Genomic DNA, 576,716 nt, shown 5'->3' with positions numbered 1-576,716 from the left:
AGCTTAATGTTCCACTCAGTAAGCCAAAAATATTTTCTACTAGGTAGTTGTATGATTTCAAGAATATTTAGGGAACATGTTTTGCATACAAAATGATCAGATCTGTTTTCACTTTCGAGCTGTAATAAATAAAAATGATTTAATTAAATTAAAACTGACCAAACTTGTTTTCATTAACAAATGGAAGTTTAATTATCAGCTGAGTCATTTTAATACAGTTGTATGTCATCAAGTAGCTTGAGTGTTACCTGATGTGCTCGACAGATGAGGTCCAAGTCGTGGCGGTTGAGGAACTTGCTGACCACATCAGCCCCAAAGGTGAAGGAGACGCCCCGATCATTTTCACCCCAGCCCTGGACATCTTTGTCTGGATCAGACCACAGCAGGTCGCACAGCAAGCCTGGAATGTGGCACATTTAAGTCAGCAACGCAGTCGAGTTGAGCAGTTACCCACCAACAAATGCCTATTTTTGTAAACTTCTACATGTAATTGTATGTTTAAAAAACTGACATTTCACCTGTTGGTTAGTGAAACTGTTGTGAAGACTTGTTTCTGAGTGACATCTTGGTGTTTTAAATCCAAACTTGTCACCATGCACTGATACAGTAGAGATTTGTCAATCACAAGTCAGGCTCACCCTAAACCGTACATAACTGAAACTAGTCAGCAAGACCATAACCTCAACACAAAAGTGTTTATGGTACCATCCAGCAAAGTCGACCTCAAATTGACATCAGTAGTCGATTTGAACAGCACAGCCCTCCAGCTGCTGAAGCTGGAATAAGACACAAAATGGTTTTAAAAATTCTGGTTTTGACTTGTCCTCTCATATGTCCGTGCTGATGTGGCGGTAGCTACATGTACCGTGACAGTGACCATAAATGGGCGTGGCTATGTGATGGAATTACCAGAAGTGATTGGTATGGTCACCCTGACTGGCCATTGTAAAAAATCAGTCTAAATGGGGGTTCAAAATGGAACAACTAACAGCAATATGGCAAGCAAAGATCCGGGAATGCCATTAACAGTCAGATGCTTCAAATGACAACAGATGAAAAAACTGTTAAGGACATGAAGTGGACCACTCCTGAGTTACATTTTTCCTCATCTCTGAGGTGAGTGATCTAAACAGCTCTGAGTGGGAACAAAGAAAGTGCTGACTGACATATAAGGGGGTGGTAAAAACATAAGAGAGTTACCTAGACAACCAGAGCCTAAAATGTCCTGTAATGAACATCTGTCAGCTACAAAGCAAGGCACCATGAGCAAATCGTTTCATATCTGGATGGGGCTTAAGGCACTATGACAATGGCTTTACTCTTTAAACCTCAAAGCTATGTCCATCCTTTATATACAGTCTACATGCTAAAGCAGTAGGTGACAATGTATTCAGAATTTTACACTGAACATGTGCACAATGGGAAATGACTACAGATATATATGATGATCTTCATGAATCTATTAACTTAAACACAGACCTGTGTCTGGGACATCAGTGGGTCTCATAATACGTCGGATTTGTTCCATGGACTGCAGATCAGGTGACAGTCCTGAGCAAAAGAGGACAGTATTTACTACATGCATCAGTAAAAAATTTAGACATGGCAAAAACAAAGTTGACTAATGTTATGAATTACCAAGTATTTACTGTAGTTAGTAAAAATATGTTAAGTTAATGCAATAGTAACAAGATATATTACTAGCTGAGCCCTCAAATGCATTTAAATACCTAAGACTGATAAATGGAGTAATTCTATATGATCCTACTGCCTATTTAGAGGCACACTTTTAATTCACGGAGACAAATTATTCAGCCGTACTTTGTTGCCTCCTACATAACAGATATGTTTCACAAACCTCCGTGACAGCAGAAAATCTTCTCATCAATAATCGCAGCAATGGGCAGACAGTTAAAACAGTCTGTGAATGTCTTCCAGAGCTTTATGTTGAACCTGCGTTTGCCTGAGGAAAATTTAACCAAAAACAATTTCCAATTCAGGTGTGTTATGTTACATCCATGAAAACTTCAGTTATCTCACAACCAGAAATGTTCACTTTTCACATTTTTAGCTTTCAGAAAATTCTATATATGTTTTGAAGTTTAATCATTATCAGATTACTTTAATAATCATGATTTGTATTCTGTAGTGCAGTAAGCACTAGAGAATATTAAGGATTAAATCCAATGTTGATCAAACGTTTTTGTCTTTTACACATAATTTATTGCCATAGTGCTTATTTCCATTGAATAACAGAAAGAGAAAGGAAAATAGTTCTTCAGTTTGTATCAATACAAACCACAGAAACAGCTAATCTTTACATCTATGAAACTGTAACCATCAAGTTAAATGAACAGAATTTAAATCTAACAGTATTCAGATGCAGTCAAGCACTGATTTTCCAACTTACATTCGTCATAGAAGCCGTAGATGCGATTGATGGAGGCACACTCGTGGTTCCCTCTGAGCAAGAAGAAGTTTTCTGGATATTTGATCTTGTAAGCGAGCAGAAGGCAAATGGTCTCTAATGATTGCTTCCCTCTATCCACGTAATCTCCCAAGAACAGATAGTTGGCCTCTGGCGGAAAACCTCCATACTCGAATAGCCTTAACAAGTCTGTGTACTGCCCATGGATATCACCTGAAATGAAAATTTTTACCTACAGTTTATTGATCTCATGTAATTATACAGATATCTTTGAAAATGAATGGCATATTTATAAACATATTTATAAAATGTTTAGTAAAATATTAAGCGCAACTGTATCAAATGCTGCACTGAGGTCTAGCAGGACAAGCACATAGATGAGTGAGGTGTCAGAGGCCATAAGGTGGTCATTCATAATCTTCACTAATGCGGTTTCTGTGCTACAGTGAACTACTGTGAATCTAAACATGGTTAGCTGGGAGCAAAAATAACAGCATTGTGGGGTGGACTGTCTTGCTGTGAAGAGACTTAAAACATATAAGACAAATCCAAGTGGATTTTTGGTCAATTCAACCTGTAAGCATTGTAAATGTAGCGAACAAAGTAAATAAAAACAATGTATATAAATGCCCTCTGGGGATATAGGTGGGCTCTCACCACAGATTTTGAGTGGAGCCTCAAGTTCAAGAAGAATTGGCTGACTGAGGAAAATCTCTCTGGACTTGATGCAGAGCCCCCGCACCTCAGCCTCTGTCATCTGTACGATCTTCCCTGGACGGCATCCTCGCACTACAAGGTAAAAAGTAACACACATATATCATTATTGTGATTAAAACAGAAAAAGAAAAAAATTTCATTCATATCACCAATTCCCAAAACATTTATATTAAACAAAACTATTAATTAAAAAAAATAGTATGTTCAAGTCACAAGTTTTGTCTTTTATTTACATTTGCACCACAGATTAAAGAAATCTGATCATCAAGTTTTGCTTTGCTACTGGCCAAATATGCTATTTACTCCAGTCAACATGGGTTGTTATGAACTGGCAAGATCAGGAATGAACAGCTTGTTGGCTCAGTTGGAAGTTTATGAGTGAGTGAGCGCAGGCGGTCCAGTCTAGAGGGCAGATTAATGTATGAAGGAAAACAACAAGGTTGTTTAGAAATGTGGTAGCGCTAGCCAAAGCTGAAAGCTTACTCACAAATGTTATTGAACAACTGACAGTAGGTACAAGTTGCACATTAAACCCATAATGGTAACCACAGATAAAAACAATATAGATTTGTAATAAATTAGCGTGATGCTGATTTTTAATTACAGTGGAGTTCTAGTAATGTTAAATACTATCATTCTTCCTGCAGATGTTAAATGCACAAATTTCAGTATGTGCAGAACAAATACATCCAAAATTAGTTCATGACATGCATTAAAGTAGATGGAATTGAAGGATTTAATACATTTTGAAGTAACAATGATTTTGCATATCATTGGTTTTTCCATTACCACAAAGTGCATCTGCCAATAAGCAGGATGTTTAACCAGATATTATTTATTGTTTTCCATATACCATTCTTTATTTGGTTTCAGGCAAGCAACAACAAAAATAATACTGAATTGTTATGAGCAAATGAAAAGATTAAGGTGAAAGGTAAAAGAAGTTCACTTCACTTTTACTTACACTGATGGATGTGGGGTTTATTTAAACTATTTTATAATTCTGGGTATCATACGCAGGTTTTTTTCTGCTTTTAGAAATTGGACCAAAAAATACAATTAAATTTTAAGTTTTGTGTATTTTGTTTTCATTTAAGACACTTTTTTAATCAATCAAATACGTCATTTTTATTGATACATTTCATTTATTTTATCTCTTAAATTATGCATTGTACAGCAACTAATAACTCAAGATTCTCGTTTTCTTAAATGTTATGGAATTGCTTTATTTAAAAGTATCAGGTACTCGTGGGAAATACTAATACCTCAGAACAGTACTAGTGGACTGAGTTAATTCCCACCCCAGGTACAGCCTAGGGAATACACTGGTTTACTGTTTAAATTAGCCGTGCAGGCTTTAGTGATCCCCTACGTAAAGGGGGTGTGTCCGCAGAGGTAGCCGACTTAGTTACCTGCCTTGGAAACGAGAACAGTTAGTGTTACTAAGCAACCATAAAATTTCACAGTTCTTCCTGTTCCCCAACATAAGAAAAATATTAACCAGCACCCACTACAACAAAAGAGGTGCTGTTAAACCCTCAACTTATATGACTACTTAATGTAATTAGCTTTCACTATCCCTATCGGGCAACAGCAAGCCAATCACTCTTATTTTCCACACAATCTCAAAACTAGCATTAACCAGCAATAACGAACAGATAGAGTGATGCCACACTATTTGGGTCTAACGTTTACCGTAGCTTTTTAACGCGGCTGTTAGCTTAACGCTTGATGCCGATGAAAAACAGCTAAGGATGCGATGGCGAAATGCTTTCGAAACATGTCGTGAAGTTCCTGGTTACAAACAAGAACCTCCAGATAGCCTTTTTTCTCCTCACCGAATAAATTTACATAAAGACGCTAGATCACAAATGCTAACCTACCTTCCAGTAATCTAGAGATGAGGCTGTCAACGTTCAACTCGCTTTCCGCCATGTTTCTGATGCTCACACGGGCAGGTTAATGGACAACACTGGCCCTGAGTGCTGACTTGTAGGCTCGATGAGTGGACAAGCTCACTCAAGTAAAATCACACTTAAATGTACAAAAGTACGGAAGCTATGGATGTAAAATAAGGCAAGAGTGTATTGTCAAGACACAGTACCGACTAACAGAGGTATTATAGCTTTCTATTTTTTATTAGTTTATTTATTCTGGGGTTTCTTTTGTTTGTTTTTGTTTTTCATTCAGTTTAGTTTGCCCCAACTCATTTGTTAAGTCTTTACTTGTAAAGCTTGACTTCGCTGTTTGCTTCATCAATAAAGGGATTTAAGACGTTCAGAACAGTCCAGTAATGCAGTACAAGCACTTGACTCAGAGTCTTAAAAAGTATTTAAATGAAGAGGTTAGGAAAAGAAAAAAAGGGGAAGAAAAATGAGATAGAGAGATGAAGAAAGTAGACAGGAGTGCTGGGAGGCCTACCTACCCTCCCTTTTTTAGATTAAAATCAGCCACATATACACATGTACATATAAACCTTATCCTTATTTGAACTAATATAATTGAAATCAATCATCAACTACTTCACAATTTCAAATGCATCATATACATTTAGCATAATTAAATTAAAAGTTTAATAATGTTATTTTATACTGCACAAGCTACAGGTAGTGACGTTGTGCTAAGCTAGGTAGCATTTTGCAGGGCATTTTTATTCTGTTACTTTAAGTTTATCTTTTATATGCCTGCATATATTTACAAATCCCCTGTGAACTGAAACATGTTGATACAAGGGCTTTATGAAATGCTGGGTTTGCAAAGGAAATACTTTTACTATGGTTAGACTCCTTAACTCAGTTGAATGCTCGCCCTTTCAGGCGTACAACTGAACACACTCATTTCACTGTGAGCACTAAAGAAGCAGGAAAGACAAAGATGGAGCCTGATGATTCAAGACGTTGTGAGGAGCAGGGTTTTGAATTTAATTCTGGATTTGACAGGGAGCCAATATAGGAGAAATTCACACACCTGATTCAAATTTTGCATTCAATTATACAGTATATAGACTTAATGTTCCTCTCCTGGTATCTAAATGACTCCAGCTCTATCTTTTTATGCTATGAAAATGCCTGTAAGCAGTGCGATCTGGATGAGGGTCATTTTAATAGAATTTAATTTAATTTATTTTTATTTAGAAAGAGGGACAATACATATTAATGAACATTTTAAAAAATGTAAATATGCCCAGGCTTGGGCTCATTTCCATCTGCAGACCCTCTGGCAGGTTGGTGTTACAGATAAATTAGTAAAAACATACAGAGACACTATTCACAGATCATGGGACAAGGACAAAAACAGTGATCACATCATATTAGAACAAACAATGACAAGAAGAGTGGACAACACAGGACAATATGGATAACAGTAAAGGAAACACATCAATCATATTGCACAAACCCCAGTATTACACATGCCCTGACTGTCCTGATATTGCACTGACCCATTACACTAATAGTTGTTCCCCTTTTTGTAAATACACTAACTCTTTTTCACGTCCAATACAAAGCATGATTAGTTAAACATGATCATATATTTGTGTGTCCCTCAGCCACCCTTTTAAGTTACTCTTAAAGATAGGGAGACTTGTACTTTCCCTCACTGACAGTGGAAGACTCTTCCAGAAGCTCACTCCCTGATATGACAGAGCATTCTGTGAAAAGGTGGTCCATCTAAATGCCAATTCAGAATCACCTCTAACAGTGGCTTGAGTCAATCGAGACCCAGCAATGCTGCTAGAATTTTGTTTAATAAAATCACTCATTGGTGGAGGCGCTAGACCATGTATTACTTTGTATATTAGACAGGCAGATTTAAACAATTTGAAATTAGTAAAATTTAGAAACTTATATTTATCTAAAATCTGACAATGGTGAAATTAAAAAGGTTTCTTGTCTAATATTTTCAATGCTCTTTTGTAGCATACTTCGACTGGTCCAATAGCAGCAAACCTCGTATAGGACCAACTTGTAATACAGTATTCAATATGAGCCAGTATCATAGAGTGCAGGAATGTAATCGCTGCTGTGTCTGTTAATGATGTGCGGATATGTCTAAAGTTCTGTATATTAACATTTACAGTTTTCACTACTTTTTAATGTGTTTTTTAAAGGATAATTTTGAGTCTAGTAGCACTCCCAAATACTTAAATTCCTCAACATTAATTAGTTCTTGTGCACCCAAGCGAACTTTTACTGCAGCCACAGTTGTTTTAGGTTTACTGAAAAACATTGATACGGTCTTTTTAACATTAAGGCACAGGCATGAGTCATTCAGCCATTTTTAAAATAATGTAATGCCAATGAAAGCTGATGGGCTGCATCATCAGCAGTTTTGGCTTGTGTAAAAATTACCGTATCATCAGAATATATAAACGTGTCCACATTTTGCACACATTGGGCAAGTCATTTAATTAAAGTGAAAATAACCGGGAGCCTAGAATTGAACCCTGAGGGACACCTTGCATACAGTAAAGATAGGGTGACTTACTATTCTTTATTTGTATGCATTGTTTTCTATCGGATAGATAAGACTGTATCCATTTAATGGTGTGATTACTGTGATTAGATGGAGAGATTGTGGGGAGCTATAAGGATGAAAAGCGGCAAACCTGTGGAGGTATCGAGATGTCTGAGAGAGAAGGCGGTGGAGGAATCTGAACTTTAATCTGATTGTTTATGTTTTCTATCTGCTTTTCTCTGTTTTTGTCCTTAAATTTTATTAATGCATCTTTCAGCACATGGTGTGAAGTCATAATATTTGTCTCAGATGTGAAAGGGGACTGTCCAAAGTGATTAGAGAAAATAAGTCGCTTTCCTCTGGGAGAAACTCTTCATCATAGTTTATTCAAGTATTTTATTGAGAAAATTCCATCAAAGAAAAGAAAAAGATGTGATCTATATTTCCATAAACAAATCCAATAAATAATGTTTATCTATGTGATATAGACATACTATACATTATAAATATGTTCCAGTTCACCTTCTTAGTTTTCCATGTGTGCAACATTTGCTTACTGACATTAATGAGTAAGGTGGGAGTCACATTACATTTTCTTAATTTGCCCAATTGAACGCTTTCTGAGATGCAGCCAGAAATGAGTGATCTTCAAAGTTACTCCAGTTCACCCTGAGAGTAGCATGATAATGAATAACAGTATGAAAATACTGATAAGCTGAGCAACTTCAATATATAAATCTAAACCACAAATGTCAAATTGCTGCTGGGTGCTTTGAAAAGGTTAGAGGGATCACCAGAGCCAGTGGGATTTCTTCTCTCGAGAATATTTGCATATTTATACAAAGTTAATGCTTCACTTGTTGGACAAAAAACTGCTAGAAGATTTAAAAACACTAAATTCAACTCTGTTTTAAACAAATGAATCAAACCGCACTCAACTACTGAAGCATTTTTATTTCATCAATAAATAAAAATGGGTATGATGAGAGTGAAATGTACAAACTGTCAGGATTCATACATTTATTTAATTATGAATAGTTCAAAATGTCTGTGCAATACAAAGTAATTACAACCATTTTACACACCTGTTAGCACTTTTAAAGAACATTTTAATAGTAAAATTAAATATTTGAGAGATGGCTTCAAACCTAAATTCCATCATGAAGTCTTGTCCAGATTTCAGCTCACTGATTTGATTCTTGACACGGTTTTAGACAACATTAAAAAGCTGTTCCTTTCATTTCAAGCTCTTTTCTCTCTGCCTTGCTTTTGCGCCGATGACCGAGGGACAGAATTATCCAACAGGCAGCAAAACCCACTACTAAACCTACAATTCCCACAAGGACAGGGACCCACACAGGGGTGGAGGAGGGACAGTTGAGCACAGGGGCTGTTAACGCAGAGCTGGAACTGTGGGTGGAGTCTGTAAATGGAGTAGGTGTGGTTCCTGATGGACTTGGAAGACTGTTGATCTTGGTGAAGATAAACGGACTGGCCTATGGGAAAGATAAAATGGTTAAAAGCTCAAGAGCTGTCTATATGTAAGAATTTCTGAACTTAGGAGAAACACTGGAAATAAAACTTAATTTTGTAGAATAATCCACTATATTTTTTAAAATCGTTTGACATATTGTGAAATATTTTCTCCTATTCATCTTCACATGTCCATATTGACATGATAGCGTCACACAGTTGCTGCAGATTTGTCGACTGCACGTCCATGTTAAAAAAAATCTCTCATTACACCACATCCCCAAGGTGTTCTTTTGGATTGAAATCTGCTGACTGGAGGCATTTGAGTACAGTAAACTCATCATTGTAAAAAAAAAAGAAAAAAGAAGAGATTATGAGATTATTTGAGCTCTGTCACATGGCACACTGTCCTGCTGGAAACAGCCATCAGAAGATGATTATACTGTTGTTAAAAAAAAAAAAAGGACATTGCTGTCAGGCTGTTTACACCAAGTTTTCCAGTTTTGGTGAATCAGTGGAAGTTGTAGCCTCAGTTTCCTGTTCTTAGCTGACAGGTGTGGCCCCTATATTTATATGTATATATATTTATAATAATTGTTTTGCTTTTTTTTATACTTTAGGTATTTTTTAAAATAAAAAACCTCTTTTTGAAATCATAGATTGTAAGTGGAATTAAATCAACTAATTATTAAATAGTTGTAGCAACATGATTAGTAGAATTTCTCTAAAATCTTCCTAAATACCTCAGAGGGACAGTGAATTTTGGAGCGGTCATATGTGAAGTTGTTGTAGGCCTGCTTTCTCCCTATAGGCTCTAACTGTAAGAAAGAAAGAAAAAGAGTTGAAATATTTAAAATGGCAAGCCAAAAGAAAAGTTTGCACGAAGTTAATACTTTTTACTGAGTTAAAAGTTTGCATAGACTATACCACCCTGCTTCAGTTTGGTTCATTATTTCCCGCAGCTCACCATGTTATTCCACAGACCAATGGCCATCTCAGCATGTGCTCGCTCACTGATGTGAAAACAGTCTACAGAGAAGAAACTTGTATCTGGCTCACCCTCCTGGTGAAAAAAAATGAAAAAAGTACCAATATGGATGCATTTGATAATTCGTGTTTGGTTTGTTTCTCAGTTACTCACTCCAATTTTAGGGATGAAGGAATTACGTAAAAATGGCTGAAGTACGACAGCAAAGTCTTCTTTTCCGTCATAGAGATCTCCAGATACAAGATACTGGAGCTCAGCCTAAAGAAATATAACAGAAAGGATTTTTTTTAAATAAAGAAGTTATTGAAATGATTTTAAAACAAACTGCTTCCCTACCTGGTACTCGTGATTGATTCGTTTCATCTCCTCAAGCTCTGGAGACTTTTCTGATGGGTTGATAACACAGGGACAGCTGGTCCTGGAAAAAGAAATCCTTTTATTATTGTTTTATTGTCCTTAGAAGGAATAACATTATCAGCTGACCAATTGAAATATGGTAATACAGTCGATATGATACAGTCGATATGATACAGTCGACGCAAACATCATCTCCGAACAATCTCATCTGTAAAACAAAGGAACATTTATTTGATCACATTTGAAAAGGTGATTTACATGACATATGTCATATGTCACCTTTTCCTTCTATGAAAAGGTCAGAAAAGACACGCACTACAAAACCAACCTCTGGATTAGTGAGCAGCCCAGAGTGTTCCTTGTAACTGATTTCAACAGATTTATCTGCATGATCTCCACGACATTAACCAACAACCTCGGTACCTAAAGATACACGGAGAGAAATGTAACTTAGTTAAACTCATGATAACAGTATAGTTCACTATTTTAAATATAACCTACCTCTTTGTAAAGCATATCCAAGCTGATTTTAAGATTATGGCTGTAGTTCTTGGGCGATAGATTATTCTACAGAGGTTAAGCACATGTTGTGTTATTGTTCCATAGTGAACTGTTGTTTGTGTACAATGCAGTAATTTTGGGGAACACTTACTTGATCAAAGCAGTAATTGCAGAGGTCATTGCCTCCTATAAATATTGTTACAAGTTTCCAGTCCTTTTCAAAATTCACCTCCTGTGGGGCACATGTACCAAAACTGATTATCAAAAACAAACAAATTGCTAAATGTAACTCATTTTTAAATCTAACTCGGGTTTCATGTACCGTATCTTTTCTTATGGCCTTGATGAGAGCTTGGACTTGTGATGGGATATCTCTGAACAAGTGAATACACAGACCGTTAACACGTTACAGAAAATCAAAGAGGGTTGGTGAAAGGTTTGTTTCACTGAGGTGTACATACGATGCCTTAACTCCAGGTTCAGCCATGTTGAAGTGTTTCTGCAATAACCCCTGACCTTTGGAAAAGCCTTTCAGAGAGGGGTTGAACTTCCTTAAGATATCTGAGGAAATACAAGTAAATGAGTAATGAGAATATGCAAGAGTGGCGTTCTCTTTGTACACAGTGGGGTAATGATTTAACTTGGATGTCGTTTGCTATCATGTAATCTTTATTATTAAGTTGTATTGCAATTTCAAATCAAAATCTTTAACAGCAAATCAGAAATTGTTTTAAAAAGGCAAAATTCCTGTAACATTTCTTTTTAGGCTTTATATTTATATTGGATGTTTTCAACAGTAAATCAGAGATTATTAGACATACATATAACAGAAAGAATCATCTAAAGACTTTAAATACCCCATGAATCCATGTTGTAGAAACAGCTATTTCAGTCCCATAAAGTAACTCACTTGGTAGTGTTGTGACTGTGTCCAGAGTATCATCACCTCCAATGCTTTAAGATATACATGAAAAAAGCCAGTCAGCAGTACATTGGTTTATAACAGTCATCATCCTGTATAATGAGAAAATATCATACCTCCATGATACTCCTTTAAACTTTGTATTGAGCTCAAATATGTTCTTTGCTTTAGCACCAGTGCCTGTCTATGAAAACAAATATACCACACAGCAGTTTAAAGATGCAGAAAGTTTGTTTTTCTGCTTAAAAAGGGGAAATAATTATTATTGCACTTACTGTCACAGAGTCTCCTAATGCTGCCACCACCTTAATGTCTGCTGGCCTCAGCTTGTGGACTACCAGAGGTGGAAAGGGTACTCAAAATTTGTACTTAAGTACTAGTACTGTTACTGGTACTGGTGTTAAAAAATACTTGAGTAAAAATACTCAAGTATTCTTCTCAAAAACTACTCAGAGTATTAATTACTTTTTACTGATGGATGTTTTATTATGTCATCAATAGCGGGCATTCGGTTCATTTCACCAGTATAAAATATCTATGTTCAAAGCACATTTCTCAGATGAACAATGTATAGAAAGGAAACAATGAAATGCAGGTTCAAGAGCAAGAACTGGAGAAAACACATGATGACCTGCAGTGTACGCTTCAAGAAATCCAGAGCAGAAATCACAACTTAGAAGACATGTACAACATGTACAACAGAGGAATACAGACATATACGAGGCAAAGCTATTACAGGAGGCCTCTAAAGATCTGAAAGAAAAGCTTGCAGAAAAACAAGCAAAATTAGAAGAACTGGAGAAAAAATGCAAGAAACTTGAGGAGGAAATGGCAGTAACAATCAAAGAACTGAAAACCCTCATCCTACAGAAAAAAGGGCTCCAGGAACAGTGGGAAGAAATGCTTCTGTTTTTTCTGGACGAGGGACCCTCCTGCTTCTTCACTTGATCGCTCCTTTAAAGGGAGTTTTTCCTAACCACTGTCGCCATGTGCTTGCTCAGAGGGGATTGTTGGGAGTTTCTCTCCTCCTTTCTCTCTCCTCCTTTATATCCCTTTCTTTTCACCTCCCCTCTTCTCCCTTTCTCTCCTACCACCTCTCTATCACTCCCCATTTTTTCTTTCTTCCCTCCCTCCCTTCCTCATCATTTTTCTTTTCTTTTTTTCACCCTCGCTTAACTTATTCTTAACTAACAATAAATATAATCAACCATATTTTTACTTGTGTCAAATCAATGTCTTCATTTAAGAATAATTCATCTTAAGAACAAAAACAACAAATGTGTGATAGCTGTGTGTGTTGATGGAGCGACACATTTATGTCTTACATTTTAGTTGGTCTGTTATTGTTGGGTCTTTACAATACAATATAAAGCACCTTGAGGCAACTGTTATGGTGATTTGACACTATATAAATAAAATTGAATTAAATTGAATTTTAGTTTAGTCTTATAGGTTATCATAGTTTTAGTTATTGCAAAGTTTGGTACTTTAGCTTAAAGTTTTTGGCTTTTAAGTTCCCTGGTTCCAAAATCTATCCAGCTTTTTGGAATTGGGATTGCATTAAGTGGATGATAGTGGACACGTCTTGTGTGTGTCTGTGTGTATGTGGGTGTCCATCTTACCTGAAGTTGGCACAGTGTCAGATGGTGCAATATTTACACAGGAAAAGTCACTTCCCCAGTTCTGAAAGAATTGCAAATACCAAAAATACTTTAATCAGTCCTCATTAATCAGAACATTTAGCTTTCATGAAGCATCAGTACAATAACATTTCTTAAAAACAATATTTGTGTCTTTTAACCTTTAAAAATGGAAAGTCTGTCCAAGCATTGCACTGGTTTCTATCTAATGCTTACCCACACGTACACAACAAAAGTGCATAAAGCTTGTAACAATAATAAGAGATACTAGCTGAATTATAGAAATAATTAAAAACAAGGAGGATACTGGGAACCAATTCCAAAATATCCACATGTCTAACCCAAGTCCCTGGCACAAGGCAAACCATCATAAGCCCTCGGGCTGCTCATTACTGGCATCTATTTTAGTTATTTAGATAAGTGTTAAGCAGTTCTGAGCTTCCTCTAAGACCCAACAGACTCCGGTGCATGACTCCTTCAAAAAAGCCCAAACTCTAAAAAAAGGGAGTCTGTTTACTAGGGTTTAAACAATCTTATAGCTTTAATGTTGTGTGTAATTTGAATGTGTGCTTTGAGACAAGCCCTGGCATTTATGACAATCACAAGCTTTGTATGTTGACCAAAAGATGAGCTTTCAAGCAGTCGAAAATTATCTTCCAGGGTGAGCTCAGTCATTCAAAAAGAGCTCAGAGCAGAGCCAACTATTTCAGTCCACACCACTACACATCGAAAGGATGCATATGAGTTCATTCAGGCACCTGACCATGCCTCCTTTAAGCCTCCAAGGGGAGTGGTTTTGGGTATGTCCTGTCAGGAGAAGGCCCCAGGGGAGAACCAGAACACACAGGAGAGATAATGTCTCTTGGCTAGCTTGGGAACAGCTAACACCTGAATGAGGTAGCTAGGGGGAGAGAGGTCTGGACACCTCTGCTTAGACTTCTGTCCTAGTAACTTTAACCCAGATAAATGACAGAAGATGGGTGGTTCAAAAGCTCTGATTGACACTTGGTAGGTTGATAATAGGTAGGTTGCTAATTTTAATGGCCCATTCAGGTCTTTGGCTCTTAAACAATAAAATATTTTAATCGTGATAGAAGTTGCTGGTTTTCTTTTTTGGATAAAGACCTTAAAAACCTGGAAGTTAGATACTCACTGTATTAGGCCGAGGTGTTGGGGAGGGACTGGAATAGATGTAATTGCTGTTGTTGTAGGTCCGAATATAAGGTGAAGTCTGGGGATAAAAAGAACTTAAATTAAATGTGATGTATAGTGATAACAAAGAGATGTGTATCTATAGAGGCTAGAGGCTAGACAAAGAAATGCCACACACCACAACATTTGTAATCTAAGTTAAGTTTGAATAGCAATTTTTCCAACGAGGATTTACAAAGACATGTTGACTTTTCTCCTACCTGACTTGGGCATTTCAGGCCAGTGGATACAGAAAAGTCCTGTAAAGAAGTCTTGTTGCCCAGTGGCTCCAACTTTGAGAGTAAAAAAATAAATTGTGATTTGTGCACACAGCATGTTAAGCATAATGATTAGAACAAATAAGCTTTATAGTGTTTATAATCATGTTAGGATAATGTTCAGTACCAATAAATCAGTGGAAGTTTAACAGTCTGTTAAATAGTCAAGATTACATCTAACAGATACAGTTTTGTTAGTCGGTATAAATTCTTATATCCTTATGTCTCAAGGGTACAGAAAATATATATTATTCTTTATAAGCTCAGCTACTCATACTAGTAATGTAGTTTTATCAGCTGATATTTACAGTGTTCCTGCCTTTTACACATAGCATCAGTAGTTGGGTTGCTATGCATCCTTGGCATTGTTGAGGGAGCACATAGTGGTTTTTACCCACCACTAAGTACTTTGAAAGCCTGTAATTCAGAAAATATCCATAGTACTAGTTCCATTAGATACAATACAGTTATTATATAATGTTCTGATTCTGGGTGGGGGGTGAAACACTGTTGTTTTCCATGCAGTGACCCACTTATTAATATTTTCATGAAGCAGAACAACATCCCCAACAGTCATTAATAATGCAGTCAACAGCAAAATGGCATGTGTGCAAAATACTGTAACAGCCTCTTTTTGTTTACGAAAGAAGGTAAGTGCTGCTGTTTGTGATGGCTGATCCCACTGAGGCTCTTCAGTGGCACAGGCAGAGATGTCAAAAGAAAGAAAAAAATCCTTGTTGATATGGCACAATTAGAAGCACATGAAACAGCTGAAGTGTGGCAACTACATCTTTATTGGTGCTTGACAAACACATATTCAGTCGGAATCAAATACTCATGTCATATTATGTTGCTTTTGTTGTAATAAAAGTATCAAATAGCAAAAATATATACGGGTCAGAATAAGTGTTTTACAAAAAGAGTCCCTTTTGTTTGCCATATATTTACCATGTTGTTCCAAAGGGAGCGAGCCATCATGGTCTGGGCCTTCTGGCTGACGTGGAAGCAGTCAGCACTAAAAAAAGAGCGATCAGGGCGGCCATCCTGAGAAAAATGCACAATAAATATGCAAATGTTAAGATTTTTGGACTACTTGCATCGGTCACAATATAACTACTGTGTAGATATCTGATCAGGACCAGCAGATCTTTCAAAATACAAAAACAAACAAAAGGCAGAATCTACAGTATTTTCTTTTTTAAAAAATGTCAATAAAGCTGTTTTTGTAAGAACTTGGGATTTAACATTGACCTTAATCGTTAAGGGAGTAATTTGTCATTTTGAGAAATATATACTTTTAAAATACACAATCTGAACTGTTTCAAGGAGCACTCCACTCTAAAACGATAAAGATCACATAAAGACACAATCATTATACAGATTAAATCAAACCACTGAAACCAGACAGAATAGAGTGACCTATAGAGGTGGATTTTTAACTTTGGAATAGTATCAGTCAATCAATCAATCAATCAATCAATCAATCAATCAATCAATCAATCACAAGTATATTTAGTATGTTTCTGTTTATTCATGGTTAAGGATTTGTTGTCTCATGTATAGTTTGAGTTCCATGTGTTATTTTCTGTCTGCCTCTCAGTGTTGAGTTTGTGTCTTTGTGTAGTGATTTCGTGTTTCCTGTTTTATTGTGAAGGTCTGCGTCTCATGTGAGTGTATTCAGTTTTACCCCCCTTGTCTCAATTACTTCCAGCTGTGTCCCCCGCCTGTGTGTAATCTCCCTGTGTTTCTCTGAGTGTATTTAAGTCGTGTCTTCTGTTATAGTAGTCGCTGGTCCGTCTGTGTATCCACCGTGTTTCATTTGTGTGTTCTCCCTGCTGTCCATCGTCCTTCATGTTTGTGTTCTGATTCGTGTTTTGTAGTTTAGTTGTTCTCAGTTTAGACAGTCTGCAGTCCCGTTTGCCGTTTTTCTATTTTGTACTTTATTTTCAATAAACCACCTTCACACCTTTACAAGTGCCTGCGATTGGATCCTCCTTTATTATCTCCACACGGCTCACCCCACTCGCTGTGACACAAACAATTTCTCACAAGAATTTGTACAGAAATTCAATAGTCCTTTCTCTTGTTAGCTAGTATTTAAAATTCCACATCTTTTGTTGATGATTTAAGGTAATCAAAATTAGACGTTATGCTTTGCAGAATAATTTACAGAATTGCTTGATCAGATTCTGTGGAAGCCATTGATTCAGTGGTTTTATAGTGGAATAACGACAAAATCCTTGTGTACCCGCTGCAGGGGCCATGTTGTTACATACTGGATAAGGTGAACTGTGGATAAACACCCATAAATCCTGTGCTCTGTGCTTTATTACTGACCGGCAGCCTGGGGAAAATGATGTCTCTGAAAAAAGGCTGGATAACCACAGTGAAGTCTGAGCGAGTGTCATACCGGCCGGACTCCACAAGTTCATGTAGCGCTCGCTGAAATATAGAGAAAACAATGATGATCAATGGGGACTGACTTTAAGGCTCCTTTTTTAATGAGATTTCCTTTTTCTGGACTTTTCTACCTGATAGCTTCTGTTAAGGTCTTCCAACATTTGAAGAGCCTCAGAGTTGGACTTTGGCAAAATAACACAAGGACACATAATCCTGGAGAGATAACAAGGGGTTACACAACAGTTTAAGATTATTTATGAAATGATAACTGTGGACGATAAAAAGAGCAACTGAGCAATGCATTACCTACATATTTTCTTTTTATATCTCATAATACAAAAAAGTGATACTCACTTCACCAGACAGGTTGGGCATTTAAGTGAGGGATCTTTGTGCATTTCTCTTAGTTGTGTTATCTGCAGAGGCTCTACTAAGTTCACCAGAGCCCGAGGCACCTATCAGACATTAGCTAAGTTAATACTAATGCTAACACTGACCAGGACCAGCATACATACTGCATCTATATAAATGTGACAGGCTGCCTGATGATTTTACCTCCTTGTGAAGATAATCCAGGCTTTCTCGGACATTGCGAAAATAATTTTCTGTAGAGTAACGTAGCTGCAAACCAAGATATAACATTTTCGGGTTTGGTGACCGTTTTGGCTCCTTAAAAATGACCTATGAGTTCTTACTACATGCCAGTACTTACAGAGTTGTAGCAGTGCTCACACAGGTCATTTCCTCCAATGAAAAAGGTGATCACCTTCCAGTCTGATTCAAAGTTGATCCTCTGCAACATGCACAAATGTGAAGATAGATAGATAGATAGATAGATAGATAGATAGATAGATAGATAGATAGATAGATAGATAGATAGATAGATAGATAGATAGATAGATAGATAGATAGATAGATAGATAGATAGATAGATAGATCTATTGATGAGTTGGTAAGTAAAAATATTGTTAAAGATCAAATATCTTTAAACATACAGAGTCATTCTTCATTCTTTCCACCAGAGCACGCACTTGGGTTGGTACATGACTAAAAACACAGTAAGAGACAGTTCTTTGATGGTTAAAGAGTCATTTTATCGAAGTTGAACCAAAACATCAACAAAACTTTTAAACAGCAAAAACAAAAGCTGTACTCATTCAGTATAGAAAAACATATTCTACAAGCTGATCACTCATGTATCACCTGTAACAAATCTCTTGGCAGGTATTTGTGCTAAGATTTCAAAAAGGACTCACTGGCTTTTTGCTCCTGCCACAGCCTGGTTAAGGAATGCTTGAGGTGTGTCCTGCTGGCCCGTGCCAACAGAGTAGCCCGTCAGGTTTCGGCTGAAATATTTCAAGATGTCTGTAATAACAATAATAACGAACAACCATGAATAGTAATAACAATCAAGGATTAAAAAAAATTCCCACGTAATGTTGAGCAATGTGTTTGGTTATCTAAATGACTCACTGGGCAGAGTGGTGACGCTAGTCAGATTTTCATCTCCACCAATGCTGGGAAATAAACACGAAGTTAAATACATGAATGATGTGACACACTAGCCCAGGAAGTTTAATAGTAGTATTTCACTGCAACATTATGGGATACCTGAAGAGTCCTGACTCACCTCCACGATAATCCTCTGTATTGACGCAAGACATCCAGGATATCAGATGGCCTGGATGCAATGCCATTGCCTGCCTGAAAAACAGCAGGTTTTAAAAAGTTTTAGGATCAACTTATTCAATTCTAAATAATGAGAAGTTGATAAGAATGACTCACTGTCAACGAATCGCCAACAGCAGCAACAACTTTGACATCTCCAGGTCTGAGTTTGTGGACTGCAAAAAACAGAAGAAATGGTCCGAATAATAAATAAAATTAATAAGACAAGTGTAGAATAATATTTTATTTAGAATACACATAAATACAAAAAATATATAAAATTAAACTACAAATATTGTATAATAGTATCAATGTACTTGGAGGTACTATTAGGATGATTTGAAAGGGCAGATTTAAAGAACACTTTACATTTTACAGACTGAGGAAACCAAGACATCTCACAAAAAACAACAAAAACAAAGCTCCATCATAAAGCATCTTAGATTGTGACTTGAAGTTTGTACAGTGTCAGAGGTATTACTTTGTAGTTTTTAGTCCCATGTGCTAAAGTGGGGAATAAATGAATAACCTTCAATATGTTATATAAAAAGCCAGATCTTGGATAAAATCTGTCTTACTTTTTTGCTAATTTAAGGTCACCTAAGTGCTCAAGAAAAGCCTTTAATGTCATCTTACCTGAAGTGGGTGTGAAAGGTGAGGGACTTAAGTCCTCACAGGGCATTTCTGTCCCTGCAAACTGAGCAGTCACACAGAGCACAATCAGAAATTGACAGGAAGTGTGCAAAGCTGGCCCAAAGCTGGTTCGGGTTGGCTGTAGACAATACTCACAGGCTCCATGAGAGGAGAAATATTGCTGTGGTGATATGACAGAGAGTTTCCTTCTGTCCTCAGGTAGGGTCGTTCCTAAGGGAGGGAGACAGATAACTAAGGAGGAGGAATATGCTGCACAGAATCATCATCTGTAAATACAGTGTGTCTAATGTGATTACCATATATATAAGTGGGTTTTCTGTAAAATTACTCACCTCGCTTGGACATGGCAATGCGAAGATCTTACCATTGTCCTCTGTTTTATATTGGGCAACTGTGGCCTGCAGCTAAGAGACAAAAGGCTCATTGTTTTCATGTCTGGGATACCGAGAAGAGTAACTGGGTGTGAAAGTGCCAGTGCATTCGACTTTGAGAGTCCCAAGCCTCACCAGGTTAGTCCACATCTGCACCAACAGTTTATCTTTGTGCTGTAATGCTTCAGACTCAGTGAGATGCTTCCCTCTCTGTTAAAAGCAAGAAAGACAGACAATGTACAGTGCATAAAAATATTTTCAGTTCAGTTCAGGAAGGTAAACACAGACATTTAATATCATCTACCGAGAAGACAAAGTCTTTGTACTCTTTGGGAGTCGATTTTCACAGATGCTGGGATGAGACACAAATCCCTTTGGGACTTAATCAGGAAGTGTATCCTGCATAAAAACGCCTGCTAAACCACTGTGTGAGCTACCTGTTGTGGTGATCCCTTGTGACGTAGGGAGCACCTGAAAGTAGCTTTTATATAATGCATACAAATAGACTACAACACTCGATTTAATATCACCCTGATGGGCCTTCTTGAAGCTCTTTAGTTTTACTACACTAACTGTTTTAGCTCCCTATCACATCCCTTTAACCTTTCTGATTGGCTTCCCTTCATAAACAGAAGGTCTAAAGAGAAGGTGGGTGGGGCTTGTATATTCAGAAGCTAATGTTAAAGTGCTCCTCACAGATACACATCCACAAGCAAAAAAAAAGTGTTAGAAAAGGAAGTTGACTTCATGTTCAATTTGACCAACTGCTGTTGCAACAAAATGGATGAAGAAACGTTAAATAGGTCACTGTTTAATAAATATTTGCTCTCTCAAGGCTTTTAAATAGAAAGGTTGGGTGAATTTCTTCAATCACAATAAAAATGTTCGGGTTTTGTTTTGCCCGGTAAAAATGTGTCAGCATAGGCTCCAGCACTAAATTGCAGGTGTGACTAAGGTACTAATAAAGATTTGGGTTTGCAAAATGGTGCTATTGAGAGGATTTATAGGAGAATAAAAGGATGATATGATCTGAATTTAACTCACAGCAATAAATGATGGGTCTGTGATGAAAGGTATATCCTGAAGGGTAACAGTGAAGTCTTTTCTGTCACTGTACCAGTGTTTCTGTACCAACAGCTCATCCAAAGATTCCTGGAAAAAGGGAGTTTAGGCACAACATTTATCAGCAAGAGGTTAGCAATACCCTCAAGCAAATCCAAACACTATTTGAACATGAAATAAGGACAAACCTGCAGAGACTGAGTCAGCACGGCTCTCAGGAGCCTGAGCTCCCCTTCACTGTTTGTTTCCAAACACTGGCATGATCTGTCAATGAAACACATTTACTCATTAAAACTTAATATGGATCCTCCTGTTTAAAGGGAAACAAACTACCCCAACAGTGAATAATTAAAAATGAAAATAAAACTATTAAAGGAAACAAGTAAACGGGTTAAGAACATAAGATTCTCTAACTTGACAGCAGTGACATTTTGTATTGCCACACTGACTTATCATCATGTCATCTAATTAATTTATTTTCCTGGGAAAAAAAGATCTTAATTCCTTTTACATCTTCAACACATGCACGTCGTCTGTTTTGATGTCATTCTCTAAAGGTCTGGGAAGAAAAAGTGAACTTACTTGCTCTGCATAGTGTTATGCTCTCCATCCCATAATGCAACACTGACAATGGTCCGTTTGAGCTGTAGCAGTGAAGTTAATAAAATTTTGCAAATTTTATGAACACATTGTAGGTAAAATCGCTTTATATAATAATATGAAACATACCCGAGAATGCAGCAACTGCAGAGCCTTATCCACCTCTTTGACCACTGCCTCGATAATTGATGAGACCTGCAGTACAAACACAACAGACTCCATGAACTCTTAGTGACTTTAATGCTACTTTTTTCAACAAGAGAGTCACCAGTACAGTCACTTGTTTGTTTGGTTGTCGGCTAATACTTTAATGTGTTATGTGAATCAAATTATAGGAAATGCTAAGTAGCCAAAAAACGCTATAGAAGGCAACCTTTGCAATAGCAACAGTGACAACATATCTACAGAACAAATTTTATCTGCATATATGAAGGGAAGTTGGGATAGTGCAAGTCTGAAACTGATAAGAATTGATAGCTTGGGCTCTGTAACTACAGTTTTAAGGCAACAAAGTCTATAAAACATGAATAACAAGTGATTTGGACTCTGGGCATTGAGCTCTTAAAGATTAAGGAACCTAAGTAAGGTCTTTCACTGTTTACCTGCTGGTCCTCACAGGCACAAAACTGATCCAGCTGAACAAAGAGAAGCACCAACTTCCAGTCCCGATTTACATTGGGAGCCTGTTGGGGGGGAAGTCACTGCTGGTTACTTTTGAACTTTTACTTGAAATAATTTTAATTTGAACCTGTAAGAAACACCATCCACCGGTACATGTTTAGTCAATTGTATGACAAGTATGATCTTTAGATATTTTTCTCAGGGCACAGCAGGTTAAAACAACACCTGTTCAAACATATAGTTCTTCCAGTTTTTAATAATTAAATCAATAATGAGAGAATATATTTTGTTTTCTGGTGTGTGTGGGGTTTTTTTTAACAAACACTGAATTATATATATATTTTCTGAGAAGGTTGGTTAGAATACTTTTATTGTGAATGTTTAATATTTCCCTCATTTCCAAATAAGCTATATCTTCTTGATTCACCATGGAAAGCATAAAATCGAATTTTATCCTTAAGGTTGGAAAATGCAAGAATATACCTGACTGTTCTGTAGATAGAGGGACAGTTCCTTTGCCTGATCCAGCAGAGTGCTACAAAAATAAAATAACATGAAGGAGTTAAGCCGCCATATGCAATCATAGCAATTCCTCATGAGCCAAAAAGTACACGCTGTACCTGTGTTGTATAGACTGAGGGGTGTAAAGGTTTGTTTCCTCTGAGAGGTGACTAATCAGTTCAGGATTGAACAGAACCATCAGCTCTGGTTGAGAGAAGGTAACACAAGTTTAACATTAGCACTCATTTTTAACCTATTTTCACTCTTGAACTCATCTAGGGTAGCTTTGCACGATTCACAGTTCAAAATAAGCTCTAAAAGCAGAATTGTTTCTCCTGTACTGGGCCTTAATGCAGTAGATCACTTTGAAGTGGCTGTGTGTTAGTGCTAGATAAATTCATTTCTATTAAATTGAACTGAACTAGAGCTACAAGAGCTGAAACACTTTTTAAGCTCTTCTGCCTTTAAGCCAACTTCCTTTCTAAATGGCTGCCTCTCACAAACAGAAAGTTTGAACAACATGTGGGCCGAAAAATCTGTGCTCACAGCTAGAACTATGTGCCTTAGATGGGCATATTAGATAATATCTATGTATTAAAATATCATACAGGCCCAAGAGTAGAAAGATTGAAAAAGAGGCCAATATTTAATATCCTAAATCTCTTAAATGCAAGAGTTTACTGCTCACCTTCTATCACAGTACAGTATCTTTGTGTTTTATTCTGTGTGGCTGTTAAAACTAGTTTAGGTTTAAGCTTTCTGACTGCAGATTAATCATAAAAATTAATCTGCCCTGCCAAGTTGACGTAAACATGATAGCAGTGTTTTTGTAACAGTAACTATCACGTTGTGTCCATATCAGTGCTGTATAGATAAAGCACTGTGGTATAACAGGAAAAAATTATTAGCCTCGTGACATGGGTGTATTTAGTAAGGTGCTGTAATTCTAGTGAGGGTAAAGCTTGGATCAAGCCATTTGGTTACTTTTATATGATCCCAGAGACACTTAAACACATTAAAGCTCTCACATTATGTCCCACGGGAAGCCCAGAAAAACAACAGCGACTTTATTAGGTAAACATATAATGTCAGAAGCTGTTAAAGATATAGACTTACCTCTAAGTCTTGATACAACTGAGGACAGCTCAGTGCTGTAGAAAAGGACCAAAGTGTGAATTTAAAAGTTTGTGTAGGTTTTCATTGCGCTATCACAGCTGAACAGTAAACTGTGCTCACCTGCGCATGTGAAGTCCAATGGCGGAAAGCAGACCCACATCTGAGGGCCTAACAACATTAACTGAAAAAATTGCAAAAAATATAATGATGCAGCTGATTAGCCTAGTTACCAAATGTGGGTAAAAGTACAAATGGTAAATGGCCTGTATTTGTATATAGCACTTTACTAGTCCCTAAGGACCCCAAAGCACTTTGCACAACCAGTCATCCACCCATTCACACACTGGTGATGGCAAGCTACATTGTAGCCACAGACAGAGGCAAGGCTGCCGGACACTGGCGCCACCGGGACCTCTGACCACCACCAGTAGGCAACGGGTGAAGTGTCTTGCCCTAGGACACAACGACCGAGACCATCCAAGCCGGGGCTCGAACCGGCAACCTTCTGATTACAAGGCGAACTCCCAACTCTTGAGCCACGATCGCCCCATGATGGTGTTACATGAGTGTGTGTTTTATAGGTTAGTATTATAACCTACATTTATTTATATCCCAGTAAAAGTTTTAAAAAGTTCACATAAAGCTGCTGGATTCAAAACTGTGATAACAGGAAAGTTTACTAAAACTATCAAATCTACTCAGACGCTCTACTCAGACTTAATCATTACACCTACAAGAGCTGCTCATCGATCTCCCAGTGCAGTTTTTGTGTTGTTGTTGTTAATGCAAGAGGATGTTTAGGACTACAGTAATGAGTCAGCAGAGCTTTATGCACTATGTACCTCAGCACCCACTGACCCTGCTCTGTACCTTTGCATGGTCAGACACTTCATGGCTGAGTTGTAGTTTATCATAAAGATCAGTATTATAGTGTCAGCTGTAGAGCTTTTTTCTCCTGAAGGCTGTTCATAAAACCATATGATTGTCTAATTTACCAGTTGAAGGACGCTCCTGCGAAGGGATCATCTGAGAGCACGGCAGTCCAACTGCTAGAAAACATGAAGAGATAACAAATGATAAAAATACTTCAAAGTACAGAAGTTCAAGGCCCTGAGGAGCATTTCTGGCAAAAGTATTACTATTTATTCAATTGCAGACTTGGCTCAAATCCACTCTAGGTTGGAAAAGAGGAGCACAACAAACATCTTCTTCCTGTATTGCTATCCCTCTTACCAACTGGACAGTCATATACTGAATATTTTAATTTTACTTAAATTATTTTTAATAACTATAATAACTATATAAATAACTATAGCAGCAAATATACATTAAAATCCAATAATTTAAACTAAACCACCAAAATAAGCAAATAAATAGTACAAGTAGTAATGTTAGTATTAACAGACTCAGTTAAAAATAGCTTCTTTTAATATATCTCAGTGCACTGTCCTTCCACACCTGACTTCTGCAAAATTTACTTTAGGTAAATCATACATAATTCCTACATTTCATGCAGAACCTTTTCAAAATATATATTTATAATTTGTCAAATTGAAACAAAACAGCATCATAACAAACATGAAATATGAGCATTAGATCGAGCTATAGTTACAGTGGAGACCTGATGTCCACGTGAGACCCAGCAGAGAGATCAGAAGCAGCTGCTGAAGCATCTTATTTTTTGTTTTCATTTATCTTCTGTGTGGCTTTCTTTCCTTCCTGCTCTCTCAGCTTACAGTAAGCCGTCTTTCTCTGTTATTATCAGTTATACTTAGTCAGTTAATTATAGCTGTCATAAATCCTCATGCAGGGAAGGGACTATCCTATTTGTTCAAAGGACACAGCTTGAAGATGATATATGATGATATAATGACACTGATAAGATCAAAGAAAGTAAGAAAGTAATGGGTTTGAATTTGCTTTTCTGTGTGGAGTATACCTGTGTGGCTTCCAAAGACATGCTTGTTAGGTTAACTAATGAATTTGTTGGCTGTAGGTGTGAGTGTGAATGGTTGCCTATCTCTATGTGTTGCACCTATGGCAGAGTGGCAGAAAGGAGAGGTCAAAGAATATGTCTGTGAAGGTTCTCAGTCATCCAGGTCATCGTAGTCTGAGGAGCTTGGAAAGAAAAGCATCTGGACTTCTTTAAGTTTCCTTGAAGGTGTTTCCCCTCTCACCCAAAAAGCTTCTTTAGTTCTAAGAGCTATTGGTGGACAGTCCCGGATGAGGCTTAAATACTGGGACTCTCCACCATTTGCTCTTAGAACTGAAGAAGCTTCTTGGATGAGAGGGGAAACATCTTTAAGGAAACTTAAAGAAGTCCAGATGCTTTTCTTTCAAGCTCCTTAGACCAAGAGGTCAGAGAAGAATGTTCAGACGGCTTCAAGCTGATAGAAAAACAACAGCAACTGAAATAACCGCTCATTACAACCAAGGTATGCAGAAGGGCATCTCTAAATCCACAATGCGTCCAACCTTGAAGCAGTAAGCTCTAGCAGCAGAAGACCACACTGGATGCAGCTCGTCTTAATTAAGCAGACAGAATTGAGACTATAGTTCACACAGATTTACCAAAATTGGACAGCAGAAGATTGAAAAAAGCACTGTCTTATCTGATAGTCTGAGTCTCAGTTTCTGCTGTGAAATTCAGATGGTAGGGTCAGAATTTGGTATTAATCAAATGAAAGCATGGATCCACCCTGCTTATATTAACTGTTCTGGTTGCTGTAATGGCGTGGGGGATATTTTCTTGAGACACTTTAGGATCCTTAGGACCAGCTGAACATTGTTTAAATTTTAAGCCTGCCTGAGTATTGTTAGGGATTGTTGCTGCAGGATAATGCACCATGTCACAAATGGAATCCACTGTCACCAGATCTCAAGCCAATAGAGCACCTATTGTTGACTTTTGTCAGAGTACCCATAAAGAAACCAACCAGTGACCTCCTAGCAACCACCAATCAATAGGGAAAAATGTTTATTCCTCAACACCAACCACCACCAAATTAAAAACATGAGTTTATTATTGGCTGTTGGAGAAAAGAAGCAACTTCAGAAGTAATGCACAAAGTTTCGGAGCCTTTGTTTCAGGCACTGAAATGAGAAAAGTAAACTGGCAGATTGCACTAAAGTACTAAATCTACTGAAAAACCCATGAATACGGGGAAGTATTGGAATAGTTTTCATAAAAGTCACAATAAAACCCCTCAAATCCCTGATTAGTGGCAAAATAAGAGAGTGGCAAAAATAGATAACAAGGAAAAAAGACAATGCATGGAGAAATGACTGCCTTCACATATGACACTAAGTGGATGACAATCAGTCCAATGTTCCTGATTGTTTTTCTGGCTGTTCAGAGCACATTAGTCTAACGTGACAGCAGATGCAACGAGTTCTCTCAGAGGATAAAGAGCTACACGTGTTATTCTGGAAACCTGGCTTGACTCACTATAACATAGGAAATGGGTTTTAGGGGGCTGACGAAAGTCTGACGAAGAGATATAAAGTGCCATGGAAGGAGAATGAGGCTACAGAATGAAAGCTGGTGCAGGTGGTGCAAGTATGCTGTGGTTCTATTTTGAATGGACACATTCCTGGGTAAATCCCATTGGTTAATCTTGGTTGTAAGGTAAACTGACTGTTAACTGCAAGATTAGCACAATGGAAAATTTGAAATTCAGTAACTTTGACTAAAAATAAACCGGTCTGCAGTTTTTGCTCACAAGCACATGATTCAACCTTCGTTGACATATTTACCTTTACTTTAAAATGAAGAAAACATGAAAAGTACATCTTACAAAGGAGAAATTTACTACAAAAGAAACTTTCTGTACAGTTTAAGGGTAGTTGTACTTCATGTATAAAAAAAAAATCAAAGAAGGTAATCTATCTAGCAATGAACTGGTGGATTTATGCTTCAATTGGCAGGAACGAAATATACCACAACATCCAGTCATGTGGGTCTGGTAAAGGGTTTCTATTTTGGTATGACGTGCTGCTCCCTAGTGGTCAAAGGTAGGAGCTGCGTCAAGCTACTAAATAGTATGGAAAACGTTGGAAAGAACGAGACTCCAAAATAAAATAAAGAAAAAAAGTAGGTTTATGACTACTGTTCCAATTAAGATATTTTTCAGAGCACTAACATTTATAATTAAATATTATTTACACAAATGTTTCAGTATTAAAAAATAAAGTTTCGATTCGGATTTATTTTTAAGCCCCTGAACGGAAGCTGTCATATCATTCTTGGTAGCTTGGGTAAAAAACACAGAAATCGCATCAAACGCTGTCCTCTGTGCTGAGTTTGACGACAATAACAATAGAGGAAACGTGAAAATACTCGAATATAAAGACGACCCGGCGACTAAAAACAAGGGAAACGTCCGTAGGTTTTTTTAGTTTTCTTCAGCTAACGCAACGAGGTGAGAAATTTGGAGCACACGTAACGGTTTTCTTTGGCCTATTGAGGTTATCCTTATTTAGCTATTGTTTGGGTGACTTTGGCATTGCCGTTTCATACAGTTTTCCGAGAAAGTTTTTGGTATAAGTCCGCTTCAGCTAAATTATTTGTTTATTATAAAAACTATCCTTTTTGATAATTTACGATGTCGATGTTGAAACGTAGTTTGTATATGTTCCTAACCTCGTTATTGGCGAAGCTCTCGGCCTGATGATGCCTTTAAGGGGTCCCTTTAAAAACAGAAACCCCACTGTTTATTTTACAACAAGTACGGTACAAAATCATATTTATTTATTTTAAAAGTAAGTGGTAAATATTTGTTTTTTGATTACTCTGTCTGGATACCCACCCAAATAAAAACAAGTTGTTTGAGTTCCGTTTTCTATTAATACACAAGCTAACAATCAAAAAGCACCTAAAAGGAGCTAATCAACATATTTTCGAGTCTTTCAGATATTGTGTGGACTATCATAGTAGTGTGATGCGATAAACTTTATGGAAAACCAGTTGTTGTTTCATTTGGGGGAAAAGAAGGATGAAAATAGGTGGGTTGCTCTGTTTTTGTTTTTGTTTTCTATATGACGCGTATATTCCACAGCAATCATTATCTATGTCCAGTCATTGGACTGTGACATTTTTCGAAAAATCTGAGGTGGGTGAGCAAAAGGCCCACTGTGATTTCAGATGGAATGACTCAGCTGTTAATGTATAAAAGTACCAAATTGAAATGTATCTGGCAACTGCAACAAAAAGGAAGTTTTCTTGCACATAAAGATTTCTTTTTATATTTAAACCCCTCTGATTTATCTCTTTGTGATGTTAGTATTTCAATTATTTTTTTATTTGAAAGGATAGTGTTCATTCAGACAGTAAAACCATTTTCTGTTTTTTTGTAGCCAATTTGAGACATGGCTTTCATTTTTTTTGTCAGTTTCTTGAACATTAAACTTGAAAAGAAAATCAAAGAGTCTCACACTGTTCATCACTTTAAAACCCACTGTATGTGTGAGAGCGATCTAAAGAAAGATGTGAGAGGCATACTCCAACAGGGCTGTTTTCTTCACTATGAAGGCCGAGCTTCAAAATGGGGCGTATCTTCTTGGACCACATCGGTGGGACTCGCCTCTTCTCTTGTGCCAACTGTGACACCATCCTGACCAACCGAGCTGAGCTCATCTCCACCCGCTTCACCGGAGCCACTGGCCGGGCTTTCCTCTTCAACAAGGTACATCAGTTTCTCATGTGATGGACAACATTGATGTTATTTAGTTAAAATACTTTAACTTATATAGAATGATTGTTTAGTATATTTAATGCAGCTATGTAAATAATTACTTTCATATTAAGAAGTATTAGAAGAGTTAAAGTCTGTCAAAGCACATAGCGGTTAACTGAAATTAGGAAACTTTAAAGTCACCATATTTGTTTCCTTCCTTTTGGATCCCTTAAGCCCCTAAATGAGGGTGGCTGTGACTCAGGAGGTAGATGGTCATCCACCAGCCAGAAGGTTCAAACCCAGGTCGTCCAGTCTGCATGTTATCCTGTCCTAATTGCTGCTGATTCATGCATTGGACTGGTTGTGTTTGTTACAGTTAGAACAAAGCACTGTATGAAATTGTATACGAATGGGTCAATGTGGCTTGTAGTAAAATGTGCTTTGAGTCCTGTGTTAGGGTAGAAAAGCTCTATGTAAGCAGGCACAATTGGTTTGTGATTAGCTAAGGCACAGAGTCTGTGGTACATTACTTAACAGAAGGCATTTTTATGTTATTTCCATTAACAAAAAAAACCTATTTTATGCTTGAGTGAACAAAACCTATAAATATTATAGTCCAGACGATTTTCTTTCAGAAATGTTTTGCATGAAGGTAAAACCCAAAATACATATAACAGTTTCAAACCAAAATTGCTGTTATTGGATCTGTCTTTGTTGATTGTCTTTGAGATTTAAAGTTGGTGCAGTTATTCAAGCTGTAGTTTCAGTTACAATTCTGGCTTCCAAACAAAACACTATAATCAAGATAAAATTATCACTGTCTTGTTTTTCAACAATTTTCTCACTTTGTCTTTCACCTCATCCCTTTCTTTCATATTTGCTTTGCTATAAAAGTCCAATTTCACTACTTTAATATTTTTTAATTTACTGAAACCAGTTACCTGGAATAAATCATGTTGAATAAGAAAAGCAATTATGCGGTACAGTGACAGTGACGTGTAGTTGGTGTTCTCCAGGTTGTGAATCTGCAGCACAGCGAGGTGCAGGACAGAGTCATGCTGACGGGGAGGCACATGGTGCGTGATGTCAGCTGCAAGAACTGCAACAGCAAACTTGGTTGGATGTACGAATTCGCCACAGAGGAGAGCCAGCGCTACAAGGAGGGCCGCGTCATCCTGGAGAGGGCGCTAGTGAGGGAGAGCGAAGGCTTCGAGCACATCCCGACCGACAATTCCTGAGTTAATTTTTATTTATCTGTGGATACCAAAGCTTTCCCTCCAGCAGCAGCAGCAGAACATGGACTTGCATTGATGGTGTTCCATTTCTCCCTACAGCTATACCAAAATATCACAGGCTGGGTGTTTGTGGGAACAACTAACAACAAGGTGTTGGATATTTTTTCAATTCTGATGGGGATTATTCCTCAAAGGGCAAATAAAGTTGCTTTTCTTCCCATTTAAAAATCATCTTCATGTCCAATATGTGATGAGCAGGTGTAGCTGATGGTGGCTGCTGTCAGATGAAGAGACGTGGCTCCTGCAGCCTTAGAGGAGGCTCAGATTTCTGTGTAAAGATAATGCGGTGAATCTTGAAAGCTGAGGCTGTCAGTGGGTCTAATTTGCTTTAAGAGTGAGTTGTTGAACATTATACTGCAAAAGAATCATTTTCTACAAAGTGTTCAATGTGATGCTTTGCTGGAAATGATCATATTAAGTATATATTACCCTATGGGCTTAGCTGTGCTAGAGAATTACCTTTAATAAAAGAGTTATTAGTTGATATAAAATGTTATAATTCAGGTTATTTTCATTCAGACAGGTTAGCAATTTAAGCCTGTCACTTAGTTTATTTTATCTATTAAATGACAAAAACATTATTGTGGGGTCTTTACCTTTCCATACCTCTTATTTGACTCTATAAATATAAATAAACCTGAATTCAGTAAAGTTGATATGACATGTTCTACAGAGTTAGAAATGCCAATATTTCACTACATCACTACTTATCTATCCAGTTTATTTTCCTTTATTTAACAAAGCATGATTTTGTTTTAGTTTTTCAGATTTGTGATATGTTTATTTGCAAAACAATAAATAATTTCAAATATGCAGTTATTTAATTCTCTTTTTTATTGTGTGTGCATATCTAGATTTACATAATATGCCCAAATAATCACAATCTGGTTAGTTTTCTCTTCTTTTTTTTAATGTGCTGAGTTTATTTGCCTTTTTAAACAATAATTTTATCATTAAATATTGTCATTACCAGTGGCTTAGACCTTGTGTTTATTACAATTGTGGCCAGTGAAAGCAGTTCTCGGTATGCTTTGTGACTGAATACTTTCTCCTAAGACAACGTAAACAAGCTAACCTGATATAAGTGAAATCAATCTGAAAAAAAGGGGAAACAATTATACATACTTACTTGAAATGACTCCTCCTCAAATTTAATGATGTGCATTATAAATTCTTATTTGGCAAATGTTAATGATATTGTATATTTATATCTGCCACACAGTAAAATGAAGTATATTTACTGTCATGACCAAAGTATATTTTCCTAAACTGGTTACCTGTTAACCCCTCTTTTATTTATTTATTTATTTATGTTCTTTTTAATAATACTCATTCTTTTCAATCATTTTTACCTTATTGAGCAATTGTCTTTATTCTATTGCGCAATGTTGTTATGGTTTGTGTTTAACAGTTTGACGTCAATGTGTAGAAAACAAACGCACCATTTGTAAACTCGACTTACGCTGCATTCTGGGTAATACGGAGCGAATGACGACACACAGCAGCTGGGAATATAAAAGAAAACGGGTTTCACGTGCTGCAGGGTGAGCGGCATTCTCCTACTGAGTGCATGCTTGCAATACGCTTTGCTTTGATGATATGTAATATAAGCGGCATTATTACTTCTCCATTCACTCGGACAGTAGATGAACGGAGCAACCATGGCCAACGGTGAGTTTACTTGTTAACACAAGCTAGCACAACTGGTTACTGTTAGCTGTAAGACCCCGTTAGAGCGACAAAAACATTAGGTAGAAAAACATTAAAATGCAAAACCGAACAGTTTACAGATAAGCTGTCATAACCGCGTCGTTTCTGCTCATAAAGTAATTATTGAAGCGGTCGCTAATGTAGCTTCATACCATTTTGTGCTACGAGCTGTAGCTAACATTTTTCCCCTTTCTCTCCTCAGAAAATGTGAGCGTGATCTTCAAAGTGTACTGTCTCACGGTGATGACACTGGTGGCAGCGACCTACACAGTGGCACTGCGGTACACCAGGACCATTTCAACAGAGGAGCTTTATTTCTCCACAACTGCAGTGTGCATCGCCGAGGTCATTAAGTTAGTGCTGAGCTTGGGGATGCTCACAAAGTAAGTGTTTGAGGCGCTACCCGCTATTTCCTTAGTGACCACAGAATGTAAAGTATGGAATTAAGAAACCTACATGACTGGCCAATACTGGTTTGGACTCCGCTTTCCCTTCAGAACCGTCTTTATTCTTCACGCATTGATTCAACAAGTTACTGGAAACATACCTCGGACATTTTAGTCCGTGTTGACATGATAGGATCACGCAGTTGCTGCAGATGTTTCGGCTGCACATCACATTTCAAAGTTGCTCTATTGGATTGAAAGCCGGTGACTGTGGAGGTCATTTAATTGTAGTGAGTTCATTGTCATGCTCAAGAATTCCGTTTGAGACGATTTGAGCTTTATGACATGGTGTTGGAAGCAACTTTCAGAAGATGTGTACAGTGTGGTCATAACGTAGTGGGCACGGTTGGCAATAACGTTCAGGTAGGCTGTGCTGATGCTAAGGGGCCCAATGTCCAATATCCTCAGTCTAAGCAGGATATATCAAGGCTTTCATGTTGTTTATGCCAAATTCTGGCTCGCTCAGATTCATAACAGGAAACATTTTTTCTTGTGTGTGTGTGCGTGTGTGTGTGCGTGTGTGCGCGCTTCGAGATTTAAAATCTTGTGTGTGTGTTCAGAGACACTTTTTGCAAACTTTGGCTCTAATGAATGGGTATTTAAGTTAATGTCTCTTTCCTATAAGCTTGAGGCAGTCTGAATGAAATGAAAATCCCTTCAGATGAACAGTTTCTGAAATACTCAGACTAGCCCATCTGGCACCAACCGCCACGCCATGTTGAGAGTCAAGTAAATCACTTTAATTCCTCATTCCTCAGTTTAAAGCTGAGTAGATTGGCTTGGTTGTGGTTTCCAAATGCACTTGTTGCCAAGCAGTTTAATTGCCTAATAAAGTAATCAGCAAGTGTGTGTGTACATAAAAAATGTTTCTCTATAAATCTTTATATTAATAAATTAAGGTTGCCTAGATTGAAATTTCATTTGATAAATAAGCCAATAGATTTTGTCTAGTACTCCCTAAAAGTGGACAATAGCCCAAGAAATCTATTATCAGAATAAGAGACACAATATAAGCAAGAGAGAGATGATACTTCAAAGAGTCCTTAATTTAAATCTAAGGGCTATAGATCTTAGTTTTAAAAACAAACATTTTTTCAAAACCTTATGTTAGGGCAGAGCTAGCAAACTTTAAATAAACCTTTTAACATCCCAGAGATAATTAAAATTGAAGCTATAATAGATGATGCTTAGCTTCATTAAGAATATGTATGTGCTTTTACCTAACAATAATCTTTGCCACTCATTTTCCGAGTAAATCGATTTAGTTTGGTGTATAACATTTCCTTTAAACTTGTACCTTTTCAGCTCATTTAAGCCCAGTATTTTTGCCTTTATAATTTTCATTTCATATTCATTTTGTCAGATTGATGCCAAACAATAAACTAAAGGCTGCCAAGAAAAAGAAGAGCAGAAATTTCTCACAAGTGATAAGTTGTAAAGAGACAGCAAAGAAGACTTTAATAATAGAAAAACATATTTAGACACAATGTAGTTCAATCTGTAACTTTATTTACAGAGCTCATGTTCAGCATATCCAGACTTTCTTTGGGTTAGCTGGCTCAACAAAACCAGTCAAAGAGAAGCAGAGTGGTTATCAATGGTCTTTGCTTCATTTTCTTTTTCTATACCTAACTTTTTCCACACAAAATAGATCAATGTCAGTCAGAATTTGTTAGAGAAACACAGTATTGATATTTATTTTTAAAAAGGCTATAAAAATATAAAGGTAAAACTGTATTGTGCTGCAACCTGAGAGTAATATGGAAATTATATTAGCTTTTGTCCAAATGAGAGTGCAAGTAATTTGCACTACAAATAAACTGATCCGTCTTCTAATCTGTCTTCTATAAGCTGCAATTCCAGCACTGTAACACGTATGACTGTGCATAAATTCCTGTTGCGTGCTTTTGTTTGTCAGTGCCAATAAAATGCACCACAGTAACTTAACGTAATACATATACGTAACGTATAAACTGGATTTCTTCAAGAGAAATTCCAAAGAGTAATTAGAGGTGATTCTGAAAAGAAAATATGTGCCATTTCCAGTCTGACCTTAACTGCAGATTGTCTTTGTCATAAGTTGCCGTGCCATTGTAGCCACACAAATAGAGACACACCTTCATGACACACTAAGAGACTTGTTGATCTTGTTTCATGAATAAACCCCTCAGAAAAAACAAACGTATCATGTTTCTTCATCATGTCATGCAGAACATTCAAATAACAATGGTTTGATCATTTACCAAAAAATGGCATCAGTGCCCTTTATATTTCTTCTTCGTCCATTCATCTGTTGTTTTTCACGTTTCCTCTTCCAGGGAAACGAGAAGTCTCATCAAATTAAAAGCCACCATACAGGAACACATCTTCTGCAGCCCTAAAGAACTGCTAAAACTCAGCGTGCCTTCAGTGGTGTATGCAGTTCAGAATAATATGGCTTTCATCGCCCTGAGTAATCTGGATGTAGCAGTTTATCAGGTATTATGATAACATGTGGCTCTTGTGGAGACAGTCCACATCATCATTTACACAGGTCTTGTTACACGCATTTAATTATATCAGTAGAAACTATATTCTATAGATAACTGCTTGATAAAGTTTCCTTTTTGTTTTATATTTTTTAAGTACTTGGTATATTTTGGATCCAAGAAGTTTGATATCCTCCTTATGTCAAGTGGGACTTTCGCCTTATAATCAAAGGGTTTGTTGCACAAGTATTTGTGACAAAATGAAGCTCAGTTTATGTGCAGTTTATACCTCAGAAAGCATTCAGTAAATTGCATTTTTGAGACATTTTTGAGAGAGATTTGTAGGCAGTGAATTTAAGGGTGAATTTTCAGGCTGAAATGCTAATAGTGTACAACATATTTAGGGAAACTAATTCTACATCTATGTGTGAAGTTATAATATTTAGTTCAAAATCCTTTTTAGGTCACCTATCAGCTGAAGATCCCGTGCACAGCCTTGTGTACAGTGCTCATGCTGAACCGCTCTCTAAACCGGCTGCAATGGTTTTCCGTCTTTATGCTCTGTGGAGGCGTTTCACTGGTTCAGTGGAAACCCGTGGAGGCCACTAAAGTTCAGGTGGGGCAGCATGTTACACCATCCTGGTTACTCAGTAAACCACTCTTAATTTCCTGTGATACCACTAGCAGTAAATTAACATTCATTTTAAAAATCTCTTTAATCTACAAGCTGTATCATCTGTTCTGTAGTTCATTATTGATCCTTTTTTCACAGGTTGAACAGAATCCTGTTATTGGGTTCATTGCCATTGCAGTTGCTGTCCTTTGCTCTGGTTTTGCAGGTAAGACCAGTGCTGATGATTTGACTTTCAGTATTGGCTTAACTGTCAAGTAAAATCCAGAAATACGTTTGGCAACTAAGAAAACGGCAACAAAACCCACGATCTGTACACATGCCTGAAACTGATAAGATGATATTTTCTCTAAAGTAGATGGATTTTACTTTTACTGCTGCTGTACTTTGAACCTTTGAATCTGACAGTCTGGTATTTACTTTAAGGTGTGTACTTTGAGAAAGTGTTGAAGAGCTCAGAGACATCACTGTGGGTGAGAAACATTCAGATGTACCTGTCCGGCATAGTGATCACCTTGATTGGTGTTTATATGACTGATGGAGACAGGGTCATGGAGAAAGGATTCTTCTTTGGTTACACACCTTGGGTGTTCTTTGTAGTATGTAAGTATGACATCTCGAGGAAGAAGTACCTTTCTTTTACTTTCCTTGTACCTTTTGTCTGACTCTGCTCTGCTTGTGCTTTCAGTCCTGGCCAGTGTAGGTGGCCTGTATACATCAGTGGTAGTGAAGTACACAGATAACATCATGAAAGGCTTTTCTGCTGCAGCTGCAATTGTCCTCTCAATGGTGGCATCTGTAATCTTGTTTGGACTACAAATAAGTAAGTTTCTCATAACCACTGTTTGAATCCAGCCAATTCATTAAGTAAGAGTTCAATTCAATTCAATTTTATTTATATAGCGCCAAATCACAACAAAAGTCGCCTCAAGGCGCTTCATAGATACAGAGAAAAACCCAACAATCATATGACCCCCTATGAGCAAGCACTTTGGCGACAGTGGGAAGGAAAAACTCCCTTTTAACAGGAAGAAACCTCCGGCAGAACCAGGCTCAGGGAGGGGCGGCCATCTGCTGCGACCGGTTGGGGTGAGAGAAGGAAGACAGGATAAAAGACATGCTGTGGAAGAGAGACAGAGGTTAATAACAGATATGATTCAATACAGAGAGGTCTGTTAATACATAGTGAGCGAGAAAGGTGACTGGAAAGGAAAAACTCAATGCATCATGGGAATCCCCCGGCAGCCTACATCTATTGCAGCATAACTAAGGGAGGATTCAGGGTCACCTGGTCCAGCCCTAACTATATGCTTTAGCAAAAAGGAAAGTTTTAAGCCTAATCTTAAAAGTAGAGATAGTGTCTGTCTCCCGAATCCAAACTGGAAGCTGGTTCCACAGAAGAGGGGCCTGAAAACTGAAGGCTCTCCCTCCCATTCTACTTTTAAATACTCTAGGAACAACAAGTAGGCCTGCAGAGCGGGAGCGAAGTGCTCTAATAGGGTGATATGGTACTACAAGGTCATTAAGATAAGATGGGGCCTGATTATTTAAGACCTTGTATGTGAGGAGCAGGATTTTGAATTCCATTCTGGATTTAACAGGAAGCCAATGAAGGGAAACCAAAACAGGAGAAATATGCTCTCTCTTTCTAGTCCCTGTCAGTACTCTTGCTGCAGCATTTTGGATTAGCTGAAGGCTTTTCAGTGAGTTTTTTGGACATCCTGATAATAATGAATTGCAGTAGTCCAGCCTGGAAGTAATAAATGCATGAACTAGTTTTTCAGCGTCACTCTGAGACAGGATATTTCTAATTTTAGAGATGTTGCGCAAATGGAAGAACGCAGTCTTACATATTTGTTTAATATGTGCGTTGAAGGACATATCCTGGTCAAAAATGACTCCAAGGTTCCTCACAGTGTTACTGGAGGCCAAGGTAATGCCATCCAGAGTAAGAATCTGGTTAGATACCATATTTCTAAGCTTTTCAGCACCGAGTACAATGACCTCAGTTTTATCTGAGTTAAGAAGCAGAAAGAGTGTATTGTGGCTCGTGATTTTTGTTCTTTTATTTGAACTGTAAACCTCTCTACTACTTGATAAAGTAGTGGATCAAATATAGAGTAGATCAGATATTAAAAATATAAACAAATCTTTACTAATGGTCAAAATCGTGTTGCTTCGTCCCTCTTATCTGTGTAAAACATCCAGTAACACTTTGCAATTCATTAAGTAAGAGTCTCCTGTAATGTTCTAGAAAAGTTTTGAAAAGTAGCTTAAAGCCTCAATTATACTCTATTATTGACATTAACAGCTTAAAACACTGGGCACAGCAGCTTAGATTCACATAATTTAAAATATTGGCAACAGTCAGTGCTACCTTTCAGCCTCCTAGTATGTTTTCTTTCCATTTTGAAACTAACAGAAGGTTTGACTGTGTTTTTATATAAAATGATTTGGTATACACCGGCTTTCATTAAAACCATTAATCTTCCTTTTTTATTTTTTTAATAATGGAAATGTCATTTTGCTTTTACCCTCCTGTGCAGCTATGACGTTTGCCTCTGGAGCATTCCTTGTCTGCATTTCCATATACCTGTATGGACTTCCAAAGCAAGACACATCCAGATTAACCCACAAGGATACAAATTTAGAAGACAAACAGAAACTAATTTCTGTGTGAGGTGCTGACTGACAGACATTTCTATGCTCGACCAGGATGGAGGAAGCCTTTCCTCATCTGAGGTTAGACTTTGATCTGCTTTGTGTCGACGTCATCAGATGGAACCGTGAACTGAGTCTCTGAATACTTTGAAGAATCTTAGTGGGTTTTTTGTTTTTATAAAAAGGGGGTGGGGGAGTTTGGGTTTTTTGTAGTTTTTTTGGAAACTGCTTATAGCTAGCTACCAGTGAATCTATACCCTAACCAGTGAATTCTTGGAATTGGAATCCAATCTTCAGCCACAGTAAGTAGCATAAGAAGTTTACTATTATGCTCCCAGTGTGGTTTTTTTGTTTTTTGTTTTGTTGTTGTTTTTTTTAAATCGGGAGTATTATATTGTCTTTTTATTTTATTTAATAATCCAGTGTTAATAATTGGTCTTTAAATTGTGCAATGCGAATGACTTAACTCCAAATCACTTAGTCCTTACTCTGAATGTGCCCAAATCACAGACTGCATGCATAATCCCCATAATCACTTCCGTGTTGTCTCGTAATGAAGGTAATTTTACAGCATTTATTAGCAGAGAAGTGTTTTTCTGAATACAGACTAGACCCAATCCTACAGACTAGCATAATTTTATTTTGACAATATAAGGCTCTGTTTTTAGAATACAAATCAACAATAGTTGCAGCACTGACACACACCGATGCAGTTTTTACATTTTGTTAACTGGCGTGATGCCCAGGATTCTCATCCCATTGGCCAGGACTGAGCATGCTCCGCTGAACAGTCGTAACCTTGCCTGTGGATATGAGGAGAATGAAGCTGTTTTCAGGTTGCAAAACTGTTGTTAGCAATGCCCTTACATATGTAGTGACAGATGTAACAGTGGCTGCAAGTACAATCAGTTCTCGCAGGGAAACAAAGAGATCAGTATAGCATATTTTAAAGACTCATGTAGTGATTCACATATTTGACTGACTACCAAAAGATGGGGATCAATTGTTGTCAGTCAAATATGTGAACGAGTTGGACTCTAGATAGAAGACATCAGGAAGAGTATTTGGTGTGTATTTTAAAAAAATAAAAATAAAAAAAAACTGCGAAAATATGAGAAGCTACTGTGTTGATCCCTTGATAATAAGGTAGCTTTTTACACTTTAACATTTGTCAGGCTTACAATTGCACTGACAAACCTAAGTATCTGCCACTGATATAAAGACCATCTATCTTGTCATTATGCTGATATCTGTAAGCAGTGCTCGTACTATTAAACAGAAATTCTATTGGCTGACCAATGTTTTCTACAAGCAAACACAATGTTTGATTAGTCAAAGAAGAGTCCCGTGAGGGGTAAGGCATCTTTAACTTTGTCCAAATTTCTGCTTTGAACCCCACTAATAAGCACTTCTGTTATTCATTTTCATGTAATTTTCTTGGTATAAATCTCTTGGGTATTCCTGCCAGAATGTAGCTATAATTAATTTTCTAGACCTTTTAAAATCTTGAAAATTTCCAAAACAGTCAAATCAGACAGTAAATGCCCCTCAACCTGTCACCTCCTCAGTACAAAGCTTGTGGTGCATGTGACTGTGCTAATTTGGCAGTTTCAGACAATGTCCCAACCGGTTTCTCTTAACATGTTCATGCGTGAGAAGAACAGGTTGCTGCATAAGAAATTATAGAACCATGCATTAAAAGGCTATACAAAAATCAACTCCATTGTGGCTGTTCAATGTAGTATTTTGGCAGGTTTAAGGGGAGAAACAGGTAGAAGTTTACTCTGTTTTCTTTGTACCTGTGCAACAGCCTCAGGGCTTCCTTTTACCGGCAGCTCTCTGTGCGCTAAAGCAATCAAGTGGCTGGAAGACACAAAAGAGTGTAAGGACACACCTCTGTACATATTTACTACTAATGTTAACTTATGACTGTCAGGGCTGGCATCCTGTTCCTTACCACAGCTTCAGCAAGAAGTTGATAAGGTGCTTAGGTTGCAGATCCTGAGCTGACTGGTACAATACCTCGTCATAACTGCAAATAAAGAAGGGACAGTTTTGTAAACGTGGAACAAATATTGACACTGACAAATGAACAGATGTTCAGAAAGTGTGCTTGCCGAAGGAGGTGCTGTAGGATGGCAGTACACGTCTGCTCAGATAGAAGTGATGGGTCGAAGGCAACTGCCTCTACACCTTTGTTTGTCTGCTTTAAACTGTAATAACAGGATTAAATGTGAATCACATGACAAATATCCTGTCGACCTTTTGGAATTAAGGATGTCAGACATGCATCTAAAGTGTGATGTCTTTCAAATGTTTCTGTTATTTCTCATTTTCCAAAATAAATGACTGAATAGATTAATGGATAGAGGATCCAAAATGAAAACATATCAATACTAGAAATCTCAGACCTGCAGAGTCGAGCATGTGTGTACTGAAGGAAGACACCAGTGTCACCCTGAGCCTGCAGCATCCGGTCCCAATCAAACTTATAGTCTGACTGCAGGGGGCCTTTGAAGTCCTGAAACACAGAGTTTTCAGGCACGTCAACACCTACTTGCAAAGTGCACAGAGAAGAGGAAAGGTGTGAGAAAGGTAATGCATCAACAGGACTTTACTGCTTAACTGATGGGTTTTGGCTCGTGATAGGCCCGATGAAGGCCAGAAACTAATAAAAAAAATAAATAAATGTTGCTTTAATGCTACAACTCCTGAAAGAAGGAGTCACCGCATCATCACTAAGACCGAGAAATGAAGCAGCCAGTGGTGGAATATTATACTTGACAGTGTAATAATCTTGTTTATTTTCTTTTGTACTATTGAAACAAAGTCTTAATTATTTAACAAATATGTGATTTACATTAGTCTTTTAGATCTTTATAACCACTAATTTTGAACATTTAGCAAACTTAGAATATCAGTTAATGGCCAATATGTTATTATCGGACATAAAAAGACCTGAAACTCCCAATCATAACATTAATCACACACACAGATCAATGAATGAAGCTGCTGGTTGCTGAATACTAGCAGTATTTTTAAATAAAAATACTAAACATCTTTTGTAATAACCGACCTGGATTATTAGGGCACTGATTCCTACTTTCTCTGCGGTGTCCTCTGGGTTTTCCAATTCCTTTGTTGCTGTGGAAAGATTTAAATTTAGTCAGTGACACAACAAAAACAGCCCTTGTTCTGACATGTGCCACTCCCACAGTAATCAATGAATAATTAAGTGTTGAGTCAACGTTAAGAATGTGTCTCAGTTCCATAATATGTCACAATGCATACCAGTCTTTGTACTTTTTAAGGAGGCATTTTTCTAAAGGCCTTAACCATCTACAAGTAGTTTCAGCTCTTGTCAACTCTGACCAACACCTTTTTTGTCATGTGTAGTTCATTGTGGGAGAAAAATGTGCTTAGCTGCTTACAGGAGGATATATATATATAGGACTAGGGGTGGGTATCGAAAACCAGTTCTTGCTGAGAACCGGTTCCCACTGTTTCAATTCCTTGGAATTGTTTGCTATTTTTGCAAACGATTCCCTTATCGATTCCAGTCGCCCCGAATGACGTCACCACGTTGCGGAGCGTCATTTACCTGGCAGGAAACACGGCGCCTAAGCGGCTCAAACGCTCAAAAGCTTGGTTATACTTTACCAGAACGGATGACAACAGGGCAACTTGCAATACTTGCAAAGTAGATATTTCATTTAAGGGAGGAAACACTACAAATATGCAAAAGCATTTGCTCACAAAACACACGATGACCTTAAATGAATGTCGTGTTTTTAATTCCGCTCAGGACTCGTGAATCTCAACCCAGCAGCAGCGGTAACGTTTGCACGTCCTCTCCCGTTAATGCGGCAGGTAAATAATCAACTAACAGTGCCTATTATGTTAGCGCGATCTGCCTTATTACAAAACCTGCCATTACTGTGCATTTAGGTGACCATGATGAGAGAGACAGAGTCTGGCTGGCTTAGATGCTGGCAGTTCTCGCTGCAGTCTACCGGTAGCGTCTCCTTTCAGGCCAGGATAGACGAATGTCACCGAGCAGTGACTAAGTTTGTGGTCAAAGGCTTGCACCCATTTACCACAGCAGATGCCCCGATTTTCGGTAAGTGAATGTGTTTAGTTGTAGGCAGGGACATTACTGGATATTCTTGCGTAATTGCTACAGGATAATTTATGTTATACTTTGTTATTGCTACAGGAGAATATTTATTTTATTATTTTACATTTACCATTTTTTTCCCCGGGGACCCTGTGACACCCCATGGAAGAGACATAGGCTGGATCTCTTAAGATCTCACTGTTGGGTTTGTAAGGCCATGCTACTCCTAAATTTCTATCTTGTTCAAAGAGAAGATATAAGACAAAGTTCTAAGCTAATCGACCTTTGTGTTCTCCTTTTTTTTTTAAAAAAAAAGAATCGATAAGAGAATCGATAAAGAATCGAATTGTTAAACAAAATCGAAAATGGAATCGGAATCGTGAAAATCTTATCAATACCCATCCCTATTTGGGACACATCACATAAAAATGTAAATCAAGCTCATTTTAGAGAAGAGCGCCATCTTCTTGTTGCAAAATGCAATTGACAACAATTACAGATAAAAGCAAAACTCCTGCACACCAGTCGATTGAGGACTGAAGTGCTGATTTTGTTTTTAAAGGCACATAACGTCTTAATGCATTCTCAATCATCCAGGTAAGTAAATCTCCAAAAGTTGATTCTTTTCATCTGGGCGTAGCGTTTTCAGTGGGAGAAATGTTTCGTCACTCATCCAAGTTTATAAGACTGGGGAAACCTGCAGTCAGCTGAGACTGAAGAAGTCACTGGAATGAGTGACGAAACGTTTCTCCCACACAAAACACTACGCCCAGATGAAAAGAATCAACTTTTGGAGAAAGGCACATAACAGTACTTAAAGGACACATAAGTATTTATTTACTCTTTTACTGTTATATAACTGCCTAATGTGTGACAGGCTTACTGTTTGAGTGGCTCATGTTGTTGAGCATCCTGGCTCGAGCCTCGTCCAGCACATCCTCCAGAAACACCACCTCACCAGCCCTGGTCTTCATGCCCTGCACCAGACCAAAGGACACGTGCCGACACCTAAAATCATGTATTTAATACTATTAGAAGCACTCATTTTAAGCACTTTATAAACTCTTGATATGCATGTACGTTCACAAATGTATCCTATTATTTTTTTCTAAGTGTAACTTTAAAATAAAAAGCAATAACTAGAAGTGGCAGAAAATTTAAGTGAAATGTGGAATAGAAGCCTGAAGTTGGCTTAAATATTAAGGCCAACACAAAGTTGGCAGCACCATCACACAGACATCATGAGACAGCAGAATTCCATTCTGTTTCTAATTACAACAGCTGCCTGTTTTGGGTGGGAGGAGTAAAGTAATGCTGGATCTATCTTCATTGAATTACAAGAGAGACCGTGGAAATCCTGTAATTACTGAGCCGAGGTTTACTGTCATTCCAGCCTTAAATGCATCTTTAATTTCAAGTCTTTCATAAACATAATGTGCAAAAATACGATTATTAAGAGCTGACATTAATTCGTTTTCATTAAACCGGTGCATTATGGGTGAATTTATGTAATGCTACGTTACCCATCAGCCCAAGAGTGACCCATCGCAAGCAAGATCTGGAATAACTGGGAGAAGTGATTCTCTTGACTTTTATCTGTCTAGAAAAAGAAAAATTTGAAATGTCAAGTTATTGAGTTAGATTGAGATAACTCCAAGCTTCCATAGAAAAGTACTGCTAGTGTTTCTAATACAATATTTCATATTACGTCTTATAAAGACCTTTTTTCAGTTTTTTGTTTTAAATACTGAATTAAATACAAAATATGAATATCATACAGACTAACCATAAACAGTTAATCTGCCAGTTGCTTTTCTTGATTATTTACTACTTGTTTTGAGAAAATTACCAGAAAATTATTTATTTATTTTTCATTAAAACGAAAGTCCAGGTGTATTTCTCAATACATTTCTTCTGCTTTTTTAAAAAGCACATTAGACAAAGATTGCTTGGCTATAAGTTATTTAAATGACCAGTTGTGAAAGTAGTTTATTTTTCTGCTCTGTTTTCAGCTCACAAAATTAACGGCAAAAAACAAAAATTATAATGCAGAAAATAAACTGGGCTCCATGATTATTAAAGTCATTCAATTTCTACTATCTATTCCTCGTCTGTTATTGGCATAAAGCAACAGGCAAAAAAGAGAGCTTGGGTGTGCTTACCACATAAATCATCTCATCAAAACTGTACTTTTCCTTTCGGTTAATGGCTGCAGCGATATCTCTAAAACAGAAAATACAAAATAAGTGCTTATGGCGTCAAATCAGAGGGAGAGACATCATTTACCAGGTGCACTCGATTTTTCAGAGTAAAGCAGCTAACAATTTCAGTGGGCTCACATAAACTTAAATCCCGAGGACTAAAAGCTTTCACCATTTTGTAACAATCGCAATTCTTGCTAACTAACCTGGTGATGTAGAGAGTCGTACCATCGCTGCGGAGCACTGTGCAGACGTTGGTCATGTCTCTATTGGGGGAAAGGTCCACCACACCAGTGCCCTTCCTGTCAACAGAAAAAAAAATTCATTATGTCCAGAAGACATAGGGTCAGGCTCAGCTGTTGAATATATGCATATTTTACTGTATTTCACTTTTTAAGCTACTAATTTTAAGCTACTAAGCACTGAATCCCTACACTACTCCTGTGAGTTCACGGGAGGGCAGACCCAAGTAGCTTCCAAACGCTCTGCCTTGAGCCGGTACCCTGGGCCTGATTCTAGGTTGGGATGCGGGTGATCCTGTACAGGAAAGAGTAAACTGGACCTTTGATCTTTTTTTTAAGTCAACACAGTGTGTTGTAAAAAACACTTCAACTGGCTCCTGCACAGTAAAATGAGCCAGTTGAAGTGTTTTGGTTATCCGATAGAGCTGGAAAAGGTGTATGGGGTGAGAGAAGTCTGGGCTTAGGTAAATATTTTAACAATATCATTATACAAGGGGTGGCATGTAGCAATAAACTGGTAGATAACTATGTGAATCTGTATTTTCTTTCAAATTTAATCTCTCTGCCTTCCAGCTTAACTGTTTTGGTTCAGCTCGTTTTTCAGAGTAAAGACCTAAAAACCAACAGGACACAACCTGCTGAGCACCAAAGAGCTGGCCGACACAGGTGAGCACAGAGGAGAATGTATTAGCCAAAGAGCCAGATATTTCCCTATAGAGCTGAAAGAGATAAAAAAACAGAGCTATAAAAAGTTCTGTGACATCTCCAAATGGCTACAAAATGAATGACTGATGCAACGGGGATCTACGACACCTTCACAATTAAATATATGTTATTTGCAGTTTAAAGCCTTGCTTAAAGATGGACACACTTTTTGCAAATAAACTTCCCCATCTGTTAAAATCTATTTGTATTCTGTTTGTAGGGAAGCTGAACTCTGACTAATCAGTGGCCTCTTAGCACATGTTTACTTGGTGTTAGACACACCAGTTACCAATCGAAGGTTGTCACATACTCAGATGTCTTCAGCAGGCCCCGGCTCTGCAGCTGCTGCACCACCTCCTGGGCCTGATCCTGGTGAAAGGACTCCCCGCTGTAAATGTCGAAGTGGACCCCCAACCGCTGGAGAGATTTTAAATCAATCTCAGTCGTGCTCCGTGGCAGTCAACTGTTAAACATTTTTATTTCTCATTTCAAGTTTCTATCTTTAGAGACTCAAGCTGTTACCAAGCTGTCGGGCAGCTTTCTAACCTCATAAATGTCCTGATACTCCTTCACTGTGATGTCTCTGAACTGCTGCCATAAGGAGACAGCATGGCTCTCGTGCTGCTCCAGCTGTCTAAAGAAGTCTCTGGCAGCCTGTTTCATATCCTCATTGTTCTCTGCTTCTTTGTTTACTCGAACATAAACCTGCAAAGCAAAAAAAAAGAAAAGAAAAAAAACACTGGTGCTGTTTAAAAATGCCTTTTTAAACAGCATTTAGAATATAACACAAAAACAACATCTTCTAAACATGCAACTGAGGCTCATTCAGTGCTTAAATATAAATTTGAGAGTCAGAGAGCATCTATCGGGTCCTTCTCTGAACATCCAAACTCACTTCGAACAAATGCTGTAAGGGGTTCTGTTTTAATTTTTCCAGACTTCCAAATTGCCCAAATCCAGCTCCCAGCAAACCTGAAATCCAAGACAGGTTACTTGTCCTTGACGTTTTAATAAACAAACAAACAAAAGATAATCCCTCACTGTAGAGTAATTTTCTGACCAACTCACCAAACTGCATCCCCCAGTCTCCAAGGTAGTTCATTCGAATGACATCATTTCCAAGTGATTGTTTAAGGTTAGCAATGAAGTTACCTGAAGATAGAGTTTATATTGTTTTACACTTGCTGAAAAACTATTTGATATTTAAGAATTTGAAAATCTAGTAATGACACATCAGGTCTTAATTTTCTTCTTCAAGCTAACAATATAAATATTTTGAAGATTTTCTGATAATTAAAGGTAAAACTGTGCAGACTCACGGTTAAAAAACTAAACTTGTTGCTCAAAATGACAAAATAAAAATCATTTTAAACCTTTTGTGCACATTTCTGTAATCAGTAATAAGTTCATTGGTAAGGCTCGATTTAATATGTAGCTCACATGCATTTCAGTTAATAATAATTGTACTATTATTATTATCAGTAGGGATGGGTACCGGTATCCGGTGCCATCATGGCACCGGTTCTGACATAAACGGTAGTAACCAGACCGAAAAGCAGCGCGCATTTCGGTGCTTTATTTCGGTGCTTTTTTTTCCTGAGCTGTGATACACTTTCTTCTTCCTTACATTTCTATTGGCGGTTGGCAAACAACTGAAAGGTGCATTACCGCCACCAACTGGTATGGAATGATACACTTTAGATTCTAGCCAATCATTTTACGTTTCAAGGATAGTAGGCGGGTCCAGGTACGTACGTTCTTTTAGAGCAGAGCTACAGATTAAAAATGCCCAAGGCAAAGCGGTCAAAAGTCTGGCTGTACTTCACAGCAAAAGATGCAAACTCAGCAGCCTGCAACAAGTGCTTTAAGCTGATACTGTCAAAGGAGGTCACACTTTAAATCCGATGAACCTAGCCCTGCCAGTGTAGCAGAAATGATGATGGCAGCAGCAGCCGTTCTTCTCTGCGTGAGTAGCTTAATGTTGTTCGTGTGTAATTTACGTTGAGTAAGCTAACCGCGTTATTAAATTAATGCATGTAACGTGAACTAGCAAACACCATCATAGCTACATGCGGCTGTCTTCTTGTTTGATGGCAGATACTCCCTTCACCCTGGCCAAAAAGGCTAAAATGACCGAAGAAAAAGTGGAAAACAGCTAAACATGAGAGGTTTTTGGACAAAGTTTGTGTTTTTTCCATTGTTTAAGCACTGCTTCCAGCCCAGAGTGATACCATATATGCCCTATACCTGCAGAAAAGACTAACATTGTTATCTTTTTACAAAAAAAACAGCTGAACATGAGAGGTTTTTGGACCAATTTTGTGTTTTCCATTCTTTAAGCACCGGTTTGGGCACCGTTTAAGCACCGGCACCGTTTCAAAAGTACCGGTTTGGCACCGGTATCGGATAAAACCTAAACGATACCCATCCCTAATTATCAGTATAGTTTATACTCACCAATTATTGTGGACCGCAAGTGTCCAGCATGGAATTTTTTGGCAATGTTTGGAGAGCTGTAAGCATATCAACATATCAATTCTGTCTGTTAAGTGGAAATGAATACACTCAATAGCTACATTTGCCACTTTTTCTTATTCAAAAGAACAAGGCGCTGGATACAATTCCTCAGGGAGTTTGGTCCATATTTAAGTAATGACATGACAGAGTTGTTAAAGATTTGTCAGCTGCACATCCATGTTGTTCTACCACATCCCAAATCTGCTCTATTCGATTGAGTTCAGTGACTGTGGAGGGCATTTCAGTGAACTCACTGTCATGTTCAAGGGACCAGTTTGAGATAATTTGAGCTTTGTGACAAGCTGTGTTATTATGCTGCCGCATTCGTACACTTAGGTTTAACTTCCATAGGTTTTCTTGGCCATGTTCACATGGCTAAATGCACTGAGTTGTTGTAATGTGATTGGCTGATTAGATGTTTACACTAATGAGCAGTTGAACAGGCGTACCTAATTACATAGCCAGGGGGTGTATGTTAAAATAAGGGGGAGACATACAGAATCCTTCCCCCGTTTTAACAAAGAGGCCACATTTAAATTTATCTCCATATAAATAAAACTGAAAAACACACTTACCTGTACTCCACTAACGTCGTTCCTGTCGTGAGAGTATTGAAAAGTTCACTATTTAACCCGAATTTATCATCCTCCCCATTTCCAAATGGCTCCAACAATTTCTGGAACAGATAAAGTGGAGAGGGACTGTGATCACAGCAGAAGCTGTGGAAGTTTTTTGTTTCATTTTGTTTTGTTTGCTTAAGCTGTCACTGTGTGAGTGGAAACTCAAACCTGAGCAAGAAGCTTGCGATTAACTTTAAAGTTGATAATTCCACGTGCAGCTGAGATGTGTTCCACCACATTGTCCTGCTTCAACTGAAAGATAAAGTGTGAATTACCTAATAAAAACAAATTAAAGCTTCATCTAATGTATATGAGACAAACACAAACTAGAACTCATTGAATTGAGGAAGATTAATTGTATAATCTGTAGGAACAGATTATACAATTATATGACTGTCGTGCAATGTCCAACTGTCATAAACACATGGTTGCGGTGCTTAAAGAAACTGATGAACTGATGCACATGAAGCTGAAAGACTGGCCTGTTTGGAACAATGAGGAATGAAATAGATCACAAGCAGTGAGAGTTTCGGCTACAGGCAGCTCAGCCTGTCACAGTCTTACAGTTCATGTCACAGGTTAGGCTTCAGGTTAAACCAGTCTGCTTCTTTAGCTTCTTTGCCTGGAGCAAACAATTTCTTTAAGGGCCTCACTTTAAGCCGCGGGTATTACCATGACCTCCACCAAAAATATATACATGCGGTGGAGTTACACGTGAAGAGGAATGGTGACTGTCTAAGGGTGGTTTAATCTCACCTGAGTGGCCAAGTTTTCTGTCTGCACCTGAACGTCTCCACTGGATGGTAAAATCCCACTGGCTCTCAGTGTTCCAATTAAAAGCCTGAAATCGGCTCCCTGCCTGAGGATCACAACTTTTTTAAAAGTCTCTGACAAACAGGTGAGAGGACAAAACATACTTATAGCATCCTACAGGTTAGCAGTGAGCGACACAAACAGACTTAACTGTTTCTTCAGGACTGGAACTGCTGTCAGAACTGGAATAAAAACATCCTCTGATTGCTGCAGCGCTCTACCCAGCTAGACATTAAAACACAACACCAGATAAACATTGCAAGTGTTCAATCACAGCCCTGCAGGATCAAAACATGATAGCATTAGCACACAGGTTTGTGAAAATCTGAGACTCCCAGCCGCATTACCTTCTCCGCGATTTTTCTCCTGAAAAAGCAAGCCATGTTTTCTAAACACACGAACAAAACCTTAACTTAACCTTCATGCATAAAATTAAAAAAAAACCCTTGCAGGGTGCTTTCACATTGACACATTGCTGCTGCACTTCCGCATTACTGCTACTACTTCCGATTTCCTCGGCCAATCACAGGCTTCGCTTTAGAAAATAGCGTAAATAAAAGAAAGGGTTTGTTCGAATTTGTTCTAGGCTGCTCCCGGTCCTATTATGGCATGGAGAGGAGAAAAAGTCAAATTAAAGTGGAGGTGAAAGGGCGGACAATATGACTGCGGGTAGTTTTATCATCGCCAGCCATCTTAAAACGAGGGAGCTGGTGTGACCAACCAAAAATGACCAACAACGCTCCTGCGGAAAGAAACGTTTTATTATTATTAATTGTAGCTTTTTATTGACTACAAGAGACAAAAGTTCAAGTCCCTGGATAAAATCTGTGCACTTGAGCAAGTCCTAAAACAAGAGCCGTTGAATGGAGCTTGAGTCAAGTGTTTTCCCTGGTAACAGAGGGTCCAATTGGCTCGAGGACTCACGTGACGTTTCATATCGTTAAATGCAGCTTTAAAGCTTAGAAAAACTTTTTTCCATAAGTAACGAGTCGAAAAATATATAAATCCTCACTAAAAAGATTGAGGGAAAGATTAAGTTATATTTGTACTGTTTCTCAAATTTATTGATAATCGAGATCTTTGGTGATTTTAAATGACCTTTAACAGGAGGTATGAAAGTTAAATATGGAGGAAAAATAGTCCCGCGGATTACTGGAAAGTTCGTGATCTATTCCAAATACCATCTCTGGAAGGAGAAGTTGGGTAATTACACTTCTCCATTTTTCGAGTCTTCTCATCTTTGAATTACTGAGGAGATAACATCCGATCAATATCAGGGCTTCTGCGTGATTTTCAAAGTCAAAATTGATGCTTTTTTTCTGAACTTGATGCATATAAACAAGACCAATGCCAAATTGATGTGTTAAATTCAAGCATGGAATACCCCACCATAACTACTATATAAACATACAATGATTCAATAATCCCTGCATCACAGTGATTTTACTTTTTTCATTACCAAATGTAATTTTCTTTTTACTTAAGCTTTCTGCTACTGTACTGCAAGCTTTGCAATTTTTATGGCTCTTATCAGAATATGAGAGCCGAATTTTATTTAAAAAAAAAAAAAAAAAACCTTTCAGCTGAATATTGTCATTTTGTGTTAAGTGTTCACATTTATTATCCTAATGAATGCTATTGCCCAAAGCCTTAAATACATTTACAGAACGTATGAATGACCCGTAATTATAAATGAACATACCAAAACACTAATATGACATGAGTACTTTTTGGAGGCCTGGGGCTCCTTGTTTATATGCGAATCAATAAATTAGTCCCCCAAAATTTTTATCTTAACAAACATCACGTTGATTTTTATATAAGCGTTTAATGCAACTACTACATAAATGGACTGCAGTTTATATAGCACTTTTCTACTCAAAGCGCTTTGTACAACATGCCCCATTCACACAACCACCTTTTCTGAATAAAGGGCTTTCTAACATTCACACTCTGATGAACACATTTGGATCAACTTCCCTCAGTATCTAGCCCAAGAATACTTTGGGATACAGACTGGAGCAGGGAGGGACTGAACCACCAACCTTCCAGTTAGTAGTTGTTTTGTATGAATTTTATGAATTACTTGAGTGTGGTTGTGGCCTGGGAGATGAGCAACAACTACCCCCAAGTAACAAATCACAATGGCAAAGCCCATTACCAAGTGATAGAAAGGGTAAAAGGCTAGAAAACAAACAAACACAACCCCCACCCCCAAACAACCCAGAATCTAAAATTAAAATGTGTGTAAAGACTTTTATTTGTTTGATTTTCTTGAATCAAAGCCCCTTTATACCTACAGCAAATAAAACCATGAAATTATGGTACAATGGACACACACCAAGCAAAAAAATAAAAATATACAGTGTATACAAGTGTAAAAGCAGTAATCACCAGTACAGTTTAAACTATGTTGAAACAAGCCAAGACAACTGTTCCTCAAGTCAGTCTGAAAGCTGCCTTCAGCCATTCCTTTTTTTCAAAAAAGTACATACAGAAAAGCCGCGACAGTAACATCCTCTCTGTGGAACAACTCAATATGATAAAAAATAAAGTGAAATCAAAGGTCAAATGAGTGGTGGCAGTCAGCCTTTCACAAAGGCATCAGAACAACGCCAAATAAATATCGATGCGGCAGTGGAGAGGCCACGGGTGGAGCCACAGCGGGTCCTCAGACATGAAGGCAGCAGGGCGCCCTCCAAACTCTGGAGGCAACAGCAAACATCAGTGCCACTAACTGATGCCTGAGGCAGAGAGTCCACATAGAGGCGATATGGCACAGCTAGGAGAAAAGTCCAACTAGACCCAGTGAGGCCCTGGATTAGTTTGCAGTAAATGGTACTCCATTTGGGCGCCGACCTCAGGAAACATCTATGGAAGGAAAAAAGGAATAAACGATTACACATATGAGATGGCAGACAGGAACTGTCTGTCTTAATAAGACAGTTTAACAAAAGTTCAGCTAAAAATGTTTGCACTGACAACTTCATAACTGGGATTCAGCATGGAAAAACCAAGCTAGAGCTCAAAATTTTGTTTGCATTTTGTTTTTAAAAATTTACTTTTCAATATTACTTTTAATTTAACATCTTCTATATTAACATGCAAAAAAAACAGATTTCACAGATTTCTTTGTTTTCTATGAATTTTTATTTGTGGGAAAAAACATGGTTGAAGGGTGTTTGCCCTGTCTCTACTGCTTTTACCCCCTACCATTTACTGGCCATTAATAAATACAAATACTGATACATCTGCAAATAGCCTACAGCAACCTGTCAATAAATAAGTCGAGCTCTACCACGTCTACAAGAAACCGATCAACTGATCACAATCCACACAGCAGATGTGGAAAAGTCACCAGCACTACTAAGGGGGGCAAATATTGCAGGCTTTCCCCTCAATAGAGGGGTTCGGTGGACAAGAAGGGACTGAATATTTATATACAGTTTATGCACCAGAAACATTTTTCAAAAGTAGGTTTTGAGAGATGTTTGCAGATGAAGAAGTTAAATAAATATCGCAAAGTCCAGTTCCTTTTTATTCGATCACAGTTATATCAGCGGTTTGCCGTTTTAGATTGGTGGGCTATTTGAATGACATCCCCACCAAACACTGCACCACCTCTGCAGCACCTGAATATAGAAAATGAGTCACTATGTGTCAGTTGTAACCAAATTCTGGAAAAAGGAGCGAGCACTAACATGCAGCCTAGTTCTGGTTGCTACCGCTTAAAATGTGAGTTCTTCCTTCACACAAATAGCCCAAAGAAGCTAAAACATCATCTACGATTTGAATTTCATTCATGTTGGCTTGAGTCTGAGGCTTTTATCAGCATAAGCTGATATGCCTGGGCACACTGAAAAGGCTGCACAGTCTACTGCAGCAAATACTTTGTCATTTTAGACAGTTCAGCCTCACATCATTATACTTCCATTTAGCTCAGACAGCTTCAGTCTGCTGTGAAAATGTAAACATGCACCAAGAAGCTGTGTAACTGCTGATAAAGCATAAATGTACACAGACTCTGACAAGAGCTCTGCCATGAAAAGCAAGTTTCCTTTTATATTGTATTTTAATATTAACTACTTATTATGCACTTTAACCTCAAGAGGCAAATACCATAGCTAACGCTAATATGACAGAAATGTTTAACAGCACAAATATACACTCACAGCTTGCAGGCTGCTCTCCAAACCTTCGCATCAGCTGGTCATGGGTGAACTTGACAAAGGCGTCATATTGCTCTGGTGGAATAGATTAAATATTTAAAAAAAAAAAAAACTCAGTTTGGATTACTTGCAAGTGAACATAAAATTACAAATAAATTTAAAAAAAAACTATACCTGCAAGCTTTGTCGTCAGAATCTCGTCATACTCCTCACGGATTTTGTCCTCTCGCTCCTTCAGTAGTCTTTCACAGATCATCCCAACTTGTCTGAGGGAAAACAAAGGCTGTTCTTTCCTGGCAGGAGATGAAGCACCTGAGGATGTACCTGTTGAAAGAGTCAGTAATTCACATGTAAGTTATATATATCAAAAAACAAAACAAAAACAACAACAACAACACTACAGGCAAAATATACCCCAGAGAATCAGCCTGCAGCAACAAAGAAATAAAAAAATTGCCAGCTTCATGCTAACAAATCAAAGCCCTGCTTCAAACAAAGCAAAGGAAGCACAGTCCGTCTTGCCTTAATTTGATACCGCTGCACCACGAATCAGGTATTTCTGCTGCCAGCAAAACGGCCTACAAGTCTCAAGTCATGCCGACATTATTATTCTAATTTTTGTTTCTAACAATAGAGTTTAGGCTAACAAGCTGCAACGTGTTGTGCTTGTACATTTTAGAACCACTCCAGAACAGTGTGAGCATGGTGGCAGCAATGTGCTGCATCAATCGTGCCCTCACTGTGTGAATAGACATTCGGCTGAGAGGCTGTGTCACAGACAGTGACAGATTGCCTACACGTAATAATAATTAATGCAACGCAGTCGCTCGGCAGCTAGTGAAACCGTCACAACCCCTAATCTATTGACTAGTGCCACACAAAATTAATATATATTAATATTTTTCCACTTTTTAAACGTCCACACTTGGAGGCTGGCACGCTTTGTGGAAGAGTAAACCATTTCGCTGCTGACACCAGAGGCCACACTTTGAGTCACACCAGACAGATGACAGGTTTATAATACATTATTATATTAATTAACATTAAAATGACTTGGTTTAGGCAAAGGAAAAACAAACAAACTTGATTATCTTCATGAAAACAACTGCTGGGGGAACAAAATAATGCTCTTTTAAGCTTGTTTTTCCTGGTTGCCATGGTGACACCTCCCCACTGAAGATTCTGGCCAAAGATATTTCCTATTACTCAACAAAATTGTGCCGAGTTAAGGGGGAAAAAAGAAGAGTCACTGTGTCCATAATCATGAACCATTACTGCAAATGCCTTTTGGAAGTAGACTATTTCATGGTGGGCTATGAGACCAGCTAATGACAAGAGTATAAAAGCAGCACCAGTGGACTACTTCAGAAAGTGTGGCAGTGCAGTAAGCATAAAACAGTCAAGTGAACGTACTGCTTTTTCCAAACAGTGATGCTTATGATATATTGATATATTGATATATATATATATATTATTTTTTTTTTGTGGTGATTTTCTCTACACTCAGGAAAGTAGGAGACGAGCAGGCTGCAGGTTCTCGTCGTTAAACACACCAGAGCCACACAATAGTTTTATTCCAGCATGTTTTTCTATAAGTTTGTTTTAAATCTGTGTGATAATAGCTAGCAACCAAAAATCGCTAACAGAAAAGAGGGTTGTAACAAAGCAACTTAAAACTGATGAGAAAAACTAAAATATAGTCAAAACAAGCCTGCTGTCAAGTCGAATACATTAACCTGAGCCTCATACTGTAATTATACATTTTAAAACACCTCATCTGCCCTAGATCTTGTTTAAAAAAAACAAAAACAAAAAAAAACACACAAGTGCATATGCTTTGCTGTCGGGTTTTAATCTTACTCTAAAACACATCTGGTTTTCACTTTATGATCTGTCCACCCCCCCCAAACATTCCTATGTAAACACTGTTTTGGTGAGTTTATGGGTTCTGTCACTCATTTTAAGCATATAAAAGAAAATTATCTGTGATACACCAATTGTTATTGTCTATTTTTTTTTTTTTTTACATCCCAACCTTCAACCAAGATGTATATTTCTGTTACTGTTATTGGTAGAATAAAAGACCATTTATGTTACCAGTAAAACAACACTAAACACAATTATCACACGTGTTGATGAATGTTTTAGTGAAGCTGAACAGTTCAAATAAAGAACTATCTGATGACATAATACCCTGATGTATGGAAGTAGTGTCACGCAAATGTGCCACTGACACTTATTTTTAGACTTAACACCATTGTTGACTGCAGTTAAGTATTAGTACAGCAAATACGCTTTAAGTCAACTGTAATTTTAAGACCCAGAGGGCCTCTACCATCTGTAGACTCCAATGTCTGCTGTACACTCCCATCCGGGAGAATTACTTAAAAAAAACCCAAAAAAAAAACCACACACCTCACAATCAAAAGAAAGCGAAAGGATAAGGAAGGAATGTCATGTGTTCTCCCTCTGCCTTTTTTTTGTGGAGTTGCCTTAGGCAGCAGGATTTCCCAGCAAGCAAGCAATGTTATAAAACAAAAAACAAAGCAGTAAAAGAAAAGTGATGATTTAGTGTGAAAAATTTGAAGAATCAGGCTTGTAACCCAAAACAATCCCTCACAATAAGCTCATCCACACTCCATGCAACTGACTTAAATATTTATATTACCCTTTAAACCCTGATCTCAAACAGGAAGTTGATGGATTACAGCAAAACAAGCCAATTCAAAAACAACCCAGGTATAGCTACCTGGTAAGGCAGATCCACCGGGAATGTTCTGCAGGTCCAGAGGACAACCTTCAGCCTGCTGGAAAGCACTGTCCAGGTGTCGCCGTTTCTGAAACCTCTTGTACTCCTGTTTAATGTTGTGTAGAATTTGCTCTGAAAAAGACAGAAGCAGCATTAAATGAGATCTTTACATAGAGGTGCTGTGATTGTATGGAGACAGTGGCTGCAGTATTCAGATATGATCATTAAGTATGGCCTTGGCATTATTTTAATGTATATCCCGACTGTAGACAAATACATTAAATCAATCAGTTAAACTGTAAGAGATTATTCTATTACTATCCCCCCCCACACACACACACACACACACACACACATTAATACCCAACAATGTTTCTTCATAAAGCCATAAAAGTTCGATGGAAGTTGAATTTATAACAAAATTACCACCACATGATGCGCTAAATATAACAATGCTTGTCTTAACTTTACACAATCGTGTTTGGAGCGTTACATCATGTACGCCACTGGAAATACTTGTTAATATGGCGTGGTATAAATATAGAAAACTAGAGGGCCGTGAAATCAAACGTAGACATCATTTCTTACCCGTGGTGAGTCTGGACGACACTTCCCCGAAAGGCGATGGCTCCATGCGCAGATATTTCTGCGGTGAAGACACCGGAGACATAACCGGGGCGCACCTCCTTCTTTTGGGGGAAGCAGGGCTCATTAACGGATCAAAGTCCAAACTCCTTTTTAGAGTCGCTCCACAAGCCATCGCGCTTAAATATGTTAAATATTTAAAGCCAGGAAACTTCAAAATTCCTTGGTATCCGAGAAAGCCGCCGGCCTGGGCCCGGGTATGTACCGCTTTTGCTAGCTAGTGTTAGCTAAGTCGATCGGTAGAAGCCTTTCCGGGCTGCAGACAAATACGGATTTTTTTCGTCTCCCGATGTCTTCCACTAATAAATCTCACAACGTTCACGTTAACGAATATATTTTACCGTGACCAGGATATAATAACGTAGCGAAAACGTCGCATTAAATCAGATGATTACAGATTTTACCACATTAGCTGAGAGCACCGACTACAACGGTTTGGACAACCCTACCTTTTATTAGTTTGCGTTTGTTTGGTAATGCGCATGTGCAAGAAGACACGCTCTTGCAGGTAATTGTAGTTTCTAGACACATTCGCATCCGTTTGGTTGTACATTTTGAAAACTACATTTCCCGAAAACACAGAAAACGCACTCTTTTTAAATTTGTTTTTGTTTGTTCATAAAACGTACCAAATCCACGCGAAGTTTCAGTTTCGTGTAAAACTTTAGGATATGATATCAAATACATTTTAAAAAGTATTTGTGCAAAAGACTTGACATTTACGAGTTGTTTTCTAGAAGAAACCATTCAAAGTACACATTTTAAAGCATTAAATCGTAGATGTGTGAGGAATATTGACCGAAATCATCACTAGCTTGCCTAACATAATTGACTGGCTAATAACATTATTTAAAGTAGTTAAAATTCAGCTACTTAAATGGTGAAAAACTCCGATTTCTCTATGTGTTTGTCGTCCATACATAATCCCGTTTAAATTATGTACTTGAGAATGTACCTCAGAAAAAGAAGTGTCGTCTTGTGTCATTACTAACAAATGAAGAAAAGCTTCTGTTTAAATTAATCCTAAGGTTTCACCCAGTTCAATTTTATTTTGTTGTATAGCTCCAAATCACAACAACAGTCACCCCCAAGGCAATTTATACTGTAAGGTAAAGTTACTTAAATGTTAGAGAGAAAACTCAACAACCAGAAGTGAGCAAACACTTAGTGACAGTGGGAAGAAAAAAACATGAAGAAAGCCTCCAACAGAATCATCAGAATCAGAACACTTTAATAATCCCTAAGGAGTTTGGCAGGAATCTGTTTCAGCTGGTTGGAGGTAAGGGAAAAGACTAAATCCAAACAATGGGTGAAAGTAGAGTTTGATCATTATTAGTGATTAAATGCAGTTGTGATGTATGAATCCACAGGGAGTGAAAAGAGGTAAATGAAAAAGAAATGAGTGCATCAAAAGAAGCCCAGCACCAGTTTAAAATAAGGGATCATTCACTGTTGCCTCATCCAGCCCTAACTATAAGCTTCATCAAAACGGAAAGTTTTCAGTTTAGTTTTTAAAAAGACTTCCTGAATCCAAACTCAAGCTGGTTCCCACAGGAGAGGGCCTGATAACCGAAGGCTCTGCCTCTCATTCTACTTTTAGAAAGTCTAGGGAAGAAAAGTGAGCAAAGTGCTCTGTTAGGCTAATGAGGTACTTTAGGATATGTGTTTTATGCCAGATATAATATCAGACAGCTTGCTGCTTGCTAAAAACCAAACCCCCAAGTACAAATTGAATTCTTCTCATTTCTTATTACTGAGAATATATAGAAGCCATAAAATGCTCTGCAAATGTTAAAGCCGAGAACTGTTCTACCTTTGATACCCTGTAGGACTCACTTTAAAGCTTGGGTGTGGCACTTTGATTTAGTCTTTTTTTTTTTAATAACACAAAGACTTGTGTTCTCTTTGCTTCAGCCTTGTGTTGTTTGATGCAAAGAATAATATTAAGAATAATAAAAATTCTAAAACAATTATTACAAAATATGGTATTTTCCTTTCTAACAATCAGATTGCAAAAGTCTGTCTCTCAGAGATGCGGTTTGAGTTTTGAAATAACCCTCAACCTCTTGCACAGATACACTGAAGACATTTCCCATCCATCACTTCCTCAGCAACCTCTGTACACATATGCTATGTTTGAACTGTACAACAGGATATGCTAGCTTTGTTTATTTCACCACTTCTTCTTTGTGTCACTGTGCTGCTTTGCGGCTCAATAAACTATTATTATTCTGATTTAAGACTGATATTAGTGCTAAAGGGTGTAGAAAAGACCTAGTCTTGTATGACTTGTTGCATAATCAGCGATCTAATATGTAAAAAGGAGAAAATGTAATTAGAATAAAGGCTATTGTTTTTTGACAGGGTTATTAACTTTTATTTAAACAGGAAGTCAAACTTTTAAGAATCTCATTCACCCACATCTGTACAAGGGTCCTGCTTTGGTTTGGACCTGTGTGCTGTGAAACAGAAGTGCCAACCGTTGAATCACCATGCTGACTACTGAGAGACCTGTTCATGTATGCTGCCTCGTGGCTTTTTTTTCTTTTCTTTTGAAGACTGAAGCATCTGCATTAAACAAAATCCCAAGGACAGCTGTGAGAACAGATGTTTCAATTTGCCTCTTCATGTAAGCCAAGAGATAAAAAGATCAGAGCAGATGTTGCTGTCAGGAGATGATTTGCAGCCAGTGATTTGCAATTTGTCACTTTTAGGGCTGCGATAAGTAACCGTAACAAAGCTAAATCCAACAGGAGGAATGTCCTCTTTATTCAAAAAGGCTGATTAGATTCTTCCACAAGGGGGCACTGAAGCATCACAGATGCTCAGGAGCTCAGAGCTGTGCTTTCTTAGCGTCTGGTCCCTCTCAACTGAGTGGATAGATTAAGCAAAAACGTGCTGTTTTCCATCATTAATGAATCAATCAAACAAACAAACTGCAGGCAAAGTGACCACCAGCTGCGACTTTATTCAAAAGTTTGAGAACAGCAATACTAAAAACACTTGACTGATTGGGATTTTTAAAGTCATAGATTCCTCATTATGCCACCAATGTACAGAAGCCACTTGACAGTTGACATTTTGATCTTCAATACTCAAAATTACAAGAGGCAGCAAAGCATACTGATAAACAGCTGTCTGGATAAGTTTACACCGAGATAAATGTCTACAGAACAATTGTGCTGTGAGATTTCTAGATTAAAAGTACTACATCACCTATTAGAAAAATCACATCTTCTGAGCTTCTTTTGTAAGGTCAGTTGTCAATGCTCCACAGAACGCATACACAAAAACTCTCATTCAAAGTACCATCTAATGAAAAGACCTTAGTTTCTTTGTTTTCATACATAAAATAAAAGTAGACTTCTTTTTTTTTTTTAAATGTAGAGTTACGCCAAAACTACTTCACTAGCCCCGTGCATGGGTTATTTTCCAACATGATGCCCCGCTGCAACAGTAGCACTAAAACACCTCACTGCAATGATCAAAAGGCTCAGGACTGGAAACATATCACCAAGTCACAAGGTATCACACACGTACAAGGCTGAATCCAGTAAAATCATACATTTGATGAAAGCAGCTAGAGTCAGTTTTTTACAGTAGTGACCAGCACACTGCGTCCAAATTCAGTTTTTGAGCTGTTCAAGCCTCGAACAAAAGCTTTTTTGTTATTGTTGTCTCGGCTTTGTAGTTGAATGAGTCGATCTGAACACTTTATTTTGCAAGAAAACACTGTACAGTTGTTAGGTATACATCGGAACAAAGACACGTTACTCTGAGGGTGTAACAGCTAGCGAGTAAAGAAACAGACATCGGGGACAGTCACTCTCCCGCAGAAGATGCCATTTCAGATTTCACGATGCCAAAAGCTGTGAATCTATTTGCCTTAGAGTTTGCTTCATCGTGGCGATAATGTTTTCTGTCTTGGAACACAAACCACCTTTCATTTCTCAAATATCTCCTCACACGTTTGCCACTCACTGAGTGTTGTCAGAAGTACAAAAGTAACATGTTATATGGCAAAGACAGTTTGCATCAATTTTTTCCTTCTATTTGCTTATAGAAATGTCGATATGCAACATGTACATGAAGCCTGTAGAAAGTCAAGATGCGAGGATTTCATACTTTTATGGTGCGAGACGTGTTAAAGTCTAAATGACACAGTAAAACATCTCTACTTAAAAATGTCAGTAGCCCCTTATCCCATAAATTAAATATTGTTTTCAAAACCTGAATTCACAGTACAAAAATATAATATGCCTTCACTAATTGGATATCATGACGTCTCTGGTAAACAGCAGACTTATGATAGTCTTTAATGACCCCTTCCAGTTATATGAGTCCTTTACATGACCTTGCAATACCATTTGGCACTTTGGCACACTATGTACTCATACACAAACGTAAATTATGCAACCACTAAAGCATCTACGTGAGGATGTAAGTCGGAATTTTCGGGAGATGAATGCCTAACCTCTGCTTTACGTTGTGGAATGGCATTGTTTGGTGAGGGGAGAGATGACATTTACACAGTTTTCCCCGTCATGGCCAATTAGACAGCTTCTGCAGAAGTTTCAGTTGATACAGACATTGTTACTTTGGCTATTTTCACAGTGGTCTTCACGCAACTCTCTGCAGCCCTGTTGGCAGAAATGTGGGTATTTCTGTTCTGGCAGTCTGACTCGAGGCTATTGTCCAACTGCTGGCCACTGCCCCTGCAGGCATTGCAAGAGCTGAGGAAAGCATGCCTCAGGTCCTTGCTCCTCAAGGCGTAGATGATTGGGTTGACAGTGGAGTTGAGCAGGCAGAGCATGCTGCAAAATGCAAACACTGTCTTGATGTCATCGTCCATCCTCCAGAAGAGGTCATAGACCATGATGGCAAGCAATGGGCCCCAGCAGATTACCAGCACCACCAGGATAAGCACCAGGGTCTTGGCCAGACGGATGTCCATGCGTGCCTGATCAGGGCGTGTGGTCTGCACTTTGGTCCCATCTGCTGAATAGACAACAAGGCTCTTCTGGGAGGCGCGGCTCAGCATGCGGACAGCATGGTGGTGAGCTTTCCACAGGATATATATGTAGGCGTAGATAATGAAAATAAGCAGCACGCTGGTTACACCGATCCAGAACATCAGGTAGTTCTCATCGATGAGGGGGAATATGTCTGAGCAAACAGAATTGAGACGCTTACAGTTCCAGCCAAGCAGAGGTAGCACTGCGATGACGATGGAGATTGTCCACATCATACAGAAGGCTATGACAGCCTTGGTCCGTGTCACAATGCGCCTGTAGGCGAGAGGCCGGTGAATTGAGATGTAGCGGTCAATAGCAGTGAGAAAAAGGCTCCCTACTGACGCTGTGAACGATGCCGTGACTCCACCCAGCTTGAAGAGAAAAACATTGGGGCTGTCCTTCCTGTGGAAAACATGGAAGTCCAAAAAGCTGTAGACAAAGATAACACTGCCCAGCAGGTCAGCCACAGCGAGACTGCCGATGAAATGGTAGGACGGTCGACAGCGGAGGGTGCGGGACTGCAGGATGACGCAGAGCACCACCAGGTTTTCCAGAACAGTGAAGGTGCCCAGGGTCAGAGACATCACAGCCACAGCCAGCTGCTGGCTAGGAGTCAGGATCATGAAACACTCCATGTCCATAAAGTTCTCCCCACACTGTATATTGTTAGTCTCATCTTTGAATGTACTCCTGTTGCCAAACAAGTCTGTGGCATTGGTAGGGTAGAAGGGGATGCCCTTGAGGATGAGCTCCTCGTCTGGAGGTACTTTGTTTGGGAAAGAGTTGCTGCGGAAAGCAGATAACGGCTTCTGCAGAGAGAAGCTGCCCTTGAAGTCTACATCACTGAGCGTTTCGTCATAGTTAGCATCGTTGGAGCCCAGATACTGCAAACCAGATGTAATAGTCCGAAAGGTGGTGTCTGCCACACCATCCAGCACAGATTTCATGGCTGCGTCTGAGGGTTATACTGCAGTCTAAGATGTCTGGACAACCTACAAATTGATTTAAAAACAAACAAAACAACAACAAAATTTCAGAAATATTTTTTAAAATCTAAGAAAATACAAGCCATAAACAGAAACAAGTTTGCAGCAGTGCAAAATTTAGGCTGAAATTTCTCTAAGATGGATAATCCTCGCATAATTCAAATTTTCCACTGCAGATATCTGAAAGTCTGTGCAGTTCAGATTTTTCCCACACGTATTACTGAGTTAGTTAGGCATGACCCACATAGTAGCTCACGTTGTTCTTAGTACTGTTTTATACATTTTTTAAGCTTATTGTGCAAATTTGTGCAGTCTAACTTACTAAGAGACATATAAAATTACAGAACAATAATTATTAAATAACTTCCACCTACAGTTTTAAACATTTAATGTGGGAATGTATATTGGAACCTGTGTTCCGGTGCGTAAATTAATATTTGGAAATACGTAACATTTAAGAGAAAAAGAAAAAGAAAAACCAACCCTTTGATGGCGGAAGAAACATTAAAAAGGCATTTGAAGTACTAATCTATGTATTAATGGAGCGCTTACAATAGAAAAGTGCTGATTTTTACCTTACATAATTTTCCCAAGTGCACAGAATCGCCTTTTTTCACCGCGCGTTAGTCCAAGTCAGAAACGCATCCTCCAACCAACTCAGATCTTACATAAAAGGAAAGACAACCACCGTGAAAGCTTTAAACGCAAATCGTCACTTTTATCATAATAATTAGTTTGCTTTTCAAATTCTCTGCGCAAGTTAAGTTTTTCGGGTGTCTGCAGAAGTGCCTTTTCGCTCTTGGAGTGCGCTCCTGCTTTGTGGAAACAGGTTGCTGTTCCTGCTCCTCCTGCTGCTACTGCTGCTCCTGCCGCCTCCAGCGTCTCTCCAATCTATTTCTCTCTGTCTTCACACTTATGAAGCGTAGCTTCCACAAAGCCCGGTCACGTGTTTCCATACCGCGTTATCTGCCCAACCCATGAAGCTGTCAAGTGCGGTGCATAGGAACAAGGCAGACGACAGAGGGTTCTTATGTGAAAAAAAAAAAAATAGAAAGAAAGAAAGAAAGAAAAGAAAAGAAAAGGGATTTTGAATTTTGAATTCCCAAAGCTCTTTGCAGAGGATGTTCTCGGGCAAAGAACCAGCATCACCACAGCACAACAAATAGATAAATAGCAGCTTAGTAGAAGCTTGCTGTCCTCCTACTTCATGACGTTATTGTGATCACAATCGTTTGTATTGTGCAGGAACAAATAGCTGCACGTTTCAGTTGCCTTGAGTAGGCTTAACTTTAATTTGAATGCTTTCAAAGACAGATGGAGGTTGCAGACTTCATTGATAGTCACTCCATGCCTGTTTATTCTGTGAATAATTAACCACGATTGACAATCTCAGAGCACAGATAGCAGACTTCATATATTTTGTTGGCTCTAATCTCTAACCGTTGAACCCCATCATCCCCACCTATCCAGTCAGGTCTGCCTTCCAGCTATTTTTAAAGAAAAAACAACCTCAAGATCCCGATTTGGAGAAAGAAAATTGGAGAAAGAAAAGTAAGTTTTAGTTGCATTTAACATTAAAACACTTCACATTTCACACACAGTCCTGATCGGTGATGATTCAAGGACATTTTCTTTGTTTTTGTTTTTTCTTTGTACACTTCAGATTTGCTCCAGTGTCCCTTCTCATCTGGACAGGCAGACTAGTTATTAGCACATTCGATCAGATTACTCACCAACAAATTAAGAGTCAGATCCTGTTATGAATCACAATAGCAAAGCCCTGCCATGTGCATGGTCTTAATAAATAAAGATTCAGTTCACTGATTATGAATGATCTAATATCCATTTATTCAGACATTTTAGTGATGTTTTCTTCTCCCCACATGGCTTCAGGCCAGCACAATGGTAGAATTGGCAGTGCAGGCCAAGGAGGCAGGAGATGATAGCAGTAATGTTGCAGATAAAATCAGAATAGATGCATTAAAATTGGACATTTGTTGGTCACAGGCTGCCTCAGCAGACAGACAATTTAAAAAAAGCCAACTTGCTGGCTCTTTGGGACTGAAATTAGACTGTGCCTCTGTCATCATCACAGGTGTAATTATTAATATCGTTCCACCATGGCTGCCAGTGATGTCTGAAGTGAACAAAGTGTACTGTTTCACAAAGTGTGAATTCATTTATTGTCATGGGGAGGAAATGACAGATATGCCAAAAAGAACTTAGATTATTTTTTGTCTTTTTGCTTAAACGAGGTCAAGGTTGTTAGTATGAGCCTGTGAGTTACTTGTAGATTTTCTCCAAGCTAATTCTCAATAATCTGTAGAAAAACTGAGAAAGAACACATTATTTACAGTCACGATCAGCCCGACTAGATTCGATAAGATCTGAGCTTCACATACTGATTGAAACCTGAGTGAAGACCAAAATAAAAGCCCTCTTCCTCCTCTGTTGATAACTGATAAACTCTAAAAGACTAACTGGGAGATAAATGCCTTGTTCTAGGAAACATCAAAGCAGTGTGAGGAGAGAGACACTGCTTTACGTTGTCTGCTCTGGGTTTCTCAGTTGGTACACAAGCGTGAGGTAATGATCTTACTGTTTTTAATCTCCCTCTGAAAGGAGAATGGTTCCCTCAGATGCACTTTCACTGCTAAAAAGCCAACTGTGATGTTGCAGTACATCCTATGCACTTGTGTTTTGATCAAATGCTGTACTTCACCTTTTCACTGCATCTTTTTGTCAACTTCCTTGCTGTATTTCCTGCAATTTAATAGCTGCAGAAGTAGTTTGATGCAATTAAAGTTAAGGGCATGAAAATATTTCCAAGCAGGTGTAATTACTAATAAGGAACAAAGCACAGTTGTGCTTTAAGCATAATATTCATATTAATCAAAATGTTGATGTTCAGTAGGTGCTTTCCATCTTCAGCAGCAAAGGTTATAATGTACCAAACACAGGTAAAGACTTATATTCATACAGTGCTTCTAGTTTTACTCAGAACACTGTCTACACTACAAGATACATTCATCTATTACCACACACTGGTAGAGTGCTTTTATTCTTTACATTTAACGTTGCCGCTTGAGCTACAGGCACCCAAAACACCACATCCTTCACGATGGAATCAAACTAGCAACCCAAGGGTGTCTTTTGTGATCACTCTAAAGTCCTCTGCACTACCAAGGGAGCTTTTGAAGGCATGATTGAGCACAGTATGATTAACTGTGCAGCTGTTCTTAAAGTATCAGACAACCTGAAACATCAGGGTGAGGGCGGTGCTAGATAAAAGGTCAGGAAAGATACAGTTGATCCTGAGTTAAGATATTCTGTGCTATAGGTGGCAGTTTTGATAGGGTGGTCTGTATTCGTGGGATGCAGAATGTCAGTATAAAGTTTACAGCGCTAGTTTGTGGACTAGGATACATGTTCTGGCTGTAAACTTTGGGTATTTTATCATGAATACATATTGCTTCACATGAATAATAAGAATCTGTGAGAGGATTTTTGCTACGCGATGCTTTCAGGCTTCTCTTTGTTATCCGAGTTCCATCTAACATCAGGTTTAAGCAGGCTTTGGTTAAGGTAAACAACCTGTGTGACAAGCAAAACACAAACAGCAGATAACGATCAGTTATCACCCGCTGGCGATTAAGCATTTATTTACTTTTTAGAAATTTATCTGCATTTGAAAACAATGGCCAGCTGACAGAAACTATAATCATGGCCTGGCTGTGGCTGCACATGAAAGCAAATCAGAGAAGTCAATAAACTGGCCAGTGGGATCCCAGGTGGATAGGGGCCATCTCACTTTTGAAGCCAACTTCATGTGGCCATTTGAGGAACTGATGCCACTTGAATGGAAACAACAGCAACAGATTGTAGTATTAAAACAGAAGGGGATAAATTTAAGATCAAGGCACTTTTCTTTATTTTACGCATTATTTCTGCAGAACTCACCTTTAAGCATCAACATCTATTTGACTGACACCTGGAAACAACAACATTCTAATATGTCACTTATATTCAACAATACTGCCTTCTTATGTGGAGTTCAACACCTGTGAAAATAACATACATCCGCTAGTATGTTGCAGTTTTACTCTAAATATATAGACACCACAAAATGTTTCAGCAAAAATGTCCAACATCCGAATTTCATCTGTTTATTATTCTCTTCCCAATCTTTGAGACTTTGTAATATCCACCACATGGAGCAGTTAGACTTTAGGCAGCAGGGTGGTTTGCCAAACTGACGGGTGTACTGTGACAGTTTTCTCTGACTTGGTTGGCATGCTAACCTGTGAGTGAGCAATGAGTGATGGCTGAAGCAAAGCTCACGGCCATCTGCGTTTCAGTTGTGGTACATAACATTTTGTCCTCCAGTGACTCACTTCGAGTCCATGGACCAGACAAAGAGCTCAGGGGGAAATTTAAAAAAAAAAAACAGTCAGAGGAAGGAAGTCTTACTAGAAATACTAGTAATTTAAGTAACTAATTGCCATTCAGTACAAAATGTCAAACTCTCCAGTTTAGGTACATTTACAGCCATTTAAGCCCATTAATAAGCGTATATGGAAAAGTACCTTCTTAGTCAGAAGTAATTTTGTTACCTCACCGAATGCATGAAGTCATTATTTCAACATTAAGGTGCATAAACAACTGTCTACATTATAATATAGGCTGAAAATAGGAAACAGCTATTTATGTAAACGGTGCATGAAATAAGCTGCTGCTGTAGTTTTGTAGAGCCTGTGTTAACCCGGTAAAAGGACTAGTGAAAAAAATTGATTTTGATTTTATAGGCCAGTACTATAACATGTAGATAGACGATTAATACGAGGTACCGCCTTTTCTGGATGTAATGCAAATAGTCTGCACATAGACTGTACAAGTGTCTGCACCTGCTGTTGGACCCTGCAGCTGTGCAGTGGTCACTAGTTGTGGCTCAGCCTGTCTAAGGAATGTTCAGTAGGCAACGTATCAGGACAAGTGTCCAGAAAGTCCTGTGCTACACTAGCACAACTTGTATGGAGACAGGAATTGTCCTGCTGAAAAAGCCACAGGGTAGGGTGCTATCACAAGAATCGCACAAGTACAGGTGTCTCAGTTTTCAGATTTGGGATGGCAAATTGTGACTTATGGCATGCAAGTCCACATCCAGCATCCCAACAGCAAGCCCTCAGTTGTGCCATCGTGGCATTGTGACAGTGTTCTGCACAAACTATTGTTTTGTTTTCTGATACCACTGGCTTAAGAATGCAGCAAACTGAACACATTCTGAGGTGTACAGATTCATTCATTTGCGTTTGACAAACAAATTAAAATTCCCACCACTGAGTGAAACCAATCAACGAGAAAACTACTTACAGAATATGTTTGTGTTTTCCAAGAGATTCAAATCATGTACTGGGAAATTAATTCAAAAGAAATCTAACTTTTTAATGGTTTGTTTTTTTGGCGAGCCTCAAAAATGACTGCATCACACTGCTTCTTATCAGTCCTGCATGTACATATTCACTAGTAACTGACAGGTGTAACTATACAATTGTGTGAATTTGACTCACTTTACTCAAAGCTGTATATGAAACATGGACAACATATCTGGGCTAACATTAGATCTAAATGCAGCAATGCAAATAATCTGCTTGGAAGACCAAAATACCTCAATTACAAAAGTTTAACAACCAAACAATAAATTAGAAATTATATTCGGATTGTACACATTTCTTGAATATTTATGTAAATCAAAAGGACTTGAAGCTGTCAGGTAAAAGTTCATCAAGGCTGTTTACTCCATCCTAACTTCCTGCCTCTTCCCTGCAGGTTTTTTCCATATTCAGCATTTTTTTAGGAAGAAGTTCTAACAGAAAATCCCAGATACCTCACTAATACATCAGTAACAAACTCATCAATATCCAGCTAAAAACAAACAAACAGAACATCAAAAATAAAAACATTCCTGCATTCGTCTGATCCTGGTCTCCCAGCGGTATTCCCCTGATCTGAATCCTAAAAATTCCTTGGGAAACACGAGCATTCAGTTGCTCATGCTTTTGCTCAAACAGGTGAAACCAGTGAGTAAGGTTATCACATGACATGTGGATGAGTCATCTGAAAATAGGCCACATGTATACTTCTGCCTTTTTGCCAGTAAGCAGTCCAACTAACTTAGAGCTTATTTTTTTTTCCTATGTGGCACTTACTCATCATTCTGTGTAATATGCTTGGAAACCTATCGAGACAAATGAGCCGTTGTTTAGTTCCCCCATAAATAGACCCAAACTAGTTATAAAATCTGTATGTAACAGAGCTGCAGCTGCACCATCAGTTCATGATAAATTACAGTTTACTCCAGCTCTGCAGCAATAACCAAACTTCCTCTTATTTATGCTAAACAATAAATAAAATTGTGATGAACAGATCTGATTAGTTTTATGACACTATTTATGGGTCATTTGTTGGTGAATCCCATCTGTATCTATTATGACCGAAGAATGGGCCATATTCTGTTCACATTACTGGTAGATGGATGTTTTCATTGTTAGCTCTTCCCCGTTGAGAGGCGCTGTCATTTCAGAAGGACAACCCACATTGAAATGCTGTCAGGCAAACATCTCGTTTGTTTGTGTCGTTACTGAAGTGATTGTTTGTATTTGAAAACCCTTTTCACTGTGACCTTGCTTCAATAAAACAACAGAACAGAAAATAAAAGGTTGATAATAGGAAAGAGAACAAGTGATTGCAGTTTGATCCTGCATGTTTTCCTTCTCGTCACAGGCAATGTGTTGAATTTTAAAAAGAGTTTGGTTATCTAAATTTTTATTCCTCTCCGTTGTGTGTGCTTGCATGTGCTTTACAGTTTAAGACAATTAGCATTTACTTTCTTAAACAACTGTACACATAATTGCATTATTTTATTATAACAGGGGATTTTGGTTGTTGTTTGGCAGCAATGTTTGGCTAAAGGCCCAGACTTCAGTGCATGTGCTGTCACAGTTTATTAAACAGATTATAAATCATACTGGCTTTAAATTGTAGAAACCTTGGAGGTGCATGAACTCCTCATACAGCCTAAGCATCAGATCAAGGTTTAAATTTTGCTAACTCATACATATCCATCCTACAGCTTGTTTGGCCTGTTTGGACTCCCATGATGATATACTCAATCATAGCAGATGTTGTTTATATGCTGAAAATGGGCGATTTTAGCCTGTTAGGTGGTTGCTAGGTATTGAAATTAAAATCATGTGGTTATAAAATAAATGCTTTTGCTGTGAAATTATAACAATGGGATGTTTTCATTATGTTTTTGTAAGATAAAGTCTAAAACAGGTTATTTTAGCCCACTTCTGGGTGTTTACCAGGCAACATGATGGTGTCATAATACATCACGCATAATTCAAGATTTGTGGATAGAAATGAGATGTTACTGTTGAGAAATAAAAATGACATGATGCTTTTGCAAGGTGTTATAGGTATATAAATGTATTTTTAGCCTGTTATTAGACAGTTGCTAGGCAACACGTTGATATCATAATATCTGATATAGATAAGAACCTTCAGGGGCCTAAGATGTACCCTGGGCCCCAGTTTGATTACTCAACTCCTGATGATCTAGGTCGAGTTGGTGGACAAAGAAACAACCAAACAGACAAAAAGGGATTTGCTATATTATAGGAAGATACTGCAAAAGAACATTTGCATCAGCCTACATTGTGATTAGTGCTAATTAGTTAATGTTTGAACACTACAACTCCAGAAGCTTGAGGCTCACAGACATACTAAACCATGCCAAGAACAAACCGCTCCAAGGAGCATCTGCATTTAATCCCAGCAAAGTATTGAATTATATTATAAGTACTGAGTTATGGAATTATGGATCATCTGAAAAAAATTCAAGTTTTATGCCAGAAGATCCTTCACAGTGAGTGGCTCACAAAACCTCTGTCTGAACCATGGGAAAATGCAAAACTCGCTATGCTTACATTGCGTGCACCATTGTGTTAAATTATTGCTGTGTAGACTACAGCCTAAATTTGTCTCCTTTAGCAGAAGGGTCTGTCTTTGAATGAGAAAAGAATATGTTTGTTTGCACACCAACTGTACTAAATAGAAATGGAGCATTGCATTAACGGTCTGTCATTTATTTTGCAGACTTAATCACTAAAGCCCTGTGACAGAAAGTGTTGGATAGTTAAATCTTACTGAAGTATAAAATAGACATAATTGTATTGGAGACATTAGGCAATGAGAAAGATTTTAATCAGCTACCTTGTAAGGATATGCAATTTCATTATAGTTAGTAACTGAAATGTGATTGTGAAGGTGTTAATTCTAAATATATGATTTAAAATATTATGTTAATAATAACATTCCTTCTGTTGTTTTTGCATTTTACCCCATGCAGGAATGATTTCTCTTGGCATATAGTTCAATAATCTAAGTCATCAAGACCATTAAGGGTAAATTTGTTGGTCAGTAATGAACCCATCCTTGGCTGCTCATAATAATACCATTTAGATGAATGCTTTCCCTAAATTCTTATATTTAATTTAATGTGTATAAATCTTATTAACATGAAGGAATTAGGCTGCAAAACAACAACCACGTAAAGGAAGGTGAGTGTTGTAAAACTTGTTTGCTATGAAAAGTCTGCAGGTAAGTTATTATGACTGCAGTCACCAACAATACCTCCTTCTCTATTGTGTTTATTTAACTTCAGTTTTAAAATAATCTTTACTGAGTTCTGCTGTAAGATTTAAAGTACTGAATTTAAATTTATGCTTTGTCCTTGAACATATGTTAGAAAGACAAACAGGGTAACTGGGTTATTGCATTTGAAAAGTAACTTTCCCTGCATTCTTTCATCATTGTTTTCTAATTCTTGAAAAAGCTTCTTTTGACTGTAACTATTCAAAAGGTGAAAATAATGAATGCATAAAGGAAACCCAGTAGACTAAAAGTATTTCATTATGTTAGTATATAGGAGGCTTTATGCAGGCAATACAGAATATTTTTTCATTTGTCTTGAACTTGAGTCAAAAGTGGCAGAGAGAAACATATTGGTGGTGACAACAGCAAACATAATGCACTTCAAGCTGGAAAAAAAATGAATCAGCATTTGTTCCTGCTTATATGAAATGCAATGAAGTCAGGATGTCTCACATGGGTGAACGCCGCAGTGCTCTGCTGATGCTGCTGCATGCGGACTGATGATAGCCTACTGCCTTTTTAAGCATCCTCATACACATTTTATGAATTATATGTCAAAACACCTAATGTGGGTGAGCGCGCTGCAGTCTGAGCTGAATATGAGGAATTTTTTCAAAAGTTCTTAAGGAAGTCAGCCTTCCATCTACTGAGACAGGCATGTGCTCAGTGTTACAGAAAGTCTTTTAGTTTATTTGAGCACCAAGGGTAATTTTCTTTTTTTAAGATGATTTTTCTAGAATCATATCAAACATTCACAGTTTTGTGCTCTATTAATAGCTCCCTTCTTTATTACAATTGTGAACTAGGACAGGGGTGAGGGTGGGGGGGTGGAGGGGTTGCATTGGTTGACAACAACACAGGCAGCTGCAGCCCGCAGCTGTTTATTAGGCCTCATCTCCGCCAATTACAATCAATGAACTGGACGTCTCGACTGTGTTTGTGCTGTTGGTGCCTCTTTAATGGAATTGCCTATATATGGAGAAAATCCCTAGGTGAAAATGTCCAAATTGTGCCCAAACTGTCAATATTTTGTGTAGCGACCATTATTTTCCAACGCTGCCGTAACTCTGTTTGGCATGGAGTTGACTAGAACTTCATAGGGTGCCACTGCAGTCCTCTTCCACTCCTCCATGATGACATCATGGAGCTGGTGGATGTGAGAGACCTTGCGCTCCTCCACCTTCCATTTGAGGATGCCCTACAGATGCTCAGTAGGGTGTAGACATGCTTGACCAGTCAAGTATCTTTACCCTCAGTTTATTTAGCAAGTCAGTGGCCTTTTTGGAGGTGTGTTTGGGGTTGTTATCATGTAGGAATACTGTCCTGTGGCCCAGGTTCTGAAGCGAGGGGATCATGCTTTGCTTCAGGATGTCATAGTACATGTTGGCATTCACGGTTACCTCAATTAACTGTAGTTCCCCAGTGCCAGCAGTAGTCATGCAGCCCCAAACAATGAAATCCCACCACCATGCTCCACTGTAGGCAAGACACACTTGTCTTTGTACTCCTCACCCTTTGCCGCCACACATCCTTGACACCATCTGAACCAAATAAGTTTGTCTTGGTTCCATCAGACCACAGGTAATCCATGCCCTTAGTCTGCTTGTCTTAAGCAAATTGTTTGCAGGCTTTCTTGTGCATTATCTTTAGAAGAGGCTTCCTTTTGGGTCAATAGCCATGTGAGGCAGTGTGCGGCGTATGGTCTGAGCACTGACTGGCTGACCCGCCATGGCTTCAACCTCTGCAGCCATGGTGGCAGCACTCATACATCTATTTTCAAAAGACAACCTCTGGATATGACACTGAGCACGTGCACTCAACTTCTTTGGTCAACCGTGGTGAGGTTTGTTCTGAGTGGAACATGTCCTGTTATGCTGTATGGTCTTGACCACCGTGCTGCAGCTCAGTTTCAGGGTGTTGTCAATGTTCCTATAGCTTTTATGTAGAGTAACAATTATTTTTTTCAGATCCTCAGAGAATTCTTTGCTATGATGGGCTATGTTAGACTTCCAGTAAAAGAGAGTCAAAGCAGATGGCCGCCCCTTCCCTGAGCCTGGTTCTTCCGGAGGTTTGTTCCTGTTAAAAGGGAGTTTTTCCTTCCCACTGTTGCCAAAGTGCTTGCTCATAGGGGGTCATATGATTGTTGGGTTTCTTCTCTGTATGTATTATTGTACGGTCTACCTTACAATATTGAGGCAACTGTTGTTGTGATTTGGCGCTGTATAAATAATATTGAATTGAATTGAGTGTGAGCAAAAAAAAAAGAAAAGAATTGAGTGTGAGGGCAATAACACCAAATTCAACACACCTGTTCCCCCTTTGCACCTGAAACCTTGTAACACGAATGGGTCACATGACACCAGGAAAGGAAAATGGGTAATTGGGAACAAGTTGGACATTTTCAATTAGGGGTGTACTCACTTTTGTTGCCAGCGGTTTAGGCAATAATGGCAGTATGTTGAGTTATTTAGAGGGGACAACAAATTTACACTGTTGTACAAGCTGTACACTGACTACATTGTATCAACGTTTCATATCTTCAATGTTGTCCCATGAAAAGATATAACAAAATATATTTTTAAAAAATGTGAGGGGTGTCTGTCTGCTGTTTGCACCCATACACTTGTTCATTTGGTTGCTCTGATTAAGTACAAAAATTATCGGGTGCCAGTTGATGTCACTGGACTGAGGAGGCGACTCATATGCTGTAAGGCTAATGCAGAAGCGTGAGGTTTGAATCCGCCCTGAGGTCTTACTGCGTGTTTTTCTCCCAGCTTTCCCGTCTTATCTCTTTGTCTCTTGTCCCATTGCAATAAAGGCTGAAAAGCCCAGAAAATCAATTTTGAAAAATAATATCTTGTGAATCAAAAGGTTATTGTGCACATGTGTGGATATGTATTTAATGGTGCCTGTTTATCATCTTCTGCTCACCTGCAGTACAAAGCTTCAGTTTGTAATTCACTCACCATCAGACGCCTCGTCCTTTGTGCCAGTTATAGTAGCCTGCCTCAACTGATTCTGTGAAGCCCTACCTGTCCATCTCTGGACCTCTGGTACATTTTAAACTGGCCCACTTTGATAGCGCTATTTATTGGAGACTGTTAAGGCTTGACCTGCATTAGAGTTCTTCTTTGGGTCCAAGTCACTTATATCCCTCTAGTCTCTTCTTCTAAAATTCTTCAGAAAATTGATCGTGCAATGACATATGCTTTTACACTCTTATTGTGAAAATATTTATTTTAAATTGCTATTAGTTCTGCTTTTCCTGTCAGATCTGTGACAGGATAACAACCCAAAGTACAAACTCCTCTCCTTCCACTGGTTTTCATTGAACATAGCAAGAATTTTTCTTGCATTTTTCCTGACAGTTTGCTTTTGCCTATTTACCTGCACTGCTTGGATTTTGTATTCTAAACAGTTTCTTTTGCACTACACATTTCCCCAACCCCTTTGCTCAGTTTTTCCTTTGTTGACTGCCTACCTGTGTGCGTGATTCCCCATTTGCACATTAAATTGTAATTATTGTAATTATTAATGATTAGTCTTTTATCCTGAGTAGCATCCAATTCCTGCCTCTGAGTGTGTTCTTGGTATGATCCAGTTAAACTTAGCAAACTGATGTTGATTAGCGTTAAATAATGGAAAGCTCAGGAACAGCTACGAAGTACGAGGTTAGAAACAAAGAAATAAAGTCTGCATGCTAAAAGCTCCCGCGGTGACAACAATTTATTATGGCCACAAATGTCTGATAATAACTAACACTGTTTTGCATTTGAAGCTTTTACTTTGCATATTTTGTGTGATGAGTTTCCTACAATTGATTTCAAACCTTAGTTTCTGACTTATTGCGCTCAAGGGATGATTGAAAAACGTCTGCATAAAAACAAGACAACAGAAAACTCACTGCTGTGTCTGTCCTGCAGGAGCTGTTTGTTTAACTGAGAAAGGGGCAAATGATGGCTTATAATGGTTATGCTTACACAAGCAGACCCTGTAAATCTTTCCAGAATTTATTAACACCTATGGAGAGTACAAAATATAAGTGAATCATCCTATTGGCCTTCCCAGCAGTGGACTGTTTAAAAATGCTTCGAGGGGTGACAGCATGTTAACAGAACATAAAACATGGAAAAGGTTAAAATCTTACATCTAAAACAACAGCATAAATCATGGAAATTACAGCTACCTTAAAATGCAAAAGTAAAACAAGGAAAAGTACTTTGGGATGCAAAGCTTGTAATCAGGGGAAAGAATATAACCTTCAAGGATATATGTTTGCAGGCACATTTGCATTCCACAAATCCTGTTGGGTATCACACACTACTAAGTCTCTCTGTGGGTTAGTAACAGTTTGTTCTTTTACTTTTACATTTTTTTCCTCCAAGTTTCCCTGGACTGATGCTCAAAGTCGATCAGAGCAGTGTGCATGACGTTTTGACACTGCTCAAATGGGGATCACCACCTCTGAAACGTTTCTCACTGGACAAAGAAGCCCGACCCATCCAGGTGAGAGATAAAAGCAGCCACATCGCGGCTTCTTTCTTTAGAGACTTTAAGAAACACTGTGAGCCTGGCAGCCTGTCGTGGAGGTTTTGTGTCACACTGATATGGGGAGCTGAGCTGTGCGAGGCAGCTGGTGAGGATGCCCCGAGTGTCTCCTGTTTGGAGAAGCTCTGGGCAAGATTGACTGGGAAGAGACCCTGGGCCCACCCAAGACACACTGGAGTTCAAAGTATCTCAGTTAGACCAGGACTGCCTCAGGCTCCAACTCATTAAATTGTACCACTCACAACAACAGTAGCTGCATATGAATTAGAAATAGAGCCAGAAGTTCGGATGTTTAATCAGTCTAAAAAGGACAAAATTAATTAGTAATCAGTGATACACAAATTTGAATCCAGGAGGGTTCCAACATGAAATCATCCTTATTCATAAAACTCAGTAATAAATCTTGGGATCTTTGTTTTGCTCAAAAATAATAATACTCGTTTTAACAGACAACAGTAACATTTTCAATTAAGGTGATGATGAACTACCCCAGACAAACTTTACTGCCCCAATAAACTGTAAACAAAACAAAGTTATCCAAACAAAGTGATTGCTAAATAGCTACAGCTTCCTCTCCAGAAACTAATGGCAGCACTCTTACCCATGTTTAATCTAGTAACTCATGTTATGGTGTCATCACTGTCATTATCAGTCTTTCTTCAGTAAAGGACGGCATGAATTAATTCAATTAGGTTTAATCTCCTCTATATATTTGATACAAAAAAGGCAGCATTAAAGGAAAAAAACATCCATCCCCCCACTTTTTTAACCTGCTTATCTAATTAAGGGTCACGGTGGGTTGAAGGCTATGCCAGCTTTAAAAATTGGGAATCAAAAAGATGAAAATGATTCAGATGAAAAGCAGAAATTAGCTCATATGTGATTATTTAGCATGACACCATTCTGCGTGTCTTTGCATGGACAAATTTGAAACAACATTAGAATAAAAATCTGATGAGGGCTCCTCACAAAAGAGGAGCCAAAACCAGACGGAGCTAGCAGGTGTCATGATTTTAAAATAACTAAGACAACCCAAAAAAAATCCAAACAAAGCAATAACCAGGACAAAAATATGGTTAAAAACATATATAAGAAAAGCAGACTCACTGTGAAAGTACACAGCCAGCGACTACAGACCTACAGACATCTGACAAAGTGAAGAAAAGACTATAAATACACAGGGATCTAATAACGCGCAGGTAAAAATGATGGTGGTGGGGAGGAGGATTACAAAAGGGGGAAAAACAAACAAAATGGGAAGTAAAACAACAGGAGACGCATGAAACTATTACCCAAATAAAACAGGAAGTGACAATAACAGACATCAGGGAAACAGAGAAAGAGGGAAAACATGACAGGAGGCTTTTCTCATTTCTCTACTTTGTACCTCCTCTGTCCTCCCAACTGTGACCCAGGAATCATACTCTGTACGCCTCAGTGAAGGAGAGAGGAGCCTTGCCGGAGAAGCTTTAATCGACCACATGCACACACAGGTGTATTCTTTGAGGAAGTGTTTTTATGTATGATGCATGAAAGAGCTGGGGCACCAAGAAAATATACAAATCTCACCAGGAGGAGAAATATTTCTTTGAATTCAGAAGTTATTTTGACTTCCTTGCTTCCTCTGTTGGTGGGAGGGATACAGTGAGGATAAAAGTAGAGGAATCAAGTATCCACAAACTTTTTTAGTTTTCACCAATATACAAAAACTGCATGCATATAATAGAATTTCTACCAGCATGTTTGCTGCTGAACTCTCTTACAGATTTCAGTCCAGGTTTCTCTGAGCTCTAGGACACTCTCTTATAACTCTGCCCAATAAATTTACCCCAGATGTCAAATAATTGAATCATCGCAAAACTTTAGTGCAAAAAATTCAAGCACATAAGTGTCCTTTGAGAGTGCACGATGCATGACGAAGCTTACACTCAGTATGCACCTACCTGCCTCTCTGTGAAGCGCAAGCATCCCATCTCAACACCGAACAAGCACACTCACTTAGATGTACGGTTGGCATGACAACCAGTGAGGATTGAAATGGCTAGTCACATGACACAGCCAAGGTTGAGCACAGACTAAACACGGGAACATAATAATTTTTGCTGCAGGGTAAAGATTTTACAGCAGACACTGCATTAAAGAAAGGGACCAATAACAAGATGTTCTGAGCCAATTATCCCTGGGACACCCAGTGGGTGCAAGCATGCCTCCTCTGCAGCACAGTGCATCTGAAGTGGGAGTCTATTCCAGCCCAGCACATCGTGATCTGACAAGTACTATTGAACTGTGCACAAATGGTGCATTACAGCTGCTTGAGGAAGGGTGAGGAGACAAAGAACAAAAGAAAAATGAGCAGAAAATGGGTAACATCTGCTATCTGAACCAAGGCTAAGCTTGGCTGTCATAGCAACTGAGTCCCTTTGAATGAGATGTTGGTGGTGTGGCATCATGTGGCTGAATAGCAGGCCTCTGGACAGAGCCCAGCTGAAGTGTGTACACTGAGGGGCTGTAGTCATTCACACATCTGTCCAACATCTGTCCCTCGAGAGTGTAGGAATATTAAAAGGCTCAGTGCTATGAGAAACACAATGGATGGGCCTTTTTTGTCCATATGAGGTGACTTTATGTAAGCCTTTGTTTAAACAGAATTCAACCAGAGACATGAGACTCTTTAAGGACTTTTATTAGACCGTGTACGCATGCCATTTATGCTACAATCGTGAATCCAAAGGAGCACTTTTCTCATTTTTTAGTGATTCTTTTGCACTTTATTATTTGCTTCAGTTTCACATAACTAATCATGCTGAATTACTGGGTTAAAATTCCAGGATTCCATTAAATAAAATAGAAGAAAGTGTAACAGCAAAAAGTAAAACTATAAAGACACTGCAGATGCACTTTTATGAGGAGCTGCTTTAGCTTATAAATACAGAATAAAAGGTATTAACTACTACATATACTGTAACATGCATATGTAGGCCTCAATCCCTTTTATTTTACTACATTACTACATATGACCTACATGGACATCACAGTGATCCTGGGTTCAAATCTGTGTGGGTTTTCTCTGGGTACCTCCCACAATCCAAAGACATGCTTGGGGTTATCCCAACTCTCGCCCTATGAAAACTGGGATAGGGTCCAGCTGTCATAGGGGGAGATTTTCCAGATAAAACTTATATTTAAAAAAATCACCCTACAAAATGTGATCAACTAAATTACCCTATGTAAGTGAAAAGAATTAGCTGAACTACAAACAACATCAAAACACAATGTTAAAACATTAAAAATACGCCTGATTTCGACGCCTAGTTTAACTTTTTACCAACTTTCAACTTTTTTTAAAAATTAAATGCAACTTTTCAAAGCAATTATGTTGATGTACATGACATTAAGCAATCTGATGTCCTTCTAGCTGAAAACAAGCAAAGCAGACTACAGTTTGTCGCGCTGCGCCTTTTGTGTTTGCCGTCTGTCTTTGCATTTAATGAGAAAATACAGATATGTGTCTCATCTGCACAGATGGAGGCACTTTGACTGCATTAGTATTCTTCTCGATTTTCTGACTAATTTAGCAAACTTATTCCCTCCCCCACGATAACCTTTTCCTTCCTCCTCTCCCTGCCTCAACGGCACAAACTCAAACTTTCACTTTTATCATACAGGAGGGCATAGAGAGGATTAAACCTCTGACTGTAAACATTTGGTCTTCGTTGCCTCATGAGCGAAGAAGGTAATGTTTGCTCTATGGCAGCCCAAAATTGTACTGCTAAGTCCAATTTAGAGTATGATAATGGAAATGAACTCAAAAAGGAGCAAAAGTAAAAGCAGATGCAGTTAAAATAACAACAATAAAAAAATTGTAAAAGCCATTTTAAAAAAAAGTATAATAAATAAGTAAATAAAGTAATAGTGGAGGGGAATAAACACAGATTTACTATATATATATATATATTTTTTTTTTTAAAAATCAGTAAAAGTGAGTTTTGAGGAGTAAATTAGGAGCTGGCTGCTGCTGTTCACCAGTTTTTCTTGTACATAGTTCTGTGTAAGTTCTTTTCTCTAATGTTTCAGTTTACCAGCAGTTATTACCCAGCTCCAGAATCACATTTGGGCCGACAGAATTAAAGATGAATATTTACCCAGCTTTGTTTGAGACTCTGGAGTAAAGGCCCTCATTCTGGTCTTTACATTTGTTAAGCCCATGCTGTAGTAAGCAATTACCTTGTTTGCATTCATACATGTGCACTCGAGTGTCTGCATTGCTCTCCCATGAGTGAAGCTTTTTATGTCAGAGCCAATACATCCTGAACAACAGTTACTAGGAAAAAGAGAAGACTTTAACCTTGAACCAACAGAGTCTGATAAAAAAAAAAAACCCAGCATGTTACACAATTGCAATTACAGCCTACATGTTACATCTTGTTTCACATTATTATCCTTGTGCTAATCATATACTGTGTTTACACAGCACATACTAAACAGACATCTCACAGTTGCTGAGGTCTGCTTTGCTGAGATGTGTAGATATGATTCTGAAATGTACACCTCAGGCTACAGCATGCGCTACCCTACAGCACACAGTGCTGTGGTGCAGACTTAACACACCACTATCAGCCCAGCAATGGAAGCACTCTCACGTTTGTCTGTATAGGTAAGACTGGATGTGTTTAACAGTTCCTCTAAACCATAGGTGTCAAACTCTGGCCCGCGGGCCAAATTTGGCCCGCAGCCTAATTACATTTGGCCCGCGAAGCCATACCAAATTACTATCAGAGCTGGCCTACTGGTATTATACAGCTAATATATATATTGTTTAGTATTAAGCTTTGCTTGTTCCATATTCAGTTTTTCAGCAAAACTTGTTTGAGTCCATAAGAAAAGATTCATTCTTATATCTGGAGGAAGATTTTTTTTTTTCAATAAATATTAGTGTTAGCTCGCGACCTTGTTCCAGTTTTGAATTTTGGCCCACTGTGTATTTGAGTTTGACACCCCTGCTCTAAACTATGTGACTAAATAGCTGTCAAATGACCGTAAAGTGTATATAAAAGATGCACTTAGCCACCATGCTGTTACTGATTGGTTCGTGAAGTCCCGTTTTGAAGCCTTGAGCTGAGTATTTCAGCTGTCACCTTCTTGGTGTTTTGAAAACTGAAAATATGAAACCACGAGCTCTGGGTAGGGAATGAGACTGTGGATACAAGAAGTGGAAATAAGCTTCCTCTGAAGGGTGGGTGGGCTCAGCTTTAGAGTTAGGCTAAAGTGCTCAGTCGCACTCGAAGGAGGCCCTCGGGCAGACCTGGGTGATACTGGAGATATTATATCTTTGGGTTGGCTTGAGGACACCATGGTGGTTTCCCAGCTACCTTCCTAGGAAGTAGCTGGGCGTGTCTCCCTAGATAAGCAGTGGATGAACAGACAGACAGATGGAATGGATGGATGGATATGGCCCAAAGTCAATAACTAGGTAGCAATGTCTTCTATTCACTTCAGTTCAATTCAGGATTCATGAGGTTTAGGAGGGAGAAGAAAAAAGCAATACAAAAAATGTAAAGAACTGCAGCAACTGTGGACTAAATGCCAGCTAATACACCGCTGAGGATTCTAAGAAAAAGCAAAACTAGAGAAACTCAATCAAGAGGATTAAGGGGAGATCAATGATCTTAAACCACCACCTGCAAAACGTTTCCTCTTTTCGGGGGGTGTCTGGTTGATGCCTCTCCAGTGCATCTGTTGTCACTTTTATTTGCTCCAAAGCAGACAAAGCAGATTAACAATAGTTTATTCTTCCTAGTTGGACAGAATGGTGTCTCTATTATGTCTCTATTTAACTGTGCTTGTGTTATACTGTGATGATCACATGCTCCCTTTATGTTCTTCAACAGCGTAAACAAACAAACAAACAGAATGAGGGTTAAACTGTTCACAATATAAAAATACATGTTGAGGATCACCAATCAGCATCATTGTCGATAGAAAGAAGAAAACACAGAAAAAGGAGCAAACTTGAGCCAAACTTGAGCCTCAGCCAATAGCTGAGGCGGCATCAACAACACGAGGTTAGTCATTAATGTTGTGGTTTAGATTACTTGGCATAAGAAAAGTTATGGTCCTTATTTAATCTTCATACTGAGAGAGGTTTAAAATATTTGTTGTTCAGGAAACCATGAGCTTTTAAAACAGTAGTTTAAAGATGTGCTACACATCAAAAGTGTTGATAAAAAGCTGGAAAGGCAGAGAGAGAAAGCTTTTGTTTCTTCTCTTTGGATCTCATTTGGATCTCAAAAACAAGAACAAATTGCAGGGTTAATAAATAATCACTCGACAAGCAGATGTCCATCTTTTAAGTTGGATAGGTACATTTTCCATTTGGCCTACAATCTCATACAAATCACTACTTCAGAATTATGTAGTTCATGATGTAACAAACCATTGCTGCTGCTGGCGCAAGCTTCATATTTACCATGAAGACATAAGTCAATATTTTAAAAGTTATACATTTTAGAGCAAGAATACTCTGTGGGCTTTTGTGTCTGAAATCTCCAGATCCATGTGTGCTGATGAAATCTATCAGCTTTAAGGTGAAAAGTCTAAAACTTCAGAGTCCCAGAGGCTCATTTCAGAGCTGGCATTAGTATTCATGTTGCATCCACGCTCTCCTGGTTTGATTTATCTGCGCTGATTGCATTTGCCATCTACAAACGCATTAAAATCTGATTTTTCTCTGCTTAAATGAAGATGACGATAAGAGAAAAACTTTAATTACTCTTTGGGGAAAACAAGGATGCTGCAGCAGAAAGTATAACAATAATAAAACACTGCAAAGGGGAATCGAAAAAAAGAACAGAACAAATGGGATTTTGATCTTGGACGAGAGCGAAATAAACTTTGGAAGCAGAAGCACATGAAGGATGGATGAACGATAGATAAAGAATCTTTTTTTTAACAGAAGGGAGGTGCTTAAAAGAGCGATTTTGTTAAAAAAAAAAAACAAGCTCAAAATTTTTGCTAGCTCTGTATAGTATGGTGCAAAGGTTTCGCTGCTTTTTCACTCGTTTTCAGTTCAGTCCTTGCACTTATAATTTTCAGAGTAATGTTTTTAATTTTTTAGGCCACTAAACACTTACCTATGAATGACTCAAGCATAAAAAAGACCCTAAATTAAGGAGTAGAGAACTAAGTAAAGAACCAAATTTAAATGGTATCATAGCCTGTTTGTTACTAGCAGTCTGACACAGAAGCACATACCTGGTTCCCATTTCTTTACCTGAAGCTGTGAAAAATGCCAAAGATACAAGACACAACAAGTGGCAGCCCTCCCCCCCTCCCCCCCCCCAAAAAAAAAACAACCCCAAAACAAACTATGTACAGTATATGAACACAATCAGGGAGTTATGTACTTAAGAAATAGGGAAAAAACAAAGAGGAAAGAGGAAAGACCTGACACAGGACCTGCCAGATCCATCTGGTGAAGTACCACCAGATTTTGATCCACCATCAATGCCATGTGGGAAGTGTCAGCATAGTAATTATCTCAAACACACTGCCAATGCAGTAAAAGCATGCCTGGAAAGAAAAACACACAGTGGAACACTATCTATCATGGATTGGCCTCCCCAGAGCCCGAACATCAGCAGTGTAGAAGCAGTGTGACGGAGAAACGAACAAAAGGCTGAAGAAGACTTAAAGAAATGGCATGATGATGAAAACTGTGCTGATAAATAAAGGTGGTACCAAATATTGGCTTGTAATGAGGGGTGGCTCAACAGTTTTGCAACACACTGTATGCATTACATGTAAGTAATACAATTCAAATATATACATATATGGCATAGTGGTGAGTATAATAAGGACTTTGCTCCTCCAAACACATAACAGATGCTTGTTATAAACATCCAACGAGGAGAACAGATGAGCAATAAAATGTGAAATTGTCTTAATCTTCTATCTCATCCAAATTACATGAGAAACAAAGTGTTTTCATTTCAGGGAGCTCCATCGACAGCCTATAATACACAGAGCTAAGTTTAACCATGTTTTTTTCTGCATGAACACACATGCTGGCAAGCGTGTTTGTTTTACAGACTGAACGGAGTTATAGATTTGTCTCTGGTCCTCATTTTAACAAATAGAAAATTATGCAGAACAGCACTTTGTCAGGCTCATGAAAGTACAGAGCATCACAGAATAAAGAAAAAAAGTTTCTTCATTGTTCCAAACCTTTATTTTCCACATATGTACACAGAACAAACATATGCATAAAGATCTAATCTCCTGTAATAGAGATGAACCCCGGGCACTTAAATGTGAATATGTGTGTTTGCAGCTTGTGCAGCAGAAACTATGATGCAGACCCAGAGGGTGGGAGGTGTTGTCTAAGCTGGAGTTTAGGTTGAATGATGCAGGCAGGCTGCTAGTGGAGGCTGGTGTGGGAAGAAAGCTGATGGACAACCCGGAGGAGGGGAGAAAGGACTGTCATCTTCCCATGTGCTATTTACATCTTTTACAGAGTTTGCAGGCACACACGCACACACTGACTGACTTCATCACATTTCTTCATCACAACAGAGGAGGAGGAAGAGGAGGAGGTGGAGGTTTAACACCATTTTACAGAGCTCTGACTGAACTGACAAGGAGTGAAGAGCTGAAGGTGCTCATTTGTCAGGACAGAAAGGAAAGTGCCAGGGCATTATTAAGGAGCAGATTTTAAGATTTCAAGCACGCTCCTTTAAGACAAGTGTCATCTGAGAGCGAGGTTGTAAAAGCTTGTTTCTATTTTATAATAGTGCTGTTTGACCTTTTCTATTATCTGGAACACTCGGAGAGCCCTTGTGTTCGCAGAGTAAATAAAAAGTATAGTTTTCAGAGTTGAACATTCACACAATTAAGTGATTTAAAAACACATTTACACTATCAAACAGTTACACAGCCACACAGTTTTTTTTAATGTGGCCATGCTGAGAACAACATTACTCAAACTGGTATGGTACTGAATTTTTTTTTTTAATTCATTTTTTTTTTTTTTTGGCCTTGTAAGGTAAATATAACATTTTGGGGTCACTCGCTCTTATCATATTCAGGCATGACTGCCATGCAGAAGTACCCAGTGACACACTTGCAAAATAATTTAGGAGGTAATATGAGTCCCACCCATGTTGCCCAGGACACAATTATTACGACTGCTGTTGATATTAAAAATGAAAATAATAATATCATCAGTCATTTTCATCTGTTTTGTCTTTTGTATTTTTGTCCTTAATGATTTGAATTCTGAAAACAAGTGTGGGAAGGTGGATAGATCTCTCTGAAACCATGTGCAAAAGTGTTTAATGATAAAATTCCACAATCCATTCTTTTCCTCTCGTCCAATTTGGCTTGTGGTCTAGGGTGGGTTAAAGTCTTTCCTCTGCTCTCAGGTGGCGATGGACGGGTCCAGCCTTTGACTCCACCCCATAGCTTCCCACTCCTTATCCGACACGCCTGTTACTATTTTACCAGTTCTAAAGGACCAATTTGAGATCGCATTTTTCCTTGTCAGGTGAAGCTCTCCCTCTGTGGAAATTATTCACCTGCAATCCTGAGCTGGTCCATTTCTGAAAAAGGAGGAAGTTGTCACTTGTCTCATTAAAGTCACCAGCCTGTCCGCCCTTTAACGTCTCCTCATCTTCTGTGAAAGACTCCAGTCTGTCACCCTCTCTGCCTCCTGTTTCCTAAATGAATTCAAACACTTGTCCCAGCCTTGTGAACTGAAACTCACCATGTGGCTTTCTCTGTTGTAAATTCCTGTGCAGTACCTTGAGTGTTTATTAAAAAAAATCATGTTAAAACTACAGATTCCACTGAATTAATTCAATTAAATGATTTACCTAATTTGATTGTGGCACACTGTTAATCCTATACACAGACAAATTGTTTGAGGATTATGATTATCTGAGATGAAAGTTATCCAGATTATAAGATACAAAATACATGACTGATCCACATTTATAGATATATAGATATAGAAAGCTGACTTTCACTGGTGCCAGCTGCCATTAAAAACCTACCAGAAATACATCAATATTAGAAAATACAAGGATCAGACACGTAAAATATGAAGTTCCATGTTTAAATTATTATCCTTATTCAATCACTATAAATATTTTTTAAAAACTATGTAAAAAACCCCCAAAAAAAACGCAAATATTCAGTGAAATTAAATGCACTCTAATGTGTGTAGGTGGCATGTTAGCATTTAGCTGCATCTTTAGCACCATAAAGGTGCATGATGGTGTTTGCAGTCATCAGGAGTGTGTGTGGCTTGGAGGTAGCTGGTTTCTGGGAACTGTTAGGTATTGGCAATATAGTGGCGAGGGCAGTCCAGCAGAGAACTGCGGCATCCATCAACCTCGAAACAACCAGCACTTGATTACACCATGAGAAGCAGATGTGGGAAGGTCAGCCCTGGCAGGAAAACTAGACCTATGAGTGTATGAAGAATCAATGACAGCCCAGGAACTCCATCTGGGACTAAGACTGAAAGTTTACAAAAAACCCTGCTGAACCATAACACTACTCATTAAAATGTTACTGGAGACTTGAAGAAGAGCTGTTTTGGGAACCATGTAGCTTTAAATATAACCCTTGCTTGAATGAATTTAGTCTGTGCTGTTCATGGCTATGCCTCGGCTCCTCCCCTGCTTTTAAAGAAGAAAAGAAATGAACGGGCAAGGGTTCACAAAACACATCATTTGGTTCCTTGGTATTAGTGTTTCACCAGTGTTTGTTCATGTATAGCATAGCTAGTGAGCAATATTAAGTACTTGCTGATGAATAGGCGACACTGGCTTAAGTTTAAGAATCTTTTTTGTACCTTGTGGATTGTGCGTGGATGTTTCTACAGATTTATTTTGCTGCCTTTATGTTTTGGCAGGCCTTAGACTCTGCACGTAAAACACGAGTCATGGGCTTATGTAGTTCTTGCATTATATAATACAGACATCAAAGAAAGAAGTGAAGGCAAATACTGTTGAATATTTGTGTAAAACCAAGTCAGATTGGTCAGATTTACTTTATCACTGACTTAGATAATAAAGAGCCAGATTAGGGTTTAAAATTTTAAGGGAATTTAAGATTTAAGAAAAGTTTCAAATGATCAAATGAAGTCTAATCAAAGTCAGGAATGTTGAGACTGTATCCTAACAGGTGGCCTTGTGCTTCAGTTTCAGATTTGGGGATTTAAATCAGCTGAGACTGCAGCTCTGAGGTGTTTGTTATCTAAAGCACTGTCTAACTGAGATAAAGCACTGGCACTGTCTGTACTTTAATTCTGGATTTTGTGTTGGAATCTGGGTATTAGCTGTTAAAACCACTTACATTTACACAAGAAAATACATCACCATACTGTAGCTTAGGCTCTAAATTGCATATCACACATCGCACTGAATTCCCTGCCACAAAACGTTGTATAGGAATAGCTAATCCTTTTTTAATCATGCTTTTCTGTGCTTTCACTTTCCTTCTTAATCATTTTCCCCTTTCCCCTTTTCCTTTCTTCCCATTTCAGAACATTGGGGGAGGAAAAGATGTATTTTCGACATGCTTCATCAACAAAATTTTGCACCCACCTCCAGCCACCCTGATCTCTGACTTTCATCTGTTGTGCAGCTTCATCTCCTCATCATTAAATCTTTTTCTAATCTCTGCCAAACCTCACCCCCCCTCCCTTCACCCTTCTACTCCTCCACTTAATTTCAGTTAACCAACTAAATCTGCAAAAGTATATAAGAGTTAGTTATTCAGTGCTGCTGCACTCGCAAATTTGTCCCTTAGTCACGTGTATTATTCTGCAGGTGAAAACAAATGCACTATGCTGAGGTTAAGTCAGCTAAAACATACAGTGACCAGCTGTTCTAAGATCCGTCTTGCTTTAAAATATTATATCTCCAGTGGAAACAAAAGAAAACGGAGATGCTGCAAGAAGTTGAGAACAGATCAAATTGAGAAAAAACAGCATAATTAGAACCAAAGAAATATAGAATAATATCTAAATTATACCAACGACTAATGGAAAGCAAAGGAAATACACCACTATAGGTTCAACAGAAAAGGGAACTGGAGCTAGTTGTGTAATTTCCAAAATTTAGGCAATTGTATTAGTATTTAAATAGTATTTACAGTGGGGCAAAAAAGTATTTAGTCAGCCACCGATTGTGCAAGTTCCCCCACTTAAAATGATGACAGAGGTCAGTAATTTGCACCAGAGGTACACTTCAACTGTGAGAGACAGAATGTGAAAAAAAAAATCCATGAATTCACATGGTAGGATTTGTAAAGAATTTATTCGTAAATCAGGGTGGAAAATAAGTATTTGGTCAATAACAAAAATACAACTCAATACTTTGTAACATAACCTTTGTTGGCAATAACAGAGGTCAAACGTTTACTATAGGTCTTTACCAGGTTTGCACACACAGTAGCTGGTATTTTGGCCATTCCTCCATGCAGATCTTCTCAAGAGCAGTGATGTTTTGGGGCTGTCGCCGAGCAACACGGACTTTCAACTCCCGCCACAGATTTTCTATGGGGTTGAGGTCTGGAGACTGGCTAGGCCACTCCAGGACTTTCAAATGCTTCTTACGGAGCCACTCCTTTGTTGCCCGGGCGGTGTGTTTTGGATCATTGTCATGTTGGAAGACCCAGCCTTGTTTCATCTTCAAAGTTCTCACTGATGGAAGGAGGTTTTGGCTCAAAATCTCACGATACTTGGCCCCATTCATTCTGTCCTTAACACGGATCAGTCGTCCTGTCCCCTTGGCAGAAAAACAGCCCCATAGCATGATGTTTCCACCCCCATGCTTCACAGTAGGTATGGTGTTCTTGGGATGCAACTCAGTATTCTTCTTCCTCCAAACATGACGAGTTGAGTTTATACCAAAAAGTTCTACTTTGGTTTCATCTGACCACATGACATTCTCCCAATCCTCTGCTGTATCATCCATGTGCTCTCTGGCAAACTTCAGACGGGCCTGGACATGCACTGGCTTCAGCAGCGGAACACGTCTGGCACTGCGGGATTTGATTCCCTGCCGTTGTAGTGTGTTACTGATGGTGACCTTTGTTACTTTGGTCCCAGCTCTCTGCAGGTCATTCACCAGGTCCCCCCGTGTGGTTCTGGGATCTTTGCTCACCGTTCTCATGATCATTTTGACCCCACGGGATGAGATCTTGCGTGGAGCCCCAGATCGAGGGAGATTATCAGTGGTCTTGTATGTCTTCCATTTTATGATGATTGCTCCCACAGTTGATTTTTTCACACCAAGCTGCTTGCCTATTGTAGATTCACTCTTCCCAGTCTGGTGCAGGTCTACAGTTCTTTTCCTGGTGTCCTTCGAAAGCTCTTTGGTCTTGGCCATGGCGGAGTTTGGAGTCTGACTGGTTGAGGCTGTGGACAGGTGTCTTTTATACAGATGATGAGGTCAAACAGGTGCCATTCATACAGGTAACGAGTGGGGGACAGAAAAGCTTCTTACAGAAGACGTTACAGGTCTGTGAGAGCCAGGGATTTTCCTTGTTTGAGGTGACCAAATACTTATTTTCCACCCTGATTTACGAATAAATTCTTTACAAATCCTACCATGTGAATTCATGGATTTTTTTTTCACATTCTGTCTCTCACAGTTGAAGTGTACCTCTGGTGCAAATTACTGACCTCTGTCATCATTTTAAGTGGGGGAACTAGCACAATCGGTGGCTGACTAAATACTTTTTTGCCCCACTGTACGTTACATTGAAGGAAATATCGTTTCAAGAGAAGATATTTGTGTTAACGGCTTGTAAGAAGCTATCACAAAGAGTGCAAAACCAGATCCAGCAACACAAGATGAAAGGGTGAAAATATGAATATATGAAATATATGTTTTAGAGCATAGGTGTCAAACTCTGGCCCGCGGGCCAAATTTGGCCCGCAGCCTAATTACATTTGGCCCGCGAAGCCATACCAAATTACTATTAGAGCTGGCCTACTGGTATTATACAGCTAATATATATATTGTTTAGTATTAAGCTTTGCTTGTTCCATATTCAGTTTTCCAGCAAAACCTATTTGAGTCCATAAGAAAAGATTCATTCTTATATCTGGAGGAAGATTTTTTTTTTCAATAAATATTAATGTTAGCCCGCGACTTTGTTCCAGTTTTGAATTTTGGCCCACTGTGTATTTGAGTTTGACACCCCTGCCATAAGTCATTGTTGATTTTGTCTTCACTCTCCATCCCCTGCCAAGCTGCACCTGTGATTCTGCGGCTGCTCGCTGATGAGCTGATAGATAAGATCTTTTCTTATCCTCTGTATCCTTACCCTATCACCTCTGCCTCCCACAGGGCGCCAGCCTGCCCTGTTGAAACACTATTTTTTTCAGTGTTTCAACTGAAAAAATACAATGCCATTGATCAAAAATAGAATGCCTTTGATCCAAAGTAGAATGCCTTTGATCCCTTGTGATGTCATCATCTTGCTGAGAGAAAAAACCCTTAAGTAGGAGCTTTGTTCTGTTAAACTTTGCTGCTCAACGGACCTTGACCTGACAGTAAGCAAACCCTTTTGGAGAGTTTTGAGAGAATTTCGCGTTACTTAGCAATTCACTGACGAAGCGGACACATTTCACCATGTCAGCTAAACCATCCTTCAGCTCAAATGAGCTTGGAATAATTAAAGGGAGCATTTTGGGAAACCACTACAAGGTAGAGGCTTTCCTTGGAGAAGGGGGCTTTGGTATTGTAGCCAAATGTCGTGATACCATGACCAACCGAGCTGTGGCTATTAAAGTCAACAAGAGCGACCCTGATATTCTGCAACAGGCAAAACTGGAAATTTTCATCCTGGAGCAGCTGAGAAGGTTGGATCCAGATGCCGCCAACATTGTTCAATGGAACGGCTTTTTCCTTGACAGAGAGCGGGTTTGCCTGAAATTTGAACTCCTAGATCAATGCCTGTGGGACTACATACGGGACCCGAATAACCGGCGTCTCCCCATAAGCGAAGTCAGGCCAATTTTAGATCAACTCACAAATGCTCTGTCCCACCTGGGTTCTTTGGGAATAGTGCACGCTGACCTCAAACCTGGAAACATCATGGTTGTAAATCGCTATGAGTCTCCAGTCAAAGTCAGACTTATAGACTTTGGCCTCGCATGTCCTGCGTCTGCAGTGATGCCTGGTGACCGTGTGGGGACAGTTGGTTATAGTGCACCTGAGGTTATGCTTGGCCTTCCTTATAACGAAGCATGTGACATGTGGTCTCTGGGGCTGGTAGCTGTGGAGCTTGGTACAGGGGTGCCACTCTACCCTGGAAATGAAGACTATGATGTTTTGAAATTCATCATAGAGACTCAGGGTCAGCCACCAGATCATGTTCTAGACTCTGGCGTGTACACTGAAGACTATTTCATTGAAGACAACGACAACCAACAGCGCTGGACATTTAAGACTGACCAACAATTTAAATACGAGACAAGATATGAGTCCCTGGAGACAAGATACATAAAACTGACGCGTCTCGATGACCTCGAACAAGTAATGATGTTTAGAAGAGGACCTGAAAATGGTCAACGTTTGTTTGTAAGCTTAATTAAACAGATGTTGGCCTTGGATGCAAACCAGCGCATAACACCGTCGGAGGTTCTCCGGCATCCCTTTTTCAACCCTAAGAGTTCCCCTTGCATTGACATGAGTGCTGAAAGACCACAAAACCCTGTGGTCTTTCAGTACCCTTCAAACTTGAAATGCAAGAGATCAGAGAAAATCAACTGCAGTTTTCAAAACTCGGTTGAATTTTCTCAGCAAGTATTTGTACACACGTCAGCCAGCCCATCCTTCAGCTCAGATGAGCTTGAAATAGTTGAAGGGAGCATTTTGGGAAACCACTACAAGGTAGAGGCTTTCCTCGGAGAAGGGGGCTTTGGTATTGTAGCCAAATGCCGTGATACCAAAACCAACCAAGCTGTGGCTATTAAGGTGAACAAGAACCGCACTGATATTCTGCAACAGGCAAAAAAGGATATTTTCATCCTGGAGCAGCTGCGAAGGTTGGATCCAGATGCCGCCAACATTGTTAAATGGAACGGCTTTTTCCTTGACAGAGAGCAGGTTTGCCTGAAATTTGAACTCCTAGATCAATGCCTGTGGGACTACATACGGGACCCGAATAACCGGCATCTCCCCATAAGCGAAGTCAGGCCAATTTTAGGTCAACTCACAAATGCTCTGTCCCACCTGGGTTCTTTGGGAATAGTGCACGCTGACCTCAAACCTGGAAACATCATGGTTGTAAATCGCTATGAGTCTCCAGTCAAAGTCAGACTTATAGACTTTGGCCTCGCATGTCCTGCGTCTGCAGTGATGCCTGGTGACCGTGTGGGGACAGTTGGTTATAGTGCACCTGAGGTTATGCTTGGCCTTCCTTATAACGAAGCATGTGACATGTGGTCTCTGGGGCTGGTAGCTGTGGAGCTTGGTACAGGGGTGCCACTCTACCCTGGAAATGAAGACTATGATGTTTTGAAATTCATCATAGAGACTCAGGGTCAGCCACCAGATCATGTTCTAGACTCTGGCGTGTACACTGAAGACTATTTCACAAAAGACAACTACAACCAACAACGCTGGACATTTAAGACCGCCCAACAATTTAAATACGAGACAGGATATGAATCTTTGGAGACAAGATACATAAAACTTAAACGTCTGGATGACCTCGAACAAATAATGATGTTTAGACGAGGACCAGAAGATGGCCAATGCTTATTTGTCAGCCTAATTAAAGCGATGTTGGCCTTGGATGCACACCAGCGGATAACACCCTCTCAGGTTCTCCGGCATCCCTTTTTCAACCCTGGCCTCTCCAACAGGTTCCCAAGTATTGAAAAACCATACAGAGTCAATCTCCAGCATGGCATCTTCCACCCTGGACAAAAGTGATAAAAACACGAACTGCGGTTGGAAAAGGATATTAACAGCAAATTACACTGGAAATATTAATTAAGCTGCTCCAATAATTATCACTTTGGCTTCTTTTTTTTTTTTAATTTTCACTCCCCCACCCCAACCAGTCGCGGCAGATGACTGTCCCTTCCTGAGCCTGGTTCTGTCGAAGGTTTCTTCCTTTTTAAAGGGAGTTTTTCCTTCCCACTGTCGTTAAATGCTTGCTCATAGGGAATCTTCTGATTGCTGGGGTGGCCAAAACTCTAGGGGAAGTAGCAATTCTTGTGAAAATTTAAAAAAAAAAAAAAAAAAGCCTACCAATATTCAAAGCAGAGCAACACCTTACCATCACATCAGTCCTTTAATCCGACCTAAAACACCATGTTTACAGAAATAAATTCCATACAAATTGGAAATAAATTGTTTTTGATTGTTTATAAATATATAGTGCTACCCTTCAGCCTCCTAGTAGACATACCTGTGTTATAAATGTGAAACGCCTCCGATTTTCAGAAAAGTTGACCTCTGACCTTGAAGTCAAGGTCACTGAGATTTAAGCTTCACAGAGATTTTCAGTAGATGCAACCATGGTATTGATTTGAAAAATCTACACAATTACAAACTTGGATGTCCACAGCGCCTCGCCATATACCAAAGATTAAGAGGTGTTTTTTTCTAGGTTTTTATAAAGATTACAAAACACAAATAATAAAAATGTCAACGCTATTTTGATGTTGTCTAATGTAGTGCAAAAAAACAAAACAAACCCAAAATATAATAAATAAAGTAAATAAAATATATACTACATAGTATACAAAATTTTAGATAAATATTAATGTTAGCCCGCGACTTTGTTCCAGTTTTGAATTTTGGCCCACTGTGTATTTGAGTTTGACACCCCTGTTTTAGAGTAACTGACTTAAAAGATAAAACTTTACGAGGAAAAGTGTGAAGAGAAATGGACCGAATTTATCCATCAATGATAGGGTGAGGAGTGAAATATGGATGTTACAGAAGCAAATTGTGAGACTAGCCGATCCAAATTGTTCACGGGTTGATGTAATGGTTTGCTGTACAGTTCTGATTTGATCTGAAATGTGAAATTTACTTTGTTCTTGCACAAACTGAAAAAGGCTCTGAACCCTTTTTTCCCTCATTTAAATCTTTTTAATATAGAAGTGTCTCCTTCTAACTACAACTGTTAAGATATCAGATTTATTGTGGTCTAAGAATATTATTATATATGTTAGACCATAACATTTTTACTAAATAAAATTTATAAAAACTAAATCCCAGTAACATTAATGTTCCTTATTGGGCAGTTTGTGTTTTTTTGTGTTCAAAGGTGGAGAAAAGAGGCTATAACCCTGAAAAGCTCACAAAAAGAACAATCACACTTAATGGACAGAAGAAAGGAAACCTCATGAACTGATAAATGAGCCACAGGACCTCATGTCTTCCATCAATACAGTGATGATTGAACCAAAGTCGTTCATGGGGAGCCGGGACAGAGAGTTTGTTTGTGAGACACAGAGAATGACAAACTGCCATACAGGGTCATTTAATGTCCGCTGACCATATCACTCCCACAATGACTGTTCCTTGCCAGCCTCACCAGTATCCAAATGGATGATTCAAATGGTTTTCCTTTATAAAAACTTTCAATCCATAACTATTTTTCTATCAGGCTGAAAACACAACCAGAAGAAAAAAAAGTTTTAGTTAGTTTTGGTTGTTTTGATAATTTAAGCATTATTTTTCAAAATTGTTTTTTTTTTTGTTTGTTTGTTTTTTAAATCTTCAGACCCTTCAAGGGGACATAGGGTCTTGTTTGATCACAAAATAATATGATGACCGAGTGTGGCAGAAAGGATTTTACTGTGGAATTGGAGCCATACTTGGAGCTGTGAAGACATCAAGAAGCTGAAAGTTCAGACAGAGGTTGTACCAGCTTTTCAGGGGGCCTGAGAAGGGGCAAAATGACAACATCCACACCCATCATCCACTATGGATAAAAAGTATTGTAACACTCTGTAATTGTGGGATTTGGGTTCTCAATTGCCGTACAGGACACCGGCATGCTAAGAGAATCATCTTTCCATGGGAGCCTTGTTGCATTGTGCTTAAAGTCTGTCTCAACTTATTGAACTGGCTCATAGGAAACAGTCAGTTCGGATCCTAGGTTATCTGGTGGTGAACACATGTGGTGAATGTTTTTAATTTTTTATTAGAAATGAGAATTTCACTTTTGTTTGTGGCTGATTGGTGCCCTGTTTTCATGGCACATAATATAAAAATAAATGACAATATCAGTATGGTTGAAACTGAATTGATAAAGACAGGAAATGTGCAGTTTAATGCACTGCTACCATATTTATGATTACTGAAATCGACAGGATAAAAGAAGAAATCAAACTCTGGTGTGTGTGTTTATTTCCCCTTCTACATATCATAATCCCTAAAAACCCAGTTCTTCCTGTTATGGACAGTAGATGCCATCATGCTGTCCCTGCTCAGTCTCTACAAAAAACTGATATGTCTTCCTCTGAGCTTTCACCTTCCTGAGCTGATGTCTGGCCTTCTTCCACCTCTTTCATCAGTTTTGAGTAAAATCCTTTCTGTATCATCCTACCCTCTGCTTCTCAGAGTGTATACATTAGTTAAAAATGTAAGGTAGTAAGTCCTACAAAGGACACTGAATAAAAGTTTAGTTGTGGAAGGGGTCAAATTACTGTGCATTTCGATTTGATTTTAAGCAATAGAATCATAATATCTGCAAAAAAAATATCCTTTTTGTCCATGTGCATTATTAGCCCAGCCCACACCAATATGGCATCAATAGAAAGCCCAGGATGCTCACTTGACAGTACAGCAGGAGTCACATAGATTGCATAAATGGTGTGGAAGAACCGTACACAGCCACAACAGCCTGGCACCTCTTCCTTATGCTTGTCCCCAGCTCGGTCACACACTGCTGTGGGATGGTGTCCTATTCATTCCAAAATCGCAGGCAGGTCATTTCATCCTCTCCACTTCCAAGTTCTGGAGGTATTCTCTGATAAAGCCCACTCTGTGGGGGTCATCTTGGATCCTAGATTGGGGACATATGGGAATTTTCTTCAGTGATGACAAGGGTTATTTTTCTAACTGTTGTAAGAAGAATCTGGAAACGTTCCTCCACATATTCAGGTTTATTTACGGTTGTGTTGCTGACTCAAGCATAAATGGGCCTGAAGGTGAAGGGTAGTCATGGAGGGTTTCCTGGTTGCCCTTTAATTTGTGGAGTCTGTTCCGGATTGTCTGGGTAGAGAGATGGTAGCCATATCATCCTGCAAACACAGGTTGTTGTCTTTTTGGGACGCCCACTTCACAGCCTGTCAAGCTTGGTCAGCACGCCAGATTTATAAACTATACGGGTACAATGCACTGACACAGATAGCTGCTAATTATAAGTAACTAGTGCAATATCAAACACCAAAATCTAAGCAAAAGCTTAACTAAGTCCACTTCAGTGACTCCAGTTAGCCAAGGTGACGATTAGCAGATAGCAATTGACTACAGCTTCCTGTCAGTGAAAGAGGGCACATGCCTAACAAAAACTTCCTGGTGGATGAGTAATAAAAAATAATAATGGGAAGTTCTTATGAAGGAGGAAACTATCAAAAGAGGCAAAAACCTGTATGCTTTTTAATGCTGTTAAATCGTATGCTGGATGATTGGATGCTTTACATTTTTGCTACTAAAATGTTTTCTCTACTTTCAAATTCGAGTGGCTTGATACAAGAATGGATTGTTTTTACAGTTTCTCTACTAGAAACAGGGTGAAAATCACCAATGGCCCTTCTGCTCAATTTGCCTCAGAATTTCATGGTCTAAAGTTTGCATGTATAGAATTAGTAGTGAAATTTTAGCTTTTATAAATTAAGCATATTTAAGACATATTTTTTGGAAACATGGTCCATCAGAACATTTCCAGCATGTTTTTCTGCATTTTGAAAACCACGAACCACGTTTGACCTTGAATACCTTAAAAAAACCACCAGTGAACATTTTTAAACCATAAAATTCAGTTTCAAGTCACATAATTTTATGTTTATGTTTTTTGTGTCCCACTTATTTCTAATAACCTCCAAAACTGTCCCCATTCAACCTTCTGGTCTTCAAATCTGGTGTTTCGTAAAAAGGGGAACTGCTATCAGAGGAAACGTTTTTTCCCCATTAAAGTAAAGCAGAAGAGGAGTTAAGCCTTGACTCTAATGAAATAAGGCTGGCTCACTGTAGGATTCAGATCCATTACTTTGAGCACTATAAATCCTTGTGGTGGTGCCACAGACATCTGAACCAAGGCATGACAGCAGTTAAAAGCTTAAATCAACCATCAATCCGGTTTATGCACATGGTGCATTTTAGTGGTCAGGAATACATCAGATCTCAATGCAGTCTGAATTCATCACTGACTTGCATCTAAACCTCTATACCATATTATATTTACCATGATCATAACCCCAAATACAGGATCTAAGTTCAATTTTATTAATAGAACTGTAGCATCAGAAAAGCCTGATTTCCATGTTTTCACAGCATAAATCACATTCATTGTACTTTTTTCTGTCCATATCTTTCTCCTTGCCCCATGTCTAGTTTTTAAATACCCCAACCATGAGCCCTGCACCCCAGTTAGCGTACCATTGACTTTACCAAAATATAATCCACGTTTAAGTAAATAAGTTGGGGAAAAAGCAGAGAGGTAAGAAGTGGACGTTTAAATTGTTTCTCCACAATCCAATGGGATCACTAACGCTACTCTGCTATCTTCAACCACAGCACAGTATTTTTCTGTGTAACTGAAAAATAACCAAAACAGACTGAGAGTATGTTTGCTCGTCTGAAGGATTTAGTCCTGAGCTGTTCCAGCACAAGGAGACATTCATTAATGTTGTACACTATTAAACCACTACAGGCGCTGAACAACAGCGAGCCTGTTTACTCTGAGTTAGAGGGCACTCTTTGATGTGGCGGAGGCCGATCTTGTGGGGAATTCAGCCTCTTAAATCCTTACAGAATGATGCGATAACTCAGATCAGCGGTGCTTTGTGTCACCTCTGCTTCAGATAGAGACAAAGAGGTTTTGCTGCTGTGCCACAAAGGCTTTTCTCCACACTCCTTCCTAAAGCTCCCATTTCAAAGCTTTTCCCCTAGTTCCATTATATCAATTACAAACACCCCCTCACACTAAAATCCTGACTCAATTTCCTGCTCTTGGATTTCAAAAAATGCATAATTACAAATAGCAGCTGGGGTGCTGTTTCCAACGTCTATTTTCTTTGCTGCCTCGTGGCCAAACTGGATGATTTATTGTGCTGAAATGTCTTTTTGATGCATAGGATTTTTTGAAAAGCAATTTGCAATATTACCGCTGTTGTGTGGGCTTGTCTTTCTTTTGTGTCAATCATAGTTTATAATATTCAAGAGCATGAAAACTGGCTTATGATTTTTTCTTTCTCTGTTCAGAGAAATGCAGATAAAGGCTCTGTTGTATGTTTTCATCCACACGCCAATCAGTCTGTCTCAATCCTTTTTAAAAGTGTCACTTTATAAGCAGCATGTTGAAAGCTGCTGTGAGGAAACTGTTGGCTAAATGAAGCTTGAGTTTCCCCACACTGAATCTCATCCTTGTGTTTCAAATGCCTCTCAAATTACATCAAGTCATGTCATTAGTGAGACTGAAAGCTGAAGGGAGGCGGACCTTACAGAAATCAAATGGATCCCTGCGGTGACAGTTGTAGTAGCAGCACGAACCTGCAACACTTTGGCTGCTACATTAGGAGAGTTTTCTATTAAATTAACTCAGGGTAAGTGCAGCCAGATTACCAGATTGCATCTTGCTTTTAGTTATACTGGACTGTAACTGACACCAGAAATCTTCCCAAAGAGGGCTTTAAAAGAAACCGTTAAAAGAAGATATTTTCTTGGTATTCAAGGGCTTTAAATTAGGTGATTTTTAATATTTTCCTTACTGTAAACTGCCATGAAAATAAAAAACAACAGCAAATTTCCCCTGTTAACAAGTGTGGTCTTCATATCAAAGGTCTAATATCAAAGGGTTTAGGCTCCCTAACATGTGCCACTCTCTTTTTAACCCTCTGTTTCATCGTCAGTTGTGGGCAATTCACTCGTTATGTCATCTTAATGTAAGCAGATTTGGAAGATTTAGCTGTGAACAGACAACATGTGGTCAAATGAGCTTTCCTTGCAGATGAAACAAGCCATCCTCAAGCTGCAAAAACATAAAACATATGAGAAATTGCTACAATAGTATGAGTGGCAAAATCTGCAGTTTCGTACATGCTGAGGAAAGAAAGAAAGCACTGGTGAACTCAGCAATGCAAAAAGAACTGGATGTTCACGGAAGACAGTCGTGGTGGATGATCGCAGAATCATTTCCATGATGAAGAGTAACGGCTGTCTCTGTCCAAACATTAATGGACCTACGCTCATATCCTCTTAAAACTTGTGATTGACAACTTGTTAGCCAATGAGTTTGCACATTACCCAGTCAAATCTGCCCCTCACTCATTGCTATCCGAAATTCCAAACACCAACGTGGACACAACAAAAAAGATCAACCTCATGGCAAACCAAAGGCTATGTGCCCTCTTTGTATATTTAAGAGTATATGAAAATGACATCCATCACGTCACCCATTGTTTTTAGACATTTCAAAGCCTCAACATAACATCCTGGGTTTTTAAAAAGAGATACTATATTTGGACAGTTGGCAAAGTCATCAGCTGATGCTGGAAGATCTGGTTACCATGATACATCCATAAACTGCACAGGTTCAGTGTAGCCAGGCACATACCTGGTAATTGACAAGTGACAAGCTTAAAGAAATCCCAACAACCAAAACTTCAGCACTGTCTTTTTAGTTGGGTTGTACAACACAGCAGGGGGTTTTAATAGTTTATAACAGCATGAGAAAATGCTTCAAAAGGCAAACACTGAGGTGTAGCCCAGCAGACGGGTTTAGGCACCAAAGCAGCCATTAACATAATCCAAAGGGACCCATATAGACCAAAATGTTTCCTTTAACCACGCTATCGACCTTGAACTTCATGGTTAAAATTGGACATTTTTACATACAAGTCTATGTGGAGTGGGTCTATTTTGGTGGCAGCCCTAGGTGGCCATCAGAGGAGCAGCTGTTTTTAATATTTCCATCTTAGCTTGATTTTTCTACCTTTGAGGTAGCCACTTGATAATTGCAAGCTATTGGTAGCATCAGCACTGTCATGCTTAAGTATGGACTCAGAGAGCTGGCTTAACTCACATACTATCTTCACGCATAAAGATGTAAAATAGACTCTGGTCTGAACCTTTAGCTTAGACTGTGTGTTGCAGAGGAGAAAATAATGGTGCTTTGTTTCCAATTTGTGCTTCTGTGTCTGCACTTTACTGGATTCCCACTCCACTTTAGCAGCAGGGCAGTAAACAGCTCTCCACTTCTTTGTCCCTGGACATAAAAAAACAAGCGTGATTGGTCCCCAGCTTTCCCGTTTGGGATTTAGATTGAGTGGCTTTGACACTACAAGACAGACTCACTGTCAGGTTTTACATACAGGATAACAGGTTTGAGGCTTGTGAAAACCTTTACGGTAACATTGTCCTTTAGCACTAGACTGAGGAATGGAGTGTTAAATGTGTCTTTAAATCCCACTACTTGTATGCAGTCCATCCATTGTGTGAGAGAAATGTTTGGTATTGATTAAAAGCTACACAGAAACTTGTAATATGGTCATTTTGAAGTCTGTGGCAGAAAAACAAACAAACAAAAAAAAACACCCTTCACATCTTCAGTTTTCCAGACAGATGCAATTAGAAGCTACAAGACAAAACTAAAAAATGATGCAAAGCCTGCATTGACGCTTTGTTTTTTGCTGTTTTTGTTATAAAGTCGAGTGTTGCTGTTGCACTCATAAAACCTTCTATTAAAATCCCTATTTTCTTTCACCTTGAACACTTGCAGAGAACAAACTAAATGTACCACAGAACAAGTGACGCCTTTTCTGTGGTCACGCTGCCAGCTTTCATGACAAATGATCTGATAAAACATATATCACCTTATATTTAACACTTAGACAAATCCCCCTGACTCGCACTCATATTAAAGTCCTAAAGCTAGATGTGACTCATTAGTTTTGTACATCTCGCTAAATTTTGTCGCACATATATTTTCTCTGGCTGCAGGCACTTGTTGGTAATAACTCTGCTGCGATGACTTGACATAGCATTTAAACACAAGGCAGAAGTTTATTATATTAGCACTATTTTAAATGCAATGATGGTATAGTATGGGGGGGAAAGGCAATTTGAAGCTCTACAACACTTTAATATAAAATACATTTCCAGTTAATGGCTTTCATTCAATAAAAATTAACCTGAAGTCATTCCAGGGACGATTATAGATTGAAAGCAATCTCTAAGAAGCTCGAGGTCTGTGGATTACAGCCCATTATCCCTCAGAATAATGCCCATAATGCAAAAAGTGCCTTCAGCACCAATACAAGAAGTGTGTGCTTTATGTAGTGAGATGGAAAGTCGGGGATGATTTCCCAAACTTTAGACATGCAGCATAAACATAAGAATTTCACCTGTTACAGAATCATCTATCTGTCAAACAGTGTGTTTCAGTGTGTTTTGGATCACCTTCGGTGTTTTAACACTTTTACATAAACATTCAAAAACTACCAATACAGGATGGCAGCAATCGTAGCCATACCAAGTAATGTTTTTGAGAGCAGTAACATTTGAGAGAAAGTCAAAGTCTCGCAGACAGGATTAGTGGATTTATGGAAAGGCGTCACAGTTGGAATTCTGTCATTTTTCAGGCTATGCTTAGAAAACCTCTAGTTTGTCTGATTTTTTTTAAAAAACAACCTCAATCATTTTAATTAAAACTCATAAAAAGGTTTTCCTACTTAAATGTCCATTCTCAGTGGATCCCGGAGGGCTTTAAGTTTCCACATCACATTTCCATAAGTTGCCTACTGGATATCGACTGGTTTCTAAAGTAGTTAATAATTCAAAATGCTCAAACATTACATTTGCATTTAATGCCCGTCTTCTGCTGCCAACAGAACACATTCTTAAGTGCTGATACCAAAGTTTCGCAGGTTATTGTCTCAAAGTCTGAACTGCTGATGTTCCCATTTTCATGTGTTCATTTTACTGTGTCTGTTACAGTTAATCCATTAATTCCACTTTCGTCTGTTGTCTAATTCAGGGGTTTCAAACTTATTTTAGTCCATGGGGCACAAAATGTACATTCCAGTTTGATCCCATGTGGGCCAAACCAGTTACATCATTTCATAATAATGTATAATACTGGCCAAAAGTTTGGGGGTACCCATTATTTCTTTATTTTTTTACTCATAAAATGGGAAGTAGATGGAAATACAGTGTATACAGCAAAATCAGACTTTGTACAATTCTAATGAGCTGGAAAGTCAATATTAGGTATGACCACCTGCTTTCTTTAAGCAGTCTAAAGGAATAGTTCCCCAGCAATAGTTCAGGCTTGGGGACATTCAAAGCTCTTCTTTGGATGTTTCTGCCTCTTTTTCTGATTTCTGCCGAGATGATCCCACAATGCTTCAGTAATGTTGAGGTCCAGGCTCTGGGGAGACCCATCAATGACTGATTGTGTCCTGTTGTGTGTCTTTCTATCCAGGTATGTTTTTACTGCACTGGCAGTGTGTTCAACATCACTGTCATTTCTATTTTGACAAGACCTCCTACCCCACTGGCTGAAATGCAGCTTGAAACCATAACAGAGCCTCCTGTGTTTTACAGTTGGCTGTGTACACTCACTTTCACTCTCCCCCGACCTCCATCATACATAGCGACAACAATTTGAAGCAGAAATTTCAAATTTGGGTTCATCAGTCTATAACAGCAGTCCCCAACCTTTTTTGCACCACGGACCAGTTTATGCCCGACAATATTTTCACGGACCAGCCTTTAAGGTGTCGCGGATAAATACAACAAAATAAAACTAGTACCGGTACCAAAAAAAGAAGATTTATTCATAACACACGTGAAAAGACCCAAGAAAACCGAGTTAACGATAAAAACAATAACAAAATAACGCTGAAAACCGATAAAAACCCTGAAAATCATACATTTCACACCTGAGCCTCAACTCTCGCAGCCTGGTACCAAACTACTCACGGATAGGTACCAGTCTGAGGGCCCGGGGGTTGGGGACCGCTGGTCTATAATACTTGTTGTCACTAAATTTCAGTCCAGAGTTTGTGTAATTTGCCATACCCCAGCCTTTTCTTTGTTCCCCTTCTTCAAGAATGGCTTGTTGACTGTCAGATCTTCCACTGAGGCCATTTCTGATGATGAAGGTCTAGCTGCATCTGTCATGTTTGCTGTTTTTATTCCTGGTTAAGGACATAACTTTCAGATATTGTTTATCTGTTCTAAATAGTTTTTGGGTCTGCTGCATCTTACTTTGTCCTTCAGTTGTGCAGTTTGTTTGTTTGTTTGTTTTTGAGGACACTGCGCACACCAGCTAATGGCTCTTTTTTTTAGTGTTTGAATGATTCATAGGTTTTCCTCTGAAAATAGGCAACTACAAGGACTGGACTGAAGATGGGTGAAAAAGCAGCTGAAATGTAAAGAAAAACTGAAAGACCTTCAGAAAGTTCAAGACAAATTTAAAAAAACAAAACAAAAAAAACCCGAAATGCATATCTAAAATAAAAACAAACGAACAAAAAACAGCCCTTCACATTTATTCTTAACTTTATTTGTGCATACACATTGTGCATTACTATGTGGACGGTGGACGGTCACAAAGGCTTCAAACATCGCTTTGTTTCACAATAGTATTTTACATCTTAATGATTTAAACTTGTCTTTTAGAAATACTCCTAAATTTTCCACCAATTTTCTGTCCTATGTAAAGCTGGAATCCCCACAAAAGAAAGAGTAGTTCATTTTTATGGAAAAATTCACTGCAGTTCTCCCACTGCAAAGCCATCCAGTGGACCCAGTTGGAGCTTGAGCCTCCAGGCTGCACGTCTGATACCCAATGTTTGATTGATTTTATGACACTGTAAGTGCAGCTGTTAATTCCAGCTGTTTTAATGTAAAATGTGGTAGTCCCTTAATGTAAAAGTCAATGAGAAGTGTTGAGTTTACGGTGACAGATGGACATTATCACATAAACATAGTTATTGAATTGTAAAATCCGCTAATTTGAGGGATAAAAAAATCACAGTATAGATGGATGCAAAGAGGGGGAAAGCAGATTAGCTTTTGTTTAAGCCACTTGGAAAATTGTTGGAATTTCAGTGATAAATCTATAGTTACATGTTTTTAGAAACACTTAAGGATTAAGTGTTCTTTTATGGGCTAAGACCACCCATGAACTGGAGAAACAGAATAATTAAGCCTCTCAATCTCACCACAAATGGGAGCTTTATTGAAATATTGATTATTTATTAGTCCTTATGAGGCAGGTAAACTATGAGTCTTTCTCTGATGGAGTTCCACTGCAGTATTGATCTTAATTAGCCCCTCAGAGTTGGACATATAATATAAGGATGACTCTTCTGTTGTGTTTTTTTTATATTTTTTATTGTGCATCAGTGTGATGAATCAGGCGGATCTACACCAGCAAGTCAGTGAATGGGTTGTATTCAGCCTCACTGCTTCATAAAAGGGACCCTAAAGGGAGCTTCGGAGACAAAGATCGAGAGCTACAGAGATCGAAGTGGTGAAATGAGCGTGACGCGCAGGGGAGCCATATCAATAATGTATAGATATTTCATCAGTATTTTGTCTCTGGGTGGTGGTGATTGCCAGTTTATAGGAAGCACTGTATACCAAAAAGCTTCTCCAAAGACAACAAAGCCTATCTCCTGTGTCAACTCTGTCATTACTATTGCCGTCTCGTCCAAGGGAACTTTGTGGAGTCTATTTCCTTTTACGGCCCTTCATAGGACACACACCAGCACTCCCCGCGCCTCGCTGTTGCCTGAACGTAATGAGGTGCGGCAAGATGAGACCTGTACCTTCTGGCATTCTTAGGATGAAACTTTGTCAAAGAAAAAGTAAAGTTTATGGAAATGCCCAATGAGCAGGGACTTGTGCCATTTTCCTCCATCATTTCCGTACAAAGCAGAAGCCGCAGCACACACTCCTGCAGCTATATCACATGAAAAATGACTTTTGCTGTGACAAAAGCTGCCCCCTCCTTCCTCACTTCCACCGAATCCAATTTAGTAGTTTCCAAATCACTCCGCTGCCTCTCTGAATATGATAAGGAGATGCTTCCATATTTTTAGTGCAATTGTAGGTGGAATTTGGGGGTTATTACGGCTGTAAATTACACCTGAAAGAAAACAGTGCAGTTCTGTAGATGGTAAATATACAGCTCAATCTAGGCAGCATCAAACATTTAAGTAAAAATGGTGTTTTATCCACTGGGAAACAGGAGCAACAAATAGGCTTTATACAGGTTTTGCAAGATTATCCATAACTGGCAGCAATGTGGATGTAAATCCCTCAAAGACATTTCAGAAATCATATAAATGCAGCAAATGTGTAGCCTATGGACCAACTCTTCTCTATAGGCAGATATAATGTTACTCTTTCACAGACTATTAGGTTTATTACATTTCAGGAAAAATGAAAGTGCTGTTGCAGCGTGGTGCAACAGCCCTGCTGATCTCCTCACATATCAGCAGGATCTACTGTGTTTCTACTTATTTATTAGATTTATTAAAGTGGCGGATGCACAGGTTAAGGTCTAAGGTTAAAAAATAAAGAGGTCAGCATATGTGCATGTTGTCCCTTTAAGCTCAGGCTTTTTTTTTTCTACTATTTTCTAAAGTGCAAACCAATACTGAAGAGATCGGAGTTGTTTGCCTTAATGATGGTACTGAAGCTTTTCCGACTATCTTAACCAGGTGCATGAGGTCATCACCTGGAATGTTTTTTGTTTAGCAGGTAAACCTCAAACACGGATTCCTTTTTTTTTTTTGCCTTGTTAATGTATTTGAGACCATCTCCTGTGTTGTGCCAAGATAAATGGACTGACATTTATATAGCACTTTCCCCAAAGCACTCAAAGCACTTACACACAGATATACACTCATACAGTGCTTTATTCACAGTGTTTTATCTATCACGGACACACACAGACACACACAGATGGATGCATTAGGGCAATCTGGGTTTATTATTTTGCTCAGGGACACCTCAACGTGCAGACTGGTGGAGATTGGACTCAGAGTTCCTATCTGCTTCTAAAACCACTAAAGCACCAGTGTGGCTGGTCCTTTAGGGGTCAACACAGCGGCTCATCTGCTTCTGTCTCACCCTCTGCCTAAGATCTTCCTCTATCGCACGAACCCTCCACATGTCCTTGAATCTTCTCTGTGATCTTCATCTTTCCTCCTTCCTGGCAGCTCCATATTAAACATACTTTGTCCAGTATGTCCACCATCCCTCTTCTGCACATATCCAGTCATTAAAGTAACCATTAACTCCTCTGTATACCAAAGTATTCTATAGTTAAATATCAGGCCATCTGAGTTACAGCTGAAGCTTTAGTAAATCTGAGTCTGGTTCATGCAACAGAAAACTGATCCCAAGTATAGCATGAAATATACAACAATAAAAAACGTGTTGTGATGGCCCGATCAATGTCCAGATCTCAACCTGATTAAAATGCTGTGGCCAGACCTTAAGAGATCTGTGTATAAACAAATGCCTGCAAACTTCCATGAAGTGAAGCAAGGATGGAAAGAAAAATTACCAAAATTCCTTTACAATGATGAGCGAGACTGAAGATGTCAGAAAACCATTACTTCAAGCTATTGCTGCTAAAGCTGGTTCTACAAACCGTGTAATATGCTCACATATTGTTCATGTGAGGTTGCATTTAAATACTTTTAGAACCTGGCAAGGACCAAGTGATTTTTACAATTTTTTACGATTTAATCAGAATTGAAAGATGTACATGAATGAGGAGTATTGTTATGATTACTATTACTATTAGTCTATTATATGGGACTAACCACTCGTTGATTGAGCATGACCAGACAGCTTGGAAGAGCTAAACAATTCTGAAAGTGGCCGCAACCATCAGCTCACATGGAAAACAAGACAAAAAGTCTGCTGCAGAGAATAAGTTCCTTAAAGTCACCACCCTCACAAATCAACAATTAACACTTGAGATTAGAGCCCACATCAGTGATTACCAGGGTTCAAGTGGCAGACACATCTCAGCATCAGCTGTTGGGAGCAAACAGTTTGAATTGGGCTTTCATGGATGAACTGCTGCGAAGACGGGGGGAGGGGGGGGGTTGTTTTTCTTTTTAAAAAATTAAGTCAATAGTTTACCGGCAGTGAGACCAAGAAATATGAAGAATCACTTAAGCTAAACTGAGATTGTTTGGATAAGCTGAACTTCATGATGAAGAAAGGGCTCAGGACTGCACAGTTCGTCGCATGAGCTTTCTTGGTCGGGAACCATGAGCTTCACATTTGAGTGTAAATCTTCCACCTGCAAAGCAGTTCGACAGAGTTCAGCAGCAGACCTTGAATATTTAAAATGAACAGTGTGAGACTGCAGGTTAAATGTGAAATGAAGGACCTGCTAACCAAGTTAGGAAAGAGAATGAGTTGACCTCGCAGAATACATGACCAACACATTATCGTGCATGCAACTGAGCTCAATCTGGTTGTCCAGGGAAAACAAACCAAGCTTAAATTTAAGAATTCCAGTACTTAAAATTGCATAAAAGGTTGCCAGCTGCACACAGCCAACATTTTGCAACCCAAAGGACTGCTGAGAGACAAAAGGCCCACAATATCAGCCTCACCCAGCTTCCTGCGGACAGAGCTCTCCACTGATAGTTTTTAATTTGGAAAATGTTCCACAAGTTTGTATGTTTTACTTTCCGTCAGTGGAAAGTACTTTCTCCCCAGTGTTTTTCACAATTCATGTGAACAGCAAACAAGATTTCCCTTACTGCTGCAACAAGGCTGATAAGATGGCAATAAAAGGAAAAACCTTCTTCAGGCTGAAGACCAGTTTGAAGTATGTAAAAAACAACATAAATGTGGTGAGAATTATGTGAGAAAAAGCAGTAAAATGCAGAGAAAAGATTAAGGCATCAAGCTTTTCTGGGTTTAATCAAATACAACAAAGAAACACGGGAAAGCTCACATAAAAACTTAATTTATCCGTCCTTTAATTTTCTTAAAGATTATCCATTGAGAGTCACGGGGGGCTTGAACCTATCAGCTGTCTTGGGTTGTGAGGCGAAGTACACCCTGGAGAGGTCACGAGTCCATCAAAGAGCGACAGCCAATTTAGATTTAGATCAATCCCAGGACCCGCAGTTCTAATCAATGTGCTGCCCACGAAAATAAGCTTAATTTAAAGAGTCCAAAGGTTTGCAAGAAGCAGAACACAGTGAATATATACTGACAAAAGTATTCTACCAGGTGGGAGAAATGTTTTGTGGACATTTATGCTGATCTGGTAACCCATGTAGTCCAAGTCATGAAGCTGAAGGAATCATCATCTTTTGAGGTTTTTTTTTTCTCTGCCGGAATCTGAAAACTGATTTTTAATCCATGTTCTGGTTTTTACTCGTTAAAAGCCACCTGATATAGTCGCAGAATGGAGGCAGCTAAACACTGAGGTAAAGAACGTCCCAACTTTGCACTGTAAAATACAATAATAGCACAAAACTGAATCATCTAATGCACCAGAGGAAAATAAGGTAATGTTCTGTGAAATGTTCACGTAAATAGGAAAATTACCTGTTTTCGTTTTTTCTGGATGAAATAAATCCCCCATGTTGAAAGAGCACTCCGGTAGTTTAGAAGCTCACAGACTACAAAAGCAGGAGGTCAAAATTGGTCGCGGGTGAGAAATCACGGCTTTTACTCCCAAGCATGTGGCAGAAGTGTCAAACACTGTGTACTCTGTGCCCTTTGTGGGTTATTATCGTCATTTACAGGCACTTTACCGGTAAAGGTGAAAAAGTACAAAGGGTCTGAACCTTTTACCTCTCTTTTAGCATTCTTCTCACATTTACCTCATCACTTTGTTGGGCAGTTATCCTTGTATTAAATCGCAAGCCTTTCAGTCTCACGTTAAGTCTGACTGTTCTGAAGAACAATTCGTTTTCTATTGTCCGTGCGCTGGTACATCCCGTGAGATCAACCTGCAGTCACTCTGAAAGATTTTGTAAAATGTCAGTTAGAAAATTACACCTTCAGGTTAAAGGCGTCCCTCCACCTTTTCTTCTCAAGCGATGACATTCTCACTTCACCAAGTTAATGGAGTAAAGGAAAAAAAACAGGAATCTCATCTCATTCTTTAATTTTCTGTGGTTTTACACCTTTGTAGCCTGGAGCGAGGAAAATTCATTGACGTTGTACTAACTTGGTGGAACTGCACAAAACTTATTGTGATTTGATGTTGATTACAACAAATACTGGCTCTGATATAAGCAGTGTTAGCCGCTGAAGAAATCCTTTGGGGGGGGGGGGGGGGGGGGGGAAATGTGGGAACTCATTAAGGAAAAAAAGAGGCTTGACCTTTTCAGTATAAATGCAAGCATATGGACGAACATTGGTGCTTACTTGCTACCAATTTAAAGCCACAGTGAGTGGATATAACGGAGCGTGTGCTGAATAAACAAAGCAACTCCACACATTTTACAACTCAAGCCGAGGTTCATCAGCCTGCTGCTATACTTCATGCAGCACAGAGGACATTTGTGTCATGAAGAACATGTCCACTTGGGCCAATGAAAAAACATGGATGATGCAGGAGGTAAGTGAAAAGCTAAAGTACGGAGTACCGCTTTTAAGTCTGGTGATGAGGCTGTGCTTAGAACAGGAAGAGCCAACCCTCAACCGTGCTATAAGAGCAGCAAATCATGCCCATGCTGGGAAGCTTTAACATTTCTTTTGTGACCCTGGTAACATGTGCCAGGTGATAACAGGTCATAAGGCAGCCAGATTTAATCTAGTGAAGTCATTTTGACCTAAACCAAATATGTCTGTTGTTGAGGAAAAACTAGGCTGATCACAAGCAGGGTGTTTGATTCATGTAGGCACATTTGTTTGGTTTTGGGAGATCAAAATTGCTCATTTCAGTTTGCTTGCCTGCCCACATTATTGCAAAGCTCATATTTGAGAGTAAATTGTGGTTAACTAGTTTGTAAAATTCTGTCAAATTGACAGTTACATCAAACATTGGTGCTTTTAGTCAAATGCGATACAAAGAGAAAGTGTATAACTAATTACTGCTTTGTACGGTTAGCCGCCAAATTACAACTTCACTACAAAGTCTGCATTTATAGCTTATACACAAGTATATATGCTCAGCTACATGAATGGCATACACTGCATACAACAGTGCAAGCCTGACTGTTTTATCTGATGCTCACAAGCAAATGCAAACAACACTGACTGCAGTTCACTTAAAGGCCACGGGTGTCTTTCTGGGATGCAACGGAAAAAAAACAAAACAAAAAAAACATTTAAAATAATGTTAAAATAAATAAAAAATATTCTTTTTTGCCATGTCACTTATCTTTAGATGTTTGTGCCCTCTGGTTGCTTTAAGCAGGATCGGTGTTTATGCCTGATATCCAAACAGGTTTACAGGTTATTTTGGGAGTCTTTGAAAATGCAGCAGCAGGCATAAGTGCAGTTTCTGTGTGTCACGTTCATTGAAAAGCTGATCACAGAGTGGGCTGACACTACACTGGCAGCCTCGCTGTGCTGCTGTAAGAAACAAAGCACACAGAATAGCTGTATGGTGTCACGAACAAAGACCCCCCGATCGCTGCTTCTGATGGAGACTGAAAACCTGTGCTGCAGCTTCATCGGCCGATGCCCCAAATGGGAGTCATTTGTTACCTCATGGCATCAAGCCGAGAATCTGCTAGTAATAGATTTGTGCTGCAATGCCTGCTCGAGTCCATCAGCTGAAAAATTTATGCAATTAAATTTTTAATTTCATCGGGGTAATCAGGTCAGGACTGTCTGACTTTATTATCAGGACTAAAGCCTGTTATTAAAATCAGTCAGATGAAGACTTGATTCACAGTCGTGACTTTGGGGTTCACTGATGATGTTGTGAAGTCCCCAAACTTTTTATTTTTAATGTTTCCGATATCATCAGATGTGAGGCTAATAACGAAGCTCGGAAACTGGAGGGAAGTCGATGAGCAACCTAATCAGGATCTTAAGAAGGGCTGCGCTCTCAGGAATCATACAAATTAAACTAAGATTTCAGAATAAAGTCAAGGTGAGGATGTACAGGCTGAGAGGAGGTGGAAAAAGATTGAGCAATGTGTAAAAATGTCTCTGGTGGGTACACAGAACTGGATGCAGTGCCTGATTTCACTACATGTGCAAAAGTAATTACTAACACGTGGCACCAGGGCAAATTGGGATTTTGAGTAAGGAAAGAAGCCTACTGTCGCTATTTACAAAGAGAGCGTAGTGAGGGAACTCAGAGATTTTTACAAGTTCCTTTCTCAAGGTAAAAAATATAGGAAGAGCTGTACTAAATGCATGCAAAGTGAGTTTCTGATGGTTGTGGCACGCAATTTACTGCTAATTGTGTTGAAATTTAACACATAAAAAATTTATCTTTTTTGGCACTTGATATTAACTGATGGGAACTGTGTGTTGGAAACTCAGCAAAACTGACAGCTTACTTGCTATTTTGACCCATTTAGCAAATTTGGCCCTTAATCTTTAATTTCAGGTGTTTCAGTATCATTGCCACAGGTATATAAAATCAAGCACCTGACTGTGAGCCTTGCCTTTAGAAACATTTCTAAAAGAATGAATTGATCTAAAGTGAGTGGTGTTACTGCAAAGTAGAAGTGTTCAGGCGCCACCTCCTACAGAAATTTGGATTATGACATATACCAATCAAACCAATATTAGGTCGACATGCTCTTGTTTATTTCCAACCCTTCAAGTAGCCTCCCTAAACTTTTAGATGTACTTAAGGAATTTGGGACAATTTCTGGATATAAGGTGAATTTCGGGAAAAGCGAGGCAATGCCTTTAGGTACAATAACCGGGGAACTTTCGTCTATTTTAGCACCTTTCAAACTCAGCTATAACAAGTTCAAATACTTGGGCATTTGGATTACGCAGAACCATAGAGACTTGTATAAAACTAATTATCTTCCTTTATTGTCTAAACTAAAAGAGGATTTTGGAAAGTGGGAGTCCTTGCCTCTTTCGCTGGGTGGTAGATTAAATATCATTAAGATGACTATATTTCCTAAATTTCTATATCTTTTTCAGTGTCTTCCAATTTTTTAACTAAGTCATTTTTTAATAATCTAAATAGTCAAATCTCCTTCATTTGGAACAAAAAACCACCTAGGCTGAAATAGAGTGTATTACAAAGACTGCGGAGCGCAGGAGGCTTAGCACTCCCAAATTTTTTGTTTTATTACTGGGCAGCTAATATAAGGGCATTATTGTACTGGATAAAAGACCATGATAATTTATCATCATCATGGGTAACACTGGAGCAGCTGTCGGTGAGTCAATCCTCCCTGATGTCTTTGCTGTGTGCCAGATTACCTCTGGCGGGACCGTTCTCCAGCTTCACCACGAATCCTCTTGTTGTCCACTCACTGAAATTATGGTATCAGCTCAGAAGGCACTTTAAACAGACTGAACTCGCTCTTAATGCACCACCGCATTGACATTGCATGTTCTCCCCATCCTTAACGGACAAGGCATTTAACATATGGACAAAGCTTGGAATAACATCAATGACTGCTCTTTTCACGGACAATATCTTTTCCTCATTTGAACAGCTGGTGAACAAGTTCAAGATCCCTCAGTCACACTTTTTCAGGTATCTACAACTCAGGAATCTTGTTGCTTCTACACTGACTGTTTTCCGTCCTGTCCACCTCCATCCCTTTTGGATGAGATTTTTGATTTTAAACCAAATGCCAAGTGGGTTATAAGTGATGTTTATGAGCTGGTAAGTAATTTTAGGCTGTCCACATTGCAATCACTTAGGGAACGATGGGGAAGTGATCTTGGCCAACAGATTGCAGATGAGACTTGGCATAAGATAATCAATAGAATTTCCTCGTCATCTATTTGCCTTAAACATGTGGTGATTCAGTTCAAAGTGGTTCACCGTCTCCATTGGTCTAAAACTAGACTGAGCAAAATCAAGTATGGGTTTGACCCCACATGTGACCGGTGCAAACGAGAGCCTGCTTCCCTATTTCACATGTTCTGGGCATGTCCAAAACTGGGTAGCTTTTGGAAAAGCATATTTGAAACCATGTCCAACATATTTGGTGTTCCAATTGCACCCTGCCCGTTTATAGCTATTTTATAGTGTTTTTTTTTTGTTGTTGTTGTTGCTGTTGTTTTTTGTTTTCCCTTGCTGTTGTTCATTTATTTTATTATTTATTTTGTATCTGTAATTTTATTTTATTTTATCTCTTCTTTCCTCTCTGGCTGGGTTTTAGTTACACTGTTCTGGATGGGTGGGTGGGTTGGGGGCATGACTGTTTGTTAATATTGCCGTAATTGTTGTTGGAAGTAATTCTTTGTTCAATAAAAAGACCTTGATCAAACCCCCCCCCCCACCCCAATATTAGGTCCTGTTTATGTCACCAAAACAGCTCCGTGTGTGGACACAGAGCACTCTCAGGGCGTCTTGTAGCATCTGGCACCAGTTCTTGATTTGGTGGAGATCGAAGGTCTTTGTTATATTCGTTGATGTGTTCCTGAGTTGCTTTTGGAGTGTTTCAGAGTGTATGTCTCGCCAGAGAAGGCTGTTGTCATTGGGGAGGTGGGCTTGATCTGCAAAAATGCTTAGGCGGGTGGTGCATGTTGTAGGAACATCCACATGAATGCAGAGACCCAACAAATTATAATGAAGTTGCCGTACAGGTATTAGTTACTACCTGTTTAAAACAAAGCCTAAACATACATTTTGTTTATAGATGCATCACATTAAATTTTTTGTGCAGAAATACTGAAAATCAAGGCTTCTGCTGCAGTAAATCGTGCTACATGACTCACATTTAAATATACTGCTGGGGCCATATTTGGCCCTATTTGATCACTTGAAGAATAAACTGAATGATAACATCATGAATTTTACTGTACAAGGAGTGGTTTGATTATGAAAAACAAATTAATTTCCACACATCGTTTAATTATTATTAATTTGAATAACACATTGGGTTTTTTTCAAGATAACAAAAATGTAGTTTACAGTAATCGCAAACACCGTCAGTACACGAGCTGCTCTGAGCTGCAAACAGAACATTTCTGCACCTCTCAACAGTGAGAGCCGCAGAGATGCATTATTCAAAATGCAGGTAATACCGAGACAATAATGACCCGCGAGTCGTCTCTGCTGAATTAATATTGCAGTGAAGCTCAGTGGCTTTCAGCTTCCAACACCTGAGCTGAGAGTGAGAGCCTGGTAATCTTTGCTACACCACCTGTGCTCATACAGAGTGTGTTTGGATTTCCAGATCCATACAGCCGCGGTGGCGCTCCCTTCCTCACCTCCTCCACTCTGGGGCACAAACACACCCAGAGGAAACGCATTATTGACGAAGCAGGATCTTCCTTTTCATGCGTCTGTCTGCGTTTCCTCGAGCTTCCGCCTTCCGCCACGTTTACGTGAGGAACACGACGCAGAAGGTGCCGAAGGTGTTTTGGAAAAATAAAACGGGTTTGGGCCAATATTGAATCTAGAAGAACAGTTTGCAAGGATGGATTTAACTGAATGAAATTTATGCTCGTAGAGAAAAGCAATGAAAACAGAAAAACAGGTATGAATCCTGCACCTGCTGCATGAGAGCGGCAGGCGTCTCTGCGGCAGCAGCCCCACGACAAAAAGGTGAGGGGAGGCTTTGATGAAAATCAGCCAGCTTTCATGTGCAGCCGGAGGGGGAAGAGAGCCCTGGGAGTGCAGCTCATCCATCCCCGCTATAAGGAGAACGGTAGCCTCGGGCGCCAACCGACAGGAACTCAAAACACACACGCATGATTTGTTACACTCGTGTGTTACGCTCCCCTAACTTACATTCATTTCCTAACTCCAGATCTAAATTCTCCACACTGCATGACTAACCGCTCGACGTCACACTAATCTTAAAATAAGCACAAATTCTGACTCTTGATCCTAAAAGAGAAGGGAAAAAAAAGATCCTTCGCAGCACGGGGGTGCAGAGAGACACATTTCAAAGAAAGCTGCACCTCACAATTGTTCTGAAATGGTAACTTTTAGTCACACAGAAGCAGAAATAGAGTCACTGAACGTCTAAGTGGTATCATCCAGACCCGTAATAAACAATTAAATATAGCTGATTACATAGTCCTCTGTGTAAATCATTTCTACAAAAACAACAGTGGGCGATGAGCGCTGCAGATGGGAGTTACTCAAACAATGTGGGCAACAGGTTAAGAAAATAATCCATATGTTTCCTGGCAACAGGCTTTACCGAAGGGAATAAAACAAAGCACGTTGACCATGTTTAATAATCGGAGGAGGAATTATCTTCATTTGCCTGGGCCTCACGGGGAGGTCAGAGGTGAAGCGCAACACAATGGGTTATAGAGGTGGTGGAAAACTGCTGCCTGGGGACCTGGGCATGTGTCTGTTTTGAAAAGGGTTGATGACTTGTTATTCCTGTCATACTCCTCAGCAGGACAGTTAATTAAAAAGATAAATATTTGTTTGTCTCGGGGCCGATGGTTAATCTTGTATGTTAAATGTTCTAATTAGCTTTTTCTGCATGGCCACAGCCTGTGACTCTCTATGCTCGCAGCATACAGATCAGGCACAAGCTTTCACTGACATTTCCGCTGAAATTTGGCCAAGAAAGATGGCTGCATATGTGGTGCTAATATGAAAAGACAGGATTAATGTTTCACTCAAGTTGCTGAGGGATATTGTGGAGCTTTTTTTTTTCCTCTTTACAGCACTCACATATTACACAATTAAACTGGAGATTTACATACATCTGGATCTTTCTAGGTTCTTAAACAACCTAGGATGAACAGCAGTGGGAATGTGTGGGCGTGGTGTTGTCCTCTTCCTCTCCTCCCCTCGTCTCTCTCTGCCCCTGCCTTCTCCTTTAGGACACACCTGCTGCTCATCTGCCCTTGTTTACCACCAATTACCCTCCAGAGGTGATATAAGCTGGAGGAGAGCTGTGTGGGTGTGGGAGAGGCTTTTGGTAGATTTCCTGTGAGCTGGTCTGTGTGTGATTCTGGCCTAGGTGTGGAAAAGGCCTGCTGTGTGTGTGTGTGTGTGTGTGTGAGTGAGTGAGTGAGAGAGAGAGAGAGTGACCGACCGACCGACCGACCAGCCCCACCGTGCATGGCTCTTAGTGAGTAGCTCTCAACTGGGCAGTTGTTTCGTGTATGCGAAGCGGCCTCCATTTTCTTGGTTTGGCCTACCTGGTTTATTGCTAATAGCAGCGTTGCTGCCTCTTTCTGTTGATACTGTTTATATGGTTATTGGTTATAATAAAGACTTATTTTGTGTTAAACACTTCTGCCTGGCGTCCTTTTCATTCCAATCCGGATCCAATTGTTACTGTCCCCCACCCTCTTTGCCTACCCTTCATGTGGGGACGTAATACATGATGACTCTCATATCATTGTAAAGGGATTTTGGACCGCTCTTCTTTGTGCCATTGCTTCAGTTCATTGAGGTTCGCAGGCACAGCTTTCTTAAGGTCCCACCACAGCATTGAAATCTGGACTTTGACTGGATGATTGCAGCAGTGATTTTCTCCCCCCATTTTTAGTAATTTGCAGGTTTGCTGCTGTACTTGGTCTATTTTCAGTTTTGGACAAGCTTTAGCTGTCAGACAGATGTCGTCTATTGACTGTAGAATATATACAGAAGCACATACGACCGACTCCAGGCCTGGAAGGTCCTATGGCTACAAAACAAACCCAAATCATCATTCCTCCACCAGCGTAACCTTGACATTTGGTGCGGTGTGTTTGGTTTTCACTGTGCATTATGGCCAAACATTTCCATTTTGGGCTCGTTTGTCTAAAGCACTTTGATCTTGGTCGGCTTGTTTGTTCAGATGCAACTTTACAAACCAAACCCGAGGTTTTCTTCTAGTAAACCTTCCAAACACGGCGTTCTTGTCCAGTCTTTTTCCAATTGTGTTGTCATGAAATTTAACATGCCGAGGCCTGTAGACTTCCCTTTTTTTTTTTCGCAGTATCTCAGAGAAGTGCACAGTCTGCATTTGTGGTGAGTTTACTTTGACGTCCACTCCTGGGAAGACTAGACTATTAGTACCTCTTTCCACCTGTTAATAATTGTTTGGAAATGACTTTAAAACCTTGTGTAGATTGATGGGTAGCAACTAAGAGGTGCTCACACGTGCAGCAGATGAGCAGTGAATTAAGTGCATTTGATTAGCTTCACCTGGCTGCCACTTACCTTTCATTCCTATAGAAGCAACAAACAGTCTTCATTTTGACTTTGTTTCTGTTAAGTAAATAAATAACATGGTGTAATAAGTCATGTGCTGTTGTTCATCTGAAGTTGTATTTTATCATTTTAAGATCCACCATTCCACTTATTTCTTTGTATTCATGAGCCGGGTTGCCTGTCTCTTTGTTTTGTTTTGTCTGTTTTGTTTCGTTCTGCTATGTTGTTGTTTTTTTCTTTGTTGTTTTAGTTGTTTGATTTTGGTGTCAGTGTAAAGTTTAAAACTCAATAAACACACAGTTAAAAAAACAAACAAACAAAAAAACAATCCACCAAGGACCAGTTTATCATTTTTTTTTAAAAGTCACATGTAGAAATTTGGTCTGTTTCTTAAATTAATGTCTGGGGTGACTAACTCAAGACTGAAACTAATTTAAATGTCCTGATGGTGTAAAACTGACTGTTAATGCAGTTCAGCCACCTTTTCAAACATGTCAACACACCAAAGGTTCAGACAAAGAGGACAGATTTTCTTTGCCAGGGTGTACAAAAACAGTATTTTTTATTCACTGAAAATTGGTGATTATTTTTTTTGTGCATCTTTTCTCTCAATTGTACCTAATATATTAAATAATTTACACCAGGCTCTGGAGCGTTGGTACAAAGTCTGAACAGACCCATCATGAAATAATAAGGGAAAAAAAAGTCACACCTAGCCTTGAAAGAGCTCATCAGTGAACTGTCCAATCAATTCATACCCTGAAAAAAATGAAGGGAATGTGTGAAAAATGACCAAACTGTTAATCCTCTTGAATTAATGCTGCAAACTCATAATTCAGTAACATCATCCATGATTATAGTCCAAATACATAAAAGACCCAACTAAAAGTATCCCTACTTACATGTTTACAGATGTTATTCTGTGGCAGGTGGTTATGTAACAATTAGTATAGACATTACTGTTTATTTTGTAACTACAGCACATTACAGTCAGCATTTATTCTTTAAGCTTCGGTTTGATTTTGCTTTAACATGCTTTAAGCATTTTCTGTTTTGTCTTCCTGCCTCGGGGCCTTCAGAGGAAAATCATTTAAATCTAAGTGAAGCAACCTTTCTATTAAACTTTTACCTTGTCCTTGGCAAACAAAATACACCTTAAAATGAAGATGTTTTTCACACAGATGTGCTGTTTCTTAGACTGAAAAGTGTCTAAGATTCTTTTTGCCTTTTTGAAGCCAAATCACATGGCTGGCAAGACATTTTTTTAAAAAACAAAATCCTAATTGGCTAAACACAAAAACCAGTGTTCTTCACTTTGATGCTGGATATAGCATAAACCTTTTAGCTTTAATACCTCGGTGTAGATGAAAACTGGGGAACAACGAGCGCATCAAAGTCAAGCGATTTGAGGCTCTAATCTTCTGGAAGAGTTGTATTTATCCTTCCGTTTGAAGCTTCTTCACTTCTGCGAGACAATTTGTTGATGTTTGTTTCCTTTTGTGTGCCACCCATCTGCAGCTTGACTTCACTGGTTTTGTAGTTGTAGTTACTTTGTAGAGACTGTGTAATCACGTTGTCATCTCCCCCGCCCACCCATGTGGCCTTTAAAACAAAAGTCCACACAGATGGGCTGAGGCAGAGTACTGAGATCTACTCCTTATCTGGGATATGAAAACATTTGGAAACCCCCCGCCTGAGTCTTACAGGTGGAACTCAATGAGAAACCTTAATCTGTTAATTGAACATCTGCGCAGCTTTGTGTAAATCTACATGAGACCTCTGATGGTGGAAACTATTTTTGTAGTGTAGACTCATCAAGACAGCAGACTGAGCTTTAAAGATGTTTACTCCTCTTTCAAAATCAAATTAAGGAACTAGTTGACAAAACATGAACACGGTTTGTCAGGTGTTATTTGTTGCTATAACAATTCCCAAGTAAATAAATACCAATTAGCTCAGTTGTTTAAAATTATAAACAGCAAAACAATGAAAGAAAAATTACCTAAGCGTAATTTTTTTTTTTTTTTACATTTTAATAAGAACACAGGCAATTAAAGCTACAAAGAGGTCTACAATGTAATTTAATGACATCGAAGTTTTCTGGTGCTCCGACATGTATGGGCTGATAAAGCAAACGTGCTGCAGGTAAGAAAGCCTTGAAATGTCCTTTATCTGTTGGGGTGTGAGTGGCTGGATGTACACAGTAAACGTGGAGCAGTCCCAAAGGCGTAGCTGTGGGCTACGGGATGGCCCGGTTGGGTCTCTTTGGAGGGGGAGGGGGCATTAGCTCAGAGTCTGGGTCTCGCGGGTTTTTCCGGTTTTGGGATTGTGCTCCCTGAGCACAGCGATCCAGATACTCAAAAAGGATTTCCTTAGTGACGGGCTCCCGGATGCTTTGACACACAGCTGGACAAAAAAAAGGAGAAAGGAAGTTACAATAGAGATGCCGACAGGCTTTTGCAGCAACAGTGAATTCATGGTTCTTTAAAGCACGTTCTCATTCCCAGGTGATCAAATAATGCAGTCTGTCTCTTGCTAATCTCTTCCTAAACAGAACCAGTGAGTCAAAGTAAAGCAAGATGCAAAGGCGAGTCATGATGTACACTGGAACTGCCTGTTTCATGTATCATGACTCAAAGTCCCACAATCCATTCACACACCTTCTAACATGCACACACACACACTGGTGGCTGTACCAGGACCAATTTAGGGGTCAGTATCTTGTGGGCATGTCGAAAAGATGAGCCAATGATTGAACCGACTGGTAGATGACCTGCTCTGCCTCTTGAGCCACGCCCGCCTCAGAGATGTCCTGGCATAAAAGTTACGTCGCCACAGCAGGTAACTCTGCATGTCTCAGTAGCCAGATTTTTTGTGTGCCAAATGTCTATCCTAACACAACCCCGCTATACTATGGAGCCATTTTTCTTTTATAACCTAAGATGGCCTGGTAGAAAAAACGAAAAACTTAACGTCATCACTGACCATCCACTCTCGAGATTTAAAAGCAAGAGACACCTTGTGCATAACAGAAAGATTCAGGCACCTGAAACAACTGCATTCTCTGATGATGGTGTGGATCATGCAAAAACACCTAAATTAATTGTTAAAAGATTTTGAATTTTATTAATATTCAACAGTGATAAATGTTTATGTTTAGCTTATTTGAATTGCACAGAAATGCCTGTACATAGCGTGTCAGCAAATTCTTTAGCTGGAACAAAGTGATCACATGAGGAAGTTGCTCAAGTTTAGACAACACCAACAAGTATTGTTTTAACCCACTACAAGATCGTTAATCAACTTGTCCATCTTTGTCTTGCAAGGCTGCATCCTGTGCAGCCTCGTATGCAATCACCAGATAAGAAGTTGTTTTTTCCTAACTTGTACTTGTACCATGAGTAAAGCAGTATATAATAAAGTCTGACCAGATGCCTGGCGCGCTTTGCCTGCACGTTTCTGTAGTCGACGGAACGAGGTCAGGCAATCGTCCATGTACATGAATTAACTCTGGGCCCGTGATTCTTTGCTTTCCTGAGGTTTTTCTCCTTACATTAATGATTCAGAATTCTATGATTTAGAGAGGATTCGACACGCATCCAAGCTGCTAAAGTACATTTTAACCACTATTTTATCACAGACACCTGTGACACAAACCAACTTTTGAGTCACTCCCACTGTCTACGGACACATGATATGGACTTTTTGCTTTTGCGTGCTAGAAAAAAGCTCCTCCTGCTCCACAGCTCCCTCTGCACGGTTATGACAGTGCCATAATACCAGCAGCACACTGAGGACTATATCCAGCCTCTAAATGAAGCGAAATGTTATCAGCTCGGGGACAAATGTGTTACTATCGGTCCAGATTTGAGATAAAAGGCGCTTTTGCCATCTGGGCTCCAAGGCTGTACAACAGTCCGCCTCGGGATCTAAAGCTCAATAATTCAGGACCATCTTTTCTATCTTCTTCAATCAATTTCATTCATTCTTTAAATGTGTTTTCCCTCGCTTGTGCTTCTTGTTTTTATTGCTTCAATATGTACTTATATACTCCTCCTTGCATAGCGCTGTGAACTCAGCATTTAGATTAAGTGCTACACAAACATGGTTTATTGCCGTGTTTATCTATTATTTTTGCATTATGTCCTCGCCTTCCTCTGCTTTGTTTGTGTCCATTTGTTTCTCCTGTTGTGGCTGCTGTGCATTTTCATAGCATGTGGCACTTATTTAAAGTTTAAAACAAGAATCACAACTTGTGAAATGAAACCCAATTTGATTGAAGCATTGAATTTGTAATCTTTTTCCCCTTTTCATGCATTTCCCATTATAAGTCCATTATTTGAAAATATATTAGAAGTAGTGCCACATCTGCACTGTCTTCAAGACAGCCATTAACTGTGGAGGTGAAATGAAAGCCTAGGGTTGCATTGCCTAACTGCAAGAGATGGCCTAAAAATGTGCATGGATAACGTTTGCAGTCCATCACAGCTGGATTTTCATTCCACCTTCGAGTGTGTCTGTGTGAATCGACTGCAAACATATTTGATTTTTGACTGATGTCGTTGCACCAAAGTAGGTGTGAGAGACCATAACCTGGGCCAGATTAAAGCCCTTGAACTAATAAATTGTCTGACAGCTCTGTGGTAGCGTTTATCCTCTCTCACAACATCTACCTCTTTACTGCTCTATGGGTGCTGCTGGTGGAGAGGAAGAAAGGGTACTCAGACTGAGAACTCAACTTCTAACTTTAAGACCCATAGCTCATTAAAACCTCATTAAAGATACTTAAATGTACAAGCACAAGACAAGCAAATCCTTGTACTGTAAAAAAAAAAAAAGTTAAAAAATGCTTATTTAAAGCACTGACTAGGGCTGGGCGATATGACCCAAAATTCATATCTCAATATTTTTTACCTGGACGGCGATATAAGATATATATCTCAATATTTTTTAAGCCATTTTAAGCCATAAAGTAAGAACAAAAAGAGAGTTCTTAGTCAAAGCTGTGTCCCAGATGTCACACAGGCACTTTTATTAACATAGAGCATAGATGTACATAAAATTTACTCAAAAATAAATTATGAGCATTTATTAAATAATAATGTTGCATAAATAAAACAATGTTGTTTTTGTGCATAACAAAAAGCTCACAATTGTGCAGTCAAAATGTAAACTAAAAGACGCAGAGCATAGTAACAAAGACAGATTTCACAGCTGCTCTGTTCCCAACTTCTACTGTGTGACTGACAGCATTGAGTTTGAAATCCTCTTCGTAACCATGTCTCTTAACAGGTGCCATTTATGGTCCTTATACACAGTAGGGTAATATTACGTTGAAGCACAGTACGTATCACTCCGCGGGGCTCCTCGGTCGCCGTAATGCTCTGACAATCCATCAACCGGTGCAGCACCGTAGCTCACCAAAGTTGTACTAAAACATTTTTTGACAGATTGCTGAGCACTGTGTACCACATAAAATCGGTTCGCGGCCATCAAGCACAACCAGAATTCATACATAAGGCGCGCTGTCAACTTTTGAGAAAATGAAAGGATTTTAGGCTGTGCAGCGCCTCTGGGCTGCATGGCGTTAGCGTGGTTAGCTCGTTAGCGTGGTTAGCTAGCTAACACGTTGACGGTGTCCAGCCCCAAGCACGGGGCGATGCGCAGTAACTCGTTAACGGAGATTTGCCGTGTCCATCTTGTCGCTTCCTGCAGGTGAAGCGATGGGGGAGGAGGGGGATTTGTGTTCAGTGAAGGAGGGGCGAGGCCGAGTAATGTTGCGTAAAGACAAAAGTGGACGAAAGAGAGGCAAACTTGCGGCTCCACAAGTATAGTTATAACGTAACATAGACTATATCGATATAAAGGATATTGTCACATCTTATATCTCGTATAAAAATATATCGATATTTTTTAAAAACTCGATATATCGCCCAGCTCTAGCACTGATCGTTTAAGGTTTTGGCTCTCAAAGTTGAGTCTGCATCTCATCCATAAACAGGGGTTTGCTATAAATCATTACAGTGTCCTGCATCATTATATATGTACAAAAAAGAGAAACTATACAGCAAAACACTTTATTGCCAAAGTGTGCAGAAGACCAACAGTGTAAAAAATGCAGAGCCTCAAAGCAGATGCCTTAAAGCAGCGGAAGAAACTGAGGCTGCAATTCACACCGGACCACCAAAATTGGACAATAGAGGATTGGAAAAATGCTGCCTGATCAGATGAGTCTCCATTTCTACATTTGCATGGTTGGGATTTGTTCAGAATTTAGCATAAGCACCATGAATTCATGTATTCATCCTGTCTACTATTAATGGTTCAGGCTGGTGGTGATGTTGATGGTAGGGGGATTTCTTCTCAGGACAATTTGGGGCCCTAAGTTCCAACTGAGCATCATGTAAGCACCACAGCTGATAGAATCTCACACCACCCTACATACAAGTTGGTGTTGCCCCTCTGCAGCCAATGTGGCTCCAATAAACAAGACCCTGTCTCACTGAACAGGGAGAGAACAACAATTTATGTCAACGCTCAAAGCGGTCAAACCCTGGACCACTAAACAAAAACCAGCATGTATAGAAAAAATGTGTGGTGTGGTGACTTTGCCCCAAAGGCATATTTTTTTCCTAGTAAGCTTTACTAGCTTTACTACAAAGACAAAACGACAAGTAGTTTTACCTACAAGTAATAAGATGCATCATACGGCTGAAGCTGTGTGACCCTCCACTGTGCGCATTAATCAGCACAACCATAAGACCGACTTATGGTTCCTACTGATTGGTTCTTTGGGGTCAGGGGCAGGAGAAAGGCCATCTTTGCTGCTACAGTTTTCCATTTAGCTTCCTTTGATTGTCATGTCTCGCTCTTACCACGCGTCTGTTCAAGTGAACCTTTCCTGCAGACTAGCAGCTTGGCTTATTAGCAACCCAGGTAGCTAGCTGAACAGTACATGGAAATAATTTGAGCCCAAACCAGCTTAATTGGTTCTGGGATTGTAAACAGGTGCTTGGAAAATGCTGTCTTGTAAGGCCCCCAGAAAGTCTTCATAAATACTGTGATGCTGCCAATGATTTCTTAGCAACAGACAAAACGTTTAATTTTAATATTAAGACAAAAAAAACCCAAAAAACAAAAAGACACTGTACATTAAGCTTAATCGGTACAGAGATTAATTATTAGTCTGTAGATTGTTCATAACAATTTGCTAGAGGCATAATAAGTAATGTGTGAAAATGGCTGTGGATGAAGCAGAGGCAGCAGGTTAACATCTCGGCGGGCAGTTAAAGACATTTATATTCTCCTTGATCAACCTGTTTGATAAACTGTTAGTAGAGTTTGTCGTACAGATGAACGAGCGTCGTCTAAAGTTTCTTTAGCTCCTCTGTTCTGCATGAGGAGCTCAGCTTTGCCCTCAGGCAGCAAGCAAAGAGCAGAAGGAAAAAAAAGCAAAAAGTAAAAAATGATTGCTAACATCCGCAGCATGCACCGTGCTATCAGATTTAATTGAATTGCTGAACTTTCATTATTGAAACAGTAACAATGATTTCATTTTCTCGCTTATCAGCCAATAATATATCATGCGCATTCCCATTCACGACAGTAAAACCTCTTAAAGATTGGAAATTGTGTGGCAAAATGTCAGCTACTCTATTCACAGTGAGGAGCTAAAGAAAACAATTTGTCCTCAGCTCCAAAGACAAGGCCACAGTGTCAGTGTGCATTCTTCATGGAGAGTACACAACATAACATCTGCCCCTCCGCATACACAGTCTCACAATGCAGAAATAAAACTGAGGCGGGAGGCTGTTGCAAATAAAAAAATATATATATATATAGATAAAATAACCCATTAATCACAGGCTGACTGGCTGTTATTTGCACAGATTTAGACTTAGATACAGGAGACAGTGGGATATTAAAAATAACGGCTGGAAGGAGAAGGACAAAGACTCACCCATGGCTGTATCATAGGAGTTGGGGAAGCTCTTGTCCACCCTCTGCCTCATGAACACCCAGCTGTTGTTGGTAAAGGTGCACTCAATGATCTTGTTGTCGTATTGTTTCAGCTCTTTAGTGGCCTGCGCAGACAGAGATGAGAGACGGCGCGTGCCTTTAATGTGAGCGAATACAAAGCATATTCTTTTCTCTTATCACACGTTAAAAATCGTGAATCTAGGTGGGGTATTATGGTCTGGTTTACCACAGCCTTGCGTTTTACTTTGATCTGAATCATTGTAAAAGGTTTCAGGCACATGCTGCACAACTGATCAATGCAGCTACTTTTGATAAATGACACACACAACTGCAATTTCTTCACATTTTCTTTATCACCATCATCAATTTTGTTATTACTGATACTAATTAGATACTTTTAGAAGACATCAAGAGGAAAAAGACTTAAGCTTAAGGCTGCTCTATGCCCGATGCATTAAATTCTACAAAAGCAAAGCAAATTGCAATGACAGAGCACTAAATTGGGATTAAACTGAGCACAGCGTTGGTTCATACAGGCCACAAAGATCAGCTAATCTCAGTGCATATTAGCTGATGGCTTAGCAGATATCACTCTACACATCCAAATGGCACAACTAATTCTGGAAACAGTGTTTAAAGATGACTTGTTATACTTTTGTTTATAGTCACGGAGAAATTGAGCATCAGAATGGCTGAGAAAGGTGATTTAAGTGGCTTTAAATGTGTCATGGCTGATGGTGCCAGACTGGCTGGTGGAAATATTTCAGAAACTGGTGAGCTGCTGGGATTTTCTCCCACAACCATCTCTAGGGTGTACAGAGAAAATATCCAGTGAGCTGCAGGTCTCTGCGCATCAGGGATGTTCCAGCACAGAGCCATGTCACCAAATTACTACAGATGGAAATAATCTATTTTGACTTTACTGGTCTTCACTGAAACGCAGTAATATGCAGCTCACTGTGCAGATTACCTGAATGTCTTATTCAAGTAGCGGCAACATTTGACTGAAGCAAATACTGACATGTCTTGTGGGAATCTTCGGAGACCAAGGATCTCTCTAGGAGAGACACTCAAGAAGACTCAGAAGTCTTATACAGAAATATTTTGGGTGACATTTTTGATATCAAAGGATAAATGTACCATGAGTTAATGTGTAGTGCCATCAAGTTTATTTACTGCAGGGAATATTTAAAGTCATTCAGCGCATCAGTTAATTTATCCTAGACACCGTAATGCTGGTGCAACTCTCTGACACATATTGCTCAGATTCAAATAATAAATAATAAGTTCTGCAGGTTGGAGGAGAAAGTTCGGACACACTAAAGCTGTAACTAAACAAGTAAACTAATTTCTGATTAATCAATAGCTTAATCATTTTTTTAAGTATATAAAATGTCAAAAACCCAAGGTGACATCTTCAGATTACCTTAGTTTGACAAACAATAAAAACAAGTAAGTAAATAAATACATTTAATTGAGAATAATATACAGAAAATGTTCACATTAACACCCATTTGCCACAGTTATAAATTTTAGGTTTCTATTAAATGAATGTATATTGCTATTTGCATTGGTCTTTAATACTATTTGGGCACAAGCTTTTTTTATGTACAGTAGTTTAAATTCTTATGTTATTCTTCTTGTGTCACACATTTCCTTCAAGTTTCAATTGATTTTTAGCATCAGTATTAAATAATTGTGTAACTGTACCTTTTAGAAGATGAAAACATCAAAAGCACAGGCTATAAAGTATTGTAGTTTAGACAAGGAAGGTTTAAATGTAATAAATAGAAATCAACTGTGGTGTGACTTTAGGAAGCATGCTTCTTTGAATGTAAGACGAGGCTCTGATGCTTCATGCAGAAGTATGACGGAAGCTAATCATGAAGTTAATCTTTATATTTGATCATTAAACACAGCTGCATTGCTTCATAAGGACCTACAATAACACATCAGCACATACAAACACTAACACAACACAAGTGTCTGTATTTCATCTCTCAATAAAGCAGTGCAACAGCTCCTGCTCCACCTACTGAGCTACACAGGATCACTGACTTATTACATCACACTTTGCTTTGAAAACAAAATCAGCTCTACACACTGAGCACACTGTAACACTGCTGAAGTATAAGAAAATGGCACACGATACTGAAGATCAAGTATGAGTCAAAGAAGACATTTGAGCATCTGTTGTTTATTTGTCGAGGGACTGAGAGGATTGTCGAGACTTGGAAAAATGCAAATCTTGTAGCTGCTGGGAACGTGGAAGATAAAAAGTGCAGCTGAAGCGGTCACGTGCAATTGCACACTTTTAAAATACGCAATAGAATAAGCAATGACATGAGGTCTATGAGGTGCTGTGATGTGACTTTTCACCTTGGCCTCGCAGAGAGTAAAAATGATGAATACCTCCGGGGTTCAGCGTGAACACGCAACCTTTAGCTGAGGTCAGAGAGTGACTGGAGTTGCCAGGAAAGCACCAGTATTTGGCAAGACGCTAAAAAACACAAAGTAAGAGCTTATGTGATCCTGGAGCGTGGTGCATCTGGGATAACAGTGGGGGTTGAATTCATACAGGAAGCAAGAACGCTTGTGAGAAAGGAAGACAGAAAGTGAGAGAAAGAATCCAGACTAAACAGACATCTTTTAAAAATGGCTTTTTAGATAAACACACTAAATGGCCTCTAAATTGATTTGCAGCTGTAACTGTTAAATATTGACAAAAGTACCGAAATCTTATTTCGAAGCCAAGTCAAACTTTTTTTTTTTTTTTTTTACTAGGAGAAGAATTGCACATGATGTAAAGCAGCGACAGAATCTCTGAGCTTTCCTAAAGCTCCACACATCAAACTGCCAGCAAGCTGTGAAGGGCAGTACAGGCAGGCGGGACGTGCTGCTACAGGCTGGATCTCTTCCTGCTGGTGAAGGGTGACATGTTGGCTGCCATTTTCCATCACCACTTGGTGCTTAATCCATCCAAATCTGTCTCATTATGGCAGCACACGTGTGCCACCAGTTATCAGGGACTTTGGCAGTCAAACTCTTTATCAGCCAATGTTGCACTATTGCAGAGCAGAAGCGCTCTGCTGCCTGCCTTCTATTCAAATCCAAATATATACAGCAAATATAAACATGGCTGACAAGGAAGAAAAGCAGCTTTTTGTTGTGGACAATTTTTTTATTTTTTTTTTATTACAACGTGATGAGAGAGCTCTTTTTTCCCCCAAGTATCAAGGCTCAGTGAAAAGACACAGAGGTTATGATTGGTCATACTGAAAAAGTTCCAGGACTTGACCGATCAAACCACTGTTATGACCATTTGCAAGAGAAAAACAACTTCTCTTTCAAACTGACTCAACTTTGTTTCATGTCAAGCATCATCGTTGTTGACGAGAGCTCCATTTCCACAGCGTCTTGTGTAGAACACTCAGCTGAAACAACATGAACCATGGTGTGTACCTTTATGGTATTGTCTGCTGGATATAACTAATTTTTTGTTTTTCCCTCCACCTGCGAGTTCATCCACTTCCACAAAACTACACTATAGCTGAAGGGTTGCTGTTCTGAGCACTGCAGAAGAACAATCGCAAGAAAACAGAACAGAATTTCCAGGGAGTGACTAAAGTCTGAATCTGATTCCTGAAACCTTTTCACTGCATCGTGCATGCTGTAGAGTGGTATTTTTAATATCCAGGCTCATGTTCATAAAAACACTAATTACTCATGACGTGATTATGTCTTAATGAATGCAATTTCCATTCACATTAGTGGTACAGTGCCAGTGTGTCATCTGATAATCCCACTAAGGATTTCTTGTGACTGTACAATGTTAATTTCCCAGTAATATATTCTGTCTCCCACTGTTTAGAAATTTTAAATTAAAAATTTTAAGGCATTATCGCTTCATATATGCAGCAGTAAAAAAAGAAAAATAGCCAATCATTAAGGTAACAATGCTGTTATCTTGTCCTGTGTATCAATTTTTATTATTCTGGTCAGGGAGTTTATAGTAGCGCTGACCTCAGGCAGTTCAAGTTACAAATAGGGCTGTTCGATATAACGATATCGGATGACGATATAAAAACGTCTATCGTTTCATTTTACGCTATCGTTTGTTTCGTGGTGTCGCAAAATAAACTGTTTACGGCAATATTTTTTCATCGTTTTGATGGTCACTGTAGTGGCTATATTAATTTCTTAAAGTTCTCTCTTTCTCTTATATTTAATATAACCACACTACAGACGGACAAGAGCATATTTTTATGCGTTGGCGTTAGCAACAACGGTAACACCATGCGTGTCCGCTTGTTTATGTTCCACATAAACCTTTCACAATAAAGCTCAAGATCTTGTTGAGACTTTCAAAATAAACTGAATCGCGTGAAAGAGTATGCAGAGTGTTTACAGATGAGAAGCAAAAAGGAGCCGTCGGGTGCTAAAAAATAAACCTTAGACTCAAATGTTAGAACAGGCTTTTCCCCGCAGCACGCCGTGTAATAAATACAAAGAAAACGGCGGCCGTTACAACTTATGTCTAAAAATGTATAGTTTCATACATCGTTAAAACACTGGACTCATAAGTCCAGTGTTTTAATGATCAGCTGCGCGTCATGTACCTGCAGGTACATGACGCGCAGCTGGAAACACTTCATGCAAGTCGAGCTGCCCGAGATTCACAGAATTTACAGAAAATTTTTGTGATTTATATCGTTATCAGACGATAGATGTCTTATAATGGGATATGAGATTTTGGTCATATCGCACAGCCCTAGTTACAAATCACACAGAAGGAAATCTGCAGTGATCTGGACTTGTCTTTAGTAGATCTTTCCAGCCTGAAAATTTGATATGGTTAAGAAGAGCATACCAAGGTTGAAGTGTCTATAGCCAACTGTTGCATTGTAGTGCTGATGATGTTTGGAAAGGCATTATATAATGTATATTTCAGCAAGCACAGTGTACAGTACATAATCCCTTTAACTTCACTTGTGCACACAAACTTTAAAATCCCCCAGGTGTTTTTCACAAATAAAGAAGCAGATTTTGGCAGGAAGTCAAGGAAAATATTGAAATATAGACTCCTGGAATTCAGTCCTCAACCTCACTGAAAGGATGCTCAAATGGGGCCAGGATATGACAATCTAGTTTCATCTTACCAAGCATGTACTGCATGATGTCTACTACATTGTGCAAAAAAGAAGAAGGAGGAGAAGAAGAAGAAAAAAAAAGCAGTGGGACCAAAATTAGCTCCAGACTACTGGAATTTATGATACCTGACCTTTTACCAACCTGTACACAGCACGCAGGCAGCTGCCCTGCTTCCTTATCAAATACTGGATCCTGTGGGGACTATTGTACGAGCGCATTATGCTACAGTACGATGTCAGACGAATAAACAAAGTTTGTAATTTCCTTGAATAGCTGTTTTATTTTCCCCATCACGCCTCTCTGCGACTGACCCTGCCTTTGTTTCATTCTCGACTTAATCAGAAGGGGCCCGGAGGTCTGCGGCACTGCAGCACCCGGGCCCATTTTAATAACGAGAAACTGGATGAAATAACGTATAAGTGTGGAAATGATATAAGATGCAAAAGTACGACTATAAAAAAAAACGCACCCTCAAAGGAAATAAGATTCTGGATAGACTGTATCAATATTCAATCCTAATATATGATGCATGCTCAAAAAGAATACTGTAACATCTCCTCCCTATTAATATTAGCTTCCACTAAAACACACACAATTCAACAGGATGACTCACAAGACAAATGTTCAGTAGTAAAGTTAAAATATTTGTCACAGATCAGCTGCATTATCTACTATGTAATTACAGCTATATGTGCCCTTGAATAGCTGTGCCAGAACAAACAAATGGGACTTCCGACCACTTCACGACTCCTTTTGAATGTGCGAAATGACATCAGGATTGAGGTCTCTGGTGAATATGTATAATAACAATCATTATCCCACACATTCAGATTGGCTGCCGCATCGAAAAAGAAAGATGAGCAAGGTAATAATGTGTAAATGAGGCAAATTAGAGCCGAGCAGGCATGCGGTGCACTGTCGAATCTGGCAGTTAAACAACAACTGCTCCAAAAACTTCTCAAACTTTTAACTGATTGGTTTGTTTTGGTCTGCAGCATGACTGAGTGTTTTCCTGTGGGCAGCACTTTTAATTACACAGTATTCATACTTTTTTTTTTAATCCCACAATTTAGATTCAACAATATCCAGGAAAAGTCCGGTGACTACTTCTGCGGCAGTTTTCGAAAGATGTAGGATAAATAAGCCGGAAGCACGGGCTGTATATAGTTCTGCACAGGGAACTGACTCCATGAAGGGGTGAAACTACACCTAGACGAGGAATCAACAGCACCCAGAAGGACTGAAAAGTCATTTCACAGAAGTACACAAATTGGTTTAAAGTCAAAACTCAAGGTTTATGTTTATATATCTGACACACCGACGTAGGTGTTTTGATTAGACCCTAAGTCTGAATGCCTTGAAATTAAGTCATGTAACAAAAATGTATGACATTTGATTCATTTTCGCAATTCCAGTCAAAATGCATCAATACAAACCACATGAGAAGTTCAATGCACTTATTGGCAAGATGCATCTGGAGTAGGAGCAACCAAAACGTACACATAGAAGATGCCCTGCTTTGGAGCAGATAAGCTGTAAAATTTACTACTTTGCATTCTTTTCTTCTTATGCATTTCTTTTGCAATATTTCAGGTGAAACTATTGTATATTCTGAAAAAAAACCTACAAGGTGGGAAAATGCACGGACCCGCCGACGGATCAGAATCAGTGAGATGTCGCCTTTCTCACCCGACGGCACGGACACGGTCGGGGCTGAAAGCTGACAGCTCGCTGATTCTGATGTTTTGGCGGGTCCGCGCTTTGTGTTTACGCCCTTTTTGCGCTGATTCTAAAGCTGTTAGTTTTATCTCTCTCCAAACAATATTGACTGAACCAGCAGCAAAAGAAGATCCAAACTACGCTTCACATAAACATCGTCATGGACTCCCTCTTGCTTTTGCTGTTTTGCTTCCACCACAATAAAATCACACGTCATGCACAGCTCTCTCTCTCTCTCTCTCTGTACTTCAAGAACAGTTTCCCGTCTATCCCCCGTTTTCTGCATTATTCGCTTGCTTGTTACGCACAAGTCTACCGTTGTTTACAGCGCTGTCGGCCGATGTTTTTTTTTTTCCTTTTACTTACTTCCGAAAAGAAAACCTAATTTCTGCCGTTCAATAGGCTTCTGAACAAATTTAAACTTTTTAAAATTATACAAAATGCAAAACGCTTAGCTGTGTCTCTACTAAAACCGCTGTAACTTCAGAGGTAATGTTCATATGTTGATTAATGGTTTTCTTTCGTTTTTGATCTACTGCAGAATATTTTAATAAAATCCCAGGCCAGGAAAATCACCTTCATGTTTTTCTGTGTTTTATCTTCAGCTACACAAAGGCATCTGCTGTGACGCTTACACCTTTGATAAAGTCTGGAAAGTGTCAGCTTCCTTTTTATAGATACAAAAATATGTAAATGTACTGATCTTAATTATAATATTTCTGACTGTCTGAGGCAAAATTTCCCAGATTCAAATCGAAATGAATCAAATCGTGGATCAAATCGATTCAGGACCTTGTGAATCGGAATCGAATCGATTCTAGAAATCAGTGACGATACCCAGCCCTAGTGTTTACGTCTTTGTGCAGAATCCATGTACCTGCTCTCATTTACTGTTTTAGCTGTTTGGTGGTTGTTGAAATTTTGTGACGTTTCACCTGAGATTCTGGAATTTCGAGCAAAATACATTTATATAAAAAAATTGATTCAGGATTTTAATGAATCGATATCACGTTATCCAAGCCAGAATCTATTTTAATTGATGAATCGATTATTAAAACCCACCCCTAGCCAAAATATCATTCGTGATTTTAAATGAATGACATTAGCTAAATAGTGGTCCATGTGGGACCAGTGGGTGGTCCCTAGATTGTGGTCCAGGCAATCCTTTAGTGACAAATTTCAGAGTTCAAATGTATTGAGTATTTTTCTTCAACCAGGTTTTGGGTGCTACTCCATCCTCTTGCCCAATTATGATCGCTTCTGGTTCAAAAATAAAATGGCAAAGGCAGAAATGCAAACTTGATGCTTCAAAATGGCAACCCGCAAACCAAATGCTGACGTCACGGTGGAAATGTTTTTGAAAGTCTAGGAATAACAACAACCCAAGCATGTGAGTCAACCCCAGTTTGTGAACCTGTAAAGTCAAAAAATAAAGGTCTAATTATGTAACACTTTTCTATTTCTGATACACGTTTTCAGTTTCATCACAGCTTGGTGAGTAGTTGGTGAGGTAAGTCAGCATCCTCCATGCATACCATGGGCGCCCACAGTAATCTGCCAGTGACCAAATCAATCGTAAGGAGGTTTTCAGTGCAGCACACTCTTGGTGACTCAACCTACAGCAACCACCTGCTAACCGGTCAAGGAGTGCCCATCGTTTCCTAGCAACCTTTGGTTGTCAGGGGGTCACTGATGGGTCTCTCAGCCTTAGTGAAAGGGGCTTTAGCAATTGATTTCACAGTGACTGCCGGTAACCTCCAGCAACCAGTTGGAGAATACTCATTTCAAAGCAAGTGGCGGTTCCAAGAGAGTCATCAACCAGTCTCTAGGCCTGTGGCCTAACCTGGGTCACAAATAAAATCCTGTTTCCAAAAAAGCTAAAATGATAAAATAAAGAAAGGAAAATTACACAAATTTACAAATGATTCATACTGTACATTTAATTAAAGTATAAAAACAACATATCAAAAGGAAGAAACCAAAATTTTTTGTAGTGTTTTGAAAAACATGGTCATGATAAATTTAATGTGAGCAACATGTTTGCAAAATTTGGGATGGGGATAAGAAAATACAGGAAAAACGTATTAAATACTGCTATAAATAAATAAATATGATAAAATAAACACTGTTATGAGTAGTTTTAGTACTTGTTTTTTTTTTTTAGCTTGTAATTGCACTGACTTGACTGACATTACTGTTTTTATTTACATTACATGGCTTCAAAGACTTTCTTTCTAAATTCTAATTACAGCTGAATTTTTAACAAACAGCAAGTCATAAATAAGTCCAGACATGCTTATCATAATTAGACCATTTTTCAGTAGATACTCATTAATTCCAAACAGCATTTAGAGAGCCACACAAATGTTTTCCAGAAGTCTGCTGTCTCGCAATATTTGTGAGACAGCAGACTTCTTTCTGAAGTGCTCAGCTGATATTCACTTTACCTATACCCTGTAGGTGCAAACAATGTAAGAAATTACAACAATAAGGACCTAAATTGGAAGATTGAGCCAATAAAACAAGTTTTTGTGAAGATTACAACATTTTTCCTATCACAGACAAAGTTGGTTTGATTTCTCTCAACAGTTCAATATAGTGGAAACTGGATATGCCTCGAAATGCATCTAATAGGCACGTTGAAATTACTAGCACAGCCACAAGGAAGGCGATGAATGTCAAAACCATTGTGTGACAGAGCACAGCAGACAACAAACGCACACACAGGCTGTGTAGAGGTGTCAGATTTATCAGGAACAGCCTTTCTGACTAAAACCACAAGTCATCAAGTCCTGCGATGACAAGTAATTACCATTTTTAGCATATTCACATTCGGACTTACTGTAAAACACATTTTACCACAAAAATAACAACATGTAATCTGACAGAGGATGACCCCGGGGCTGCAGCTTTTGCTCTGACACCCCGTGAGAAGCTTAGAGACCGAGCAGTAAACAGAATCTGCCGTGTTTGGTGACAGAGCCCAGGGCTGATACATGGGAATCTGGCACGACAAGACGATACAATAGGGAAAAGAAAAGCTTGTTTACTGTGTTTTTGAACCATGACTGGAAAGGCTACAAATGCTACAAGTCATTTCGTGGAAATTTACAGCAAAGTAAAACAAATGGAAACACATGTTGCTCGTCAGCTGCCTCAGACTGGCAAATTTTCATTCTAAACTAATGGACCCTAACCTATATATGATGGTGATGAGATGGTAGCTATCACTGGAGTGCACAGGACCGAGTCTGTGTTGCTGTTGGTCAAATGTCTGATGATGTCATCTCAACTGTGTATTCACACACAGCAGACATTATGCAACTATGAAACCCGTTGACCTGAACATCACTGTTATGTGGAGCTTCCAAATGCATTTTTTTAACCACTTTTTACAGCAACATGCATCAATTTAACATGACACAAGCATGATGAAACGCCACATAGTGCGTACTCATTCTGTAAGAGTAGCTTTCCAACAGTACATTTGTTGTCTTCTTGCTTCTATGTTTACCTGCTCAACATCTGTCAAGCAACGATTCGACACAGTCTTTAATAGGTAAATGCATTATCAAATTAATTGTTTTGCAAGTCAGAAAGTCCAGAATGGCCTTATCAACTTTCTGCATCCTGGAACATAAATTCAAATTGTTTATGTCTGACATGAAACAAAAAAGGCCAAACTTTCATAGAAAAGGTGTTGATATTAAGTAATAAATTGCCCAAAATTTAGCATTTGAATATTAAGCTTGATTCATTTCTTCTTCTCAGAGAAGTTGAGTGTAGTTGTTCCAATTTGGATTTAAAAATGTCCAATTTGGGATTTCTAAAATATCGTTATTTTATTGTTTTATGGTAGGTGGTATAACACATTTTATCAGCGCGGTACTGCAGATATATTAAATGTACATATACAATTCTGCTACACCGAAACTCCATGTTATCAAACACATATAAATTTACTGAAATATCTGGGCAAACAGTTTAACCTTCACTAATGAGATCAGGTATTTTATGTAAGAAAAAGGAAACTGCAGCTATTTAATTTAAAAATGTGAGCATTAGGCAGAAAAAAAATATTATCTGATTAAATATTACACTGAATGTATCTAATAAGCACACATGAAGACATAAGAGGTTCTAGAAATAGAAATAAAGCTACTTTCGGCTGATTCCTTTTTCACAGCAGGTTGTGTCACAGATCAGGAATTTGTGCTTTTTCTGGGGATTGAACCTGGGATCTTTGCGCAAACCACTACACAACGGAGCCACTGGAAGTAAAACCTGAAGCTAACTGGGAAACCGGCGATTTTAAAATATGAGAAAATGTGTTAATGGAAAAGGAAAATTAAGATTACACTTGTAAAAGTGGTTGGAGGACTAATTTATATTCAACTGCAGTTTTGCCTAACCACACACATTTAAAAAAAAAAAAAAGCTAATTTAAAGCTGAATGAAGATGGAGGCTTTGGTCTTTTGGTACAATGCTGAATTTATTTTATTTCTCACCTTCATCTGCGCAAAGGGCCTGTCGTAGTTGCCAACATAGAGGAAGCCAAAGGTCTGTGGTAGCAGCCTGCAAAGACAAAATGATCCCGGTTAACACCAGCAACACACTCAGCACAGGATCTCAGTAAGAGCTGCAAAGAAATCACTACGTCGCTTGCATTTTGCAGCTAGTAACAGAATGGTAGAGACGTGAGATTACACCTCTCGAAGCCCTTCTGTCACTCGGCACAGCTTGATGTTTTTTAAACTGGAGTATAGGCGTGTTTATAGTGCAATGCAATAATAAAGTCTAAGTCACATACAGACTAAACACAACATCATGGACAATGCATAAAACTAATCTCCAGGTGACTGTCATCTTAACAGGCTGTGGGTTTTAAAGTGAAGGTTTTGATCTTGCGTGCGCAGCTCTCAATTCGACAAACATGTGTCCCACAGCTCACCAACAGATGTCTTAATCACATACTGTTCCCCAGCATGCTCCACCAAAAACACCCCCATGTGCCTGTGGTTATTTCCAGACACTTTGTCTGATGCTATGTGTGCCACAGACTGCGCATACAAGCATTATGCGCAGAATGAAAATAAGGGGGCTGCTGAGCTAAAGTGACGGCTAAACAACAGTGCAGTTACACAGTCTGATGCAGCACACAGATTTCAGTCGGAGCTGAAATTGGAGACCATCTTTCCATCCATTTCAACCCCCTCTGGTCTAATGATAGCTAGCAGAGGCAGGAAGGAAGCAGCAGGAGACATTAAAAGAGCCAAATAGCCATGCCGTGATTGACACTGTCCAGCGCCAAGATCTTACAACAGCGTGTCCAGTCCCATCATTACCTCAACTATTACTTTGGACCTACACATTGTGACCACTTTTGTAAACACGCAGGATTCAAAAACAAGAAAAGTGCCCTTGTGCTGACACCATTTCTCCTAAAGCATCCATGAGATAGTCCCAGAGGTATACAAAAGGTGCAGAAACAGATAAGATTGCGGTTTGCAACACAGTCTCTAAAGCAGAGACTCTTTTGTTGTGGTTCAGACTATTGCACAGCTCTAAGCTGATGTTTCACTCACAGGGTCATGTGTAAATTACACCGAAGCATCAATTTTCCTCTGAGCTGGGGTCAGATGAATAGTGCTACAACAAGACAATTTAACCATACAGAAGAAAAATAAAAGGTTTTCAACACAGAACAAGGTGGGAGATTCTGTACAAACAACCAAGGCGCTGTTAAATGTCAATGCAGTCTGGAAACAGCATGAACTCGGAACTATAGTAGCTGAACACTATTCCAACAGATTTATAAATCTTTAGAAGCAAAAGATCAAACGTAAATTAAGCAAGAGATTAGCACTCAGTATCAATGAAAAACAAACAAACAGGTTTAAAAAAATGCTAATACTAGGACTGAAGCATGATAAAATACTGCATCACGCACCACTACCCTCATACCAATACTCTGGTCACTGTATCTAAGCTCTTTCCTCAATGGAAAGCCATTAGATGCTCTGAGATTGAACTGAGCTTCACTAAACCCTATTAGGGCAAACAACTAGTGAGAGTCATTTTTGAATATGCACAGCAACCAGTTTGGACAACCTCTGACACAGGTGCAAAATACCCTACTCAGTCAAATCAGACAGCGACATGACTTCAACCGGACAGCTACAATGCCCGATTCCTCTGATGTCACAACAGTGTTCGTCACTGTCATAAAGTGGGCGTCGCATGCGCCATTCAGGCAGCTGGCTCATCTAAACTAAACTATTTTCAGCAACAAGAGTGTGTCTAATGCAAATGATCTCCTGTAATTTCTTGGGTTTGTAGCTTAAAACAACCCTGAATTTATCCAATATGGCTTCACTGTCTTTATGAGATACTCTATTACAACATATATCTAGGGGTGACACTGGAACATTACTCTGTTGCATAAATCAGCCTCCACAAAAAATATCTAAAATTCTAACGTACTATATAAATTTTTATATGACATCTTGACAGATTGATAGGGGAAAGAAGCTCCGTTGAGCTCAAGTATGATTAGTAATTCATTACCATGACACTCAGATCCACCCAGAGCGCAACCTAGCTGGTGTTCACATGTTGTAGTTAAAGATTTTGTTGTTAGACGAAAACAGTTATCAGAAATGCAACTTTTGATGTTTTCTTACGCTCCACAGCTATATTTAGAAATTACTGAGCCTTCATAAAACAAAGAGATCATTAGGGGCACCCCTCAGTAACTTCAGGTATTGCTGTGAAACTATAAAGAGCTCTTAAATTAATCTCCTAATTGCTTAAGTCATCTTCTAATTTCTTTATCTCTTACGTCTACAACCTACCAACACAGCCCTGCAAACTGCAGCAGATATAACATATGGGAGTAGTGCAGGCTATATACACTTGTATCTATAAAAAAACTAATATAAAGAGATGGACTAATTGATGATCATGAGTTTATTTGTTCAATATAAAAATAAATGGTAAAAATTAACATATTATGGTAACTTGTATAGCGTAGCATGATTCACGGATAAATCTTTATTTGCCTCATCCGCTGTCTGAAACAAGCTGCTTTAACTTGTCATTGTCTATTACGCCAACTTTCTTCCGACTGTCTGCCATCCTGCAGATGACCATATTAAGGACATCTACCCTCGGTGACAATATCCAGATCCCTAAAAAAATTGTGTTTGAAGGGTTAGGGTTAGTAACTGAATCTTTGGCTATGCTTAACAATTTATTATCATTATGGCTATATCATTATAGGATATAGCCATCGTCCACAACTGTTGTATTAATCATATAGATATCCATACATAAGAATAAGCACAATAAGATCCACTTGAACAGTATTCTGAATCTTGCACAGTAAATGAAGTCTAAATGTAACAGCTATATACAGCTGCATGTCCTTGTGGTCATAGCGATAGCAGGACCATAGTGGCCTGCGCTTCAGATGTCATCTACAGGATTCCATTCAAAGACACGCTCCACTCTAGTTCTCAGAATCCTTTGTCTTTGTGCTGAAGGATGAATTGCTACAAGCTCACAGCAGACTTGGTGATTTATAGTGGGTGTATATTCCAAACCCTTCTGTGCTGCTTCTAAAAAGCGATGTATGTTAATTGTTTGCACATAATAGACCCTGTGCACAAGAAAATGCTAACTCCCTGGTTTGAGACCGGATGTGGGGTTGTACATTTCCGGTAGCTTTACTTTGCGGTCAATCGCTACTGCGAAGATATACTCCAAAATCATGTCCAAAACTCGAAAACGGAAAGATCGCGTTAAGTTACAAAGAGGAGAAGGTGGGAACACTCACCACTGTTGTGTCATAAAAAGTTTAAAGAGTTTAGATTGATCAGTTGTTTACATCACTCAACACAAGCAGAACTGCATTACTGTATGCAGAAGACACATCGTCCACATTCAGAAGCACATCGCTGGTTATTTTTTAGAACATAACATCCGCGATAAACGAGGGACCGCTTTTTACAGATACTGAGAAATATAAAATTTGAATTTGAATTTGGGGAAAAAATAATAAAGTCGATGAACATCATTTACAGATATATTGGGTAAATGCCCAAGACATCTATAGAAATGTAAATCGCCGCTTGATTCATTCATTTGCTTAACTTGTTTTGGACCGTAAACAGGGCGCGAATAGGACACGGGAAGTAGCATATGCTAACATGCACATAGTCTATAAGTGAACACAAACTCTCTGACACCGTGTTCGGCCTCCATTACAGTCTAAATCTTTCCTCTCTGGATGCAAAAGTTTGACTGGATGCAGCATTGACTTTGTGTTGCTCTTGACTTTTCTGGTGCATTTCCAAGGCAGGTACTTGAGTGTGAGGTCTGACTGTGGATCCTTTACACACACAAAATATGGTTTGCAATGTTGTAATGACACTCAACTCCCCAGAGTCCAAGAGTAGTAATGAGAAGTTTGGGCTCTGGGCTCTACAGAGACAATCCAAGCCATTTAGACTGGATCATTCTCTATTTTTTTAAGTTCTTAAAATCACTGCACACCTAAAAAGAGATGATGTAACCATTACTCATCCTGCCTTCAGAGAGAATACTGACTCAAATTATCCATAATTCAAGTAATCTATACAATAGTCGAGACTGTTCTATGCTTGGGAGGGGCACTGGCAATGTCCACCAACACAACTTGCTGCTTCATCTTTCCATTTCCTTGTTTTCCACCTCTCCTGTCACACAATAATCACCGTCTGCCTCTGTGCTTGCTTTCAGAGATGGCAATAAAACTTGCAAGGCTGTATGCCTCTGTGGTACGCAAAGATGTGCTCAAAGATTGATTGTGTGGGCTGATGAATAAACAGTTGTTACCTCCGTACATGCCTCTCTTTCTCTCTCTCTCTCTCTCTCTCTGACTAAGAAGAGATTTGAAAAGCTATACCGAGGTCTGTTGAGAGCTCATCTGCCAACAAAAAAACAAAAAACAAAAAAATCATCTTTTGGGGAAATATCAGAACATTCTCAAATGGCAACAATAACCGTCTGTGTTCTCCTACACACACAGGGAGGACTCAAGGCGCTGACTAGTGGGCCTGCTGGCTGGATTCGGAGTAGAATGAGTGACTGTACTCTGCTGCCATCCTCTCAGTCTGCTGTAGGTAAATGGTAGCAGGCTCGTGGCTATAAAGCTGGGACAGTCACTAAGGTCAGCTGGCTCTCGAAGGAAAAGGCAGTGTTTCCAGAAAGCTGACAGCGACTCAGACAGCACTCACAGACTGGACAGCAGAAAAGAACACAGAGTTGAAGGATGTGCAGAAACAGAACAAAGAGCACTAGATCTTACAGCCAAGCTAGCAGCTCTGTGAGACTTTACCCAGGCCCAGCGGTGCTTTGATTTACCTCAACTGCCAAATCAAAGTTACAAGGCAAGTTTCCGCAGGTTTAATGTTTGGTAAATTGCAAACACCAGAGCTGAAGCTATTGAGAATGCCATTGCTTTTGGAGATAATAAAATTGTGACCTGATGATGGTTGAAAGAAACACTGAAGTGATGAATTTTCCCCCCCAGAGGGGAAATGAGCACCTATAAAACTGCAGAATAATCCATCCAATAATTTTTAAGTCGCTCCAAACCACAAACGCCAGCCTCCTACCTGCACAAGAGGACAAATTGAAAAGATGAAGAGTTATTTGAATTTGTCTTCTGGAAAAAAAAACAAATAAACACAATGTTTGTGCATATCTACCCTGGAGATTTGCAAGTGCATGATAGATTTTGTTCAAATTCAAATGTACTTTAACAAGGGAAATGCATTCCTTTAATTCATTTTCTTCAAGGCAATGTATTATGCTTTTTCTTGTTTTTATATATAATATATTCTCTTATTGTTACGGTTTGACCGGCACACAACCCCTCCACCCTCACCTTTACTACAGAGCCCTCTCCCTACTCTCCTACCTCCCTCGCTTCCCCCCATCCCTGACACTATGACATCCCCCTCCTCCCCAGTTGTCAGGAGACAACTGAGGAAGCTTCGCCCCAGGAAGGCAGCAGGCCCAGACAAGGTGTGTCCTAGGATGCTAAAGGCGTGTGCTGCTGAACTTGGGGAGCCGCTACAACGAGTCTTCAACCTCAACCTGCAACTGGGGAGAGTGCCAGCCCTCTGAAAGACATCCATTGTCCCGGTCCCCAAAAAGAACCGGCCCAATGAGCTGAATGACTTCCGACCGGTGGCACTGACGTCACATCTTATGAAGACCCTAGAGCAACTCCTCCTCAACCTCCTCCGACCACAGGTACAACATACCCAGGACCCACTACAGTTCGCTTCAGGAAAAACTAAACAGGATGCAGGTGGACCCCTGCCTAGTCGCTTGGATCTCTGACTACCTCACTGACAGACCACAGTACGTCTGAAAGACATCACCACAGGAGCACATCAGGGAACTGTGCTGTCCCCTCTTCTCTTCACCCTGTACACCTCTGACTTCTGCTATAACTCTGAATTATGCCATATTCAGAAGTTTACGGACAACACGGCCATCATGGGGTGTATCTGGGATGACCAGGAAGAGGAGTACAGGAGTTTGGTGAGGAACCTTGTCACATGGAGTCACAAAAACCACCTGCAACTCAACACCTCAAAGACCAAGGTACTGGTTGTGGGTCCAGACTAGGTCCTCTGCCAGTTCAGATAGAGGGAGAGGAGGTGGCGGTGGAGAACACATACAAGTACCTCAGGCTGTGGGTGGACAACAAACTGGACTGGTCATGTAACACACAGCACCTGTATAAAAAAGGCCAAAGCAGACTTTACTTCCTCAGGAGGCTGAGGTCTTTTAACATCTGCAGGAAGCTCCTGAGGATGTTTTACCAGTCGTTGGTTGCAGAAGTACTGTTCTATGCTGTGGTGTGCTGGGGGAGCAGCACAGCAAAGAAGGACTCATCCAGGCTGGAAAAACTGATCAGGAAGGTTGGCTCTGTGGTCGGCATGAAGCTGGACACTCTGGTGACAGTGGCAGAGTAAAGGACATTAAAGATGCTGCTGGACATTATGGACAATGCTGGGCATCCTCTGCACACGGTCATAAATAATCAGAGGAGCCTATTCAGCGACAGGTTGCTTCTCCCAAAGTCAAGAACCAACAGACTTAAAAAGTCCTTTGTCCCACACGCCATCAAGCTGTTTAACTCCTCGTTGGAGGAGAGAGGGAGGGGAAACAGGGGGACAAAGGAGGGCGGGAACAACTGAGCTGTAGTGCTTTTTTTCCTCCACTGTGCAATACTCGCAATATTTTTTCTTATATTCGACTGTGCAATAGACTCACTCAAATGTGCAATCCACTAGTATTCCTATTCATCCATATTATATATTCTGTATTTATATGTGTGTATATATGGTATATTTTTGTTTATATCCTTGCTCTCATTCCCGTTTATTGTATCTGTAACATGCAACTTCTGTCGGTGCTGTGCTACTGGAAACGGAATTTCCCAGAGGAACCCACCCGAGGGATTAATAGTTTCATATAATCTAATCTAATCTTTCAAATGATGAAGTCATTGTATGTGCATATAATTGCTTTGATTGCTCCAAGTACTCTTCTAAACAGGTCAACGTCAAAGACTGTAAATATCCTAGGCACACAACTCTGATTGTGAGCACAGAAGCCCCACCCACTGATTCAACCTTCTGTTTGCAGAGGTTAGCCAATCAGAAGGAAGACTGTTTAAAAGGAGCCCGATATTAGAGAGGGAAGAGTAAAACAATTTTTTCAGACAACAGTTGAAATACAGGGCTTCACTAAGGTCCCATATTTTGAACTGTGAGTGATGCGAAGCTACTCATTTAGTCCAATAATACTGAGCTTAAATTGAATAAAATGTGGTCAAAACATGTGGTCAAAACAAAGTCCATTCAACTACTTATCAAAGTTTAAAGACCAGGGGCCCATCTCAGATGACATTTGGTGAGAAGCACGGTAATTCCTAGACAGTGACTTTGAATCACAATGATGAATTAACCTACTGTAAGCCATTTTCACACATGCTCTGCAGCCCAGAACTTATTTAGACGTTACCAGATGGAAGTGCAAATGTCTGGTGAAGTCAGATGGGCCATCAGCTGGTCTTTAACCTGCCAGCTTCCCAGCAGAAAGTCAGTGTGATATCTTATGAAGCTCATGTGAGAATATAGCAGGTACTTCATAATGAACACATGGGCATCATGTACTCATGGAAGTACATGTGTGAATCTCCAAACCTGGTCTAGAGTCTCGAGTTCTTGAGCAAATATAGTTTTAATGGGAGAAAAAAATGGGAGCGAACTAATGTAAACTGGAACAGGGAAAACACACAAACTACACACAGAAATGGCCTGGCTCTTACAAGTAGACCGGAGTAGTTGGTCAAAAGTTGTATTATTTCTGGATGAAAGGATCATATCATATCATCATAGAAAAGTTCAGACATGTAATTAAAGGATCTGTTGGGAAATTTTAGTCTATTCTATTCCATTTATAAGCTTTGTTAAAAGGATGGCAGGTTATTATTATTAACGCATAACCGTAACGTTATTACTGTAACAAAACGACGATTTATTTTGATATATTACTGAGAAAATATGTGAATGATATCTAACAATTTTCATATTTTTAATCTGATATTACAGGGGCAAGGTGAGGGAGGTTTGAGGAGTATGTTTAAATAGTTTCCTTATTTTGTGTTATTATAGTTTGCATTATATTTTCTTTTATGGCAAAAATATAATAAAAAGACTTTGCTCAACAAAAGAAACGCCCCGGTCGCCCAGCATCTTTAATCTCTGAACTGTTTAGCTGCAATTTGACAGTGCTAACCACTGCACCACCCTGCCTCCCAAGAAACACATTTGTAAGCCTTTATTACCTTCCGATTTCCCCCTCCCCAGTATAGAATTGTTTTCTGCGGAGCTGTAATGTATACTTGGGTAATGGTTAGAGCGAACATCAGTGGAGCTGAATAATTTATGTAGCAGAGGATAATAAAAGTAAAAAAGCAAGAAAAAGAGGAGCACAAAGCACATACAGCATATACGAAACTTCTGGCACTTAAGGAAAAAAAGTGTGCTTAGGCAAAATGGAAAAAGAAATGAACTTTTCATGCAGTAGCTGTGCTGCTGTAAAAGGAAGTGAACCCTGAGGCAGAAGGGAAATCTGAAAGGAGAAAAGAAATGGGATGAAATAGAAACTGAAAGATGAATGTCAAGGAAATTCAATGTGTGTGCTTTGGACTTTACACATGTGTGCACATGTGGTTGTCTCTGAGTACTCCAGTGTGTCACAAAATCATAGGTGCTATTAGATTCCTCAGGCAGAGCGTTTCCCTGGCAACAGTGACGTACCCTTCTCCTCCGACTTTGGTGATCTTGAGACGAAAGTCGACGGAGTTGAGGTTGGGGGGCTTCCATTTGAGGATGTCGTCACACCTTCCAGGCTTGTACCTCTGTGGAGGAAGCCAAACCCCAACAAAATTACAATGTGGCAGACACTTTGGAATAAAAATACATGAAATGTACCTTCAAAGAAGGGGCGGGGCCTATGTGGAGTAAATTTATGTGTGCGTAAAACACAAGAGAATTAACTGTTGAATAATTCATGAGCTGAGCAGAATTTTTCACACAGTCACAGCTAATGAGATGAAAACCCTCGTACAAATGAACCTCTATTAAGACGCACTGTTGGCATCCAACTAATTGATCCCGGGTTAAAAATTAGCCTTCGAGTATCAAAAACGTCATGAAATGCAAACAAGCGCCTGAGTGAAAAGAGAGAGAACTAATTAGAAAATTTGCAAGCACTGCAAATTTGAAAAGAAATGATTAAAGATTAAAAATTTATGGTGGGAACACCAGAATAGAAGAGTAAATATAAATATGACTTATCATATGCATAGATATTCAACACGATTACATTCTTCACATCACTGCTGCGTTTCACTGCGCAGCAACATATGACACACGGCGAACAACATGCTTCTCTCCATCGCTTCGATTATTCATGCACGCCTGACATTTCAGAAGGACATGAATCAAGAGAAGTGAAACATGAGAAATGTAAAGGCATGACGGGTGGAGGCGGGAACAGATGACCAGATTCTGTCACTGTCAGGTTGCCCAGTAACAGAAGTCTACTCCAAGGAAATGTGTGGAAAACAGACAGGATTCCTCAGGAGAGCCTGCACCGTCACACACATGACTAAATTACTAAATAAGGAGTTCCTGCTCAACCCACGTAATGCCCCCATGGCAGTACTATAGAAAAGAAATGTAAATCAACACTGTATGAGAGAATCATCACTAAAACCTGCCCTGCTCCTTCGTGAACAAGAACAAGAAGCCTGGTGTCTGAGTTCAGCAAGCTAACAGTTTTCAATCAAGCCAACCCGATATCTCTAGGAAGTATAAAAGTATACCTAAATCGTGTGACTCTGTGGTCAATTTTCTGGTGGCCATTGCTGGTGGTACAATATGTTTTCTGAGCCTGCGCAAAGGCAAAAAAACATTTATACTTGTTCCAAATAATGATGCCTCATGGATCTCTCTCCAAGAGCTGTCTTTTATATCTCCATTTAGGTAATTTAATAAATGTGCAAAAGGGGTTATGTGTTCAGAGATTTGAGCAGTCTCGCCTTTCATAAACTCACAGCACGAGCATTATTTTATTTGTTGTTTGAAGAATGAAAAAAGCTAAGAAAAAGGAAAGAATAAAAAAAAATACCTCAAGTACATCCTTAGCTCTGTGGTTACGATTCTGACCATTAACTGCAAGATCTTAATTCTGGTCAAGGTAATTTGTGTCTCTCTAAAGGTTGAATACAAACCAATTATCATTTTATGTTCTGCTGGAGAAAGACATGCAGATAGAATAGAAAGGACTTTGCATAATGTGGCAACACTAAAGCTCTGCTCACAGGACTAGCATTCACTGGGGAGCTCCAGTTATCTGGAATAACAGTGAAGGTTGTGTGTGAACCACATTTTGTGCAATTCTTTCAAGTTTGTAATTTAAAAGCTGAAGAACTCCAATTACCTGCCATAATGTATTAAACACGGAGATCCAGCGCTTATATTAGTGCCGTGTGAATGTGAATCTTTGTGATATGGGCTCTGTATTTTCCCCAGATATTTGTTATCTAAGCACGTCTTCTGAAACCTTTCAGTCAAGAATTTTAGAGCCTCTGCTGGCGATTATAAATGACAGCTGAGATATTGGGTGCAAATTCATGAGGGGTCATGGAACGACACATCAAGGGGACACACTCAGAATAAAGAAGCATAAACCACAACAAACAGTTAAAAAGTGAATTAGTATTTTATTGTTATCTTCACCTATCAACTAACTATATCTGTTTTACCCATTTAGGAAGCCGCTGAAGGTGGATGAATTGTATTCCAGCTGACATTCCATGAAAACCAGGGTACACTTTGGAAAGACAGGTTCTATCCTTAACCTTATCTTCTGTCACAAGAACCCTCTGCATGTTCTCTTTTACTAAATCATGAACGTCCTCTGTGGTCTTGCATTAATTCCTTCTGCCTGGGAGGATACTTTGTACAAACCATCTCAGTCTTGCTTCTCTCTCTAAAGCTTGATTTAGACTCTACGTCCTAACTTACATAGTAACTGGAAATTTCTTTTATCCCTACACCGCAAGCTTCCATGCCATTCAAGTCTTTATTGTGTGTGTTGACCAGACTTGCAGTTGCATCATAGACTTAAAACTGGTTTCCAGTTATCATGGAAATTAAGTTGTAGATCTGGCGCAAAAATGTAACTCACGTTTTACTTTGCCTCCGAACCACGCAACCTGAGCTGTCTCTGACCTCATTTCTAATCTTATCCCTCCTGGTCAGGGCAATGAAAATATGAGGATCTTCAACTCTGTCAGCTCTAGCTCCACCTCCTGTCTTTAGTCTGTTAGTGCCACATCGTCTCCAAACCATGAACAACATGTTATAAACCTTCCCTTTTGTTCTTGCTGCTACATTCTAATAAATCCTTCCTGACACTCGTCTCTATTCACTCAACACTGCCTCACTTCTTCCCCCCCGCACTGGACATTGCTTTGGATGGTTGACGCCAGGTATTTAAACTCATCCACCCTCACTTCTTCTATTCCTTGCCTCCTTCTCATTCTTCCTAGCTTCTACTGACTTTCATCCCTCTTTTCTCCAGTGCATACCTCCACCTCTCCAAGTTCTCTTGCACCTGCTCTCTACACTCCCAAAGAAACAAAACAAAAATAACTTTCAGTCCTGTAGACAGCCTCCAGGTCTAAAAAGTGATGTGAAAGTCCCTTTAACTTCTATTCTTTCTAGATCACCTAGAGTCAAATAAATGATAAAGCAGGCACGGTTTAGGGTTGAGCTACTTTGTGACTGAGAAGTCGCTATCGTACATCTTATAAATGTGCTATAGAGCTAACACAGCGAAAAGCATCATTATGAGATTCCTGTACTGATGGAAAACTCTGAAGATAACTTTATAAACTGGTTGACATGTCAGATTGACCTTATCATTTCTGGTGTAAAGAGAAGGGACCACAAGTGTTGGGCGTCCTCCAGCTTTGTCCACCGTGGAGCTCTCAGTGTGGGAGGTGGCCTTCGTGTGCCTTTGAAACCAACACACGCTACAAAAGCTTTTCGTGGTATTGAGCTAGACAGGAGGAAAAAGACGGAGTGGCTCTTTTACAGAGCCTTGACTGAGTACATCTTTTGTTCTGAAAATGTGGGTGTGGAAAGGAACATTCTTCATTATAATTAGTTATGCTATGCAGCACAGGTATCAAAATAAGCATCAGCAAATTACTTATATCACTTTTGCAAAATAAAACATTACATCTAAGAACTACATGGTCAACAACTGTTGATAAAATGACTTTATAAATAAGCTGAAAAAAATAAATTAACATGGTGCCAACTTGTAAAGTGCTAGAATAGAAAAGGGCAACAATGTTTGCAGGTACTGTGGGTCTTAAAACTGACAGAACCTGTCAAGTTAATGAATGGCCGGACCCCCATAAAACTCATTGCCCCTTGGGATCTATTGAGGATTGCTCCCAACTCTGCATACTAAAATGTGCACGCTAACATTTTCAACCGAAGTTATATTTGCTTTAAATGAATGCATGCCAGCAGAGCCATAGCAACAACCTCATGAAAGCCCAATCAAAGATAAAATAAAGAGTCAACCTTTAAATTCCTTTCTAAATGGAAAAAGTGCTGCCTGCTGAACCTGTGCTTTCATTACTATTGGCAGTTTTGTCAACAAGTGACTGCACATGCAAAACAAGAGCTTTATTATTGAAGTGCAAAACAGACCTTCAGACCCGATCGTACATTGAGGAACTCATCTCTCATCTATCAAATTTATTTTCAGGTACTGATGTTCCATTGCATACAAATTGCTTGCTGTTTCAAGTTAGAAATTCAGAGGCTGCCGGTGTCAGCGTGAAGGGAAGGAGAAGACAAAATGGGGGGAGATGCACAGCTTGAAAGCAGACGAGTGGCTGTATAGTGTCATTAATTTTTAAAAAGGACAGAATAAAACCAAAACAAATGTCTATATCGAGTGTGGAACAAACGAATCAGCTTAATGTTTACTCCAGGAATATCTTGCATTAGCCAACACACTGAACAAAACATGGCCTAAGTTTAGTGTTGTAAATCTACTTTCAAACGTGTGTACAATGTTTTTGCTCACATATAACGCCAAGACTTTTTTCATTTCTTTGCACTGATGCCCTTTTTATGTCAGAGGCTCACACGGTAAAGCGGGGTGGCTTCAAAGCAGTTGTCAGACATGAACGTTCGTCAATGTCTGAAGAATCAGGCCTGGGCTTTGACCAGAGTTACTTTTTCTTACTCCTAATTTTTTTTTGTAAGATGTGGCACCTGGAATTAGGGCTGGACCATATCATACCATTCACGGTAATACGGGTATAATTGAATTGAATTTATATACCTTTATTAGTCCCACAAAGGGAAATTTCATAAGGCTGCCGACCTATTGCACGCAATGGCGGCGCCATCTTACCCTCCGACCATACATACATTACACAAAACATCACATGGGGAAGACAGGTCAGAGAGGTATAACAATGGAAAATGCACCACATGAGGAAAGATAAGGAGAAAAAATAACTCCCCCCAGACTGAGCTCCAACAGGGAGATCAGTTTGAGAACAGAAAAAAACACCTCTGCACATAGCACATGAAAAAACTCTTAATACACCAAAGAAACACATGACAAGCAACAGGGATAGGTAAAGGGTGCAGCATTGGAAGGGAATAAGCGTCGAAGGCGTTTGGAAAGGTAGGGGGCATGAGTGTGTGCATATCAGTGTATATGTATGTGTCTCCAGAGTTCAGCTGAGACAGTGTCCTTCGCCCTGCTAGGCTAAGTAAACAGTCTTCCAGCCAACCCAGGTGGCCTTGCATGGAATGAGAAGGAACAGACTAAACACAGTCGTTATCAGGGTGTTGTTGTTCAGCTCCAGCCTTGAGACCGCAGCTGGCGCTGAGAGGGTATCCGCATGAGTGATGGTGGTTTTTACTTTAGTGCGAACAGCTCATATGAATTTCAAAGCAGTTTACAGTCCAACACTGGTCTCTCAATCTCCCGTTGGAGAGCCGTGAGCTTCGCCATACTTGCGTTCTGTGATGTTGTCATTTCTTGTGCTCAAGGAGCCGATTCTGAGAACTCACGGCAGTGTGCCTCCCCGAGATTAGGGCTGCTCGATTATGGCAAAAATCGAGCAGAAATCACTGAAAAATAATCGTGATTATTTTTCAGTGAAAATAATCACGATTATTTTCACTGAAATTGAGATCTCGATTATTTGACAATATTTATTTAACAATAACAATGTATTGAATAATGACTTTAAAGATTGTCAAAAATAATATAAAATAGTGTGCAAATACTGATAACAGTGCAAATGTTTGCAATATAAAAAAATGAAAAATGTAAACATCTATGTTGGGTGGCTGTAGCTCAGGTGGCAGAGCAGGTCAGCCACTAACCAGAAGGTCGGTGGTTCGATCCCAGGCTGCTCCAGTCTGCATGCCAAATATCCTTGGGCAAGATACTAACCCCGCGTTGCTCTCCGATGCATCCATTGGAGTGTGAATGTGTATGAATGGTAGACTACTTAGCACTTAGGTCAGAAAAAAGTGCTTGTGTGAATGGGTGTGATTGGGTGAATGAATTAGTTGTATAAAGCGCTTTGAGTGCTCAGACAGAGTAGAAAAGCGCTATATAAGAACAAGTCCATTTACCAAGTCCATGTTTAGTGAACTTTGCAGTGTTGCTCTGTGGTGCAGCTACGACACTGTAGCAAAGTTTACACACTATGTCTACTTGATCCACATCTGACTCCGCGAACCCATAATGTTTCCACACCACTGAAGTTTTTTTTTACCTCTCTTTTCAACCAACGGCAGTCACTCTCCTGTCCAAATAACTTCTGCTTAGCTTTCCGAGCCTCCCTCGGGTCCTCTTAATCAGCGGTCCCCAACCCCCGGGCCTCGGACCGGTACCGGTCTGTGAGTCATTTGGTCCCGGGCCGCGAGAGTTGAGGCTCAGGTGTGAAATGTATAGTTTTCAGGGTTTTTATCGGTTTTCAGCGTTATTTTGTTATCGTTTTTATCGTTTACTCGGTTTCCTTGGTCTTTTCACATGTGTTATGAATAAATTTTCTTTTTTTTGGTACCGGTACTAGTTTTATTTTGTTTGAAATGCAGAGAGGTGCGTTCAATTTGCCACACGGAGCAGCGCGAGAGTAAAGCACAAGGGAGGGGCTAATAATTGGCTCAGTCATTTTCAATGATCGTTGGAAGCCCAGATCGTAATTGTGATTAAAATTCAATTAATTGAGCAGCCCTACCCGAGATGTCATCCAATTTGCGCCCAGAGATGTTATTCCGAGCTAGCCCTTCCGAGATGTATCCAGTCTGCAGTCAGAGATCTTATTCTGAGTAATCACAGCAGCCGTAGCCTCTCCAAGCTACGAACCTGCACCGCTTGATGGGCATTATGGCTATCGTAGGCAGGAGCGGAGTGATACATAATATTACCGTATTGTGTGTGTATAACCTCTTTTTAAGTTTTGTGGATATTATACATGGTTATGCTGAGGATATGTCAGCCAATTTCCACTGGAAATGCCTTTTGGTTAAACTGTCAGCAAGGATTTTGCATTTGCACTGTTAAATTTTTTATATAACTTGACTGCACATTAAAAAAAAACAGCTGCTTGTTTAAGTGAAAATACGTTGATTTTTTGTTTTTGCACGAATAAAGTTGAGGAGTTGTAAAGTATTTTGTCTAGTGTCAATTATATCGTCAGTTATATCGTTATCGCAAATTTTCAAATGTATATCGTGATAAATATTTTTGGTCATATTGCCCTGCTTTACCTGGAATTCAGAAGCCTGGAGATATGATGCACATTTACTTATTGCAAATTTCCCAAAAATCTCCTGCACTAATTACAGACTAGTGCAATCGATCGAAAAAAAGGAATGTGACTGGACAAATGATTGCTACTACATGTGATGAATTTGCAATCCCATTGCCTCAGCAATGGCTCCTTCGAAAACCTGGACCAGGTCTTCAAAATGACTTTGGCACCTCAGACATCAATGACACAGAGTTTGTATGTTATCATTTTGTGACTAATTGGAGTTGGAAATGACATGCAATCTGTTTGTGATAATACGGTGATTATCACAGCCATTATGGACTGTTTTCATAAGTTTTGGAAAATTTGTTTGGGGAAAGTTGAGCAACAAAATCAGCTGAGGCCAAAACCTGCTCCAGATTGCAGTGGCAGCTTTAGTTCTTCGTGCTGGAAGAAGTTTGTCATGAAGATACTTTAAATGTTAATAGACTATTCAGACTTTTTCTTTTCCTTTCTTTGTTGTTATTTTGCTGTTGTTAGCTCATGTGGCCTTTGTCAGTCAACAAACTTGAATAATAGTCAGCAGCTTATGTGTCTCCAGGAAAATGATGTATCTATTTTTTCCACCGTTAGTGATGAATCAAATGAAAATACGTCTATTGTGTGAAAACAATATATAGAGAATATGTAGCTCATGTCTTGCCATCTCTATTTTAATATGTTTTGGTTTCTTCTTTAAATTCTACACCTCTACTGCCCTGTACTCTGTCTCCTTATCTCTTGTCTGAAGGCTCTGGATCAAAATACTAAACATTATAATTGGGCCAGCTTTCGGAAATCCCAGCATGATGACACTGTAGGCTGCAATGCAGTCAGCCCTGCTTACTTTGCAGTTTTCTACTTTAACAAACTTCAGCTTTTTGGGGACCAAAATAAATAATTAAATGGAGTCCACAAATCTGCCACAGAAAACCTTTCAACCTTCAATATTAAAAAAAAAAAAGACAGACAGGCAGAGAAAGAGGGAAAAATGCACCTGTAGTCTTTCCTTTAGCCCAAAAAGTAAATTTCAGCTCCTTGAGAAATCTTGAGCTCATAAAAGTCACCAAAACAAACATGATTAACTATTACTTTTTTATAAGAGCTTGACATGTTATCAGAAAAATATCTTTATCACTATTGTGATAAAGTTACTTTTAACATAGATTAAACACTTTGTTGTGACTGTTAGTGCTTAATCATTGACCTTCACTGATGTCAGCAAAGAGAAATAAATAAACTGAGAGGAGGAAAGGAAACCACATGAGAATTTAAAGAAAATAACTGCAAACAGACAATGTGGCAAGTTATTGAATTGCTGCAGATCAGAGATTTGTTACCCTTTCAGTCTAGAAATAAATGTCTGTATTTGATCTGGTGCAATCATATTTTCACTGGGAGAAATCTACCTCTGTCACTTTCACTGTGGCACAGAATTGTGAGAAAAACAGTAAAGCTGAACATCAATATTCAGGACCCCTGCTTTTTTTTTTTTTTTAAATTAATGTACACTATCATGTACACACGCTACTTAAACACATTTTCCCCAAAGAAAATAAAAATAATTCAGATTCAATTATTTTATTTCAATGTTTTTATGTTTAGCACATCAAAATGATCTGGTAATCATCTTAAAATTAGGTAAAAACTTAACCTCAAATGATCAACACCGCATGACATATTGCACAGTAACCCTATTTAATTCACAAAAACCAAGCAGAAATGTGGAGGCATTGTATGGAAAAACTAAGTGCATGGCTCAATAGCCGATAAGCTGAATGACTATATCAGTCTTTCACAGCACTGTGGAGGAATTTCCTCCCACTTTTCTTTATAATGTTGGTTCAGTTCAAAGGCATGTGCAGACATTTACGCATGTACAGCTATTAAGGACCCCTCGGAGCATTTTAATCACACAGAGGTCTCTTTTTAACAGACGCATTGCAATGCCTTGATTCTTTTCTTTTCAGCCATTCAGTTGTAGATTTGCTGCTGGACTTGGGATCATTTTCATGTTGCACGTCAACAACCAACAATACCAAAAATTAAATACTTGTCAAAACGCAGTTTTAACTGATGGCTAGCCATATGAAACATCCAAGGATGACTAAAGAATTGCGATCAAATGTCAAAGAAATGTTAATGCTTGTACTATGTTTCATGGGAAGTTATTTGATTGCTGCTGAGACATTTAAACTCAAGCAGAGGACATGCTGTCTACAGCTTCTCATACATATATTTTTTAAAAGCGTCCAAATCATATGAACGGTTTCACAGACACTAAAGCTTGAATATGAAAAGGAAAAATAAAAGAAGAAGCATCCACATTTTCATTCAACTTTAGCGTAATATTCCCCAGGTATGACATCATATAGCCAATCCACATTAACTTTTTTCCTAAAGTTTAGAACGTCTGAGTTTATATGATTGCACTGCTACTAAAATCTACATACTGTAAATATTTACCCTGAGGGCGATATGACCAAAAATATTTATCACGATATACATTTGAAAATTTGCGATAACGATATAACTGACGATATAATTGACACTAGACAAAATACTTTACATTTCCACAACTTGACTCGTGCAAAAAAAAACCAAAAAACAATCACTTAAACAAGCAGCTGTTTTTTTTATGTGCATTAAAGTTATATAAAGATTTAACAGTGCAAATGCAAATTCCTTGCTGACAGTTTAACCAAAAGGCATTTCCAGTGGAAATTGGCCAACATATCCTCAGCATAACCATGCATAATATCCACAAAACTTAAAGAGGTTATACACACAATATGGTAATATTATGTTGAAGCACAGTACGTATCACTCCGCGAGGCTCCTGCCTACGATAATGCTCCGACAGTCCATCAAGCGGTGCGGGTTTATAGCTTAGCAAAGTCGTACTAAAACATTTGACAGATTTTCCAGCGCCGTGTACAACATAAAATCGTTTCAAGGTCATTAAACACAACCAGAATACCATACATAAGGCACACGGGATTATAAGGGGCACTGTCGATTTTCAGAGGATTCAAAGGATTGATTTGAAGTGTGCCGTATTTTCCAAAAAACACGGTAATAATGACAGCCTTCTAGCATGTGCTACCAAAAATAGGGCTTTGTTGTGTATCTGACGGATGAAAGCTAAACCAGTGCCACGCCACTTAAGCTGTAGCATTTTTACAAACCAATTCTGGTTCATCCGTTTCATTTAACGATCCGCTTTTGCCCTTCTCATTCTCTGTCGCCGCCATGCTTTTTCCGCTATGTGCGTATGAAAACAAAGGCACTGCGCATGCGCGTTTTACCCATATTCTATCGCGATATTTCATTTTCTTATCGTTGCCCAACATTATTCTGGTATTACCGTGAACGGTATGATATGGCCCAGCCCTACTGAGGGTTATGGTATTTATTAAATAAACAAATCCTGTCATCTATGAACTGATTATTTGACAATTACAGAAAGCATAAAACAAATCCAGCCTCTGATTGCTACACAATTATCCATCAACACTTAAGTGCATCTTGAAAAAAGGCTGATTGCTGTGCTTTGAGACACACCACCATAATCAAAGTGAATCTGCCAAATTAGAAGAGAAATCATTCATAATAAATGAAATATTAATTTATGTATAATGCCTGATTTACTGTAAAAGGAAGCTTACTGAAGGGTTCGCGTAAGTACTTTGATTACAGTTTTTTTTTTTAATGTCTCAATTTAATAACATTCTTGTCTTTCGAGGCAAGTGTGCCATGGATTAAAGACAAAAGGCGGGACAAGTCCAATAAATCTGTTCCCAGGAGTAAAGCTTCAGACACACTGGTCTGTTTCTTTGTGAGTCACACTGATGCATGGTTTGAGTGTTGATATGCAAAATGGAGCCGTTGCATTAAAAACAAACCCTTTTGGGAGAAACCGGCTTGAGAAATAAAGGGCAGGGGAAAATCTTGAGGTAAACTGCGGCTATGACACAGACTGAAGAATAAGTGAGTTTACAGAAACTGATTATGCTGATTTATGGAGCAAATAAAATGCGCATTAATGAATGTTGTGCCCTCTAAACTCAAATATCTGTCTCAGATAATCTACAGCAACATGATTCAAAAGCTTTAACTTCACCGGGTCCAAACTGTACAGTATTTGCACTGCCTTAGATTTGTGAATACAGCTTAAATGATGTGGTTTAAAAAAATAAGAGAAGAGAAACATTTTTCTTTGTACTTTTTGCACCGAGATCACCATCTGGAGTGTTCCCATAAGCAATTCTGCCATCTGTGGCAATTCCGTTCAAAATCTTTTAATTCAAACTCTTTCAGATGTTCCCTAAACAAAATAAACATATCCCAAGGACACCATGTGTTGGGTGAGATAACGCGACTAGTGACTGATGGCTGGTGTGGCGCTAACCTTTGTGCTAACATTAATGGGCATTCACTGAAGTAAGACCCTCCTGAGATTAACCTCGAGACCACCCTAATCCCATTCACACAAAAAGAGATTAAGGTTGCAAAGGGTTCTGTAGACACGAACACAAATCAATGACTTAGAAAAACAATTTCAATATGAAGGAGTGTTACTGGCTCGCTGCACACTAATGATCGCTGGAGCTGTTGGCAGTAAATGCTTTTTGCTTTCAACCTCTGTGAATATGCCTTTATTGAATGACTAATGTACTTAAAAGACTGTGTACCTTGAGGATAAAGCTGACCAAAAGATCAGAAGCCTTTTGCATAACTTAAACTCTTGGCCTTCTGTTATTTGAGGGAATTTCACAGCCCATAATGTGTCTGTATCTGGAGGCAACCAGTACACATGAGAGAACAGTGCTCTCTCTGTCACAGTGCATGACTGCATCTTTTCTCCCTTTTACGAAGTAAAAGATAATATTACACAACTTCTCCAAAGTGCTTCTCTCCAGTCATTAATCTTTAATAAATTCTAATGCCAGTCTCATCTCCTTGTCTGACCTACTCTTTTTACTTGAACTTTAACACCATGCTAGGAGCTCCATGAGGCTGTGTTTGTGTGTTGAGCAGAGGTGCACTTTGAGCTAATGCTAATGAAACTATTTAAAAAACGAAGCATACACAAAAAGACGATGTCAATACAATTCAGTGACTTTTAGTGATGAATTTACACAAAGTATCCAGAAGTGGGCTCACACAAAAATATTTAAAATTTAAAGCAAATGATTGAAAGGTGTTTTTATTACCAAAGTATATGAACTTTGGTAAAATCTGGCAGATTTACATCTAACATTTTTAAATCGACTTTTGTTAAAATGAAAAAATAAATAAAAGTTTAAAAAGACCTATACATTAGCAGAGCAATGCTGCTATCATGTCTAAAGCATTAAATGGATGTCACGACTAGGGCTGCCACGATTAGTCGACTAGTCACGATTACGTCGACTATCAAAATCGTCGACGACTGATTTAATAGTCGACGCGTCGTTTGACGCTTTGTAAGATCACAAAAGCCGCAGGAATAAGTAGTAGGATTTAAGAGTGTAATAACGGAATGAAACAGAAGATGGCAGCACTGCATGTACAAGGATGCCAGCTGCCGTTAAACCCCGAAGAAGAAGAAGCTGTGTCCCATAATTCATAGCGCGGCCCAGTACAGTTGTCAACAATGGCGAATATCTCAAATATCTGCTCAGTTTATCAAGACACCACATATTTTCAAAAGCGCTCCGACGTTTTCGGAGACGTCGGTTACCCACTAGCTCGATAGCTAGCCGGGGGCAAGGCTCACTAGAGCCGGTGAGAACACCGGACTCCCAGCAAATCGTTTTCAAACCCACCGCCGTCTTTCGCTACTCAGGTTAAACATGATATATAAGTCACTTAGATAACTTAAAATGTTATTGTTTGGCCTTTTTTAGTATTTTATTTGTTCCTGAGTAAATCGGTTTGGCTGAGATTAAAGTTATAGTTTTTACACAGCTGAATAAACGTCAAGCAGACAGCTGATCATCAGAAGTGTGAGATGCTCGAGAATTTACTCTGGTGTCCTGTTATATTTTAGATAGCAAGGAGTTTATTAAACTTCACCGAAACAATCTGCAAACTTCATTAAAATTTAATAAACCATCATCTTGTCTTTATTTTTAGTTAGCACATACCTTAAACACTTAAAGCTGTAAGCTAATGATAGTTATATAAGAGCAGATGCTGCTGGTGCAATAAGCTGTACGTTTTACATCCAATGGATGATGATCTGATTAGTCGACTAATCGCAAAAATAATCGGTGACTAGTCAACTATCAAAATAATCGTTTGTGGCAGCCCTAGTCACGACTTAAAAAAAGGTGGCAAATATATAGTAAAAACACTACTTTGAGTTACTCTTTTGGTTTATGTTAGAAATCCACAAATGACACAGCTCGCACTGTTTCCTAGTTACAATTTTTTTTTTTTTAAACAAAATTAGTATATGAGTGGCAGATGCTGCTCTCTTAGTTAAATGGCAAACAAACCTCTCACTAAAGCAGGCTAATCACATCTGGCCAGCACGCAATCCTCTAAATAAGATTAGTCCTGAAGCGAATGAGTGCATCCCAACCATAAATCTGACTAAGGTGCAGGTCGCCAGCTCCTAGTTGGCAGCACCCTCACGTGAAAATGGAACTAGAAAAGCCTTAACGCCAGACTGTCTCTGTTTTTGTGTGTTTTTTCAAACACATAATGAATTAAGATACATTAAAGTACTGAATAACATATTATTGTACCAAACCCTCTTAATCATTGAATTCAGATGTTTTGACTCCAAATGCCTCAAGTGTATAAAAATCAAGTACCCAGCCATGCAAACTGCCTTCACAAACATTTATGAAAGAAAGAGTTGTTCTAAAGACTTCACTTAACCCTCTCAGACTTTTTGTTGCTAATGCACAACCAAGTCCTGCAGTGGTACTTCTGAGTTAAAAAACTAATAAAATATGTATGTGAGGTAATCAGGTTGTTAGTTTTTAACTGTTGCAAATCATCAGCGCCTGCCTTGAGAGGGTTAATCTGAGCGTGATATTGTTAAAGGTTGCCACCTCCCTTATATAGTCCTCAATCAAATGCAAGTGGTATTATTGTATAGTGGAAGCATTTCGCAACCATATAATGTGCTCAAGTCCTTCATACATCCCTGACTCAGTAACTTTAGAGTTCTAAACTTTCTCTGGCATTAACATCAGCATAATAACTCTGTGTCAGGAGCTTCATGATATGGTTTCCATGGCTGAGGAGGTCCTGTAGGTTTAATATGCAAGTTGTCTACAACTTAGGGTTATCTGCCCTTTTCATGCTGTTATACTTAATTCTTCATTGTAAACATCTGAGGGAAATTCTTCTCTTGTAACACGTTTTATTTGGTGCAGGCCATTACATATTAGTATTCACTTCCACCTTGATGCTAGATTTCCATCTATACTGCACGCACTAGAACAATTGACTCTTCTGTTATCCAAAATCTAAGTACTGCAACACGGAAAGATTTGTTTCTTTTTATTCTCTAATATCCAGAACACAGAAAGACACAACTTGAAGTGGTATAACTGTTTTTTAGTTATAACTTTTGTTCTGTGGTGCTAAAAAATAGTGAAACTGGGAGCTATAGTGCTTTCAGCACACAGTAAGACATCGGCAGACTATTTTCAAATAGACCTCAAAACAGCAGGTGCACATCTTTCCTATTTGTGTTATGTCCAAAGTGTTGTCAGCGTTGTGCCTGTTACCAACCCTAGTGATGGCAGCTTTTATTATTAACGGTTGAGATTGTACCCAGGCTACTATCACGCTGTTCGGAGTGGTTAGATGCATGCTAAATCATTAACTCCCGTTAAAGCAGAAGTATATCATAATTATTTTTCTCCATCTAGAGCAGATGGATAAAAATTTGTTCAATATAAATAAAAACAGACATTGTTACATAATATTTTCCATGTCCCTTCTATTTGCTTCATCCTTTATTCAAACACTTGTCATCTTTTTGGGTCCCAGCCCATTAGTTTGCCTGGCTTTGCAGGGAGGAAGTAGCTGCTGACCTTCAAAGTTTGGCAAGATTTCATTCGCAGATATGTGAAACAGCTGAAGAACGTTACTTAAAAGACCAGCGATTCAATCACGAATCAAACTGAGTACAGACACTTGGAAAAAATCTCTCTTACAGTGCACCGCCTTTTCAGTGATGTGAAAGGACTTCTATCCAATTCAAAGGTGAGACTCATACAGGGGAGGGGGTGAAAAAAGGCACCTGACAACAAATTGTTTGAACAATGACCTGTCTATGCAATCAGTTTTCTCATTGGAGATCATTTGCACCTGATGATTCCCTTCCTGGCTGCTGAACAGCAATCATTTCAATTCTGTAAACCACGGCTGCCAAAACAAATCACAAACCCCAGTTGACAGCATCGTCCTAATCCATGACTGGGATGCAGATGATGCGGCCGTTTCCTCTGAAGGTTTTTCAAATTCTCAGACACATACATAGTGACGTCAAAGGAGCCAGTGTGCTTTCAACACCCTCCTCCATATCACATTTCACAGAGGCTGCAGATGACTATATGATCATAAATCAATGAATAGCTGCACAATACAAAAACAAAACCGTAGTGCTCTGATTCCAAAACAATTTCTGATAAAGACTGTAAATAATTTATAAATGATAAGGATAATATAATATAACAGAACAATCTTTCAAAGAGTTAAAAAAACAAAACAAATTCAGAAATAATAAACCCTAAATCTAATCGGGATTCTTTCTTTCATGAGAGAGAAAAGAGTAACCCAACCACATTCATAAAAAACCAAAATGCAAATGCAAATCGAAAGAGGAAAACTGAAATTGGAAAGATGATACTGCTGAAGGACCAAAACACCTGCAAAACATAAGAAATTTATTGCACCACATGCTGACTGAGACAGTGATGCATCAATTAAGCAGGCTCTGTGAAACTACTTAGGAATGCAGATGGTGGAGGAAAAGTGCAGCTGTGTAAACCTGCCTCCAGCAAATTTCTTTGCCAGATTTCCTGAGAACTGTGGCTACAAAACGGCTATAGCTACAGTTTGATAATTACTTATTAAATCATGAAAAACAGCAAGAGGGAGAAACACACCGACTGTGTTTTGTGGTTAAATCTCAGATCGATTTAGAATTCAGGTTATTTTTTGCAGGCTTGCAGCCCTATTGTGTTGATTCTGCAATCTCAATGAGAATTCGCTTTACAACAGAGTTAATATTTTATTTTTTTGTGACTAACAAAGAGAAGTTATGCTCACCAACAATTAACCAGTGAAGTTTAGTTTTCGTGGTTCTCTAAATTTAAGTTTTGAATTTAATTTTTGTAGTCAGAGAAAAATCTGTAAGATTCAGACTCAGACAACTGGAGACCCGACAACCAGGTAGTCGTTCTTGTTATACTTAGAACTTTGAAGTCTGCCTCCTGGGGCGCATGTGTAGCTGCTGCACTGTAATGTAATGTCTGTGGATGAGTCCACGTGATCACAAAAAACAGGCAGGCAAGGACATCTATATGGACCTTTGCATTCATCGTCTGAAATTCCAGCTTCAGGTCCCAGTCACACAGGCCCAGAGACCGGTCAGCTACTCCCTGGCGGGATGACTAGGAAAAACATACATTCCTCAACCAGATGGCGACGGACTGCTGAAGGTTGCTGGCAATCACTAAGTACTGCAACAAAAACCTCCTTGAGATTGCTTTGGTCATGAGCAGATTGCCTTGATTGCCCCTAGTTGGTGACTTGTCTGTAAACACTTGCTAACTACTCCGTAAGCATTTAAGATACAAAACCAGAAATGGAAACTGCTTGTGGCGACCGACTGAATTCTAGTCATGCGTGTCTGAGGCCTAAAGAAAGCAATCCAGTGTTGCTTTCCAGTGTCACCCTATTTCTTTTAAATAGTTGCATATTTGTATGAAAAATGTTGGCTTTTATTACACAATTTACATCTCTTTTTTGTGTGTCGACTAGATTTGTTAGCAAACAATGAGGTTTTAACTATGATAGCTCTAATATAAATCAGCTTAATTGCAATTCAATGGCTTCCAGATAGCTATGCTAATGGGAATAGAACCTCATTATGGTACCAATTTCAGGAAAACCCTCAGAAATGGATTTTCAGAAGCTTTTAACTTCCATGTAAATGATCTACTGTACATTAGAAGAAATCTTGATAATCATATATTTATTTTTATATATATATATATATATATATATATATATATATATATATATATATATATATATATATATAATTAAATAATTAATACTAATATAATAATATATATAATATATTATATACATATATATATGTATATGTATATGTATATATGTATATGTATATATGTCAATACGTCGTATTTAACATTCCTGAATAGGCAGTGACCAAAACTGGAAAGTAAAATTTGCGTTCCCTGCTATTTACCTTTGACTCACTCACACATGGTAAATATTTCCAGAGTCAAAACCAAAGATAAGCAGGTGTCTAAACAAAAAAACATTAACACCAATTATCCCTGTAATGAAACTGATGGCTGCCCAGTTCTTTACATGAAAACAAGCTGGATTCACTCTGGCCAAGAACATTCTGCTGTTCTTGTTGTAATTAGGAAAAACTCCCTCACCGCTCGAAATTGTGCCCAGAATACGAAACAGCAAAAACGTTACTTGGTACATGACTCAAAACAATAAAATATTCATAGCTACATTTAGTTAGACAATACTAACATTCAACTTGGTCGAGCACTTTGGATTATAAGATTGCAAATGGATTTCATTTTCTCTTTTTGCACTTTGCAATCAATGCTATCAGAGGCGACCTGGCAGCAGGGTCATTCTGTATATTATAAACAGAATAAACAAAAATCTGTCTAAAACTGTATTACTCTGAACTATTTGCCCTTGACTCTCTAACAAACATTCCAGCTTTTACCAGACGGGCCTATTTTAAACCAGGCATTAACACCTCCACATGGATAAACAGCATAAGCTAAATAAGCACGTGGCCAATGTGGGGTGTCACAATACAAACTTGCAACTTTTACACCTCTAGTCAACATACACTCACCAACCACTTCATCAGGTACGCATGTTGAACTGTTTGTGAAGTCAAATACCTAATCAGCCGATCAACATGGCCCCAACTCAAGTTAAGGGACTTTGGATGGTTGTGTAGTCACTGGTGTCAGGCTGTCTGCTGTGAGTATTTCGGAAACTGCTGATCTACCAGAATTTTCCCACACAACCATCTCAAGGGTTTACAGAGAATGAAAAAGACAAAATATCCAGTGAGGCAGTAGTCTGGATGAAAATGCTTTGATGTTGTCAGAGGTCAGAAAAGAATGGCCAGGTTGCTTGGAGCTGACAGGAAGGAACAGTAACTCGTTACATCCAATGAATGCAGCAGGGGAAAGTGATATAGTGTGATTATGATACTTTTGGCAATATATATATATATATATATATATATATATATATATATATATATATATAAATATATATATATATATATATATATATATATATATATATATATATATATATATATATATATATCTCTTTAAAAAAAAAAAAAAGAACAGAGCAACATTATCATGACTGTAGCTTACAGGCAGCAGCATTTATTTATTAGTGCCAACAAAATGAAGGGCTTTTCACCCTTGTTTTTCAGTGAGCTGCTGTCATTGATGACACACTACCCATTTCAAAGCATAAATCTATTTCCACAAGCTACCATTAGTGCAATATGCTTTGTCACTACTATTGCACAAAGTCAAATGCAAGCACAAAAGTAGCCTAGGAAGTGTTTTGTCTGAAACTTTTAAGTAAAAGTATAAAATAACTGCTTAACCCTTTAGTTAAACAAGTGGAGTCACTTGTTTTACATTTGGGTCACACATCAGCAGCTTTTCGTGTCTTCATAGCCTGGTTGGAGGATGACGTTTATGTCATGTAAACATTTATACTGGTATTTTCATGGACAATTTAATATGGCACAGTCCTTGTGTGCAGAAGATCATCTCTGAATGCACAAAACATCAAACTTTGAAGCTGATGTGTTACACCAGCAGAAGGACACACTGGGTGCCACTCCCATTACACAAGAACAGAGGCTACAATTCACTTAAATTGGACAACAGAAGACTGGAAAAATGTTACATGGTCGGATCAGTCTCGATTTCTCCTGCTACTTTAGGAAGGTAAGGTCAGAATTTGGCGTAGACGATATAAAACCATGGTGGTTCTGTAATGGTGTTGAAAATTGGACAGAAGTTTTTGTAAAATATAAAAACTTCAGTCCAGGGTCTTTCTGCATTAATGTTTGTAAATTATTTCGCAAAAGTAGAATATACTGCAGTGGATTAGAAGTCCTTGAGTCGATTACAGATGATGAAAAGAGGTGTTTTAGTGTTACCGCCATAGGATTTTCTGCTGCTGTAACACCAAGCAAATACGTATTTCAACCAAGTTCGTTTAGGCTGTAACAGAAAACACTATGTGTCAAGTTTACTGCGTACTGTCTTACAGGAAGGCCTGTGAATTCATGTATTGCAGTTTCCTTTACAATAACCGAGGGCAAGACTGGCACAGAGAGTGACAAACGGTGGGTGGTAGTGACAAGCTGTTCGATTCTTTTGTATGCGCATGTAGAAAGACAAAGCGGAGTCTGACAATCAACCTGCAGCAACGGGACTAAGGGTTTGAAAAATGACAAACTGTCACACTCTGTTGAAGGCTTACCCCACATGGCTGGAAGATAAGCCCATCGACTTCATGGCTGACCTGGGATGTGAAACTGCCTTCTAGGAGCTGGAAAAAAAACAAGAAAAAAGCCCAGTTTGAGTCAAGTAAAACAGATTAATGATAAGATTGACAACTGACAGCTTTAGCTAAACTACAGGAAATTACGTTGATTTATGAAGTTTTCTAAAGCTATAGAGCTTGCCAACACTTACCTAACACTCTAAAAGCAATGAAATATCGAGTTTCAGCATAACCGGAAGGCTTATATTTGGCAAATCACTCAGAGTTACAAGGACAAGCCTGATATGTTATTTTCTCCTTGTAGCCTTGAGACTAAGCACTAATCTTTTTTTGACTGATAATGCATCTCTGAGAGATCAATACAGATAACTTGACAGACTAGGTTAAGGACAAAAATAGCAAGAAATCATTAGGTCCCAGATGACGTGAAAGACAGCATTTCATCTCTTCTATGAACACCAACCACTTTAGCTGTTGCGAAGAAAAGGAGAACAATGGCACCGTACTTGAGGAGGGATGCCCAGGGGAGACAGAGTTATTGTACAGCAAAAGCAAATTTTCTACATCATGAAGCACATCAACTGCCATGGCAACGACAGCAAGGATATTAGCATTTCTAAATTAATGCTGAATATACCAGCTGCATTGGGGAACATATGAGGAAATCTCCCAATTCAAGAGCAATTTAAATTTTTGTCCTGTCTTTCAAATAAATACTGTTACCCATCTACAGTCAGTTTTAGGTTTTTACACTGGATACTTCCAGAGCTGCAGTAAAAACACAGTTTACCTATTAGATGACTCTTGGAAACATCAATGGAGGGTAATGAGGAGAAATGGGGAGAAAGACCACGGTTTCATTAAGTGTGGGTTTTAGTATCTAAGCATCAAAAACAAGGATTATCAGGGATATGCTCACTGGCTTCCACCTTGTGTTTGAAAGCCATTAGCCAATGAGTGTGAGGTTTCACAGTTAGACATGTCTCTTGTCATCAAATCACATTTCAAGATGGAGACGGGGAAAAAAAGCTCATCTCAAGGCTATTAAACTCAAAAAACTGGTGAATGATGTCACAGTAGCTACGTTAATCTGGTCTATTGCTATGACCTAACAAAGATTTCCTGTATCAGCTTCCACTTTTCCACTGCCTGTCCATTAAGTGGTGTAGAGATATCTATTTATTACCCATAGCATAGTCAGTTGTTTCCCCTTTTAGTCAGCTGATGGAGGAATCCAAATGCTGTTTCAAAAATCTCTATGTAAAGCATAAAGAGGGAATAGCACACCTCTCCAACTACAGAGCAAGACAAATGGTCTTGGTTCAGTCAGATATATCCTGAAAAGAGAAGCTGGGGTGAAGGTGAGTTGCAAAGAAGCTTGCAGTTTTTGTAGTTAAAGCAGATTCGTGAGCTCAATCTGAATGAGATTTCTCAAGTGGATGCTTAGAAGGATTTCTCTGATCCAACAACTGATCTGCTGAAATCATGGCCGAACTTAACTTTTCGAATCCATAATACTCAAGCAAACTTTTGAAAAACTCAAAAACATAATTAGTTTAATACCTATTAGGATGCCTTCCACGAAACATGTAATACTCTTTACTCTTGTTATTGCACACTAAACGTGTATTTATTTCATAAACCTGCATATTTTGCAGTACAGATGTAGTGCCTCATTGCAGGTTTAATGTAGAGAATGGAAGCATACAACTCTGTAACTGTGAAAATTAAACAACTTTTAATTGCTTTAATCCAAAACCTGTGAAAGCAGAGAAATAAAATGCCAAAAAAAAAAAAAATCATGTTCAGTCAAGCATAAAAATGAACACTGAGGCTTTTGTGTGCTTGACAGGGGGGTCAATGTGAAGAGGCCAGCCAGGGTTAGCCGAGTACTCCATCTTCAGTGATATTTGAAAATGTAAGAAACTGAAATGCAAGACCTTCAAACGAATGTTTCAAGAGTGAACAAGTGAAACGAGATGAAACTGCAATCGCGTGGCAAATCAACCTTCCACAAAAATAAAAGTGTGCAAAGACTTTAATGTGATGTTGGTATGTTAGTGTTGTGCTCGCTGTGAAATATTGCCAATATAAAGTCAATGTTCACAGTGGCAGGAAGCGAAACCTACTAATGCTGCTGCTACTGCTGGGAAAGGGAGAAATCGATATAGAAACGTGTCATGTGGCATGGAAAATTCTGCCAGTTGTCAAACCTAATAAATGATTGCACAGCTACACAGCAAAACTGAATATAAGCATTTCAAAGGCCAAACACTAACAGAAAATACAAAATCAGCCGAGAAAGAGGGCTTGCAAAGCAAGAAATGTCACACTCTCTGTTGCAAAAATATGCACTATATGAATGATCAGCTACGTGACTATTTATGAGAGGTGTGACTCATATAGATGAACCCACAAGGAATTCTTTGCAGTTCCTCTCAGTTCATCGTGGCCCACATCTTTGTGTCAGTATTGTATTTTAATTCACTGTGCTGGCCAAGAGCAAATGCATAAAACATATGGAAACATCAGATGTTTTTTTTAGGAACCATCTTAAAAAGGAATAATGAAATTGTAACATGATAAATCAGTCATTAAAAAAAAACTCCAAAACAAAACAAAAAAAGTCTGTGTTATCATTATCTGCTGTAGTTATGTTGGAGGAAGCTTCTTATGCTGTTTTTGCAAACCTTCACTGATCTTTGGCATTTGGTATGTTCATGCAGAGTGTAAATATATTTTGGCAAGCAGGAAATGGCTTTGGTCAATAAAACAGAAAGCAAATGCATTAGTGCACTGCAGTAGATATCAGGTATCATATCAAAGCCATCGTGCTACAGCAGAAAGCAATGCATTTTAGCCATGCAGAAAGGTACTGAAAGGTGGAACAGGGGTGACCTTTTATAATATATTCTATCATGTCTTCGCTGTAATGACAGACAATAAAGTGAGGTCATTAAATTTTAATTAACATTGCCTGCATACATCTCCACTTATTGTCCAGCCTTGACATTTCAATAAGCAGCCTTGAACATTGTAAAGTGCCTGCTGACTAGGAGATAGCAAAGTGTTCAGTAGATATGAAGACTGCCAACTATGATTAGAGCCAAGATGAGCTAACACACACTTGTAGTATAGGAGATGAGAGATTGTCATCTGTCCTGGTGCTGCTTGGAGACAAACCAAATTATAAGTTCAATCACAAATACAAGAAAGTGTGGAATGAGACAACTAAATTTCCACTCAGCGCTGGGCTCAAAAAGCCTGTTAAAACCAGAAGACCATATAATTCTTATATAGACGGTCTTTCCTGTTAAGGTCCCACTGACCTGAGTATTTTGTCCAGCATTAGACCAACAGATTGAGCTGCTCTGTGATCTATGATGATATACTCTGTCACAAAAATTCTCTTTGAAGAGAGCAGATTCTGCTGTACAATACATCAGAAAAAATCTGCTGTGAAGAAGGACACTTATTCACTTATTGCATTTTTAAAAAGAAATGGGGATACAAAGATAGTGATATTAAGACACAAATATAGAAATTACCTGTTATACCACATGCATGGCACTATTTTTTCCTGTCATTTTTAAATAAAGACTTTTATCACCTTTTATTTACTGAAAAAAAATTTCATGGTGCCAAAACATTCTGACATCCTTGTTATTAGAAGTTAAAGGTTAAAATAACATTATGCTTTATAATTAGTGTTTGTCCTTGAGGTGTTTATTTTTCCACAGAACATCTGCAAAGTCAGTTTTATTTTTATTATTATTATTTTTTTTATTTTATTTTTTTTACCTCTACTGCTCACATATTGCTACGATTCTTTCCACAGTGCTGCAACCAGCAGTTAGGACAGTGGAGTATGTAAAGCTGGAAGGAAAAACCTGCTTTCACACACTTGTATGCACAGTAAAAATGAAAAGGGGGCCCACTCATGAAAAAACTCAAAACATTCCATTACATTTGGTAGCATAAAAAAAAATCTGACAGCTTCTATGAAATTTTACCAGCGCAGCAGGACTAGAGAGTGTGACTTTTAACAATATTCTCCTCTTGCGGTTATCTATTCTTTTGTTCATCCACTGATCTCTGTCCTGCTGTTATACCACTTGATTTACACAATAACTCATCACCTTTACTGAAATGGATGCTATGGAAAATGGTGTGATCCTTGGGTCATTTGCAGCATAAAGCGTGTAGCAGCATTCAGTTCTTCTTCAAAGATGATGAATTTGCATTCAAATAGCATGTCTATTATACCACTAGAGGAGTTCCACAAAATACTTTTTCGTTTTTCAGACGATGTGTTCCAGAAAAGTAAGAGAAGTCATTAGCCTTAGAGGGGCGCAGATGCATTTATCTAAAGCAACGGCAAAGTGTTCACTCCCTGCCATATCTGCAAAGAAAGTGGAGCAACATCAGTGCTCTCCAGAATGATGAATGAGTCACAGCAGATCACACAAAGCTTGACAACCATGCTGACATGGAGAAGGCAGGTAGCCAGACTAAAAAGAAATGGTGTCTTTATGAAGGAACGGCACGTAGGCGGTAAGATCTGGGAGTTCCATTTCAGTTCTCTTGCCATCTTAGCACACCCACCCACCACCTTCGGCAAGCACAGTGAACCCTGGATGGAGTGATGAGCAGAAAAGAAGACTTCCACTCACACGTACTCCTACAGTAAGGAAGTTCCTTGGAGTGATAATGCAGAGAGGGGGCAGCGACCCTGCTTTTATGGTTAAACCTCTTTAGGAAGGAAACGCAGAGCTGAGCCTGGGACAAGTAGGTTGAGTTGAATAGCAAAGCCCCATTAAGAGATCAGGACTTTATTGTAGACTGCACGGCAGAGACAGGACAATGAAGACGCTCGGGGAGATAAATCAACCAGTAATATACAGAGCAGTTTTCTCCCCTTGAGAGAGACTGAATGACAGAGTGATGGAAGTTAGACCATTTTCTTCACCAGTGTTTCACGTTCGAGCTCATTTCACAAAGGGACACAGTGATGAATGATATCCAGCAAATACTGATAGGATTGAAATGACATGAAGTATGCTACTCTGCAACAGAGTAAAAGGCATATTTTATATAAGCAAAGGACACAGGAGAAAGTCATTTCAGGTTATCTGAATATATACAGATTCAGTAAAATAAAATAAAATAAAAATGCCATAATGGTCAGAACATAGATATTTATTAGAAGCTATACACTCACCAGTCGAAACAGTAAAACCACTCCCAGGTGAAGAATGCAATGCTTTGCTGAGAATCCTTCAGTTCTGGCAGACCAGCCATGACTATGACACTGCCAGAGAGCAACAACATGCCGCAGCAGGACATTAGGCCCTACCACACCTCAAAAATGGCTCGGGAACGAGCTGAGAAACACAACAATGAGCCCAAAGCAGGAACAAGCAGGAGGCCTCACCCTGAAGCCCAAGGCATCTAAAAGGATACACTGCAAATATCCCAGTGTAAAACCGCACAGGACACCACGCAGGTCCTCTGTCAATGCCTTGATGGACTAGAACGTTTTCGGGAGCACAGAGATTATGTCAGTGAGCTAATTTCAGTTGACTGAAGGACAAGGACAACTGAAATTCAACTAATATTTTTTATGAATAACTTAATAATAATTTGTTATGAAAAGTATACACATAAATTATACGTTTTTTTTTTATAATTTCAGATAAGTTCTTTGCTTTGACCGACACTCCAAAGCTTTTAAAGATACTCACTACCTCATGATACATAAAAAATAAAAGCAGCTGATTTTAGGAGGGAAAATACACCAAAAGACTACTGGTCATTTGCCCTTTGGGAATGCGGATACTGTAAGTGTTGCAGATTGCTTTTGTTTCGATCTACTGATCATTTTAGCTCTAGTGACAGCTGGTGACAGCCAGCTAGGTAATGGCCCTGATGCTCTGATGACTTGATGCACAAGGAGAAAAATGACAGTGACAGAGAAATAAATGTGCAAATGCCACCAGTCAACAGAGAAGAACAAACACATTTATCAAATACATTTGGAGTTTCATATCGGACTGTTTTGACCTGTGTCGCCATAATTTCTCATCCATTTAACTGTAGTAAAGTCAGATTCACCTTCAAAAACAAACTTAAAATGAAGCCTTCATAAAAGTTATGAAATTGCTTTTCTCTGGGGATTTTTTGGTCTAAAAAAACTGGAATCACTACTGTGGTAAAGATTTTAACATTTTACTCTTATTTAATCCAGTTGTCTTCTCCAATCTGCACCATTTTTAGCTTTTCTGCTGCTCACACAAAACATCCCATTGGTCAAAATTACAGCTGTGCTCTAGAAGATGACTTTGAATGACCCATCCCCATGTGGTTAAGAATGACAGACTGTATTAGGCTGAACTGCAAATGCTTGTGTGAAATACCAAGTAAAATAAAACGGACAGGTAGAAACATTTTCTGTGCATTTCTACTAAAAGTCAAAATGCCATGCAGTCCTACCAAGATGAAATAAACCAGGAGGCATTAAAGGTGCACTGAACTCTTCCTATTCAATTTCTAAAAACAAACAAACAAATGAATTGATGTTTCCACTGCAAAAGTTGCAAGTGACCAAACAGAGCTACGTGTGAAAATATTTATAAGGAATCTGTCCCAGAATGTTTGTAATGAAGTAATGAAGAATATCTACAGTGATATTTTATAAAGAGTAAAAATAGGATAATGTATGCAAAATGCATCTTATGGTGTGCTTTTATAGAAATAATCCAAGCATTCAGAATAATGCAGCTCATTCTTATTTTTTGTGCAATATAACAATCTCTTCCTCACCACAGCTGGACTGTTATAATGCACTTTCGTTTCCTGCAGCCTTTGTATTTTTCTGCAGCCTGCTCATCCTCTTTACTCTAAGGAGGTCTAGTTGCGGGGGCTGAATCAAAGGTGGAAAGGATGGATTGATATTCCAGTCATACTGTGGGGCTGTTGCTGGAGGAACCTTTCAACCCTAATGTGAATGGTTCTATAAAGGCTGTGTGCAGTTGCCTATTAGATGAAAAGCCCACATCAGAGTGTGCAAGGCAGCTAAACCACTGGCTGGCCTGGAGTCAAACATGGTTATCCAGTCTTGAAAATGTCAGTGTCTTTAAAAAAAAAAGAAAATTGATTGCATTTGATTTGACACTCCAAAAAAACATTATCAAGATAAAATTTTACGCATTCAGTTGTCGTGACAGAGAAAAGAAGAACTCAATTATTAACACTTAGACGATTAAACTAGAACAGGCCAAAGATGATGAAAAATCACAAGGGCGCAGCGTGAAATTAAACTGTGTTATGAGGGGAATTTGGTTTAACCGGACAGGTGTCTTGATGACTGATGGACATGGTCCAACATTTCTTGCCACAAAATTGGAAAAAGTTTTTACAAGATCATGAAAAAAATTTCAGCATAATAATGAATAATATTAAGTCTGGTTCGGTAACCCTATTGACTAAAGCATTAATAACGCAGAGCTTCGTTAACACCTCTCTGACAGTGTTATTTCTGCATTGGACTGAATTCTATTTTAGAGATATAGGTAACTGTATTTACTTGGCTTTCTTTGTGAGGACATCTGTAAAATATAGATAACTAATTAAGCAAACTCTGTCTAAAGACTGGGTTACAACCAAAAAAAACAAAATTACAAGTTGGTACAAGCAGTGGAAACCTTTGCAAAGAGACAGTAAAAATGACAATATTTGAGCAATATCAATATTTTGGACATTAATTAAGTGATCATAGGAAAGAGATGGGACTTTAGCCAGTCCAAGTCTGAGCTGAAGCTACACCACTGCCAGTTAGACGCATCGCCGGTCTGCCTCCAAGACAGGAAAGATAAACTGACTACTGCAAACGCACAGCAGTGCTGAACACAGCCCACATACTCAGACACATTCATACAGACAGCAGACAGAGTGTCAGTGTGAAAAGGCAATGACCAGGAGGCAGCCTTTTACTGGACTCCAATAGCATGCTGTGCTGTCAGTAAGAGAAGAGAGTGTGATGGTTTTGGAGTTGGCTGCACATCTGAAAGGTAAAAGATCGGACTTTGTGTAGAAGAGTTCAAAGGAGTTACATGTCAGGATTTAGATGTGGTTATACTATTACTGACCTTAAACTTTGATATTAAATGAAAACCTTGAATAGCAAAGGCATACTCCAAAGCATTAAAAAAAACCTAACTTTTAGCAGAAAAAGATTGATTTAAGTAACTGCTCACTTTATTTGACAGTTGAGTGTGTAGACAAGAGACAGATCCCCTTATGTAAGGAATCAAACCCAGGCCATTGGTAATGGCACATCTTGTATGTCCCTAACAATCAGGCATACAGCTCACACTGGCAAATAATCCTTGTTAACCAAAAAGTCATTCCATTTGTGTGTTTGTCCAATGACTAGACAACTAAAAGTCTAAAAGAAAAACGGAGGTTTACTTGTCAGATAAAATAAAACTATTCTAATCAATTAAAATATTTGCAGATGACATTTTATTCTGTTTACTAATTGGATCATTAGTTGAGTAAATTTCTTGCTTCACGCTGGAGCATAAATATTTTAGACTACCCTTCTTGTTTAGGAAAAACAACTGCACTTGGTTTCTATATGTAATTGGGCTGTGGAGAAAATGTATATGCATAAACAGAATGGATACAATTCAACCTTTTAATACTAACAAATGTAGCAATACTGACCTTATACTAAATAATGTATATTTTGCTCCTGAAAAATTACAAAGTATGAGAATGCACCACACAAGATGTGTCTGCAAAAACTCTGTAGCAGAGACCTGTAAAAATGCCTCTATAAGGGATGAGAGTGAACTTGGTAAGAACTAATGATGCATGATATTCCCATGAAACTTCCAAGGGCCTAAATTACTAGATTAACCACGAAATTTCTCTGGTTGATTACCTACATGAAGACAATATGTCTATATATATATTTTTAAAAAGTTTATAAAAGCTTTATGTGGCAGTTTGCATACATATAACACATATGTTGTACACATATCAAACTTACACAGGTGAGTAGTAATAATGTATTTGGGACAGTTTCTTTTAGTTAGCCTGAAAGAAGACATGTTATGGAGGCATTTCAAAACGGACGGGTACATGTGTGAGAGTTTTAAATGAACAGGCACCGTCTATTGGCTGCTTCTCATCTCCTGTTGATTATCACTCATGTATTACATAAGCAATTTAAACAAGACTTTATTGATATTTACCTTTATGTAGGTCTTTCTTCTGAAACAGATGCATTTAATAGGATCATGTGTTGGAAAGAGGGTGAAAAACATTCTCTATACAGATACACAGTGTGACATTTTGTAGTCCATAGGGCCTCACAGGAATGTATAGTGTGTCTGTAATAATTTCACCTTTCAGGTTCAAGCCAGCCAGCAGCTGCCATGGGAAATGTCAACTTCGAGCTTGAAGCTTAGATGCTGTTTCCATGGTTATGTTCAAAAACATTTTTTCCTCTTTTGTAAAACGAAATAATGCAATAGCTGCAGTATCACTCAGGTTTTTATGTCATTGTACAAATTAAAAAAAAAAAAAAATACAATTTTGACTTTAAAATTCACAGCACAGAAATGATTACAAATTTAGGAAGAAAGAAAAATTCTATTTAAAAAAAAAAAAATCATTTTTTTAACATAATAGAAGTTGTGCTGCTGGCTTGATAAGGGCTTTTTATTAGGATGGATGGGGAGAAGGACAACCTGAAATGACCATCATTTAAAAAGAAGAAGAAACCAGCAGCCTAAAAGCAGAGTAGCAAAATGCAAGAACACCTGCTGACCTGACCCAGAGGACACGTGTTTCGTCATCTGCCCTGAGCCTGGAAGGAGGAAGGAGAGCAGGCAAGCAGAACAAATAAAAGAAGCTGCCTCACTTGATTTTGCCACATATTCAGCTGCTTTTCCGTCAGTGAATCCGACCTTTACTGTATAGATATGCCATGCATCATCAGCTCTTACATAATGTCTTGGAGGCTTTGAAGAAAACTAAAAAATCTCAAAGCAACTGAGGTAAACAAACATTAGTCATCCAGTCCATGTTGTGTGTTCTTCCACGCAGCATAAGCCCTTATACAACAGTCAACATGTTTCCCTCTATGAGTGGGTGCAGCAGCAGGCACAGCAGCAAGAGAGAGAGTGAGGACGCAGGTTATGAAGTGCAGCTTGTTCTTGAACCTAACCGTGGAGGATTACCATGGCCTTAGGTGCAGGCTGACAAATCACTTTTTCCTTCTTTTTTTTGCAGTGCATTTCATAAAGTAGTTGGGACATGCAGCTGAGCCATTAGAGTTCCCCCCAACCTCAAATTAGATAATTTTCTGGCCTTAATTAGGACGAATAAATCTTGTAGATATGAAGGTCAATAATGTAGATTTGATCTTACTAGCTTGCCCATTATCCAGTATGTTGGGTAGATCGCCACAGAGGAACTTTTATATTAAGCTGTGATTAAAGCGTGTTTGTGTGTGTGTTGTTTATTTTTAACCAAGTTAAAACAGCCACATGGAGGAGGTAAAAAAATAAATAAATCGAGACCTGAGTGCTTGCTTCTTCAGCACCAACAGCTGGAGACTCGACTGACAGAGGTGTGAGGTCAGGGAGCAACGGGAAACCAGCCGACTGACAGCCTTCAGCTAATGAGACATGCTGTTCCGGAGGCGTTACTTTCCTCCGGCCCCACCACAGTATACCTGCTCCGACTGACAAACATGGACTCTGACTCATGAGTCAGGGAAATGCAACAAGAGCACCATGAAGGGAGGACATTTACATGAAATCAAGAACCATTAATAATGAGGAACGGGAGCCGGGAAAGAATAAAAAGGCTTCTCATCACATTTTGGCCATCAGCCATCTGAAAGCGTAACTTTGGCCTTCTGACCATGAACTAGTTTTATTTGACAAGAGAAATGTTGGTGTAGCTTGCTTCAGCCTCGCACATCTGCAGCACTACCATCGGGGATTAACTTTTTCCAACTGAATTTTGAACGTGCATCCATTTAGTTAAAACCTTACGTAGAAACTCAGTCTCCTTCTGGCTTTGCAGAGATAAATTCCTGGTATAATTTAAAACATGCACGCGTTTCAGTTTGCCTTTTTCATGGCCTAAAGTATAAAGCAGACAACTCAAATGATGTTAGGTTAAACTCTCAGCACAGATTCTGCAGCTGCTTATCAGGTGTAGGCAGCCTCAAGGCCATAATGTCACCAACTGCTGACAATCAGTGCACTACTAATTTATACTCACTGACCATTTAATAGGAATACCAGTGAAATCTAATGCAAAGCACAATGTTGCCAACAAGGGAAACTATTCGGGCCACTTGTACAACATGAAATGCACACAAACTAATAGATATTCTAAGCGACTATTCTGAATGCTTTCGGTCCAACTTTTCAACTTATTTTGTCATCAGGAAACTGCAGGAGAAAAGCAGCCATCACAGCAGCACACAAACAAAAAGCAACCAAACAAAAATGCTTATAGAGCATTCGCCCTAAAATCTATTTCACTTCACTACTTACATTTTAAAGGGAAGTCGATTTCATTGCTTTTTTTATATTCAGCATGCTTCTCTAAACCTTAATCTCGCCCAGTGTGATTAGGTTCGTGCTCTGTGAAAAGACTGCAATCTCACAAAAAAAAGTGTCCAGATAACCATTTTTCAGGTCTCTATCCAAATTCAATCTCAGTTAGAAAAAAAAGGTGTTTCAAGATGACATTGAGTTCAGCTAAGAAATTTGGTTCTTCTTTCCCCATTTCATGACTTTCTAGTTTCCAGGGAGAAGATGCTAGCTGTGTTGGAGATATCAGTATTTTGTAGGGGATCTTTATTCATCTTAGGCCTATAATATGATACATGATGGTGAGATATTAGAAACTCTATAAAAAGGGCACAGCCAAACCTAGACCTTCTAATATCCTTTTTTAATGTTAAGGTTACTAAACTGTGACTTAATTGAATCTGAATTCACCTTGAACCACATTTAATTACAGCACGCTTTACAAAAGGCCTCACCGCCTGATTGCTTTTAAAAATCGAATTAAAAAACAGAAATTTAAAAAAGAAAAGCCCGTTTAAATTTATTCCTACTTTAAAGAGCAATTAATTGAGTTGAACAGATGTAACTTGTTTCTCTTTCTTCCCCTCACAGACAGACCTTTCCACCAGAAGACGTCTGCTCATGTGCTCACAACAGCAACTCATTTTCATGTTATTCATTAAAATAAAACAAATTCTGCATTCTTTTGCCTACTAAAAACAGCTAAAAAAATGAAATAATTTTCTTAAATTCTTCAACACTTTTTTTATTATTGAATTTTCAGCAACAAGCTTTCTGAAGGTTTTTCAAAGCCTTTCGTTGGACATTGGCTGTTTGTCTTTTGTTTTAATTGTTTGTTAAGCCCCTTAACACTGACCTATGAACCATTCAGGCATAACCAAAAAAAACTAAAAACATCGTTAAGGAATGAACCCGGACTGTAACTAGACATAGACAGCTTGGCAAAGAGACAAGTTAAGTTGTGTCTTTAGACACTGTGTTACTAGTATTGTTCTTGTTCTTCTTCAGAGCACTGTGCGTGTGTGGATATATATTTCTGATTGGCCCTCAACCACACAATACCTTCTGCTGAAGCCCATACCACTGCAAAAATAACCGCCAAATTTTTTGCTAGGTTTCAGGACTAATAAGCTCCAACTTTTTAAGAGTTCATCATCAAGGTCAAAAACCGCCTGTTAGAAAAAGTTCTGTCACACACCAAAAAGTTAATAAAACTTGGACTTGTTTGAATTTTATGATTAGTTCACTCTTAAGGGAATATTGCCAGCTTCCAGTGGGCTGAGACTGTAACACTCTTTTCCAGGAAGGAATATGAATTTCTACCTTGTAAACTGATCCTCTGTGGAAATTGCCAATACTCTTAAACTCTGCAAGCAAGAAAATGACCAGACATTCCCTTCTAATGCCATGAAGGGAATATAGAGATTTCTGCCGAATACATTCTCAGTCCAATTTAGAAGTACCTCTTACCAGAGGATTTTTTTAATGTATTGAGAATAATGTGCATTTTTGTTTTTATTGTGAAACATCAGCCATCCCAAAATGATATTTAGAATATTGTACAAGTGCACAGAACAAACTAATTTACTTGTGAACATTTATTAGTAAGTTGAGATAAGAGCATATTTGACAGTTAGTGCGCTTTCTTAAAGATTTCATCATAACAACCAGGAAAAAACTGCAGCATTTAAACAAAGAGCTACAGTTAAGTGCAGGAATTTAAGGTTATAGCAATATTAGACACTGAAACTTTTCCCATCTCCCTGCAGGTCATTATTACAGTGGGTGTAACTGGAGTTTGACAACATGGGTACTTGTATATAAAATACATGTAAATTCAAATGCATATTACTATAATACACTAGGTCTTTGTCTGTCTGGCAACTCCTTCAACACAGTCATGAGCTTAGCACCATAACTTGGCAGATATTTACTAGGGGTGCAACGATACACAAAATTCACGGTTCGGTTCGGTTCGATACTTTGGTGTCACGGTTCGATATTTTTTCGATACAAAAAAAATGTTCATGCCTTTTTATTAATTTGTCATTTATTAAATTTTCACGGCACATTCTGCACCACATCTCTGTGCGTTCATCATTTGTTTGAAGCCAGCTCACCTCCTGCAACCACTTTTCCGAGAATACGTGCTTCTTTTGTGGTTCGGACTCCTTCTGACATTTCTTTGGAAGTGGAGGAACATCACAGTAATTGCTTAAAGGAGCTTCTTCGACATCTTTAAGAGTTCTAAACAAATGTCTGTCCTCCTCCTGAAAATCTTATGTACGCAAACACGCGTTGCAACTTCTTATCTTGTGCGGGTTTTTATTTTGACAGCGAATGCGCACCTGCGGACCACTTATGTGCAGCCCTGGTTATTTAGCTCGTCATATTGCAGCCACAGAAATTCTTTTGTCCATGAAACCATAAAGCTGCACTTTCTTTTTGCCTTATAGTCTGATTTGCCATAACTTTTCCGTTTTGTCACTTCTTCACCCTGACCTGTCTTATTTGGCTCAGCAGAACTAAAATATATATCCTGCTGCTTTTACACACGCACTAACATAACGCTCAGCGATTCTCTGCGCGATCAACCTCTCACATGTTTAAGCTGCGGGAGATTTCACTTGTCATGTTTGCATAGTAAGCTAACGATTGATAAGACGATGTCAGAGGAATTGGTGCGCAAATTATCATCACTCACAGTTCACGCGATTGCAAAGTGAAAGCAAAAAACAAGCGCAAATTCAAACGCGATTTCAGTATGTCACATATTGACAGTGGCCGATGCCAATGACATAATTACCCAGCTACATTTCCGAAAGAATGCAAAAGCATTGACATATATTTTTCCTTCCTACGATAGGCCGACGGGCAGGGCAGAGATAGATTTTGGTAGCCCGACTGGAAAAAAGCCCCAGGACGTCAGGCTAGCGATTTTGCGAGCCCTGTATCTGATTGAGGAATCACTCATCTTTGGAAAAGAGAGTTTTTTATGGAGAAATGTCTCTTTCCAAAATAAAAGCTATACTATACGCTTCTTCTGGGCTATATTCTCAGCAGCATATTAAACATATCAGGTCCCCATAAGGAGAATCATGTGCTAACGGCTGTCTAAATGACTCGGGTAAAGCTTGTAGCATGCGCGCTTGTTTTTGTCTGCTTCCACTTGTCTTTGCACTAGGATGATGTCGGAGTAAATGTGCAGTCATATTGGTTGTGTTCCCACTAGTGCTGTCAGCGTTAATCTGAAATGACGTTAACGTCACAACACGGCAAATCTCCGTTAACGAGCTACCGCGGATCGCCTCATGAGTGGGGCTGGAAGACGTCAACACATTAACGAGCTAACTGCGCTAACACACTAGTTCCCACCAATTGAGCATTGCTGGCACATCCAACATACTGTTTTACTTTTGTCCATGACATGCTTACCTTCAGGGTCATACGTCACATGAAAACCAAAATAGTTCCAAACGCCAGATCTGAATGAGGGCGGGGGAGGTTCAATTTGCCATGTTGCAACTAGCCTAGCTTCTGTCTCGCTAGCTTGCCCTGTGCTCAGTGAATCTGTGTTCGACTACTCCGCCTAGGCTGCACTGTCGAGCGCAGATCCACTGAGCGCTCAACACAGACAGCATCGTCAGAAGGAAAGTTGATAAAATAAATTAAAAATGTTGTATTGTTCGATACATATGCGTACCGAACCGAAAGCACTGTATCGAACGGTTCGAATGTTGCACCCCTAATATTTACATCTTGGGCAACTGAAGGTATATATATATATATATATATTGTATTAAATATTATGATATTGTCATGGCATCTAGCAACAAGTAAAAATGACCAACTGCTAGCATTTATACCCAGAAAAACCTTATAAACACATCTCATTTTAGTTTCAAGACAATAACATCTAATTCCCCCCATTAAAACTTATCGCAGCTGCTTCACATTTAGTTTTGGCAGGACTACACAGTCTGTCGAGCAATATCACAATAAATATTAGCCGTGACTGAATTTCAATTAAAAAAAATTATATCACAATTTTTAAAAACCAGAAAACTAATACTATTAGTTTATAAAGATGTTTAAAATTATAATTCGATATGTTATTTTGCTGTATTCAATGATGAAAAAATTACACACAATTTCTTTTCACAAGCTTTGTAATTTATGATAATTGTAATTGAAGGGCCTGATTTATATCAGATTCATGTAAGCAAATCTAATTTGGCCACAGTTTTTCTTCAACTAATGAAGAAGCAGTGTGCATCACATCAAACTAAATTAAACATGCCATGAATACAATTAATTGTAGAGCAAGATCAGAATTATTGGCTACTGTCAGCCAAGTCCACTCAATCCTCATAAGAGGGAAATTCCAAAAATATATTATCTGGTTGCCCCGATGGACAAATTCTGTAAAACTAAAAGGGTTCTTTGTAAGATAATTGGAAAATTGGAGGAAGCAAAAAGAATAAATGTTCCCAATTGGTGGGGAAATGGCGACATGAATGTGTAAGTGTGCGCGATAAAAAACAGGAGCCTAGCAACAGACAAAAGCTATCATACAACTCCAGCCTGTGACTGAAATATCCCCAAAATGGAATTTCTGGTTGATATGCCATGAAGTAGATGGTTGTGCTGCTATGAATTAATGAGACAGATTCCAGCTTCTCCCTCTTAATGTCCCATACAACAGAGATATGCCTGTATGGGGAGCAGATGGCCAGTGAAAAACACAATAGAGCAGTCAGAAACCAGACAGCTCTGACTTCATTTCGAGAAAATCTCAATCAGCATGAACCCCAAAGCTCGCAGAGGTTATGCCTTACAAAGGTTCTTAGAAAAGACGATAGCAAAGGGTTAGACCAGAGGTAACGCAACCATTCATACTAGGAATTTTGCACAAAAGCACAAAAACACCAAGATATCAATGTTGGCAGAAGAAGAAGTGGAAAAAGCAGAAGAAATGTCAAAAACTCCACCCCCTCCAAACACTTTGATCGTCGCCGAATATGGAGCGCCAACATTCCCAACTGATCTTTGTCCGAGCAAAACATGAAACTAATTGTGCTCTGACCTCCCACAGACGTGATTGTAGGGCACAAGAGCAGGCCTTTGAGAGAGGCTTAACATCTTTTGAGAGAAATAAAGTCACTGCTATTTGCAGCCTATGAACAGCACAGTACTCTAACCTGGGCCATGAAGATGTACGACAGGACAAAAGCATAAAAACATCACCCAAAATAGACAGTAAATATATCTGAGTAAACATAGAAATGTATTTTATGTTTATTCATGGTATTAATGTGCTAATTAAAGCAATGCTAGGAGACGACCACTCCAAAATGTTATAAAGTGAAGTTTCGTTTTCCCCTCCTAGTCAGAGTTTGCAACACCAGCAGTGTATTGTTACGCTTACAGCTACCACACACCTGAGACCCATTATGATCCATCCCAGCCTAGGTAGCTGTGAGTTCGCTCCCTTAGGCCAAACCTCAAGAGGGCGCCCGCTTCCTTCTATAAGACTGGGCTTGCTATAAGAAGTTGGTGTATTGATGTGTTTCAGCTGCTCTTGGTCTGCCCCCACCAGCTCAGACCAATTTGCTCATGAATTACTGTTGCCCTGGAAAACAACGTCTAGGGATAGAACTGGGACACAACTAACTCAACAAATTCATTTTAGGAAACAATATGTGAGGAATTTGGGTCGTCTGTGTTTCTTTGTTTGAAAAGCTGGATTTTGCTTCAACTGGGCGCCATCTGTCTAAGAAATGGAGAGGGAAATGGACTGGAAAGGGAAAAGAGCACCGTTGATTACAATACCTTGCGTGAAGCATGAATGTCATAGAAGGGCTTTTGTCGGACACTGTAGGGCTCCTTGGTCTTGTCAATCTGTCCGGTCTTCATCTTTTCGTTCCTGGGAGAAATTATTTCCTTTTCTATGCATAACAGCCGGATATTGAAATCACACTGGCCAACAGGCTGTCCCTGAAACACAAAACAAAATCAGTTATTCAACTCTACCCTCTTGCAAACATTCACAGATTATTCTATGCTTGGCTATTCACAAACAAGAACAATTAACATCTATACGAATGCGACAAATACGGCAATATTTATTTGGACTTTGATTTAACCTTGCAGTTGTTCCAAGGCTAGATTAGCACATACATTTTAAAATGCATTTCTTTTGTGAAAACATATTACAGATATGTGAAGATTACTGAACTGCCAGTTTTGTCACCATGGCAACACTGGTAATTTTACTTTTCGTGAGGTTGAGGACTAGGACTTTTGTACATCTGAACAAGGCAGGCATTTTCAAAAGGGGAACAAAAAGAACTTTACAATTGGTGTGACAGTAGCATAAAGTACACTTTGAGGTGCTTCTTGAAATCCTTTCCTCAGAATGAACAGACTGATGAAAATAGGGCGAGGGACTTTTTTTCATGATGACCCAGTCAACTGCAAACAAACTGCTAGGTATATTCAATCAGACATTAGACCACAAAACAATACTCCATAAATGTGTAAATGCAATTACATATCTCGCCAATATTTGACCAATATTGAGTGTTTAAATTCATCGGCATAATGGAGTTGCTCCCGTCCTTTGCAGCTATAACAGGTTCCACTGTTCTGGGAAGGCTTTCTACAAGAGTTTGAAATGTGTCTGTGGGAATTTTTGCCCATTCATCCAGAAGAGTATGTATGGTCAGACCACTGATGTTGAATGAGCTGGCCTGGAATACAATCTTTGCTCTAGTTCATCCCAAAAGTGTTTGATGGAGTTCAAATCAGGAGTCTGTGTGTGCCAGTAAACACCAAAACTCATGCAACCATGAGAAAATTACATTCCCAAACGGTTCCCAGAAAATTTCTTGGTAAGCTGAAGCATTAAAATTCCCCTCGACCTACCACAGAGAAATAACCCCACAGCAATACCCTTCCTCCACCAAACTTAACTTAGTTGGGCAGGTAATGTTCTTTTTGACATCTCAGTCTGCCACATAGAAAAGCGTGAGTTATCACTCCACAGAATATCTTTCCACTGTTCCAGACTTCAGTGGCGGTGTGCTTTACACCACTCCATCCAACCCTTGGCATTATGCATGCGTGCCATAGAAATCCAAACCGTGAATTCCCCTGAGTAAGCAGAATGTTGGGGACTTTGACGCACTATGTGCGCCTCAGCGACCCCGCTCTATAACTTTACATGGTTTAGCACTTTGCGGTTGAAGTTCTATGATTCCTAAACATTTGCACTTTGCATTAATACCAGTTACAGTTGATTGTGGAATATCTAGGAGAGATGAAATTTCACATACTGGCTTGCTACAAAGCTTATTAGAACAACTCAGTCACTCACAAATGTTTATAAAGGCAGGCTGCATGGCTAGGTGCTTGATTTTATACAGCTGTGGTAATGGGCAAGAAATCACCTAATTTCAATCATTAAGAGGTGTGGCCCAATACTTTTATATATGGTAAACCTGTGAAAAGGTTAATTTAACATCAGCTGAACTCGTCCCAAAAAAAGTGCACTGCACAGCTAAATCAGCTTTTCTTTGTCACCATGACAACAGTTTGCCCACAATGTTGGTCAATCACTGTTATTCCACACAGACAAGCATTTCAACCTGAGCCACTACTTTCGTTTACACAGACGGGGGCCACAAAGGTTCCGCCACAACCATCTGCTGGTCCACTGTGACTTTGACAGGAAAAAGTACAGCAAAGCTTGTTCCTGTCCCGGGTTATAAATAATAAAGCTCAGGTGGAAAATGTAACAAGTGTTAAATGGTGCCGAGGAGTTTGCGATGAAAACAGCCCGATAAGCCTCGAACATTTGACAGTTACCGCCACATATTTCTGCTGCTCGGCCGACAAAGCAATTAAAAACAACGAGGCACAGACTTCACTTTTATCAAAACTTCTGACGTTAGTGATGAAAATCTGCCAGATGATCATGAACCAAATACTTGGCAACAATTTGACATTTAATTGAAAAAAATGAGCTCAAACTCCAACTGAGCTGCAATTTATTTGGTGCCAAAACACATCATAAATCACAGAAAGCTTCTTTTTTTTTTTTTAATTTCCCGGCTGTGATAAGCACAAAAATACTTTTTAATTTCTAACCCAAACACCTCCTTGACTGTTAAAATTTATATTTATTATAAAAGAACAGACAATCCATTTTCAAACCACTTTATGATTTGCCAGAAAACTACATACTTTGGCAAGATAGACTTGTTTTTAACTGAGCAGTTACACAACAGTATTCTCTATGCTAATCACTGGCTCCGGTACAGCCACTAAATAAACAGAATAATGGAATTGAATTTAAAAATGTGTTTGGCACCGATAACAGCAGCATGTTGTTCCAAACATCATTTTATCTGCTTACTGAAAATACAATAATCTTTCCTTTGGTTAAATAAACAATCTTAAAGCCCATGATAGTAATTATTAATGTACTGTAGATGATCTTTATTACATTAAAAGCATTTATGTTTTGTTAATTAGATAATTATTTTTGTCAAATGATGATTGCCAACAAGTTTAACACATTTTTCTAAAATGATGGCAATCTAAGACAAGGAAAAAAAATGGGTAAAAGAAACGTTCCAACAGCCATTTTTTCCACTGAAACTGGCAAAAGTTTTTGAACATGAATGAAAAATAAATAAATAAATATACAAATCGATGAACTGACTGTTACAGGTCTACTGTACAGCTTAATGAAAAGCCAGTTTTTAAGCAGCAATTATTTGAGTATTGGACCATTTCATGAGGTTTTAGCTTCTTAGACAAAGAACATCGATTTATCAAAACAATCCATCGAAACATTAGCAATTTTTACAGCTCTTACACCAGCAGGATGGATCAATATTCTCTCATGTGTATCGAGAGGCCCGAAGGCTTAGGACCTAAGCATTTGTATTCTACTCGAAGTGTTTGGTAAAGGCCACTTCTCTTCTCAACAGCTCATCAAGGAATTATTGGAAATGGCAGGGGAAAAGATTTCTGAATAAAAGGACAAGACAGTGAATGACTTGGAATTAGCTATGATTAGACGCATTACTAGAGTGTGCTATTTTGTGAGTCACACGGATTTTCAGCAAAACAGAAAAGAAGATCAGAGCCCTCTTGAAAAGTATACCTTTTCAAACAGGCACTTTGGAAAGACTTCTGTATTATGTACGCTGCATAGATTACATACAGCTACAAGAGAGACAAAATTGATATGGCAAAATATCTTATTGGCTTCCATGGGTGACAGATTGGTAGTAAAAATGAGTGTGTTTAATACACATGCAGCAGCACTAAATGACTTTCCTTAGCACTCTGACTCATGGTGGTGCACAGAAAAGGAAAGGGAGTAAAGTGAATGAAGGCAACCAAGTTGAGAAGAAGAAAAAACTCACAGGGTGGAAAATAGGAGAAAACAGAGGAGAGCATTTCAGAGAGCTAATTAACTGAACGGGCATATTATTAATGTTTAATACAAATTTTAATACACACACACACACACACACACACACACCCTTACACTATGATGTGTATGCCTTTAGAAATACAGGTAAAATCTGACCCACTTAATGGTACGTAGACTTATTGGCCACTTTATTAGGTATGGCTCATGATCAAAACAAATACCTAATTAGCCAATCACATAGCAGCAACTCAATGCATTTAAGCATGTAGACATGGTCAAGACAGCCTGCTGAAGTTTCAACAGAGTGGATGGTTTAATAGACTTTGAATGTGGCATGGTTGTTGGTGTTCTAATTATTTTAGAAACTGCTGATCTGCTGGAATTTTTTTTTTTTTTTTTTTTTTTACACACAACCATATTTAGGATTGACAAAGAATGCTCTGAAAAAGAGAAAATATACACTGTTGATGTCAGAGGTCAGAGGAAAAAGGTCAGACTGCTTTAAGCTGACACAAAGGCAACAAAAAAAAAACATTCGATAAAAACAAGGTATGCAGAAAAGCATCTCTGAACACACAACACATCCAAGCATGAAGCAGATGAGCTGCGGCAGCAGAAGGCTACAGGTGCTACAGATATCACTGTTGTCAGCTAAGAACAGGAAACTAAATAAAAAGAAATAAATGGAAATAAAGTGAATATTGGCTTTGCATTCATCAGGATGCGACTTTATTAGGATGCCCATGCTGATCTGTGTCTGCAGGATGCTTAAGTTGCCAACTGTCTGCAAACAGATTAACCATAACAACTTGAGAAACAAGAAGCCAGTCAAGCTGTGTCCTTGTGATAGACTCTCCAATTTGCTTAATGTAGCCTTAACAATGTTATAAGGGCAATTTGGGAACTTCAAATAAGGTCACAGACAGATTGAAGTTCAAGATACTCTTGTTTAAACATTTCTTTGAAGAGTTCTTTTTCTTTTAGGGTGACTGCAAAACTGCACTACATCCTCCTGGAGCAACAGCTGGTATCATGTCCCACACATTCGGCACCATCTGTCAGCCGTGTCATCGGGACAGAACAAGATGTAAGTGTGGATGATTCAAGGCATGTGCTGTCCACGACTGTTCAACAGGGAAACAGCAGACAAAAACCCTGTTAACCAAACATTTCTAGGGCTAAATATCATTTTGGGCTGTGACTCCAGGGGTTAATCTGTCACAGAGAATATCATAAATGCAAATATACCATTTATGATATGCTCCGTATTGATACTGCAGTCACAATAACAACCATGGTTTAGAGTAGCAATGGGGGAGAAAAAAGAAATCATGCTGTACATTTATACTGACATGAACTGGATAATGTAAAGAAAATCAAAGTGAAAAACTGATGCGGTAGTCTACACCATTCTGCCAAAATTTCATTGCAGCAGCTCAAAAATGGTATTTGTAGTATGTACTTCCCCTATGTCCTTATATCCATGCCTGAGAATGCCCCTAAAGGAATAATGGATGATGCTCAGGCTACCCTCATGAAGTCCATTTCTAATAGTTTGGTCATTCACACCAGTGGCCTGCAGAAGGTCATTTTGTTGGGCTTTGGCAGTGCTCATCCTGCAGAACCGGTATCTCCGGTATGCTCCGGTATGCTCAAGCACCTTCTAAAGCCCTGCCCTCTTCGAGAGTAATCGCACATCTCATGGAATCTCCTCCACACTCTTGAGCAAACTTTCTCTCAATGTTACACATTGATGCATCATCCTGGAGGAGCTGGACTACCTATGCAACCTATGTTGCCATTCTAGTGCACCTGGTAGTAGCTGAAACTGATTTACAAACCCCTCTGTTACTTAACTGACAGAGCAATACCCCAGAGGTCTAACTGCCTCAAAGCTATACTAAAAGGTGTTCTTTTATTATTTTTTTGAGCAGTTTATATATACACATTAACTTTTAAACACCAGAGAGCAATATAATGAGAAATAAAGGATAATAGCATGAGGTTGGCAAAGCTAAAATAATACAGCAAAAACAGTGAAAGTGTTTGAAATCCTGTTGAAAGCAGATAATTTGGGATAAATTACATTATATATCGGTGACAAAATAAGAGATGTCAAAGCAAGTTTAATGCCAAGCTTCCCTCGGGATATTCGTAACAAAAACAGAGGCTTTCAGGATGTTTTGGACTAAAACTGTTCGGCATCCTGTTTGACAACAGCACTATTGGAGCGAGCTATTATTTTAACAGGCAACATCAGTTACTGCTAATACAGTGCATCAGTTAGATTTTAAGGAGGAAGAATAACACTTTTTCTCTATTTTTTTCTCTATATATTTTTCTGAGACTAGAGGCAGTCGGATTAATGAGCGAACACTTGATATAAAAAGAAGCAAGTATTCAGGCTTTACATTCACATCTCAACAGATGTGGGTAGATTTGATCTAAACCTTGAACACACACAAAAGCTTACAGTTCCGGAAAATGTATTTCCTGTCATCCACCTCCATCACTGAGAGCCAGGGTCGCTCCCTTTGGCTTCAGGAATACATTTGTGTCTAAATTTGTAGACTGGCAGGTCTTAGGCCAGATTTTATGACGACATTCTATCCAAGTGTACGAGAAGAGTCCCTGAAGTATACAGTTCCTGCTCCTTTATGAGTCACTGCAATGCTGTCGTGAGCTTTCTTCTCAGACAGAGTTCAAAACCAGGAAAAAAAAGCATCTTAGATACAGCAAAGAGTTAAGCATATTGCTGTGTTTAACAAGGGGTTGCAAGGTACTTCATAAGTACTTCTACAACATATTTAGAATTATGACTACTCTTAATATACTGCATAATCCACTTGTATTTAACACGGTAGAACAACATGAATTGGTGGATTAGCATTGTTTGAGTAAGCCACACTCAATAAAGGCAGCCAGGGCTTGTGTTCCCTGCAGAATGGATGTGATTTATGAGCAAATTATAGCACGTGAGGTCAACTGAGAAGGCACGATTATCGAATGGCAGCTTTTACTAGCTAGAGGCCAACACTAACCCAGCTCTGGGTCTTGTGTTAATCTGTGCAACTTGCACTTCTTCATTTCTGCTGTAAGTAACAGTCATTACTGATAAAGATGTAAGGTGTATGTTAATGCAGTATAATTTTTAAGTAACTGCACAAAAGGAGACTGCAGGTTATCAGTTTGATTCTGCTGATCTGAAAGAAATGATGGAGCAGATTCAATAGCTACAGACTGTACCTGCAGATTAACTTTTCAAGCAGAAGTAAATGGAACTGACGGCTGTAAAACCTGCCCGTGCCTCGACAGATAGCATTTCTGTGGTGAATGCTATAAGCACTCCTTTCTGCTCAACCGTTTATCAAGTTAAGCCAATTATCTTGTCTACTTATGCACCGAAAGCAAGATTATTTTAGCAGCATAAAAGATAATGAGGTCAATCAAAGTGTCAGCAGATAGGCAGTGATGTCAACTGCAAACCTCCATGCTTTTATTTCAAAATAACAGCTTTCAACAAAAAAATAAATATTTTTTTTTTAAAAATCAGAAAATTGGGGGGCACGTATGTAAATGCTGTTGTCTTGTCTGTTCCCCCACTGTGGGGGAGCTGACAGTGACTGACAAGCTGCAACAACTTTCAAGAAAGACAAAAAATATTTGTAATTATCTACAACAAGTGAAGTAAGAGAACTCCCTAGCCCTAGCTTGGGGTCATTTTCAGAGTGTAACCAGGCACAACTATTTTTCCAATCAAAGTTTTTCCAATCAAAACGTCAGTAAAACTTTTTACTGACTCCTTAGATGCCCTGAAATTACCCAACAAGGCGAGAGGGAACATTCTTTTCCTTAGACTCAAATCAAAAGCATCCCTCTATTAAGCTTCAACCCAACTTTAAATATAAGCAGGGGGTCACATTAGGCCATGGGCCAGGCTGGTGCTGTGTTCTCTCCCTTGCTGCATTTCCACCTTCAATCTCAGGATAAAGCCTCAGTACCAAGGAGCAGCCCACCCCGGGTAATAGAGAAGGCCAGAAAGGATCAATACAGTGCTCTACTGATAGCGGGGTGGGGAGTCATGGGGTGCTGCTAACCTCCACAACATCTCACACAGACGTTCCCCTCGCCACTGGAGCCCTCTATCGAGCCGCTTGCCTGTGTGATCCTCTGATCGATAGAGAAGGGGAGGCGACAGAGAAACATAATAGCGGAGGTAACCCCCTCGCCCACTTCATCCCAAGGTATTCATCAAGTTCTTTTTAAAGAAGACAGGAGAGGGCTCCTAAGGATAAACATGCAGGCTCGTTTGTCTCTGTGACTATCTGCATGCCATTAGCAATATGCAGACATGTTAAAGGGATAAATTAAATTTAGAGTTCGAAAGAGTGCAAGTAGTTACCAGCCTCGCAGTATTGTTCCCGGGCAGTTCACGAAAAAGGTCATAATAATTTAACAGGAGAAACATGCTGTTAGACATATAAAAGAACACACAGACGCACCAGGCACTTACTGCCACACTGAAGCAAATAATGGACTGCTCATCAGGTCAATCCTGCACAATGCATCATACTGACAATGTTAAAGGTTAATATTTAATAACATTTGTCTAAGTGGTTATCAAAAACAGGTTAGTGTAGCTGGCAAAACCAATTCAACTGAAAGTACAAGAGAAAAAAAAAACACAAGGAAAAAACTTTGCTAATAAATATTCAATTATGGGTCAAAAGCAGTTCAGACCCAGCTTTGTTGTTAAGGTCAGGCTTTAGTCATGACATGTTGCAGGGTCAAACAGAGCCACGCTTTCCCTTTAGCATGCAGAATGATGAAGCTCTGTCATCTCTATGCAAATACTGCAAAGCCTGGATCAACACTGCTCTGCTGCCTGCTGCATTATAGCACTGAAGGAACTCAACCACGAGTTTGAATTTTCAGGTATAAGGGATAAGCAAATCCTAAACCATGTCAGTGCTTCTTCACGTAATACAGCCCCCCGTTTGGATTATATACAGCCTGCTACCAGCTACCGACTAAGACCACAAAATAAGAAACCCTTTTTGCTGAACCTTAAATAAAGAGTAAAAAAAGCAGAGGGCAGAAGCAGCTGCAGGCGGACTGCAGAATTAATAGAATGCATCCAATGTCCTTTTAGTTTATTCTACCTTACATCTTGACCTGTCACTTCTTCCGCAATAAAAATCATAAGAAAAGACGATACCTTCTCATACTCACATTGAATTTGATGATGTCATATATCAAATAGCGAGGCACAGGGTGACCGTTCACCTTGTCGATGATCATCTCCTGCAAGGAGTAAGACAAAGATTCGGTCAAGGGGGATGGACAAACGACAAAGGAAAGGGGAGAAGATGCAGAAAGTAAATGTTCTGAATTACGTGAGGTCTTAACATTACAGCATAATAAAAGAGCTGCCTGTTTGAAATGTGTTATGTAGAAAGTGTGGCAACTCTCTAGAGGATGTATGTTGAGAGAGGAAGATGCCTGTGGCAGTGCAAAAGATAGCAAGCCAGGTGTGTGGTGTGTAAGTACGTGCACATGGGTGTGTCTGTGTGGTCAAGGAGGACATGAAGCAGAAATAGCACTGCACATTTATTATGCAAAGCTGTCAGGTCGAGGTCAGGTGCAGTCATGACGGTTGACACTCATAAGAAACACGTGATTAGTTTTAAAAGATGTGCACAACAGTAAGACAACAGTAACAGTGAAGAAGATACTTTAGCTGATAAATATTTGAGACTGACTCACTACGTATAGAGAACTATATTTATCTCCTCGCCCCTCATAAAATATAGAGGCACCTAACTGTGCTCTAGTGATGTACCTGACAGATAAACGAGTAACAGGTAAGACATCACTCAAGGACACAGCTATTACGAAAAATGAGTATTTTTGGAGGCCGAAAGGCTCATATCAACAGTACCATATCAACAATACCAACAGTATGAAGTATGAAGCTTCTGTTACCGAGATCAGAAACTAAACTCTACTAGCTTTGAAGATATTTGTTTCATAGTCTCGTAAATAGTTCTTCAATCTTTACGCTTTACTTAGCATAAAGATTGGGAATAAGGGGGGGGGGGGGCTAAAATAGCAAATAATATATTCCAAGGATCAAAGTGTATGTATTTTTCCCTTTGTGAGTGGCTTATTTATTTATTTATTTATTTATTTATGGGGGGGGGGGGGGTGATTCTCTAACTATTCTGAAACCAATCGACTACTCCAATGACTGTAGGAGGAAAGTTTTCTTATTTTTTTCTTCTACTGGTTCAAACATGACTGGTCAGTAGAACCTGGACATCTACCATCCTTTAGTAACTTGATGGATATTCACTTCCAACCCTGCTAGCAGTAAAAGCGGTCTATGTGATGAGCTGAGCGAATTGCCCATTACTGGTATTTTACAAACGTGAGTGTTATTCTTGTCGCTTTATTCTTGGCAAAAAGTGAGTATGTCAAAACATTTCTTTTAACATTTATTTGACTTAAAAGAACCCAAAGCCAACTATTTCTTTACATTTCAACATTTAACAGCAGCCTTCAGTGCAATGGAAAATTGTTATAGACCTGTCATCTACCAGCCACTTTCCCAAGATGAGAAACTTCTGCTTGAGTACCTGCATCTTAATGACTACTTGAAGTATGTTACAATTAAAAACTCCCCCTGCTGGCTGACGTAATTTTACTTCACGTCTCACAGGGCGAAGGACCAGACAACACAACTAAATTTCCACAGCTAGATTGGTGGAGAGGAGAAAAGGTGTGAATGCAAGGCATGCACAGCTCTGAAGGAGGATTTGGAGAGGAGAAATGATGTAATTCCAGGAGGCTGCTGCCATCATTATGGATCTGGTGTACTGAACCATGGCGCAGACAGACAGCAGCGGATGAATACATTAATGTGACCAAAGGAAACTGCCAGGAATTCAGTCTACACTGTGCATTCATCCAAAACTGGAACCCAAGTTGATGTAAAGCTCATTAAAACTGTAACACAAAACAGCATGTAAAGACAAAGACCAGAGGCTCTGGGCTAAAGATGAAGAATATCAGACAACACAGCTGGGTTCTAAAGAGATCCTCATAAACTGCAAAATACAGCCTCTATCAGCTAAGAGCCAGAAGCATCAACAGATTAATAAACACGAGTCAAAACAAACCTTGCAGCAATCTAAACACACGGCCACACAGCTTCTTCAAAGGAATACTTAACACGCTGCAATTAGACGTCCTGCCTGAGTGAGGAACTTAAATTCACCGCCTCAATCAGAAACTGTTAAGCTAAGAGGAAGCGCAAACCTAGTGTTTGCATAAAATCTCAAAACTTTGACGAAGCAAAGCCAGGAGCAACACATAAAGAATGAAAGGCAACTTATTTGTAATCTTCAGTATTTGAAAGACAAAAACAAAGTCTGGCTGCCAGAGATTTATAATCACTGATGACATGAACGTGCAAGCAGTTTCCTATGTTTTCATGATGACTCATACATGTGCACCTGCTGCAGTGGTGCAGCTTGGACCTGCGTGACACACGCTGCACAGACACGCCAGTGGAAGTCAGAGCCTGGCATTACAGTGGAAGGATAAGTCACCGACCCCTGCTGAGCACACAGCAGAGCGCAACAACAAAAACACAACGCAGAACAAAGACTGAAAACTGAAACATTTCATTAGTGCTTTCCCCAGGATGTGTACAATCGGAGTCTGCTGTTTCAAACTGAAACGTGCTCACCTTTCGCACCAGGTTTGACAGCTGGTGTCAATTAGCCTTTTCTAATTTCGTAAAAAGACTACGCAGCAGGAGCAGGATGACAGCAAATTTGGAATTGGAGGGGACACTGGACAAGAAGCATAACTTACCCCATCCAACAGAGTATTTGATAGGTGGACACGTGGCTCTTTCCGGAAAGGAAACTCTAGATTTGATATGTGGAAGACGGCGTTGTCTCTGTCGATCATGTACACCTCATTTTTTCCATTGATGAGCATCATGTACCTGTGGAAAAACAGGATGCATCATTAGCTAGTTGTAAGTACAAGTTAACAAGTTTTATTTGTGTTAATCGCTGTGATAGCAATGATTATAAGAAGAACCACTGAAACCCAAACTCAAGTAGTTAAAAGAATATATTAGAAACTGTAACACTGTCATAAATTCAATAAAATCCTGGCAATAAATCTTACATTTTTTATATGCTATGAATAAAAAACACTGTTGGGGACTACTTGGTTGATATCTTCATAAATGAAGCTAATCCTCATCAGAACTACAAGTGGGAGCTTTGATTAGATTAGATTTCATTAGCAGTGATTAAACAGCCTCCCAGCTGTCACAAATGTCTAAATTAAATATTACAAAATCCTGGCTGGTGCACAAATTATGCGATATCAGTTGTTTTCTAACTATGGTATGTTTTCTGTATGTGTTGATAAATCCCAACTAGGGATGGTCATTGCAAACTAGCTTAAGTTTAGTACTGTGTAGCTTTTATCTTTTAACATATCCATACATCCATAAATCCGTACATCTCCAACATACCCCCCAAAAATAAGCTTTATATTTATGCGTGTCTCCCATCAATTTTAACTCAAGCAGTTGAATGATTTTTTTTTTTTTTGAATAATGATTTCCTTGTTTCCATTACACAAAAGGGGGGGGGATTTAAATTGCAACAAAGACAACAGCTTCAACTCCAAAAAAGCAAAGCACTGGCCTCACCTATTGGCTGATTGGCTGAATCTTTACTACTAAAACAATTGTTTGGCATGCGACCCTGTCGATCAAGAGCTCTTTCACAACACATTCGCTGAACAGGAACAGAATAGATTAGAAAAACAGCATCTCAGCATAAGTGTTTCAAAATGTACATGTTTTCCATTTCACTCAAAGTATGTTTAATTGTTTCTTTGGGGTAATCACAAACTATTATAGCCTTTGTGCCACTTTATTAAAATGTTTCGTATTGCTTGTTTTGATGTAATTTCTCCAGACAAGCAAAGAGGCCTATAATTTTCTTTCATTAGCTTATTTGGATGATTAAGTATGGTAATAATAATAATAATACTTTAAAGCTTAATTGTTGTAGGCAAAAAGAAACAACACAGAGAGTCTGTGTATGCCTCCAATGAGCTGTGTTCAACTGAGCTGTGTTCAATTGAAAATGCAAAACAAAACAAACAAAAAAACCATAGGTAAAGGTGCAAAAGCTTTTAATCATGTCTGAAAAAGGAAAGATCACCAAACAGATGCTTAATTACCAAAGCACCCAATTTTCCTTTTATCTAGCTGCAGTTAACGAGAACTGCAGACTAAAAGCTGTGATGAGTGTGGCTGAAACTGAACAGACACATAAAAGCTTGCTTATTTTACTTTTAAAAACAATAAAAGGTGGCTGATACTAAAACTTGTTTTCTTTTTACAAAAAGCATCTTAATAAAATTTTCACTCAATGGTAAACCAATTATTTTTCCTATTACAGAAGTCCCTTAGCATCTTCCACTAGCACAAAAACACTTTGTTAGCACAGAGTAATAACCTATCTTCAAACTGCATACATCACCAGTGGCCCATGCTCAGCTGATCCACAGCACGCCTTTGCAGGTAAGATAAAGAGGCACAAAACAACATTTCTACAGTCTGTTTTCCTCAAGTTAAACTTTTGCAGCAATAAAACAACGTAACATACCTTGTGTGATTTCATGCTGTTGTCTCTACAGTATATATTTATTACTGTTACCATTTTAAAGGTTTTTTGTTTTGTTTAAAGAAAACCAACATGGTCAGTCTGGGGTCACACATTGTTTGTGTTATTGGATTAAATGGTATTACACTGCAAGGGATTTGCTGGTATTTTGTCCATCACAGTCTTTATTTTTTCTGCTTTGGAATTCTTCAAAAGTAATATTAAGTAAAAGCAAAACAGAAAGTGAAAAGACAATCCACTGCTGGAAAATTACTTTTCCACCCTTGAGTAGGCCAATCTGGGAGATTCAAAACTTGAGAGCAGCGACTGTTGGACTGTTAAAAGCTGTTAAAACAGGCCAGCTTTCAAACATGGGTCACGATATGAGCATGTGGCTGGTATTAGTTTGACTCATAAGGTGTGCCGCACTGCCAGCGCATGAAGGATAAGACCCCTTTTAGATTTTTATCACCCTTATTTCTCCATCTGCACCACTACAAGGATGGGGTGGGGGGTATCTTTGAATAACCAAAGTAAACACTATAGGTGAACTGAGATGTTCTTCTCTCAGGCATTTTCTTTAGAGGCGTGGGGCTTAAAAATTAACTGGATATGGGTTCCCACCACATGCATGTTAATCTATTATTTTGTAGACACCCCATCTGGAAAATAAGTCATCCAAATTATTTGGAACCCAGTTATAATTTAAGGATCCATCCTTCTGCTGGTGCTGTCTAATTTAGAAAAACTGACCTAATGTATTTCATTTAATGAGATGTTTTCTTCTTATTGGGGCTAAATTGAACTGTGCTAGATGAATTTTGTGCATCAGGCCAGGTTGCTTTATCATCTTTTCATTAAGATACATAAAACCGAGGTCGAACAATATTCGAAAATACTGAGCCTTGAGCCATTCCTCATTTCTTTTTATTTTACTAGGAAAATAAGAAACAGGTGCAAGGATCTATCAAAATGTGCAGCAAATAAGGCAAAAACCTTTTTTTCGAACAATTCTAACAAGTTTGAAAGTCAATATTTGGTATGACTATCTTAAATAAGTTTTCTTATATACTTTTTTAAGCAGTGTTCAGGAATAGTTCTTCATGCATTTAATACTCTTCTTTGGATGATGGCTGTTTGTTCTCTGTCAAAACGATTTTAACAATGTTGAGGTCTGGGCTCTGAGGAGGCCAATCCATGACTCGACTTAACACCTTTACCAGGACACACTACACCCACTGTCAGAATATGCCAAGTTTTCAGCTAATACATACACTTTTTTTTTTTACTGTCAAACTCCATTACCTTTGATATTTTTCAATTATTTGACTACAAAATGCTAACAAATGATGTGTTTCGGGGTGCTAGTTTTAAAGATATTATACATATTACAATATTATATAGATATAAAATACATACATTTCAGTACTAAATAATACCCAGAGAGGCACAGTTGTGTTTGCTGCTTTATCAATAAACACAATGAGCTGGCAAATAATAAAAAGCAGTTTCGAAACAGGGACATTAAACAGACTTAAATCCTTGATCTTCCCTTCTGTTGGTTCCCCAAAAATGAGCTAAAAAAAGATGGGCCACACCCAAAAACACAGACACCATTGTTGCCTTTGTGTTTCCTCCAAAACAGTCTCCAAGTATAACAGCAGGTGTGAGCATTCAGCATTGTTTTTACCCAACTGCTTTGATTAGATTTTCCATGTCAAATACATCTTTATTAAGCTCTGTTTGTTGTCTTTTTTTACTTAAAGAACAATATGTACAGAATGACAAAACCCAGAAACTCAACCATAGTTGACAAGTCCCATTAGTGTCACTCTCAACTTATTTTTGTTGTTTAACTTAACATCCATCCATATGTGTGACATTATTCTGTTTAATGGTTGATTAGTTAAGAGTCAAGTAGGCTTGTCTTTGTTAATTCCACTGAGAGACAATCCGGTGGCTTCATTACACACCTCTTATGAACTCAATTACACTCTGCAGTCTGCTGGCTGCTCTTTAAAACAAAATACCAAGTGCTGAATAAAGCAGAACTAATATGTCGTAATGAGCAACTAAAGCCCTGCTGTATTTGGAAAGGTTAAGTATCCTAATCAATGTGAGTAAAAACTGCAGCAAATTATCTTGTATTTCAAACCAGAAGAAAATTGGTAGAAGACTTTCATGTGGTACCAACTTACAGCTAGTACACACACTGAAGGGATGTACGCATTGTCGGAAAGCCAATTTGGATGACAGAGATGAATTTGAGATTAATGACTTCCCAAAGGACAAAGACAAAAATTTCTCATACCTGCTGTGACTCTCCACGATTATAAACAACAGGATTAGACCTAATAAATATGCCACCAATACCAGCTGGTTCAAAAAGGGAAACTTGTCAAGATGCCAAGAGTGAGGGTGTGTGGAAGTTTACACCAGCAACAGTGATGTGCGTTACACAAGTAATGTGCCAGTGCCATTTTACCCTTGCTGACTCTCAAAGGAGATGTCTGGCCCAGGACCTCCAACACGGACCGCACCAAAGTATATCTGGTGAAATATAATGATATATGAGCGTCTTTATGTATGGTCTTGTTTTATTTTGGTCATCAGCCAATGTACTAGTTAATAATTCCCTAGCTAGCCTTAGCCCCTCTCATCCCTAATGCCTTAATCTTCATTGCAGACATGGATACACACACAGACATCTGGGGAGCTGCTTGCCAAATAGTCATTCTGGTCATATTTATTTAAAATCTGCTTAAAGTCCAGCAGCTGGGGCACATCTGTAATAGATGTATTATAATGCAAGATGACTGCTCCTCCCTAAACCTGGTTCTATTGGAGTTCTATTCCTGTTAAAAGGGGGTTCGTCCTTCCCACTGTCACAAAATACTTGCTCGCAGGGGGTGCTGTCTGATTGTTGGGGTTTTCTCTGTATTACTGTAGGGCCTTTAGCTTACAATTTAAAGTGCCTTGAGATGACTGTTGCTGTGATTTGGTGCCAGATAAGTAAAATTAGATTCAATCAATTTAATTCTCAGATGAATCCCTGAAATATGTCTTAAAAGCAGGTTGACAGGAAACACGTGGAGACCATAGGTATCATTCAGCTGCCTCTTCACTCTTGCGGTCAGATGGACTTCACCGTCACCACATTGGGCCACAGTATAGTGAAGCAGTGGATGATCTGATATCCTCGTGTCGGTGTTGTTCCCACATCATCATAATAAATGTTGTTCCAGGTTCAACATTGCAAGTGACCAATCTCATTGTTGTGACGTCCCCCTTTTGTGCCTTTGAAAAATACCGCCTTAAAAAAATCGACTTCACTTGCGAGAAGAGAAACCGCTTCTGTCCGCTGATCCAGGAACTTGAATTCTTTGCATTTCAGGATACTTTCCTTTAATAAACGGTAAGCATTATACATATTGTCCTTACAGAGGCGGTTTCTCTTCTCGCAAGTGAAGTAGATTTTTTCAAGGCATTTGTTTTTTTCGAGGTCGCGGATGACGTCAGTAGAAGGTAATTGGTCACTCACAATGTTGAACCTGGAACAACATTATTTATGATGACGAGGGAACAACACCAACACGAGGATATCAGATCGTCCGTGAAGCAGTAGTCCTCATGCTCTAGAGGTCTGATGTAAATAGTAGTGCCACTCTAAGCACTCAAAGTACTTAGACAGTCTAAGCACCTGAGTTGAAGGCAAGTGGATTTTTTTTTTTTTTGGTAGGTTCTTGAAGTCATTTTATCTCTCATATAAGAGGCGTCCATATCCACTTTCAAGACCCTAAAAAGAAGTGCAGTTGCCTTCCAACTAAAGTGCTTAAGACTACCATGACCTGCATACAGTAACTGACAATCTGCCCAGACACACTAACCAGAACTACCTGCAGCTGAAGTTCTGGTTCACGTGACTCTGCGCAAAGTTTTCTAAGGGCGTAGAGCAGAATGTCGACTACCATTGTCCCTGAGGGGGCATTATGATTATTTGTCACAATATGAGCCCGCTCATATTTCCAGAAGACCACTTTTTACATGACAAGATAATCTTTCAACAAAGCGTGGGTTCCCTATTGCGCAGACACCTGCGTCTCATTAAATACATTAAATTATTATCCATCCTTTTGAAATATTGTGGTGAACCAGGATTTTATTGAAATAAATCAAATGGTTTATAATGCACAGACAGGACACTTTTACATGACAATATAAGTTATAATACAGGGTGGGCCATTTATATGGATACACCATAATAAAATGGGAATGGTTGGTGATATTAAAGTCCTGTTTGTGGCACATTAGTATATGTGACCATTGTTTTTCTTGTGACATTACCAATAAGTTTGATGTGTCACATGGCCCTCTTCCTATTGAAAAAACAAAAGTTGTATCCAAGATGGCCGACTTCTAATTGGCCACCATGGTCACCACCCATCTTGAGGAGTTTGTCCCCTCCCATATACTAATATGCCACAAACAGAACTTTAATATCACCAACCATTCCCATGTTATTACGGTGTATCCATATAAATGGCCCACCCTGTACAACGTCTGGAATACTCTGGTCAAGAAAAGTGGCCGTCATAAGATGGTGTTATGTGTAGAGTATGACCACGCACGCACGCACGCACGCACGCACGCACGCACGCGACAGGAGAAAGCGTAAAAACACACTAATCCTGAGATATAAAACAGGTGGAGACACGTCCTGTGGAAACTGCAGGGGGATGAAAAAAAAAAGAAAAGAAAAGAAATGTTGGTGGAGAAGGTGAGTGGGCCAGCACTTACATTTTTTGGGTGGGAGGGGACGGACTCCATCCTCAGTGGAGCTGAGGATGGAGCAGGGTAAGAAAGGGAACAGGAAATGCCTGCGTTGCCTAGTTTAGGCAAAATGATAATTCCTGCAGATAGAAAGATATACTTGTGTGCAGGGCTAATATCTTTTATCTCAGAAAAGGAACAATGACTAAAAAGATCAAACAGAAACGCTGAGTGTCACAACAGAGAAGATCTGTCAACCAGTGGGGACACAACAAGTCTGCACAGAGCAGAAGAGGTTCCCCCGCTGTCTAATTAGCCAACTAGCCACGGCTGTCAAGTACGTTCAGAGGAAAGTAGAGACCATTAGTTCTGTGTAACTCCCAGTGGTCCTCCTCCTCATCACAGCCACACCTTCATACCAATACCATTCCTCCCCTCCTTCCTTCTATTAAATTATGTTGGCAGCAGATACTTTATTCTGTTCTTATGGACAACAGGAAATTGTGAAATATAATATGCTCATTTATTCAGACAAGTGGATGCTTCTGCCCGCCTCCTCCTCGGCTCTCTGGGTGCTTCGCATGTTATGCGCGTTCCCGAGCCACATCCCCCAAACTCTTTGGCCCTAATGAGGCACAGACGGTCATTGTATCGGCTCTGCAAGTCTACAAGGCATGACTGACAGCAGCTGATTTCCAGAGGAGGGTTTAGATCAGATCCAACAGCTTTGCACATCATTAGTGATGCGTCAAGGGGCTGTTCAAGGGACGGTGCTTTCTTTTTCCCCCCATAGGGAGGGCGGGGTGATTTCTCATTTTAGACGGAAGCGCAAAAAAAGAAAAAGTGAGCACAACAAATGGATGTACATATTGTATTTGTTTGCTTGATGCAGTACTCTTGTGACTCAAAATACTATTTAAATACTTACAAATTTAAGCTTTTATAAAGAGGCTTACATATGCAGCCAAAGGCAACTAATCCTTTATTGTTGCCCACTACCTGGGCAAGGATTAAGGAACCCAGTACTATGGGTTCAAAAACTACACACACTATAATTGTATAGACAATGTTAACTGTGCTCAATTTTGACAGTTTTTTTTTGACTGGTTAAACATTTTTTGGGGATGCATTTAATTGACTAGGAGACTAGTGAATTAAATGTGAGGAGCAGCCCTAATTTAAAGCTTACTGAACACCAGTAAGAATAAATTCCTGTAATGTAACCTACAAGTTCCCTGTTGAAACAAAATTTCAATAACTTACAAGAAAGAATTTTGGTGCGGTCTATTATAAAAAAAGGTCCGCTGAGTGGCATCACAGACACTAGGCTAGTACACGCCCTTGCTACAGTGTTGTTTGGCCTGTTTTTGCTGCTGGTTATGAAATGAAGAGTGTAGAAACAAAAGAGTAAAATCAGCTAATTGACAGGTAGTTGTAGAACACACAATGACCTTATTATATATCATGTAAAAGTCAGCTTCTGTTAATATAAATGAGATGTTTCTGTGAAATTAAAACGATACAACGCCACTTGCTGTGCTGTCCACAAAAGGCAAAAAACCACAACAAACAAAGACCCCACCCCCAATTTTAGCCATTTGTGAGGTGGTTGCCTGGAAATCTGATGGCACTTTAATACCTAATACATTACTGAAGTTTTGTGGATATCAATCTGATTTAAATACTCTGATATAGATAATAATTTTCACATTTGAATCCCATTTGGCAGCTGAACTCTTGACTGTGTGGGCCCCACAGGAGGCTCACAGATACACACACTTAAAGATTTTGTGTGTTATAGTAAGAAATAAGAAATTAACTAAATAACCAACAGAAACTATAAAACACAAACACACACATATGTGTTTTTAATTATTTATTAAGCATACTGGATTAATGAATAAATGTTTTAATCTTTGTGTTATTGTATTTTGTTATATAAAACACTGGCAGTCTTACAGAGAAAACCAAAGAGCCAAAAAAAATGGAAAAGATGGCACTGAAGTCTCTTTCACTGACATTATTTCATCTGGGATGTAAAAGAAAAACACTGGATTGGTGTCCTCTCTTTAAATAAATCACTGGAGTGGTAATCAGGGATGAAACAGGACTTTAAAGAGACAATTAAAAAAGTCCAAGACTTTCTCAAGTCCAGTTTCTTTGAGTCCAAATTGAGCAACATTGTTTGTTTAAATGCCTAAGAACATAATTGGCTCTCTCCCTTCTCTTTGCCCTTCTCCTCTTCATCTTTGGGTCACAAACCAATCTAGCCCTGACAGAAGGCTGTATAAGAAGAGGTGAAAAAACCCCAACTCAGTTTATGTCTCCCCTCTTGGCAAATCCACTAATTTTGCTGTCTTTCCAAAGCCCATTAGAAGCCACCTCCTTGGCAGATTGCAGGCAAGTGACAAGTTTGTTTTTGTCTTGTTTTTTCCCCCCTCACTGTCTGACTGGTTGCATCGAGAAAAGCTATATAATATTTTTAGGTGAGTGGGGAAGCGTCAGTACTTTGTCACCATCACGCATGTTATCGTGGTACTGAGTGAGGTAGTTTAACTGTCAGAGATGCTGATGCGTTGCCCTGTAGTCATAAGAAGAGACTGCCAGAATCACCGATTTGATCCTGACAGCAACTCTGTTAGACCATTACAGGCTGCTGAAAATTAACATTCTTCCTCACATAACCTTTTCCTGTAAAAAAAAAAAAATTATACTTGCATGTGATATTTAAAAAAAAAGAAATTACTCATTTAAAAGTAAAAATTGCTTTCATTAGAATTGGAAACTTTTTTATCCTCACCAGGGTAACAAAGGGATTAAGAATATGTAAAACTAAAGTGAGGACCCCTGGCAATATGCAAAGAGAAAAATCTTTCACGGCCACCTTGGAGAGACAAATTTCCTATTAAAAGTCCATTTCAGGCCTTAAAAATGCCACTGGAAAGAAAGTGGGACATTTAAAAAGAAATGCTCTGCACATTTCATGTAATGCATCAAGAGAATGACAATTTACCACTGCCATCTTAATGAAAACCCACCAACTCGACAATCTTCCATCATGTTAGACTGCAAGTCCTGCTGTTGCCTATGTATACTTTTTTTTTTAATCCTTTGAGAAATTTTAGATTTAGACCCCAGCAGCACATCGAACAAATGACCACAAATCTTTTTGTGTTAGTTTTGAGAAGGGCAAACCTTCGCCCCTGGCAGAAACATCTGGAATTCAATATGTAGGGCAGACCTTCCCAAAGTGTGGGGCCCGCCCCAGAGCCATTGCAGGGGGGAAAAGGGAAAAAACAAAAGCAACGCTTGGACACTGCTAGCATAATGGACCGGTTTTTGATGGGGCTCCCACACACACGCAAAGCATGAGATGAAGCATAGCTGAATATGTTTCCAAACTAGGGCTGTTCGATATAACAATATCGGATGACGATATAAAAACGTCTATCGTTTCATTTTACGCTATCGTTTGTTTTGTGGTGTCGCAAAATAAACTGTTTACGGCAATATTTTTTCATCGTTTTGATGGTCACTGTAGTGGCTATATTAATTTCTTAAAGTTCTCTCTTTCTCTTATATTTAATATAACCACACTACAGACGGACAAGTACCTGTTTGTATGTGTTGTCGTTAGCAACAATGACGGTAAAACCAACGCGTGTCCGCTTGTTTATGTTCCACATAAACCTTTCACAATAAAGCTCAAGATCCTGTTGAGACTTTTCAAAATAAACGGAATCACATGAAAGAGTATGCAGTGTTTACGGGTGGAAAGCAAAAAAGAGCCACCATGTGCTAAAAAAAATTAACCTTAGACTCAAATGTTAGAACAGGCTTTTCCCCGCAGCACGCCGTGTAATAAATACTCACACAAAAAAAAACAAAAAAAACAAAAAAAAAAACCAGCGGCTGTTACAACTTATGTCTAAAAACGTATAGTTTGAAAACACTTCCCGCAAGACGAGCTGCCCGAGATTCACAGAATATACAGAAAATGTTACATTTTTGTGATTTATATCATTATTGGGACAATAGATGTCTTATATCGGAATATGAGATTTTGGTCATATCACACAGCCCTATTCCAAACCAACTTCATTCTAAGCCAAAGACTAGAAAATATGGTGAAGCATATTTTCCCTTTGGCTTCACCTGCACAAGTGCCAAGGTAGGTCTCCCCTGCATAATTGGTTTTCCCTTCGTTGGGAGCAGCGTTGGGCTCTCCAAATCTCGGACAAACAGTATCCCACATTCTTGATTTTTAGTTCACAAACACTTCTTGCAATGACTAACTACTCATGACATTTTGGAGATGTTAGCTCTTTATACAGTAAAGTTACAGCGGGATACAAATAATATCAGGCTCATCCTGCCACAATTTGTTCCCCCGGTTCAAATCCCGGACAAACAGTATCCCACAGTTTTTTATGTTTTAAACCAATTTCCACAGAGAGGCATTTTTTGAAAAAAATGTATTGATAGCAATTTTGAATATTATTACACAGGAAAAAAACAACTACACGTAAAATAATTACACCGTGACGCCTCTGCCTTTGTAAATAGAGGGACAGTAACTGTGTGTGTGTGTGTGTATGTAAGCGTGTAAAACTTGAAGATAGAGACAAAATACTGTCACTGTTAATCTGAATATCTGCCATTCTGCAATTCATCTCATGTAAACAATAACGTGGCGCAGAGTGTGACGTGAAAAAAGGCACATACCTTTGACGTTGCGTGATGAACTCTGTATTTCTCGTCCACACGTAAACGCAAAAAAGGAGTTTTAAAAAATCTCAGTTTTCGGTGATTCGAAACGGCGTTTACGTGTGGACGAAAGGTCCAAACGCATAGAAACAGCTGCGTTTTCAAAAATACCTGTGTGGGTGTGGACGTAGCGTAAAGGAGTTAGTAGTTTATTTTCTTACTGCCTGTAATTTATTGCAGATTACTTGTATTTACTTAATTGTTTACTAAATGTTTGAGGTGTGAAATAAACCGCAATGGAGCAAAATATGGGTGTGTGTGGTTAAAGGATGTGTTTGTGCGTGCGTGCGTGCGTGCGTGCGTGCGTGCGTGCGGGGGGCGCGAACATTTTTCTTGTCAAACAAAGGGGGGCCTAGCAAAAACAGTTTGGGATGCTGAGGACCAAAATGACCAAAGGGATTTCATACTAGTGATGTCACAGTATCAGAAATTTAGTAGTTAGTACCAATACCAGTAGAAATACTTGTGTTTTTGACACCTAGTTCATTACTTACAATTATCATCTAACATAATGCAAAATTGCATATTTAATTGTTGCAAATGAATGTGTCAACAGCAAAGCAGTTCCATAATTTACTTTGCCTTTCGTACTAACGAGTCAGAGCAAAGCTACAAGTGTGTTGCATGGAAGTCAGAATTTCCAGGTTTCCGAGTCGGAATTCAATAGTTATATCACCTCAAATCAGTGAAACAAATCTAGCTTTTCCAAATTTGCTACTGGAACGTGTTTAAATCGGGAGTGATGTCATTCCCAGCTCCAACATTTGACTTTTCCCCGTTTCAGTTCAATCTTATCCTTATAACACCGAAACACAAAAACAGTTTAGGCACTATTTTGTAAGGTGAACAACAGGAGTGGGTAAAAAAACAAAACAAAAAATATATACAGTACTGTATCACTATACTTTGTGTGACAGTATTATATCAATACAAGGACACCACATATTAATATTTTGCTAAATACATGTATCTGCCACCACCACTCTGCGGTGAAGCTTTCTGAGGTAAATGGACCAAAGCATAGTGCAGCAGGTGCACTAGCTGCCATCTTCCATTTGTATTTTTTCCTGTGCTTGTGGACCTCCTTCTGCATCTTCTCCATTTTTAGCATGTAACAGCAGACTAGATCCTTTTGTATGCTCCCTTCAGTTCCTGAAGAATTGCCATCTGGGTGCATAGGTTGCCCACAACAACTACAGTACCAATAAATAAATAAATAAAAAAGCTTATACAGTTGCATTTGAAAATTTCGAGAATTGAATGTTAATGTAAGAATAACCGCGGGACACATCCCCATTTCATACCGATGATCACCAAGGCAGGTACCACTGATCTTACAGCACATCATGGCAATTATATGACAAACAGATTAATGCTGTGTTGCACTTGAAGTGGACAGCCAAAAATGTGAGATGCCAGTTGGAATTTTCAGCTGGAGTGCTCCCACATGAGTCAGATTTGCCACTCGATTGATGGACAAGTCACAACAATCCCAGCTTTGCAATGCAAGAGTAGGATTGTTGGAATTGTAGAACTTGTAATCTGTACTCCCACTGTTGTGTATTTGTGACCACTACATATGTCACACACAAAGAAACAATGATCCTCTACTCTAAATGGAACAACTGAATGACTACACCTTACTGGAGGCAAAGCTAGGTTTTCTGACTACTGCTACTGGAACGATATTGACTCAAGCATGGTAAAGAAAAACAACAGACTCCAAGAACCAGCAAAGGAATAATAAAACATTTTCATCACTGTCATGTCTACATTAAAACTTTGCAACTTCCTTTAACTGTTCATTAGATTATTCACATATTCAACTCTTCGTCAACAAGAAGCAAAACATTTACCTCACTGCACTTGTGCAGAGAGAGGGCAAAGAAGCCAATAAACATTTACTTGTTTTTTGCCACATTTATTTTGAAGCCAGACTTGTCACATCAATTAAATTCATCAAGGACTGGGCCATGGCCCTGCTCTGCACCCTCTAGAAGACTCACAATCACAGTCCACTAATATTGTCCAGTCCAACCTACAGTCCAGATTCAATGAAGATCTACACCGTTGGAATTTAATAACACTGATTTAATAAAAAGAAGAAAAAAATCTATTTCTCACCAAACCGCCTCTCATCATCATCACTTCTTTTGTGTAAATTCAATTTCACACACAAAAGATAAACTTGTATGACACACATGGCTATTTACTGGAGAAATTAAAAAGCACGGGCACTAATAAGGAAACATGATTTTCGATTGCTTTCATCCATTCCTTGGCTTTGGACAATAAAGTAACATCAGAAAAGGCTGTCCCTCGCAAAGAGAATAAAAGCCTCTCTTTTCCAAGCGCAACTTTATTACTTGTATGTAGACCAAAGCGAAGACTGCGTTGTGAATATCCACAATGCTGCATGATCCTTTTACAAAAAACCCCATTGTTTTTGTCAGACGTACTGCATGCACCGTGTGTCAAAAAGACAACAATGATAAATAAAGAGAACTGCTGAAAAAGCAGGCTGACACTATGCTGACAACAAAGACCATCAAAGTCTACCATATCAAACCTTTTGCCGTGTAAATATGCTGTGGTTTGTATTCTGATGTTGTTCGCACACATGCGCATGCAAAACACGCACACACGCACACACAAAGCAGGATGTGAATAACAAATATGTATGTCTGTAGCCGAGTGTCAACAAGTTTCAAGAACTTGCAGGTATTCTAAAAGAAGCCAGAAAACATTTTTATTTGTATATTAATATAAGATGGGGCACATTGTTTACCACAACTCAAGAAATAGACATTAATTCATATGGCTGAAAAGTGACAACATTTTTATATCATACTTCTACACAAAACATCTCCAAGCTTCCTCTTTTACATGATGCCCCAATGGTTTGGAAAGCAATCGCAGTGAAAAAACAGTAACTGAAAGGGAGCTGAATGTATTAGGACAGGGGTGTCAAACTCAAATACACAGTGGGCCAAAATTCAAAACTGGAACAAAGTCGCGGGCTAACATTAATATTTATTGAAAGAAAAAAAAATCATCCTCCAGATATAAGAATGAATCTTTTCTTATGGACTCAAATAAGTTTTGCTGGAAAACTAAATGTGGAAAAAGCAAAGCTTAATAATAAACAATATATATATTAGCTGTATAATACCAGTAGGAACGCTCTAATGGTAATTTGGTATGGCTTCATGGGCCAAATGTAATTAGGCTGCGGGCCAAATTTGGCCCGCGGGCCAGAGTTTGACACCTATGATCTAAAAGAAGCAGTCAGCTGGATTATCTGCAGACTCTAAATGAACAAACAGCTCAGGAAAGTCGACGCTGTTAAAAATAAATAAATAAATAAATCAGGTGGTGTTGGAAATAAACTAGCAGCAAAATTTACTTTGTTTACCAATCCACTGGCCTAGAAATTTGCCATACATGGGATTAGAGCCCTCCACACTCACCCTGTGTTCCACAGTACTTACATCAACCATACAAAGCCAGATTCTGCAGTAAGACCACAGCACCGTCTGTGTAAAACTATCAACTCTAGATCACTGTGGTCACTGCTGTTTTCAGTATTTCTCAGACAAGAGTGAGCCATTTAGAACCACATGCACATGCAGATTAAGACATAATCAATTATGACAGTAACACATTATTAAAAAGGGCAAGCAATAGCAAAGTTAACCCTTAGATACTGTTCGGGTCAAATCTAACCAGTTTTGACATGAGACATTAGATCAAATGATAAACCTCATAAGAAAGCAACAGATCCTTTATGAGTAACTATACTGCTTCAAAATGGGAAATTAAATACAAGGAAGAATGATCTCATTTTAGAGTTCATGTATAGTACAAAGATCAGACAATGTACCAATTCAATATTTGTTCCATCTTTTGGTTTGTTCTTAGATTTTTGTAGCACACCTTTTATTTCACCAGTTGAAGTTTTTATCATGCACATTTCCCCAAGATGGATTTTCCCACCTTCTTTGATTATTTTAAATATTATTTCAAGCAATATGTCCTCTGGATTTAAAAATTGAAAAAGTATTTTACCATTTTTAAATGGCTGAATTTGAGGAGAAGGTGGTGCATTATATCCTCAATATATCCTGTGCTTGAGTGGTGACTCATAGCATACGGAGCCTCTATCTGCATCTGTTTTTCACAACTGAAAAAAATATCAGGTTACTTTTCAAAATCAAGTGCTGGAGGGAAATAAGGTGACAGACGAGAGCCAGAGGCAGCAGAGGAAGAGGTCAGTGTCCCTCTTCAGTCAAACGTCAGAGCAGAGCTTAACAACAATTTCGAGATGTTCTGAAAATAATGGAAGCTGATTACACACATTAGCAGGAACTTGGTCAGAGGCCAAATCTGTACTCTGCTAGTCTCTCTCTTAGGGGAAACTAAAGCACCGATATGTAAAATTCTTTAAAATGACTGCAGTCATTAAATATTCACCAGCACACTGCACATTTGCACCAGCGAGGGAAACAGGGCTTCACAGCGGACTACCAGAATACTAACACTTCTTTTTCCCTCAGCACTGGCTTTACGTAACAGAGACATAAAACAAAAGAAAAACAACAAATTCAACCTAAAATGTGACCGGACAGAAGAAGTGCCCCATGCTATCTCTTTTATATGGGGTAAGCGACTGGAGTCAGAAATCCTGTTCAGGTTATATGAAGGTAATTATGCAGGGAACATCACTGATATCAAAGAGCACTCCTGCTGATTAGCCATGTGAAATCACTGTAATTAAAACCTAATGAGAACGAGCATCCCTGATGGACAACTCTTAAGGACATAAACTTACGGTATGCCTACTGAAACAAAAGAAAACCCATTGAACTTTGAACACAATGAAGTTAGAGACACAAAGTCGCATACCTGTACTGACACATGAAGACAAGCAGTCATTTCTCATAAACTCACCGCGTGCCGTCGGCTTTCCAGCTGACTTTGTATGGATTCTGCTCGAGGAAACGCAAGTTTTGCCTGTCCATGGACACAGGCTGCGCACCAGGAAAACCAGACCTGCAAAAACAGCAACAACAACCCTTACATGTGTGCCTGATCTTGAGCCTGGCTCTAAACACAGCTTAGAAGATTTTTGGTTGGCTGTTTCGGTAAGCTTACGAAATATCATATTTATTCCATTCAGGATCTTCTATTAATGATCAGGGAGTCAAGTCTTTTCTAGCACATCCCAAAGATATTCAGTGGGGTTAAAAATTATGTCTCATGCTCTCTGAACGAGTCCTTTGCAATTTAAATCCTGACATCATCACCTTGGACTATGCCTGTGCCATCGGGAAGGGGGAAAAAAAAAAATCAGAGCAAACTTGGTGGTTCAGTATATCCAGGTAGTCAGCTGTCCTAATTTCTTTTGGGCTTAACCTCGACCTGACTAACCCCAGATCATAACACCACCATGCACAGGCTTGTATGGTAGGCACAAGACATGATGGGTGCATGTTTAAATATTTAAGCTCACTAGTAAACTGAAGCCTTTTTTGATTTAGCTTCAGTTTTGTTTTTTGTTAAGCTGCGCTGCCGTTTAGTCCCAATCCTTCTTTGCAGAATGCATGCAAAAATACTATCACATTTCTTCACTCTCAAACATAGTCATACGTTTTACTATTGGTGCTTATGATGACATGATTTCAAACTCTTAAATCCTCTCCAACCACATAATGCCTTGGAGAGTTCTTAAACCCATTTTAGTAGTTTCAGCAATATCCTTGTTGTTTTTGTTTTGTTTTGTTTTTTTGCTTGAAGCAAACCAATAATTAGACTCTTCTGAAAGGAGATATCACATGGTTGTGAAAACAATGTCTTAATACACAGTTGTTTAGAAAGTGAATCATTGCATCAGTTAGGGTTACATCACCTGTTGCCAGCCAAAACATGAATCACTGCAGGAGTCACCCAGAGGAAGCCTTTTACCTTTGCCTATTTACAGTGGTGACTTTTTTTGGCCAGGCAGTGTAGTATGCATACATATGATAGGATACCAACAGGCAGCTGGCAAACCTAATAGTTCTCTCATCAGTTCAAAGAGAACAAGCTGATAATTGCAAATACATCTGAACTATTTGAATATTCAATATATTAAAGCTGGGATGCAACACTGACATATAACCTCTGACAGAGTCAGTCAAATCTATTGTTTAACTCAAGACCATTGGAAGAGATTTTTTTAAAGAGTTTTTGAGCGCACACACACAGGTTCCCAAAAACAAATATAATCTCTGCAAAGGTAACTGGATGCATTAAAGAAACACCTCTCAGACGCTTGACTTTGTGGCTTAAGTCATAACATAGTTTATGACACCTAGTGCACTAAGAGAACAACAACTAACTTTGGCGCTACACACTGAAAAACTAAACTATAAATATGTGAGGATTTTAGTATATTAGCAAACAAAGATATAACAAAAATAATTTTAACAGCAGGCCATGGAAATTGCAGCATGGGCTGTTTTCTTGCGCTGTCACAAGCCACTGCAGTCGAGCTGATGCTCTGCAATTTCATTAAAAAAGCTGCAGCGGCATATTTCTCCAGAATAGCAACATCTATTCCTGACTTTGCCGCCTGTCAGAGAGTGTAAAGATTTTTTTCTCTGGAAAAAAAGGTGATTTAAGACAAATGAGTCACTCATAGCACAGTACAGTACACCCACACCTGTGTAAACAGACACACACACTTTCCCAGAGGAAAATAAGAAAGGTAAAAGGAAGGTTCTTACTTGTCCCACTCGGCCATCTCCTGGCACATTCTTTGGATCTCGCCTAACTTGGGTTGTATGGTGACCTGTGTGACGCCTTTCACATTGACACCTTCAAGAAATACTGCACCCTGGGAAGATAAAAGACGAAAAGCAGAAGGCTAAACTTGGAATGAATTTTAAGAAACATTTATTCCCTCCTACACAGAGAAGAAAAACACATTGAGTGCCGGTGATACTTTTCCAAACAGCTGCCTCTTTGTTTTATGAATCCCTGTGCAAGACAACAGGTACAAATATTAAAAATCCTGCTTTCACTCCTCTCTATTTTGAATGTTATTTTCACTTTAAAATCTGCAATTCCCGGTTATTTCTAGGGAACTCGTGAACAAAATGCTTGATATCACATAACCATGTGATGATGAAGGTTTGTGCTACACGCTTTAATAAATAGGAAATACTACTTAATATACTAATAAATTATAAATTATGATTTTTGTTCTGTAGTCTGACAACACAGTATCCAAGGACCTATCAAGAAACTGAAGGGTAAAAATACAAATATAAAGGAAAATATTTATTTATTAGTATTATTATTTAATGTGCACGTTTTTCACTTCAGCTCAGTTGCTCATACACAACTTTTCACCTTGTGTATGAGCTTCTCCCTGTATAAAGCTAATTACTCACCTTTAAATCTAGGAGGGACCATGTGCATTTCATATTAGGGCTACTGCACACATATATATATATATATATATATATATATATATATATATATATATATATATATATATATATATATATATATATATATATATATATATATATATATATATATATATATATATATATATATATATATATATATATATATCATCTATTCTAGACTCTTGATACGTTCACACCAGATGATCTTCCAATGGCCTTGTAAAGGTGAAGTGAATCAGAGTACAGGACATCAGAAACTAAAGTTAAATCAGCATTTTTTTGAAAAAAAAAAAAAAAAGCTTGTTTAATACAATATATAATAGTCATGTGTTAATAAGATCTTGCCTTCTTTCTCCTTTATTTTGCTTTGGTACCTCTGTGCTCTCCTCATTTCTTCTAAGGCTCTTCCAATAATAATAATGTGTGTGTTAGTCCCCATAGGCCCTATGGGGACTAACACACACATTAATTTCCCTATGGCATAGGGAAATTACTCCTCTGCATTTAACCCATTAACCCAGTGAAGCAGTGGGCAGCTACCAATGCAGCGGCCGGAGAGCAGTGTGTAGCGACAGTACCTTGCTCAGGGTAGCCGTTCAGTGGAGTCAAACCCCCGACCTTCCGATCATGGGGCAACCACTCTACCTACTGAGCTATCCCTGCCCCCCCAAAAAAATTTAACAATTAAAAGGAAGTTCTTCTATTAGGGAACACCAGTTTGCTGGGGCATTCACATAAATACTGTAAAGTCTTTACATTACAACAAGTTTCTTGAGACAACTACTTCTAGGCAGATTTCTTGTAGGACAAGTAATTTTTTCCCTTGTTGTCTCCTGACTGGCCCTGTAAGTATGATGTACCAGGCAGCTCTGCTCTCGATTGGTCAAAGTAAGCCTGTTATGGACAGATGGTTAATATGGTCCAATATTTTACCATATATATTATTTTATTTTTAGTGTCTGCCTTTTTTTCCCCCACACTGTTCCCAAAGATAACTTTCCAGATGGGTCTGTGTAAAAAACCATCTGCGCGTCAGGTTAGACAAGATGTCTCATATTTCACCCAAAAAAGTCTCTGTGAAAGTTGTTTGAATTTCTGATTGGGTAAAAGGAATTTAAAAACAGCCTTTTAAATGGTTAAAAATCCAATCAAGTCCAAAACAAACAAAAATAAGTGAAGCACATTTGAGTTGATGAAGACTTTCAATTGGACTGGACACAAAGTTAATTCCACTTCTTTCACTCATTGATTAAGTTTGAGCTACAATTGGAAAATTATTTGATTTGAGCTCATTTTTATATTTGCCAGAACAAACACTTGTTCGTTCTGGCAAAGATTTGTAGGTTTGTAACGCCCTGCTATCAGACACAAAACTTACTTTATAATACTTTATACTAGGGAGTAAGCAAACATTTTGTTTTCAAAGTTAATGTGTTAGAAGCAGGAAAAATGAGCAAGCATAAAGATTTTTCTTATGCAGATCGTGTGAGGAGTTTCTAGTCTGCAGTGGTCACTATCTATCAAAAATGCTCCAAGGAAGAAACAATGATGAGGAGGAATTAACAGTACTGAAAAAGCCAATCAAAGTAGCTGTTGGCTCCATTCACACAAAGTGTATTTACATTTCTAGCGAGGTCTAGCAAGTCAGGACATGTTGTATGGTTTCAGAAAAATTTGCCGTTATAACTTGCATATTGTGAAGATTTAAGTCTTTGAGATAAAAACGCTACAATAATACAGAGAAAACCCCAACAATCAAATCGCCTCGCCTTTGCGCAAGCACTTTGGCGACAGTGGGAAGGAAAAACTCTCTTTTAACAGGAAGAAACCTCCATTAGCACCAGGCTCAGAGGCATTAGTCCGCCGCAACTGGTTGGAAGCGTTAAGAAGTTGTCAAAATACAGTGGTAAAAAAAAAATGTAGTAAAAACAATCAGACTGTAATGCAAAAACTGTGTAGTAATATGTAAAAGAAACAAAATCATGACTTTTGTTTGACTTTTTAATTTTACCAACAGCAGTAGATTGTTTTTGATCCAAACTGGTCCAAAGGATCACCTCAATATCTCGTCCAACGAATAGAGAAGTAAGTAGCAACTATACATAGATTAATTTATTCTGTCATATCATTGATTGTAGCATTGATCATTTGTTCCTGCCACTGTGGTCATTTTATGATGTCTGCCTGGCTGTGAGATATTAAATGACTTGTGCTTTGGGAGACTTTGGACAGCTGGCCAGAGACAACACGGCATTTAATAACACATTACACTTTAACAATAGTCTTTAACAATATCAACAACTACGCCCTGCCCGTGATCAGGTACCCTGCTGGGGTAATAGGCTGGCCAAAGGAGGAGATAGAAGCCACTGACATCAAGACAAGAAAGCTCCTTACCATGCATGGTGGGTTTCATCTGTGCCGAGTATAACCTGGAAGTCCCGGGGTCAAAATGGGAGATGCCCCCAAGGGTGATGGAGAATGACCGAGCTAAGATAATGTGGGACTTCCAGATACAGTCGGACAAAATGGTGGTGGCTAACCAACCGGACATAGTGGTGCTAGACAAACATGAGAAGATGGCCGTAGTGATCAATGTAGCAGTTCCGAATGACAGCAACATCAGGAAGAAGGAACACGAGAAGCTCGAGAAATACCAAGGGCTCAGAGAAGAGCTCGAGAAGATGTGGAGGGTGAAGGTGACGGTGGTCCCAGTGGCAATCTGAGCACTAGGTGCGGTGACTCCCAAACTAGGCGAGTGGCTCCAGCAAATCCCAGGAACAACAGCGGAGATCTCTGTCCAGAAGAGCGCAGTCCTAGGAACAGCTAAGATACTGCGCAGGACCCTCAAGCTCCCAGGCCTCTAGTAGAGGACCCGAGCTTGAAGGATTGACCGCCCACAGGGGCGAGTGGGGATTTTTTTTTTTTTTTTTATATATGTGTAATTATGTTTCCTCTGAAAGTTGATATATTTTAACAGTAATTACCTGCCTTCCCTTAAGGAAGTATTTTCTCTAATTTAAGATCAGGTATATATCCATGCTACTTCTTAAGTGCATAGGAGACAGAAATCTAATTTATCCTTCTCCTTACAGGTCTTTGACCTAAGTGAGGAAACTTTACTAACATCTGGAGACTGTAGGTCTTGTTCTGCTCTGCACCCACAGTGAATCTGGCATTGAGGCACATGAATAGATTCTCCACCTGCCTCAGGTTCTGCTTGGGATAACGTTCTGGCTTGCAGAACAGAACTCCTGTTTCCAGCGGCACTCCCAAGACAGTGCAGTTGGACGTGTCCAACCGTGGGAAGAGATCCTCTCTGAATCTCCGAGGAAGAAGCTGAATAATCATCAAGAACCAAAACAACAACTAAATGACCAGTGAGCCATCTGGTAAAGAAAAAGCAAGACAGATACGACCAGGGCCAGCAAGGAAACAGCAAATGATTTTTCAAACATAGGAATGTCGGTGTGAGGGGTGCGGTTCTTCTGGAAAACTGACTCTGGATTATGTGTCTCTATAAAAACATGCCAAAATGAGTCACCAAATATCCTCAAGTGGCTCACCCATTAAAATCGACATATAGAGAAACTGTGGAAATGTTTTATCCTTCGAAATATCTTCCTGATCATGATAGGTACATAGCCGCCGACTAGTCTGACTGCGAAGCCGGCCACTCAACCAAGAGACAGTATACTGTTCCTCCTCTCTCCTCTGGACCTCGCCTGTGCTGTATCATATTCTCAAATATTAGATTTGGCCCCATTCAGGTTGTCAGTGAGCTCTGTGTGCAATAAAAGTAATAAACAGATGTTCTGCTGTTGTAATCTGAACAAATGTTTCACAACAATAAATATGTTTTTAATACTTTTCCACCATACAAGTGCCGCTTCTATCTTTTCATTGCCTCTACACTGGCTGCTACTCGTGTTGTTGCACCATTTAGATTTAGGCGTCTTATACAGTCACTTCCTTGAAGTACTCTGAAGCATTAGATCAATGTAAACAGAAGGAAAAACTGATTATAAGCAAGCGGAGATGATTCGAGGTTTCTAATTTCTCAGAATGGCACTGATGAATACTATACATAAACACTGGCAGGCAGCTTTTATCTAATCAAAATTACACCTCTGTCAGCAGCTGAGAAAATGGAAAGTGTAATTTTCTCTAAATTTAAGCATCAGATTTATTGGATTCAGCAACAGACTTACAGGATTATTATATACTTGTGCCTCTTAAAAGGGAGGCCTCCCCGTAGACCCAAAAATCACCCAGTCACGCAGCAAAGGGATCAACATATTTTCTACTTAAGAGTCCATTTCCTGGAACACAGAGGCCTTACCAGTTTTATCTTCTCTTTCTTCCGCTTGCCGGGCGCCGACCCAGAGGAGCTGGGGCCCGACTCCTGGCCAACCGCGTTGCCGTCGTCGTCCACATCCCCATCATCATCGTCAAAGCACCATTCTGGCAGCTCGGGGGCAGGTGGTGCGCCCTCCCCGTCACCATAGCGACGGAAAAGCTCTTTGAGGTAGTCTCCCTTGTAGATCCCCGGGGCCCGAGCCTGGGCAAAAGCAGCCACCGCTGCCTCGATGCTGATAAGAACGAATAACAGAGACAGGACGTCTTTTTAAAAAAAACCTTCAGACTAGTTTCAAGTTGACCAAACAATCATGAAAGTGGGTGAAAGATATGGGTATATAGATGATTTTCTGTACAATAAGTGGACCTTTTACATGGTGTAGAGGCACTATCTTTATACCAAGGTGTCTAAAGCAGAAGCTCCCATGAAACCAAAGGGAAACACAAAAAGAATGAAATATTTAATTTGCTTTATTTTCCTTAATGTTATGATCATTTAGTTTCTCTTAACTTCTATCTACAACTAGACTTCAGTATGTGTGAGAGAGGGGTGGAGTAGAACAAGCATAAAAGAGAAGATAGTGAGCTGACTTTAACCAAGAACAAATGTTTCTAAACGAGTGTCTAAAACCCATGATGGAGGGACGCCAGCCAGCTGCCTTGACTCGAACAGCAGCAGCAGCTGAACCACACAAAAAAAAACGGAGGCCACATCGTTTCAAAGGCAGGGATGGAGGAACACTTAAAGACAACAGTCACATTTACAGAATAATACAAGCTAGAAATAATTTAATGCAATAGGGAGAAAAAAAAAGCTGTATAGGAGATTTTTGCTACCACTGTAAATGAAATGTCAAACCGCATTTGCAATAAGTCGAGGCAAAAACAGAAAATACACTTTTCTTGAAGTAAACATGTTTGTAAGCTCCAAACTTTGGCCTGTTTCAACAAAATATATTCAATCGTTTCAAGTTTGAAACACCTTTCAACACAGAAAGTGCAGTTTGATTGTTAAACACTTCTACACGTGGGCTTTAATGACTATAGTCATTAAAAGCCCCTTAGTTTAAACTGTTATTAGGCGTATAAAAACTCGTGCTCACCTTGTCTTCACTTAAAACCATCAAAAATCTAAAAAGCATAAAGATATTTTTTTACAAAAGTTTCTTACTTGCAGTTGAAAACTAGGGAAGCAAATATTCTAATGATCAAATTGTACTTGAATCCACTTTACAGGAGCATTTGCTGGTTCTAAAAAGGGGAGCTTAATCTATCTGATTCCAATATTAAAGCTGTTACATTTGTCTGAAAATATGCACACGTGACACAGTTAAATGTGAAATTTATTGAAGCAAATAATTTATTGAAACACAATAAAGCAGGCTGTGTCATGCTTGGATTTGACAAAAACATCCATCTGTATATTACTGTATACTAGTATTCTATTGCACATATTGTATATCTTATTCCTCTGTCTCTCTTGCTGCATTGAGCATGTGTATGACAAAAGAATTTCCCTCGGGATAAATAAAGTTCTTCTTATCTTATTCAATGCAGAAGCTTCAAATAGCTGAAAATTAAGCAGGTCTGATTCTGACCTGTGTGCCTAGACGGGAGGTTGAGGGACTGCATGCCAACTATTCTGACTAAAGGTGAAGGAGAGGCTTTTAACCTTTTTCTTGTATGCTCAAGAACTGCCAAATTGTCTGTTCTCAAGAACAATCTCTGCTAGGAATAAAAATTTTAAGGTGACTGTGGAGAAACTCAGAACTAAAACCTGCTTTTACAAGAAATAAAACTGCATTATTTACCAGACAGTAGACATTCCTTCATAAAGTTATTATGTGCATTTAATCACAGAATAAGCATGCTAATACTGTACCATTTACTGTGCACTAAATATGCCATTTTCCCTTCGGATATAGTAATTTTTTCCCAGAGGAAAAAATAAATAAATTTGAAGCCATTTAACATTACGTGTGGTAATACGCATTAAAAAGGCCCATTGTTGTTACTTATCTCCCAACACGTAATAGTGGATGACAGCTGTAAATGTTCTCAGGATATTCATTTCACAGGAAGTAGTGGGCGGTGGGAGGGTGTTTATCCAGCCTCCATGTCTGCAGCTTCCAGGGATTCTGCTATCACAGACTGCTGCTCCACCTCTAACAAAAGATGCAGCCTCACCCCTCCTGCTCAGCTGCTCTAAATTATTTATCTCGGCTGCTCGGTCACTCAAAACCAGCCAGCCTCTTTGTAAAGCTTTATTTAGGCTGGTAGTGACAGAGTAACCTCTCTTGCAGTCACACACATGCTGAGAAGAAGATGGGAATATCAGCTTAAAAAATAAAAAAATACTGATACGGCTGGGAGAGTGAAACCAGAGTAACACTGGTGGGAGCTCCGTGTTGTAGGGTTTGTGTTGTCATGCAAGACGACTGAAGATTGTGAGACTGCCCTCCCAGCAGTGCAAGTGATTGAAGCGTGTCAGCCCTTACCTCCAGTCCATCTTCTCCACCAGGTACGCACATATCAGAAAGCCTGTCCGGTTGAAGCCATGCGTGCAGTGAACACCTTCAGGAGAGAGAAAGAAAAAAGAAATATGCAAACCTTTCAGAAAACTCCACCTCAAGTTTACACAATATATTGTTTTGTTGTTTTTCTGTCCCTATTGTTTTCACATAAATAATAGATTTACATTTATTTTTTAACAATGAATAGTGTTCTTATTTCCATTTCACGCAGCTTGCCAATTTTTTGGATGTGTGTGCCGTCACCTCAATTTACGCTCAATCAATTCAACGTGGCAATTATGAACGAGACCCCCTTATTTTAACAAACAAGCCATTGGGCACAATTTCATCCAATGTAACATCTTTCACATCAATAAACCCAGCTCGCCTTTGAGATATACCGCGGCTGACTGGATGTTTTGAGGAGGGGCATCAAGTCACACACAAAGGACTCACAGGCAGATCCTTTTCTCCTTAGAGGGGGGTCCTGCCTTTATACCTACATCAAAAAAATCTGACACCAGCCACCAGCCAGCCATTGCACGCACAGAAAAGACCCAGGGAATTGATGAAACATCCAAGGAATGGAAAGAGCATGAGAAAAAATAAACAAGGAGAGAAAATTCTGCTCTTTCAGAAGAAAAGATTCTGGAAAGGAAACCCTCCACAAAAGCACTCTGAAGATTGCAGTCATATCTGACAAGAACCCTCCTAATTTGCGACAAACTGACATTTATTCAGACAAGATCCCTTCAGCAGGTGCACAGCAGGATTAAAATTTTTTTTTAAAAATACATATAAAATGAAACCTTCTGACTCGCATGTCTCCCAATATATTAGGATGTTTGCCTGGCAACAGCAGCGATAAAGAAATCACATTTAACAGACCAATTGTCTAATTTGGACGTGTGTACTGTGGAGAAAACAAAGCCTAATCACCAGCTGGCTAAAGGCAGGAGATTGCTGGGATGACATTCACACATTCTGCTCTGATGTTTGAGCAGTCTGATTTAAAAGTCGGGCAGCAGTTACAAGTTAAGAGCAAATCTGGACAGGATGAGGTGTAAGAGAGCACCCTGCTGTCAGTAGCATAAAAGTGCAGCGGCATTACCCCGTCTTCGGCCGGTAAGGACCCCCTAGGCCAGACGTTCCCAAAGTGTGGGGCCCGCCCCCTAGGGGGGGCGCAGAGCCATTGCAGGGGGGGCGCGGCATGAAAAGAGGAAAAAAAAAAAAACAAGGCTTGGACACTGCTAGCACGGGGCGCCCACACAAACGCAAAGCAGGAGATGAAGCATCGCTGAATATGTTTCCAAACCAACTTCATTCTAAGCCAAAGACTAGAAAATATGGTGAAGCAAATCTTCCCTTTGGTTTCACCTGCACAAGTGCCAAGGTAGGTCTCCCTGCAGGATTGGTTTTCCCTTAGTTGGGAGCAGCGCTGGGCTGTTTAAATCACGGACAAACAGGATCCCACATTCTTGATTTTTAGTTCACAAACACTTGTTGTAATGACTAACTACTCCTGACATGTTGGAGATGTTAGCTCTTTATACAGTAAAGTTACAGCGGGATACAAATAACATCAGGCTGATCCTGCAGCGATTTGTTCCCCGGTTCAAATCACGGACAAACAGCGTCCAACAGTTGTTTATGTTTTTGAACCCATTTTGCACAGGGATTTTTTGAAAAATGTATTGATGCAATGTTGAATATTATTACACAGAAAAAAACAACTACATGTAAAATAATTACACCGTGATGCCTCTGCCTTTGTAAATGGAGGGACAGTAACTGCATGTAAAACAGGCAGACAGTCAGATTAACAGTATTTCGTCTCTATCTGCCATTCTGCAATTCATCTCATGTAAACAATAACGTGCACACAGCGTGACGTGAAAAAAGGCACATACCTTTGACGTTGCATGAGGAACTCTGTATTCCTCTTCCAGTAAACGCAAAAAAGGAGTTTTAAAAAATCTCAGTTTTCGGTGATTCGAAACACCATTTACGTGTGGACGAAACAGCTGCGTTTTCAAAAATACCCGTGTAGGTGTGGACGTAGCATAAAAGAGTTAGTAGTTTATTTTCTTACTACCTGTAATTTATTGCAGATTACTTGTATTTGCTTAATTGTTTACTAAATGTTTGAGGTGAGAAATAAACCGCAATGGAGCAAAATATGGGTGTGTGTGGTTGGAGGAGGTGTTCGTGCGTGCGCGCGCGAGGGGGGGCGCGAACATTTTTCTTGTAAAACAAGGGGGGCCCAGCAAAAAAAGTTTGGGAACCACTGCCCTAGGCTAACCTTCAGGCAAAGGACATTACAGACCAATACCACTACAATAGCTGGAGATAACTTTTTTTTTTTTTTTAATTCCCCACTAAAAAACATTTACATGACAATTGAGGATATCATGTGTGCCACTAGAACACTCCAAAGACTTCAAATAAAGCAATAGGCAAACTATTTTTTATGTAAATGTAAAATGCAGCAAGGTGTTTCGGCACAACTAAACACAGGCCTGATACCGATATGCATGCACTAAGCCATTATCAGCCAGTATCAGTGTAAGCCTAATTTAAAGGCAAAGCAAGGTGCTCCTTTCGTGTGCATGTGTTTAAGCCTATCCATTAACTATGTCTATACTCAGCTTGTAACTAAACCCATAATAACTTAATTTGTCACAACCTGCATTAGAAATTAGAATAGCTTGTTTCGAGCTCATAATAACAAGCTGAAGAGCTACAGAGAAAAAAATAATAATCTAGTTTGAGAAAAAAAAAAAGGAGGGGGGACAGTGGAAATAACCTTCCCACACACCAGCATCTACATTGCTCCCTTTTAGATCAAATCTATTTAGCCAAGGTGCTCATTGATATTCCTTCACCTATAAATCACCTACACAGTGTTCACTGGGAGATGAGTGTTGTTTGCGATATGCAACTCCTCCACAAACTGACAAAATAGTGACTTGCACAGGACTGCATATTTTAAAAATGTACAAAGACACTCCGTGTGAGGTCTGAACATGGTGCTACTGTGCAGACATCAGAAGAGCACTAGTTGTACTGGGAAGCTGTTTGATATTTGACATGAGTGTACGAACGTGTTTGCTGAAATTTTAAACAGTGAAAATATATTCTGACAAGACCTCGCTCCAATTTGCGTTTAACCAATCCTGGAGTAAGGCTGCCCTCTGCTGGACACAAAAGCTAACATTACCAATCAACCAATCACACAACACCAATTCAATTAATTTAATGTATGTAATGATCAAGATGAGTCATTGAAGCCTAAACTGAGCTGAAGAAAGATGATTCTAGTGAATTTGAACATGGCGTGGCTGGTGGTGCCTGACGGGCTACTTTGAGTATTTCAGAAACTGCTTATCTAGGGGAATTTCCCCGTCCAGCTGTCTTTAGAGTTTATGGTCTGAAACAGATCAACTATGCTGTCAGCAGCAGCTCACTGGCCAAAATGCCTTGTTATGTCAGAGGATAGTGCTTCAAGCTAATGTGAAGGCAACAGTAGCTCAAATAACCACTAACTATGCATGCAAAAGAACATCTCTGAACACACAACATTGCAAACACCAAAGCAACTGAAAACCTCGCACAGCTTAACACCAACGATGCACCTGAGTATTGTAACTATAGTGTACTCATCTTCTGACGGCTGCTTCCAATAATAATAATAACAATAATAATAATAATAATATGCCACGTCATAAAGCTCAAATCCTTTGGAAGTTCAAAAATTTAACTGTACTCAAAAGCCCTCCACAGTCACCAGATATCGATCCAATTGAGCACCTTTGGGATGTGGTGGAACGGGAGATTTGCATCAGTGATGCAGTCCAAAATTTTCCAGCAGCTGTGTAATGCTAACATTTTAACTTGGACCAAAAAAAAGAAAGAAAAAGGAATCAACTAAAAAAGGCAATTCAGAAGGCAAAAAAGGGGATCTAACCCAGTACTACCAATAATAATAATAATAATAATAATAATAATAATAATATGCCATACCAAGGTATGCCTAATATAGTGATCATTTAGTGCAAAGGCATTTCTTCCAAAAGCAAACTTTTCTATTGAGAGTATGCGTATGAATTTAGAAGCTGCAACACGATACAGATCTTCATTCTCTTCCTAAGCCTAGGCATCAGCATAATGATCAACCACGCTTATATCAGAGAATCAAAGCAAAAACAGCAGTTTCTTTGAAGTTTACAACCCACAAGCCACAAATAAAATAATTTTTAAGTAACAATAAACAAGATTGAAAGTACATACGCAAAAATATTATCAATGTTAAAATATAAGAGCTAGAAATTATAAATAACAGTGTTCTGTAATGTACGAGTAAACTATGTTGATGTCTACTTTTAAGGGGTGTAGCAAGGTTTTTGCAGTAGTATTATAATGACATAGCACTAAACTCTTAAAAAAACACTTACAAGGACACAGTGACACTTTATTCTTTACTGCAAAATAAAAGTGGCAGTGTAAATGAAGCAGGAGGTCTCTATGTACTTTAAGTGTGGGTTTTTGAAATGATGTTCAGGCATTAAGATTCATACTGACTGGGATAAGTCATAGCCAGAATTTGATTACTGCTGAAGCAAAGCTGTTACAACTGTCTGACTAAATTACACACAGTGCAAACTCATTTACAGCACCAGATGTTTTTACACTTAAAGTCTATTTCTGTCTCATTTCATATCCTTCTGTGTACAGAGGTGATAAACACAGTACTTAATGGGTTCCAGTCACACTGGCACATCTGATATCTTAAGAAATGAAAAACATAGACACACTCAGAGGCTTCTCTTGGCCAAACACTCAGCTTCTGGTATCATTTTAGTCAGAGAGAAAATACTGTTAAACCTGAATAATTTTCCACAAATAAGTAAACAGTAGTGGTGCAACGGATCACGGTTGATCCGTAATCCAAACCGATCCCACTCCACGGTTCGGCACGCACGTGATCCGAAGATTCGAAAAAGAAGAAAAAAGTTTGTGTATGGTGCGCGTGGTCAGTCTGTCAAGCGATAGCTATGGTCAGCGCTAGCGGTCCAAGTGGAGGAGCAGAGGAGTTTGCGGTATTTAAGCAGCCCTTTGCTGCCCAATCCGACTGGGCTAAAGCTATTACAAAAGCTATTGGGGTGTTTAGCTGCAGACAGGAGGCCGAATTCTGTTGTGCAAAACAAGGGGTTTAAACTAGTCAACGCGTTAGTTGACGCATTGGCGCCGTGCAGCCCCACGCACGGGGCGATCCGCGTTAACTAGCTAACAGAGATTTGCCGCGTTAATGCAGTTATGGCATTAACATCATTTTAACGAGATTTACGGGGCAGCACTAGTTTAAGCACTAGTTTAAACTATGATGAAGGCGCTTGAGCCACGCTATGACATCCCGTCGCGCATCGACTTTAGTGACAAGATCGCTCCAAGCATGTATGAACAGGACAAGTTTAAAGTTATGGCTGAGCTGTCCCAGGCATCTTCTGTTGCCCTAACTAAAAATGGGTGGACCTCCAGAGCAACGGAAAGCTACGTGACCGTGACCGCTCATTATATCACAGCAGAGTGGTAGACAGAAAGCTCTGTACTGCCCTATATTGCAACTTAATTTGTTTTTATATAATTGCGTGGAATAAGTCTTGAGTTGAATATTTTTTTATTAGGAAAAAAAAATACTTAAGTAAATGACGAGTTAAATTTTTGTCTTCTTTTTTTTCCTGCTAATCCGAAAATTGATCCGATCCGTGACGAAAAAAAAAAACATGATCCAATCCGAACCGTGAGACTTTTGATCCGTTGCACCACTAGTAAACAGGATCCAACATTATAATATATGAAAAATGTAAAGTGACACAACAAATAAAGTAACCAGGGATACTATGTGCAAAGTGTTTAAAGATAGTGTGCTAAAGAGTTGGTTAGGTTTTTATAATATGCATCTGTTAGTTTCCCGTAGGGTTGGTCGATTGGACGAATATATCGACTATCGACGATAGGTTGAGCCTATGGTCAATAGTTTTTACAAGGGCGATTTATTTATTTATTTGCCCATGAGTAAGTTTGCCAATGGGACCCTCTTTCATCGGCGAGCAAATGTACCCTCCTCAGAATGCGCCCAAATGCTTGTTGATGGAGCTGCAGAAGCTGGTGATAGCCCAACCCTAGTTTCCCAGGCACAAAAGAGCAAATAGATATCGGGGAAAGCAAAGCAAATGAACCCTGGCATTCTCATTAGCTACCTCCTATATTGTTACTTTGCTGTCGGCAATGATCAGTACAACTTTTACTCTTCCTGTTACAATAGCAAGCTTTGGGAGGTATACCTTCTGCTGGTGGACCTTAGATTCAAAAGTGCACCTAGTCTGTCAATTAGATTGGTGAAATCCACATGATGAAATACTCACTAGAGCAGGGCGATATTACCAAAAATATTTATCACGATATACATTTGAAAATTTGCGATAACGATATAACTGACGATATAGACAAAATGCTTTACAACTCCACAACTTTATTAGTGCAAAAAACCCCATCAATGTATTTTCACTTAAACAAGCAGCTGTTTTTTATGTGCATTAAAGTTATATAAAAACGTAACAGTGCAAATTCCTTGCAGACAGTTTAACCAAAAGGCATTTCCAGTGGAAATTGGCCAACATGTCCTCAGCATAATCATGTGTAATATCCACAAAACTTAAAAAGAGGTTATACACACACAATACGGTAATATTATGTTGAAGCACAGTACGTATCACTCCGCGAGGCTCCTGCCTACGATAGCCGTAATGCTCCGACAATCCATCAAGCAGTGTGGGTTCATAGCTTAGCAAAGTCGTACTAAAACATTTGACAGATTTTCGAGCACCATGTACATAAAATCATTCCGAGGTCAGTAAACACAACCAGAATTCAAACATAAGGCACACGGGATTATAAGGGACACTGTCGATTTTCAGAAAATCAAAGGATTGATTTTAAGTGTGCCGTATTTTCCAAACAACACGGTAATAACGATGGCCCGCTAGCATGCTCTACTAAAAATAGTGCTTTGTTGTGGATCTGACGGACGAAAGCTAAACCAGTTCCACACCACTGAAGTTGCAGCATTTTTACAAACCAATTCTGGTTCATCTGTTTCATTTAACGATCCACTTTCGCTCTTCTCATTCTGCGTTGCCGCCATGTGCGTATGTAAACAAAGGCACTGCGCATGCGCGTTTTACCCATATTCTATCGCGATATTTCATTTTCCTATCGTTGCCCAAAATTACACCGGTATTACCGTGAACGGTATGATATAGCCCAGCCCTAATACTCACCTATCAAATCTGTGGGATTCTTCTCATTGAAGTGTTCACAGAGCCTGATGAACATCTCAGTGGTCTCTTCTGAAGGACACTCCCCATGGCTAAAAAGGTACAGGATGACATTAGTATTCAACACATTAACATCCACAGTTCTGCAAAATGATGAATTTGGACAGTTAGTTTGTGACAATGCTTTTTAATCTTACCCCTTACACTGAAGCTTCATATATTTTATCCCTTCTTTTTCAATTTCACTGCGGTCATAAAAGCGAGTCGTGTTCGTCAAGTCTACGAGCAAACCCATTTTCACCTGAGGAGGAGAGAAATGGGCACTGTGAGGAAGGTTTTCTGTGCCACTTTAATATTTCTGTCCTTGCTGAGGGTACTTACCTTTAGACTCTTTAAATAGTTGGACAGCATGCTCGGATTAAACCTGTTCTCCTCTGCAACTTGGTCATCATATCTGGGACCTAACATCGTTTTCATTGGCAGGAATTTCTCTAAGAAGAAGAAATATAATGAATGAAACAAAAATCCTGCAGTATTCTAGTATTAAAACTCTTCTTATAAACTAATCTTGTGTGAGCAGGGACAGCAGCTTTGTCCCTAATTTAATGACTAGTTTTTAGGGTTACGTCTAAGAGTCTAACTTCATACCAAGTCAAATCTACAAATTCAGATAAATCAATAAAAAACATAAATAAATAAATCAAATCACTGACTAAGTATTTGTCAAGGTCACATTCAATTAAGCATTAGACAGCACCCCAAGTGCATTTGTTTTGTAAAGAACTCTGTTAATAGCCAATAAAACTGTGGATCCATTTGTGTAAACTACACTGAATTTCTTAGAATAAAAGCCTGCATTCAAAAGTGCCACCAACTCCAGCTGTGCCTTCAAACAGAGCATCTGTGTAAACTGTTGCACTGTTATAAAGTTGAGGCGGAGAGGAGACAAGCCTGCAATTGCAGGTTTTACAGAAATGTCTCAACATCACATAACTGTAATGATAACAATGATGAATGGGCGAAATAAAACAGTAACACCAATCCTTTTGTATAAAGTGTTAACAAGACAGCCTTGCATCACTTAAGACTGAGAACTTAGATCAATCCACTTGCACTGTCCAACTTTGACCTTATAACTTCCTTCTACTTATGTTGGGCTGTTATTTTGACAGTTGTACATTGCAATAAGGAATACATATAGGAACAGATCTATATCCACAGTCCATACTGGCATTCGTATCAACACAGTTTTATCCGCATCTATCCTTTCAAGCCTGTCACATCAGTCAGCTGGCAGATGTGCTATTAATACAGAACATAATGTAGTAAAAATTGCACACATTCCCAAAGTCTGTTACTGACCACTGAATTATTTAGGATATCCCCAGGGTGGCTGTAGCTTACAATCACCAGTGTGTGAATGTGTGTGTGAATGGGTGGATGACTGGTTGTGTAAAGCGCTTTGGGGTCCTTAGGGACTAGTAAAGCACTATACAAATACAGGCCATTTACCATTTATTTAGGATATACTCAGGCTGTCTATCACTGACCAGTCCCAGGAAACACTGGTACACTTTTAGCTATGAAGCACAGTTGTCCACCTGTCTGTCTTTGCTCCAAGACACTACACTCCAAGAAGCAGCTCCTTTCCTTAACCTCAATGACATTTTCATCAATGTCAAGGAAAAGAAGCTCGGAGGTAGTTTTAAAGATACCCCAACTGTACAGCATTTCTCTCCCTCATGCTCTTGATCCACATTTTTTGACTGGTTTATATTTTACAAAGGCAACATTACAACTCAGACACTTTTCTAAAGTCTGGCTTTTAATGAAGGACTCGGGGGTTAAAGAAAGAACGTCATTGTCCATCTCTTGCAGGTTAACAAGTCTTTCACAGAAAACATCAAGTGACCACAGACTTACAAGCCACGCAGATCTTTGTGCAATATGCTGAAAACAGTCACAACTAAAATTAAATCCAGCTACAGTCAGTTAAAACATCTAATAACTGTATGAAACTGGTGGAAGGTGAATTCTCCGATACTTTGGTTCATTTTTTTTCTCAGTTATTTTTGGATCTTAAAATAAACCAATTGCAATAACAGTTAAGAGTTTATAGATTATAAAAAACAAAAGAGAAAGAAAGGTGCATTCAAATACATTAAAAAAATAAAATGCTTCTCGTGCTAAACGCCTCTCAGCATTAGTAACGTGTCACACACGTATGCTCGCCGTGAGCTCCTCAAACCGTGTCCGGTTTGTTTGGACACGTGATTCTTTGACGGTGAAGCATAGCAACTTAGCAGCACTTTTCAAACCTTTTTCTTTTAAAACTAATGGACTAAAATACGTTGTGTTTGTTCAACATTAAGGTCACCCTAAAAGCTGAAAAGAAGCGGAAAACGTTGCTAAATAGTTACCGTTAGCGACCTAGCAAAAAGAGCGCGCACGAATAGTGTCAGAGAAATTTCCATTTAAAAAAATGCCAAAATTAAGTTAATTCCATATAAATACCAAAATAACAAACCCTTTTAACTAAATCAAGCTTACAAAATATGTTGACGTCATTCAATGAAATCGGCGCTTTGATTTACACTTCATTTAAAAGATAACGCATTCATTTTTACAACAGAGAAACAGAGCTTAAATATGTGATAATCTTTCTGTACTTAAAGACCGAACATGGACCAACACAGCCCATTACTGCTACTTAAATCTGACAGTCTAAAATAATAAATAACTGATATATATCAGGCAACAAGCATCACAGCAACACCATTGAACGAAGCTAACTAGTAGCAATAGCTTCATCTGGTAAATAAAACACTATTCTCTTAGTTGAATTCACACTAACCTGCCACAAGTTGCCCTCTTCTGGGACAATTGCGCCATCGAGGAGGAGGTCCGTTATTTGACATATTGAGTTGAGGTTGGTAATATCTAAAAGCCTCTAATATCAATAACCCCGTTGCTTGATGCTGCTTCTCTCCCCCACAACAGATGCTGGGTAGATATTCACCCGAGCACTGCGGACTCAGGGCCCTTTAGCTCCTAATTCAGGAGAATCAGCCAGCAGGTTTAAGCCCGGTTAACCTTCTGACAGACTAGGAGGCATTTTACACGAAACGCAGGCTGTTCCGATCCACTGCAGATCAGCCTCTGAAGAAATTCAGCTATCTTTTTCATTTGTCTACCATAAATCTAGGTTTTTAGCAATCAGCTAGCAACACCTCAGTGATCATTCTTCTTCTTCTTCTACTGGTGTTTTTATACACCGGCAAATCGTATCCGTGCATTATCGCCACCCTTTGGACTGAAATGGTTGCTGCAGCAGCTTGAAAGCTAGTTCATTTATTTACAAAGAAGAAAAAAACCCACAAAAAACCCACAAACGTTCTTACCTTATTCTTTTATTTATTTGTCAACACTGCTTTAAATTTTAATTTATGTATTATTTATATTCTACAGTTTGATGTAAATGCTCCAAAATTTAATTCTGATTCTAACTGGTTTATATTCTGAATGACAATAAAGTGGCTATTCTATTCTATTCTATTCTATTCTATTCTATTCTATTCTATTCGTGTTTAGCTCCTCTCCTCTTTATGTAGACCTATAGTTCATTTTTTATTTCCCCCACCTGTTGACAATACACAAAAATGTGTAATCGTTTCTTTCTGTCTTTATATTTCATACCTTTCTTTTAGTATATTTTGACAGATTTACATGTCTTTGATTGATTATCTGTTTTAGCTGTGGGGTAGATATTACTTGGCTTAAAAAATACATATAATATCCTGTATCCCTAGTATTTATTTTATTGCATGCTGTCTCATGTCTTTTGGCTCTGTTTTGAAAGGTTTTCAAAAGTTTATTGGCAACTTCAGCAGATCTCTTTACACCAACCAGATCAAGTGAGACGTATGCAGTACAATAAACAGTGATAGAAATCCATATGACACAGTGGATTGGACTTTCTTTTTACATCCAGAGCTACCTTAATTATTTGTGGCATAGATTCAACAAAGTGCTGGAAACATCCCTCTGAGGTTTTGGTTCATATAGACATGATGTAATTTGCTGGTGCAAATTTGCCGACTGCATTAATGATGGAAATCCCCTGTAACACCACCTCCCAAAGCTGCTATTTTGGATGGAGTTCTGATGATTGTCTAGGCCATTTGAATACAGGGAACTCACTGTCATGTTGAAGAAATTAGTTTGAGATGATCTGAGTTTTGTGATTGAAATATTTTCCCGCATAACCATACGCCAGCAGCAGCAGCCTGCACCACTGATACAAGACAGGATATATCCAATCCTGTTGTTTATGCCAAATTCATGGAAGAGGTGAGTGTACACCACACAACACCACAGAACACTGGTGTATGTGTGCATAATTTAGCTTGAAATATTAACTCATTTTTCCCTTTCACCAGTCTAACAGTGCATTAGTGGAAAATATAAGTGAGCTGGCTCACTTCCTTATGAATGTGTACTGTGGTTTCTCCAATTACACTCAGTGCCATGCACATTACAAAGCCTTGCTCACACTAATATATGACTACATGCAGAATATTTCAAACATTTTGTCATCAAATAACAAAACAGGGTGTCAAGTACAACATTTATTCACTTTATTTCATACTTTTTTGTTTATGTCTGTTTACGAGACATATGGCAGAGATGCTTCTGCGCGGTGAATGTTTATCAACACAATAACAAAATTTACATTTTAATGACTCCTCCAGTTTACAAATGACACAAAGCGGTAAAGCAAAAAAAAAAAATGCAGCAAGTCACACCTCAACAAACATCAAGCATATAATACATGGCTAAAATATTTACAACAAAATATCACAATACTATAATACAGACTATACATAAAACCAGGATCAGTGTCATAGCAAAGCATGTCTAGAATGCTAAATCCTGGGAACACTATATCATATTTTCAGTGGTGATAACTCATATCCTTAAATCTTTTCATCTCTTCACATTAACGTTGGACGTTACTCATCCAGTCTGAGAAAGCACTGGTTAAAGTGTTTGTGTATTTATTGATCTATTTTAAGTAATTGTGTTTTATGTATATTATGGTTTTATATTTTTACAAATGCTTTATATACTTATTTATATACTTATATATATTTAATGGTCTATACCTTGTGTTGGGGGGGGGGGGGGTTGTGTTTCTGTCTTGTTTTTATGGACATGAAGTCTGCCAATAAAGATTGAATTGAATTGAATTGAATTGAATGAAATGAAACCTATTCTTGCTGTACGGCTGAATACATTAAGATGTCCTAATAAAGCAGCTACTACATACATAAAAACGGTTAAACATGTTTGTATCCTGTTGTTCCACAGTGCTAGGCAACTTAATGACACACACAGTCATATCAAACCATATCTATTTCTTTCACAGCTGACTGACTGCAAATCTATCTGCATCGTTTACCTTCACTGCTCTCACCTGTTATGATCTTGTTCAATCATGTCTAATGTGACATATATGGTCTTAAGTAATGCCCTTTCTTGCTGTTTTACTGGCACATGCTTACTCAGTTTTGGAGTCTCTGGGACAGGACTCTCCACAGAACTCTGACTTCGATAGGGGTTGGCTGTGCTGCTCTCTGAGGAAATTAATGCAGTGGATTCTCCGGGAGAGGGAGGCGTCTTTGCAGGTTCAACTGGACTTTCATCCTCCGTATAAAGACCAAGACTCATTCCTGAGTTTGCGTAGTCCACTATGTATTCACTGGCTGTGTTAGTATCATAGCCTGTAACTAATGAAGGGGTAGATGTGCTCTGCGCTTTCTCTGGGTATACTGTATCACAGTGGCTTTCAGATGGATTTCTGAATGGCTGGAAGCAGATTCCCTATGGATACAAACACACAGACAGAAGGGAGCCGTAAAACAAAAAGCTAGGATGAATTACAGCAGCTTTTATATATTATCAAGACTCGGGCATGGATTGTTTCTGTAGCCAGTGAAAGCTAAACCCTACATAGACATGATAACTCAGGATAGAGGACCTCTGGAAGAGGGAAGATGTTAAAGGAGTCACAGTGCATGGACACATAAATGAGTTCAAGACAGAAACTTCAAACTATGACAAAAAACATCTGTAAAACATCTGTGTGCCGTTCCAGAAAGCAGGTTCAACAAACTCGGGAACAAAGCATAAACTCTGAGTTGCTATTAACTCAGAGAGTTGAAACAGCCCTGATTATGTTCACCCTGAGTGAAGAATGCATGCGTGAAAGAGGATAGCAATCATCGGTGAAGCTCTGATACCAGGAGTCCCCATGGCAACAGGTAAATAAAGAGTAGCACACGAATGCTTATGAATCTGGACCATGATAGCTATCATAAAAAAAACATGGGTCATTTAAAATCCTCCAACTTGAATTGTTTTAATCGCTGAAGCTCGAATTCCACCAAATTTTACATTTGATGTTTAGATCAGATTTTTCAGTTGTAATCTGACAAATTACAGAAAACGAAAACTGAAGAAATGGAGCAAACACATAAGACAGTTTATTCATGGACCTGCGATATCCATCAGCCCAGTAAGATTGATTTTGGAGATTATCATTGGGAGTAGTTGAGGAACTTACAGACATCGCACCTTACTAAATGTTGCTCAATGTCATTTGACTGTATTTCAGTGCATGACTATACTCAAACCCGAAGTGCCATCAGAACATATTAGAGCTCTCTGCATTTATGCAAACATAGCATATCAGCACAAATATTCATGTGGGCTAATTTTACAGTCACCTTGGAGTCACTGAATAGAGTCAAATGTAAGGCCATCTGCCCCTAGAGATAAAGCTAAGCCCAGCTCTAAAGTTACACACTATGTATCGCACCATCATTGCATTGTAAACGTGCATATATGGATTTGGTAATACAAAGAATGTATGCATATTTTTATACTTGAGCCTAATCTGTCTTCACTGCTAGAACTGTGACTACAAAAATACAGAACACACCAAAAATACTTGTTCAGTCAAACTAATTTCATAATACTAATTTCTGACAAACTAAAGGGATTTTTGTTTCTCCGTGGGATACTAATTTGTAGACCGTGGGATACAAATTTTTATAGTTTTTAATAAACCTGATCAGAGTGCTGACTGCTTATTTCCAACTGGGGTTTTATGTTTTGTCAAGCCAGCTAAGGCAAAGAAAGCCTGGTTGTGTTGAACTTCCTTTATAATACAGGCCTCAGGAAGTCTGGGGGGAAACTGTTTAAGATAATATTCAGAAAACCACTTTCAGAACAACTGAAAATACCAATTATTATTTTTTATTAATCCGGCCGCCAGATGTTGGTAGTTAACTTTTTGATTAAATCACAGAATCTTTTTTTCAGATCTCAGAAATTTGAGGTAAATGTGCAATGATCAAGAAAAAAACATCTTAAACAGCTTTTTTCATTCAACACAACAAAGTCAGAGAGACTCAGTTTGCTGACACACGTGACAAGGTAAAACAGAAAACCCTCACACTGTAAAATGTGAAATTAAAGTAAATTACCGAGTAGTCACTTTAGCAGAAATATAGAATAACATTCAGCTTCTCTACAATTCAAGAAAGCACAAGCTGATGTATTTCTACCTTTTTTTTTTGCTTGATAATGAAAAACCTACAATTTAATCATGCAACTTCTTCAGCAACATTAATGCAGATATAATGCATCCCACTGGACAGCCTCAGATAATAACACACATAGTGAAGTTAAAAACAAACAGAGACACATGAGAACAAAGAAAATCTAGAAAACCCATGTGGACAGACACAACGACTGGACTATTTATACACCAAGGAGTGATTTGAGATTAGAAACGGGGGAAAAAAAAACAGGACAAAAAAAAAATCTGAAAAACTAAAAGAAGACAAATGAGAAAGCAATCAAAAAAAGTAAAAATGAGAAGAGGAAACAATAACTCAAAAGCCTAAACTACATGTGAAAATATCACCGCCCCATCCCGCAAAATTCAGCATTATAAATCAAGGGCCATGACATCCTCGTCACCTTTTGTTGACTTTGCGACGCCCAAACACCCACAGAGCTGAGGGCTGGATTTGGCACGGGCTTCTCCTGGAATTTCTTCCATCTAAACAAATAACACACATCATTAACACATCGTTAGGAAGAAATATGTAGAAGTGTTTGGTGCCAAAAATGTAATCACAACATGACCACAATGTGTCTTAACACATCAGAGCCTGTCTTCCACTATTGATGGCCTGGAAATGTTTTTGGTTCAGTGTTTGCATTCAAAAGGAGCTCATAACAAATCATCAGTAACAAAAAGAGACTGAAACTTACTGAACAGCAAAGCATAATCCGAGAAATAACACCAGGAAGATGATAACGCTTCCAGCGACACTGAGTGCAGTAACAAGCCCCGGATCTGTTAAAGACATTTCAATTGATCATTGAGCACTTTGCAGAACAGACATTAAACACTCTTAAAAAAATCACTGACTGGATTTATACAGTTTTAAATAACTAGTATTACCACAGCAAAGAACAAAAAAGTTCATAACATTCGGTTTAATTCAGATACTAGTCCAGTGAGTCATAACATTAGAGGTTAGGATCTTAGTTCTTAGCACGCAAACAAATATTTTGACACTGATCAACCATCGGCTGGCAATCTGTCACAGTGTCTTCTCGTGGTTGATAAATAGTTCCAAAGGGAGGCGAATCAACATCTAGACAGCTTCAGGTACTTCTTGACTGTTATCTGGGTGACGTTCTACCCAGACAGACAAGTGTTTACCGCAAGGGTGGCTCAAACCTCTTCCTCTAGCCCTCCTTGCCCTAATGAGCCAATCAACTTCACACTCAAACACTTGCTTCTCACGGTTTAAATTGCTGATATCAGCAGCAGACATAGATCATTTGTACCATTTTAAGTGTACATAAAAATAAATGACTTTAAAGTGTTGTTTATTGTAACAAAATTAAGCTTCGGTAATACCAGTTTGTGTGCAGTCATGTAAAAAATAAAGGCAACTATAAGGTTTTGTATATCAGGACATAATAAAGCAAATATCTAATCCTTACAAGGTCTCGAAATTAGGTAACTATAACCCGAGATCAACAGCAGCTTGTGACATATAACACTGTGAAATGGTCTCACAAAAGTGAAAATGAAGAAGCACTGTGTGAAAAACCGAGTATACTTTGTGACTTAGTAGCTCGTAGAACACATTTAGCAACACAAATGTGAAGTAATTGTTTTCTGTATGAATTTATCAGTCTCTCATGTCCAGTGTTAAACTGGTGTAAAAGTGATATATTACTAGGAAAAGTAACTATTGCATTACTTTAAAAAATGTTTAACCTTCTGGGTCCAGAGTATAATTGCCCGTTTTTGACTACTTTTGATTTTTCTGCTATTTACTTTGCCTTGTTTGGTATCATTATTTTCAGCATAACCTCACATGTCTGAATCTACAGTTATGTTTTCATTTTACAACAGATCTAAAATTAGACAAAAAACATAAAATCCGAGTAGAAAAAGTTATATTTTTTACTGTAAAAACCATAAACATGTTTAATGAATCATATTTCATAACTATAAATGCAAATATAAATTGCTAATTTTAAAATCCTATGCACAAGTTTTGCAGACAACAAAGTTATTTGCATCCATTTACCTTTTACCTTTTTTTAAATAACCATTTCAAACTATTTAAATAACAATCAGGTGTTCTGCATTAAATAAGATGCCACACAAATTATTTGTTCCACTCCAAAAAATAATTTCTGTCCACTATAAAGGAGAACATCACAAGCCTGGTGTATCCTTCCTATACACTGCAATCTGCCTTTGGTGGCTTTCTGACGGCACCTGTAACATTCAGCATTCGCCTCATTGTTCCCGTCAACCTGCTGCACCACGTACTTTTCTAAAAGAATGACTCAGGTTTGTAGCCCCAAAGGATACAGCCTCATTGTTTCTGCAGAGAGGTATATACTGTTTTTTCTTCATTAAATTATATACCGTAAATGCTTTACTGTTTCGTTCTAGAGAAATCTCTCTGCAGAAAAAATGAGGCTAAAAGTCATGACGTCAGTAACCATCAAGCGTTTAGAGGAAAATGCATTAAAATCAGACATGACTATGTCGTGGAAATCAGCACATTTCCTGTATCCTTTGGGGCAACAGACCTGAGTCACTTTCATTAGTAGTCTTAGTTATTCCGTTTTGAGTTCCTTATATTCCCCATTTAGTTTCTTGAATATTACATTTCCCCTTGTGTCTGTGTCCTTCTGTGTCCCTCTTTGTGTGTCTGTGTTTATGTGAGTTGTGTGTGTCTTTGTGTCTGGTTTCCCATCCTTGTGTTTCATTTCATGTCTCCCCGCCTTTCATGTTTATCTTTGTTCCTCAGCCTGTCATCATTCTCATTCTCATCATTTCATAGTGAAAATCTTGCATTCCCTGTTCAGTGTGTTTAGTTTTGCTTTTTCTCACTTGTCATGTCTAATTTGTCTTAGCTGTCTTCCCCATGTGTTTCCTGTTCCCTTGTCATTCCTTGCATATTAAAGCCCTCTGTTTCCCTCTGTCCAGCGTTCTCCCTCATTCCCCACCATGTGTTCTGCCTACCTGTGTGTTTAGTTTCATGTATATTCCAAATTTAGTTAGTTTTGTAGTACTGCCATCCAGCAATAAAACCGATAAAACTTTCTGAGTTCATTTTCACCTCCATGAGTCTGCACCTAGGGTCCATTACTGCCTGCCTTACATGACCAGTTCATGACGCCACTTTGGTTTCATCCAAAGGACAGGAAGTCTCGGTTTGTTCGGGTGCAACTTTGCATGCCTAAGCTAACTGCCATGTGCAACTCTTCTAAAAAAGCCATACTTGTTCATTTTCCTAATTGCACTGTCTAATTGCACACTGCATTTTGGATTATTTTTTGTTAAATAAATAATGGCACAGCATAATATGTCATGTTTTGTAGTTGCTTTAATGTTGCATTTACCTAATTTTAAGACCTACTAACGACTGCGTTACTTGTATTATATCCTGATACAAAAAAACCTGAGCTGAAAGAGGGTGTACTTTCTTGTTACCATGACAACCAGAGTAGTTGTTGAGTTTTAGGTTTTTGGTTCAGTTTTTGCTGTTGTGCTGAGACCATGGCAATGCCCATGGTCATAGACTTGTAGCTAATATTACAACAGCAAAGTAAATCCTGCCACGCCTTTTTGTCAGCAAAAACAATTAATATTTTATGGAAAATAAATGATACGTCATTAATTATTAAACTTTTTCTGCAGTTGTCAAGTCTGCCGTCAGCAAATAAGTGCTGTTGTGGGTCTCAGAGCAGTAAAACTGCAGCATCCTGTTTCTGACTTTCAGGAATGTTTCTATTTGTTTGCGTCCCTAGATACATGCCAAGGTAACTGCTGGAAAACACAAAGGCTTTGGATCGAGGCCATAAAGAGATTTTCTCCAAGGATCATCAAATTGTAATATTTGGCACTGATGTTGGGATTAGGCTGTTATTACTGCTATGAGTCAGTTGAGCTGTGTTTGGTTAAAGCTCGACTGTAGGAAAACACAGGTTCATGACTGGTAACAACAGTCATTGAGTTATTAAACTCACAAATGTTTTGAGTGGATTTAAATATAAAGGTTGCTAAAAAACATAAAATAAATAAAACTACACAGACATTGAATGGACTAAACTAAGCAAAAACATTTTTTTTTTGCTGTATTTTGTTCAATCCAGAAAACAAAACGAAAAAATAAAACTGTGTCCCTATTGACTGAAATAACAGTCTTTACTGGCCTGACATGCCAAAGCATGATTATTGTGCTGATGCATCTGTTGATTATTCACCAACTTAGTATCAGGGTGGTATTGGGTGCACCAAACCAAAGATAATCTGCTCACAGGCTCATTCTGAATCATTCCTCTAAGTCAGAGCTCTTATAGACCACTTACCAAATTTTTTGGTTGTAAATTTCTCATCACTGCTTGTTGATATTCCGGTCAGAGCCCTGGCATCGACATTGACGGTGTACTGGGTGTCTGGACTCAGATCTTTCAAAGAGACGTTCCTCGTTTTTCTATCCACAGTAACATCTGGAAGAAACCCATTAAAGAAATGCTATGAATGTTGTGTTAAATGAAAGTGTGCAAACTTTGCACAAGTGCGCTGCATACTCACTGAGATACGGTCCATGCTGCGCCTTGTAGTAGTTGACTGTATAGCTTTGAACAGCACCGCTGCATTCCTTCTGTGATTTCGTATTCCAGCTCACAAAGGCTTGTCGCTGGCCAGGTACAACTGTGATAGCAATGCTGTCTGGATCTGTAGGAGCGACAGGGGCAACATCAGCTTGGGACAGCATTTTAAAAAGTACTGTTTCAGAATGAGTCAAAAGTTGGACACACCTTCTAATTTAATGAGTTTTCTTTATATTTACTACTTTCTACATCAGGGGTGTCGAACTCCAGGCCTTTAGAGCCGGTGTCCTGCAGGTTTTGGATGTGTACGTGATCCAACACTAGTGATGTGACGTTCTGTATCGAGGCTTCGAAGCTTGTGTCGAGTAATGGAGGGGGCGTTTCCGTGATGCGCGTATCGAGGCTTGCTTCATTTATGGGAGGAGCTGAAAATGATGACGTCCGAAGCCTCGCTGCCCGGCTGTACCACGTGACTGGTTCAGGAAGTGGTTCGAACTTTGCCGCGAGCTATGACAGCGATATAAACCCCTCAGACTTCATTCAAAAATGTGGGTGTTTGATAGAGAGTTGCGGTTAGTGAGAGTTTGGAGACAGTTTGGAGTTTTATGAGAGTGAGGAGAGAAAGTCAGGAGAGAATGGAGCCAGCTAAGAAGAGGAGGATGTCCTCCCCTGTGTGGGAACATTTTGATTTTATTCCTCCCAACAAGTTATGTAAATTTCTACAGAAGATGTATTTTCATAATACTGATGGTGCCATAAAACTTATTTTAAGCGGCTTTGCTTTTGTACAAGGTGAAGTGTTTGCTATGTGCCAGGGAGCTGGGATATAACAACAACACCTCATCCATGCTTAGGCACTACAGAGCTTTGCATGAGAATAAGGGGAACACCGATTGTGGAGCAAAACCAGGTGAGCCATCAAATGCCATGATAATATAGCATGCTGTAATGTTACTAAATGATATAACAATATTATACAACTGTAATAAGTTACGTGTGTGATATTTATATTTGTGCTTTGTTTTTATTGTCTTTCCTCAGGAGAACAATCTCAAATAGATAAAACCTGGTTAGCATGGTGATTGAGGACTCCCAGCCATTTAGCATTGTGGAGGACAAAGGATTTAAAAGATTTGTTAAATCATTAAATCCTAGCTATGTTCTCCCCATTAAAAAGGTCATAAAAGCAGTGAAAATGCAGTTTTTACAGAATAAAATGTGAACAAGCAGGGCTGAGGCCTCAGTGTGTAGCTGTCCATACCTCAACGTTACAAAAGCACAACCACTGTCCACACCCCAACCACACCTCACCTCACAGTAAATGATCATTTCCATTTTAAGCATTTCCAAATAATCATTTCCCATACTGCCAGTATAAATATACACAGTATACTGCCATCACTACAATATACATGTTTTACACACACTCCTTTTGTTGTTGACATTTACAGGCTGTGTGCAAAAGGCCACACTCTTCAAATTCATGCCAACTAATATTTTTACGTCCAGTAGGTGTCCTACTAGAGCAAATGAAGCTTCAAGAAGCTTTGTGCTGGGGTGAACCAATTGGATGAAAAGCTTCAGTGCTTCATGAAGCTTCATCTGCCCATCACTATCCAACACAGCTGATTTAAAAGCCTATATTACCTCCTCAACATGATGTAGTTCTCCAGAGGCCTGGTAATGAACTAATCATTTGATTCAGGTGTGTTGACCGAAGGTGAGAAACCTGAGAAACCTGCAGGACACCGGCCCTCTAGGCCTGGAGTTGCCTACCCCTATACATACTGAATACATCAAATATATGAAGCAAGTATTTATGGAATTATGTAGCAAAGAAAAAAATGATAAATAACTCTGAATATGTCTTATATTTAAGATTCTTGAAAGTAGCCACCCTTTGCTTTGTTGACAGTGCTGCAAACCCTTGGCCTTCTCTCGATGAGCTGCATGATGTAGTCACCTGAAATGGTTTTCACTTCACAGGTGTGCCTCGTCAGGGTACATTTGTGGAATTTCTTGCTTTCTTAATGAGCTTGGGACCATCAGTTGGTTGGTTCCTGCAGTTGTGCAAAAACCAACCAGCTAAGTAAAGAGAAACAAAAAATAGACGTGTCCCCCAAGTGCAGTCGCCTTAAACCATCAAGCGCTACGATGAAAGTGGCTCGCATGAGGACCGCCCCAGGAAAGGAACACCAAGAGTCACCTCTGCTGCTGAGGATAAATTCATCCGAGTCACCAGCCTCAGAAATCGCAAGTTCACAGCCCCTCAGACTAGAGCCCAGATAAATACCACACAGAGTTCCAGTAGCAGACACATCTCTACATCAAGTGTTCAGCAGAGACTGTGTGAAAGACTGTGTTAATCAGGCCTTTGTGGTCAAATAGCTGCTAAGAAACCACAACTAAGGAAAAGCAACAACCAAAAGAAATTTGTTTGGGCCAAAAAACACAAGGAATGGACATTAGACCAGTGGAAATCTGTGCTTTTATCTAATGAGTCCAAATTTGAGATCTTTGGTTCTACCCGCCATGTCTTCATGTGATGCAGAAAAGGTAAACAGATGGTCTCTACATGCATGGTTCCCACCGTGAAGCATGGAGGAGGAGGAGGTGTGATGGTGCGGCTTTACTGGTGTCACTGTTAGGGATTTATTTTAAATAGAAGGCACACTGAACCAGCATGGCTACCACAGCATCCTGCAGCGACATGCCATCCCATCTAGTTTGCGTTTTGTTGGACCATCATTTATTTTCAACAGGACAGTGACACCAAAACACACCTCCAGGCTGTGTAAAGGCTATTTGACCAAGAAGGAGAGTGATGGAGTGCTGCGCCCAATGGCCTGGCCTCCACAGTCACCTGACCTAAACCCAGTCGAGATGGTTTGGGATGAGAAGGGCCGCAGAGTGAAGGCAAAAGGGCCAAAAAGTGCTCAGCATCTCTGAGAACTCCTTCAAGACTGTTGGAAAACCATTTCAGGAGACTACCTCACGAAGCTCATCGAGAGAATGCCAAGAGTGTGTGAAGCAGTAATCAAAACAAAGGTTGGCTAATTTGAAGAATCTAAAATATAAAACATTTTTTTCATTATTTCACATTCTTTTGTTTTCTACTAGTACTGTCAGCATTAATCTCGTTAAAATGACGTTAACGCCATAACCGCATTAACGCAAATCTCTGTTAGTGAGTTAACGCGTCTCGCCCCATGTGAGGGCTGCACAGCATCAACGCTTCAGCGCGGTTAGCTCATTAATGTGTTAGCGCCGTGCAGCCAGTCGGTTATGGGTTGCGGTTATGGCGTTAACGTCATTTTTAACGAGATTAACGCTGACAGCACTATTTTCTCCATAATTCCATATGTGTTTATTCATAGTTTTGTTGCCTTCAGTGAGAACAATGTAAATAGTCATGAAAATAAGGAAAAATCATTAAATGATAAGGTGTGTCCAAACCTTTGCTGGTAGTGTATATATCCAAACATCTGAATTACGTACCTCCAAAACTGGAGCAAACATGAAGGACTTTTGTGCCATGACCTGTCTTGTCACCAAAGAGGGGCGTTACTGTGATATTATATGGCTTTTTTCCCTGGAGGCCTGTAAGAGAGGGGGAAGACTAGTCTGAAAACTGATGACAGAGAACTAGCAAGTGAGTGTTACAGCATACTTGTTTAGCTTTTTAGCCACACAGCTCAACAGTGATTACGTGCATCCCTTAGAGGAGTTTTGTGCTGCTACTGCCAAATTAGAATTTTTTCTATGCTTTATATGATACCGCCTTTAATATTTTATATGTATCCATTTTAGCTGGAAGACTATCAAGAGTATAACTAAAGTACCAAAAGCTGTGTAATCTAAACATACCAAAGCTCCAAGTGCACCAAGGGAAGTGGTTCTTATGATCTGTTTATATGATGAAATGCTTCCTAGGATTAGTATCTATTATAATCTAGTATACTTTTCAGATTTAATATGTGTGCAACAATGGATAAGAATGATTTATTTGTTTTAACAGTTATGTTTATAATTAAATAGTTTAGTTCATCTGTTTTCTCTTCTGAGGTTTGAAGACATCCAAAGAGTTATGAGAGAAGATTTGAGAAGCCCTGAGATGACTACAGGGTTAGGAATGTAGAAGAAATAAAAGTGGGGACACTAAGAAAGGCACTTGGGTGAGAACTGTGATAAACAAGAAAAAATTAAGTAATAGCTTCACAATAGCACGTGGAACCAGACCTTCACAGAAACATTGTGAGTAAATCTATTTAGCCTGACTGTTCCTCTGCTTGCTTAAACACAACTGAGCACAAAGAAACACCGCAAACTGCAACACATCTTAGGACACAGTTTTCAAGAAATAACTGTTTTTCTGTAGAATGTATAATGGATTACAGAGCAGCTTTTAACATCTATCTCACCCAGACTATGCATAATTTGCCACACCCATGAACCAATAATGCTGGAAGATAAGACACAAATGGATCATGTCTTTGCCGATAAACCAGCATGACTCAGATTCCAGCCACAAGGCTCCCTTGGAATTTATTAAACATCCATCTATCAGCCTGTCATCAATTTACCGTTATCACACTGCTCTCTAACGTACCGCTGAGTGTTACATTTGTGTATTCGCTCTCTTTCCAGTGGTACTGACTTCCATCCTGGGTCCAGTCAATTTTATACCCACTGACTGGCTGCATAGGAGCCATCCAGCTGACCTTAATAACGTTGTCATCAGATAAGGTCTGGATGTTGGTAACTTGAGGAAGGCCTGCCGATTAGATAAAGTGAAAGAAAAAAGAAGCAAATTGCTTGACAACACAGCAAAGCCTTTGTCCATTAAACTGAAGCAATCTGGCACATCAATAATAATTGCCCATTAAAAATGCTCAGGAAATAGCATTTAAACTTACTCTCTCCAACGGCCGGAACATAAACTGACTTCACCACAAGAACTTCTTTATTCTGGAAGACTGTGAGATTTATTCTGTCTGCATCTTGGTTTACAACAACATCACAAGTTGTGTTGCCACGGAAGGTATAATTCCCTCCAGTCATGTGTTCACTGTCATGAGTTTGTTTTATGGTGTAATTAAATGTGCCTCCACAGTCTTTAGGAATATCCTGTGTGGATAATTTGAAGCTTGTCACATAAAAAAATAGACAGAACATACAGAAATCTGCTGTTTAAAGACACCAATGAGATATTTCCTTACCGTCCACATGACACGGACTTTTCTAAGTCCATTTTCTTCCAGTTCAGACACTTTTCTCCACAAGCGCAGGTTGACATGATTCTCTGTAAAAGGTCAAAATACAAAAAACTATTTTACGCAGGCAGGAATATTATTATATTTGAAAACTGTCAACGGTTTTGGTCTGAAGCCAAGAAAAGAGAAAGCAGTGTGCCTGTTCACACGTTAAATAATATCCTGGAGCTCATGGAAACAAATACGTGTTTACAGCGAATAATTCAATCATCCATCCACTTTGTGAACTGCCTCTCCAGTTCAGGGTCACGGAGGGAGCTGGAGCCTATCCAAACTCTCTCAATGTGAGCTGCGGGGTACGTCAAAGACCGCAAGTCCATCGCAGTTCATTATTTTTAGTAATTCTGCTGCAGAAGTTGTAGACTGACCCTCATCTTCGTGTTACATGCCATCGGTTCTCTGGAGGTATTTTTTTTTAAACACTACAGTCATATTACACAGCATAAAAGACTAAACTTTTGACTTTGTATTATCACATTCAAGTCCAAACCTGCAACTCAAAATGTTTCAGACTTCATTCCTTTAACATTCCTTGATAATGTTCCCTCTCAGGGCCTCAAACCTAAGGTGGCCCCTAGAGACAAAGCATGTACAAACTCCAAAACACTTACAAATTCTAAAGCACTTACAAAATCCAAAACACATGCAAACTCCAAAACACGTACAAAATACAAAACACATGCAAACTCCAAAACACAACGGAAGTGTTCCAGGACGCTAGGGGCAGTGTTGAGCTCGATTTGCAAAATATACGGTTTGTTGCAAACACATGGGCTGTATCCCAATCAGTGTTGCCAACTTAGCGACTTTGTCGCTATATTTAGCGAGTTTTCAGACCCCCTAGCGACTTTTGTTCTAGAAAAAGTCGCTAAAAAAAAGACGTGAAAGCGCATATCGCTTTTACTCTCAACAAGCAGCAGGTGCTGTAACGCAGTCAGTTCTTCTTTTACTCTTATGCTGTTTTGTGGATCAGGTTTAAAACTACGTATAAACACACACACACAAAGTAACTCCACCAGAGTGCCTATTTCGGGTCACTTTTGCCGGTAAAGGAGCAGGGTTGGAATTGTGACATTACAAAAAACAATAATTGCTAAAAGAAATTTAATTTGTAGTTCTAAATAAATTCTAAATGCATTTAGGACGTTTTTTGCTCACTTTATGTCTCGTCCACGATGTTATTTCTCTCTCCAGCAGCGTAGGTTACAATTACATTAGCATGACCAATTATGCAAATTAGGTGTTGACGTCATTTAGCGACTTCTAGCGACTTTTAGGACAACCAATAGCGATTTTCCTTACTGAGGAGTTGGCAACACTGATCCCAATTCAGGGTCTGCAGCCTTTTGGGTGCCAGTGTTTTGGGGTAGGCTGTTGATTTTCTTTACTCATTTCAGAGATCTTGAACCCCACAAAGTTCAGCACAAAGTTACACCCATGCTTACTGTTTAGTTTGGTCACATGTAGTATTTCCTTGCTCCAGTCACTCCAGATGGCCTTCCCCAAAACACAGCGCACTGAAAAGCTGTAGGTAGTGCAGGAATCCACATTGTTGATCGTGATGGACCCATAAGCTTCATCATTTAGTAGACAATATGGTCTTGTATTGTTTCCAGTCTCACTGTGGTCACACTAGGAGAAACATACATTTCTTCTTAGGAACATCACTTCACTTCTAAAATATACTCAAAGCTTTTACCAACAGTCACTAAATTTATAGGGTGCATGTTTAAAAAGAATCGAGATTTATAAAGGTTTATTTTTTATTTTGTTGAATTGATTATCCAGGAAAAAAATTCATGCAACAAGGAACTTTTTTGAAGATGAGGAGTTTTAGATTTCTTTTTAAATAATTTATTACATTAAGTAAAATACTTTTCTTGCCAAATGTCACCACTATTTGCCAGAAGTCATCCTTTAGCTGAATGTTTTTATTTGTTAAAAGTAATGTTTAATCTTATCTAAAGATAATTAATTGTAACTTAATTAAAAGGAAAATTATAATATTAGTATTATAATATTTTTTAATTCTTAGAAATGTTTCGAATCAAGTCCCTGTCAAAATTGAATGCTGAAAATATTTTATAATGAAGTTAAAAATGCATATACTGAGAAATCAATTGTGTCAGTTATGGATACAGCCTAAATATTCAGGTATAGAAATATCACATGCTGCTTATTTATTTTCTATTTGTTTCTTCCAACTAACACAGTATGTCCATTATGTCCCTCGTTTATCGCGGGATTTAAGTTCAAAAAATAACCCGCGATAGGTGAAATCCGCGAAGTAGCCGACTTTGTTTTGTTTTGATTTTTTACAATTATTATAAATGTTTTAAGGCTGTAAAACTCCCTCACTACACACTTTATACACTTACACTTACACTTACACTTACTTATACACAGACAGGCATGAACATTTTCACACTTTTATCTCTTGTTTAAACACTCTCAAAGTTCAAACCTTCGTAGAAAAATAAGCCCAGTATTATAGAATGAATGACGGTGCAAAAACATTTTGTCAACATTGTTGAGTTTGTTGGGGAGAAAACTTATAGTACATATAGTACAGCTCTTCAGAGTCACACTGCTACTGATCAAAGATTTAAGTAAATTTGACTAACTGAATGCATTCTGTACTGTACAGGAGACACGGCACGAGATTGATTGATAATGGTCTACAGCCAATCAGGACGCAGAACACAATGTGCTGCAAAACAGCGAGGCTGCGAAAGGTGAACCGCATTATAGTGAGGGACCACTGCATATGATTTTTAGGTGATTACAGGTTATCTAATTTGTGTTTTACCTTCACTACCTGTGCAGCAAATGTGTTTTTATTTCTGCATTCCTCAAATACCACAGAGATTAGAGGTTTGAGATAAGCCAGCTTTTCCTTACCTCGACAATTTCTCCTCCAGCTAAAACCTGGAAGTGAAACAAGTCCCCAGTTAGCCATGAAGGGTTAAATATTGCAAGCATGTTGGCAGAAACAAAAAGACCTTATATAGTGTCTACACAAATTAATGTATTTTATTTCCCATTCCACAGCTTTATAGCAGTTTATACCATCTGCACTTTTGTGTCTGATGAAGCAAATACTGTTTATGACTATATATATATGACTATATATATATGACTATATATATATATATATATATATATATGACTATATGTTATATATATATATATATATATATATATATATATATATATATATATATATATATATATAACAGAAATCTTTAGTTAAGGCACATATTGGGTACTATTTTAAAACATTATTGCTTAACCAACTAAATTAACTTTCACAAGACTCTAGGCAAAACTATTAACATGTGTATTAGAATTTCCTTTATTTATGTATTATTCACATTATTTACTTGGGTTTTAGCAGGTCAGGGTCTCACACCTTATTCATGCCATTGAACAGCCATGTGATTTTATTTCAGGAAGTTGGGAGGAAGCAGACAATTCCACAGGAAGAGTCTTTTGTTTTCAACCACTGTATCAGGTAGCAAGGGAGTGTAAACAGCTGTGCACTGCCTTCTGTTTCTGTAGAAGGTATTTAAACCCAGGGCTGTTCTGGGTTCAGGAGAGACTCTGCTGGTCATTTGCCCCGCGATGGCTGCTCCCACCAAGCTTGGGTTTTTTGTTCTTTTTGATTAAAGGATGTTAGCTACGCTCACCGTTTGTCTGCGGGCTTTATTAAGTTAAACTTCCACAACACATGAGATGAAATAAGTACAGCCCAAGATTTAATAGCTTGTAGAACAATCTTTACCAGCAACAAGTCGAAGTAACCATTTTCTGTTTGACTTCATCAGTCTCTCACATGCTTCTCACATTGCTTCACTGAGGTTTGTGGGAATTTGTCTCGTAATGTCCCGCCGCAGCATTTCAGTCAGATGGACTGGACATTGAGTGCATCATTGCAACAGCTTTATTAATTTCTTTTTCAGAGAAATTCAGCCATTCTTGTAGCTCTGCTGCTGTCCTTGGGATCACTGTCCTGTTGCACATGCCCGGTTCCAGCAAAGCTTGAACTATCAGATATATTCATCCCATCTGATGGGACCAGTTCATAGTTGACTCAATGACTACAAGGGGCCCAGGTCCTGTGACAGCTGCTATGAGCTGTTTGTGCTGATATGTTGGGTTTGGTGGTCTTGTGCATTATGGCCAAACATTTCTGTGCTGCTATGTTCCTTTTAGAGAGAAGATGCTTTCTCTTGGCATCCCTTCCAAACAAGTCTTACTTGTTCAGTCGTTTTCTAATTTTGCTGTCATTAAGTTTAAAATTTCACATGCTAACTGACTCCTGAAGAGTCCTTTCAAAGTTTGACCTGGAGGTGAATTTACTTGGAAATTAATTCCTAGAAAGACTGTCTGATTATGTTAGTGCTAGTTACACTTGCTCATCAGTTAATCTAGTGCATTTGCATAGCAGCATCAGGCTGCTGCTTACTCTCTTAATTCCAGTGGGAGAATTTGTTTTTGACATGACTGTAGATCGAGATGACACATTTTTTTGGGACTTCCTTTTTATTTTGTCTTCCTTGAAATCTGTTTATGTAACTTGCTGTTTAATGTATGAAAATGACGTAACTTGTGGTCATCGTCATTGAAACTGTTGTGTTTCATTCAGCATTTTTATGGCAGTGTCGTAACTAATTCTTGTTATTGCTTCAAAGTGAGCAGCTGTGCATGTAATGAAAGAGCAACGTACCTTCCTGCATTTGACTTCACAGCGACCCGGCTCTAAAGGAGAAAGTCTTCGCCATTTAACTGAGAGCGAACCTGCAGAGTCAGTCACCGCTAGGTCCTTTGGGGGAAGACTTTTACCTGAGTAGCAGACATTTCAACATCATCAAAAACATTCATAAATATAGTTATATGCAATGCAATCCATGTCACTTACTTATGTCATGTAGCGCAAATGTACGAGGCTCAGAGGAAACATTCCAGTGATGAGTTGTGGCTTTCACGGTAACAGTGATGTTGTCATCTCGAAGTGTGTATAGTTCTGTGAGTGTGCATGTTGTTTTCTTCGAGTGGCATTGTAAAATTTCCTTTTGTTTATAAAAAACACTGAAGGAAAGAAAAATCTATTAAATAATTTAAGAAGCATTAAAACAAAGGGAAAAAAATCTACATTAGTTGTTATACACAAGAGAAAGAAAATACAAAACTTACCTCTCTACGGTATAGTTCACTGGGGGATTCATGTGATGCTCCCATGTGCATGTGAGGCTGTCTAAGCTACCGCTTTCCTCTTGATTAAGCTTATACTGGACGCATGAAATATTTCTGGGTTTTGCTGCTGAAGAGAAATTAAGTTATTAATGTCCTACATTTCCCTTTAATGCAGGAATACTATATTTATGTTGGTAATGGAAGAAAATGACTTCTTACAGTACGTTTCTATAATGGTGCCTCCAATGACTTGCTGAGTATCTGCAGTATAGCACTGCAATGTCGCACGAGGGTGAGTGAAATTTCTGAGTGACAAGACTGTGTGTGTGCGGTTCAACATGCTGGACAGGCTATCATCAATGCGATCGTTGTTCAGTTTCCAGTAGATTTTGCTCGTGCCATCACACGCGCTCTGACATGTTATCGTGATGTTCTCTCCCGCTTTGATGTATGGATCTTTAGGGTAAACACTGCAGGTGTTGCTGTTGGGGCCTGGAGGAAATGATCATTTTAATTAAGGTAATTGAAAAAAAACTCTTTTGTCTCTGTAGCAAAAACTGAAACCGGCAGATGGATTGCTTAGGTTATCAGATGCATAGAAACAGGGAAAACAGCTGGCTCACAGAAAGCACTAAAGCATAGGAAAAAAGCGCTTGCATGAATGGGTGTCTTGGTCTCGTCCGTGCCCACTCCGGGTCAGGGACCAGACCCTGCCCCAAGTGGAGGAATTTAAGTATCTCGGGGTCTTGTTCACGAGTGATGGGAGAAGGGAGCGGGAGATCGATAGACAGATTGGTGCAGCGGCTGCAGTGATGTGGACGCTGTACCGGTCTGTTGTGATGAAGAGAGAGCTGAGTGTAAAAGCGAAGCTCTCAATATACCGGTCGATCTACGCCCCTACCCTCACCTATGGTCACGAGCTGTAGGTAGTGACTAAAAGAACGAGATTGCGAATACGAGCGGTAGAAATGGGTTTCCTCCGAAGGGTGGCTGGCCTCTCCCTTATAGATAGGGTGAGAAGTTCGGCCATTCGGGAGGGGCTCAGAGTAGAGCCGCTGCTCCTCCACATCGAAAGGAACCAGTCGAGGTGTTTCGGGCATCTGGCAAAGATGCCTCCTGGGCACCTCCTGGGTGATGTGTTCCAGGCATGACCCACTGGGAGGAGGCCCCCGGGGCAGACCTAGGACACGCTGGAGAGATTATATCTCTCGGCTGGCCTGGGAACGCCTTGGTGTTCCTCTGGGTAAGCTGGAGGAGGTGGCTAGGGAGAGGGAGGTCTGGGCTTCTCTGTTTGGGCTGCTGGACCCACGACCCGGCCCCGGATAAGCAGTAGAAAATGGATGGATGGATGTGAACGGGTGACTGAGGCATGTCGTAGAGTGCTCAGGTAGAGTAGAAAAAACGATCTATAAGGACCACTTCATTTTATTCTTTTTATTTCCTCCAGCAGTCAACTTCTAAATTCGTCTTCTCTGATTATGTCTCATTGAGTCCATGTGTCTTGGTTTTATCTAACTCATCATCTTTTCTTACCCCTTTCCTCACCTGTGTCCCCGTGTCTGTCTGGTCTCTCAGTGTGCTCACCTTTCTGTCATTGTGTCAAGCCTGCGCATTTGTGTTTTGTTTTTTCCGGTTTTATTTTGGTGTCTGTTCTTACTTGTATCTTGTGTGTAGTTCTATTTCCTTTGTCAGTTGTAATGAGCCCCAGCTGTGATCCCACCTGTTTCCCTTCCCTTCATTATTCTGTGTGTATATATTGTCTCAGTTCTTCCTCTTGGCTGTGTCCTTGCTTCTTGTTGATTTTCCCTTTTTAAAGAGTGTATTTCTTATTTTTTAACCTGCATTATTTTGTGGTTAGTTGAAGTTCAGCAATAAAGCTGCTTGTTAGTTTTAACCCTTGTTTTTGAGTGCTACATTTGGGTCTGACTCCTTACTGCAACAATACCAGCCTTGACTGTTTGTTCACTTTTTCACTTTTTTTTTGTATTTAGCCCACACTTCCTCTTGTACAGAGGGTTTTTTTACACTTGGGTTGGGTCATAGTCTGCTTCTCTGAGAATACGAGGTTCTTCTTACCCAGCTTCCTTTCTTTTTCTTGAACCAATTCTCATTTCTTCATATTTTTGCTTTCAGGAAATCAGACTTTGTCATTTTTCTTTAAAAAAAAAAAAAAGGAATAGTTCTCTAGGTTTTTGGAAAGTCTTAAAAACACAGTCTGGCAGGCATAAAATAGGATTTTGCATCAACCAGTTGGTTCCCAAAGAGCGAATTAGTCGAAACCTCTGCATATGTCAGCATGGTGTGCAGTGTGTCCTTAAAAGTAACTGAGGAAAAAAGAAGTGGCAAGCAGTAAAAAAGATACTCTGCAGCACATGATCACATGAACGCGTCCTCATGAAAGAGGAAAAAAGTTAACAAAAACCTGAAAAATGACCTGAGATGTGAACCCAAACACAGAAAAATACCACTAAATTTTGATCCACCATGAAGTATCATCTGGAAAGCACCTGACTGGAAATGGCTTCATTATTTAACCTGACAATAATCCCAAATACACCAATGCAGTGAAAGCATACCAGGATATAAAAACACACAATGTAGCACTATCATTCATGGATCGGCCTCAACTTTATCGAGCAGTGTGGGATCGTCTTGACACAGAACAGAACAAAAAGGCAGCCGACATCCAAAGGAGAGCTTTGAATGTTCTTCAAGGAGCCTGGAGAATTATTCCTAAAAGCTTGGGCTGTGCTGAAAAATAAAGGTGGTCATACCAAATATTGACTTTTAAGCTTGTTATTTCCCCATTTTCTCAAGAAAATATAAATAAATGAGGAGTGGCTTGAGACTTTTGCTCACCTAACTGTAATCTAATCCCACTTCTTAGTCCAACACAATTTTAAATCAGCAGAAAAATCTGTGCAAACTGGAGACTGACTGCGATACAAGAGAAAGTTTTGTTAATTAGGCTTTGCATCTTATGCAAAGATTTAAATGTAATAAAGTTATGATCGCTAAAAATGTTAAAACATTAATCTATTGCATTTGAAATGCAAAAATAACCAGTGTAACATCCAGAATAATGCAAAGCTATCAAGCTGTTCTTGCACTGCTTGCTGCAACGTAGGAGTTTCGCAACTGAGATGAATGAGCCAATCAAGTATGTCAGCAGCCTAAAACGAATACGATATGATACACAAGACTTTCTTTGATGACTCGTTCTGTAATTTAATCAAAGCTACACCATAGCACCGTCCACGCCCAGGTTAGTTTTCTTACCTGGAAAAACTCATCATGCTTATTCCATCCTCTAATGCGATGACTTTATAGCTTGCTCACAACTTTACTTAATTTGGCATGCTTGTGCAAGTTGCTTTAGCTGTAACATTTGACGCTTATTTTTTGATGACCAGAAGTTTCAATTTTAGACAGCCAGCATTGAATCAGGTGCTTTTTGTTTTGTTTTTGTTTTTTTAATGAGTCTTAACCGTGATCATCCTGAAAAGCTCAATCATCAATCAGCAGGATGGACATATCTTCAGTATTTTAAACAGTTTTTACTGCCATGTCTGTGTTAACTGGAGGCATTCTGATGAGTTATAGCAGGAAAATCCCAGGTGTTCCTAGCTACAGTAAGACAAGCAGCATAGCAGGCCAGTAATGCCATAACCCTGGAAACAATAACACTTAATTGGAATGCAATAGCTTACGCTTTGAAAACCTACCCATGATCCACTTCTCAACAAACGTTTGTGAAAAATGAATTTTTGCTTGTTTTTGTGTAGACTAAGCCTTACATCCTTAGAGAAGCTTATAGTTGGTTAAAAAAAAAGATTATTGTTTGGGCACTGAGAGTAGAGAATAGACAGAGTCTGGGGTGGTCCAGGGCCCAATCACAATCAATGACTTAAATAATGTAAATCTAGAAGCCTGTGAACCTTTATTTAGATCAGAAAGCAGTTTAGTCAGATTCCCACAATGTCTCGTTTCAAGTTCCTACGCCTGATCCTCATCCTTGCATCTGTAACATACTGCAGAATGCCTCAGGGGGAATTCATGGAAAGTATGCTATCAATTCACAATACTTTCTGTTAGTGCTCACTAACACTTTCAGGTTTAATGCTTATTATGTGAAGCAGCCACAGAAAGATTTCAGTTCACATTAACGGTACATGAGCTGTTTGAGATTCATTATTACAAATAATAGCATCGTGACGATCTGACACGGCCCTGAGTCTGCTATATAAACAAGATGACATGCTCCAAACAGCAGCATCTCTTACACCATCATCAATTATAAAGAAAAATTTCTGAGAAATTTCTGTGAAAACTATGATCCCTGGTGCTATGACTAATAATAATAATAATAATAATGGATTGGATTACTCACATTGGACTCACATTGAGTGACTGAACAATAACAAACTAAATCTTCAAAATTCCTCTGAACAGGTGTGATGTCTGAAACGTGTATTGCACTGCATCTGGTTTGAATCAAGCTGCTTTTCTCATGCGTAGCACCATATGTACCCTGTTCCCTGACTTCCAAGAGATCAGGGCCGCCTGTGGTGGCATGACAGAAACACAACCTTAGCATTACTTACTGTACAATATAAAGTGCCTTGAGGCGACTGTTGTTGTGATTTGGCGCTATATAAATACAATTGAATTGAATTGAAACATTAACAAATAATTTCATAGTAGTTTTATAAAACCGGTGAAGAATATTATGCCAGAGTTAATACATATTTTTTACCTTTGATTCATGGTGTTTGAGTCCCATGAATCAATGAGACTATCGGAGGTCTCCCTGGCTCATTGGAGGTACCTCACCCTCAAGTTGGGAAATATATGTATAAAGACTTGTTAATAGTTTGTAATGTAGTTTGGATAGTTTAGATTATTTAGCACATTTTTCCTGATAAAACTGTTACACTGAAGAAGGATGGTCTAGTTTTACAATATTTAATTGTTGTGTTGTTACTTTAACTTATCTAAAAAGGACAATGCAATCATCTGTTATAAAGAAAAGCAACAGACCATTAGAGGAGTTCCCAGAATAGGTGTAACCTTGTCCTAGTTAGAAAGGAAAAGCACCGTAACTTTTCAATCTGATTAGATTTGTTATTGCATAAGTTTATTTTTTTTCTCTTCTAGTCCTCGTGGAAAATATTTAGACAAGCAGGGACACTTCCATGTAGAATATTTGTTGATTTTCAGTAATCGGAGAAGGATTGTCAAACATTTCATCAGGTTCTGCTCACTTTGGTTAAAAAATGAGGTGTTTTCTTAAATCAGTGGAGCCACATATGGTTACCACCTATCCGGATCTTTGCTTTTAGAAGAAAAATTAGTAATTCTTAGTAATGCATACTTAAACAGAAATAACACCATTCAAAGCAAAACACTGATACAGTTAACAAGTTTAGGATTCTGATCTTGTTTCAGATCATAATTATTTAAAATGCTGGAGGTTATTATTCTTTCAAAGTGAGAATATTTGTAGGTAAATTTGGGTTTTTATTTATTTCAAATAAAGCACACATGCAAGAGTAGCTGCCCTTCTTAACTGAAAGTAGAACAAAAAAATGGGCATTTCCCATAAAGCCCAGAACTGAGTTTTATCGCTCAGCATATCTGGAAATCCCTTTAATACTTTTTTTTCCAACTATGCGACGCATAAAATGCTAAAATTGACTTACCAGCACGAATGGATGAGATTCCAGCCAGGATAAATACAAGTTGGAAAGTGTACATCTTTTTATCCTGTAATCAGACCTCAGGCAAATCCGCTGTTCAAATGCATTTAGAGCTGACAGTTATTCCGCTGAGCAACACAGAAGCACTCCAACGGCTTCAACCGAGGCTGTTATGATAGACGACACCCGACCCTCCGCCACATTTTCCTAACTAACGCTTTATTTCAGCCATCATGTAACAGGAACTGAAGCAAACCCTGAACTGAACAGGAGGTATTACCCAACTGGAAAGACAGAGAGATAAAGAGGAAGTGAAGTAACTCCTCAACCGCCTTCAAACTTTGATTATTTCAGTCTGTTATTATCTTGGCGACGTGAAAGGGAGCTCATTTAAATACCTCCCCGCTCGGGAGACACGCGAACCACACGTGACTGATGGTAAATCAGTTCGTATAATCTGGCGCACAGCCAATAGCAGCAGAGCATTTTATGACCTGGACATCAGCAACATTCTCAAAAGCAGAGTTAATTGTTTGTTTGTTTTTTCTCTCATTAGTTTTTATTGAGTTTTGTTTCAGTTTCCAGGCTTGTGTCTGTCAGGCAGACTGTGGTGTTTAAAGGACGCTCAGTTGGTACTAAGGGTTCCAAAATGCTCCAAGAAAATATCCCCCACACCATTACATGACCACCAGCAGCCTGAACCACTGATCGATCCAGGATTTCATGTCATGTTATATCCTGAATGTTGTAGTAGAAATTGAGGCAGGCAGACAGAGGGCTCTCGTACTCTGGGGCCTCTGGATGTCTGGAGCCTGGATCTTCTCCATGCATGCTTCATGCCCTGGGGGACAGGGCTATGGCTCCCTACATGCTCTAGCAGATCATTACATGGAGAAACCTTTTGAATACAAGCGCGCTCATCCACAAAGGTGTGCACACAGGCGCACACAGGTGTTCACTGTTCATAGACACAAACCACACCTTTCTTGGCTGCTACCTTAAAGCACATTGTGCGCTGTCGGTCCTGCGTGCTGGATAACAACATTCATCATTTAGTATTTACTGTTATTTATACTTAGCTGGATTAATGCGATGGCATTGTGTTTATTATGCTGCTCTCTCTCTCTCTTTTTTTGACTTATTTTCCCTTATTTTTCTCATTTTGGTCAGAGTGTCCGGCAGCCTAGCCTCTGTCAGTGCGCCCCAGGGTGGCTGTGGCTACAATGTAGCTTGCCATCACCAGTGTGTGAATGTGTGTGTGAATGGGTGGATGACTGGTTGTGTAAAGCAGACAACAATTCTGACGGCCAAAGAACCAAACATGACAGGCAAAAAAAAAGAAACAAACAAACAAATTGAGGCAAGCCAAACGAGGCAGTGTTTTCTCAACCCTGTTCATTTTTGATGAACCTTTGTGAACTGCAGCCTCAATTTCCTGTTCTTACGTGACAGGAGTGGCACCCTGTTCTTGTGTTGCTGTAGCACATCTGTGCAAAGGTATGGTATGTGTGTTCATATATGCACATCTGTATCCCTCTGTAACAGTGATTGGTTATTTGAGTCATAGTAATTAACTCTGATGTGGTACATTCACTAAAATAACGTTTTGTTTCTTTCTGTTTCATGATCGTTTTAATAGGTTCACAAGTTGAAGAGGGTGAGTACAGGAGTACACCTTAGACAAAATGCAAGTCTACCACAGGCCTAATACAGGAAGTCACACAACCATTCACAAGTATTGCTAAGTTAGAATCACAGTTTAAACTAACAGGTCTGGGTTCTTGCTAAGATGAGTATATACTAACAACTACTACACTGTGTGCATGTGAAAATACCAAATCTGAAACATCAAAGAGCTTAAGCGTGGACAGACTGACATCGACATTCTGAACAAAGACCTTCTATAATCTGTAACGTCTCCAATATATCTTAAGCCTCAGTTAAACATGTTATTTGAAATGATAAAAGTACCTCAAATATTCAAGAGTGACATGTAGGCAATGTTCCCTGCTCCCTGAGTTTTATGGGCAACAGACTGAAAAATGTTGTTTTTAGGCCTCACCGTGTCACTCTGTTCATTCTTACACTCCTGAAATATGCTGGTTAGATTACCATGACGCCCTGCAAACAAATACATTTCTGATGCTGTTGCCACATCAAGTGACACCAAGTGGTGACACTGTGACAACATTGCTCTGTGGCTGCAAAAACACCAGACTACACATAGTTTTCTGCAGTCACACTATTTAATACGCATTTGTTTTTTAAACAAACATGTATCATATCAAAGTTGGGGTAATTTTCTTTTAATACAACTTTATCAACAATAATTTTGTTAGAACATGAACGTAATTTATTCCCAACATTGACAGAGGCAGCCACTTTTATGTTAATGTTAAATGACTTGAAACTTTAAGTAGACCCAAGAGACAATAGAGGATGTTGTCACTACGTTCCTCAACTAAATTTTGTTTGTTGTGTCAGTCGATAAACTGAATTCATCAGTTTTAGTGACTTCTAATGACATCGTGACAAAATATCAGTTTTTAGTGACTTATAGTATTCTGGAGATTCTCAGGGAGCATTTAGGGCTTTTTTGAATTTGAGTTTCAAATCGGATATTTCACAAGAAAATGTTGTTGTTCGAACCTTCCAGGCAGCTGAGACTTTTCTGTGTGTTGTTTGTTTTCCATGTACTTATGATTCTGTTCAGGTATTCTTGCTTCCTCCAAATGACATACGTGTAAATTCGAGATTCTAGATTGGCCATAGGATGTAAATTTCTTGTCTGTCTCCCTGTGTCAGCGCTGTGAGAGACTGGAGACCTGTCCAGGGTGCTACAAGTGATCTGGGATCAGCTCCAGGTCCTTTGTGATCTCTACTTGGTCATTTTAAGAATGTTTTGATAAAAGTTAAACTTACATAACACTCTGGGGACATCAAAAAAACTGATATCTATATTATTTTAAGTTAATATGGTAAAGGAATATTATGAAATGTGTTTAGATTACTTTAAGTGAGAGTTGTGAGATGAAAACAACAAACGTTGGAGGCTTGGAGGGAAAAGTGTAGTTTCTAAACGAGCTAATGAACAAACAGCTAATTTATTTTGTCTAGGACTACTAATGCACACTGTGAGTCATGTCTTTTTCCAAAAAAGCAAGGGCAACAATTAGTCGGTTGTTACAAAACATTTATTTAAAAAGAAAAGGTGAACAGATCACGAATAACAGGTTAAGAATGGTTTAGCTGTGAGCAGTTGTTAAAAACACATTACAAAACTCAGCACCGTGAAACTCAGGGGCTTTTGTTTCAGACGCAGCCAGAAAGAGTGAAGCAATTGCCCCAAGTGTAATAGAAGAATAAAGAGAGGACAGATTTCTTGAGTTTAAATGATTCACTTTTACTTGGCCTTCAGCTGTTTGGACCATTACACTGAAGGTCACAAAAGCTGAATCATTTTGTCTGACAAAACTGCTCTCCTTATTATGGAGTACTAGAAACAGCGTAAGCATTTTCTTAACATGTTACTGCTAAAATTTATATGCACATATGTTACAGTATGCAGTAAGTCCACCAATAAGAAATTATAAGTTACTCCGGCTATAACCGACAACCTCAACCGGTTACATGACAAATTCATTCCAAGAAGCAAACCTCTTACAGGAGAAAAATAACACACAAAATACCTATTAACAGGTACAGTTATCGCTCACTGTGCTATGAGATCATCTACAGAGAAAGTGAATAATCAACTGTAGTGTCATTTCCTCTATTACCGTAACTGCTATAAAGGAAGCTAGTCCTTTTGTATAACAGAATACGATCGATACATGGATGGATTATGAGTCAGCACCTCAACAAACAAATCAAAGCCCCAGGAGGATTATTTGTTATTGTCTGTTCCTGTTTGAGGTTATTTAGACTCTTCTTTTATGTCTTCAAACCAACAAGAAATATTAGAAGACATATTTTCAAACAAGAAATATGAAGCTCGAGCTCTCTTATCAGTCACTTTTTCTTGTTTTGTGCTCATATAGTTCCATCTACTGGTCGAAACATATTTTGCTGAAAATTTAATCCATCCATTTTTTTTATGCTTAACCGATTCAGGGTAGGGAGACCTGGCTATAGAGGAGCTCATTCCAACTGTCAAAGGGCAAGAAAATTTCATTATAACAAGTAAAACTGAGGGGAAAAAAATAATTATGACATTGTTTACTGACAGGTTCAATGCAAAATACATTAACATTCCCAATAGCCATCACTTAAAAAATGTTAGTTCAGTAGTCAGTCAGTTTCCACTCCACTGAATACTAATGATACATGCAATTTCTAGGCAAAACAGTATACTTGTATTTTCTGAACTTGCTGTCTGTCATTTGTGGAAAATGTGCACTCATACTCTAATGTGTATTTGTGTTATATTAAGAAGCTGGTCAACTGGTAGAGTATGCTTGCTTGGTACGGTTTCAGTGAACAAAGTTATTTTGTAAGATTTTTAAATGGCTTCTGAGGCGTTATCTCTCTGTTTCTTGGACAGTTTCTGGAGGGATGACTGGCAGGCAGGCAAGATTCTGAAACAGCTGTTAGTGCAGCAGTGCAGGGACAGAGTTTGACAGGTCTCAGGTACATTTTGCTGGCAGTATTCATGAGTCTGGATCCAGGAAGAAAGGCTCATAAAGTGGTTTTCCAACTGCAGACGGATAGATGGATTTACTGTCCAGGAAAGGAGACTCTGACACGGGAGGCCAGCAACAAACTCTGGCCCACAACCTTCTACCTGCGACTTAAAGATATAGGCTTCTCAAACAGAAAGAGAGAGAAAGGAAAGAATGAAGAAAAAACCTCCAGCCTGTAAGTATCATTATAGAAGTTTGTATTTGTACAAAATGCCTGGGCACCCACACCAACAACAGGCCAACACAGAGCCAGTGTACAAAAAAGGGGGCTTTCCTAAGGAGGCTTCCATGCGTGCAGCAAAATTATGGAGATGTTTTGTCACTATGCTGTGGCTAGGACAGTGGTCTTCTTGGGGTGCAGCATTGGAGCTGGTGACACTAAGAAACTGAATAAACAGAGCAGGAGACCTGGATCTTAAATTGTAATTGGCTGCAAACTGGACCCTCCCATTGAAGCTGCGGTGGAGAGGAAGTAACATCAGTCATCAGTTATCCATCACGGACAATCCTGACCACCACTGCACCTCTTACTGAACAGGCCCAGGTTGAAAATGTTTCTTTCCACCTCCACTAAGACATAAGTTGAAAATCTTTTACACCACATATGATCACCTATAATGCAATATATATGTGAGGTGGAGAGTCATCTGCCAGATATGTTATTTTTGTATTACTTGTTATTTCATAATCATTTCAACTGCTGGAACAAATACTACTACTACTACTACTACTACTACTACTACTACTAATAATAATAATGGGAATATGGGATAAATAAAATAGGTCTCATCTCGTCTGTGTAAATTTTTTGGCTTTTCATATAGCTCCATCTAGTGGCTGATAGAGATATCGCGGTAAATGACATTATGAAAAAGAAAAAGGTAAAGTAATATTTCTGACCTCTATAAGCTCAATTAAAAAGTAGTAGCCGATAGAAAACATCTTTAGGAAAAACTTAATATTTGTTTCGGTGAAAACAAACAGGTGTACAGTTTAGTTTAGCATATCGTGTTTATATTGTTCCGTTACGAAAATAACCCGGAAGATATTTTATGTGACCGTTTGAAGTCGCTAATGTTGCTAACTTGGTTAGCGTGTGAACGGTTTCAGCCTACGTTCAGTCGTGTGCTTGCTTTAAAAATACACACGCACACACACACACACACATTATGTATTATATATATATATATATATATATATATATATATATATATATATATATATATATATATATATATATATTTATAAACTATAATCATTTCCGGGTCAGCTTTTACTGTCGATATATAACAGTCTCTCTCACCGACTTGTCACCCGTCACAGCTTTTATGTCCACTCCTCTGCTAATTGCCGCTGTTGTTGGCGGTGGGGTCCTGCTTCTCATGCGGCGTTTATTCCCCCGTCAGAAAGCCGTTAAGTTGCTCCGTTATTCAGGAGAAAATATGCGAGGCAAGACAGTCATCGTGACCGGGGCAAACAGCGGGATAGGGAAGGCCCTGGCCGGGGAGCTTCTGAAGCTCCGCGCCCGGGTCATTATGGCTTGCCGGGACCTGCGGAGCGCCGAAGAGGCAGGCCAGGACATCAAGAAGCAAGCGGGACCAGAAAACGGGGAGGTGGTCATCAAACACCTGGACCTGGCTTCTCTTAGATCAGTCCGAAATTTCTGTGAGGAGGTGACTCAGGTAAATGAGAACCCAAACAAAGCAAGAGAGTAGATGTTTGTAGTTTATTTACCAGCTGTGGTGCACTTTGTTATTGAGCCCAACTCAGCAGAAAAAAAACAGGGCATTGCTCCAAGGGGACTGTCCTTGGTGCTGAAATTAAGTATTGGACCCCAAACCCACATTTACTACAGATGCAAATAAACTATTGTCCAACAGGGGCCAGTCTAGAAATGTTGGTCTCCTGGCAGATGTTAAGAGTTAATATCCAATTTTATTGTAAGCTTCAGCAAAGACGATACTGTTTAACTGTAGCAGTGATCCTTGAAAGGCTTCAAGTATTTTGTTTATGTGGTCCGATATCACAGATTTTCATCAGGTAGCTTTACATTTCATACAACAAACAATACTCTGTGTGCTTAGACTATTGAGTCACAAATGAGAGTAAACACAGGAGGAGCCAAAAGCTTCCTATACATTGATTACTGTGCAAAATTTTGAGCCACCACTCATTTTCTTATATTATGCTTCCAATGAGCCGGACATTTTTTCAGTTCACTCTTTGTATCTGATCATTTTCAGAGCATTCATTCTAGCATAAAAAAAGCACCCAACTCAAGAGATGAACCAGTGTTATTGCTACACATAGCAACATGCTACACATAATGGCACATACTGTAAGTCTTTCATAACAAAATGTAACATTTCTTCTCATTTCTTAAGTTGAATATACAAAAATGCCAAAGATAACACAATTTGACAGGCATAAAATAATATTATTGTACCAACAAGGTGATTGCCAAAGAGCTGTTTGTTGAAAACTTGGCATATCTCAGCAGTGTGTCCTTAAGAAATTTGAGGGAGCTGGACAAGTGGCAGGGAAAAGCGGTGGGCCCAAAAAACTGTCTACAGCAGATAAAATAATGTACTTAAGAAATAGGAGAAAAAATCCAGGAAAGAACTGACACACTGCCAGTGCAGACTGGCCTCTACCTCAACATTATTGCAAAGAACAGAACAAAAGGCAGCAAACATCCAAAGAAGAGCTGGCCTAAGAGAGCTCAGGCTGTGTTTAAGAATAAAGGTGGTCATACCAAATATTAACTTTCAAACTTTTTAGGATTGTGAAAACTCAGTTTTTGCTCTATAAAACAGTGTTTTTCTATATGTTATACACATCTCTCAATAAATCTCTTCACCAGAGCAAACTTTTAAGAAATAAAGGGTGGCTTGACACTTTTGCACAGTACTGTAATAGACATTCAAGATGGTAAATTCACAATGCTGTATTAGTTTGATGAAGAAAAATTGTAACCACAGGCTATTATAGCATACCATTCCATAATCAATATAATTAAATGATAAAGACATACAATCTAATACAATTCAGTATACCCTCTGCTATTAGAAAGTTTTATCGTTTATTTTTTTCTGTAATTTAAAAGTTCATATTAAACTATGTTTCTTACAGAAGTTATAATTAAAGTTACAGATTAACTGTATTGTTATATAACACACTGAGATGCTTTGGGGCTTTATTTTTGTCCTTCCTTCTAGCATTCAGGCATAATGTCTTTATAAGTACACATCATAGTTTAAGTCAAAGTGGTTTAGGTGTAAAACATTACTTACTCAGAAATTTGGCAGATACCTCGTATAACCACTGGGTGTCTCAGGGAGATCTCTGCAACCCAGAATGTGCTATACTTTAAGTTTTATTAAAATAGGTATTATATTAATTAACTTAACCCTTTATTTACCACAGGCCCACCGGTGGGCCCATTTCACAAGCATTCTTAACCATGACCATAACTCAGTTAACATTTGAGTTTGTGAAAAAATTCAAATGGTTTCTGAAAAATCTGAATTATTTTCTTTTTCATTTTACAGCTGAAATTATAAATTAGGTCATTTAGCCTGTAGAAGTCGTACTCAGCAAAGGGATGAAACGTTTTGGGCTTTTCCCCTAAGAAGAATCATTAAGATTGTAATAAAAATATTTTGTAATGCTTTTTTTTTTTTTTGGAGTATGGGGTTATTTATTCAAGCATAAATTGCATTTGTGTTTCTCAAGTGAGTGAAAATTGACAGAAAAATGTATACTTTTTGTTAAATAAGATAATACAGACTGATTGCCTTCATTATACTCAGACCAGCCCTGCTCATGTGCATTGTCACACCATAACTGCCCATTCTAAGGGAAGAAAAAACTTATTTAAGTTGTTTGGTTAAAATTTGATCTTTTGTTATGCATATGGACAATTAATGCCTCTGGATGCTGGAGAAGCTGTAATAAAACCTTAATTGGGGTCTTAAATGTTTCAAATGTATCTTTGTTGCCAGGAGGAATCCCAGGTTGATGTGCTCATCAACAACGCCGGTATTTACCAGTGTCCCTACACAAAGACAGACGAAGGTTTTGAGATGCAGCTCGGTGTGAATCACTTGGGTCACTTCCTCCTCACTCACCTGCTGCTGGACCTCCTGAAGGCTTCGGCCCCTAGCCGCATCGTAGTGGTTTCCTCTAAACTTTACAAATATGGCCACATCAACTTTGATGACCTGAACAGTGAAAATAACTACAATAAGGCCTTCTGCTACAGTCAGAGCAAACTGGCCAACCTTCTGTTCACGCTGGAGCTGGCCCGTCGCCTCGAGGGGACGGGGGTCACAGTCAATGCTCTCACCCCGGGGATCGTGAGGACCAGGCTAGGCAGACACATCCAAATCCCCCTCCTGGCAAAGCCGCTGTTCTACCTTGCCTCGTTGGTATTTTTCAAGAGTCCATTGGAGGGGGCCCAGACTCCTCTCTATCTGGCCAGCTCCTTAGAGGTGGAAGGAGTGTCGGGGAAGTGCTTTGCTAACTGCGAGGAGGAGGAGCTGTTACCCAAAGCTACAGATGAGGAGGCAGCCAAGAAACTGTGGGACATAAGCAGGAGGATGGTTGGACTCGCTGACTGAGCAGAGTCCAGCTCTGTGGATGGAGTTTGGGGAGTGGACTTAAGTGTTCTTGGACCTGATAGCTAATCTCTTGCAGCCCCACAGACACCATTCTACAAGCGTACACTTGCAATAAATAAAAGAATGATTTCCATCCTGAGGATAATAACATTAATTGAAGAGCATATTGTAGAGTGAAGTGCGATAGGGGTGTGTGTGCAAGAGTGCCACAATGCTTAGAGATTGTATAAAGATTTTAATTTTAAGGTGTGCCTATCAAAGTGATGTTTAAAAAACAATAAAGCAGTGTTATGTGAAATAATCTGCTTACATCTCAATAACCCTCCAGGTTTGCTTCTCCCCTAATTTTTAATAAGCTAAATAGCTTTCCAATTTCCACACCATTTAAGAAATCAGCTTGCAGACAGCCGTAGCAGGGTTATATAAGTGCATGTAAACAAACCCTCACTTCCTAGAAAGACTCAGTAGGGGGAGAAACATTTCCCTGTCTCTGACAAAAACATTTCATAGAAACAGATGTGAAAATTAACTCTAAACTTGATAATTTACTATATTCTGTAATGAATCTAATGCATAGATTACAGTTTTGTGTCTTGACCTAGAGTCAGACAGGCATCCTCGGGTCAAAAGGAGCAAAATCTCGGGTGCATCGCCTCAGAGAGTTCTTCAAAGCCATGCTGAGTTGTCACATTTTCCCGTCAGTGCTTGTGCTCTGCAGCTCTTGGAGTGAAACGTGTATCTGTTTCAGGTTCAGCTGTGGTGTTGGAAAGCTAAATTTTTGCATGCTTTAGCATCTGCTTTGCTGTGCAGAGGAAGGAGAGGTGGTGGAGTGATAGCAGTTGATCCAGTTCCCTTCATCTTGATGTGTTTGAAGTGTAAATGCTTTCTGCTAGGACAGCAAGGTTAGCGATGCCGATCGGTGAGCTGCTGTGCTGCAACTCCCTCCTGTGGATGGATTGAGAGTCCTCTTACCTCATTTTTATTATTTAAAGTTCAAAGGCATTTGAATAAATTCAAGAGCATTTCCAGACCATTTACTCAATTGCTAAGTGTGCTAAATGAACCATTTTTCAATTGATACCAAAGGGTATTTAGAGAAGGACTGCAAGTAATCATTTTCCTACCAGAATAATCAATTTTTCCCAGTTAATCGATCAAATGAAAACTATCCTTCATGATATTAACATGCCATCGTCTTCAAGGAAGAAATGTGGTCGGGGAAAAAAACCTGAATGATTGTGAAATCAAGATTGAAACACCAAAGCTGGACTTTGGAGATATGGAAAAAAGGTGATGTGGTGTGATGAGTCTGGTGAGAGTGGTTATACTTTGGTGATTGACAAATCAGGACAAGAACAGACGTGGATGAAGCACTTACCTTACAGGTCTGTGGGGGTAGTGTGTGGGGTTGCTTCAGTTGGTCAGGTTTAGGTTAGGCAATGCTATGTACCCAAAAGAAGGAGGTCAGCTGACTACCTAAATACACTGAATGAGCTGGTTCGGCCATCAGTACTTTTCTTCCAAGGTGACAATGTCAAGGTTTAATTGGGATCAAATTGAAAAACAGTCGCCCAGAGAGCAGGAAATATACTTTTTACACATATATTGGTTATCACCGAGTCCACACTTTAACCCCACTGAGAATCTCTTGGAGACTCCCATCATCAGTACAGGACTCTGCCGAAAAATGAAATCACATCGCGCAAGTTGAATGAAAAAAACGCTAGGGTGATTATGTGTTATCACCAAAGCTAAAGGTGGTCCAGAAAAATATTAGAACATGACTTTTTTCTTCTGTTGGTCAGGCAATTGGTCAATATCTGCTGACTAATATATCAGTCAAACTCTCTATTTTTAGGTATTTTGTCCAATTCCTATTTATTTAGTGCTTGGCGTGGCACTTTTAATACATCAAAGGGGAGTATACCATGATATAATTTTCCTTAGTAGCTCTAAATTAGTTTGTTATATATCACAGACACTCACAGAATATGATCCATTTCCTTTTCTGTAGTATTTTCTTGATGATGACTCCTGGGAAAACACAAATAAACTTCCTCTCTGTTCTGAATTTGTTGGCAAAAATCCTTCTCTACTAACCTATTTTTTGCAATTATTTTTTTCCCAACAGTGAAAAAGCAGAGCTACTTAGTGACTCAGCAATCTGAGTCTGAATAATGAAAGGTCTTCCACTCGGTTCAGTCAGTCAGCTGAACACTGCGGATCAGCAGACATGTAATTATGTTGAAACAACAACCGATCGCTATGCAACTGCGTGAAAGATATTAAAACATGATATCGCTTTTATTCAGCGGCATTTCAAATCCCTAAATGTGTACATTAAAGGCTGGGAGCTTGTATGTATAATTTGTGCTTTATTAGGCGAACAAAACAACCAAAATATATAAACATGCATCGTTGTGAAATAAACAGGGTTACAGTGGTTTGGTGGGGTGTGGGCATCCAAATCTGAGGTAGAAAGGGGACAGGAAACCTCTCTCTTGGGGGATATAGAAGAGCAAAAAAGAAAGCAATACTGACTGGTAAAACAGATCAAATGTTCCATCAATAACAATAAAACACTCCCATCAATACTGTCAAATCCATTTAACAGAAGGAAAAACAAAACAAATGTCTAATGGTTCGTTTAAGGTACTAATTTGTCTTTGTTTTTTCGCTTCCTTTCAACACTTGTATGTAAATCATCACAAGGCCATCGCTGTTCCAGCAGATTAAAAATAACGGCTGAAACAAATCTCTGTGCACGTCAAGGGGCAATTAAAATAATTCTCTCAGGGTTTTTAGAATAAAGCAGTGGAAGTTTTTTTTAATTTATTTACAAGTTCCAGAATTACCAATAGAATTTTGCACTGTTTTTTAAATGTATCTCTTGCTAACAGCTACATACAAAATATATCACTCAATTTTAAGTTAGTATATATTTGTACATTTGTAGTTTAACACATACACATTCTCAAAAGTTTTAAGGACTCTGTGAGCTCCTCTTTGTCTGTTTCCCCACATCTGACCCCTAACTTGACTTACTGCCTTGAGAAATTTATAATGTAAACAATTGCCATCCACTGCCGCGCCATCAGTGCTTTTAAATGATCAGCAATAGTTACATGTTCATGATACTGAAGATCTCCTGGCTTCTATTCAAGCCGTCAAAATGGCTGCACTACGAGAAGGTGTAGCTGAACAAACCAGGGCTCTGTGTCTACTATTGAAGATGCAACCTGATTGGAAAGTCCTTCAGTTCAGAAGTGTTCCATAAAGCTGCGCCTTAGTCAGACTGTCCTTCCTGGAAAGTCCCAGGGAGCCAAATTTTTGGTTGTACGGAGGAGGAGGGGGTGGGGCTGGTGGTGGCGACTGGCTCACCTGTGCAGGCACGCTGTGCATCTCTACTTGATAGTGCTGCAGTTCTGCGGCCATCTCCAGAGATCTCTGGTGGAGAGACTCGGTGGAGCTGTTGGGGCTGGGGTCTACATAATCAGTGCTCTGGCCTCCAGATGCGACATTTCCCTCCCTGTCTTTAGAGCTCCCTGAGTGGTACAAGCTGTGCTCTGACCCCTGACTGTCCTCAGCTCGGTACAGGTGAGCTTGGCTGTGAGCCTGGCGCAGCCCTGGGCTGCATTCGGGACTGGGGCTGGCAGCTGCCCACACTGGGTCCATGACATCCACTCCGTGGTGGTAGTAGTCAGCCCCTTCCTGGAAACTGCTGTAGAGCGGCCCAAGTCGAATCTTGGCGGGACGGACGGAGAAGTGCTGCTCCGAGAAGCTGTAAGGTGAGGCCCGTCCTGGGCTGCGGTAGGTGTGAGCACTCAAGTCCTCCACGCTAAGTTGTCTCCACCGACCAATCAGCTCCTCTTCCTCGGGGGCCAATGTGCTGCCTCTACGGCTGTCTCCATAGGCGACACTTGGGGAGGAGGACGGGGGGAGTGGCTCATAGGGCTCACTGAAACAGGAGGACATGGTACGGCTGTAGACGGGAGAGCTGCTGTTCTGATGGTGGCTCAGCTCTGTCTGTTGGAAGGGATGAGCATTGGCAAAGCCCCGTGGACTGTCCCTCTCCCAGGATGAATCACTCTTTCTCTCATAGTCCCCTGCATCCCTCCATTCCATGTAGAGGGAGTGATGGTGGGGGGAAGAAGCTGCACTGCTGGGCGGTCCGTTGCCTTTGTCCTCAGACCCCCCTCCACTAAAACTCGAGTAAGAACTGGAGGCTGCACCCAGTGGGGGAGGGAACTTAGCAAAGTGCTCCTGGGAGAAGCCAGCTCTCAACCCAACCGAACCTTCCTCTGGAGTACTGTCGGTGGAGTTCTGGGGCCCATACAGCAGCTTCCTCTCACCGTGAATATCCATGCTGGGCCTCCGCTCACGGTGACGGTCATCAGGGCAATACAGGGCTGTGTCACTGCTGTACAGGTCAGTTTTATAGGCTCCGCGTAGCCCCAAACGCTCTCCGGGACCCAAACTCTCCAAAATAAAGGCATGTTCCTGTGTTTGCGGGCTGGGGGAGCGGGAGGCCTGGCTGCTGCTGCAAGCCTCATCTGGCTTTTCAAGCACTTTGGCAATGAGAGAGGTCGGGACAGAGTCAGAGTAGGTGTGACAGAGGGGAGACTCCTCCAGGTGCATGGTCAGACGTTCCTGGAAGTCAGCAGGCAGCTAAAAGTATCAGAGAAACAAGGGTAAAGCAGGGAAAATCAGTGAATGTTAGTTATAAATTATAGCAAAGACCTTTGCTATAAACCTTTATTTATTTTTTTTTAATGCATGGTCATTTGTTTGGTTCTATAGCTACTTTTTCCTATATGAAAACAGAACACAAGTGAATGTCTTTATTATTCGTCCATTATATTTTTATTGAGACAAATATTTTGCAGGTGGATGCACACACAGACCAGCAAACATGATTGACACCCTGATGCTGTCTCCAAAACTGAACCACACATGTATGTTTACACTGCTTCCACAAACAACAGACATTAGATCAGATTATTGCAGTGAATCCATCTTTGTTTTGTGTTGGGTGTTTTTAAAAACAGAAAATTAATCTGCCCATATGGAGAAGATATATATAAATCTTATAAAGTTTGTATCTGTTTTGTGTGAAACTTGTATGAAAAGCATACAAGAGTGAAAACAGATATAAGATCCCTTGAAAAATTATATAAATGAAACTTGTATGTTTTGGATACTTCCTAAAACAATATATCAAAGTAATGAGAAAGTGGCCACTTTCATGAGTAAATCATATAAGCCTTATACGATTCACTATATGAGGCAAGCCAAATCTGATGCAAGTCTTATAAGTTTTTTCTATTTCTTTTCCATATTGGTGGTTTCTAAATGGCCTAAATGAAAAAGAAAATAAAATCAGTAGTTTGAGTCATCATTTAGGGTTTTTTTTGTCCTCATTCTTTCTACTGAGAATGCTTTGTTTACTTAGTTTTATTCTAATTTTTAAAAAAAAGTTTTATTCGAATTCACTAAGCGATAGTAAAACATCACTGCGCCCCCTCAAACACCAAACCAATTTCAGCCTAAATGGAGGGAATGCTAAGGCATAAAGATAATCTTATTTGTGTATCCATCACCAGACGTTTCACATACAAAGAGATGAAAGAGGAACATTTATATATTTTATGCATCATTTCTAGGATTTACTCAGAGGTTAAAGTGAGCCAAAACTGTATCTTTGGTGCATATCTACATACGTTATGGTTGCGGTACTTTAGCATCTAGCTAGTGCTACAGAAGAGGAGCTAGCATTAAAGAAGTAATGTGTCTCTTTGGGTAGTAGAGATTAATTTGAATTTAAGCTGATGATCCTTAGATTTATTCACTAAATTTAACCTTTATACCAACTTTGTACTATCTAATACAAAGACAGTGTAAATAGCTCAGGCGTTGAAATCCGTCAAGATAACTTGTGAAACATTTGCTATAATCTTGTTAAATTCAGCTGTGTTAATCTACAAAGAGCAGCAAACCTCAGAGCAGTAGCAGCAGTATAGGTTAGCTGATCACAGTATGTACACAAAGACAATTTACTGGAGCTCACGATAGAAATTGATGTGGTGCTTTTCTCCACGCTGAGCCACCACAGCTAATCTTAGGGTCCCCCTACCTGCTGAATCTTACTTTAACCCCTGTCTATACTTATTTTTCTGTACTATCTGTATCTGTACTCCAACTTAAATAATGAATGTCTGACTTGTTCCCACCTTTTTTCCACCTTGGTAGGCACCAAGACCACCTCTTGTAGGTTTGGTGGCTACCAAGCTATCTAGTGTTAGCTGATAACTTGGCCCCCTCTCATCTAAACATAGTCATGGAACGGTTCCTAAAAAGCAAGGCTTTAAAAACAAGGCTAATGAAATGTCCTATCTTTAGTATAGTATTTTGTCAAATATTATTTCTTAGAATTTAAGCCCAAAGAGTCATGCTGATTGATTTCTTTCTGGTGACATGGCACTTCATTTCTTAAATAAGATATCTCAGAGATTAAATGTGCAGTCGGGATGTAAGTGGCCTCCGACATAAAAGGAGTTCGACATCCCTGGTGTAAAGTCTTGTTTTTGTGTCAAATTAAATTTACAGTTAATTTTAATATGATACATGATGCTTTTATTTTTCCATTAATAAATGAAATCAAAATGTAAACACTGCATTTTGTATTTTTACTTGTTTAATGATCTGAAACATTTAAATCTGACAAACATATTAAAAAAAAAAAAAAAGAAAGAAAGAAAGAGCAAACACTTCACAGCATTGTAGCATTTTATCCAAGCTCCTCACAGGTTCTGTTATCCCTGCACAACGCAGTATGTGTGCCAGTATGTTAGATTGTACTTTAGGTGGTTTCTGAATACGATACAGCAGCCTACACGTTCACATTTACCTGCCTTCACTGCATGAATTGTGTTCACAGCTGCAGGGAAAAAAGTGTAATCTTCAGTGTCACGAACCTCAACCAAAGAGAACAATATACCTGATTTTGAAGTGAGAATAAGTCGCTTTCCTCTTCTATTTCAAGCATTTCTTAATAAAAAAAAAAAGCCTCCATCCACTATCTCTACCTCTCCATAGCAACAAGCATTAAGCTAACTGCACCACATCATCAACAGGAATCTAGTCAGTTGTTCCTAATTGGCAATGAGAAGGAAGCTAATTATAACTTTGTAGATGGAGAAAAGACAAACACTACAGAGAACATGAAAGAGACGGTTTATAATAGCACTTTTATTGCATCTCGGACAAAACTAAATGCCACTTAATTACTGTCCACACACTTTTTTCATTTGGGCTTGTTTTAAACAAGATCTCAATTAGCTTTTATGCGTCATTCAGAAATCCAAGCGTGATCATTTTACACCCTCTCTGTGATTGTTTTGCAGCAGAACAAACGACTAAAGCGCTTCTGTAGAGCCACTGCACCTTTCAAAATGCTGCAGCGCCATTCATCAATAAACTTTCGATTAGCTCACACCCACAGGACCAGCAGACGGGTGGACATACAGTGAGTGCATGTATAGCCTCTGACCCCTATTATGTTTGGTAATGTGCCTGCAGAACAGTTTTTCACTTTATGATAGACCCTATACTGTTAACGGTGCCTACGTGCGTGTGTTAATGTGTGTACCGTGCAAGTGTTGGGGATATTTTATGAGTCTTATGCAACCAAATGCAGTTTGCATTGATATTTCCATTCAGCCATATGCCTAAAACACGTGGACAGGCGTCGTGGACGCTTGCCAGTTTCAAATCTACCCTTGTCACATGGGCGAGGCACAAGGCCCACGGCTGATGCAGCGGAAAGTGCCACCAAGCTGGGCTAGTGTTAAAACACTCATCAATACCCGCGTGCATTCTTTTCACAAGGAGCAGCAGGACACTGTGATGAGGCTGCACCGTGCTCTCCATTTGTATTTTGCCACATACAGTAGTTTTACCTCCTCTGTTGAGTGTCCTTCAGAATTGCTCACAATGTGCCTTGAAGTAGTTCCCATGCTGCTTTGTGGTTTTACATGATTAACAAAACCAGTGCAGTGTGACCACACTCTGGCTAAACTGCACACTGAGTGACCGGAACAGGAACACCAGTCTGTGTGCATGGAGTAGAGGTGTAGGTGTTATTGTCACAGTTTCAAGTCATGGAGGAAAACAGTCATCACCAAAACCTTAAAACATTGCATCCAACACAAACCACAAATATTAAAACTAAGAGAACAAACACTGTTGCCCTCTCCTTTCTGGCTGCTTTCTGCATTTCCCCAGTCTATGTTTCCCTTTTTGTGTGGGTTGCTTTGTGTCCCCATTTCTGTTTGCTTCCATCTTTCTGCCTTTTTGTTTTTTGTTGACTTCAGCTGTATCTTATTATCCTTCTATTATCCCTAACAAATTACCACAATTTTAAATAAGATGATAGCTTTTAACACTTTGGTGAAAATCCTTTCTGGACACTGACTGCCTGAAGTCTAGAACCCATGAACATCACCAAGTACTCTGTGTCCTCTTTGAGATGCTCTATTAAGCCTTTACTGCAGCCATCTTCAGTCACTGCTTGTTTGTATGTCTTTCTGCATTCAGTTTCATATTAAATAACTGAAAAGCATGTCCTGTTGGGTTGAGATCAGATAACTGACTTGGCCACCGAAAAATATCTCTTTTATTTAACATGACAAATGCTTTAATTGCTTTTCCAGCATGCTTTGGGCCATTAACCATTTGCACTGTGAAGCACTGTCCAATCAGTTTTGGAGCATTTGGCTGAATCTGAGCAGAGTACAACCCTGCACACTGCAGAATTTATCCTGCTTTTTCTATCAGCAGTTACGTCATCAGTACGCACTAGTGGCCCAGTTCCATAGACACAGGTTTGATTCTAGGTCTTTCTCATGATGTCTACCACCTCAAAAGGGTTTTTGATCAGCTGTTGTAAAGGTTTTCTTTTTCCTAATCATGGAAATAATTCTGTCATCATGCACTTTAGTTGTCTTCAGTGGTCCTTTAGGCCTTTTAGGTCTTTTAGGCTGGAAAGAGCCTTCATTCTCTTAAGTTATTGCTGACTCTCCAATAGCTCGAGTTCAATTCTTCAGCCTAATGATGGCCTCTGTCACTTGAATTGACACATTTTTGCGGCTCATATTGAGTAAAAAGCAAGTTCAGATGAAATAACACCTGGAATCAACTCCAGACCTTTTATCTACTTAATTGTCATGAATGAACAAGCAAATAGGTGTCATCTAGACATAAAACTAGATGCAGTTAATTGTCAAAATACTTATGAGCATATAAAACTGGACCATTATCCATAAAATGTGTATAACACCTAAAAAAGCTAATGCAATACTTTTGTTAAAGCCCCTGAATTAAAGCTGAAGGTCTGCACTTTATTCACATCTTGCTTGTTTGATTTAGCTTTCACTGTGGTGCTATACAGAGGCAAAATTATAAGAATTCATTGTCATTGTCCAAATACTTATGGATCTGATTGTAATTGCTATTGCAACTTTTTATTGTCAGGCCTTCAAATGATCTGCATTTGAGAAAAAGCAGAAGTCAGTTATGTTTACTAAACTAAATATTTCTCACATGATATATGGTAAATGCACATCACTGTAGTTTGGATAGAAATAAGGTAAAAATCTGATTTGTTATAAAGGAAGATGTTAATGCTGATTTGCTATACTTAAAAGAAAAATTAGTAAATCAAGCTGTGGTTCATGTCCTTCAACACATAGTCACTGTGTATAGTATAGATAGTTCTATAGTATATATCCAGATTGCATCTAGCTAAAAAAGTCTTTTGAACTCAGAGCCATCGACTTTTTGAAAACTTGCCTCTTTCATCTCTCTCAGGTGAAGGTTATTTAAAGAAAAAAACCCATGAAGCTTTAATTCTTCACTTTCTGTCCTTCCTCCAGTGACCTACAGTACTCATCGCTTCGGGAAGACTTATCTTTTCTGGCTCACAAAGGGCAAGATGACCTTCATGTTACAGTCAAGACAGCAAATTTCTCTTCGCTCATCTCATGTCATCAGCTGAAAATTCAGCTTAGTGCTGCTCGAGATACACCTCATTCAGACCTCTCCTCCCCCTTAGCTTTTACCAAAGCTTTTTCTTTTACCTGTCTACCGCTGAACTGAAAAATTACAGATTTTTCTGTCTTTCTGGGTTCACATCAAATGTCAGCGCAAAAAAGCCTGAAGCTCATACAGTTCTTAAGCTTGGTTGTATGCGACTTTTGTGCAGAAAGGCTACCAGGGATTAGACTGAGGCCTCAATAAAACTGAGGAACATATGCAAAATGCATTTTTACAAAGGATAAAGAGCACTGGAAAAATCAAGCCTGTAAAAGTGAGTGCACAGCTCACCTCTGAGAGTTGGGCCCTGTAAAGAGACTTGTTGCACTGCAGAAGCTGAGCAGCCAGGTTACAGTCCTTTCTGTACATTTCCTGCAGAGGCACAAAATGGCCACAATCAAATGAAAGAACAGAGAATGAATATTAAAACTTTCGTTGCCAGCTAAATTTCTTTTCTCTTTTGGATCAATACTGCTTAAACTCTATTCTCCCAAACCTTTTTTCCTTCTTCAGAAACACAAAACTTCTTATTTAACTGCTTATTTGAAGTACTAAACATGCTTGGGAAAAAAACTACAATTTGCAAACACATGTGTACTGGTGTAAATGTACAAATTATATGGATCTTGTGTATGGGGGGTACAAAATGACTCCGAGAAAGATCTTGGCCATGCTAAATTATAAAGCTTAAAGTTTACATTTAAGGATATGTGGAAAATTCTGATCATTGGCCACAGCACAAGAAATTCTCACAACTCTAATGCACACTGTACACCAACTTATGGCAATAGGAAATCAGCATTGTTTGAAAGCATTATCGGATGATCACATTTTCATTGTGCGTTCCACACATGTAATGTCAAATATTATTAGTGGATGTAATCTAACACCAACTAGAGGCCACAGGCTGTTGTAAGCAACTAGCTTGTCAAGGGATTAATACTGTCACGACTGCAAGAAAAGTGTCAACTTCAGCAATAGCAGCACATCTCCGTGTCCCCAAAGGTGTTAGGGCCCTATCATCACTACTTGTAGCTTTAATTTTGCATGTTAGTTTTTGGTAGTTTATCTGCCATTTGTTCCTGGAGAGAAAGAAATCTTCATTATATAACGTCACTGAACTTAGTCTTCAGCTCTTTATTGCTGCTTCTTTTATCCTTTAGTCAGTGCAAAGTTGCATCACTCACACTGCCATCTTATTTGCTGATATTCTAATATCTGTCGACAAGTTTATGCATTTACAGTAACACACCCAGTAACACACCAAACATTTTTCTTCTTTATTATTTGTCAGACACAACACGTAGTTCTTGTCCCAGTTGAGCATAACTTATGTAGCCTAACAATGTCTCTGCTACAGAGAACGTGGTAAAAAGTGTTGAGTTTCCGCAATGGGATACCTGAATGAATGAACCACTTCCTCTACAAATGCCATAATTCAAGAGGTAACTACCCCTAGTGACCAAATGTATAATAAAAACAAAATAAAAAAAACCCAACAACTTTTAACTTATCCATTTATGTTCCCGCTGCCTATAAATCAAAGTTAGATCCTACCGGTCATATTTTTTTTTTCATTTTATAACAACAACAGTGTAACGGAACAGTAAAATCATGAGTCCATTTTGAACTTTAATGCAACAAGGTCATCTTACTACTGAGCTTGCATGTCTTACTCACGAGTTCGTCCAATAATCTGAATTTGCAACTCCTTTCTGGTGCTCCAGTTTGCATATCATAGTGGGCAAGACTATGAAAACCCCAAACAGAATGTATGGAAGCACCTATTTTCTATTTGCCTCAAACAATAACTTCATACTCATCGTCTGGCTCTGCAGAGTTGAATGCTGGGCACTGCTTTACTTACATTGTCTTCTTGAAGCTTCTCGATGGTGAGCTTTGCCTCCATCAGGTGGTTGTTGAGGACGATGATCTCTCTGCTCAGAGCACGCTTTTCATCATCGTGGTGCTGTGACTGACAATGACAGAGCAGGGATTTAAAGATTACTTTAAAGTACTTTCCTCTATGTAATTCTTTCTTGTGTGTTTTTTAGGAATTAAATTTATAGAATAGATTGTTTATAAGAGACCTTTCAGACAAACTTTCAAAATTGATTCTTACATGTTTTTAATTCAAATATGAACCCGGTAAACATAAATAGAAAATTTTTGATAGATCTTTCTAATTTTCTTTTGAGATCTAGGTCGTCAGTACTGTTTATATTGGCAACTGTATATATATTTAGCCTTTCACCTAACTCTTTTGGATTTTGGTGCCCGTTGTAAGTGCTTTCTGTTCTGAGTGTTGCTGTTTTAATTCCCTTTTGCTTGTGCTTGTCTGTTGCTCTACTTTATCTTGTTTAGTTTTACTTTTCATGGTTGCCCTCTTGATTGTCTTCAGCTGTCTTTAGTTCCCCTTCTATTTCCACCTCACATGTATATATTCCCAGAGTGTTCCTTTGTCCTTTGTTGTGTTCTCCATGTAACTCAGTAGCTTTTCTTTGTGTTTCTGGATATTTTCATTTTGACTTTTTAGATTAAATGCTTGCTTTGGTTTCTACTTCTGTCTCCTGCATCCTATTTTTGGGCTGTCACACCTAATCCATATTGCTTACAGCTGAATATGACAGCAGCCTATTACATACTTATTTTTTAGCTACTGTTGATGAATGGGAAAATTTAATGTCAGTAAACTGAGCTTCCATATAGTTAAATCTTCATTTTTTTTTATTGCATTTTTTTAAAAGCAAAGTTTCTGTTAGCTTCATCACCTGTCAGTAAAATGTATTTTGGCCAAGGGCTTTGGGTTTGTGGAAGCTGTAATTAAAATGCCTGAGCGTACAGTAGTTCCGCCTCTTTGAAAAGTTTAACAGACTCAAACTATATCACAGTGTTTATCAGTCTTGTAATTATGTCCTCTGTAGTTGTGCAGGGCCAAGGGGTCAGATGGGTTTGCGGCACCTCAGGAGTAAACAAGCTTTACTATTACAGAGAGACTTACTCAGCACCTTTCTCACCCTTGTGGAGGGTGTACGTGAAATGAATCAGCTGATGAGAACACTTCAAAAAAAAAAAAAAAGGCTGCCAGCCTTTATTTTAAAAATCACCAATTTTCTTTACACAAAAAGCTGGGTGACCTTCAGCTCTTTATTACCTGTACTTGGTATCTCACATTGTCATCAAAATGATGGCGACAGCAATGATTATTATCTTGTGCTGTAACAAACCCATTCGACGAGCATTTTCAGCTGTCTATTCAACAGCGAAGACACCTGATGGTCATACAGTGTTCTCCGGCAGACTAGTTAATTGTATCTTTCCACCAGCAAAAAAAAAGCAATGTCTGACAAATGAAGTGAGGTGCAGAGCACTGAGGAACAATGGGTTTGCTATCACTCTGCTGTTGGAAGGAGGACAGCCAATTGTAATAAGCCATAATTAACGTCAGTGGTACCAACAGAAGGGCATTCATATTCAAACAAGCTCACCAAGTGCTCTGTGTCATCTCTAAATCTCAAGGCTTGCCTACTTGCTTCTTTTCTGTCTACAAATACTGCAAATAGTTGACCGCAAACCTGAGAGCTTATTGTACAGCATGTACACAGGGTTTAAAACACACAGACACCTGTTGAGATACTCACATTTCTGTGGATCTTCTCCTCCAGATCCTGGTTGATCCTCTGCAGTGCTGAGTAGCTACTTTGTATTCTAAGTGACACAATAAACAACAGCGCTCACTTGCAGGTAATAGATTGAACATAAACAGTAGCAGCCGAAGACTTCTGCAACTGGAAATAAACAGATTGGCAGGCTCAGCAGTGCACTGCACAATTCAAAGCTGAATAACACGTCGTATGTCTCGTAATAGAGGGATTTTTTTCCCCACAAGGCATGGTAACATATATGGAAAGATTTTGGGCACCAGTAATAAATATTGAGCCACTACTGACAGAGGACCCCAGCCTGAGGATGTCAATGTAATTAAAAAGAAGGGAAAAAGGTGACGTTTTGATTATATTTTATAATTACACCTCTCGGGGTTTCTAAAAAGTACCTCAAATATAAAAATGCAACTCCTTTTTTCATTTTAATACTAGTAAATGCAAGGTTTATGTCATGAAATTAATTATTATTATCTTTGTTTTAAATCTGTCTAATCACCACCAAAGCAGATACTGTGATTAGTTTTGGGAATTGGTTTTGAGTCAGCGCCATAATTGCTTTTTGTTGTTTTTGTTTTTTACTGAGTGATATCAGCACCGTCACCAATCTGATGGTTCTTAGTGGAAATCTAAATGGACAGATGTACCGAGATGAGGTTCTCTAACCTGTACACTGCGCAGAGTATCGGTAGTATATCCAGACACTTTGTTGGCCAGCATTTAGTCCCAGTATGGCTCCTGTTGAGGATGCCTGAGACACGCCGTGTTGACGTGATCATCAGAAACAGCTCCAACCAATGACCACTGCACAACAGCAGCCTTCACCTATCCAGGAATTGGACAGCATTTCCTCAACAGCAGACTCAGACACTTGTGTGGCCTTTCACACTTACATCATGTCCTGAGGAAACCATGCACTCTATCTTGTATATGCACATACTAAAGTGTCAGACTATAAAATCTATCAAATCTATTTAAAACACAACTGGCATTTGTTTTTGATACCACAAGTAAAAACTTGTGTAAACAGCAGGTGAAGATAATAGAAAAAAATACTTTCCAGGAGGTAATTTAAAATGATACAGTGTTGTGAGTTACCCAGATAAGAAACACTGCACTGCAGCACTGCATAATTTGCTGATCTCTCAAACACTTGTGGTACAATTGACTTGTGCAATTAAATTCTTAGATCTTAATTGAAGGAGGATCTCTAATATAATGACTTAAAGACCCCCTCAATACGTGCTTTACGATATTGAAAAGAGATTAATAATAGCTTCAGCCCACTTTGGTTCTTACATAAAATCTAGAACGCTCATGGTAGACATATAATCTTTATTATTTCACTATGTTTGAGTCTCCAGGTATTTTCTGCTTACATCACATTGGTATACTTTCTGTAGTGGATCATAAGGGGTTTCAGAAAATCACCTCATATGTCTACTGCTTAAACAGTGATGGAGTATTAAACATTTTTCCTTAGGCACATGAATGAAGTGCTATATTTAGATCAGTCAAGATGAGACAAAAGCAGAATTCAGATTGTTTTTTAGTAGTTTTAGACAAGTGTAAAGAGGAATTTTGTCAATCTTTGTATTCAATCATTTTCAGCTTTTTACGTTAAAAGCCTTTTGTAGCTATTTCTTGAAATATCCTCACATTCTTAGATTTTTGAGAAATTTATAGCACCATCTATACAGGTCATCTTGCCTGGAAGTCTTTCTGTCTCGTAGCCTCGTATTAGTACCCTCCCACTTCTCTTTCTCGTGATCTGCACTGTGTGCAGTCACTGGTCTTGGCCAGGTCCACACCAAACAATCCGGACCCCGTCTGATCCAAACAAATTTATTTTGGTCTCTTCTGACCAAAGAATGTGCTGCCAATATTCGTCAGGCTTCTTTTCATGTTCTTTGGCAACGTATATTATTATCCTGGCGCCAAGTTGGAAACGGCGAAGCGCAAGCGGCACCATTTTCTGAGGGTGGCCACTGCACCTTCTGTTATTCATAGGGTGGCTCTTCCAATTACTCCTAACACCTGGTACAGCTGTGTTTCAGCTTAGAAATCTGATGCTGAACATAGGCTCATCCACCCATCCATATTTTTGTATAAGCAATCACCCTGCAGTGGAATTTTAAAGTAATATTGTAGACTTCTGACATGTAGTTTGATTGTTCATCTTCATGTACAGTAAATGTCAAACCTCCAAGCAAAACACATTTGAGTTGAGCAGTACTTAAAGGCACACTGCAGTGTGCCATTCTAGGGCCCTGATTATTTCAATATGACTATTCTTCAAAAGTAACATTGTTTTGTGTAGCACTGTGTTACAGCACCAATGATGCGGCGTTAAATGCATCTGTCAAATGCTGACATAAGCTCAAAATGTTTAAGAACCCAAATTTCCAAGTATCATCATTTCCTCTTTCTCTTCTTGAAAGAGAAATAAAACTGAATTTGGAAAGGAAGCAGTGAGTTTGGTGACACTTTTCTGGAAAGAGTTTAATAATCTGCTGCCAACATCTAATTTGATCTCTTTATTTTGTGTATTTCCCTTTAGGTGACAGAATAACCATGCTCCGCTTAAAACTGATATATTATTTGTTTAGCATTCAGTTTATCATTGTGTCCTGTATTATGCTTTATATCAGGGGTGTCAAACATAAGGCTCGTGGGCCAGAATCGACCCGCCAAAGACAACAATCCAGCTCACTACATGTCTTTGGAAAATGTGGATGAGGGCATAGATTTTGATCTAAAGCTGATAAAGCTGATAGATTTCTTTAATTAAATAGAGCAGCATTTATTATCATGTAGTAAAACTGAGATGTATTATAGAAATTATGCTTCTTTTTCTTGTATTGAGATTTTACAGGGATTAAAGAGATTACAGTTCAACTTTCCTACACTGACAAAAAAAGGAGGCCAGCTTAAGATCAAAGTGGGCCACCAATGTAAAATGAGTTTGACATCCTTGATTTATACAGACTTATAAACAGTATTTGATTGAAGAATACATTTGTATATTAATATTATCATTCCTATTATTGTTCTGCAGAACAGAAACCTGTGCTAACCCTGTTTTAGTCAGGCCAGTTTAATGTCAACAAGTCTAACTTTTTCCTGCTCAATAAATAAAATAAAAAGTTTTATCTCATACTTCATAAAAAGTCCACTAAAACAACTGCTACGTACTTCTTGTGTTGTTTGGGCTGTAATGGGCTTCTCCTACAGCTCCCTCAGTATATTTTATCTTTCCTCAGTTTTAAGCTTGTGTTCATTGGACCAGAACTCCAGCCTGACTAACTGCAGATACCCATGGGTAAGTGCTGAATGTGGAAAGTCCAGTGCAAGCACTATCCACCACAGAACATTTGTGAAAAAGATGGCATATAAAACATTTGCTGTTGCTGTTTACATTCCTGTGACAGAGCTGTGTTGTTATTGTCTTTTACTCTCTCTGCTCATGTTTGCTCTCACGAGTGGAGAAAAAAAAGAGAATCTTAATTTTCTGAAACTGAGAAATGTTGACTGCAAACAGAGTCCACAAACAATTTGTGAAATCTTCTGTGCCACACTGCCACCATCTTCGCCCCCTGGGTGTTGTACAGTTTGTACTGAGGGGCCTACCTGCGCAGTTTATCAGTAAACTTGTCCAACTCCTCCTGTGCTCTGCGCAGCTCCGTCTCCAGGTACTGCCGTGTGGAGTCAAATTCGCTCTGCAGTAGCTCCAGCTTGTGTGTTGTGTAGTTAAGTCTTTTCCGTAAGTCCTCCTTCTGCTCCAGCAATGAGCTATACACACACACACACACACACACACACACACACACACACACACACACACACACACACACACACACACACACACACACACACACACGGGTTCAGAGCACATGATGGAGGAAACAGGCTCCTAACTTGAGTGCATGCTTATCTAAGTAGTCTACAGATCTTTTTAATGCACCCCTGAATGGCTGTGCAGTTATGATGGGAGCATCATGAGAGGGTGATAAAAGTAGAAAACTTGTTTGCAAAAGTGTGTGGTGCGAGGAAAACATGGGATCAAAACACAGATCTCTAATTAAGAATCCAGGCTGGGGTAAGTAAGGATACAGAGCTTTTTAAGACATTAGAGCGTTAGTCAATCTTTTTCAGTATTAAAGCTCTGCAGCACATCACAGAAACCTCATCAGAAAGTAATACAGGCCCAATGGAGAAAAAAAAGAGGTTTTAATCAGTGATGAAACATGAGACAATGAAATCTAATATGTCATGCGAATAGACCCCGAAGGCTCCGATTTACAAAACGACGATATTCCCCACATGTAATACGGGAAGACAGCACAATGATGAGTATTTTTAGAGTATGTGCATTACCTGAGCTTCAATCTAATAAAAGGGCAAGTGTGAGTGGGAAAGGAGGAAATGTCTGTTGCCTTGATGGATTTGAGTGTGCACGGTGGGGCTTAATGGACCTCACATTGACGGACAGATGGAGGAAGGAGGGTAATGACTCTATCTGAGACCGGATAACAGATAGCAGATTGGATGGAGATGTGGTCACGACGTTTTTGTCACTTCCTCTCTTTGTCTCTTTTTCTCACTATTTAACGAAATCATAGATTCAGGGAGTCAAGGGCTGAGGGACTTCGAAAAAAAAGAACAGGGACAGGTTCCTTTGAGGGTTTTTGTTTTTTCAGGACACTAAAATGAGGTATCGCCCAGTTTAATCTAATTAGCATACATGATAATCTTTCTGCAATCGATAAGATGAAAAGTAGAACGGGTCAAACCAGACTTCATACAGAACCTCATTGGGTATAAATTAATATTTCCGCTCGATCATTTCTCAGTGGTTTCATCCAAATGTCTCTTTTAATTTCCCCATTAAAGGCAAATTACAACACAGATGCACCAGATATGTGCAGGAGACATGGACACAGAGGACGACTTTGGTTAAAGTAGCTATGTTTGGTATATCCACACTAAGCTTAGAAAAAAAAATTGAGCTGAACTAAAAAAGGTGACTCATGAGCACTATTATAGGCCACTATAGACCACTATTATTACACCTGTTATTATGGACCACTATTTGTGTACGGAAAAGTGTTTTTTATGGTTAAAGACCATTATTTGTGCATTAGTGTCATTTTTTTTAGCAGCTATCTCATTTCAAAGGGTTGAATGACCATATTGTGTTCCTATCCTCTGACCTAGATAGAAGTGTTACAACAGCTGTTCGGTTTAGGGGAATAAGGATAAGGATGCTAAATAAGAACCCAGACACACAGTACAGGGTGGGCCATTTATATGGATACACCGTAATAAAATGGGAATGGTTGGTGATATTAAAGTCCTGTTTGTGGCACATTAGTATATGTGAGGGGGCAAACTCTTCAAGATGGGTGGTGACAATGATGGCCATTTAGAAGTCGGCCATCTTGGATACAACTTTTGTATAGGAAGAGGGCCATGTGACACATCAAACTTAGTGGTAGTGTCACAAGAAAAACCATGGTGTGCTTGGTTTCAACGTAACTTTTGTCATGGTGCTGAGTCGTTGACCCAGCGTTTTGTGTTTTATGATTATTTTCCTCTGTTCTAGTTATTCGGTGTCCTCCCCCCTTGTGTCCGGTTCAGGTTCTAGATTTCCTGTTTTGTTCTGAAGGTCTGTGTCTGTTGTCATTGTGTTCAGCTTGTCTCCTCCGGTCCTCATGTGTATTGGGTTCAGCTGTTCTTCCCTCCTGTGTGTGATTACCTGATTACCTTGTGTGTGTATATTTAGTGGGTGTCGGTCTGTGTTTGTTGTCGGCTCGTCTGCGTTCTATGGTGTTCCGTTCCTGTCTCTGCGTCTCTCTGCCCCACACCCCTTTTGTATGCTCTCAGGTTTGCTCTTTAGTTTCTTCCAGTTTAGGTTTCTGTTAGTAATTTCTCACGCTTCGTTGCCTGTTTCTGCCACTGCCACCTTGTAAATAAACTCTCACTCATATCATCAGTCGGCTGTCTGCATTTTGGGTCCTCCTTTTCCTCCACACCACACGGCTCACCCCGCCAGCCGTGACAGTACGAGCCGACCAAACATGGACCCAGCAGCATCCGCACCTTCCCAGGAGTTTCGGGAGGAATTGATTGACTCCGTTTCGAGGTTGGTTAACCTGTGGCTTGAGCATGAGGGAGAGGAATTTCACCGCGCTGTAGAAGCCAGGCTACAGCAGCTTATTTCTGCTCACCCCTGGCTACTGGACTCTCTTCACCCGCTCGCACAGGACTTCATTCTGCACGAACTTCACCTTCACCCTCCAGCTGCTACCGCTTCCCGACCCAGCCCGGCGGTGAATGTGTTGCACTGCCCGCCGGGGAATCTGCGGCCCAGCCCGCCGGATGTGGAATTACCTGGCCGGTCGGAGCTATCTCCGAGAAGGAAGTGACGTTCACGCCGCCGACGCCCATCGCCACAGCCGGGCCCCGAGAGTTCTGAGTTGCCGGCTGTGGTGAGTGGAAAAGACACTCTGTCTGTTTCGCCAGACCTTGTAACTGTTTATACCGGGGCTGTGTTTTTTGAGTCAGCTGCCCAGCCGGTAGCTCAGTTAGCTGCCCAGCAGCCACTAGCTCAGTTAGCCGCTCAGTCGTGACCTCCATCGCATTCAGCCTCACTACCCATAGCCCAGTTACAGTCACAGCCAGACTTATTACAAACTATGTTGCAGTCCATAGCCCAGTCAATAGCTCAGTTGGTAGAAGACTCATCAGCTCAGCCACCTATTCAGCCATCATCTTCACCAACTCCTCTGGTACAGCAAGCCATAACAGTTCAACCCATAAAGGACAGTTCAACAACTTCTTATTCTAAGCAGAGAGACAAACCTAACAACAATGAAAACACTCCTCAAGAGCTGGCCAGTTCTGAGACTGAGACGCACTCCAGGGCCTCCCCAGAGGCTGGGTTTCGGCCCCCAGCAGACTCTGAACCCCTGGAGGTTAAGAAGCCAGCTGAGGACTGCACCCGGCTGTCGCTGCCTGAGCTGAGTCAATGCTCAGTGCAGCTGCAGTCTGCTTTGTGTTTGCCAGAGGCCACCGTGCCTGCTGGTTCTAATTTGTTCCTGCCAGAGGTCCGTGTGCCTGCTGGTTCTGTTCTGTCCCTGCCAGAGGCCCGTTCGCCTGCTGGTTCTGTTCTGTCCCTGCCAGAGGTCCCCGCACCTGCTGGTTCTGTTCTGTCTCTGCCGGAGATACCCGCACCTGCTGGTTCTGTTCTGTCTCTGCCGGAGGTACCCGCACCTGCTGGTTCTGTTCTGTGCCTGCCAGAGGCCCGTGCGCCTGCTGGTTCTGTTCTGTGCCCGCCAGAGGCCCGTGCGCCTGCTGGTTCTGTTCTGTGCCTGCCAGGGGCCCCTGCGCCCGCTGGTCCTGAGACTGTTCTCGCTGGAGGGCCCGAGGAGCCCACCCAGCCGCCTGCCCCATCAGCTGGAGGGCCCGAGGAGCCCATCCAGCCCCAAGACTCGTCAGCTGGAGGTTCAGGAGAACCTAGCCAGCTTCCTGCCTCGTCAGCTGGAGGGCCTGAGGAGCCCGTCCAGTCGCCAGCTGCAGCCTCATCATCCTTGCCGACTGCCGCTCCATCCACGCCGCCGGCAGCAGCAGCGGCTTCATCCACGCCGCCGGCAGCAGCAGCCTCGGGGTCTTCATCCTCGCCAGCAGCAGCCTCGGGGTCTTCATCCTCGCCAGCTGCAGCCTCGGGGTCTTCATCCTCACCAGCTGCAGCCTCGGGGTCACCACCCACGCCAGCTGCAGCCTCCGTGTCTCCACCCACGCCAGCTGCAGCCTCCGTGTCTCCAGCTGCAGCCTCCGTGTCTCCACCCACGCCAGCTGCAGCCTCCGTGTCTCCACCCACGCCGTCGCCTGGTCCAGCTTCAGCTTCACCCACGCCGTCGCCTGGTCCAGCTTCACCATCATCAGCTTCGCCTGGTCCAGCCTCTGCTTCAGCTTCGCCCGCTTCGCCTGGTCCAGCCTCAGCTTCCGTCTCATCTGGTCCAGCCTCAGCTTCCGTCTCGTCTGGTGCTGCGAAGGCCACGCAGCCTTCAGGTCGCCAACTGCCGCCTCAACATCGTCGGTCATCTGCCGGGCCGCATGTTGGGCATCTTCGCCGCCGCCATCGGCCCCCGGAACTGCTTTTTCGCCGCCGCCATCGCCGTCTGCACGGTCGGCCCCCGGAACTGCTTTCACGCCATCGCCGTCCGCACGGTCGGCTGCCTGAACTGTTTCCCCATCGTTGCCGTCCGCACGGTCGGCCGCCTGAACTGTTCTGGGCTCCTGAGTTGTCAGCCTCCAGGCCGGCCTCCTGAACTATGTTTTGGGACCCTGTTCGGGAACTCCGGTCTGTGTTGTGTTTTGGACAATTCATTTGGCCCACTGGAGCTTGTTTTTTGTTTGGTTGTGGTCCCTCCATCCTGGGCCCCCGCCGCCCGCCCTGGGTTGGTCGTCTGTTTTTTGTTTTGGGCTGTCTGGAGCCAGCCCTTGGAGGGGGGGGTACTGTCATGGTGCTGGGTCGTTGACCCAGCGTTTTGTATTTTATGATTATTTTCCTCTGTTCTAGTTATTCGGTGTCCTCCCCCCTTGTGTCCGGTTCGGGTTCTAGATTTCCTGTTTTGTTCTGAAGGTCTGTGTCTGTCATTGTGTTCAGCTTGTCTCCTCCGGTCCTCATGTGTATTGGGTTCAGCTGTTCTTCCCTCCTGTGTGTGATTACCTTGTGTGTGTGTGTGTGTGTGTGTGTGTGTGTGTGTCGGTCTGTGTTTGTTGTCGGCTCGTCTGCGTTCTATGGTGTTCCATTCCTGTCTCTGCGTCTCTCTGCCCCACACCCCTTTTGTATGCTCTCAGGTTTGCTCTTCAGTTTCTTCCAGTTTAGGTTTCTGTTAGTAATTTCTCACGCTTCGTTGCCTGTTTCTGCCACTGCCACCTTGTAAATAAACTCTCACTCATATTATCAGTCGGCTGTCTGCATTTTGGGTCCTCCTTTTCCTCCACACCACACGGCTCACCCCACCAGCCGTGACAACTTTATTCTTTCATGAGTTATTTACAAGTCTCTCTTTCTTCACAGCCATTGACATGTCGAAGAGGTTAACACGTGACGAGCGGATCGAAATTGTGTTGATATCTGGTGAACGCAGTAACCGGGCCATTGCAGCAGATTTCAATGCAAGACACCCTACGAGACCACCCATCTCCCATGCTACAGTTAGCAAACTGCTTGCTAAGTTTCGTGAAACTGGTTCAGTGTTGGATTTGCCAAAATGTGGACGCAAGAAAACTGTCACTAATGAAGAAACATCAGTGGCTGTCCTAGCTTCATTCAGCAAGAGCCCACAGCGTAGCACTCGCTGCATGTCACTGGAGAGTGGCATTAGTCGAACATCCCTTCGGCGGATATTAGCTACTCACAAATGGCTCCCTTACAAACTTCAGCTACTGCAGCATCTCAACGAGGATGACCCAGATCGGCGCACAGAATTTGCAGAATGGGCAAAACAAAAATTGGAACAGGACCAGGATGAGGCAAATTTTTATGTGAATGGTGAAGTTAACAAACAAAACCACCGCTATTGGTCTGACAATAACCCACATTGGATGGATCCCTCCAAGACTGTTGGAACAACAAAAGTGATGGTTTGGTGTGGTATATGGGGTACAACGATAGTGGGTCCATTTTTCATCAGTGGAAACCTCAAGGCCACTGAATATTTGAAATTGCTACATGATGATGCGTTTCCATCTTTATGCACTGAAGCTGGCACGTTCCCTGAGTTTTTCCAGCAAGATGGTGCACCACCACCTTATGGGTGCCAGGTCCAAGCATTCCTAGATGAACAGTTTCCTGGAAAGTGGATTGGTCGTCGTGGGCCAGTTGAATGGCCCCCAAGGTCTCCCGATCTGACCCCCTTAGAATTGTCTATGGTGTGAAGATACGAGATGTGCAGCACCTGAAACTACAGATACTGGATGCCTGTGCTGGCATTTCTCCTGCGGTGTTGCTATCAGTGTGTGAAGAGTGGGAGAAGAGGGTTGCATTGACAATCCAACACAATGGGCAGCACATTGAACACATTTTATAAGTGGTCAGAAACTTGTAAAAAACTACTGAAAGAATAAAGTTACGTTGAAACCAAGCACACCATTGTTTTTGTTGTGACATCACCAATAAGTTTGATGTGTCACATGGCCCTCTTCCTATTGAAAAAACAAAAGTTGTATCCAAGATGGCCGACTTCTAAATGGCCACCATGGTCACCACCCATCTTGAGGAGTTTGCCCCCTCACATATACTAATGTGCCACAAATAGGACTTTAATATCACCAACCATTCCCATTTTATTACGGTGTATCCATATAAATGGCCCACCCTGAACTATAGACCAGTTGGTAACCCCTGGCAACTACAGGTCGCTAGAAAAAAATGTGTAATTCTTAGCCAGCTGTACCAAAAACCTCCTTGCATTTGCTTAAAAAAGCTGCTCAAAGTTGCACTTTTTGAAATGTGTTGGTTGGAGCAGTAAGGCGGTGGTTTTATTTTGATGGGAAATGGTGTCTTTTTCTGGTTTGCGTATCATGTTTTTAGCTTTACTACCACTTGGCGAGTATTCGGAGGGTGTTTGCAGACAAGTCAGCATGTTACATGTGGTCAACACAGCAATCACAGCAAGGTTTGTGGTGCAGGGCTCTCTTTGGTGCAGCTTTCATGTGGTCAACAAGCACTCAGCAACTGGCTGGAGAATATTAATTTTGCCCTAGTAACCAGAGGTTGCCAGGAGCTCAAGGCCTGTGTCAGTGAAGCATTGGTGTATTAAAACTGAATACCACCACTGTCCAATGTTACAATAATAAAAGCTTAATACAGTTTACTGTCTTAAAGTCCAGTGTTTTGTCAACCCATCCATCCACCCCATCTTCTCCGCATGTAGACTTTGTGGCTCTATAAATATCACCTCATGTCTACCTTTTCTTGTCTTCTCTGCCACACATAAATGCAGCTAGATCCTTGCACAAACTCACAATGTTTTGTTTTTCCTAAAGAAAAGCAAAAAGATACATAATTCAGTGCTCATATTTTCATATATTTTTGATTCCTCTGTAACAGATATGGATTGCTTCTATTTTTAAACCAATTAAGTTTTAGTTTATGAAAAACTGAGCATCTGAATTATTCATTTCCACTTTTTTTAGCAAAGCAACATAATATCTTATCAAATTTAGAACTTATTTTTTCTCGTGTTAGGTAAGTTGTGCTTCTGTAAAAGTAGTTTACGTTCTCTTTTTAAGACTTTTTTTATGCACTCAGATTGAGTATCCTGCCTCAAGCACAGCTCTAGTCTCCATTTACTCGACTATAAATACAAAAATGCTAAATACTAAATAACTTCTAGCTTCAGTCTAACTTCAGACTGAAAGTGGGATAGTGTTTATGTTTTATGGAACTGTGTCAGTGAGTAGAGAAAACCTGCCCACAGAGTGATTCAATGAATGTCTCAAATGACTGAGTGACATTTGAGTGCCGCATTATCCAAGCAGCCCCCACCTCCTCGCCTCATGCCTCTCTGTGATTGGTTGGAATCATCAGGGGAAAACAGGTGTTTGTTGTTTGGTAGAGGATGAGTTAACGTGAAGTAGCTCCAGGGATGTTAAATCCCCCATTAGTGACCTCCTCGGTGAACAGGAGCTGAGTCAGACATAATGAGTGTTTTCATTCCAGCGAGATGAGATGACGAGGCAGCGTGACTTCTGGGCTTGGAGAGGCGGGATGAGGCTGCTTTAGCACCTCTGGATGGCGAGAGGAGACACCTCGTGGGCGGATGAACGGACAAACAGATAAAAAACGAGGATGGATGGAAAAATGGCGTCTGAGACGTTCACTCTTACCTCTTTTTCGGATGTTTGCCGCCATTTCGGGGGACTTTTAAGGCGGTTTTGCCAATGTATATCTTTTTCATGGTTTGTCTGTGTTCCTTCCCTCTCATGTGTTTAAAGGGCTTGACCACAGGGAGACAGCATTTATGTTAGTTTTCCAAAGGAGACCAGCTAAGTCTGGAATTAGTGAGTGATCTATCTGTGTTGACCCTGCCAAACAAAGCAAACAGACAGGATGGCAACTTTTAGAAAGGACAAGTCAAGCAGGACAAAACTGATGTTAAGATCTGTGGACAGATTCTGTTGGTCATATTCATATGAAAGAACCCATATTATTGTTTAAAGGGCCTGTAGTTGTATGTAGGGGATCTGCTACTAAAAATAACAAATAAAATAAATGCATTACTCTTCTCATAATTTTTCTCACATGCTGCACCTCCTCTTCTCACCTTCTGTCTAAAATGCTCTTTAGCTCCAGTCTATTTAAGGCCTCTCCCCCTGAAAACCCGAATTTGCTATGATCCAACTTTCTCTCATTCTACATAAAACCCCTTTTGAGCACAGAGCACACATAGCAACGTTTGCAACTTTCCCCTCCGGATATTGCATCAAACTGAAAATAATTCACTGGGTCTTCAGATGCCGTGAAGATTCATGCGTTCACTCTTAGTACCCGACACCAGAACATTTGGTGTGCTTTGCTCATGGCTGAGATATTTTGGAGAATATGTGCCAAAACTAGCCACTCTTATACCACTGTTATGTAGATGAGTAACAGAAAGTCTGGAAATGTCTGGAGTACAAATGAGGCATAAGAAGGACTTCAATAGCTTTTCTTTGTGGGTGAGAATTACTCTATTTGGTGTTGACTTTGTCTTTTTAACTGTGCAAGCCCCTGTGTAGAAGACTAAATGACATGGAAATCCCATTAAGCATAATGTGGACACTTTAATGTCAAATATTCCACGAGTTTTTTCCCGTTTCCTTAAATTCAAGGCACTAAATTCAGAGTAAAGACCATTTTTGTCTTACTTCTTCCACTGACGGTGCACAACGTTTCCTGCAAAGAAACAGCGGAAGCGAAAATGAGAAGTAAAACTGTCTGAGACATCAGCTGTAAATGTCAAGCTTCAGACATAAAGAGCAAGGGATTCCTTTCAGCTTTCCAGCAAAGTTCAGCTACCATATGAGGGGAATCCATTAAAGGAGAGGGAATATATACGCTCACGGGCCACTTTGTTAGTTGCATTGGTTTGAACACTTATTAACTCAAATATCCAATCAATCACATGGCAGCAGATCATTGTAGTTACGCATGTAGACACAGTCAAGATGACCCGCTGATGTTAAAATTGAGCATCAGAATGAGGACGAAAGGTAATTTAAGGGACTATGAACATGAGATAGTTATTGTCGTGGCAGGGTTTTCTGAGTCATCAACCCAATATCACAGCAAAGCATGTAATAGACCTGCTGGACCATCCTGTGGATGCCCCGCTTTGCCTCTCCTAAGTGTGAAATGGAATTAAATTGTAGTACCAGTAGAGGGCGATAGTTTATTTAAAGCCAAAAAGTTAAACTGACCAAACTAGGAATGAAGTACAATCCAGGCTCCTTCTGTTCCACGTAATATTAAGCTACGTGGCTGATATGTGTTTGCGTGTAAATGTGTTTCATTAGTTCGTTAATGACTGTTTTTGTGTTGCTTTTAAATACATTATCGCTGGCACCGAAAGGTACTGCAACTTAAGCATGCCTGTCCATTTCATGCATAGGTGAAGCAAAGCAGGACATTCACGGGATGGACCAGTGGGTCTGTTACACGCTTTGCCGGTATACTGGGTTAAAGTACTTCAGAAACTGCTGATCTGCTGGGATTTTCCCACAAACCCATCTCTAGGGTTTAAAGAGAAAGCATTTGACAACATTTGTTGACTGTGATACAAAAGCAACAATCACTCATGAAACAAAGGTATGCAGAAGAGCATCTCTAAACAAGCTACTGATCAAACCTTTACACAGATGTGCTACAGTAGCAGAAGACCATACTGGGTGCCATTTCTGTCAACTAAGAACAGGAAACTGAGGCTACAATTCATACATGCTCATTAAAACTGGACAACAGAAGCTTGGAAAAACATTTCCTGCTTTATGAATCTCGATTACTAAAGTGACATTCAGATGGTAGGATCAGATTTTGGCGTACAGCATGGATCCATCCCGCTTTGCATGATTCAGGCTGGTGGTGTAATGGTGTAGACAATGTTTTCTTGGCACACTTTGGGCCCCTTAGTACCAGTGAAGGAATGTTTCCAGCACCTTGTTGAATCTGTGCCACAAACATTTAAGAGCGTCCAACCAATTAATATTAAGATGTACCTAATAAAGCGCCCGGTGAGTACATTCTGTGTATATTTTTATTTCTTAAATTAAAGGCTCCCACAAACATTTTCTTCAAAAATCTAAGTCGTCCCCCCCCCCCTCCCCCCCTCAGTTTAGGGAACATTTGGGGAACTGAAAACCTGATTTTGAATGAGAAGTATTCTTTTGTGACCACAAATGCTGTATATTAAAAGAAAAAATGTTAACAGTTTGACATGGAAAAACACGCAAAGAAGCACTAAGCTGCCTCATCACTCATACGCTGTGAGTGTGGTTTGATGAAATTTTGAAAGCACTCTGGAAGATAAGCAAACAACCCCCACAACTGCCTTCATACAAAAAATGAAATGTTTTAAACATTTGTCTATATCTTTTTAAAACTTTTCTACATTCTTAAATATTGTATTTAATGCTGAATCCCTTTGCTTGTGGTCAGGAGCCATTAGACAAAATCTGTTGGAGGTTAAAAAAAAAACTGCTTCTGGGTCCTGGCAGGACATAGACTTGTTTCATGTCACTAGTGGTGGGGGAAAGTCTCCTGTGACAGGCAAATATCAGACTTATCAGTAAAAACAAACATCCCTTGCAGACTCAGTGTCTTCATCTCGTATATGTCCAAACACAAAGAAGAGGAACTGACACATCCAGGCAGTGTGAATGAAGGAGTTTGACAAGCCTGAAAGACTGAAAGTCTTTTGTATAAATATTTCCTCCATCCCTCCAGTCCGCTGCGTCTTGGTGGCGTCCGCAGCACAGGTGCAGCCTTCAGCACACAGACAAATGCCGCATGTTATTGAATGAGATAGGCTGTCAAAGCTTGATCAAAGCTCCTCTGATCCGAGCAGCGGGCTGACCATCCGGGAAGGAAGCAATGACCGACTGTGGATGGGACTGCAGCGAGTTACAGCTCATGTTTGGGGTGTTGTACCCACTGATGCTGTGTACACACACGCACGTATTATGAAATAAAGAAACATGTTAATCTACTAATGCCCAGTTGTTGGGAGGTGACTTCTGCTACTGGCTGAGAAGGCAGGGAGACATGTACTCCTCCAGATGGTGACAGCTCACTACCGCCACTGGAGCCTTCACTCCAGCTGCTCCCCTCTGAGTCATACCAGCTTCGAATATGTGTGCGCGCGCGTGTGTGTGTGTTTAAGATTTGGCAGGTGCGAGCATGTATTTGAGAGCATTAAAGTGGCAGAAATGTGTGAGTTTATCCGTGCAGGTGTACGCTTGATTGTCCGTATGCATATGTACACATTTGTTTGCATCTATAAGTCTAGGTGTGTTCCTGCTTGTGCGTTCGTATGTGTGTGTGCCTGTGTTTACTCTGCGGCACAAGCTCTGCCTATTCAACCTCCTTCTCCCAGGCTTGAATTAAAGTAACGCTGTCTGCCATAAAAGTGAAAAAGGACAGCTGTTAGCGACACGTCTCAGGCCCCATCAGCCAGCCGCTGTCAAAACGCCAACGCACAACCGCACACGCAACACCCTCGCTCATTCACTCGCTTGCTTGCTTCTTCGTCTTCCTTGTGCCCATCCTCACACTGCAGCAAAACCTTACAAGGGGCTCGTTCGGATGGCGGTGCCTGCCACCCACTCGTGCCACGCTGACATTCGAGCGCATTGAAAAGAAGAGGAAGAGGGAGGTGGTAAAGGAGGAGGAGGGCATTAAAGTTGTGGAATGAGGGAGATGGAAAAGTAGAGGGGTGTGTGTGTGTGTGTGTGTGTGTTTGTAGGGGGGGGGGGTTTGCTAGCCAGAGTATTTACAATAAAGCCAAAGACATTAAAGAGGAAGCGAGCTTTGCCAAATTACAAAGGAAAAGCAAAGAGAGCGGGTGTGAAGTCTCTGCTGAAAAGTCATCATTTCTTTACCTCCTTCCTCTCCTTTTCCTTGCCTCTTCCGTCAATCTCTTTCTTCCTTCCTGGCTTCCTGATTGCGTCTACCTTTCAGCAAGATTGGCTCTCAGGAAAAACCCTTATCACAGGCCCAGACCTCAGCATTAGAGCGGGGGAACCCGAGTGGCTGACTCATCCAGCAGCAGGGAAAGAAGGCAGAGATGATGCTCTTTCTGGCCCCTGTGCCTTCAGATTAACAACCTGCAGTAGTCACTCAGTCCAATGGCATGTACAGTATGACTCAACCACCTCACAGACAAAAATCAGCTTTCAAATTAGGGTGCTATTCTGTCAGTGTGTGGGTTTATGTCTTAGCTGTTTCTCGGTCCTGCATTGATTAACTCGGGAGCAGAAACCTAAGTAGTTTCACAGCAACTACCAACATCATTAGCGGCAGCAGGGGATAATGACCCGCTGAACGGATTTCACGTGCTGCTGATGGCACCCGGCACAGGGGAGTGTGAAATCACGACAACATCCCGAGAGGATTTTAGAATGAGCGGAAGAGGTGATGGAGGCTCGCCGATCCCAAATACAAACAGTTCTGTTCTGCCAAAACTGAAGGAGTGAACACAGAGAACAGAGTCCAACATCAACCACAGAATAAGCTGCAGGCAGACATTTAGACGTAGAAAATGGCACCAAGTTAAAGAGAGGGTTTGATACAGGCACCGGTATAATGATGAAATGCAAAGCTAGAGAACTGGTTTGAATGTTATCTGTTTATTTATCTTCCAAGAGTGCCTCTACCATTTAATACATTAACACTTTCCCTACCAGAGTATTGTTTTCAGCATACCACTCATTTGTGATTCCCTAATTATTCAAGCCTCCCCACGGCATTTTTGTTCAGGGAATATATAAACACATAATACCCTCGCCTGTCACTTCATTATGTATACCTGTTCAGCTGCTTGTTAATGCAAGTATCTTGTCAGCTACTCATTTGGCAGAAACTCAATGCATGTATTCATGTAGACATGTCCATTAGAAGATTAGGAATTGTTGTATGATGGTAGGGTCAGAATTTGTTGTAAACACCATGAAAGCATGGATTCATCCTCACTTGTATCAACGGTTTAGGCTGCTGGTGGTGTAATGGTGATTGCGTTTCTCATTTTTGGACCATTCTCAGTAGATCCTAGTAGATCAGCAGCTTCTGAAATACTAAGTCCAGCTGATACGAACAACCATGTCACATTGAAACCCTCTTTCTTCCCCTTTCTGATTCTCTGTTTGAACTTCAGCTTCACCCCATTCCTGCAAACGTAAAAATGCTTTGAGCTGCTGCCATGTGATTGGCTGTTAAAGAGCAGTTGAATGGTGTACCTAATGAAGTGGTCAGGTAGGTATGTTGGGTTTATGGAGGCTTATTGTGCTTTAGACTGAGTGCATTTGGGCAGTCCCTGGAAGAAATTTGTTTTCCATGTCCGAATCAAAAATTTGATATTTGAATGTCAAAAAAAATCAGAAGCCACATCCTTGGCCACGGGCATTTTTCTACTTTGCCATTTTAAAAAGCGTGATCAATTCCACTCCAGAAGTGGACTGCTTCTATTCTTGCCCATGCTTCAAGTCTTGATCAAGTTTTATTTAATGGCTTTGCAGTTTTTACAGAATCCTGCTGGAAAACAACACAATACATGACACAGATCATTTAAACGACTCTGCAAATACTTCCTTCACCTTGAGGAACTACAGAAATAGCTTTCAAATTTGCAAATAGAAATAATAAAAAAAAAAACAAAGATAAAATTCAAGCTAGGAGCCTCAGAGTGGCAAAAACAATGACCTACGCGTTCCTAAAAAACAAACCCACACACCGAGCGCATTAAAAACATAAAAACATGCTGCTCTACAAAAGAAAAATGAGCTCATCCTTCAGACAAGATACTCATAGTGCCAGCGAAGCCTTCCGAGAGCTGTCCTAGCAAAGACGCTGAGATCACGTCTTTCTCGACCCAGAATACACCCTCTCACAAAACCCCAACTTTAAACCCTTTCACAAGTTGAAACCAAAGTTTTCCCGCTGATTACTTTGTTCCATCTCAGTGGTTCTGAATTACTTTCACAATTTAAATTTTCCCAGAAAGGATGAGAGCAGAAAATAAATAAATAAATAAATAAAAGCATTTCTGTCCACAGTCTTTTCTTTTTTATCCATTTATTTATTTATTTTTGCTGGTTGGAAAGAGGGGAAAAAATAAAGCTGTTAAAATGCTGTTGTGGTGCAAAAAACAAGGCCAGTGTTTGCCACGTTTGCAACCACAACCAAAAGCAGACGGGATGGAAAAACACAAGCGGCTTTCAAACGGGTTCAGCTCATTAAAAATAGAACAGACACAAATACACACATGGATGCACGTGCACACATGTGTATACACACACACACGCACGCACAGCACGCCACCCACCATCGCAGCATGCTGTTTACGAGTGGAGCTCGAATGGACAGGTAGTGATTAGATGCAACAAAGGAACAACCTCTGCATATCTAGCCTGCAGTGTAGTGCTCTGTGTTTCTGTGCGTGTATGTGTGTGTGTGTGTTTCCTCAGCATTTACCTCGTGCACTTATACACAGATGTACTTACTGGTCCATCCATAACTCTCAAGAGGCTGCCTAAAAAGCCTCAACTCAGGGATGCATGAATGGATCTTTAAAAAAAAACACAGAGAGGCACTATATTGGGAAGACGCAATATAGCACTAATAACTTTCCAGCATAGCCCCATTAATGTAGCGGCTTGGAAAGAAAACAAGGGTAATCTGTGACCTCTGGCTTGACCGAGGCAAACAAGCTGCAGACATTTGCTTGAAAAGCTTTAATTTATCTGTTTAATTTTCTTCTAAACTCTCACAGGTTGATACTCTTTATTACAAAGGTCCCTGCAGTTTGGCTTTTAAATGCTTTATGGCTTGGTTAAAAAAAAGAACGTTTTGAATAACAGTTCAACATTTTAAGAAATGCATTTATTTGATTTGAGAAGATGGGTTCTACAATTGTATCTGTCCAACAGCAATGTAACCTCTTGTGCAGGCATGAGTTTGTGTCAGATTTTTAACAGATTGGGATTTTACATGGCGTCTGCTATTTTCACAGGCATGCTAACTAGATATTTAGCCCACAGCCACTGAACTGACATCTCATCTGGAGCTGCGTCTCTTAAAATCTTGCATGATTCCTACGATTAGTACAAAAACATGTTTTTTATATGTTGCGTTCATTTTATATGCCAATCAGCCACAACATTTTAAGGACAGAGAGGTTAAGTGAACGATGACAGATAAGATACCCCATCAAGTTGCAAAAAACTGCTCTAGAAGGGACAGGAACAGATCCAGAACCTAATCCAATTTGATCACCCAACAAGCCAACAACCCTTTCAGCGCACAGGAATCAAAAGATCTGGTCCAATATCCTGATGCCCGGCATGACGGAAAACCCCTACAGGTCTCAGAGTGGTGTCACGTATTCATGTAGTGTAAAGTACGCTTGCCCTATATTTATGGAAAGGGTAAAAAACAAAAAAAGGGATTTATAATTTGTTTTGCCTCAGCGTCTTGATGACTTGTGCTCACTGCCGGGTTTTACATCTTACATCTAGTTGTAAGAAAGGTAAGCTTGCACGTATCTCTGTGACGCCAGAAACATCTGACAGAACAAGCCATAGAGCCCAAAATCACAACCCAGAGGAACCAAAAGATCCAGTGCAATGCCCCGATGACTGGTGTCATTTTTAGCTTGGCGATTTTACATGCACCTTTTTTAGAAATCCTTCAAATTAGCCTATTTGATATTAAGCTTCAGAGCTGCTTGTGTTGTTGAATTTTGTTAGAGCAGAAACCTTGTACTTATCTATGTGACACCAGCAACTTCTAAAAACACATGTTTGAGAATTTTATCCAAAACTCCTTCCCTTGCAAATGAAAAGCATTACAAACCACTCTTATGCAGGGGTTATGCAAAGGTTAGCAACCATTTAGTGAATACTGCTGTATTTTTATAGACTGTATACAAAAGACAGATTTCTGGGTCTGAAAATGATCAAGTTTAGCATCATAGTTCTGTGCTAAACACTATTTTAGCTCACCTACCAGCTATATTTTAGCATTACCATTCTTTGTCATTGGCTTTCGCAGTGGCTTCTGCTCAGAAAAAATCTAACTCTCAAATTCATTAAAATGGTGTCACTTCCATTGACCACAAACTGACCTACAATGCAGATTACTATGTAAATGTCCAATTCAAGTCAAATTACAAAAAAATTGAGTTATAGCCGCTGTCATATTAGGCAGGCTTCATCACAATGAGGAATAAATCTGACCAGCACAACCTGACCGCTGGTGCTGAAGAAGGCAAAAGGGAGGAGAAATAATGGGGTTAAGATAATAAGATAGGCTTAATGGCCCCCGGGGGAGCTCTCAGAGCTTCAGGATAGAGAGACCTACAGACAGTGTGGGAGAGAGAGGCTGCCTGGTCAGACCACAGAGGACAGTGGAGAGCATCAGTCTGTCAGAGCAACACTGTCCACTTCAGCAGGTCAAAACTAAGTTCTCGCCTCTTCAGAGCAGCCTCTCTCCCACGCCGCTTTCAAACACGTCCTCTCTGTTGCTCTAACATCTCTCTATCTATAATGATCAGCCAAAACTCCCCTTTCGGAACAGCTCAGGGAATCTGAAGGTGCCCTGAGGTCTTTGTAGTTTTCACCATTCTGACTTAAGGGACACTCCATAGAATTGCAACAAAAGTCTGTTAATTTTCCAGCTGTTTCAAGCCACAAATAGTCATTTCTCAGAAGGAGAAAATCAAAGTTATGTAAATATACTGCAAGTTTTATGTATCTGCAATCGATAAACAGCACCCACCACAGTGAGGTCCCAGGAAGAGCATCATTTTGGCAGCATTTTACACGTGTTTATTGTGGAGAATTCCTCAGACTGCCAACAGGATGGAAGTGCACACAAGTACAGACAGTTCTGTTTATTTTGGAGCTGGATGGGTCAATAATGTTGCTGTTTGGAGGGGGAAGGAGGAACACTATATGGAAAAGAGTGCACATATACATTATACCTAAAGGAGCTACCTAAGGAGTTTGATGATGATCGTGGTCTACTGCTTTGTGGTTCAACTTTCCATTAATACTACTGAGAGTTGATCATGGAATATGCCACAATGGTGGTGGCACCCTATTACAGTACTACACTTGAATTTAGTGAGCTCTTTCACAAATGAAACCCATTCATTCACAAATGGTTGTAAAGGCAGACTACGTGACCACATGGTTGATTTTATAAACCTGAGACTGAAAACCTGAATTCAATGATTAAAAGATGTTGCTCCTATATGGACAAGAGATGGTATCCATATAGCGTATCTCATGCTGATCCAGTTTATGGGTATTAGTAGTAATATTTTTGAACAGCTTGAGGTTTGTCTCATAATTGTGAGTTTAAATGATTCACTCTGAATGCCATTGATGTCTTGCATATAGTAGGCTATATTTTTTGTTATCTACCTTGGGACTAAAGATATAAACTAGACATTTTGCTAAAATCTGTAATGTTTCTGTCTCATACAGTATTTTGAGACTAATGTCCATTAACGGGCGACATCTCTATGAAATAAACCAGTTTAAAAGAAACCAGAGTTGCTATGGAAAAGGATGGATTGGTACAAAATGGCCAAAGAGACTGGACTGAGGGACTTCCAAGTGCATCCAAGTTAACAGCTGGCAGAACAAACGGGGAAAGCCCCTATTTGTCCTCTAGGTAGGCGTTCCTATAGCATGTAATATTGCGTGAAAACTATGAATACACATATGAATATGATCACAAGCAGCAGATCTTTTTGTCCTCTGACTCCCACAACCTGCCATCACGGTTCTGGAAATGTTTCAACGCAAACAATCTTGCCCTTGTCGGAGTCACTCTGGTGTTCACTTTGCCCCATTTCGGCACCATTTATCCACCATGTTGACTTTGAAAACTGTTCGCTAACCTGCGACAACATCCCAGATGCTGACAGGTGCCTTTGCTATAACATAAACATGGCCGTTTGACTCATTTATAATAGAGCAGCTGCCCAGTATTCTATATGTATTATTAGCATCAAATAGAAACAATAATAACTGAAACACAGCACAAACAGCGACTACCGCATAATCGAGCAGAGAAAAACCTTCCAGTTGGCAAATTTAAGTTAAAATTAAACGGCAGTGGAAGACTTCAGGAGAGCCTTTTATTTGTGTTCTTGCCAAGAATTAGATGAGAAAACTGATATCACTCTCATACCACTGGCAGCCAGTCTGGATTAGGAAACAGGCAGCGTGGCTCTGTCGCAAGGAACAAAGTCCACAAAGCAGCACGAATGAAACTCAATAATTGACATGTATCGTGTTCATTTGAGCTGTGGAATAACCAAGCTATAAAAACTACAAGCTGCTGTTTCACGTTTGGCTTTTGTGCAGATTAAACGAACAAGACGGGACATGTTAATTAGTGAGCTTCAGAGGAGTAGGAAGATTCGGTTTACCTTCAGATCGAGGCCGAGACATTATCGCGGGCTAACTGAGCTTTTTTAAAAGAAAACAAAAAGCAAAAGTGCAGAAGCATAATGAATACAGATCCCTCCCTTTAGGGCATAAAGGGTCACTGAATGACTTAATGACTAAAAGAAAAAGATCTGTGGTCTTCAAAGTCACCAGAGTTCAAGCCAAGTGAACACCTGGCAGGTCACGTGTTGGATAACGCTCTCCACCACCATCATTAACACATCAAATGAGTGAGTGCCTATTTATAGCTCATATCCCAGTGAGCATTTAAGCTCTTATCTGGCCTCTTCATGATACTTTATGCTGTTCTTTCTTTAATCTGTATATATCTAAAAAGATCTACTTAAAAACAGTCTTAAAAAGACCAAGATATAAAGTGCAGGATACATTCTGAAACTTAACAGTGTGAAGCACCTTTTAATCGCCTTCTCTTCCTGTATAATGAGGGTACTTAATGTGCATACATTATTCTGAAATTATATCCAGTCGCAGTGGGTTTGATGGAAGAAAAAAAAATGTCATCAATCAGCATCTTAAATTTCTAAAAACGAACCCAGACTTTTGTTTTACTGCCTCTCAAGGACGTCACTTCCATCACCGCTCACCGAGACAGCGGCATAATAATTTTGCTCAATCTTTGGCTGTCAATCATGCTTTTTAAAAAGCGGTATCAATCTTATATTTAAAATAAAACCCTTCACACTGTTATTCATCCGCTAGAGTATTCTGACAACGATTTTTTTTAAACTCCTTGAAACTTTAAATCTGTTTAATCCACCCGAGGTCTCCTCTGCGTTGGAGCTCCAATGTGTCGCTATGCAAAATTTACATCTCCATCTCCAGGGCCCCGACACATGAGCCCGGACAAGAGAGGGACAGGGATTGCGAAAGAGGAAGAGAGAGTGAGCGAGAGAGCAGGAGCAACAGAGTGTGAGAAATTTCAGGACATTTCATCATTTAGACTCGAAGGCATCTCGCAGATATGGTGGAGGGTGGGAGGGGGGGAGGAGAGATGAAGAGGTAGGGTCAGACTCTCAGGTGGGTCCTGATTTCTCTTTAACCCCATCACAGCTTGCTTATAGGCTACAGGTGACCTGGTTTCCTATGCAAAAAGCGAGCAGAATAGACACGGGGCTACCCCCCTCTTATTTCGGCACAGCTGCTATAATTCAATTAAAGCTGTGACACAGAGGTGAGGACAATTGATGCCTCCTATTAAAGAAACACCCCGTCAAGATTAATTACCCCTCGTCGCCTGGTTAAATGGCTTTTAAACTGTAATCTTCCTGAAATCGTAATAACACCATCGGTAATCTAACACAAAAGGAAAAGCTTGGGATCTGTTTTCATCTGAGCCGGATTAATAATGGTTCATTAGTACTGGTATTAATTAAAACATGTCTACTGTAGGCCAGTGAGGTGCAAAACAGAGAGTGGGAAGTAGAGGGGGGGGCTGCATCTCGTCATGTTTCCGCTGCTGCTCTAATTTCTCTGAAATACTTAAATCAGAAAAGTGCAATTTTGTAATGAGCTCATTAAAATCCGTCTACACCAGCACGCGCTCACGTTTGTGTTTTTTTGACTGTCATGTTGAAACACATACAGATCAGAGCTGCTTTTGCTTAAGTATTCGTGGTGGCAAAACAGCTTTATCATGCAGAGTAATTAATCAGTGTTACAGGTGCATTCCGACAGGTGACAGTTCAAAAATCACACAGAAATCAATGTGTAACAGTCGTGGATGGACATTTTGGGAACCTAAAAAGATTCAAGATTATTTCAAATAAAAAACATAAATAAATAAAAAAAACTCCTGATTGATCTGTTGGGAAAAAAGCTTTTACAGTAACGCCATAGTCACTGCAGCGGATTTCCAGCCAAGAGGTTCCCCGCATGGAACCGTGTCAGCCTTCTTCTGCAAAATACACCCTTTTATCTTTGACAAAGTATCAGAGAAGAGACATCATTCCTAACAGCACTGCATCAGTAAACAGAGAGCACAGCAAGTGCAGCCACATCACGTACAGATGAGCACATAAACACACATATTCACACGCAACCAAAAGCAGCTTTGTAATCCAAATCAAAGATTCAAACAGTGAAGCAGTACCTTCCGCTCGCGCAGAGCTTCATCCTGAAGACCGAGAGATAAAAATCCTGCTGCCGGAGCCTCGCCGGGGATGGAGAAAACCCCCTCTCTATATGCTATCTGGATTGGTTTACCCAGCTTTCCCTTAAAGCTCGGAGAAAACCCCCAACACATGCACCCACCCCACCACCTCCTCCTCCACCACTAAAACTGTCGCCGCCACTAGCACCACGCCACTCCAGCAGCAGCAGCAGCAGCAGCAGCTTAGCCAGGAGGAAAGACAAGAGGGAGTGAGGGAGAGACTGTGCAAGAGTAGAAAGACACAGAGAGAGAGAGAGACAGGAAGAGTGGGAGGGAAGGAGCTTAAAGGAAGAAGACAGGGAGAACGTGGGGGCGTGATGATGGAGTGCTGAAAGATATGTGCAGAAAAGGAGGGAGAGTGAGAGAGGGAGAGGGTGAAGCTTACCTGATGGTGTCTATGTTGTTCATCACTTCGTCAGGCATCTAAAGGAAATGACAGCATGTTAGTGGAGCGGACCCATCAAACTGGCCCAGAAGCTGCCAAGTGGAGCACCGTTGCAGCACAAACACCCTCCACAAAAAAAGAAAGAAAGAAAAAGAAAGAACGAGAAAAGAAACATACATATTCAGCAAGCACACTCTGTGTTTCCCTATGTGTTTGTTTATGTCCCCACACTCCCCCCCCCTCCCACCCCCCCACCCCCCCCACATCCATGCTCCCTCATCTGCTCCTCTTCCCTTTTTCCCTTACTAGTGAGAAACCCCATGCAACGCTCATCAGACTGCGCCCGGATGTGTACATCTGCGCTCACTTGAGGTGAGAAGAGAACAATCGTACCATACCGGGAGTGCGAGGGGAGAGAGTGAGAAAGCGAGGCGAAGGAAAGGGGGAAGAAAGGGAGTGTGAAAACCTCCATTGCAGCCAGACTGCAGATACATGGCAAGCCCCCCCATGAGGGATACTGGCAGCGACTCAGTATCTCTGTCGAGGTGCTGAATCAGAGAGAAGGAGCACAGAGGGAAAGAGAGGGAGGAGGGTGTGGAGAGAGACATAGAAAGAAGGGGAAACAAGGGGGAGGTGGGGGGGGGGTGGAGAGTGGGGGGAACAGGTGGTTCAATCTGTTGAATTTTACATCTCAAGTCCTTGGCTGTTAAGGAGAATAGGTTTTATATGAATCGGCTGCTTTTTTTCATTTTTCTTTTTTTCCGAAAGCAATGAATTATGCATCGATTTGAGAATATTCCCCCATCTCCGTTCAAATTTAGGCCCGATCGAGGGTGGTATCCACGCTGTTATGTTATCATGTTTCATAATTTGATAAATGCTAGAAAGCAGATTTTACCATCTGCACTTAGGGGAGACGTTCATCCATATTTATCTCCTGTAATTAATGAAGGAAGCAGTCGTTGCGAAGAGATTATTTGAGTCAGATTACCAACAAAACACACCTTAAAGCGGGGGGTGGGGGGAATGCGTGTTGAGTGTGTGTGTGTGTGTGTGTGTGTGTGTGTGCACAGCAGAAGGTCAAGTGCAAAGAATGTTTTATTACAAGTACAAGGTCTTGTGTGAGGAGATGAAACTTTGCAGCGACACACAGACACTCACACCGAGATGAACGCCAACAGGCTCACATGCCTGCCTCTCAGCCCCCACACACCACCCACCTTTTTTCAAGCAGTTGCTAAGGTGACGGCAAAGGCTGAATTTTAATCAGACAATAAATTAAGGCAATGTGATCTTCTCCTTTATTATTAAATGGGAGCGACACAGAGTTTGAAGATCTGTCAAGTATGTTTTGTTTTTCGGGGGTTGAGAAATGCTAAAAAAAACAGACCCCAAACCCGGAGATGTAAAACAATAAGCTTGCACGCTTCCTAGTCAGCAAAGCGGTGCACATTTAGCAACTAGGTAACCTTAGCCAAGTGCTTCATCATCCTCATCATCCACCACTGACATGGATGTCATGCTGAGACTGCAAAAATACCCTCGCTGGTTGTAGTAATTGCTGATTGAGCCCTCGGGCTTGTCCTCCCGTGTAATGCACTCTAGTGGTGTAAGCCAGTGGAAACACTGGTTGCTACTCGAGAAGGAAACAGTTGTGCAACAGGGTTCGCTGCTTTCACAGCCATTTTAGCAAGGTTACGTTTCAAACTGAGTAAATGATGGATGTCACAAAATAAATGCGAGTGGGCTGAGTCAGTAAATGACAGCATTGTTCAGTTCAAATTGTTTGTGTGGAGGACTTGCTAATGGGTAGAATGCTAATGAGGAGTTCCATAAAAGTCTGCTTATTGGTCAGCATGAAGCAGCGCTCCTGTGCAAACTTACAGACACATCAGTATACCCAGTCTATTGAATCAGCTGAGGATGTCTATGTGGGTCAGCAGGAGAAATCGTATACCCAAAGCTCATTCTTGCTCCAAATGATTTACTATTAATTGGAAGCTTTAGCTCAGCAGAACATGCATGGAACACTCATAATGTCATCACCAGGATGACATGCTTTGTCTGCTTTCTGACTACATATTCTAGGTTCAATAATCACCAGTCAGGTGACAACTTTAAAGAGCTTGACTTGGGCGAACCCAAGTCACTTGCAAGCCATATTTTTATAATTAGCAGTAAACTGAATGACTCTGTGTAAGACTCTGAGAGACTCATTGCCCCCAAAGCTCGAACTTCTTTTAGACCTAGAGGCGTTTCGGTGGTCATAACTTTAAATGTTTTGCTTTTATCCCAGTGTTCTTTTCAGCAAAATAATAAAAAGCCTGAAAAACAACTGCATATGAGTCAAATCAACACACTGAATAACTAACAGATGGTGGAGAGCAAATCAGAGCTAAAATTAGCGCATAGGTTGGAGGTCAGAAACTCAACAACATTTAAGGTGTCTGTGTGGTGTTTGTTTCATTTCTACTGCCCTCAAGTGGGCAAAATGCTGGAATGACTATTATGTTTTGTATCTTTCGTTTTGTCTTATATGTGTATGCAAGTAGGCCTCTATATAACATACAGACTGCAAAATGGGATAAAGGCAGGAATGTCAAGTATATGAATGTTTTTCTGGTTCAGATAGCGATAACAAAGTTCTGTAGTGGGGCTATAAAAGTTTCTTTTTAAATTTTCTCCCCATAACTCTGGCTTTAATAATTTATTGTTTTATTTATTTTTCTAGCATTCATTTTACATGCAACTGCTTCTTGGATTATTCAAACAAAACTCCACAGATTGCACTAGACAAAGACATTGTAACTCTGTGACATGCCCGTGCTTACTTGAGCTCTTTACGCTCTTAATAATAGAGCAGAAAAATCAGGAATGGCTCACTCAAATCATACAAAGGCTTGATTTACTCAGATGTCTCTTCAAAAACTGAGAGGAACAATTTCCGTTCCAATCACAACATATGTTCAGAGGCCTGGCTTTGATTAAAGACTGGGAAGACTTTCATCACTCACCATGTTGATGCCCCTGGGCAGAGAGATAGATCTGTAGGGGTATCTGGGGAAGTCATAGTGAAACTCAGGAAAGTGACTCTTCATCTTAAATCCTTGACTGAACTCTGGAGGTGGTGGAATCACATATTTCTCATCTATTTGTTCTGGTGTGTTTGCTTTTATCTCCAGCTCGTGCAGCTCATCGCCCTTCCTTACAGTGTCGATGTCTGTCTCCAGATACTTTTTTTCTACCAGGTCAGGAGAAGTCCGCTCTTCTGGAGTCTTCTGCTCAGCTAAAGGGCCTTGCTGCTGGGCCATTGAGCAGGGTAGCCTGGGGCTCACCACGTGGATCCCTGCTTGAGGCTGATCAGCATTTGTATTGGTGAAGCCAGAGGGAGATGCTGGTTTTCCAAATGCCTGCAGGCTGTTTGGGTCAAGCACATTAGACGTCACCTCATCCAGGAACTGTGAAAACTTCAGTTTGGCTTCAATCTTTTCCTCCAGTACACACTGTGGTTTGCCGCTCTTAGAGCTGGTGTGTAAAAGTACAGAGCCCCTCCCTTGATGCACATTTCTGCTGTGGCTGTCTCCTCCCTGCTCTGCCTGTGGATGTCCTCTGCCATGAGGCCTGCTAGAAGGAACTGCTTCAAGCTTCTCCCACTCTCTGTCTCCTCTGAGTCGAGTCTGAAAAGCTTCCTGGCTCTGCTTCTTGATAGACTTATGCAGGATGCACGTCACCCCAGAGTTCCAGCTGTGCAGGCTGTCAGTGCCGTCACTGCTACTCCTGCTGCCTCCTGGACTGCTGTTTGGATCGCTGGGGCTAGATGGCTGACTGGGAGAGGACTGGTTAGAAGCAGGGTCTATCAGCTCCTCCAGCCAGACTTGATCACCATTGAACATGGGGGTAGCCGGACTCAAGGGGGCCCATGACTTTGAGAAATGCTGACCCTTCTTTGCTGTGCCTCTCTGAGAGAGGGAGCAGGCTTTGCTGCCTGTCCCATCCATCGGCTTAAGTCCAGTCTGCACAGATGTGTCCTCTCTCTAATTGTTTTAAAAGGCAGATGATCCATGGTCCAATGGATAGCTCCAATTTTAAAGAGTTCTAACCCAATCCTGCCTCACTATTGTGCAAGCAACCTCACAGCGATCCAATACATTTCACTCTAGGCTGAACAGATGGCTTCCTTCAGTGCCAGGCTAACTCCCTGCTATCACAGGCAAGGGCATCCATAGTCTGAGGCCACAGTCAAATACAGTGAGAGTCACAGTTAATCTGCAGAAGCTTCAGGTTTAGGTTTAGTGACAGGGAATTTTCATACAATCCTAGCCAGTGTCTTTACTATTTGAGCAGACAGTGCTGGTCTTAATTAGACTGTCTATTGATAGCAGAGCAGGCAAAGCTTTTTCGGCTTTTTCCAGGTCAGTGGTTGTAGAAGAGAATTGATCCAACAGAGCACATGGCAGCTGACACACACACACACAGACTAGATGGGCTTGTCGAGTAATTGATTGCTGGGATCTCATTAATATCTCATTAAAAGAATAGTCGTAATCATTAAGAAATTCTAAGAGAAATAATAATAAGTTGGAATTTGAGTTGTCTGTTACAGAATAATGCCAAACGTAAGCAAGTGAACTTTAGAAATTGTTTTACAGTGTGCAATTATACTGCTTTATTCAATCTATTCCTCTCAAATGTCTGTGTTATGTGTATATCCCATAGTGTATGTTAGAAGAAGAACCTGCATTCCAAAGTCCTGATTTTAGCTTTATGGCTTTTACCATCAATTAACATTAGCAAAGCATCCATATAACATAGATTCAAATGCCTGCTAGTTACTGGTAACTAACAGGAAATAACATGCAAGACTTTCCATCATCAAAACTGCAGCAGGCTTTTACTAAAGATAAATGAAAAGGAATCTAACTATATTAAAAATGCACCAAAAAACACACGAGGATCGGTTTAGTTAGCTACCACACAGCTGTTGGCTACAGCTTGACTGCATCTGTATGGGGTCAAATTGTGGTCATAAATATTTTGTACTTGTAAATCAGTTTTGTACTTGTAAATCAGGATTTGTATGTGTAAAAAGAATTTGTGTGTGCGTAAAAAAGATTTGTGTGTGGACTTAGCCAAAAAATAAGTGTGAAACTCTGCACTCAAGTTTCAAGTTACAAGTACGAATTTTGACCTTATTTTTCTTCCTTTCATGTGATTGGTCAATGTCATGTCAATCACAAATGTAACAGTTCAATCAGAGAACAGATGGGTTTGGCTGTCGCTTTTTTGAACTGCAGGTCCTTGAAGGGTAATACAGTTTGAAGCTGGAGGATCTCTATATAAATAGCCGACAGAAGCTAGTTCACCTAACTTACAATAGTTGTTGAAAGGATAAAGTTGTGGTATATCAGTGGTTAGAAATACCATTATTACTTTAGGATTAGTTTAACACAAAGTTAGGGCTGACCCGGGACCATGGCTGTGAGTCACAGTACGCAGCATAAAGGTCCTTTCACATCGGATGCAGCATGTGCTGCTAATGCTAACTGCTAACTAAAAGCCAAAGATCCTGAATTTGTTGCGCTGGCTGCTGGGCTCTATGGGTTTTTGCGGTACCTGTACTAGATGCACCTGCTTCTTGTCGTTTCTATCCCTGACTTTATGTCCGCTACAAAAATTTCTGTTTTTGTTGCTGGTTCTTTAAATGTTCAATAAAAACATGTATCGCTAATTCATAACAAAGAAAGCTTTGTAACTATCCCCACTAGTGAAGACTGTGTCATTTCCACAACACTGCCCTCCCTCCCGAGGTCTGCAGTGCTGTTGAAAAGGCTCTGGAGGTCCCTGTATTAAGCACGTAAACCTGTGACACAAAAATCACCAAACTCGAACCACCACAGACTGTTTTCCTTCCTGGTGATGAAGGGAAATGCTGGGCTGGCATGTAAAAGGGCATTTATTCCCTTCAAGGACCTGAAGCTCCATAAAGCACCAGCCAAACCCATCTGTTCTCTGATTGGATAGTTAAATTTGTGATTGACATGACATTGACCAATTACATGAAAAGAAGAAAAATAGGGTCAAAATTTGTACTTGTAACTTGAAACTTGAGTGCAGAGTTTCACACTTATTTTTTGGCCACACACAAATCTTTTTTACGCACACACAAATTCTCTTTACACATACAAATCTTTTTTACACACACACAAATTCTTTTTACACATACAAAAACTGATTTACAAGTACAAAATATTTATGACCACAATTTGAGCCCATACATCTGCCTGTGGTCCCTGATAATAGTAATAATGCAAATTTTAAGTCTTGCAAGAGTGCAAGCAGAGTGGAGTGAGTGAGTGATATGTTTTTTATTGATTAGCATTCAAATATCTCAGTGAAGACAGAACAAAGATTTACCACAAAGCAAGAAAGCATGAGACAAGGCTAATCAAAAGGTATTGGCTGAAGCATTTGCTTATTACGCCAACCCTTTTAACAAAAGATCTTTTAGCATGCAGCTCCTGTACACAGGGCTCGAAGCAAATAATAAAATTCAATTCAATTCAATTCAATTTCATTTATATAGCGCCAAATCACAACAAATGTCGCCTCAAGGCGCTTCATAGATACAGAGAAAAGCCCAACAATCATATGACCCCCTATGAGCAAGCACTTTGGCGACAGTGGGAAGGAAAAACTCCCTTTTAACAGGAAGAAACCTCCGGCAGAACCAGGCTCAGGGAGGGGCGGCCATCTGCTGCGACCGGTTGGGGTGAGAGAAGGCAAACAAAGCAAAAACAAAACAAACAAACAAACAAACAAGAAAAAAAAAAAAAAAAAAAAAAAACTTTCCACCTTAGTAAGTAACTACATCAAAGCAAAAGAATCAAGAGGTTTTTTTGTTTTTTGTTTTTGTTTTTTTTCTGCTCTTTTCATTCTTGATATATATATTTTTCTAATACTCTATTTTTAAACATATTTTTAAACAAGGAAAATGAACTACACCTTTTTAAATCACTGTCATAACTATTCCACAGGTTAACTCCTCTAACAGAAACACATCTCTGCTTTATATTTGTCCTTATCTTGTTTTTTTTAAAGAAATCTGTTCCCCTTAAGTCATATTGACTCTCTCTGACTTTGAACAGCTTCTGAGTACTGGGGCAAAGCAAGTTATTTTGTGCTTTATACATTATCTGTGCCATTTTATATTCAACTAAATCATAAAATTTCAGGGTATTCAGATTAATAAACAAAATGTTAGTTGGTTCTATATAGTTTGATTGGTTTATAATTCTTATAGCTCTTTTTTGCAACTTGAAAATAGGAAGAGTGTTCGTTTTATATGCATTACCCCATATCTCCAGACAGTAAGTCATATATGGAAGCAACAGAGTACAATAGAGTGTGTATAATGATTTTTTGTTCAGGATATGCTTTGTTTTATAGAGAATAGCAATGGTTTTTGACATTTTTGTTTTCACATGGTTTATATGAGACTTCCAACTCAGCTTATCATCAATTATCACTCCAAGAAATTTATTTTCGTACACTCTTTCAATTTCAATTCCATTAACCCTGATTTTAGATACATTTTTCATTTGTCTAGTGCCAAAAATAATCAATTTTGTTTTCTTTATATTTAATGATAACTTATTTACATCAAACCAGTTTTTTAATATATTTAACTCCTTTTCCGCTGTAGTCAGAAGCTGTTCTAGGTTTTTACCTGAGCAATACAGAGTGGTATCATCAGCAAACAATACACATTTTAACAGTTTGGAAATGCTACATATGTCATTTATGTATAATATAAATAATTTAGGGACCAGCACGGAGCCCTGAGGAACACCACAAGTTACCTTCAACTGCTTAGATTTTACATTATTGAATTCGACATATTGATATCTGTCATCCAGGTAACTTTTCATCCACTTGTATGCTAACCCTCTTATGCCATATCTCTCTAGTTTATTCATTAATATAGAATGATCAATCGTATCAAACGCCTTTTTTAAGTCTATAAAAACACCAACAGTATATTCCTTATTATCTATAGCATTAGATATCCCTTCTACAAGTTCCATCACTGCCATCGAAGTGGACCTTTTCACTCTAAAGCCATATTGGTTATCACTTAGGAGATTATGCTTCTCAATATATTTATCAAGTCTATTAACAAATAACTTTTCTAAAATTTTTGAGAACTGTGGGAGCAGTGATATTGGCCTATAATTGGTAAACTGACTTCTCTCTCCGTTTTTATGGATTGGAATAACTTTTGCTATTTTCATTTGTGAGGGAAATACACCAGTTTGAAAGGACAGATTACAAATGTATGCGAAAGGTTGCACTATATATTCTATAATACTTTTAACTAATATCATGTCAATACCAAAACAGTCAGTGGACTTTTTATTTTTAAATGTCTTCACAATGTTAATTATTTCTCTATGAGTTACAACACCAATAAACATGGAGGACACATTCTGAGTAATATGTTTATTTAGGTCGTTATTATTTCTTGACTCTGGAATTTCTTTTGCTAAATTAAAGCCAACATTTACAAAGAAATCATTAAATTCATTTGCAATGTCTTTAGTTTTATCAAGCACAATATCTTTATCTTTTTTTAAATAATCTGGATAATTCTTATTTTTTGAGCCCTTTTTGATTATACTATTTAATATCCTCCATGTTTCTTGTGTGTTACTTCTACTTTGCTCCAATAATTTGTGGTAATATTCTTTCTTACTTGTTCTTATAATATTTACTAATCTATTTTTATATAACTTGTACTTTATTTCAGCATCTTTTGTCCTCTGTTTTATGAATCTCTTATATAGATTATTTTTCTTTTTACATGCATCTTCTATCCCTTTTGTGATCCATGGCTTATTTGATCTGTGATGCTTTCTAGTGATTTTCATTAAAGGACAATGTTTTTCATATAGTGAAATTACAGTTGATAAGAATGCATCATATGCACTATTTGAATCTTCATTTGCAAAAACCTCATTCCAATTGTGTTCCTTTAAGTCCACCTGGAGGGCAGCAATGGCTCTTGTTGTTCTAAGTCGTATCATATCAAATATTTGATTCTTTTGTTTAGTTTTAATCCCAAAATAATTTTGAAAAATTGCAAAAACAGGAAGATGATCGCTTATATCAGTTATAAGAAGTCCACCTACTATTTCATGGTCAATTTTATTTGTGAATATATTATCTATCAATGTAGCTGTATCAATTGTTATTCTACTTGGTTTTATAATTACAGGGAAAAGGGAGTTACTATACATTGTATTTATGAAATCTGTTGTTTTCTGATGTCCATTTGGGTTTAGCAAATCTATATTAAAATCACCACAAATTATTTGCACTTTTTTATCATTTAGGTTGCTAAACATAGCAGCAAGTTTTTCATTGAATGTCTCAAGGCATGAACCTGGTGTCCTATAGATGCAACTTATAATTATATTGTTAGCTTTTTCAACATGGATTTCAATAGTGACACATTCCAATACGTTATCTATGGTGCTTGACATATTCAATCAGACTACATTTCAAAACTTTATCTACATATAAGGCAACACCGCCTCCTTTTTTATTCACCCTGTTCATTGTAAATAATTCGTATCCTTCCAGTCCCATTTCACTAATTTTCTCATTATCGAGCCATGTTTCTGATATTGCAATTATATTAAACTTTTTTAACTTACTTAAACATTCTGTAATTTTAGAAAAAATTTTATACAGGCTTCTACTATTGAAATGTATGACCGACAATGCATTTGCCATTTTAATATTCATATTGAATTGGTCATCTGTATAGTACTCACAAATATTATTGGTGTTATTGTAGAAGTGGGTATCTGGGTCAATGTTACTTTCAGGGTCATGCATGTTGTGCTCTGCATAGTTAAACGTTTTGAAGTTCGTTTTCTCAGCGTGTGTGGCAAAATAACCACCTTGACAGTCCTTTTCATAATCAAATTCTTCCTCTTCAATATCTCTGAATGGAAACCTATAATCTGTGTCCAAACTTGTCATTTATGTGTTTTTGTTTTTGTTGTTGTTTTTTGAGCCGTAAGGCCAGAAACACTTTCCAATAGATTCCAGAGCAGATTCCTGATTATTTATATTGCTCTAAGTCTTTGAGTTCTCTTATCATCACAACTTTCGCTTCTTCGGGATTGCCATTTAGTCTTATCATTACTTTGCAGTTCCTCGTCCATGTCGCTTGTATCTTATTTTGTTTTCTCAGGCTGCGTGCCTGTCTTGCAATTTCAGCAGTCTTTTTCGTTAAATGTTCATTTAAATACACACCAGTCCCTTTAAGCTTCTTACCCTGTTTCAGTAACTCAATCTTTGTTTTGCGACTCACAAACCGAAGAATAATTGATGGCTTTGTTTTACTGTCTTTCCTGGGGAGCGTGTGGCATGCTGCAATATGATGGCTCTGAATACTTACATTCTTCGTTTGAAGGAATTTTATCACTTGCTGTTCAAGCGTTTGCAGCTCCTCTACCGGGGCATCTTCACCATCTTTACCTCCCCCAGCTGTTACTCCGGCGTAGGTTCGGTGTTGCGTCTCCAGTCCACTTATGACTAAATCATCCATTCTTGTGTATTGTTCAAGGTCCTCGATTCGCCGTTCCAAGTCGTCTATTTTCTTGTCCTTGTCCTTTATGAGGTTTTTTAGTTGTTTTATTTCATCCATTAGGTCATTTAGCATACCTTGTTGTTTAGCCACTTTGCTCAGTTCATCAGACATGAAATTAAGCGATTTCCTAATCTCCTCCAACTCCTCTTCAACTCCTGGGTTTGCTTTTTTAGGCGGCATTTTGAAAATGATGAGATTTGTATTTCCTTGTGATGGCCCGTTGAAGTCACTGTTGATTAACTTGTTGGTTGAGCCTTGGCCTAGTGGTTGCTGCAGGAGCCTGGGCCTAGTGGCTGCTGCAGGAGCCTGGGCCTAGTGGCTGCTGGAGGATCCTGGGCCTGGTGGCTGCTGGAAGAGCCTGGGCCTGGTGGCTGCTGGAAGAGCCTGGGCCTGGTGGCTGCTGGAGGAGCCTGGGCCTGGTGGCTGCTGGAAGAGCCTGGGCCTGGTGGCTGCTGGAGGATCCTGGGCCTGGTGGAGCAGGAGGGTCCTGGGCCTGGTGGCTGCTGGAGGGTCCTGGGCCTGGTGGCTGCTGGAGGGTCCTGGGCCTGGTGGCTGCTGGAGGATCCTGGTCCTGGTGGAGCAGGAGGGTCCTGGGCCTGGTGGCTGCTGGAGGATCCTGGGCCTGGTGGCTGCTGGAGGATCCTGGGCCTGGTGGCTGCTGCAGGAGCCTGGGCCTGGTGGCTGCTGGAAGAGCCTGGGCCTGGTGGCTGCTGAAGGATCCTGGGCCTGGTGGCTGCTGGAAGAGCCTTGGCCTAGTGGCTTATTTTTCAGTTTTGGTGCAACAAGCTACCAATTGTCTGGTGTTCGTTTCTTTTTCCGTAGATATGTGTGCTTCCTTCTTGTGTCGTTTGTTGTCTTCAGTTTTGTCAAAAAAAAATTAAAAAAAATTTTGTCTTCAGTTTTGTCAAATTAGTAGAATACCTTGTCTTGGGCTGCTACTCCCTCTGCTGCTACTCAGTGATATGTGTTGTTGATAAAAATAAATGCAATGCAACAGATACAAAAATAGAACATATAAACCGAAAAATAAAAGCACACTGCTGATTTCCTTGTATAAACTTGTACAGCATAAGAAACAAGTTCCCATTAAAACGATGGAATGACAATTCTGAAATACTCTGATTGCAGTCAGATTGAGTGGAGTATAAAGTCTTACAAAGGGATGAAGTAGCTACAAAGACAGAAACCAAAACTAAGGAATTAGCTTACCGTATTAGCATAACAAGCTTTAGCTTAATAAATATACTAATTTGTTGTTTTACAGGGGTTTCTTGTCTTCTCTACTTCTCAGTGGCCAGATGTAGCCTGTTAATTATCCAATTGAGCCAAGCCAAATGCTCTGAGATATTAATAGTGTTAAACTGTAAACAGAGCTAGATGCTGTCTTTATGCTAAGCTAACCTAAACTCCTGTTTACCAGCTGTCATAGTGCGAAAGGCAGGGTATATCATGGACGCAGTTTCCACAGTCATTAATAAAAATGTAGTTACAGGCACATTGGTAGACAGTATCCAAGTCTTTTCTCAACTGTAGAGGGGAAAAAAGTTTTATTTCTAAAAAAAGAAATTTAAATTTCAATACTTTTAATGTCAGTTTTAAATGAGAAATTCTGATCTACGATCCCGGAATACTTAACTATTTCAGTTTTAAACCCTTAAACGATTTTAATCTTAGGAACTTTTTGACAACAACTTTTTGTTATTTAAGAAAATTATTAACTTGGATTTGCCTGTATTTAATACAGTGTTAAATGGGACTCTACTACATCAAAAGCAGACTGCAGAAATTTGAGGGTTTGTACTCTGGTGTAAAACTCTGCAGAATCAAATATGTGACAAAGGAGCAGCTGAAAGTCCTTTCTATTACAAAGATTATTTGGAGTGGGGGAAATAGTTATTTGATACCCTGTTGAATTTTTATGTTTGCTCGCATCGAAAGAAATAAACAGTGTCTAATATTTATGGTAATTTTCATTTAATGGAGAGAGACAGAAGATCAACCAAAGTACATCAAATAAAAGTTACTCAAATCAAAATTATATCCAATATTCTGTGGTACCTGGGCCCAATCATTGACCCCCTCAGTGCAGTGGAGTTGTCCTGTACCCTCAGCATGAAACAGGCCCCCTGATATGCTCATTTCCTATCCTGTCCAAATCTTAGCACCTTCAACTCTTTCACCTCAAGTTCCACCTCCTATGTTTTTGTTAGTGCCCCCATCTCTAAACCATTCCTCACAGCAGGTCTCACTACCCTCTTGTAAACCCTCCCCTACACTCTTTCTTGTATCTTGAGTCACAAATCTCCCCTAACACTCATCTCAACCCTGCCTGCACCCTCTTCCTCACCTGTACTTGTACTGAATAAATCCAAAAAAGGAGATTCTTTTTTTTTATTTCCAAATGCGATTTTAAAATTGTCCGCATATGTATATAGAGTAAAATATGCACATTCGTGTGCTGACACACTGCTGCTGTCAGAATTCCTCTTTAAATTCACTTCTTCACATTTTGTTGTTGCACTTCATTGTCTTCTAACTCTCAGGTTAATCATTTTCTGATATGCATGCAATCTATGTCATGAGGACAGCTTTCCAATATTGGAGCATGTATTCTTATGGGTATACTGTAGCTGTAATGTTCATCAATATTCAGGTGGTTATATAACTACATCAATAACACCTCTGTTAGTCTGTGCATGGGTGGAGTGTAAAGACTGGCAAGTGAGTGTTTGACAGATATAAAACACTGCATTAAAGTGTACAAAGTTGTTCTGAAAATTAGTCTGACAATACATGTTCAAAACTAGGACCCAGGGCAGGACACGGCATTTTCAACATCTTCTTGGCGGGAATAGTCAAAGGCATTATGGTGTAAATTAATGTCTGAGCTTACAACAACAGCAGACCTTCAGTTTGTCCAGCTTGCAAAGTCTTTCTTCAAGATTTCAACTTGGATCAGACAAAAATAATACACTGTACAAATTGTTATGAAGCATCTTGTTGTGCTGTAGCCAGACTGTTATGGTCTCAAGGGGTATCATTAGTGCTGCATCCGATATGTAGGGTTTTAGCCATGACTGGGTGGCCTGCTGTTCGCATGTGTTCCCTCAGACTTGGGCCCCACACCCCGTCTACTGCTGCATCCCATTGGATTTACCCATGGGACCACCCTGTCTCCTAGGAGCACCAAGCCTTCAGCAAAGACATACCTCCTCATCATTTTCTTCCTGCTCCATCCCTCTTTTCCCCTCTTTCTTCAGCCCTTCTCCAATGTGCTGCCATTTCTCACCATTTTCAGACTTTCCAGACAGGCTCAGGCTTCTTCTATGATGAATGTCTTTAATAATCTCTTTTCAATCTCTGGAGGAGGAGAGGGGTGGGAGCCAATTTAGAACTATCGCCCTGACGGGAGAGACTGTCAGCCCATGGCTGCCCAGAGGTAATGGTGCTGAAATGGATTCCTGCTACAAGCGCAGAGGTGGAGATAATTGGTGATGCTTCCTTGCTCACTAGTTGCACTCTGCTTTCCCTTGCCGGCTAGTTGTGTTGCTGCCTGGCTGGGTTGAGCCCCTGCCGGGACCACACTCTGTGTCCTCTACTAAGCCCGGAGAGCAGTCTAAATGCCACAGCTGATCAGCACTGACCATGAAGTACTATGACTGTACGGCGTTCATCTGTTACTACGGCTGATCTAATACTGCTCTCCCTTCTGCCCACGCAACCTCACGCTAAACATGGGTTGGACAGGAAGCAAGTGTGATGCTTCTCAAGATGACAAAAGCCAGTTTAACTCGTAACTCAATTACATGAAAAAGAAATGCAGGGTACATGCATCAAAGACGTCAGTGACGAAGAGCGGGCCATTCACTCGGGCCAGATAAATCTAAAATGCTATAGAAGAAAAACAAAAATTTTATTTCCACTCTGCACTATTTAATGTTTTTACCCTACAAAATGATATAATGTGCCAGTGAATTAATAGCTCCTGAGAAAAGGACCAGCAACATGCTATCACCAAGCTCACTCCCCCTCTGTCCCCCTTGGATTTTCAGAGCAACAGTGATGAGTGACTGATTTCAAATCATTCAAACCATTTTCAGAGAATCGTTTAAACTCTTCCCATCATTAGATATGTGTATTAGATGCTCAGGCCTAGAGCTTCCTAACTGTGTTTTGTATCTTAGGTGAGCCTGTCAATAATATCTAACAGGTGCACTCATGAAAGGCCAAAAGGAGGAAACAGTGTGCCGATGTGGCTTCAGTTATCCATCTCATGCAGAGACACTTGTCAATGCCTCCGGACCTGTGGGGTCGCTTTTAGAGAACCACACTGTGCAATCAAATGAGAATAGGCTAAATTGAATAAGAGCCAGCTCATTCTGGAGGTGTAGAAATAGGTTTCCTGGGATCCCTGCAGAACACACAGCTAGGTCTGCAATAACAGTAGTCAGGCAGCAATTACAGAAACACATAATGCATATCACAAGGGTGATGAGCATCTGTTTCAAACAGCCAGTGTGTTAGCATAGACAACAGCTATCTTTAAAAGGTATCTACCAAAAGTTCTGCACCTGATCAAAGTTCAGCAAAGCTACATTCCTCATGTGAATACTGTAGATTAACTGTCTATAGCTTTGTGTGAGAGTGTATGCACTCTGCATTATGTTTCCATAAGAAGCTGAGGAGGGGGACGAGATGACCTCAATACATGCGATTATTATACGACAGTCCTCTTTCAACAAATAATGCCACAAAACTTAATGTGTTCCACAAACTCAGTCACACAGCAAATGGTGAGCGTGGCATCGTGCAGCAGATTCACTGAGCTGTTATCGCAAGTGCTGACCATCTTCACGGGTGAACAGACAAAGAAGTGAGCGCCACCTGCAGAAATCCAAACTTCATCACCACAAACTCACACTATAATTGTATTTACAGAAAAAGTGGTGAAAGTACATTCACAGTACTCCACTTGAGTACCATTTTTAACTACTTTAGTTTCATGGCACAATACTTTTGCCTAAGTACATTTTAGCAGATAACACTATATGTTTCGGCCTATTACAATGATATGACAGCTTTGAAAAGTAAATGAAAACAAAAAGGCTCTGCTTTGCCAGTAGTTACCTAACAATGAGCGTGAGTAAAGCCGAAAGGAGTGCGCACAATTGTTGAGTCATTTTTCATGTAAAAATGTCAAACATTCCATAATTGCAGTTCTCAAATGTGAAGATAAGCTGCTTTTTCCTTTTAACAATTTTACCATTTTGCAGATTCACAGAATATTAAGGAATTACTGGGATCACATTTCTCACTGTTTTTGCAACTTTTGCTAGCCAAATGGTTGAAAGAATCACTAAAAAAAATCACTAAAATAATATATCTGCTAATAGCTACTTTTGTTGCAGATTTCTTTTACACTTTCTGAATGCTTATATCACTGAAAAGAACCTACTTAACACCTCCTATGATGCACCTGATGTGCAAGTTTACTGACCCGCTATGTGCACCCTTTGCTCTTTAAAGGCCTCTGACATTTTTATTGATATGGTGTGGGATTTCCTGCCTTTGCCATATTTCTGGTTAGAAGAAGCTCTAAAATTATCCAAACTCTTATGTGTAGCACATCCTACGACCATATCTGCTTTTCTTTTAAATGGCTTATCTATGCATGGCATCTTCAAACACCAAGGGGATTTTTTTTTAGCTTTCTTGTAATGGCTGTTAAAAAAATGATTCCTGCAGTTTGAAAGTGTCCCCACTCTAGTACCAAAATATACAGGATTTGTTTGGACATAATATATTTGTAGCTCATTACTGCACAAGGAAATTATATCACCCAGTGTTTTACAACAAGTCACTTCAGTGCTTGCTATATAAGTCTCTCTTGTTTAGACTATTAATTTGTCTTTTTTCTTCAATTAAAATAGTAGGGACAACTCACTGCTGTCATTTCTGTTTATTCAACTGCTTATTCGGTTGAAGATTGTAGAAATAAGTCACAGGAAAGACCAAAAGCCTCAAAAAACAGTAATAGGAAAGGTCAAAAAGGGAATATATAATATATGGCTAAAATCGCCAGCTAAAGGTATAGCTAATAGTAAAAAAAAACCCCAACAAACTATTAGCTAATAGTATAAATAAGCAATCGGAATTGATAACTAAACTTGATAAATCATACACTACATACAATCATTGGGGTAAACACTTTAAGAAGCTACAGAAGCTACCAGTATATAAAATATGGCTAGGAGTTAAACTGCTTTCTAAAACTGCAAGATAACAGCATAGGTAAATCACTGAAATTGTTATAATTAATAAATCTGTGAAATTGTGGACTGTTGGCTAATATATTAACTACTGAAACTGCAAGAAAAAAAGGGTCAAGCTAAACATAACAAATAAATTAAGTAAACTGCTTAATAATGGAAAATGGAAAAGTAGCTAGGATGGGTAAGCCAGTGGTTTCATGGCGACTTTTACTGAAATGCTGGAGACAACTGAAGACTTTGAAATTTCACTGAAAAATGAAAGTGTTGTATTAGCAAAACAGTTGGTTGAACTTATGACATTCGGTTAACCAAGTGATTTCTCATAGTTTTTAAACGTGCCGTGCAACCTGCACTTGTTTTATTAAAACTAAAGTATGAAATGTGTTGAATCTCAAGAAGCACTAGTCCAGTGGTATATATGATAGGGAAAATCATGGCCACTCCAAGCCGTAACATTAGACACACTCCTGTTGTCTGTAAATCTTTTATATTAAATAAGTCAAGTCAAGTCAAGTCAAGTTTATTTATAAAGCACATTTAAAAACAACCAAGGCTGACCAAAGTGCTGTACAATAAAATACAAATATAAAATACAATAAAACACAAGTACATAAAACACCTCACTGATAAAACAATAAGTTAATACAGTAAGTTAAACCTTGCTAAAAGCCAATGAGAAGAGGTGAGTTTTAAGAGCAGTTTTAAAAGTTCCTAGGCTTGTGGAGAATCTGATGTGAGGAGGTAAACTGTTCCACAGTCTGGGTGCAGCCACAGCAAAAGCCCTCTCTCCCCTAGTCTTTAATCTGTACCTGGGAACATCTAAAAGCATCAGGTCTGCTGACCTCAAAGATCTCCTGGGGTGGTAAATGCTAAGTAGCTCTGCCAGGTAAGGAGGTGCAGTACTGTTAAGAACCTTAAAAACCAGCAGTAAAATTTTAAAATCAATCCTAAAAGCAACTGGGAGCCAGTGGAGAGAGCAGAGGACCGGAGTGATGTGGTCTCTCTTTTTGGAACTGGTCAGCATACGAGCAGCAGCGTTCTGCACCAGTTGGAGGCGATGCAGACAGGAACGATCTAAACCAGCATAAAGGGAGTTGCAGTAGTCCAGCCGTGATGTAATAAAAGCATGGACCACCCTTTCTAGATCGTTCCTGCACAGGTAGGACTTGACTTTAGCTAAAATCCTTAGATGATAAAAAGATCCCTTGACTACGGAGCTGATTTGTTTATCAAATTTAAAAGCACTGTCAAAAGTAACACCGAGGCTCTTAATGGAGGAAGTACATTTGGAAGTTAGGGGTCCCATAAAATCAAAGGAAAGGTTGGGGTCTTTAGGAAGCCCAAACACAATGACTTCAGTATTACTTTCATTTAGATGTAGGAAGTTAAGAGCCATCCAAGTCTTAATGTCAGACAGACAGGAGAATAACGGCTGCAAAGAGTCCTTACAGTCTAACCTCAGAGGGGGGTAGATCTGAATGTCATCAGCAAAGGTGTGGAAGGACACATTATGTTTGCACAGCACATCGCTCAGAGGGAGCAAATACAGAGTAAACAGCAGGGGGCTTAGAATGGACCCCTGAGGTACACCACAAGTTAAAGGAGCTCTGGGAGATGACAGTTCACCGAGGTGAACAGAAAAACTCCTGTTATCCAGGTAGGACTGGAAAAACTTTAAGAATAAGCCTATCTAAAAAGAAAAGACATGATTAGGATATTAGGATGACTGTAGTTTCTGAAAAACGCAATTAAAAACACCACAGCCAACACAACAGAAAAATTACAGATTAACAAATCCTTTCTTTCTTTCTGTCTTTACACATCCAGTATCTATTGATTCATATTGTTATAAAGCCTTTTGCCTTCATTAAGTCTGTAAATTGCTCCTTGTAAACATGTTCCATATTTAAGATTCTGCACAGCGACGTGAAAGCCACGGTATCATAAAAACATATCAATTATCTAATTATGTCTAATAAATGTTCCCAAGATCTCCAGGATATGCATCAATGGACCAATCACGGTAATGCAGGTACAAATAAATTACTTTCCAAAAAACATTCTGAAACTCAAACCAAGGGAACATATTTAGAGCAAATTGCTTGTCAAGAAGATAAATGCGACAGCAGAGAATGAGGGTGCTACTGTTTTTGTTTTTTGTTTTTTTGAAGAACTTTTGTTGCGGTGTCCACACAAATACACGGAGAGACACACACACACGGAAAGGGTGCCAATTATAGTAACTGTGTGATGAGGTTTCTCATACAGAGCCCCATGCTACCTTTGCCTCTAATCCTTTGTTATTAATTATATCTTCAACAAACCTACACAGTTCTTGTGGTGTCAGCACCAAGTATCCATGGCAACAGCCAGTTGGTCCCAGCTCTCAGGGATGCTCACACTTCTTCTGCCTGACAAAACCTTGCTTCGTTGCAAAGCTACTCCCCTGACAAGATGAATAACTCAACTATATGATCAAATTAAAAAAATATCTTCTGCAGAGTGAGCAGCCCCCCCCCAAAAAAAACCCTCAAATTGGCAGCGATGCTGACAGTAATTCAAGCTCTACAAAAACAGAAAGAGGGACACAAAAAATCTGCAAAAATCTGCTAAGTTACATTAGTGAAATTTATTTTACCCATATAAGTCACTTTATATTTAATCTTCACTATCTTTCATAACCACATTTTTCACTTTTCCTGTTATAGTAACTCTAAAAATCCTTTACTCCACCTTAGCCTTGGCTTAATACAACATGACATGCTACTTACATTTTGTTCCATAAATTTAAATCGTTTTCTGTTTTTCAATGTTATGTTTATTTATTTATTTTAATATCTTTACTTTGTTCAAGGTCTCAGTGAGTAAGAGTGCACAGGTGGAAAAAGCTGTGTAAAGACTCATTTGGGTGATGAAGGCCTCAAATGATGCACGAGTTGAGGTTGAAGTTTAGAGTTACAAAGAATCGTGTTCAGACATCTGTGACCATTTTCTTAAATCTACTTCTGACAAACCTGAGATTGCATTAAGTGATATTTGCATTACACACCATAATCTTCGAGCCACCTGTTGCCATTCTGGGTGATATAAGAACCAGGTTTTGATAAAAGCACCAGATTTTGATATAAGCACTAGGTTTTGAGAAGAAGAAAAAGAAGAAGAAAAATCGTGTGGAATCAGCTATAACGTATATATCATATATGTTTGCATGTACCTCCAAATCTAGTTATATCAGTCCATACACGGTATATATTAAATTTATGTCTGCTCTTCTGTCTTCATTCATCATCATTATCATCATCATCAACTCACATCATCTAGCGGACTTAAACCTTGAAAATCATCTTTCCTTTTCCCTGTTGTCATTTTTCGCTGCAACCAATTTCAGAATTAATTACACCTTCCCACCACAGACAACCTTTTTTTAATGGCCAGACTGGCTTTTCGGCAGTGAGAGGGTTCACTGTGTTCTTATTTCATATACCACATATTATCTCTGCAATCTCAGCCCAAGAATGGTAAACCTCAGATATTCTAATATATCTAAAGCTGCAGGATATAGTTCATTAACTTCTAATTAATTATCTAATTAATTATTATTATTTAATGTTCAGTGAGAACACAGTGATTTGCATTTCGCTGTTCTTTCTGCGCTTGGCAGTGATATTTACCTGGAAATGTGCTGAAAGGGAACTTGGTATTCTAAAAAGAGGACTTATTGTAGGTTTGTAGGGTTCAGCATTCTTATGATGGTATTGGTAGGATGATTTTAAGGCTTTTAATGGGCTTCTCTAAACTATGCGTGTGTTACTATATATTTTTTTCTCTATACAGCTGAGTCTATATGCAGGAAATGTAACGGCTAACCTAATCTAGTTAAGCTGGAGCGCCCCCTCGTGGTTCCTTCCATCATGCACATCTAAGACGATTGAACATGGAGGGCAGAAATATTCTGTAGCGACCCTTAACAGATTTATTTTTGCAAGAAAGTGACTCCTTGTGAAAAATTTTAAGGCTGTAAGTCAAACAGGTAACTGAAGATGTGCATTCAAGTGCTGTCGTAATAATCATGGATCAAGGATCAAGTCAGGGAAGAAAATGCCATAGCTTGACTTACACTGGTTTAAAAATGATTTATTAGCAGTAACCAAGACGGTAAAACAAAAGAGTTATTTCCGTAAAATACATGTCATCATTTTTTTTTTTTTTGTTTTCCATATTCCATCTTGAAACCACAAGAAAGTGGAAGGAAAAACTTTCCAACCTGGAAAACAAGACTATCCCAGAGGAGCTTTAGACTTTAAATCCATTATTGCTGCGTTCCGGCTCAGATGGATAAAAGACTGCATTTCCTATCCTCAATCTATGTGGTACCATATTCCCATCTCTTTAATAAGGTCGGGGGATTAGATTCTTTGCTCAGATGTGATTATGAAATATCTAAGATTCCTCTTAAGTTGTCTAGTTTCTATAAGCAAGCTTTGAATTTTGGGAAACTAATTTTCACCCACAAATTTTCACCTCACAATTCTGTGCTGTGGAATAATAGGGTTATAGTCATCAATAAGAAGTCCTTATTTAAATCAGACTGCTATGATAGCGGTGTATGTTTTGTTGTTGATCTGCTTGATAAAAACGGAAACTTGCTATCTTATGAAGAATTTATTGATAAGTATAAAATAGACGTTTCATTTAATAATTATAATAAGGTTTGTAAAGCAGTACCCATACCGTTGTTAAATCTTATCGTAAATACTTTAAAGTATTCACTAATAAGAACTTACCTTCACTGACGATAGGTAATACCTCAATAAAGGACAAACAATTTAATAATAAGTTAATCTCTAATACCTTTAAGGAAATAGTATTCTGTAACTATAATGTCAATGTCAGACATGACCTTGATAGCATGTTGAAAGAAAAGTCATTTTCTTTTTACCTAAAAATACCCACTTGCGCCTAAAACGAAAGAAACACACTTCAGAATCATATCTGGCATTTATCCAGTTGGAGAATTACTTGCTATTCTAATTTTCCTGCCTGTGTCAAAAGGTCTATGTTCCTTATTACTTTACCCTACAAACCTTTATTTTCTCCCTGTAAAGTTATAATGACTTGCTTCACCATCTTTATAATGTAAATTGTTACAATTCTGGTCTGTTTCCTTGACTTGTTTTGTATATGAAATGTCTTTCAATTAAAAAAGGAAAAGAAAAAACAAAAAAGAAAGACTATCCCAGAGGCCCTGAATGCAAAGAGGAGCACTTACAGGTAAATAGCACCACCTAGCGGTGGACAAAAATACCTTTAAATGTAAAAGCTCTGCAACCAAAATCCTATTAAACTATAAATACCGAGGTATTATGTACATAATGTGTCATTTTTTAAAGCAAATAACCTGTGTGCCAAAAAATATGAAATATTAGTATAAACTGCAGTATTACACTAAGTGCCATTAATCTGTTTGTGTGTGAGTCAGTCAGGCCTTCTCAAAAGGCCTCGAGATAAATCAGAAGCATCCTGACATAAGGAAAGAAAAGAAAAAAGCAGCTTTCTAGCTCTTTTATAGAAAGATGTTGCTCTCACTAGGCCTAAACACAACAATCTGAGGGAATCTTTAGTATATTTTTATGTCAAATGAAGAATAAAGCAGGATAAAGCGCCTCCAAATAATTACAGTACGTGCAGTTAAGTACTACCCAACACTGTCGAAACACAACAACTGGGGTTTCATCGCATTCCTTTATTTATCCAACTACTCGCTGGTAGAAAAGTCAAATGGTGTAGACAAGCTATCATTGTGTTACCACAATGTGAGTACAAAAATGAAAAAGATTGAATATACCAGCATATAAAAACATGTGAGTGTATCGGTGCAACTTCTTCCTGACATTTAGTTATGCAGACCATTAAGGTACATATTTATGCAATATAAATTTCAATATGGAAATATAAATTTCCATATACAAATGCATACGTAGATGTAGTCGGTCCATCCTAGAAAGTCTGGTTACAGCTTGTTGGCTGACACACAGACTCAGCGTAAACAGCCTACAGAACAAGATCAAGTTTTGTGGCACTTCAAAAATAAATGAGTACAGTAACACACAGAAACAGCATCAGCGCTCCTTGTAAGCTGAAGTTATTCTGCCTCCTAAAATCCCTTTTAAAATATAAAATGGGTGAGGATTTTGCCAAACACCAAAAATAATGGAATTGGTGATCTGTACCAGTACTTATATATGTATATATTTATATATATATTTGCCAAAAACCTCACAGATAAAAGGGATAAACTTTTTTTATGAACATAATAATAAAAAAAAAAAAACAGCAGAAAACTTATTCGGCAGATCTTTCAAGTGGTAAGCACTAGGGGTGCAACGATACACAAAATTTACGGTTCGGTTCGATACTTTGGTGTCACGGTTCGATATTTTTTCGATACAAAAAAAATGTTCATGCCTTTTTAATTTGTCATTTATTAAAATTATAAATATATATTTGAACTCAAAAGTAGTTTTTAAATTTAATGTTGCTGAAACAACAAAATAATAAAATGACATTAACGCCATAACGCCGCAAATCTCCGTTAACGAGTTACCGAGGATCGCCCCGTGCGTGGTTACTGGACGGCGTCAACAAGCTAACTGTGCTAACGCAGTAGTTCCCACCAATTGAGCATTGTGTGGCACATCTGACATACTGTTTTACTTTTGTCCATGACACGCTTACCATCAGGGTCATGCTTCACATGAAAACCAAGGTAGTTCCAAAGGCCAGATCTGAATGAGGGTGGGGGAGGTTCAATTTGCCATGGTGCAACGAGCTTAGCTTCTGTCTTGCTAGCTTGCCCTGCGCTCAGTGGATCTGCACTCGACAGTGCAGCCTAGGCGGGCGGAGTAGTCAAACGCAGATCCACTGAGCGCTCAACACAGACAGCATCGTCAGAAGAAAAGTTGATAAAATAAATAAAAAATTTTGTATTGTTCGATACATATGCGTACCGAACCGAAAGCACTGTATCGAACGGTACAATATAGATACGAGTATTGTTGCACCCCTAGTAAGCACATACGTTAAAACCTTACGGTTTTAACGTATGTTAAACCAAAAGGTTGCTTTTCCTCGACAGCAGTAAGTGAAAGTATAGCACCTAGTGTAACTCTGGTGTGAAAATACATTCTCCTGTTCAGCAGTTATTCCCTCTCATGAGGAAAATGCTTATTGCCAATTCATTAGCAAAATCCTTTAAAAATTAGGATTCCTTTAATGGACATTTTTTTTATCAATATTTAATCTGGAGCAAAAGTAGTGCGAGTGTAATATTATTTTTTTTTAACCTTTCTTAGGTTATTCCTTTTTTTCAGGCTGCTCGATGAGTTTGCCCTTGTGGTACTTTTGTCCGATTCCGTAGGGGACGTGTGCGGATATGGTTCCCAGTTCTGTGGCCCCTTCAATATGGAACATCTGGTCGTCAAAGAAGATGTGCGGCCTGATCTTCTCAAGCAGGGGCCCTTTCGGAGCCCCCGCCAGGAAGAGAGCCTCGTCGATCTCCAGGCCCCAGCTGCGGAGGGTCTTCAAGACGCGAGCTCCAGAGCTGGCAGCACTGCGGGCCGTGACCAGGAAGGTTCGGATGGGGCAGTTCAAACGCTCGTTCTTGGCATAGAATTTTCTCTGGAGCTTTCCCAGGGCCTCCAGGAAACACTTTAATGGTCCCTGAAAGAGTCAAAGAATAAAAGTAAATTGAATTTAAAATGAGGACTGTGAAGGTAAAAAGCTGTGTGTGATAGGTTAGATTTGAAGAAATCCACTGCAATGTGTTTGCTTTTATTTACATAAAGCCCTCTCTCTTTTAAATCATCTTTCTATTCGATGGATGGTTGCAATGGGTGGAGAACATCACAGTTACTGAAAAACTGCTACTACTTGTAATCTGGACTGATAATACAGATAGTATATACACAACCACAAGCACACACAAGGAAAATAAATGCTTCAGATGATGTGAAACATATTTACAAACTCACAAGGGGGTTCGTAAACCCCACAGATAATTCTCAGAGCGTAATATGCTCATATCAGCAGCTTGCACTGTAATTAATGAGGAATCTAGTAGGGTGCATTAGTATGCGGTGACAGCCAGTACTGTCTACTGATACTGAGTCAGCTTCTGAAACAACAGTTCACCATGACTGCACAGTGAAACTATCTACAAAAACAAAGAGTAAAACACTTGTTAAAAAGTGTGAATGGCTACACTTATAGTATTTGACTAGTGGCTCAGTCATGCAACAGTAAATACAGGACAACATCCTAATAACATAAGGATCATCAGCAGTTGCCTGGTGATAGCATTGATTTTTTTGGGGGGGATATGGCGTTCAATTACAAGTAGCATGGAACACTCTCAGCTTTTGGGTGACCACTTTTGATTGCAAGGTAATTGCACAGGTTGCCTGCTGGGAAGCAACCTGTCTCCAACATGTTGCAATGGATCTGAGTCAGTCTGCACAGATGGACAGAATATATATATCTGCAATAGGGGACGTAGTCATATGCCAACTGGTTGTATTTTGATTATGTTGCCACATCCTGCAGCAACTATGTCAGTATTTGTGGAGGGATTTTTGTTCTCTGAGGTTCTGTCTAGATTCTAAATGTAAGCAGTTAATGTGAATTTCTGTGTATGTTGTTACACACCTCTGCAACCACTATTGTCTTTTGGCTGAATTGCCAATTGATCACACCTTGTGAGGTGTGGGTACATGCATGCCTGAGACAGGTTTGGAGGTTCATGGGCAAAGCCCATCTTCTATTTTATGTAAGCTATAATTATGCACTCTCTCTGTGTCCTTAAACTTTTTGAAAATGCTCACTTCTTGTTTCCTGAAGAACAAAATAAAAAGGAAGAAAAAAATCATCAGTGATGTAGGAGAAGATGGAAACAACCATATGTTACCTGAGCGAGAGGTTTGTTCTCAAACTGTTTCTCATGCTCAAAGAAAGAGTCCAGGCCATGCTGCTTCACGATGATCTCTGACTCGTCGGAGAAGAGGACAGCGTCACCATCAAACGCCACTCTCAACTGAGTGTCGCTTAGCTCCAGCTCTGTGTCCGGCGTGAACATTGTGGCAGCAGCAATTCCTGATGAAAGGTAAGCGAAGCAAGGATTAAAATCTCTAAACAGTAGATAGTATGTACACAATAAATTGAGCCTATCAAGAGCCCTTAATTCACTTTGTTTTAAATAAATATCATGGTTAACACACAAGCTTATTCTGTGTTCATTTGAATGGTGGGCGGGCTGTAAATCTCATGCTGCCTTCAACCAGCTATTTTTTGCAGTTTACTATGAAGTCGAGATTTCCCTCTGAAGCGTGAATGAGTCACAAAGTCAACATTGAGGCTTGTAAATATAAGAAGTGCTCAAACATCTAGAAGGTGGTGAAGGAAGTCCAAGACTCTGCAAAGTACTGATTAAAATATTAGACCAACATCACTTACCTTCATCTATGGCCTGTATGACTTTGTCTGCACTTTTGGAGAGGTAAAGATTTGTCAGGTAGGCCTTCAGGTAACCAATAGGACTCTTCCCTCCTGTCATGCAGAATCTTTCTATGGTCAAATCTGAAGCAAGGAGAAAAAACAAGTAAGATGTGCAGAAAAAGAAAGACTTCCTCATTTTAGATGCGCAATTGCTAGACTTGATCCAACATCACACTCAACATTCAGACCTCAACGCAGCATACCATAGTGATTAATGCTGTTAATGAGGCGCACGCCCACTTGGGCATGGTTGTTGGTCATTAAGACAATATCAAACAGCTCCTCGTTGTCTGGATAGAGCTCCCTCAGTTGAGTGTTGACGTTCATCAGCGCCTTAAGAAAGCACAAGAAAACAAACCATGTTATACACCCAAAGCAAGGATATTGCATATGAGTCCTCAACAGAAGTAACCACTATTCTTTTGGTTAAATCGCACTTTTAAAGCAATGCAGAACCAAGTCAGTGCGTCTCGGATGCTTGCTATGGGTACGCATTAGAGCGTTGAGGATTTTGTGCACCTATCCACGAGGAAGCTGAATGGTTCAAGGGTTAAAGACAATTAACCTTTAGCACTTAATTTGCACTACTTCTCAAAGTCACAGCTTGGTCAGATCTGCACACAGAAAGGTTACGCACATATTTTTAGATTCTGTGGGACACTTTCCCGAGACATTACTCTGATGTCTGCCATAAAATGTCCATAAATCTTCTGAGGGCTCACAGCAAGACAGGTCATCACGATTTCACATTTTCTCCAGTATTAAAGCAACTGAATGATAGTTGCCTGTATATCATTTGGTATAGTTTTGATGGAGCTAATTTACCAAAAATGGGAACAAATATAAACTTTATAGAGCGATGATTGGTTGGCGATACATAGCAAATGGGTGCACCGGCAGTGCGGCCAGCAATGACTTAATAGATAAATTCCTAGCTGGCTTGACCTTTACTATACATCATTCATCACATTCTTGTCTGTCTTTACTTTTAACTACTTTGTGAAAAAAGAAAAAAAAAACTTCCTACAACATTATAATTCTTGATGCCATGAATATTTTTTCCCCCCTTGATCTTCATCCTTCAGCTGCTCCCTTTAGGTGTTGGCACAGTGGATCATTCACCTTCATCTCACCCTATCCCTAGCCACCTCCTCTTTCACGCCAGCTCTTTCACACTGCATCCAGGAACCTTCTCTGGGGTCCTCCTCCTACCATTTTATCAGTGCCATCATCTCCAAATCATAGCAGGTATTACTACCATCTTGTAAACCCTCCCTTTCACTCTTGCTGCGATCCTTCTGTCTCAAATCACCCCTGACACTTGTCTCCACTTACTCCACCCTGCCTGCACTCTTCTACACCTCTCTTGTGAACTGTCTGTTGATTTGGATGGTTCAGACTCATCTACCTTCACTACCTCTCCTCCTTACAGCTTCACTCTTACACTTATTCACACACAGATATTCTGTCTTGCTTCTACATACTTTCATTCCTCTTCTCTCCAGTGCATAACTCCGCCTCTCCAGACTCTCCTTGACCTGCTCCCTACTCCCACTACATCACAATGTTGTCTGCAAACAACATAGTCCATGGAAACTCCTGGCTGACCTCTTCTGTCAGCTTATCCATCAACAGCAGATCTCTGATGTAGTCCCACCCCCACCTTGAACCCATCTGACACCTACATCTAAAATACCCTCTAGGTAGAGTAGACTTTCTGGGCTGCATGCATATGAGAAATTACTATTAAATTTATTATTCCATGCTGTGGGCACTGCCAGTATATTTTCATCCATGTGTTATTATCCGACAGTCAACTGTTGGAATAGAAAGTATATATCTATTAATGATGATAGGGCCCTTTGTATATTTTTGCACAAAAACACACTGTGCTGATAATTTATTATGTAAAATGACTTCAACCTAATACATTAACCTTGCATTTAGTACCAAATTCATTAATGTTGTAATGCTCTGTGTTTGGACAGTTTGGCTGTTATGAATGGCAGGAGTGGCTATGGTACCAGCTGTGCCAGCAAAGTTGAAGCACCTCATTATGAACCACAGGGACAGTAACTGTCAAACGAGAAAACCAGAACTGTTTTAAAATAACTCTCTGTGAGACAATGAACCTAATAAACCTGTGCAAACATCAGCTCTCAGCACCTATCAGGTTTTACAGGAACAACTTCTCAGTCTTCTTTGTTGAAAAATGATTTGCTTTCCTAGCTTGTACCGTGTCATTGTAACAAGTAGTAAAACCGGTTTTAAAGCAATGAAGAAGTTAAATATTATGCAATTGGTGCGTTGTTAGGTATTTCTCTTATTTTAGCCATGTTTGCTCTAGCAGTGACGACAGCCAAACACTTGCATTTACACCACCTCCTCTTAGGTGTAGGGATAGACATGCAGCCTCTTGTTAGCTATTACTGTTTATCAATAATTATTCCCTGGCTTTAACTATGTGATCACAGACAGTTGTAATAGTGAATGAACACTTCTGAGGGGACACGCCCTGCACAGCAGGTTTGACAGTACAGGGGCCCAGGACTACCTTGACGAAGGGAAAAGCAGGTCCTGGTTTTAGGGGCTCGTTTTCATGTTCCTGCTGGAAAGCGACATACTTCTCTAAGCCCTCTTCCTCAAAGATCTTCCTCTCGGCCTTCATGTTGAAGAGAGTGCGAGAGGAGACGGCGATGGTGACTGCATTCTTGGGTTTGGGCTGGGCGTGCATGAACAAGGAGAAAAAAGAAATGCAAGACATGTTCAGGGGTTTGTTACCCAAACAACTCTTCGTGAAAGTATATAACACAGCAAACATGCTAACGAAAAGGAAAATAGCATTAAAACACTCACAGGTCTGGGTTTGTTAGATTTGAGGTTGTCGAAAGCAGCCTTAGCCGCTGCCCAGTCTTGTTCCTCGGCTCTCTCTTCACTCAACCCTTTATCATTGGGCTTAATTTCACTCATCTTTTCTTTTAGCTTATAAATGTCTATAAACAAAACTTTAAATAACCTGATTAAGGGAAGCCTGCCACAACTCCAAAACTTTGCGGAAATGTAAAGTAAGGGGACGCCTAATGGGCGTGACTTCCCGTAGTGACGTCAGCAGTGTGGGGTAACGCTTGATTGTTTGTTAACGACAAGGAGAAACTGATCTGGCGTTGTTTTTCTGCAATATTTTATTTTATTGAGCTCACAGGCAATATTAGATCCACTTGCTGGACTCTTTTATTGCTTTCGTAACTGTCTTAATCCTTCATGTCAGAGATTCAATTCAATTCAATTCAATTCAATTTTATTTATATAGCGCCAAATCACAACAAATGTCGCCTCAAGGCGCTTCATAGATACAGAGAAAAGCCCAACAATCATATGACCCCCTATGAGCAAGCACTTTGGCGACAGTGGGAAGGAAAAACTCCCTTTTAACAGGAAGAAACCTCCGGCAGAACCAGGCTCAGGGAGGGGCGGCCATCTGCTGCGACCGGTTGGGGTGAGAGAAGGAAGACAGGATAAAGACATGCTGTGGAAGAGAGACAGAGATTAATAACAGATACGATTCAATACAGAGAGGTCTGTTAATACATAGTGAGTGAGAAAGGTGACTGGAAAGGAAAAACTCAATGCATCATGGGAATCCCCCGGCAGCCTACATCTATTGCAGCATAACTAAGGGAGGATTCAGGGTCACCTGGTCCAGCCCTAACTATATGCTTTAGCATATAGATTCAACACAGTGCTAGAAACATTCTTCAGACATGTTCATACTGGCATGAAAGCCTTATGCGGTTGCTGCAAATTTGTCAGCTGCACCTTCATGATGTGAATCTACGGGTCCAAAACACCCCGAAGGTGCACTGTTGGATTGAGATGTGGTGCGTGTGAAGGCCATTTGAGTGCAGTGAGACAGCATGCTGTCCTCCTGCTGGAAGCAGCCATGAGAAGATGGGTACACTGTGGTCGTAAAGGGAAAGACGTAGTCAGCAACAATACTTGGACAGGGTGTGGTGTTTAAACAAGGCTCAGTAGGTACTAAGGTGCCCAAATGTTCCAAGAAAACACCCCCACATAATTAGACTACCAGCAGCCTGAATCATTGATACAATATGATAGATCTATGCGTTCATATATATTCATTCATATTCATATGCGTTCATATTCATCATTAAGCCAAATTCTGACCCTACCACCTGAATGTCGCAGCAGAAATCAAGACTCATCAGACCAGGCAATGTTTTTCCAAAGTTTTGTTGTCTAATTTTGATCAGTCTCTGTGAATTGTAGCCTCAGTTTTCTGTTCTTAGCTAACAGGAGTGTCACACGATGTGGTCCTCTGCTGCTGCTTCAAGGTACGGGTGGTAGTGTATTCAGAGCTCTTGGTTGTAAGAGCATCTAACAGCCTTGTTTCTACTTTGGTTGTAACAAGTGATTGTTTAAGTTACCTGGTTACCGCGCCAATTTAAGACGTAAGCACAGAATAAACTCTACTATTTTTTTTATTGTTTTTATTCTTAAGATGAATTATTCTTGAATGAAGACATTGATTTGGCACAAGTAAAAATATGGTTGATTATATTTATTGTTAGTTAAGAATAAGTTAAGCGAGGGTGAAAAAAGAAAAGAAAAAGAATGAAGAAGGGAGGGGAGAAAGAAAAAAACAGAGAGTGATGGAGAGGTGGAAGGAGAGAGGGGAGGTAGAGGTTTGAGGAGATAAAAAGCGGTGGAGGAAGATGGGCTACGCCTTCTCATGATCAAGTGAGGAAGCAGGAGGGTCCCTCCTCCAGAAGAAACAGAAGCATTTATCATTATCTTATCAATATCGGGTCTTAGGTTTTTTATTCAACAATTACAATTTTTTGGAAAGAGAGTGCAATTGGACTGCAGTTAAACGCACAATATTTGCCCCAGAAATGAGGTGGAATAACTGGAATAATGTAGCATAACAGCACACTTCTAAAGTATAGGTTACTACAACTGGACAAACGAATGAAATCGAAATGAATGTTACCATGGAGAACAAAAATAACCAACCTACATCAATAATACAGTTATACTGCACATACTATTATTTGTAGCCCGTTTTATATAATTATTAGATGTTTACACACACACACACACACACACACACACACACACACACACACACACATATATATACACACATATACATATATACATATAGAACTGTTACACAACCTCTCTCGCTCTCTCTCTGACACACACACACAAATGAATGACCGGCCGCCTCCATCACACCCCCACCCCCCTACAGTTGGTAGAGTCCGGGACGGAGCATCATGGCGATTGACGGTAGGTACTGGCTCTCAGGTGTCCTGCGGGACTCGTGGGAAACTTTGCACTGGACTGAAGGAGGACGTCTTTCCATAATCTCACGCGGTATTCACCGAGTATGTAATTTCTGGTCCAGTTTCTCTGAAACTCACGCGGCGAGTATACCGCAGTGCTCCGGAGGCGCGGGGCTGATGCTGAAGTGCGGACACCCGCACTGATGCAGGACCGCTGAGGTCTCATTATCTTCTCGGGATGTGCACGTGAAGTGATTCGCAAGTAAACCGACACAAGCAGGCAGTCCCGGTGCTTTGATTTTAAACTAGGGACGTTTTTAGACGGCAACAAAAGCGTCAGTTATGGGACACCTGTGAGCACGTAGCGATTAATTTGAATATTTTAACATAAAGTCTTAGCATGCCGCAGCTTAGCGTCACATGACTTTTTGTTTTTCTTCCGTTAAAGAACTATATAACTTGGCGGAAGAATAGGGTTGTAATATTTGAAGAACACTCCGCTGCTGTCAAACTTTATTTGATGGCTGCACGTGCTGTAGATACCTTCATAGCTAACATGTGCAGCGGATCTAACAGCCTTCATGCTGAGGGAAAAGTGTCTCCTGCAGGCTTTAGTGAGAGTGACCGGGACACATCACCAGGCAGCGACAAAAAGGCTCGTGCCTTGTCCCGTGCTGTCACGGATACGGGTCTTATTGTTTCACGGGCGCTTGTTCCTGCGCAGTGACACTTGAGAGAGGTGGTGTGGTTTAATTAAAGATAGACAGCTCCAGAATAATTTTAGTGTAATTTTTTTAAATTAGATGTTTTACTGCAAATTTTTAATGAAATTTGCAGCAGCTTGTCCTCACTGAGCAGGGGCGTGTACAGACGGGTAGCAATGGGTGGCACTTGCCCCAAATTCCCATCCTGGGGACCTTTCCAGTAATGCCACTGGTCTAGAACAGCCATTCCTAAAGTCAAGAGTACTGCGGCCCACTTAAAAACCAGAAAATCTGTGGGGCTCAACAAATCTTAAACCGTTACTCCATACAAATATAAGAGAGGGTGATATGTTTCCTTGAAAATTTTATTCAAAATGCTGTTGTCTATAAATATTACCAGTTTTAATACTTTTCATATGAATAAATACATTTATATAAATTTGTAACTGTACATACTTGTGAGTCATTTCAAACTGAAGTTCTGTTATTACCACGGCCCACCTGCAGTACCTTCCCGGGGCACATTTTGGGAATCACTGGTCCAGAAGCTGGTCTTAGACCTTGATGTTAGAACATCATTGGATGAGGGTGTGGAGAGGTCCAGTGGTGAAATGTAAGGGCGTCACCATACCTACTATGCAGTGGCTGGCGAACAGAAGTTCTTTTTTTTTTTTTTTTTTTTTTTTTTTTTTTTTTTTTTCCGCCTGTCCCATTTGGTTCTTTAGCCGTCAGAATTGTTGTCTGAAGACCAACAAGGATACCCAATGGATTTATTTTGCCAAATGGATCATCATGGCATTGCCGTATTGGTCCATTTGATCGACCTTTGTTTTTATTATTTATTTTATTTTCAGTTGTTACAGACGGGACAGACATGAGTGAGGGATAGGAAAGGGAGAAAGAAAGAGGAAGGAAAAGAAAAACAGAAGGGGAGAGGGACAGTGAGAAAGGGGGGAAGAAAAAATATCTCCGGGATCACCTGTTGAGAGAAAAAGAATAGAAAACAAGCAAAAAAAAAAACAAAACAATGCAACATACTATACACAACACCATCGCATTAATCTAGCTAAGTGAAAACAGCAGTAAATACTAAATATTGAATGTTGTTGTGCAGCACGCAGGACAGACAGCGCACAATGTGCTTTGAAGTAGCAGCCAAGAAAGGTGTGATTTAAGTCTACGAATAGTGAACACCCATGTGCACACCTGTGTGGATCGGCGCGCTTGTATTCAAATGGTTTCCCCATGTAATGGTCTGCTAGAGGATGTAGAGAGCCATAGCCCCGTCCCCCAGGGCATGAAGCAGGCATGGAGGAGATCCAGGCCCCAGACATCCAGAGGCCCCAGAGTGCAAGAGCCCAAGGAGGACCACCGGAGGGGCATCCGTGCCACCTTCATGGGAAGGGCTGAGGATCCCCAGATGAGGGGTCACCCAGTAGCCACCGGGCAGAAGCTAGAGGGGGCTGCACCGGCGTGCCCGCCGGCTCTGCCGGCAGCCAGCTGTGCCAGAGTGAACCGAGCCACAGGCACAGAGGCCGGAGGCCCGAGGGCCCCCCGCGCCCCGGAAGAGGCCTGACCGAGCAGCAGGCGCCAGGCCCCGCCAAGTAGTCACCGGGAGTGAGCTGGTACATACCTGAGCGCCCAGCCCCGGACACCAAGAACCACCAACGCACCGACCCCTGAGGGCATCAGTCACCGGCAGGGAGTGTGGTGAGGGGAGATAGGCCTCCACACTTTGGAGGGCCTTGGAGTTCCCAGAGAGGTGAAGTCTAAGACCCGACCTGACATATAGACACAGACAAACAGGCACACACAGACACAGACATGCATTCCCACCCTCATGCACACATATACAAACACTCAGCACTCACCCAACGCAGGAATAAACGTAAATGGACATGTACACACAATCACACTCCCCAAACATACTCTATATCCCGGGTCCAGGTATCCTCACCCCCAGAGATGGAAACGGCACCCAGACCCAAGAGATGTTACCCTTCCCTCCGGGGTGGAGGCAAGCAGACCGCCCCAGGCTCCGCAGCAGCAGGGAGGCCAATCGGACAGCCAGCATCTCTTCCCAGCCCCCCCGCCCCGATGGCTAGCAGAGAACAGGGGTGTGTTAAGACCCCATACCTCCCTCCTCCCGCTCAAGTGTAGTGTTGCTGCGTGTTGCTCTAAAGTGTATTTAAAACAAGGGAGAGCATGGTGCTGCTGCCAGAGAGCAGCAGGTGTTAGCACGGCCCCTCCCGAGAACCCTCAATGTCTACATGGATTTAAAATTGAGAGGTGGGCACCGGCGCCAGAGGCAGGTTTGAATACACAGACCGTCTACTGGACGCCGTTAACGTGCCCACCCTCAAGGCCCTATATATATATATATATGTGTGTGTTATGAGAGTGTAAGTAATGTGGATGTCTAAGTTGTGAGATAAAATTGAGGCACAGGTGGCCAGAAGAGGACAGAGGGGGGGGGAATGTCTCCCCTGCACCCTGGTGACACACCCGCACCCCAAAGCCCTACCTGTGTGGGTGGGTGTGGTGGAGCGTGAAGAGGGAGGCAGACGGGGATGGGGAGGAAAAGAAGGGAGGGGAGGGTGTCCCTCCCTAGGGCCAGCTCCCCCGCTGACCCCAATATGCACCCCCGTCCTCTGGTATCCACCAAGGCAAGGGAGCCCAGGCCCATCCAGACCGGGGCCTACGGCAGCAACACCGCCAAGCCCCACAGGACCCGGGGCAGCCCACTCTACCCCACCGCAGAGGAAACTGTACCCACCCCAACATTCAATCATCTCCCAGACTACACAAGACACAGACACCCAGGTTAAGTTTATTCTCCACCTCTCCTATGTCTCTCCCCCACCTGCAGAGTGGACTCCTGCAAAGATGGAACAACCTCCCTGCCAGTTCAAGAGCCCCCCGGTTAGGCCGATGCACAAGAGGCCCCCTGCGCCAGGGCTGAGCCCCCGTGCACCCACCCGCCCACAACCTCGGCGACACACCGACGAGGACCGAAGCCCCGAAGGCCCAGCCAGAGCCCCAGCACGGAGGCGAAGCACCCCCGAACCCCAAACCCCCACGCCCGCCCCGGATCCACTCAGGGGCAGCCAGGCCACCAGGCCAGTAACCTACGTCCGCCAGCACAGACCATCCTCCAGCCCCGCTGCACGCGGCCACGAGGAGAACAACCTCTGAGAGCGACCAGAGCCACTAACCAGGTTATGAACACAACCCCCGGGTTAAGCCCTCCAGGGATAACGTCTCTAGGGGTCCTCCAGGTGCCCTAAGCCCATCCCAACCTCCACATCAACCACAATAGCCAAGGCGGGACCAAACCACGACCCCCCACCCCCGCTAGGTGATGGAGCCGATCAAAGGAGCCCAGAGGGATTGATCTAATGTGGTGGCAGAGGCTATATCGAGACTAATGTGATCTATTAGATAGTTTCTGTATTGGCTAGAATTAAGATTATTTTTATTTTTCCAGTTCATGAGGACCGTTTTCTTGGCGATGCATAGGGCAATAAAAACCATGTGGACTGTATTAATTTCTGTAGTGACATCATCCAAATTTCCCAACAAGCATACTAAAGGGGAGGTTGGAATTTTACATTTCAGACACTTTGATAAGTCCTCACATATCTCGTGCCAAAACTTCTGCACTGGTGGACAGAACCAAAGAGCGTGGATGTAACTGTCTGGTGTATTGCCTTGACAGTGTGAGCAGTTGTTGGCGGATGTAAAGCCCATCTTAAACATTCGATGACCTGTATAGTGCACTCTATGCAGTATTTTGTATTGTATTAATTGCAGATTGGGATTTTTAATAAATTTAAAGGTTTTTAAGCAAATCTGAGACCAGACGTTTTGGTCTAAGCTGACTGATAAATCTGCTTCCCACTTTGCAATAGGAAGGGATATTGATTCATCTATTTTAGAAAGTGTTCTGTATATTTTAGATAATAGTTTGGGGGATTTAAGAGTAAGAAATTGAACCACACTTGGTGGTGTTTGTAATTCAACTTGACTGAGGTTAAATTTCTTTTTTACTATGGATTTAATTTGTTGATATTCTAAAAATCTTTTCTTGTTGATCCCATATTGTGTAACTAGTCTGTCAAATGGAATAAATTCTGTTCCCTCTAATATATGTTCTAAGTATTTAATTCCTTTACAACTCCATTCTGGGAAATTAATCATATTTTTGTTTTGTAATATGTCAGGGTTATTCCAGATAGGTGTACGTTTGCATGGGATTAATGAAGACTCCGTTATTTTTAGAAACTCCCACCATGCTGACAGAGAAAAGCTGATGTTGATGCTTTTAAAGCATTCATGTCTTTTGATGTTTGAGCTAATAAATGGTAGGTCTGAAATCTCTAGATCATTGCATAGTGCCTGTTCAGCATCTAGCCAGGGCTCATCTAAGAGGGTACATTTTAACCATTCTGAGATGAACTGAAGCCTGTTGGCTAAGAAGTATTGGTGAAAATTAGGCAGATCTAGTCCTCCTCTATCCTTGGTTCTTTGTAGCGTTTTTAAGCTGATGCGCGGGGGTTTATCTTTCCAAAGGAATTTAGAAATATGTGAATCCAGAGATCTGAACCAATCTTGTGATGGTTTGTTAGGGATCATTAAAAATAAGTAATTTATTTTTGGCAAGATCATCATTTTTATAGTGGCGACCCTTCCCATGAGTGATATGGGTAGAGATTTCCATCTAGTCAGATCGCCTTCTACTTTCTTTAGAAGTGGGATGTGGTTTAATTTAATTAAGTCTGAAAGCTTAGGAGAAACAATAATACCTAAATATTTAATATTTCCAGATTGTAGTGGGGCAGAAGATGAATTGTGGAAGGAGCAGTTAATGGGAAGAACTGTAGATTTTGGCCAGTTAATTGAATAGTCTGAAACTCTTGAAAACCAGTTTATTAGAGTAATTACCTCAGAGAGGTTGATTTGTGAGTTTTGCAGAAAAAGCAACACATCATCTGCATAGAGACTGATTTTATGTTCTACGTTATTACATTTTATGCCCTTAATTGTTGTAGCCTGTCTAAGTGCTGCTGCTAGAGGTTCGATAAAAATTGCAAAAAGTGAAGGGGAGAGTGGGCATCCCTGTCTGGTGCCCCTCAGGAGACAAAAGCTGGAGGATGTCTGGTCATTTGTTCTGATACGAGCTGTTGGGGAATTGTATAATATTCTTATCCAATTTATGAAAGAGTTTCCAAAACCAAATTTGTGTAAAGTTGCAAATAAAAATTTCCAGTTAACTCTGTCAAATGCTTTTTCTGCATCTAGAGATAATATTATGGTTTCAATGTTTTTATTGTATGAGTAGTCTATTAAATTAAGAAATCTACGAGTATTTGTTGAGGAGTGCCGACCTTTTATGAAACCAGTTTGGTCAGGATGAATTAAGAGGGGGGTTATTTTCTCTAATCTCTTTGAGAGAGCTTTGCAGATTATTTTAAGGTCTACATTTATAAGGGATATTGGACGATAACTTGAGGGAAATAAAGGGTCTTTTCCTGGTTTTAGCAGGAGACTAATGTTAGCAGAATTCATATTTGGTGGTAGTCTGCCATTTTTCTTGATTTCCTGCAACATTCCATGGAATACTGGTGCCAAAATTGTCCAGAATTCTTTGTAGAATTCTGCAGGAAAGCCGTCTGGACCTGGAGCTTTATTAATGGGCATACTTATCAGGGCTTCCTGGAGTTCACCTGGCGTCAGTGGCGAATCCAGTGCCATTGCTTGACTGTCTAGTAATTTTGGAAGAGTTACGTTGTCAAGAAACAAATCAATTTCATTTTTAGACGGGTTTATTTGTGGTGAATATAAAGTTTCATAGAAATCCCTAAAAATCTTGTTTATTCTTCCAGGGTCATATATTGTGTTCCCTGATAAATCTTTAGTGGCACATATAGTTGTTTTTTCTTTATTTATTTTTAACTGGTTTGCTAGAAATCGACCTGGTTTGTTACTGTGTTCAAAATTCTGCAAGCGAAGTCTTTGTACAAGGAATTGTGTTTTTCTATTAATAATTTCATTTAATTCTAGTTTTGTTTTGCATATTTTGTTCATTATTTCTTGATCTTGGTGGAACGCGTAGGCTTCTTCTAAGGATTTGATGGTTTTTTCTAATTCCTGAATATTTTTGTTTTCTTCTTTCTTTTTGTGTGATGAGAAAGAAATTATTTTACCTCTCATCACAGCTTTTCCTGCTTCCCATAGAACAGAAGCAGATGTTCCGGGAGTGTCATTAAAGTCTAAATATGAAGTCCATTCCTTTTTAAAATATTTAATAAAGTCTTCATCTTTAAGTAGTGATGTGTTAAATCTCCAGTTTTTACTTGGCGTAGTATTATTCTTGTGTATTAGTGTTAAAGATACAGGAGCATGATCGCTGACAGCTATAGGGTGAATCTCAGTGTCTGAAATGTCACTCAGCAGTGAGCTGCTGACCAAAAAATAATCCAGACGAGAGTAGGAGTGATGAACATGTGAGAAGAAAGTATATTCCTTACTGTTGGGGTGAAGGGAGCGCCATGCATCGCAAAGGCCATAGTCGCTCATATACTGTTTGATTATATTTGTGGATTGCCAATTGCGCTGAGTTCCTGTTGTGTTGAGCCTATCCATTTCTTCATTTAGTCCAAGGTTGAGGTCGCCTCCAAGAATGAGTGTGCAATCAAGGTGTTCAGAGAGTGCACTAAAAAATCCGTGGAAGAATGAGGGTTCATCAACATTTGGACCATATATACTTACAATACATAGTTTTTTGTTCAATATTGATAGTTTAATAATTAGAAATCTACCCTCTGGATCCATAACTGTATCAAGTACTGTAAAATTAACATTTTTATGTATTAAAATTGCTACTCCTCTTTGTCTAGAATTATAACAAGCTGCAAACACATTAGGAAACTCAGGTGTTTTAAGTTCGTTTAAACCTGTAACAGGTCTGTGAGTTTCTTGTAATAAAACAACATCTGCCTGTAGTTTTTTAAGCTGGTTAAATATCTTTAACCTCTTTCCTCTGGTGCCAGCCCCATTTACATTCCATGTGACAAACCTCAGCATGCCCATAATTGTGTGTGTATGTCTAATGATGTAAGCTGGGTGTTCCGTTTAGACGGGTGGAGAAAATGTGGAAACATCACTTGTTTGTAAATAGAAAGAGAAAAAAGTGTGGTGATAGGCTCCATAAGTCTGACTATGTGTGTGACTATTCACTAATATGAACAAGCGTGGCTTGCGTATGTGTCCTGTAAGTCTGTGCTTGCTGTGAGGCTGTTGTAAATGTGCTGCCGTTGAGCGTGTGTGTTTGCGTGATCGTGGTGCGAATATATGGAGAAATAGAGGGTGTTGTTTGTAGGTGAGTGGGGAAGTAGGTGATCACAGCAGTGAAAGACAAGAGAAAGAAAGAAACCACATAAAGTGTGAGCGACAACAAAAAAAAGAAAAGAAACGGAAACATTCCAATTAAAGTAATGACGGAGGGTGACGGTGTTATATCTGCTATGACATCATACTGATATTACTAGGTTCAACCCATGTTAAAGGAGAAAGTGTGAATGAATAAGAAAAGAGTGTAGCGGGTTCTTATCTGGAGTGCAGTCAATATAACCACGGTGTGGTGCCGGGGTCGCGGTAGAGCTGTCCGTCCACGTAGAGCCGGTCCACGGCGATGACAGCGCGGGAGCCTTTCTGCATGAAGCTACGTCGGACTGGGAACAGGACCTTGCGTCGTTCCAGGATCTCTTTGGGGAACTGGTCGTTCACGCTGAAGTCCGTTCCTTTCAGTTCCCTGCCGCGACTCTTCACCTGTTCCTTCTGTTTAAATTGACCAAATTTGGCCACAATAGGACGTGGTCTCCCGGTCCGCGACCTCACGCCCCCCAAGCGATGCACTCTGTCGAAGGCGATGTTCTTTACGGTGTCCTCCGGCAGCTTCAGGTGGATTTTAATGAAGCTTTTCACCGTTGCCTCCGCGTCCTCTCCGGTAGATTCTGGAATACCAGAAAAAACAAGATTGTCTCTCATGCTACGGGCTTGTAGATCGATAACGGACTCTTTTATTTTTTTATTTTCAGTGTTTAGCTGGGTCACGTTATCGGCGAGAGATTTGACCGACTCCCGTAGCGTGGCATTTTCAGCGGCAAGCGTTTCCACCTGCTGCTGGCTGAATTCCAGGGATTCTCTCAGAGATTTAAATTCCCGGTGTAGAATCTCCACCAGGGACAGCCTCGCATCGAAACTGGACAATCGCTTGTCGATTGACTCCAGGATATCTGCGATGTCTTTGCCGGCAGGCGATGTTGTGCCGGGGGAGTCTGCCGGACGACATCTCTTCGATGACGGCGTCTCGGTTTTGGCCGGGGAAGATGCACTCTGGGCCTTCTTCATTACTAAATCTTGGAAGCAGCGTTCGATGTATTCTTGGAGAGCGTCTAAACTCTCCCCGTTGTCCTCCAGGGTGTTAGAGATGATAAGACAGATGTTGTTAGTTATATGACAGTTGGTTAGTTTATTTGGCAGTACTGAAGCTTAAGGAAACTTTGTTAAACTCTACGCTACCATTCGCTTTGTTTTTTCCGCCAAATCTCCGGCGTCTGACGTCACCTACAACATGGGTCGCTTACCTTACCCGTCGCTTACCTTACCCGTCACTTCCGTCCTGTCCCGGAAGTGGCGAACAGAAGTTCAGAGATTCGCAGATTATACAGAGGACTTGTTGAAACAGTTTAAAATACTGTGGAAAAAAACAATTTCTTTGCCTAGTGTTTTGACTTCTTCTCCTTCTGTATCAGCACTGATGTGGAGGCATTGTTATATTAACTAATAGGTCGGTGTTAAGTGGCTTAACAAAAAAAGCAATTCTCTGGAAATGGTCAGATATGAGAACTGGACTAAAAATGAGTGGAAAAACAGGCAGTTTCCATAGAAAGTCTCTGAAGGACCTTCAGAAAATCTGGAGAAATATAACCTAAAGTCTGGCTCAGTGAAAGCAGAATATGAGTCACAACTGTACACAGACAGACAGTGACAACATTTACTTCTATTATTGTAAAAATCCATCTCTTTTAGTGCTTTTAAGGCAAGTACTTGTTGTACACTAAGAATTACTAAAGTTTGGTGAGAATAGCCAACAGAGAATTTCTGCTAATGAATTAATAGAATGAATTGAGTCTGTCAGGGTCTGTCTGCTACCTCAGTCACAGTTTTCTCTTTGCTCTGGCACTAAAGTCAAGACCTCAGGCCACTTCTACTATCTAGTACAGTCCTGGATGTGGAGAAACAAATACACCTTTTTTTAACGTTATGAAGGGATTCTTAATGCACTAAAATTTTGTTTCTTGGTTTGAGACGACTCAGCAACAAATTTCAGAATGTATAAACACATTGCCACTATTTTTAATCTAATAATAAACCTAAATTCAGAGCCAAGACGTGACCTTGCCAAACTCTTAAGTAGAGACACCTTAGTTAATGGTGATACTGGAGCCTCAATACTGAACTGTTCAGCCAAGAGAGATTATGTGTCACTGTAAAAACTTGGGGATGTGAAGGAGAGGAAGCACTGTTAACTTAAGCCTCATAGCGATTATGTAAAACAACCAGTTGACACATTATGAAATTGTATTCCAGTGAAAATACTAAATCCTAAAACTTATTTCTCTATAACCCAAACAGAGCAGCGTATTGCATTGCATTGCGTAACAAAATCATGTTGATAATTTTCCAGCAAAGCAACTCATGCCAGGGCTTTTGCATCTGTCGAGGAAATAGTTCATGTAATTTTATTTTTTTAATTTCTAAACTGTTGCTTATAGTTGTAGGGCCCCTGAATAAGGAGCCGACCCAAATATAGGAATTTGACAGAGGAACTTTTAGTGACTTGTTGAAGGGTTGGGTTCACATCTGTCACTGTACACGGACTTTTTCCTCTATTTGACATACCCAAAAGGAAAGCCTTACAACCACAGATCTACAAGGCTAAAATAGATGCATTTATTTGAAAGATGAAATATTCTATTTTCTTGTTTAGCATAAGGCTAAAATGCGCCTATCAATGAACCCTACCTTTTTAATTGTTTTTTTTTTTTTTTGGTGACTAGGTGAGTAATAAGGGATTACACAGGAAGGCAGTTCAAAGCAATCAGTGCAGTAAATGTCTCCAGAAAAATCAAACTAGAATACAAAACCCACCCTGTGCTCAAAACCTACAGGAAAGGATACGGAGAAGCAATAATAAAAAATGCTCGACTGGGAACTGAAGGCCAGTGGCAAGAGCTTTACAGGAGATGCATGAACAAGGGACAATGACAGCTAATTAAAAAGAGGCATTATTTAAAAAAAAATGTCCGGAAAACAAACAGAGACACAGAGTAAAACTGACAAGGCATCATAGCTAAGTGGAATTAAAAAATAAAACAGGAAATTACTTTGTAGAATCCATGCCAGTCATCACAGTAATGAGTTATTAGTTGCCTTATAAAAAATGCATGGAGCTATAATTACTTCCTTTAATATGCATGACTTCTTGACATCATTGAGCCTCAGAGTAGCTGTGGCAGAGTACATTTGTAAAAGTGTTCCTTTGTAGTGGCCCGTGGTTATTACTGGTATAGAGATGATTAATGATAGCCTACACTGCTCTATAGGCTAATATACCCATCAATATATTAAAGACAGAGAAACAGAGACCACGAAAAGCAAACAAGGTCATTCAAGCCTATTGGTTTTACCTTTGCTGACATGTTCATCTGTCTCATTTAACCTGAGGACAGACCATATGTTTCTACATTGCATAAAGTCATATTTAAAACTCTGACTCCCAGCTTTACATTGTCTTTCTCACAGGAGGGGGGAGGAACTGTGGTGTTCATGAGCTCATCTGTGCCAGACGAGGTAAGACCACATTGCAACCACACATTTAAAACCATGCGTGTGTGCATTTTCAAGAGTATATTTTGTTAAACAACAAGAAAAGAAATTAACCAGGGTATTTACAATAATATTGCATTTATATTTAATTAATTTAATATTCATAATATTAAAAGTCTTATGATTTCCTTTTTTAGACAATAATATTTAAAGAATACAAAGGGGTTTAACATGACATAATTAAACCCCACTTCCACTTCTTCCACTTTGACTAGCTGTGCCATTTAATATTTAATATGTAATAATGTGAAAATGCAACAGCACAAAATGCAGTCAGTTCAGAGAAATAATAAATATCCTATTGCAGTAAATTCCTGTTTAAACATCCTGCTTGGATGATGTACTGATGATTCTGATTTCTTGTGTAGTGTCATCTGCGGTGCATTGGTCTCTTTCCCACATCTGCATCTCCAGACAGGAAGGGCGGCATCATGTTTTAGATCAACTTTAAGATCAACAGCAGGCTTTGGAGTTTAAATATCAAGAAATATTTGAAAATGACTCAGCTAGGTAAAGTGTTCTACAGCATCTTGGACTGATTATGGACTTCTGAATGATGCAGTGAATAACGGTCAGGTCAGGGATGATCTTTCCACACAGGAGTGTAGCTGTTCCTGTCTATCAGCCCTCCCGACAGGGTTCCCTTCAAAAAAAGAGTTCCTGAATGCTGAATGTCACAGACATCAGCCCTGATGAATAACTGCAAATCCAGAAACTGAAATAAGAAGTTGTAGAATTCACCTCTGTAGCAAATTCTGATAATGAGGCAAGTGGTTGACACGCAGTAGGATTGTCTCTAAGATTTTGTGATGCTCCGTTTTCATGTTGTAACCATAGACCAGGGGTAGGCAACTCCAGGCCTCGAGTGCCGGTGTCCTGGAGGTTTTAGATGTGTCCATGATCCATCACAGCTGATTTAAAGGGCTAAATGACTCCTCAGCATTTCTTGAAGTTCTCCAGAGGCTGGTAATGAACTAATCATTTGATTCAGGTGTGTTAACCCAGGGTGCGATCTAAAACCTGCAGGACACCGGCACTCAAGGCCTGGAGTTGCCTACCCCTGCCATAGACAGTATTAAAGATGGCTGTGGCTGCTAGGGCTGTGCGATATGACCAAAATCTCATATCCCGATATAAGACATCTATCAATATAAATCACAAAAATATAAAAAAAAAAATTGTAAATTCTGTGAATCTCGGGCAGCTCGACTTGCGTGGAGTGTTTCCAGCTGGGCGTCGTGTACCTGGAGTCAAGTGTTTTAACCCATGCATGAAACTATACATTTTTAGACATAAGTTGTAACAGCCTCCGTTTTCTTTGTGAGTATTTACTACACAGCGTGCTGCGGGGGAAAGCCTGTTCTAACGTTTGAGTCTAAGGTTTATTTTTTAGCACCTGGCGGCTCTTTTTTTGCTTCTCATCCGAAAATACTCTGCATACTCTTTCACGCGATTCAGTTTATTTTGAAAAGTCTCAACAGGATCTTGAGCTTTATTGTGATTTTTATGTGGAACATAAACAAGCGGACACGTGACGCGATGGCGTTACCGTCGTTGTTGCTAAGGACAACACATAAAAACAGGCGCTTGTCCGTCCGTAGTGTGATTATATTAAATATAAGAGAAAGAGAGAACTTTAAGAAATTAATATAGCCACTACAGTGACCATCAAAACGATGAAAAAATTATTGCCGTAAACAGTTTATTTTGCGACACCACGAAACAAACGAAAGGCGTAAAATTAAACGATAGACGTTTTTATATCGTCATCCGATATATATCGTTATATCAAACAGCCCTAGTTGCTGCTGTGAAAATTTCATTGGGTTTTGAAGTTCCATTTTGAAACCTTTTCACTGTCACCATATTGGTTGCAGAAAACGGATGTGATTTGAAAAGATGGGTCTGACTGGGAACTAGTGATGTGCAATACCACTGATTTCCTTTCCGATCCGATACCAAGTAATATTCAGGGTGGTATCAACGATACTGATCCAATACGATACTTTGTACAAAAACTTATTTTATTTATTGTATCTCAAATTATAGCGTCATAATGATTACAAGACATCAGATTACTTGTTCTTATCACTTAATGATGCAGATTTTAATCATATAGAACAGCGGTCCCCAACCTTTTTTGCGCCACCGACCGGTTTATGCCCGACAATATTTTCATGGACCGGTGTTGTGCCAAAAAGTGATTGCCTGCCAAAAACTGATTTCCAATGTTTGCGTGTATTTTTTATGTGTAATATCTTTACGTATGTTGGTAAATAGACTTCGGTGAACAGCGTTTACAAAGGGGCTATATATGGAATTAAAAAATTTGCTGTTTTTTCAAACATCTTTACAACTCTGTGTTATTGTACTTACATTATAACCAATCCGGTCCTTTATCCCCACTTTAAATATTTTTACAGAACTATTGTAATATTTGAGCCATTTCTGCTGTCCAACTACTTCTTACAAAAGACATTTTTAATGTTAATTAGATTTTTTTAACGGCATAAATAAAGGTTATATAAAAGTCACTGCCAAAGACTGATTGCGGCTTCTACCTTGTTACACTAATGTTGTTTGTAGCTCAATATGACTTTATGTCATCCATGAGGGATGCATTTGACATATGTTTCACATATTATAGCCCAACAAGTTACTTATAGCAGTTTAAATACGAGCAATCAGTTTTTGGCAAATACCAGAAATCAGTTTTTGGCAGACAATCACTTTTTGGCACAACACCGGCCTTTAAGCTGTCACGGATAAATACAACAAAATAAAACTAGTACCGGTACCAAAAAAAAGAAAATTTATTCAGAACACACGTGAAAAGACCAAGGAAAACCGAGCAAACGATAAAAACGATAACAAAATAACGCTGAAAACTGATAAAAACTCTGAAAATTATACATTTCACACCTGAGCCTCAACTCTCGCGGTCCGGTACCAAACGACTCACGGGCCGGTACCGGTCCGAGGCCCGGGGGTTGGGGACCGCTGATATAGAAATAAAAAAACTGAAATTGTGCGCTATTTGAACACGTTGCCAGCCTGCAACATTAAAGGACTCTGTGAGAGACGTCTGTCTCGCCCTAGCAGCACCTGTCCATCTCCTCCTCTTCAGTCTCAACATACGCTCGTCATATTCTGTGATATGATTTACTTTGAGGTGTTTGACAAGGTTAGTGATGTTGCCACAACCATACATGCCAACCCTCCCGATTTTTCCGGGAGAATACCGAATTTCAGTGCCCCTCCCGAATTTCTCCAAATTTTCCACCCGGACAACAAAATTGAAAAACTATATCCCAGATGGGCCCAGCCAATTCCAGTTTACAACAATGGTGGTAGCTACTTAGTTTTAATATTACTCTTATTTCTTTTTCTGGGTCGCAAAAAAACTTTTAACATATTTTCAGGTGAGAATTGTAGCTGTGTAAACTTCAAATATCTGAGCCGACCGACACATCGTTTTCAACCCCCCCCCCGGTCTTTCGCTACTCGAGTTAAACATGATATATAAGTCACTTAGATAACTTAAAAATGTTATTGTTTGGCTTTTAAATAAATCGGTTTGCCTGAGATTAAAGTTATTAGATTAGATTAAATCAAATTAAACTTTATTAATCCCTCGGGTTTTCACACAGCTGAATAAACGTCAAACAGAAAATGATTAAACAGAAGTGTGAGACGGTCGAGAGTTTAAGTCAGCGCGTTATATTTTAGATAGCAACGAGCAGACGGCAGTTTCACTCCACCGAGGGAGCTCGTGACGTACTACCCGGCTTTCTTTAGACCGCAAAGGCCGGGTCCTCAGGTGGAAGCAGCCTCTGAATTTGGACACCCCCGCTGTTTCCGGGCCGGCCAATAATAACGGTGACATTTAACGTATTTTCCCGATAAATAAACCCTGTAAAATGTATTTATCACCCCCCCCCAACAGCCCTTTTGAATTTCTCCCTAATTCTGAGGTCTCAAGGTTGGCAAGTTGCCACATGTATCGCAAACCACGTCTCAGCTGTTTGTGGAGGTAAAATACGTCCTCATCAGCCATTGTTGTGAGTGCGCACGCCAAGGCGCTGCGAGACATTTATACAGCCGCATTTCGCACATGACTATGAAAGGCGGAAGAGGAAGTAGTTCCTTTGAATGTAGACAATCCGAATGTTATAGTTTTTTCCACTGTGTTCCTGTTAATGATAAACTACAAATTTACCCTAAATTACTAAAATATCGATATTTTAATGTGAGAATCGATTCTAGAACATAAATGATTGGTATCGGAGGAATCGATATTTCAGGATCGATCCGCACATCACTACTGGGAACCACTTGCTAACTTGCTACTGATTTGCGATTGGCAAGTTGTTAGTCATTTTATGAGTAGGTAATACCACGATCCAGCTTTAAGGCACTTATGCATTGGCTTCATTTTTCCAACATGGAAGCTATGACAATGTTTTGTTTTTGTTAGTTTTACTGTTGTTTGCACAGTAGACGAGGGATTAGTAATTAATATTTACCAAGGGGCCACATGAGTAATTAGGACTGTTGTGGAGGCACAGACCAATAAGCTTAAAAAATGAGCAAAATTGAGTTGAGCTATAGTTTGAGGCCATCTACAGCAATCCCAATTTCTAATATGGACCCTTGGGGAAAAATGAATTACCCACTCCTGTTTCAAGATGTAAAAGCTTTACCCTCATCAGGTATAAAATAATCATTTGGCATGTAGATGTGTGAACTCTTTATCCCTCCTGGCAAAAAGATCAAGAAGAAATGAACAAAAAGGGCAAACATAACAGCAATTAAAACAAATACAGGGAATATAAGTATTCCTGTGAATTTAGTGCATATATTTTTTATCTTACCAATTTACCACTTGGCAGGTGCTACATATGTGCGCATTAACCAGTTACAACGAGTTAATCTGACACATGTATTCACCATCTGTTATGCATTACAGCACAAGCTGATTTTCAATCCTCTGCTAAGATTTAAGTTTCCAGATCTTTGTTTCAGCTTTATTTTGTGAGTTTTCTGATGTAAGCAGATTATAAAATTTTTGATATAATGCCATTTCTTAAGCAGGCCTTTGTGCGTGCATTTGTAAGCCTTTCTGTTGCATGACTGGAGAAGACTTGCTCATCCCCCACCCCCAGGCACTCTCTTTTGCTTGTGAATTTTTACTGAAATATGATGTATAGAATGCTTTTCTATAGCTTTCTCAGCAAGCACACGGTTCATGTGTGAATTATGCACAGCGTATCAAGTTTAGGTTCACTTCAGCAAAAGAAGGCAGCTGTGTGTTCATGATTTATTCAGAGTGGAGGTTTTGTTTCGTATCAGAGGTCCATGTGTAAGCAACAATTCCAGATTGCATAACGAGCATGTCCCAGAAACGCCACTGAGTTTTAAAGCTTTAAACAAAGTAAATTAATCAAGTACTCGCAATGTGGAAATTTTAGTCATTCTGTGTCTTAGCAGATTAGGAACATGAAAGAGTAATTTGCTTCCCTTGTTTTATTTGACACAGACACTTCATTCAAACTAGCTCACATTTCTCTCAGGCTGTTATTTATTTTCTCAATGAATGCTTCAGTGGCTGTGCTTTCATGTTTGTTTGTTAGCTTGCTGGAGTCATTATCTGGGGAAAAAAAGGTAGATTGAATCCTGAGGCTCATTTCAGAATCCTGAGTTCAGCCTGAGTTCACATGCTGTAAGAAACAGATTTAGTCTGTTATTTTTATCTTGTTTATTCAGTTTGCACACACAGATTGCACATGCACACACACTCAGGGAGGATAAAATGAGATGAAAGAGCGGAGTTTTTAAAAAATCCACCTTAATCTGCTCTGCTCTTAAGAGAGATATCACACTTTCCTAGGTATTATGTAAAAACAGGAGGGCGAACTGTTTCAAAGGCCTCTTTGCTGCTCCGCTCCACTTTCCAGTGTATATCGTTGGGGGGGGGGTCAGGTTACCTAACCCAGGTGTCTGAATTATTCAGCTACCGTTGACATTTACAGAATATGGCCATGTATGAAGTGTCATCGCTTGCCGCAGCTCAGGACCATAAGCTGTTCGTTTTCGACAGATGGCTGCTGCTCTCGTAGCCTCAGAGGTCATTCTGCCTCAATCAACACTGCTGTCGGGAGTGAGAGTTGATACGTAAGCCTGGCGAGTGCTGGACCAGACTAAGTGTCAGGGATTTGTTACATGTAGGATTACTTTTGAGCTGGACAACTTTGTTATTTCCCTCCCTCTTCTTAGATCATTTACTATCAATGCTTTAAGAAGCAGTGCTTTTTGGGAACAGCTGGCTTTAAAGAGGATATTCATTTAGAGGAGGTAAGCCTCTGTTGTCACATTGCTCTCTTATCTCCCTCCTACTTCTTTTGCCGTTCTTGGGAATTTAGCATTCACCATTTTGGCAGTCTGCAGCAGGCAGCAGCTAGTTGTCAGGCTATAGTCATCTCTGCCTGTTGCCATGGTGAGACAAGTCGGTCCATAATAAGTTCAGTAACAAGGTTTGAAAAAGTATACTGTTTTTCCTCTCTCGTTTTCTCATCGGAGACCGGATTTTTACACCAATTTGATCAATGACGGGTGATTGGTCCTCAGGATGTGACCACCTGCTACAATGCAGACGTGTAACAGCTGTCAAGCTTCGTCAAGTTGGCCCAAATATACCTCAGGTTTATGTCTTTGTTTTGTTTTAATGTTGAAACAAACAGTCATCTTCAATTTCACCAAACTCATACCACCAAATATAATGTGTCACAAATGAAAATGTAATAATAATAATAATAATAATAATAATAATAATAATAATAATAATAATAATAATAATAATAATGATGGAATGGAACAACATGGCAATATTGTGAATGAGGGTTTCAGTAAGCAGTGTAAGATTTCACCTTAAAGGGACGCGAAGCAGCATCTTAAAGCTGCCTGTGGCCGTTTTTAGACAGTATTTAAATGAGTAACTGCAGTGTAAAGTTGGTTGTTTGCTGCTGTGAGATACGTGCGATCTAATTCTGCTATGTTACATTATAACACAACAACTCAACATAACCCTCGAAACTCTTTTATACTATTGCTCTGGTATTTTGCTTAGTTACAATCGATGAGCCGTGATTGGACAATTTGGATTAGGGGTATAAAACAACCTAATCCTTAAAAATGGAAATGCAGAGGGATTAATTCAAGAATATGCCCATAGTTTTTTATTGGGATTAAATTTTGTTAAGGCAGTAATATGTGCCTATAACTCGCTCAGTTTCAGTGTCTCTTATTTAGCAATCTGCCCTTTCAAGTGATCTTTAGAAATGCAGTTCATGCTTCACTGTCCACCTTCTCTTTCCCGGTTCCCTGGCTATTACACTGTGCTGTGTCTGTGTTGTAGCCTATTAAACCAAGGCCCGGTCTGTTTTTTTTCCCTGGGTTTGCTGAGTCTAGGTTTCAGTTAGATACAGTCCCTTTGAGGCTCTTATAAAAATAGCACAGGGCTGCATGGTTACATGAAGTATGGTTGGCCTACATACAGTGCTGTAGATTTTATCTGGTGTGCCTTTGAAGTGGATCTGTTAAAATGAACAATATCTAACTCTCCTCTGACAAGCCAAAATGCTGGAGTTTTATTGCAACTTTAAGATATTATCACAAAACAAATTATTTGACTGGGGTTGTTTGCGGCTATTCAGGAGTCCTGATCAAAAGACTTCTTTTTTTTTTTTTTTAGCTTGTAACCACCTTGTGTATTTTTATTAGAAAAACATGGGGCTCTTTTTTCTTACTTAATCAAATACCTTGGTTTGGTATTACTTCTGTTTAAGTCTAACATTTGGATTTCTCTTTTTCTGTCAGTTCTTGCTTTGCTTGTTCCTCATGGCTCCTCTTCGTCTTCTTCTTCTTCTCCTCAGTCTCTCCCGAGCTCCTGGGTGTCCTGTCTTCCATTGCAGCTTTCATGGCATTGATGGCTCTGTTTTTTCTTTACCTCAACAACAAATTGTCAATGGAGAGTCCTGACAATCTGTCACATCTCAGTGACTATAAGAACAACCAGCCAGGTACTCAACACACTCAAAGATTTATTACGCTATTAAATCTGTAGAAATTTATGCAGACGTTTGGATTGCTCTCGGCTTTATCGTGTGGGCATCGCTGTAATGACAGCGCGTCCACATCTTTATGAGCCATGCTTAAACTGAACATTGTACCTGCTGCATTATGATATTAATGGCAGCTTTGCATCCTCTTAGCTGTGTTCTGTTTAAAAAAAATACAACGGCATATGAACTGAGACAACACTTCTCCAAGTCAAAGCGATTACTCGGCTTACCTTCACCAAGGTTCCTTGGACTTTCCCGTTGTTCTCAGTATTGGTCAGTCCATTGAGTTCTGTCAAATAAATGATTTTTCTGTAGTCAATTGTGATCACTAAGGAGAAGTAATTAGGCCTTGGCTTTGTCAAGTTAAGACATTGTAGAACCTTAAGCACCACTTATTAGAAGGCTTAAGTAAGCACATTTTAGCCTGCATGTATATTTTTTGAACCTGGATCGAATAGGGAAAATCCAAACTAAATTCAAACTTGTGCATCCAACTCTTGTTATCCCTCAGCCATAAAAGGCTGATGGTGAATGGTGGTGATGTGTTGTTCAGTGTAGAATTGGTTGCATGTATTAGCGCTGATGCCAAAAAGCTTGACCCAACAATTACCACAGTTCATCCACCGATGAGTCACCGATGCAGCCAGTGGATTCAGGCTGTTATGACCATTGAATGTTCGGTTTGCAAACGAGTCATAATGTATGCTGTTCGCAAAAAGCACCAAGACAAAACCAGCACAGTGTCAGAGTAGAGGAAGTAAGAGTTAGCACAGTTGGCTTAAACCATTAAATGTGTAACACTTTTGTATTTTCTTATTTTGAAGGCAGAATAATACATATTTTATTGCTTTTGCTGTGACACACATAGTCTTGTCTAAGTCTTGAACTGAAAGCTATTTTTGTGGTCTTAATTGTATTTTTCTTTTAGTCTATGACTAGGCTTACGCTACATCCGTGAAACTGACCGATAATATCTAAGCATGAGACCTGAAACGAGTATAATTCTTATTACCGCCATATTGGTGCGTATGTACATGTCAGCACTCACTGTAACACTGCCAGCACACCATGCTAACAAACACATGTTGTGTCAGTGCCTCTGATGAGCTAATCTAGTGGTCAGCACGGTGACAGGAGGAACCCCTGCTGAGAGATGGCCTTCTTCAAGAGTTTCCAGCAGAACCTCCCATCTGTCAACATTTCCTCCATCTTTGACTCAGTCACCAGTCGTGTGGACGATCTTGCCAATGCCGTCAGCGATGTCACCTATGCTGTCAGTGACCAGCTGACCGAACAGGTCACTACTATCATCGACAAGGTGCAGGAAAAGGAAGATGGAGAAAACGGCAGCCAGGAATCGGGTCAGAATTCCACCCTGCAAGAAGGCAAGTCCGGGAGTAAAAGCATGTGGCAAATGCCCAGAGACTCAGAGGGGGGGAACACAGGCTCAAAGAACAGCCAAACTAGTGAATCAACCGAGGCAGAGAACACTCAGAGCCAGCTGGAGTGGGAATGGAGGGACGGATGTTGGCGAGTTAAAAAGACAGAGGCCGAGTTAGCTGAGGAAGAGAGGAGGAAGAAAGAGGAGAAGGAGCTACAGGAGAGGAGAGAAGAGAGGAGAAGAGAAAGGAGACATAAGCAGCTGGAGAAAGAAGCCAAGTCTCCGAGAAATGAAGAAGACTCTCAAGAGGGAAGGCAAGAGGAGAAGGCTGATGATTTAGAAAACACAGAAAAGAAGTCAAATGACCAATCAGCTGTTCAGCAAAAAGGTGGTGACAATGATAAAACTCCTCGTTCACCTGGTTGTGAGAGTGAAAGCAGGGTGTTGAAGCAGGAAGAGCAAAAAGATAATGAGGAGGAGGGAGAGAAGGTAGAGGACGGCAATGAGCGAGAGGGAGACGATGAGGAAGAATCAGAGCTTTCTAGATCGTCTTCCAGAGTGAAAACGTCGGATAAGAAAAAGGGGAAAGTCGCAAAAGAGGGTTCGAAAAAAACTGAAAAGGCTTCGGATGTGGAGAAAAAGAGGGACAAAGGCAAGAAGAGCAAAAAGGGGAAAAAGAAAGGAAACCAAGGTTAGAGAGTGTGCTGCTTCTCTCTCCTCACTGCCCTTTGGATCTTCTCTTCTGCTCATGTTTACAAGTTCCTGCACTAAAATTCACAATTTCGACCTGTTGTGTGCCAGTTTCAGCAGCTGCATGTTTAACTGGTTGAGTTTCTTACTTCGTTAAATATTGCACACGTTATAATCTGTGGTTTACTAGAATTAATGCCCATGTGTGACGTGCAGAGGGAGTTTTATCAGACAGTGAGGAGGACAGAATTCCAGAGGGCGAGGCCCAGCAGAACACAACCTCTGCATGGAGCAGCACACGCAAACAGTCATCTGAGCACGGAGGATACAGCAGCGAGGCCTCTAGTGAACAGGGTGAGAGCACATGTAGTGGAAGAGTACGTACACAGTACATCGCTGAACATAAAAACCCCACAAAATTAGATACAATATGAAGAGAATCATAAAACACAATGCATACAAGAATCATCTAAGATTGCATAAATACTAAACTCGGAACATCAAATGCATAACATCTTTTTGTGTTTATTTATTTGTAATTGTAGTGTCTATGTGTCTAATTTTTTTAATTAATAGAAATAGCTACATATTTTGGGTTTTGTTTCATTGAGCCCCAATGTCTCTTTGGTGGATCATATGGAGAGTTTCTGGCGAGTGTCCTTTTCTCTAAACATCTTGGGTTAGTGCTAAATGTCTGTTACTGGAAGGAAGTAAAATTTATTTGGTTTCTTTCCCAGACTTGGAAAAGAAACTTGATAGCAGTCTAACACCCAAATACATGAATCTGGTTATAATTCAATAACGACACTACCCTCAGGACTAATGGGGAAAAAACTCACCCAGATTGATCCAGAAGTAACAAATATTCTCATGCTACAATCTCTAAAAGTCACTATTTATATCTTTATGCAGTGATATGTTTTGATTGTATTGTGTTCACCTGTTTCAGATGCCAGGCTAAATATATTTGCACGTCTTATAATTTTCCATCTAGTGGGCCAGACTAGAGTCTTTGCTAGGCCGATTATGGCCCCCAGACCTTATGGTTGACACCACTATATTAGTACATGAAATGTTGTTTTTCCAAGATTTAACAAGAATTTAAAATGACAATATAGGTTTGCAAAGACTGAGGAGACACTGTATGTTGCATACCTAGTGAGTTTCCATGCAGAGCACAGTACGACTCCAGTAACACTCCTTCTGCATCCCTCTTTGTCACTGTCATGAGAGCAGCCAGCAGCATCCAGAGGATAAAGAAAGATTCCTCGCTCTGTGAACCTCAGCCTCCTCCGTACCAAGACGAGGGCTCAGGGGCCTGCGTGGGTTCTCGATCCCGCTCAGAGCGAGGGGTCAGGAGGGCGCCGTCCACACAGCACTGTGACAGCCCCCACTGCTCCAGTGAGGCCAGCGGGGACCAGGACACAGAGAGTTACCTCAACAAAGCCTGTGATGAGGACATACCCAGTGACAGCACTGCTGTTCTAGGGCCAGAGGTGGGAGATCAGACCTACTGTTTGTTGTCTTTTCTGTGTCTAAGCAGTTTGTTTTGGATGCCCTGTAGTTTGATGGAATGATCAAAGTTGGGAGCAACACTTCATCAACACTTACAGGAAGGGCTGGGTGATACGTTCGCTGACAACAGTCTCATTTTTTTGTTGTGTATTTTCTGTAAAAATGTGGAAATATACTCTGAACTGACTTAATTATTTGAGTGTTCTAATACTATGTCAGAATGGTGAAAAATTAATAAAATCCCGGAAATTAAAGTAAAATTCATAATGGAGGGGGAAATAGTTTTTTCTTTTCTGCACATTCAGGATGGTTCTGGTCCTCCGCTTCCCACTGCCTACGAGCCAGAGCCCCTCGCCAAATACGGCACCCTGGATGTCGCCTTTGAGTACGATTCCAGTGAGCAGTGGCTGGCCGTCACTGTCACAGCTGCAACTGACATTCCTGCTCTCAAACAGACCGGCAACATCTCGTGGCAGGTCCACTTGGTCCTGCTGCCCACCAAGAAGCAACGTGCTAAGACCGGCGTTCAGAAGGGCCCGTGTCCCGTCTTCACAGAAACATTCAAGTTTTCCAGGGTGGAGCAGGAGGCCCTGGGAGACTATGCTGTTCGCTTCCGCCTGTACAGCATCAGACGGATGAAAAAAGAGAAGGTCCTGGGAGAGAAGGTGTTCTACCTGACGAAGCTCAACCTGCAGGGCAAAATTGCTCTACCTGTCACCCTGGAGCCTGGCTCTGAACTTACAGTGAGAGCACTTTTTAAATATACTTTTCATCTCAAATATCAGCTGTACACCATTTCTACTTTATTTATCAGTATCTTCAGCATTCCTTCATCTACACGTCCTTGGAGAAGCAGTTATTTTATTTTTTATTTGAGCAGTTATTAAGAAGCAACTGTGGGCATCTAGGACATAAAAACTGCATGTATAGTGTCACCATTTAAATTGGTTTAAAAAAACATTTAAAAGTTTTGGTGAATAAGGTTTAAGATGCTTTTTTCCACTGAGAGTTACATTTCTACCATCATTCTCTATAGATTCAGAAATCTGTCTTTGTCACACTCTCAAACTGCCCCTCCTAACTCCTAGGTTGATTAATGAATTATTGGCTTCTTATTGTTTTAATTGATGATTAAGTGGTAATTGACTCAAATAAAGTGCCTCTGGGTTTTGCCTTGCCAGGGTTGTGGCTCTGTGGTGAGCGTGTCTCGCAGTGCGGGGGCTCTGTCCTATCGCTCCACTGAAGACTCATCCACACCCGAGATCCTCCTGGGTCTCATCTACAACTCTGCCACAGGGCAGCTCTCAGCTGAGGTAATCAAGGGAAATCACTTCAAAACGACAGCATCTGATAAACCCGTCAGTAAGTACATATATTTAACTTTGGGCTTTTGTGCCAGCGTGGGTTGAAGTGTGGAATGACGCTGTAAATTGTTCATTTAAACTTCTCTTCCCCCAATGGGTGCTGATATGTCAGGCTATTGTTTGGGCCGAGCAGATGGGCAGGACTTCCAACAGCATGCAACAGAAGCAAATAGAGGATCATTACATTTGAACGTTTCCTGGCACGAACACCAGCTTTTTAATAACCTAAGCTATTAAAGCCAAAATGCTGAAAGACCTGCTGCTTGTCATGCTCGCCGTGCTTCCCGTGAAAGCTGACCTTCTGCTGTATATCGAAATCTTTAAACTGCTTCCCCTCTTTCTTCTTTCCAATGGTGTGTGTGCTATGGTGTGTGTCTGCCACAGATGGTCTGTTTTGTTGTGTAAAACACTTCGTAGGGGGACAGCTTTATATCATGAGAGGTAAGACAAAAGTAAACTAAATGTAAGCTTTCTGTACGCTTGTAGATTTGGTGAGGGTTGTACAGATGTGTAGAACTGTGTAAAAGTATTGCCCCATCTCCCATTCCTTTACATTTTTCTCTTTATATTGCCAGGCTGTATTGTAATTTTTAAAAGTGATCTTGAGCAATAGTTCTCCAGGCGTTCTGAAGGACCTTCAGAGCTTTTTGTTGGGCATTGGATGCTTTTTCACTTATTTTCAGTTCAGTCCTTGTACCTGACCATTTTCAGAGGAATGCTATGAGTCCCATCCTTACAAACTAAGAAAAAATCTAGCACCGCGTTTGCAGGAGATGCATCTGAAACTTGAGTTGATCCATCTACTGTTCACTGAAGCCTCAGCAGAAGTGGTCTCAGTGGAAATGTTGCTGTCAAGAAACCACTTTTAAGGAAGGGAAACAAGGAGAAAAGGATGAGGTATGCCAAATTATGCAAGAACCAAACTGAAAATCAGTGCATGCAGGTCTAATTTAATGGGGAATGGTAGGATCATGTTGACAGAGAACAGAACAAAAGGCAGCCAACATCCAAAGAAGAGCTTTAAACGTCTGTTAAGAAGCCTGGAGAAGACTACTTAGAGAAATTACAAGAAAGCTTGGCTATGAGAGTTCAGACTGCGCTGAAGAACAAAGGTGGTCATACCAAGTTTGTTAGAATTTGTTTTATTTTCCTTATTTACTGCATGTTTCCATGTATTTATTTGCACATTTCATTTCATTCATTCTTGCAAAATATAAAGAAATGGGAGGTAGATGAAGACTTTTGTGCACTACATTATGCACCGAAGGTACCAGTTTGTAGCATTCTTAGGTTTGGTCCTCTGAGGCCAGACTTCAGCATTTTGCTTTCTTGTCAGACAGGGTGAATTCAGCTCCCACTTCTTTATGTTATATATAAATATAGAGCTGGGAGCTTAGCTAGTTGTGCATTAATGTGGTGAACGAATGTCAGTTACAAAAATATTTGATGGATTAAAGATTTGATTGGTAGGAAACTTTTGGCTAATAGTACAGATCCATGTAGTGCATTTAGTTTTTTTTTTATTAACGTTTAATGTGTTTTTAGTTTAACAGACACAGTTGTTTTTTTAGTAGTAACCCCAGTAAACCAGGTGTGCTGTTTCCAAATGTAAGCATCGAGGGAACAGCTTGCTAACATGAGAAGTGGCACAGTCAGAGGAGCGTTAGACTGACTCTACAGATTTAGTTAAATTAGGTCAGCCCTTGGCTGGTTTGCTGTTTTCTCCTGTTGTTACTCTGAGATAATCCAACTTTCTCCAGGCTCTAACTCCATATTTACTAAGCTGATATAGCTCAGTATCTTGGCAAGAAAGTAGCTTCCCAGAAATGTCAGTCAGTAGTTCCTCTCAAGACACAAAGTTTTTACTTTTCTACCCTGCACTGACTTGCTTGCATGTTCTAAAGGTCACTTCCGTTTGGCATCATTTATAATTTATGTGCAGAATATTTCAGAAATTTGCTGCCAGCAAATATGAAATAGATTAATGTGACTTCATTTGCAGTTTTCAAAGAGTTCCACAGTTTGCCTTAAAAAAATCCATCAGCATCATGAGTTTTAGGAGTGAGGCAGTTATAGCGTTCTTGGTCTTGAGAGCTATTATTGAAAGACACTCCGTACCTCCTGCTGTAGTACACATGTCCGACCACTTGATGGCAATGTCTCACTTCTCTCCTCCAATGCTTCTTTTCAGACACCTATGTGAAGCTGACCATGCTGGACTCAAAGGGAAAGGAGATGTCCAAGTGTAAGACGGCCGTTTGCCGTGGCCAGCCCAATCCGATCTACAAGGAGACATTCGTGTTCCAAGTGGCGCTCTTCCAACTGTCCGAGGTGTCACTGGTGGTGTCGGTGTTCTGCCGCCGGAGCAGCATGAGGCCCAGGGAGAGGCTGGGCTGGGTCTCCCTGGGCCTCAACAGCACCAGCGAGGAGCAGCAGGCCCACTGGACAGAGATGAAGGAGGCGGAGGGACAGCAGGTCTGCCACTGGCACACCCTCACCGACACATAGGAGGACGATTTTCCAAGACCGAACTTCCAGAAAGAGCATTCCCTCTACATTTTCGGAGCGCAAGAAAACTCCCTGTGGGATGTGTGTTGTGTGTGTTGCATAGAGGTGTGAGAGGTGAGCATGGGTTCCCAGTCTTAACTGCCAGACTGCATGAATACCCTTTAATCTGCCACCTTTCTCTGAGACAGATGGGCTGACTCCTGCTTCCGCCTTGTTTACAGGACCATGTTAAGACACTTCCAGACATTTTTCCGCCTCTGAATCTTGGACCAAGGAGCTCGGTCCAGTACTAGCAGGCTCCTTCCTTCTTTCCTTTTCTGGATTTCAGCTGCCACCAGCATACCAGACATTTCTCAATCAGTCGTAGCCACCGACAAAAGACAATGAATGAAGAAGACTGTTACAAAGGGCCTATAACATGCTGCAGCTATACTTACAAGCTATGCTTTATACAGTTTGTTTACACGCACATGACATTATGCAAGATCCATTCATTGGTTTTTCCTTTTACGTTCTTGGGTTATTCTTCCTAGTCTACCAGTTTTATGGTCGTTTCTGTGGGCTGTGCGTTAAACAAAGACAGATTTTCTTTTTTATCTCGTGGTCTTGCATAACTCAGTGCACTATGCATCTGACGCCACTTTAGACGAGAGGAATGCAATTCTTTCTTGTGCTTGCCGAGTCTCTTACAGAATTGGACACAGCTCTGCATGCCACCGGTATCAAAGAGCAGCTTCCTTTCCTGTGTAATGCAGATCGAGCCTGTTTCACTATTCAGCCTTCTAACAACTCAGCCATGTTCATTCATGTAGAAACATGGTGCTTCCCGCTGAGGAGGAATATGCAAAAGCCTGCACAGGCCAAGTAAACCTGGCCGTTTCTGCCTCAACTGTGTACGCTGTAATGAGTGTGAGTGGCGAAACAAATCACAAGAAGGAGATGATCATATTTTCTCATTTTCATTATTAAATAAAGGCTAAAATAAAACGGGGAAAAAAATGTTGTTCAGAACTGAGAAATCTTATTATCCAGGCGAGGGGTTCATCTGGAACAAAGGCCATTTTAAACTCCTCTGAAAGAGCAGCTATGAGTCAGAAAATCCCCCGATAAGAATGCTGAAGACTGCACAGCCACACCCTTGTATTAGTGAATGAAACCCTTTCCCCTGCTTCTGCTGGTTGAAACCGAGAGGCGTGGGGCGCATTCTTCTTTCTCTGGCCCAGTGATGTCAGATTTGAACCCTTCTTCTTACTTATGAATACTGCAACCACTCCTCGTCCCTTTGGAGCTTCTGTTGGGACAATTTCAAGTTTTCAAAAGAGGTTTTTGCAGGTTTTAATAAAAAACAGATGTTATCTAGATTTTTTAATAGATGATCATTTTTTTCACAATCAGGAATAACAGAAAACTTTTAGTTTGGTGTGCACTTAGTTTTAAAGTGCAGGTTGTGTTTAGCCAGCACTGATAACCATTGACACAATATCGGGGAACAGGCCTGTTCGCATTCTTGGAGAGTTAGCTTTAATGGCAAATGTGCAGTCCGAACCAGCTTAATGTAGCCTAAAGACTGGAAATGGAGGAAAACATCCAGGGTTGCCAGGTCTGTGGTTTTCTTGCTTAAATGAGCTGCTTTCGAAGTGTGGGATGAAATATTGGCTGGATAGATGGATCATTATGCATTTCGCATAAAAATTACATAAAAAAAAATATTAATAAAGTACATTTTAAAAATATTGTTAAAATATTTACTTAGACAGAGCCAGACTCCAGATCAGCATATGATGCTGTAATGCTCTCCTCCTTCAAACACCTGCCCAACTCTGGCCACTGAGTTAGTTTTGACACACACACACACAGCAGGCAGCCCTGGAAGTGGCTGTGACTAAAGATATAAAGGTCTGCCCGACAAATCAAATTTTTGTGTAGCAGGTTATGAACAACTAGTAACTACATGATATACATTTCACATCTCTTAAGGTTTCTGCCTTAATTTTCACAAAACTACAAAGGGGGAAAGTAATTTACTAATTTTTGATCTACGCACAAAGTGGAACAAATAGTGTTTTATTTCTGGGAAAAATGACTCACTAGACATTTTATTAGGCACAGTTCTTCATAGCGTAGATTCAGCAAAGTGCGGGAAACATTCCTCAGATATTTTTGGTCCATATTGACATGATAGCATCACGCAGCTGCACATCCATGATGCGGATCTCTCGTTCCACCACATTCCAAAAGTGCTCTATTAGGTTGAGGTTAGGTTGTGACTTTGGAGGCCTTTTTAGGACAGAGCACTCTCTGACTTGTTAAGAAATCCGTAAAAACAGTGAGGCTATTTTGAGCCGATGAGATATTTGCATTAGTAAGAAGTTAAACAGGTAAGTGTTGTTCACTTAACCGAAGACACCAAAGAGCTAAAAAGGTCACCTGAAGGTAGGTGGTTAGTTTTATTACCTGGAAAAAAAGCTGTCATTTTGGGGAATGATGGAAAATATTAACATCAAAGCTGAGAAGCCCCACCAAAGTTTACCAAGTAGGAACTCCAACTATTAGGGCATTGTGGTCAGAAATGGGAAATTTCTGGGAAGTAGTAGGTTGCCAATATATACCTCCCCCCTTGACAGAACTCCACTAAAGAGCAAATAATTACTTCCCAAAATGTCTTGATCCAAGTCTAAGGAGCAGATTTCCAACAGACACCTGAATAAGGACAAGAGTCATATTTTTTAACAACGTTGAGAGCTTTTATTTCCATTCATCTGGCCTTCAATGGTATGTTTGACGCTGTCATCAGTCTGGTACAACGCTGCAGGTGGCTGGAGCCTCGCCCACAGCTGGGGATCAGACCCAGGAGCACTTTTTTTTTCCTTTTTCACAACTCTACACCTAGCAGAGTGACTGCAGCCTTCCAGGCAAATTCATCCTGCTCCGAGCCACAGAAAACCAGCTGTGCCACAGATCCTCGAGGGTGGGAACTACAGGGACCGGAGGAACACCAGCTGACCCCAACAGAGCCCCGAGGACTGTTTTAGAGTCAGCCAGGTAATTATGAGGCCCCTGGAACGCCAATAAAAGTGTTCAGACATGAGGTTAGGAGCCAGGCTGGTTTTTCTAGTTCAGTGCAGCAACACAAAGTGGAAATTTGGACTCTGCGCAGCCATTTTCGCCCACACTAATTAGAAATCTGGCTCCGTGTTTATCCCTCTTGGGTAAAAAGGCCTGATCCAACATTTTTATGTTTCACTTGGAGGGATTACGGAGCAAGAGTAGCAATATGGAGCAGGCGGAGATTCGGATTCAAAGAAACTCCACTATTGTCCCCTCACTATCTGTTTGCAAGTTAATCTTTTTAAAAACAAGTCATCCGTTAGCTCTCAGTCAGTGGCACCAGCTAGTTTTCTTTGGCAATGACAAGTTTGACAGTCAGGTTGAGATTTCTTTGTTTTCAGGTCTATTAAACTACAATATCTTGACAGTTTATTGCATGTTTCAGTATCGGTTTAAAAAACAAAAATCTTTTTCAGTAATATATTCAATAAATACACAGGAACCCTGGCCTTATGACATTTTGTTTGATAAAAACATCCTCACAGAACATAATCTGAATGACATTTATAAGAATCTTATGCCTTTTATTTAGATTGCATGAATTAAGTATTGACAAGGTCAAATAAAGCACTCGTACATGATGGATTGGGCTCCAGTGGACTGACTCCTGGTCAAGTACCATGCAAAGTGGAAGTGGGTGTACCAGACTGCATCCTTTCACCTAGTATCTGCACCTGCAAACTACGCTGGAAAGCAGCAGACAACGTACCTATTTGGCAAAGAAAACATTCATCAAGCAACAGTCGAAGATGAAGTGAAACCAATATGGCGACACTGCAAAGTGACTTTTCTGTCCGAGGTGGGAGAGTTCTCTGCAGACGGATGACGTGATTATGGTGGAACATACTGAATACCTGTACTGAAAAGTTAGAAGTGTTTAAAGACAAGTTGTACAGTTTAGAAAACAGGCTTGCCTGCTGGTGGAAAGCAAGCTCATATTTGTTATGGCTCGGTCACACTGGAGTAAAAATAGGATGGCAACCTGCTTGTGACTATGGAAAAAAAACCAAAACATTGAAGGTTTTTTTTTTTTGGTTGCATTTTTGCAACTGGTTGCCTACAGGTTGAGTAAGCAGCACCCTCAAACTCTGGGCACTTTTGATTCAGAGGAGACTGCACCAGTTGCCTATTAGAACCCAACCCGTCTCCAAACAGTCGTGGTGTGACTTCAACCAAATGCAATCACTCTGACAGATTGGCAAAGGCTTGCACAGAAGTGCTGCCTAAGTTACAAATGAAGACAGATTGTGGTAACTGACTGCAATCAATCTGAGTCCGTCAGGGCTGATGAGTGCAACTTGTCTGCGATAGTTTCCAACACCTGTTTTCCCTACTGTGACTGAACAAACTACAGCCAGCAGCTGTTAGCTTAATGCAAAGACTGGAAACGGTATAAACATTTTAGCAAATCTCCCCATAAAATGAATCAAAAAGAGTTCATTCAATGGTTCTCAAAGCTTTTATAACATGCCCGACACCCAGGCTTTTACACTACTGTATACAAACCCAGCCGCCCATCAGGCCAGGAATTTACAACCGTCGAGTTTGCTAATGTCATCTTGTTGGTGTACGGTTCCTATTAACTGTAAGAAGGGGATTAAAGAGCCAGGCAAATGTTATGACTCATCACTGTTTACCCCTTCTGCTGATAAGCTCATTCGTTGCTGTGTGTTAGCAAGGTTGAATATGATTGACTGCTCTCCTTGGTGGTATGTATACACTATTGTGGACCTGACTACACATTATTTTCTCCCCATCACCCTCTTTATTTCCTCTGTAGAGAACATACACAAGCCCGCTGCCATAATCCTCAGTATTAAAGCAGGTGGAAAGCAATACACGAATCAAACGTAATTCAATCACTCCCACTTGTCTGTGACAATAACAAGTTTAATGTTAAAGTAAAATAAATGTCAGCGTCATAGCGTCAATTTATTTACAATACAAAAACCATCTCCATTCACTTTAGCTCGGAGTTCTTTCCTTGTCCTTCGAGCCCCACCTTCAGGGGGTCTATGCCCCAAGAGTGGGGCTGGCCCCACAGTTTGAGAACCATTGGATTATTTAGTGTGCTTTACAGGTGCAATTGGGCAGTATTTGGTACCATTAAGCAGAGCCACGGTAGTTTCCAGTCTTTATTTTATGCTATGTTAGGGTCATCAGCTGTTGGCTTTGATTTATTATTTAAGAGCCTGTTTGGAGAAAGGGATTGATATCCTTCTCTACTTCTCCACCAGAAACAAAGTAAGTGTTTTTAAACAAAATATCATTGTTCTCTTTAAGATTTTCCTATAATTCTGACCATCACTGAAAACTTTCAGCAATAATAAAGTCAATGTTTTGTTGATTTTGGCAGCTGTTATTCTTGACTTTGTTGCACTTTACCTGGGAACATTGATTAGCCAATACTACCTTTTAACGTCTAATTTTACAAACATCATAGTATAAAAAAAAAATCAAGCTGTTTCGAACACTTCCACTGAGTCCAGATCGTGTAAGCAATATGAAATGACAAAATGGTGGCTGGTTTTCATGACAAATTTGAGGCATTATGGTGACCGCTGAAGTGAATTTTCCCCCTTGAGCACTCGACGATACTTAAAACATGATTGGGCTGACTTTCAATCGAGGTCCTGCCTGATCTCCCACAGGCAGGGGTTGTGGAAAAGGTTCACTCCACATAAAGATTTACACTTAAACGACATCATTTAAAAAAAAAAGATCAATAAAATACTTCTGACCTTCAGTGCTTCGCTCATATACATGTACAAGACGTACAGTTTGTAACCGTAAAACAAAAGCGTAGTGGCGGCCGTGTGCTGTTTGATCTCTCAGCTGTAACCGTTAAAAGTCTGCTGGGTCAAACGCAGCCTGGCATCTGTCAGTTACTCGCCAACCCCATTATCAGGTGTTGCTAACCTGGGAGAATTTCTGTACACTGTGTACACCCCGCCCTCGTTCCTCAGCAGGCAGTTAAGAGGTGCAAATGACATCTGCAGCTAGTGGTTTGATGACTGAGCATGATTAGAGAACACGGGGAAAAAGAGTGACATCCACTGAAAAGGCTTCTTTTTGTTGGCAGTGGTCCCTTCCAGCTTCCACTCCTCACATTTTTAGTAGTGTTGCTGATTAGACCGCCAGCCAACAGCTTTTAACTTGTCTTTCTGGGCTTACTTTCCATTTGCCCTGCAGCCCACCCATCCATCTTTATTACTGCTTGCAGTGGAAGGTGCTGTTTTTCACTCCTATTTTCACTCCTTCAGTTCACCCTGCTTTTGGCTCTTTGCTGACGCTCGCCCAGACGCTAAATGAACTTGAAGCACTTGGTCTTATCGTGGGGCAATCGAGTCTTAAACAGCACCGAGTCCACACGAAACTGCGTGTACAGCAGCGGCATGTAGCCGTAGACTTTGACGAAGAAGTTGATGCACTTGTGTCGCTCGTGGAAATGCGAGTCGTCGTGCGAAAGGGCCTGAGGGCAGCCCGGACAGCGGAAAGTCCAACGAGACGTCACCTGAAATAGACAGCAAGGGGTTAGTGCTTAAAATGTAAGAAACTTGAGTTTGCAAATGCATTACTGAAATGTAATTATATGTAGTTTCAGCAAGTGGTGCTTCACAACATTGCTGTGAGAGGGAAGAAGTTTATCATTAATAGACAGCCATTAATCATCATTAAATGCTAATACATGCTAAACCCCGCAGCTTGATCTGCAAATGCCAGAGAACACCAGAACTGGTAAGTCTCCCACCTATTTCCTGTTCTCTTTGCAGAGATGAGCAGCTTTATGTTGAGCATATGTGACAGATGTGAAAACGTCTGAGATGTCGTGGCAAACTTTGTGCTGCCTGCAAAATTATCCAGCGTGACCAGTTTGACAGTGAATCAGTGATCGTGTGGGTCACACAGACCTCGAGATTCTAGCCATTAGTACTGGGATGAAATCCTCAGACCTAATACTGGTGCAGTGGGCTCTGCATTCCTCCTGGTGCAGGACAACGCCCAGGCTAATGTGGTCAGGGTTTGTAAGCACTACCTGGATCATGAGGACACTGATGCCACTGACTGGACCCCCCATTCCCCACACCTGAATCCAGCTGTGAACCGCTGAGATGTTAATGTATCGAAGACAATGTTGAAGAGCACTGTGGAAGATCCAGCAGCTCACTGATGCCCTGTACCAAATGTGGTAGGAAATCTACTCTAAACAAAGGGGTAAACAAAGGCTTGATCACGTAGCCAAAGCAGGAAGAGGATAACGTTTCTGTTTTCCTACAGCAACAGTTGATAGATTTTCCAAAGTAGCTGAAATGGTTGATGCTGGAAAAACTGAAGCAACTTTTGGAAACTCTGCACGGGAAAAGAAGAGTTGGAGGGAGCACAGAAGGTGAACAGGGAAATTTATATAAAACCAATGTTGGTGGATCGAACCCTGACTCCTCCAGGGATGCATCCATCAAAGCGTGAGTGTGTGTGACTCTTCGTAAGCACTTGACTGAGTCTTGTAGTAGAAAGTGTTCACCTGAGTAGAAAGGTGCTACAAATACCAGTTAATTTACAATTTGCTCTCATTTTTATCAGGTTATTGCAGCAGTGAAGTGGTCTGCTTTTATTCTGAAACTATTAAAACAACACTGTTTGAAACATGACTCTATATGCTGAAAAAACAGTGCATGTTTTTAACCACGCCCATGCTGACTTTCCTGACAAACATGTCCATCATTTGTTTCTAGCATTGTATAATTTCTCAAGCCATCAATGTCAAACCTTTTTATCATATTTTAGTTGTTTGTTTAAAAAAATGTTAGCTTGAAACATTACAAGCAAACAGTTGATGTCAACTTTAGCGCAATCAGGTAGATTGCAGCAAGCTACTGAATCTGACAACAAACCAAAGCAAACTCTAGCAGCTGTTTTTATTATTGTAGGAAGAGGAGAAGAAACAAGCTTGAAAAATCTGCACAAGATATCAATTCCTCACCAGTGGCACAACAAAATCCATTTATTTTCTTCTTTATTTGTCTTATTTTTAAAAAAAAATAGATTCCCTCACCGCTTAGGACTCGTTCAAAGTTGCCCCAAATTCATTATTCACAAGACTTATTCCTAGCAGCGAAAACACTGTCATGCAACACACTCCATCAAAGACGTCGTTAATTCCCCTCTGAAACGCCCCTGAATATTAACACCCCACTAAATCAAAAAGAACTTAAAGTGAGGGCTGCAATGACATTTCTCTTCTAACACCTTCCCTAGCTTGATTGCTATAATTATTTGTCTAGCCATAAGTGTGCTCGGCGGCAATAAATGTCCTTCCAATAAAAATCCAGGAGAAAAGAGAGAAGAAAAGAAATATGCCGTAACGCACGGATTCAGTCTTATGTTTTTAAAAAGTATAATTTGTGCGGAATATTGGATATGCCAGTTTGAGTAATGGCAAGGCTAAGCAGGCAGAAATATAAATACCCACGTCCTGAAGGAGGTGCAAAGCCCCCAGAGCCAGACTGCATGCTCTGTCACTGACCTTGATGGGTGGTTTGCGGGTGATGTGAGAGACGAGGAAGTTCATGGCGATGTCCTCGCAGTTGATGTATTCGTCCACCATATCCCTAATAGCTTGGGGCATCACATAGGAGTACAGGTACGCGTAGTACTGCGAGAAGACAAGGAAAAGGGAAAATATGTAAATGATATGCTCCAACACAGCCACATGTGAACCTACCGGGGTGTAGCTGTTTTCATTTTCTGACCTTATGGAAGAAGGCAGCTCCTGTCAGGACCATGGAGAGCTCACAGGAGTAGTTGGAGTTGTAGAGCCAGGACTGGTGGTTGACGTCCCACGCGTGATACCTCCCAGGAAAACCTACGATGCGATCTCTGGCCTCACGCCACACTCTGAGCCACCCAGAGAAGTCCACAAAATATTCCAATTTAAATCAGTTAATTGAGATGCAGGGTGTTTACATGTGCACTTTAGTTTAGCACGATTGCTGTTAGCTGAAGCAATACAGCAGCATACTCCTGGGGTCACAAATCTTTGATAGCGCACTATAACATCCTAAACAAACAAACAACATACAAACACTCAGCGGCTTACAACATAAATTGTGGCCCATATTAGGAAAAGCATTGTGAGACATTACATAATAGAACATAACATTTTAATGAATCACCAATTATTACAGCGCACGCACTAATTAAATCAAATAGAGAGATTGTTTTAAACTTTTACTGGGTTTTTTGTATTATCTGTTTTGCCAATGAATTCAGTTCCTTCAGTTGTATAAACATGTTCTTTTAATTGAACTGTGTCGTGCTATGCCTAATAAAATATGTCCTCCTGTAGGCCGTCTGATAGAATAATCTCGTCTTCACTGATATGGTAAATTTGTTTTACAAAACAATTTGAGTCTTTGTAACAATAATATTTATCATGAATACAAATACAAAGGACGACACATGCCTCTCTATTTTCTAACACTTGCACTTCTTTATTCGCATTGTGCCACTACAGCATACTACTGGATAGTAATCACAAAGAGGCAATATCAAAGCCAGTATAAATCGTCTGACTGATTTAGGTTTAAACATCTTTTAACACCAGAAATACAGTTTCCCTGTTAGAAACTATGATATTGATATGTTCTGTCGAGGAGCTTGGTCTCACAGGCTCTCTCAACAACATTAATGGAAACATTTAAAGCTGGATTCTTTCTAATTGAGTGTTTAGAACCAAATATAATGCTATGTGTCAGAACACATCAAAATCCTTTTACCTACTCACTGCTACTCTGAATCAAAAACTACATACATTAATAGCTTACATGTATAAGCAGCCTTTTTGAGAGCCTCCTAATAAACCACTTTAAACCAATGTAAAACTTAACTATTGAGCAGTGGAAATACAATCCTAAAGAAAAAAAAATCAGAGAAACAGTTGATCATCAGGGTATAACACAGGTCTAACAAACAAGTCTGTTAAACTTTAGGGTTAAAAATCTGTCCAGTTAGAAAGCATCTATCATTGTGAATCCATTTCAGCCACTTTGGTGTAAATTCAAGTGAGAACAATCAACCCCAAACAGTCATGGCAAATGTCTGCCAGGTTTCTTCCTGTTAAAAGAGAGTCCCATTTTAGCCAAGTGCTGTCTCATACCTGGTTTTTTGATTTTAGACATTTTCTCTCCACTATTGTGGTGTCCTTACCTTTAAATATAAAGCACTTTGAGGTGACTGTTGTGATTTGCTGCTATATAAATAAAACTGAATTGAATGTGCACTGTGGCAAAAACAAGACAACCCAACCAAAAAGGGAGTGGTTTTGCAGCTGGTGGCCCACAGGCCATTGCTCTCTCCTATTCCTACTAAGTGATATTTCTCTAGTTTTAATTTTTGTTATTGTTATCGTCACTACTGGTATCATGCAGTCCATTCAGACTGCACAGATAGTCCAGCTCCTCCAGGATGGAACATCCATATGTGCTTGTGCATGAGTAGATTTTGCCAGAAGATGGGTGACCACACAAGGAGAGCTGGACACAGCTAAAGCAGCAGGACCATAACTGAAAACTAAAATGACCTTCATTAGGCTACTCAGTTTTCTGACTGACTGATCAGACTGTGAGGGCGGCATGACAGCCTGACATCCTTTTGTGGGACCTATGCTCACAGACCAGCATCACGTAGTTCCACTGCCAGAGAAAACCACAAGCGCCAGGTCAGCCACTTGTGCCCAATCTCTTCAAACATCATGTTCCAGCCATGATAATATTTGTCAGTGTCTCCAGACTCCATCGCGCCTGTCACATGTGCTCGGTGTGATCCAGCTCTCGTTTGTCAAGAGAGCGGGTGCCAGTAGCTGACCTGCCAGTTCTGGTTTATGCTTTGTAACGGGACAGATTGTTATCCCTGAAGTTTAACTGGTTTTGTGTTCCACTGTGATGATCGAGTGTTCGCTTAATTTCTTTGAGCAGTGTACAAATCAAAAGCGACACACTTTTTCAGAAGTAAACACCGGGCCTGAGGATAGAAGATTTTTGCATTAGGGGGGTTTATAGGCATAAGCTACAACAGTTAAGACAGCTAATGTATCTTTATTGACATAATTTGACCTCTTTAGCTGTTACCTTTTCAGCTCTTATACAATTTTGTAACATTTTGCAAAATTCAGCTATCAAACACCAATAAATGCCGTTTGATTTACTTAAAATCAGATAACGGGGAAAACGACAGCCAATAATAATATTTGGTCATTGCACTCCCAGTCAGTAAACTCTAAAGCCTGACCCTCAACTATGCAGTTGCACTGAGTGACCTAGATGCACAAAATGTGCAAGAACAACAGCACTGTGCACTTGAAATTTGTGACCAAAGAGAAACTGAATTTTATTAAATAATTTAATGGCTTTTATTCATAAATAAGCATTTGACATATTTGAAGACCTCTTAAGCAACATGTAGACACTGTGTGATGGTTCGCTTTTATTTTAGAGTTAACGACAAATTTCTGTGTTTGGATTTCAAGAGTCTGTGCATATGCTGCCCTTTCAAATCCATCTGTTTTAACTTGTTAGCCAAGTAAGCAATGTGTCCATTTTCCTGTCAAGCATTAATTATTTTCTTTTCCATTAGTATACAGTGGGGCAAAAAAGTATTTAGTCAGCCACCGATTGTGCAAGTTCCCCCACTTAAAATGATGACAGAGGTCAGTAATTTGCACCAGAGGTACACTTCAACTGTGAGAGACAGAATGTGAAAAAAAAATCCATGAATTCACATGGTAGGATTTGTAAAGAATTTATTCGTAAATCAGGGTGGAAAATAAGTATTTGGTCACCTCAAACAAGGAAAATCCCTGGCTCTCACAGACCTGTAACGTCTTCTGTAAGAAGCTTTTCTGTCCCCCACTCGTTACCTGTATGAATGGCACCTGTTTGACCTCATCATCTGTATAAAAGACACCTGTCCACAGCCTCAACCAGTCAGACTCCAAACTCCGCCATGGCCAAGACCAAAGAGCTTTCGAAGGACACCAGGAAAAGAATTGTAGACCTGCACCAGACTGGGAAGAGTGAATCTACAATAGGCAAGCAGCTTGGTGTGAAAAAAATCAACTGTGGGAGCAATCATCAGAAAATGGAAGACATACAAGACCACTGATAATCTCCCTCGATCTGGGGCTCCACGCAAGATCTCATCCCGTGGGGTCAAAATGATCATGAGAACGGTGAGCAAAGATCCCAGAACCACATGGGGGGACCTGGTGAATGACCTGCAGAGAGCTGGGACCAAAGTAACAAAGGTCACCATCAGTAACACACTACAACGGCAGGGAATCAAATCCCGCAGTGCCAGACGTGTTCCGCTGCTGAAGCCAGTGCATGTCCAGGCCCGTCTGAAGTTTGCCAGAGAGCACATGGATGATACAGCAGAGGATTGGGAGAATGTCATGTGGTCAGATGAAACCAAAGTAGAACTTTTTGGTATAAACTCAACTCGTCGTGTTTGGAGGAAGAAGAATACTGAGTTGCATCCCAAGAACACCATACCTACTGTGAAGCATGGGGGTGGAAACATCATGCTATGGGGCTGTTTTTCTGCCAAGGGGACAGGACGACTGATCCGTGTTAAGGACAGAATGAATGGGGCCAAGTATCGTGAGATTTTGAGCCAAAACCTCCTTCCATCAGTGAGAACTTTGAAGATGAAACGAGGCTGGGTCTTCCAACATGACAATGATCCAAAACACACCGCCCGGGCAACAAAGGAGTGGCTCCGTAAGAAGCATTTGAAAGTCCTGGAGTGGCCTAGCCAGTCTCCAGACCTCAACCCCATAGAAAATCTGTGGCGGGAGTTGAAAGTCCGTGTTGCTCGGCGACAGCCCCAAAACATCACTGCTCTTGAGAAGATCTGCATGGAGGAATGGGCCAAAATACCAGCTACTGTGTGTGCAAACCTGGTAAAGACCTATAGTAAACGTTTGACCTCTGTTATTGCCAACAAAGGTTATGTTACAAAGTATTGAGTTGTATTTTTGTTATTGACCAAATACTTATTTTCCACCCTGATTTACGAATAAATTCTTTACAAATCCTACCATGTGAATTCATGGATTTTTTTTCACATTCTGTCTCTCACAGTTGAAGTGTACCTCTGGTGCAAATTACTGACCTCTGTCATCATTTTAAGTGGGGGAACTTGCACAATCGGTGGCTGACTAAATACTTTTTTGCCCCACTGTATAGCCTTTTTTTTCTTATGATTCACTACAGGAATGTGCACGAAAAGTGTTTCGATACCTCAAATTGGATGCTTGAAATTCCTACTTTGGACTCACAGAGCTAAGAAATCTCAAAGCGCAAATTAAAGTCTCGAATGAGTTCATGTGAGACCACTTAAAATGTCTAACACACTCGGCTGCCGATTGGCTTCTCCTCTTTGGCGAGAGCGGAGATTGGGAAACATTCCTGTGTAATTCTGGGAGAGTTTGAGATAATTCGTGACAAATGACCCCGCCGTACTCGTGCTCGGCAAGTAAGTTTTTGCCTGCCTCAACAAGCTGCTGCAGCACCGAGTCATAGACAAGTCTGACAGAGGGGAGAGGTTGTAAACCAAAATAACTTAACGGCGCGCTTGATCATTTAATTGGTTTAAGCACGGCCTTCATATTCAGCTCATCTGAGTGCTGTATGGGCAAGACGCTGACAGCACATTTCCCTTTTATTTTCTATACTTTGGTCTCTAGCGGGAGGTTCAGTCTCTCTGTCGGATCCAGTGTTTTTTAGGAACGTGATGTTTCGACATTATTTTGAGCATTTTCACTTCCTTCCTTTTTATTTAACTCAATGTTTACGTTCAGTTTTCTTCAGAAGCACTTTTCTTGAGAAAAGCACCGCTCACAACTTATCATCTTTAATTTATCTATGAATTGTTTTTCCAGTTAATGACTTGCAAGACAAAACAACACCAATAAAAATGAAAATAATTAAACAAGTACTGTGCTTAGCATTTGTAATTAGCTCCCTTTTTAGAGCTCTGCTATCACATTAGAATTAAGAGGAACTTTTTTTTCTGTTGATCTTTGTCACAAAATTCTAATTAAATCAACTTTTCATCTTCAATGTTGCAGCAAAATTTCCACGGTGGGTTAATACGCTTTTAATAAGCATGCCGAAACACCAAATGAAATGACAAGTGTGCACCAGGTGATAGCAAAAACATTTTTCTTCACCTGAAACCAAACATGATCTCATCGTGGCGAAGGTGAGCGTCGTCATCGATAGACAGGATTGCCTCGGTTTCCACGGCATCCCAGGGAAGGAAGCGATTGTTGAGGCTGTTCTTTTCTGTGCGGACCACCTGCAGGCAGGAGAGGAGAGGCAGCAAGAGCTTTAATAAAAGGCACGTTTTAGAGAAGTAGTAGTAGTCTAGATGAGATCTAGTAGTACTTGCTTATGTAGTGACTGCTTCTAAAAACGCTGTTTCCTGTATCTTACTGCAAATCGCTGTTAAATGCAGGCTGTTAAGCTGAAGTGCTTTAAGTGCACTTTATTCTAATACGGTGCCAAAAATGAGCATTTTAGAGACCAGTTAGAGCCCAAGTCCATATCAGTCAGCCTGTAATGATGCTGATGACAGATGCATATTGGTATCTGTGTTTATTGTTTGGTGCATCATGTGAAAACCTTTTCAGGAATGTAATGCAAAAGATTATGCTTGAGGTAATGTAGAAATAATGTGTTGATCAAATAGATTGATCAACACAGGGCTGTGTCTCCATTACAATCTCAGAACTGTATGTAGCACATACAACACGGTAACATCTTAGCTGAGGTGTAGAGTCTTCACGTTAAACGTCATTCTTCCTTTTTAATGCAGCTCTAACACAGCAGCTCTGCAGTGTAGTCATTAACACATTCTTCCAACCAACAGATCCCTGGTGCAATCCCAGGAAGAGATAAATCCATTCGGGGATACATCAGGAAGGGCACTAGGTACAAAAACACTGCCGAATCAAACATGTGGAGCTACCTGTTGTGGTGACCCCCTGTGAATAAGGGGGCAGCTAACAGTAACACTCTGCATTTATAAAAGCTCTGCCCTGCTGAGAGGAAAGAGACATTCCCATCTGCATTTAACCAAGTAAATAGGTAAGAACGCATCATTGGATAATTAGTGCTGCGATTAATGTGTTTCGACTTGCAATAGGGATAGTGGTGAACTGAAACCTTGACTGTAAATCACTTAAAAATGTAGTGAAATCAAATCTTAAATTGAAAGTAGACGTCACAGCTGTGTTAAACAGTTAAAGTAAAAGGACTCTCACATGCACAAAGCAAAGACAACTCAAGGGATTAAGTGGCTAAGGAGAAAAAAAACTTCAATTTGCCAAGGAGTATAAAGACTGGACTCTGAAGTAATGGAAAAAGGTCCTGTGGTCTAATGAGTCCTCTATTACAGAGCGATGGGAGCATGAGGGCATGATGCTTAATCGTCACCTACGATTTGTAAGGAAAAAATGCTTGTTACAAGGATGTAACTTGTTTTTTGCTATGAAGACCCACATTAATCGGTTAATTTAGTTGATGAATTTAACCAAATTAATAATATAAATAATTCATTGACAAAGACTGTGTATATCAGTTTCCGTCTGGCACCACCAAATTCTTTAGTACCTCCCCATCAGCTCACCACATGTAAAGAAAGTCAGTGTGACAACCTAATGGTGTGGATGTGAAACACATGAATATTTGATTTTTCATCCTTAGTTCAAAGGCACAGATTTTATTATTCATGGGTGTCAAGCTTCTTCAATCCTTTTAGTAAAGCTGCTGGTAATTTGTATGGACTCCAACATATTTTCAAAGAGACTGATCCTGATGTACTCAAAGAAACTTTTCATCTGACACATCAAACATCGCAGGTTACCTTTTTGCATTTTAGAGAGAAAGGATGAGCACGAGATGATTTCCTTACTCATTTAGATAAATTGTTGGACGTAAAAAAGATTTATCTTTCTATACTCACCACAATGGGCAGGCCGATGTCTGGCCACAGCAGGTCATCTGAAGGAGGCTTAGGAGAATTCCACACTACCACTACCTTGTTAAGGTATGGCAGTCCATTCAGCCTCTCGAGAGAGTTCATCAGGACCTCCTCCCTCTCATAAGTCAGCATGACTACAGTGAACTGCTCTCGGGGAACATTCCCACCCAGAGCAGCCTGAAACTCCTTTCCAGAGCCTCCTGTACCTCCTCCAATAGGCCTGAAACCAGTACCTGAGCCAAGGAATTTGGCCTCAGAGGGCAGCACCGGGTCAAGAGGAGTGTGAGGAAACAGGTGGAAGGGCCCCGGGGCCCGGTTCCATGATCTGTAAGTGTCTGCAGCTGTATATGTGAAGTTGCGGAGAAAGCGTGGAGAGGCATAAGGAGGTTCCGTCTCGACGGGACCCAAATCCAGATCACCGTTGTCGGCCAGGTTGGCATCTGTCCCAGCCAACTTCCCGGCTTTGTGAGGAATCTCATGAACTGGCTCTTCTTTCATGGGTGCAGCAGGAACTTGGATGCTGGTTCTGATACTGGCCAGAATGGTGTTGAGAACATTTTCTGAGGTTGAGAAGTACGTTTCCCACAGAAAGCGGCCCTGTCGCCTCATAGCCAACATGTCATTGTCTGACAGGCTCCTCAAGAGGAAATGTAGCTCTGTTACACGGGGCTTGGGGACCAAAATGGCAGCTTCACTCCAGCGAATAAACTGGTGGTAAGGCAGTCTGGAGTGGTCCCCCAGGACAACAGGGATAGCCCCCACTTCTAAAGCCTCAAACAGCCTCATCCCAAAGCCTGCTGATGCTACAAGTTGTCCATCCCCTGCAGCAATCACCAGGGCAAAGGTAGAAACCTTGAGGACCTCCAGTCTGTCTTCTCTCTCTCCACAAAGAGCCCACTCTGTTGGCAAACTTGGCCTCGGGTTCTTGCAGGTGAATTCCACCAGGACCTGATCCAAGTGGCTGTCCTGCACTGCCTTTAAGGTGCCGATTATGCGATCGTCATAATCGGCTGGTGGATCTCCTTCCATTTCCTCCTCGAAAGACTGGGGCGGTGCCTCCTGTAAGCTGCTCCTCAGGGACTCCACCCTCTCCCCCTGGAATGTGAAAAGGTATTTCCTCTTCACGGGAACTTGAGGTGGCACTTCTAAAAAGTTGGGTTCAGAGAGGGCATGAACTAGCGGGGACACAACTAGGTCAAAACCATCACGGTACTGCTGCTCCAGGAAAGTGGACTGAGCAACTGCTGCTCGCCCTGTGCTCACATTATACAGGAAGTTCTGTGTCATAGACTTTCTAGAGAGATGCACCAGTACATGGTTGTGTCCATCAGACCTCCAGTAAGGAAGAGCTTTCAGTTGCTTCTCCAGCTCTGAAGGAGATGGCAGTGGGAAGGAAGGGGACTCCTGCAGCTCTCCTACCAGAACCAAATACAGACAGGCAATGTTGGGGTTATTAGTTACATAAATGTTGCTCTTAACTGATGCAACAAAAGCCTGCTTTACCAGAGGGTCAATATAGCTCCCCCATGGGTAGGAGTCTGTGTCATAGACATATACAGGGAACCCAGATGTAAGGGGACAGCGCGCATAGTCGAAGCAGGAGCGCAGGCGGCAGGAGCGTGGAGACTTGGGTGGTGGCAGCCCCGGATCCTCCTTGTCGGGAAGTAACCTAACAGGCAACGACAGCTTGGGCTGGTTCTGGGCCATCAGTTCTTTATAAGAATGCTCCGTTTGGCTGATAACATTTTTCAGCTGTAGTAGATCTTGCTTGGCGCTGTCGATGCTGCGCTTGCAAGCCTCGATGCGCAGGTTAAGTCGGGCGATCTCCCCATTGAGCTCCTGCCTCTTTGCCTCCAGCTGCAACAGCTCCTCACTGACCGACTCGCGGATACGGCACAGGTCCTGCACATGTTTGGCCTCGCACAGCTCGCCGCCAGGACGGGGCCCAAAGATGTGCTTGTCGCGATCCCCAGCTTCATCAATGGTAGTGAGGTAGTAGTGGGCAATAAGTGGGAAGAAGACCAGGATGAAGAAGAGCATGAAACTGAGCCAAGTAAGACGCACGCGGCGAAACATCCACGGCTGGCCTCCAACGCCCACGCCGCCACCGTTGCGCTGCATTGTTGACTCTCTCAGTCTGTTCTTCGTCCCTTCAGGGAACCATTGCTCTGGCGATCAGCAGCAGCCATGGCCGACCTTGTCAACAAGGCAGTGGAATAGACACTAATTCATCAAACCTGGGGTATAACTCTATCCTTCTGTGAAGGTCATCCAAGGCTGATTACTTCTCCTTAAGAGTCCTGCAGGTATCAGCTAGAGACTCAGTCTCACCTGTACTCTGATATGAATTCTGATGAGTCATAGTCTGCACAAGCTAATGCCATTCTGTTTTTGTGAGCTCTGGCTATTAATCCAACTCTGGGTGAGAAGACAGCCCCACATCTGGGGAGGGGTTCCTCCTCGTTGGGTGCAGGGAATACATAGCTACTCAGAGGTCAGAGTGTGACAGCTGAGAGGGGCCGGTTCTATCCATCTTTCATCCACCCCTCATGAGAAATATCTCCAGAGACTGTGCCTCAGAAATCCACTCTTCCTCCTCCTCCTTGATTCAGAAACCTGAGAGGGAGAATAGCAGAAAAAAGAACTAATGAATGACAATAATTATCTGCAGCAAGAAAAAAAAGAATTTCTGTTTAACTGCAAGAAAAGCTGTTTGGCATTAAGCTTTAATATGGAAAAATATTTACATTTTTTTAATGCACCTCAAAGCTTAAAGCTGAGCGAGATGTATAATTCTGTTTGATGAAGGCTGGGTGCAGTTAGTAAAGCAAACTCATTAGCCGCAGCAGGGTTGGTCACTTGTCACTTTCCCATTAATAAGGGCGGCCTAGTTTGTTTACTTAGATATGCAAGAGGTAAAAAGCCCAGAAATATAAATACAGTTAATAACTGTGTATATGGAATATTTACAGCTAAGCTTTCCACATCCAGCTACAATAAATATTTCTGTATAGAGCAAAACTCCGCAGCTTATCCAGTTGCTTTTTTTTTTTTTTTTTGCTGCATTCTGTGCATGACTGCCTGGAGAAAAAAAACATCCGTATGCTGCAAAATACCAGGGGGTAGGTATCTTTTTCTTTCAATTGTTCTCTCTTTTTAAAGTCACACAGAAAAAGCAGAAAACCAGGGAGAGCCATCACTGCGAAACTACAAACGTACAGCGAGCCAACACCAAGAGTACCTTGAGCAAATCTCATTAAAGGCCTCCGCCTGCATCCCAGCCTCATCACTGCCTCAAATTACTCAGCATCCTTGATAACAGTTTATCCCAGAGTGTGATGCTGAATTATCTTCACTAGCTCAGGAAAGAAAAAGGCTCAGGCACACACAAAGGAAACCAGCTGTAGGGTTGCTGGTTTTATTTCAGTTCCTGAGGCCAGTGGAGGTATGTGCAAGAATAACCTTGCGTACCTTACAGCACAGAACTGGTTAAAAAAATAAAAAGAAAGTAGAGGGAAAAAAAGACCCCAGGAGCTGCATTTTCAGTGTGCAGATGTTGGGAAAAGATAGCTCTAGGGCAAAACCAGCAATACTGAAAGTCACAGCACCTCTTCTTCCACAGCCCTGAATGTCTCTTAAAGACTCTTACATCATAAGCATAATCTAAATTTCACTACAGACTGTTTCCTTCTAGAAGCAGCATGCCACAAATCCATCACACCACAAGCCCTGAGGATGTCGAGCGAGAGGCCAAGCGCCAAACAGACCTTATCAAATACATTACCAAACCCACAACACTGAGAGCGAGCCTCGATAAAGCGGGTCCGACTGACACAGTCGCAGAGACCAGATGAATGCAGGTGATGTTTACCTTTTTCCAACATAACAGCTCCTCTTGATAAGGCTGTTATTCCCTGGGCTACTGGTAGATTCAAACATCTGTGGATGTAACGCTTTCATTGCAGCCTGGTTTGATCACAGCGCACGCAGATAAGATCTTAAAACAAACTGAGAGAAAAAGCCATTTTTCATTCTGTCTGCTTCAAGTGATCACTTCGGCTTGCTGCATCCATGTGGCTGGCATTTCTGATGTTTAGAGATTACTGCGCCCTGAAAAACTGCATCCTGCAATACAGCTGCTGTGCATCTGTCTGTGAGCGTGCCTGTCAAGGAGAGGAATGAGGAAAAGGGCCGGCCAATCACACGACAGGCATGTGATCCCGTCTTGCCTAGAATGACCGCCATAGATCTGCAAGTTTGTGAAAGCAGTCTGAAAACGTTGCATAATATCAATAAGGGAAATCTGTGTTTTTGTGATGACAAGACATCTTTTCTTCATAACTTGTGTGCAGCTTTGTGTAAATGTTTTGGGTTTTTTTTTTCCTTTTGATCCCTCAAAAATAGGTTTACAACACAGGAAGTAATGAGGTTTTTTTTGCCAACAATTTTGAATAAACTAACCATTTTGTCTGCAACGTTTTAGTGAACTGGTTCTTTTGGAGCGCTTTTCTACTCTACTTGAGCACTCAAACCACCTCTATACAACATGCCTCATTCACCCATTCATACAAGCAATTTTCTAAGTGCTTTCTATCTTTCCCTGATGAAGACTTTTTAGTCGATACGCGTAGGTCGTGCATTTCCTTGCTTCTAGTTTTTTATTAGATATTTTTAAATCTCAGCAAGTTTTTTAGTCATTTCACCCTACTGATGAGCACCTGTTTAGAATATTTGTAAAAACATGGCAGCGCTTCATCTCTTTTCTTTACTCACACTCCAAAGGATGTATCAGAGAGAAACTTGAAGAAAGTATTTTGCCCAAGGATACTTTGGCATGCAGACTGCAGCAGCCAGGGATCAAACCACCAACCTTCCAATTAGTGGATGACCTGTTTTTCCTTCTGAGCTACAGCCACCCCAAATGGGAAAATCTTCACATCACCAGGAGTGAAATCTCAAAAAGTTCTGCTTGAAAAACCACTGAAACGACCAGATAAACACTAAATATATAAAAGCAAGCAGTGATATTTTGTTTGTTTTTATGAACCATTAATCACTTAGTTTGTCAAAGATGTTTATTTATAGTTATTTAAAAACAATAATTTAATAACCAAACATAGATTGCCAAAAGCATTCATTAACTAGTGCAAATCAGAGCTGTAATACAGCAACACACATACTTACACGATTAAAATAACTTTATCATCTGTAGCTGATTTAAATTTTCTACACGTTTTAGTCTCGGGGTATCAGTGTGCAATAGATATATTGCAGGCTACAAATGTGGAACTGCACACATGAATGCAGAGCATGACAGATTAATATGAGATAGTCCTGCACAGTAACTACAGTCCTGCATTCTGCTTTAGTTAGGAAGGTACACACAGAAAGCTCCCAGGACATATGACCCTGTGAACGCTGACCCCCATCCTGCTGCTAAGTGATGTGCCTGAGGTGCAGAGTGACCGAACAGGAACTATCACAACAGTCCGATTAATCATTGCCAACATCTGCCAGCGTCACCCGGGTAATGGCAGGCAGATGTTGGCAAACACTACTGCCGGGTCTAATCCAAAGCCAAAAACATGCTGGCCTAAAACTCTTCCTATAGCTGCTTCTGGGAGACTAAGGGACAACACACACACACATAGATAAAACTAAATCTCAGTCCCTTCAGTTGTAACTTTCTAATCTGCAGACTGTCTCCCCCCGCTACAGGCGGCTTAATCTCACTGCTGTCTGCATGGAAAACACATGGGAAAGCATTGATCACTGTGGACTTACTTTGTGGGGGATCAATGATAATGCCATCATTACCTACAGCTGAGCTGCAAGCTGGTTTGGTGTGAAGCACCTAAAGAGCTGTTATTGTAGCCATTTCCATTTGTGGGTTTTTGCAGAAGAGATGTAACAGTGCGCCACATAAAACACTGAAACGCAGCGATAGCGGCATGCCTGTCCTTGCCTTCACCTTATACATCATGGTGTGCACTTACAATGTTACACAAAGCCACTTTGCAACTCTAACTGAATGGCCGCAGGCAGCAAATGTCATAATTATTCACATAGATTTTCCATTATGATGGCTAATCACTGTATATTATAGTACAAATATAACATTACTCAAGTAGAAAATCAATATGCATTTGATATGCATTCATTTTTCAGAGGATGAAATCCTCTGATGCAGTTAAACCAGGAATTCTGTAGTCTTCTCAAGGGAAAGGAGAAGCTCAAGCACAGCCGCCTAGCTGATGACCCAGATAAAAAAACACTCTTGCTCAACATGGTGTGCAATGAGCAAGCAACGACTCAGTCAGCAAATTGCTGGCCAGTCCTATGAATAACACAGACTGTGGGAGTCCAGGAGAGTTAATTTGATTTAGAGGAATAAAAACTGGTTTGATGCAGGACTGGTTTTTATATTAATCCAGTTCAATTTCACAGCTTGAGACAAATCAGGAAACAAAACCTTAAAAAAAAAAAAAAAAGTGGGACAGAATCTATGTTGTGATGTTTGCAAACATTCTGCAATTCATCGTGTGGAATTAACACACGTATTCATGTGAGGTGAAAAGAATGACAGCAGCAGGTGCTCGGCTCAGAGCCTGAATGAAGAAGTGGGGGTGCTGCTGGCATTTGAGGGCAAGAGCTTGTATAAATGTTTGAACAGTCTCTGCAACCTGGCAGTGCTTTTTGAGACGGTCCGGAAATTCCTTTAAGAAACACAGAACACAGACAGCAGTGACATTCAGCTATAACAGGTTTTTACTTGGCTACAATCGATCCGACTCAAGGACCACGTCTCATGAGTGGGGGGGGGGGGGGGGGGGGGGGGGGGGTGGGGGGTGGGGGGGGGTGACACGGAGGAAGGCTGCTGCTGGAGCAGCTGGTGAATGAGTGAAAGCTGAAGTTTCTTAGGAATGACATATCCTGCAACAAAGTCGAGAGCGAGGTTTGTTTTTTTTCTGCCAGCAGATGACGAGTCTGACAGACAGCGAGAAGAAGTCATAGATTCAAGGGCAGAAGGAAATATTTAACTGCCTGTATTCTCTTGCAAAAGCAATTTTGATTTTTTTTTTTTTATATCTAATGAAAACAAGTTGTTTAGCAGTTATGTTGCACAAGTTTTGCACAAGTAAATGTTCCAATGTAGGATTTTTATTCAGTTAAATGTTAAAAATCAAATCTAGTTCATGAAAAAAGTATAAATCCAATGAATTACTTATTATTCCATTATGAATCCTTATATTAAAGGAATAAGTAATAAACCTGGTCACTCCTGTAGAAAAACACCCAGTTACACCACTGTCAATGACGTGAAATAGCTGAGCCTGTTGTTTCCACAGCTTGCAGTATACTTAAAAGACAATGTTCAAAAATAACACCGCTCAAGGACAAAGTTGCAATGCATCACACAATACAGTACAGTAGGCTACAGTATCTCTCTAGTTTCAGCCACTTAGCACATACTGCAGCAGTATGAAGCTTATATGCACTGTAGGACCGGGACCACTTATTGTAAAAATGATCTAAACACCTATTACCTTACAGTAGAGCTCTGAGGGGGAAATCGAGTTTATCATATTTGAATTTCATTTTACTACTTGTTATTTTTCTAGCTGGGGAGCATATGTAAAAGGTCAAACAGTTTTTCTTGTCACTTTAATGCATCGCTAACATACCACTGTAGTTAAATGCTAGGCAAAACCGAAACCTTAATTTAAATGTACACAGTTCTAGCTTACTGGGCCAGTAAGAAAAGGTCTTCGGAGAACACGCTTCTGCACTTGAGAAAAGCTTAATGCCTGCTGGGACTCCAGGTTACCCTGATGCATTACTCTCTCCTTAAGGGGCTTTGGGCTCATTGTGCTTGCATACTACCTTTCCCATAATTAATTGTAATTTCATCGAGGAGTTCGAAGCATAGTATTCCCTGTGGAGGTGATGGGGTGGTGGGGAGGTGGAGGCAGCTGCAGGAAAGGCACAGTGGTAGGGCTGTGTGAGGGGAGCAGCTGTTGTAGCCATGGATCACAGCTCATCTGCAGACAGCTGACAGAGGCATCGCAAGGACTTTTATCACTAGCATGTTACAGAAATAACTGTAAGGCACTCATAGGAGTTATGACAAGACGAGAGTACTTGATTAAAGCTAGCAATTGATGGTCCTACTTAAATTGCTGAAGCTACTTGATGAGTAGCATTAAACCTTGCTTGAAATATTTCATTTTATTTCATTTGTGATGTTTGCTGCTTCATTTTGTGGTTGTAAATATGCTTCCAGAATAAGCGCATAACAGTGAATGATGTTGCAACTTTATGTGGTTTAACAATTATAAAAATCACACCGATCGCAAACTAGTTCATACTCCACCTAGCTCTGACTATTATCTTCTTCTTCTTCTTTCAGCTTTTCTCTTTAGGGGACACCACAATGGATCATCTGCCTCCATCTCACCCTATCACCTCTGTCCCACCACCCTCTGCATGTCTCCTTTACTACATCCATGACTTGTCTCTGTGGTCGTCCTTTTCTCCTCTTGCCTGGCAGCTTCACATTCAGCATACTTTCCTAATAATGCCACCATCCCTCCTCTGCACATGTCCAAACCATCTCAGCCTCTCTTCTTTGGCTTTGTTTCCAAACTGCTTAACCTGAGCAGTCTTATATACCAGACTATATAATATATATAAAAGCCTATTAATTACTTCTTCATGTTCCAAATGCATATCATAAGGCATTACTCATATACTGTGCATGCAAATGAAAAATGATCAGACTTTTTCTCTTTTATATTATTAGTGTCTTTCCACAAATGGGTTGGGTGAAATTCCGGGGTATATTTGCCAAATGTCTAACATATTTTATTATTATTATTATCATCATCATCATTATTATCCTGTCATCTACAATCAAGTAAACAATCCTCACATTCTTTTTTCACCCTGATGCTTCCCCTAATTCATCGTGTTTGACTGATTTCATACGTTAGTCAGATGTACTCCATCTCAGTTTTAGACAGGTCTGTTTGCTAGCAGAGGATCACACTAAGCACAATGAAAGCCCAGATGCTGCAGATCAAGGACAAGAATGATAGCCATCAACTTCATCCAAGACAATGGAGCTGAAGTTCATCTGGAACTGATTATATTGTTGTTTGTTTGTCATAGAGTACTTGACAAATAAAATATCTGAATATGAGAAACAAAAATATTTCTGCTTAATATTTCATTTAAGAGAGCCACACTCATGGACACATTCCCTACCAACCGCAACTGTCACAAATCAATCTAAATCTCTTGAAAAGCACTGTAGGGGTAGGCTAAACACTGCTAAATTATGCAACGCAGTTCAATACCACTACAAGCAACACTCTCCAAGATGATCTTACAGTTGAAAAAAAATTGCCTCTCACTGGCAAGATTCCTGCAATAAATCCTTACTTTATGAGTTTTATAATGTTCAGTTTGTGTTGCAGAGAGACTGCAGTGATTTTACCAAGGTATTCTCATCAAAAAAACAAAAACAAAACAAAAACCCCACCAGGTACTGAGTGTGTTTAACATACAAATCATAAACAGAGAAGCTATTTTTTTTGAATATGCATTGAAAAAAGAAAAAGAAAGAAAGAAGAAATATATATACGATACTCGTATCGATATTGAACCGTTCGATACAGTGCTTTCGGTTCGGTACGCATATGTATCGAACAATACAAAATTTTTTATTTATTTTATCAACTTTCCTTTTGACGGTGCTGTCTGTGTTGAGCGCTCAGTGGATCTGCGCTCGACAGTGCAGCCTAGGCGGAGTAGTCGAGCACAGATTCACTCAGCGCAGGGCAAGCTAGCGAGACAGAAGTTAATCTCTCCTTGCAACATGGCAAATTGAATCTCCCCCACCCTCATTCAGATCTGGCGTTTGGAACTATTTTGGTTTTCATGTGAAGTATGGCCCTGAAGGTAAGCGCGTCATGGACTAAAGTAAAACAGTATGTTGGATGTGCCAGCAATGCTCAATTACATGGGTGGGAACTAGTGTGTTAGCGCAGTTAGCTCGTTAACGTGTTGGCCATCCAGCCCCACGCACGGGGCGATCCGTGGTAGCTCGTTAACGGAGATTTGCCGTGTTGTGGCGTTAACGTCATTTCAACGAGATTCACGCTGACAGCACTAGTGGGAACACAATGAATATGACTGCACATTTATGCTGACATCATCCTAGTGCAAAGACAAGTGGAAGCAGACAAAAACAACAAGCACGCATGCTACAAACTTTACCGGAGTCATTTAGACAGCCGTTAGCACATGATTCACCTTATGGGGACCTAATATGTTTAATATGCTGCTGAGAATATAGCCCAGAAGAAGCGTATAGTATAGCTTTTATTTTGGAAAGAGCCATTTCTCTGTAATAAACTCTCTTTTCCAAAGATGAGTGATTCCTCAATCAGATACAGGGCTCGCAAAATCGCCCGATTTTTCCACTCGGGCTACCAAAATCTATCTCTGCCCTGCCCGTGGGCCTATCGTAGGAAGGAAAAATATATGTCAATGCTTTTGCATTCTTTCGGAAATGTAGCTGGGTAATTATGTCATTGGCATCGGTGAGCCACTGTCAATATGTGACATATTGAAATCGCGTTTGAATTTGCGCTTGTTTTGTCAGAAGGAGTCCGAACCACAAAAGAAGCGCGTATTCTCGGAAAAGTGGTTGCAGGAGGTGAGCTGGCTTCAAACAAATGATGAACGCACAGAGATGTGGTGCAGAATGTGCCGTGAAAATTTAATAAATGACAAATTAAAAAGGCATGAACAAATATCGAAAAAATATCGAACCGTGACACCAAAGTATCGAACCGAACCGTGAATTTTGTGTATCGTTGCACCCCTAATATGCATGTATGTGTGTGTGTGTGTATGTGTGTATATATATATATATATATATATATATATATGCGTATATGTATATATGATCGTTGCGTGGCACATCCGACATACTGTTTTGCTTTTATCCATCAGGGTCATGCTTCACATGAAAACCAAGACAGTTCCAAACGCCAGATCTGAATGAGGGTGGGGGGAGGTTCAATTTCGGGTAGTGTTGAGGCAGTTGCCATGTTGCAACGAGCTTAGCTTCTGTCTTGCTAGCTTGTGCTGCGCTCAGTGGATCTGCACTCGACAGTGCAGCCTAGGCGGAGTAGTCGAACTCAGATTCACTGAGCGCTCAACACAGACAGCATCGTCAGAAGAAAAGTTGATAAAGTAAATAAAAAAAATGTTATATTGTTCGATACATATGTGTACCGAACCGAAAGCACTGTATTGAACGGTTCAATATCGATACGAGTATTGTTGCACCCCTAATACGTATACCAGAAATCATGCAGAAACATTTCTGACTGTACACCAACTTAAGAATAAAATACTTTTCCACACTGCTCTATGTAAGGATTTTTTAACACCAGTATTAAACACCCTGTGTCAGAACTGAAAACAGTTTAGTGGATGCTCATTTCTTCCCTCTTTCATTATCAAATAATGCTGAGGAAATGACAATGAGGCCGTTATCACTATCAGGGGTATCGGTGCGATGATCGCCCAGAGAAGGAGCAATTAATTTCGCCCTCCGTGTGGATCACCTCCTACTCCGTACATAATGTATGGGTGCGATGACCTTTATATATCCGTGTGTGCATTAAAAGAGACGGAGACAAACGGAGGCAGACAGAAAATCCACACTAAACTGCCCTCTTGTTTGCAAGCGAATATCACTAGGTCTAATCATGAGTATTTATAACTCTGCTGAATACCATTTTGCGCAGACAGACACAGACAGAGATGTAGATAAACAGAAAGAGACAGAGAGTGATGACCGGGGAAGGGGCGGGAGAGGAGGAATGAGTTCATGACAGATGGGCCTGGGTAACTTCCAACCTCCAAAGCTCCTGCAGTATGACAACGATTACACATGAGCATTAAAAATAAATAAAAGTCCTGTGTCCTTTCTGGAGTGCACATATTTATCATTTAAGAGACAACCCAGTGTAAATCTCACATGAAATGCATGCACAGATGCAAATATCACCAACATGATCGAAAGACCCTACACCGGTAATGTAGACCAACATCTGCGAACAACTTCGGTGACCTAGCGCTCGGAGAGCGATAAACAAAATGAATGGTTCTGCCTTTGCAGGAGGTGCTAATCTGTCAATGAAGCCTCTGCTGTTTAACTGCTGTGGCACGAGCTGCCCCGCAGGGGTGAGGCACGGAGAGTCTCTCGCCGTGGTGGTGAGAATTGCGAATGTGAGAGCCAATTAAAGTCAAAGCAGACATAGAGACACAGAGGACTCCTCCATTTTTCACCACACAATAGCTCACACATTTTTTGTCTAATGAGTTTCAGCTTCCAAAAAGCCTCCAAAGAGATCCTCTGACATCTTTAATTTTTATTTGGCCTTTTTTTTCCTGCCAGAAATTCGCACAGTAAGCAAAAAATATAATCACGTATTCTTCGGTTTCCCAAAACTGGTTAGTTAGCTTTGTTACTTTGCTCCTTCCTGAAAACAAAGGGCAGAGTTGGCAGAAAAACATGAAGCTGGTTTTTGTCGCTTTCCTTTAATTAAGGTTCCAGTTTTATTGCTTTCTGAAAACACATATTCATGATGCTGGACAGACTCTCTTTGTACACAAACTCAGACAAAATAACGTCCAATTTAATGTAGAAAAAAATATTTTAAAAGTACAACAAAAGAATTAAGAGTTTGCTACAGAGGACAGGAAGGAGAAGTGAATGTGCTCAAGTTACACTGAATCCACATTACCGAAAAACAGATGCATGAGATGAGGTGCCTGCTGAGCAAAATTCAGGCGAGATGCGCAACTAATTCTTCTTAAAGTGGTATGAAAAGCAGTATTTGACAATTTTCCTTTGGCATTTCCTCTTCCCCAACAGCACGGCCATGCTTTTTATGTTAAAATTGTATTTACTTAGGAGCTGAGTGTTATCTACAGCATCTATTGGTTCACATACTCCAACGTCCTTCTGCGGTCTCTTTGCAGAAAGAGTTTCCCAGATATTGTTTTGTATCGAGAATTGTTGTGAAACTAAAAGCTTAGACTGACTGTGACATAGAGAATTGACTGGGTTTTTCACAGTTATCGCTTTATCCACAGTGCAGACAATATCTGACTGTGACAGAGAGGAGACAAGCTAAGGGAGAAAATTACATCTGCAGAGATAAAAGATAAACTATAATTTGCTGTCAGTTGCCTCCGGATTGCCAAAGGTCTCTCACCCGGGTCTGCTTTCAGCAGCGTGATGGAGGTGTCAGTTTGTTGCCTGTGCCAGACAGGCTCCATTGTCCAAAAATCACACGCCGGTCTGGGCTCAAATCCCAAAACGACAAACTTTTGTCCGCAACCACCTGCGAGTCTTTAATTGCACTTCTTTGTTTTTCCATTTGAAATGCATTTGAAGCTCATGCCAAGTCCATGTATTTATAAAACTTTTAAAAGACTTTGAAGAGTAATCATGTCAGACCTGGCAACCTGCGATCTCTATGGAAAAATATATATTTCGAAACGGTCTGGAGAGTGGTTGCTGGAGGTTGTTGGCTGCTGCTGGATGAAATTGGTTGCACGGTCACCTGTAGTTTGCATGGAAGTCACATATTTGTTTTCAAACACTTGTAATTTACTCTCTGAGCGGCATTTGAATTATGAAAATTGTGACATACACCGACAACAGAGAATGTTTGCCTTTAAAGTAAAGACTGTGCCATACTGCTACAACCAACACGCTTCAAAAGGCACAAGTTTACTTTGAAGGCAAACATGCTCTTGTTTCTGGTTTGTGTTGCACTTTTCATAGGTTCACTATGACTTGGTGAATGGTTTGCAAGTGTTTGCAGACAAGCTGGGGTCTTCCAAGCAAATTAGTGGTAACCAGTGTAATCTGCTTACAACCAAAGGAACTGTATACGTCTTTGTGACCAAATGCTAGCAACTGTTCATCAACCATTCGAGGAATCCACTTTTTATTTTTCTTAAGACCAGTGGTTCTCAGGTGGTCTGCAACCAGTCTCCAGCTGTGTGTGACTTAAATAAGCAGGAATTGTGATTATGACTTTTGCCACTGTACACCCTTACTGGGGGCTTACTGGTTGCATGGATTAATCAATGTTTTTTGAGCTTCTAGAGCTGCCAGAGGTCTGAACAACAAAGCAGGATTTGAGCTTATCTAAGTAACTTCAGGCTTAACGCTTGGTTTTCTTTAATGTGAAGGTGATTCCTTTCTTACCAGGGTATATCACCTTGATAACATATCATGCAAATACAATTTGCTCTGGAGCAGGCTAGACTCCAGATTTAAGATCAACAAGAATGAAATCACCACCTACTGACCAATCAATGCTCTGGAAAAAAGCCTTAGCATTCTGGGAATACCTTAAACAATCTGTACGCAGATGGTACGAGGGTTTAATGTTTTTGAATATTTTCCAATGTTTTTGCATGTCCCTGCACCTATACTGCACATAGACTAAGCCTACATTTGAATTGGATTTAGGTTTTTTTTTTTATCTTTACACTCACAGAGGCTGCAGCAGAAAGAACAAAAACTAAAACTATCCTTTAAACATGAATTTAATAAAACCTTAATCATAATCAATACCTCAATAATAGAGTAGCTCTTTTCCAGTCTTACTGACCAAAGCACTTAAAACGCACACTTTAAATATTATATTACTCCACACTGCTCTTCCACTCATACACGCACTCCTGCTTGTGCTTTGACTGCAGCAGCTGCTGTATAATTTTAACTTCCTTTGGAAAGGCAGCCGCTTTACTGCCTTACATATATCCGTGTTTGTGATTGGTCAGAGGATGACAATGCCATCCCTTGCATGTGAAAGCACAGAAGAAACTCTAGGTTAACTTAATGAGTTGATAACCAACTTCGCGTGGCTGCGTATGCTGATGACATTGGTAAGGGACGTAAATCTAGATAACGAGAAGATACCCTAGGTGTGTTGAATTTGCTTCTTTGCGCACAAAAAATGTGGAGGACTCTCACTGGTATTTTCTTTTAAAATTCACTTCTGTAATATTACAAATGAGTAGCGCTGATTCATCAATTATTTTTTTGTTAGACCCAGAATAATGAGAACTTCTGTCAGTCTCTGATGAGCAAAGTCAGTTCTAAGAAAAGACTTTTGGAAAACCAAAGTTCAAACCGTCTTTTCATCCTCTAAGTAACGACGCGTCTAAATGACACATCCCTGTCCCTTGTCAAGCTACACTGTCAAACCTCTTCACAGTTACAGGGAACTTCTGTGCTTGAATGCCTGCAACTGGTATCTCACCCATTCATTACCAAAAATCTAATTACAGGCTGCCACATGGTACTCATTTAAACATTTGAGTCTGCATAATTACTTTAGTCAGAGATGAAATAGGACAGAAGAGTCTGAGGCCACAAACAAGCCTCTCATGCAGTCTTCCTCTTGGCAGAATCTAGTAAAATCTCACCCTAAATGGAAACTATGGCCATTTTTAAGCTAAAAATAACTTTAACTCATTATATGTGGCCTCTGTATATTTCTCGCCTTTGTTATTTATACTGTTCACTTCACATTTATACTCTTATCTTCAGCCAAAATAGTACAGAATCTCTCAGTTTGTGGGTTTTTTTGGGGGGCCCAGGTGCTTCATTATCCATTTCCTGTTAAAGCTACGCAGATTTATAATAAAATAAGTATTCATCTCATTAATCACCATCTTAGAACATTTCACAAGCCCAGATGTCACAATTTTGAAAAGGCATGGTCGACCCCAATTAGTCGCTTTGGCTCTTATCACACTTTATCTGGAGCAAAGTGAATCCAGCCGTCACAACTACACGAAGTTCAGTCTCTCTGTGTTACAACAGTTCGTCCGAGGCAGGAAGAAGAATGAGGGCAGAGAAAATGAAAGAGTTTTTCTGTATTCCAGAGTGGAAACTGCTTCTCTGATTGAACACATGTCAAATTCACTGCCGCAAAGGCTCTAGTGTGTCAAAAAACCCTCTTTTTCCTCAAAGAAGCAACATCTAAAGTAAAGCTGTGTAACATACACCAAAGCACAGGGAGTTCCAAATCCCGATTTTCTCTATGTATGCTGAATATATTATAGGACTTAAAAAAAAAAAGAAGCATTTTGTGGATTATGCTTTCTTTCTTACTTAAGCTAAACTGATTTATAAGACCGACACCATTAATGTCTGCGGATTAAACATGAAGCAACAAATACGGCTGAATGAGTTAATTAACGCTGGGAAGTAGTTTATTTTATTTTATTTTTACATTTAGACAAGTCTGGCACCGACTGGTAAAAGTTCAGCTGCTGACGTGAATGCCTGATTGTGTCTAGGAGGTGGGGTCTTTATGCTAACCTTAAGGAGAGATGTCTGACAACCTTAAAAATTACTTTCCTTATTAAATTATAGCATACCATTTGGTATTCCTTTTCCATAGCCTTGCATCTTTTAAGACTTTGTGGTTATGTATATACAACCGAATGCAATTATTCACAGTTAGCTTCAACTTTGTTACTTTTTAATTCGTTTGTCTCAACACAGATACAGCAGACCTACTTTTATCCTGTTAACAAGTAGAGAAAGTAGGTGAAGAAGGGGAGATGATATTGCTTGAACTTCAGTTAATTTGTCCAATAAACGTAAACCCAGGGCTCGCAAAATCGCTAGCCCAACGTCCCGGGGCTAGCGATTTTTCCAGTCGGGCTACCAAAACCTGTCTCTGCCCTGCCCGTCGGGCTATCATAGGAAGGAAAAATATACGTCAATGCTTTTGCATTCTTTCGGAAATGTAGTTGGGTAATTATGTCATTGGCATCGGTGAGCCAGAATTTGCGCTTGTTTTTTGCTTTCACTTTGCAATCGCGCAAACTGTGTTTTGAGAGCGACAGCACTGATTGGTGAGTGATAATTTGCACCAATTCCTCTGACATCGTCTTATCAATCGTTAGCTTACTATGCAAACATGACAAGTGAAATCTCCCGCAGCTTAAACATGTGAGAGGTTGATCGCGCAGAGAATCGCTGAGCGTTATGTGAGTGCGTGCGTAAAAGCAGCAGGATATATATTTTAGTAATGCTGAGCCAAATAAGACAGGTCAGGGTGAAGAAGTGACAGCCAAAGAAAAGCTTACCACAAAACGGAAAAGTTATGACAAATCAGACTATAAGGCAAAAAGAAGGTGCAGCTTTATGGTTTCATGGACAAAAGAATTTCTGCGGCTGCAATATGACGAGCTAAATAACCAGGGCTGCACATAAGTGGTCCGCAGGTGCGCATTCGCTGTCAAAATAAAAGACGCGCACAAGATAAGAAGTTGCAACGCATGTTTGCATACATAAGATTTTCTGGAGGAGGACAGACATTTGTTTAGAACTCTTAAAGATGTCGAAGAAGCTCCTTTAAGCAATTACTGTGATGTTCCTCCACCTCCAAAGAAATGTCAGAAGGAGTCCGAACCACAAAAGAAGCTCGTATTCACGGAAAAGTGGTTGCAGGAGGTGAGCTGGCTTCAAACAAATGAACGCACAGAGATGTGGTGCAGAATGTGCTGTGAAAATCCCACTCTAGCGGACAAAAACAGTGCCTTTTTATATGGACGCAAACGCGCGTTGCAACTTCTTATCTGGTGCGCGTCTTTTATTTTGACAGCGAATGCGCACATGCGGACCACTTATGTGCACCCGTGTAAATAACATAATGTTTTGTCGGGTGTGTTGTTGGTTTTCCCTCGATTTCTGAGTCGACAAGCGCCTTTGTTACTGGGACCAGTCATTTTAAGAAAGGCCCCCATTAGAACCCATGAGAAATGCATTATTGCTCAGTCTGCAATATCTTTCCCAGAACAAACACCAATTGCAAATAACATACTAAAGATAAACCTGAAAAATCTGTTTAGAACAGCGTACTATGTTGCAAAGAGTGAACTACCACTGGCACAATTTAGCAGTCTTTGCAAACTTCAAAAAGCAAATGGCCTCGATTTTGGTTCCACTTGCCTCTTACCTGTGACTTCAGTGGAAATGTCAAATTCAGGATCTGACACAGACTGATTCATGTTCTACACAGTTCTTGCAAGTCCATAGAAATTTCTGTTCAATTAGAACCAAGTATTTGAGTTGATGATTGTAATTTTTATACAATGTTGTAATTTGTGTTTCAACAATTTTTTGATTAATGTTTTGTTTCCGTTACAATATTATACTTTAATGTATAATACTGTAACAGAAACAAAACAGGAAACAAAACATCAATCAAAAAATTGCTCTTTTTTTATTCGGGCTACTTAAATTTATTTTGGGCTACCAAAAACTGAAGAGTCTCTGCCCAAAGGGCTACCAGAAATTTTGAAATTTTGCGAGCCCTGAAACCCAAACTGATGCCAATTGTAGCAGGTTTGTAGTTGTTACATTGATATTTAAAATCACGGAGTATGGTCTGGTAGTAATCGACCCCACTGCCAATAAACACCTGACAAGCAATAATTTCATTGTACTGGAAAACATGACAATAAAACTTGAAACTATAAAAAATAAACTAGCTTATGTAATTAAGTGAGCTTACACATCATTTGTTTGTTTTTATTTACCTTTTTCGTTCCAGAGAAGCAAAGACCTGTATTATTTACAATAAAAAATAACTGAACAGTTCTTTAATATTAGGCTTTTGCAATGCTAACGTCAAACAACAGTTAGATATCTTTATAAACCCAAGCAGAATACCATCCAATTCTCTGATAAGCTTATAGAAGTCAACAACACCGTTGTGAGCTGACACCACACAAACACATTATGTTTACATTATTATCAGCGCAGCTCCTGCATCATTCATAGTAACAAATGCAAGCAGTAATTATAATTGCTGCACTAATCCACGTTTTTCCATTTCCAAACCAACACAGACGCTTTGATTACTACTAATATCGAGCACAAATCTGATAACAGTATTAAACTAATAAACTTGAAATCAATCCTTTAAATTTAAGGCAATATAAAATATGACACATTTTTGACAAATTACTTAATATGCCTAATTTTTTGGACTAATCCTCTCAAATTCTTAAATCAAGGTGAGTCCATAGGCTTATGCTTACTATTGTTTTTTGCAGATGCAGGTTTCTCCTTTTTCTGCACCTTCTCTCTCACACAAACACGGTAAGAGATTGCACTGACTAATAAAACATTTGTGTTAATCTTAGCGCAAGAGAGAGAAGCTAAAGCATCATCTTGTTGAAGTCCTTCAATCACTGAATAACTCCACAGTTGCTGCGTCTTTGCCATTAGCTTCCTTCATGCTACATTAGCTGTCCTGCTAGCTGCTGCTGTCATGCGGCAAAGTAAACACAGAACAATAAACCACCCTCTTCAATTTCCCAAACCGCCCATCCTCATTTCCTCTTCTCGCCTTAGCGCCTCCCACCAGAGATGCAAGTGGAGGAGGCGTGGTAGAGACACAAGGAGAGAGGGGTCGAGGCAACAGGCACTTAACTAAATAACATATCCTCTCCTTGGAGCAGTCACTTTAGAGCAACACTGATTAAATACGACCCAAGTGCATCATAAATAACTTTGTTATAGCTGCAACTACAGCTGTGTTTTATGATCTCAGATTTAACTGTACTAATGTCGTGTTTTATATTTAGGAAAACTTTTCATCATACAACACAATATGGCATAATCTGATAAAACATTATCGTTTTAAAAAAAATTATAATGATCACAGAAACAGTTAAGGGCAAAAAAATGTATCATCCTAAATAATTGGAATAGTTATTTGATGAGTCCTTCTCCTGCCATGTGTGCCGCGCCTCGTTATGCCCTTTAGGGAACATAGCATTCTGAGATTGATTTCTGAGCTACAGGCTGGAGAACTGAGAAAACAAGCAGGCACAAATAAATTAAATGAAAAAGAAAATTGAATTGAATTGAACAGATCAGCACGTTGTCAGCATCAGGCCAATATCCCGTACAAATATCCAATGGGTGCATTCCCAGTAAAAATTATCAATACTGATCAATATGAGCAAAAATGTTGTGACAATATTTTTAAGCTGCATAGTGATTCTAAGTCACAGAGAGAGATCAATATCATTGACTTAATCTGAGGGATCTCCATGTGGCGATGGACAGCTGTCAGCAGAGGATCTGCAGATCATCTGTTATTCCCAGAAGCTGCTCTTACATTATCACACGCTACATGCATTTAAAGTTCTGCCATAATCAGATATTTTTTTAATCTTTTTCACTGCAAAATTAGAATTTATCATGCAACAAAAATCTATGCATCTACCTTAAAGAAGGCCATTCTTTAACCCTGATTTAGTTTTCATTGATGCCTGCAAGCCCCTGCTGCATCATTTGATTGTGACCTTTGGCTATTTTATAAATGTAGTGTTACATTCACCAACACGATTTGAAAGCTTTCTCCCTCTCAGTCTGCCCTCGCAAAGTTGCGGACAGCCATCCACTTTGAACAGACTACAAATGGAAGTATGCCTCCAAATATTTGCTTGACGACTGAGTCTTATTGTGAGGTCTCTGCCAGTTCTCTCTCCCAGCATCAACACCACTCTGTGCCAGGGCTGCAATATCAACAATTGGGCTAAAGCCATAAATAGGACTAGTTTGTAAGCCTCAATAATCACATAGAAAAATAGCCTATGTCTGGCTGAAACTCAAAAGTGATTTAAATCCACTGAGCACTGTCTTTGCTCCATGAATATAACCAATTTCAGCACATTTCTCTTTGACAGTGTTGGCGTAAATATATTACGCCACTGACAATTCATTTTAAGACATGGAAGCTGTTTATGTCAAAACAGCTGCAGCTTTGAGTTAAACCCTGAAAATTATTGTCACTGTCAGACTGTAAATTAGGGATGTTCTTTGTTCTTAAACAGAGACTGGTGCTGTCTTTTTGTAATGCACTATGCTAGAGTTACAAGAAGTCAATTATTTTTCAACTGATAAATTTCACACCAGCAGAATAGCTTAACATTGCAATGAACCAGGGACAGATGCACTTACATAACACAGGCACCAGCTACCAACCGTTTTTATTATTATATCATTAATTATCAATTAAGTGTTTAATCAAAGACATGTCTGAACTGAAGGTCAACAGTTAAAACACAACCCCAACAATAAAGGGCTATACATAAAAACAGCTAAACCTAATGTAAAGGCAGGTCCTCACAAAGTCATACATGCTCAAACCTGACTCTCCCCTATGAATACTTTCGAGACAGAACAGTCAGCAGATAACACAGCGAAATTTAGCACACAAATAGTAAAATCCTGCCCTCTCAACATATAACTCCTCCTGTTATCTTGCCATAGCAGTGGCAGCAGCCCCGCTTGCCGTGCCTCCCGAGAGCTCTTTCTCTCCCCCTTCCCGTGCAGGCTGGCGTAGACCATAACAGATTGACTCAGCCTGACAACAGCTGCCAGAAGCCCGCAAGCCTCATCCTCCAGACACTGATGGATTGTGGGAGGGGAGCCAGGGTGATTAGCCCCTTGACAAGGCTAAATTATTGCAGTGTACCACCCCAAAAGAGACTGCACCTGAGCGTCAATGTAGAGCTTTCATACTACTTTAAGTCATGCTGTTAATGACTACTCAGCCTCACAATGGGCTGAACTCTAAAGCTATACTGATCAACAAAAAAAAGGAAAAATCTTACCACGTGTTTAAATCAAATGTATTAAAAAGTGAAGGAAATGTCTTCCAGACTGAGCATCAACTTTTGCAATAAAGCAGTTATTTTCAACTGCTTCAGTCACGAGTGGCTCTTACAGTACCTTAAGGGCAACAATGAAATGACTAAGGTCCACTAGGTGTGCACAAAACTGTTTTTCCCATTTAAAACACGTTGCTTATTGCTCAGTCAAGCTAAAGTACAATATAGCAAGCCAACCTCCAAGCAACTTGGACAACGGATTCTCACAATGAAATTTTTCACATTTGCCAACCAACTGGCAATAGTTGCAGCAACCAAATGCTCACTGAAACTAGGAATTTTGGGGGCTTGGGATCCATAGTCTGCCCTGGCAGCTTCATTTAATCCCTGAAAGTGGTGATATCTCTCCCAGAGCTCCAGTTTGGTGACATCTCTGCGTATCTTGTAGAGAATAACTTGGAGCAACGACAATCACTCTCAAACAGATCGGTGAAGGTTTGCAAATAACTACCATTTAAACAGACAGACTGATTGCAACGTGTTGGCAATCAACTCATCAGCACCACAACACTTTACAATAGAGGACTCAGCTCACTAGTTGCCAACTGGCAAGGAGAATTTGCAGGTAATTTGCAATCTTGCAGCAACTTTGTAACCACGTGTGGCAGAATTTCATCATTTCTGTTTCAAATATATGAGGATCTGCCTGAACTCTAAAGGCAAGTAGTTCGTGTGAATTTCTGTGTATGCAGATAGCAACCATTTTCAATTTATCATCGTATTACCACAAACAGATTGCATGTAATTGCAAACCTGACCCATTCAATTATGCACGCTTATAAATCACTTCATAATCCTTACCCAATGCGCCACAGTCTAGCAACTTAGAATCGTCACCTTGACTTCGCCTCAAAATTTATATTCAGTAGATAGATAGACAGAGAGATAGACAGAAACAGATGGGAAACTATTCTCTCCACAAATGAAAAACTTCACTATTGTTTGTGCATTAGGTGTCTTGAAGTTTAGCTTAGCCTTCGGGTTATAGTCTCCCTCTCTGTCAAAAAATAAAAATAAAAAATACTCTGTACATTTCCTAGTTGCAGATTATATCTGACTTTATACAAAACTTGTGCAGTTTTACATTTTTTGAAATCCATGACCTTCACAGTTTTTTTTACTTGAAAACAGAATATCGTGTGGTCTCTAAATCCTACATCATTAATGATCCTAATTGGGGATTTTTTAAGTTTATATAAATGTTTGAAGTCAAGATTTTTATGGAGCTGGGCGATAAAATGCTTAAAGCAATTATCATACAAAACTCTCCTAATTAGTGTCTTGAAACATGGTCAATATAACGTCAACAGAACTCATTCTATCCATGTTTTGACAGACAACATGAAAAGAAAATGACAATCAGTATAACACAGATCTAAACAAATGTAAATAATATTTTAAACATTTATATTTGTTCAAATTCAATGATAACTCGTTTCTATAAAACTATTTCCAATTTCCAAAAGCTGCTACAAATCCTCTCCAGCACACCGACGCAGTTTAATCTCCATCCTGAAGCCTCATAGTCGCTCTAAGGACAGGAACTGACTGCAAGTAGTCACAGCCTTGCCCTACCCATCTTCAAAACAACCATTTAAAAGGTAAAAAGGATCACAAGTTTATTGTGCTTTACTTGTTGCAGTAATTTTGATCATGTCAAAGTCCCAAACTACTGTTTTCCCTAGTGTGACTGTAGTATTATTGGAGATGAGTGAGCCGAGAAATCCTACTGCTTGCAGGTGGTGCATGAAGAGCTGCCGTTTGCTAAGTAAAAGCAGGACTGTCATTCTGCTCTTTTCTCATTTTCTGAGCCGCTGCATCTGTTTTTGTCAGAAGCTTCACTCAAAACATTTACTTCTGTCTTCTAGTGCAAAGAAACCATTCTTCTGTGTTTCAATAAACAAATGGAACAAGCTGTCCATGGTTTATGTTGCCTAACTTTTCCTGCCGTTTAAAGCAGATTTAGAGGATGATGCAGAGTAGCAGAGCTCACTCCTCCATAGTGTGACCAGTCAGCTATTCAAGTAGCTCTAAACCTCTGCATTTTCTCTGACAAGAGCAGAATAGTTTGATAGAATCCAAGTCAAGAGGCACAAGCTCTATTTGATGATTCATCCAGACCCTTATCACAAAAGACGAGGCAATTAATGTCTCCAGTGTTTGAAAACCACAGCCGAACCCTCTCACTCTAGTGTGGTAAAAAACAAATCAGGACTGCCATAAAGAAGCACCTCCATCTCCTTCCACGGTATAATTATCATCGTGAGCAATCAAACCAAATTCTGACCGCTTCTCTCTTCATCACAGTCAGTGAGAAAATAACAACTGGGCCATTTCACAGCAGATATTTAGATATTTTGGCCTGCGATAGCAGTCAGAAAATCACAGGTGTGAGAATCTCAGTGAGCTGGCAAGGACATACCTAGCAGTTTGTTTGAGAATTCAAGAATTATTCATGTGATTTAATTAGCTGTGTAACATGGGGATGGTCTCAAGTGGCTGAGCTGAAGGCAAATGGATTCCTTTTTTTTTTTTAATTCCTGAAGATGTTTCACCTCTCATCCAATAAGCTTCTTCAGTTCTAACAGCTGATGGGGAGTATTGAACTTATAAAATAAGTCCAGCTGCCTACACAGGCGACATCATAATAATAAACATCTGAAAATTCATGAGCAAACCAAAATGAGTTACTCCTCATTGTCAGTGCAGCTCCTACCAGGAAGAGGATACTGTACCAAAATGAACTTGGCAGTGGAGAATGGGTTGGATGCTCATTCATACAGTGCTTTCTAGTCTTACTGACCACATATCAGTCTACAGTCGTACAGCACTTTACTCTTTGTACTTAAGCCCTTCATCTACCTCACATCCATGGCCAGTACAAAATTAATTTAACATCAATATCTTTGGATATGGATGGAAGCATGAGTATCTGGACAAAACCCATGCAGCCACAGGGAGAACAAGCAAACTCTATCAAGATCAGATGATTTGAGCCATGGGCCTCCTTGCTTGGAAATGACGGCAAACCAATGCAGCACCTTGCTGCCCAATTTGAGTGTCTGACCTCTTCCAGTAAGCTTTCGATATCCTGTTTAAATGTCTAATAATAATGGTAATAATGGTTCCTTGCATTGCCACGCTTTTCAAAATGCATTTGTAGCTCATTCCCAGCCTAAAATAAAACTCAATCACTGTCTCCGTCCATGGTGTATAGGTTTAGCCTACTCTTATGCTTATGTCTCTACGCAGCTGTCCAGGAATTGTATCAATATGATGTGCGCACGTTATCTATTTCGTTGCCACAAATGCGTAATTCGTTGCCACATTATACCCAATTCGTTCGCACAAATTAGCATTTCGTGCACACGTTATACCTATTTCGTGTCCTCGAAATAGTATTTTGTGGGCACAAATAAGTATTTCGTGGGCACGTTATACCCATTTCATGCCCACAAAGTAGTATTTTGTGGCCACAATTTATTTATTGTTTGGACCATGTCATCAGAGGGGCTCCGTACAATCTAACCGTATAAGTGTGGAAATTTCTAACCACACAAACAGCTGTGTGGTGATATTTCAACTTTTGGACAGATCTTTATTGGCATGCTCTATGATAGATTTTGTGCTGCATCATCACAAAAACACAAGTGTCTTTTGTTTATTATCATGACGCAAACACTTTAACAACCTGCTCTTGTTCATATCTCAGCACAGCAAGCAAAACATCAAGCGATGGAAGAATTCCTTCAAATAAAAACACTTCCTGTGATAACATCAGACACCGGCACTAACTGGATAGGAAGAAACTGCTGCCCAGTCTCAGACAGAACTCTAATAACACATGACAAATACAGACACGATTATCAATATTGGTTTTAAGATAGAGGAAAGTACATAAGCTCCAGGTGCAGTGTTCACAGAAGCCAATTTCCCTGCACTCCTCTTTCAGAATCAGAGTGTATTCAGCAGCTTTCACCAAGCGTCAAGTACAAATATAACATGTACTCAAACTCATTTGTCTCTTAAATATGATCTACTGACTTAAACGTAAAAGTAAACAAAAGGTATAATCTGATAATGCAATTCATTAAAGGCACAAATGAATTAACCTCACAGCTACAGCTCTACAACTCTGATACAGCAGCTATTAAGTGGAGACCTTGGGAAAAGACATGTGAGTGAAAACTGGTTCGCTGGTTATAGAAACATGCTTTAAAAGCAGTGCCCCAGGCAGAAACCTAAGGCTTCCCAAAAACATGCCAAGCCTTGCCTTAATATCAGCTACAGGGCTTTGTATTCTACATCTGCAAAGAGCTCACTCAGAGTGGACTTGCACTCACTGGCCACTTCGTTAGGTACAACCACTCATAAATGCAAATATCTAATTAGCTAATTGCATTCAGACATTTAGGCACGCTGAAGGTCAAACCAGGCATGTAAATAACTTCACTTTTTTGCAGTCCTCTGACTGGGAAACATTACTTGGTCCTGGTCTCCATTTCTGCTGTGATTTTCAGGTGATAGAGACAAAATTTGGAGTAAACAACATGAAAGCTTGGATCTTTTCTGCCTTTTATCAATGGTTCATGCTGCTGGCTGTATAATGGAACACTGTCACACTCTGGTTGCCTTAGTACCAACAGATCATCGTTTACACGCCACAGTGTACCAGAGTATTGTTGCCCACAGTGTCCATCCCTGCCCTCCGGCAGGATAACAGTCTTCCTACATAGATCAAATCATCTCAAAGTGCTTAAACACAACAATGAATTTACTGTACTCAAATGACCCCCGCATGTGCAGTCGACAAATCTGCAGTAACTGTGTGATGCTATCACTTCAATAAGGACCGAAATTACTCATGAATGTTTCCATCACCTTGTTAAATCCATGCCACAAAGAATTAAGAGTTCAGAAAGCAAAGGCGGGTCCAACCTGGTGCTAAAAAGGTGTAACAAAAGAAGATGCCACTGAGTGTAAGACAATACTCTGGAAAACTCCCTCACTGCTTTTAAAAAGTTTCATGCACTCAGTCTTAAACAATAACGTCCAGTTTTTGTTTGAGCTCAGTTTAATGTTGTGGTTATCTGGTGAGTTTACGTAATTCTTGGTCTACCCTCGTTTAAATAAACGAGATGATAGATGGCAAGTGAGTAACGAATGCTGAGTTTAGTCAAATAACACAAGGCAGCACATTACTCATATTATGGGAATCAATACTAGATAATGGGGTGGAACAGCCGGGAGATAAAGTCACTGAAAATAATATCTAAGAAGGAGAAAAAGCCAACTGATTAAGTGGTTAAGATGCAGTCCATGACTTAAAGCCATTTTTAAACTTTTCCAATCGTTGTGTTAAAACTAAAACATGTCATTACAATTGACTGCCTATTATGAAAGCAAATTATTATTTATTATTGGTGTGTAAACGATGACCGGTGAGATGCTAAAACTGTCGTCAGTGTATTAACATGAAACATGAATATGAATTATCACGACTGACAAGCAGCTCGATGTTGAACTGGCAGCGACATTTGTGACAATCTACACGCCATAAACGTGGCGCAGGTTTTGCAGGTGACAATAAAAAATATTCAAATATTAAAGATCGAATTTTTTCCGGGGCAGCCCAGGTGGGTCATATTCAGACAACATTACAGCAAAGCCTCGACTACACCGGCTGTGTGCCGAGATCAAAGCAAAACACACTCACGACTAGCAGGGGCTACAGAAATCCACTCAACTACCTTTCGGGACTTTTAAAATTCACATCTAGGAACCAACGAGGACGAGAGGACATATTAAAGATGGCCAGGGGATTGCAGGGAACCACACAAGGGGCTACAAATCTCATCTCTCCAACTAGCTAGCGTGCTAGCCAGCAGTGGTCACAACAAAACGCATTTGCTCTGTATTACACTGGCAGACTGATGTTAGCTTCAGCGGCTACAACTCACCGGGATAGAGGAGTCCAAGATGTCCTAAAAAACTGAGTGAAAGGCGCCAGGAATATCTGACACACCGCAGAAATCTCCGTGTGCTGAATCTGCAGGTCTACAGTCTCGGGACAAGCCTGCGGTGTTGCAGCATTTTCATCTCGCACCGCTTCCAGCACCATTAAAAGCTGCACTGTTGGAGCGACGGCTGGACAAACAGCGCCGACCGCACGCAGCAAAGCATTATGGGAAACTGTGTCGACGCTACGGTGCCGTCAAACGCTGGAAATGCAGTGAAACTGCGCCACCTGGTGCCGGCATTATCGACTATAAAAAACAGATGTCTTCTAGCAGGTGAACGGTGAAGTGGCTTATAGTTGGCGTTGGCCTATAGTTAACTAATTGTTCAACTGACGAGTTCATTAATTAGCAATTATTTGCCTTCATTCTTTTTCTTGTTTATTTTTTTATTAAGATATTTTATCACTGTTGTATGTGAATTTGTCCATTACCTAATTGAGCCTTTAATGTGAGTCTATTTATTTAAGGTAACATAAAGTCAAATAAGGGCTGTCAGCTGTGTACCAATCTGACTTCTGCACAACAGAACTGATGGTCCCAACCCCATTAAAAAGGCAAGAAATTCCACAAATGAACCCCGAGAAGGCTTCTGAACAAACTAGCAGGTGTAGAAGGCCCATATCTATGGGACTGATTTTTCATAATAACGCCCACTGAATGGAATGATAACATCCAAAGCGGGTGAAAAGGCCCACCTATGAAGTGAAAACCATTTCAGGTGACTACATCATGAAGCTCAATGAGAGAAGACCAAGTCAACAAAGCAAAGGATGGCTACTTTGAGGAATCAAAAATATAAGACATATTTGAGTTACTAATCTATTTTGTATTTGCTGCATAATTCCACATATTTTGCTTCATATATTTGATGTTTTCAGTATCTATCAACAATGTAGAACGTTATAAAATAAATAAATAAAGAAAAAACATTAGCCTTTCTCTGTTGCTTCATTATCTTTTGGGAAAAACCTTTTTGTTTTTGGTAAATTTTTTGATTATTTTCCTGCCATCATATTGCTGTACAACAAAACATTTTTTACAATAAATTGTTTTAAATATTTTTAAATTCACACTGGTTTACTTACTTAAGAAGAAGAACAAGGAGAAGAGGAGAAATAATTGAATCAGGTCAAATCAAGCACACGTCTGTAGGTGGCGGTAAAGAGTCCATTAGAGAACAAATCGACACAACATTCGTAGAAGAAGGAGCGCACAGGAGCATGTGTAGAAGTCGTGGGTTGGTGGTACATCGGGTATGAAATGGAGAGCAAACACATGTCAGCTTTTGCCTTGTATCAAAATTTAAAACCGGACCAGCCTCCTCCGGCTAAGAAGCCTCCAGTGCAGGTACACACGCTTAAAACCAAAGACTGAGTGTCTGATTGACAGCTGCACGAGGAGTAGCAATGACTCCAGCCCTCTCCTCTTTATCTGCACACGTCTGTCTTCTGGGCATTGTTTTAACCTCTGTGTTTTATAGGCGGAAGTTAAGAAGAAAAAGAAAAAGGACAATGCAGCCTTTAAGCTCAAAGTCAAAGTTCAAGCGAAAGCTGAGAGGAAGAAGATGCGAAAGAAGCTTCACAAGCCGTCACAAAAAGAGGAGAATCAGAAGGAAGTTCCGCACGTGAGTGTGTTTACCTGCTAGTGTAAAGATAGAGGTTTAATGTCTTTTGAATTTCAAAAACGTGTAAGGCCTAATAGAGTGTGTATTTGTCAGAATCAGGTGACGGTGGAGTGTGTAAGCGCTGAGCCTCTCGAGACTCTGCTGGCAGACCTGGCAAAAGTCAACAACAGCAGGGAGAGAGCGAGCAAGCTGTTCCAGTGGCTCATCACCCCCATTCCTGACAAGATGTTTTTCAGGTACAAACAGCTGGCACTCTTTATCTCGACGCTATATATATATATATATATATATATATATATATATATATATATATATATATATATATATATATATATATATATATATATATATATTAGGGGTGCAACGATACACAAAATTCACGGTTCGGTTCGATACTTTGGTGTCACGGTTCGATATTTTTTCGATACAAAAAAAATGTTCATGCCTTTTTATTAATTTGTCATTTATTAAATTTTCACAGCACATTCTGCACCACATCTCTGTGCGTTCATCATTTGTTTGAAGCCAGCTCACCTCCTGCAACCACTTTTCCGAGAATACGCGCTTCTTTTGTGGTTCGGACTCCTGACATTTCTTTGGAGGTGGAGGAACACCAAAGTAATTGCTTAAAGGAGCTTCTTTGACATCTTTATGAGTTCTAAACAAATGTCTGTCCTCCTCCTGAAAATCTTATGTATGCAAACACGCGTTGCAACTTCTTATCTTGTGTGCGTTTTTTATTTTGACAGCGAATGCGCACCTGCGGACCACTTATGTGTAGACCTGGTTATTTAGCTCGTCATATTGCAGCCACAGAAATTCTTTTGTCCATGAAACCATAAAGCTGCACTTTCTTTTTGCCTTATAGTCTGATTTGTCATAACTTTTCCGTTTTGTGGTAAGCTTTTCTTTGGCTGTCACTTCTTCACCCTGACCTGTCTTATTTGGCTCAGCAGAACTAAAATATATATCCTGCTGCTTTTACGCACGCACTCACACAACGCTCAGCGATTCTCTGCGCGATCAACCTCTCACATGTTTAAGCTTGCTGCGGGAGATTTCACTTGTCATGTTTGCATAGTAAGCTAACGATTGATAAGACGATGTCAGAGGAATTGGTGCGCAAATTATCATCACTCACCAATCAGTGCTGTCACTCTCTATACACAGTTCGCGCGATTGCAAAGTGAAAGCAAAAAACAAGCACAAATTCAAACGCGATTTCAATATGTCACATATTGACAGTGGCTCACTGATGCCAATGACATAATTACCCAGCTACATTTCCGAAAGAATGCAAAAGCATTGACATATATTTTTCCTTCCTACGATAGGCCGACGAGCAGAGCAGGGCAGCCCGACTGGAAAAATCGCTAGCGATTTTGCGAGCCCTGTATCTGATTGAGGAATCACTCATCTTTGGAAAAGAGAGTTTATTACAGAGAAATGTCTCTTTCCAAAATAAAAGCTATACTATACGCTTCTTCTGGGCTATATTCTCAGCAGCATATTAAACATATCAGGTCCCCATAAGGAGAATCATGTGCTAACGGCTGTCTAAATGACTCGGTAAAGTTTGTATGCATGCTTGTTGTTTTTGTCTGCTTCCACTTGTCTTTGCACTAGGATGCTATCGGGTAAATGTGCAGTCATATTCGTTGTGTTCCCACTAGTGCTGTCAGCCTTAATCTGAAATGAGGTTAACGCCACAACACGGCAAATCTCCGTTAACGAGCTACCGCGGATTGCCCCGCGTGTGGGGCTGGACAGCGTCAACACATTAACGAGCTAACTGCACTAGTTCCCACTCATGTACTTGAGCATTGCTTGGCACATCTGACATACTGTTTTACTTTAGTCCATGACTGCTTACCTTCAGGGTCATACCTCACATGAAGACCAAAATAGTTCCAGACGCCAGATCTGAATGAGGGTGGGGGAGGTTCAATTTGCCATGTTGCAACGAGCTTAACTTCTGTCTAGCTAGCTTGCCCTGCGCTCAGTGAATCTGTGTTCGACTACTCCGCCTAGGCTGCACTGTCGAGCGCAGATCCACTGAGCGCTCAACACAGACAGCACCGTCAGAAGGAAAGTTGATAAAATAAATTAAAAATGTTGTATTGTTCGATACATATGCGTACCGAACCGAAAGCACTGTATCGAACGGTTCAATATCGATACGAGTATCGTTGCACCCCTAATATATATATATATATATATATATATATATATATATATATACACCCAGTAACTTTTAGTACACACTTTAATATTCTGCTCCTTCAGTTACTTTACCTCACTTTTCATTTACGTCATTTACATGTGATAAGGTCCACAAGCACAAACAGGGGCCTTGTTTTAGGATCATGTATTAATGCTCACAAAACAATAAAACTGTTTGAAGCTAATAGGGGAGGAAAGGAGTAAAGCTGTGCCTGGGAATCTGTATTTCATCTGATGCTCATCAGGGAAAGTCCAAAGACTTTAGACACTGTTAAAACGTTATTTTTCTTGCACAGTAGTCTGGGGGATCTTTTGGGAGTGGTGATATCATTTTCCAGAGACCTGATTGGCCATTAGCCAGTGATTTTTATACATGTTGATCTTTAATCTTGAACATAAACTGCTCTGGAGAAGGTTAGGTATGCAGCATAAGTGACCTGTCTGAGAAATGAACTGCTGCAGCAATACTCAAACCCCAGGGTTAACCAACTAACTTAAATCATGCTTCTTAGTACAGGTCTTGGGTATTGATACATTTCCCTCTTTCCTCAGGGAAACATGGGAAAAAAAGCCCATCTTTGTCCAACGTAAGAATCCTGATTACTATAAGGGACTGTTCTCCACAGCAGAGCTCGATCGCATTTTCAGAGAGGTAAGAAACCTGAAGCTAAGTCTTAAACTTAAAAATGGATACTGCATTTTTTTCTTTTTCAAAACATTGAATTAGCACCAGGTGAGTCAGGGGAAGGTGCAAGTGGAACCAAGTACTTGAAATGTTTGGAGAATGGGTGGATAAACAAAAGACATAATCTCCCCATCTGTGTTTATCAGGGGACATGATGGATGGCAGGCTTTATTGGCACTTTTAAGGATTGTAATCTGTTACTGGAAGTCTCACAAATGTTTTAACCAAACTGGCACCTTTTTTAAGCATCTAATTCGGGGATGTCAATTTGGCCCGTCAAAGGCAAATCTGGCCCACTGGACAGTTTTGGAACACGTGAAGTCGGACAAAAATTTTGGGCTTTTAACTGTATTTTTCTGAAGTTTTACACCTTTTCCTATTGATGAAGACCTCCACCACAGCCATTCACATTACCAAAGTAATTAAGATATCTCAGGGATGAAGTGTTTAGTTAAACTTCTTTACACTGATAGAAAGGGGCGTTTCACTGGTCGACTGTATGTGGCCGCCATGTAAAATTAGAGACAACCCTGCTCTAATTGTGCAGACTAATAATCGTCCAGAGCAGTTTGGTCATATTTGTTAGTATAAATAAGGAATAAAAGTCCTGAATATTTGTTGACTTTTTTAATATTTAAGGAAGATGTTCAGTATGGAGTGAACCTGGATGTCACAAGTTACACTAATGGCAAGAGAGAGACTCACAATCCTCCAGGGAGAGTACTCCCATACACTGCGTGGGACTTCTATGAGGTGGGGACACAGTGCTGCAGGCTGCTGATTTATGATTATGTCTAAAGCAAGATTTCAGTGATTTCTGCATTTTTAATGTCCTGATTACTTTCCTAATAATTGGGCCCTTTGATGCAAATTAGCTGCATTCACTTACTCTGTGGGGATCATTAAAGCTTGTCCTCATTTTCATATTTTCTGGGACCACCTTCATTAAGAGAAAAATCAGATGTATATTTATGTACTAAGTAATATTTTAATTTGAATATTTTTCATTGCTGCATGATAGAAGTCATTCCATTAGCTGCATCAGTGCGCCATCTGCTCTGTGCTGCAGATTAGTAGTCATCTTGGTGTCTCAATTCCCAGAGTGGCTGCTCCCTCCGCATGCTGAATCCTCAGGCTTTCTCCTCCACGGTGTGGAACGTGCTGTCCATCCTCCAAGAGCAGTTTGGCAGCATGGCGGGAGCCAATATGTTAGTATTTGGGGCAAAAATCGGTCACATTGGGGAATACTCCATTTGTTTTGGTCTTGATCTGTGTGTGTGTGTTCTTCAACCAGATACCTGACACCACCTGGCACACAAGGATTTGCTCCACATTATGATGACATTGAAGCCTTTGTGGTTCAGCTGGAGGGGAAGAAACACTGGCGAGTGTACAGCCCAAGGTGAAAAATGGCAGGGGAACTTTCAAAAAAGAGCACCACAATTTTAAAGTCACGCTGTTGCTGAATTAATAGTGCATAATCATAAATCCAGAATAATATATCAAACACACTGCGTGTACATTATGCGATGTCATTTCATTAGTAAACCTCTGCAAATGTTTTAAATCAGCAAACTTGCATAACAGACTTATTTATAGTATGTGGGTCATGATGGACTAAAGTTTTATACAAAACTACTTAAGCATCCAAATCAGTGTTGATTGAACCCAGCGAAGCCTGAACCATAAAATAATTGCCAGAAAATTCTCATTTTTGTGAAACTGGGGTGTTTATTGAACCTTCAGACCAATTAAAACAATAATAAATTAAGTAAATTTGCATATGTGGGTTTTAATTTGTTTCATTTTTGCTATATCTGGTATTTTATATATTTTATATATATATATATATATATATATATATATATATATATATATATATATATATATATATATATTTTACTCTTTCATTTTCTCTTTTATTCCTTTTCTTTTAGATCAGACGATGAGGTCTTGCCCGTGCTGTCGAGTCGTGAGTAAAAACAAAACAAAACTAATCCTCTTAGTAGTTTTTAACGGTTGCGTTTTATTAGCATAATTATTTGATGCCTTTGGGTCTGAACCTCATGGGATCCTGGGGCAACAGGGGAATGGGTACTTTGTAAAAAGCACTTGTAATTAAAAGTAAGAGAATGATGGTGGAGTGGGTTTGATGAAGGAGGGCAGAAAAAGAAATATTTTATGTCTTGTGGTGTCACTTACAAATGATAAATTACTGATTTGTGGAAATAAAATGGTTTCTCTTGCTTGGAAAACAGAATTATAAATAAATATAATTAATGCTCAGGGGTGTCTGCTTTGTGATTTCTCTTCAGCAAACTTCGACCAGGCAGACATTGGTAAGCCGATCCTAGATGTGGTGGTAGAAGCCGGAGATCTCATCTACTTCCCTCGAGGTTTTATCCATCAAGGCAACTGTCTACCAGATGCACACTCTCTGCATATCACCATCTCCTCTTACCAGAAGAACAGCTGGGGAGATCTGCTGCAAAAGGTAGAAAAACCTCCCTGTTTCCCCCTGTGGTGCATGCAGATGAAGACAACGGCCGAACTCTGAAACCAGTGCCAGTAGTTAGCAAAAGGGTATAAATCTTGCATCCAGCATGAAGTAGTTTTGCATTGCAGGTGAAGAGTAATAATCAAAGCAGTCTTTTCTGCTGACAGATGATACTAATGATTTCTGGTGGAGAGTATTTCGCTGACGGTTCATACATCACCTGTCTTTCTTAACCTAAGGATTGCCTAAGACAGTTATACTTACAAAAGGGTATTCATAATTTACTGCTCTTTTTTTCAGCTGGTCCCAGCAGCATTGGAAGTAGCAATGGAGGAGGACGTGGAGTTTAGACGGGGTTTACCTCTGGACTATCTGACGTACATGGGGGTACAGAACTCCGACAAGGTATTTAAATAAAGTGATTTTTACCAGCTATTCAGGTGTTGTCCTCATTTACTCCCAATTACTAGCTAAAGACAAAACTTATCCTTGTGTAGGAAGACCCGCGCAGGGCAAAGTTCTTCTCTCGAATTGATAATCTGATGAAGAGGCTAACAAATTACGCACCAGTCGATGCTGCCGTTGATCAGAAGGCTAAAGACTTCATTCATGACTGCCTTCCTCCCGCTCTCACTCCAGGTATGTGATGGAGAGAGCTGTAATTGTTGCATTATTTTTTATTTTTTATTTTTTAAATGAGATGCATGTCACGATATTGCTTTTGATTCTAATTCATACCATCACCCACAGATGAACTGGTCACCAGTGTGAAAGGAGCACCTACGAGGTGGGAAGGTGGACAAGTAAAGGATGTGGGTGTACACATCACTACCCAGACTCAAATCAGAATTCTACGTACTCAGTGTGGCCGGTAACAGATTTTTTTTTTTTTATTGACTATATGTTAAGGCTACCAATTAAAGCAGAAAAGTGTCATTGTCATTTGTCTTGTAAATCTTTATCGCCAGGTTATGCAATGACGGAGATGCCGTTCATCTTTACTACACCACTGACAACTCCAGAGTTTACCACAAAGAGGAGCTCAAGAGTTTTGAAATAAAACCAGAGGTAAAGATTGGTAGATGTTTGTCATCAAATGTCAGGTCTCGTAAACTGTGCTAATGATGGGGTTGACTTGTTTTTCCTCTTAGTACACAGATGCTGTCGAGTTTTTGATCCATTCATATCCCGGCTTTGTGACAGTAGGAAGCCTCCCATGTGAATCTGCGCAGGACAGGGTAATTATTACCTTCACACACTCTGTTTAGTTTTGTTTTTGGCAGAAGGTGTCTCGTATGTGGCAGCTTATTTTCAGTGTTTTAGATTGGTACCTGTATAAACGGGGTTTTTGCACAGTGAAATCACTTATTTGGTCCTGTGTTTCTCATTAGTGGTTGATCCTCATGTTTTTCCCTTTACTTTTTCCCAGATTGCTTTGGCTGAACTACTTTTTGAGAAGGGGATTATCCACACTGCAGAACCACTGTAGCACTAGATTCTTCCATCATGGTGACTGCATGAAGAGATCAAATCACTTTATACAAAATAAGATCTTCAGTTGAGAACATGTCTGCTCCAAGTAGCCTTCATTAGCTCGACTGGAAATGGATAATGCATTTGTGATTTTGCTGTTCAACTAAAAATAAAAAAATTTTATATCGTTTTTGGTGTTGTACAACCAGAATCATTAACAAGTACCAATTGATTTCAATTAATGGCATCTTTATTATTGGTTCATACAACTCAAAAACAGGGGTACAGGAATCTTCTTAAATATTGTGATTTGAGGACACCCATTCGTTCACACCACACGACACAGGCTTTCAAGTAGAGAGCAGTCTACCTCCAGGTCACCTCCTCTCCAGGCTTCAGTTCCCTATAAAAAGAAGAAAAATGCAAAGTTTTGTAAGATGTTTGGCTTTCACAGAACAGAATGATGTATGAGCACAGTTTTACACCAGAAGATCACTACTGGAGTTATCGGCTGAAAGTGGAAAAGTGTAGAAACAAAAAGTGTTATATGGTAATCTATTAAAGTGGATTTGCATAGATATAGAAGGCAGTTGGTTATTAATTGAGCCTTTTTTGGGGGAAAAAAAAAAAAAAGGAGATGGGAGTCAAAGTAACCTTAAGGATTTATAGCACTAGCTTTTTACAGGTGGGTTTTTTTTATGAAATTGCAGATTTCATGTATTTATAGCTTTGCCAAATTGAAAATATCCATGCACTAAACTAATAACTCCAGACCATGGGCTATTGTGTACACCGTGACAAACATCACCATGAATTCAACATAGTAGCTTGTCTTTAAATTCAAGAATAACCTGAGGGATTTCTTTTGTTTTTATTTGGTGAACAGTCACTCATTCTTACCTTCCGTACAAAGCACTCTTGTTTCTGAAAGCTGTCAACTTCTGGTCCTGTTGCTTGTCAAGGTACCATCCAATGACAAAGCCCGTGGGGACAAATATGTGCGCCCAGTACTGGCGGGCAAAGGCTGCCAAGTTCACCATGGTTCCTACCTAAAAAAAAGGAAAATGAGCATGGGTTTTATACTCCCAAATTAAACTTATGATTGCAGTTGTGCATTCATATTTGTATAATAAGACTGGATACAGGAAAGCACAAGCATAAATGATACAAGAACATTTACCACTATTGCTGAACAGCCTGATCGCTGTTTAAGCTATTTGAAAGGCTAAATACTAATATAGCAATATCTTATTGATTTCTTTTAAGATACACCATTGATACACCGGCACCACATAGATACCCCTGTTAAATAAACAAATCAGTTATTAATTCATGATTTTAAATGAGGCTCTCAAATGAATAAGGGTAAAAGTTAACTAAAATAAAATTAGGAGAAATACTGTTAAAAGTGAAGGAAATCAGATCACTTACAACTGAAGTGACTTATTAAAAGTAATAATGAACGCAATGACAGCTTTCTGCTTTTAATTTCATTTCTTTCCATTTAGTTACACAGATTTAGATTTTGCATTTACTCGGGTTATCTTTGTCTAATGTTAAAATTTGTTTGATCTCAAACATTTCAGTGAAACATTTTTTTTTTTAAACTAAGAGATCAGGAAAGGGAGAATGCTTTTTCATAACACTACATCTATATCGTGCCACCATCATTATTTTGATCATGCTGCGAGTCCCAACCATTTAACGAGACGTTGTAATGTTTAGCAACATGTAGTATTCTGGGGGTAGCCCATGTTCATAGATTTAGAGGACCTGCAAAAAACTTCTAGAAAACAAAATCAGCTAATGTTCTCAACTAAAAATGACAGACATTTGCTTGCACAATAAGCACAACAACCGAGTGTCTTTAAACGCCTACTTTAGATTCTAAGAATGTGTACACCTTGACAGTGATTTACAACACATCTTTATGCACTTCAATGAGGTTTGACAGGCAAACCTCATTAAATGCACATCAAGCTATGTCAAAGAACTGACCACGGTCACTTCAGTTTTCATATGGTAGCCATGCATTACATTACAGCTATTACATTACAGCTGAATACTAAATATCCGGTAAGTCTGCAGATCGTTCATCACAAACTTTTGGTATCCTAGAAAGAGGCACTTGGCTAGCTAGCCTGTCAGCTAGTTAGCCTTAGCAATATGTTTCAAGATGTAGTTAAGGATTATTTCTAAGCTGCACTGGTTACTGTATTTTTAGAACAACAAACACATTAAAACGCACTGACTCGACCAAAAAAGAATAATGAATGTAATATTAATATCTAAAATATTACCTTCTGTTTACACCAGCCGCGGCCTTCAGCTCCTCATTCAGCAAGCGAAGGACATCGGATTCTACCAACTGTAAACTTACGATGAGGTGGTTTCATATTTTTAAATAATAAATTTTAATGTCAAAGCACAAGTAGTGGAATATTAGATACGTTCCAACACTGAAAATATGATGTTAAAGGTGATGTGTTCAGATACCTTTCGAAAAAAATCTAAATGTAGTGTTTTAGAAGAGATTTAGAATGATTTAGTAACGACACCACCATTTGTGGTATGCTCCTTTGCCCTCTCACACGATGCAGCGGCAAGTATGTCTGCCGCTATCAAAAACGCGAGCCAAAATGGTTTAATTTGTGAATAACAGAAAAAAGATTGTTTGTTTTTTATTCCGGAAGACTAATCCATTATTTTACAATTAATGGTATGGTGCACGCTCCTTTGTTAGTTCATTTACACTCATTAGCTAGCACTGTAAATACACTTTGCTGGGCAATCTGCTAACAACTCTGAGCTAGCTGTAGCTAGCGACAAAACTATGTTTACATTTTATTTACTTACAGCCTGTAAGCTGCATACATCACTGGTTAAAATTGTGCAACATTACGCTATTAGCCTCACACACATTTTCATGGCAAACTCCAACCATGGTTGTGTTTGTTTTCTTTGTTGATTAAATTGAATGACTTTTCGCAGAGTCGCACTCACACAGATAAAGAGCCACGCGCCTTGGAGTTAGTAGGAAAGGTTTCGTGGTGAGGATAACATGCAAGCACAAATCTTATATTTCAGCTCGACAACTGAAGAACCATGACGTCCATTATCAAGCTGACAGCCGTGTCAGGGGTTCTGGAGGAGTCTGCTCTTTGTTACCTGCTGCAGGTGGATGAATTCCGCTTCCTCTTGGACTGCGGGTGGGATGAGAACTTCTCCACGGAAATCATAGATTCTATGAAGAGGTCAGTATACCGCCAGTCTTTCAAAAAGAGTTGATGTTTTTATTTTTTTTATTAACTCTTAGCAAAAAGTAAATGTGCCTTTATGAACTCACTAAACAGTAAACCCACAGCAGTCTGGTTTATTGATGACTGACCTCCCCACCGCGAAGTAGGGGAAAGAAAGCTTGTGCCGACTTTTTTTACTGCCATAAAAGAAAGTTTATAATACTACTACTACTACTGCCCGTCACCCCTCCCAGGGTATGGGCCGCCAAAGGTAGATCTCCAGAGATTTCTGTCCTGGCCATTCTTTCTAGATGGGTCCAGGTGTAGCCCATCATTTATAATACTATAGTAAAAAGCTTCTAGTCCACAGATTATATGGTTCTGTTTGTTGGTTTCTGTCATGCCGCATATTAGACGATGGGTGTAGGTTTTGTTTGAGTCTGAGAGTCATCTCCGAAGAAATCTTAACATCAAAAACCCAATGTACCTCACTTATGTTGAATTTGTACTTTTTCTGTCTCATCTTGTAGTAGAAGAATATCAGGCACAAGGTTCAACATATATGGAGAGATTTCAAAACTTAGTCCTTTGCTTCTTTATGCTTTCATTAGCATGGATAAATGTATGTCTTTTAATTCTTGCTCTATTGCTGTTTCCTATACATATATACAACATGAATTATCCTAATTAATACTCTAATGGCAATTTTGTAGATGTTAAGATTTTCACTGGGCGAAAGAATTAGATCAGAAGGACAGTTCCGGTTGAACAGTACAACAAAATGTACGTGTGTGTGTGTAAAACAGCTGTAAAACACAGGGTTTTACAGCTGGAGTGCTGATAGGGCAGTATGACTGTGTGTGTGTATATATATACTATATATATATATATATATATATATATATATATATACATACATACACACACTGTGTGTGTGTATATATATACTATATATATATATATATATATATATATATATATATACATACATACACACACACAGTCATACTGCCCTATCAGCACTCCAGCTGTAAAACCCTGTGTATTATAGTGCTTTATCACCAATGAGGAATTTCATACTCGTCATTTCTAACTGTATCGGTTGGATGAACATCTATAGAGTCAAGAATAAAAGGCACAGCTCTACTTTTAAGGCTTCCAAACTACCTAAACTCTCCTCTCTTCTCACATCTAATAACAACAGCTACAGAGACAGTGGTTGAATTGTAACTTCCAGAGAAAAAATGTTTTTTAAAGTCTTATTTTAGTGCAAACTCAGGAAACCTCTAAAGTGATTTTTACACAATTTGAATTGCTATCTTAACACCAGGAGTATCAGAAGTAACCCTTGAAGCTCTTGCTTATAGAGCAAAATGACTGGGTTTGTATCAGAAATTGGTGAGGGTGGTCTCTGCCTATTCAGTTACCCTTGGAAAAAACCCCAAAACTATTTCAGTGGTTGTCACGTCTTTAATGGTATGTATTGAGGTGTCAAAACTCATCATTAAGGGTACAGGGCAGTTCATGAAATGTCATCTTTGTTGAGGGGGAAAGCATTAAACACAACTTTAAATATTTCCAATGTGCACATGTTAGTTGGCTTTGTTTCTGGAACTGTGCACCTTCTAATCTTGAATGAATCGCAAACTGTCCTCAAAGTAGAGGCCACTAGAAGCCTATATTTCCCTTGTAAAATGTAAAGCTTTATTATCTGTTTGGACCCCTTGTGAATGCGTATTGTTCTCCTTTAAAGAAGAAATTTTGATCTTGTGAGACGAGACTGTGCGATTGAATAAAGATTTGAATTAAACCACTCCACTTTTCTGGGACTTGAACCTGCTGCAATGCTCTTTTTTCCCCTCTCCAGACATGTTCATCAGGTCGACGCTGTGCTGCTCTCCCATCCCGACCCCATACACTTGGGAGCCCTGCCATACGCTGTGGGCAAACTGGGGCTGAACTGTACTATCTATGCCACGATTCCTGTCTACAAGATGGGGCAGATGTTCATGTACGATCTGTATCAGGTAAGAAGGGGATGTGGGTAATGCATGATTTAATTAACAGAGGTTCTTTTTGGCTTGATTACCATTGCTTTATTAAATTCTCTCTTTCTTTCCATGTAGTCCCGAAACAACAGTGAAGATTTTACACTGTTCACACTTGATGATGTGGATGCTGCTTTTGATAAGATCCAGCAGCTGAAATACTCTCAGATTGTCAATTTGAAAGGTGTGTTTTATTTGCAGAACATCAGAAGTCAGGTGTTATTCCCTGTTTATGCACCACATATAACAATGTGATTTTTTTATGTATTTTTTTTACCTGACAGGAAAAGGGCACGGTCTTTCCATTACTCCTCTTCCAGCCGGTCACATGATTGGAGGCACTATTTGGAAAATTGTGAAGGATGGGGAGGAGGAGATTGTTTACGCCGTGGACTTTAACCACAAGAGAGAAATGTAAGCAAAGAAAATGTTAATGTGAAATGAAATTTTATTGTTTTTAGTTTGGCTCATTGTTAATGCATTCTTTTTCTCTGTGTACTCCAGCCACCTCAATGGCTGCTCACTGGAGAGCCTCAGCCGTCCATCCTTACTTATTACAGACTCCTTCAATGCGGCGTATGTACAACCACGTCGTAAGCAAAGAGATGAGCAGCTACTTAGTACGTATCAATAGCCACTGGGCGCTTTAACACTATTACATCAATAGTATGCCAGTTCAAACTGCCATATTGTAACGGTTACAGATTTTATTATGTACATTTGTAATTCTCTTTTTCCGTTCTTCCACAGCCAATGTGATGGAGACCCTGCGTGGTGATGGCAATGTCCTTATTGCCGTAGATACAGCTGGGCGTGTGCTGGAACTGGCTCAGCTCCTGGACCAGATTTGGAGGACGAAGGATGCTGGGCTCGGAGCTTACCCACTCGCTCTTCTTAACAATGTTAGCTACAATGTAGTGGAGTTCTCAAAGTCCCAGGTACCGTTAACTGTTTTTTTCACATCGGAGAAACTATTGAAATATTCAGATTTTTCCAGTCAAAACTTTAATTTTGTTACAGAGAGAGCACAGCAAATAATACATATTTGTTATAATATGTATATGAATTCATTAATCACTGATCCTTTCTAGGTGGAGTGGATGAGTGACAAGCTCATGAGGTGTTTTGAGGACAAGAGGAACAACCCGTTCCAATTCCGACATTTGACCCTGTGCCACAGTCTGGCAGACCTGGCCCGAGTACCCAGCCCCAAGGTGGTACTCTGCAGCCAACCGGACCTTGAGTCAGGCTTTTCTCGAGAACTTTTTATCCAGTGGTGTCAAAATGCAAAAAATTCCATCATCCTGACGTACCGCACCACACCTGGAACCTTAGCTCGCTACCTCATCGACAACCCTGGAGAAAAGATGCTGGATCTGGAGGTGAGGCCTGGAGTCATAATGTTGATTTGCTGTACCAGAGGGTTGATATCTGCCCCATGGGAAGCTCCTGATGCTAATATGCAGACCCGGCTTAGGAAGAAACAAAACGTGTCAGTTTGTCATTTACACCGTATCCATTTGCCACTTTTTCTTGTTACAACAGGTCAAGAAGAGAGTAAAACTCGAAGGCAAGGAGCTGGAAGAATACCTGGAAAAGGAGAAACTTAAGAAAGAAACTGCTAAAAAACTTGAACAAGCAAAAGAGTAAGTTTCTGCAGAAAAAGACATGAGATGACTCGTAGCTTAAGGGTTGCATGTATTTTCTCTGTGACGCTTTTGGTGTTACAAAACGTTTCATCAGTCAGTTCACGAGTACGACAGCAAATTAGGTTTGGAAAAAAATGCAAACTGTGGTCTAGACTGCAAATCTCAAACATGCTGTTTAAAAGGAAATCTGTAACTGCGAGATGAGTCATAACACTTTTATGACAAACATTTATATTCCGCTACCGAGCAAAAATAAGTTGTCTGCTCCTAGATAAATTAAACTTTTAAGTATAGAATTAATATTTATTTTATGGGTTTGCAGGGTGGATGTGGACTCCAGTGATGAGAGCGATATGGATGATGATCTGGATCAGTCGGCTGTAGTAAAAACCAAACACCACGATTTGATGATGAAGGGCGAGGGCAGCCGTAAAGGCAGTTTCTTCAAACAGGCCAAAAAGTCATATCCAATGTTCCCCACACACGAGGAGAGAATCAAATGGGACGAGTATGGAGAAATCATCAGGTACTCAATACTAATGCACAAAAACATCAGATGACTGATGAATCCAGGAGGCCACTAATGTGAAACTCTGACTTTTATCAGTGATAATATAATAATAAAAACCAATGTTACCTTTTAAAGGCTAGAGGAGTTTCTGGTTCCTGAATTGCAAGCCACAGAGGAGGAGAAGAGCAAATTAGAATCTGGTTTGACCAATGGAGATGAACCTATGGACCAGGATCTGTCTGTAGTCCCCACAAAATGCATCTCAAGCACAGAAAGTCTTGAAATAAGGTCAGTGATCATTGTGATAATTTGGCTGTGTTTTCCCAGCCATTTTAACTGGCCATTGGCAAACAGTACAGTCGAATCCACCTCCACGTGATTGAATATCAACCTGTATGATGCTGAAAATTGTTATGTGTAGTCAACAAGTCTCTGGTGTCTCTGGCGCAGTTCTTGTCCTAGCAAGAGTAGAGTTCAAAGGCTTGACCTCATCTCTGTTTCTTCACAGAGCAAGGGTCACGTACATAGACTACGAGGGTCGCTCTGACGGGGACTCCATAAAGAAGATTATCAATCAGATGAAGCCCAGACAGCTGGTGATTGTTCGTGGGCCACCAGAAGCCAGTCTGGACCTGGCAGAGTCCTGCAAGGCTTTTAGCAAGGACATCAAAGTCTACACGCCTAAACTGCAGGAAACTGTGGATGCCACTAGTGAAACCCACATCTACCAGGTTAGCTTCATTTAAGGCCTGTGTAATTATATTTTTAATAAAGTGTGTTTAATTGTCTTTTTTCCCCAAAAATTTAGTAATGTGTGCATTTGATCTTATACCTTAAATGTGTTTTATGACCTTAAATATGAAGTATTGTGTTGCAGTCCTTCCAAGACTCGTCAGGGTCTTCATACTATATTGTTTTCTGTCTTGGTAAAGGTGCGGTTAAAAGACTCCTTGGTGAGCTCTCTGCAGTTCTGCAAGGCCAAAGACACGGAGCTAGCGTGGATTGACGGTGTGCTGGACATGCGTGTAGTGAAGGTGGATACCGGCGTGATACTGGAGGAGGGTGTGAAAGACGAGGCGGAAGAAAGCGAGCTGGCTATGGACATCGCCCCCGATCTTGGCATTGACCCCATCAACATAGCAGTCACGGCACAGCGAGCCATGAAGAACTTGTTCGGAGAGGACGAGAAGGAGTTTTCTGAAGAGAGTGATGTCATTCCCACGCTGGAACCACTGCCACCAAACGAGGTGGGGAGCAGAAATCTTGCTGTCTTGAATGATTTTGCAGTTCTTTTTGATTATTTGATTATGAGTAATTAAGTTTCTGAGAGACTCAGACAAAAAAATGCATAACCATTTCTTAGCCCTATAAACTGTGTTAAGGTTTATGTTGCATAATGCATCCACACACTGTATTTAAAAGCTGGACAATCTTCCATGTATTTCTAACTTTTCTTTTTAAAACTTTAAGTTTGACTTTCTTTCCATCTCCAACCATGCCCATATTTGGACAATATATCGCAAGCTAGCTTGGTTAGCAATGTGCTATGGTGTTTTCTAGTGATGTGAAATGAGATGTTAATTTTGGCTTGTGCAAAACAGCAAATTTCTGTACAGCTGTTTTGCTGTACAAAAATAACACTTAGATTAAGACTGATTGTTACATGTGACTCATAGAGTAGCCCTACTCTAATCTATTCATCATTTTTTTGGAAGGGAGTTTCCCCCAAGGGGCCACATAAAAATCAGGACTATGCACGGCTGCACCAATAAGCGGAACTTTTTGGCCTGCAAAATAACTGTCACAATACTGTCACATTCTATTGAAGAACACTTGAAATTAGCAACTGAGATCATAAACAAGTAGAAAAACATTTATGAGCTCATAAATCAAAGAAAAGAGTGGACAAATTTTCACACAGAGTTCTCACCCCCCTGTCGATCAATAGCCATTTAAGGCATGTTTTCATTGACTTTACTTTTCAAGCCTAGGGGCTACAGCCAACTCTCATGAACCATCTTTATCTGCTCTGAGATAGTCTCCTAATTGTGAGCTCACAAAATTCTGCTTATATCTTCTAGCTCTAAACTTTTTCTCTTCGTCTCCCAGTGTCAGGCTCTGCACATGTTCTAAACACATGTTTGAGTGGAGGACTTTCAAATATTCACTTTCAAGTTTATTTTGCTGCTGTAGAGTTGTTAGATATTTTTGAATGAGAGATCAAACACAGTCTGTTTTTCCCAGGGTGCCCCAAACATTTAGATGGGTCAGTGATGTTGTACGAGTGAGTGGTCCCACCTCTGACTGCGAAGAAAGCTAAAGAGGGTGGAACGAATGCTAAATAGGACGCTTTGTTTCGATTCAGCTCAGAGAGAATATGTGATCGTAAGGCTTGTTTTTGCTGCTGCTCATTTTGACAAGTAGCCTCATTTCCTTGCAGTAATGCAAATTGTTTTGGCAAATGAGACAACATGAGCAGCAAGTGACTTTTAGGCCCAAATAGCTGCTACAATTAGTGCATAAAACTTATTTTGGCATTTTAATGTCGTTTGACCAACGTGTGATGCAGAAATGATCCCAAGGCTCGTGATGTGATTGTGATAGTCTGCGTCCAAAAGAGTGAATAAGGAGTCTTTGTAGGACAAGTTTGACCCTGTTTCACTCTCTCTTCAGATTTCAGGGCATCAGTCGGTGTTTATCAACGAGCCTCGTCTGTCTGACTTCAAGCAAGTCTTGCTGAGAGAGGGCATCCAGGCCGAGTTTGTGGGAGGAGTGCTGGTATGCAACAACATGGTGGCCGTCCGCAGAGTAAGTGTCCTTCCTTCCCATGAAAGAATACTAGATAGATAGAAAACCAGTCAATTAGTCATATTAAACCTGCCAGTGTTTTAAATAATGACAAATAATGGTGTTTTAAATGCTGTTTGAAAGACCTTTTCTCTTTACACTCCTGGCTATAGTGACATGAGACTCTGAGCCATCAGATGCAGCGATGCACAGTTGTCCATTTGTTTGATGATAGATTGTGGATCCCGAGCAGTTCCTTACGGTGCACTGAGCACGTCATTTTATATGTCATGGGAAAGTCTGGGGTGTAGAGAAAAACAGGTGGAACTAATGGGCTGTAAATCTGCTTCCTGTTTTCTCTTAAAGTGTATTTGCATGAACAGGAGGAAGAAAACTGGTTTTAATGTTGATACTCTATAGGTACCTGACTGTTTTTCTAAGACAGACTTGAAAAATTGAGTACTTTAACGTTTCTTTACTTAAGCACAAATACCCCAAATGGTAGTTTATACACAAAGAGAAACAAATACAGCGTGCGTAAGTAGGCTACCAAAGCCCCAGCAGCAAATTAAAACATCCCACCTCAGACAAAAGATGCAAATAAGAAACACAGGCAAAGCTTCAGAGCTACAGAGAAAGTAGGAGTGAGCCAGGATACTAACAACAAACTGCATAATTGACAAGAACTTAAAATAGATGCAACCCAGAAAAGGGAATCAAAGAGAGCCGAGACTCGTAAAGGAGTGCGGTGTTTAACTGTAAAATCATGATGCAGATTCATTAGACGCTTTCATCCAAGTTTGTAGGAAGGAATGGGGAACACACTTGTTTTTAAGGTCTGGTGTGACGTACAAGGCTGGTGAAGGCTTGCTGTGTGAGGACCTGGTGGATGACCTGTGCATGTTTGCGCTCTCTTTGTCCAGACGGAGGCCGGACGCATTGGCCTGGAAGGCTGCCTGTGTGACGACTACTATAAGATCCGGGAGCTGCTGTATCAGCAGTACGCTGTTGTATAGCTGCAGCAGAGCACACCATGGAAATACAGAGACAAGCCTTTACAAGGACTTTACCCAGAGAAGATGCTTGTACCTCTTCCCTATGAGCAGTTCCGACTGTTTCACTGCAAACCGTGTTGTACATTTTCCTTTTCCTGTACCTTTTATAATTTCTTTTCCAGGTAAATTTTTTTTATTGGTAGTTTACCTCAATAATGGCAAAGGCAGATGCTTCCATGGACTGACATCTTTGTGTGAACAGATTCTGAAGTCCGCCCTCTTTACAATCACATCCAAGTAAATGTTTTGGGCCTCCAGATCTGTCATTAAAAATCTTTTTTTTCCAAGATGTATTTCTGTTTGTCTTAAATGTCCATAACTTCAAATGCTGGCTATTCAGTCCTACAGTTATGTTGTGTCACTTACCTATTCACGCATTCATTACTGCTTATATAAGGTAAAATCGAAAACTTCTCAGAATCCTTACTGGGCTGGCATGTATATTGTGCTTTTTCAGTGTTACTGACCACTCAGAGCACTTTATACTACAAGCCCACATTCGTATTTCACATATACTCATACAGGACTTTATGCTGTGCACTTAAGCTCTTTATCTACCTTCCATTCACACCTACGGCCACTTTAGATTCACCACTGCACTTCTTTGGGCTGTGGGAGGAAGCCAGAGGAAGCCCACACAGGCACAGGGAGAGCACGCAAACTCCACACAGAAAGGCGCCGGCCTACCTGGAGATTCGAATCCAAAATGTGGCCGATTTAATTCGATAATCTTCTCTTCCACCTCTGTATGTTTTCACTGCGCACGGCAGAGGCACACTGGCAAGGAAAGAGAACAGGGTTCCAGCAGTTTGGGCTTGACAAAGCTCCAGAGCTTCATATTAGTTCTCTCAGAATCTACACTTTGAGATGAATTCAGATCAACTGATATTGAGGAATACACACACAACCAGACAATGATAAACCTAACCAGTGCAAAAATGAAAATAAGCCAATAAGCGAAACTAACTGCAGACTGATAACACAAAAAAATAAGCATATGATGTGTCACATATGCTGATCAGTCTATCACTACAAATACTTTGCTACCTATTAGTTTAGCTAGTTGTGTAGTGACACCAGATGGAGACATTTTTCAGCTGTATGTAAGCAGCCTCTGAATACCCATATCAAATCTGCCCATGCAGCAGGACCATCTGTAATACAGCGCCGAGATGACATTGTCCCCGAAAGTGATCATTGGGATTGAATATAATTCAGCCTGCTTGTAGTAAGCCAGGATTACTGCTCTTTTTATATGTTAAGTAACTGTCTCACAGTTATAGAAATAAACATAAATGTTGCCTTCCTGGCTTTAAAATAATAATAAGAGAAACACTTGATTAGTTTGCTTTCTTATCTTTTTCTGGCACACGTGGATATACAGCCTCACCTCTGCCGTGCCCCAGTGAGGTGTGACTGCTTGTATTAAAGCTGGGCGATAAAAGCGAGTGCTGAGGATGGAAGGGGAGGCACGGTGTCACTGCCGGCGTGATGTGTCCGCTGCAGCCGTGGTGGCACACTGACTTGGCTGATTACAGTCGCAGTGTTGTGTGAATCCCCGGGGTAGATCCTTAACACGGGCAGCTGTGGAATGTCACTTTTCTGGATATACCAAAACAAACCCTCTCCCCATCCTGCCTCCCCACAAATCACCCCCAACACTCCAGCATCACACGTGCTGGCAGCGTGACATCACAGTGGTGGAGACTCCTCCTATTATCATAGCGTGCTAAACAATCACAGGGGGCTACACAGTCCCACACATGCCCACATGCCCACACGTACACAGTAGCGAAGCACGCAGTGTGAGGGAGTGTATGTGGGGACGGATGATCATGCACATGGTTGGAGGAGCATGGATGGCTGGCTGACATGCAGGCCTGTTTTTACACAGTTGCATAACATACAGTTTTGCACTTTAGAAACATTAAATTTTAAATGCTCTTTTTTAATCCGTGGCTCACACAGATAACCATGTCATGTTCAGAAAGGCACCAATGACGCCTTTATTTATTTCTCCGCCTCCCTGCCTAAACCTCAGTAACCTGTGACAGACAGAAGCTGAGTGGGAGATGGAGAGCTAGAGTGGAGATGAGAAGGAGAGAGAGGAGCTCTTCTGTGCCATAGAGCATGCCAGGCCTTGCCCAGTCACTGCTTTTCATTTTGATAATTGACCGGCAACGCCAGAAATGTCCATCAGCTAATCCTCTTAGCTTTCATAATGCTGACTCTGTCACAGAAGCCCCTGTTTTAATGTAACGAGCAGCTAAGCCCAGAGCACAGGGCAGAATCACCCAGGGGCAGAGAGGCCGCTCTGCCCTCTGGAGGCCACTAAGAGAGCTGCTTTCCACTCAACATGCACCTCCAATCTGCTGGTTGATGTCATATCATGAACCCATACCCAGGTTGACCATCCCTGTGCCTTTCATGCTGTAGTCACTGGCACCAAACTGCACTCAAAAAACAAGCATCTTGGTCGTGCATACCCATTCATCTGTGTGGATCGGAGGATGAATGAATTTAATCCCTTTTGAATTCCTGGTCTCTTCACTAAGCAGACCACTTAATGCCAATGACATCATTGTAATAATGTGAAACGGGGACAAATTTCTATGAAACCACACAATATTCAAACATAACATAAGGCACAAAAATCCCATGATATCCTGCTCTAAAAATGGAACTGTCACTCAGCCCAAATGGACATTGTGATGACATTCTACTGGTTTTGAGATTAAGCATGGGTTCTAAATAACCAGCAATCATGGCTAAAACTAGACATTTGAAAGATTTGGAAAAATTTTATGCACCTTTGTACCTATACTCTAAGACTCTAAGATAAAGACATTACAAGATTCAGGACATTTAAAATTTTGTATTTTCTTTTGGTAAGAACTTGTGACATAAATACACCCATAGGAAACATTATCATGTACATCTGTTCAGCTGTTAAAAACTCTAATCAGCCAATCACATGGTGGCAACTCAGGGCATTTAGGCACATAGACACAGTCCAGACAACCCGATGAGGCTTAAATTGAGCATCAGAATTGGGAAGAAAGGTGATTTAAGTGATTTTGGGTGTGGCATGATTGGTGGTGCCAAGCCAACTGGTCTGGGTATTTCAGAAACTGCTGATCTACTTTCTGATCTGATTTTCATTCCAACTCTCCACCACAATGGGAAAGACCAAAGAGCTGTCAAGTCTTGGCATACATCAGGGACAAGCCTGTAGACCTGCAGGGGGTTGGAATGGGACCATCAGCAAGAAGCTTTGTGAGAAGGTGAAAACTGTTGGTATGATTATTCAGTAATGGAAGAAATATGAAAGGTGTTGGATCAGCCCAGAACTACATGGGAGGAGCTTGTTAATGATCTGAAGGCTGTTGGAGCCACAGTCACCAAGAACACCATAGTGTACACTACACAGTAATGAACTGAAATTTTGTGCACCTGCAGGGCCCCCCTCCTGAAGAAAGCACATATACAAGTCTCTAGTTTGCCAGTATATGATTCAGAGAAGGTTTATCAGAAAGTGCTATGGTCAGATGAAGCCAAAATTGAGCTCTACGGCATCAACCCACTGTATTTGGAAGAACAGAAACACTGAATTTGACCCAAAGAACACCATCCCCACAGTCAAGCACAGAGGTGGAAACACTATGCTTTGGGGCGGTTTTTCTGTTAAGGGTACAGAATGACAGAATGGACGAGGCTATAAAATCTTGAAAGCCTTTTTCCCTCAGCCAGAACACGGAAGATGGGTCATGGATGGTTATTACAACATAACAATGTCCCAAAACATACCACCAAGGCAACCAAGGAGAGGCTAAAGAAGAAGCACATTGAGGTCATGGAGTGGCCTAGCCAGTATCCAGCTCAGGCCTCGAAAGTCTGTGGAGGGAGCTGAAACTTTGAGCTGCTAAGCAGCCAAGAAACCTGAAGGATTTAGAAAGTTTCTGTAATGGTGAATGGGCCAAAATCCCTTCTGAGTTTGTAGAAATGTCTAGTTGCCAACAAGAGTTTCTCCACCAAATACTAAGGCTTGTTTTGCTTCGGAATCAAATACTTATTTCACTCAGTGGCATGAAAATCATATTTATAACTTTTATGTGATTTTTTTCTGGATTGTTGTTCATATTCTGTCTCTCTTCATTAAAATTAAACTACTATAAAAATGAGACTATTGATGTATGGGATTCAAATGCAATATTTAAGAAAGTAAAACATTAAAATATTGTTCTGGGGGATTCCAGAGGAATTATGCAATTGCAGAAAACACATTTATTGAGAGAAATTAATTATTTTTTAAGGAAATCTCAAATTATGCAGTCAGTTTCAATACTGCTGCTGGCTCATAATGTTTTTTTTTATAGTGGGCTGTAAAAAATACAGGTGAAGGATTTGCTATCTTATAATGAAACAGAGCATATCCTATCAACAGCTACTGAGTGTTACAAAAAAATAAAAAATCAGTTTTTAAACATTATGGGAATTTTAGCACTCCTGTTTAAACATTTTGGAGAGGTTAAAATTATCATCTATTTGGCAATATAAGCAGCTGCCACTCGTCTTTGCTGCCAGTTTTTCACAGTGGTCAACAACAACCACAAAATTTCCCTGATGGCCAAAAAAATATTTTTCCATACACCAGGATGATAAAAACCAGCTAGAGATTTCTAAACAAGGTTGTTTTTCCCCCTCTATTATGAAGCTTTAATTACATTTGTATAACCTCCATAGAGCCTACCATAATCAGCTGTATTTCTGTCAATGGAAAATTGTACTTAGTAGTCAGTATAATCTTTTAATGATATAAGTTTGTATATGGTAGAATACTGCATGTAATCATTTGTGTTTATTGAAAGGATGTGTCATCCTAGGAAGTCTGTAACATTCCAGGGTGTTCTGGCTTTCACCCCCACGTCCTAGGAGCATGGGAAAGTTCGTACCTTGTTTTATTGTTTAAAAAAAAACAAGGTACGGTAGGATTAACGTAGTTATATCTGTTTCCAGTCTAATTGGTTTTGGTTTGATGAACTGCTGGACTTTCCAGACCAGCAGTTTTAGGGAAGTCTTTATGGGGTCACACTCTGACCCCCCCTCACACACACACACACACACCACACACACGCCACACAAGCACCCACTGAAGTGTATAAATAAAGGACCAGGGCAAGTCCTCAGGGCGAGTCTCTGAGTCTCACTCTAGGCTGCCCTTGCTAGCAAGAAATTCTGTGTGTTTCTCCTCTCTGATTCTCTACTGAAGAAGTGTTTTAGAACATATTTCTTAACATTATTTGGTCCTTCGTAGCCGGAGCAGAAAACATCAGAACTGTTATCTGTGACTCTGTTCCAAGATCCAGCACTGATTCCTGACGCCGTGGGGAACCAGCACTGAAGCCTGTGCACAGCCCTCTTAGATGAGGAGAGAGCCCCAGGACTTGAATTCGGGTCTGGGCCGGTGGCCTGGTCCACGGCGCTGGGATTCAGTCTGATGATCCGAATCACCAGTGAGACGTCGGAGGGTGAGAAACACTATTTTGGTATATAAAATGGCCGCAAAGGTTTAAAGTCACGTGATAAATTAGGTTGAGTTCGCCGAAAGGAACTGAATTAAATTTAGGTTTTAAAAGTAGTCGTAATTACTTCGTAAAAAGATAAAATAGGTTGAGTTCGCCAAAAGGAACTGTGTTTAGACTAGTTTTAGAGGTAGCTGAAAATACTTCGTGACAAATTAGGTTTAAGTTCGCCAAAAGGAACTGTGTTTAGACTGGGTTTAGAGGTAGCCGTGAAATACTTCGTGACAAATTAGCGCGCAAATGTCTATATGTGTGTGTGTGTCTGGAAGTAATAATTGATTTTACAGCACAATAAGCTGCTGAACTACTTCCATTTTTGTTTTCTTTGCTGAGGTTCAAGTACTGGTGACAAAGGAGAACGGTTGAGTTTCATCTCATAAAACTGATACCGCTTCACCGTTAGGGTGAAGTTGAAGGCCGTATCAGTAAACCACTCTGAAGTCAAGCGTGCCAGCGACGGCCCAGCAAAATCTTTGAAAATGGAGAATAAACAAGCGAAATTAACACCTGATGAGAAATGTTTAGAAAAACAACAAGCCGGAGCAGGACTAATCCAAAAGAAAGGGAGAGGAATGCATAGTGGAAGAGCAAGAGGTAGAGGCAGAGCTACACACACACCAAACAGTGGCTTTAGCGCCACATGCTGGAGGTGTGGAAAAGAGGGACATTTTGTACGTGACTGTAAGAAACAAAGAAGACAGTAACTCAGAATAGGATAGCAGCTCAGGTGAAGAGAGCAGTTCAGACTAGGAAGAACGTAATAATCCCTCACCAAGTGAAAATTAGAGATCAAAGTAGTAGTAGTTTAAAAAGGGTTGGAAACAGACCCGACTGAATAGATATAAATACAAGAGGAATAAAGTAAAATAAACAAAAGTCTAAATTACAACTTATCTTTAATGTATTCATACTAATAATAGCAAGGATAACAACCTGTAAACTGGTGTTAATGATGAAATAATATTAATATGAAGAGGCACCTCAGTCAGTTATGATGTGAGGTGGATAATTGTTGAAAGTAATCTGCATTAAGCTTAGGGTTGCTCAAATTCAGTACAATGACATATGAAGTAAAATAGGTAAAAACTTTAACTAATTACGTGCATAGAGACACTTGACCTGTTTGAAAAACTGTCATCCTAATATGAGCCATTGTTGAGATATAGAGCACACCTATGAAAACAACTAATATACTGAACCCTGTATGACACAGCTGAAAACTACATGATGGAGAAGCTGAATTGAATATGAAAGTGCAAGTCTTTGCCACTGTGGGGCAAAGCACGCAACCACTGTGTGAGGTTGCGTTGTGGTCTCTTCTGAGCTGATGAGCAAGCTACACATTATCAGATTGAGATCTGGCTAAGAACTCATAAAAGAGAGGGAAACTAAACTATGATAACTATGATAACTGGAGTGTGAAGCGTTTCCGTGAGCAGTTTTCCTGCATCTTGACTCATGTGTGTGGAGTGTTCATAGCATCAGCATTATGTTTTTGTTTATTTGTTTTGTTGGGTTGAAAATAATTCAATAAATTTGTGATCATATTTATGGATCACCATGGCACATGCCATTGGCCATATGATTTATTTATACAGATGAAAAAGTGAGTGTGAATGTGTCTGACGTCACAGTGTTTTTGTGCGCTGTGTAAAAGTAATTGCCTCTGATTGTGAGAGCGGTGATTCTGCAGGTCACCAGCTATTGTAAAAAAAAAGAGTGAAAAAGAGACAAAATTTACATTGTAGATGAAAAATAATCATAGGAAAAAGGTTTTGTGTTGATCAGCCAAGAACAACTACAATTTTCTGCTTTTAAGAAAGGACTGTTCACAAAAACAGAGAGAGAGAGAGTTGTGTGTGTTGATTAAGCAGTGATAATAATAATGAAAATGTCTTAGTTTGTCACTTTCAGATGAAAAGCAGACCTGAATCAATGTGTCTCTCAAACTCACAAGCGAGCTCTCACTCCTCCCTGAAGACAAGGAATGCAGCTCCAAAGAGCAATGACATGGCAGATAAAGAGACAGCAGCAAAGTCCTGAGAAAAGAGTTCCAGCAAGCAGTAGCAGTGTGGACAAACAGCATCAGAGAAGAAGAGCAAACCCATCATCCTGAATGATTGGATGAATGGCACTGTGTTCCCAACAAGCTGCAAATTCACTGTGCATGTGACAAGAACATTTGAGGAGAACTGAGGAGACTGTTGGAGTTTGACATTTGCCACCTTTGGAGAAAATGGCAAGAAGAGACAGTGAAACACAGGACAAAGCTGAAGGAGAACTGCCTGCTATTGGACTGTTGAAATGGGAGAGGACAACAGAGTGAGAGGAGTGGTGAGAACACATAGGAATTTTGTTGTTTAATCTGGGAAATCAAAATTTGGGTTAGCAAACCTGGGAAAAACAAAACTGACTGCTTAAGTGGGAAATTGTGAAGGAGTCTGAAACATTGCAAAAAGAAACATACAAAATCACACACACAAGCAGAATATGCATTAACCCTACTAACACTTCCAAACACAAGAGAGCTCATAAAGATTAGACAACATCTTAAGCATGTGAGTCTGTTTACCATCTTGTCCAAGTCACTTAGTGTGACGAGAAGTGATGCAAAGATCAGTGGACTCATAGCACATCAGTTACAAAATGATTAAATAATAGCAGAGAAATGTGTAGGAAAGGCAGCTTTAAGAACATGCTCTGCTGGATATGCAGCTCCACAGACATGCATTAAACCTGCCTAATAACACAAACACACATGCAATGAAAATTAGCTTGTTATCTCTCATCAGTGTTAAAATAGTGTGAATTTAACAGACACTTGTTATCAAATGCTGAAGTTATCCAATGCCAAAAATTGACTCTCTAGGTTGCAGGACAACAGTTGAACTTTTGTGGCGTGCCAAAAAGATTCTGGTTTGACCAACCAGAAATCAGACAATAAATTTAGTTGTTAATATAGTGAATTGGGAGATGCTTCCTGCTTGATTGATGCAGCATAAGTAATTTACTGTATGAGGGAAATTCTATTTTTGTGATAACATTTTGAACATGCATTTCTGTTGTCCTGTCATCTTAGTGGGTTAATAGCTGATATGCAAATTAGTTGATCGTTCCTAGATTGAGGAAAGGTGACTGAATCTTAGCACGAGTGAATGAGATGTGTTGGAGTTTGTTAGAGTGGAGACTCTAAAACACTGAGTTTCCTGTTTTGATGTGCGAGTGAATCCTGTACCTAGATACACAACTCTGAATACATAAGAACAAACGTCTTTTGTGAAATAGCTGACAACATGTCACATGTTTTATGATGAAGGGAAAAGGGAAAACTGAATAAAATGGGTGTGTGGCCTAAATGAGTGAAGAGCACAGACCTGGGGATTAAACTCATAACATATTAGGGTTATGTTGTGTGTTGTGCAGCTGATGGTTGGTTTGGAGTGAATCTAGCTGATGATTTTTCTTTTGTTGTGAAGTTGAGCCTGCCAATTAGTATGATAGTATGATAAACCATGCTAATGGTATGATTTACCCTCCTGAGATGAGGAGCATGCGTCATGACTTAACAAGGCCTTTTTATTTTGATACTTTCCCAGTGCACTGAAAGTTTTGTTTGATAATCTCTGTTTGAGCAGATCTGCACGATTAGAAGCGCTATACGATACGTCGTCAAGAAAATTGTTACAAGTGAGTTTCTCCACATTGAAATGGGCTCAGGAGAAAGTCACTTATCTGGGACAATTAGAAAATGAGAGTCCCTGCCTAAAAAGGATTCAGCGAGGTAATCCGATCTAAAGTTCTTCTTTTTCTTTTGAAATGACGTCATTTTGCTGAGGGTGGAAATCAAATGCGGCGATAGTTTCCACTATCAGCAAAGAAAGAAAGAATGGATGAATGAATGAATAAATGGAAATAAAAACAAACTGACTGACTGATAAAACCTGACAAGACTTGACCACGACTCAAAGTTAACCTCCACCTAGACAGGCCAAAAGGGTGGATGAATTTACGTGTTTCTTTTTACAGGAGCAGAAAGATGACAGCAACATCTGAGGTTGCATATCGATTTAACTTTTAAATGCCACTTTCTGTGTTTGTGAATCTACCAGGGGTGTGTTATTCATGGGTTTGTGTTGCTCACAGAGATTACTGTGAGAAAGAGTGTATACACCCGCGCAGCGCTAACATTTACATTTTCTTCTCTACAGCATTACAATTCTTCATGTGGTTTGATCATGTAATTTATAACAGGACAACTAGTTAATGTTTTTCTACCACAGGATTACTGAGATTTTGTATGAAGAAAATTGTAGTTACAGGCTATATGTTGATGAGAAGTTTCCTGTGTTGAAAACTAGTATCACTTCTTTCCACAGCTATGGATGGCTAACTTTATGGTCTTTTTATGGCACCTCTGGAAACTGTCGACCTGTGTCTGACCATCGGGATGGTCAATGTGTGTTGCTAATGTTTTGTTTTTTTTTTTTTTTTTTTTCTTTTTTTTTTTCGCCTGTCCCATTTGGTTCTTTAGCCATCAGAATTGTTGTCTGAAGACCAACAAGGATACCCAATGGATTTATTTTGCCAAATGGATCATCATGGCATTGCCGTATTGGTCCATTTGATCGACCTTTGTTTTTATTATTTATTTTATTTTCAGTTGTTACAGACGGGACAGACATGAGTGAGGGATAGGAAAGGGAGAAAGAAAGAGGAAGGAAAAGAAAAACAGAAGGGGAGAGGGACAGTGAGAAAGGGGGGAAGAAAAAATATCTCCGGGATCACCTGTTGAGAGAAAAAGAATAGAAAACAAGCAAAAAAAACAAAACAAAGCAACATACTATACACAACACCATCGCATTAATCTAGCTAAGTGTAAACAGCAGTAAATACTAAATATTGAATGTTGTTGTGCAGCACGCAGGACAGACAGCGCACAATGTGCTTTGAAGTAGCAGCCAAGAAAGGTGTGATTTAAGTCTACGAACAGTGAACACCCGTGTGCACACCTGTGTGGATCGGCGCGCTTGTATTCAAATGGTTTCCCCATGTAATGGTCTGCTAGAGGATGTAGAGAGCCATAGCCCCGTCCCCCAGGGCATGAAGCAGGCATGGAGGAGATCCAGGCCCCAGACATCCAGAGGCCCCAGAGTGCAAGAGCCCAAGGAGGACCACCGGAGGGGCATCCGTGCCACCTTCATGGGAAGGGCTGAGGATCCCCAGACGAGGGGTCACCCAGTAGCCACCGGGCAGGAGCTAGAGGGGGCTGCACCGGCGTGCCCGCCGGCTCCGCCGGCAGCCAGCTGTGCCAGAGTGAACCGAGCCGCAGGCACAGAGGCCGGAGGCCCGAGGGCCCCCCGCGCCCCGGAAGAGGCCTGACCGAGCAGCAGGCGCCAGGCCCCGCCAAGTAGCCACCGGGAGTGAGCCGGTACATACCCGAGCGCCCAGCCCCAGACACCAAGAACCAACAATGCACAGACCCCTGAGGGCATCAGTCACCGGCAGGGAGTGTGGTGAGGGGAGATAGGCCTCCACACTTTGGAGGGCCTTGGAGTTCCCAGAGAGGTGGAGTCTAAGACCCGACCTGACATATAGACACAGACAAACAGGCACACACAGACACAGACATGCATTCCCACCCTCATGCACACATATACAAACACTCAGCACTCGCCCAACGTAGGAATAAACGTAAATGGACATGTACACACAATCACACTCCCCAAACATACTCTATACCCCGGGTCCAGGTATCCTCACCCCCAGAGATGGAAACGGCACCCAGACCCAAGAGATATTACCCTTCCCTCCGGGGTGGAGGCAAGCAGACCGCCCCAGGCTCCGCAGCAGCAGGGAGGCCAATCGGACAGCCAGCATCTCTTCCCAGCCCCCCCGCCCCGATGGCTAGCAGAGAACGGGGGTGTGTTAAGACCCCATACCTCCCTCCTCCCGCTCAAGTGTAGTGTTGCTGCGTGTTGCTCTAAAGTGTATTTAAAACAAGGGAGAGCATGGTGCTGCTGCCAGAGAGCAGCAGGTGTTAGCACGTAATGTTTGTTTTTCTAAGAGTACATGTAGAGAATTCAGCAGAAGCGGACAGGTGACATGAGAAAAATAAATAAGAGATGCAGTGTTTATGGAAATAATTGTAGTTTACTGATTTGAAAAAACCTGCACATGATACTTGTCTTGCTGATGTTGAATGCTTTATTACTCTTATGATATAGTTGTTTATAAGTGTGAAGTTTGATTTCACTTCCAGATCTTGTTTTCCAGTCCATGATGGTGTGTATGCAGGCTCCTAGCGGAGCCAGTTTTTAAGCAAACTTAATATGCAAAACACACTAACATCTTTTATTGCAGGATTATAGGTCCGGGGTGGTGCTGCTCCAGAGGAGGAGATGCCCTGATGTTGCCTAGGACATGATTTGGCTAACCTTTTTCTTTAAGACAGGAATCTGGTTTTGATGAGTTGACTCATGGGAGTGTCCATGCGTCAAGAGGAGGGGTCCAGGATTAACATGAAACAATGAATTAACATTAAACTATGTTTTATATGATTTTTGCAGTGATTTGTGTGATTAACAGTTCATTCAACGGGTATCAAACCTATGCAAGTGGTGCATCCATGCTCAGATGAGGCTTTGATGGCCTATAAGTGAAGTTCACTGAACTAAAGAATGTGGTTTGATGATTGTTGACATGCTCTCCAAATAGAAGTTTTTCCTCCTAGCAAGGAAGTACAGGTGCAGCAGTCATCTCCTGAGAAATCTTCAGAGGCCCAGTGAGAAACAAGAACCATTCCAGGCATAGCTGACAGCCCAGGCAGTGGTTGAGGTCAAAGGTCGAGCTGGTTGGGGCCCATCATGAGATCAGACTTTGGAGCCACAGCAAGGACCACGAAACTGCGTTGGAATGAGAGCTGTGCCAAGGGGGATTTCCAGAGGCCAACAGAGGAGATTGTGGACAACAGACGGGCACCTGAAGGATGAGGGGAGCGTGCCAAGCTCCATCGACAGCGCAGGGGGAGTCCGAGGATGACATCATGATTCTGTGAAAAGCACAGGAACCAGAAGCTATGGTGGTGATGACAGCAGTTTCCTATGAACATCACCTAATGCTGTGTCACTGTACTGTGCATATGATGACACTCTGAAGACTGCTGGGATCATAACAGCAGTAAGATAACTGGACCCAGCACCCTTTCCACAGAGGGGTTTTTCTGCAGAGGATGGACAGTAGAAGAGTCATAAGTATTCCTATCGCAGGACGAAGGCCTAAAGCAAGGTGATGGGGGTTGATAGAGGCCATTTCAAGTGCTTCTGACCACTCCATCTGCCTGCAAAATAGTGGAGAGACCCTCCTGGATACATCAGAGCCACTGCAAAAAGGTTGAGGTCCCAGAGGATTCCACTTCCTCCACAGAAATCAACTAGTAGAGGAAAGTTTCACCCTCACTTGGTTGCTTCAGTGGCGAGGGGGAAGTGCTGATTGGGCGCCCGTAGGGAATTGCTCGCACTTCAACCTCCAGCCATTGGCCAACTCTAGAGTAACCAAGTAGTAGGGTGTGACGGACCTGTACGTAGCCATGGGAAGGTGGACCCTCCTGGTTACCTTGACTACGACGCTCACCTTTACAGGACAAAGACAGAATCGGCAAATACAGACTATTATGTCTGCTCTCATATGCCCAGCACGCCTTTGAGACAAATCCAGCAGGCCCAAAATCAGGACTATATGAGTGATACAAGTGACTGGTTTTCTTGGCTTTACATTAGCTCCTGGTTACAGGTGCTAAAAGGACGACTCATCGGAGTTGGGATATTTCTACTTTTATTTTGTGTCTTTGTAACATGTATACTGCCATGTTTAAAACTCTTGATTAACCGCATAATATTTTCCACTGTTGCTGCATACATAGCCGTGACAAGTGATGATAATGACTCCGACCTGTTGGAACATGAAGACTTTGTGTGACTAATGACGATGTGACAGAAAATGTACAACAAGGTGTTACATACTGATATCTCACTTAAATTTATACTGACAACAGGAGGGAATGTCAATGGAAAATTGTACTTAGTAGTCAGTATAATCTTTTAATGATATAAGTTTGTATATGGTAGAATACTGCATGTAATCATTTGTGTTTATTGAAAGGATGTCTCATCCTAGGAAGTCTGTAACATTCCAGGGTGTTCTGGCTTTCACCCCCACATCCTAGGAGCATGGGAAAGTTCGTACCTTGTTTTATTGTTTTACGGTAGGATTAACGTAGTTATATCTGTTTCCAGTCTAAGTGGTTTTGGTTTGATGAACTGCTGGACTTTCCAGACCAGCAGTTTTAGGGAAGTCTTTATGGGGTCACACTCTGACCCCCCCTCACACACACACACACACACCACACACACACCACACAAGCACCCACTGAAGTGTATAAATAAAGGACCAGGGCAAGTCCTCAGGGCGAGTCTCTGAGTCTCACTCTAGGCTGCCCTTGCTAGCAAGAAATTCTGTGTGTTTCTCCTCTCTGATTCTCTACTGAAGAAGTGTTTTAGAACATATTTCTTAACAATTTCTGTAAAATGTAAAACTCTTTGAGCTGAGCATGAACCCACAGCTGGGCCAGGAGGGGAAGGAAATGTGCATATGTAGTGGTGTGAAGGAAAACTTTTTTTTGGCTCACTTCCCAGGAGAGCAATTTCACTGTATTGAGTGGGTGTCATCTTTGGGTTTGGTAGTTACTACTTATCACATCCCCAGTTTAGAGTTGGACAGAAACAAGGCAGATTTTGCAGGTGGTGTGACTCAATGTGGATTTTCTTTTGAAACCTTTCACTAATCCTGCGGCATTATTCATATATTTAATAAAGTGAATCACAGAACTGATAGGAAAGGAGTACAACTAGAGAAACATGAGGGAAAAAACTCAACTGGGGTTGAGGTGTCACACATAATCAGGCACGCTCCTACATGTGAAGTGGCTGTGTTCATTGCTAGGTAGCTTAAAGCTACGAGTGCTCCAATTTGCATGAATGCTACAAGGTTAAAATTAGCTTCTGCTTCTGAACACACCTTAAGAATTTCCTGACTTACAAGAAGTTGCTGCGCCTGCCTGCGGTTCCTCTATACCAGTTACCAGTGAAACAAGGTCTTCTACAGACTGCTGCATTATGAGCTTTTTGTAATCTAGGTTTTATGTTTTATGGGTGGCGTACTGATGAATTAATCATCAGTAAAAGTGTAGCAGGGAGAAATGTTTAAAATACTAAGAAATTAGTGCTCTCACAGATGAGCTGTTCTCATCTTTCATCTAATAGAAATTGCTCCAGTAGATGAGCACACTCTCTTCTCCTTGGCTTGATGTCTTGGGGAAATGCTCCCGAAAGGTCAAATGCTAGAATGTTTTCTATCCTCCGAAAGACTTTTTCTCAAAAACAGATGTTGCAAAAGGGTAGGTGGGGTTGATCATGGGGTCACACTTTATCCAGATTAATGAAATATAGCGCATAATTTCCTGTTGAACTACAACTTCCTAAGATCTTAACATTTTGGATTATGTATAGTTTAAACAAAGGTATTATGTGTTATGTTAATTATTGATCTTTAGAGGTGTCAACAGGTGTATTTTTTTAAACTTTTTCCAAATTTTGAATAATTCCTTTAACTAAAAATGCACAGAATACGTTGTAAACAATATTTACAATCTTAAACTAGCTTGTAAAAGGTTTGTGTTTGCCTTAGAAGTTCTTTTATTTCATTTCCTCCCCCCTTACTCTCTCTTTTAAACTCCTCTCTTCTTAATTCCTCTCCAAGCTCTTGCCTTTTCCCTCCATCTCTTTCCTAATTCCTCCCTTCATGGGTAATCCCTGTGCATCTTCCTGTGTTAATGGTCACTCCAGTAAAGGAACCACTCATGCCCACCCACTCTTTAAAATAAACATATATTCCCGTTAAACAGGAATCCTGAATTACACCATTACAGCGGTGATCCTCTAATGCACCCTGCTCTTCACACTCATCCCCACAGCAGGAAAGCTCACAAGCACAAATCCACGATGGCTCTTGCTGCCAGATTATCCACAGTCCACAATGCTGCAGCTGCTATGTTGCCTTTCTGATAAAACAATGTGTTTTGTGGGGTGCACTGGCTGAGTCCCTGGCATAGACATGTGGATGACTTAATGATCATGTGTGTGTGAGTCAATATTTAGGTCAGATCACATGAGATTGTTTTGCTTGGTTTGGGTATAAACAGTGCATTCTTCTCTTCCTGGAGGAAAAACAAACCTGACCAGTTGCTTGTCTGTAACTTAAGGCATTACAGGCAATAGAATCAGGCAATGTGCTCTTGGGTGAAGGCGGTATCAGCCTCTTAGCAAAACTGCATTCAGCCTGACATGTGGTTCCAGCCAGTCAGCAGAATGCAACCTGGCTGTCCTGCTCTTTCCACTCAGCACATCAGAGAGAAGCGGCCTTATCTGATGTGACATGGCTGACACCACCTTTAGAGCTGCGAGGAGACCCTGCTGATGATTAATTCGAGTTCTGTAAACATGATGAAGATTAGCTGCCTGTGTTTACCACTGCAGACGCCTCTCCTAACTCTCCAGCATGCCACAGGGCCGTGTAATAAGGTTGAATCATCTGCAGTGAATGATGGTGATGTGAAAACTAGCAGAGGCCAGACCAAGGAGTACGAATCCAGAGAAGTGACTCAGCACTGCCAACAGTTTATCTTTAAGCAGCTCAGTTTAGATGCCAGCGCTGTGAGTGGTGACCTGCAGATCTCGGTGAAATGTAAAGTCCCAATCATTCTGCTAGCTTTGCCTTGTATCGCAGCATAAGTGAGCATTTTATGACTCAAAGAAAATGTTGAGTGGTCTGAAAAATAAAACTAGACCTGAGGCCTGACTGCCCACAGATCTACGGGGACTGGAGTGAAAAATGTAGATTATCTGATCATCAAAGCGATTCATTAGCTCTCAGACAACAAGGAGAGGGAAACCAGAAAGCTTCCAGTACCAAACACCATGATGTCTGTTGCCTGCAGATTCAGGATATTCACATGCAGATTGCTGTTTATAGAGATTAGGTCCATAATCACTTAACCAGTCTATAAAACTGGCCTCTGGATTACGTAATAATTCATGTGTCACCTAATTGTGACTGTACTGTCGTGCTGCATACAGTAATAATGAGCAGATATGCAATCAATCACACTCCCACAAGCACCACATGGTGAGCCTTCTGCTCTCTTCAGGACAGTTTCCTGATGCCTTTTTGGCTTGATTTGCAATTCAGCCTTTGTTTCTGACATGTTGATCACCCAATGAAGCATATCAAGATTATAAAATGTGATTCTAATCTCAAGAAAGCTTCTATCTGAGATGCACATGCTATTAAGACATCTCTGAAAAGGTTCAATGCTTGCAGGTTAAATAGGAAATTCCTTTTAAGGCTCAAGACTTGCTACCAAAGAGCTGCTGGATTTAATTTTCCTGTCTTTTAACTGGCACATAGTGGTCTGTGCAAGGAAACTGTAGTACTCAAGAAAAGTTACAGCACTCAAACTGCTGCAGCAGGCCAACAAATCCTGGCGCTGATCCTCTTTTTTTGAGCTCAAGCTTAAAAAACCAAATCTTACAATTCCCACAATTAAAGCGTATCTTTTGTTAAAGCCCACCAATATCCGGAGTCTCTCCATACCCAAGTCTGTGAAACAAGCTTATAAGTATAATAGACTAAATTGGAAATGTTTGCAAACATACCATGAAGTCCAAAAGCCATGGAGGGCTCCTTTAAATGTGCTTTTTTCATCAAAAAGCACGTTCTGTACCAAGTGCCTGCTTATGAATAATAAAAAGTTGACATTAACAACTCCTACACATTGTCCTCCTACACAGTGCCTATAACTTTTTTTGTCCAATATGGAGGTGTGCAGGGCGATGAAATTACACAGCAGGGAAATCTACTGGCTCACTGACTTTATTGCACACACCCTCCACCTCCAGCTCCAAGTGAATGAAGTAAATGAACTCACCCTCACTTGTCCTCTGTTTCAGGAATGCTTCCTGCATTAATATAGTTGTTATACCCCGTGTCTGCAACTCTGATGCTATCTTCGCAGAATGAATGAGCTGCTTGCTTCGTCTGACATAACCTCTGTGGTCAGCCTGAATGGTAATCTCCACTCTTCCTGGCAAGGGGAAAAGGTTGCTCTTTGCGTGCCTACCCACAGACAGAAAAGAATAATAACGTTATTTATGTGCAGCTCATTATAAAAGGTTAAGTCTCTCTCAGATTTAGCCAACCTTTTTCCTTTAGCCACTGTCTGCAGAACTGCAGAACTGCAATACCTTGATCCAATTTCATGCAGCCCTGATCCTTAAAAGAATAAAACTTTTTCAACAAGTTGAGAAGGGACTGAAAAGATGAAGCTGTTTTGATGTAAACTGCAGAATGGATAACATTAAGAACATAAAGGCCATAAGTGACACATTTAATTAATTTAAGGTATTACAGTAATAGTATAGTAGTAGTCAAACAACATGAACAGCTTGCATTAAAAGTATTCTAGTGCAACACCTTAAATTTCAGCATCAAATTAAATGTTTACAGTTGGTCCCTGACCTGAGTTTTAACTCAGAAGCACCTTACAACCTGTTCTGCTCATAACCAATCACATGTAAGTCTCAGGATATGTATCTATTCATCTGTATCTGTGCATCAAAATAGCAAACATTTTAAAATGAGAGGGATTTTGTATACCACTCTTTGTTAATGGAGCAGGGCGGCTTGGTGGTTAGCCTTCCTGTTGTTGCCTCACAACAGGAAGGTCCTGGGTTCTAACCTGGGTACGGGCTTGCTGAAGCTGAGCTCAGCTAAAAGCTCTAAAGCCCATGGTAGTCAGACGAGCAGACGGTATAATGAGATTAATAGAGGATGAGGATCTCAGAGTATGGGAATGAGCGGCCATATGCAGAACATCAGAGAAATATGGAGGTGCAAGGTTAAGGAGAGACTTTAAAGCAAGAATCAGATTCTTAAAATTAATGTGGTATTTTACAGGAAGCTGGTGTTGAGGGATAGGAGTATTATGTTTTACGTAAATGGAAGTCCGAAAACTTCCATTTACGTACATTACATACCGAGTTTGTCTAAACAGTTTTAGTTCTTACCACAAAAAAACCCAACACTTTTTTGTCACTATTTAATTTGAGGAAATTAGCAAATAACCACAATTCAAGTTCAAGTAAACAAACCGTGGATAGAACAAGGTGGAAGAGTAGAGCTTAGTGGACAGATGATGTTGTGGGTCATCAGTGTAAGAATGAAAATGTGACTTTCCTAAAAATATGACTATATGAGAGGTAGAAGATAATAATTATAAATATAAGGAGACCTAAGACAGAGCCCTGGGGAACACCACTGACAACTGGACAGACACACAAGTCTGAGTCTGCTGCAGCTCATCTGCATGAAATCCTGTTGCATTAATTATAACCACGTCATTTAGTAATGTGAAGAAAAACAACAACAGTGGTTTGGATTATGTACAGTTCTGTATGTACAGATGTAGGTTGTGGTTTCCGGTGTCTGCGTGGCAAATAGAAAGGTTCAGCTAGCAACATGATCATGGAGATTTATGACCTACAGCCAGTGTTCATCTTCAGGGTGGCTGAATGTTAAATACAATAACATTGTCTTTACAATGAAGCATGAATAGGGACATGGTGCAGCATGAGGAATAGGGTTTTTCTAAACATACCATTTACTATACATTACTTTGATACATTTTACAATTTGCTGTTTATAGAGATTACAATAGGACCATTAAAACAACAGTATAATGGAACACAAACAGGTAATAGTGTCGCACTTTAATGCTCATATTCTATAATATTTGTTACAGCAAGAAACTCTTGTTGTTATTGGAGAAACTATAAACTAGTCAGAAGCCACCTACGGTACACCACTTTGACCTATTATGTGTTATGTAATAGTTTTCAAAAGAAAATGAAATTAATTTATCTTGCCAGGGAAGAAATACACACACCTGATCATTTTGCTGTTTGTTAGGTCCTATTGTCCCCCATTGCACCCATTTTAAGGCAGTGTATCGTAATGTTTGTCACTGATGTTGTCTGTCTGGGGTTGACAGTGCTGCCTTTTGTTGTCAAAAGCGCTAAGGGTGGGTTTTCATGTCCTCGAAGATAAAGAGAGCAGTACACAAGATGACTGCTGCCTCCAGAATACACAGATTAGACTCTCTGTTGCTCGTCTCTGGCCTGTTTACTCTTCACACCTGAACAGGCATACAAATAAACCTGCGGTGCAGCCACCGAATGTTCAACACTCATGATGAATATTTTATTTCTCCTGCAGCTGGATGAGAAGCTTTCGCAAAAAGTAGAATCAGCAGGTCTCCAGAGATAATTTGGCTCTGTATCTGTGCACGCACACCAAGCTTGTACTCTACAACCAGCCGGTAGCTAAAGTGAGCTCGGCAATAATTCAGGTTCAGAGGAAAAGAAAAAACGTTCAAAGCTTGGGATATTTCTCCATCCATCTGTCTACTAGCTTCAGTTGATTGGTAAAATATTAGTTACAATGCCAGCAGTGCATTAATGGAAGGAGTCCAGATTCTTCCTTCGGCTCAGTGTCGCCTGAGCGATCCATCACACAGGCACGAATTCGCTCATCGGCTTACAAATGGTGTCCACCATTTACACTATGTGCTTTATTTTATAGTACAACTGGCATTGTCTTTTTTATATACATATATAAAAATGGGGAGGGTACATGTGATTTTATTTAGCCTATAGCTGGAAGACTTATGAAGTATGTGAAAATAAAACTTTCTGCTCCTGATAAATAAAATAAAAAAGATGAAATGAAAAACAAAACAAACTCTGGGCTGCTGTTTCCATGTTGGCCCTCATGTGGGCAGACTCTCACTCGGCATGTTCTTCCCACACTTGTTCTGAGCTATCTCACTAACCTTCTGATATATAATAGCTGGATGGTGCTGAACACCATGCTAGTGGCTAGTGGTGCAGCTGCTAGTCTCTGTCGATTCCTGTGCTTACCATTTACTCACCTGCCTGCCCACTCGTCACTGTTTCTCATCTAGCTGCTTTGGAATTCTGCCTGCCTGTCAGTTACTCGTCCAGGGCTCAAGTAAGGCCACTGAAACAGTTCACAAAAATTACAAGATCTCACTAAAGTCACCTTCACCACATCTCTCCACTCTGACAGTGTTCCTGGTTGCGTTCAAGCTATAAGACTGTAAATCACTGTAAAACTGCTGCTGGTGTGCTGTGCCCGAATTCTCAGTCCAAATATGACAACCACCTCAGTTAGCTTGTTAATGTTCATGACAATACAATTGGAAAAAGACTGAAAAAGTATGACTTGGTCAGAAGGGTTGCCAGGAGAAAACATCTGCTCTCTTCAAAGAACAGGAGATATCCATCCAGACCCATAATTCTGCATAGACCACAACCTGACTGAAACCCTGTAGCGCTGTGCATAAACAAATGCCTCCAAACCTCAATGAACTGAAATGTTGGTGCAACGTGGCCATGATTAATTTAAGGTATTATTGCTAGATGTGGTTCTACAAGCTATTTAATGGTATACTTAGTTTTTCAAAGCTCTACTCAGATCACTTGCGAATTCTCAACAAAAGTTCTTCAATGTCTGAAATGTATGAGACAGCAGATAAATGTTCTCTGCTGATGTCACCATTATAACACAAAAAATTAAAGGGAATTTTGCCTTCTAATATGTAAAAAGGAACAGGAATGCAAACTTAAAAGTCCTGATTTAGTTATGCTAAAACTTCTAAAATGCTGTGACACCAGTAGAGAGGAGTCATAAAGACAGCTAAACTGATTCCATCGTGCAAGTCTTGTTTGATGGCAATACCTAACATTACCAAGTAAAAGATACTGCTCTTACCTGCTGAGACTCCGACAATACAGCACTTAAATATGTTGTAATGGCCCAAAGATGTATTTCTTTGTAAAGTTGTTTTTGCCTTTAAAGTGCTAAGAAAAAATAACAAAATAAAAGAAGGCTTAATGACAGGATAAGTGGGAACATTTCTTACTCACGTGTGGTGAGGTTAACTTTGAACCTGAAAACTACTTCCGGTGTATCTCTGTGCCTAATTGACATAATGGGACTAGGGTAACTTCAATTCAGTTAATTTGTTATATTTTCTTAAATTTAATTAGATTTATATAGTGCCAGATTACAACAGTCATCCCAAAGCCTTTTACTCTGTGAAGTAAAAATCCTACAATGTCAGAGAGAAAAAACCCAAAGAATCCAATGTGACACTTTGGGACTATGGGGAGAAAAACTTTTTTTTTATAGGAATAAACCTAATTTCCCCTGTTAAATCTGATCCTAAACATTACAATCCCCATTTCCCACAGAAAGAGTATGATCTGAAATCAATTCTGACAGTTTTAAGAAAAGACATGCAACATGCACTGGTTAACTGGCACGTGCTGATGGTGCTTGATTTGAAGGCCTAATTAAATATGTTCACATGATGTAAAGTGATTCAGCTGTAATGCCCTTAAAGAGTGGATTTAATCACTGAATCAAACCAGTGAATAAACCACACGAGTCATCGCAGCAGTAACGGAGTTGGAAGCCTAAATGAGCAACGCTGAGTCAAACTGCAATTGTTGTGCAACACTGTAAACACACTTGACATCAAGTCATTAGTGATCTGCAGAGCAAGGACATGACACACGCCTGCCATTAATATCAAAGCCAATTTTTCACTATCTCTCCGTGGCTAAAACCACAGTTCACACACGTTATTATCTCTGCTGCAGATCAGGGGGCATTCGCTGGGTCCTGTAGAAGGCAAAGGAAGCCATATGTATGTTTCACTGAGGCAGGGAGTGTACAGCAGTGGCTAAATCTCTGTAAGCAGGCCCTGGCGCTGCTCCCCGATTGCCTGCCTGCTGTGCGGGCAGGGGCCTGAAGGGGACTAATCCCTTGGCATGGGCATGAGTCGCACATGTTGATGTGTACGGGTGCATGCAGAAGACCCAAGCTGCAGGATAAAGACAAGACCTGGCAACAGATTCAGAAAGCCCCAACTAATAACCTTCGATCGCCTTCCATGCTTAACTAGCACCCTTCACGCATCTTGGATGCTTCTTGGAGATGACATGAATTGTTTTTGGAGTATGGCCTCGTACTGTATGGACAGGACAGTCCTGCTCTTACATAACTCTTGTCTGCTGGAGACTGTGCCTGACTGCGAGGTCTTTGACTATTACATGTGGCTCAGTTTTTGCTTAAGTGGGCAGCCGTGGTGATGGTAAAAAGTTGACATGCTGTTTCAGCCCTGTCAACCTGTGCATTTTGATGGCTTTGAGAGTGCAGCAGCTTTCCTGTCTGTTATCTTGGCAGCTAAGGTGACCTGCAGCAGGCCTGGAGGCAGCAGCTGGAGCAGACTGTGCTCTGTAGTCTCACAAGTCCTCCAACAAGAGTGTGCTGTTTATAATTGGAGGGCAAGGTTGCACTTGAGTGTTAATGAAACAGTGGTTATTATCTTTCTAGCAATAAACACCATTGCCCTTCTTATGCTTGTATGGCAAAAAGAAAGCTTGTGCCACCAGGGTTAGCCGAGCTTATAGTGTACATAACCTTTTACAGTGACAACATTTGATTAAAGATACAGCTTAAGCTTTTATTCACTGTGTACTAGACCTAGGTTGCTGTGTCTCACTGCTTTCAGGCTTTATGTTAAGCTAAGCTCGTCATCTCAACTGACTTTATTATTTCACTATTTCTCAAAGTGTGTGGCTGTCTATTTCAATTTTTCTACATGTTCATGGAATCATCATCAGCTTCAAATTCAAAGTAAATTAAACATTTAGCTGTGGGAAGCGACTCAATTATTCTAGGAGCAGTCTATAAATACAACTGGAAGGCTCTTCATTAGTGCAAACAGCAGGGTGGCTCACCAACACAACCTCAAAGTTGAATATATTAATGAGAGTTCAAACTTTTGAGCCAATAACTTTGAATTTCCCTTTTCTTTGAGCTGCTTGAGACAACAGTAGATGAGCATAAGTTATAATATCTGGATAATAATTTGGTGCACTATCCTAACCACAGCATTAAATACCTTTAGCTTTAAATTTTGAGTCAACACAGATGCCCTATATGCTAACTATCAAAGAGCAAGGATCTTCAGTGAGTGCTTTATGCCTTGTCCTTGCCTTCACTGTGAGCTGAATTCCAGTTCACTTCCAAATTTGTAATTTAGTTTCATTTTGGGTTTATTTTGTATTTTTTGTATGCTAGGGATAAAACCACAAACCTCACGGTTAGTAATTTTGCTGGTTTGCAGGTCGGACCTGCTATACCTCCTGAGCTACTGGCTCTGTCTAGATGTACTAGCTACATCTAGACAGAACAAGAGGTAAAGAAGAGCTTTGAAATGTCCCTCAAGAATCCCGGAGAACTATTCCCAAAGAATACCTAAAGAAAGCCTGCCTACAAGAGTTCAGGCTGTGTTTTCTTATATATATACTGTATTTTCATTTATATTTACACATTTCAAGAAAATCCTTCACCTATTTCCCATTCTTTTAATAAAATATAAAGAAATGAGGGGTAGCTCAATACTTACGCACAGTGCTGTATGTGAGTGCGCCCCATATTTATGAGAAGCAAAAACCGTTATGGGTGTTTTGGGCACAAAAGCAAGTTTAAAAAAAACAAGAATTTATTCTGTATTTGTGGATGTTTGAGAGAAAGAAGCAGAAGGTCCATCACCTTACTTATTCAGGATGGTGTCAAAATGAGGACAGCAGGTGACTTGCAGGGCAGTTATTAAAGGGGCTGTGCTAGGGACCCAGACGATATTAGATTTGGTTTCATAACACAGCAGTGCTGGGATAGGGTAGGGGTTTTCTGTGTAGGCTTTCTTTTAAACAGCGTGATTGGGCTTGCCTACTCGACGGTCAAATAATGTAAGAGATCGCGTGAGTTTGGAGTTCCGCGTGATAAATCAGCAGCTCCCTGTTGTTTCTAAAGTGGACAGTGAAGAGAAAGAAGAAGGAAGATTGTTTTCCCCCCACTGGCTGTTTGCACATGCAGTCCTCAGGAAAGTTAAAGGAGCACGGTCTCGATGGAGGGGATGAAGGGCACAGAGTAGGAGGGAAGCTGATGGTCCTCTCTCATTATCAGCACGGGTTTCCTGTACTGAGGAGGACTTCATGCGGAGGGGGAGGCGCCCAAGCGAGACGAGCGGCACGACTGCTGCCTGAATTTAACAATTAACCTTGATGAACACTGATTGCTTTCACTTAACAGGCGCAGGTGCGTGTGGTTTGCAAAACGGCGCAGCTGAGCGATTCCACATTTGTGACTGAACACTGACGCATTTTATGCTAAACACAGAAACTACAGGCTGCCACGGATAGATAATAGCAATTGCAGCTGATTTTTTTTTCCTCTTTCCACGGGACAGGATGCAGGTTGCAATAGGAACCCATCCGACACACGTCCTTTTGCAGAATCCGAATTCAGGGGCGCCACTGAACTGATTTGGAGACATATATCGGAATTTGACCGCCTTGTCATTGCCCAGTCACCAGTCCCGGGCAGCTGAACGGCATCATCTCAGCATCGGAGACAAGAAGGGGGGGGGAAATCTTCCGCTTTACTACTCTCCATCTGCGCACTGGACGGCTTGAAATGAGGGTCACATCCCGGTTGTGTTCCGTGTGAAGAGGCAAGCGAGGTGGCAGTTTCTTCGGCTCAAGGACGCAAAAAGTGGCCGCCGGCCGAGGTGCGAAGCATGGAGCAGCACGACACTGACACCGCGACCCCCTCAAAAAAGACAATAATTGCGAAGATATTTAAAGTTCGCAAGAGGAGGGAGATGTTATTCGTGCAGGTCTGCTTTATCTGCAGTGTCCTGTTCGTAGCGTGGAGCATGTCGGCAGTACTGACCAAGACAGGTGAGTGTGAAGGGATCCACCGGGGTGTAGAGAACAGAGGACGGAGCAGAGCTGCTCACAGATCTGCAGTGTAATCATGCACCCCGAAGATCTGTCACCATCAGGCTTCAGTAGCAAGGGCATAAGATCAAAATCTGTATTTTTTTTCAGACACTAAATGCGTATTTGTTGCCTTTTATAATTTATTCATTCATTCATACCCGTATCGTTTCCATGGAAAAAGAATTTAGCATCCGCTGTTACCGACCCATCACACTCCCTAGAAAGTCGGCTGTAAATATAATTGCGGGACATTTGAGGGGGTAAAAAGAGAGAATCTGTTCAGGCGTATACACGCGTCTGTTTGACAGTATATGCCGCAGTGTGCGCGCCGTGGCATCGGCACGTTTTTGAAATTGAAAGCCAGGCTCATAATCACGGCACACGCGCACTCCATGCATAACGTGCACACTTCAGAAAACATTCCGACCCCAGTATGATCGCTTTTTGCATTTGTTTGTTTGCCCTTTGTTCTCACAAAATCCTCCCACCCTCCTTTTCCCCCCCCCTTCTTCTGGTGCCAGATGTATTGTCGATCACACTACATTAGCGCTCAGGATCGCCGTTAACGCTGGCATTATCACGTCTGCCCCTGGGCTTCACACACCATTGCTCACACCGGATCACGAGCATCATTACGCTCCCAGGTTCCACATGGCGATCGAGGGATGCCGATTTTTACGCAGAGGTCACTGATTATGACTTAGAGGGGAGGGGTAGAGGGTAAACAGCGGGGATGCGTTATCTTGCCGGATGTTACAATATTCATAGTTAAAGTCTGAAGTGTGGGCTGAAACAAACCATTTAGATGGCTGATTTTTGTGCTACGCAAACACACAGACTCCAAGCTACATGCCCTCCCATTCACACATGTCAAAACTCCGCGCAAACACTGACACGCACAGCATCCCACACAGCCACACACACGGTTATATAATCTAACCGCCAACCTTGACATTTTACTGGTGAAGAATATCCGACACACCACTGGGATCATGGGTTAAGTAGATGGGAACACACCTCCAGGCCAGTACTGTTCACAAGGAGGGAACATCGAGACTGCATTCAGTGCCGAAGGGGATTTTGTTAGCTGCTTTTTTTTCTTTTTTTTTATCGCAAAGGAGACTTGGTGCTCCATTCAGGACTTTTCACATGAAAGAAGCGGGATTGCTGTGCTTCTAACGCTGTAAGCCTCAGCGCCAGATCCTGTCGTGAGATCTGTCCATCTGAAACCACTTAGTAATTCCCAGTGCTGAAAGCAGCTGTAAAGTCACCACAGCTCCTGCCTGACTGTGGATCCCTAAAGACATATCAGGGAGTTTTATTAATTACGTTAAAAACAACAAGAGGCTTAAAAGATTATTCTGGAGCGATATCATACAGGCTGGTGCAAATCTCTTATCTCGAAAGACAGGCTCTGGGAGACAAAGTAAGCTCCCTTTGGTCACCAGTGGCTTCCCCTCTTTTCATTTAATCAAGTTTGCCTGACCTACACATTAACTGTCCACATGAAGGCATTTGACAGCAGGCTTCCTCTTGGGTTTCAGCCGTTTTGACAAGCAGCTGCAGCCTTGGTGGTGGTGGATAGTAGAATTTCAAGGTGACATGCTTGATGAAAGGGGGGTAGGAAAAAGAAATTTCCTTTTAGAACGAGGAGACCCAAAGCTCAGCATAACTAAATCTGTCTAATTCAATAGCTGTGCCCTTTCTCATATTTCAGCAATCACAACAGGGACCAACATGCCTCATGTCACAGGAAAGTCTCTGGGCTTGCCATCCATTTGATTGATGGCAGTATAGGAGAGTGATGAAATGCTGAATGCTCCAGATGGATGGGATTTGATGTACCACTCCTGAGTTACATCTTCATGAAGAGGGGTGGGGCGCAACATGTTGTCATGCATGCTGATCAGGGTGTGTGAGTGTGAAGAAACCTCACATGGACAAGTAGAGCAGGTGTTTTGAGAAGCAGGGCAGGGCTGAGCTCTGATAGGTAGCTGCAGAGGGGCTGATTGTGCTGGCTGCGTGTGTGTGGGTGTAAATGACCCGGAGACATTTTTGACTAAAGGAATGTGAATAACCATAAGCATGGTGAGCTTGATGGATGGCTGTCCTTGGTCGATCTGCCTGGATAGAGGACATTACCACAGTGCTATTATTGTCTGCGTGCTCGGCTAGAGGTGAAGTTATGATCTCTTTTAATTCAATTGTATCCATTTTGGTTTTGCCTAAAGTAGCTGGATGTCCCTAATTTTAGAGAATAATTTTATAAATCTGAGTTCACTTTACAGTACCGATCACAATGAATCTGTATTGACAATACACATGGTTTTCAAAAACCATGAATATCAACGCAGTGATGCAGTAATGGCAGTTGTACTGTTTGTATGCTACACTACATTTTAAGTTCAATTACAATAAGAAACAAGTTAGAAACATTTTTGGCTGATAACCTTATTGCTACTATTTTCTTGAATTTTCTGAACCTATTATAATGATTGTGACATCCTTAATTTACACGTTATATGTACGTGCACAGAATGACAGATGTGCTTTTTCATATGTTATCCAACAATGTGTTTGAGAGGGTTAGCAGACCTGAGACAATCTGATAAATTGATTTTAAAGAAAATAAATCAACAGTTTCATGTTGTGCAACTGATTTGGTGGGGGTAATGTTTGGAGACAAAAGAAAGTGGTAGGAAAAGATCATAGTAGGAGTTAAAATTGGTTATTTTTAAGGTTATTGATTTTCCTGGTAGCCATGATAAATGTGGGTAGGAGACTGTCATTAAGACACTCATTGTGGACTATTTGTTTAAAAAAACAAACAAACCAAAAACAAAAAAGAACTCAAACTGCAGCCTCTTGTAACAACCTTTCAATGTTTTGTGGTGGAGTTCATCCCCCACAGTCATTTTGTGTCAACTGGTTTTTATATCCCCTTTGCTCCCCTCATTTACTGCTGCAGCCAGGGATGGGGTTTCTTACTTAAATGTTGTCTTTGGTTCATTTGACACTTTATCAGTAGCGACATGGTTATTTCTACACCCACTACTCATTTAGTCAAACTCTACAAACCCAGTGTACAGAGTCCAAGACCACTACTGATAACTGATAAAAAATTTTATACCATATCACAACATCTTGACTGGATTCCTAAATAAGAATCGCTCAAGGCTGGAATGCTTCCTGGGTAATGGCTAACTAATTGATTAATGGACTTCTAGCGGCTCTAATTTAAAATCCTCTTTTAGCCACTCAAGATTTGTTGACCTCTTGACCCTGTAAATGTAAAAAGAAACTGGAATCAAACATTAGTTTGGTGTAGTGCCTGAATAATGTGACAAACCTTTATACTGAACTGCAAATGTATTTCTTGACCTGCATGTTACCATCAAAGTGATCAACTTTAAAATTTTGAGAAGGAACAGGTGGAATTGTATTTAAAATAAAATGTAAAAAGCTAATTGTTTTTAGCAGTTTGAGCTGTTTAAATAAGTAAAAATGCTTCCTTATTGATCTCAGACCTACAAAGACAAATGAAGTTATTACTGGCTCATTTCCCTTTCAACCAATTTCTAATAAGCCTCTTGAATTCATGACATTTCCTCTTAACAAACTATCAAGGATTAATCGGTTCTACCCTGTTAATTCATGTTCTACCCTGATATCAAATTGGACCATATTTATTTTAATGCGAGCATTGCTTGAAAAGAAATCAAGCAACAAGGGGAGAGGCAGAAGGGAGTGTAGCCATGCTAGTTAGTGAGAAGGAACAGGTTGGAGCAGTGACTGGAGGGTTTTGGTCTTTTGGATTGGAGAACTGTAGGAAGCAGCTGCAGTTGCTTTGTGTACAGTCTGTTTGTCAAGTGCCTGCTGATCTTCAGGCTGTCTAACTCTACTGGATTGAAAGTGGCAAATAATTCTGTATCACTACATTGGAAATACAATTCAGCCAGGTAGAACTGTTTTATAATGGCAATTGGAAGAGGGTTGTGGTAGGAAAATGTGAAAAGCTAACCTGCACTTAAGTTGAAACTAACTGCTGATGCAGTTGTTCTTGGCTCAGCAGTACTTCAGTGTCCTTTAGCTTTAGAATTTAGGCTAAATGGATGGTGCAAACTAGTTATCATAATACTAGAATTTCAAACTCAATACTGAAACACAGGAAAAATACTTTATACCATTTCAACACCATGGGGGAAAACAACTATTCTCCCATACTGTTGTTTTATAAGCCATTAGCTGCCACGCTAATGACAACAGGCTGCTAATATGGCTGTCAGGTAACAGTTGGCTAACATTTACTTGGTTTACATTATTATATGCCACCTCATGTTAAAATTTATAACAGTTTAATACTTGACCTCTTAAAGTGTGGGTTGCTATTAAGAACATTCAGCACTAGCGGCTAATAACTAGTTGAAATGATTAGCTGCTAGTGGTTAGCATTGTCACCACACAGTAAGAACATCTTGGGTTTCAGTCTCCAGGGGCTTTTCTGCCTCTTGCATGGTTCTCCCAATGCTTGCATGGGTTTCATCCCAGAAATTTGAGACATGTATATTAGGTTAATTTGTGATTCCAAATTTCCAGTAGGAGTGTGAATGGTTGACTCTTTAAACCATGTGGTAGACCCACCTGTCACCTTGTCGCAGTTCAGATGTTTTAGTACCACCTAACGTTAGATAAGAAAATGGACTGGTGGATGAATAGGTTTGATAATCAGAATTGAGTAGTGCACTGTGTAGTCTAATTTGTTTTAATCTAATAAAAAGGCAAATTATCTGCAGCTGTGTAAATCTGTTAATCGGTGTTATTTTTAGCACTTTGTGGACTTCTGGTTAAAAGAGTTGGGGGGGCTTGGTACACATGCAGTTTGTTTAAAGCTTAAAGCACCATGTTCTCTCCTTTATCTTAAACATTACTTGCTCAGTGTCATAAAGATCAGTAATTAGACTTTGGTCATGGAGATCATGTGAATCTGCTGCTGTACAGACCCTGTCCCAGTCATTGTGTGATCTATTACTCTAAAGGAGTAGGTCTGAGGAGGAGGTCCAGAGAAGGTCTGTTGACAAACGACCGGTATGAATGAATGTAGACATTACTCCTTGTGGTATTTTTAGTAATCTGCTCATAATCGTGTAACAGTAGAACTACTTAATCATCATGTCGTCAGTTACCACTTTCTCACTTCACCATTTTATGAAAGCTGCAATTTTAAAGCACTGCTAAGCTTGTTGTTATGATTTTTACATAATAGATTTGTGACTGCTGTTTTTTTTTTTTCTCCCCCCCCCCTCCTCTGTTCTCATTAGAGGCTTAAGAGCAGTTTAATGAAAAATTACACCCCCCCCCCCCCCTCCAAAATATAATGGCACAGCTGCATTTTGATGCGTTATTCCTCCTGCGGCGGTTGCTGCTGGATGAACATGTCATTTATACATGAATAAAAACTTTTAAGGGATTAAAGAAAAGCAACCTTCTTTCGGGAAATTGCGCATAATTCAGAGCATGGGTGTTTTGGGTCATGGCTCATACTTTGTGTAACAGCAGCCATGTTGGGTTTTGTTGCATATTTGAAATGTATATAATGGACTTTTTAAGGTCTTGATCAAAAGAGGATTTAAATAAAAAGTTGTTGTTGTTGTTGTTGTTATTATTATTGTGTTAATATGTGATAATCAAAGCTGTTTCAATACTGTTTCAGGCCATGGGATGATTGTGGAGGGACATCCCGACCATGAAATCTGGGGGAGACGGCTAATGGCTTCAGTACCAGAAAATGAAACTGAGGAGAAGAACTGTTCAGCGCCAGGTACACCATCTTGGAATTAATGTTTCTCCTTAACAATTCATTGTAAATTTTTTCCTTTTAATATATTGACAGCAATGTTTTCATGATCCTCAGTCAAAGCAGGATGTTCTTTGAGAACAGAATGTCCTGGAAGATTTTGCTTCTTTGGCACAAATGCCAACTAAACTACTTGATGACATGGATGAACATTTAGCAGATGAGCCTTATAGTTTCCTCAGAGATAAACGCAACTACATCTGAATCATAATGTTATGCCAGATCTGCTGGATGCGTAAATGGCCAACTGTTGGATATCATGTTGCAATTATGAACAGTGAATTTATCACCTAATAACAAGATAACACTTCTTTTTTCCCTTTTTCTTTTGCCAGTTATATTGTTTGGCTTCATTTATGAACACAGTGAGATCTTGACAAGCGAGTCTTTATTCAAACGGTGGAACTGAAAATTAATTCTGTTGACATTTACATCCTTGAGGCTGATAGTTCTGTTGCAGCTCAGAAGATGTAGTAAATGGGCTTTACAGCACCTAATATTTCAATAGATTAGTATGAAGACATCTGGGAGTTGTGGTATTTCTCAGCTGATTTTCTGCTTTTAATTCACATCTCTGCTGGGTTTGTATTCGGATGCGGTTTAGATAACTTGCGCAGTAATAAGCAACAAAAGGGCTATTAAAAGCGTCGGGTATTGATTGGCTTACAGCATCCTAGGTATACTTAAAGGAAGTAGCACTCTCTTTAGATACACTGGAGTATATGCTGACTCTCTGCTGAGATCTGCATCGTGCTGCAAAAAAAGATTTACTGTTTTTTACCACAAAGTTATTGATTTTTAAACAGTACATAAACAGTGATGGCAATGTCACGAAATGGTGCATTTGTTTATTTATTTCCATGTCATTTGAATTGCCTCAGTCCTGACTAGTTTGCTCTTCCCAAACACTGACTCACATGAGCGCTCTGTGATTCTGAATGAGTCAGTGGGAAGAGGGGAGCCATCAAAGACTGCCAGGGTTGCAAAGGTTTGGTCCATTTTGGCCATTTGTTGCATATATACACTTACGGAGCTGTGATTAACTGGCTAGGCAGGATTTGGAGACTAGCTGCGCTTTCCATTACTAAACTCTCAAATGTCTGGAAATGCAGTTGTTGGGTTTTAAAGCCTTAAAAGTAATTGCTTTGCTACATACTGGCTTTTGTCTTTGTTTTGTGTATTTGATGCACAGAAGTTGTGACACTAGGGCATAGACAATTTGGAAGTAATTTCAAGTGTGATGTATGCTCTTTACTCTACTGCATCACAAGTGATCCAGTCAGAGCTAACAGGCTATTACTTCATTACCGGTCACAGCAGGCAGAATCCCTCAGATTATTCAAATCATTAGTGTTGCAACCTGCAATTTTTAGATGTAAACAAACATTTTTGCACCAGTTACAATACCAGACAGTTCACGGTGGTTAAAAGTGCTAAATAATGTTGGAAGTCTTTTTTTTGCCTTTTTTGTTTTTCCAATGACTTCCATACTGGAGCCACCTGACTGGATTTGACATTCCACACATTTCTCATCGGCTGGAGTCCTCCCTATTTTACCACCAGTGTTCTGCCTCGTTAGTGTAAGCTGATCATATGACTCTTTGTTCTTGAGTCTTTGTCTCATGAATAATCCTGTCATAGCTGCTAAACTTCAGACCACCCTGGCTGACAGGTTGCTTCGATGTTGTGGGCAGTGTGGTCCTAACTGTAGCACGGACAGACTTTACACAAAGCTGAGCATTTGGTGCACTCTGGCATCAAATTTCCCGAGCAGTTCAACCCTGTTCCACATGAATCAAGATGCTTTGTGGTGCCCATGCAACCTTGCACTATGACATTTGTATGGATGACTGCAAGCTCGGAGGTGGTGACAAACTCCATTGATTTCTTCCTACTAAACTCCCCATTTATAGACAGTGTTTTGTCCTGATGAATATCAAGACTCTTGGGATTCCTTTGTAACTCATTCCAGCTTGATGCATATAATTTGTCTTGATCAGAGCATAAGCTTTTTGTAAGCAAGCTCAAATGTCTGTCAGTGTAGCTCTAACCCACACTTGAAGTCTTGTCTCACTGATTACAGTCCAGGTTTCCTCCCTTATGACTCCAATTAGGTTTTGTTGAGAGTTTCACATTCATTATCCAATTTTCACTGTGACTAGTGTGATAATTAATGTTGACATGAACTCTCAAACTTTAAGAGAAACCTGCGCTCGTATAGATGATTCTAAAAGGGTCACCCACTTTTCACTATGCATGCTATATATACTATATAGTATACATTCAGTACAAACATGGCTAAAAAATGGAGAAATGCAAGCAAATGACTGCGTATGTGGTAAATGTTGTTTTTTTTAATCTACTTTTAAAGTAGATAAACCTGTAATGTTTTAAATTAAGGGGATTGACAACAATTAACTTGGATCAGTCCACATTACTCCATCACATGCGTCTTACCTGACAATCTCAGGTTTGCTGCCTTAATAGGATTTGTGCAAAATTTCAGGTCAGTAGTGTTAATTTTCTTAAACAAAAACCTTCCAACATCTCATACTACAATCCCCCCCCCCCCCCCCCCCCCCCCCATATCCAAGCTTTAAAATCTGTGTAACCATTCAGGGTGCCTTTTTCATGTTAAAGGCTAAAGCAAATATAAGTCCCCTACCATTAAAATTGTGGTTTCAACAGGCCTGCCATGTCAGAGTTATAGTAGCAGGTATGTACCTTTAAAAATATGAAGGACGAGGCTAAAAATGGCCTGATAATGGAATTTAAAATGGCCTCTTCAAATAACGAATGCTGGGGGGAGGGAGAGTCCTATCTTCTAATTTGACTGAAATTGAATAACCCTTTTGTTTTGTTGCACTTGTCAGGTTGAGTTTCCATAGTGCCTTCTTAGTGAGGAATCTCTTAAATGATGGCCTTATACCAGTCTCCCAATAAGGGAAGCATGTGTTTGTGTCAGATCTTTGCATTTCTGCCTATTCCTTGCAGATGTGTTTTTCAGGGCTGCTCCTCCAGCAGTGGACCAGTGCTTGTACTGGAGCCAGGACTGGTACTTCTATTATTATTATTATTATTATTATTATTATTATTTCTGGAGGCTTCTGCTTTATGCTGATATTGTGGAACAGATGATACTTTTCACTTAAATGTCTGTTGGTGGGCTGCTTGGATTACTCTCTCTCTGCCATTTTTGGTCTTTGCCTTCTCCTCATTAATTCTGTGATCACTGTGCTTCACAGGGTGCTAATGCTGTTTTTGATTGTCCCAAGTGCTGCTAAGGCAGCACAAGTGCTTGTTTTATTAGGCGTTCAATAATAACTCCAGGCAAATAAAAGGTGCTGTCCAAACTGCTTTCTGGGTCCATTCTTGATTAGAAAGCATCCTTCCAAGCCACAAAGAACCAAATGACTCAGTTTCTGAAACATGTGAATAATCTTCCAGCTATCACATGCAGATTTTGAGTATTTCCTGTAGCTGTCCCATGACAAATGAAACAAATGCACTCCTATTTCTCACCCACGTGTAAAGAAGTGAATGACTGGTTTATTTCAGGATTTAAATGTTTTATGAGCTCTTTCAGGCTGTTATAAGAAACGTGATCAGTAATGCGTTGCCTGAAAAATGGCTTACAGTTGACTTGGTGGTGGGAGAAAAAGAATTGGGTTATACACTCATCTGTATCCCATTTCCAAGTGCTTATGCCAACTTTAGAGCGCCCAAAATGGGAGAGGGAGCAGAAAAGCATAGCTAATGTTCTCTAGGAGTAATAATTTGGCTTTAATAAACATGCTACTAATGCCCTTTATTGAGAACTCCCTCTTGAGTGGCGTGATTGTCCTGGTAGAAGCAGATGGCAGCACAAAAGTAGAAGTGAACAACAAAGGTTCAAAATGGGTTGGATTATGGTTATTTTAGATATGGCACTAATCTGCTCACAGACACTGGCCGCACATGTTTCACGCTAGGCTTGAAAAGCAGGGGTTGGTGAGGGGGAGCTGTGACTGAATCTATATTGCTAAGAAGTAGCAGCGTCACCGTGTAAAAGCTGCAGCCTTCCCTTTTAGTGTAAATGTTTGCTAGTGAGAGGAATCTGAGTTCTCCTGCTGGCACAACAATTTAGAGGCAGAAAATTTGGCGGGAACATGATGGGTGAAGCTGCCAGTGAGTAAAGGCCCGTCCATGTTGGATTGCTGGTTCGTCAACTCCTGGGAAACACCAGAAGGAGGCTTTTTAAAAGGGAATTACACAAGCGGGGATTATGGCACTGTGCATAATGGAAACTGACCTCACTTTGGTTCTCGCTTGCCAGCAAACAACGCAACGCAGAGGAGAGGCATGAGCACCTGCACAGACCAGTCTTTAGTACCATGCAATGCAAAAACATCTGACCTCCCCCTCCAACTAAATGCATTTTCCCAACTAAATGCATGTGTTCTATATCGGTGTTCCCTTTAAGTTGTCAAAGCAGGACTCTGTGAATCTGCTGCACCAACAATTTGATTACTAAAGGCTCGGGGCAATTCATGTTTAAAGCAGAAGTGTAATAGGTATGCTCATGCGAGTGAAAATTGCATGTGTCAAGCTCTCACACAAATGACAGTGAGAGTGCTTCAACATGTGGCGTTTCAGCCTGAGAAGATACTAACCTAACAAGGATAATCGGGGCATGTGTGTTCTGGCCAAACAAGCAGCTTCAATTTTGATAACTTATTGTTGCTGTGTGACCTGGAGACTTCTCCCATAGGTCGTCCCCGTGATGATGTTGTCATGTTTACAGGACTGAGCTGTCAGCTGAGTCATGTCTGCTGGAGCAAGCTAATTATCTAATGGGTTAATAATGGCCCAGAGGAATCACTCTCTTCTGAAGAGTCTCTTGACTTCTGCGCTCTCGTGTCAGTTGTAGTCAGCTAATGACCTGGCTGGTCCGTGGGTCAGTACGCGAGCAGTGACAGAAGGTCTCACCAGGCACTCTGCCAAAACATCTTGCACGTGTCATATTTTAATTCGGTTGTATCGCATTTAATAGCCTTTTGTTTTTCAGAAGTAGGGCTATTGATAGGATTATAAAACAGACCTTTGCAGGGCTCCTTGTCAGTCTTGCATCTGTAATAGGGTGTTTTTGTGTCCAGAAGTGTTGGGTGAAAACTGGCCTGCTCTCTGCACTATCCTGTCAATCATCTCTCTGGGACAACAGAAGGCACCCAATACTGAGCTGTGTTATGTAACAGCACCATGATATCTGGAATATTACCAGATTATGGAATAGTAATTGCAGAAATGCATGAGTTTCTACCACATTCTGGCTTTAGTGCATTAAAAAAACTTGATTCTATGAAGGGGAGGTTTGCTATATTGCACATCTTGAAACTGTAGACTGTGAATAAACCATAGTCTTGTATTTATCTGGTTCACAATGCAACCAAGGCTAAACTTGTTTTAATAAAAGCAGGGCTGTACTGAAATTTTGATGAGGGTAGAGAGGTGGGCTGAACATTATGTTTAGAGATGCACTGACCTTCTCATGTGCAAATACACCGATGCCACTTTAGGGCAACGTAATGTTAACCTTATTAGTTGTACACTGAGTGAGCAGTTTGGTAATGTGTGTTAGGCTAGGCAAAGATGACAAATGTGATGCAGCCAGCCGTCTATGCTCTGTGCAGGAGTGAAAAATGGCTCCTTAAACCAACATCAGCTTTGCAGCAAACACTGGGGAAGTGAGAGAAAATGTAGAGCGATGATCCATTCTGCGTTTATATATTATTAAAAAAAAAAAAAAAAAAAAAAAAAAAAAAAAGACAACAGCACTTACGAAGGAAATTGCTCTCGAAGACTAGCAGTTCTCAGCGCACTGGAACCCAAGTATGAATTTCCTTGCTGTCAGCCACATCAGACCCCATACCAACGCAGCAGCATATTTCTTTTTTTTCTTTTTCTTTTTCTTTTTTTAAGAAGGCATATGAGCAGTTTGTTGAAGAGCATTTCAGTCCTCAGCGGATGTTTAGACCAGCAGTGCTTGCCCAGTGTCTCACGTTGGGACCACATGCAGAACTGTTTGGAGGTTTGCATGCTGTTATGCCTCATCAGGTCTGTTTGATGGCTTCAGATGTGGTGCATTTCCCCAAAAAAACCAAACAAAAAACTCTTCATGCTGTGCTGCAGGACGGTGCTAAAGACGTGACTGTGAGAACTGGTGATGCTGGGTTCAGTTGTCTGCTGCAGGTTGCTGACACCCTCCAGCTGCTTGAGTATTTTCTTCAACGATGTGAAGGCAGCTGGGTCTATATTATATATACAATGTAAACATAAAATTTTGTTACAGTCAGAAAGCAGCAGATGAAAGAGTTTGACACAAGTCACTCAGTACTTATATTATTTATGAGCAACTAACCACAAACCAACCTACATTTTCCATAGAATAACATTTATATATCTGCAGCTAAAAATGGCCAAATTTCTGGAAGATGATAACCTTGTGACTACATTCATTTAAAAAAGAGAAGTTACCCTGGCCCAAAGCACAGAACTGAATTTATATGGGAATAATTGTGTGGGAATATCATTCAGTGGACTGAACATTTTTCTTTCTTAATAATATTTTTGTCTTGGTAGTTTATTCCACAAACAATCAACTTGGTAATTGATCATGGCTTATAAGTTAAGACACAAGTGAATGAAAGTATAAGGAAAAGACTAAAACAAAGATGATGATATGAAAGCTCTGCAACTTTGATTTTGTCTTATGTTGTAAACATCTCGTGGATTTGGATTCTTGGATGTACAAAATGAGCAATTGAAGATAGAAGTGTAACACTGTTTTTGCTTTTGTTGCCTTTTTTTTTTTTTTTTTTTTTTTAAATGGATGAAGTGAAGTAAATCAAGAATAATTAAAATTGTTTTTAAACGTTGAATCTGTAAGCTCCAAACATCGACTGAGTCTTTGATTAAAGTCATTAAATTTGATCTGGAGGTAAACATTCTATATTTGCAGTACACATTAGTAATCAATCACCCCAAGCTGTTTCCTCATTTTCTGTATACATGTATTTAAAAACAAACAAAAAAAACAAACAAAAAAACCCCTCTTGCTTTAGCTGTGGTACATATTTATCATTCTATTTTTGGACCTCATTTGAGAAGGATCACTAAAGCAGTGTGTGCATTGTCCCACTCTTGTCTGTACATCCTGTTCTGGCCTTATATGGGAACTGGCTACGGAAGCATGTTTGCATCCTGTTTGACCTCTGCTGTGAGGAGACGCAGACGAACCCTGCAGACGCTGTCTGCTCAAATGTTTACAGGGACTGAGAGGTGACCCCTGCCTACCTGTCATCTCTGCGGTCACTGTGCCAGCACCCTTTTAGACACCTCCATTTTTTATTTTTGTAAACGCTCTCCGTGCCAGAGCTGATTTCATATTTAGGACACACAGTGTCACCAAATAACTACTTAATTATTGACTGTTTCAACTGAACATGGAAGGACTGGGAGAGCAGGAAATTTACACCTTTCCATGTTTTTCAGAAGCTTAATGGGTAACCTTCAGCAGCTAGAATGATGTTTGTAGCCATAAGGCATAAGTTTGTTTTCAATCACCTCTGAGGCACAGCTGACAAATCCTGTAATTGATTGCACCTTTACTCGAGGCAGCCAGCTTTCCGGTACACTTCATATGCCATATAAAGCTGTCAGAAATGAAATGAGCTAAAGCTTCCTGACATAGTCAATGCCACTGTTGGAATTCAATGCCACCTTAGGCTTTTCATTATACATCGTTATAGTCTGTATTACACTCTAGGTTAATCAGCGTTTTATTATCATGTATACTAATCTAATTGGGTGCATTTATCCACATTAAAAACCTACAAATTGAGGTTTGATTAATTTGCAAGTAATTTATTTGGGCCATGCCTCTTTTTTCATTTTGCAACTAAAGGGAGCTATTGTACGACACACCGATGCATAATGAACAAACATTACCAGTCATGTGATGTAATTAAATGAAAAGAAGGAAGCACGCAGCTGATTAAAAGGTCTTGGACTGCATCCTGCACAGCATTTGATTTTCCCTGTGCACGGTTTCAAATGCTAACTCAGTCACATGTGCACACAATAAAATATCATTGCAAAAAGATGTCTGTGAGATTGGGACAGATGCATTGACAAGTCTCAGGTGAGCACTGTTCCACTTCACGACTCCATATGTGACAGGAGCCCGAATTTTGTCCTTATTTTCTGCTCTACATGGCGTTGTTCTGCAGGCTTGGATTGTAGTGTTTTATTTTAACAATAACTGTTTATTTGGGTTACTGAAGGATAGAGCAATGGTTACTGCAGTGCAGTAAACCAATCGGGTGTTTTCCCAATTCTAGGGTTGTAGGGATGGTCTGTAAGTTGAAGCACCACTTTTATGCAGATTGACTGAATTTCACAGCGAAAAAATTCCAAGGATCCAAATGATGGCCTCCATGTTCTCATACACTCCCTAGTTTCACTAGTCTTCACTTCCACAGTGAAATGTATCAACTGTTACAAAATCGCTTCAAAAATTTTGTACATTTACTTGTTTTAATTTCGGCCTATATCACACTACTTTCCACTTTCCTTTTTTTTTTTTTTTTTTTTTTTTTTCTTCTTCTTAAATTCCTGGGCTCTACTGGAGTAGCTTAGCTTGATTCACAGTAATGAGCCTTTAGCCCAACCCTCTTCTGACTGGCTGTCCCTCACAAACAAAATGTTTGAACAGCGGGTGTGTAGGGCTTAAGTGCTCACAGCACTGGCACAGAACCATGAATGGGGCAAAACCCTGTTTTCAACAGCATTGATGTCCCTTAAATAACACTAAAAGTCTGTTAATTTCTTAAGATCAATTTCGGTGGCTTTGTCATACAATGCCACTGTCAGTCTCACCTGTACTGTGCTAATTACTGAATTAAGTATTTAGCTTGCTAATGTATTCAACTTAATAGGATAAAAATATGTAAATATTACCCTTGCACATCAATGTGTTAGCATCTACTCCAAGCACTGCTCCAACTCAGTCTAGCCTCCCACCTGCAGTATATAGAGTTTAGGGAATGCTCTAGTTTTGTAAGTATTACACTTGGAATACAGCAGGCTTGTTGCGAGCTGAGATGTGAACCTGCAGCTCAGGTCCAGCAGGGATGGGTCGGACAGAGGCCGTTCCCCCCCCCACAGATGCTGTTCTTGTCAGGGAGATGGCTAGCTTCTGTTTTCAGCCAGGTGCACCGTGGAGTGGCCGTGCTCCCCTATCTGAGCCTTATGCTCGTATCGTGATCACACTGTGGGCCAGCTGGAGTTCTGGATGATGAATGACGAGTCCTCAGCATGTGAGTGTTTTCTGCCTGCTTGCTTTAATTCTGTATGACTTCAGCCTCTTATTATAGCCCGAGCTTTTCACATCATAAGAGGATATGATGATTGAGACCACCCCCCCCCCCCCCCCCCCCCCCTTGAGTAGGTATGAAATAATTGGTGCCTTAGTGATGTGATATTGAAGGTGTTTTGAACTATTCCTGTGCCTGAGCTATTCCTGTTCCTTGAAAAAGCTGTTCTGGGATGCTGGTGATCAGAAACTATTTCATTTGCACAAAGTCTTGAAAGCTGCCCAGTTTTAAACATGGAAGACACATTTCGGTATTAGGTAGCCAAGGGGAAAGGGAAGGAAGAAAAAGAATAACGTGGTCGTAGTGTAGTGTGAGCCATCTGAAGATAGGACAGTGATGTGTACCTCAGTCAAGCTGCTGGTGTGTGGTGATTGTGACATTTCTTCTTTTCTCAGCAATACACGAGTTCCCCGACGACTTTTTCACCAATGATGAACGGAAGAGTGGAGCCATTCTGCTGCACATTGTGGCGGTAAGACTACTTTTTTTTTTATTTTTTATTTATTTATTTTTTTTAAAAGAATCTGCACCTGCATAACAAGTCTCCAGTCGGTGACTCATTTGGTTGTAGGAAGATTTGGAGTCTTTTCACATAGCCGACTACTGTTTTCAGCTTTCAAAGCCTGAAAGTTAAGAGGGAGATTATGGTGGCTCGTTTGATTTGCCAGATTTTAAACTGATCAGAGGTGCTTTTCTTTAGCTCAAGTGCATGTTATTTAAAATAACTATGCACCCATTTCTCTGCAAATATCTTTAAATTCAAACTCAGAAATAGTTTAATATATAATCAGAACAAAGGGGATAAGGGAATAACATGATAAACTTTATTATTTTTTTAAGCATAAAACACGCGTCACATTTTTGCTCTACTATAATGTCAAATCAGTGCTATGTTCTGTGAAATATAGCACGTATTAATTAGCCGGAAAATGTCTTTTTCCAGTGTCTCTTTACTATTTGTACAGTTGGTGCAAGCAGAAAAATAACAAATACTTAAACTGCAAATGATGGTTGCAAAAACTGATGATAATCCAAAATGTGACATCTTTTTTTTAACACTGAAAGAACTGAACAATCCTTGCAGTTGGATTATCTTGCAAAAGTTGCAAAGTACCCTTGAATTGTGTCCAATTGTAATAAGATTGTTTCCTGTTAGGGTTTATAATTTGGTAAACAATCTAAAAGGCAATTTACATTAATAGGTCAGCCTTTTAATATGTCAAACTGTCTTTTGAATGTGTCGAATGCACACAGTAAGATTCTGGAGCAGTCATTTCATTTTATGGTTCTGTATGTCATAAAAGTGTCCCTGCTCAGGAGTGTGCATGGAAAGCTTCATAAATATGCCAGTGCTGTATTTTTGGTCCAAGCTTTAACATTGGCATCATTCATACGAATGCATGTGCATTTTAATGTATTTTATTTATTATTCTATATTAAAAAGTTTTGCCTTCAGTGAGTCATGTCGTCTCTGACTTTGCATAAAGACAGTTTAAGAGTTGCTCGTTATTATGCACTTGTGAATGCGCACACCCAGGACTGGAGTCTGTGAAGTGAAATTTAAAATATGGGTCACAGGAATTCTGAAGTGGGTTTTTTTTTGTTTGTTTATTATTATTTTTTTTTACATTTAATAAGAGGACTTTGCTCTGATTAGGGTGTCTTTTGAACTTTTTATGTACTTGGATTTAAAGATATAATGATGGAGGGCTGCTTTGAGCATCAGTGTATAAACTGGACTTCCTGCTTAAGCTTTCTTTAGTACAAAGAAATGGGATATTTTACATATGGAGAGCAGCTCATACTATCTTATTGCTTCTGTCATTATCACTGCTGGATTTCTCAATGTCTGAGCATATTTGATTAAAATGTGATATTTCAAAACTGATTTGAGTTGCAGTCAAGATATAATACACTCATAACCTCTTTAATTGTCCTGAGCTTCAATTTACACATTTAAATGTAACTAATATTGTTTATTCTGACTTTACTGCTGAGAAGGAAATGTGTGGAGGGTCTGCTCACACTGCAGTCCTGCACTGCCCCCTGTGGATAGCATAGAGCAGAGCACGCCTGTCAGAGCTGCCAGGCCCTGATGATGTCACACATGATCTATAATTTATACATCGTCCAGCCGCCTGTTAGGAATGGTGGTGGGGAATATTCATATTTTTTTTTTCCTGAAACTGATTTAAAGCAGTTTCCCCTTCAGCTGTCTTTTAGCAGCTGGTGCTTTATTAACTTAGCTAATTTCTGCAGATTTAAGGATATATCCATTAAGCCCATGCACACTTTATTTACTATATCCTTGCCCTTTGTCACATAACCATTCTACACATGTAACTTCTTTTTTCCCCCCCATCTCCAGGCTCTTTACATGTTTCTGGCGCTTGCTATAACATGTGATGAATACTTTGTGACATCACTGGAGAAGATCTGTGAGGTACGTGGTGCTTGTCATCCTCTTCCCAAGTTACACTTTTACGGTGTATGTAAAACCAATAATCTTTGCTTAATTCCTGCAGAAACTAGATCTAAGTGAAGATGTCGCAGGAGCCACCTTCATGGCAGCTGGCAGTTCTGCACCAGAGCTTTTTGCATCTGTCATCGGTACACATGCATACATACAAGCAGTATGTGCACCCACTCAGACGTTCCCAGATGGTCGGTGTCACCACTAATTCTGACTGGCTGCCTCCTTGTGTGCAGGTGTCTTCATCACCCACGGTGATGTGGGGGTGGGGACCATCGTTGGCTCAGCGGTCTTCAACATCCTATGCATCATTGGTGTCTGCGGGATCTTTGCTGGACAGGTGTGTGTGCGAGAGAGAGGAGTGACTTACTGCTGTGACTGTATCGTTCTGTTCATTTGTAGACTGCAGAGCATCACATGTGTCGCATTTGAGGGGAAACGAAGCCATCCGCTTCCGTTTTCTTAGAACTGGTTTTAGTGAAAGTGGAGAACTAAACTGCAGGTGTAATCAGAAAGTGTTCTGCAAATATGTTAACTGTAACTCAAAAGATACTTTCTGTGAATTCTTAGGTGGTGATGCTGACCTGGTGGGCTGTTTTCAGGGATTCCTTCTATTACATCCTGTCTGTTGTGGCTCTGATTGCAGTAAGTTATTGCATATGTTTATTAATGAGTACTTGCCATGACTGTGCTGTAATAAAAAAAAAAATGTCTTTTTATTTTTCAGTTCATCTATGATGAGAAGATAGTTTGGTAAGCCGTGCATTTAACCATATTTATAGTGAGATTGTTTAAAGTTTTCCAACTTTTCAGTTCTTTTCAGTTAGGACAGCTTTGCTTGATTCAGTTTGCAACAATCCTTTGCTGTTATACATTGTCAAACATGAGGCCCAGGGGCTGGAATCGTCCCACTCCAGTCCGGCCTATTGGTAAATGTGAAGGGGAGCATACAGTTTGTACTTTTAATTGTATTTTCATAGATTTTCAGGTTGTCTTACTCATGAAAACCTCACCCACAGTCTTTCATATTACACCTTTATTACTTTATCATGTTGAAATTGCACTTCTATTCCTTATTTTGAGATATCGCTGGGATTTAATGTGCATCTAAACTTGATGAGATTTTTACTGGTCTAGGGATCAAAGTGTGATGGTGTAAAATGAGTGTGACGTCCCTGGTGTAGCTCCTCAGTACACCCATTATTTGCTTTTCTTTAAGACTTCTTTCTTTTGATTAGCTTCCCCTCATAGGGCAGGTTTGAAAAGCAAGTGGGAGGGGCCGCTATATTACAGTCATGTAATACCTCGAAGCTTTACAAGCTAAAACGTATAGCCTACTGAATTCCTATTTAACTTCTTATATACAAGTCGAGCCATTTTAATTTTATTCCTCATCCTGTCTCTCCGTCAGGTGGGAGAGTTTGGTGCTGGTGCTCATGTATGCAGGATACATCCTCGTCATGAAGTGAGTCTTGCAAATTCTTCTTACAGTTGCTTTTGTTGACTCAGGCTGGAATCGTGATAACACATTCTGCTTCACGCTCTTATGCACTAACACCTGCATAACCAACCGTGCGCACACAAATGAGCAGCGGATTTCCAGCTACTCGTATTGTCTGACTAGTGTTACAAGCTCATTCAACACGGGAGCTTTGTGGAGGAAAACTTGCTCAAATTACAGTTAAGTGTTAATATGTGTCTAAATTTTAGCTTTATTTATAGGATGCCGTCTTGAGAAAAGGAAAAAAATCATAGGCATTTCAGATTTTTGGAGTTCATTGCACTCAATTTTTGTCTTTCCAGACCAAAGTGAATAATGCCAACCAGGTAATCTGTGTTACACTCAGCAGCAGTCTGCTCTCTCGCTGCCATAAGAGTTTAATCCCCCCCCCCCCCCCCCCCCCCCCCACCCCCGCAGTGGCTAAGAGCACAGGCTTAACCAGATCACTCCTTTTCTTTCTCATTTGGAGGAAAGAAGTGCTTACTCTAGGATATGCTGTCATGTTATTCCAGTTGAAATGGAATAAAGTGGGTTTTATATAGCACAGTCTGTGCACTGAGGTGACCTTGTAGTGCACGGCTGTGATTTTTCACAAGCAAGCGGCACGCAAGCTGCTAAATGACAGCATGGAGAAGTTAGGTGCATAAAATGTAAGATAATCACTATAAATACTTTAACATTTATAAGGATTTGTTAAATTAGATGTAATTAGTCATGTATATGTTACTCTAACTTGTCCTTGAAAGCTAAGATTATGTTTAAAAGTTATTCAGTAGTTATGCACTATGGTATATTATACATATGAAGTATGTGCATCAGCTTGTAATTATATGCACAAAGCCTCTTTTTACCTGTTGAATGTTTGAGAAAATGTCTTGCCCCGAACATGTCGTGTTTAACTAGAAGGGCTTTTTATTGATGTCCTCAGGTAGTGTCTTATTCCCATTCTGTCCTCAGACTCAGAGTTCATTTGAGAGGGGAAAAAGGCAACACAGAAAACACAATTTACAAACAAAAATGATAGCTTTGGATCTTCTCTTGCAAACTGCAGCCTATAATCACAAACAATTTTAATTTTTAATGTTTCCAAAGGTGCTGAGGGGCTAGAGTAGCTCTTGTATTGCTGCCAGTGTAACCTCTACGCAAATTATGTTCAAAGGCAGCGGTGGGTTTTTTTTTTTTTTTTTTTGTGATCCATTTTTATGTAATGGCACTCAAATGGTCCTGCTGAGAGTCTGAGGCTGAAAAGCTTGTTAATGCCTTCTGGGGATATTTTCTTTCTCTCTTATGCCAATGCAGAGCAGCTCATTATGTATAGTGTAATGCGCTGATATTTATTAGAAAGTGAGCCACCTGAGTTGTAAATTGTATAGGAGAAATAAGAGGATTATTCCGGCTAATTAATACGTGCTATATTTCAAACAAATTGGTGCCTTTCATCTAAAGCTGATAAACCCATTTGCAGATAAATCTTGTGACTTTTTTCTCTCCTGCACTATCTCTGATTCATTATGTTTAATCTTTTTACTAGATTCAACTCCAGCATGCAGAAGTTTTTCATGGGAAAGTCAAACAAAAATGTGGCAAATGGCAACGCGGCAGCCAGCAGTGAGATGGAGGACGGTAATACTAGTTATGGCTATGTTTGGGATGACGACCCGTCATCGCCTTTACTTCCAGGTAAGGTTAATCAGACAGGCTGCGTACCCATGACTAGTCTCTGCTAAATGAGAGACTGTATGTTGAAAAGGCAACAACGTGGTTAATTCTATGGAAGAATGTGGGTATTTCCTCCTGTTATAAAAGGGCTGTGGCTTTGATCTTTGCTTCCTTTTGGCTAACTAACTTGAAATGCTTCTGCTTTGTTCTTTTAAAAATATGCCTAGAACAGTAGTTAAATATGTTGTGAAATTAACTTTTACAACTTGGTGGTTAGATGAGAAGATCAATACCCACTCATAAGAATGTGAAGCTATAGCCTACAAACTAAAACTGCTAGCCAGCGGTCACATAGCCATCTGCCCTCTTTGTTCTTGTAAAACAGTAGGCTATCCCAGCTGTACCTGCATTCACTCACCTTCCGCTTCATTATTAACGCCTGTTCAGCTGCTTGTTAATACAAATATTTAATCAGTCACATAGCAGCAAATTGATGCATTTACGTGTGTACACACGGTCAAGACGACCAAACCGAGCATCAGAATGGTGAAGAAAGGATTTTCCCCACTGGTTTTGCAGAGACTGGAAAAGGAAATATCCAGTGAGCTACAGCTCTGTGATTAAAATGTATTTTGGGTGTCAGAAGTCGGAGGAGAACCGCCAGACTGGTTTGAGCTGATAGAAAGGGAACTGCAACTCAAATAACCGCTCATTAAAACCAGGGTTTGCAGAAGAATGTTAAATGTCACAGCCTGCTTCAGTAGTGTAGCTGACAATGTCCATCCCCTTATGACCAATGTACCCATCTCCTGGTGACTGCTTACATCAGGATACTGCACCATGTCACAAAACTCACACCATCTCGAACTGCTCTCTTGAACGTGTGTTCACTGTACACAAATGGCTTCCACGGTCACCAGATCTCAGGCCCTTTGGGATGCGGCGGAATGAAGATTGATATCAAGGATATGCGGTCAAAAAACTGAAGCAACTCTGACTAGCAAGGTGTACACCAGTGGGTGGTGAGTTTATTTGGCATATAGACATGAGTGGAATCAAAAATACATTTCACAAAATGTCAACTATTTCTTTTAATAATTCTTCAGAAGCACAACAAGCAAGACGATTTGTCATGTCCAAACCCCCCCCAAAACTCATTTTCTCAGTTCTCCTTTGGGTGATAACCAAGTGTAACTTTAACAGGCACAAAATGAGGTTTTAAAAGGGCAACAACATAGTAAAGTTAAAAAAAATCTTTTCAGATTAGTTTGATGTCACACAACATGTTGTTTTAGGTCTCAAGGTTATTCTGGGAGAAAAAATAGTCTGTTAAATAATACCGTTGGTGTCATGTTACAGTACTTTATAGCCACAGTCCTCCACTTCTTCCTTCTTTTTGAACTCTCAGAGGTTTTTAATTAGACATGTAACCCTTCTGAGAGACCTAACCTTTCCTACTTTGGCTGCATTAGTGCTAACATGCCTGTCTGTTTAGCCTTACTAAACTTTTTCTTGCTTGTTGTCAACAGTGTTGTGCTGCTGTGTGCCAGTTCTTTCTGCTTGCATACTACTTTTCTTCTGCTGATCTCTGGGGTGTAGACCCACTCGCTCCTGAAGTGGTAATGAATTTCACAAGAGGAAATGTTTATGCCAGCTCTGTTTACACATTTAATTTATGTGCATTCTTGCATGTATAATAAGTCAAATTAAGGCTGAGTAAAACTAATAAGTGGACTGTAGAACTTTTAATTCCCCACACACTGAATCTTAGTACTAATTGCGTGCAAAGACCAAATGTGGATTTGCTGGGTGCCAATAAAGCAGGCCGAGTTGAAGTCTGAAGTGGGCTGACTGTTTAATGTGTCAGCCAAATTACAGCTCGAGTTGAGTCAAAGGTTCCTGCGGTTTCATGTTCAAAGATGCACCCTTTGAAATCAGTCTTGGTTGCTAGTTTTAAATATTTAACAGATTTTATTTTACAAAACAATATGGGAGAGCTATTTGAAGTTCAGTATCCAGAAATCATATGAACTGCACACAGTACTCTTATTTTAACCAACCCAGTTGCTGTGTAAAACTCTCCTGTCAATATTCCAGAAGCACGAAACACTTGGGAATCAAAGGGTTTTTGAACACCTCCTTTTCTCCACAAACATTCCTCTTCTACCAAGTAACTTTGAGATTGAAGTCCAGGAAAGGCAGAAAATTCATATTTTTGTACTACGAGCATTTATGGAAAAATGTTTGTAATGGGCCCTTGCTTTTCTAGCATGCGCCACACACATTCTTAGTGATAGTTTTACATTTTTTCCATCCATTTATATCTCCAAGAAATATCATAATGTGCAAAAACTAATGTAGGAAAGAGGAATGCTGATAGGATTCATCATTCCTAAGTGGTGATGCAAGAATCTGAATCGAAACAAGTTTAAATTTTTTTTTTAAAAAAAATAAATAAAACAATCAACTCTCAAAAACACTAAAATTCTTATTTTTCTTTTGCTAGGTAGTTTGCCTTGAGTACACATTTTGTTTCCATGGCAAACAGGGGTAGCCAGGAGGGCACCAACTGGTCTCCAGGCGTGTCTGACTGAGGCGTCAGTAAATCACCAACTTGAGATCAGTTTCTATGTAGCTTTATTGTAGTTTCACATTGGAGAATTTTATATACAACTTTATATAAAACTTTCATCTCTGTAAATCCACTTAAATATGATTGGATAATCTAAAAAGCTGAGTTGAATTGTCTGAGAAATATCAAATATGGCATTTTCTTACAGTCTACCCATTTGAAGCGAATTGAACTGAACTGTATGTGCTAAGATTGGCATCCTGGTGCTCCAAACCAACAATGTTCCCTTACAATTGGATTCAGAGAAGCACTTACCCTGTCACTGAGAGAGCAGGTGACATAAAGGCACCAACAGAAAAAGAAAGAAAGAAATGATTGATTTTTCGAAAAGGAAGACATCCAGATTTGTAGATGCAAGGTATTCCTCATCTTGGGATGGTTTTACTTGATATATTTGACATCTAACTGCCTTCACACTGATTGGGGAGTGGTAGAATAATATGGTCTAGTGCAGCTCTGTTTGACACTAATTAAATGGCAGCTTAGCTCTCAGTAATGCTTTATTTTGGCTTGGAAGTCTATAGCACTCAAGACTACAAATTTATATAGCAGATGTTGTTGTTGTTGTTGTTGTTTTTGTTTTTTTTTGTGGGTTTTTGTGTGTTTTTTTTTTTTTTTTTGGTTTGTTTTTGTTTTTTTAAAAAAATTTTTTTTAAATTTTTTATTATTATATTCTGTAATGGTTTGGACCATTATTGGTTTGTGTCTTGTATTTATTGCTGTAATGTGTGCTTCTACCCCTTTAGTCAAGCCTAGCAAAGCTTACAGCCGTGGCTCTGTGGTGATGGTGGATGAGATCATGAATGCAAGCCCTTCAAAGTTCAGGTTCCCAGAGGCTGGCCTCCGTGTCATGGTGACCAGCCATTTTGGACCCAAGACCCGCCTGCGCATGGCCAGTCGCCTCATCATTACAGAGGTACAGCTGGCCGTTGGTGCTCCAGTAACTAGATTTAGCTGCCTTTTGTGGGTTAAAGGTGGGAACGTATTTTCAGCTTTGTTTCTAAGAAGCCCTGAAGGGTTGTATGTCATCATACACATAATTTCATTGTACAACTAGAGGAACAAAATCCATTTTAAAAGCAGAAGTAGTAGCATGTTCGCTCATGTGCTCTTTGACTTAGTTTGTTTCTTTTGAAAGCGCCAGAAGTTGGTGCAAGCTGCCAATGGTGTGGAGACACAAGTGATCGACGGGAAGGTTGAAATCGAGAATGGAAATGTGCCAGAGGACAAACCCAGCGAGGTGGAGGAAAATGACACCATCTCACCTTTTCATATTCCAAGTACGTGCTTGATGCATTTCCTTGATGAACGTGTGTAATTGGGGACACACGGACATGCCAGTCATATTTCAAAACTTGCTATGCAGCCTCCTGTAGGTATAGATTTTTAAAAACTAGAGGTGCCGTTAGTGCTTAGAGGAATGCTTAGTTGGATGGCGCTGCTCAATCTGCTTAAGAATTTATTTCTGCTTCGGCACTTATTGATGTTCTTGCTTAAATTGGGCAGTAGGTTCTTGTATACCAACTAATGATTATCCTCTTTGACATCTCTAAGCAGGGCTGCCCTTTTATCAGTCGGTGTCTGCTCATGTGAAAAGACTAAATCTGATTATCCTGATTTATCATGAAACAGGCGAATCTAAGTGGGTGGAATTGGTGTTGCATCTTGTTAGATTATAAATGACATGGAAGAGTAAAGGTTTTGGTGCTTTAAGGCACACTGAAATCTTTTTCCTCAAAATAGAGTGCTCTGTCAGTATGAGAACTTCATTTAAAAAAAGAAATGAAGCTTGATGCTCTGTTTGTGGCAAATGACAGATGAGGCAACATGTTTATGTTCACTAGTAAAACCAATGAGGAACTGAATACAAATGGAGCTACAGTTTAGTTATTTTCAGTGTGACCTTAAGCTGAATCATTCGCAGTTGCAGACTGTTTAGGCTGTACATTTAACACAGTCTTCATATAACGCTGTAAGTGATTTGTATTTCTAAGTATACCACAAATAATTTGAAGGTCAAAGCAAAAAATGACCGAATTCACCGAAAGGTGTAAACATTTGAAAAAAGGCCAGAAAAAAAACATTAAACTGAACTGATTTGTTTTTGTTGGCATGTGATGCTAAAGCTAATAATTATTTTTCATTTTTTATAAATTAAGCCTGGCCAAAATAAATTGACAATCTTGATCTCTTGCTGTTGTTTCACTGCAGGGGGTATAGGCAGTAAGTTTAAGTGGCTGATCTCGTGGCCTCTGCTCCTGCTGCTGTTCTTTTCGGTTCCAAACTGTGCCAAGCCTCGCTGGGAGAAATACTTCATGCTCTCTTTCATCCTGTCTACTGTCTGGATTGCAGTCTTCTCCTACTTTATGGTCTGGATGGTGAGTGTAATATTTGTATGCCAAAGATCATACAGTAGCATTAGTCATTTAAATCAGGAATTTGCAAAGCACAAAGTGAAACATTTTAATTTTGCTTGACTGCTGCTGAAGTAATTATTTGATTAAAAAACCCAAACTGTTAAATATGAAAATTGGTGTAAACTGTTTTATGTAATTGAAAGTGGAATTTCTATTGCTGTGTGAAAATGAAACGCACAGTCCTTCAGGTCTTCAAATAACTGACAGCAGATTATCATGAAGGTTTACCATGTAAATGTTTTGTGCCACCTGAATATGGTTTCAGGTGTACATCGTTGTAAGCAAACATTTTCTGGGCTATAAGAGCGTATGCTGCAATGATGATGATTCAATCATACAAATATGAAAATAAACCACAAACCAGGGGTTTAACCAAATGTTGTAATAAAGTAAAGCATACATGGTAACTTATTTGGCTTTCTGCTTGTGCAAATTCAGAATCAGAACTGCCTTTACTGTCATTGTGTGTGTCACGCAGATGTAAAACCATGACACTAACACAAGACATTAAACTGCAGAAAAGCTACATTTATAAGATTTATGTATCAGTAGTGAAACCTTAATGTTAAGTATTCATGTAATGTTCCGCTGTTTCTGAAGAGGAACACTTACGCTTATATTTAAGGTGCTCTTTGGAAGGGATCGACATGAGCCAAGTCATCAAAGAAGCTCAGGCACTCTCTTCTCAAAGAAATTTAAGCCCCCATCGTGGGGTAAAATGGTGGAGAGTGGAATGTCACAAATATGAGGAATCTTCAAAACTTGGACAAATGCAAGATCTCGAGCCCAAAACATTCTCCAAATGCAGTCCAAATGAAATATGATGAACCACAGCAGCATAAATTGCAACCATTAAGGCACCTACAAAAGCAAATAAGGTTAATTAGAGTTAATTTTTTGAAGTCCTGTTTTAAGCGGAGGCATTTAGTAGCCTGCAGTTCATAAATTCGAAAGGTTTCCATTTGGATAAGACTGCTGTCACCCCTTTTTAATACAACACAACTATGCTATGAGAGTAAAGGAGTTTTAAATTGTATTTGATAAGAGAGAATCTCGGAGTTGCATTTTACCCATGTAATTTATATTTTAAAAGACCAAACTGAACAAGTACAAAGACTGAAATGCACAAGTTAACCTAAAAATGTCTTGGTCTACCCTTACATGCTAGCTTTGAATGGCTTGTTGCTAGCTTGGTCAGCAGCAATCTAACACTTGCAATCCAAGGAACCTAGATACAAGATGATGCTCTGATTTCATTTGGGGAGCTGATATTTTTTTTTATTTATATATTTTACAAAGGCTAAAAGTTAATCTAACCAGTAGTGTTTGCTTAACTGTTCTTGCCATGTCTCTAGCTACCATATAAGCAACAGCATAGTCAACTGAAATCATTCCTAACAATGTTGAACGCACTGTGAAGATTCATACTATGGTTCAACATATTTTTCATCAAAAGAACATTTATCTTTTGTCATGCTTTGTGTTGCCATTTGTTGAGCACTGCCTCCCACGTATACTTTCAGGTGACCATAATTGGCTACACTTTGGGAATTCCTGATGTTATCATGGGCATTACTTTCTTGGCGGCAGGAACCAGCGTCCCAGACTGCATAGCTAGCCTCATCGTGGCTCGGCAAGGTATTTTCACCTGTGGTTTTTAAATGGGCTCAAGTTTATTCATATAAGGGCTCTTTTCCAATCCTAAAAGCAGCTGCTCTGCCTGCATTACACTTAACCATAATTGTAATTGATGTTGCCAGTGCCACCCCTCTCGTGTGAATGTACAGTGAAAACCCTGTAACCATGACAACTTATCTTGATTAACTTACCCCAAGTTTGGCTATGAGGATAATGGAAATATTGCCTGAGTATTTTTTGAAATTGCTTTGTAGAACAGTCCTCTGGTATACAGAGCAGTACATGTTCAACTTGATTACTACAAGGTGCCCAAATGATTGTAGAGTCGAATATGAGGCAGTCTGTGGAACAGTGTACAGTGAATTATGTAACAAAGTGATCACAAATCTACAAAAATGACTTTCTAGACAGCCTTATTGAAATGCTGTTCATCTATGAATGCCTGGAAACCTCAATGAACTGAAGCAATGCTATAAAGACTTGTGAAGTTTTTCCAAATTCTGCTTCTTCATTTGTTTTTGTTAAAAATGACTGCATTATGTTGGTTGCTTTTACCTAATTTTAAGACCTAAAGAGGACTTTTTACCATGACAGTATATTGAACATAAAGAAAATTTGAATAAGCGTATGCTAGCAACATGCATCAAAACCACCGTGCTACATGACCTCATTTCACCTCTCAGAGAAAGCATCAGGGTTCCTGGATCGTCAATTTGTTCTTTCCATTGTAGAGTTGTTTTTGTTGTTGTTGTTGTTTTTTTTAAATTGGGTTTGAAGAAAGCTCTAAATTCTTTGCATTTTTTGTTGTGAAATGTCATTGTTAAATTGAAATATTTGCCCTTGCATTCGGTCACAATGATGAATCCATCCCCATCTGCACTTAAGGGCCTAGTCCTGCCTCTGATTTATTTTGGGGTTTCCTCAAACGCACAACCCCGTGAACAACGTTTCCAGTGCTCTTGCCCTTCTCAACTTCTTAAAAAACATGCTGCTCAGATAGATAATTGACACTTTTGTAAATATAACATCTTTAACATTTAGTTTTTACATTGATGTTTAATATGTCCCCCCTTTCTTTTAAAAAGGAGGTAATCTATTTACATGTAGACTTGTATGAAACCCACAGATGGAAGCTGTATGTGTTGCATGCATACAGGCGTGAATTTAGAAATGCAAAGCTGGAAATGCTGCTTTTTTTTTTTTTTTCTTTTTTTTTTATATAGATGGAGATACATAGATATAGGAACTAGTGCAGTATATGTTCAAAGCTGTCAGTTGTCTTATAGATGTTACTCTGCAGGCATGCGTCACTGCTGAATAAGGTTAGGGCCCTCGTGAATACCAGAAGCTACAGAACAGCAGAATTGTTGGAAGTGAAGTATTTTTATTTTACCCAAAAGTCTAGAAGAGAAAACTTACGTTTTTAAACAACTTTGTTTGTTCTCTTTTCTTGCAGGTTTGGGAGACATGGCAGTGTCCAATACCATTGGCAGTAATGTCTTTGATATTCTAGTGGGACTTGGGGTTCCCTGGGCGATGCAGACCATGTGCGTTAGCTATGGATCAGTGGTGAGAATGCTAGTTTGCTCTACAAGAGTTTGTACTTGATCGTTTCTGTTCTATTAAATAGATGAAGCCACCAAAATCCAGGTGAATCGTGCACATGAGTCTTCTTTGTGTTTCAGGTGATGATTAACAGTCAGGGGCTGCTTTACTCGGTGGTGCTTCTCCTGGGCTCTGTGGCCCTCACGGTGAGAATAAAATGCTTACATGTTGTGTTCACACATTGCTCTCTTCTAGAAAGATGATCTAGTTAATTGCTGTACATGTTTTAAATAAAACTGAAGTAATATTACAGAATTAAGATCACACTTCGGTTAGTGTTGTCTCTGTTCTGTAATAATTGGTTTATTCAATATTTAGAATTCTACAATGTGATAACCTTGTGCTGCATTTGGCAATAAGTTGAAATGTGATATCCTTTGAAAATTCTGAGCTCCAGTCAGACACATTCATAAATTTCACAGTGTGACATCAAATATACATGAGTCCCCACACAGTCAGTGGTAAACAAATATTACTTCTACAAACTGTAGTTATTACAAAATGTGTGTGTGGTCCCCCCCCATATAGATTTTCTGTAGCAGTATCACTCGATTGTGCACAGCAGAGTTCTGGCTGTTGGTGCGTGTGTCTTTTTCCACTTTAGCACATTTTATATTAGTAATCCTCAGCATGCACATGCAAACAAATACATAATCATGAGTGGAAATTGTTGCAGTGAGTAAACAAAGGAAAGAGTTGAATCTACAGCTCTATTTGCTTAATGGTGAACTTTAAACACTGATCAGGTGTAGACGGTGTAGATTGTTTCTTTACTGTAGTGCCAGCAAAAAAATACAACTTTCTGTCAGTGAAACTTGTGTAATTGGTCTAAACAGATAATGCTGCTACATAAATGAAAAATTTTGTTTTTATTTCATTTTATCTGGTAGACTGATTTTGAAATGATTCTTTTTCTCATGCTCAGGATTCAGTAACAAGCCTTTTGATGTTTTGTGTGTGTGTGCACAGGTGTTGGGGATCCACTTGAACAAGTGGCGGCTGGATTTAAAGCTGGGCGTGTACGTCCTCATCCTGTATGCCGTTTTCCTCTGCTTCTCTATCATGATAGAATACAACGTCTTCACTTTTGTCAACCTTCCCATGTGTATGGAGGAGTAGAGCACAGCAGCATGCCTCGAATACCAAAACCTCAAGGCTCCCATAGCAACCCTCAATTTTCTTTTCTACAATAACACGGACCTATCAGCAGACTGTTCTCCTCCTCCTTTGCACTTTCTTCCTTGTAATCCTTTTGTCCCAAATATGAATCTAATTTACTTACGAGGCAGTAAGCTGTAAGAATGGATGCCGTTGTACGTCTCAAATTTGTCTCCTTGTCACACAGTGCCGGTCCTTAATGCCCGTTATTTGGGGCATTGCCTGTTACTGCAGTAAAGTATTTAGTTCCTCTGTGCACCTGCTATCTTTCTACCCATTTAGCATGCCTTTAGATGTTGGGGACCTCCAGAAATCATAAGTGCCCCTGTTAATTGTTGGTGTGTTTTCAATGTTCACGTTGTAGAGATTCACACACAATTTCCAAAGCCTTTCCACAAACTAAAAGAGTCTGTTGAGGAAAAAGGAAAAAAAAAAAATTAACAAACCACAAACCTTGATCCCAATCTAAACCCTCACAGAGAGCTTTCCTTAAAGTAATTCCTTAAAGATTTACCAATTACCCAAGAACACAAAGACTCACTCGCTCTTCAGCTTTCTGGAGGAGGGTCTTGTCCTTGGCAGCTCCCCTCCTCCAGCTTGGACCTGACTCTCCTGGCATGGCCTTTGGCATGAGGGAGCAGCTACAGTTAGTGCTACACTTCACTCACTTGCCATGTGCAACTCCCAACCCTCTTCTGCTTGATCAAATCTTTGTTTTCTTAAAAAAAAAAAAAGACCTTTTTGTCTGGACACTTTGTGTCAAGTTGTATCACAGTCCAGATCCGATGACTGTGAGAGGTGTTATGCATATGCAGCACTGCACAATGTAAATTTGTAAACACTTTTTTTGTATTTGTTTTTTTTCAAAACAAGGTTTTGTCTAGTATGAAATATGGAAGAGAGCTTGTTGCAAATATTGGACATTGCCTGTTTTTCACTGAAACAAATTGCACATGGAAATGCTTTGTGTTGCTTTCTGCTGTAAGGAGATTTGACCACTCAGAGGTACTGGCTGGCAGTGGCGACTCCACTCCAGCTTTATTTTCGTTTAGCAATGTGTCATTCCACTTTTCCCTCCGCACAAGTTCAGAAAGACAAACGGACGACTGGCTCCACATCTGATCTTTCTCATCAGGTGGCGTTCTCATTTTGAGACTGCATCCGCATTAAGATATTTGTTCCAAAAAACCCCAAAACCAAACAAAAAATGCAAAGAAACCAGATGGTTCTCAACACTGTCTGCTATATCACCTTCTGGCCAGTAGGGACTACTGCAGCTCCTCTACCCAGGGCAGAGGGGGGCAACCACAGCTGTCAGTTATCAGGGAAACACAGAGGTGGAGATGGTGATGGTCTCTTGATTTTGAGTTACATGTAGATACTGCACTTTAACAGCCGTCCTCTCATTCTGAATCAACTAGTGCTTCCTTATGTGCGTGTGTATTTTCAGTGTATAAGTGTCCGTGTGACTGTGTGCGTGTGTGCCAGAGAACATTGAGTGCATGTGTGCGGGCCCACGCTACGTTTCTCACACCGGACTCTAAAACAGACCGGGACCTCGTTAACAACATGAGCACACCTGTCTGCAGTGCATGCTGGGACATCTAAAGCAGCTCCTCCACAGCACAGCGAAAGGCTGAGGGCCTCTGGGCATGTCAACGGATGCTGCCCTGCCCACTTTTACAAAAAACGGCAGCTACGAGCCACACTGCAATCCAGACATTTTGACATCATGCAAAAATGCCTGTGAGGAGTCCGCAAGTGAGGCGCAGAGACTTAATAACTATGTTCGTGGAGAGTGTTAAGTGTTGAAAATATCCCTCTGCCCCATTGTTGGCAGCAGGCACTTGTATATGCAATCTCAATGTAAAGAATTTATGTGACAGAAGGACCCCCTCCCCCCTGCAAGAATGCCATATAAGGATGGAGGGGGGAACCTTGAAGATGTGATGTCAGTTTGTCTACTAGTACTTGATGTGTGAGCTCACAAGTGTGTTTGTGACAGCTGAGGAACTCTGTGCAAAGGATGGAAGTGTCTGGAGCAGTGGCTTTGTGGGTAGTCTGTCTCCTCTTACACACAATCCTTTGTCGTCTTTCTCCACTCGCATTAACTCTCCGCCAACCCTGGCTCGAGGAGGTCAGGGGCAGCAGCGAACATGGGATGGTGGCATGAATGGCTTTTCTCAGTTGTTGTTGTTTTTTTTTTTTTGTTGTTTTTTCCCCCCCCCTTAAATTCCAGAGTGAGAGCAGGCTTTAAATGATTTTTTTTCTCTTAAAGAATTAAAAAAAATTAAAAGTCAGACCCACCCCAAAAGCTGCTAGTTTGTCAGGGTTCAATGACTGTGGATCAGCTGGAGGTGACCACACAGGGAGTCCGCCAATCACCTACCCTTGTACAACAATCCTGACCCTCATAACACTTTTAGTGGCAACTCTGTACATATGTACATAGCCGCTGTTTTCTTTTAATTTATATTTTTTATGCTTTCTTTGAAGAAGGCATATTTGTACTGTACCTGAGTTGATTCTGAAATTTTTTTCCCCGTTGTATAGCTGCTGTGGTCTTTGCCCACTTAAGTGGGCAAGGGCGCACCAGGGTTAAACACTGGTCATCTGTTTGTTGGACAAAGCATACATTCTCATTAATTTTCTGATCTATTTTACTTTTATTTTTTTTTAAATGGAAGAAGGGGGGGGGGGGATGAAAGTAGACTTCAGAGGCCATATTTGTTGCAGCTCTGCGAAAATCCAGATTGTATGGAAATCCTGTGGGGAGTGGGGGGGGAAATAAGTGCACAAACTTTCAGGCACACATTTAACAGACTGAGACGACTTGTGTGTATTTGACTGAATGCGACCTGATGCACTGTGAGCTCAATGTGACGTGGGAGTTGTTTGTCAAGAGTAATAATGATTACAAATATATTTAATGTAAAGTTAGTTACAAAACATTACTGAGGACATCTGTATAACTTATATGAATGTATTGTCTTGCTATACTGGACATATCCAACCCAATGCATTTTACTGTAAAGCAATAATGTGAGGGAAAAAAAATAAAATGGCAAAATAATTCCTGTACATTTGTCTCATAAGTTACTGTTTGTGAAATGCGTTAATTAAATGAAGCCATTTGTACATGTACCTGATGCTTGTTCTGTTTCTCGCCGCATGAACTCAAATTTCAAATTAAGGGGCCTTTTGCCTGTTCGTACCCGCTGTTCAGTAAATTAAGTGGTGCTTCTGTGAACCTTCTTGTGTCCACTCATAAGAGAGTGCAGCTAGGACATGAGCCACTGGACAGAACATTAGTAGTTTGAACGAGGTAGATTGCAAGCAGCTACAGTTTCCTTGTTATATTATTTCAGAATTTTACAAATCACAAGGCTTGGATTACTCATTCTGTGGAAAATTAATAGTTATATATACTCCCCTGATATTTAGCAAAAATTTTACAGTATTGTCCCAATTTTGGTCCGGTGCTAACATCCTGCAGAGCCTGCATAAAGTGAAGGGATAAATCACTATCTGGAAAAATGGGCCGAACAAGTAGTTTTACTTGTCTGCTTGTATCGGGTATCAAGACCTAATACGAGCATGTTAATGATGACCCACTGTAAAGTCGTTGTAGTAAAAATAATAATGGATTGCATTTATATAGCGCTTTTCAATTCCACTATTCATTCACTCTCACATTCACACTGGTGATGATACTGGTTGTACTGAGGATTTCCACTTTATTTTATACTGTATTCCCCTAATGATTATTTCTGAGAAACGAATTCACCTAGATTTTCAGCTGTATACTCATGAGCTAATTTGTTAGGTACACTTGATCTGGATCACTGCTAGTACTAACTTACACCCCCTTTGCCTTCAGAACTGCCCCAATTCTTCATGGCATAAATTCAACAAGGTGCTGGAAACATTTCAGAGATTTTGGTCCATGTTGAGATGATGGCATCCCACATTTGTTGCACATATGCCACCTGGACATCAATGATGTGAAGCTTCCATTCCACCACACCAACCAGTTTTGAGATGATTAGAGTTTTGTGGCATACTGCATTATTCTGCTGGAAGCAGCCATTAAAAGATAAGTACGCTGTGGTCATAATGGGATGGACACGGTAGGCGACAACACTCAGCAAGGATGTGGCTTTTAAATGATGTTCAGTTGGTACTAAGGGGACCACAGTGTGGCAGGAAAATATTCCTCACACCAGGAGCCCGAACAGGCATGATGGAACCGTGCTTTCACATTTATGCCCAATTCTGACCCTGCCATTTTAATGTCGCAGCAGAAACTCATCACACAGGCAAATTTCCGATGTTCAATTTGGTGAGATTGTTTAAATTGTAGATTTAGTTTCTTCTTAGCTGATGGGACTGGCACTCAGTGCTGCCTTTTACTGTTGTAGCCCATTGGCACAACACTGAGAGATACACTTCTGCATAACTTGGTTGTAGCAAGTTATTTGAGTATCTGTTACCTTCCTCTCAACTCAAAACACTCTGGCATCAACAAGGCATTTCAACTCGGAGAACCGTTGCTCATTGGATACTTTCTTTTTTCTGACCACTTTCTGTAAACCCAGGAGATGGTTATGTGGGAAAAGCCGAGCAGGTCAGCAGTTACTAAAATTCCTAATCCAGCCCATCTGGTGCCAGCAACCATGCCAATTTCAAAGACACTTAGAGTTGTGGTCAGATGTTTGCCCAGTTCTTATTTTAGAAAGTTATTGAAGTTGTATGCTGTACAAGAGATCTAGCCCAGAGAAAGAACAGTTCAAAGAAATGAGCAAAAGCCCAAATTTACCATGACCTTCATGCCCTTGATGTGTGTCTGTAAACTTCTGCTTTTATATCACCTTTCTTTCCCACTCTGATGCTTGGTTTGACCCTCAGCAGATCTTTTTTTGACCACATCGAGTTTCACATGTTTTTGCATTTACAGGTATTTATTCTGTAAGATGTCTTATTTCTAGTTAAGGTTTGGAAAGTTTGCATAAAATGATTTTCCAGTAATTCCTTTTAATTTCTTAGTATAAGATTTAATTAACTGGAAGTGACAGCACTTGAGGACGATTTCAGACTTGCTGAATCAATCACATTTTCCCCTTAAACCAAGAGCCCATTGCAGAAGTGCAGTTTCCACAGTTAACATATATAATGATTCTTCCTTGTTCAAAAACCCCTCAAGATAAAAGTAGACTTTTTCTGTAGTTCTCATAGCTGCTGTTGCACAACCATGATTAATGCTCTTTTAAACAAAAGTGGTCGTCTGGAGAAAAAAACTATTTATTATTCCGGCTACATCACTATGGTTTGATTGCATCCTCAATTATTACATCTTACTCACTGATGTTCCTCACTACAGAACTAGTTTTTTAATTAAGTTTCAGCATCTTCCAGTCACATCAGCAGTTGATAAATTCACACTCAATCAACCCTCAAAGTAATAACATGCAACAATACTCTTTATTTTGGGATATGTGTTCAGACAGAAAGCAAATAAATCATCTGCTACTTGGTTGAAGCATCCCTGCAAAGATTCGCTAAATGAATGAGTCCCACTTCTGATATAGATGTAGCTGCTGCAGCGTGTATTTCTCCTTCAGTGAATGACGAGTAATGATTTATTGGTCCTCACTTGAAACTTGTCTTGTGGGATAATCAAGCTGAAGAGGGCTGTACTTATTAAGACAGGGTGATTGCAAACAATGTGTTATTTACAATGACAGCTGGCAACATGTGAAGAGCCCATTGAGCGGCGAGTGACGGGGAAAAAAAACATATTTTGATTGTATCTCTCCTCCATTAATCTGGAGTTACAGTCAGTAGCACCAGTAGGGGGCAATGTTGCAACAGGATTTATGTTTCAGTGCCACCAACAAACTTTGCAAAACAGAAGCTCAGGATAAACTGACATAGAGCTCTCTCCCCCCCCCCCCCCCCCCCCCCCCCCCCCCCAGTGAATTAGACTTTGGCACTCTATGATATAAAGTTTCAGTTATCAAATCGTGACAAAGTCACACAATGAGTGCCTTCTATACTATTCCATCACAAAAAATATACTGCGCATCATTTGTTAATGATGGATGTCGATAACCTTCTTCATCCAGACGGACAGCCATCTGGTGAGGCCAGCAAGGCACATGCAGGCGACTGGTGCTTCTCCCTAATGAGCCACCTCTTGGCTACCCTACTACAGTTAACAAGCTCCTCTGTCAGCCGTGATCTTGTGCACTGATGAGTTCCCTCTTTGCCCCCTAACAAGCCCGTTTGGGCAGCTACTCTGTGTCTCCCCTGAATGCCAGCTTAGCTCTCCTTCCTTATTTGCTGTGCCATATTTAGAGTCAAGGCCCACGCATCCTGGCCTTGACATATACAGCACCATAATCCTGCTTTGAAAAGTTGTTTATCTGTTCACCCGCCGCCTCCACAGCTATAGTTTGGGGACATTTTCTTTCCTTGTTTGTGCTTTGCCAGTATTTTTTGACACCACGTTGCTGTTTGGGTAAATGGCTGTGCTGCAGTGATGGATGGTTAGCAAACTGGGTTGCTGCTGCTTGCTGCAGTCGCTCATAGGGGCGTCCTGTACTGCTGAATGCAAGGTGTTGTGGGCAAATGGTAACCTCAGGAGCCAAGCGAGAGTGCCAGAAACTGCAGTTCTTGTCAAAAGCAGTTTTGGCTTTCATAGATAGTTTGGAGTACTTTATTTTATTATTATTTTTAAATATCCTTGAGCTTCAATGCCAGCGTCGGGCTTGGGAGATTGAGGATGCTGCGCAGCATCTTGGTCGTCCTTCTGAACAGAGCTCTTGGGTGTTTTTCCTGTGATCTGCTGGATCCATTTAGCCAATACGTGTCTTTGCCTTATTTTTGCTATAATTTATGTATGCAGCTTACTGACTACCAGGTAGCACACCATTATATGCCAACTAGCTCTACTTCAATAACCATACAAACACTGATGCTGTTTTGCTTTCCATCTTTTTCTGTCTTCATTTATGTCCAAGGTGATAGCAGGGCTGCATGTTTTAGTTTTTTAGAAATTCTGGTCATAACATGGTACATCATCTTTAGATGGAAACTAGCGAGCTTACTTCCTGCTAACTTCTAACTGTTGAACTTTGTAATTTGCCTTTTTTAATTAATGCTTGTATCTTAAACTGTATTGTAACACTTAGGAGAGCAGCCACACTAAACAATTTACTGGACATGAAATAATTTGAGGCAATTTTAACTCTCAGTAATGCTGCAGTGTTTGAATTTGGGAACTGAAGAAAACTAATAATGTCGATAAGAGGCGGATTGGGCCACTCCTGGCTTCAACAAAACATGGCTTTGGCCAAAACCACTAAGTGATGTTGAGGTGATTACGTCCATTCTTTAGGCTGTCTATGGGTGTACGTTGCTTCTTCAGCCTCAGGTTTGGTTTGTACTCCCCTATACTAAAATTAGCATTTGAACCTTGACCATACACTTCTGTTTAATGAATTATGTGCACCCAAATTACAAAAGAAGCTTTTTTATTTTGTAACTTACCCAGTCATATTTAACAGCCAAGCAGATTTTTATTTTGGCCAAGTTTTGAGACACCATCTCTGCCTCATTAAATGAAGGCATATGGGAGTTTGTTGTTCTTGCAAAAACACACTGGTTTCTATAATCCGCACACATTGTTGTGGACAATTTTGACCAAAAACTGCTTTGAAAAAACTAGCTTAAAAAAAAACTTGTAGTCTCCATGTCTGCCATGAGTTTCCAGTGGCATACAAAGTACAAAAAGGCAAACAGAGACAGTGACCGCATCACCCCCTCAGCCCTCACCCTGCCAAAAAAATACAAAAAACCCCCCAAAAACAATCTTTCTCAATTGTTTAACAAGATCCAGATAAAGAGCCAAAAATATCATGTTATGATTCTGAGCTGATTGTCTTTTAACTGTACGCCATCTATAATTCGGTTTTGAGATCCCTTCTCAGACGACTTAACACCCACTCACATCCTGGGCCATTTGACCTCAGTAAATCACATGATAGGGTGGGGATAGGTTTCACAATAGGTCCACCTGAAACCTTGGCTGATTGTGACCCACACCCGTTTTCACATCTTGTTCCTTAGCCACAGAAGCTTGTTTACTTGCTAATACTAATTAAATATTAACACAAACACAGTTTGATAGCTCTTCTTAAATCCTGTAGTTTTGCTGACATGTAAATGCGTGAAGTTGACTTAAATGGAAACATAGTTGAGCCTGCTTCCAGAGACAATAGTCACTGCAAAAAAAGGAAAACAAAAAAACCCAAAACCCACCATTTTCATTTTGATACATTTTAATTGATGTCTGTTCTTCACTGGACAATCACTGCATGCTCCCCCTGAGTGTATCACAATTCCATCTGGCTGACCTGAGCTTGTCCACATGTAGTCACTGTGTGGACAATGTAGTGTTAAATTAGTATATATATTATTTTCAATATTAATGTTTGTGGAGTGTGAATATAGAATTCTGAAACTCAGCACATGCCAAATTAACAACAATCTGATTTCACTTTGGACTTTTTCTCTTTCGTAACCATCTCCACATGCAGTTCTGGGTTGCTTCAAGCTTGAATGGTATTTTTAGATCTAGGAACATCAGTTTAGTTTACTTGCCAGACTTGACTTGTTGCGATGTAGAAAAACAAAATTCTAATTATAAGCGGAGGACCTCCAGCAGACATCACAGAAGCTAAAACGCAAGTTGCCCAAACAAGACTTTTCAGGGACTGATGTAAAAACAGCAGGCGTGCTGGAACCAGCCCAGGTGCGTTCAAGGACACTACCTTGTAGAGAAGATCAGCCAATTTTTTTTTTAATTATTGGAGTCATGGAACATTATTATACCACCTCATAAAAAGTAATACTGCTATTGGTTGTCAGTTTAAAGTTAGTGAGAAGATGGGCGGTCTGGGTGTGAGCATCAGACTCTTAAATTGCGGCATTTTTAGGCATTCATTTGTAGCTTTTCTGCACGTTACTGTCAGGTGAGGTTAGCGGTTATTCTGCTGCTGACAGAGATTACAACCCTCTATAGGTGTTTGTGTCTGGTGGGGACTGTGACAAAGTGGATGAGCAGTTGCAATGCTCTCCATTTGTCCCATATGTGTTGACCTTTTTTTTTTGTTTGTGCATATTATATACACTATTCTGTTTCTATTTATTTGCTATGATTTGCTATTTGTCCAGTAACATTGCTGCACTCACCATCCCGGGTTTGTTTGTGTAAGCGTTCTGTTGCCGGCAAATCAAACATTCTGCAAATTAAAGCAAATACTCAGTTACATGTTTCTTTATATTTTATTATGTTACAGATTAAGTCATTTGTTCATACTTACTTTGTTCTTTCTTTTCAGTCTTCATGAGGGTCAGGTGTGGGGAAACTCCCGCCATGATGTCACACATGACATCAGCAGGTCGAACCAAGTGGAGGGGTTTCTTTGTCCATAGAAATGCTTCCTTTTGTTTGTGTCAAGGTTTAAAGGGATTTGTTGGATCTTTTTCTTTTTGTTAATACAGCCATTTAGTTGTGTAAATGTGCCAATTAGAAGTGTGAAGAGGTTTTGTGTCTTTTTAATCATCTGTGTCGAGTTTTAGATCCCTCAGTTCAAGTGAGTGGTACTGGCTGGGCTAATTGAAGGGAAATTGATGGCCCTATTTAAAGCCAGTCTCTGCCAGACTCAGAGGAGAGGTGAGCTGTGTTACCAGTTCTGTTAAGTTACACATTAAATTAAGTTCACTGTAAATAAATTGCTCACCTGACCTCCGCCTTTGATACTGTGGACCATCATATTCTGCTAGATAGGCTGAGACACTGGGTGGGTATATCAGGGGCTGCTTTGGACTGGTTTGAATCCTACTTGCATGAATAATCCTTTTCTGTGGCTACCTCTAAGTACAGTTCCTCTTCTACTTTTCTTGCCTATGGTGTGCCACAAGGTTCAGTTTTGGGGCCTTTATTGTTTTTGCTGTATTTACTTCCTCTTCAACACTTGTTGAGCACTTTTAAGGACATTTCGTATCACTGCTATGCAGATGATATTCAGTTATATATCTCCTTTAAGCCCCATGATGTTTCAAAGCTGCAGATTTTGCATAGGTGCATAGACTCCATTAGAGGCTGGATGGCTGGAAACTTTCTTCAACTAAATGAGGAGAAGACTGAAGTCCTTGTTTGTGCTCCTAAAAATTTTGTACCTAGTGTTATGGAAAACTTGGGTCCACTTGCTACATTTGCCAAACCGTCTATCAGGGACCTTGGTGTTACTATTGACTCAGCTTTGACTTTGGATGCCCATGTAAAATCTCTGGTTTGCTCCTGTTTTTATCACTTGAGAAACATTGCTAAGCTGACTCCCATTGTATCGTGCTCTGAATTAGAAATTGTCATTCATGCATTTGTTTCATCTTGTCTGGATTATTGTAATTCTTTGTTTACATTGGGTGGCTGTAGCTCAGGTGGCAGAGCAGGTCAGCCACTAATCAGAAGGTCGGTGGTTCAATCCCAGGCTGCCTCCTGGCTGCATGCCAAATATCCTTGGGCAAGATACTAACCCTATGTTTGCCTACTGGTGGTGGTCAGAGGGCCCGGTGGCGCCAGTGTCTGGCAGCCTCGCCTCTGTCAGTGCGCCCCAGGGCAGCTGTGGCTACAATGTAGCTTGCCATTGCCAGTGTGTGAATGGGTGAATGACTGAATGTAGTGTAAAGCGCTTTGGGGTCCTTAGGGACTGAGTAAAGCGCTATACAAATGCAGGCCATTTACCATTTACTTGTTTATGTAAAGCCTCTTTGGAGCATCTGCAAGTTGTTCAGAACGCTGCTGCAAAGCTTCTGACCAAGTACTCCCATGTCACACCCCTGCTGATCAAGCTGCACTGGCTCCCCGTTAAATTCAGAATCCACTTTAAGGTTTTGACCTTGACTTTCAGGGCTCTGCATGGACAAGCACCAACATATATAAGTGAACTTTTACATCCATACATTCCCAGCAGGTCCCTGAGGTCATGCGACCAGGGCTTGCTGGTTGTCCAACACACGAGGCTGAAAACAAAAGGCGACAAAGCTTTTGTAACTGTGGCCCCCAGATTGTGGAACTCTCTCCCTTTGAGCCTGAGATCTGTGGACTCCGTGGTTGCTTTTAAAAAACAGCTAAAAACTCATCTTTTTAAACTTGCTTTTGGTTGATTTTTATTTTTAGGTTTTAGTTTCTGTGAAGCACTTTGTGATTTTTATCTTGATAGGTGCTATATAAATAAAATTTTACTTACTTTACTTACTTACTCTGGAAACCTGAAATGTCTGCGTAGTCTGTTTCCCTACCATTTTCCTTGATGTTTGAGTCTGGCTACTTCACAGGGACAATTACATTTACCACAAAAGATTCTGACTCCAGTTGTGATGGAGCAGGATGCCTCCGTGATGCCTTCTAGGTGATGTGTTCCAGGCATGTCCCATCAGGAGGAGGCCCCAGAGTAGCATGAGAATATGCTGGAAAGATTATATCTCTCAGTTGGCTTGGGAATGCCTTAGCGACAGAATAGCTGGAGCAAGTGGCCAGGGAGAAGCGTCTTTGCATAGATCCCCACCCAAGAAAATATTCCACGATTATAACCTGCATTCTGGAAAAAAAGATCCCTCCCTCTAAGAGGAATTCCTTTCTTAGTTACTGGGATGTGTCAAGTTGGACTGTAATGGTTTTCTTCACAGTGTCTTTTTGAATCCTTCACTCCCCTGTGTCTCTGTTGGGGGGGAGGCATATAACATTTTTAAGCTAACAGTTCACAACCCTTAAGTGGTACATCGCTGTGGTACTCTACTAAAACCCTGTGACCTTTCCCTGGTATTTAAAATCGTCTGCAAACTTTATAACTAGATAAAATTAAAATATACTGAATAATGATAAAGACAGTGACATTATCAGAGCCATAACCTGCGGTCACTGGCTGTTTTTAGCAATCCAGCTGATAATGAAGTCACTTTTAAGAAAGCACAGAAATCAAGCCATAAACTCAAAGGACAGTCAGCTCTTTTCACAACTAGCAGCAGGACTTTCTACCGCTCAGCTTTCATTTATGCTTATCTGTTTATGACAGCTCCCACAGTCTATTCCCCTGTGCATTGTGACTCAGTGATTAATCCATTCTGCACACGCTGTACACTTCGTGAAGGTAACACAATACCTTCTTATCTATCTGTGTATGAATATTAAGTAGCCAGCCTTGGTGACGCCAGCAATGTTGCAATGAAGACTGATAGTTTTGATAAGACCACCTAGAAACATCCACTAATGGCGAGTGAGCATTGAACCCTTTTAATCAAGGTTAGAATCAGTATGTGTAATAGATCACCGAGTGTTGAGGACTTTTGTTAGGCCGTTCTGCAGAGATCAATCATTAAAAGAGCACATTAGTGTTGGAAGGAGTCCAAGGCTTTCATTTGTTGCCTGAAATATAGATTCACACCCAGAGTCAAATCTAATTTTAAATAAAAACAGGAAAGCTGACTCAGATACATCACTTTCTTTTCTTTTCTTTTTTTTCCAGAAGAAACCACATCCATAATTCAGGGTATCACAATGGGGTACAGCCTCCTTTGTTGGAAAATTATGTTTTGTTCAGCTTGTTAAGTGATTAACAAATAAATCGGGACTATTTCTTCTTTTTTTCCATTCATTTTTCCCTCTATTTGTGTATTTAAGTGCAATTAATTTGTATTTGTTTGAACAAGGACACTAGCATTAAGTAATTATTAGGTGTTCCTTTGTAGCAGTTGCTGTGGTTTTTCACATTGTGACGGGCATATTCACCTCTTACTACAGTAAACATGCTTAAACACAGAGCAGCCTTGATCAGCATTAGCGCTCATTTACAAGTGCATTTCTGTCCACTTTACAAATGTCAAGCAGTCCAATATTCACTTCCTTTGAAATTTGTTTTGGTTTCCATGAACTCCTGAGGGAAATATCTGGCTCTTTAGCTGCTAAATGCTCCAGTGTGTTCACCAGCTACTGTAGCAGCAAAGTGCTGGCTTTTTGTGAGAATTTCACTGGGCCGTGTGTCTGTTTAACACGAGGGGGCAAGTGCTTACAGATTGGGTGGCTATGGAAATGGTTAAATCCTATTTTTACAGTTTAGACTTTAAATGTTCAACAGTAAAATTTAGAAACCTGCGTGTTTGTATCCGTATTTAAGTTGGACTCATTTCTATGAACAGTTATCTGGATATTCATTTGCAGAATCTGTATGCAAAGGACAATATTTTTGCTGTTTTTCTAGTTTATGTTTGGAGTCAGAATTTTATTGACCAATCCCGTTTGAGTGGACTTTGGCTGCATGTAGTTAAACGAACAATTATCTAACCTTTATTTAAACACTGGCTGCTGTTGGCCTATGAAAGCAGACCAAATTTCATGAATCAACATTAGAGTTTCTGGTAATACGGTAATATTTACTTTGTCAAAAATAAATAAATAAATAAGGATTAGAAGGTATAAAAATTATGTAAAGCCATAAAATGAAAAACATATCCAATCATTTTCTTGTCAAACATTTCCATTAAAGGCAATACAAATCATTGAATGAATATGTTGACTTGCAATCTAGTTTAATTGCCAGTTTATTAAATGACTTCAACAAAGTGTTCAAACTGGCCTCTGATAGAAAGATGAATATCCGAGGCACATACAAACCCCAATTTGAGAAATGCTGGGACAGACCCATCTGTTGTTATTCACAACAGAACATGGAAAACATATCAAATGTAAAACTAAACTGATAGAAAAAAAACCCGCCAATTTTGACTTTGATGGCAGCAGCATGTCTTAAAAAAGTTGGGATAGGTCCATGTTTTAGTGTGTGGCATCCCCTCTTCTTTTACCACCAAAAAATGAGGAGACCAGCTGATGGACCAGAAGAAAGAGGAACATTGTTGTATTTCATGCTTATTTTGTCATGTTTTCATTTAGTTAAGGTCTGGATCAGCCAGGCCCCTATCTTGGCTATTTTGAGACAAGTTACTACCAAATGACTTCAAAATACTTCAAAACGAGCTAAAATGTTTCATGAAATAGCAAAATTTCCAAGTTTTAAAATCTGATGGTTTTGTTTATGTTCTATTGTGAATTAAGCAAATGTTAAGTATACTTGCAAAACTTTTAGCATGATTCTGCAAGACTGAAGGTCACTGTTTGTTGTCCAGTGGGCAATAAATACAGTGCAGTTATATGGTGGAGTCAGTGAGTGATTTACATACAGATTACTGTGCACAATGGGGTGTGCAGCAGCAGCCTTGTGTAGCCACAGAAGTGACTATGGAATGAGAACAGAGACATTTACTAACAAGTAAAACACAGAGAGCCACCGGAGAAGAAACTCCTTCAAGTCAGCAAATACAAAGGTGGTTCAGAGAAATTCTGCAGTACCGGTAATGCTACGCTCATCTTATTGGTTCTGATTTAAATTAGCTGAGACTAAGTGCTGCAGGAAGTCGTGGATACACAGTAAATCAGATGCAGAGAGAGAAAAGGCACTTTTACCAACTTATTACATATGGAGAGAGCACAATTACATTCCTGATGTGCAGCCTTGGTGATTTATAGATGAGTCTCTCGCTCAGAGGGTCTCGGAAAGGTGATCTGTTGCAGAGGCAGGCACAGGTAATTTATTCTATTCCCAAGTTTGCCATTTACTTCCCCCCACCCCAACCACTTGCGCTGACAAGATTTATTCAAACAATAGCGGCATTATGCTGTTATGCTGTATGTCTAACAATAAGAAAGAAAAAAGATTTGGACATACATATAAAAGTTCTAGTACCGTGGAATGGTTCTGTAGCTTATGTTCATATTCAGGAGGATGTTTTTAATTAAATGTAGGATTTAGTTCTCGGTTTCATTCTTCTGACTCTACCGTGTAAAAAACACGAGTGGAGATTTCATTCCGTGAGTTGCATCAGAAAGCCAACAAGGCATCAAGAAGTCTGTTCAAATTGAAGAAAATAACAGCAGTGTCATTCCAACACTTAGAGTAATGGTCTGTTTACATACAATAATTAATTTTGCAGTTCATGAGGTGTGTAATTAGATGTTTGAAATCCCCTTATTTATGTTGAGCGGTGTCAAACCTCGATTAACTGCTGTCCCTGCTAACAAGCATGCTGTGAATATGGGAAGCTGGATATGACATTAAAGAGTGTAAGGTGACATGATTTTGAAGGATTATTGATTTGGGGGGAGTTATATTTCTTCCGCTATGTGACAGGTGATTGACAGTGTAAGATGATATTTTACTGCAAACTGTTTGTGCAAGACAGATTCACCTAGCATGTGCAATAGCATGCTGGTGCCTCACAAAATGTTATGTTAAAATGTGAAAATGATCCCTCATTGCAGTGGGAAACAGAAGATAAGTACAGTATGTCTTTAAGCTGCGATAGATGCTTCCTAAGCAGGATAGTTTAACTAAGACTAGCTCCCATTAAAAATGCAATAATTTGCACACCCTACAGTGCAAGGACTATAGACTGCTGTGACTGGAACAAAATATAAACGATGACAATCATCAGCCTCCCTACGATTCGTGCTTTCTTCAGCTCCAGAAGGCTTGAGGATTAAAGTTAAATTCTTAGACGCCAAAAACTGAACTTATCCTCCACATTACGCCACAGTGAAATTGATGTTGTCAGCCTTCTTTAAGTGCAACCTCCACAAATGTTTTGGAGGTGGGTGTATTTAGGTTTGAAGTAAAGTTAAGCTTTTACTGCAAAACATGCCTGAAAATCTGCTGCTGCTGTAGTTTGTGCTCTCCGGAAATAATTCCAGTGGTTTTGCGGTTGAGCTCGTAATATGTGGCTGACTGCCTCGATTTGTTGGGTCGACTGAGCTATTACTGAGACTACAAACTAATTGACACCATGTGAAGGAAGTTTCCAGAGTGGGTTCATTTTGTTGAAATGGCCAGTTGTTGACTGTAAACTTTTGTAGTAGTTTTTAGCGCCACTCTACTACCACATCTATCTAAAAAAAGAGTTAGCTGGCTCGTCTCTGTTAGGAAGTGATGTTTGACGCTTTGGTTGTAAAAATATGAGAAACGACATATTTCAGTGTAATTTTCTTTCAGGCTGCTGTCTTTGGGGTCGGCACAGAGGATCATCTGCCTCTGTCTCACCCCAACCTTTAATCCATTTTGGTCACACCAACCCTCTTGTGTGCCCTCCTGCATGACATCCTACTCTCTCTCTCTCCATCCGAGCATGCTTTCCCCCTCTCCTCCTTTGTCTTTGCCTAACAACAGCACAGCTTCCGTTGACACCCTGCTGATCAGCAGCACTGGTGGCAGTCTTGTTAACCCAGGCTTCCACCGATCCACTATAGAAATCTCATTGTCGATGATCTGCATATTTTATTTGGCACAGATTTTATACCGAATACCTTTCCTGCGCATTTGCAACCCTTCCCATTTTCCCCATTTATCTTGGCTTGGCACTGGCATTAGGAGCACATTGGCTTATGGATGACAAGCCTACTCCCTCCACAAAATTCATAATAATTTCATAATGGATTGATTAAATATGCTACAAATGATTGCTTTTTATGATTATAAATAATTTAGTCTAAACACACTAGCAGGTCTAGTATTTAGTATATTTCTCAAACAGTGGGAGATGTAGTTAATCTATTTTTACATAAACACCCTAAAATGCTGAAGAAGGAATTAAAGTAAACACTTGACTAAACTGCTGAGAAAAAATCTCTTAACAGGAAGTATCTTTCAGCACATTCAGGCCCATGGAGGGTAGCAGTTTTCCACAACAATTTGCTGTGTGAGGGGCAGAGAAAAAAGCACAGATGTGCATAACAGAACAAACAGTACAAACTACAAGACGGGAATCACAAAGTTACTGATATGCAACAGTGGCACATAAATACATGGAGAGTGAAGGAGAACTGCTCAATGCATGATGGGAGGTTCCCCAGCAGACTGAACCAGTAGCACCAAAACCAAGAGATGCTTCAGGGTCACCTGATCCATTAGATTAAGACAGGGCTTGCCAACAACAGCAATAACGCACCATGTCAAAGTTAACATTTATTTGTCAGCCTTAATAATGCAGACCTCTAGTAAGACAGGAGCTGAGCAGAAAACATTCAACCAGAATGAAGTGGACGTGCTCAACGTCTCAGAAATATTTTATAATCTACCAGCAAGAACAATCAATATGTTTCTACAGAGGAGAATCCATGAGAAGAGACTGCCAGTTTGCAACTAATACCGTAAGTCACATACGGACCCTGCGTTCTGTATTAAGTAATGAATCTAAAGTAACAACACAGGAAATCGGAAAGTAATTAAGCATTTCTGCAAATAGCTTTTGCTTTTTTTTCATACAGTAGTTGGAAAACTGCCTTTTTGCATATTTTGTATATTTTGCTAAAACAAGGCCCTAGTCAGTATGCAAGCACATGCAGCACAACTTGTACCAATTTGCAAAGCAAGCACAATTTTACCTGAGTTTTAGAATTATTACGCTGCTTTGCAAGGGATTTGTAGTAACGCAACAGGCAAAGCAAATTACATCTTTCCACAGATAATGTATCTGAATTTCATACGCCTGTAATTGCTGCTTGTGCAAAACACCTCTGTGTTCCTGTTTCTGTGCCGCACCTTCCCTGCTTTTTTCTCTACCTTCTCTCAAAGGTCCCGTCAATCCTCAGTGAGGCTTTGCTCAAATCGCAGCCTTTGACCTTGTTGCTTCATTATCAATAACTGTTTTTCATTCATATTTGTGGAGTGTGTCCTTGCTAGCAAATAGTAATTTCAAATTGGAATTTTAGCCAATGCCATTTTTGAATTAAGCTGTAATTAAGCTTAAATACCACCAATACAAATATTTATCTTGGTCTTTGCAGTTATTTCAATCTGATTTAGCTTCATTAAAATAGTACTACCTGTGCAAAGGATAATTTGAGACCCGGGTATGGAATAAGTATGTTTTTTTAAATTAAAAAAATCTATTATGCATCATGAAATAAAACAATATGACAAAAGAAGTGGCTGAAATTCGACATCAAGCAAGAATGGGAAACCATTTTGCTTTTAAAAACTATAGCAATTGGTTTCCTCAGTTTCCAGACGCTTACCAGAGTGTTGTTAGCAGAAGAGGTGATGCAACACAGTGGCAAACATGTCCTTGCACTGACCTTTTTACTGGCATAAAAAAATCAGAGCGCAGTAAGATTTCTTAGTTCAACATTTTCAACATGTTGCCATCAAGTTTAAGTTCTTTGCAAAACCATGTATTCCTTTTTATTAACATTTTACGCAGCCTCTCAACTTTTTTCTGAAAACTGTAAAAAGAAAATGCCATTCATTCTCTTTGTGACTCTGCGGATGACAGTTATCGTTAATTGAGTTGGGCCACTCAGCGTCTGAGAGTGTGTCCCTTTGAGCTGAGATCAGCAGTTAACAGAAGTTAGATGACCTGATGACGGTAAAAAATGAATCTCCTCGCGTGGCTGACCTCTCCACCTTCTTCTGAAGCACCCAGATCCTTTGATGCAAGTCTCTATGGAGACACGAAGGCTTCTCATTGGCTGAAAAAAGTTTTGTTTGATAACTGATACCCAGTCAACACAGAGGTGATAACTGGTAATAGAACAAAACAATTTTTTTTAAAAAAAGCTGGAAGGTGATAATGAGAACTGGGAGGAAAAGAGTGAAACCGACAAAAGGTTCATACATTATTATCACATTTTGAGAATAAATTCATTGATTGCATATCCCCAAAATTGGTAGCCTCAGGGACAAAATGCTCCAAGATCCCAGAAAAAGGCTGCGCAGTCTAAATATTTATGTGCTGTGTGGATTGTTTTGTGAAAAATATGTTGATGTTAGGAAGCTGTTGCTCTCAAAATATAACACAAGCACCAAATAATCTTTAACTGAATAAAAAAACCCTATATTTATTTAATTATACTCAGCACCGAAAAAAGAAACCACCATCTTGTTATTATTAATTTCTACTTTTATTAAAACATCATTGACCTCCAACATGTAAAGAATGTACATAATAATAATAATAATAACAATAATAATAATAATAATAATAATAATAATGAACTGAATAACATCCGAAATGTCTTTTTTCTGTGTTATTTTATTTCTTTATGTTTGTCAATTCTCTTGTGAGGCATACTTGGGATTCTCAAGGCTTGAGATAGTTTTAAAGGAATGTACAGTACAGGAAACAAGGAGTATCTTTCCCCCGTCGTCTTATTTTGCTTCTGACATCTACATATTTTTGTTTCATTTGCAGTTTGTCACACCCATCAAACACTTTCATCTGCTCCAAAACAACTTGAAATACGCTAAACCTCCCGTGGTCAACACACAAGCCCTTCAGACATACACACTCTCGCGTGCACGCATGCACACAAACACATATCGTTTCACTTTAATGCACTCTGGGATGCCTGCAGTGGATGGTATAGTGATTTGCACCGGTGCTTTGATCAGACTTTTGGTCTGTAGCATTTCCCACAGAGAACCTTCCTCAGCAGACCCAAACATAGAAGCCATCAACCTTGCTCTAGCACAGATAGCCAGAACAGATAGCCTCTCATGAATGACCCTTGTCACTCTCTGCTCCTCTTTTCCATCAGTGCTTCACGCTGAGTGGTATGTCCTTTGGTGCTGGAATTCAAAGGAAATGCCACAGATGCGCTGTCATAAAAGTGACCTTTAAAAAAAAAAGCAAGATACTCACTGAAGGGGAACCAGCTGTCCATTTTACACAACTTAATGTCACTGGTCAGAGCAGTGTGGAGATTGTCTCTAAATAAAGTTTGAACTTTTAAAACATTTGAGACAATTAAAAACACAACAGCACGATAAAAACTTGTTTTGACTTGAAAAGTCTGCTCGCTGCACTCAGTCAAGTGTAGGTTTACAGTATATTCTGACAGGCAGGTGATGCTAAAAATCTCTTTTATGGTTTCACAGCAGTTTGTGTGGGCTTGACAAGAGCAGAATATCATCCTGTCATGCAGCTGATTTCTCTATTCTCTGTCCTCCACTCCTAGAGCTTTCACTTATTTTGTACTGTTGCTGAGTCTAGCGCTGGCGGTCATGTGTCGATGACATCCTGCGCCGGTGAGGGTTCGTGTGGCAAACTGGTGGCGTTGGGCAGTGGCTGTGTGTGGCTGACTGAGTTCTGCTGCAGCTCTAGTGCCATTGCATTCTGTGGGTGGGGGAACTCTTTCACCTGTCTGCGATACTCCAGGAAGGTGGAGGCCTTGGTCGCGATGGCCACCACGTTCTTCCCGACGAAGATTGTGGAGACCCGACTGTCCTGAAACAACACCATGTTTACACCACGTATGAGGATAGTGACCACGTTTATGGTGACCAGGCTTAGGACTGGGTACAGCATCATTTTCTGGGGTGACATGTGCTCCCCCTGCATGCTGATTTCACTGAGCGACACACAGGGCAGAATAAGCAGCAGGATGTAGCAGTAGAAGAACATCAGGCCTTCAGCCCAGATGGGCAGGCCTGTCCGCTGGGGCTCCCACAGGTTAGCTTGGATATCCAGCAGGTCCAGAAGATCCAGAGCCACCCAGAAGAGACGACTCCTCATGTCCTCCTTCTTCCGGAAAGTTCTCACATATTCCATGCTATCCAGAGCCACTAAAACTAAGTATAACCCAGGCACACACACGGATAATAGTAACGTCAATGCTTTCCGTGCTACTGTCTCCAGACTTTTCCTGTCAGCCTTGCAATTCTGGAAGACAAAGTAGAGTTTGATCTCCAGCACAAAGATGTACAGAAACCACAGGATCATGGCGTATCCTCGTCGGGCGGTGCGCACCTCAGCACCGACCCAAACTGCCACATATCGTAGCACTATGAGAAAGCACACATCCCCGACTAGCACTATTATGCACACACCGATTTTCCTGGGACCCTGGTTCTGCTCCACCAGGTAGGCATCCATGAAGGCCATGCTGGTCATGATGACGAAGGTGGTCAGGCAAACGTGGCGTTTGTCTGGGGGTGGCAACACCATGGCGAGGGCACCTCTTGGCTCTCACTGTCAGGCCACAGCTTGTAAAAATAATAATAAAGTAGTCTGGACACTCCAAACCTTTAAGGCTGGAGGGGGAAAAATGGTATTTAAGGTGCTCTGACAGATGTTGTGTGCACAGGAGCAGATGTCCTGCTACAGTTTATTTCATAATAAAATAAGTAACTGCACTAATAGTCCATAGAGGACAATGATTATTGCAGCGTAGAAGCAGAGCTCTGTGTGGGGTACGACGCTAACTGCTGATTGCTCCCAGACCACGCGAAAACAGGGACATCGCCTCGTTACTCAGCGCACTTCCATTGATCCAGCTCTGCCCCTGAGCAGCAGCTACACCAAGGGCTCCACAGCTGACACACCATAACTGATCGTAATCCACACGCCGTCAAATGGAGCCGACTCTGAGAGCAGGCTTTGTCTAATGGACATGTGACTGGATGGCGGGGCACGGTGCCGCAGTGTAGGAATGTTTATGGGGGTGTTTATTTTTGTATGCAGTGGATATATGCACGCTTGTGGTGCAGCTTGGCATGTGCGAGGAATCCCTTTTTGAATGCTCCTGTGGACGGTGGTGCAGTGTGTGTGGCTCCTTGCGGTCCTGCAGTGTGCGTGAAGGGAAGTGGAGGAGAGAGAGGAGAGGAGTCTGCAGTGGCCAGAGGCCCCCAGCCGCCATAAATCACGGAGACAGCAGGTCAACAGCCCGTGAGGTCATGCGTCTGACGCCGGCTTCCCCGGGGGGAGGCTCTTACACCGGGCTGAAGATCCATCCTACCCCCTCCTCTTCTTGCCACGTGCCGGCCTCTCCAAAGCCTAAAGGAGGAAGAAATAAAGAGGGGATGGGGGTAGAGGAGAAGGAGAAAGAAACCTGTCAGCACTACTGGGCCATATAACACAGTTTCATTGCCAACGGCCTTCCACATATGAGGAGCCAAGTAATGTGTCAGCTTGGCTCAAATATAGCCCGTTTCACTATTGATGGGACAGAGCATATTGCACATGTAAAACTGCTTAAGGATGTTATTTCCTCTCTATTGTCTGTGATATGTCACATGATATCTGGTTGCACGACTTAATATGCTTCCGTGGAAATGTTAATATATTCAGCATATTTGGGGCCATAATACCCTGTAGTTTAATTCTGGAGCTAAATTAATAGAGGATTTATTACAGAAACTTGTAGAAGCCAATTTTAAAGTCACACACAGTAGCTAACTGCTCTACGCCTCTTTCTTTCTTTTTTTTCCATTCATTTCTTTTTTTTTTTAAACATTGCTTGGCACTGCATTTTCTTCCTAGACAAGGGTAAATGGGATAAACGACGGCAAAGAGTTCATTTCCTGCACATATATTGAGTCAGTTCGGTGCAGTTTCAAGGAAACAAGGAAAGTGCGATTGCAGCATGTATGCAGCAGGATGTTTTTAGCAGCTACGGTGACTTTTGTTTCAGTGACTGCAGAACAGAAAGCGACACAGATTTCAGCTATCATTCATGCGTTCTCTGTGTAAAAAAAGTGCATCATGAATGATACTGATAATAATAACCCTGTCCATGTTTCATTTTACCTTCAGTTTAAGCTCCAGTTACAATTACTCTTCACACTCTGTTTTTTTGCTGAATGATGTTTCAAGGTGTTTCTGTTTTGACCTGTTTAATATTTGAGCTGATGTGTGTGTCGGAGCGTGTGACAGGTTCGGTTTGGGGAGGCTGTGTGGGCATCTGTGAAAAATAAATAAATAAATTAAAAATTAATAAATAAAAAAAAAAAAAAAACAGATGCCAAGCACTTAACTAGCCAGCAGGAGATTACCTTCTGCACTGACCTCATCCATAAATAACTCAGCAAGTCTAAATATTAGCGTGGAAAGAAGAGGAAAAAAAAGGAAAAATCGAGGTTTGAGAAAAGAAAGTGAAATGTGCTAATTGAGCAGAAACATCTCAATCAGTTTGAGTTTGTCGAGTTTCACATTGAGCGGGAACTAGCGTTTATCTGTCACTCTGTTCTGTTCATTTCTGCCTACTCCTGTCACCGGATCCTTCAGGCAGAACGCACATAAATCACATTAGTGTTTCTGTCAGCTCAAGTATGCTTCAAATCAAGACGACTGCAACATTCAATGTGTGCTGCTCGTACAAACAAAAGTTGTTTGGCTAACGCAAGTCTAGCTCAAAATTTCTGCAGTGTGGAAAATATCCTGTTATTGTCAGGAAAACAGAAAACACAACTGGTGTGATTTTACTTTGCATCATTAAATTTTCAACAAATGTCAATATAATAAATATATAAAAAAATTGTACCAGCTGATATTGATTGTTTTTCTTTTCTTTTGTTATAAAGAAGTAATACGTGAACTGATGAATTCTCATGTTCTCAGTCATTAGGTCTTCAGTTATATACTTTACTATGTTATCGATGAGTAGGTTTTGTCTGGTTTGTTTAGTATTCTCCCAAATCTGGACACCTAAAAGTTGTTGAGTCATATATATTCTTTGGTACTACACACTTCAAGCCTTCAGTACCATCTTAATTCTTCTGACATTCATTCAATAAAGTGCCAGAATAATTCCTCGCAGATTTTGCTCCATATTGACATGATAGTATCACACAAATGCTGCTCATTTGTAAGCTGCACATCCATGATGTGAATTTCCCATCCCACCAAATCCCCAAGGTATGCCTTTGGATTGAGCTTTGGTGAATGCGGAGGCAGGAAAATTGCATTACAACAGCAGCCAATCTGGCACCAACAACCATGCCACGTTTGAAGTCACATAAATCATCTAATGCTCTGAACTTTAGCAACTCCTTTAAAGCATTACTACATCCTTAAAGTACTGAGCTGACTGATTATATGTAAATGGTAAATAGGACTTTCCTACTCTACTTTAGCACTCAAAGTGCTTCCATACAACATGTCTCATTCACACACACTCATACAGCCACTTTTTCTCCAAGTGCTTTCTATCTACAATAGTCACACTCTGATGAACAAATCAGGAGAAACTTGGGGTTCAGCATCTTGGCCAAGGATACTTGGGCATGTAGACTGGAGAAGCCAGAGGACTGACCCACAAACCTTGCAATTAATAGATGACTCGCTCTCCCACAGCCACCTCATGTTTGGGTTTATGAGCAGTTTAAGAGGTGGTACTGGGTTGTTCAACTGCTCGTTAAGTGTATAATGCATTAGTAAATCATCATGGTCCCTGGGTTATTGACCAAGTGTTTTGAGTTTGAGTTTTTTCTAGGTCTTTCTCATTTTTAATTATTGTTGTATTATAGTTCTGTGCACATGTTCTATCATAGGTCTTTACGGTTTATGTTTGAGTCCCATGACCTTCTGTCTATGATGCACTCTCCTAGTGCCTCAGAGTTTTGTTATTTATATTTCTAGTTGATGGTTTCATATTTGATTATGTTAATTTCTTTTCATGCCCTAGTTTTGTCTCTGTGTCTTGTCCTCAGTGTCTTCTGTGAAAGTCTCCCTGTTCGTTTATGTCTCTGTCTCTCCAGTCATGCCCCTGTTTAGTTCTGTCAAATTCTTATGTCTTAGTCTCAGTGTTTGTTTTCCCATTTCACTAATTACCTAGTATGTATATATTCTCTAAGTCTTCTTTTCCTCTTTGTTATGTCCCTCCTGGTTGTGTCCTCGCTTGCAGTATGTGGTCCTTGAGCTGAAGGTTTGATTTTCTTTGTTTTGGTTATCCTGCATTTGGGTACTGCCTTTGCCCTCCACACAGCCTACATGATATAAAATAGTTAGTAAAAGCAGTGCTTTCAACAGCCACTCTTAAACTGTCTTTTTTTAAATAAAAGTTTGCCTTTGAAAGTAGTACCAAAGTTGGAAAAACACTAAAACAAGAAATACTCCAACCTCGAATATGTCAACTGTGTTTCTAACAAAAATGGAAAGTCAAAGCCTAAATTTCCTGCCCAAGCCCCTTTCTGACCACTTTAGCAAAACAATGGCAAGCCTTTTAGTGATATTGATTGCTTTCTCTGCAAAAAGCCAATCGAGACATGCATTAAAAGTGATCCACCACTGTGGACTTTACTATTGTAATTTAGAAACTGGGACTTTACTCCTAGTTTGACTAACTGTGCTCTTGATATGAGAGATTTAAGTATGACATAAATAAACATGAGCTTGTTTTCACACCCGCTGTGTGAAATCACTAAAGCAAAAATGGGCTTTTGAGCTTTTTGAATGAGATCCAAAGATTGCAGAGAGGTTGTTTTTCATCAGAAAATACCCCCCTTAGAAAACATGAACTGCACCGTGTACACCCTAAAAGCACATACAGAAAAATGCAGCTTTTAATGGCACCCCTGCAAGAATTTAAAAGGGTGCACTGGGTTATACCCCATTTCGCTGAAGAATACAAAAACAACATGTTATCTAATAACATGTCAAATCAAGGACTGCCAGTGGAAGCCCAGTTTGAGTGCACGGTACCAGAGTGCGCCTCATTTGTAATCCAAGCATGGATTTGAATGTTTAAAACCCATTATGTAGAACAGGGCCTAAGTAAGAGATTAAATTCATAAGATGGTGATTAATTGACTGATTAGCAGAATGCTGTGGATCATTAACATGCTATAAGGAAGACTGCTTCCACATATACCGTACATCGAATCATCATCTAAATGCCATTAATTATCAAAAAAGACTTTGAGATTGTTTCGCTAATGAACGGATTACGGCCGGAGTGATAATATGAGAGTGCCAAATTGGATGGTTTGAACCTTGGAGGAATTATGACTTGAGCTGCGAAACATGGATCCCAAGATGTCATCGCTGTGATTCGTTGCTGCTGGTGCGCCCTACGAAGCAGGAAGCTGATGAACTTTGACAATATTAGATTATTATTAATCCCATCTGCCACAGACTGTGAAAAAATCTCTTTGTCTGCGTGAAGTGATGACAGAGGCGCACTGCTCTGCTTAGCATATTCCGCTCAGAATTTATAATGTATTTCTCAAGGCTGAAGATTAGTTAACGCTGAATTAGAAAAAAAAGAAAAGAAATGTCCACTGATATGAGATTTGACAGCTGCGATTTCACATCTCTGCATGACTTTTTCCTCCCCTCCCGTTGGCGCAGGGGGCCTCTATTTATAGGAGTCTGTATGTTTCAGCTCTACTCAGAAGCTTCAATTATACTGCGTATTAATTATGGTTTACTATAAATAGGCACCACGGGGGGCTGTGAACTGGCAGGACAACATTTCTTCACAGAGGGAGGCTATTATTGTGTCTGTGGTCCAAGCCATTATCTCTCTAAACAGCCAGAGCTTCCTTGTCAGGCAGTTATTTTAACAGTTAGCCTCTCTGACTGGCTGCAGACATCCACACTGATCACAACAGGGCCAGAGGTTGGGGCATCAAGTGACATGTTTGCTTTGCTGTTCTGTTTGTTCTAAAAATCAGTGAAGGGGGTCAGTTTAAGCCAAAGAACAGGGCTTTGGCACAGGATTCTTTCACTCTCTACCATGTGGAAAAAAACAAAACAAAAGAAAAAATCAATTCAAAACCCTATACTCGTTTTAAATGGTGTAGTGTGCAGGTGCTGCTTTTGAAAATGAGCCTGAAAACAGAACCTTTTCAAGCTCTGACTTCGCTTAATTACCCATGTTCCTGCTGGATTGATGTTTGTCTTTTTTTTGACACAGATTCAGAGCTTGAGAAAAGTAAAGTCTTTCAAGCTCCGAGAAGCTTCTCTTTTAACACTGAGGTGTTCTGACACTTCATACACTCAGTAAAGGTTGTGGGCTTGCGCTTGTTTACAGCAGCAAAAACATTTCATCCTGCAACAGTGGATGGTGTGCTCCCTTACCTGTAGGTTTCAAAGAACACTGAGCTGTTTATGCTTTTTGGAAACGGTATTGTTATGCATTAAACATATCGCATTACACTGCCAGTTTCTCTGTCTCTCCATGCTTCCTCCTGCCTCAAAACCTCAAGGATGATCAAATGTTTACGTCAATGTCAGCAACGTTGCAGTGGGACAGCGCAGGTCTCGAGAGTGGGCCGTTTTGTCCGATATTTATGTCAGGTTGTCTTCATTAGGACCAGAATGAGACCCATATGCTGTCTTGGCTGCAAGCCATCTCCATCATCTCAGCAGGTGTTCTGTGCTGTCCTTTGTGTTACAGTCAGCGCTTGGCTAGGTTCAGGAGAGATAGCAGATTGCTTTGAATTTTCTCAGTACACAGGGTACAGCTCAGCACAGCTCAGCTGAACAAATGCTTGTGCACACACACAGTAACTTAACACACATGCACTGTGTATGTGAGTGAGCACGTGCAAACGCATGAAAGCTCTCAGAAAACTCCATCTTTTCTTGCCTGAAAGGCTGCTGAAAGGATTGCAATCTGTAGGTCACACCTTTATACCGTATTTCACAGCTTCACAATGTTCGGTAACCACACACTGATCGAATATATCCTGCGCTGATTATAACACGGAAAGGTATTAAATCCCCAGATCCCTGAATACATGTTAAAACGTGTCTCACGTTCCCTACTGGGACCAATAACAAACCCAGCTGCATTCAAAGCTGACTGCTTGATTTCCCCAGTTGCGCTGAAGACTCCGTGTGACACAATGTTCTATAACCACCAGAGACTTAAGCTCTTGTGCGATACATTATTTACAGCGTATTTCTATTATTCCTAATGCATTGCTGTGGTGGTGAATTCAAATTGTGAACACATTTATTTTGCTTTCTGTTGTCATTTTTGGCAGGTTTAGTCCTTTTCCATCTATTTTGTGCAATTCAAAGCAGAGACATCAATTAGTCAAAACACAATACACTAGGTTTGTATGTTACTAGCTGCTCTTATATCACTATTCTCTTGTTGTCTTGTTATCCCTGTATAATATGCTTGTGATTGCGTATAAGGTTGCACTGGGTTAGAATACTGAGAAGGATCTGAAACTAAGAAGAAGGCTGTGATTTGTAGCAGTAGCTAAGCTCATTTTATCACCCATTATGGTTGATTAAGGCTGATCCTTATTCTACTTTGCCATGTCACATTGTGTGTGTGTGATAAGCACTGAAGGTTCATTTCAGCCCATAACTGTAACTAACCCAATCTGTATTTGGGCTGTCTTCGCTTTTAAATAGCCGTGGGTGTTGATCAAACACTATTGAATCAAACATGCTGCACATGACAAAGGATAGATAGCTGCTGTGCAGGATAGGCTCCAATAATAGACATTGTATAGGGTTAGATGTTGAAAGCAGCTCAAAAGTGTTTTTCCTCCAACTTGGCCCTTAGCAGCAGAGACAAGGGGCTTTTCAACATGACAGACATGTCTTTTTCTCCTCTGCCAACTCTCAAACGGCCATAATGTGTGCAGCGTCAATCAAAGTGTATTCTTTATTCACAAAGCTGGGGAGAGGATCAAAGGCACCATGCCACAGTGAATCATCATCAAAGTGAAGAGCAGCCCTCTGACATCCCACCCAGCATTTAGTCACTGACACAGGGGGCGAAGATGACTGGTTGCCTAATGTAAATGGCCTGCATTTGTATAGCGCTTTTCTAGTCCTTAAGGACCCCAAAGCGCTTTACACTACATTCAGTCATTCACCCATTCACACACGCATTCACACACTGGTGATGGCAGCTACATTGTAGCCACAGCTGGTTAGTATCTTGCCCAAGGATATTTGGCATGCAGCCAGGAGGCAGCCTGGGATCGAACCACCGACCTTCTAATTAGTGGCTGACCTGCTACAGCCACCCCTGCCACAGTGTCTTGCCACACTCAATGTATACACGTGAGGCAAGACACAAGACACTTGAGGTACCGTCCAAAGAGGATGCAGTTTAAATGGTCATTACATAAACATCTTAACCTGATATTCTTGTAATTCTTCTATAACCTAATAGTGTACAGTTTAGACAGGGATCATATTAAATGTAAACACTGCATTACTGTGCTACTTTCAAAGTTCTGGCAGAAGTAAGAGCCAATCGTTGACTAATTCCCTCTGATTGACAGAGATTTTCATTCTCTAAGAGCGAATTCTGAGGTCTAGTCTTTTGTCATCCATGCATCCATGCATCCATGCATTTTCTAATGATCATCTATTTCAGTGTCGCAAGGCGCTGGAACCTAACCAGGGTGGCGAGGCAGGATACACTCTCGACAGGTTGCCAGTCTGTCTCAGGGCTAGCATATATAAACAGCCAACTATTCATCTCACGTTCACACCTACAGCCAATTTAGTATCACTTATTAACCTAATCCCATGCATGTTTTTGGAGTGTGGGAGGAAGCTGGAATGCCTGGAGAGAACCCACGCAGAACATGGAAACAGAAAGGCCCAAGACTGGACCGTCTTGCTGTGAGGCAACGGTGCTATCCACTGATCCGCTATGCCGCCCATCTCTATCATTTTTCGTTTTAACAAAGTTAAACAATAACTGATTTGTGTAACATCAATAAAACTTTTTCCTATTACGGATGCAGTATCATGATATTAAAGTAAACTGCAGTACTTGGAAATTTAGAAGAAAAGAAAGAAGAAGAAGAAAAAAACATATTCGCCATTAAATTTTGGTTGATTTTTGGTTAGAAATCGACAAAAAAAATTAATAAAAAAATAAGAATAATTATACTCGAAACATAATAAAAATGAAATTGGATCATTACAACAGGAAACTGAGCTAACAGAAATCATTTATGGTAGGAGAAATTGTAGGTCTGGAAATTTTGTGCTGCTTACAGCATTTATTTTTTCTCAGTGTGACTAATATTGGTGAAAATTTGATTTCAGTGCAATTTAAATGTGTCAAAGTAATTGGTGTTTCACAATATAGATGGCAAAAGTCAATAAAAGCTTGATGATAGTGTTTTTCTATTGTACTGTGGGTGCAGATGTTACCATAGGTACCACACGGATTGGAGAGATTGGGGAGTAAGTGCAGGTACAGCGAGTGAGACGAGTCATACATCGAGATAATTTACATTTCAGTCACGCAGGCAATAAGTAAAAACCTCAAACATATCAAAGTACCTCAGAGACATGGATCCAAATCTTCATGCAGAACTCAAGCTGAGTGAGATTCAGTTTTTACCTTGTTATGAACATGATATCAAATTACAGTTTGAAAGTTAATAACAAATATCATTGTAACTTTATCCATCTATTTTCTGCCACTTGCAAGGTCTTGAGGGTGCTGGGGCTGATCCCAGCTGTTACAGGGTGAAAGTTAGGGTACACAGGAGAGGTCACCAGTCTCATTCGCAGGGCTAACACAGAGTGACAAATAACCATTCGCACTCACATTCACACCCGCAGTGAATTTAGAATTTGTCAGTTAAACTAACATGCATGTCTTTGGACTGTGGGAGCAGCACCTGGAGAGAGCCCACTCAGGCAGAAGGAGAACATGAAAACACTACACAACAGGGCCCCTAGGTGGTGAGTTGACAGGTTTGACTTCTGCACCTCCCTGCCACCTTGTATTGTTAGTAGGCTCTGTAATAGCAGTCAGACTATAAAATCATGCCAACATGTTTGTTAGTGTATTGCATATACAGTAGTAGATACAATCTAATTTAAGATGAAATTAAATGTTGGCATCATATAAAGCTTTAGGTTTTTAGACAAAGGAAAAAGTAAGCTCTCTCTGCTTCTTTTTCTTTTCTTTTCTTTTTTTAAACTTTGTACTCTTATACCCCACCTCTCAATTAGCCTCAGTCTGTCAAACATGTGACACCCAAACCCTTGAAGTTTAAGGCCTTGAAATAGTGTGTGAAGTGTTAGAGGCTGCAGAATAGTTTTCCTTGTAAAATTCCGTAGTCATGTACTAATGAGTATATGGATATTTTAATATGTCAGAAACCTCAATGTGTGACTGATACTGTGCAAAGGCCATTATATTTATAGGAAAGCAGCACTGGACATTATGGCAGCATAAATATCCCACAGTGAAATGTGGGATATTGCTGGACTGTGATCAAGGCAGCTGAGCTCTAATGTGAATAACTCTTCATTCTGAGAGTTTAATTGGTTTCATGTTGCAAGGCATAATATACTTTACTTTGAAATTTGTTAATCATCACTTGGTTCATCTCAAACGAGGGTGGGTAACCATGGTAACCTGTCTTCAACTGGCAGCTGACAGGAAGTGGAATAGAGTGTAATGAAGAAGTGCAACCAATTAAGCATATTGTGCTTAATACAGAACAGTGCATAGAATGAAATTACGTAGTTAGTTTAGTCTATAGTCTTTTCCTGTTTGCAGAACAGAAACAAGTACGCTTTATACCACGCGGGATACACCAAGCTGTCTGCCAAAGTAAATGTTAAATTTAATTAAACAAACACTAAAGTTGTGGGTCATAAAACTGAAAACTAAAAAAAATGAAGAGAAAGAAACTAAAACGTCTCTGAAGTGCATAGTGAAAGTCAATGCAAGTGATCCAATTTTATTTTACATTTTTAATATAAAAACAGATTTAAGGTGAAAATGCAATGTTCTGCCAGTTTTGCATAGCATTTTTAAGCTTATACTTTGTCTGCAGGGAATGAGAACCCCATTTTCCATTATTTCCAAAGAACAAAATGAAAGAAATCCACTGGGTCTCAACATTACTGCTCTCTGTTCAAACTGGATCGTCCAAAAATAATATTGCTGGTTATACTGGTGATTTAGGACATTTGAATTGAACTGCAAAATATACCTTATACCCAAGTGTGCTTTCACCTCTAATGCTGCTGTCAGTTTTAATCAAAGAAACGCATCCTCATCCCAAAGATATAGCAACTCATTTTCTCTCAGTTTTCCAAAATTCCCAAATGGCAGTCACTGAAGCAGCACCATCCTGCACACAAATCCCCCAGCTTTGGGCTTTGTGGAACTAAAGCCAAGCAATAACAATTAGTGATTCCTGAATAATTAAGTTTTTTCTTATTTTTTAACCCCTTACATTGAAGAGGTACACCTTCAAGCACTTTTACTTCCTCTGGCGCTGATAATTGGATTGTCCCTTTAAGCAATAGTGTGACTCCCTTTTAATTTTTTAAATTGAGGGGCACAAAAGGGCATAAAGTACCGCAGTGATTATCATTACCCCACTTCTTCACACACACACACACACACACACACACACACACACACACACACACACACACACACACACACACACACACACACACACAAAAACACACAGACTCAGACAAACATTTGTGGCATGGCACTGAAGCTGTACCATGGTAACACGCTATTACACACTCCTCTAGCTTTTAATTCTCTGATGTAAGAGTCTAACAAGCATATTGATTTACCCATGTGATCCAAACTCTCATATTTATTTCAGTAACGATCATTTGGGTGTGTGATCAACCAGGGAAAGAAGTGATTTTCATCCAGCAGTTTTACAGGGAGATCCATTTAATCTTTGTGTCAATAACCCAACCCCCTTTCCCTCCCATCTCCCTTTTTCAGCGCACTCTTTTGCCATGCTTTGCAATTCCTCCCCGTGTGTTCAGTGTTGCAATTTCTAATCTGGCCACCCTAAGGGAGGTGGCTTCATTCCAGTCATGCTTCATTCCAGAACAAGCACTGTTCTGTTTGCTTTTATCCCACTTACGGAGAAAATGACATCCCAAAGACATCAAACCCTCACAGTTCCTATATTATGTTACTGGCTAAAATGTAGGAAGTGACAAACCTGATAGTTCTCTCCGGTGTAACCAGTAAAGCTTACTTTGTTGTCCATCTCAATTAAACACCCACTCAACCTGCTGTTGCTACTACTTTGCATAAAACAGATATGCGCTGGTAGGTAAAAGGGCAAGGCTAGTCACCTTCATGCGCTGTCCTCAGGGGGAAGAGCAACTAGAGAGCAAGGAGAGGGAGAATGAGACAAGGGAGCATGGGTTGCTGTTCCACGGGATCGACTAAAAAGCAAAGAGAGATGTGATACAGGGAGGATTTGAAGTGTTGCTAATGAGCAGGGAGTTAAATCGGATATCTTTTGCAGAAGAAACTGATTTAAATATTAGCAGCTAGGGATTCATGATTAGAGGGGGGAGGAAAAAAAACAGGGAAAAATTGTCCCTTTCAACAAGCCATTTAATCTTAACGTTCAGTCTTAAAAAATAATTTGCCATGAAGTAAGTGGAGAAAATCTATTGATGATGTGAGAAATGTCCCCAGTTTTAAGGATGATTGCTTTTTTTAAATGGAATATAAAATAATTTACCTTAAGAGGAGTTTGGCAGAGAAAGAGGATCTTTGTCAGATGCTGTTCGTGTGCTTTCTATTACGTCTGAAGCGGTATTTGACAAAATGTTGCAAAGCTTTGAATGAGTCTCATGGGTACGGTGTTTGCTGAAGGCTGCACCTGTTTTGTATGATAATGAAATGGAAAACAATATTTCACTCAGGATTAGACAATTGTTTGCCGTGCAACACACTGAGAGGTGTCGAATTTCTTGGCAGCTGCTTTATACCGAGGTGTGTTTGGGCATGACTTCGGTGCTCACAAGTGCCTATGTGTGGCGTGAGTGAAGGATTCACGCAATTTATATTTACTGACTATAACTTTAGAAAATCGGAAATACTTAATCTGTTTGCCGCGGCTGCTTTTGTCTGTTAAATGGCCTTATATTTTGCTCGTCTTCATTCCCCATTCCCCGTGGTTGTTGTTCACTAAGGTTTACTAGTGATTATTAGTTGTTTCATTGTGAAGAGACTGCTGCAGCTTTTGGCATGTTGTTATTACTCTACACAGCAGTGTGCAATTTTTAATGGGATAATACAACCGTGAAGCTGAAGCTTTTTAGCCTTCACATACACTGGACATAAGCAATTACGACAATGCTGGGAAAATTACTTGAGAATATATTCAGATGGTGAGTACTTATTGTACCCTAGTGACTGTACACAGCACTCCAAAATGCTATTCTCATAGCAGAAATGTCCATTTTACACATCCTCCAGCTGAGAACTGAAAGTAAGAGAACATAAAATGCAAATACTGCAACTTTTGAAGTATCACACATACTAAAAGCAAGTACTTATTTCCTGTGACTCAGATTACTAACAATCACACAAAGGCGTCTTCCAACCTCTTCCGAACCACTATAACAGCAGGCTACCTGGAAATATAAAAGAAGACTGTGGTTTTAAAGTGACAAGCTTAAAGTGTACAGGGATCTTGCTGATCAATAGTTCCAGCGCTCCAGAGATTCACCTCCAAATAGGCAAAAAAAAGCAGTAAATTAAAATAAACCAAAACATTTCATTTGTTATTTATCTAATTTACGCACTCTTGTTGCACTTCATCTGGATGCGAAAGCCTTTGCTGTCAATTACCCTTGTGATAGTTTCTCTCCTCTCTTTTGACTGTGTTTATGTCTGATTCACAGTGTTTGTGTGTGTATGTGTGTGCTGGGGGATGGTGAAGAGTAGGAGAGGAGAGACGGCGTTGGCGAGAAAAAAATGCAGTCACAACCTTTTCCACAAAGTGAAATGTTGTGTACTGTGTTCCCTGAAATGCTGTGTTTTTAGTTTTGTTGTTGTTGTTTGCAACTCAAGGCCACCGTATTAGCCTCCGTTAAGTGCTTTAAAAGCTTCCTAACAAGTGTTAATACCTCTAAAACTGAAGACGGACAGATGCTGACCACAAACCTTTGAAAGTGCGATGGCAGGAAAGATAGTGCCGGCTACAGCCTTGGCGGCTCCCCTGCTGAGTTACAGCTGAACTCCCTGAGAAGCACAGGAGGACCAGCTTTGATCTACCTTCATTTCAAAGGCATGGGAGGAAGAGCTGTTATTATTAACAAACTGCCCAGAGTTCAACTGTGTTATCTGTAATCTGTCCAGAAGCTCTGGGATTCACAGATATTTCAAGTCTGAATGAAATTCAGGTAACTCTGCAAGACACGCCCACAAGTAGTCGGCTAGCCAGCTTGGAAGACACAGGTGCGCAAAAGATGCACGGGACATGCATACATTTCACCTATTTTGGTGAATCCATCTCAATATCCATTTCTCCAATAAAAATTTCTCATTTAATTCTTTATGAGACAAAAAAATCTACCAACATTACTGGATGGCCATATGAAGGTTAATCATGTTACACTAATATGTAACAGGCCATGCAGATCCACACAGGGGATTTTGAGTTTGTTATATGATTCAGTGAGAACTTGAGGAAAAACTCCCTCGCTTTAAGTGACTAATATAACTTGTAATGTTATGGTCATATAAAAACAAAAAAAGAGCTTTCTGCCTAAAAACCTTCTAAGAAGTGGTTATCATCAGTGATCTCTTCCAAAACCTAAAACTAAAACTACTCCTGACAAAAGCACAAGGTAAGTCTAAAAGTAATAAAATGTTCGGCCCATTCATCCACCTGCACAGACTTCCTCCTTCTTTGTACTACTACTTCTAATAAGTGAAGCTTACTTTAATACTTTTTCTTCAGCTGTGGCACCCCAACAGCCTGACTGGTCAGGTACAATCGTGTTTCTTTGATCAGTGTGATGTTGAAGAACAAACACTAACACAGCAATGCCAGATAAACCTTTATGTTTTAAAAAAAACCCCACTCACTTCAGGAAGGAACTTTCCTTTTTGCGAAACCAAATCTGGTGACCCTGAATCCTCCCTAAGTTATGCTGAAATAGGTCTAGGCTGCTGGGGGATTCCCATGATGCATTGAGTGTTTAGTCTTCACTCACTATGTATCTATATACCTCTCTGCGTTTAATCATTACTTATTATTAGTCTCTGGCTCTCTTCCACAGCATGTGTTTAGTCCCGTCTTCCCTCCCTCACCCCAACCGTTCGGCAAATGGCCGTACCTCCCTGAGCCTGGTTCTGCTGGAGGTTTCTTTCCCTTCCTACTGTCGCCTACTTGCTCATATGGTTGTTGGGGTTTTCTGTTTTCTCTGTATTATTGTAGGGTCTTTACCTTAAAATATAAAGGCATTGAGGCAACTGTTGCTGTGATTTGGCACTATATAAAAAAAATGAATTAAAAATGAAATTGAAGTTATATTTGCTGTGTGTTACTTTAGTTGAATTTCCGGAATGTAGGTGTGCTATGGGCGCACACTGTTTCACAATAAAACTTTGTCCAGCCTACAACTTTCTGCTAACATCTCCAGCTTCATTACATTACACATTTTATTTACTGTTGCAAAAGTTACAATCATGGACCACAAGATACGATCAGTGATAATGCAAAATGATTTATATTTCAGTTTTCTCACATATAGAGACTATGAATGGTGAATAAAAAAGGTCTTAACTGCTGCACTCTCCAATGCCTCTAAGTGCGTACGTGTCCAGTAAGATTAATGCTTAATTTAACTATAAAAAACTAACCAACTGAGAGAATCTGTGCACACTGGCTGCTTGCTTCCTTTGATGTTATGTTGATCTGTCCAGGGGGCAAGCCTTCTGTATCCTAAAGTGAGCTGGGTTAGGCTCAGGCCCTTCTGCTACTCTAGTCAGAGAAGTGGTCAGAGCATGGATGGATGGACTATTTGCTAAACAGTGTAAACCAGGATGCAAACATTGACAAACACTGACTGCTTGAATTAAGGATCTTCTGACATCCACAGTGACTCAGTGTTTTACTCATCTAACACCAGCAGGGTCTGTTCACGCTGTTTGATGTCCAGACTGCAGGCAGAAATGGCACAAAGCAAATTTTTTTCTCCCTCTCTCATATGTGACTCAGATCTGTTTTTAGTGCAGTGGAGACAACACAAATCCCATGCAATCAGATTGTTCTTTTCCAGTTCTGATTTGGGCTGATTCCATATGCGACCCAAACACAGATCCTATGTCTTGCAATGTGATCTCAGTTTCAACAGCAACACTGAAAATCATGTGACTTTATGACCTGTCTGTCTAGCCCAGGGAGTTTCGTGCAGAGTGTCCAATCCTAAACCAGATGCGCTTCTCTCTGTAAACATCATCGCGACGCAAACTGCAACAACTGTCCTGTGCTTGGTAGCAATATGGCATGCAATCATGAAAATCAATATAAACACAACATACTGACTTGTTCAAAGATATTTCTTCTGTGAAATAAAATTTAACGTGTAATGGGATGTAATTGCGGCTTCTGGCTTCCTCATAATGCTAACGCAATAGTCGGTAATCTGCCACCGTAGCCATCTGCTATTTCCTCATTTTCAAAGCTCTGCCAGTCTGTGTATAGACTCGATTGGTGCTCTCTATTTTTGCCATTGCAATCATTTCAGCAAAAGAAACTGCTGCTCAACATTTATTAGCACCGACTCCAACATAACAGCTCAGATCAGTCCCCTTTGTTTGAAGTACACAAACTAACTCAACTCAGTGGCGTGGTAATCACACCGCCAATTAGAGTTTTGGAGAACAACCCAAACATGTAAAATGTGTTAGAAGATTTTTTTAAAAAGGCATAAGCAATTAATTCTCACTTGTTTTATATTTTTATACTTTGTTTTTACATTACAGCTTCTCATGGCAGTTTACTTTGAAATTAGAGGGAAAGAAGCTCCTCTAACCTGGTGTAAAAGTCATAAGGCTAACACCACAAACTTAAATATTTCTGTTAAAGAAGAGTTACAAAAAAGATACTGACTGCCTATGAGTGTTCTGAGCAAGAAGACCTGGCTTTTTAATTTAAATTAGCTTTATTAACTTGTGAATCCCTATCCACAATCACAGCTAAATGTTTCATTACCTCCAGACATAGTGCGTTGTGATGGAAGGCCTTAGAGTCAATGAGAAACCATTAGTGCACAAGTATTCTATTATTTGCTTAGAAAATAATCATGTCAAATCTAAAATTTATTATAGTGGGTGTAATATTATGGAATTAATAAAACTGATTAATTGCACCATTAATACAATTTAAGGGAGCAATTAATTTAACAATTTGAGCTGGTGCACCACCATGTTTCTGCAGAAGCTTTGTCAAGCAACAGTGGCATCTATTTAAATAGCATATTCTGTTTCACTTAATGCAGGCATCTTTAAATTAATTATGGAGATCAGAAGAAAGGCATCAAAGAATGACATCAGGTTGTCTCATGTACACGCAGATCCCGGCAAACAGATGGGGCACACTAATAAACTTCTGGTATGTCACGCTTTTCAAACAATGCTCATAAACAATGCAGAGGCGCCATTAAGACAAGCGATTTCAATCTGAGGTATTAATTACGTGACAATTAAGCTGTGGAACGAAGAGAGAAACTTTCATAAAAAGCCTGAAAGTTATATCAGACTGCAAGTGATGACTTGTGGAGTTGTTTTAATTTGATGGCCTCGCTTTATCAAGACGGAAAATACAACCACCCGGGGGCTCAGCTGGCCAAGGCCCAGCCACCTTAATCATTGTCAGCCTTCTGTCTTAGGACATCAGGATGCCAGTGAATGCTAAAGGGCTGTTTCCTGGCTCAATAACCAGCATCTGATAATAAGTCATAATACAATATAGAGTAATAAAAAACGTTATGATGTTGTGCATCAAGGGTCAGAAAATTACTCTGTGGTGCAATACTTTGGATTTTGTTGTAGTACATACAGAACAGCTCTGGTTCTTTTAGTTCTGTATCTGATTTTTGTAATATAAGTTTTTTTGTGATCTCAGATTTTTCAGCTATTTTTTAGGTTTCTGTTTCCATGCCTCCCCTGTGATCCACGCTCCACGCTTAGCCAGCCTTATTTTCATGTTTGTGTATTTCGAGTCTCCGCGCTCGTTTGTTCCTTTCCTGTCTTCCCAGTCACTCGGGTCCCTGTATCTGTTTCACCCCAGTCTCAGTGTCAAGCCCCTGTGTCTTAGTCTTAGTCTCCGTACTTCCTGTTTTATTTTGACAGTCTCTCGTCTGGTGTTCAGTGTGTTCAGTTTTGCTTCCAATGTTCTGTTAGTCCGTATTAGTTCCAGCTGTGTTCCCTCCCATCCTCGCATTATCCTGTGTATTTAAGTCCTCTGTCTTCCTCTTTTTGTTGTGTTATCTCCTCATGTGTTCAGGAGTTATCTGTGAGTTCCTTAGTCTCTCTGTCCTAGTTTCCACCTCGTATTAGTTTTTGGGTTTTTTTGTATCTTTGTTTTTACATTCCGTCTTCTTAGAGTCCTGCATTTGGGTCCGGCCTGATAGTTAGGGTTGGATCAGGTGAACCTGAAGACTCCCTTAGTTATGCTGCAATAGGTCTAGGCTACTGGGGGGTTGCCATGAAATGCTGAACATTTCTATGTGTTTTTACACCACTTTGCATTCAGTCACTAGTTGTTATTACTCTATTCTCTCTTCACAGTTTGTCTTGTCCTGCCTTCCCTTCCCTCTCCCCCAGCTGCTTATGGCCAGAGGGCTGCCCCTCCTTGAGCCTCCTGGTGGTGTCTTCCTGTTAAAAGGAAGTTTTTCCTTCCCACTTTCACCAAGTGCTTGTTGAAAGGGGATCATCCTATTGTTGGGGTTTTGAGGTGAATGTTTAGGTGATTTGGTGCTAATAAAATATAAATAAAACTAAACTCAATTAAATTATTTAAGTCGTCTACATATTTCTTAATTTTAAGATAAAATCACTGTATTTCATGATTTAACTGAATTTCTAAAGCTGCTTTACTTTAATAAGAAATGTTTTAACTGCACTGTGTGAACAACAACACTGATCAGTTGTTTCAAGTTTACATTTATTATCATGGCCATTTTCATTTTTTGTACTAAGGCACACGCTGTATTTTTACCTAGGCAGCATTGACATTTTTGAATTCACGAAACAATCCCATTCTTGAACCGCTGAGCAGCAAGACAAAAGAATTACACAAATCAGTTTAGGTTTTGATTTAGATATTACATGTTATGCTGCTTGACTTCTATTGTGAACACTGCCTTGTGAATCAATTTGAACAGTGCGATAAAATATTGTCCCATCCTAACTCAAGGTTTCAGAGAAGCCGGGGGGGGGGGGGGGGGGGGGGGGGGGGGAAGGTGGTGCTGTTGCAAGCTAAAAAGTCAATCTGATCAATCAGCCAACTGCTGTCAGCCCTTTCAGACGTGAACAGCCTCAATCTGTGGAAATGCTATGCTTCTGCATACCACACACACACACACACACACACACACACACACACACACACACACACACACACACACACACACCTCGGGCAAGCCTGCACCTTCATAGGAACCTTCAACAGAGTGTATAGAGGAAGAATTAAAAAATGTCAGTTGGTGTTTTTTTCTCCAGAATATTCTCTGTGTTTTCCAATTGAGTCCGCCTTTGGGCTGTGCCTTCTGCCTTTATTAACAGATTAAAGGCAAAAAAGTAATCAGAATTAGCAATTCATCAGAAAGTTATTGGCAGTTTGGTCTCGCCAAACTGGGTCTGAAACCATTCAGGCCATAGGCTCCTATTACAGACACATTTTTTTTTGTTTGAGCTTAGAGCGGTAGTCAGTGGAAACAGTGTCGTTTGCTACTGCAGTTCTTTTTGAGGTTTGTAATGTCCTCTGACAGAAGCCGAGCCCTATTTAACTGCCTCCTACATTGACACGCAATTTAGTTTTTGCTAATTATAGGGTACAGCGGTCATAAATTATTCCCTGCTCCTTAGCTCTCTCTCACCCACTCTCTTTCTTCATACACAGACAGAAACACACACACCCACGCGTCCTCACTAATCATACAAACAAAATTACCCATCTGCTGATTTTCACACTAAGCCTGAATGTTGTGCACAATAGGACGGCGTGCACTGACTCGCGGTGGGAGAAGGAGAGAGCAGGCGAAGAAACAAGAGCAGGCAAAATCCAGCAGTTCATCTCTCCCCTGCTGTTAAAGGCCATTCATAAATACTCAGCCTTCACTCTGCCTCACATTCACAGATTCTATCAGACTCCGGCGCCTCGGCATATCACAAGAAATGCTTTAAATTATCACAACACAAAAATGCTAGAGACATAAAATGCATCTTGACAAGAGAAAAAGAGCAGAAGCTAGAAGAAGGCAGCACCAAAGTGCCTGCTAACAACAGAACATGCATGAGCTCCCCAGCTATAATAATGAGACTTTCATGGAGCTGATATATTCAGTTTGCATGCAGAAGGAAGACACTTTCAGAGTGTAATGCTGCAAATCCTGAAGCAAAGTGGTTTTGTGTGCCACTATATTGTGGAATAATTGGATCACCTTAGACAGAAAAGCTAAATGCAACGAAGGCATGTCGGTACAGCCAGAAAACATGTTTTAACAATATTTCTGTGCAGTTCACATGCATACATTATGGAGGATATAGTCTAAAAACCTTGCAGACCTTACAGTACAGCAGTAGCATAATTTTGTTCCTAAAGATTTTGCTTTAGGAGCAAAATCAGTATTCATAAAATAACTCAACAACTCACAACTGGCTGAACTTTGAGATGTCGACCTGGAGCTCTCTGCTATGATTGTGGTGTTGGTGCTTTTGGAGAATTTTCAATGCACTTATCTAACAAGTAATATGACACGCTTCTACAGCCATCCAAGCCATCTGCGCTCCAGTTATGGTGACTGAAATGCTACCATTGTATTTGTATGCTATTTAACACTAATTAGCAGATACGCCACTACAACCGATGGATGCTTACTAATCAACATTGCTAGCATTAGCTGATCACTATAATTATTGCTAATTGTAGTCACTTCTAGCTCTAAAAATATAGCATTATGAGATCCATGATGGTTAACTCAAAGCTTTAAAACCAGAAAAGCTTACCAAACTGAGCCTTTGTTTAAATATGATCTATGATCCTAAATCAGACATTCAAGGAAAAGTTGAAAAGTGCCAAGGAGCTTGGAGTGTGTTTTTCTAAATGATCGTGTCAGATCTATGTTGAGTTTATTATTTAATCCAGGTCAATTCTGTCTTGACTGACAGCTGGACTTGATAGGCAGGACAAAAATTTAACGAGTTAACATTAGAAGAAGGATTTAACCATGCGAGGGCTAAACGCAGGTATAAAGAATGCACATATATATTTTTCTCTCTTTTTTTGTCTGTCTGTCTGGTCATAAATGTCGAGTATCCACAAGGGGAAAATGCTCCAATTCTCCCATTTCTCTCCTTGAGCGAGCTCACAGATTCCTCCCCTCCTTCCCACTATGCTCCCTCTCTGCCTCTTCATCTCCCTTGTCCTGATTTCTTTCTTATTTCACAGAACCTGTTTGACCTGCACTGAGGGGCTCCATCTCTCCCTTACTCTCTTCTCACAGAGCCAACGGACTTTCTTGTGCTCCCAATTATATTGAGCATTCGCGGTGCACACCTTGCAATGCGTCTTTAATTCAGTGCTAAGTTCCAAGACACCAAGAACAGTTGCTTGGGATCACAACTGAACCTACACAACCTGCAGTAACTTTTTTTAATGACTTAAAACAGTCATGCAAAGATGAGAGGAGCCAACCAGGGTGTTTAACAGAGCATGTCAAAGCAAAATTCCTTTGTTGCAGAGGCGACCTGTCTCCTGGCAGTCTGGGGTGCAATATTGAAGAGTAAGGATATAATAAAGACCTGGTTCCCTGTAGAGAAAACACTCGTGGCCAGTTTCACAGACAAGGATTATGCCTGGTCCTAGACTAATTTGCCTTTTCAGCAGATGTCTCTGTTGAGAAATCTCTTTAGTTCGTGACTATGCGTAACTGGCCCCCTGTGTCTCTCTCCTGAAGTTTCTTCAATTCAAGTGTGTGGCCTTTCTCCTCCTTTCTCTTTGTGAAAGCCGTAGACTGACTTAAGCTTGCTCCATCCATATTCTCACCCCGCTCCCCCTGGCGAGGAGTCTAGATTTAAGACTTCAGCAGATAGCACAAGTTGTACAGCTCAGGCATATTCATCATGTTAAATATCTCTTAGCCTTCCGCTCTCTCGGTGTAGATTATTCAAATGACGGCTCCCTCATATTTGGAATTAGGCTGTAGACATATCGGCTCATAAATTGGCCCGATCCGACAACCCTCTCCAGCAGCAAAGAACTCCCGTGATGTATGCTCTTGTGTGTCATAATGTACTATTATTCCATTTCGAACATGCTAGTAGGCTGTGTCTGTGTCAGCTGTCCAGATTAGAGTCATAAAACTTGGTGCTTAGATGATCTGACATTTCACCCAGGCTGTAAAATCTCCACAGGCTGATCATGCTTTCAAAGTGTAAACCCAAGGCTTGCAGTAAGAGCACTGAGACAGGGTTGTGCATGCTAATGGCATGGTAGATTTGTGTCTGTGGCCACAGTACAACTGGGTGTGTTCACTTTTATTTGTAGTGTACGTGCATTTATCCCATTTACTCAAACACATCCTCTGATGAGGTCTGCATGACCTAAAACAAGAGGCGTTTAGGAATCTTAGCTCTGATTGAATGCATTCATCCATGATGACTGAACACATGTGTGCACAATAAACTGCAAAGTATATGCATGAATGGGTATTTGCCTAGCTACTGCTTTTGTATGAGGACTAAAAAACTTTCTGTGAATGTTCAGTGCACTCTCCTGTACTATTTGTGTTCGCGTCTGCGTGGCATGATCAGTATCTCCACAGTCTATCGGGTGTGGTGGAAGCAGGTTGTGCAAGGGAAGGAAAAGGGACAATGAATGACATTGACAGGCAATGTGCTCCAGAAAGTCTCCCTTTTCTAGGGACAGCGCGCTGATCGCTGATAGCAGATGTGCGTCTAATTGCAGAGGGGCTGGGCGCCCTGGATACGTCTCCTCTCCTCTGCCTGCCAGGAAGCTAAGCCCCCTCCAGAGCCCCCAATCACTGCCTTAATGAGAGGCCTTATCTCTGTCAATCACAGTGCCTTTTGCTCTCCTCTGCGGCCCGCTGCACGGATAACAGGGTAACAGGCCTGGTCAGGACTGCACGGTGTCACTGAGGATGAGGAAGAATGGAGACAGGAACGAGAGGGTGAAACGCCTCAGGGGGCTGACAGAACTAGAGGAAGGATCAGAACGATGTTTGTTTGTATGTCACCACGTGTGTGCTCAGGTGTGAATGTGCTGTGCTTGCACAGGGTGGTGGAAAACTGTAAAAGTGGAGGAAAGGATGGAAAATGTCTTTTTAATTCAAGTAAGCCTAGCTTTCGAAGATCCATCTATACAGATCTACTGAGCGAATGCGCAGGCTCGGTTGGAGGTTAAGTGCTTTGCTCAATGGTAACTCAACAGCAGCTATTGACTGAGAGCAGCACTGAGTGTATTTACCTTCCCCTCGCACATTTTTCTAGTTTCTTCTCATGGCTGTCAGGCACAGGAGCATTTATTTACCCTTGAGGATACTGCCAAGTCTAAAATAAAATGATACAATTGCAACCACAATTTACTGTTTATATGGGATTAAACAGGCAAAAACTAACTTGGTTTAACATGCTAATGATGTCACTATCCTGGGCAATCACATCAAAATTCATAGATAATCTCCTATAGATAGTGAGCTTTGGACTCACTGCTCCATCCATAAGAAATGTATATATTAAAACAATTATAAAAACGTAAAAACTTGGCTTAAAGGGGCATTGTGATTTAATTAAAAAAATGTCCCATTATATTGCCACTATTCAGTTCAACACTGAATTTCTCGTTCAGAAGCACAACTGTATTTGACAAGAGGAATGCTGATTTTCATATGTTCAAACATTGCTTTGGATTTGTTCAGCGAGTGACACGAGAGGATTAATGACTAAATATGAGCTTTGCCTGAGACACTCTTTGCTCAGCTGAGCTTGTAACATGAGGGCTGAAGGTGGTAACCTAAACAAAAAGCCAGACGCGGCTCAACTCAAAAGGTTTAAACAGTCTAACATATGCAGAGCCTGTTATTTCTAATATTACATCACATGAGAAAGAAATCAGCATGTGGCTTTGCTCGGCATTTCTAATACAAATTATTTTGTCCTCAAGTTATCATCCACATAGTTTAAGAAAAGGTTTTATCTTGCACTCAACTACTGCAGATAAAAATACTTTGTTCTCTGAGAAAGGGTTTTAGAAAAATCTGAGTGTTGCTGTTTCTCAGAAAAATAAATATGATCAAAGGATTTTAAGCATGAGTCTATCTAAGGTCATGCAAATGGACAGAAATAAACTCTCATCCCCCTACTCATAAAAAATTCTAGTTGTGATTTTGACCTCTATTTATTCACCCATCCTCCGGTCTCTTAAAAATGTTGTTATATAAAACACTGGCACATCCTGTCTACTGGCCCTACTTCTGTCAAAGAGTTTGTTAATTCTTCATTATTCGCTTCAAAGCAATCGAGTAATTTCAGAGATAAATTTGTAAAGTCCCATTTTTCAAGTCCTCTTTCCCCTGGAAATGTTCCATGTTTGAACTGTGTGAACTATGATACCACAATTAAAGCAACCACAATCCAAAAAACCTTCAAAGAATCTCATGCAGGGCCACATGCAGTAGTTGAGTTAATAACATGTTGATTTTGTTGTGCAAAGAAGACTACTAGAGATTTGAGAAGACAAGAGTAACATTAGAAATAATAATGAGGGATTTCACATAGCTACAGTTTTTCCATTCTGTTGGACATAGTGTTTGCCATGTATGGTTCAGGGGTATTGAAGTGAGGTAACGATAGAGAGGGGAGGCTTCTTCAAAGTGAGGCCTGTTGGATATATCATCAAATTGTGTATCCTGAAGGATTAAAAGAGCAATTTTTGTGTTACTCATTATTTCAGTATTTCATCTGTCTTTAGTGAGATGTCTTGTATTCCTTATCAGACGTCCTGGGGTAATCAGTTTATTTATGTGGGCAATCGTGCACAGTGGCACAGAATAAGACATTTGGTCATTTTTCTTATAATGGGTATTGTTTATAGTCACTAGACTCTATGTAATGTTCAGGGTTTAGTTTATTCTGTAAGTCTTTTCTGTATGTTGACCTGTTATTGATGCAGAACTTCGACAATCTCTATTCTTATGACATACATATGGTGGCCCTGAGAGGCCAAACGGACTGCAACTTAAGAAAACACCAGCAATAAGAAAAACGCTGCAAAAGCACACAAAACACAACGGAAATAGGAAAAACAAAAACAGAAATAGGAAAAAACACAAGGGAAGTGTTTCTGGGGAGACAATAACCCGACGGACCAGTTGCAGGAACCCAAAAGATGGTAGGTGTGTTTTATCATGATTCATATAATACTGATGACAGATTTTTAGGCTAATAGTTAGGCTAACACACTTACCTCTCATCTTTTCTTTCCTCACAAAACAGATTTAAGTATTTAGCATATTTTGGTTCCTGCAACTGGTCCGTCGGGTTATTGTCTCCCCAGAAACACTTCCCTTGTGCTTTTGGAAATCTGTTTTCCTATTTCTGTTTTCTTTTTTCCTATTTCCGTTGTGTTTTGTGTGCTTTTGCAGCATTTTTCTTATTGTTGGTGTTTTCTTAAGTTGCAGTCCGTTCGGCCCCTCAGGGCCACCGTACATACATCATCGTTTCTTTCAGTTTGTTATTCGAGTCGATGATTGTCAGGTGTGATAAGAGATAATTGTTCCCTCATATGGTGCTTTAATGTCTGGCTGAAATGCACTACTGTACATTTTATCCATCTGCAGTTCCACAGTGACATAGCACTGCAGAACAAGACCGTGGCAAAATTTCTTTTTAACTGCAACTCTTTTGTTCTGTCCACCAGACAGCCCTTTTAGAAACTGAAAAATACAGGAGGCAGAGGATGTAGGAATTTAGCTGGTTTCTTAAAACAACAACAACAACCCCCCCCCCCCCAAAAAAAAGTCAAGCTTAATCATATCTTGTCTCCCTTAACTGGTACTCAGTTATCAACAATTTGGAAACCCTTGTCCTTGTTGATGTTACGAAGGCTACAGGTTTATTCTTGTTTGTCGAGGGTAGTGGAAAATACTCTTTTTCAGTTCTCCGCACTGATTCAACTGATGCACTTTCCACAGTGTATCCCGTTGACGATATAATTCACACTCTTGAGCAGAACGGCTCTCTTTCTCTTTGCCCTGCTCAGCCTAGAATCAGCATTACCGCAACAACACTTCCTCTCTACTACAGAGCGGCAACACCTTTCACAAGATGATTCATTTGGCCTACTTATTCACTGAAATCCTGTTTACTGTTTGGTTTAGCTTGAGAAGAGATGGCAAAAAAGAAGCAGTATTTTTTTAGTCGTCACATAGAGCCGCGACGTCAAAGTCATTTACCTCATGGACCATAAATAGCTCAATTTGATTTCAAGTGGGCCCAACCGGTGAAGCCAATGCACAATGACTTATTTAAATAACTTCCAAATGTTTTCTTTTGTTATGAAAAAGTACAGCTATACTCTAAAAATGTTTTTTCCACATTCAGCCAGTCTAGTGTCATTACAAAGAAATGCTAGCGTGGTAAATCAAAAACATGCCGTCACAGCTCTTTGGCTTAAACCATCTTACTTGCAAGCTGATGGCAGGCCGTGGGTAATGTCTTTGACAGTAGGAAGGCTGTAAAACTGATGATGATTCAGACCTGTGGCTCCTATGAAATTAACAGTTTCTTACTCTCACGAGGTGATCCATACTTAATGCAACACAACGCTGCATTAAGACTGGGGAAAAAAGGGGGGAAAAATTATGCCCTCTTTGTTTCTTGTACAAAGCCATCCAGTCGGCAGGACTGAAACCTGTGATGGGCTGGTTCAGGCTTTCGCACCCATGATATAGACTTTATATGGAGTGCCGTTATTAATTCTGGAGGTGGCTAATTTCTTCTAACGGGAACACAAAAGATGTCCAACTGAAAGCACATTAAATCCACTATACTTATACTACATTTAGCAGTGTTGGGTTAACATTAGCATACCTTTTTAGAAATGTTAGGATGCTGTTTGCATGTAATAGTTTCCCTTAGCTGTTTCTTGGCATTTCTTTCGATGTAACGAGTTAAGCTCATGGACCACTTTGTTTTTCCAAGAACCAGTAACTTCACACAGGCAGACACATTAATGAATGTAAGTAGGCTCTCATTGATGCCAGTATAGCAGTAGGAAGCTTATTCTAATCAGGAGCTGAACTGTGGGATTCCAGATGCTGCAGACGACTGAATAAGACTTTAAACAGTGCATAGTCCATTTGTCCATTCCAATGTTTTTTTTTTTATTAGAAAGTTCATCTGGTTTTTATTTATTGATAAAAAATGCAAAAGAATTTTATCCTGGTTGAAATATTCTTTATTTAGGCCCGAGTGCTGACAGTGTAAAGGCTCTATTATGTCTGTCCCGTTTGTTAGTAGGATTATTTGCAGCCTTTACAAGGATGCATACTCTCTTGAAAGGGAATGTACATAAACAGGAGCTGTGTTTGAAATTTGGTACACACATAACAGAAAACACACAAAGCCTCCATGACCTAAACCCCAAAGGAAGTTTGATTTGAAGAGAAAAGTTTGATTCCATTTTTGTCATTTTCAGGGGTTATACATTTTTTTAAAACTTCTCCTGGGGATTTAATTTACTTTGTATTTGGTCAATGTCAACTACAGACCCTCCAAAGTTATAATGACTAATAAGGGTTCACGCACATAAGGTGCAAGGGCCCTCAGTTTGACAGTGAATATCTTTGATATTGTTTATGTGGATATTTATGCTGTTTTTTATCGATAACATTTCTTCTAAACAGCAAATATGTGGAAAAATGCAAAAATGTGAATAAACTTGGTATAATACTGCAAATGCAATACACAGGGTTGTTTTTTTTCTCTCTCTCTCTCTCTTCAGACCACTAAAACTTTGAAAAAGTATAATTTAATATATGACTACAGATCACTACAGATTTGTCCTTGGATTTACTCCATTAACCATGAGATGTCAACTTCCATTTCCTTACTGAAATCCATTCATGCTCATTTAGGTTCGGTTTGCATTCTCAGTCCAAAGAATTTAGACTCCAGTTCACCTCAAAGACGACTGGGACCTGCAATTTGGGGTCCTGCATATATATGAGTGAAGAATAAGATGGGATAATAGTTCATAAGATGATCCCATCGTAGAGATATGTGAACAGATTGTATAAATGAAGGTGAGAAGTTGAGGTTAAGTAGGAGAGATTGAAACAAAAGGACAGATGTGTGGCGATGAAACTTAAGTACAGGATAAAAAGGCGGCGGAGGCCAGAGGTGTAGAGGGCTGGAACATGTCCAGAGAAAGAGAGTGAAACAAGGAGAGCGAGGAAGGAATCCTCTCCCTCGCTCCATCTCAATGTCTCTCCATGCCAGTTCTGTCTGGGCACCTCTTCAAAATCAATTTAAGAAATTACCATTCAGCCGGAGTTCCGTCATTAGGATTTTATAATTTCATCTTCCTCCTCCAATGCCTTTATCCCAAAGCCCCTCAGTTCATCTCTGCAGCGCAACCCTGGTGAATAATTAACCGCAGCCATGAGCAGAAAGACGATGAGCGACAAAAGCGTTCTATCATTCACACACAGGCGCACACCTTTGGCGGCGGCGGCGGCGTGCTTTTAAGTCTCTTTCTCTGTCTATCTCCGTGCAGTTTTACTTATATCTGACATACCATGCCTCTCATTTGCAGGCAAACATGCCAGAACTCTGAAAGACAAAAACAAGGTCTCACAAGCAGAACTCACATTCCCCTTATCGTATGCACGCACGCTTGCTTGCTTACTGTCTGTCTGCTCTGCACTTCCTCTGTTTCCTAAAATGAGAGGTAGGAGGGGCTGGAGAGGGTTGGTATAGGACAAGCAACACCTCACTCTCTAAGATCCCATGGTGACATAGCAAGTTGGGAAGCCCGTTCACCAATACAGGCAATGGGAGCAGGGCTGGGGCTGGAAAGACAAAGCCTCAGTTGCCTGAAGTGTAAAGCTCTGCAATTACTGCTGCTAAGGGGTGCATGAGGTGATGGTCTTAGTCTAGAGTTTAGCTTTGAGACCTGATGTGGGCAAACATGCTTTGTGACAATCAATAGGACAGGTCAGATGGATTCTCTGCAGTCCTGCCGTTTCCAGACTTTCCGAAATCAGCTGACTCTTAGTGGAGCACAGGCATTTATCTGGGAGCTGTTTGGTTAATGAGCCTTTGGTGTGTAATATCTCCCGTAAACAGCAGTAGTGATTACTCACATTCTGCTAACACGGGTCCAGCATGTCTAGAAAAAATATGCTAATGTTTATCCAAAGGATAAATTGGCAGATTCAAGCAATGGCAGGGAATGAGAGATCTATTTAACAGATGTACGTAGTTCTACAAAGACAATACATTTCTTTTCTTCTATTGGCCTTACTGTTGTCTATTGAATTCTTATTATTGTTTTTCTCCCTGCTGAATGTTTTCATTCAATTCCTGCTGGTTATTTTTTTTTTTACATGTCTTTAAATTATCATTTTGATTCATATATGTCTGTTTTCTTTCTTTTCTAATTGGTTCTCTTTGTGGTGTGATGCTTTTCTTTTTGTGTCTCATTGTTTTTTCTCTTACATGCCTCTGCAGTGGCCACAGGCATTATGTGCTTGAGTTGTTTGCCCATCTGTTCTACTCTTGTGAACTCGATATCTCGCCAATATTACGGCAGAGATGTTCACGGGGGTTAAGGATGAAATTGTTAGGTTTTTGTGGTCAAAGGTCATTCTAGCCCCACAAAACACATCTTGCATAATTAATGTGCATGAAAATTCATACATCAGTGATTAAGGAGGCTAATGATGATGTAACGATGATCAATTTGGCTGATCGCTGATGCAGAATTTTTGTTGTTGTCATTTATTCGTTCTTTTTGTAAAAACAACTGAATTGTTTTCCAGTCTTTCAGCTCGTATTTGAACATTTGACTACTGTAAATTTAATGTGACACAACAGATAAAAATCAGCCACTCTCAGTGATAAATCCATCTATCCATTTTCCACAGCTGGGGCAGCAGTCTAAGCAGAGACCCAGACCTCCCTCTCCCTGGCGATGTACTCCAGCTTTTCCCAGAGGACACAAAGACATTCCCAAGGCTGCGAGAGATGTAATCTCTCCAGCATGTCCTGGGTCTGCCCCGGGGCCTCCTCCTGGTAGGACAGGCTTCAAGCACCTAGTAGATGCCCAGGAGGCATCCTTCCCCAAACCACCTCAACTGGCTTTCAATGTGGAGGAGTAGCAGCTCTACTCTGAGACCCGTATGTCAGACACTCAGTGGAGGAAGCTAATTTCCACAGCTGTCTTTTGGTCTCTACCCACAGCTTGTGGATATAAGTAGGTATGGGACCATAGACTGACCAGTAAACTGACAACTTCAACTAAACTTCAGTCAGCTTTCACACTCGGCTCTCTCTTCACCACAGCAGTATAGGGTCTGCATCACTGCAGATGCTGGAACAATCTTTCTTTCAGTCCACTCCACTCTCCCCTCACTCATGAAAAAGACTCTGAGATACTTCAGCTCCTCAGGTACTATTGATATTTACCTGGTGTATTAGTGAATCTCTAAGAATAATGATAAAATTTTACACATTTGTCCAAAACCATGAATTTATATCCTAAGTGACCAATGAGCGTTATTGGAAAATCATAAAACAACAGTGGACAACCAGCTATTGTTTGATATTCAGATATACAGAAGGAGAGATGGAAGTAAAGTGCTCCATATCAAGAAGGTGTACAACCAAGGAATAATTATTTTAGTTTGCAAATGAAAGCTAACAGCTATACGAATAACATACCAGCATATGCAATAAATGAGAAGTTTTGCTCAACATTCTCTGTCCCCAGCTGAGACAGTGTACTCTGGTACCTGCTGAATTGTTATCTAACTCCAACAGCAGGGCAAAATTTACATAAACAGATCTCTGAGGACCATGAATGATTTTAGTCATCCTCCTGAATTTTTCTCTACTGCCATCAGTAGGTTGACAATAGCGACTCAGACTATAATCTCTCCAGAACTATTCCAACAGGCTGACTTGCCATGAAGTTAGTCACACTAATTTTTGTTTTTTCATAAACTTTATGTGATCCAACTTGTCATCTACTCCATTTAGACACTCAGAAATTCAGTTTATTTCATGCTTTGGTTACCTCTATTTAGCATAAGCATTGCAGCCTGCTAGCATGCTGGCACACACTTGAAATGCAAAGTGCTGTTTCACTTGCAGAGGAGAGTACTAAAGCGAGCAAAGGATTGTTTTCATCTATACAACAATGGAAAACAGAAGCTGTTCTGGCTGGCTCCACAAAATTCTGGAAAGCTTGCTAAGGGTAACTGATTGGTTACTGTCTCTGTCTGGAATCAGACCACTGCAGAGAAACGAGTTGCTGCCAAAAGACTAATGTTCCAAAGGATGTAATCTGGGAACAAATCAGTCAGGAGTTACTGGCAGCTCTGCATTTAAATCACAACCCTCAGTTGTGATAGAAAGTTATAGGAACACCAAAAATAAATAGAAAGTTAAAGTGTGAAATACCCATTTGGCCTCATTACGAACGGGCAACACTTAAGAGGAAAGACACAAACTGGAGAAAACATGTTTATCTAAAATATATAATAGGCTGAATATTTAGCTTCTATCCTTTTCAACATGAAAACAGGATAAGCCTCTCTGATATGGTTGGCATGTGGAGATTTGTGTGTGTGTGGGCTTAGGGTGGCAATGTCAGCCTGACTGAATACCCCGCTCTCCGATGATGTTCACCGCACTAAATCAACGCTACTTACAGTAATGTTAGGCCTGTAAAACAAGTGTAGAAACTGTTGGAAAGATTGCTTACGACTGCTACAAACTAGGTGGAATTTGTAGATTGTAAGTGGCATGCAATCATTCTTAATAATACACGTTCCCCAAAGTGTTGACTAATTGGAACCATTAAAATCTTGACACCGGTGGTTAATTTGTTTCCTTGTGTTTTATAGAGATCATTTGTCCCATCGGAAAGCTCTGATGAAACATTAGGCGATTATGCCAGTAAATAAGTCTGATGGCGTTGAAGCGGCTTGAACAAGGAGCAGCCCAACATCTCACACCTCCCAAAATCTGTAATGCCATCAGTTGCTGGTATTTTGTCACGTGGGAATATGTAGATCAGTCGTCATGGCGAGCAGGACCTTTGCAAATGTGCTGAGACCCAAATGGGAAAATAGTCAGCTTGACCTTTCTGTGAAATCCTTATGGAGAACACAGTGAAATATCTTAATTAGAAAGAGATGGAGTTGGTAAGAACACACATTGATCAGGCAGAAACCACAGCAGTCTGCAGGGCTAGAAATGGGGGAGGGGGGCACAAAGCAGGGCTTGCTGTTAGACAATAATCATGGATCATGTTAACTCTGCTCTGGAATGAAGAATGGGATGAGTATCTGTGCAAAATAGTTTTTAATACAGACACAGAGCGCTCCCAGCCCACACTGTACATAACAGAGCCTAATTTGATTTAGTTAAATTTCAGATAAAAAAAAGAAACAATAGACTGTAGTCTTTAAACCCACTCTGACTGAAAGCAGAGGCAGGAAAAATGGTGACATGAAACAGTGATGCCCTGCCAATCATTTCAACAATCTGTACGTCCTGTTCATTGTCAGCAGGTTATAAAAAGCCCAAAGACAAATCATACAGTCCAGGACTGTGTCTGAAATCACCCTGTTCACTCTTTCACTATTCACTTTTCATGTTATTGTCAAATACTTTGTGAATACAATTAAACAGTCAGAATTCAGAACTGAATTTTGAATGCAGGGAGTAGCAGTTCGTCTAAAACACCCAAATTATTTACAACACATGTTATTTTCTGCTTCAATATTATTTAATTATTCATTATTATTATTATTACTAATAATAATATTATTACATAAGTTGTGGAGCATGGAGGCACGGTGGTTAGCACTGTTGCCGCACAGCAAGAAGGTCCCGAGCTCAATTCCACCTTTCCACCGGGTACTCCGACTTCCTCCCGCAGTCGAAAGACATGCACTTTGTGGGGTTAATTGAAAAATCTAAATTGCCCAATTTAGAGTGAATGTGAGTGCAAATGGTTGTCTGTCCCTGTGTGTTAGCCCTGCGACAGACTGGCGACCTGTCCAGGGTGTACCCCGTCTCTCGCCCTGTGACAGCTGGGATAGGCTCCAGCACCCCCCGTGACCCTGAAAAGGATAAGCGACTGGATGGATGGAAGTTGTGGGTTAGGATGTAACTACAACCTGCCCAATCTCATAACAAAGTGTCTATTTTTTTTTTAATCTTCCTGGACTCAAAATGTCTTTTTTTATGTTAACAAGGCTGAATTTGTAAGCAATATGTTTCAAAAGTAAGTATACTTCATGTCATAATCACGAAGAAAGTGGGGAAGTGCAATCATTGCAACCAAGAAAGCGAAAGCATAATTTAGTTAAACTTCTGTTCAGAAACAAATCAATTTCAAAAACCATTTTCCAAAATAAGGCAATGCTGGATTCATTGGATCAAATATGATTTCACAGTGTCCTATGATGTTGATATTTTTGTGTAATATTTTTTCTGTGTTGTATTTGAGGTATCCACCCATCCATTTTATCCAATTTAGGGTCATCAGTGGTGTTGAAGCCTATCGCAGTTGTCATAGGGCAAAAGGTGGTGCACAACCATTGACAGTCATTGATGCTCACAATCAGACCTTTCGACAGCTGCTAATTTAGGCTACCATGCATGCCTGTGGACTGTGGGAAGAAGCTGGAGTTCCCAGAGAGATCAAACACACGCATGGGGAGAACATGCAAGCCACATACAGAAAGGCTCCGGCAGAGCAGCGGATTCAAACTCAAGATCTTCTTGCTGTGAGACGACGGTGCTAACCACGGCATCACCATGTTAAAACTTTAAATATTTAAATATTTCTCATACCACAATCTTCCCTAAAATGATCTTCTTTCTCAAACCTGCAAAACTGAGATTGATTGTTCATTGTTTATTTCCAAAAAATATTAATTAGCTACAACACTGGTTTGGTGCCTGGACCCAATTTTGGGTTATTATGACAGTGACTAATAAAGGGTGGTAGAGAAATGAGATTTGCCTAAAAATATTTAAATAATATGTAATATTTTTTTTAAATTATGTAATAAGTCTTCTGTCTGGTAAAACCGTGAGAATCTCAGTGCCAACAGCGTCAAACTAACTGATGCAATCTTTATGAAGGATTTTCTTTTCTTTTTAAATTTTCACAAACATTTTTCCCCCAATCTTCACCAAAATTGACACAGAAACGTTTCAGACCAAGCCTCGCACGAGTTATAGGATGGATTGAAACGGTTTTGCACCATATGAAGTGAGCTCATATTATTTTTGCAACTGCTTATAGCAAACTAGCTGTGTGGTTTTGAAATGACTATATAACAGTGGTTTTCCTATCAGTAATTACAGCCACAGTTTTAACATTAGGTCAGGTACCCTTCTGAATTCCTCAGCCCTCTTATCACTGTTTATAGCTGTTTTTCTTTATTTTTTCTGCCCTTTTTAAGGAAATCCTGCTGTTTTGATCCTCAATATACCAATTATGTTTTGTGTTTAGTAGGCTTATCTAGTAAAATCCTATGATATTGAAGTTTTTATCATTTTAGATACGTAGCCTGTCTTTATTTTGTCCTCAGGCTGCACTTTATCCCTTTTTTAGCATATTTTCACTGTGTACATGTGCATACTCTTGTTCAGGGCTAGTGGGAATTGTAAATTTGTTTTTTCTCAGACAGATAAGCTTCAGAATATAGCACGGGTTCCCCAGTGCCGTCTAGAGTGCAGACACGTCGTTTGTAGCTTGTCATGGCCATTGACTGAGACCTTGTAAAACTCACTCCAGTGTCCAGTGATGCAAGGCAGTCAACATTTTTGACTCCTGTTGACCATCTCCGATTTAAAAAGGGTGCCAGCAGACCACTTGTTTGACCAGTACAATGTGCTGTCTGTCTGCTGGTTTGATACAGTCCGGCCCCTTATTCAATTTCCAACCTCCATTTGGTTTCCAACAACTTGCATCAATGTAAGTGGCTGCTGTGATTGGTATTACAAGTATTTCCTTCCTGGCATGCTTCAATTATTGGCAAGAGATTAAAAACAACAAGATATGAGAGATATTTGGCCTGACTGCATTCACAAGTAAAGCCTAGTAAGAGATGGAGATGCTGCTGGTTTCATCACACAGCTCCAGAGAGTTTGAGGTGAAAAAAAAATTCATTACTACCAAGTTTTAGTGATTGCAAACAGACCGACAGGGAACATAGTTGATATTGATCTGCTGAGGCTAAGAATAATGTTCAAAGGCATCAGTCATCAGGGAGTGGGCTGGTCTGTTTCATTAAGTGTAAACATTTTCAGCTAAGAAATAGCTCGAAATGAGAGAAATCTATAGCAATGGCTGATGGTATAGATAGAAAGCCAATGAGAAAAGAAAGAGCAAACAATTCATGTTTTTCTTTTTTCCTTTTTTTTTTTTTTTAAATTCCTCAAGCTATCTCTTTTGCTCTGTAGTCAGCTCAGGATAGATGAGCGTGTTTGCTGGATGATGGAGCTTTTCAGTCGTGATGGTGGCTGCATTCCCTGACTTTGGCTCTGACATGAAACTATGGCTAGTAGCCCCTGATACTCTCTGCCATAGCACTGTGGGGACAAGGATGAAGCAGCCACCACTGCTTTAACTCTGATTCCAGTAACAACACCCACATAAGTGGCCTATATGGGATTTTAATAAGTGTTTGAGCAAACAGGCACTTGCATCTGCTTTTGTTTGATGTGTTTCAAGGGTATAGTAGTATCTGTTTGGCAGAGCGGGCTTCCACCTGCCGAAATATATTGCCGGGATGATAATAGCATTTGACTTCGATTGAGGGTTTTGCAACGGGCAGGGCGTAAATTGTTTCATCTTTGTTTATCAATGTTTTTCCCGTGGCTTTCGGCTAATTGCGGTGCAGAGTGGCTTGCAGAATGCCTATTAGTGCCGTGCTGAGTTGAGAGACAGGCTAGTTAAAAAAAGTGCTCATCACTGAAAACAAGACACAAGCACTCACACGCATTTGTATGTAGGCAAATTATCATCTGCTTTTTTCAAAAGTGCACTTCCATACACAAGTGTCTGCGCATCTAAACACACACACACACACACACACACACACACACACACACACACATTTGGGCAGTATGACAACAGGAAAGATAAGAAGGACCAATCTTTTGTTTTTGAGCCCACACAGAAAACGAAGCAGTACACGTGAGAGTACATCACTGTTGGGTGCGTGTGTGTGTCCTTGCATTATCTACTGCCTGTTGGTGCTGGTGTATAAGTTCTGCTGAGAAAGGAAGCAAGAAAGATGGGAGAGAGGGGGAGGTGCAGTAGGAAGAGATAGAGGAAAAGAGTAACAGTAGAGTAGGGGGGAGAAAGCAAGCTTGGGGAAAAGGGGAGGAGAGTTGTCCTGTATCTCCAGAGTCTCCTTCCACAGCCGAGGGGCAGTGACACAGCAGCAGCTGCTTCTGCTTTTCCGAGCCAGGGCAACAGTCATATGGAGCTGAATTTATCCCCCCAGCAACATCTACCAGCAGCCACTATGGACTAATCAGTCTACCAGTCCTGGCTCCAGTCCAGCTCAGGGTGTCTGACTTTTCCCTTCGTCAGGCTTGATCTGTATCGATGATGATATACACAATAGTTACTGCACTCGGTGGGCTGAAACGTACAACACACAGGCAATAATGTCTTACAGACGGGTCAGGTGGCCCCATACAGCAGGGTTAATTCCCTGCCATGGTGGCTATCCTCCTGCACCTCACAAACCCAGTGAATTTGTGGAGGGCTGGCAAAGGGCAGCGAGTGACAAACGAGAGGGGAATACAGAGAGCTGCAGAAGAGAGTATGAGCCTTGTTGGCTTGCTGTTGTTTGTGTGCACATGTGTGTGAACTGTGTGATTGTGCGGTAATTAAATCACGCAAGCCTCTGTTTTGTTGCATTGTACACGGAGCCTAGGCTAGCTTGGGTGCTGACTCGATGGGCCAGACTTAATTACAAGGAAAAAAAAGCACAAACTGTAATTACGCACAATCACACCTGCACAGCACTGCCAGCTTTACAAAGGTTGTCCAAACAATGTTCCCTACAGGAACAGTTTAAAATTACTAATAAGGATGCTTAGAGGACGATCCAGCGGTGGTCCCTTATTATCTACTGTATGTATTTGGTTTGGACACCGCCTTAGCCAGTATAACCCTGACTGGTTTTGTCCAGGAGCAAATAAAAAACAGAACAGCAGGAGACTGTCAGCAAAATGTGTCGTGGCTATTATGATAATAATTTTATGTCTCCAGTGGGGTGAAATCTGTCTCATGTGCACCTCTAGCCCTTGCCCAACTTAGACAACACCATAATGAGCGGGCAGCATATAGCTGTACAAACAGACATATGGTGACACATAATTGAAAACAACTTGATGACATCTACACAAAGGGTGACACTTTGCACAATACAGAAATAGACGCACATAACGAGGCCCTTGATGTACACCACAAGCTGTGTTTGGCAGATTTTCAGACAGTCTTTTTTTGTTTGTTTTTCCAGATGATCTCAATTCATTTTGCTTCTTAACCAGCAATGGCAGACAAGTCAACCAGCAAGGCAAGCCTCCCTGTCATCCTGGTACACTGATCTGTCACTCACTTGCAAACAGCTCTTCAACCCAAATGAAAAATGTCTTAAAAGCTATTATTAATGTTCACCATTCTTTTGCAATCTGATGCAAAATACTATTGCTAAGTACAGAAAAAAAAGTCAACTTTAGTGTGAACCTATAAATGAGAAAAAATGAGGCAAAAGCTGACATAAACCATCTTGCAGTTGGTGCAGCGTAATACTTTTTCACATAGTTTGTCAGTGGAAATCGACTGCAGCAAATGTAGCGTATATCAGCCAGCCTGTGTAGCCTGTATATAAAAGATGTACATAGCCACATTTTGAACATTGCTTTTCAGAACCTAAACTGACAAAATGTGGATTACAAGATGAATATAAACACTAGCAAACTTGTTGGATGTATGTATGGATGTATGGTTGTATCCCACAGATAGAAACAAATGCTGATTAGTGATAAGTGGCTCAGACTAAGAGGCGAAACTTCTTAGGATGGGCTCTACTTCGAAGCAGCATATATTCTTTGTCAGATAACTGCTTCAAAAGGCACTGACACAAAGAGCAATAACGAACAGAGGTCCAGTTCGGTGACTTGAATTTGTAGAGGCGTGGCACAGCAAACAGCTAACGCCTATGTAGGCACAACCGCCAGGCAATGAGAAAACACTCGTGGTTTTTATCTTTCGCAATATCCAAATGGGATTTGGTTTTTTTGCTGGGAGAAAGAAACTACAGGGACTGATTTCATGGCTGAAGTCTATAGGGATTCCTCAAGTGGCCTCTTCAGGAACTGCACTTTTTGGCACTTGAGCGTTTTGGATTCATTTTTTAGCCCTGGAGGTTGCAGCTTGAGTGAAAACCATTTCAGTTAGCCAAGCTTGTGGAATAGATTATAGGGGCTTTTAAATGCTTCATGCACAGAATGATAGCATAGGTTTCAGGTGAGCAGTGTGGCAGCAAATAGTGAGCAGATCACTGACAGCTTAAGTACACCGCCATGATTGAAAGGGCGCATTGGATATACGCTGCTGTTAGGGGAGCATGTCATGTGGGTGTGAAGGAGGATCAGCTTGGCTGTTTGAACTACCGGGCAGCTTGTGTTTCACGTAGTTCCAGGTTTGCTTTTTAGCTAATAAAAAGTGATGCCTTACTGATTGTACTGATTCACACTCTACACATTATTTACCAACTCTTAATCTTAAATGGAAGCATCTGCTATTTTTCTCATTCCCGTTCTTTGCATTTATCACCCATCTGTATCCCTCACTAGTGTAATCACTAGTGTAATAACAGAACTCCAAAATGTGAGAAATGCCATAATGCCTTCTCTCTTCTCTACTAAAACCTTTCCTGCCTTCAGTAATGCTAAATTAAAAGCAGCACAAAGTGATTCGTGGTTCTTGAAATCATATCCCCGCTGACACTTCGCTGTCACTCGTAGACTCCTCTTTGCTCACAAATGCAAACATCTACTGTCACACAGAGGCATAAACCAACACGCATTTAAATGAACACTGCAAAACACACACTTAAGACTTATCCAGACATACAGTACTCACATACCGCGCATTCACAAATTAGAAGAAATCAACTCATCTAGAAAATACACACATGCACACATGTAAAGAAATATACACAGAAAGCATCTTGTCCAGTGTGCATACTCGCAGTAATAATATAATAAGATGGAAATGTGAAACACATTCAAAATGTGGACAAACATGGAATATTGCTGTTTATTTCCCTTTTAATAGTATTACACAGCAGAAACTGCAGCATTGCTGTGACACCCTCGTTATCCATGGACGTGTGTATGTGGCCAAATGCATTCACAGCCAAACACACATGCTGACAGATTAATGTGAATCCTCGTTTTGCTGACAGTCCGAGCATTTAAACGAGCGAGGTTGTGCATGTTGTAAGCTGTTTCCTATAAGTGCCCTGAAAAATGTAAAAATGGAACACGCATACAGACGTGCACTTCCTGTCTCTACCTCCTCACAAGATAAAGCCATTGAGAAGTCTGCATGAAAATGTGAAAATGGGTTTACTCTCCTACTTAAAATCACCATAAAGGAAACAGTCTCAGTGGGATAATATAGCATATTAATGTTTATGGACACTTAAATCCTCTAGAGCCTCTAGCTACAGCACATTACCTTGTTCTCTTCATTTTTGTATGTGATTCAGGTTTGGCCCGTGCACCTCAGAGAACATATATGCAGCTGCAGAGCAACAATAACATGCATGAATTAGAAATGAGGTTGACACAGAGATGTAACAGATCTTCTGAGTTTCATTCTGCAACACTCCCCTTATATTGCAGCAAGTAAATATGACTGTAGGATAGGTAAGGTTAGAGATAGATATTTATATAGAGGGAAAGAATCTTAAAAAGAGGGAAAAGCATGTATTTATGCACAATAGTTCATTTCAAGACCAGAAACATATTCATAATAAACTAGCCATGAGTGTTTGCGGTAGATACTGCGCACTCAGTCTGTAAAACTATAATCAAGGACTCAGAGCAAAAGCACTGCATTTCACTCAGTTCTTCATCAGGCTCATGGATAAAGGAACACTACTTTTAGGCTGGTTACAAGGATATCTGGACATAATAAATTTAAACCAAACTACTTTTTCATATTCTTTGTGCCCCCTGAAGTCATGAAAGATTATATTTTAACTTATGCACGCAAAATATGCACAGGTTTTAGAAATGTCTTTAAGCACATACCGAGGTCTGAAGAAATGAGTATTTCCCTATTCATTTTTTTCCCAAAAGAAAAAAAAAACCCTCACTCTTATTCCATCCTGAGGCGCCAGAAAGTAAAATTTAAATAGAGACATGCATTCATGTCTGAAACTTAAAATGTTTACAGGTTAAATAAAATATAAAGTATACGTTTAGAACATATACACAGACTTTTTTACAAAGCCTGGCTCAACGACTGCGTTATTTGTAAAACACAGCAACATTAGGAAACGGGATGCAAACAGACATGCCCCCAACATCCACTCTGCTCCCCTGAGGTCTTGTAGCAGTAAACAACATTAGTACCTCCACCCCTGTTTCTGGGAAAAACCAATAATTATTTAAATTTCACATATACACATTATTACCCAAACCACAATCTGTTCTTGGCCCTTTCTAACCACTGTTGACCATACTTAACCATATATTAGAACAAATCTCTCTACATCTACCCGTGGTTAGAAGGCAAGCTGCAGACATCAAGGCATGCATCTAAAAAAAAGACAAGATTCTCTTCACCACAGGCCAGGCCACTCCACTTGAGCTGATTGATTTCCCATCAGTTCTATATCCCTGATAACTGCATGCCTGGAGGGCTGCAATGGTTCCAATATTTCACTTCTATATACCCGCACAATCACACTCTCTTTAAAGCATTCAGTGCGCAAGCATGTGTATATGCGGGGCGTGGGTGGGTATATGGGTGGCATTAAAAAATGTAGGTGTGCTGTGCATGCCGTTGTGTGAGGGGAACAGCACTAGCTGCTGACATTTGTGGTAATGACATGCCAAACATTTCTGCATATACGCAGGACAAGAGGCAGATTTGCATTCTGCTCCTGCTACAGGTCCCTTTATGTTTTTTTTTTTTGTCAACAATCCTCCACAGGAGCAAATTAGTGAGCTGCGAGCAAAAAAAACATCCACAGTCAAAGCAGAGATTAAAAAAAAAACTAAAACTAAATCTTTAACCACCATACAGATGGTGCAGGTGGAATTTTATGCTACCGCAACAAAGCTTGGAGTGATTGTTTAAAAATTCACATGGGTACATTTGTTTTCTCCTCCAGCCACACTCTGAGATTTGAAGTCTTTGATTTATAAACGTCCAGTATAGCTGCTTTATGAGATGCTGAGCAGATTGCCAAATTGCCCTCTAACAGAGAAAGTGCCATTTAGGGTGGCAGTGATTTTTTTAAAGGCTGGATCTAATCATATCTTGGTTCTAGCAGTGTTAAAGTGTGGAACAGACAGAAAGATAAACTTCTTATCTTCCATTCAGGGCAATTTGCTTCTCTGCTGGAATAACAGCCGTTATTTAGCTCTAGCTGTGACCCTTACCTAGTTACCTTTGCAATTTGTATTCTTCCCAGAGCCGTCTTGGTCTTTTTCTCTGTGCATAACATTATCTCTGAGAACGGTGCAGACAAAACATTTAAACCTGGATCATTTAAAGGCGCCTTTTCTACAGTGTGAAATACTAGCTGGTTTCTATTAGATAAAATCTGAATATACGCTATACTCCCCCCCATCGCACAGTTCTTTAAGCTAGGTTTAGATAAAAGCTTGACTAATACTTAAAAACCAAATGAATTTTCTGGGTCCTCAGGGAAAACCAACAACTGTTAATTGAAAAGGCTAAATGTGTGAACACTTTCCCCTTGCCTAATATCGACACCCACTGGTTTGTGTTTTCAAGAAAATCTGAAAAAAAAGAAGCTTCCAAGTATGACAAATGATGAATATTTACTCAGGATTTTCCTCTGTGCACTATGCAAACTTTTATATTTTACAGTAGTTCAGGCTCCAGTTTTGTGCTGTTTGTGTGTGTTTGTGTGTGGGATGTGGTGATTAGAGAGTGAGGAAAGCAAGCCTGGAAAGTGGTGCCAGTATTTTTCCAACTGCTGTGCTTATATTAGCGTAGATCATGCAGCAATCCATAATGCATGGATCGTTAACAAGGCTGGTATTTTTGATCCATAATTAAGGAGTATATATTCAAAGGGTTTTTCAGAGTTAAACACGATGGCTGCATGCTGCTTTTCCCCTCTGTCTCTCCCAGGCCACGTTATTGTACAGTATTGTAGCTATCGATTCGCTGTGCCATTTAGCTATTGATTGGAGTGGGTGCCATTATGTCAGTGAGATTATAGCCCTCCAAAGCATAGCGATACTGGAGTGCAAAACCAGTGGCAGGGAACCGGTGAGACGAGCTGTGTTCTCACTGCATCAGATGCAATAGCAGCTGTGTTTCGGCTAACGACACTGAGCACAGCAAAGCAAGGCACAACACAGAACCACACAGTTTAGCGTAGCACGCTTTGTCCAGTAGAGCCTAGCACAGGAAAGACAGAGCACTCTCATGAATCCAGTTTCTATCTTTGCAATAAGACGTAAAGAAACACACCTAGGAGGGAATAACCACACTTCTGTGGACACGTAGATTTTATACTGATGAAGCTCACTGTGGCCCAGTATTCTGTGTGACAGCCATTGCTTCCTGACTGTCTTCTGCTGACCATTCAAATTGCCCACAACTCACCATGTGGCGGGGTGAGGGGGAGAGGATTTCGATTAGGAAGGGGGAGTGATGTGGAGTGAGGAGGGTGAGTGGGTGTTCACTGCCTCTGCCTGTTCCGTGGCCTTCAGATCGGCCCATCGTGTATTTATAGCAATATGGGATCTAATTGCATTTCTAGCAAAGGCCTGAATTTTAAGAGACTCCACAAATGGAATTCCGGGCATGCAGAAACATGATCCACTGTGCAATGAGCATGTAAAATGCATACTCATGAAAAGCAACGTGGTTCTGCAATCTATGTAATGCAAAAAGAGAAAAAAAAGAAGAAAAATCTAAAGCAAAGCCCATCAACAAGCTGTGTTGTGGATGCCAGTGTGGACTCCCAACTGCTGACCCTAAGGCTGTGGTTGTGCCGTGCCATGTTTCTCAATGAGGCGTGGTTTGAGACAGTGTGAACAACCCCAGTTGAGAAGTAACCCTCTAGGTGGCAAATGAATCTTAAACTGGCACTGCTTTCATGGTACAAGAAAATGAAATGCCTCAGGACAACTGCCCTGAACTCAGAGCATCTCATGTTCACTGCAGCCACTGCAATTTCCAACAAAATAAATGCAGTTTACAGAGAGGTAAAAGTCAATTCTGGGGTGTGCCCTCTGTAGGGCCACTATAAAAATTCAAATTCATGGTCTGTTTATTGGATAATAAATTGAGCATGAAAGATTAATTTGCATTTAGTTCATCATCCCAATGATATAGAGCAGCAATTTCTATACAGTGGTGCCCAGAGCTTAATAACCCAGAGGCAACACCGGCATATCAATATATGCTTTCTTTCTTTCAAGGACACGGGAGTGGAGCCCCGTGGCAACATCTCCGCTGTGATTCACACTTCTTGCTTCCTCCCACTTAATTCTTGTCACTCAGAGTCTGAGCCGACATATCAGACACACTTAACGCAGTGCCGAGAGTTATCACACATTCAGTGTAATCAAAATCCTAATGAACATCATTAAAATCAAGGCTTTAAAAACTGAGGCTTACATCACTGTGAGTTTACACACAGTCAGAGTGTATGCATGTGTGTGAGAGTGTGTCTGAAGGGCTATCAGAGCCTGTTGGAGTGCCGCAGGCAAAAAAAAAAAAAAAAAAAAAAAAAAAAAAGCCACCAAAAACCACAGGGGTCACCTCTTATTCAAAGCAGCCCTGACACTGGCATTTTTCTTCTTTTACATTTTGAAAGCTAATTTCTTCGTGCAAAAGAGCTGCTGCCGACAGATCAAGCAATGCATGGAGTGAACAAGCTGGGTGGTCACATCAAGTTTAAGCACCAGTCTGGAAACCAAAAGGTCACGTGGTTAATCCCAGCAATGGCTAATGTGCTGCTTAGATTAAATGGGTATTAAAAAAAAGAGAAAACCTTTAACGTGACAATATTTGCTATCACTTGACACATTTTTTAAAGGCCTGTGGGTTTTATTCATGAGTGGGGTAATGATTAATATGCTTATTGTTTTAATCTATGAGGCGTAAGAAAGTTTATGAAAAAGGCCTTTTAGTCTCAGCTCCACACACAGTCCACCCCCCAAATAACATCTTACTGTTATATGACATACAATAACAGGAAAACAGCATGTATTCAAACTTCAAAGGTTTACATTTTGAGCTCATGGACTGATTTTGTCCTCTTATATACACTCCAATAATTACCAAACTATAGTTCTGACTGGTAGCTAAAGAAACTGGTTATCACACACCTATAACTAGACGGCTTAACACACACTTTAATCATCTGAAGCTTCACAGTGGTTACACCTGCAAGATTAACCTTTGGAGTCATCGGGTTAAAGCCACGGCTGGTGGCTTTAAAAACTCAGAAATGAGGCGAGAAATTGAAACCGAGGCTTGGTCTCTCCGAAAAAGAAAGAAATATTGAAGTAAATGCGTGTGTGCTAAAAGGGAGGAGCGCCTTTCTTTCTTGTGCCCATTATCAAATAGAAAGGCTAAAATATCGATGAGGTGGGAAAGCACAGGGGTCGTGAGGATTAACAGTCGCGTGCTGTGGGGGCGGTGTGAACGTCTATGTGTGTGTGTGTGTTGGGTGCGGAGGCTGGTGGGGGCCTCTGAACACGGATGGACTGATTTTCCGCGCAGACTGGAGGCACGAGCCACTGCCGCCCGGGCACGCGCTGACTCTTCAAAATAAACAGCTGCCTTAAACGGAACGGGGGGGGGGGAGACGGAAGCCCCCTGCTTATCGAAGCATGGCGACAAATCTAATCATTCAAATAGCTGTAGAAACAAGTAATGCTTGGCAATTACTTTAGCCCCCCCCCCCCCCCCCACACACACACACACATACATAGCACGAATTCCTTTAAAGGAGCGCCTAAAATAAGCCCCCCAAAAAGAGTCTGAACAAGAACGAGAGAAAGTGACAGAACTGGGAAAGCTTTACACCTATCAATCTTTTTTTAAAACTTACTAGCGAGGAAACTCTGCTTTCTGTGATTTCAACCTCTCAGCATCACCGTTTCAATGTCTGGCATGTGCGCACATCCCGCTCTGAAGCAGCGCTGAGACAAGTGATAGCACGCTCAGGAGTCATTTCGTCTCCTTTTAACCTGCTCTTTCCCGTCACCACCGTGAAGATACAAGGCAGAAGGGCTTCTGCTAACTCCTGCTGGCTTACCTCCACTGGACCGTGAATCGCTGTCCCGGGTGCTGAAACGCTTAGTCTCTGTCCAGGGTGCTGAATTTCATTGCGGGTTCCGGAGAGGCTTTGTAAATCCGCTGCGAGGAGGCGCCGGGAAAAAAAAGAAAAAAGGAAAAAAGAAAAACGTCGGTCCAACAACTGCTGCCGCCGTTAAGTTATGTTAAGGAAAATCCTATTCCCAGCTGCCTCTCCAGCACAGCGCAGACAGGAAGAGACGCGGAGCGACTGTGGCTCGAACACGTATGCAAAATTGTTCATTCACATTTAAACGGTGAATGCTGCAAGTGTAGCCTGCTGGCTAAATGGAACCGTTTTGGCAAGTGTAACTGCTGAGGCTTCTTTGCTAGTTGCTTCTTCCTCCGGATAGGCTTAACCACCTCTCTCTCTCTCTCTCTCTCTCTCTCTCTCTCCTATTCTCCTCGCTCTATCAATCACTGTTCAGTTCTAATATGTTGGAGTGACAAGTAGGAAACCAGTATCCCAGCATTGTATAGCTTACAATAGACATTACTGCCAATTCTTAAACAGAAAATCATTTGGAATTAGCCTCATTGGTCGTGATGTGATAAAGAAACGTTCAATTTGATTTAATTCAGTGCGACTGTGCACGAAAAGAAAAAGTCTCCTCCTGCTTATAAGCTCTCTAAGTCTCTCTCTCTCTCTCTTTCTCTCTCTCTCTCTCTCTCTCTCTCACACACACACACACACACACACACACACACACACACACACACACACACACACACACACACACACACACACACACCAGGGAGAAATGAATTGAATTTATGTTCAATTTATTTATGTAGAGGGAACAGCCATCTGTTTTGGGGCCCTCCTGTCCTGTCATTTAGTGTGTTTGCCCCCTTTTTATTTAAGAGTGTTACCGTTTTTCCGCGGGAAATTTTAGTAGCACATCAACACCGGAAAGGGGGGAATTGAGGGAGGGTTCAATTAGAATAGGTATGGCAGCAGGGTCTGAATAACAGTATTATAAGAATTAGTGTTACAAGTATAATTGAGATTTGTGTGACTATAAACTGGCAAAGACTATTTGGGAGCACCGATAAAATGCGGTCACTGCTAGGACACAGACACTCATCAAGTCAGCGTGTTTCATTATCTGCAGTATATGAAGTCAAAAAGCCTTCTGTGTGGAGTGAAAGTAAAAGACTAATATTATTCACATTAAGTGTGTCCTGGTTTTGGGTTCTAGTTGATCTAGGATCATGCTTTATTTCCTAGTTCTCTTCCCTTATGTTTTCTCTTTCCACTCGCCTCCTGTTTTCTTGTCTGTGTCTCTCTGTTTGTCGTTTCCCAGATTACTCTGTTCCCTTCTTCTTGTGCCCCTGTTTTCATACTTACTTTCTTTGTCTGCCTTTTGATTACTTTCCCCACCCCAATTAGTATTGCCTTTGTTTAGTCATCTAATCAGTCACCTCCCCTGTTTCTCTTTGGTTCAGTGCCCGATTGTCTTTATTCAACCCAGATGCCAAGCATTTCAGGTATCCATTTTTTCAGCTAGTTTTATTGTATCTCTTTAAGATTTGTCCCTTTCTTTTTTTTTTTTTTTTGTTGTCTAGTTTTTGCATCAGTTTGCAGTCAGCACAGCTTGCTTTTTGTCTTTCACCTCAACTGAACTACACTTTGCTACTCGGCATGGTCTTCTGCTGCTGTAGCCCATCTGCTTCAAGATTCCATGTCTCATTGGGGATGCTCGTCTGCAAACCTTGGCTGTAAAATTCTTTTTGAGTGACTTTTACCTTCCTATCAGCTCAAACTACTCTGGACATTCCCTGCTGACATTTGATATTGACAAGGTATTTTCACCGGTGAGAGAACCGGTGCTCACTGGATCTTTTTCTCTGTTTCAGGTCATTCTCTGTAAAGCCTAGAAATGCTTGTGTGGGAAAATCCCAGTAGATCAGCAGTTTCTGAATTATTGAGACCAGCCACGTTTGAGTCACTTAAATCACCTTTATGTCCCATGCTGATGCTCAGTGTGATCTTTAGCAGGTCACATGCCGTGTCTGCATGCCTAAATGCACTGTGTTGCTGCCAGCCAATTACCAGAGTTATTAGGATGCATTTTCTGGAAACCATGACTATCTGCTCACCCTTCCCATGTTTGTTGCTGTGTTTCACTGATTAAGTAGAAACTATGATCCAGACCGAGAAGGATCAAAGCCATTGAGATCCACTGGGATCCGTGGATATCTCCCCAAAATTTTACAGCAATTAACCAAAAACTACAAAGGTCAAACACAAAGTGGTGTTAAGATAAAACATCATGAGGTTTCCCATCCTCTGGGGTCCATGATTGTTTGCTAAAGAGAAAAGAACACATCTGAGTCACAGTGGTTGACAAGCTAAATTTGCTATCGACTGAGCCATGCAGGTGAAAATGTTAACCATGATTTAGTCACTGAAATAACTCTTTAATAGCAGACAACGGTATGAGACAGATGAAATATGAAGTATATTACATAATACCTTCAGATAAAATGATGAGTTTACAGCCGAGTTAGTTGGATGCATTAGCGGTTGTCCTTTAGCAATATCAGACTTGGAATGAGATTGCCTGGGTCCAAACCTTTATACGAGTCCTCTCCACTGAGTTGACAAGGCTAATATGAGGCACTAAAACTGTTAAAAAGAATGAGGTCACTAACTCCATATCAGTTTACACAGACATAGTATAGTTGGCGTATGGATAAAGATGCCTTTAAGAACAACTAAAGTCCAGATTGAGGTGTCATACACAGTATATAGGCCGTGCTTGTGAGGTTTGCAACAGGAACATTGTAATGTTTTTTCATCAGGGATTTGGCTGTCCCCGTCTTTGTGGAGGAGAGCTTTCTGCTCTGTCTCATTAGATTTCAAAACCACATCCATATAGAGTGACTGTGCACAGCTACTTAAAATCAAGTAGGCACAGAAAAATCCTCCTGCAGTCACTCGTCATTTTAAAGTTATTCAGAACTCACACATACCGGCATCACACTCAAAGTAATTTTCAGTGATTAGGGTTTTCATAAGCCAATCAGTGCCGATTAGACTCGCGTATAAAGGGAGATGTGAGGTGACTGGCTGAGTAACCTTTGATGGACGAGATCAGAAGGTTATTCCTCGGCCCGAGTCAAAGTGAATGTAGGATGAGGTGTGTTAAATATTGAGGATCCCCTACCACCCCCTCATTCGACAGTTAGATCTCTAGCTCCAACTTCAGCATTATGTAATGTTGTTTTCCTCGTGTTTTGTGGGGTGTGGGAATGATTGTAAACCAGCTGCTAAGGAGGGGTAGTTGACTGTGTAATGCTTGGTTTCATCATACGGGCGTGAGTACTATAAATGCCACTGACTGGAGCTACCTGTGTGACTGCAGAAGAATTTTAAGTGCCGCAGATAATCATTTGATACAAATAGCTATTGTTTACTTAGCAGTCCCTCAAAGAAAGCCACAGTCGGATCACAGCACTTTAAAAATCCACCAGGGCCTTTTTGTATGCAAATAAGTTCAGAACATTATATACACTCCTAAAAAATCCCATTATAGTCTCCTTTAGCACCAATTAGTCATCACGGACGGCTATAATTATCATGGCGATATGGAGTACACATTTTTTAACACTATACAGTATTATCTGGGAAGTCTCTTTACAGAGAAGTGTACAAATAACCACTAAAACTGTGGGTGTAGACTTTATAATACATCAAAATTACAGTAAAGATTAGAATATCCAACACGCTCACTCCCAAAGCGTAATATTTTACGCTAGGTGACAAATTGTCAACATATTACGTTTTCGGCTACCCACCACGTTCCTAAATGACGACCTCGGAAAAATGAGGAAATATGAGAACCGTATGGACTCTATCTACACATGTTCGCTCTTTTTCTTCAAATCGCTTAGAAACACGCTATTTAACATAATTACAGTCATGGATAAGGTCAGGAAAAAGGTTATGGTTAGGGCTAGGGATAAGGTTGGGTTTAGGGCTGGAATACAGGGCTGGAACGTCTATTACCGTGGGAGCGTCATTGCACTGGATTTCGGCCATAACCCGCCGCGTACCATAAGAACGCCGAAGGCCTCCTTTTGCGTTCCTCAGGAACGCCGCGGGACGTGACAAAACGCCGGCATGTTACGCCTCGGGAGTGAGAACGGCCTCGAATATCTGTACCACTGTAAGGTTGGCCAATCTCATCTCCACATCAAAATACAAATAAAGCAGGAGACATAATGGTAAAACCCAGCACTGTAGGTCATTCCACAATGTAGTGCCCTGTGTTTGATAGAGTTGTAGCAGGTAATTTTGGCAGGGATGTGTCTCCTTAGACTAGATCAGTGTTGTATTTGTGATTATTTACTGAATGTGATCCTTACAAAAGAACTGGCACTGACATTTCTTCCTATTATTGCAGCTGAATGCAGTAAGGAACAAAATAGAGCCTCTAAAGAAAGCTGTTGAAAGGAGTATTTATTTAAACTGCTCAAAGTATTGCCTTTGTTTGCACCTCTAATCTATACTTTGATAATAACAATGTATCTAACAACAGTGAAAAAATAATCAGTTATCTGCAACAATATAGAAAATTGTCTCCCTTTGAAAATGATATTATTAGCACATTGGACTATTATAACAAATGCTTCATTGTGTGAACCCTTTTGCTGCAACTGTGGTTGAGCAAAATTCACCTAGTTTATGTACTATAACATAGCAGAACTTTCAGTTTTTCATTATCATGAGCAACATGATGCTTGTGGGTTTTTATTTTGTTTTTTTTTTATCTATCTATTTTTATTGTATAGATGGAGCTGATACACTAGAATGCTCAAATCTGAACTTGAATGGCATCTCATTTTTCATCCATAGGGTTTTATATGACGGCAGCCCATCCTTTTGCAGCTATAACAGCTTCAATTCTTCTGGGAAGGCTTTCCGCAAGGTTCAGGAGTATTCCGTTTGACCATCGTTTTAGAAGCACATTTGTGAGGTCAGACACTTATGTTGGATGAGAAGGCCTGGCTCACAGTTTCTGCTCTAATTCATCCCAAGGATGTTCTGCTGGGTTGAGGTCAGGACTTGCTTTGTGCACAGTCATGGTGGAACAGGACGGGTCCATTCTCAAATTGTTCGTACAAAGTTGGGATAATGAAATTGTCCAAAATGTCTTGGTGTGCTGAAGCTTTAAGAGTTTTTTTTTTTTTTTTTACTGGAACTACGGGACAGAGAACAAACACTGGAAAAAACCCACCAAACTTTACACTTGGCAAAATGCAGTCAGACAAATAGGTTCTTTGGCAACTGCCAAACCCAGACCCATCCATCTGATTGCCCTATGGAGAAGCATAATAAATCACTCCAGAGAACACGTCTCCCCTGCATGCTTTACACCACTGCATCTGACACCTTCCATTGCGCTTGGCAATGTAAGGCTTGGATGCAGCTGCTCGGCCATGGAAACCCAATCCATGAAGCGCTGTTCTTGAGCTAATCTGAAGTGTGGAGGTGTGTAGTGATTGACCCTGCAGAAAGTTGGTGACCTCTGCGCACTATGTGCTTCAGCATCCATTGATCCTGCTCAATCCTGTCATTTTACTTGGCCTGTCACTTTGTGGCTGTTTTTTCCAATCACTACCACTTTGTTACAATACAATTAACAATTGACTTAGAATATTTAGTAAAGAGGAAATTTTATGACTGGACTTGTTGAGCTGTCATCCGATCACAGTACCACACTGGAATTCACTGAGCTCCTGAGACCGACCCATTCCATGCCTATGTGCTTGGTTTTATACACCTGTGGCCATGGAAGTGATTGGAACACCTGAATTTAATGATTTGGCTGGATGAGTGAATACTTTTGAGCAATATAGTGTAACACTGCCAATAAATTTTTTATCCTCTTCCCTTCTTCATCTTCTTCTTCTTCTTTTTTTGCTGTTTCCTTTATGAGTTGCCACAATGTATCATCTGTCTCCACACCACCCTATCCCTGTCATCCTCCTGTATCACACCAACCCTCTCCATGTCCTTGTTCACTGCATCCTTTACAGCCTTCTCTGCGGTCTTCCTCTTTCTTTGTTTCTAAAGCTATTAGCCTGAGATGTCACTCTGATGTACTGATTTTTGGTCACTCCCAACAAAAATGTTAACATCTGCCACATGTCTTTTTGTCAGCACCGCCGTCTCCAAATCATACACCATAGGAAGTCTCCCTACCGTGTTGTAAACATCCCCTTTCACTCTTGCTGTTATCCCTCTGTCACATATCACTCTTAAGACTCACCTCCATCCACTCCACCACGCTTACACTTTCTTCTTCACCTCTCTTGCTTTGGATGGATGCACCCCAGGTATTTAAACTCATCTAGCTTCACTACATCTACTCCTTGCATCTTCACAGTTACACCTGTCTCCTTCTCATTCACACACATGTATTCTTTCTTGCTTCTATTGAGTTTCATTCCCCTTCTCTCCAGAGCATATCTCCACCTCTCAAGCTTCTCTTCTACGTGCTCCCTACTCTCGCTGCAGATCACAATGTTGTCTGTAAACATCATAGCCCACTGAGACTCCTGTCTGACTTCATCCACGTTATCAACTTGTCTATCGCCGCTGCAAACAAGAACAGGCTTACAGCCAAATTCCATAATTCTGATCAGTTTGTCAGCACAGCTGTTTTATTATCCCTGAACACGGTTTTCAAACATAATCAAAAACTCATGGCTCAAAGTGTGTAAAAGCTTAACCATCATGAATTTGATGTCATTGTTTTGTAATGTGCAACTGTTGGTAAGACATGCCAGCACTGATGAAAGGGACAGATAAAGTTAGAGAAGTACAAAGCCAGAGGATATGACAATTTGGAAGTCTTAACTGAAAGTGGTTGTCAATTTCCACCCCTGTTTGTAAATGATTTGTGTTATGTGCATTTTAGATGTGTTCTGTTTTTTTTAACAGCATTTAATACGGATATATAAATGAACATAAAAAATGAACAAAAGAATAATGCATCATATTTTATTAGCTTGTTATGTGCTTTGTATACAAAAAGTACAAAATTATGAAGATTAGTGAATTAAGAATGTAAAGTAGCACAAAGTAGGGCTGCATCAATTAAGTAAAGTGCATCTTAATTGTACTTAAGTACACAAGTGAGAAAATGCACTGTTGCATTCTAACAGTTCCTGGCATTTGAGGGTAAACATACTAATAAAATATCTGTATCATTATTAATCAGGAAGCACTGCACTGTTGAACTAGACAAAAATAAATCTGTTGTCCCTTATAGAAGCCTTGGCTCAGCCTCACTGAGGTAAGTATGTGGGTGTTTCAGTTTCTTCTGCCAGACAGCAAAAAGCATCAGTTTCTGTGTAACTAGATATTTCGGTATGCGCCCCTCATGTGCCAAAAAGTTTGCAAATAGTTGCAAACGAGACCACTTTTTTAAAATTCTTGAAGGCTTATTGTCCATACAATTAAGATTTCAATAACACACTCTCTTGGAACTTTGTCAGCTTTGTCAACTTTGAATAGAAAAAGAATTCTGTGCAACTTACATCTTGAAATGATTTTTGCCTTTTCTATAATTCAAAAGTTCTTTAACACTGAGAATTGTGTTCAGTCATGCAGGCCCACATCTTAACACGTCTATTGATTTCAGTTAGCAATGCATTTTGCTGGTAAATTAGACATTTGTTAATTCTGACTAGCATATAAAAAGGTGTGATTACCTTAATAGAAAGGAACTAAAAGAAAATGTCTGTTTTTGAAATGATGACTTGATGTTATTAAGGGTCTTTTTAAAAATGTATTTAAATAAAATCAGCCTACTTAAGTCTCAGATTTACAGTAGACAAGTATTAATAATAAGAGTAATAGTAGTGATAATGCATCTTTTTTATGGAGCAGTTGTCGTGTTGCGAAAATTAAACATTTGATGACTTTTTGCGGCTTGGCTGCAGACGTTTTTGTCCTGTCACCGTCATCTTCATTCATATTCACAAGGAAGGGGAAAGCGTTTTAGTCTTTGAACAGTTGTTTAATTTATTGCCAAAATACAGACCTAATTATGACATCTTAATTAAAGGGACCAAATAAAAGGCTCTTCTTCCAGCACAGGCCTTTCCCCCCAGGTTGTTATCTCTGCCTGCATTTCTGTCTCTGCAGGAAAGTAACTGTACAGACGCAGCACTCCCTGCTTTTTTGTTTCACTCTCACATTCTTTCAACGGTCTTGAGTCCTGCAGCAAATGTGCACTTTTAACGCTTGATGTGCATGCTGCGACAGCTGCAAGCGACCCTCCAGTGACCACAGGCGTTGATGCTACAGTCTCCTCTGGCCTGGCCTAAATTTACTTGGGCTTGGAACTTAGGTTGCGCCCCAGGGAGCCAAACAGAAACTGGTGTAAATGAGGTTAGAGATTCAGTCAGTGCATTTGTGTGGCCAGCAGCTAGCTCCACAGTTCCAGCCTCTGCCCATCTGCCACTGACCCTTGTTTTGCCAAAAGACCAATTGAGGTTTGAAGCTGCCAGATTAGACTGTGGTGACATAATGATTTTGTCCCACATAAGGGTGATTTGACATGCTCTGCTTGCCTGTCTGTTGCTTGCAGGCTTTTCTCCACAAAACCAGCACTCTGCCTCTGCCTCATTACTGTCAAACACATCAGGAGATTGTTCCTCTGTTTGGTTCACATTAATATACGTGTGTATGTGCAAGCCACCACAAAAGTCTTTATCGGTGCTGTGTGTCACATAGTCTATTTTAATGCCCCTCTTATTGGGAGTCTATTTGTTCTCATCTGCATGACTTCTTGCTATCCATTATTCATGTTTTCTCCACACACAACTTGCTTATTCTCGCTTTCAGGCTTTTTCCTCATGTTGTTATTTCCCCCCCAGCTTCCCTTCTGTGTTTGCTCTGAGCTGTGCTTTGATGTCACCGCGCCTGCCCAGCCCTGCACAGCTGTCTGGACCAGGTGAGTTGGGATTTATTCAAAGTTTCTTAAGATTTACGTAGTTTAAATTCAGTTGAACTTAAATACTTGTTCATGTGAAATGTTCTCTATAGATACAGAACACAGAAAAGAGTCAAATGAAATATTTAATCTCTAAAAAAAAAGTTCAAATATAAAGCAAAGAAACCTTGAAATCTCACTTTGAACTTTTTCACAGATACTGATATTTTAGCTTTTGGCTCACTGAAATCAATATGTACACTAAACCTCACTGAGGGTGAGCAGAGCCCATGTGACTGAGGCTACCTAAAGCAGCACAGTGAGATGAAGCTTTAGTGATCTGCATGGAGAGACTGGGCAGTGTAGTGTAACAAAAGTGTAAAAATATAGCAATGCAGTGTAAGTAAAGAGGAGGGGGCCGCAGTGTTCTGCTTTTTGCTTTTCACGGATACATAATGCACATGAGTACACACTGTTACGCATATTAATGCTCATATACAACACGGGGAATGTAGATTTGTGCTGAACACAGACCTTTACACATTCAGATTTTCTTGTCCATGCAATGCATTTTATACATCTCATTTTCACCTCCACCTGAACCTTTCATGTTCTTTATCCTTTTGCAATATGACAGCAGTGATCAAGGATGAGAGATAAGGAGGAGATGAACAGAGAAAGAGTTAATCCTTCCAGGTGCCAAGTGGCAGTAGGTTAGCTGAGGTGTGTGCGGGCTGCGGAAACAAGCCTCTCTTATCCTCTCTTTCCTTCCATATATACCTCATCCTGCCACAACCCCCCCCCCTCCCCCCTCGGCCTCGTGCATCTCCTTGCGGCTCACTTTCATCTGCACTGCACTATAAACAGATCTTCTTACCATTTCAAAGCTCATACTTGTAACGTCTCCTCTCTGGTGCCTCCCATCTGCAGTGGCGTCGGGCCAGGGCAGCGACACGCAGTACGTACAGCAGGACGGGGCCTGAGTGCACAGGTGGTGCGATTTGGCCATTGGTAAAGTGTGTAAAAAGGGGGATGATAAAGAGCCAGAGATAAGAACAGAAATGGTCAAAAAGCATTATTCTCGATACACTGTAGTATAGGAGGTTAACAGTGAGGTGAATATGGGCAAGCACACCGTCTGACACATGCATCCTTGGCTTGCTTGTAGTCAGGGAATGTGTAAACGTGGGTTTCAGCGGAATGCACAAGAAGGTGGCTGCATGTCATTAGGCTTGTGTTAGTGCATTTGTGTTTGTATTCATTAGGCAGGCATTTGGCATTTAGAAGCCAAATGTGTGTGTGTGTGCGTGTGTGTGTGTGTGTGTGTGTATCCGTGCCTGTGTGTACACTGATATGAATGGAGGTGGTGAAGAGCATTAAAAGCCTGCCTGGCACTCTGTGTGGAGAGACAGGGGGCCCGTTCCAGGATAAAACTAGACTTAGATCAGCATGTTGAGGGTTTTTTTTGTATTTTTTGGCAGAATTAGCTCCCTAAAAATAATTTGCATATTGATTGTGTATCTGATAAAGCAGAATATAAAAGGCAGCGTTGTTTATTACAGCCAAGGGACTGATATTTAGCTCTCGTGGCACATATGGCTTCATGAATATGAATCCCTTGTTGCGAAACCAACTTTGGCTGAGTAAATTTGACAGCTTACCAACTTTAATCCTTATTCATATTTATGGCCTTGTTGTTTCATGTTCTTTTAATTTATTTCCTATATACATGTTATGGCAAGATAAGGATTTCCTGCCCCATGCTAATATAGCAAATGAAATTGAATTGCAGGGATGAACTGAATGGAAGTATAGGAGGGGGGTGAGGGAGGGAAAAAGTCGGGTTCGGAGAGGCAGCGATTAGGACAAGTGAATGTAGGGGGGTAAAAAGAGAGGGATTAGTAGGAGGGACAGAGAAAGAGAAAGCATATTGCTGTGCCAGTTGAGCCGTGAGGTGAGCCAAAGCTTTCAGAGATTATAACAGACTGCCCACAGGTCAATCAGAGGAACACGTTGTTAGAAAATGGGAGGCTTTTCACCACCCGCAGCTCAATCACCATAGTGACCCATTGTTCGCTTTTGCCTCATTACCTGTTCTTGGATCAGCATGTTCAGAAACAACTTGCTGAGGAGAGAGTGCAGCAGCTGACTGAAGGGATGCTGATAGATGTTGACAGAAGGGTGAGGAACAGAACTGGGGGGCCTGATTGAGAGGAGGTTAGATGAAAGGAAAGGGGTTGGGCTGAGTCTAATCTTTTGTAGCTGTAAAAGCACAAAAGATGGAGGTCTGGAACAATTCTAGTCAGAAAATGTGGGATTACAAAAGTTCTTTTGCTGAAAGGAGCACTGACTGGCTCTGTGTTTAACAGCGTAACAGTGAATAATCTCACAGACGCCTACTTCTTCTGTTTGAATGGAAGTTATGAAGCCTCGATCTAATATGTAATCTACTAAATTTGAGCTTTTGTGCTATAATAGCAACATTATATACAGGAAGCACTTAAAATGACTCGTAAAAATGGACTTTGAGGATAACACCATTGGCCAAGACCATAGGTTATAATTCATCACACTTGTGTCAGGGAAAATAACTGGCTTCTGAACATGCGTGTATGTGCATAGCTTGCTGTCAGATTTGATTTGAGCCATAAACAAGGCTTCCCGTTTTGCTTAAATGGCTTTCTAATGTCAGACTCTGACCAGAAATATCTATGTGCAAACATCTGTGTGAAATCGTGGCTCAAGAGTTGGCAATTCGTCTTGTAATCGGAAGGTTGCCGGTTTGAGCCCCGGCTCCGACAGTCTCGGTCGTTGTGTCCTTGGGCAAGACACTTCACCTGTTGCCTAATGCTGTTAAAGCCTATAGCCTTGCCTCTGTCAGTGTGCCCCAGGGCAGCTGTGGCTACAATGTAGCTTGCCATCACCAGTGTGTGAATGGGTAAATGACTGAATGTAGTGTAAAGTGCTTTGGGGTCCTTGGGGACAAACTAAAGTGCTATACAAATACAGACCATTTACCATTTTTGATTCATGGACTTTAAATATGGGTCTCTAACTTATATTTTTCTTTCAACAAAAGACTGAAGCTTTTAGCACATTTTCTTCAAAATAAGAACCTTTACAGAACTGCAATGATGTATTTGAGAATGGCTTAAAATAAGTGATAGTATGCTCTTTGTAATGAATGTGCTTAGTTTAAAGCACACTCACCAGCCACTTCATTAGATGCACATTTTTAACTGCTCAATAATGCAAATACCTAATCAGCAATCAAATGGCAGCAACTCAGTGGGCAACTCAGATGACCCACTGAGGTTCAGATAGCTTCTAGGGCACATTGAGAATCATTTACACACCATTGCCTCCCTGAGTATTGTTGCTGACCATGTCTATCTTACTATGTATGACCACATTGTACCCATCTTCTGATGGCCACAGCCCACTTATCATCTCAAACAATGACCTCATTGTATTCAGCTGATCTCCACAGTTAAACCGTGTGTGTGTGTGTGTGTGCATATATGAAGACTGAGCTCTGCAGCACAGAATGTAATTTATATCAGAGTTCAGCTAAACAGACCATTCCTTATAGTTACTGTTGATTTTAGTATTTTCAGGGGATTTGTTGACAGTGACAGCAAAATCACTGCCACACTTATCCAGCAGGCTTTGAAGGAACTCATTCACCATTGCAAACATGGCAACAGTGCAAGCTATATGAGCATATACTAGTGTTTATTGTGCTTATTTTACCAATTTCATCTGTGTGGTTTTTGCACGATCTGATATTGTCGTGTTGGTGTTGTTCCCAGATCAACATAGTAAATGTTGTTCCAGGATCAGCATTGCAAGTGACCAATCACATTGTTGTGACGTCATACTTTTGCGACTTTGGGAAAAACTGGCGTAAAACAAAAAACTGTACTTAAGCTGCAAGAAACCGCCTCTGTCTGCTGATCAACGAACCCTGACCCTGACCCTAACCCTTTAATAAACGCTAAGCAGAATTGATATTGTCCTTGCAACATTGGAATTTCATAAATGCATGAATGGCTTGGCGCACCAAAGAATAACGTCATAACAATGTGATTGGTCACTTGCAATGTTGATCCTGGAACAACATTTACTATGTTGTTCCAGGAACAACACCAACACGACGATATCAGATCATCCGTGGGTTTTTTTGTTATTAGTCTCCTCTGTTAATAGCTGAGAATATTTCCTTTCATAACCTCGATTACCGAGCAGGGTTGTTATTTAGCAGTGCACCTGCAGTATGTGCACAGATCATTTAGCTCCTTCCAGCACTCATCTGCTGGCTTTTTTTAAATAACTGAAAGCTTCAACTAGCTGTCATTTGAGTTAATGTGACCCAAATTTAATTCTGATTTATGTTTCCATCATTTTTTGCCTCTCCTCCGTCAGCGTCTACACCATTGAGCACTTAATATCAGCAAAAAATAAATAAATAAATAAAATAAAATAAAATAAAATCTTAAATCTTAAAAACTGAAATGTCATTAGTAAATCCCACATTAATACACATTTTATTTTCAAGAAGAGTGAAGCTGAACTACTAGGTTGACTCAGCACTTAAGAGGAGCTTGTGCTGAATTCATTCTTTATGTGGCTTAAATTATAGGTATTGAAAATTGATGAGAATTTTTTCAAAGACTAATATTTTATGATTTTTTTAAAAATATTTAAATGTTTCTACTCTTACCACACTTCTTCATTTAGAAATGGGTTGATTTTGCAGCAGGAGTAAAACAACAGTGCAGTTTGAAAGCAGCACACTGCAGACTAAACCTCTTTTAGAACGTTTACTTCATATTCTCTGGAGCTTCACACACAGTCTCAGACCACCTGTTTGGTCAGCCTCCACTGGTGTGAAGGTGAGGCCGGCTAAGGCCAGACTAAGCAGAAGGTGGGTCAGATATGACTGTCCTTTCCTGGACTTGCTGTGATCACTGTGCAGTGATGAAATCTTGCGTAATAGGGCTCAAACACACGGTTACCTAACCTTAACTAATACTAATTAGGTTTTCCGGGAGGCTTTAATTTCATTCGGATTGATGCTGTTTTGTTAGATTGACACTCAGCCAGTTTGCCAGGAGGTAAAAAGGCTGATTAATAGGCCTAGATGCAATTAGTGTGTGACTTCTGAATGGGCTCTTGAACACATTGCTAAATCCCCTAGTTACCAGTGCATGACAGATGAGCCACAAGACCACTGACATTTGTGCTTAAATGACTGTCCTATATAAGCTATGCACTAGGTACTGCTGTGCATTTACAAGTATTCATAGGTTCTTCTTAATTTATCTTTTTAAAATTTCCTCTGTACTCCACTACAGCGGATTTTGAATCCAATAATTAAGATATGATTGAAGGGCAGACTCTTTGCATTCATATAACAGGCTTAACAAAAGTATTGCATTAACTAGATGGAATTAAAAAGAAGTGTCACTGAGCTGGCCTTTCCACTCAGTGACTAAAGAGCTTGGAAGAAGACAGAAGACAGCTACAGTGCAAAATTATTTCCTTGGTTTAGAAAACCCCCGTTACAACATTCAATCAATCGAAAAGCATGAGGATGCAGGCATGTCATAGCATGTAGCTTGGTCTGCAATCCAGGATACACAAGCATACAAACTTAGAAGGTTTACAACAAGGTTCAACCACTGGGTACAGGTAAGTACACTTCGCAAGCTAACATCTAAAGAGCCGGCACAGTACTGTAAAAATTCTTTGAACAATTGAAATCAAGATCAGTTGTACAAGAATGATGGGAAGGGGTAAGTATGAATAAGTTGGAAGAAGGAGAGAATTGGCTCATTGAAACGTGGTAAAGGGCTTGGTCGCCTGACTGCAGCTTAATGGGTAATCAGCTAATCAGAAGTAAGCTTGACTAGGGAGCCTGAGTGTGTGATATGTGTGTGTGTATATATACATGTATGTATGTATATATATATATATATATATATATATATATATATATATATATATATATGTGTGTGTGTGTGTGTGTGTATATGTATATACATACATATATACATATATACTAATACATATATATATATATATATATATATATATATATATATATATATACATATACATATATATACATATACATATACATATATATATATACACACATATATATAGATATATAGATATATTAGGGGTGCAACGATACACAAAATTCACGGTTCGGTTCGGTTCGATACTTTTGGTGTCACGGTTCGATATTTTTTCGATACAAAAAAATGTTCATGCTTTTTTAATTTGTCATTTATTAAAATTAGAAATATATATTTTGACTCAAACGTACAGTTTTTAAATTTAATGTTGCTGAAATAACAAAGGGATAAAATAATAAATCTATCTGATCGAGAAATCACTCATCTTTGGAAAAGAGAATTTATTACAGAGAAATGGCTCTTTCCAAAATAAAAGCTATACTATACGCTTCTTCTGGGGTATATTCTCAGCAGCATATTAAACATATCAGGTCCCCATAAGGAGAATCATGTGCTAACGGCTGTCTAAATGACTCGGGTAAAGTTTGTAGCATGCATGCTTGTTGTTTTTGTCTGCTTCCACTTGTCTTTGCACTAGGATGATGTCGGTGTAAATGTGCAGTCATATTCGTTGTGTTCCCACTAGTGCTGTCAGCGTTAATCTTGTTAAAATGACTTTAACACCATAACGCTGCGAATCTCCGTTAACGAGTCTGGTTACCATAAAAATTGAATGGATCTACAACACCTACGATCCTCCTGTCTTTATCCTGGTTGCAGGGGGGCTGGGAAATAACCCTGAAGTGATAGGTTACAGCTCACAAGTCTATCACAAACAACCATTTGCACTTACATTGTAATTTAGAATCACCAATTAACCTAACTCTAACAACTGCATGACTTTTAACTGTGGGAAAAAAACAGAATGCCCAGAGAGAACCCAGTGCAAACTAGCCAGATTGTGGATTTGAACCCAGGACCTGCTTACTATGACGCAACAGCACTAACCACCACGCCACCAATCCAGACTTAACCAAAGTAGGGAAGCTATGATTTTAAGGCTTGATGCAGAATTTTTTGTGCGTTTTCGTCCTTGACAGGTTAAACCACAATGAATAGCAATAGCATATACGTGGTGTGTGTGTAGTTGTCTGCCTCTTATAACTCCAGTGATTTTCCTGCAGTTTGACATCTCCTGCGATCTTGTGAATTTCATGAGTCCAGCAACTAACCGGTCTTACTATCTCAACAAGAATAAATTAAGTTGTTGAATTTCATACAGATCCTTCATGATTTAATTGTGTTCATAGAAACATTAAATTATTGTGTTCAAATTACAAGTTAGACTTTTGTAAATGTAACAGCCATCCAATTTACTTTTTTCAGTATACCAAAAAAAGTAGAGGCGGCTGCTCGACTTGACTGAGATGGATGCCTTCCTGAAACCACGATCCAAAGCATGTGAGACTGAAATCCCGTGCAGTGTCGCAGTAAGTTGACTTACTTCAGTCGAACATGATATGAACAATTTAATCTAGCCTCTCTGCATATAATGTAGTTTCTACACTATATAGTTACACTTAACTTTAAAGCATGAGGCACTTGTGTTAAATACACGCAAGATGCTTACGTAAATCCAAGAGCTGGCCAATCCCTTTTTTTCCGTGTAGTTCCCACCAATGTAATTGAGCATTGCGTGGCACATCCGACATACTGTTTTACTTTTGTGCATGACGCATGACGCGAAGTATCAGGGTCATACTTCACATGAAAACCAAAATAGTTCCAAACGCCAGATCTGAATGAGGGTGGGGGAGGTTCAATTTGCCATGTTGCAGCGAGCTTAGCTTCTGTCTTGCTAGCTTGCGCTGCGCTCAGTGGATCTGCACTCGACAGTGCAGCCTAGGTGGAGTAGTCGAACGCAGATCCACTGAGCACTCAACACAGACAGCATTGTCAGAAGAAAAGTTGATAAAATAAATTTTAAATTTTGTATTGTTCGATACATATGCATACCGAACCGAAAGCACTGTATCAAACAGTTCAATATCGATACGAGTATCGTTGCACCCCTAATATATATATATATCTATAGTTAGTTCAATTGACCAGTAATTGGCCATGTTCCAAACAGGTATAGAGTTCAAGGCCATTTATCACTTCATACAGATTAGCTATTCCTACCACAATGCAGCGATGGTCGGGCAGCTCCATCCCACACTGATCAGGGCTCTGATTGCAGGAAAAAAAAACCCTGACCTAAACAAGCTCTAAAGCAAAAAACATCATCTGTTAAACATGATGATGGTAGTGTGATGGCATGGGCCTGCCAGTGAAAGTGGAAGCCAGTTTCCTGATCATGTGACCAGGTTGAGTTCTGCGGCGTACAGAGCTGTACTTTCTCCTTAGATTCAGCCAAATGCTGCAAAACTTATCAGACATATATCATCAGATACTGGCCTAGAACATATTGCAAAAGCAATCCAAGAGTTCCTCAAGTGGGGTTAGGTTAACTGGTGATTCTAAATTGCCCATAGGTTACATGAATGTGAGTGTGAATGGTTGTCTGTCTCTCTGTGTAAGCCCTGTGATAGACTTGTGACCTGTCCAAGGTGTACCCTGTTTCTCGAAGCTGAGAAAGGCTCCAACCCCCGACCTGAGCCTCCTACACAGTTACTGCAGTACTTTTGTTAAATTGTTTGTTAAATTAATATTATTTGTTTGATTCATAATCCATTCCACTTTTTTTCATAGAAAAATGTTCCACTGTGCTAAAACATACTGACTTAACTGTCCCTATATCTATTCAGTAGCCATTGAGACATATTTCAAAAGCCAGAAAACGTCAGCTTAATGATGCCACACCATGAATATCAATTCATTTGACAGCAGTGGAGATATTTCATTCAGAGCAAAGTGTTTCATGTGATTGACATTGCTGTTTCTTCAACTAGTGTCTTTGTTTCATCCCAGTCCTTTCTTTAACAGCTGAAATAAATGTGAGCTTCACTTTCAAAATAGCAGTAAAAGAGCCATCAATTTCCCAAGCGGCATAAGCAGAGCATTTTGAAGAAAAGTTGCACCTTATGGTGAATAGTGCGATTTGACTAGGTTATTATCATCAAGTGAAATATAGGCGAGAGTGAGGTAAATACTGTGGTTGACTTTTAAATTCACAGTTTGATCATTTTGCTGCAGAACAGTCAGATTATACTCAGGGGTTTGAGCGCTGAAACTGGAAGGGGTGAAAAACATGACAGAAAAAAGATTTTTTCCATGAACTATTCCATTAAAATTGTTGATTCTCAGGTGATCTGTCAGCTTTCATTTGCATCACTATGTTGCCTGGAGGTCTATTAAAAAGTAAAGTGAGTTTATTATTTATTATTCTTGTCAAAAACGTAAGAATTAATTACACAGATAGGCATTACAGTATATTCTTTTAAATAATTAATATCATCTATGGGGAATTACATTTAAAATGACATCCACTTATGAAGCTTCCGAGAATTAAACATTAATTTTCTGATCTTCCAGACGCATAAATTGGGATTGCAAAATAGCACAGACTAATTGCCTTTTCTGGAAGTATTACAACCTAATAAAAGTATATTTTATTGAATTCCTCCCTTCATTTGTGATTTGCTAAACTCTGGGCCTCTTACATTTGACAGCCAGTTTTGATTTTTAGACATAAAGTCAATTCATGTCCAGAAGTCATGAGTTAATGAATTTTATTGACTATGCAACTCATATTTGCTTGGCTGATCATACATCACACAGTTTCATAGCAGAGAAAAACTAAATATCTCAGGGGTTAACTGCCTATAAAACTTTTAAGTAAAATCCTGTATCTATAAAAGAATGCGCTTGCAGTCTCCGTGTCAAGGCATCATGTTAATAAGGCCTGTTTGAAATAATGAAATTTTAGTAATGCGCTTTTTTCCCCCCAATTAAAATATGAAACTTGCAAGCTCGGAGGTCTAACTGGTGGTTTAAAATTCATTTAATCCACAACGGCTAAACAGAGCAATGTTTTTTGCTTCTCAACCATTTTTAGTCATAATGCAAACTCAATAAATGGATCAGATACAAAGAAGTTCTGCAGACTTGCAGTGATATTGCATCTAAGGTTGGAGGGCTGGTTGAACAGCTGATGGATAGTGGTGCAGGAGAACGAGGCACTGAGGAAATTAGACGGCGAGAAGAATGGGAGCAAAGATGTGAGGACTAGATAACGACGGAAGAAGTGAGGGACAGTAGAGTAAGATGAGATACAAAAATGAACAGGAGAAAACATCAGTGTAGGAGTTACAGATAGAGTGAGTTTCTTTTCTCTAGGATTGTCATATTTTCTTCCACAATGGTTTGATTCAAGGTTTTGACCTTTACAGTATGTCAAATCTGTTCTCCTGTTCCCATTTTTTCACGATTACGCTGTCGAGTCTTTGTGGGTAACAGTGCAACAACGCCTAAAGTTAAAATCAAACAATAACCACTATTTTTGATATGGCGAGGCATAAAATTTAATGTACAATTCTTCTTTTTTATTTTGGTCCTGAATTTACTGGGGTGTTCACAGAAATTACTTGTCAGTGTGGCTATAGTTGCATCTTTCTTCTTCTTCTGTTGATGGAGCTGGAGTTTCTGTAGGCGGTGCTTTTCTGTTTGTCTGTTTATCCAAGGTGGCTCTTACTGTTCCATGATGTGCCTGCTGGAGATGTAAAACACTTGACTTTTTCTGCAGAGAAAAATGGCTCATTACAGGCATTTTTTTGTAAAATGACAAAATCTGTTCCCCTGAGTTTGTCAACATATTAATTTCTTTTATGAATGCGAGAATAGAGAATTTAATACTCCAAATTAAATAACATCTTTATTGCAGTTTGTTACATAATGAAAGCAGATGCAAATGATATAAGCAAAGTGACTACAAACAATAGAATAAGAATGTATAGGCTGTGAACAAAGAGAAACTTGTAAATAACTCATGAAAGAATAAAGTTACGTTGAAACCAAGCACACCATTGTTTTTCTTGTGACATTACCAATAAGTTTAATGTGTCACATGGCCCTCTTCCTATTGAAAAAACAAAAGTTGTATCCAAGATGGCCGACTTCTAAATGGCCACCATGGTCACCACCCATCTTGAGGAGTTTGCCCCCTCACATATACTAATGTGCCACACACAAGACTTTAATATCATCAACCATTCCAATTTTATTACGGTGTATCCATATAAATGGCCTACCCTGTATATATGTATGCAGTTATCTGGGACACTCCAATCACAGTCTTGTGAAAAACTAAGAATGCCCCCTGATTCAGCAGCTTGTAGAACCACCTTTAGCAACTGTAACTTGAAATAATTATTTTCTCTATGATTTTATCAGTTTTTCACATTGTTGTGGCCCACTTCTTGTTACATCAGTTCATCCAGGTTGCAGGAATCTGTTTATGCACAGCTCTCGCAAGGTCCCACCACAGCATTTTATCTCTCCACCACTGTGCTTGGTGTGATGATATGATATGTTTCTTTTTTGCCAAATATGGTGCTCTGCATTAGGGCCAAACCTTTATTTTAGTCACTAGCTTGTACCGGCTTGTCCCGGCTCTGTTGACCCTAAATATTTCAGGAGGCTTTAAATGCATGCAGGTAAACTGTGTAGAAAGCAAAAAAGCAGCATTTGGTGTAACATCCAAATTAAGATGTTACTGTAATCCCATCACATTTTTCAATAACACAATAATATCATACGTGACTGTACAAAAATCAGTAATTACATTAAAACTCTGTTGCTATTCGCAATACAAGGGTTCTTAATACTTTTCATCCAGACAAAGAAAACAAGTTAGCCAGAACTTATCTTTACATTTTTACATGCTGTAGTTTTTATACATTTTTATACATCAATAACACATTTATATCCCAAATGTTAATAATATGCATGTAATAAGTCCCTAGTAACTACATAAATTGCTTTAAAAAAGCAATAAACTGCAAAGAAATACAATTTTTACATTTTTATAGTTACAGAAATGTCAAATGCATATCCCTCAAAATTGTAAAAGAGAAAAAGTTGCACAAAATAGTGTCCAGCCACAGGAAATGTGTTTTAAATGTGTCTTCATAATTTCATTTTTGAGATACACTCAAAACTGTAACAAAAATGAAAATAGATATTACTGTGCACAATTTGCAAAACGGCAGCATGTGCATCAAAATAAACTGTTTCTACAAGTGCAACCAAAGTTCTAAGCATCACAGGACATATAGAGGGAGCCTTAAAGTCAAACATGACTTTTCAATAACACCAATGGAGCTTTGATAGGCCGTGGAGGAAAAAAACCCTACAGTTTCTACAAAATTTACATCACATTCTGTTTTATGGTAAGGGTATCTGCACAAGAGGTAGATAGAACCCCCCCCCCCCACACACACACACACACACACCACACCACACCACCACCAAAAAAAGAAATCAAACACACCCTTTTGTTCCTGTAGATTTACAGCTCAATCACCTGATTTCAGTTAGTGTTCAAGGAGGAGGTAACTTGTGGAGTGGTCTACAACTTTTAATGGACTATTTTGTATTTTTATTGCAAGAAAGGACAAGCACAGGTGGTAAAGTACAAACTGCATCCAGGACAGAAGCAACACATCTCTGGCTCTTTGCAAGCATTTGTCCGAACAGCATGCTAACACAACCTAGCAAACAACTCCGTGTGACTCAGCCCAGCTCTGCCTGATCTTTAACAGGTAACAGAAACAATGATGAGCAGTCAGGCCTGTATTTTTGTAGTTTTCATTTCTATCTCTACATATTTCAAAGGTAGAATCACTGTGGTAACTGATTTGAAGTCTCTAGATTTCAACTGCTGTCTGGTCATATATAAAGATTGTATGTTTGGCCTCATTGGGTTGGGGATTTGTGTCAATGTGTGGGAGTCTCAGGTTTTTTTGTTACCAGTGTACGTCAGGGCAAAACTAATATGAGTACTATAACCAGTGGCATGTCTAGAAAAATTTTGTTGGGGGAGCCAGGTAGGGGCACAGATTTGGAGAAGGGTGGCAGATGTAATTGGCAGATAATGTTAAAAACAATTCTACCAACCGTTAACCATAATTCAATAACCCTATAAACCTAATAACCGAATGCGCTTTTAACTCTTATTAGAATGAGATTTTAACCACTACGGTGCAAAGTTTTTAGATACTGCGTTGATAAAGTACAAGAGATACAATCAGTCAGTGTTTATTCAGCAGTCAAGGACATCAATATTTGCATAGTATTTTTACTGACATGTAGTGCACATATGTTTTGGGCAAAAACATTTTTGAATATTAAAATACAAACATTTTTAACATACAATTGGCAAATTAGCCAATGCAAAACTTTATCTGCCTATTAAAAAAAGAAGATAATCTTCTCACAAACTGGTGTTTGATTTTGAAACAGGGAAAAAAGTGGGGAAACAAATGAAAAGACTAACATTTGAATAAAACCTGAAAGCAAGTAAATACTTTATATGCTGCCTTATGGTAAACTTTGGTAATATTGATGTATAAAGAACAACACTGGCTGATGATGAAATACAGTCAGCTGGCATGGTGACACTGCCAGTATTAACCTGCAGGGCTAGAGTGGGACAAAAAATTGGGCATTTTCACTACAGACCGGCCCACCAGGTATTAAAGCCATAAAGCCTTTGAATGAAAACAAATGCTGTTGTGACAGTGATGTGCACTGTCTTTTTGGTATATGTATGATTTCTATACATTTTACGTCAGATAAAAACTTTGTTCGCAAGATTCAGATAATTATTTAATGAAAGCTAGATATTTTAAATGAGAATAAGAAAGAAAAGTATTTGTTTGTGCCCCCCTCTCCCTGTTAATGCCCTACCTGGCCCCCTGGCAACACTTTGCTAGATCTGCCCCTGCACAGCTATCAGCTGTCAGCTACTTAGAAAAGGACCCTGGTGTTATTTGTCTCTCAGAAACAGTTCATAACTTCCCTTCAACTCATTTATGTCACCTAAAAGGTAAACCTGTTTCTCCATCACCTGTTCAGCTCTGATGATTCAGTAAGGACATCTCCTGGTTTCATCTTCATGTTTCCCTCTCACCACATATCCAAACCGACATCATGACCAGCAGCTTTTACAGCTGTGGCTCCAGCAAAGATCATCTGATACTAGAAATTAATATTAAATAAATTCTAACAACACCTGATCAAGCTTAAACGTGCTGCTGTTGTTTAGCGTGACATCCGCTGGTTTCCTGTTTCTGGCACAAAGTGGGCGATAAATAAACAAGAGAGAAAAGCAGATCAGCTGATCATTGATCAGTTTCATGATTGAAGTAGCAATAGAAGAGGGAGGGGGAGAGAGTGAGAGAAGAAGAGGCAGCTGTGCAGCAAAGACACAAATAACTCCAGCTTTGTGTCTTTTTCCATTCTAGCTAAAGTACGGGACAAACTGCGTCTCTTCTCAGCTCAATACGAAACGTGTAATATTTTCTCTGAATGAGGGACCATTCCATTTTTAAGGAGCCGTTGGCAACTCTACTAACTAACCTTATGAATAAAATAAAGTTCACTATCAGTAACATCATAGCAACCGAACAGCTGTATAGAAACTCCATCATGCTAGCTCACGCAGTACAAGTTTGTAACTGACTGTAAAAAGTCAGCACAACGAAAATAAACTCCACCTAAACTTGGTTTATATCTGGGTCAGATATAAACCAAGTTTGACTGCAGGTCATAACTTCTTACCTGAAGTTCAGTTCACCTGATACTCGGACCTGCGGCTGCCTCGGGTCTCTCCTCCTCCTGCCTCCCCTTCCCTCATCCACCTGTTGCCTCTGTGGAAGCTCCGCCATAGCCACCACCAAACTGAGTTAGTTTTACAAATCGGCCAGCATCTGGCCAATCCACCACCTCTCATTGTTCATGCCGTTACAAAAAATAAAATAAAATAAGTCATCAGCCCACCATGCAAATGTCCGATGGCTACTCCAGCTATGTTAACTTGTTAATCTTTCGCTGAAAAAATGTTATATGCAGTGCCGTCTTTCGTGCTTGGCTCTCCTACCTTTGCTAACATGATGCTCATAGTGCAGAAGCCGGTGCTGCATTCACTTACCCTCGGATATCTGAGCTTCGCTGTGAAACCATAATCGTACATTTGATATTTCATTAAATTTTATTGTTTTAGCTTCGGGGTGGCACCTGGGGTGGCCAGTCTGGTTGGGGTGTCCAGCGGGGTGGCCTGTGCCCCCCCAGGCCACCCCGCTGGACACGCCACTGACTATAACATATAACTGATGTTCTGCATTACATTTAAGAAAAGTAATGACCAACCTGTAATGACTCAATCAGTGCAAAAGAGAGACTGCAAATATTACAAGGCAATCTCAAAACCTTTGGCTGTTGATGATTTAGTAACTATATTTGCAAATGATGAGGCAGACACCAGTGGTCTGAGGTGACTTTTATAGAAAGTCAAACAGAGATTATGAACCTGTTTACCTCCACTGCTTTATTAAGGTGGATGTGGTAAGAGTTCATGTCTCGTCTCTCTCTCCTTGTTTTCACACTATACTCTAACTCCTCTACACCACACAAGTTGAAAAACACAGAGGAATTTGCTCATTTACAGTATCTGCTACCTTTGTTTACACACATATCTTCGCATTTACAATAACTCAAAGAACTTAAACGATCTGAAAGCAAAGCTGGGAGCAGCTCATCCGGCATGTTGTTCTTTTATAAATCAGGTTTATCCACAATGTGCAAATGCAAACAACCAAAAAAAGCTGCTGCCAAAACTGGAACTGGATAACCGGTTAACTGGAAACAGACATACCCATGAAAATGCCTGAAACTACAGATTCTGTTGGCTTAAAATGAGTCAAGCTGACTTCCAGAAGCAATAGCCAACTGGGACAACAAAATTAAAGTAATTTATAGGAAGCAAAAAGACAATGATATGGAACTGTTAAAAGATTTTACCTTATTACCTTCATGTTTAGCTTATTTAAATTGCACAGAAATGCCTGTACATAGCGTGTCAGCAAATTCTTTAGCTGGAACAAAGTGATCACATGAGGAAGTTGCTCAAGTTTAGACAACACCCACATGTATTGTTTTAACCCACTACAAGATCGTTAATCAACTTGTCCATCTTTGTCTTGCAAGGCTGCATCCTGTGCAGCCTTGTATGCAATCACCAGATAAGAAGTTGTTTTTTCCTAACTTGTACTCCACCCATGAGTGTTACGTGAGTAAGGCAGTATATAATAAACTCTGAGTGAATGCCTGGCGCGCTTTGCCTGCACGTTTCTGTAGTCGACGGAACGTGGCAGGCAATCGTCCATGTACATGAATTAACTCTGGGCCCGTGATTCTTTGCTTTCCTGAGGTTTTTCTCCTTACAGGAACACTGTTTGAGATTTAAGGAGAGACATCATGTATCTACTTTGGTTTAAAATGATACCTGTTTTTTAATTTCACTGGACAATCACTCCTGCCTTGCTTGCCCCGGTGGAATGCCACTGACTGGCGCACATAACCAGTAGTCTTGAAATGGATGTTTTCCACAAATATGGATATTCAAAAATATACTTTGATGCAACTATATGGCATTTGCAATCATGAAATCAGAAATGATTGTTTGAAATGCATGTTGCAGTTTTGAAAAAACTTGGGAAATATTTGTCATCTGTGTGAATAATATCAAATGAAATGATATTTTGAATACCTATGGCCTTGGTCAGTAAGGCCTAGAAATCATCTGGTGCCCAGATGGTAAAAACAAGGGATAAATCAGTATTCCCTGTTGCAAGTACTTGTGATACAAACTGCAAACCTTCACCAACCTCGCCAAATAACCAGAGCTTGCCAAAGAGTCAGCAGCTAGTCTCATTCTTGAGTAACTGGGGCTTAAATTTCACTGCCTACAAAGTTGAGCATTACATTGTTTCACAAGCAGGAAAAACT

General features: G+C 40.0%; 19 protein-coding genes and 4 long non-coding RNA genes across 44 annotated transcripts in view; 8 read left to right on the top strand and 15 right to left on the bottom strand.

Moving 5' to 3' along the window:
• LOC146501836 (serine/threonine-protein phosphatase PP1-beta catalytic subunit-like) overlaps positions 1 to 5,160 on the bottom strand; it is a 5,904-nt gene extending 744 nt beyond the window's left edge. Inside the window, exons 1-6 of the mRNA XM_085132394.1 lie at positions 5,029 to 5,160; positions 3,086 to 3,217; positions 2,411 to 2,641; positions 1,859 to 1,963; positions 1,480 to 1,551; positions 249 to 400 (exon numbers count right to left, since the gene is read on the bottom strand). Coding sequence (XP_084988520.1) covers positions 249 to 400; positions 1,480 to 1,551; positions 1,859 to 1,963; positions 2,411 to 2,641; positions 3,086 to 3,217; positions 5,029 to 5,080 — 744 coding nt within the window. The 5' untranslated portion in view covers positions 5,081 to 5,160. The remainder of the gene's footprint in view (positions 1 to 248; positions 401 to 1,479; positions 1,552 to 1,858; positions 1,964 to 2,410; positions 2,642 to 3,085; positions 3,218 to 5,028) is intronic.
• A 3,381-nt stretch (positions 5,161 to 8,541) lies between these two features.
• LOC146501835 (phospholipase B1, membrane-associated-like) lies at positions 8,542 to 28,105 on the bottom strand. Its single transcript, XM_085132382.1, has 42 exons — positions 25,565 to 28,105; positions 24,939 to 24,992; positions 24,064 to 24,124; positions 23,944 to 23,978; positions 22,947 to 23,031; positions 22,810 to 22,861; positions 22,308 to 22,388; positions 21,835 to 21,900; positions 21,688 to 21,749; positions 21,294 to 21,369; positions 21,088 to 21,195; positions 20,179 to 20,253; positions 20,005 to 20,076; positions 19,808 to 19,882; positions 19,655 to 19,715; positions 19,136 to 19,194; positions 18,981 to 19,054; positions 18,824 to 18,867; positions 18,607 to 18,715; positions 18,346 to 18,397; positions 18,063 to 18,143; positions 17,906 to 17,971; positions 17,705 to 17,805; positions 17,482 to 17,563; positions 17,288 to 17,392; positions 15,899 to 15,994; positions 14,894 to 14,965; positions 14,635 to 14,712; positions 13,464 to 13,524; positions 12,117 to 12,175; positions 11,958 to 12,025; positions 11,830 to 11,873; positions 11,381 to 11,480; positions 11,242 to 11,293; positions 11,071 to 11,151; positions 10,920 to 10,985; positions 10,747 to 10,841; positions 10,398 to 10,479; positions 10,215 to 10,319; positions 10,041 to 10,136; positions 9,817 to 9,891; positions 8,542 to 9,096 (listed from the first exon to the last, which is right to left on the bottom strand). The coding sequence occupies exons 1-42, from the start codon at positions 25,632 to 25,634 to the stop codon at positions 8,821 to 8,823; spliced, it is 3,312 nt and encodes a 1,103-aa protein (XP_084988508.1). The 5' UTR covers positions 25,635 to 28,105; the 3' UTR covers positions 8,542 to 8,820.
• An 85-nt stretch (positions 28,106 to 28,190) lies between these two features.
• On the top strand, positions 28,191 to 31,724 carry LOC146501834 (protein yippee-like 5). Of its 2 annotated transcripts, XM_085132399.1 has the most exons (4): positions 28,191 to 28,364; positions 29,474 to 29,627; positions 29,853 to 29,921; positions 30,635 to 31,724. In XM_085132399.1, the coding sequence occupies exons 2-4, from the start codon at positions 29,487 to 29,489 to the stop codon at positions 30,854 to 30,856; spliced, it is 432 nt and encodes a 143-aa protein (XP_084988525.1). In that variant the 5' UTR covers positions 28,191 to 28,364; positions 29,474 to 29,486; the 3' UTR covers positions 30,857 to 31,724. The 2 variants fall into 2 exon arrangements, with proteins under 2 accessions (XP_084988525.1, XP_084988526.1); XM_085132400.1 differs by lacking the exon at positions 29,853 to 29,921 and having other exon boundaries at positions 28,200 to 28,364.
• Positions 31,725 to 32,386: 662 nt separating this feature from the next.
• slc35a1 (solute carrier family 35 member A1) lies at positions 32,387 to 40,631 on the top strand. The gene is made up of 8 exons (XM_085132390.1): positions 32,387 to 32,584; positions 32,826 to 33,006; positions 35,388 to 35,547; positions 36,001 to 36,153; positions 36,310 to 36,376; positions 36,595 to 36,771; positions 36,857 to 36,991; positions 38,715 to 40,631. The coding sequence occupies exons 1-8, from the start codon at positions 32,560 to 32,562 to the stop codon at positions 38,846 to 38,848; spliced, it is 1,032 nt and encodes a 343-aa protein (XP_084988516.1). The 5' UTR covers positions 32,387 to 32,559; the 3' UTR covers positions 38,849 to 40,631.
• Positions 39,170 to 51,057, bottom strand: rars2 (arginyl-tRNA synthetase 2, mitochondrial). Of its 2 annotated transcripts, XM_085132384.1 has the most exons (20): positions 50,392 to 51,047; positions 50,196 to 50,269; positions 49,988 to 50,090; positions 49,400 to 49,483; positions 49,187 to 49,287; positions 48,552 to 48,607; positions 47,163 to 47,246; positions 46,990 to 47,066; positions 46,641 to 46,799; positions 46,405 to 46,511; positions 45,354 to 45,449; positions 45,109 to 45,169; positions 44,470 to 44,546; positions 43,830 to 43,954; positions 41,906 to 41,973; positions 41,241 to 41,350; positions 40,947 to 41,042; positions 40,787 to 40,861; positions 40,629 to 40,692; positions 39,170 to 39,632 (listed from the first exon to the last, which is right to left on the bottom strand). In XM_085132384.1, the coding sequence occupies exons 1-20, from the start codon at positions 50,425 to 50,427 to the stop codon at positions 39,546 to 39,548; spliced, it is 1,740 nt and encodes a 579-aa protein (XP_084988510.1). In that variant the 5' UTR covers positions 50,428 to 51,047; the 3' UTR covers positions 39,170 to 39,545. The 2 variants fall into 2 exon arrangements, with proteins under 2 accessions (XP_084988510.1, XP_084988509.1); XM_085132383.1 differs by having other exon boundaries at positions 46,990 to 47,246; positions 50,392 to 51,057.
• A 548-nt stretch (positions 51,058 to 51,605) lies between these two features.
• akirin2 (akirin 2) lies at positions 51,606 to 58,092 on the bottom strand. Its single transcript, XM_085132395.1, has 5 exons — positions 57,551 to 58,092; positions 56,963 to 57,094; positions 54,388 to 54,537; positions 54,217 to 54,288; positions 51,606 to 52,915 (listed from the first exon to the last, which is right to left on the bottom strand). The coding sequence occupies exons 1-5, from the start codon at positions 57,720 to 57,722 to the stop codon at positions 52,905 to 52,907; spliced, it is 537 nt and encodes a 178-aa protein (XP_084988521.1). The 5' UTR covers positions 57,723 to 58,092; the 3' UTR covers positions 51,606 to 52,904.
• A 2,459-nt stretch (positions 58,093 to 60,551) lies between these two features.
• On the bottom strand, positions 60,552 to 64,666 carry cnr1 (cannabinoid receptor 1). Of its 2 annotated transcripts, none has more exons than XM_085132389.1 (2): positions 64,189 to 64,666; positions 60,552 to 63,614 (listed from the first exon to the last, which is right to left on the bottom strand). In XM_085132389.1, exon 2 carries the CDS (start codon positions 63,567 to 63,569, stop codon positions 62,160 to 62,162), a length of 1,410 nt encoding a protein of 469 aa, XP_084988515.1. In that variant the 5' UTR covers positions 63,570 to 63,614; positions 64,189 to 64,666; the 3' UTR covers positions 60,552 to 62,159. The 2 variants fall into 2 exon arrangements, with proteins under 2 accessions (XP_084988515.1, XP_084988514.1); XM_085132388.1 differs by having other exon boundaries at positions 64,184 to 64,665.
• Positions 64,667 to 119,007: 54,341 nt separating this feature from the next.
• Positions 119,008 to 231,748, bottom strand: rngtt (RNA guanylyltransferase and 5'-phosphatase). Its single transcript, XM_085134317.1, has 16 exons — positions 231,326 to 231,748; positions 228,853 to 228,962; positions 228,669 to 228,772; positions 228,475 to 228,563; positions 221,120 to 221,195; positions 218,605 to 218,854; positions 213,573 to 213,682; positions 211,756 to 211,857; positions 195,446 to 195,581; positions 192,797 to 192,868; positions 183,946 to 184,110; positions 166,469 to 166,537; positions 146,604 to 146,704; positions 137,724 to 137,790; positions 126,325 to 126,448; positions 119,008 to 120,770 (listed from the first exon to the last, which is right to left on the bottom strand). The coding sequence occupies exons 1-16, from the start codon at positions 231,387 to 231,389 to the stop codon at positions 120,604 to 120,606; spliced, it is 1,806 nt and encodes a 601-aa protein (XP_084990443.1). The 5' UTR covers positions 231,390 to 231,748; the 3' UTR covers positions 119,008 to 120,603.
• LOC146501829 (uncharacterized) lies at positions 129,571 to 137,717 on the bottom strand. The gene is made up of 2 exons (XR_014869638.1): positions 130,964 to 137,717; positions 129,571 to 130,920 (listed from the first exon to the last, which is right to left on the bottom strand). It is a non-coding gene; the product is annotated as an uncharacterized LOC146501829 (long non-coding RNA).
• On the bottom strand, positions 138,299 to 141,247 carry LOC146501828 (uncharacterized). Its single transcript, XR_014869637.1, has 2 exons — positions 139,566 to 141,247; positions 138,299 to 139,529 (listed from the first exon to the last, which is right to left on the bottom strand). It is a non-coding gene; the product is annotated as an uncharacterized LOC146501828 (long non-coding RNA).
• Positions 231,749 to 233,086: 1,338 nt separating the features above from the next.
• Positions 233,087 to 257,251, bottom strand: LOC146501826 (interleukin-6 receptor subunit beta-like). 5 transcript variants are annotated; one of them, XM_085134312.1, is made up of 17 exons: positions 257,165 to 257,229; positions 256,874 to 257,132; positions 251,391 to 251,663; positions 251,172 to 251,298; positions 250,897 to 251,066; positions 250,705 to 250,820; positions 248,877 to 248,903; positions 247,421 to 247,607; positions 245,922 to 246,004; positions 245,619 to 245,829; positions 245,312 to 245,476; positions 244,201 to 244,302; positions 240,683 to 240,826; positions 240,457 to 240,597; positions 236,818 to 236,902; positions 236,521 to 236,602; positions 233,087 to 234,354 (listed from the first exon to the last, which is right to left on the bottom strand). In XM_085134312.1, exons 2-17 carry the CDS (start codon positions 256,926 to 256,928, stop codon positions 233,944 to 233,946), a joined length of 2,379 nt encoding a protein of 792 aa, XP_084990438.1. In that variant the 5' UTR covers positions 256,929 to 257,132; positions 257,165 to 257,229; the 3' UTR covers positions 233,087 to 233,943. The 5 variants fall into 5 exon arrangements, with proteins under 5 accessions (XP_084990438.1, XP_084990437.1, XP_084990439.1 ...); XM_085134311.1 differs by having other exon boundaries at positions 256,874 to 257,251; XM_085134313.1 differs by having other exon boundaries at positions 251,172 to 251,295; positions 256,874 to 257,251.
• A 5,552-nt stretch (positions 257,252 to 262,803) lies between these two features.
• On the top strand, positions 262,804 to 268,704 carry rdh14b (retinol dehydrogenase 14b). The gene is made up of 2 exons (XM_085134318.1): positions 262,804 to 263,234; positions 265,557 to 268,704. Exons 1-2 carry the CDS (start codon positions 262,881 to 262,883, stop codon positions 266,172 to 266,174), a joined length of 972 nt encoding a protein of 323 aa, XP_084990444.1. The 5' UTR covers positions 262,804 to 262,880; the 3' UTR covers positions 266,175 to 268,704.
• Positions 265,224 to 309,741, bottom strand: LOC146501824 (brain-enriched guanylate kinase-associated protein). 4 transcript variants are annotated; one of them, XM_085134307.1, is made up of 7 exons: positions 308,223 to 309,741; positions 305,209 to 305,246; positions 283,559 to 283,720; positions 279,908 to 279,974; positions 278,134 to 278,241; positions 276,558 to 276,638; positions 265,224 to 270,842 (listed from the first exon to the last, which is right to left on the bottom strand). In XM_085134307.1, exons 1-7 carry the CDS (start codon positions 309,204 to 309,206, stop codon positions 269,430 to 269,432), a joined length of 2,853 nt encoding a protein of 950 aa, XP_084990433.1. In that variant the 5' UTR covers positions 309,207 to 309,741; the 3' UTR covers positions 265,224 to 269,429. The 4 variants fall into 4 exon arrangements, with proteins under 4 accessions (XP_084990433.1, XP_084990435.1, XP_084990434.1 ...); XM_085134309.1 differs by lacking the exon at positions 308,223 to 309,741 and adding an exon at positions 291,830 to 292,027 and having other exon boundaries at positions 305,209 to 305,445; XM_085134308.1 differs by lacking the exons at positions 305,209 to 305,246; positions 308,223 to 309,741 and adding exons at positions 291,830 to 292,027; positions 304,764 to 305,202.
• An 18,772-nt stretch (positions 309,742 to 328,513) lies between these two features.
• Positions 328,514 to 570,490, bottom strand: LOC146501814 (uncharacterized). Its single transcript, XR_014869648.1, has 2 exons — positions 565,914 to 570,490; positions 328,514 to 328,555 (listed from the first exon to the last, which is right to left on the bottom strand). It is a non-coding gene; the product is annotated as an uncharacterized LOC146501814 (long non-coding RNA).
• LOC146501823 (cytosolic 5'-nucleotidase 1A-like) lies at positions 329,432 to 334,737 on the bottom strand. Its single transcript, XM_085134388.1, has 6 exons — positions 334,546 to 334,737; positions 334,244 to 334,411; positions 331,893 to 332,022; positions 331,648 to 331,770; positions 331,103 to 331,287; positions 329,432 to 329,859 (listed from the first exon to the last, which is right to left on the bottom strand). Exons 1-6 carry the CDS (start codon positions 334,657 to 334,659, stop codon positions 329,494 to 329,496), a joined length of 1,086 nt encoding a protein of 361 aa, XP_084990514.1. The 5' UTR covers positions 334,660 to 334,737; the 3' UTR covers positions 329,432 to 329,493.
• On the top strand, positions 346,404 to 370,072 carry LOC146501822 (synaptotagmin-14-like). 5 transcript variants are annotated; one of them, XM_085134381.1, is made up of 8 exons: positions 346,404 to 348,619; positions 356,587 to 358,847; positions 359,063 to 359,200; positions 360,083 to 360,342; positions 360,667 to 361,104; positions 361,543 to 361,723; positions 362,110 to 362,166; positions 363,917 to 370,072. In XM_085134381.1, the coding sequence occupies exons 2-8, from the start codon at positions 357,929 to 357,931 to the stop codon at positions 364,231 to 364,233; spliced, it is 2,310 nt and encodes a 769-aa protein (XP_084990507.1). In that variant the 5' UTR covers positions 346,404 to 348,619; positions 356,587 to 357,928; the 3' UTR covers positions 364,234 to 370,072. The 5 variants fall into 5 exon arrangements, 3 of the variants coding, with proteins under 3 accessions (XP_084990507.1, XP_084990509.1, XP_084990510.1); XM_085134383.1 differs by lacking the exon at positions 346,404 to 348,619 and having other exon boundaries at positions 352,316 to 356,733; positions 357,870 to 358,847; XR_014869646.1 differs by lacking the exon at positions 346,404 to 348,619 and having other exon boundaries at positions 352,317 to 358,847; positions 363,917 to 364,347; positions 364,455 to 370,072.
• Positions 366,956 to 408,384, bottom strand: extl3 (exostosin-like glycosyltransferase 3). 2 transcript variants are annotated; one of them, XM_085134377.1, is made up of 6 exons: positions 408,162 to 408,384; positions 380,368 to 383,001; positions 378,572 to 378,699; positions 373,092 to 373,236; positions 372,866 to 372,994; positions 366,956 to 370,855 (listed from the first exon to the last, which is right to left on the bottom strand). In XM_085134377.1, exons 2-6 carry the CDS (start codon positions 382,504 to 382,506, stop codon positions 370,646 to 370,648), a joined length of 2,751 nt encoding a protein of 916 aa, XP_084990503.1. In that variant the 5' UTR covers positions 382,507 to 383,001; positions 408,162 to 408,384; the 3' UTR covers positions 366,956 to 370,645. The 2 variants fall into 2 exon arrangements, with proteins under 2 accessions (XP_084990503.1, XP_084990504.1); XM_085134378.1 differs by lacking the exon at positions 408,162 to 408,384 and adding an exon at positions 384,257 to 387,196.
• riox1 (ribosomal oxygenase 1) lies at positions 409,413 to 416,913 on the top strand. Of its 3 annotated transcripts, none has more exons than XM_085134386.1 (15): positions 409,413 to 409,568; positions 409,702 to 409,845; positions 409,945 to 410,081; positions 412,621 to 412,720; positions 413,393 to 413,506; positions 413,855 to 413,961; positions 414,048 to 414,155; positions 414,691 to 414,725; positions 415,069 to 415,247; positions 415,551 to 415,655; positions 415,748 to 415,889; positions 416,001 to 416,121; positions 416,219 to 416,318; positions 416,402 to 416,488; positions 416,680 to 416,913. In XM_085134386.1, exons 1-15 carry the CDS (start codon positions 409,482 to 409,484, stop codon positions 416,737 to 416,739), a joined length of 1,626 nt encoding a protein of 541 aa, XP_084990512.1. In that variant the 5' UTR covers positions 409,413 to 409,481; the 3' UTR covers positions 416,740 to 416,913. The 3 variants fall into 3 exon arrangements, with proteins under 3 accessions (XP_084990512.1, XP_084990511.1, XP_084990513.1); XM_085134385.1 differs by having other exon boundaries at positions 409,939 to 410,081; XM_085134387.1 differs by having other exon boundaries at positions 409,416 to 409,568; positions 409,923 to 410,081.
• Positions 416,956 to 419,151, bottom strand: ndufb1 (NADH:ubiquinone oxidoreductase subunit B1). Of its 2 annotated transcripts, none has more exons than XM_085134390.1 (3): positions 419,024 to 419,151; positions 417,624 to 417,772; positions 416,956 to 417,126 (listed from the first exon to the last, which is right to left on the bottom strand). In XM_085134390.1, the coding sequence occupies exons 2-3, from the start codon at positions 417,761 to 417,763 to the stop codon at positions 417,090 to 417,092; spliced, it is 177 nt and encodes a 58-aa protein (XP_084990516.1). In that variant the 5' UTR covers positions 417,764 to 417,772; positions 419,024 to 419,151; the 3' UTR covers positions 416,956 to 417,089. The 2 variants fall into 2 exon arrangements, with proteins under 2 accessions (XP_084990516.1, XP_084990517.1); XM_085134391.1 differs by having other exon boundaries at positions 417,624 to 417,768; positions 419,024 to 419,123.
• cpsf2 (cleavage and polyadenylation specific factor 2) lies at positions 419,290 to 428,301 on the top strand. Of its 2 annotated transcripts, none has more exons than XM_085134379.1 (15): positions 419,290 to 419,442; positions 419,811 to 419,977; positions 421,830 to 421,989; positions 422,089 to 422,194; positions 422,295 to 422,424; positions 422,515 to 422,630; positions 422,761 to 422,948; positions 423,102 to 423,392; positions 423,556 to 423,656; positions 423,982 to 424,185; positions 424,306 to 424,458; positions 424,679 to 424,901; positions 425,103 to 425,417; positions 426,844 to 426,978; positions 427,881 to 428,301. In XM_085134379.1, exons 2-15 carry the CDS (start codon positions 419,829 to 419,831, stop codon positions 427,971 to 427,973), a joined length of 2,364 nt encoding a protein of 787 aa, XP_084990505.1. In that variant the 5' UTR covers positions 419,290 to 419,442; positions 419,811 to 419,828; the 3' UTR covers positions 427,974 to 428,301. The 2 variants fall into 2 exon arrangements, with proteins under 2 accessions (XP_084990505.1, XP_084990506.1); XM_085134380.1 differs by having other exon boundaries at positions 419,303 to 419,461.
• On the top strand, positions 452,531 to 487,073 carry slc24a4b (solute carrier family 24 member 4b). Of its 3 annotated transcripts, none has more exons than XM_085132948.1 (17): positions 452,531 to 453,600; positions 459,353 to 459,460; positions 469,305 to 469,381; positions 471,278 to 471,352; positions 471,435 to 471,519; positions 471,619 to 471,722; positions 471,953 to 472,027; positions 472,110 to 472,135; positions 472,794 to 472,847; positions 474,415 to 474,563; positions 477,921 to 478,090; positions 478,319 to 478,454; positions 479,386 to 479,552; positions 481,115 to 481,229; positions 482,686 to 482,798; positions 482,915 to 482,980; positions 483,804 to 487,073. In XM_085132948.1, the coding sequence occupies exons 1-17, from the start codon at positions 453,438 to 453,440 to the stop codon at positions 483,951 to 483,953; spliced, it is 1,833 nt and encodes a 610-aa protein (XP_084989074.1). In that variant the 5' UTR covers positions 452,531 to 453,437; the 3' UTR covers positions 483,954 to 487,073. The 3 variants fall into 3 exon arrangements, with proteins under 3 accessions (XP_084989074.1, XP_084989073.1, XP_084989075.1); XM_085132947.1 differs by having other exon boundaries at positions 478,313 to 478,454; XM_085132949.1 differs by having other exon boundaries at positions 452,533 to 453,600; positions 474,415 to 474,506; positions 478,313 to 478,454.
• tmem121ab (transmembrane protein 121Ab) lies at positions 494,483 to 550,800 on the bottom strand. The gene is made up of 2 exons (XM_085132929.1): positions 550,689 to 550,800; positions 494,483 to 505,934 (listed from the first exon to the last, which is right to left on the bottom strand). Exon 2 carries the CDS (start codon positions 505,104 to 505,106, stop codon positions 504,162 to 504,164), a length of 945 nt encoding a protein of 314 aa, XP_084989055.1. The 5' UTR covers positions 505,107 to 505,934; positions 550,689 to 550,800; the 3' UTR covers positions 494,483 to 504,161.
• On the top strand, positions 550,856 to 563,853 carry LOC146501815 (uncharacterized). The gene is made up of 2 exons (XR_014869363.1): positions 550,856 to 550,952; positions 559,625 to 563,853. It is a non-coding gene; the product is annotated as an uncharacterized LOC146501815 (long non-coding RNA).
• Positions 570,491 to 576,716: the final 6,226 nt, after the last annotated feature.

This window comes from Neolamprologus multifasciatus, chromosome 15 (assembly GCF_963576455.1).
Source record: "Neolamprologus multifasciatus chromosome 15, fNeoMul1.2, whole genome shotgun sequence".
In the NCBI taxonomy this organism is placed as follows: domain Eukaryota; kingdom Metazoa; phylum Chordata; class Actinopteri; order Cichliformes; family Cichlidae; genus Neolamprologus; species Neolamprologus multifasciatus.
This window is presented reverse-complemented; position numbering and strand designations above follow the sequence as displayed.

Excerpts from the sequence above, each read along its gene's own strand:
- rars2 (XM_085132383.1), bottom strand. The coding sequence starts at position 50,427 with ATGGCTTGCTTTTTCAGGAGAAAAATCGCGGAGAAG. Across the intron at positions 46,512-46,640 it reads AGTATCAGGACATTTATGAG|CGGTTGGGGGTCCACTTCGA; the intron begins GTTAGAAAGCTG and ends AAATCTCTCCAG. Across the intron at positions 41,974-43,829 it reads CAACATGAGCCACTCAAACA|CAACAAAGGAATTGGAAAAC; the intron begins GTAAGCCTGTCA and ends ATCTTTCCACAG.
- LOC146501826 (XM_085134311.1), bottom strand. The coding sequence starts at position 256,928 with ATGTACACTTTCCAACTTGTATTTATCCTGGCTGGAATCTCATCCATT. Across the intron at positions 246,005-247,420 it reads ACATGTGACCAAACTAAACA|AGAATCATGTCAACCTGCGC; the intron begins GTAAGCATGGGT and ends GACCTTTTACAG. Across the intron at positions 236,603-236,817 it reads GGATTATGCTTTGCTGTTCA|ATGGAAGAAATTCCAGGAGA; the intron begins GTAAGTTTCAGT and ends TTATTTGTTTAG.
- LOC146501834 (XM_085132399.1), top strand. The coding sequence starts at position 29,487 with ATGGGGCGTATCTTCTTGGACCACATCGGTGGGACTCGCCTCTTCTCT. Across the intron at positions 29,628-29,852 it reads GGGCTTTCCTCTTCAACAAG|CCCCTAAATGAGGGTGGCTG; the intron begins GTACATCAGTTT and ends GGATCCCTTAAG. Across the intron at positions 29,922-30,634 it reads GCCAGAAGGTTCAAACCCAG|GTTGTGAATCTGCAGCACAG; the intron begins GTCGTCCAGTCT and ends GGTGTTCTCCAG.
- cpsf2 (XM_085134379.1), top strand. The coding sequence starts at position 419,829 with ATGACGTCCATTATCAAGCTGACAGCCGTGTCAGGGGTTCTGGAGGAG. Across the intron at positions 424,186-424,305 it reads GAGTATGGAGAAATCATCAG|GCTAGAGGAGTTTCTGGTTC; the intron begins GTACTCAATACT and ends TACCTTTTAAAG. Across the intron at positions 424,459-424,678 it reads ACAGAAAGTCTTGAAATAAG|AGCAAGGGTCACGTACATAG; the intron begins GTCAGTGATCAT and ends GTTTCTTCACAG.
- akirin2 (XM_085132395.1), bottom strand. The coding sequence starts at position 57,722 with ATGGCTTGTGGAGCGACTCTAAAAAGGAGTTTGGACTTTGATCCGTTA. Across the intron at positions 57,095-57,550 it reads GTCGTCCAGACTCACCACGG|AGCAAATTCTACACAACATT; the intron begins GTAAGAAATGAT and ends TGTCTTTTTCAG. Across the intron at positions 54,289-54,387 it reads TCTGACGACAAAGCTTGCAG|AGCAATATGACGCCTTTGTC; the intron begins GTATAGTTTTTT and ends CTATTCCACCAG.
- cnr1 (XM_085132389.1), bottom strand. The coding sequence starts at position 63,569 with ATGAAATCTGTGCTGGATGGTGTGGCAGACACCACCTTTCGGACTATT.
- LOC146501823 (XM_085134388.1), bottom strand. The coding sequence starts at position 334,659 with ATGAGTGAAATTAAGCCCAATGATAAAGGGTTGAGTGAAGAGAGAGCC. Across the intron at positions 334,412-334,545 it reads AATCTAACAAACCCAGACCT|CCCAAACCCAAGAATGCAGT; the intron begins GTGAGTGTTTTA and ends ATGCACGCCCAG. Across the intron at positions 331,771-331,892 it reads TAACAGCATTAATCACTATG|ATTTGACCATAGAAAGATTC; the intron begins GTATGCTGCGTT and ends TCCTTGCTTCAG.
- extl3 (XM_085134377.1), bottom strand. The coding sequence starts at position 382,506 with ATGCAGCGCAACGGTGGCGGCGTGGGCGTTGGAGGCCAGCCGTGGATG. Across the intron at positions 373,237-378,571 it reads GAGATCATGTTTGGTTTCAG|AGTGTGGCGTGAGGCCAGAG; the intron begins GTGAAGAAAAAT and ends TGGGTGGCTCAG. Across the intron at positions 372,995-373,091 it reads GAGCTGCCTTCTTCCATAAG|TACTACGCGTACCTGTACTC; the intron begins GTCAGAAAATGA and ends GTCTTCTCGCAG.
- tmem121ab (XM_085132929.1), bottom strand. The coding sequence starts at position 505,106 with ATGGTGTTGCCACCCCCAGACAAACGCCACGTTTGCCTGACCACCTTC.
- slc35a1 (XM_085132390.1), top strand. The coding sequence starts at position 32,560 with ATGAACGGAGCAACCATGGCCAACG. Across the intron at positions 32,585-32,825 it reads CGGAGCAACCATGGCCAACG|AAAATGTGAGCGTGATCTTC; the intron begins GTGAGTTTACTT and ends TTCTCTCCTCAG. Across the intron at positions 36,154-36,309 it reads TGGAGGCCACTAAAGTTCAG|GTTGAACAGAATCCTGTTAT; the intron begins GTGGGGCAGCAT and ends CTTTTTTCACAG.
- riox1 (XM_085134385.1), top strand. The coding sequence starts at position 409,482 with ATGGAGAGCAAACACATGTCAGCTTTTGCCTTGTATCAAAATTTAAAA. Across the intron at positions 413,962-414,047 it reads AGCATGGCGGGAGCCAATAT|ATACCTGACACCACCTGGCA; the intron begins GTTAGTATTTGG and ends TTCTTCAACCAG. Across the intron at positions 416,319-416,401 it reads GTTTTGAAATAAAACCAGAG|TACACAGATGCTGTCGAGTT; the intron begins GTAAAGATTGGT and ends TTTTCCTCTTAG.
- rdh14b (XM_085134318.1), top strand. The coding sequence starts at position 262,881 with ATGTCCACTCCTCTGCTAATTGCCGCTGTTGTTGGCGGTGGGGTCCTG. Across the intron at positions 263,235-265,556 it reads TCTGTGAGGAGGTGACTCAG|GAGGAATCCCAGGTTGATGT; the intron begins GTAAATGAGAAC and ends CTTTGTTGCCAG.
- LOC146501822 (XM_085134381.1), top strand. The coding sequence starts at position 357,929 with ATGGCCTTCTTCAAGAGTTTCCAGCAGAACCTCCCATCTGTCAACATT. Across the intron at positions 359,201-360,082 it reads CGAGGCCTCTAGTGAACAGG|CCAGCAGCATCCAGAGGATA; the intron begins GTGAGAGCACAT and ends TCATGAGAGCAG. Across the intron at positions 362,167-363,916 it reads ACAGCTTTATATCATGAGAG|ACACCTATGTGAAGCTGACC; the intron begins GTAAGACAAAAG and ends GCTTCTTTTCAG.
- LOC146501835 (XM_085132382.1), bottom strand. The coding sequence starts at position 25,634 with ATGAAAACAAAAAATAAGATGCTTCAGCAGCTGCTTCTGATCTCTCTG. Across the intron at positions 20,254-21,087 it reads CAGACCCATCATTTATTGCT|AGAGGGAAGCATCTCACTGA; the intron begins GTGAGTTAAATT and ends TGCTTTTAACAG. Across the intron at positions 19,195-19,654 it reads ACCTTTCACACCCACTTCAG|TCCACAAACTCAGACCTGGA; the intron begins GTAAGATGACAT and ends TGTTTTTTGCAG.
- ndufb1 (XM_085134390.1), bottom strand. The coding sequence starts at position 417,763 with ATGGTGAACTTGGCAGCCTTTGCCCGCCAGTACTGGGCGCACATATTT. Across the intron at positions 417,127-417,623 it reads AAGAGTGCTTTGTACGGAAG|GGAACTGAAGCCTGGAGAGG; the intron begins GTAAGAATGAGT and ends TTCTTTTTATAG.
- LOC146501824 (XM_085134307.1), bottom strand. The coding sequence starts at position 309,206 with ATGGATGGGACAGGCAGCAAAGCCTGCTCCCTCTCTCAGAGAGGCACA. Across the intron at positions 305,247-308,222 it reads TGCCCAGGGGCATCAACATG|ATGCCTGACGAAGTGATGAA; the intron begins GTGAGTGATGAA and ends CATTTCCTTTAG. Across the intron at positions 283,721-305,208 it reads AACAACATAGACACCATCAG|CTCATTGCTGGAGCAGAAGG; the intron begins GTAAGCTTCACC and ends GTGTGTGTATAG.
- slc24a4b (XM_085132947.1), top strand. The coding sequence starts at position 453,438 with ATGGAGCAGCACGACACTGACACCGCGACCCCCTCAAAAAAGACAATA. Across the intron at positions 481,230-482,685 it reads CCTCATCGTGGCTCGGCAAG|GTTTGGGAGACATGGCAGTG; the intron begins GTATTTTCACCT and ends CTTTTCTTGCAG. Across the intron at positions 482,799-482,914 it reads GCGTTAGCTATGGATCAGTG|GTGATGATTAACAGTCAGGG; the intron begins GTGAGAATGCTA and ends TTTGTGTTTCAG.
- rngtt (XM_085134317.1), bottom strand. The coding sequence starts at position 231,389 with ATGTCAAATAACGGACCTCCTCCTCGATGGCGCAATTGTCCCAGAAGA. Across the intron at positions 213,683-218,604 it reads AGAAAGAGAAGATAAAACTG|GGTGCAGTATTTCTTGAAGG; the intron begins GTAAGGCCTCTG and ends TTATCTTCCCAG. Across the intron at positions 137,791-146,603 it reads ACCAAAGTCGGAGGAGAAGG|GCTGCTACCACAGACCTTTG; the intron begins GTACGTCACTGT and ends TTGTCTTTGCAG.